The 483,429-nt window shown below is 46.2% G+C and overlaps 22 protein-coding genes across 48 annotated transcripts; 10 read left to right on the forward strand and 12 right to left on the reverse strand.

The window, feature by feature from the left end:
- The first annotated feature begins 1,291 nt into the window (after nt 1-1,291).
- taok3a (TAO kinase 3a) lies at nt 1,292-63,067 on the forward strand. 9 transcript variants are annotated; one of them, XM_061671270.1, is made up of 23 exons: nt 1,826-1,929; nt 8,124-8,468; nt 8,546-8,728; nt 20,951-21,073; nt 23,917-24,181; nt 26,422-26,493; nt 27,271-27,372; nt 27,510-27,555; nt 31,942-32,038; nt 34,715-34,828; nt 35,345-35,436; nt 35,507-35,600; nt 36,451-36,532; nt 43,186-43,353; nt 45,462-45,647; nt 46,397-46,501; nt 52,354-52,590; nt 53,506-53,634; nt 54,545-54,748; nt 55,950-56,189; nt 56,756-56,968; nt 60,128-60,310; nt 62,226-63,067. In XM_061671270.1, exons 5-23 carry the CDS (start codon nt 24,050-24,052, stop codon nt 62,382-62,384), a joined length of 2,655 nt encoding a protein of 884 aa, XP_061527254.1. In that variant the 5' UTR covers nt 1,826-1,929; nt 8,124-8,468; nt 8,546-8,728; nt 20,951-21,073; nt 23,917-24,049; the 3' UTR covers nt 62,385-63,067. The 9 variants fall into 9 exon arrangements, with proteins under 9 accessions (XP_061527255.1, XP_061527252.1, XP_061527260.1 ...); XM_061671276.1 differs by lacking the exons at nt 1,826-1,929; nt 8,124-8,468; nt 8,546-8,728 and adding an exon at nt 1,644-1,816 and having other exon boundaries at nt 20,951-21,008; nt 23,917-24,010; nt 24,048-24,181; XM_061671271.1 differs by lacking the exons at nt 1,826-1,929; nt 8,124-8,468; nt 8,546-8,728 and adding an exon at nt 1,292-1,370.
- Nucleotides 63,068-64,015: 948 nt separating this feature from the next.
- pebp1 (phosphatidylethanolamine binding protein 1) lies at nt 64,016-67,317 on the reverse strand. The gene is made up of 4 exons (XM_061671305.1): nt 66,885-67,317; nt 65,632-65,741; nt 65,063-65,163; nt 64,016-64,321 (listed from the first exon to the last, which is right to left on the reverse strand). Exons 1-4 carry the CDS (start codon nt 67,017-67,019, stop codon nt 64,104-64,106), a joined length of 564 nt encoding a protein of 187 aa, XP_061527289.1. The 5' UTR covers nt 67,020-67,317; the 3' UTR covers nt 64,016-64,103.
- A 10,168-nt stretch (nt 67,318-77,485) lies between these two features.
- On the forward strand, nt 77,486-83,490 carry LOC133399629 (uncharacterized). The gene is made up of 5 exons (XM_061671300.1): nt 77,486-78,749; nt 80,348-80,962; nt 81,688-82,018; nt 82,094-82,269; nt 82,802-83,490. Exons 1-5 carry the CDS (start codon nt 78,685-78,687, stop codon nt 83,019-83,021), a joined length of 1,407 nt encoding a protein of 468 aa, XP_061527284.1. The 5' UTR covers nt 77,486-78,684; the 3' UTR covers nt 83,022-83,490.
- Nucleotides 83,491-87,220: 3,730 nt separating this feature from the next.
- LOC133399631 (gastrula zinc finger protein XlCGF57.1-like) lies at nt 87,221-90,597 on the reverse strand. Its single transcript, XM_061671303.1, has 2 exons — nt 90,385-90,597; nt 87,221-88,611 (listed from the first exon to the last, which is right to left on the reverse strand). The coding sequence occupies exons 1-2, from the start codon at nt 90,545-90,547 to the stop codon at nt 87,896-87,898; spliced, it is 879 nt and encodes a 292-aa protein (XP_061527287.1). The 5' UTR covers nt 90,548-90,597; the 3' UTR covers nt 87,221-87,895.
- A 519-nt stretch (nt 90,598-91,116) lies between these two features.
- LOC133399632 (gastrula zinc finger protein XlCGF7.1-like) lies at nt 91,117-95,167 on the reverse strand. Its single transcript, XM_061671304.1, has 2 exons — nt 94,950-95,167; nt 91,117-94,305 (listed from the first exon to the last, which is right to left on the reverse strand). Exon 2 carries the CDS (start codon nt 94,295-94,297, stop codon nt 93,434-93,436), a length of 864 nt encoding a protein of 287 aa, XP_061527288.1. The 5' UTR covers nt 94,298-94,305; nt 94,950-95,167; the 3' UTR covers nt 91,117-93,433.
- A 627-nt stretch (nt 95,168-95,794) lies between these two features.
- LOC133399630 (uncharacterized) lies at nt 95,795-107,842 on the reverse strand. The gene is made up of 4 exons (XM_061671301.1): nt 107,526-107,842; nt 105,373-105,576; nt 105,050-105,157; nt 95,795-100,958 (listed from the first exon to the last, which is right to left on the reverse strand). The coding sequence occupies exons 1-4, from the start codon at nt 107,701-107,703 to the stop codon at nt 100,147-100,149; spliced, it is 1,302 nt and encodes a 433-aa protein (XP_061527285.1). The 5' UTR covers nt 107,704-107,842; the 3' UTR covers nt 95,795-100,146.
- Nucleotides 107,843-121,772: 13,930 nt separating this feature from the next.
- nos1 (nitric oxide synthase 1 (neuronal)) lies at nt 121,773-197,169 on the reverse strand. 5 transcript variants are annotated; one of them, XM_061671308.1, is made up of 31 exons: nt 196,914-197,169; nt 183,087-183,794; nt 173,743-173,845; nt 166,561-166,698; nt 162,101-162,240; nt 161,828-161,848; nt 161,372-161,534; nt 160,514-160,605; nt 158,589-158,730; nt 157,216-157,355; nt 155,588-155,762; nt 155,400-155,501; nt 154,354-154,548; nt 153,478-153,563; nt 148,094-148,238; nt 145,779-145,883; nt 144,615-144,673; nt 144,413-144,529; nt 143,408-143,587; nt 142,941-143,115; nt 142,418-142,556; nt 141,463-141,541; nt 140,531-140,724; nt 136,869-137,038; nt 132,228-132,438; nt 129,734-129,821; nt 129,522-129,643; nt 127,025-127,173; nt 126,005-126,199; nt 124,948-125,066; nt 121,773-124,301 (listed from the first exon to the last, which is right to left on the reverse strand). In XM_061671308.1, exons 2-31 carry the CDS (start codon nt 183,740-183,742, stop codon nt 124,286-124,288), a joined length of 4,416 nt encoding a protein of 1,471 aa, XP_061527292.1. In that variant the 5' UTR covers nt 183,743-183,794; nt 196,914-197,169; the 3' UTR covers nt 121,773-124,285. The 5 variants fall into 5 exon arrangements, with proteins under 5 accessions (XP_061527292.1, XP_061527293.1, XP_061527294.1 ...); XM_061671309.1 differs by lacking the exon at nt 161,828-161,848; XM_061671310.1 differs by lacking the exon at nt 143,408-143,587.
- Nucleotides 197,170-213,628: 16,459 nt separating this feature from the next.
- ksr2 (kinase suppressor of ras 2) lies at nt 213,629-281,924 on the reverse strand. 5 transcript variants are annotated; one of them, XM_061671315.1, is made up of 21 exons: nt 281,433-281,924; nt 275,399-275,539; nt 274,240-274,390; nt 264,874-264,909; nt 263,547-264,057; nt 250,530-250,714; nt 243,106-243,175; nt 239,671-239,754; nt 237,843-237,928; nt 236,645-236,665; nt 236,304-236,410; nt 235,249-235,417; nt 235,134-235,175; nt 231,721-231,790; nt 229,234-229,282; nt 226,129-226,490; nt 223,379-223,475; nt 223,098-223,231; nt 222,882-223,016; nt 219,894-220,023; nt 213,629-217,389 (listed from the first exon to the last, which is right to left on the reverse strand). In XM_061671315.1, exons 1-21 carry the CDS (start codon nt 281,607-281,609, stop codon nt 217,243-217,245), a joined length of 2,904 nt encoding a protein of 967 aa, XP_061527299.1. In that variant the 5' UTR covers nt 281,610-281,924; the 3' UTR covers nt 213,629-217,242. The 5 variants fall into 5 exon arrangements, with proteins under 5 accessions (XP_061527299.1, XP_061527298.1, XP_061527301.1 ...); XM_061671314.1 differs by having other exon boundaries at nt 236,304-236,413; XM_061671317.1 differs by lacking the exon at nt 236,645-236,665.
- A 139-nt stretch (nt 281,925-282,063) lies between these two features.
- Nucleotides 282,064-290,026, forward strand: rfc5 (replication factor C (activator 1) 5). Of its 3 annotated transcripts, none has more exons than XM_061671324.1 (11): nt 282,064-282,179; nt 283,810-283,874; nt 283,977-284,108; nt 284,179-284,258; nt 284,902-284,975; nt 285,047-285,206; nt 286,693-286,774; nt 286,888-287,017; nt 287,861-287,938; nt 288,531-288,585; nt 288,669-290,026. In XM_061671324.1, the coding sequence occupies exons 3-11, from the start codon at nt 284,097-284,099 to the stop codon at nt 288,766-288,768; spliced, it is 771 nt and encodes a 256-aa protein (XP_061527308.1). In that variant the 5' UTR covers nt 282,064-282,179; nt 283,810-283,874; nt 283,977-284,096; the 3' UTR covers nt 288,769-290,026. The 3 variants fall into 3 exon arrangements, with proteins under 3 accessions (XP_061527308.1, XP_061527309.1, XP_061527307.1); XM_061671325.1 differs by having other exon boundaries at nt 282,158-282,179; nt 283,972-284,108; XM_061671323.1 differs by lacking the exon at nt 282,064-282,179 and adding an exon at nt 282,679-283,004 and having other exon boundaries at nt 283,972-284,108.
- On the reverse strand, nt 289,846-295,884 carry wsb2 (WD repeat and SOCS box containing 2). The gene is made up of 9 exons (XM_061671322.1): nt 295,289-295,884; nt 295,037-295,205; nt 294,038-294,234; nt 293,649-293,780; nt 293,468-293,568; nt 291,567-291,763; nt 291,376-291,465; nt 291,157-291,273; nt 289,846-290,281 (listed from the first exon to the last, which is right to left on the reverse strand). Exons 1-9 carry the CDS (start codon nt 295,329-295,331, stop codon nt 290,092-290,094), a joined length of 1,236 nt encoding a protein of 411 aa, XP_061527306.1. The 5' UTR covers nt 295,332-295,884; the 3' UTR covers nt 289,846-290,091.
- Nucleotides 295,885-296,153: 269 nt separating this feature from the next.
- On the reverse strand, nt 296,154-305,799 carry vsig10 (V-set and immunoglobulin domain containing 10). 4 transcript variants are annotated; one of them, XM_061671320.1, is made up of 10 exons: nt 304,278-304,462; nt 303,883-304,209; nt 301,062-301,373; nt 300,076-300,381; nt 299,238-299,522; nt 299,039-299,152; nt 298,210-298,258; nt 297,789-297,928; nt 297,617-297,718; nt 296,154-297,015 (listed from the first exon to the last, which is right to left on the reverse strand). In XM_061671320.1, exons 1-9 carry the CDS (start codon nt 304,318-304,320, stop codon nt 297,654-297,656), a joined length of 1,641 nt encoding a protein of 546 aa, XP_061527304.1. In that variant the 5' UTR covers nt 304,321-304,462; the 3' UTR covers nt 296,154-297,015; nt 297,617-297,653. The 4 variants fall into 4 exon arrangements, 3 of the variants coding, with proteins under 3 accessions (XP_061527304.1, XP_061527303.1, XP_061527305.1); XM_061671319.1 differs by lacking the exon at nt 296,154-297,015 and adding an exon at nt 305,793-305,799 and having other exon boundaries at nt 297,218-297,718; nt 304,278-304,345; XM_061671321.1 differs by lacking the exon at nt 296,154-297,015 and having other exon boundaries at nt 297,218-297,718; nt 298,210-298,222.
- A 2,141-nt stretch (nt 305,800-307,940) lies between these two features.
- LOC133400493 (protein FAM240C) lies at nt 307,941-314,373 on the forward strand. The gene is made up of 3 exons (XM_061673254.1): nt 307,941-308,248; nt 309,980-310,101; nt 314,108-314,373. Exons 2-3 carry the CDS (start codon nt 309,980-309,982, stop codon nt 314,250-314,252), a joined length of 267 nt encoding a protein of 88 aa, XP_061529238.1. The 5' UTR covers nt 307,941-308,248; the 3' UTR covers nt 314,253-314,373.
- A 172-nt stretch (nt 314,374-314,545) lies between these two features.
- Nucleotides 314,546-317,949, reverse strand: nudt18 (nudix (nucleoside diphosphate linked moiety X)-type motif 18). Its single transcript, XM_061673253.1, is given in 8 exon segments — nt 314,546-315,013; nt 315,123-315,201; nt 315,203-315,245; nt 315,514-315,637; nt 315,745-315,847; nt 316,288-316,398; nt 316,494-316,699; nt 317,863-317,949. Coding segments are annotated over 7 exon segments (1,002 nt in total). The 5' UTR covers nt 316,653-316,699; nt 317,863-317,949; the 3' UTR covers nt 314,546-314,630.
- A 264-nt stretch (nt 317,950-318,213) lies between these two features.
- On the forward strand, nt 318,214-319,781 carry sdhaf1 (succinate dehydrogenase complex assembly factor 1). The gene is made up of 2 exons (XM_061671332.1): nt 318,214-318,305; nt 318,999-319,781. The coding sequence occupies exon 2, from the start codon at nt 319,184-319,186 to the stop codon at nt 319,433-319,435; it is 252 nt and encodes an 83-aa protein (XP_061527316.1). The 5' UTR covers nt 318,214-318,305; nt 318,999-319,183; the 3' UTR covers nt 319,436-319,781.
- Nucleotides 319,782-323,497: 3,716 nt separating this feature from the next.
- lrrc2 (leucine rich repeat containing 2) lies at nt 323,498-330,431 on the forward strand. Of its 3 annotated transcripts, XM_061671329.1 has the most exons (10): nt 323,498-323,985; nt 325,074-325,234; nt 325,424-325,530; nt 327,048-327,148; nt 327,737-327,893; nt 327,956-328,092; nt 328,461-328,606; nt 328,691-328,843; nt 328,986-329,170; nt 329,958-330,431. In XM_061671329.1, the coding sequence occupies exons 1-10, from the start codon at nt 323,803-323,805 to the stop codon at nt 330,005-330,007; spliced, it is 1,380 nt and encodes a 459-aa protein (XP_061527313.1). In that variant the 5' UTR covers nt 323,498-323,802; the 3' UTR covers nt 330,008-330,431. The 3 variants fall into 3 exon arrangements, with proteins under 3 accessions (XP_061527313.1, XP_061527314.1, XP_061527315.1); XM_061671330.1 differs by lacking the exon at nt 323,498-323,985 and having other exon boundaries at nt 324,001-325,234; XM_061671331.1 differs by lacking the exon at nt 323,498-323,985 and having other exon boundaries at nt 324,002-325,290.
- A 64-nt stretch (nt 330,432-330,495) lies between these two features.
- On the reverse strand, nt 330,496-336,583 carry mfsd14bb (major facilitator superfamily domain containing 14Bb). The gene is made up of 12 exons (XM_061671328.1): nt 336,045-336,583; nt 334,378-334,470; nt 334,233-334,295; nt 333,786-333,913; nt 332,446-332,560; nt 332,165-332,383; nt 331,975-332,088; nt 331,704-331,775; nt 331,514-331,626; nt 331,344-331,441; nt 331,125-331,267; nt 330,496-330,821 (listed from the first exon to the last, which is right to left on the reverse strand). The coding sequence occupies exons 1-12, from the start codon at nt 336,105-336,107 to the stop codon at nt 330,579-330,581; spliced, it is 1,464 nt and encodes a 487-aa protein (XP_061527312.1). The 5' UTR covers nt 336,108-336,583; the 3' UTR covers nt 330,496-330,578.
- Nucleotides 336,584-338,769: 2,186 nt separating this feature from the next.
- Nucleotides 338,770-355,212, forward strand: suds3 (SDS3 homolog, SIN3A corepressor complex component). Of its 3 annotated transcripts, none has more exons than XM_061671333.1 (12): nt 338,770-339,144; nt 343,556-343,625; nt 343,715-343,770; nt 343,864-343,935; nt 345,017-345,036; nt 345,142-345,298; nt 345,400-345,495; nt 346,088-346,149; nt 346,240-346,261; nt 351,192-351,297; nt 354,809-354,893; nt 354,979-355,212. In XM_061671333.1, the coding sequence occupies exons 1-12, from the start codon at nt 338,934-338,936 to the stop codon at nt 355,075-355,077; spliced, it is 1,056 nt and encodes a 351-aa protein (XP_061527317.1). In that variant the 5' UTR covers nt 338,770-338,933; the 3' UTR covers nt 355,078-355,212. The 3 variants fall into 3 exon arrangements, with proteins under 3 accessions (XP_061527317.1, XP_061527318.1, XP_061527319.1); XM_061671334.1 differs by having other exon boundaries at nt 338,770-339,051; XM_061671335.1 differs by lacking the exon at nt 338,770-339,144 and adding an exon at nt 339,563-339,642.
- A 21,431-nt stretch (nt 355,213-376,643) lies between these two features.
- On the forward strand, nt 376,644-419,062 carry srrm4 (serine/arginine repetitive matrix 4). Of its 2 annotated transcripts, none has more exons than XM_061671337.1 (14): nt 376,644-377,087; nt 396,106-396,172; nt 397,038-397,135; nt 399,139-399,225; nt 401,149-401,232; nt 401,324-401,350; nt 401,964-402,017; nt 402,992-403,066; nt 406,145-406,235; nt 410,289-410,518; nt 412,241-412,408; nt 412,533-412,643; nt 413,565-413,714; nt 418,983-419,062. In XM_061671337.1, the coding sequence occupies exons 1-14, from the start codon at nt 376,915-376,917 to the stop codon at nt 419,026-419,028; spliced, it is 1,461 nt and encodes a 486-aa protein (XP_061527321.1). In that variant the 5' UTR covers nt 376,644-376,914; the 3' UTR covers nt 419,029-419,062. The 2 variants fall into 2 exon arrangements, with proteins under 2 accessions (XP_061527321.1, XP_061527320.1); XM_061671336.1 differs by lacking the exon at nt 418,983-419,062 and adding an exon at nt 414,990-415,176.
- Nucleotides 419,063-419,200: 138 nt separating this feature from the next.
- On the forward strand, nt 419,201-426,870 carry hspb8 (heat shock protein b8). The gene is made up of 3 exons (XM_061671338.1): nt 419,201-419,627; nt 422,397-422,460; nt 424,845-426,870. The coding sequence occupies exons 1-3, from the start codon at nt 419,216-419,218 to the stop codon at nt 425,026-425,028; spliced, it is 660 nt and encodes a 219-aa protein (XP_061527322.1). The 5' UTR covers nt 419,201-419,215; the 3' UTR covers nt 425,029-426,870.
- A 12,067-nt stretch (nt 426,871-438,937) lies between these two features.
- LOC133399530 (zinc finger and SCAN domain-containing protein 2-like) lies at nt 438,938-450,849 on the forward strand. Its single transcript, XM_061671097.1, has 5 exons — nt 438,938-439,162; nt 441,013-442,299; nt 443,900-443,994; nt 446,565-446,703; nt 448,657-450,849. Exons 1-5 carry the CDS (start codon nt 438,985-438,987, stop codon nt 449,898-449,900), a joined length of 2,943 nt encoding a protein of 980 aa, XP_061527081.1. The 5' UTR covers nt 438,938-438,984; the 3' UTR covers nt 449,901-450,849.
- A 2,305-nt stretch (nt 450,850-453,154) lies between these two features.
- On the reverse strand, nt 453,155-461,159 carry chmp7 (charged multivesicular body protein 7). The gene is given in 10 exon segments (XM_061671340.1): nt 453,155-454,059; nt 454,761-454,818; nt 454,902-455,000; nt 455,069-455,188; nt 455,292-455,340; nt 457,399-457,427; nt 457,429-457,533; nt 457,638-457,823; nt 458,409-458,580; nt 459,616-461,159. Coding segments are annotated over 10 exon segments (1,410 nt in total). The 5' UTR covers nt 460,011-461,159; the 3' UTR covers nt 453,155-453,862.
- On the reverse strand, nt 461,152-469,288 carry ccdc92 (coiled-coil domain containing 92). Its single transcript, XM_061671341.1, has 4 exons — nt 468,448-469,288; nt 466,185-466,322; nt 465,338-465,379; nt 461,152-464,466 (listed from the first exon to the last, which is right to left on the reverse strand). The coding sequence occupies exons 2-4, from the start codon at nt 466,318-466,320 to the stop codon at nt 463,670-463,672; spliced, it is 975 nt and encodes a 324-aa protein (XP_061527325.1). The 5' UTR covers nt 466,321-466,322; nt 468,448-469,288; the 3' UTR covers nt 461,152-463,669.
- Nucleotides 469,289-483,429: the final 14,141 nt, after the last annotated feature.

Genomic DNA, 483,429 nt, shown 5'->3' on the forward strand with positions numbered 1-483,429 from the left:
CCCGATAGGACTCCTTCTTCAGCTTGACGCCATCCCTCACCGTCGGCGTCCACCGACGGGTTCGGGGATTTGCTTCCACGACAGGCACCGACCACCTTACGGCCACAGCTCCGGTCGGCCGCCTCGGCGACGGAGGCGCGGAACGCGGTCCGCTCGGACACGATGTCCCCCGTCTCCACCGGAATATGAGCAAACTTCTGTCGGAGGTGGGAGTTGAAACTCCTTCTGACAGGGGATTCTGCCAGATGTTCCCAGCAGACCCTCACAACACGTTTGGGCCCATACGTCGGACTGACATCTTCCCCCACGGTCGGAGCCAACTCACCACCAGGTGGTGATCAGTTGACAGCTCCGCCCCTCTCTTTACCCGAGTCTCCGAGACATGCGGCCGCAAGTCCGATGACACGACCACAAAGTCGAACTGCGACCTAGGGTGTCCTGGTGCCAAGTGCGCGTGTGGGCACCCTTATACTTACTACGTTATGGACAATCCGTGATGAGCACAGAAGTCCAATAAGAGAACACCGCTCGGGTTCTGATCGGGGGGGCCGTTCCTCCCAATCACGCCCTTCCAGGTCTCACTGTCATTGGCCACGTGAGCATTGAGGTCCCCCAGCAGAACGATGGAGTCCCCAGCGGGAGCGTTCTCCATCACCCCCTCCAAGGACTCCGAAAAGGGTGGGTACTCTGAACTGCTGTTTGGCGCATAGGCACAAACAACAGTCAGGACCCGTCCCCCCACCCGAAGGCGGAGGGAGGCTACCCTCTCGTCCACCGGGGTGAACCCTAATGTACAGGCGCCCAGCTAGGGGGCAATAAGTATACCCACACCTGCTCGGCGCCTCTCACCGTTGGCAAGACTGGAAGAGAGTCCAAACCCTCTCGAGAGGACTGGTACCAGAGCCCAAGCCATGTGTGGAGGCGAGCCTGACTATATATCGTCGGAACTTCTCGACCTCGCACACCAGCTTGCCAGAGAGGTGACATTCCACATCCCTAGAGTCAGTTTCTGTAGCCAGGGATCGGATTGCCAAGGTCCTTGCCTTCGGCCACTGCCCAGCTTACACTGCACCCGACCCCTATGGCCCCTCCCACAGGTGGTGAGGGACACACAATGGGACCTATATAGCGATTATGCGATTCGGCAAATACCGAACCGGGAATATGCGGGGTTCACGTATATTCCCGAGTCCCCTCCTGAATGTAGTGGCAGTTCCAAACATAACCAACAGATGGCAGCATTGCGTTTGAGGGGACTCGTGTATCATCCATAAAGCTGCCCACTTGTCAAATTGCACGCACGGACACACACACACTATGATAAGTCTTTAATCATTTACACACAGCGGAGTTTGCGCTTGGAATAGCAGGTAAGAAGACATTCATAAATAATGTCCTTTCAATCGTCGTTTAAATCCGCAAATCCAACTTGAGGTCGTCGCGCGCAAGTGTGCGCGCGCGTGTACGTGTATGTCAAAAGTGAGGGTTCGTCCAATGAGGAAGTCCAAGCAACCGCTGAGACATTTTGTCTCTCAAAAGTGGAACTGAAAGATCTTTCGTCTGTTTTCTTACTTTTTCCCTTGGAAATCTCACGCAACGACGACTTTCTTCCCCCAAAAGGTGAGCTGCCACGTATTTAACCAAAGTATGCGGAGGGGGTTAGCCGGCAGCTAATGCTAACGCTCCAGCCAGCCGGCAAGCGCAAAAGTGGACGCGGACGCGGAGTGACTTGGAGTCTTTAAATCGACGTCACTCGACTCGGAGGCGGCCGCTGACTGTTTTGAGGATTAGGCGATCACATTTGGATGACGAGCAAGTGCGTAGCTCGTGTTTCACTCGGCTGAGTCGGGTGGGGGGTGGGGGGGCACCTGCTCCGCGTCCGCGTCCACGGCCGCCGGGGGACGAAGGACCGGGACGCGTCGCTCGGTGGTGAGTGCGAACGTGACAGCGGGTGCTTCTGATTGCGTCGGCCGTGCGCGTGAAACGTGCGTGGAGCGCCGCGGTCCGTTGCGAGGCTTTTACTATCAGCGCCATGGCTGCCCCCCCAACACCGATCGCATAGAATCCTTGCTTTTCCGCTGTGTACCGGTTACTCATTCATTCATTCAAATGAATTCATTTCTGTTATATTTGCGGTTTGGATGTTCTCCACCGACGCGCCGGGAGCGCGGCACGCTTTTGACGTTCGAAGTAAACGCGGTCGTAGTAAAAAAAAAAAAAAGCGTCGAAATGATGTCATCGTTCCCTCGGAGCGCCCCCCGATTCCCCCCCCCCCCCCCCCTTGTGAAGAGGGACTCTCTTCTCTTCTCTTCTCTTCTCTTGACATCATCGAAGCCAGGTTGGCTTTCTAAGTTGTGTTTTGTAAATCGGGCTCAAAGCCAGGATTCGCGTTTCAAGGCTGACTTGAAAGTCGGGTATCGTTTCAGGGTTAAGGCTTCAAGATTGGGTTAGGGTTTCAAAGTCGGGTTTGCGACCAGGCTAGCTTTTCAATGTATGCTTTCAAGCATGGGATTGTCCTAAACTTGCCATCCCTCTTTATCTTATTTTGTTTGTGAATGTTTTATTTTCATCATATTGTTCAAAAACACAAACTTATATTGAACATGGCATAGGTTTTAGAAAAATATAAGACTTAAATACTTTATTATTGATTGTTTTATATTTAATGTTGGATCCTGATGACGTACTGCACTTTTTTTTAAGAACTCTACAAATAAAGTTGTTTGCTGCATGCTATCAGTTAGCCTGTCTATGGCGCTTTGCAGTGTATGTTCCCATTAAGCTAGTGGAGACAAAAGTATGTGTTTGATGAAATATAGGTCACGTGACAGCCGGTATCGCGTGCGTTAGTATCGGAGAGACGGAAGGTATGTCGGGCGCATCCCTCCGAGTACACGACGTAGTCGCATCCTCATTAGTACCACGATGCACCAGGAAGTAGGCCAGGTCAGCCGTCGCTACGGCGTCCTTTTCGCACACATTTTTGCCACGTCGATGACCGACTGGCTCGGGCGTCGGCGGGCAGATTGCGATGACTGATTAGCGCCTTACATGCGTGACCGTGCATTTTGGCCAGATAAAAGCAAACCAACAACGCTCCCTAACCATTTTATAGTGCTGTTACAGTACATTGTGTCAGCAGTATGCAGTGCTGTGAAAAAGTATTTGCCACCTTCCCTTCTCAAATTCTTGCATTTTTGCAGAGTTTCCCAAGTTAAATGTTTACCATCATCAAACAAATGTAAATATGAGACAAATATAACTCAAGTCAACATAAAACGCAGTGACTTTATTTATGACGGAAAAAAATGATTGAAATTGTATTTTATTTAAAAAAAAAAAATTAAATTCATTTTCACTGAGTAATCCCAAACCTGATGTCCTTCAGACCCGGTCAATCAAGAAATCACTGAAAGGGGGAATGGGGTCTTAATGGTCCATTTTTCGCCAATAAGTTGATTGGATGTACGACCCCAATTCCAATGAAGTTGGGACGTTGTGTTAAACATAAATAAAAACAGAATACAATGATTTGCAAATCATGTTCAACCTATATTTAATTGAATACACTACAAAGACAAGATATGATATAATGTTCAAACTGATCAAATTGATTGTTTTTGGCAAATAATCATGAACTTCAAATTTTCTGGCTGAAACACTTTCCACAAACGCTGGGACAGGTGGCAAGTTGAGGAATGCTCATCAAACACCTGTTGGGAACATCCCACAGGTGAACAGGCTCATTGGGAACAGGTGGGAAAGGAGCTGCCCTGAATTGCTCAGTCATTCACAAGCAAAGATGGGGCGAGGTTCACCTCTTTGTCAACAAGTGCGTGAAAAAATAGTCGAAGAGTTTAAGGATAATGTTTCGTCAATGTACAATTGCAAGGAATTTAGGGATTTCATCATCTACGGTCCATAATATCATCAAAAGGTTCAGAGAATCTGGAGAAATCACCGCATGGAAGCGGCGAGGCCGAAAACCGACATCGAATGCCCGTGACCTTCGATCCCTCGGGCGCCGCTGCATCAAAAACCGACATCGACGTGTAAAGGATATCAACAGATGGGCTCAGGAACACTTCACAAAACCAATGTCAGTCAATACAGTTCGGCACTACATCCGTAAGTGCAACTTGAAACTCTACTATGCAAAGCAAAAGCCATTCATCAACAACACCCAGAAACGCCACCGGCTTCTCTGGGCCCGAGCTCATCTTAGATGGACCGATGTAAAGTGGAAAATTGTTCTGTGGTCTGTCGAGTCCACATTTCAAATTGTTTTTGGAAATTGTGGATGTCGTGTCCTCTGGGCCAAAGAGGAAAAGAACCACCCGGACTGTTATGGACGCAAAGTTCAAAAGCCAGCATCTGTGATGGTATGGGGCTCTGTTAGTGCCAATGGCATGGGTAACTTACACATCTGTGAAGGCACCATTCATGCTGAAAGGTACATACAGGTCTTGGAGAAACATATGCTGCCATCCAAGCGACGCCTTTTTCATGGACGCCCCTGCTTATTTCAGCAAGACAATGCCAAACCACATTCTGCACGTGTTACAACAGCGTTCGTAGTAAAAGAGTGCGGGTACTAGACTGGCCTGCCTGCAGTCCAGACCTGTCTCCCATTGAAAATGCGCGGCGCGTTATGAAGCGTAAAATACGACAACGGAGACTCCGGACTGTTGAACAGCTGCAGCTGTACATCGAGCGAGAATGGGAAAGAATTCCACCGACAAAGCTTCAACAATGATTGTCCTCAGTTCCCAAACGTTTATTGAATGTTGTTCAAAAGAAAAGGTGATGTAACACAGTGCTAAACATGGCCGTGCCCCAGCTGTGTGTGTGCCCCCCAACGTGTTGCAGCCATAATATTCAAACTGAATGATGATTTGCTAAAAACAATCAAGTTTATCAGTTTGAACATTAAATATTTTTGTAGTGTATTCAATTAAATATAGGTTGAACATGATTTGCAAATCATTGTATTCCGTTTTTATTTATGTTTAACACAATGTCCCGACCTCATTGGAATTGGGGTTGTATTTGTTGCTGAAGAAATTTCCAACAATATCAATCCGTTTTGGCGCAATCGCTAAATAACTAATTGCCTTTGCAACGCCCCCTTTTCACGGCCATAATGGACTCGCCGCCCTCGTCTCGGTGTGACCTCAGCGGCAGAAGAGGGGACCAAATTCACCGCATAACCGCTGTGGAAAAAATTAACGTGCCGTGCTATCGAGTGGCAGTGCAGCAGAGGGGGCCGGCCGGGCTGGGCCGCAAATCCCGACAATCCGGACCTACTGGAATTGACGGCAAAAAATTAAACCCGCCAAATTTTGAAGAAGCAGGGTTAAAAATCTAATAAGCATTTTTGGGGTTGGTTCCCCTCCAAAAAGAAACTATAAAAAGAAAAACAGGGAAAACAAGCAAATGGAAAAACATTTGGGAAAAAAGAAATTGGGGAAGAAATCCGCTCCTAGGTGAATCTGAGGGTGCGCCAAAGCGCCACTATGTGGGGGTCCGCTGTATAAACTCTTGTATATCGTCGCGCAATCCCCTCACCTCCAAAATGACACATTTTCAAGAAATAAAAAAAAAAGACAGTTTACAAACACTGCTTTGTTCAAGTTAATATTCTACCTTATATTGCTGTCTTATATCGTCGCACTCTCATATGAACAATGTCATTATTAGGCTATATGTTGGGCCAATAAAACCATGCCGTGGGCCGCAAATGGCCCCCGAGCCGTACTATCGACACCCCTGCCTGACTGTATCCCACAATGCATCATGGTCACGAGAAAAGCAAAGATATCCCATGATCCATTTCGCCCATGCAGACAATGCAGCGCGTAACACGGTTGGGCGGAAAGTGCTTAGTTTGGATTCATTTTGTAAAATACGCTCATCTTAAAACAATATCATGTTATTATGATGGATTGATTTGGTCAATATTTCTTATGGAAGGTCCACCAACTGACATTGATCCCGTAAAATGTAATTATGCGACAGCGTTGCTGTCATTAATGGCAGCACTGTTCCAAAACGAGTTTTCATTTGACTGACTGACTGAACTTTCTAGGCTAATATATAAAAATCTTTTGATCGTGATTCGGGAATATTTGATTATCGTTTCAGAATATTCGATTATTGGTTCAACGCTAAAGTCTACCGTAGTGTATTCCACTAATCTGGTGACCGTGATTCAGGAATATTCGATTATTGGTTCATACCTAAAGTCAACTATATCTTCCACTAATCTGGTGATCGTGATTTGGAAATATTTGATTATCGTTTCAGAATATTCGATTATTGTTTCAGCCATAAAGTCAACTATATATATTATATTCCATTATATAACAATCTGGTGGTCGTGATTCGGGAATATTTTATTATCGTTTCACAATATTTATCGTTTCAGCCCTAAAGTCAGCTATATGTTCCACTAATCTGGTGGTTGTGATTCAGGAATATTCGATTATCGTTTCAGCCCTCAAGTCAACTAACTATATATTCCGCGAATCTGGAAATAGGACATGAGTGAACGATTCCCGACGCAGCCACTCCAGGGGGCGCTACTGAGTGACTTTTGGGCTGTAGTGTTGGGGCATTTTGAAACATTTGACGCCACTTTACTGGTTTCTCAGCTTGCCGGATTTAGATTTTCCGCACGACCGTGAACTCACACGGAGGGGTATCCGTGCTACCCGAGCTACCGGTCGCCGCGTTGCCGTCAAGTTTTCTTTGCCAGATGTATTGCAGCGTTGCCGTTTTTACCATTTCTTTGTCTTTTTGCCATTTGTTGGTTTGATGCAGCGCGCATGAAATATTAGCGCGCTCTGCCAGGCATAATGTTCCACCGTGATCGGGTTTAGCGTGCCGAATAGAACAGGGCCGTCTCCACGTGACAACGACCATCGTGAGCCCCCCAACGCACTGTGCTTCAGTACAGTACGATGATGGAGATCTTTCTGTCCAGTCAACCAGTGAGAGGGAAAATTCTAGAATAAGCCAGCAGCTCAATACTTCCACCAATATGCAAACGCTGAGCATGCCGACATCATATTCAGTTCACGTACAAGAGCTAATAGGCTTGCTAGTCAATGGGGAGGCTGCAAAGTAGGGTTTGAAGCTCAAGTTTGGGTTTCAAAGTAGGGTTTCAAGTCGGTTTTGGGGTTTCAAAGTGGGGTTTAAAGACAGTTTTACGGTTTTAAAGTACGGTTTTAAGTCAGTTTTAGAGTTTTAAAGTCGGGTTTCATGTCAGTTTTTGGGTTTCAAGTTGGTTTTAGGGTTTCAAGTCAGGTTTTAGGATTCAAAGTAGGGTTTCAAGTTAGTTTGAGGGATTCAAAGTAGGGTTTCAAGTTTTAGCGTTTCAAATGAGGGTTTCAAATCTGTTTTAGGATTTCAAGTTTGGCTTTCAAATTAGGGCTTGAGCTAGAATTTGGGTTTCAAATTAGGGTTTGAAGCTTGAGTTGGGGTTTCAAAGTAGGGTTTCAAGTCAGTGCAAACCCTAACCCTGGGCCAGATGCTTTTCCAGGCTTTTACTTGGAAAACATACTTGCCGAATATTTTCGTTGGTGGCAGATTCCAGTTGACCAGTGGAAATGTCCATCATTTTCAGTTTTGCTAACGAGTGGACAGGAAGTAACAGGAGGGAACAGGAAGTAGATGCACGTGTTTAACTTCATTTGTGTTCTAGGCAGGACATGCCCTGCTGTGATCTGATTGGCTCCTACATTGTTAAGATGGGTGCAGATGTAACAAGACGAGCCTTCTAAATATGTATTACATTTGTACCAAATAAAAACAATTGAGCTTGTTCTGGTCAGGGTTAGGGTTAGGGTTGGCGTTCATCCCTATAACACGAGCGGTCTTCCTAATGATGCTTCAGTGGGCCAGTAATAATGAAATTGTGGGCCAGACGTGGCCCCCGGGCCTTGAGTTTGACACCTGCGCATTTACCCAGTCCAACCCCCATGTGACACGCTCATCCGGTCCGTCTCCGTCTTAGCATCGTGACGTCCTCGCCACACAGTGGGGCACGGCTATTTTTAGCAAGTGTTTAAAATAAATAAAAAAATACATCATTGTTTTTTTTTGTCTTTCTTTTTTTTAAGAAAGTCAAGTGGCGCATGTCAGCCACACTTAAGATGGCCGACCGTGACGGCCATGTTTGCTCCATGTGACGCGGGGGCCGCCGAGCAATGCTCTATTTTTAGGAGCGGCCCGAAGCGCGACTGTGAGCTGTCTTAGGTCATTCTGTTGTCTGCGGCTAGCGGCGCAAGCTAACCTAGCGTTCCACCGTGACGACCCCCGTTCATGGTGGGAGTACATCCCCAAGCAAGCTGCTCCTTCCTCTGGACGGAAATGCGTCCGGCCGGCTTCACACATCCACTTTTCGCGGACTGGAGTCGCTTCTTGCGGCGTCTCATGGACGCAGCTGTTTCCGTTTCATATTCAAGGTACAAAAACGCACAGAAACCAGTTGTACAATATCAATATGAAATTTTCTACTACATAATAAAATCAATTCTTGCAGTATCTCACTGCGATGGGCTGGCAACCGGTTCAGGGCGTACCCCGCCTCCTGGCCGATGATCGCTGGGATGGGCTCCGGCACGCCCGCGACCCGCGTGAGGAGAAGCGCGACAGAAAATGGATGGATGGATGGATGCATGCAGTATCTCCACATTATTCAATGCAAGGACCACTTGCAATTTTGGTACAGATTTGAGCAGGAAATATGAAGTGCGTGCACATGATTTGCTTTATAAAATGATGTCGTAGCCGAGTTTGACATTTACACATACCATTTAAAAAAATAAAATAAAAATCTTTTGTTACTCTTGCCCCTCCGACATGCTGTAACAGATTAAAGGTGCAAGAGTTAACCGATAAATCGCTGACTAATGATCAGATTAATCCACAGCTATTTTGGTCCTTGAATAATCATTGAAAGCTCTCGGTGAACTTCAAGTTGTCCAAATGCTCGCAATTTCAGCCTCTCAAGAGTAAATCTCAGATTTTTGTCATCCTCCATGAAAGCAGACTTGATCGTTTTTGTTTTTTACATTGCTTTTACTTTGGAATACAGTCGTCGACATTTTCGCAGATTTTATGACGGATGTTTTGGACCAAACCAGGAACGGAATTTTCTGCACTGACAATTTTAAATAATGTCCCGTTTCTGCCTAAAGGGATGGATATTAAAACCTTTTTTTAAATGTTTATTTTTTTTATATCTGGTCCATCATCCGTTCATCGAAAAAATAATCGACAGATTAATTATTAAAATAATTGTTAGTAGTAGCCCTAAAACACATTTATACTTATTCAAACTGACTTTAATTAAATAAAAGACACGCTCCCGCTGTCAAGAATCTGGATCACACGAGAGCGAAAACAGCCAAAATAATATTTGTCACTCCCAGTTGAAGTTGACTGTAAAACAAAATGGAAAAGAGAATTCAACATTGTATATTCAAAGGCCGAAATGTTCAACCGAACCATACAATTTCATCTGACCTAAGCCCACTAGCATAATGCTGACATATAATGCAAAACAACATAGCTGTACTGACAGTAATTGGCATGAAGTAATTCTAACCCTTCGAACAACTGCTACTTAACACACACGGAGTAGCAACGCATACAAAGAAAGCATACAATAACGCTCACAGGCATATCTTCCCTGTGCCAAGTATGTGAAGGTCAGTTGCGGACTACTTCTTGCTGTTAATTACACTGCATGTCTTCCAGAAGCAGCTTTTGATTTTGACATTCAAATTGGCGATATTTCTGCCGCCTGCGGCTGAGTGTTGTCACGAGGCAAAAACAGGAAGTAGAAAGTGACCAAAATATGTAAAAGCAGTAGCAGTGCAAAAGATGGCTTCGTAGAAGCGATACTTCCTCAGGCAGCTTCAGCTTTCAAGCCTGGCTTAGTTAGGCCAGCGCTTCAAACTAGAGCTGCAAGCGTGAGTTTGGGTTTCAGGATATTGCAGGGATTTTAAAGGATGCGTACGGTCCTTCGTGAGGCTTGAAAGACAGAGTTAAAGGTTTCAAGTTAGCTTCTCCAGCCGGGGTTAGGCTTAGAGTTTCAAAGTAAGGGTTCAAGACAGGAGTATGGTTTCAAGCAAAGGTTGTGCTTTCAAGTGAGGGGTCAAAGACAAGGTTAGGGGTTTCCAGAAGAGATTAGGGTTTCAAAACAAGGTCAGGGTCTAAAATTAGAGTTTCAAACAGAGTTAGGGGTTAGCTATATCATAATTTCAATAGTTCACTGCACGGATATTTGTGTATTTGTCTTTTGTATCTGTCAAAGGCCGGCACGGTGGACTACTGGTTACAGCGTCAGCCTCACAGTTCTGAGGACCGGGGTTCAATCCCCGGCCCCGCCTGTGTGGAGTTTGCGTGTTCTCCCCGTGCCTGCGTGGCTTTTCTCCGGGCACTCCGGTTTCCTCCCGCATCCCAAAAACATGCATTCATTGGAGACTCTAAATTGCCCGTAGGTGTGACTGTGAGTGCGAATGGTTGAATGGCTGCGATTGGCTGGCAACCGGTTCAGGGTGTAACCCCGCCTCCTGCCCGATGATAGCTGAGATAGGCTCCAGCATGCCCGCGACCCGCGTGAGGAAAAGCGGCTCAGAAAATGGATGGATGGATATATCAAAGGCAGCCTGAAGTTTCTTGGTTGAGTTAGCGCATAGCTTAGCATCCCAAATGCTTGCTGATGCGTCGTCTGTTGGCTTAGCGGTGCTGTGGAGGCTAACCCCCCCCCCCACCACAAACACACACTAACGCCCCCACCCCCCTTCGCCCTAATGCCGCCACTGGACGGCCTCCATGGGGTCAAGTGGAGATTTGTCTGCGCCGCGTGGAGGCGCACATTTCAGATCGTGGCGCCGCGCGGACGACCTCACGTTGACCTTTAGTTTAGTCGTCGTCTGTACACTCGCGGCAGCGTTAACTACAGACACGGTTGTAGTGACCCGCGTCGACTATACTAGCGGATGGACAGCTATTTAGGAAATATTTTCTGACTGTACTCCACATACGCTTGTGTGAATGAAGCCATCTTTTTGATAGCTGTCTACTGTAGTGACTGATACACAATCTTGCTGGCAAAACTCACGCATAGTGCGGACGAGAGCGTACGCACTGCGAATGACGGGCCCCAAGAGATGTTTCAGTAAATTCGTTGTTGACAAAAAATTTGTATCATCTAACCTTTCCTGGGCCCCCCTGCGCTGACGCCGACTCTATAGAGTCGGGCCAAGGCAGCGCAGGTTCGTTGGACTCTGCCGGGGCAGCTGCCCCGCGTTCATGATTTATCTTTACAAACCGTGATGGAGCATGAGACACAAAACGTGTCCACTGTAGTGACTGATGCGCACCATTGACATCGAAGAGAACTGCTTTTCAATAGCTGTTACTGTCGTGACTGATGCTTCCTGAAACAACACATAACTTGTTTAAGACAAGAAAAATGTGTTTGCTCATTGCATCATATGTCTTCACAAGCGTAGGCTGACCTTTGTTTTTGTTTCCTTTTTAAGAATATCATGTTGTTTCCTGAATGTGCCCGATTTGGAGGGCCAGCTGTGTGCCACCGCAAGCGTTTCATAAAGAAAAAACTCAAGAAGAAACAACAAAAGCTTTCCCAATTCAAGGATGTCGCCTTTGCTCTTACATTCCTTCTTCCGTCTTTTTTCGACAAATAAGAAAATGCCATTAATAATTCATGAACAATCTTGCTTTTTTGAAACAACAAATATTTCCAATATAAAGATTCAACCACTCAATTATTGATCCAGGAGCACAACATGAAGGAAGAAATGTAAGACACAATAGTAAATGATAAGCAATGTTGAAAATATGATTTCAAATGCTCAGTGTCGGTGGAAATGCTACAGGTTTTGATTGTGTGCCATACTTATCATTTCATACAGATTATATTCAATATACAAAAAGCCTCCTTCATTTGGCCAAACGAAGCCAAAAGCTGAGCAGAGCTGCAGTGTTGTTGGATGCGCAGCACGCAAAACACACAATATAACGTTAGGTGGTATCCGCTAGAAACCTCGATTGAACCGCAATAGATTTCTATTTCGATTTCCTTTATTTCCGATGGGATTTTTATGAATATTGAAGTTTCTGAACAAATCGGATGTTGACTAGCATAAGAGGCTATTTTTTTATTTATTTATGGCTATTTATAGTAATTTTCAGTCATAACTATATGAAGTATAAAACATCTTGCCAAACTAAGCAAAAAGATAAGCAGAGCTACACTGTTGTTGGATGCGCAGCACATAAAAGACTATATAATAGTATAATATAATAATAATGGTAGTACTTGAAGCACATACAAGACTAAATAATGGCCATATTATGATTATTTTCCTATTTCCTATTATTTCGGAAGAAATTAGAGGTTGACCAATTTTCATAACAGACAAACTGAATTTAATATAGAGGTGCAACAATTAATTGAAAAATCAGCAACTCATCAATTATCAAATGAATAAACAACTATTTTGACAATTGATTGAACTGTTTAGAGCCCTTGTTTAACGTGAAATTGTGTAAAATCCTTTTAGCTGTCACTGTCGCCTATGTTGCTAATGTTGCCAATGTGGCCGCATGATGATGCTAAGTTGCTAATGACGCAACATGTCATAACACAAGATGATGTTGCTACATATTGCTAATGTTACTACTGTCGCTTATGTCACTAATGTTGCTACATGTTGTTAATGTTGCCACTATCGCTAGTGTTACCAATGTAGTCAAAGTTGCGACTGCCGCTAAAAATGCTAATGTTGCTCGTAACACCAAAGTTGCTGAAGTCTCTCGATGTCGCTACTGTCGCTTATTATTTCAGATACTCCATTTTGGTAGATCTTAGCTTGTGTTAAAACGCTCGTTGCCTGTATAGTAAATGACAGTTTTCTAATGGCGATATTTTCCATTATTTCCAGTGGGAATGTTTTTTTTTTTTTTTTTTTTTTTTAAATCCAATTTCCAAACAAATGTGTCGTTTGAAGCATAAGTGAGTATACGAAGACAGCTTAGCTGCTTGGAGGCGTTGAGTGGGGTAAAAACCTTGTATTGTCATTGCAGTGGGCAAGCAAGATGGATTTTATTTTTTTAACTATTTTTTTTTTTTTTTAAATCCTTTACTCCCACTCTCAGAAGATCTAAAAAAAAAAAGAAATTCTGAGCTCCTGAATTAATTCAGAACGCTAATGACTACTTTACGAGGGATTCATCGGGCCGGAGGAAGAAGAAGAAAAAAGACAAAACCCTCGCGGGCCCTTTCTCGGCGTGTGTGTGCGTCGGCGTGTATTTGAAGATGACGACGATGAAGCGAAACACAAGAAAGATGACTGAGTGGCCTACATACACGTTTCCTCTTTTTTCCGCTTGACGATCGTTAGCCGCTTAACATGGCGCTACATCACATTTTAGCTTATTTTCGCACTGATTTAAATTTGCTGCCTTGCAGCTGTAACAGATGACTCGGCATTTTGGCGCCTGTGCTTTTCATGCAGAATGCAGAAAAAATGCCAATCAAGAAAAAAAATGCCTTGCTAAAAGCGTGTCTGGCACATTTTCACACAGAAATTCTGCAAAATTGCTGCCTCCAAGTTGCAATAGAACATTTATGTACGATCACCTTTTTTTGAATTAGATGTTTTTAACACAGAACCCAGCAAAGGCAGGATTATTGTCTTAATGGAAGACTTGATCCATCTGCGCTCCTTACGCAGAACTTGGTAGCTTGTTCGTATGTCACCTTTTCACTATTGTCACTCGGTCTGCTGGAACTGAATGTATGAAGACGTGCTATTGGTCAGCTATTTCCTGGGGATAGCATTAGCTGCTGTGATGTTCAGTGACGGAGTCAGTTGAGGCCACTGGCAGGTTTGGTGAGAATGTGCTTCTGTTTACTGTAATTTGTTACCGTTTATTTAATAAAGCTATTGAAAGTTCAGCAGTGGCTGTTTCCAGCCTTCGTCTATCCAAACAACCTGTTATGGATTACAGTAGGTTCTAGCTAGAGGTGGTAGGCTATATTCAATTAGCTAACAATGTTTACTTTAGGCGGCACGGTTGACGACTGGGTAGCACATCTGCCTCACAGTTCTGAGGTTGCGGGTTCAAATCCCGCCCCACCTGTGTGGAATTTGCGTGTGCTCCCCCGTGCCTGCGTGGGTTTTCTACGGGTACTCCAGTTTCCTCCCACATTCCAAAAACATGCGTGGGAGGTTGATTGAAGACTCTAAATTGCCAATAGCTGTGAATGTGAGTGCGAATGGTTGTTTGTTTCTATGTTCCCTGTGATTGGATGGCGACCGGTTCAGGGTGTAGACCGCTTCTCGCCCGAAGATAGCTGGGATAGGAGCCAGCACGCCCGAAACCCGTGTGAGGATAATGGATGGATGTTTACTTTACCGGAGACGTGTTCTTGAGTAACTGTACTGTACTGTACAGTAAAAACAAAAATCTCCATGGCGATATAGCGAAGGCCGACTGCATAGCGACATTTTTGGTAACCGCCCTCATTCCGCCGTATTAGCAAGCGGCGGTAAGTCGGACTCGCTAGGCACTGTTCACTCGGGGCTCCGTTAATCTTTCTGCTACTCTTGATTGGAAAATCCTTTCGGGCTTTAGCGTAGCGCTTCACTGTGTGCACACACGCGCGCATGCACACACGCACGCACACACACACACACACACACACACACACACACACACAAAACGACACACACTTGTTGATGAAATCACTTTTGTCCGTGATGATTACATGTAATGTCCATGCATGTCTGTGTGTGTGTGTTTTATTTTGTTTGTACACGTGTAAAAGCTTAGTAGGTATTTGCACACTCGACCCCCACCCGTGCCCCCCGGCGCTGTCATGGCCTGGTGGCGAAAAGCCGATTGGCCTAGTGTGACTCACCAGCCAGCGCGTGGAAGATCCTCTGTATGACGCGTGTATTCCGCCGTCTGAAGCCAAAAGTGCCCATGCAAACTCGCTCGTTTTTACACACAGCGGCGTCTTCCTTGGTCGCTACTTGCGGATCTTTTTTTTTTTAATTTTTTTTTTTTTTTTTTTTTTGTGGTGCGCATTGTCCGTTATTTGCTGAAAATAATCACCAACTGGATGCCGTTTTGTGCTTATTTTTCCTCTTATTTAAAAGTATTGCTTTGGCATTAATTTCTGGCATCATGGTGCCAAGGAACTATGTTTACGTAAACTGAGGAGCTTCATGTGACTGAAAGAAAGGCATGATATAAAAAAAAAAAAAAACAATCTGGATGTTTTTCAAACCAACCTTTCTTTTTTGTTTTGATAGTTAATCGACTTTTAGGTCGCAAAATGTGCCTGTATGCGTTCCCTACAACACCTTGACCCCAGTTTGACCCCTCAGCCCCAAATCGTGCAAACACATCAATTGCAACGCGATGTAAGAAATCGGGCAAACACGTCAATCGTAACGCGACGCAAGAATGCGATGCAGATTTTTTCAGGCAGACTGATGTTTGGCAGAATAAAATATTTATCGCCCTCCCTTTCACCATCATGCTTCCTTTTTTCCTTCCCTCCATTCGGAAACGTCGATGCGCCCTCCGACCCAAACTTGAGATCGTGTGCTCGTCTCCTTCCACTTTACGCGCTCAAAATAGTCTGCGAGGGTTCCATGAATAATTGAATGCCAGCGTGACGCTACACTGCTGGCTGCGTGGCCACGTGCGTGTTGAAGACAGGTTTCCCAAAGTGCTGTGTGTACACCAGGGCTGGGAAAAAAATAAATCATTGAATAACTCTGCTAAGTCGACTTCAAACTTCACCTGCCTCGAAGCTCCGCCGAAAAAAATAAGTCCCTAACAAAACCTGGCACTCTTTAATGAAAATGAACTTTGGTTCGAAAACCGTTCACAGACAACAAAATGAGTGAATTCTCAATTACGTTCATCCGGCAGAAATTAACGAAGTTCAGTACATGTTTGCAAAAAAAAAAAAAGCTCTTTTATGAACTTTCGTTCATGTACAACACTGGATTTTGTTGTCTCAAATTCTTTACAGAGTTCATACCATACACTCAGTATTGACATACGCCGGTTAAGCATAGAAGTCCAGCCCTTATAAATAAGAATAAAATGCATGTTAGTAGTAACCAAATCTATTGTTTTGGAAGGGGAGAGGTGGCGATGACTTGAGTAGTTGATGAAATATCTACAGGATAATCGATTCTAAAGAGATTAGATGGTGAGAGCCTGAGTGTTTTGACAGTTTTCTGTGGTGCCCGTGGGCTAGAGGAGGTGCGCCAACTCTTGACGGCATCTTGAGGGCCGCATGATTTCGAACATTTGCCAAAGGTTCGTGTAGGAAAAGATTCCTAGTGGTGGTCTGATGTAATTAGTCTTTTCTAGCCAGGATTCCCAAACTGTTGCGCGTGATTGGCATCGTCTTGATTTGTTTTGGGGGCTGCGTGGTTTACACATTTTGGGAAAGGCTGTTCTAGAAATAAATTCCCAAGCTGTGGTGCTTGCATCCCCAGATTGTTGTGTTTCGACACATTTTTAGGGTAAATGCGACGGACATGGGGTGCGTGATACTCTGATAGGATGGTGAAGGGGAGCATGGCTTCTTCAAAAGTTTGGGAAAGGTTCTTTTCGAAAAGGATTCCCAGTGGCTGTCGAAAAACGGTATTCCCAAAGTGGTGCACAAGATTGTTTCCACAAGTTTCTGGTTGATTTCGTGTTGTCCGTTTGCACGCGAAGACGTCCGCACACAGCGAGCCAGTCATGAAGCGGCCGAAGAGAGGTGCGCGGCCGGCGGTGCGCTTCGGTGGCCGGAGTGGACGAATGGCTTGAAAAGAGAAAAGTCCGGGCGGGGCTCCAGAGGGACACACACTTGCACGCAGTCGGGCAGTTCTCGATTGACGACGTTGCTCTGAAAAGCGTTCACGGCAAGCAATGGAACAAAAAGTTGAACGGCAAAAAACAAAAACAAAAACGGCGAGTACTCAATTACAATTGAGTACTCGCCGATACTACGTGCCGCTACTTGATATGCCATTTTATGTCTGGCAGTCGTGATGAAAATATCTTTGAATTAGAGGTGCAACACGGAATCTATTATTCAATAACGAATCGATTATCAAATTAATCGATAAATTGTTTCGAGAAATTGTCGAACTTCAAATTGTCCAAATCTTCAGAATTTCAGTCTGTCAACAGTAAATATTCCCCAATTTCTGTCATCCTCCATGAAAGCAGACTGATTGTCTTTTGTGTGGCATCAAAATATTTGCAAACTTCTGCTTTTATGATGGAAAACAATCAACATTTTTGCCGATTTTCTGACGGATGTTACGGACGAAACCGGGAACTGAATCATCGTCAGTTCAGGTCTTTTGCATTTCTTGCATTTGAAATGATGTCCTCTTTTTGATCAAAGGGATGGAAATAAAAAAACAATGTTTTCATCTGATTCATCGGAAAAAATCATTGACAGATGAATTAATTATTAAAATAATCGTTAGTTGCGGCCCTAGTACTTACCTTTGCGTACCCACGATACCAAGTACCGGAACTCGATAATGAGATTACATCTTGCAGTTGTGATGAAAACCTTTATTGAACATGGCAAACGTGTCACTCTAATATCACCCTTTTAAAAAATTTTATGACATTTAAAAATGGTACCTTTCCAGATATTGTATGTGCTGCTTCTGTTGTGTGCAGCTCGGCCTCCAAGGGGCAATGTAGCGCACGCATGCAGATACTGCACTTTAACTGCAGTAACACAATTGTGTTCCCCCAAAAAGTTTTTCAAAGTTTTTTTTTCAGGTTTATACTGCCACATCGATGCTAATTTTGTTAGCCCGTCTATGGCATTTAACATGATGTGTTAGCTTTAAGATAGTGGACTTTTGTAAGATGAAGCTACTGTATGTGTTTTGGCAAATATGTAATGTGTAATTGTCAGTATTTAGTTTGAGTTTCTCTGCAAACTTCAAGTGGGAGAGTCAATAAACGGCTGAAAGAAGCATGGCGACCTCGTGGCTATCCGCCAAAGCGCACGCTCAGGAAGGGCAGACCAGTCGGCCTGGTAAAGTGGTGTCTGCGTCGTAGTTAGTATGAGTAGAGATGTACACGATCAGCGCTGGTGCCCGATATCCCGAACGTTTTGTGAATAGTGCAATTGAACTAGGACTACAGCGATTGAAGGATTATCGGAGTCAACACGGATATTGGATATTATCTCCTGACGGTAGCAGCAGTTTTTTTTTTTTCTTTTTTCCTGAAAGCGGAGCCACGTCTGCTCGTTCCCAGTTGACCTCATTTTTCTTAACGCGCCGTCAGCAGCTGGTCCAAAAGATAATCCCCAATGTTCTATTTTACTAGTCCGGTCTGCTTGACGGGTTAGCACTAATTAACATACTTAACCGCTGGTGACCGGTGTGGTCATCATTTCTGCGCTCGTTTTAGTCTACCAAGATGGCGCTAGGCATGTTTAGAGGGTTGCTGTATTTGCTACTAGAATGAATAGCTCCAGGCAAGTTAGCTAGCTACAAAACGAAGGCACTAACTAATGGATTAACTGGCTAGCTAATGGCCGGACAGACAAATGGAATGACAGACTGACTAACTAATGAAAAGACTAATAAACAAATGAACTCACTAATGATTGTCTAACATACTAACAAACAGTCTCGATAGCTAACGAGCGGACTGAATTATTCACTAACTTGTGGATGGACTGACGGGCTGTTGAATTTAATAACTGACTGACTAGCTAAAGAACAGTGGACGGACATATGTACTACTAATAAACCAACTAAAGAACAAAATAACCAACTAGTAGACGGACTGCTGGAAAAAAATAAATAAAGAACTAAACGAAGGAACTAACGACTGTAACTGGCAGGTTAGTTAGTGGACAGATGCAAACTAAGTAGCACACAGACTCATGAACAGATGGACTGACTCTTGAACAAACTAATAGACGAAATACTAACTAACAGATGGACTGACCTACTGTATGGCTATCTAACTAAATAAGTTACTCAAGTAATTTGACAGCTGGTGAAAGGACAGATGGCTGGAATGACTAATGAATGAATTTGCGGATAGACCGACCATCTCTAGCTAGCTAGCTAACAGATAGACTGGCCAACTGTAATAATAAAATAAAAGTAACTGGCTAGCTAGTGGACAGACAGACTAGGAAATGGATGAGGGCGACCGACTCTCTAATTGATAGCTAGCTAACATACTACCTGACTGGTGGATGGGCTGGCTGACCTACTAACAAACAAAATGAATAACTCATTCATTCATTAGTTTTAGTTTCTCTGCAAACATTCCTTCATTGAATTCATTCAATATGAATGAATGAGTAGTCTTATCCTCACGAGGGTCGCGGGCGTGCTGGAGCCTATCCCAGCTAACTGCGGGCACGTGGCGGGGTACACCCTAAATTGGTCGCCAGCCAATCGCAGGGCACATGTAAACAAACAACCATTCACATTCACACCTACGGGCAATTTAGACTCTTCAATTAACCTCGCATGCATGTTTTTGGGATGCGAGAGGAAAGCGGAGTACCCGGAGAAAAGCCACGCAGGCACGGGGAGAACATGCAAACGCCACGCAGGCCAGGCCGGAGTTGAACCCGCAACCTCGCAACTGTGAGGCAGACGTGCTAACCAGTCTCCCACCGTGCCGCCAAAATGACTCGCTAATTAACTAGCAGATAGACTGACCGACTAAGTAACTCGATAGCTAGCTAACTACTGTAAATAGCTGGCTAGCGGATGGATTGATTGACTGACTGGCTAGGCTAACTAAAAAAGAAGTAACTGGCAAGCTAGTGGGCGCACGGACTGACCAATTAACTAGAGGGGTCGCTCGGCGGGGGCACTCTCTTTTTTTTACATTTTGATACATCCGGATGGTGTATGTAGCGCGCTGCGTGCGGATACATGTTTTGATCCCGCTCGGTCCTCTCCGCTCGTTTCATTATTCAGCGTGCACCCACGCTCGGACTAACGCGCAAAACCCACCAAGGCCGCTTTAAAGGGGCTTCAACCAAGCGACCGACCGCCAAATTGGAGTCCGGATCCAAACGAAGGCGCCAGATTGAGGGGTTTTCGCCGTTACACTCCACTTGCATCGGGATCCAATACATCACCGTGTACTTAGCAAGGGCCTCAAATGACACATTTGTATGGAAATTGGATAGAAAAATAACATTCCCGTAGGAAATAACGGAAACTGTCGTCATTGTCAAACCTTATTTTACTGTACAGGAAGTGTTGTTAACACAAGCTACAAACTTCGCACCGAGCGCAGAATTGACTTGGCTTGAATTGAGCGTCATTTAAATGGACAGCATAAATATGAAGACCTTTGTCATAAGCGGGCACGCATGCAAAATAAAATGATTGATTTATTTGTGTGTAGAACTTTATTCACGCAATTAGGGGCTGCAACCAACAATTACTCTTTGGAATTTCTTAAATTTCCAAATAAATTGGTCATCAAATGTATTCTGATCATCTAAATCACAAGAAGAAACAAACCGAATACCACAGAAGGAATTAGTGTACGTGTGTTCATATTTTTGTTGAAAAGAACATAAGCATTCCCAGAGCAGAGAGGAAAATGTAAGTGAACACTTACATTTAATAAGCGGTTGACTCTTGACCCTTTGGCAGCAAAAACCTCAAGCAACGGTTTCCGGCACCGATTCAAACACAGTCCGCTTGCACGGGGGCCCAAGTTGGGCGGCGACCCACCAGACCCGCTAGAAAAAAGCTTGTTGTGTGTGACAGTCGGTACCCACTTTGTATCTACAAATGTCAATTTTACTTCCTCAACCGCAAAGAGTGCTGGGTGTCATTTTGCAACTCTTGATTCCTTCTGGTTTCAGGAAGAAGCAAGATGTCGTCGGCGGGCAGCACCTGCGTGAAAGCTGTTTTGGATTTCAAGTGAGGACAAAAAGGACGACAGGCTGCTGGGACAAAACCATCCCGCAAACACTACATTCACGCAGGTAGACGAGACACCGCAGGGCTCCACTCTTTTTTTCTTTTCATTATTTTTTACCAATTGCTGTACTTGGACGACAATTAGAAATGTTCACATTTTATTTCAGTAGTACTTTTTAATTGTATTTCTATCAATTTTCTTTCTTATTCTTTTATTTATTCATCTGAATACAACATTAAAATGAAATGAATACTAGAAAGACCACACAAATCTTAAAATGAATCCATAAATTACATTTTTTAAAAGTAATTTAAAATGATGTGTTAAGATGACAATGTATTGAAATTATTTGAAATAAAAAATACTAATTAAAATGAATTTAGGGCGGCACGGTGGACGACTGGTTAGCACGTCTGCCTCACAGTTGTAAGGTTGCGGGTTCAAATCCGGCCCCGCCTGTTCGGAGTTTGCATGTTCTCCCCGTGCCTGCGTGGGTTTTCTCCGGGCACTCCGGTTTCCTCCCACATCCCAAAAGCTTGCGCGTTAGGTTAATTGAAGACTCTGAATTGCCCGTAGGTGTGAATATCTTGTCTATATGTGCCCCGTGATTGGCTGGCGACCAGTTCAGGGTGTACCCGCCTCTCGCCCGGTGTCCAATGGGATAGGCGCCAGCATGCCCGCGACCCTTATGGAGGAAGGCGCTTCAGAGAATGAATGGATGGAAAATTCAGTTATTTTTTTTTTTTAAATGTTTTTTTATTTTTTTTATTTACACAGTATTGTTTTTTTAAATTTAATTAAAGTTATTGAAGTGATACCTAAAAAAATTCCCAAACGTAACTTGCCTACTTGTTTTACAAAATCAAGGTAAATAAATTAATAAAACCCAAAAATCTAATTCATTAAATTATGCTTATACTTAAAACTTTTAATGGATTCATGCTATGTTAATTATTTATATTACATGTTTCATAAAATCAGTTGAAATGATAACTTAATAAAAAAAAAGAAATCTAAATTTATTGAAAAAATATTTCAAAATAAACCTTCAAACCAAATTAAACTACCTAAAAATGTTTAAAAAGATGAAGTATCCTAGCGAGAGGGTATAAAACATTTCTTTTGACTCAGAAATCACAATAAGCACGAAGATACTCCTCACCGTTGTAGTGCGCGTGTGTTAATGCATGGATGTTGCATGCCACTAAATGGGTCAGCCTCATTGCGTCGAGCAGATGCCCGTTTGCGAATGTACAAAGCAACGCTGATGTGCGCCAACTCGGAGTGACACAAGATGTGAGCTCGTATCCGTGTTCTCTGCAAAGCGAAATCTCGCTCGCTAACCGAGCGCTCGTCTCGCCGAAGGCAGCGAACAAAAGACTTGGACAATGATGATTGACGGCGGGGGTCACGTGACTATTAGTCATGTGACCCCCCCCCTCCCGCCGTCAATCATCATACGTACACACATTGTTCCATGAAATTGTATTCATTCATTCTGTTTATTTGGTAGCGTTTCTGCTGTCTGTACTACTTCCAGGACGTGAATGCGGATTAGGGATTAATCGACCCTTTTCAAATGGTCATAAATTGGCCAATTTTTACACATTTTGATTTTTTTACTTTACACATTAACACATTGCAACATAAGACAAAGATGATGACATTGAAACAAAAAACGTTTGCCAATTTTTCATCTCTGTCAGTGGCATGCAAATGCGGGGGGGGGCAACTATACCTTTCCCCCGGCAAGCGTGTTTAGAGGCGCCGGAAAACTTTAACAAATATGCCGATCTGTTTTCGAGCTAGGAAAACGTCCGTCCGTACCCGCCGCCGTCCAGGAGCGGTTTTCGAGATAGGAAAACTTTAATCCGCAATCCCCCCAAATGTTAACCGAGCGCTCCAATGGGCACGTTGATGAATGACGTCGTCGTCGTGGGCTCAGATGGGCGTCCGCCGGGCACGACCGGGCCGCGGGCGGCCGTCCGGCCCGCGGCCGTTGCTCCAGTTAGCTCGGCTGCACAATGCGACAAACACTGACACACGCGTGCACGTTGACACACACATCGCATTGCACATTGCTACACAAGCGTACTACTGCTCTCTCATCACGCTTCTCATCCTCTCTCTCTCTCTCGCACGCTTGCTGTTTTTCTATCTGGTGTGGAATGAGCGAGCACGTCAGCCAGATGCAGCCGGCTAAGCACACACACACACACACACACAGTGTGTTTGCACTGACATGCAATCAAAGGACACACACGCACACACAGTCCCAGACAACAAGCATCAGCGTCAACCCAATGCCAAGCTCGTATGAGCTGCATTTACACTCTCATCATATTTTATGTCTACACACTTCTAATGTAGCATGCAGCTACATCGTGATATAATATTAATTAGCACTTGTTCATTCCACATTCTTTTCTATATACATTATATAGCATATTTACATCATCTTAATATAACAACCGCATAGCTTTGACTTTCAGTCCGCTAGCTTAATGCTAACAATATTTAGCATCTGTGTGGTATTACTGTAACCCTTTATAGCAATGGATTGAACTGACTGACAATATCACAGCAACTCACCGTCACAAATTCGTTATCCTCCATAAAGAACGACGAATATTAGTGCCGCACTGAAGAGCAGAGAAAAGTCGAGATGTCTGAATGAACAGTATAGCCATATGTCGTCGATGTTACTTACACCGTATGTCACTTCAACATATTTCAAGATGTCATATGGTGGTGCCAAAGCACTACTTTTGTTAGACAGGGCTTTGGTGCCATCATTTCAGAAAGCGCCAAATCAGCAAACACTTTATGCTTTGACTGGATCATATTTACAGGATGTTTTTATGTCTATACAGGTCTAGCATACGATATCGTTGTTGCTCTCCACAGTCTTTCCCGGTGTGGCCGGCCAATGCCGGGCCCGTCGCGGGCGTCTGCCGGCGGTCGCAGCAGTCGCGCTGGCGTGCCCGTGAGCGCCCCCTAGACCGCCGCCCGGCCCCGCCCCGCCCGCACCCGGCCCACGATGCCGTCGTCCACGCGGAAAGGGGCGCCCAAGGACCCCGAGCTGGCCGAGCTCTTCTTCAAAGACGACCCAGAGGATGTCTTCTGCGACCTGCACGAGATCGGACATGGTAGCTTCGGGGCCGTCTACTTTGTAAGTAGACCCTTTTTAGGGCGGGTGTTGCTCGGTTTAGGAGCTATCTCCTAGCTTGCATACACACTGTTAAGGTTGGTAATGTTGTCGTTGACCTAATGACCCTAGAAAAAGGGCATCCCGCACGGTTCAATTTTAGGACCGTTCTTTCTTTCATTTGTAAATAACAATACTGTATGCTGATGATACAGAATTATACTCCTGCGCTGCGTCTCTTAAGGCTGCGCTTTCAAATTTACAGTCTGATTTTGTTTTCTTGCAGCATGCACTCATCGATTCCAAATTGCTGATGGATGTTTGAAAAACGAAAGCTCCCTCTAGGTCAGGGGTGCCCAAACTTTTTGGCTCAGGGGCCACATTGCCGTAAAAAAATTGTCTTGCGGGCCAGCATTAATTTTACATGCTACCGACGAGGGGAATGCTTTTTTGTATTTTTATTTGACTTTGTTTTACTACGCTGTCTGCTGCTAGGTAGCTCTTATAACTACCTGACCTGGATAAATGAAGGTTAAAATCGAAATTAATGAAATGCAAAATAAAGCATTTTTATGAAATTTGACTCAAACTTTATTCATCAGAATCAACAAACAGCATGTTTGCATTCATGTGAAGGGTGATACTAAGATCTGGACTGCAGTCGATGGGGCGGGTCTGGCTCAAAAGCGGTGGTTTTCATGCGCAAGATGTCACGCAGGTGGGAGTCACTTCGTCTTGTCCTCACGCGGTTCTTATTCGTGTTCATGACTGAGAATGTCTTCTCGCACAAGTATGTCGAGCCAAACGAGCTCAACATTTTCTTGGCAAATGTACGAATCTCTCGGAACCCGTCTTTATCCGGCTGCTGGTAAAAGTTGACAAGAGGGAGTCGTCGGTACCGGCTGCGACACTCCGTGTCACGCTGCGGCTCAATGAGCTCCAGCTGCAGGTGGGCTGGAACGTCACCGAGATCCACGGAAACGGTTTGGCACATAGAACTTGTTGGTGAATAATACAATGGAGTTTTGTAGCTTTACCTCCTTCTTCGCTGACTTTGTGACACACTAGGGTTGATAATCCACTGTGCTCGCCAACCACGGGAGGTGCGCCATCCGTAATAATCCCCGTGATTTTATTCCACTTTAATTTAACTTTATATGGAACTCCTTGAACACAGCCACAGTCTCTTGGCAAATTAGGCAGACGCAGTTGTTTCGAAACTCAGTGAAAAAATATTCAGACTTCCATTTGTCCCGGAAACGTCGGCCCTCGCTATCAACTTTCCTTTTCTTACTTCCAGTTGCCATTTTAGAAATGGGCAAAAAACAGACCATGCGCAAAACGGCCCCGCGAGACTTCAGCCACAAGTTTACTGCCATCGTGTGGTGAAATATAAAATTGCGCGTGTATTTTGTACTGCCGGGCCACATATTATTGGTTTTATGACAGAGGCTTCGGGCCAGTGGAAATATGAACACGGGCCGGATTTGGCCCGGGGGCCGGACTTTGGGCATGTGTCTGGTCTAGGTCAACTGCCTTTAGCCTCTCTATTTCCACTCTTAATGGTACTCTTATTGAGGTTGTTGAGATGCAAAAATACCTCAACATCTGGCTGGACAACAATCTAGATTTAAAATATCAAATATGTCACATGACGCTAAAAAACAAGATGTTGACAGAGCCTTTGATGATTGGCCGTGCAAGGTCACTGAGAACTTCAAATGGAAAAGAAAAATTAGCGCCACCAGTTTCAGCGATCAGCGCCAAACTGTGGACAAGGTGTTCTGTCGTGACACAATGCACGAAAAGGTTTCAAGGACCCGTGTCGGCCATATTGGTTTGAAGCAGACATTTTGGGAGAATTCCAGGGTTGATGTGTTCACGAACTGCTACGACGGAATTATTCCAAATCGTTGGGCTTAGTAGCACATTTCCCGAAATCATTCTTCTTTTTTTTGTTCTGTCATTTGCAAAAAACAAGAAAAAAAATACTAATTCAACAACAGAGTCTCAACCTTTGCTTTTACAAGGACCTGAATGACTCTTTAAAAAAAAAAAAAAACACGCAATTTTAGCAAGTACATAGCTATCTTTTTTTTGTAAATTGAAAAATGACTTATGCTAACGAAATGAGCCCCAATTAGAAGCTAGTATCGCAGTCCGATGGGTGACAATCAATTGCAAATCTTTTTAGTTTGTGACGCTGTATGTGGGTGGAGCCGCTGATAATTTGCGTGTAAAATGGACTCTAAATTCTCGTTCAGGCCCGCAACTCCTATTCCAACGAGGTGGTGGCCATCAAGAAGATGTCCTACAATGGCAAGCAGACTACTGAAGTAAGACACACGCACAAGTGAACACTGAGCAAAGTTCAAGGTCGTGTACAACTGGTACAACCCACAATGCTGGTGTCACTTACCAACAAGAAATTTGGTAGACATTTGTATCATGGGTAGACCCACAAAAAAGTCCCAAGAAGCCACAGGAAGTCAACCATTTTTGGTTGAAGAAACCATTTGAGGCAGAAATTGGCTCGGTAGCACCGGTTGGATTTTGGGAATTAATACTTGGCGGCATGAAAGTTGGTAGACATGTCTATCATGAGTAGACACACAAGAAAGTCTCAAGAAGCAACGACTGAAAAGTCACAGTTAGTCTGTCATTTTGATTTGAGTTAGCCATTTTTGGCTTGATACCGCCCTTGACCAGAACATTTTGAAAATTCAGCCCCGGTGTGCTGGTTTCATTTAGCAACATGAAATTCGATAGACGCGTCTGTCGTGAGTAGCAGCCATGCCTGAAAACACACACAATGTCTGCCATTTTGGTGTGAAGGGCCAGTTGTAGCCTCATTTTGGCCATTTGCAGGGCTCCTTGAGAAAGCAATTCCAACTAGAGATTTTGTCCAATTGCAATGAAAATTGAAGCACGTATGCTACACAGATGGACGAGTCGAAATTGCCAAGAATTGGAATTTTGCTTGTTGCATGTGGACTGAGCATGACAGCAAAGTTTGGTGACTCACCAAGAAACCCGAGGCCAGAGTTGTCCTTAAGAGCGCCCCCTAGTGTCAGAAGTGCACTAAGTGCCGTTGTCATTGTTTTGTTGTGCAGAAGTGGCAGGACATCATCAAGGAGGTGAAGTTTTTGGGGCAGCTGCGGCACCCCAACACCATCGAATACAAAGGCTGCTACCTGAAAGACAACACTGCTTGGGTGAATCACTTTTGGTCTCTCGTTGCTCTGATTGGGCCTTTTCCAGGAAGCGAATTGTGATTGGCTAAAATATCTCCACAGGTAGCGCATGTCAAATGTATCTCATCTAATTTGTGTTTTCTTGTGCGTTTCAAAAGCTAGTGATGGAGTACTGCCTGGGCTCCGCGTCGGATTTACTCGAGGGTAAGTTTGGTTTTCGGGTGTCTTGTCATACAAGGTGGGACTTTCATCTTGTTTTATTGATAAATCCCGATGATCCATATTTTCTTGGGGTTCATTTGCACATCATGCTAACGGAGGACGAGAGGGTAGCCTCCCTCCGCCTTCGGGTGGGGGGACGGGTCCTGACTGTTGTTTGTGCCTATGCGCCAAACAGCAGTTCAGAGTACCCACCCTTTTCGGAGTCCTTGGAGGGGGTGCCGGAGAGAGGTCCCGTTGGGGACTCCATCGTTCTGCTGGGGGACCTCAATGCTCACGTGGCCAATGACAGTGAGACCTGGAAGGGCGTGATTGGGAGGAACGGCCCCCCGCGATCAGAACCCGAGCGGTGTTCTGTTATTGGACTTCTGTGCTCACCACGGATTGTCCGTAACGAACACCATGTTCAAGCATAAGGGTGTCCACACGTGCACTTGGCACCAGGACACCCTAGGTCGCAGTTCGATGATCGACTTTGCGGTCGTGTCATCGGATTTGCGGCCGCATGTCTCGGACACTCGGGTGAAGAGAGGGGCGGCGCCGTCAACCGATCACCACCTGGTGGTGAGTTGGCTTCGACGGTGGGGGAAGATGCCGATCTGACCTGGCAGGCCCAAACGTATTGTGAGGGTCTGCTGGGAACATCTGGCAGAATCCCCTGTCAGAAGGAGCTTCAACTCCCACCTCCGACAGAACTTTGCTCACGTTCCGTGGGAGGCGGGGGGCATCGAGTCCGAGTGGACCGACCGGAGCTGTGGCCGTAAGGTGGTCGGTGCCTGTCGTGGCGGCAATCCCCGAACCCGTTGGTGGACACCAACGGTGAGGGATGCCGTCAAGCTGAAGAAGGAGTCCTATTCGGCCTTTTTGGCCTGTGGGACTCCTGAGGCAGCTGATGGGTACCGGCTGACCAAGCGGAATGCGGCTTTGGTGGTCGCAGAAGCAAAGACTCGGGCATGGGAGGAGTTTGGTGAGGCCTTGGAAAAGACTTCCGGACGGCTTCGAGGAAATTCTGGTCCACTATCCGGCGTCTCAGGAGGGGGAAGCAGTGCACCATCAACACTGTGAATAGTGGGGATGGGGCACCGCTGACCTCGACTCGGAACGTTGTGAGCCGGTGGGGAGAATACTTCGAAGACCTCCTCAATTCCACTGACTACCTTCCCATGAGGAAGCAGAGTCTGGGTTCTCTGAGGCGGGCTCTCCTATCTCTGGGGTTCCTGAAGGCTCTGGTCGTTGTGGGGCTGTCCTGGTTGACACGCCTCTGCAACATCCCGTGGACATCGGGGACAGTGCCTCTGGATTGGCAGTCTGGCATGGTGGTCCCCCTTTTTAAGAAGGGGAACCGGAGGGTGTGTTCCAGCGACAGGGGGATCACACTCCTCAGCCTCCCTGGTAACGTCTATTCAGGGGTGCTGGAAGGTCCGTCGGGAAGTCGAATCTCAGATTCAGGAGGAGCAGTGTGGTTTTCGTCTTGGCCTTGGAACAGTGGACCAGCTGTCCACCCTCGGCAGGGTTCTCGAGGGTACATGGGAGTTCGCCCAACCAGTCTACATGTGTTTTGTGGACTTGGGGAAGGCTTTCGACCGTGTCACTAGGGGAGTCCTGTGGGGGGTGCTTCGGGAGTATGGGGTGCCGAACCCCCTGATACGGGCTGTTCGGTCCCTGCACAACCGGTGTCAGAGTTTGGTCCGCATTGATGGCAGTCAGTCGGACTCGTTCTCGGTGAGGGTTGGACTTCGCCAAGGCTGCCCTTTGTCACAGATTCTGTTCGTAACTTTTATGGCCAGAATTTCAAGGCACAGCCGAGGCGTAGAGGGGGTCCGTTTTGGTGGCCTCAGTATTGCATCTCTGCTTTTTGCAGATGATGTGGTTCTGTTGGCTTCATCGAGCCGTGATCTCCAACTCTCACCGGAGCGGTTCGCAGCCGTGTGTGAAGCGGCTGGGATGAAAATTGGCACCTCCAAATCTGAGACTGTGGTCCTCAGCCGGAAAAGGGTGGCGTGCCCTCTCCGGGTCGGGGATGAGATCCTGCCCCAAGTGGAGGTGTTCAAGTATCTTGGGGTCTTGTTCACGAGTGAGGGAAGAACGGAACGGGAGATCGACAGGCGGATCGGTGCGGCGTCTGCAGCGATGCGGACTTTGTATCGGTCCGTCGTGGTAAAGAAGGAGCTGAGCCGAAAGGCGAAGCTCTCGATTTACCGGTCGATCTACGTTCCTACCCTCACCTATGGTCAAGAGCTTCGGGTCGTGACCGAAAGAACGAGATCCCGGATACGAGCGGCCGAGATGAGTTTCCTCCGCAGGGTGTCCGGGCTCTCCCTTAGAGAGAGGGTGAGAAGCTCGGTCATCCGGCAGATCTCAGAGATGCTGCTCCTCCACATCGAGATGAGCCAGATGAGGTGGCTGGGGCATCTGATTCGGATGCCTCCCGGACGCCTCCCCGGTGAGGTGTTCCGGGCTCGTCCCACCGGGAGGAGACCCCGGGGACGACCCAGGACAGGCCGGAGAGACTACGCTTTCGGCTGGCCCGGGAGCGCCTCGGGATCCCCCCGGAAGAGCTGGATGAAGTGGCTGGGGAGAGGGAATTCTGAGCGTCCCTGCTAAAGCTACTGCCCCCGCGACCCGACCTCGGATAAGCGGTAGAAAATGGATGGATGGATGATTTTTAAAATTTCTTTAGTATTTACAATTCCTGATCCATTATAGATATGTATGCATTGGCCCTTTTCAAAAAAAAAATTATATCATGGAAAAGTTTATTTATTTCCATAATTCCATCGAAAAAGTTCAACTTTCATAGATTATAGATTCAGGGCCCAGCATTTAAACAATTTCAAGTATTTATTTTTCCACAATTTGGGCTTCCAGCTCATAAAACCCACAAAATCAGGAATTCAAAAAAATGAGAATACTGTGAAGAAATCATCCCGACTTTTGCAGGCCAGAAATGTTTTGAACTGAATGTCACACACGAATCATCAGGCCAACTCAAAGCACCTGCCCAGGTTTCCCCAGGTGTCATGAAACGGCTCGAGTCGGCTTCCAATTGGGGAAGACTGCAGACTTGACAAGTGGCCAGAAGACCATCGTTGCTACCCGCCACAGGATGGCGAAGCCACAAAGGTTCGCAGCGAAGGAGGCCGGCCGCGTCCGAGCATATCAACGGAAGGACAAAATGCGGAAGCTTCAAAAACCACCGCATCCGGGAGGTGGGCCACAACTGTCGGGTTTCTCGGGTCGAACCCGAGCCGACGTAGGAAGCGTCTCAACCGGGCCGAGGAGAAGAAGGACCCGACTGTCGGCCAGTGGTCCCAGTTCCTCTTTTCCCATGAAAGTCAAGTGGGAATCCAGGTCCAAGGGTTTGGAAGAAGACGGGTGAAGAACAGAACCCAAGAGGTCCAGTGTGAAATATCCACAGTCAGTCATGATTTGGCGTGCAATGTCCAGTGCAGGTGTTGGTAAACTCTGCTTTCTTAGATCCAAGGTCAGCGCAACAGTCTAGCAGAATGTTTTTGAGGACTTTGAGGATGATTCCTGCTGCTGAGGATCTTTATGGAGATGCGGATTTCATCTTCCAGCAGGACCGGCCCCCGCCCATACCGCCAGAAGCACCAAAACCCGCTTTGACGCCCACGCCATCACAGCGCTCGACTGGCCAGATCGCCGGATCGAAACCCAGTGGAGAATCGATGGGGTATTATCAAGAGGAAAATGAGGTGCACCAGACCCAAAAGCAAAGGAGAACTGACTGCAAGCATCAAGGAAATCTGGGCTTCCGTAACTCATAACTCATTAATAACTCCCAGGCAACGATTGCCTCAATGTCGCGACGCATCCAGGCAGTGATTGAAGCGAAGGGATTCCCAACAGAGTATTGAAGATGAACATCTCCTTTTGAAAGTACCATATTTGGATTGATTTAGTCTGACTCTAATTTCTTTCTTATTTTTCGACAAAAACTGAGAAGTCAATGGTGATTTCTTTATAGTGTTCTAATTTTTTGAATTCCTGATTTGGTGGGTTTTATGAGCTGGAAGCCCAAATGATGTAAAAATAAACTAATAAATACTTGAAATTGTTTAAAGTGTGGGCCCTGAATCTATAATCTATTCAAGTTGAAGTTTTTGAATGGAATTAGAATTAGAAATAAACATTGACACGATATGCAACATTTGTGGAAATCCATTTGTATTGCTTGTTTTTTTTTTTTTTTTACTCATTTTTAATTGTATCTATTATATACTTAATTTATTTTTAATATATTGTTAAGACAAATCGATATTAGCCCTATTCAACTGGTCGGGCCCTAATTCCTAGTGTTTGATTTAGTGCCGATATAAAAAAAAACTTTGATTTTGTTGTCCTTGTAAGTTCACAAGAAGCCGCTGCAAGAGGTGGAAATCGCTGCCATTTCCCACGGTGCCTTGCTCGGACTGGCTTACTTGCATTGCCACAACATGATTCACAGGTAAGGAAAAGAACTTCGGCCCACTGGATCGACCTTTCAACTGCGCCATCGCTTATCATTGATGTTACACGGCCAAGCAGCCTCGGGATTTACTTCACTGAAAATGCAATAAAAACATAAATAGCACACCCATTTCCCTACATTTGGAGATTCGTTGGACAGCAAAGGTGTTCAAATATAACACACGTGCATAAAGCCGTAATTTGAAAAATGTTTCCTTTATTTTTGTCACCATCTGATATTTTGAAACATTACTGTCCTAAAAAAAGCATGTATTTCCATATTTATTTCCTTTTCTTTTTTTCTCTTTTCTTTTTGAAAAAACATTTAAATCCCGCAACAAAAATTTGTAGGTTACAAGTTTTGAAAAATAAAAAAATAATGAATAAGCACTGTCCAATGAAAAGCATGTATCTCCAAAATGTTTCTTGAAAAAAAGAAATGTTGTGGCTAAAGTACTAATTTGCAGTTAAGTTTGGGGATTTGTTTTCCATGTTTCGAAAATACAAAAATGGTAATGAAATACAAAGACTTTCCCATTAAAAAGCATGTACCATAATTTCTCGTGTATAATGCTCACCCATGTATAATATGCACCCCAAAGTTGACCTCAAACTTCTGGAAAACCCTGTAATGCATTTTTACAAAGCATGATTTTACTTCTACCCATATGATCAAAACATGAAGTATTATCTGTATTTTGTTCGTGTTTTCAAAGAATTATTCTGAACTTAAGCACTTTATTTGAACACGTAATACTTTCTTTTCCTTTTGAAATTCACAGCCCTACTTTTATTTACTACATGATAAAACACAGTTGTGCTCATATGTTTGATTAACTTAAAAGAAAATGTGAAGGACCAGGCGAAACACATCATTTTATTTTAATGAGATTCAGATTAAACTATCAAGCATTTCAGAAAAGCATTATCATTAAACAAATCATAACCATAAGAAATTAATGATAGTTGTTGTTCAGTCATAAGTTGTATTTTAAAAAAATAAATAAAATAAAATAATTTTCACATTCTGCCGGGGTATGTCAATTTATGAGCACTACTGTACGTATATGCAGTCACACGTACCCGTGTCCTATTGAAATGAAAGTGTAGGCTCCACCTTTTTCATAACCTCTCGGGGGCGGTGGCATACTAGAATGAAAGAGTACACATTTTTTATAACCTCTAGGGTGCGGTGGCATCTTGAAATGTAAGTGTACAGCTTTTTCATAACCTCTAGATGGCAGCATACATTTACAAAATGTGAAAGTTTTTTTCATTTCCCCCTATACTTATGTATAATGCGCACTATTGACTTTTGACAATTTTGGGGGGGGGAAATGCCCATTATACACGAGAAATTGTGGTATCTCCAAATTTTGTGGTTTATTTTTATTAAACCGCAAAAAAAAAAATTCTTTCACTGAAGTATTCATTTGCTGAACTTTGAGATTTTTTTCTTAGTCCTGATTTTTTTTCCATGTTTCAAATTATACAAAACGTTGATTCAATACAAATAAACGGTGAAATGAAAAGCTTGTATCTCCCAAATTTTGTACGTTAGAGGATAAAAGGCAAAAGGATATTTTTATTCAGCTAAAAATCCTCAAAATATCAAGATTTTTGGAATCACGTTGAATCTAAGTTTAAATGTTTTAAAAACAAAACACTTTTGATGGAAACAAAACCAGCAAAAATATTTCTGCTAGAATAAAAAAACTACATAAAAGTTTAAGAATTTTGTAATTTTTTTAATCAAGAAAAATGTAAAAGATGTTTTGAATAAATAAAAAATGAAAATAAACACTTTTTATTGAAAAGCATTTATCTTCAAATTTGGGGAATATTTTCATTTTCTTCTAAAATAAAAAGCAAAGGTGGCACGGTGATCGACTGTTTGCATGTTCTCCCCGTGCCAGTGTGGCTTTTCTCCGGGTACTCTGTTTCCGCTCACATCCCAAAAACATGCGTGGTAGGTTGATTGAATCAGAATCATTTTTATTTGCCAAGTATTTCTAAAAAACACACAAGGAATTTGTCTCGGATAGTCGGAGCCGCTGTATTACGACAACAGAGCGTCAATCGACAGAGAGCACTTTGGAGACAGAAAGACATTGACAAAAACAGTCACTGAGCAACAAAGGGTTGCTAGTTATCTGGTAAAGCCGGTACAAATGGAAAAAAAACAAAAACAAAACATTTTAATCATTTTTTTGTCCTCTAGCACTAAGAGCAGTTTGAATGACTAATCTTGCAATAGTCCGGTGCAATGAGCATTGTGCAAAGGACGGCGAGACTTCAAGGAGTGGATGCAAGTTTAAAGGGACGACTATCGCGATCATCTGGGACAATGTCGATTGTGCAAATGTTGCAGAAAAATTAAACCCAAAAGCTTTTTTTTTTTTTTTTTTATAAATGTTTTGAATAAAATGAAAATAAATACTGTCCAGTCAAAATCGGGTAACTTATTTCAGTCTCAATTTCCAATTCATTTCAATTTCAAAGAAAAAAAAAAAAGTATGATTTGGAGGCACATGCCTTTTAATGGGTTACGACGATGAATGTTTCATGAGCATTTCTGTGCGTGTTGATTGATGGAAATGGAAGCGTTTCTTCGACCGACGTCTTGTAACTTGCCTTGCGGTCGTCTGCGCGCGTCCGCGTGCGTCTTTTTCAGAGACGTGAAGGCGGGCAACATCCTGCTGACGGAGGCGGGCCACGTCAAACTGGCCGACTTTGGCTCCGCCTCCATCGCCTCGCCCGCCAACTCCTTCGTGGGGACGCCGTACTGGTGAGACTTTCAGGGTTTTGGAATATGGGTGTCAGGGTTTCAAGGCTCTGAATTTTGGGGTCGAAAGCAAGGCTCGGGTTTGAAATGAGCGATTCCGGTTCCCCGGTGCCGAGAACCAGAACGAGCCGATCGGCGTCTTGCCGAACTCGCCGCCGGGGATGCCAATGGCAAAAGAGATTTGAAATACAGCGGACCCCCCCGTACGCTGAGTTTTTTTTTCATTTTTTTGGGGGGGGAACCAACCCCAAAAATATTTACTGGCGCTTTATCCCCCTTGTATTGAAGAACTTTTTGGGGTTTCAAAAAAAAGATTTGGTATTTTTTTTTAAATTTCTCGACGCTATTGTAACGGGCGTTCGGGCATTTTCACCCTCTGCGGTCGGGACCGGTCCCGGTTGCATCCAGTGCACAAGTAAATTGAGTTCCTAGCTGGGTCACGGAACAAATGAAACGAGTAATTACTTGAGTAGCGAGTGTGAGTACTTTTGCCACTTGTTTTTTTGTGTGCGCGCTCAGGATGGCGCCCGAAGTGATCCTGGCCATGGACGAGGGCCAGTACGAAGGCAAAGTGGACGTGTGGTCGCTGGGCATCACCTGCATCGAGTTGGGTCGGTGCCGCTTTCGGAGGCGTCCGGATGACGTCGGCGCAAAAACGTCACTTTTGTCTTTTTCTCGCAGCCGAACGCAAGCCGCCGCTGTTCAACATGAACGCCATGAGTGCCTTATATCACATCGCGCAGAACGACTCGCCCGCCCTGCAGGCCAGCGACTGGTAAGGCGCCGGCCGTGCCGTTTCGCGCGGAATAGCGTACAGACCGTCCCGTAGCAAAGCAGACAATGTGACACCATGCGTTACAATACGCTCCAAAGTGAAACGCTGCAATGCAGCGCAGTACGAAATGATGTGAAGCAACATGATGCGCGAATATGCGTCACGATACGCTGCTACACGTCAGAATAGGATCAAATGCGAGCGCAGTGGTTCTACCGGCATTTTCCTTTTGTTGCGCAGTTGCGACCCACTTTTATAGACGTTAAGAACAATAAAGCGCTGTTTTTGTTATTAGTGTAACTATTGTTTTAACGATCATCCCACGTATTGTTTCAGTTGTCAATCGATCAGCTCGATGTAGCTCTCGTTTTATGCATCATATTAGCCCTCATTCATGTTCACACCATTGTTTTCTCTGTTGTTTATCAGTGCTATCATTTGAACTACTGTTCTAGCTTTTTGAGCCGTTGTCATTTTATCAATTGTTCTGTCACATACTGCTGTTTTTCTCCAACGATCGAGCTATTGTTTTAGCGATCATTGTCGTTGTCCCTATAGTTTTGGCAATTGCTTGAAATGTCCTTCTTATCAGTTGAACTGCAATTTTAGCTATGATGTTGTTTTATCTGTCATATCAATTTTTCTATCGGTAGCTAATGTTCTAGCAATGGTTTGAGCTATCATTTTACTTAGCATCTAATCTTGCAATGTAGCTATCGTGTTAGCTCTCATTTCTATTCTATCATTCGCACTCTTGTCTCATGTTGAGAAAAAATGTGAGGATGATTGATGAGTGATTGTTGTTGACACCGTATGTGTAGGTCGAAAGAAAAATGTTCCGCTTGTGCAGGTCTGACCCTTTCCGGAGCTTTGTGGACTACTGCCTACTGAAAATTCCTCAGGACCGGCCCTCGTCGGGGGAGCTGCTACGAGTGAGTGCTGGCCTCTCTTCCTGTCACGTGGGCTCGCATGTGGAGACCCAAAACCCAAAACAAAACAGGATTAAACACCAAATGTTCAACCAAACCATTTATTTTCATCTAACGAGGTCCGTTAGCTTCATGCTAACATAGAATCTGAAACGCAATTTAGGGCTAAAGGCAATTAGCATAGATGTTAAGGTACGGCGAACCCCAGCTATTAGCTGTTGATAAGGGACCGAAAGCCCGGCGCCGAGTGCGAAATCGGCAAATGGTTGAGCCCTACCCAAAAGGGTTTTTGAATTGCGCATCGGTGCCACAAGGTTACGGCAAAGCGCTTGAAACGGAGAGGATCGTAAAGCATCGAGTAACCACACCGTCGGGAACCCGGCGGTTCCATTCTTCAACTCTAGCCCCGCCCCCCCCATTGCCCGTTCATCTCCTCACGATGAACATTTTATTCTTTGACCTGGTAAATATCACATGCATTTGGAAACTGCTGCAATCGCATCCTTGGACACTCCCACAACGGCATCAATATTTGAATCGTTATTTGATCGTCTCTTCCTTTTCTTATTCTATTGCAAGTTTCTCTGGACTTACTTGTGCTAATCTGGGACCTCGGGTATCGTTTTTTTGTGCCATATCGTGTGGCATAATGGGTGTCGGTATGACAATTCAATTCTTGAATCCTTGAACGCAACGGTCCTCCTCCTCGGGGCTCGTCAGGTGAAATGAAAACACGTTAGCTAGCCTACGGGACTCCATAACACACCTGCTCGTGGGAAATGTCAACCTTCCAACCGCTACTTGACTAAAGGGACCACAGATGCAAATGAGCTTTATAGCGAACTCTGGCTCAACAGACGTGTTATGCGTAACCCCTGTTAAATAAACAAATACACTAAACTACACGAACACACACACACGCACAGAGTAGCAACGCATACGATCATTCTTAACCGTCAGAAGTCGAGTCGAGTCTTTCATAAATTTCAGCCACGCAAGTTAAGTCTTAAAATCGGTGAGCGGAGTCTGCCACCGCAATGACAGCATGTACTGTACATTTGAGGAAAGGTAACCTTAGGTCCTCAGATGCAGTCCAAATATTGTTTTGTTTTTTCCATTTGAAAAAGAATGACATTTTAGGGGGATTTTGTCTTGAAGTATTTGTTACTTTTCCTCAAAGACAAAACATATTTGGACTTTGCTTTCAAGATAATATGTAATGCTAAATACAAGAAGACAGTCCAAGTACTTCATTTGTTGTTTTTTCCAAACATATTTTTATTTTTGGAAACACGGTGAACGACCGGTTCACACATCTGCCCCACAGTTCTGGGGACCGGGGTTCAAATTCCGGCCCCGCCCGTGTGGAGTTTGCTTGTTCTCCCCGTGCCTGCGTGGCTTTTCTCCGGGCACTCCGGTTTCCTCCCACACCTCCCCCCCCCCCCCCCCCCAAAAAAACATGCGTGGTAGGTTGATTGAAGACTCTAAATTGCCCGTAGGTGTGAATGTGAGTGCGACTGGTTGTTTGTTTGTATGTGCCCCGCGATCGGCTGGCGACCGGTTCAGGGCGTAACCCCGCCTCCTGCCCGATGACAGCTGGGATGGGCTCCGGCACGCCGGCGACCCGCGTGAGGAGAAGCGAGACAGAAAATGGATGGACTGCTTTAGGGATTTAACATTTTCCTCAAATATACACATAATTTTTTAACACAAAATATAAAATAATTAGACGGTCTGTATTAAAAGTAATGCACAACATTCATTTTTGAAACAAAAAAAAATAATTAAATAAACCGTCTTTTGCCTAAAAAATGTTATATCCTCAAAGACAGTCGCAATTGTTTCAAAATTTTTAAAAGTTGAACTGTCTGAAGATTTAACATTGTTTCCTCAACTACACAGTCTAAATATGAATTAAATACAAAATGTAAATTATTGGACTGTGTCTGAAAAAAAACATATTGCAAAATCCTCAAAACAGTCAAAACATTTTTCTACATTACATTATTACTAATAATTATTTTTAACGGATTGTCTCTTTAAGGAAAAGAAATATTTAAAGACACAAACATTGCTTTTAATTTAAAAGCTCTCTTTGATGATTTGGCATTAGTTTTCCCAAAAACAAAAGTAATTGGGTTAAATTATATTATTAAATAACATCATTTGTTATTAAATATAAATGTACTTTTTATATTTTGTTGCAATTTATTTTTGAATTGTTTTTAAATGACAGATTAACATAAGAATTGAAATAATTCAATCACTAAATAAATAAATAAATGAAAATGATTGAAAAAAACAAATAATTAAAGGTGAAAATAATGGCGTTTTTTGCGGCGATTGCGAGCGGACAGGCACACGTGCGCACCACGCTCGCCGCCTCCAACGAGCGTGACAAATGGGAGCCGTGGGGTTTATTTTCGGAGCGTGACGTCATCACGGGGTCCTGACGAAGGCCGCCGCCGCCCGCAGAGGAAGGTGGAATCCAGACAGCCCCAAATAGACTTCAAAAGACACTTTTCCCCCCCCAACCTCCACTCCTTGCTTGGGGGTTACATATATGCTGGTGTGGAAAAAGCGCCCCCCCCAAAAAAAAGACTTTCTGTGAACTAGCGCAAACCGGTTCATGCGCCAAATCAATTATTAACTATTAAAGTGATTTGATTACATGATTAATTTTCCCTTCATTGCTTTCCTCTTCATCTTTGGAAATTTCTCTTTGATGTGCATCCAATTCCAGAGCGTTCCAAAATGAAATGGCATTCTTTTTGTTCTTCCTCCCCCCCCTTAAAAAAATGTAATGGCATTCTCGAGTCCAGACATCCAAAATAAGAAAGGCGCCCCCGCAATATTTGATCTCATTTTATAACTCTGCTCAATGCAGCCGTATGGGGGGCACAAGCCAGTGCAAACCGTAGGCCGGTCCCAAGCCCGGATAAATGCAGAGGGTCGCGTCAGGAAGGGCATCCGGCTTCAAACTCTGCCAAACAAATAGGAGCGTGCATCTCAAGAATTCCATACCGGATGGGTCGCGGCCCGGGTTAACGCCGTCCGTCACCGGCGCTGTCAACCTGCGCGGGGCGCCGGTGGAAATTCAGCTACTGTGGGTCGAAGTCGAAGTAGAAGAAGAGGTGGAAAGCGGGTTCTTCGGCAGAAAAAGAAGAGGAAAGCACAGAGCCTAGAACTGAATGTGGGGACTTTGAATGTTGGGACTATGACAGGAAAATCTGGGGAGTTGCTTGACATGATGTTGATATATTGTGTGTCCAGGAGACCGGCTGGAAAGGCAGTAAGGCGAGAAGTTGAGGGGCAGGGTTGAAATGATTTGACCGTGGTGGAGATGGGAAGAGAAATGGAGTCGGGGTTATTTGAAAAGAAGAGTTGGCTAAGAATGTCTCGGAGGTGAAAAGAGTTTCAGATCGAGCGATGAGGCTGAAATTTGAAATTGAGGGTGTTACGTGTCATGTGATTAGCGGCTATGCCCCACAGGTAGGATGTGACCCAGAGGTGAAAGAGAAATTCTGGAAGGAGCGAGACGAAGTCGTTCTGAGCATCCCAGGACAGAGAGAGAGTCGTAATGGGTGCAGATCGTAATGGGCATGTTGGTGAAGGAAACAAGGGTGATGAAGAAGTGATGGGGAAGTACGGCATCCAGGAAAGGAACTTGGAGGGACAGATGGTGGTAGGACTTTGCAAAAAGGATGCAAATGGCTGGAGTGAACCCTTTTTTCCCGAATAGTAAGGAACATAGGGTGACCGACAAGAGCGGAGGTAGAAGCACGCAGGTGGATTACATCTTGTGCAGACGATGTCATCTGAAGGAGGTTACCGACTGTAAGGTAGTGCTAGGGGAGAGTGTGGCTAGACAGCATAGGATGCTGGTGTGGAAGAGGACTCTGGTGGTGGGGAGGAAGATTAGGAAGACAAAGGCAGATCAGAGAAGCATGTGGTGGAAGCTGAGAAAGGGCGAGTGCAGCTTTTCGGGAAGAGGTGAGACAGGCTCTCGGTGGACAGGAGGAGCTTCCAGAAGACTGGACCGCTGCGGCCAAGGTGATCGGAGAGGCAGGCGGGAGAGTCCTTGGTGTATCTTCTGGTAGGAAAGGAGAGAAGGAGACTTGGTGGTGGAACCTCACAGTACAGGAAATCATACAAGGGAAAAGGTTAGCTAAGAAGAAGTGGGACAGTGAGAGCACAGAGGAGAGGCGAAAGGAATACATTGAGATGCGACACAGGGCAAAGGTAGAGGTGGCAAAGGCCAAACAAGAGGCATATGATGACATGTAGGCCAGGTTGGACACTAAAGAAGGAGAAAAGGATCTCTACAGGCTGGCCAGACAGAAAGATGGGATAGACATGGGAAGGATGTGCAGCAGCTTAGGGTGATGAAGGATAGAGACGGAAATATGTTGACTGGTGCCAGCAGTGTGCTGGACAGATGGAAAGAATACTTCGAGGAGTTGATGAACGAGGAAAAGGAGAGAGAAGGGAGAGAAGAAGAGGCAAGTGTGGTGGACCAGGAAGTGGCAATGATCAGTAAGGGGAAGTTAGAAAGGCATTAAAGAGGATGAAAAATGGAAAGGCAGTTGGTCCTGATGGAGGTATGGAAGCATGTAGGAGAGGTGGCTGTGGAGTTTTTGACCAGCTTGTTCAATAGAATTCTAGCGGGTGAGAAGATGTCTGAGGAATGGACGAAAAGTATTTTGAAGAACAAAGGCAATGTGCAGAGCTGTGGGAACTATAGAGGAATAAAGTGGATGAGCCACACAATGAAGTTATGGGAAAGAGTCGTGGAGGCCAGACTCGGGACAGAAGTGAGTATTTGCGAGCAACAGTATGGTTTCATGCCTGGAAAGAGGACCACAGATGCGTTATTTGCCTTGAGGATGTTGATGGAAAAGTACAGAGAAGGTCAGAAGGAGCTACATGGTGTCTTTGTAGATCTAGAGAAAGCCTACGACAGAGTACCCAGAGAGGAACTGTGGTACTGCATGCGGAAGTCCGGAGCGGCAGAGAAGTATGTTAGAATAATACGGCACATGTACGAGGGCGGCAGAACAGCGGTGAGGTGTGCTGTAGGTGTGACAGACGAATTTAAGGTGGAGGTGGGACTGCATCAGGGATCCGCCCTGAGCCCCTTCCTGTTTGCAGTGGTGATGGATAGGCTGACAGATGAGGTTAGACTGGAAGTCCCGTGGACCGTGATGTTTGCAGATGACATTGTGATCTGCAGTGAAAGCAGGGAGGAGGCTGGAGGAACAGTTAGAAAGATGGAGGCATGCGCTGGAAAGGAGAGGAATGAAGATTGACCGAAGTAAGACAGAATATATGTGCATGAATGAGAGGGGTGGTGGGGGAAGAGTGAGGCTTCAGGGAGAAGAGAGAGTAAGGGTGGAGGACTTGAACTACTTGGGGTCCACCGTCCAGAGCAATGGGGAGTGTGGTCAGGAAGTGAAGAGAAGACATGAGGGCAGTCGGTGTTGGAGAGGAGGATGCAGGAGGTAGGCTTCCATGGAAAAGGAGGACGCGCTGTGGCGACCCCTAACGGGACGAGCCCGAAGGAAAAGAAGAATATTTCATGACTCTGCTCAAGCAATTGGATTAACAATGTAATCCAATTAAAATGGGCGTTTCTTACTTTTACTTTATTGTATTTTATTTTACATTTTCAAAACAATAGATGAATGACAAAAAAAAACAACATAAAATCAGTGGGTTTGCCTTATTTTTTGGTAAATTTTACTCTTCTTCTTTTTATTTCATGTTATTATAATTTAACTTAATAAAATTTGATTGCTGAATGGGATTTATTTATTTTTCGAAACCTTCGATTTCCTCTTGAATTTTCCTCCTTCCAAACTAATGGATTTATTTTGGCTCCCGATTGGGGTTTAGATCAGGGATGTGGCCGATCTTTGTCAAGTGTGAAGCCCTTTGAAACTCTTTTGTTGTTAAGGACGAAACAAATCAACTTGACTACTTCATCTTATGCTACTTTGTTCTAAATATTAAATAAATACGACCTTAAAAATCCACGAGTAGTTTCCTTTTTTGTTTTTTGTACCCTATCTATCCAAATCAATTTGATCTATATATCCAAAATACTAAATCGATGTTTTTTTAAGAAATCATCAATGGGTCTTTAGTTGATTACTTCTAATATTTACCGTCTTGATTTTCCCCCAAAATAAAATCGCCCAAATGGTTCCTTAAATATATTATTTGTATTCAGTTTTGTTTTATGATACGCCAAAATAATCCCTCAATGTTTTTCATTTTCTTTAAGTATATCTTTTTTTTTGAAATTGTATTTGATCTTACTATTGATTTGCACCCAAGGTAAAAATCTTGGTAGACATAATACTGTACATTGTACTTTCTAGCAAAAATAGAGACTCAAACCCCCCCCCCCCAAAAACCCTGCCCATGTATTTCCATATATGCAAATAAATGCTTTAAATGACAATATTTGAACATTTTCAGTCGTTTATGCAATAAAAGAAAAAAGAGCCCCAAATGTTTGATCATTTTGCAGCGTGTCAGACACAAACGAGGACGAGGCCATTTTGAGCGCAACCTACAGGCGCCCTCTAGTGACTCTCCCCGTATGAGCAAGCACGACTGAACACTGCTTGGTTTTTGTTTTGGTTCCCCAGCACGACTTTGTGCGACGGGAGCGGTCGCCCAGGATCCTCCTGGACCTGATCCAGAGGACCAAGGACGCCGTGCGCGAACTGGACAACCTGCAGTACCGCAAGATGAAGAAGATCCTCTACCAGGAGAAGCACAACGGACCAATGGGGGAGAGCCAGGAGGAAGAGGAGGTGGGACCGGAGCCGCCGAGACGTGACCCGCTCAAAACCCGTTTAGCGCGGGGCCTGTGTGCCGGGCTCGCCCGACAAATAGGAGTTTTCCAAACGGGAGGCAAAGCGTGCTTCCTTCATTATGTCACTCCCACTTGAAGTTTTCTTTAAAACTGACACATAAGACAAAAGTGAATTTAACATTGTATATTTAAACCCCGCCAATGTTCAACCAGACTGCAAGTCGGCTAGCTTAAAGCGAACATATAATGTGAAATGCCATAGGCGGGCTAATGGAAAGTAGCGTTGACGTTACCGTAGCGTGAACCAGCAGCGGTTTAGCCGGCAGTCGCTTTGCTGCCGAAACCGCTATGAGCTGAGCATTGGGACCCCAACTCTACTGAATTGTAGTTGCGGATAGATGTCATAAGAGTCAAATCGGAAAGCATCGACGCCATGCATCTAGCATGTACACAGTCATGAACCCATGGCACATAAACCACCGCATTCAGTCGTGAAACGATTCAACACAAACAAACGGCCTTCCCGTGAGGCGCGCCCGACACAATTGCTACCGAGTCATTCAACTCAACTTTTGGTTTTCACACGAGGGATACATATTCGGGAAAACGGGCAAAGTATTCGTCGGTGTCGTTTACTTTGGAGGGAAGCAAAAACTAACTTTCACTTTCAAGGTGCGCCCAACAAAACAGCACGGGGGGGAAACAACAACAAAAAAACACTATAACGAAACCTAAAAACACCAACGTTTCGCTAGATCGTGCCAAAGTAATACGTTCACAAGGACTGTGACTAGCCGTGATTTTCAAGGAATAATGGAGAATAGCTCCCGCTAAAGTTTGCGACTGCGGGACCGCAGATTTTCGGGCTCGGCTGTCGTTCTAAACCTTCAGACACGCGTTAAAGTGATGCGTTCCAGATTTGGTTCGCGGAAGACAAACCTCAGCAATTTGTCGTCTTCACTTGTTTGGTCAAATATGAATGTTGGCATCAAAATGTGGGTATTGGCAAACCAAGTTGACCATCCCCAAGGCAGCACAGTAACGTTTGGTCTTAGTGTGACCTAGGCCAGGGCCAGTTCCCGGTGTCGAGATAAACCGCAATTTCAGTCTAAAGCTGTCCGTCAGCGCTATGAGCTGTTTTTGTTTTGTTTTGATTTCATTTTTGAAGTCATCGGTGCAGGCAAAGCGACAGGACCCGCCCTGCCCGCCCCCCTCCACTTTTTGGGGCGGCCAGTCAGTGAGCTTGACGACTTTTTTCTTCGTCGTCTCTTTTGGCAATTTTGGGGGTCTGCCAGCTCTGAGGTCACTTCCCGAAGTGCAGAAGAGCAGAGAACTACAGACTAATTTTCTGAGAATTAAGAATTTTTACTATTGTTATAGTTGATGATTTCACTTTTCACTCTTCTACATGTTGTTTACAAATAAAATAGATTGCGTTCCATGGAAACCCTCCAAATTTGAAAAGAAAATGCATTTTCGAGCTGAAACGGTGAAACCTTTTTGCAGAAGGTCCTCATAGCGTGCCAATGGGATACCGGCGCATGCCTAACGTGAAAATGTGAACACCCCCGCCCCGTCTAACGTACCGGCTTCCCGTCAGGGCTCATCACCTCCCACATCCCAAAAACATGCATTCATTGGAGACTCTAAGTTGCCCGTAGGTGTGACTGTGAGTGCGAATGTTTGTTTGTTTGTATGTGCCCTGCGATTGGCCGGCAACCGGTTCAGGGCGTACCCCGCCTCCTGCCCGATGACAGCTGGGATAGGCTCCGGCACGCCCGCGACCCGCGTGAGGAGAAAATGGATGAATGGACGGATGGAGTTTGTCAAAGTCTGAGCTCGGGAATTCACCGGAAGTGGCTGCCCCAAACCAAAATGGCCGACTTCCCGTTCATTTCCGGGCACGCGTCCTTGAGACTTTTCCGTGCGGCCTGTCCCGATAGACACGTCCGCCAAATTTCCTATCCATTGGTACTACAGGTGTCGGGGGCTGATATTTTTTTTTGTCTTCAGGAATGAGGACACGGGCAATCTTGAGATAATAACGTAGCGTCGCACGGACGGGCATGAGCATATCTGACTTTGCCCACGTGGACTCGCTGGCAGGACAGCGAGGCGGCCAGCTGCAAGATGAACAGCCTGGGCAGCAACCGCTCCGTGCCCAGCGCCTCGCTCAGCACGGGCAGCCGCGGCAGCAGCGTCAACAGCCTGCAGGACGTTCTGGACGACGTGACCGCCGCGCAGCCGCGAGACTACGGCGGCACCCCGGACTCGTCCGCGCACGGCCACAAGGTAGCGCCGCTCAAGGTTTGACGCCTAAACGGGCTGTGTCGCGAAGTTAGCGTGTTAGCCGAATCCCCACACGGCGCTACGTTCGAGAAGAAACAGAGTCATAAAAGATGTCATCTGCCTAAACGGGCCGCGCAAGGTGCTTGTCACAAAGTTAGCTCGTTAGCTGTTACGTTACAGACTGCAGCCAGCTTCGATTTGTCTTGAACAAATGTAGGCCTACAAGATGTAGCATCAGCAGGTGGACTTTGCCGCCTAAATGGGATGCGTGGGATGGTGAGTGGACGTCGCAAAGTCAGCATGTTGACTTTTTCAACACATTTTTCTGGAGTCTTACCAGGTCAAATTGATCGTGAAACAATGCTGCCTTTTGCGGCCCCCCCCCCCCAAAAATGTGGCAGCAGGCAGTTTGCTGCCTGAACGCAGTTTCCAACAGGTGCGATTTGCCGCCCCGACGGGCTTCATGCGACGTTCGTAACGATTGTGGCAGCGGGTTGAGCTTTCCGCCTAAACGGGCTGCGTGGAGCGCTCGTCGGAAGTCACAGAGTGCGCTCGTTAGCCGTATCCCCGCGTGTTGTCTGTCGCTCGACAGATCGCTACCAGGTTCGATTTGTCACGCGGCGATGTAGGGCGTGTAGCGAGTCGTCCGGCTAAACGGGCCGCATATGTCGCTCGGCCGCATCCCCGCGTGTTGTTGACTTCGCCGACTGTTATCCGTGTAGATTTATCTCCGAGTGTTTGTCGTGCGTCAGGAGCGGCAGTACAACTGGGACGACGACGGCCTTCAACGCAAGAGCAGCCAGGCCCGGAACTACAAGAACCAGACCTGCTTTGCCACCATCAAGTCTGCGTCCTTGGTGAGTTGTTTCTACGTCTTCTTCATCCAGAACCAGCAGAATAATGCACGACAAATTGACAGACTTGACAATGTGGCGGCTTGAGTTTGCTGCCTAAACGGGCTGCGTCAGATGCCGCGTGTGCCTCAACGTGATCATATTCACTGTATCCCCGCATTTTGGTACTTTCTTTCTTTCTTTTCCGATTTTTCTTGAACGCCGGCAGTAGGTGGATTTTTCCGCCTCAGCGAGACGCGCGAGCCGTTCGGCGGATGTCGCGACGTTAGCCGTATCCCCGCGTGTTGCTGCTTTCCCGACAGCTAGCGGGCTAATATTTTCTGGAAATGCTGGAAGTGTCAAATACGTGGCAGCAGGCAGGTAGAGTTTTCCACCTCAACGGGCTGCGTGAGATGTCGGCCGGACGGCTCGACATTGGTCGTATCCCCACATTGTGTTGCTCTGTGGCTACCGGGCTTAATGTTTCTCAAAACGACGGCCAAATAAAATACGTGGCGGCGGCAGGTGGAGTTTGCCGCCGAAACGGGCTGCGTGGCGTTCGGCGTTTCCCTTTCACGTCTTGTGTCTTTCTCTCGCTCTCTCTGTCTGTTCTCTTTGCGAGTGTCTCTCGCTCGTCTGTTGTCATAGAAACAGGCCGTAGTAGTAAGTCGTCGTGCTTTCACGTGGGTTTTTTTCAACCCTCGTCAACCGCTGCTTTGTGTGCGTGAGTGAGGGAGGGAGGGAGAATGTGTGCGTTTGTTTGTGCTTGCGAGTGAGAGCTTGTGTGTGTGTGTGTGTTCACAGTGTCCTTGACAAATGTGTAAAACACAGACACACACACACACACATAGACGTCGGTTCATATGAGACACCCTGTCGTGTGTGTGTGTGTCCGCGGGCGCCCGCTGGAGTGGCGCCGGATGACGTCATCCTCCTTTTCCCGCGTCCGCAGGCAGGTCGTCAAAGAGACGGTGTAAGCTCTGCTTACGTGTGACACAGGGAAAAGGATGCACAAATGATAATCATAATTGTTCGTTAGACTGACGAAGGAACTATCGAGGTCTAGAATATAAAAATCCTTTTCTCGTGATTCAGGAGTCGGGAACGAAGCGTTGGGAAGCGCTCGCTCGTTCCCGACTCCCGAAGCGCCGCAAAGGGACATTTTAGGGACCGACCGGAGCCGCGATCATAAACGTCCCTTTGTAGCCATTCGGAAGTCGATTCCGAGCAGTTATCGCGTTGAGAGTCGATCATCATTGCCGACTCCCGAATGACCGCGTGGCGATTTTTTCGTGCGGGTTTTAGTCAACTGCGTCGTCCGCTACATAAAAGCGGCGATCGGGGAGTCGGGCGCGAGTGAATGTTGCCGTTTGTTGCGGCGCCGCTCGGACAAGCTGCTGTTGTGAGGACCAGAAGGACGAAGGAGGCGGGAGGTTATTAGAGGTCAAGCCAAAGCTCAACTCATGGAGGAAACTTTATTTTGTTGAGATGCTCCAGAATGATGGGGGAATTGACTGATGGATTGATTTCGGTTGTCGTTGTTTTTTTCCAATGAATATTCATTTTATAGTTCAAAAAAAGAAGTCGGTTGCGTTTGTCTCACTTCTTTGACCAGTTTATTTTTTTTTTAACATCAAAAAAATTCACTGTCTTCAATTCAAATACAAACACCAAATACCACAAGCTATACAGTCGGTACGGAAAGTATTCAGTATTCATTTAAGTTCATTTTTCCCATCATTCATGTACACACAGGGCCCCATTTTGACAGAAAAAAACGGAATCGATGACATTTTTGCTGATTTATTGAAAAAGAAAAACTGAAATATCACACAGCCAGAAGTATTCCGACCCTTTGCCGTGACACTCGTCTATGGAACTCGGGCGCTGTCCGTTTCTTCTGATCACCCTTGAGATGGTTCAACCACCTTCATCGGAGTCCAGCTGTGTTTGATGATACTGATTGGACGGGATTAGGAAAGCCACACCCCCGTCTTTAGAAGACCTTCCAGCTCACAGTGCATGTCAGAGCAAATGAGAATCATGAGGTCAAAGGAACTGCCCGAAGAGCTCAGAGACAGAATTGTGGCAAGGCACAGATCTGGCCAGGGTTACAAAAACAATTCTGCTGCATTTAAGGTTCCTAAGAGCACAGTGGCCTCCATAATCCTGAAATGGAAGACGTTTGGGACGACCGGAACCCTTTCCCAATTCTGGCCGTCCGGCCAAACTGAGCAATCGGGGGAGAAGAGCCTTGGTGAGAGAGGTCAAGGAGAACCCAAAGATCACTGTGGCTGAGCTCCAGAGATGCGGTCGGGAGATGGGAGAAAGTCAACCATCACTGTGGTATGTGAGGAGAAAAGCAGGCACTGCTCATCACCTGTCCAATACGGTCCCAACAGTGAAGCGCGGTGGTGGCGGCAGCATCATGCTGTGGGGGGTTTTTCAGCTGCACGGACAGGAGCGCCGGTTCGCAATCGAGTGAAAAGATGGATGCGGCCAAGTACGGGGATATCCGGGACGAAAACCTTCTCCGGAGGGCTCGGGGCCTCAGACTGGGCCGAAGGTTCGCCTTCCAACAAGACAACGACCCGAAGCACGCAGTTAAAATACCGAAGGAGTGGCTTCAGAACAACTCCGTGACTGTTCTTGAATGGCCCCCGCCAGAGCCCTGACTTCAACCCAATCGAGCATCTCCGGAGAGACCTGAAAATGGCCGCCCACCACCGTTCACCATCTGACCTGACAGAAGTGGAGAGGATCTGCAAGGAAGAATGGCGGAGGGTCCCCAAATCCAGGTGGGAAAACCTCGTTGCCTCATTCCCAAAAAGACTCGCGGCCGGATGGGCTCAAAAGGGGGCTTCGGCTCAATACCGAGCCGAGGGGCTTCTGAATACTTCTGGCTGTGTCATATTTCACTGCTTCTTTTTGAATCAATCTGCCAAAATGTCAACAATTCTGTTTTTTTCTGTCAATATGGGGTGCCGCGTGTACATGAATGAGGAAAAAAATGAATTTCAATGGTTTTAGCAAACGGCTGTATAACGGCTGTACATAACTTATAAATATACATTTTAAGGGGATCTGAATACTTTCCGTACCCACTGTATTTGCGCCAGCTGAGTTTGAATTTATGACTCCATTTTTTCGAAATTCAAACTCAGATGGCGCAAATATATCTTATTAGTTCAAATGCAAAAAGCAGACATCTCTCATTTTTGGGAATTGAGCAAAATGATCCTTTTTTTTTTCTATTTCTGGTTTTAGGTCGAAAGCAAAATTTCAGATTTTCAACGTTAATCTGGATTCAACAATGAAGGGGCGAATTTTGAAAAGTCTTTTATGTCAATCGATGATCAATGGCAAAACCGAGAAAACAATCGGCTTCCGAAACGGACAAGTCCCGCGCGGCCCGGAACGTTAACCCGTCTGGCCGCGTTCCATTTGGTTCCCCGATCATCTCGCTGGCGACCTTTTGTGTCATTCTTCTTCTACTTGTACTGCATCACGTGTTTCACTAACATCTGTTCTCACCATTAGTATTCAAATATACAATCACGTTGTTTTTTTGTTCATCTGTCAAATTTCAGTTTGTTTCCAAACTCCAAAACGCAAACGATGTATTTTGCCAGTCGCGCTTTTTTTCTTTCTCCAACTTGTTCTGGTTGATTGAAAACATGGAGTTGTTCGGCCGAGCCTTTCTCCAATCTGCACATCCAAATTGCTTCATTGAAGAGCTCTTCAACGCTCTTTCAGAAACGCAAAAAGATAAATGTTTCGTTTTTTTTTTTTTTGCAAGTGACACATTCGTGGATTATTAAAAATAATGATTATTTGCACGAAGAGCTAAAAAGGCTGAAAATGGGAGCGAGCTAAAGCAGAGGGTTAACGCGGCCGGTTGCTATTTCTCTCGCTAGCGCGGCCGCCCGCCCACCCCCTCGCCAAGGTCCCGTCAATGAGGTATTCATGTGACCCACCTGCCGCCCGCCGCTTAGCGTTGGCGCCGCTCAAAGGGCCGCTCTGTGCTCCCCCGGCGCGTGCCCTGGGCGCGAACCGCAGGGGGGCGGTCTTTGTCGGGGGTCGGTCTCGGGTTCGTCGGACCCCCGAGGCGGGCGCGCGCGGGGCCAGACGACGACGACGACGCCGCCGCGCTCGGCCGGGCCGGGCTCGCCGCCATGTCGAGCCTGAGGCCTTCGGGCGGGATTTACGAGAAGCTGCGCGGCGAGTGCCGCCCGGATGCCGGCCGCCCGTCGTGTCTTCAGGTCAGCGCGTCGTCGGATTACGCTCGCCGTTCGGCCTGATGAAGGACGGAAATGCTGCGGAATCAACCGAATTGAAACGTACGATGTTTGAAGTCGGAACGCTTCCACCGGGAGCGGGAGGTCGGGTTGGTGAATAGCTCTTCATTCGGGGGTTTATTGTGAAAACGGGGCCATTCGGAAAGGCCGGAAATAGTTACGGCCATTGAAGTTTGAAGTCGGAATGCTCGCTGGAGAAATGGGCGAGGAGGAAGTCAATTTGGTAAACGTCTCCATTGATCGATGAGGAAAATGTGGAAAATAGTTTGAATCAGTCTCGAGACACGGAAGGAAAGGAAGAGGTAAATATGTAAACTCTCTCTTCATTTGAGAATTTGACTGTGAACATTTGGAAATTTGGGGAACGTGATAAAGCGTTTGAAGTGGAAATGGTTGGAATCGGCGGGAAATGCGGAAGGCAAATATTTCTCGATTGGGGAATTTTCGAGTGAAAACGCGGGCGTCTGCGGAACGCGATCAACATTTCCAGGTGGGAGCGATTTTGTATTGGTCAAAAATTGCGAAATTTGTGCACTTGGACAGTTGGAATGATTTGTGGAAGGATGAGGTAACGACGTAAAACGTTTGTATTCCTTTGCAACGGAAAATGCGGCGTCATACACAAGAAAAAAAGTGTGAATTGAATATGTTATGAACGAGCTGAACAGTTTGACGTGGGAAGGGGAGAGGCGTGAAAGAAGATCTTGTTCTCTCGATAACGACACCATTTGGCTGTCGTAACGTGACCGGAGCTCAAATATCTGGACCGTCTCGGGATTGTTCCGCACCCCCGTTGCCCTTGTCCGCTCTGTCCCTCCGTCCGTCCCCTAAAAGCCTTTTCTGTCCGGCTGCCTTTTCAATATCCATCAGAACGATTCAAACATTGAAAAATAAGCAGAGTGAGTATTTCAAACTCCCGTGTTGTCCAGCAAAACTATTCCGGCACATACGGATCCACCGTTCTGCAAGGCCGTGCAGCTGAGCGGGACAGGTTTAATAACAAAAACATTTTAAAATGGGAAGGACGGGCATCATTTTGTTGGTTGACTGGGGTGTGGAATTTTGCGAAAGGTGGGACGTTCTTAAGATGTCCTGAATTTTGGGAACCTTTTGACGTTCGAACGGTTTGAGAAACGCGGAGGCCGCCGAATATCCCCAAAGTCGACGATCGTCGGCCTCGTCGTTCCGGCGTGACGATCGACAGAGAAAAGACCATTTTTAGCGAGCACTTTGATTGATATCGTGACAGTAAGTTCAAAAGAGTAACAAGATGTTTGGGGGGTGCAGAATAACGTGTGAATGCTGTAACACTTTCACACACTTCAGTGATGGCTAGAAATTGTCTTGGATGTTTCCAAAATGGGTTCTTTGTGAAGATCACTTCATTTGGGATCTTTGAACATCTTTGGCTTTCACTGAAGACTGAGTCGGGTTTGTTTTTGAATCAACATTGTCTTTGGATGTTTACAAAAACCGTTTTGTGCTTTTTGTTTTGAACATTTTTTTTTTTTTTTTGTCGGCATCCCAAATAATGTTAGCGTTTCGGACTGCGTGCGCGCGCGCGCGGCTCTCCCTCAGGTGACCAAGCAGATCCACGAGCACGAGCAGGATAGCGAGCTCCGCGAGCAGATGTCGGGCTACAAGCGCATGCGGAGGCAACACCAGAAGCAGCTGATCGCCCTGGAGAACAAACTCAAGGCCGAGATGGACGAGCATCGCCTCAAACTGCACAAGGAGGTCGAGACCCAGGCCAACAACGCCTTCATCGAGCTGGAGAAGCTGGCCAAGAGGCACGCCGCGCACGCCGACAAGGAGGTATACGCAGGGAAACGCGTGCCGCGCACGCCGACGAGGGGTACGAGGGGTCGTACTCGGACAAATACATGCAGAAGAGGAGGAATACTCAGGAAAATACATGCCACGCATGCGCGTGAGGAGGAATGCTCATGAAAATGCATGCAGCGCACACCGACATGGCGGTATACTCAGGGAAATACACACCACGCATACAGACAAGGAGGTATACTCAGGAAAATAAATGGGGCTAGAGATAGGAGGAACAAATGCACTCAAAGAAGTAGAGTGAGGAAAAAAGGAGATAGGAAAAACAAATGTCGCACATTCAAAGAGGTATAGTAGGGAAAAATAAACGCCGGCCATACAGACAAGGAGGTAGAGTGGGGTAAAACAAATCCAGCGCCACCTAAAGAGGTATAGTTAGGAAAAATAGACACCACACACACAGACAAGGAGGTAGCGTGAGGAAATAATAACCAAAGCGTCTGGGAACAACCTGGCGCCATAAGCTGCTTCACCGAGACATTCTGACAATCAATTGTTGGCGGCACGGTTAGCACGTCTGCCTCACAGTTGCGAGGCTGCGGGTTCAAATCCGGCCCGGCCGGTGTGGAGTTTGCGTGTTCTCCCCTTGCCTGCGTGGCCGCTTTTCCTCCCACATCCCAAAAACATGCGTGCTAGCTTGATTGAAGACTCTAAATTGTCCGTAGGTGCGAAGGCGAGTGCCAACGGTTGTTTGTTTCTATGATTGGCTGGCGACCGGTTCAGGGCGTACCCCTCCTCTCGCCCGAAGTAAGCCGAGCACGCGTGAGGAGAAGCGCGACGGAAAATGGGTGGATGGATAAAGTCACGTCTGCCACGAACGCAACGTCGGCAGCTCGCTCGTCGCGCACGTCCAATTGTCTGCTGATGTGCTAACGTGCTAACGCGCAGGCGAAGGCGACGCTGGCGGACGAGAAGAAGTTCCAGCAGCAGATGTTGGCGCAGCAGAAAAAGGAGCTCAGCGCATTCCTGGACACGCAGAAGAAGCAGTACAAACTCTGCAAGGAGAAGATCAAAGAGGTGAGCTCGCGCGAGCGGTCGGCCAGCGAACGCTGCTTTCATGAAGACTTTGAGGTTTCGAAACGCGCACGTTTGAATTGTTTTGAAAACTAAATGCGTTCGATTTGCAGGTGACTAAATTGTCGTTCCGTGAAGACTGTCGGCCGTCTTCGATGTCGACAAAAACGCGCGCGCATTCATTTCAGTGAAGAAATGCTGCTGCTGTTTCCAAAAACGCGCAAGTTTGATGACTTTCAATTTTTCGCTGAGCTGAAGACTAAATTGTTTTGGATGTGTACAAAACACATTAGGTTCATTGCTGACTCTAAATTGTCTTTGACGTAGAAAAAAAGGCCCCATTGAGTTAGACTACTTTCAATGGTCTTTGATGTTGAAGAAAACGCGCGTTAGTTTGTTGCAACGTTTTCCGTGATGTTCGTCGAGCGGCGGGTGAGCTTCGTGACCGTCGAGGCATAAAATGGATGACAATAGGAACCCAAACTCGAAAGCCCGGCCCGGAAGCTCGACGTTCATCCCTCGGCGTCCGGCAGCCGTACGTCCCGACGAGATCGGCCTTCGGTTTGGCGACGTCGGAGAACGTTGGCGTATTTGGCCGGGCTGCGGTTCGGTGTCATCAAATTGGTTTGAAATTTCCAAAAACGGAAGCAAGCCAGGCGCTGGATTGCTCTTTGTGTATGAGATAAGATCCTGTTTTTGAATAAAGGGAAGGAAATATTTTTGGGGGGGGGGGGGGATCCGATTCACCAATCATCTGGAAGAAGAACTGACAGATGAATCCGTTATTAAAATAATACTTAGTTGCAGCCCTAAAGGCAACGATTGAAGAAGTTGAAATGGAAAGAAGGAAGAAGCTGTTGGTTTTCGTGAGCGTTGTTTTCGCGAGAGGGTGAGCCGTCGTTGTCGCCGCCAGGAGATGAGCGAGGACCGCAGCACGCCCAAGAAGGAGAAGCAGGAGCGTCTGTCCAAGCACAAGGAGAACATGCAGCACTCGCAGGCCGAGGAGGAGGCCGACCTGCTGGCCCGCCAGCGCCTTCGCCTGGAGCGCCGCGCCCGCGCCTTCAAGCGCGGCGCCCTGGTCGCCAGGCACCGCCTGGAGCAGGAGCACGCGCGAGAGGTACGCCGGCCAAAATGTTCGCGGCCGCCCGATCGTCGCCAAAGGAAGACAAAAAAATGGCAACGCGCGCGTTTAGCAGCAGAAAAGACGATTTGCGCGACTTGATTGAAAAAAAACACTTGAACGGAACAACGAGCGCGGCTGTGACAACGGGCCACCTCGAACGGCACAAAAAACGAATCATCAAAATATTCTTTTCTAATTAAACAGCGATCAAAATTGCTCGTGTAATGACATTTCTGTCATTTCCCTTTTCTTTTATTTGTTGGGTAATTACAGGTTGTCTATTTCAAAAAGGCCATTTTATTTTGATCCTATGACTCGTATTTTTTTTGACATAAATGTGACTTTCATACATGATGCATTTTGTTTTGTCAGAAATCTAATCTCCTATATTTCATTTATTATTTGGAAAATAACTTGGCTAACATTTTTATTTCCTAGCAATATTATTCGTTTCAGGGTATTTTTGTCAGTCATAAAAATGACACAAATTTTTATTTCTATTTTTTACTATTTTCAAATCTTTCAAGTAAAAATGCTATTTCTGGTACATTTGATCCACTGTACATTTTTTTTTTTTTTTTTTCTCAGAAAACTAACTTTTGCATAAATTACTATATTTTATTTTGTTTATTAATTCAAAAGTACCCCCCCTCCCTCCCCCCCAACTATTTTAATATTTCATAGTACGGTTATTTGTCGCAGGATCTAATATTTTAGTTTTGTTCATGACATAAAAAAATGACCCTTTTTAGAAATTGTTAAATAAAAATGAAGTGGCTTTTCACCTTTTCCAGATTGTTTTTATTTTTTATTTTGGGTCATAAATATATTTTCAGAGCTTTGCAAACATTTTCCTCATAAACAATATGATTGTGTATGAAATGACCAATTTATTTTTGTACATATTTCTGATAAAAATCTCATTTAATACTGTAAATAAAATGACTCATAATACTACTTTATATTACTTAAAAGAAAATCTCAACTATTTAAAAAACACAAGATTTTGCCATTTTTGAAACTCTTGTAACTCATTCTCTTCTGCAAAAAGCAAACATGATTGTCTTGATGATGGTGATTATGATTTTTTTCCCCCGAAATGACTGTGACATTCTTGCAATCGTTAGCCTTTTTTTTTTTTTTTTAACCCCGTCATTAAAATGAAGAAACGTGCGATGGGGTTGACGCGTTTCAGGAGCTGAACAAGAAGAAGAGCCACAAGGAGGCGGAGCACGCCGCGCTGATCCGCCACGACGAGTCCACGCGGGAGCTGGAGGGCCGGCAGCTGCGCAGCCTCCAGAAGCTGCGCGTGGACCTGATCCGCCTGCAGCACCAGACGGAACTGGACAACCAGATGGAGTACAACGCCCGGCGCCAGAGGGAGCTGCGCCGCAAGCACGTGCTGCAGCTCCGCCAGCAGCCCAAGAACATCAAGGTGCGCGCAAGCCATTAAAACGCGCTTCGTTGGCTCCGACTGAAGTCTGCTAGTTTAACGCGAAACGGGCTCGAGGGAATCGGCATCGTACGGTCATTCTGAACCGGGTTAGGGTTCTTCTATCTCTGGGGTCGAGGTCACCCAGGTGCTTAAAAACCCCGGGTTAGGGTGGACGAGATTCACCCTGAATTCCTAAAGGCTCCGGACGTCGTGCGGCTGTCCCCGCTGACACGCCTCTGCGACATCGGATTGGCAGACCGGCGCGGCGGTCCCCCTTTTAAAGAAGGGGGACCCTGAGGGTGTGTTCCGACTACAGGGGGATCCCACTCCTCAGCCTCCCCGGCAAGGTTCTGTTCAGGGGTGCCGGAGAGGAGGCTCCGTCGGGAAGTCCGATCTCAGATGCAGGAGGGAGCAGTGCGGTTCTGGTCCCGGCCGTGGAACGGTGGACCGGCTCCGGGGTGTTGGCCCAACCAGTCTACGTGTGTTTTGTGGACTTCCTGCGCAGCTGTTGTAGCGCAAAGGTGGAGACGAGCTGTAAAACGGGGCACTGTTTGGTTGTCGCGCAGGCGCTGGAGCTGCAGATCAAGAAGCAGTTCCAGGACACGTGCAAGGTGCAGAGCAAGCAGCACAAGGCGCTGCGCCACCACCAGCTGGAGGTGACGCCCAAGGGCGAGCACAAGGGCGCGCTCAAGGCGCTGAAGGACGAGCACACGCGCAAGCTGGCCGTCCTGGCCGAGCGCTACGAGCAGAGCATCAACCGCATGATGGCCGAGCAGGCGGTCAGTACGCCCGCCCGCCCGCGCGACGCCGACGCCTCCGCTCCCGCGTTCTCATCAAATTGCAATCTTCTCTTCACAGCGTGACCGCACGTTGCCCGGCCGCTAAAAAGCCCGCTTTTGCCCCCTCGTGTTCATTTCCTTTATAGATTATTAGCACCAATGATCTGTTTTGATTATTTCAATTCTATTATTCTTCATATCTTTTCCACAATAACCACTTTAAAAATATGACTTTTTACGCCCATAAAATACATACAGCCATTTCTTATTTTTATGACATTTCCTCCGTAAAACGTATATTTTCAGGATATCAATATTTTTGTTGCAAAGTAAAAAAAAAAAAAAAAAATCGAAATATTTCCTATGTAACTATGTATTTTCCTCATGATATTACAATTTGATTTTGATGACAAAAACAATTTTGCATTAAAATGCCACCCCCATTAAATGTACTATTTTCCAATATTTTGAGTAAAAATGTCCCAATTTCTATCTTAAAAATATTTAGTTGTACCAATATGTGTTTTCCCCATAAAATTTTTATTTTCATCACATAATTTAAAAAAAATAATCATTTTTGTCCTCCATGGAATGACATTTTAGTTTCATGACATGCTTATTTCACAAAAAAAAATCTTTTTTTTTTTTTACCAGTTAAATTACTATTTTATTTTCACACATTTACATTTTTCTTGTAAAAATAACTGTTTTTATAACATTAATACATTTGCATGAGTGACAAATCTAATTTTCTCATAAGAACAAACTTCTTCAATCATAAAATATTTGTCTAAAATTTCAAAATGATTTTTCTCCATAATTCCAATGTCGCGTTCATAACGTCAACCAACGTCCCTGTTAAAATGACTTTTTATCGCCATTTATCGCAGTTGTACAAAAAGGTCTTTTAAATGGATAGCAAGATTTTTGAAGTAAAAATAATAATAATAATAATAAATCCCAGCTTTCTTACTTTCCAAATATTTCACTTGTACATGTTTTTAAATTTGGTTTTCATGACAAAAAAACGCAAATACAAAAATTGCTTTGCCCCTTTTAAATGACCATTTTACATTTATTAACATGAATACAATTTCATAAGAATTCATACTTAAAATGTTCTCAAAGAATACCTACGATCATAACTTTTCCCCATAATTGCAATTTTGTTTTCATAATCTTAACCATTTCCCCTGTAAAAATGACTTTTTTTTTTTTAAATCAAGTCTAGACAAAAAGTATCCTTTTTGCCTGTAGAAAGGGATATTATAATATTTTTGGAGCGAAACAAAATCCCAGCGTTTTATCTTTACAAATATTTTACCTGTTAAAATACGGAAAGTTTTCAGACGCCCTTCCATTTTTCACTCTTTGTTATATTGCAGCCATTTGCTAAAATCATTTAAGTTCATTTTCCCCATCATTCATGGACACACAGGGCCCCATATTGACAGACAAAAATGGAATCGATGACATTTTTGCAGATTGATTCAAAAAGAAAAAGTGAAATATCACACAGCCAGAAGTATTCCGACCCTTTGGTGTTGCACTCATATTGAACTCGGGCGCTGTCCGTTTCTTCTGATCACCCTTGAGCTGGTTCTCCACCTTCATCGGAGTCCAGCTGTGTTTGATGATACTGATTGGACGGGATTAGGAAAGCCACACCCCCGTCTTTAGAAGACCTTCCAGCTCACAGTGCATGTCAGAGCAAATGAGAATCATGAGGTCAAAGGAACTGCCCGAAGAGCTCAGAGACAGAATTGTGGCAAGGCACAGATCTGGCCAGGGTTACAAAAACAATTCTGCTGCATTTAAGGTTCCTAAGAGCACAGTGGCCTCCATAATCCTGAAATGGAAGACGTTTGGGACGACCGGAACCCTTTCCCAATTCTGGCCGTCCGGCCAAACTGAGCCATCGGGGGAGAAGAGCCTTGGTGAGAGAGGTCAAGGAGAACCCAAAGATCACTGTGGCTGAGCTCCAGAGATGCGGTCGGGAGATGGGAGAAAGTTCTAGAAAGTCAACCATCACTTCGCCTCTCCTCAGTGCAAGACACATGGAAGCCCGCATGGAGTTTGCTTAAAAAAAAAAAAAAACACCTGAAGGATTCCAAGATGGAGAGAAATAAGATTCTCTGGTCTGGTGAGACCAAGATAGAACTTGTTGGCCTTAATTCTAAGATGTATGTGTGGAGAAAAGCAGGCACTGCTCATCACCTGTCCAATACCGTCCCAACAGTGAAGCACGGTGGTGGCAGCATCATGCTGCACGGACAGGAGCGCCGGTTGCAATCGAGTGAAAAGATGGATGCGGCCAAGTACGGGGATATCCGGGACGAAAACCTTCTCCGGAGGGCTCGGGGCCTCAGACTGGGACGAAGGTTCGCCTTCCAACAAGACAACGACCCGAAGCACGCAGCTAAAATACCGAAGGAGTGGCTTCAGAACAACTCCGTGACTGTTCTTGAATGGCCCCCGCCAGAGCCCTGACTTCAACCCAATCGAGCATCTCCGGAGAGACCTGAAAATGGCCGCCCACCACCGTTCACCGTCCGACCTGACAGAACCGGAGAGGGTGTGCAAGGAGGAATGGCGGAGGGTCCCCAAATCCAGGTGGGAAAACCTCGTTGCCTCATTCCCAAAAAGACTCGCGTCCGGATGGGCTCAAAAGGGGGCTTCGGCTCAATACCGAGCCGAGGGGCTTCTGAATACTTCTGGCTGTGTCATATTTCACTGCTTCTTTTTGAATCAATCTGCCAAAATGTCAACAATTCCGGTTTTCTCTTTCAATATGGGTGCTGTGTGTACATGAATGGATGATTTTAGCAAATGGCTGCAATAGAACAGAGTGGAAGATTGACGGGGGTCTGAATGCTTTCCGTACCCACTCTAGGACATAAAAAAAAACCCATGACTTTCCCGTGTTAAAAGACCGTTTGATTTTCATAACTTTCCAATAATTCTTGGCTTTAAAAATGTTTTCCATGACATGAACGCGACATTTTGCCGCCGTTGAGAGAGCGTTTTCACTTTGGCAACTTGGAAATGTTCTTCTGGTTTCCCCTCACGTCATGGATTTTGTTCCCGTAACCCGAGTCGAAATTCGAGTGAGCGCGACGAACGAAATGCCGTTTTTTTTGTTTTGTTTTATTCGCCCAGCTGCGTCTGGACTCGTCGCAGGAGTCGGCGTGCCAGGCGCTGCTGGAGCAGCTGCGGCAGGAGCTGGAGCTGCTCAACGCCTACCAGAGCAAAATCAAGACGCAGACGGACGCGCAGCACCAGCGCGAGCTGCAAAAGCTCCAGCAGAAGGTCGCGCTCAGACGCGCGCACCTCCAGCACAAGGTGGACCACCACAACGTGACATTTCATTCAAAACCGTTCAATCCCAAATGTTTACACTCGTTCATTTGCACTGCGCCTTCCTTTCCTTGTCGGTCTGTCGAACTGCTTTGTGTTTTTTGCTGCCGCCTGCCTTGGCCAGGTCTCTCTTGAAAAAGTCTTGTTTAAGCTCAATGAGACCAACAACAGACCAATAAAGGATCAATAAAATAACAATCTACACACCCCTGTTCAATTGAGAGGTTTTTGGACAGAGGAGGCGGCGAGCAAATGTACAATTCTCCCAAACGCTTTGTGAAAAAATTGATGGCAGAGGCAAATGATTTGTTTGGAAATATTGATGCATGAGGGGGGGGTGCTGGAGCGCCACCTAGCGGCTACGTGCGCACGTGCCTGCGCCCACGCGTTGAAGGAGCCCAACATGGCCGACTTCCCGTGTGTTGTCCACCGCGCTTCTTGAGACTTTGTGGAGGGGGAGTGATTTGTCTCTACATTATTTCCATCGATATATCAACAATTTACACCCGTTTTTCAATGTTGCGTGTGCGTTTGATGACGACTTATCATTTGTAAATATTCAATTGGTGACGGTCGTTGTTTTTCAGTCTTTAAGTTGCGATTGACAGCTGCGGGAAGGCCCGCCGGGCGGCAGTGTTGCCGTCTCCGGCCATCACTCGACTGCCAGTCATTTTGAGGGAATCAACGGTCGGAAAAACGAGGTCGAGCCCGCCGCCCGATTTACGTAAATGAGTTCAAAATGGCAAAGTTGGCCGAAAGGTGACCGATTTAAAAATCTCAATTCTTTTCAAATATTTTGGGGAAAATCACGCTTCACCGTCGATTCCCATCTAAATGACGGCGACGGTCATCGACGCTGCCGACTAGCGGGCCAATCGTCGCTCTCAACTTGAAACCTGCGTTGCTTCTTCTTCTTCTTCTTACGTTCGCCTCCAAAACAAATGCGCGTGCCCGCTGATCCACAAACGCATCTTCAACAATTCAATTGAATGTTTACATGAGAAACGCACACACATTCAAAAATATGCATAAATCGGCGCTATTACTTGTGGAAATAATGTGGAGACAGGCGGCCGACCGGTCAGCACATCTGGCTCACAGTTGCGGGGACCGGGGTTCAAATCCCGGCCCCGCCTTTGCGCGCATGTTCTCCCCGTGCCTGCGTGGCTTTCTTCCCGCATCCACAAAGCACGCGTGCTCAGTTGATTGCCCGCAGGTGTTAATGTGAGTGCGAAAGGTTTTTGTTTGTTTGTTTGTTTGTACGTACCCTGCGATTCGTTCGAGAAGCGCTCGAGAAAATGAACGCTTAGGATGAACTTTGCGTGCATCTCCCCACGCACGGGAAGCGCGTCTGCCAAATTTCACCTCGCTTCAACCAACCAAGCGAACAAGGGCTCGGACAACAAGAGCTTGTTTTTCCCACGGCTTGAAATGCATCACACTGTTGCTCCAGCACGTGTTTGTTTGTTTATTTAGGCTTTACGTGTGATTTGGATTTGTGAACGAATGGGTTTATTTGGTTGTTTTTGGTTTTTTTCCTCGAACGCGTTTGTGCGTGTGAAGCGCTGGTCTCCGGTGACGTCATCACGTAGGCAACCCAGCTGCGGTGCGTGTCGCCCTCCGCTGGACTCGCGCCGCCTTGCAGGTCCTACGCCATGACGTCATACTTGGAGCGATACCATTTTCTTGACCTCAACTTCCTCCACAATACTGGATGCCTTTCTTTGTTGTCGTTGGTGTGTGTGGTTTTGCGTCAAGCTGTGATTGGTCACACACACACACACACACCTGTGTCACATGATAGTTGTGTTTTGTCTCCCACACTCGCGCGTGTGCGAATGTAACGTGACAGGCCCTTTGGTACGACATCGATGATGATGATGTTGTTGTTGTTGTTGAGATGGAAGAGGAGCTGCTGTCGCTGCAGAAGGATCGCACGGAGCGCATCAAACATCTGCTGGAGCGTCACGAACGCGAGCTGGACGCCTTCGACGCGGAGAGCGCGCGCCTGGGCTCGGGGAACTCGGCCGCCGCCGCCAAGGACGACGACTACAGATGAGGTCGCCACGCCGCCGTCGGGCCCCTTTTCGCTTTCTTCTTCTTCTCGGGACCGACACGCGAGAGGCGTGTCCAGAAAACGAGACGAGCGTTTCTCGGCGCTCGCAGCTATCGTGAATAATACGAATTATTATTCGTTCTGAATCGTGCTAATAATAATAATGCTAATAGGAAGGTGTGGTGGGGGTTTAAGCACAAAGGGCTCGTTGCCGGCGACTTTGTACAGAAGGATTTCGGGAGAGCTTTTCCCTATTTTCGTATTCAATTTGAAGTGGGATTTCACAGGCAAAAATCTGATTTCTTCTCCGATCCGTGTTGCGATTCCGTCATTTTCTTGCGACGACGATTGCGTGCACTTTAATCACGGCGTCCGCCATCAAACGAGCGCTGTTGGCGTTGACGAGCTTTTAATTGTATTTGTAAATAAAGTGCTGCTGCTGACACAACACGCACGCACGTCTTCTTGTGCGTTCATTGCACAACACACACACACGTTTTGTCTTTTTGTAAAAATATTTTTGAAGAAATAAATAAAACACTTTGGGGTTTTTTGTTAAATATTTAACCAAATGTGACTTAAATGTTTGAAACTTTTTTTTGTGTATCAGATACGAAATAGTCGCCAACTTTTTGTGATTGTTTTTCTTTGGACTTTTTGGTGACATTAAAATGCCTTTTTGTCAACTTTTCACTATTTTTAATTCTAAATTGTCGTCAACTTGGTGTTTACTTTTAATGAAGTACTTATAAGTTACTTTACTTTTTTAAATGCAAACTTGTCTAGAAAATATCAGCAACCTCATGAATTGCAACCTTTTAAATTGAGCTTAATTTTCAACAATTCATTTTTAGTTGCAAACTTTTTAATTTTAAAAAATCAGTACATGAATTTGTCAGCTACATTCCACATTTTAATTGATTAAAACATTTTCTTGCCAGCTTCACGGGATTGTTTGAATTGAAAAATGTCCACTATTTTATTTTGAATGCAAATTTGTCATTTCTCACTGGAAATCAAAATTTTCACCATCTTTCCAGTGTCATTTTTTTTTTTTTTTTTTTAACACTTATTTTCTATTCTAAATTGTCTCCTACTACTGAATTCTTTTTTTGATGTTGTTGCCAACATTGTATTTGTGTTGTTTCAAGTACTAAAAGTAGCTTTTTTCCACTTTTGTCAGACTTTTTTTTTTTTAATTGCAATTCACAAGTACGTAAACAAATCCCATCACCCTGCTAATGATAAATTGACTACATTTTTCATCAATTGAAAACCATTTCAACTAGTCACAGTTTTTTTTAAATTCAATAATTCCGTTTGTCAACATTTCAAATGAGATTTTTTTCTTTTTCTTTTTTTTAAATCAACATTTGTGTATTTCTCTCTGGATTTTTTGGGAATGCAAACATGCTACCAATTGTTTTGACACCACGTGATTTTCACTGTCAACTTTGGACTGTGTCATCACCTTCTCTCACTTCAAATTGAACTGTTTACAATCGAGACAGATTGGAAAAATAACTTTCAAAATTGTAATTTGTCGGCAACTTTTTCTCTTGGGGGACTTTTCCCCCGAATCCCGCCGGTCAAACAGAAAAGGCCTGTTCGCTGAGGTTGGAGCAAATGGTCTCCTTTTTCAAATTGGAAGTGAAATGAGCAGACGGAGCCAAACGAGGCGATCGCTAAGCAGCTTCGTTGTTTCGTCGGGTTTTGGTTTTCCTACTTTCCGGCCAGCTGGCGGTAGAGTTCGGGCACGTAGTCGTCCCACTGCGCCTGGTAGCAGGTGGCGGCCACGGGCGCGTCCAGCCCGTACTTGCGGCGGAAGGCGCGCACGCTGAAGTCGGCGCGGCCGTCGCCCGAGCGATCGCCCAGGACGCGCTCGCTGCACGCCAGCGCCCCCGCCTGGCTGTACACCAGCCACACGTAGCGGTGGAGACCTACGCGCGGGCCAAAAACAACGCAACGCACGTTACTCGCGCGCATTTTGGGCTCTTTTCTACTTGACTTTTGTATTCATCTTCTGACTCCTCCCCCTCCCAAACTTTTTCAAAACTCTAACCCTTTCCCTATGCCTTCCATTTACTTACTTTTTCCACCACATTCTAACCCTTATACACAGTTTAAAAAAAAAAAACTTTCACCCCCCCAACTTACTGTCCATTTTCTGACGTTTTTTTTTTTTTTTTTTAACCCAGTTTCATACCCCCTTTCACCCTTTTCCCCGCACTTTCGGTCCATTTTCTGACATCATACCAGTTTTGCGACACTTCATCTATTTTCTGACATTTTCCCGTTTTTTTTTTTAAAACCCATTTCCCCCCCATCTCACACACTTTCTATCCAATTTCCAGCACTTTTCCCCCACTTTCTACACTCACATTACCGGCAAGCTTTCGTTGCTCAGTGTGTTTTTTTTTTCTTTCGTTTTTTTGTCTCAAAAGTATTGTATTTTTTTGGGCGTCGGGGGTCAAAATGGCTGCAAATAAATAAAATAAAGAGGAAAGAGGATTCTGATCATCCCACACTTTGTACCCGTTTCCCTCACTCTCTATCCCTCTTCTGTCCTCCCACTTTTGCTCCATTTTCTGAACCTTTTGACCCGTTTTCTGACATCGCATCCCCACTTTTCGAACGCTCGAATTCCATTTCCTGTGTCTGTTTTGTGCGTTTTGCGTCACCTGTGCCCCGAGGAGGGCCGGAGCCCACGTAGTCGGACAAGACCTCGCCGGAAGACACGTCGTTTCCTTTCATGTTGACCACCAGGAAGTGATGCCACTCCCTGATACAAAAAACACAAAAACATTTCAAACCTCTGTTTTCAAGTTCAGAAAAATTTCAACAGTTCTTTTTTTCCAAATACCAAACGGGGAAAAGCTTCCTTGAATAAATAAATGTAAACATTTGTTGATTTTTTTTGCAAGGAACAGGCCTTTGAATTAGGCAACAGAATGGAATAAAAAATGTAAAAGAAAGTTTTGCAGCAAATTGGAACTTTTTGAAATGTTAACGTAGAAGAAATGGCTCCATATTTGAATTTTGAAAAGGAGCTGTGAAAAATGGACCCGCCAAACATTTTCATTGAATCATTTATGTAACAGCTTGGCAAGAAATTTGATTCAAAAAATGTTGAATGCAAACAAAATTGGCCACAAAGTTGAGTTAAAAAATATCTATAAATATATATTTCGGAAGAAGCTGGTGACACATTTGAAGATGTATTTCTAAGAATTTGAATCTGTGCGGTGACCTGAATTTGGGGTCTCCCCTGCTGGGGGCGTCGGGGTCCGTCAGGGCCAAAGTGTAAAGTTTCTTGGGGTCACATCCCTCCCACTCGATGCAGGTGGGCCGCTCCTGGACCTGGGGCGGGGGGAGGGGCCTGTCAATCAACGTCACGGCTATTCGCCGCGACTCACGAAGAACGAGAAACCACTCTGAAAGTTTTTCAATTGAGAACAAATTAGAACTAAAAACAAACGTGCAATGTTGGAGAAAAATTGACGGCTAATTTTTTAAATTAAACTAATCAATTTGAAAAATTTGGAAGCAACTTTGAATAAAAAAAAAAATATATAGTTAAAAAATATAATTAAAAAAAATAAATAAAGTTGGGGACAAATTTTTTAAAGGTTTTGTTTTATGAATCCTTATTTTGACAAATTGCGAAAAAATGAAAATCTGCTAACAAATTTCAACTTAAAAAAAAAGAAATAAACCTTAACTTTTCAACACCAATTGAATAACAACAATGTGTACAGTTGTGGAAAATACGACTTTTGTTTTATGATTGCTATTTTTTTTTAAAATGATCAATCATGAAAAATTGCCTGAACAATTTTATCAGAATCAGAATCGTCTTTATTTGCCAAGTATGTCCAAAAAACGCACAAGGAATTTGTGTCCGGGAGTCGGAGCCGCTCGAGGTCGACAACAGACAGTCAATCAATTGCCAGAGAACGCTTTGGAGACAGAAAGACATTGACAAAAAAAAACAAAAACAAAAAAAAAACACAGTCACTGAGCAGTAAAGGGTTGCTAGTTATCTGGTAATCCAGGTACAATGATGATGATTTTTTCCGGACAATTGTGCAAAAAGATGCAGCGTCCTCTAGCACTTAAGAGCAGTTGGAATGACGAATATTGCAATAGTCCGGCCGGTGCAATGAGCGCCGAGACTTCAAGGAGTGGATGCGGTTTAAAGTGACGACGATCTTTCATTTCAAAACAAAACAAAAAAACCGGTGAAAAGGTGGTGATGACATTAAAACAAGCGCACTAATTTGCCGAGACATTTGAAGTGGCCCCAAAAGAGGCCGCTTCTGGATCGACGTCACGGTTGTTCGTTTCGTCTCCTTGCAACTTGGATGACATTGTGACTCGAAAGCCGCATTTCCACGTGACGCCGAACACTAACGCGAATGCTAATCGTCGCCTGAGGAGGAAAAGCATTTCGTCAATTGGACTTTTCGAGCCCGTCGCGGCGGCTAGGCTAAAGCGGCTAACCTGCGTGGGCGTGAGCACTTTGCCCAGCTCGTCGATCTCCACGGAGCCGTACTTGACGCTCAGAGGCCGGCCGGGCTTGTCCTCCACCTCGTGGAGCTCCAGAGGGCCGCTCCACCGCTCCACGTCCACGGGCATGTTGTCGCCGAGCGTCGAACGTCGCTCGGAAAGAGCTGCTAACCGCTAACTGCTAACTAGCCGCTAGCACACGACGGCGCTCGCTTGTCTGGGTTCGGATTCGATCGCGGTGCGTTCAGGGACAGGCAGAAAAACTGAAACTATCGATTAGCGCGTCACAACACGTTTCCCAAGATGTAGAGTCTATTTTTGGCATTATTGTGACGTGTGAGACATTTTAATCTTTACTATCCAGCGAATCCACGCATTTTGATTCGCCGTTTTTAAAGGCACTTAACTCCACTAGAGGTCGCTGGAGTTCCAGTAGCAAGCTGCTGGCAGTGGTTTCCAAATTGCAAATGATATTTCCACGAGGAAGAGCTCAGGGCGAGCCGTCAACACAAGTGTCGCCAAACGTGCGCACCGCTGCGAGGCTGCACGTCCGAGGACCGGAATTTGAAGACTGCGGAAAGGTACCCCGACCATTTTGTATGCTTGTTCATATGAAAACAAGTTACGACGTGCGACACCTGATAAAATGACTGTCGATTGTCTGCACTCAGACAATGAAGCAAAAGTCGCGGCAGGAATTATTTTACCGGACAAATTAAAGGAACTGTGTAAAAATACAAGTGTCCCACATATTTCATTGTGCAAAGATGGTGAGTCACAGTGGAAACATGAGTAAAACAAGGACAGGAGGCAGAAGATCGGCAGCAAATAGAAAACAAACTAGTCAACTGGCCTAATTAGGAAGGCGATGTTTTGGACTATACAGGGTGATGAAGGGAAACACATGCATCCCGTTTTGATTCGAACAAATGATCCTCACTGAAATTGATGCAGAAATATGAAAAAAAGTTCCCCCCAAAAATGTGATGTAGGCCATATTAAAGGGGCTTTACCGGTACAAATGAGACCCAAAACAGAATATAGACCAGGGAGTCGTCGATTTCCATTCAAAGCAGATGCACGTGAAGGAATCAAAGCGGTAATTGAAGCACTAATGAAGGCAGGCGTTATAGTGGCGTGTCCAGAATCACCATATAACACGGCCATTTCCCCCCGTAAAAAAGGTGGGTTGGGGGCTTGCAGGCAGTCAATTCTGCAGTCATACAGAGAGCAGCGTGCGTACCAGATCCCCACACACGTTGTTCAATTCATTGAGACCAGACGGTGGCGGTCGAAAAGAACAGTCCATTTTGGTTTGCGTTTACATTTGCGTTTGAGGGCAAAAAATACACATTTACTCGATTACCGCAAGCTTACTGTGAAAGTCCAACCATTTATTCACAAGTTGTGACAACAAGCAAGTCTTCTGGCATCTCGGGATGGAGAGACACGCGTGCAAAGATTCATTGGCCTTACTGCAGCATCTGGCAGAAGAGGGACATAAAGTTAGTGAACACAAATAAATTGCAATGGTGTAAAAGGCGAGTCAAATATCGAGGCCATAATGTCAGTGTAGGAGGAAGGACTATATTAGAAGACGGGAAAGCTATCGTCTTAAAAAAAACCCTAAACCACAGGCGAAGAAACGTAGAATAATCATTTTTAGGTCTGACAAATTAGTGTGGCGCATGGATTCCAAACGATGCAGAAATTGTTGCCCCGTTGTCAAAATGAATGAACGGATGAAGCCAACCTTCAAACGACATCACCTGCTCAATGGAGTACCGAGGCAGGAAAGGCCTTCTGTGACACGAAGCAACATTTGGTGTCCACTGCTGCGCTAGGCCTTCCAAATGTAACGAGAAAACATTCATTCAAACGGTAGATTGTAAAAACGATGACGTGACCTCCGTACTTCCACAACAATCCGGTGATAAGCGAAGACCACGGGCTTATTTTTCAACTAAATTGGACAGCGCGACGTGTGCGTGACCGCGTTGTGTCGGAGCAGTTGTGGCAGCCTCGATGGCAGTAGAAGAGCACTTCCACGATTGTGTTATTTCATCCATGAACTCTTCATGCAGCGTCTGCTCTCCTATTGCAAACCAATATGGCGTTTTTATCACCTGCAAGACTTTTATCTTGCACGGCCATCTTGCTGTCACAACCACATTGGACTGTCGAGCGATGCACAACCTTAAATCCAGCCGCGCTAACACGCTGACCTGACGAAGGCGCGCAAGCATGATTGTCAGGAATTGGCGGAACAAACTGCTGAATGAGTAGCATTCACCGAGGCATGCAAACTCATGATAAATAAAGATGGTACAAGCTATACTGATAGCCAATATGAGTATTCCACAACAAGAACGCAATTATTGGGAAAAACAAAGCGCAAAACTACAAAATGAAATTGACATTAGCACAGAGGAGAGAAAAAAAAAAAACCTATTCCAATGGGCCGCTATAGCGAGCCATGCTGTGTCACATGTCTCGACCGGCGGGGCGGTGGCACAGCTACGCCGACACTTTACAACCTACGGTTTCGATTTATAGTCAAAGAATTATCAGAATCAGAATCAGAATCCTCTTTCTTTGCCAAGTATGTCCAAAACACACAAGGAATTTGTCTCCGGTCGTTGGAGCCGCTCGAGTACGACAGACGGTCAATTTACAGAACACTTTGGGGACATCAAGACATTGACAAAAAACAATTGTGCAAAAAGATGCAGAGTCCTCGAGCACTTAGAGCAGTTCGAACGTAGAGCATGCACGATCTGCGCACGACATCATCCGCGAGGGCAATTGCGAACCGACTCGAGGTCAATTTCCAGCGCCTACGAACCCCTGCCAACGCATTCACATGGATTACATAGAGTTAAGTCACAGTGAAGGAAAGAAGTACTGTTTGGTGGCCATGGATGCATTTTCGAAATGGATCGAATTATTCCCAACAAAATCAGCTGATGCTCTGACGGTGGCAAAAGCACGACGGAAAGACTTCATTCCAAGATATGGCATACTTGAAACCATTTACAGCGATAATGGGACTCATTTTAGTAACTCAAATAATCAATCAAATAGGAACCATGTTCCACATCCATTGGAAAAGCCATTGTGCTCTCCACCCTCAGAGTGCAGGTCGAGTGGAAAGAAGGAATGGGACAAGAAAAAATAGCAGAAAGAAACACGTGGGTTCATTTAACACGCGGTAAAAGAGTCGTTTCAGCTGAGGACTCAAATGGGGAAGGTGAGCAAAAGTGGGATCACGGAGCGGGAGCAGATGTGGAGATTCTGAAAACGCTTGCTGCTCAGCGAAGAAAAAAGCCCTTGAGTGAGAAGGCCCGCGTCGGTTACGAGATTCGATAGGTTGTTACGTAGCAACTTCGGCTACTATGGCGTTGGTTTGGTTGATGTGGTACATGGGACGTCCCACCCTAAATGGTACAACCCATTTTCTAGATAGGAAATCGCCTACCAGCTGGACCGATATGACCAACCCAATCATGGAAAATTTGCAATCATTAAGTCGTATCGAAAGGAGTACAGCTGATGATCGGAAGCGTGGGCACGGCCTCCAAACGGTTTCATATTTTGTTCCCCCCCCCCCAAATCGAACCGCCTTAATCATAATTCCATATGCGGCTCTCACCAATGACGCTCAAGAAAATGGGCGGAATTGGGGATTTGGATATGACCGCTTTGGATGGGAACACCTCATTGGTGAAACAGGTTATGATGGGTCCAGTTGGTCACCAAAAACAGCAAAAGAACATCGAAAGAAGTTTCACCGAAGCAAAACGGCCCATAGTTTAATATTGAAATAGAAATCAAGTCACCCAGTGTGTTTGATGAGTGAGCTTGTGGGCATATTCTGGCGGAGAAGATCCCCACTTCCGAGGAGCGTTGTGTTATGGGAACCGTGTTGAACCAGAAATGCCATTGAGAACTTCAAGGAAAGGTGGACACATTTGAATGGTTAACAACATAACGACCGATGAAAATAACAATTGGTTACTGTTGGTGGAACAAGCAGCAAACGTCGCGGGAAAAGATCGTGTGGGTTGCACGGGTCCCGGGCCTTTGTCGCGCATCGTTCCGGCACAATTAGCACAAGATTTATTATTATTATTCCATTCATGAACGCGACTGTACCGACTGAGAGGTGTAAATCGTGGGATCCTACATATCCCGTAACAGAAGCAAACCGATGTTTTCTACTTTAGTAGCACCGAATAATTTCACTTGTATAAACGTGATTAGTCAAGGCAAGAAATGAGGACCACTTAACGACACGCGGTGTAAAGTAACCTTAAAAGTCGGACCAAAATGTATGCCGGTATCACGGAGCGGCAGCCGGTGGTGGTGGTCCGGAGATGATAGACTGTTGGATAGATTGCCTAAAGATAAATCTGGATTGTGCGCTATTATCACTTTGATATTGCATGTGTCGGTACACCCTGTGCCTGTTCAAGATTTCACGGAAAGGGCACCAATGTTGTTGTCCAATCTAGAACATAAGACAAAAAAAGAGATTTGTCCTGGCAGGGGCAAAATTATCCAATATAAAATAGACATCAACGCCATAGGTGTTCCTCGTGGGGTTCCTAATCAATACAAATTAGCTGACCGAGTTGCAGGAGGACTTCCTCTGCCGGTGGTGTACGATGAATAAAAATGTCGACGGGATAAACTAAATCCACTTCAATGTACAGAGATGAGGAAATTGGACCGGATCCGAGCGGGTTCGGAAGCTGTGCACGAGCAGCTCAAGGACGTTCCAGAACCGCATAGCCGTCGACACGCTCCTCGCAAGAGAGGGAGGCTGTTTGCGCTACGTTTGGAGAACGACGTCGTACGCACATTCCAAACAATACCGCTTCGGACGGCCGCTTGACCGGAGCCGTCGGTGGTCTACGGACCCTCAATCACGAGATGAAGAACCGCTCTGGGGTAGACGTCTCCTGGTGGGACAGCTGGATGGAGGTTTTTGGTAAATACAGAAGCCTAATTTCACCAATATTGATATCAATTGCTGTTTTTGCAGCCCTTGTGACACGGTGTGGATGTCGCTGTACCCCATGCATTCGGGCTTTCGTCAGTAGATTAACCACCGCGGCAATTGCCCCCCATGGAGGAACCGTATGGAGCAGATGTATCCTTTATTGGCTGCTGATAATGATAATGATAATGATGATTTTGCTTTCACTGATTTGTCTCCTGATCCAGATGATTACGATGTTTAAACTACAACATTCATGTATGACAAGTTTACTCTGAGTGTAAATGTATTTGTTTCATAAAAATGATTCTACAGTTACAAATCGAAATGCAGTGACTGTAAGATGATGTGAGAATTTGTGCAAATGCATGATAAACAGGAGGGAAATGTTCGATATATTGTCGAAGTTATCATTTATTTGCTTAGCTTGCCTTCGTATTCGGGACGATTTTGAGAAAGGAAGATGTCTCGCCTTCAAGAAGACGACTCGGCGGGAATCGTCCGATGGAAGGGCGCCTTGACCAAGGACGTGGTCTCATGTCTTCACCTTGAAACCCTCCCCTTAGTGTGTCGTGTCTTGTAAACCTTAGAAACCTCCCTGTTTCAAATAAATGCAGGAGCGACGGCAGAGATTGTTTCGAGCGTGTTGAGAGGCTGTCACCGGAACAATCTCTCCTTCCTTTCTCTCCTCGTGAGAAAAAGAGACCAGCGCCTTCATTCCTTTTGTGTCTATTTTCTATAACGTTGGGCAAGATAAATCCAACATTAAATTGGTCCTTCGAGCCGGATGTCAACACACCCGAGGATTCCAGTTGTGGAGCCGACACCCGGTTAAGAGACCGTGGCCACGGCAATCGAGACCCTTTCCGGGGACTGGTCTTCGTACTCCTCAACTGGGATCTGAAGGTTGACGACAATCCACAGGGTTGAAGACGACTGGTGAGTTAAATTAAAAAAAAAAATGTTTTTTTTAAAGAGTGAATGTATCGCGCGACAAAGAAGTCTGCGGCGAAATAAACCTTGTGTAATACAAGTCACTGGCAAGTAACTGATGGACGGCCGAGTCCGACAAATTCCGCATGGACGGCGGAGTCCTGTACGTGCTAAAATGAAAAAAAAATAATAATAATAAAGGACGGCGGAGTCCTAGACGTACTTAAAATTCCGTGCCTTTGTGTTTCCATGTTTTCGTGTGTTTGTTAAAACGTTACTAATATCGTGTGTGTGTGTGTGTGTGTGTAAAAGTATGGATGTAAGAGACTGGATTGTAAGTGACAACGGAGTTTGGAAGCAGAGGCAAGAATCCTCCGCCCCATTTGGGGTAGAAGGTTGAGGGTTACCAGAACTCAGACATTCATTGTCGCCCAGTCATTGTTTGAATAAAGTCAGTATTCGGTCACGCTAGGTGCGAATAAACTGACTTCCAAATTCACAAAAATGGGAAACAATAACAGTAAAACGAATCCAACAGAAAGCCTGACGTGTAAAGATTGGAAATGTGTACAACTTCAAAACCCTTCCAAAATAAAACATTTAAACACGCGGATAACCAAATACGGTTTCGCTGGCCAGCTAAATGCGCAAAAATTAGTTCAACTTCGAAATGAAATGGAGGCTCGACACAAAAATAATATATCACAAATTGAAAAAGATGGACTTGACGACTTACTTTTTGGCTAAACATGGCGTCTAAAAGAGAAAAAGAAATACTATCGAGGCAAAGAGGGAGATCATTTTAGAGGACGCGGCAGAGTAAGATATGGTCAAAAATGTTATGATTATACAATATTATACAACTTATGGTTTTAATTCCTATTCAAATAATAATAATAATAATTTGTAGAGCATGTATGATTTGTGCTAGGTATAATCCACAAGGCAATTTGAGGCCCGGGAGAGGAATATTGAATTAAACCAAAGTGAAGGAAAGAAGTACTGTTTGGTGGCCATGGATGCATTTTCGAAATGGATCGAATTATTCCCAACAAAATCAGCTGATGCTCTGACGGTGGCAAAAGCACGACGGAAAGACTTCATTCCAAGATATGGCATACTTGAAACCATTTACAGCGATAATGGGACTCATTTAGTAACTCAAATAATCAATCAAATAGGAACCATGTTCCACATCCATTGGAAAAGCCATTGTGCTCTCCACCCTCAGAGTGCAGGTCGAGTGGAAAGAAGGAATGGGACAAGAAAAAATAGCAGAAAGAAACACGTGGGTTCATTTAACACGCGGTAAAAGAGTCGTTTCAGCTGAGGACTCAAATGGGGAAGGTGAGCAAAAGTGGGATCACGGAGCGGGAGCAGATGTGGAGATTCTGAAAACGCTTGCTGCTCAGCGAAGAAAAAAGCCCTTGAGTGAGAAGGCCCGCGTCGGTTACGAGATTCGATAGGTTGTTACGTAGCAACTTCGGCTACTATGGCGTTGGTTTGGTTGATGTGGTACATGGGACGTCCCACCCTAAATGGTACAACCCATTTTCTAGATAGGAAATCGCCTACCAGCTGGACCGATATGACCAACCCAATAATAAAACATTTGGAATCATTAACTCGTATCGAAAGGAGTACAGTTGACGATCGGAACTGTGGGCATGGCCTCCAAATGCGGCAAAACGGTTTCATCAGAATCAGAATCAGAATCATCTTTATTTGCCAAGTATGTCCAAAACACACAAGGAATTTGTCTCTGGTCGTTGGAGCCGCTCTAGTACAACAAACAGTCAATTTACAGAACACTTTGGGGACATAAAGACATTGACAAAAAACAATTGTGCAAAAAGATGCAGAGTCCTCGAGCACTTAGAACAGTTCGAACGACTAATATTGCAATAGTCCGGGGCAATGAGCATTGTGCAAAGGGCGCCGAGACTTCAAGGAGTGGATGCAAGTTTAAAGTGACGAGTAGTGCGATCATCTGGGACAATGTCGGTTGTGCAAATGTTACAGATTTTGTGCCCCCCAAAATCAAGATACTTTCATCATAATTCCATATGCGGCTCTCACCGATGATGCTCAAGAGAATGGGCGGAGTTGGGGATTGGGGAAACAGGTTATGATGGGTCCAGTTGGTCACCAAAAACAGCAAAAGAACATCGAAAGAAGTTTCACCGAAGCAAAACGGCCCATAGTTTAATATTGAAATAGAAATCAAGTCACCCAGTGTGTTTGATGGTGAGCTTGTGGGCATATTCTGGCGGAGAAGATCCCCACTTCCGAGGAGCGTTGTGTTATGGGAACCGTGTTGAACCAGAAATGCCATTGAGAACTTCAAGGAAAGGTGGACACATTTGAATGGTTAACAACATAACGACCGATGAAAATAACAATTGGTTACTGTTGGTGGAACAAGCAGCAAACGTCGCGGGAAAAGATCGTGTGGGTTGCACGGGTCCCGGGCCTTTGTCGCGCATCGTTCCGGCACAATTAGCACAAGATTTTGTATTATTATTCCATTCATGAACGCGACTGTACCGACTGAGAGGTGTAAATCGTGGGATCCTACATATCCCGTAACAGAAGCAAACCGATGTTTTCTACTTTAGTAGCACCGAATAATTTCACTTGTATAAACGTGATTAGTCAAGGCAAGAAATGAGGACCACTTAACGACACGCGGTGTAAAGTAACCTTAAAAGTCGGACCAAAATGTATGCCGGTATCACGGAGCGGCAGCCGGTGGTGGTGGTCCGGAGATGATAGACTGTTGGATAGATTGCCTAAAGATAAATCTGGATTGTGCGCTATTATCACTTTGATATTGCATGTGTCGGTACACCCTGTGCCTGGTCAAGATTGAATGGAAAGGGCACCAATGTTGTTGTCCAATCTAGAACATAAGACAAAAAAAGAGATTTGTCCTGGCGGGGGCAAAATTATCCAATATAAAATAGACATCAACGCCATAGGTGTTCCTCGTGGGGTTCCTAATCAATACAAATTAGCTGACCGAGTTGCAGGAGGACTTCCTCTGCCGGTGGTGTACGATGAATAAAAATGTCGACGGGATAAACTAAATCCACTTCAATGTACAGAGATGAGGAAATTGGACCGGATCCGAGCGGGTCGGAAGCTGTGCACGAGCAGCTCAAGGACGTTCCAAAAGCGCATAGCCGTCGACACGCTCCTCGCAAGAGAGGGAGCTGTTTGCGCTACGTTTGGAGAACGACCAATACTGCTTCGGATGGCAGCTGGACCAGAGCCATCGATGGTCTACGGACCCTCAATCAACACTCCTTGTGGGGCAGCTGGATGGACGTTTTTGGGAAATACAAAACCCTAATTTCACCAATATTGATATCGATTGCTGTTTTTGCAGCCATTCTGACATTTTGTGGATGTTGTTGTATCCCACGCATTCGGGCTTTAATCAGTAAATTAATCACCACAGCCATAAGAGAACCGTATGGAGCTGATGTATCCATTACTGATAATGATGATTCACTGATTTGTTTCCTGATTCAGATGATTACCAGTATAAATGTATTTGTTTCATAAAAATGATTCTACAGTTAAAAAATCGAAATGAAGTGACTGTAAGATGATATGAGAATTTGTGCAAATACACGATAAACAGGAGGGAAATGTTAGATATATTGTAGAAGTTATCATTTATTTGCTGAGCTTGCATTAGTATTATGGACAACGTTTAGAAAGAAAGATGTCTCGCCTTCAAGAAGATGACTCAGCAGGAATCTTCTGACGTGGCAGGTGCCGTGTCTTCACCTTGAAACCCTCCCCTTAGTGTGTCGTGTCTTGTAAACTTAGAAACCTCCCTGTTTTCAAATAAACGCAGGAGCGACGGGAGAGATTGTTTCGAGCGCGTTGAGAGGCTGTCACCGGAACAATCTCCCGTGCGGCCCTCCTCGTGAGAAAAAGAGACCAGCGCCTTCATTCCTTTTGTGTCTATTTTTTATAACGTTGGGCAAGATAAATCCGAGCCGTTTTTTTTTTTTTTAAGACGATAGCTTTCCCGTCTTCTAATATAGTCCTTCCTCCTACACTGACATTATGGCCTCGATATTTGACTCGCCTTTTACACCATTGCAATTTATTTTTGTTCACTAACTTTATGTCCCTCTTCTGCCAGATGCTGCAGTAAGGCCAATGAATCTTTGCACGCGTGTCTCTCCATCCCGAGATGCCAGAAGACATGCTTGTTGTCACAACTTGTGAATAAGAATGTGATTTCTCTGCTTTCCAGTGTCACGTAGAGGTCCTGTCCTCTCTTTTTCCTTGATGTTTTCGTTTCACTGCAATATTTCCATTTGATGACAGAATGAGGAGAAGTCCCAGTTGGAATAAGCCAACCCTTCCCCACAAATTCGCAGGGCACTCCGGGACTCGGAAGATGGGCGTTCGTTCCGCGGGTCTCTCGTCCACCGCGCGGGCTCAAGTTCCGTGGCAAAAGTAATTTGCCCGTTTGCAGATGGAACTATCGCCTTACGTGCCGATAGTTTGGAACCTGGAATCTTTTCCCGACAAGCAGCCCTACATGCTCCTGTATCGCGAAGAAATGTCATTTCTTTGCCATTGACGGACGAGGTTATTTCAGGTTTTTTTTTCAGATTTGCCCTTTTGCGGAACCCGGCTATGGTTCTTTCTATGACGGCCCGAACTCGACGTTGTAATTCTCTGTCATGACGCGGCATTACAACACCACGGCGTTTTGGGTCCCGATCTCCTCGGCAAAGGTGCCAATCAGGCCCCATCGCAGTCATCCAAATGTGTTGAGTTCCTGTTCCATCGAAACCGTAGGACTGTCGAAGATTTTCCCATTTCCTCAACAAACTGGACAAGGTCTACTTTGGAGGGTGTGATGCCGGCTACGGCCTTTTTCACATCCTCATTAGTCCGGGTCCTACAGACCAAAATAGTTTCTTTGCGGTCCTCTTGGACGTTTGGATTTGCCACCTCAATCGTTGGCTATCAATCCGCGTCTCCCTCGTCTGAGGTTCTATTCGTTAATTTCGGGAATGGGAGACAACGTTCCTCCCGTAGTTTGAGACCAATTCGTTTGTGACCCTCCTGATCGTAAAACTCGTTGAGGTTCTGACTCGTGAGTTGGAGGAAGTTCATGAGGTGGCAAAAGCGGGTAGAAGGGCGCCGATGCTTTCGTTCCCTCATTCTGTGCCGCAGTTTAGCAACAATTTAGCCACTGATAACCGTTAGCTGTATTGCTAATGTTAGCTAGCGTACTGTCGACTTTCTGGACGGCCCTCGGCCACATTTCTCGATCATCTTCGTACGACCTGAGAATTACATTGCCGAATAAAACGAAGCGCTCGGAACCAGGACGGCTTCGATACAGAATTAGCATCACGGGGAAGCACAAATCCTCAACAACTTGTCGGTTTTCCTGCGAGAGCTTGATTATGTACAAATGCTACTTTTAAAGCTAGCCACTCTTTTCTACGATGTGTTGTCAAACAAAAAATAATGACTGATAAAGACAATTTTCCTCTCTATAATCTTCGGGTTTATTTCAATATTAAGTTTGCTCCCCCCCCCCCCCCCCAACAAGTCAGGCAGCGCACACGCAAATATCGTCATCGCAAGCAAAAAAACATTTCCTTTGCGAGTCCTAACGTTCCTTTTTTTAATATCTCCGAAAGTCGTCTTTTTTGCTTGCTTGCGACCGACCGACCGAACAAGTTGGATTTGCTCGTCTTGTCTTTTGTCGGCCATTTCACATTTTCGGGCGGCCAACCGTTCGCGCGGCCCCGCCCGCCCGCCCGCCTTTGGAGTTGACGTTTGCCACGCGCGCGGGCACGCGCAGGGGGTGTCATGACGACGGGAGGGCGGAAGCCAGCTCGAGCCTCCCCGACTGACGACCACTTCACGGACCCTCGGTAAGTTGTCCGCCGGCTTTTGCGAAGTGGGGCCGCGCAATTTTCGGGACTCAAAAAGAGGATTCGGGGTTTTCACTCTTCATTTCTTTGCCTCTGTGAAGCCCGATAAGAAAAGTTTCGGAAAGAGCGAAACCCGTCCAAATGTCCCGCACATGGCAACAAGTGCTTCGGGTGGGATTCGCCTTGAGTGCAAAAAAAAAAAAAGAACAAAAGAAAAAGGCGCTCGAGGGTCTCCGAGAACGAGTCGGGCGAGTGCGTCTGCTTGTGTTGGCGTCGTCCAAAGGTCACTTTGCTGGAGAAGATGGCGACGTGCGACCCGGTCGCCGATTTCGAAGCAATGATTATTGCGCAATCGCACAATCTTACTTTCGACAAAAGTCGTCAAACGCTCGCTGCCAAAAACACTTTTTTTAACATCTCAAAATATCAACTCGCAGGGCAAAGGGACACCGAGTCCTTTTTTCCATTCTTACTCGAACGTAAAGGTGCAACAAATAACCAATGAATCCACATGGAATAGATTATCAAACTATTTTATAATCAATTTTATTTTGGAAAACGTTCATCGGCTTTTTCGCAGATTTGTACGGACCGAACCGTCACCGATTCAGTTTATGCATTTTCTCTGCTGTCTTCGAAGAAAGGGATGGAAATGGAAAACATTGCAATTCGTCGATTCGTTGAAAAAAAGAATTCAGAGATCCTATCTCGTCATTTTAGACCGCCGTGCCCGCCGCAGGGTCACTTGCGTGCGTGTGAATCTGCGACGTGGGCCTCCGGGGCTGCCGGGCCGCTTTCCCCCTCCCCTGCGGTCCGGTCCGGTCGCCCCTTTGGCCCCCACCTTCCTCTTCCCTCACCTGGCGCCCTCGGCCGTCATTGCCGTGAACCTTTTTCTCCTGCGTTGGGCCCTCTTGGTGGCCGGGGCCCCCGTGCTCTCTGAGGGCGGCGGTAGCGCCGGGCGGGGTCGGATCGCGCCCCTCCCTTTGGGACCGGCGGGGTGCTTCGGTCGGGCCGGGGACCGCCCCGGGTCCTAGGGGAGGGGGTGGCGTCCCCCCGGTTGGGTCGCCCGCCCCTTGCCGCCACTCCTCGATGTGCCGACTCAGCGACTCCGTCCACCGGTTGACTAACGTGCATGTTAGTCATTCAATATATCTTAATATATATATGTATATATATATATTAATATTTTGGTCTATATGACGTTCATGCTTTGATGAAAACAAATTCTAGATCAGCCCCGGAAACTCGGTACTCGAATGTTTTTTTTCCCCCCCCACTGAATACTTACTCAAGTCCTTATTGGGAGGACGACTTGTGACTTCTACTGGAGTCCTCTTCCTCGGAAGTCGCAGCACTCTTCCCCGAGTCGAGTGCCGCAAATGGCACTCGGTCGCTAAACTGAAACTGAACTGCGGCGCCTTGTTTTTGGTGCACGAGGAGCTGCAATGTGGCTTCGCAACCAAAGCAAAAGCAAATAAATGAAACGATCAAGCGACCTTTCCGAACGCGAGGTCAGATCCGGAGCGAACCTCCGTGTGGCGCGTGACGATCGGCCGAACGGCTCTAACGCTTTCCTACCGGTCGGCGCCTCGCCTCAGGATGTGCCCGCCGCCCGGCCGGATGAAAAAGGGCAACGCCGTCAACGGGAAACGATGCCTGTTCTTCATGGCCTCCTCGGTCATCGTCTTCGTCTTCTGGGCGAGCGCGAGGGGGAGAGGCGGCGCGCTCTCGGGGCCGACGGCCGCGTGTCCCTCGCGAGTAAGCCGGGAGACCATCACCCGTCTGAACGGCAGCGAGCACCTGCTGGTGTCGGCCTACGCGGACCGGAGGCTGTTCGGGAAGGACGTCCGCATCATCGGCATCTTCAAGCGGGACTCGCCGCGGCGGCTGCGTTGCGTCTTCTGCTGCCGAAGCCCCCGGTACGGGAGGAGCCCGGCGACGGTTCTTCAGCATCCCGACGACTTCGGCTTCCCCTACGTCACCGCCGACGTCCTGTGTCGGACGCCGCCGGGCTGCCGAGGGTCGCACGTGGCCCTGGTGCCGTCCGAAAGTCGCGCCGAGGCGGAGAACCTGACGTGGCTGGCCGTAAGGAACCGGGAGGAGGCGGGACGGGAAGAGAGCCGGCTGCCGTTCAACTTGACGGTTTGCATCTCCAACCTGTTCGGAAAGCTCAACAATGTCCTCCAGGCGGCGCAGACTCTGGAGATGTACAGGTCAGCGCTTCTCTTTTGGGCGGCACGCATGGCTCCGCTAGGTACGATTCGAGACCGCCGTACAATATCATTCCCTCCATCGGGGTACGAGTCACGACAATTACAATTCGCTGAAACTACAGTACCACGCTAAAATTACAATAAGATTTGGCCGGTACAGTACGATTCAGGAGTTACAATATGATTCGCTACAATTCCGATACGATACGATTCTCGACACACAAAGATGAGGTACGATTCGCCGCAATCACTCTGAAATGGGCCTCAACCACTCAAAAGTCTCGGTCTCTCCTCGATCGATCTTCTCGAATCCTCCGCCGCTCCGAGTTTTGGTTTCCACTCGGACTAAACCTTTCCTTCTTGGTCTCGACACGGTCTCACCTCGCAAAATCTTGGTCTCGACTCAGCCTTATGTATTCGACCTTTTTTTTTTTATCCCGGTAAGGCAATCGAGAACAGTTTCTCATTTACAATGCCGACCTAAGACAAGACAAAACGCAAACGCTGTACGATTACATACAATCGAAAAAGAAATACAGAAACAACAACGGCGTGCAATCGTCTCGAGCCTTCGAAGTCTCGGCCTCGAATTGTCCGCGGCGCCTCGGTCTCGATGCTTCGATCTCGGTCTCAACGAGCTCGCTTAGCGCTCGAAGTTCTAAAGTTCTCTATTCGTGAGCTCGAAGTCTCGATCTGATCGCCGTAGCCGCCGCCCCCTCCCTCAGGTTGCTGGGCGTGGACAAGGTGGTGATCTACAACACCAGCAGCGGCCCGGAGCTCGAGCGCCTGTTGCGCGGTTACGCCCGGGAAGGCTTCCTGGAGATCGTCCCTTGGCCCATCCACAGGCATCTGACGCCCTCCGCCGGCTGGCGCTTCTCCGAGAGCGGCGGCGACCTGCACTACTTCGGTCAGCTGACCACGCTGAACGAGTGCGTCTACAGGTCCATGGAGCGCTCACGCTACGTCCTGCTCAACGACCTGGACGAGATCGTCGTGCCCTACCGCCACGACGATCTGCCGTCTCTGATGAGCGAGCTCCGACGACGCCATCCCGAGGTAAAGTCCTCGGACACTCGCGCCGCGGTTCGCCGTCCACGCGCTAACTCGTCCTCGATCCCGTGCGTCCTCCAGACCGGCGAGTTCCGCATCGAAAACCACATTTTCCCCGAGACGTGGGCGGAGCCCGGCGGGAGGTTCCGTCTGCCCCGCTGGGAAGGCGTGCCCGGATTGAATATCCTGCGGCACATCTACAGGGAGGAGCCGGACGCCGCCGTTTATCACCCGTACAAGATGATCGTTCGCCCGAGGTACGCCGCGCCCGAGCAACGTGAAATTTGAGACCCGCCCAAAAAAAAAGTGTGCCCGCTGGCAAAAGCTGTCTGAAACATTTTGTGACTCACCGAAATGGAAATAGAAATAGGCGGCACGGTGGAAACTGCCTCACAGTTCTGAGGACCGGGGTTCGATCCCCGGCCCCGCCTGTGCGGAGTTTGCGTGTTCTCCCCGCGCCCGCGTGGCTTTTCTCCGGGCGCTCCGCTTTCCTCCCGCGTCCCAAAAGCACGCGTGCGAGGTTCGTCGAAGACTCTGAATTGCCCGTCGGCGCGAATGCTCGTTTGTTTGCGTGTGCCCTGCGACCGGTCCGGGGCGTACCCCGCCTCCCGCCCGACGACGGCCGGCTCCGCGTGAGGAGAAGCGGCTCAGGAAATGAAATGGAAATGTTGAGCGCGGCGCTCACTCCCTGTTTGAGTTTCTTTGCTTCAAGACGACGACGCGGCCGAAGCCGAACAAATTCCGCCATTTTCTCCACTTCCTTCCCACGTGTGTTTCTGCCGTCGTCAGGTTGGTGGAGCAGACGTCTGTGCACGAAGTGCTGCGGCAATTCGGGAAAAGCTACAAAGTTCCGCGGGAAGTGTGCCGGATCGTTCACGTGCGCGCCCCCCTGCGGGCCTCGCTGACGCTGGAGCAGCTCCACGTGGACACCAGACTGTGGGACTTCCATCAAAAACTCATCCCCAACGTCGACCGAGCTTTAAAGCGAGCGGGACTGCTTCCGACGTAACGTGGGAGTAAAGATCGTTTGTCATCTCGCGAACTGTAATACGCCCCCCCAAAAAAAAAAAAAAAAAAATATCCCGAGAGCGGCCCAAAAAGGAAAGCGCAACGTAGCGGGGCTCGGCGCCGTCCTTACTTCTCACCGTCGTCGACGGTCTTCCGAGTGTACCGAAGTAGCGACCGACGAATTTCCTCGCGGCTCACGTGAACGGCAGAAATCTACAGCCGCCAGAGACCGCGACGACGCACTCGTGGGAACTTTCAATGTCTCCCATGTCTTTTTGGAACACAAGATGTCACCACAGAGCCACCAAAGATGACAACTTTCCACGATCACCGATCATATTGTGCAACTTCAATAAATGATATACACGCACCGAACTTTCACACACAAACCACATTCGAGCATGTTCGGCTTCCATCCGTGATGTCATCAGCCAATAGTGACGCTCGTTGTCGCGGCACAGACGGGAAGTCCGCCGATCGTTTCATCAACTCCAAGATCCAAAATCGGCCGGAAGACGATTCGCGCTCCCTCGGACCCGCGACGCGGCTGTTCGCCCGCGAGCTCTTCGGACTGAAATCGGCACGCGGCACCTTGCGGTCCGCTTAGTGAAATACATATTTCGGCACCGAACGGCCTTAACGTTATTTGCATTTCACGACGTTTATTTTTCCAAAGCCTAATGTTATATTTCGCTCGTGAAAAAAGGCGACGCGTTTCGTTGTCGTCGTTTTGTTTGGGCGGCCGGAACGGACGAAAGGCGTTTCCGTTCATTTCATCGCGCAGAGAGGATTTTGTTCTCTTCTTAACCCGCGAGTTTTGCCTTGACCGAAATGAAGTCGTAGATATCTTCAAGTGGAATTACGACCGGTCCGAAGCGAATCGGAACCATTTCAAACCGGCAACGTGCGTGAAATTCGGACGCGTGGTCGACTGTGCGGAAAACAAAAGCGAAACTCGGTCGCCGTCGATCGGAATCGGTCCCTCCGGCCTCAAATTTCTTTCGGGATGTGACGGGCGGCGTTGCCAAGACGACTTTGAAAATGGTAACCTGTTGACAAATGAAGAAAAGTCTTTTTCTTCCTTTCGAACGAATGCAGCAACTGCGGAAGTGATTTGAAAACAAATATTGTTCCAATGTAACTCAAATTGTCATCACGGAAATTTCCGCACGCAAACTGTACACGTGAATAGTTGTGACGGACACGCGCGAGAAAACGTTTTCAAGCACGACGAGCGCACGACAGGCGCCAAATCAGAATTTGACGCATTCGCGACGAGATCGGCCCAGTTGCCGTCACGCCAGCCACCGATTCCGAACGAGGTGCTTTTCAGCTTTTTGGGAGCTCCGCGGGTTTTGCGTCCAAAGAGCGCTTCGAAACGGCGGACGGCGCGCTCGCCGTTTCGTTTCATCGCGCCGAAAGCTCTTTTTTTGTCGTCGGGTATCTTACACGCACGCACGCACACGCGCGCGTACTCAAATGTCACAAAAAGAATACTTAAACAGTACAATCATAATCAGTTGACAAATGAATCGACAACTAGTTTGATAATCGATGAATCGTTCGGAGACCTCGTTCAGCTGGAAATTGTTCCCATTTTCAGAATTTCCGCCTCTCAAGATGAAACCTTCTCGGATTTCTGTCGTCCTCCGCGTTTGCAGATGGATTGTCGTTGATTTTGGTCAAAATCAAACCTTTACGAACTTCCCCTTTGACTTTGGAAAACAATTTGTGTCAATTGGGAATCAGAATCAGAATCAGAATCATCTTTATTTGCCAAGTGTGTCCAAAACACACAAGGAATTTGTCTCCGGTCGTCGGAGCCGCTCGAGTACGACAGGCAGTCGATTTGCAGAACACCTTGGGGACATCAAGACATTGACAAAAAACGATTGCACAAAAAGATGCAGAGTCCTGTTTTTGAATCAAGGCATTGACGTTTAATTTGAAAATGTATTTTTTTTTTTAAATCAGATTCATCAATTAGTCATAAAACTAATCGCAAGATTAATTGAGGATGACAATAATGGTTCGTTGCAGCCGCACGCTAAAGTTTACTGGTTTGAATTGTTCTTTCTTTCAATGTCAATGAAAAATCAGAGAGGTTAACTTGCTTAACCGAAATATTGCTCATTTCACACCACTTCGAAATTCCCTTGTTATGCTGTGTTTTTTTTTTTTACAATTTTTGATTTGATTTTACGGGTCTCAGTTGTTGGCAAACAATAGACGGGCTTTTTTAAAAACTCTCTTTTCTCAAGGTGGCTATTCTAACAGTTACGATACCATACGTCGCTGGGATCGCGAGATCAACAAAAATACATTCCAATCCAATTTGTCAGCGGCCGGGAATCGCTGCACTGTTTTGAGCCGACGAGAGGAACGAGGAACGGTTGGTTTCCGCAGCGAAGTGTTTGCCGAAGGGAAAATGATCGACTCGCGCGACCTTTGTATGTCATTTGTGCCGCAAATCACTGCTGAACATTGGCCGGCCACGCAGATTTTTATGGCTTTTTCCACCATAAACGGCGTCGGACAAACATTGCGCCCTCGCTTCAGACGGCTCGAGGCCGCCAGCTGATAAGCACGTCAACCGGCGAGTCGGTCGTTTCTGGACAAAATGGCTCACGTGTTACCAGGGCTCGGCCTTAACACCCGACAACCCGCCAAGCGCGGTTGACTTTCATCGGCGGCGGCTAAAAGCGCCGACCCCCACGGGCCGCTTTGACTTCCGCCTTCCGTATTTCGTTGTGCTTTTCTCAAACGGCGTCTGTCATAATAAACCGATAGCGAGGCGAGACTACGACAGCCCGACTCCCGTGAGCCCCGCCGCACTAAATGCGGCGTAGACCTTGAACTCTGGCGGCGAACGACTTGTAATATTTCTACACTCGCTCTGTCTCCTGAACCGCAAGGAAGCGCTTCGACCCGTTTTGCCGAATGCGCGATTTGTCTGCGCGTGACCGCTATTATCCGACAACACAAATGTGGCGAGTGAAAATGCTGAGTGGCTAGCAGCTCTGGGAAACCACGAGCCGCGAAAAAGTTCTGTTACCAAGATAAAGCCTAACACCTTTGTCAACACAACGGACTATTTTTTCGTTTACATTTTGGAACTATCACACATATGTAAAAAAAAAAAATAAATAAAAAAATGAGACAGTAGCGTCAAACATGATGAGACATCGTGTTGTCAAAGTAGAATCAAGCCAAACAAACTACTAACCCCTTTGGAGGCATCTTGGGTGTTTGCTGAGCAATGGCGCCACCTGGTGGTGTTTCAAGTGCAGACGCCTGTCAAGAAAAACGAGAAAATTCAAACAATGACGTCACGCATGACGTTATGGAGTCGTGTTCAGGGGCCTCGCGGACAAAGCCGCGCGTGGGTCTCCTCCCGAAACGCGGCGTACGTCCGCTCGAATCCAGAAAACGTCGTCAACACAGAATTTGATCATGACTGCAAATTTCAATCCAAACTTTAAAAACGGTTTCGTTTACTGGGCATCCGGAAGAAGACAAAAAGTCCTCTTTTTTGTTGTTGTTCCTTTGCGAATTTATTACACTTATCAACACGGTGGTTTCATTTCACACTGGACACACAAATATTTGTATCTGCAACCCAGCAACGCAATTGTAAGCCGCCGCCCATGCGAGTGTCAAAATCAGAATCAGAATCACGAATCAGAATCAGAATCAGAATCAAATAAGTTGAGCACTGTTCCTCAAAAAGAAAAAAGAAAAAACAAGTCCTCACCCGTCTGGGACCAAACGTGCCAGAACGACTTCATCTTGGATTTTTCGTCACATGACCATTAACGTCCTAATCGGCCTCCAAAAATCCAGAAGGGTCGGTCGGGTCGAGACTCATTTGAGACAGAAGCGGCCAAAAATTCCTTTTGCGAGGGAAGAAAGTTGCTGCAGAAATACGACAATCAATGACGCTTGTTTCTTCTTTTTCGTCAGTACTCACTTCCTTTTTTCCCTTTTAAAAAAAAAAAAAACAACAACCAAAAACTTTCATCGAGTTTGGAAAGAGCAGGCCGCGTCGGCTGACAAGGGATTGACTTCAAATATTGTTTTTCAGAAGGCCAGATGATCTTTTGTACAATCCGGATTCCAACGAAGTTGGGACGTCGTGTTAAACATAAATCAAAACTGAATACAATCATTTGCAAATCATATTGAATTGAATACGCCACAAAGACAAGATTGGATAGAATGTTCAAACTGATCGACTTGATTGTTTTCAGCAAATCATCACGAACTGGATTTGTCTCCGCTGATATTCCAATCCGCCGTTGCGCAAGAGTTCCGTAAACGTTGTCCATTTGCGTGATCACCTCAAGACCCGCCTCCTCTCATATGATAGCCAATCACAGAAGTTTTCCAGTAACAAAAAGAATCGTACAAATGATCAGAAAATGGACTGTTCTTACACGAGGGAGTAGATGGAGCTTTGGAACATTTTGAGAGGCGATTATTCAAGAAATGCCATGAAAATGTATTGAAGGTAAGCTGACTTTTATTCATCCCACTAATGGGGAAATTTGCAAAGATTTTGTGATTCTATAAACAACAACAGCACGGAAAAATATGCATGTGAGGTGCAAATACTACTTTTGTTACACTTGGGCTCACCACAGTCTTTACCTCAAAAACAAAACAAAACAAAACAAAAAAGCATTTTGTTTTTCTTCGCACAAGAACTGTAACATTTTCTTAAAGCTAAAACTTCGCTCGTTGACAGCATGAGGCCAGTTTTGACATCGTCTGACATGCTCGGTCGAGTTTCACTGGCACAAATCGGTGTCTTTTGCCAGCCGGAAGTCTGCGTGCGTGACGTGACGTGACGTGACGTGACGGCGCCGAGGCGCTTCATTGCCTCAAAGCCTCGTCGGAGCAGGCGAAAGGTTTCTCTCCCGTGTGCGTCCTCATGTGCGAAACCATCGACGACTTCCGGGAGAAGCTGTTCCCGCACACGGCGCAGCGAAAGGGTTTCTCCCCCGTGTGTATCCTGGTGTGCGACACCATGGTGGACTTGAGCGAGAAGCGCTTGCCGCACACGGAGCAGAAGAAGGGTTTCTCCCCCGTGTGCGTGCGCATGTGCACGGTCAAGCTCAGCTTGTACGGGTAGCTGACGCCGCACAGCGAGCACGTGAACGGCTTCTCTCCCGTGTGCGTGCGCATGTGCGACAGCATGTGCACCTTCTGCGAGAAGCGCTTGCCGCACACGGAGCAGACGAAGGGTTTCTCTGCGTTGTGCGTGCGCATGTGCGTGTTCAGGTTGCACTTGTACGTGAAGCTCTTGGCGCACACGCCGCACGTGAACGAGCCGGGCCGGCTCGGGGCGCCGCGCGTTCCCGTCCGCGGGCGCTCAGAGGCTCCGACGTGGGCGCCTCGGTCGCCGTCGTCGCTGTCGGACAGCGGCGCTAAGAGGGCGTCCGGCGGCGGGGCGGGGCCCCGGCGGGGACGACGGAGCCGGGACGACCGGGGCGCCGCGTCTTCGTCCCTCTTCACGATGACGACGGTCGGCGGCGACTCGCCGGCGTCCTCGTCCTCCTCTCGTTTGACGCGGGTGGGCGGGGCTTCTTCTGCGGGACACAAGCACACACGAGCGAGAGCCGCGACGGAAGATTATTCAAACCATCGGTTCATCTGTCTGATTATTTTTCAATTCATCGATGAATCGGATTTGCGAAACAAGACAAACAACCAAGTGAAAACGCAAACATAAACGAACGAGCAGTCCGTAACATCGTCAGAAAATCGGCGAACACGGTGATCGTTGTTTGCAAATGGCGCATTTCGCAACAAACAAACATTGTTCCGCCGCCACGGAGTGTTACAGAAATCGGAGAATATTTACCCTTGAGAGGCTGAGATTCTGAGAATTTGTTGCTAAACGAGGTCACTGAACAACGCAGTCCCCTCCCAAAGTATCGGGACGGCAAGGTCGATTCCTGTGTTTTTGTCGTATACTCAAGACATTTGGGTCAAAAGATCAAAAGGTGAATATGTGACAAAAGTTTGATTTCATGGTATTTACATCGTGATGTGATAAACAACTCAGGACAAAGCGCCTTTCGTTTGAAGCCGCCCACTTTTCAAAAAATGTGAAAAATGCATCCTCACTAATTGAGAGAAGCTTCATCAAAAACACACTGCCGACACAACAAAGGGGGGAAAAGGGGGAAAAAGTGGAAGGTCTTAGACTGACCGAGTCAATCACCGGACCTTAACCCAATAGAGCATTTGACCTCTTGAAGAGGAGAAACCCCCAGAAACAAAGAAGAACCGAAAGAGGCTGCAGTAAAGGCCCTGGTCAAGTGGATTGGTCGCAGGCTTGATACGGTTGTTGCGTGTAAGGGTGATGCCACCGAATACGAAATGTTATTCACTTCACTTCAACGTTATTCACAAATTCATTGAATCGCGTCTGTTCCAGTACTTTTGCTCACTTGAAACGTGAGCGGCTTCAAACAAAAGGTGCTCTGTCCCGAGTTGGTTCGCACATCGAGATGTGAATACCGTGAAAGGAAAGCTGGAATTCGGAACTTTTGGCTCATATTCATCTTTTGACCTGAAACCCAAATCTCTTCAGTATACAACAAAAACAAAAGGAATTGACCTTGCCCTTCCAATACCTTTGGGGGGGACTGTAGTTGTCAATGAATTTGATCATCGATTAGTTGTTGATTTAAAAAAAAAAAATGATTGAACCAAGAATAGTCCCATTAAGATGACGAATTTCTCTTACAAGCGAGTTCCGACCAAGACGGCAGCACGATAGTTATACAATAAAACAAATAAAATACACAATGAATAACAACGAGCACTATTTACTAATTGACAATATGCAAATTCCTTGAAGTCATAATTCATCCATCCGTTTTCTGAGCCGCAGGAGCGCTGGAGCCAATCCCAGCTCCCATCGGGCAGGAGGCGGGGTCAACCCTGAACTGGTCGCCGGCCGATCGCAGGGCACGTACAAACAAACCACCATTCGCAACGACGGGCAATTTAGAGTCTTTTATGCAGAGATAATTAGAGATTATGATGATCAAACCATCAAATGAATGATAGGAATTACGGCGGTAACTAAGCGTGCCACCTTACGCCGCGCGTCGTTCGTAACCTTCAAACGTCGTATGTCGAGAACGAGAACCCGCCGTACAGTCCAGTGAAAAGGGAATATGACTCGGTTTGCGTTTCTTGCGATCAAATCGACGAGACTCGATTGCGTTCCAGTTGCGCTGCGTGATCGGCGAAAACTGTCAGATAAATATGTCTTTTCTTGGACAAAGAAACGCGTGACATGTCAAAGTGGACGTGAATGAAAGCGCCCTCGGTGGCGTGTCGCTCACTTGGAGTGTGGATGGAAAAAGCTTCCAGTCGTCGTCGGTGTCGCTCGTTCTCCTCTCGCGCGCGACAAAGTTGCTCCTCGTACGACGCGATCGTTCGCTCGAAAAGTTCAAATATTTCGTCGGCGACCGCAATTAGGCGCTCCCTCACCAAATCTTTCAACATGTTCACGTTTTTCGCTCGATTTCACTTGGCTGCGAGCTCGTTTTCTCACTCGCAGTCAAACTGGAAGCTAACTTCCGGCTTTTGCGCCACGAACGGCGGCTTGACGGCAGCTGAGGGACCTCGCGTCACACGGCCGCCATCTTGCGGCGGTACCGCCATCTGCTGAAGGTAGGTGCGCAACACGTCAGAAAACGCCAAAACAACAAGTTCTTGATTTTTTTTTTTTGGACCTTATCATCTCAGCACAGCTCTTCGCTACGCGCAAAAGCGGTCCTTCTTTCGCACTTTGTTATTTTTGAAGCGTTCCACTCCAGACATAAAGTTGGATTGGACTGAAATTGTGCATCATTTTCCATTTAAAAGAGATATATATATATATATATATATATATATATATATACACACACAAGCCTGATCCAAATTTTAAGACCAGTTGGAAATTGCAAGAATTTGCATTTCTCATTGTTTGAGCTTTAAAAGGCTTTAAGTAGATACACGTGTGAGAATGCCAAGAAATACCCAAGAGTATAAATGACACAGCGTGCCAAGGAAGAAAGGACAGCGCCAAAAAGACCAGAATCGTCTTTAATGTCAAGAATGTGTTCAGCACAAACATAAAAAAACTATATATATACACTGTACTGTATGCACTGCACAAGTCTTCTTAGGTCACCGTAAGTTTTGTTTTTCGAACGAACCATTTTCACATTGCAAATAGTTAGCCAATAACCAATATAGAAAAATATTTCACTTATTTTTTACCATTGGCGTTACAATGGTACAAATGGCCCCCCAAAGTCACTTTAGCACATCCCATCTGCTCGTCATCCTTCATGGACCAGGAAGTGGCCAATTAACTGACAACCAATCACAGACTTCCGGGGGAAAATATCACATATTATTTAACTGCTCAGAAAAGGATCCATTTCCAAGAAATAATGTATCCTTTTTCTCTATTTATGCCAATGAGGCATAGTGACAGTACAGAACAAATCCACTTTTTGTGAGATTTTTGTTTGTTGGTGTTCCGTGAGATTTCTCTTCCTTGGCTCCAGAAAGGTTGGAAATCGCCGCTCTCGTCACATCGTCTATTCGAATCGGTCAGGTCAAACCAGCATTACGACGTGACAGAAATAATGGCTGCTAACTTACTGTCATTAAATTACTGTATTTTGAATTAAATGACTTCACCCACACCGAAATGTTAGAGCGCGAGTCGACAGAACGGCGGCGTGTTTACGTCCAACCGTTCGTGCTACCGCTAGCTTCCTAGGCTAGATAACGATAACGTTTTGTTGCCTGTTTGAAGAAGAAGAATCACCTTTATTGTTATGAACATGCACGCATTTTACCCATCACAGTGAACACGTACGCACGTTAGCGGAACACACCGGAGCAGGGGGCGGCCGAAGCGCCCGGAGAGCATTTCGGGGTATCGGCGTCTCGCTCGAGGACACCGCAGCCGGGAGTCCGGGGGACGTCGGCGGACGGTCCGGTCGGGGTCTTGAACCTAGGCCCCCCACGGCGGGAGGCGATGATCCTAACCATTGGGCCACGGCCGCGAGCCGTATTGTATTCAAAGTACGCCAACGCACCTCAAGCGAGCCTCAAACCAACGTCCTCTCCTGTCCTGAGCACCGGTGACCGACAACACACGATTTTCCCCATTTTGCCCTTATAATACATGTGGCGTGATGTCGTCGCCACGGTAACGAGTGTATCCGGTCGCGTTTTGAGTCGATAAGATGAAGCCCGGCGATCGTAAAAAACGGGATGCGGTGGTATCGGAATACAAGATTTTATTGCAGTCGTCTGACACGGTGCAATCGTGAAAGAGCTAATTTGTCTTGTCGTCTGATCTGGCCGAGCATTACGCGTGGTCTGTCCCACGCCGCCTGACATGTTTTTTTTTTTTTTTTTTTTTTTTTAAATAACTTTATTGGCCGTCATATATTTACAGTACTACGTCAAAAGACACGCGACAAGGCTAAAAATAAACTAGCTTTTGGATTCAAATATACTGTGCCCGATGGCGACGCGGAGTCAATCTCTTTTGCGGAGCCGATCGATGACGTCATCGATCGGCTCGGCGAATGATGACATTAAAGCCGATCGGCATAAAATGCTAATTATCGGCCGATATCGATCAGATCGGTGTAAAGACTACAAAAAACTGTGACCGGGACTTAAGCAGCGAGCTATAGATGTTGGACAATGACGTGTCTTATGTCAGAAGAGTACAAGCGGTAACCATCCGATTGTGAGTCGCTCGTAATTCGTTAGTGCTAATGCGAAGAGTGAATCGGGATTGAGTCGGCGAGTCCGAGACCTAGCATAAACAGCGCATGCGTGGCGCTAGGTAGTAGAGCACGCGCGTCACAATGCTGAGAAAAGTCGACGCAGTTCATGCGCTAAATGGCGACCGGCAGCCACGTATATTAAAAATAAATCAAAATGCCGCTGACGTTCAACTCCGGCCACGCGCTGGCTCAGTTTCTTAGTTGTATCACTAAATGATTATTTTGCCATGCAAAACCTTTTCCGGTCCTGTTGTTGTTGTTGTTTTACAGTTTGAGTTGTCACAAAAGCAAACAAAGATCCCTCTTGTGTTTGCCGTTTCTTTTCACAAAGAGCTCGTTTGCTCCGGTTTTTGGTCAGTATCTGTGATCGGGGCAGCAGAACAAGGCCATGTTCTGCTGCTCATTACTAAAGAATGGGAAAAGCTGGACACAAACGTTTGCGGTGAAAGAAGAGTCTACTCTTCAAGTAGACGCTGCGCTGATCTCGTCACAGGACGCGATATTTTGCGGGCCTCGAAAGATCGGTCCAAATGCTTTGAAAACGGCCGGCGGTCAAGGAGTTAGCTTCAAGCCGGCAGGCGAAGGTTCACTCTCCGCCGTGTGACCGCACGTGCGCCGTCAAAGTTCTCTTTTGAGCGAATGTCATGCCGCAAACGGGGCAGGCCAAAATCTCCTCTCCGCTGTGTGAATTCATGTGCGCATTTAAACTGTTTCTGTACGGAAAACTTTTACCGCAAAGTGAGCAGCTGAAGGGCTTCTCTCCCGTGTGCGTGCGCATGTGCACGTTCAAACTGCCCTTACAGGTGAAGCTTTTGTTGCAGAGTGAGCAAGTGAAGGGTTTCTCTCCCGTGTGCGTTCTCATGTGCGACTCCATGTGCACCCTTTGAGGAAATTTCTTACCGCACACGGAGCAAGCGAAGGATTTCCCTTCGGCGTGTATTCGCATGTGCGACACCATGATCGACTTGAGAGAGAAGCTATCGCCGCAAACGGAGCAAGCGAACGGTTTTTCTCCCGTGTGCGTCTTCATGTGCGATTCCATGTGCACCTTCTGCGAGAATCGTTTACCGCAAACTGAGCAGCGGAAGGGTTTCTCTCCCGTGTGCGTCCTGGCGTGCGAGATCATGTGCGACTTTTGCGAGAAGCTCTTACCGCAAACCGAGCAGCAAAAACTTTTCTCTCCGGTGTGCGTTTTCATGTGCGTGGGCAAATTGCACTTGTGAGAAAAGCTTTTGCCGCAAACTGAGCAGCTGTAGCGTTCTTTGCCCGCTTCCGCGTCGTCGCCGTCCGACAGCGGCGCTAAGAGCCCGTCCGCCGGCGGGCGTCCTCCGGGCGCGTCGTCTCGGTCGTCCTCGCTCTTCAGGACGACGACGGTCAGCGGCAACGAGCCGACGTCGGGCTCCTGCTCTTCCTCTTTGACGGGGGCCGGCCTGGGGGTCGCCTGGCCCATCTCTTCTTCTGCGGGCCACAAGCCAGAAACACACTTGAGTTGGCACTTTCTATTGACTTTGAACACCACGACGTCACTTTGAGCAAAACAATCGATGCGAATTGAGCCATCGTGAAGACAGGCTAAATGGCTTCCATCAGGGCTGTGAAAGGAACGAGCCGCGTGCGGGGCTAGAGAAGACGCGACAACAGTTATTGTTGCTCAGTTTGTCCACTGGAGGTCGCCGCTTAAATGCCCGATGCCCGACGAACCAATTCAGACGAGATTTCTCTGTGGTTCTGACGTAGCTGAAAATTATGGGGACGTCCATCCATCCATCCATTTTCAACACCGCTTATCCCGGTTAGGGTCGCTGGAGCCTATCCCAGCTGACTTCGGGCGAAAGGCGGACGACACCCTGAACTGGTCGCCAGTCAGTCGAAGGGCACATATAGACATGGACAATCCATTCGCACTCACATTCACCCCGTCACTGAGTGGGAACTGAACCCACGCTTCCCGCACCAAAGTCAGGCGAGTGGACCGCTACACCAATCACGGGGACGTGATGCACTATTATGAATCTCGCTTTGAGCCGCCGCCGCCACAGAAAAATGTGAAAACGTCGCAAGACCAACATACGGGCATTTCACGGAACGTCCATACACGTCACCTTAGCGGATTCTTCCACGTCGGGCTCAATGTATTCGCGTTTCTGTCCTCTTTGCAATGTCATGGCCTATTTTACATGCGCGCTGGCGACCACGAGCACGTTGCTGATCTGTGAACAAGTCCTGTAGAAACCCAACGGCCACCTTTAGCTTAGCATCGTCTGTTGACGCCGCCCCCGAAAGGGGGAAACTTCTTCGGCGTCTTGTGTTCAGTTCGGTGCACAAACCTCGGACGCGGACGACATTTGGATTGCTGCAAACATCTCGCAGTCGTCGTCGGTGTCGCTCGCTCTCGTCTCTCGCGCGACAAAGTTGCTCCTCGTACGACGCGATCGTTCGCTCAAACATTTCGAAGATTTCGTCGGCGGCCGCGATGAGGCGCTCCCTCACCAAATCTTTCAACATTTTCACGTTTTGGTTTCCGACGACTCACGACGGTTTCACTTGGTCGCCTTTTTGTTGTTGTTCTCGTGCCGTCTGGAAGCGAGGCTAACTTCCGCCTTTTCTTCTTCTACGGTTCTTGCACGGCAGCTACCGGACACGCCCCGCGGCCGCCATCTCGCGGCTCGCGGCGGCACTGCAGCAAAGACGGTCGACGTCGAACGCCCTCAAAATCAGCAGTCAGTTACGTCATCCAAAGAGCAAAACCCGGACGGAGGCTTGACGCTTGTTCCTGTGGTCTCCTCTCCAGTGTTCATGGCCATCATCCTGCATGACTGCTGATTCGTGTCGTTTCCACGGCAAGCGGAGATGACGATTTAGGATCGGAAGTGTTCCAAATTGGAAGCTTTTCATGGGATTCCACTGGGAATTGAATGGAAAGCTGGAAAAAAAAAAAAAACCCCCACTGATTTTCACCAGTGAATTTCATTTCCAATGTAGTTTGTCACAAGCTAGCACAAATGCATGTCAGCGTGTTAAGACTTCCTCGGTTTTACAAATGGCCCTCGTATGTCAATACCCCGGAGGGACATTGGCACGTGACCGCCGTGACATTTACGGCTCGATCGTTTTGACTATGATGGCCTACAATCTGAAATCATCAATAAAATAGCGCGTCTTGTTTCAGCCACGGACTGCATCAAACCAAGGTGGCGTGCAACATTGTGTCGTCTTTACTGCTACGAATGGAATGGAAGGAAAACGACCCATACGGCCAAACGTCTCGTTTTGTCATAAGCAGCCACTTCCATGCAAAAAGAGATGGGGGGGACGGACGTTGCAGTAGCTTAAATACTTTTCACCCGTTTTTGGCACTAAACAACTAAAAAGTACAAAGCCCAATTCCGATGAAGTGAGGACGTTGTGTGAAACCTCAACAAAAGCAATGGAAAAGAGGTCGCAAATCTTTGTTTCACACAACGTGTCAACGTCTTTGTAAGGAAGTGCCAATTTGTTGCCTGCCTGGATGGACGAGCTGCCTTCAATTTGTTTTGTCGCCCGCTCAGGGGGACTTGGGCATCGGCGCGTGTCGTTGCAGCGTCTGCTTCCAGTTGTGTCGCTGGTACTGTCCAATCGCTGCCGTCCCTGCAGGTCCCCCGGCAAGCAACAGCGAGCGAGGGGCGCCCTCCGCGGGGGATTCCCCCACGTTGTCGTCGCGCTGTCCTTGAAATGGGCCCCGACCGAGCTTATGATGCGGATGTTAGTTTTCCCAAATAATCGATGCAAATGACAGTCAGCATCAACTGTTGTGCGTCTAATCCAAATGTTTTGGAACAAAATGACCAATTATAGCTTCATGTAACAACGTTCCAAATTAGGGACAGACCGATTATCGGCCGGAACCATTGCCGTCCGGCCCGGTTTTCAGCATTTCGACGCAAATTGGCAACTGCCTTTTTTTTTTTTTTTTTTTTCTCCCCCCAAGTGACCAATTTAAAACTTGGTTAACTTCACCGAAGTACTGATTGATTCAAATATTCCAGTAAATCTGTAAGTGATGCCGCGGGCACTCCTTGCACTTTTTGTTCTCGTTTGAAGTGAAAGATGAACATTTCAGTTATATGGACATTTTTGTCGAAAACTTTACGGAGCAATTGATTTCTTAGTTGAAGTTTTCATTGAACTTTCGAAGACACGCTGCTGACCCTGGGAGCTCCCTGCACTTTTTGGGAAACAGAAGTTGAATGACCATATGCGTAAAGGCATTTAAACAAAGTGTCAGAGTTTGTATTATTCAAAATGTTGGAACCCAAAATATTGCCCCTTTGACCCCAAATATCGATTAACGGCCACACTGACGACTCGGGATCGCTATCGGCGCTGGAAAAACCCCCAAAACATAACATGTCGGTTTACCTTTATTTCAAGTTATTATGCAAAGCAGTTTTTTGGGGTCATTTTTGTAAAGAATTGAAACGAGTCATTTGTGGAATTTACAGCACAAGGAAGTCACATTTAGTGAAATGAAAATCTAGTTCAAGCAAAACATCCGAACAGGTCAACTTTGATTTTCACATCCAGGAGCCCCGCCGCCCAACATCACGTGACTAAACCAGGAAAAAGGCCGGCAGACTTCCTGCGGGCGCAGCGAGAACTCGGAGAACCGCAGGGACGCCAAGAACGAACTCCGAGAACTGCGGTCTGATGACGTGACGATTTGAAGCCGAACTTGCTAGAATATCGTTTTCGCCATCTCCGGCATCTTCGGAAAAAAAGTTAACTTCGTGTACAATTGTGCCTTGAGATATGATTTCAATTTGTTCCGTGACGACACACGCAAATCATCTTTCCCCATTGAAACGAATGGAAATGCCATTAATCCGTTCCAGCCTTTCAAAACAACCAAATGTTTTTTGTTTTTTTGTTTTGAATAAGAACACTCTATGACGGTATAGTTTATAAAACATGCGGCAATAATTAAACAGAATGAATAATCAAGATTTTTGGACACACTTTCTCCTTCAATTGTGCTGCTCCTACTGTTGTCTGCACCTTGGCCACCTGGGGGCAGTATAAGACAGACGGTACTGGAGACTCAGCTCCTCCCGCTAACATTAGTCGCTCTCTTTGCAGAAAACGAATGGCCGCGAGTTTTGTTATATTATTGCAATTTTCAGTTGTGTTCAGCTAGTTGCTTAAAGGGTAACAACAGCGCCACATAGATGCCTATTGCTAGCCCGTGTGCCGAAGGAGGTTCCCACTGTGTGTTAGCATTGAGCTAACGGAGGCTATGTGGTCGTTTTAAATACAAAAATGTAGAATGCTCTTTGTTTTCTGTCGAGTTTGACAGTAAACTTCAAGTGGAAGTTGCAATAAGCGTCTTTGTTTTGAGATTGTTCACTAGTTGCCGCTTATTGTGATGTGAGCCGAGTCACGGCCACAACGCAACGCCGAGCTCGCGTAACAAAGCAAAATAAAGAAATCATTACAATTTAAAAACTAAATTGTCAAGCTCGTACAAGTGCTGTGAAAAAAGGTATTTGCCCACTTCTCAAATTCTTATTTTTCCATAGTTGCTCCACTTTAAGCTCATCAAACAAATGTAAATATCAGACAAATATAACCCAAGTGAACTTAAGATGCAAGTTTAAAATTATGACTTCATTTCTTAAGGAAAAAAAAACTAAAAACCTATTCGAAGTTACCTGGCCCCCTAAACCTAAGAACTGGTGGGGTCTTCCTCAGCAGCAACAACTGAAATCAAGCGTTTTCTACAACTGCCAATGAGTGTTTCACATCTTTTGGCCCACTCTTCCTTGCACAATTGTTTGAATTTAGCAAAAATGGAGGGTTTTCCAGCACGAACGGCCTTTTAAGGTCACGCCACTGCATTTTATTCGGGTTCAAGTCTGCCCTTTGACTAGACCGCTCCAAAACCTTCATGATGATGATTTGTTTTGTTTTTTAAGCCATTCAGAAGTTGACCTGCTGGTGTGTTTTGGATCGTTATCCTGCTGCAGAACCCAAGTGCGCTTCAACTTGAGGTCACAAACTGATGGCTGAACATTCGCCTTCAGGATTTTCTGTTAAAGAGCACAATTCGTGGTTGCATCAATCACAGCAAGTTCTCCAGGTCCTGAAGGAGCAAAGCAGCCCAAGACCATCACACTAACACCACCACGTTTGACTGTCGGTATGATGCTCTTTTTCCGAGATGCTGTGCTACATTTGCGCCAGACGTAGCAAGACACACTCCGTCCTCAACTTTCATCTCGTCAGTCCATATAATAATCTGTTTTTTTGCAAAAGTAAGACGAGCCTTTATGTTCTTTTGGGTCAGCGGTGGTTTTGGCCTTGGAACTCTGCCGTGGATGCCATTTTTGGCCTGCAGTCTCTTCTAATTGTTGTGTCATGAACACTGACCTTAACTGAGGCAAGGGAGGCCTGCCTGCAGTTCTTTACGAGGTGTCCCGAGTTCCTTTTTGGCTTCCTGGGTGAGTCGTTACTATTCTCTTGGGGTTAGGGAAGGTTCGCTCCTGTTTTTTTGTGGATAATGGCTCAAACTGTGGTTCGTTGGAGTCCTGAAGCTTTTCAAATGTCTTGCAGACTGATAGTTCTAAATTCCTTCTCGTTTGTTCTTGAATTTCTTTGGATTGTGCCATTTGTTTGCAGCTTTTGGAGATCTGAATTATAAGTGATTTTGTGATTGAAGAGGTCTGGAAGTAATCAGGCTTGGGTGTGGTCAGTGGAAATGAACTCGCCACAATGAATTCATGATTTAACAATGGGAGCGATTATGTTTTCCAGGTAGCTTTGAATATTTTTTTCCCTTCATCAACAAAAGCACAATGTAAAAACAGTCATTTTAGGTTGGCTTGTGTCATCTTTGTCTGAGGATCTTAAACATGAAAAAAATGTGCATTTTAGAAGGGCAAATAGTTTTTCACGCCACTGTACCTCACAACACTCGGAAGTCAAGTCACTCGCATGTCAAGGCACCACTGAAAGTCATCTATTTCGAGACATATGATATTCGTAAGGCGCCACGGTGGACGACTGGTTAGAGCGTCTGCCTCACGGTTCCGAGGACCCGGGTTCAATCACCCTCACACATCTTTTGCTGCTCGCGGATCTCCATGGGGTTGAGGTCAGGGGAGCGGGCGCACCTGCCGAGTTTGTTGTGTTTTCGAGGAGCCGATGATGAAAAAAACAACAACAAAAAACCGAGTCAGACCTCTTGCAGACACCGGCATTTGTTTCAACCTCTTTTTGTGGAAAGGAGGTTGAAACAATCACACACACACACACACACAGGAATCACAACAGGAGGGGCGAATCTAGCGTTTTGGCCCCGAGGGGACCGAGGAGGCAAGCGTCCTCGCGAGGTGGACGGAAGGACAGACCAAACTGGTTAAGGAAGATCCTCCGATAGACCCATTCCTTCTCCGGTTCTCTCCCGTTTTGTCTGCACTGCTCTCGGTAAAGACGATGCATTTGCGCGACGGTCAGGTACTTTCCGTTGCGTTGCGCGCGGCGGCGGCTCTCGCTCTCGCGCTCGGGAAAGGAGGCGATGTGCTCTTTGATCAGCCGCAGGGACTCGTCGCCGACTCTTTTGCGATTGTCGTGCTTGCCCCTGCCGTCGGGCGAGGGCGAACCCGGGCCTTTCTCCGCCTGTTTTTGCAGCGCTCGATCGACTCTTCCGTTGGATACGCAGAGCGTCGCCAGGAAGAACGTCTTGCACACCTCCACGTGACCGCCCCGGCCGGCGGTCAAGATGTATTTGCGAGAGTACGAACGGTTTTTGGCTTCCCCCGCGTCTGGCTGTCGCCGCTGCGGTCTGCGTCTCTGGACGCCGACCAGTTTGACGGAACCGCAGATGAAAGCGTTCTGCAGGTCGAAATGACCCAGGTCCCAGAAGTTCCGGAATATCATTCGCCGTTCTTCTTCCGTGACGCGTTCGGCGCATCCGTGTCGACACAGATGGCGAGGAAGGGCGACGAGGTTTTTCTCCGGCACGGCGATGCCTCTGGTGTTCACGTAGGCCTTTCCCTTGTTGCGGGCCTCTTTCATTTTGCTTCTCAGCCATTCGTGTGGGCGCCGTTTCCTCTTTTTGCCCTTCTGCGCCGAAGCTGAAACGGAAAGAGAAACATTTACGCCGACGCTCGTCAGTCGGTGACGACGTTCGGCCCCGCGGAACGCACGGTGACGTCCCGACGGTCAGCGCGCTCTCTTCGCTCGCGGGTCCGTGTTTGTCTGGAAAGGCCGAGCGGCGGGACCCCGGCCTCCCTCGTCTCTCCGCTCGCCGTGCATACCGCCACCCGCGCTCTCCGTTTATGAACCTCTTCGTTCACAAAGTCTGCACTATTTCTGGTCCACGGTCTTTTCAATTGGTGCCCAAACGACCGGAACCCTCTGCGACAAATGACGACGGGTCATTCTCATATAATTTGCGCAGTAACACTAAAGACGTGGCCCACTGAATTTCCTTTTGAAAATCTATTCATTGGACAGAGGAGTTGTTTGAATTATTGGCAGCAGTTATTCATCAAAAAGAAAGAAAAATGAAGACTTTTAGAACCAGAATGTCTTCACTGTGGAGGTGTCCCAAATGAACTTTGGTGGTTAGCAACATGTTTTGTCAAGATGCCGATGACATTTTCGGATGTATCAGATTTGTCTCGCATTGCTTCATTTGCCTTTTCCATGAAAATGAACACAAAGAGTTGCTTTTTTTTTTTTGTTTGTTTTGTTTTGCTTTCTTCCACAAACGTCACGCGAGCTGTCTTTTACCGTTAATGCCATTTATCTTGTTGTCAGCCATTTTGCATTCACAGAATAGCAGAGAGCAAAATAAATGCTGCCATTTCTGAGATATGAACGAATATGTATGAATTTGTGAAAGTTTCGGAACTACACTGTGGCATGTCTTCACCGTTATTACGATTGTATAAAGACAAGCGTACAATGACTTTGATGAGTAGTTTGGATGATTTACGCACTTGCATTCGCAGAGTTTGAAGGGCAACAATGTCAATTGTGCAACTCACAGCATTTTGTAATCAAGAGAGTACTGTTACTTTAGAATAATATGACTCAAGTAAAAGTAAAAAGCAGTCATCCAAATATTTACTACTTAAGAGTAAGAAAGTACTCAATAAAAAAAATACTCAAGTCAAGAGTAACTTGTGATTTTTTTTCCCCATATAAATCAGAGCATGAACATGCAAAAAAATTGATAATATATGGGACTCGACACACACCTGCAACCATTAGAATTTTTACCTGCCCAAAAACCAACAACATCCATTGGGCCCGACAGAAACAGGATTTGCTTTATTCGCTCAAATGACTTGAAGAAGCCGTTTGCCGAACAGCCTTGTTGATTTCGTGTGCGCGTGCGACACCGTCGGGACAGCGCTAATGTTGCCAAATCCGCTGCCAAAACAACAATAGAAACATCTGCGACTTACCGCAAGGTGTTTGCTCAAGTTAGAAGTGGGCTGAAATTTCCAAGTTTGGACTTTCAAAGTTGAAGAGTTGCATGATAAAGCTGTTGTTTTTTTGGGAGTCTGTAAAATAGTCGCCCCACCCCAACCCCCAAAAGAGCCGTTTTGATTGTACGCGGTCACGTGACTGCCTTGTGTCCTCCCATTGATGTATTGGAGTCAAATGATAGTGATGACAAACAAGTCGAAGATGGAGTCTAAAAATAGACGAGCACGCGCAAGAACGGATAAATAAAAGTAGCGAACGGCATGTCCGTCATTGTAATGGAGTAAAAGTATTGATCCTTCTTCACATAAATACTCAAGTAAAAGTAAAATGTACGGTGCATTTAAAGTACTCTGACAAGTACAATTTATCGAAAATGTTACTTGAGTAAATGTAGCGCGTTACTACCCACCTCTGGTCAAGAAGGATTGCGTTTACTATCAACACTTTAGATGCGTAGTAGAACTTGAAGTAGTCGTAGATTTGTTCCATTAGTATGGCTGCTTCGGCATTAGGCTTGGGCATCGGGAATCGAGAACCGAGACTAATGTTCCCGTTCTCCCGGAACCGTTCCCAGTTTCGATGAAGACAGTTCTCCCCCCCCCCCCCCCCCCCCGCGAAGAAGAAGTGGCGAAAACCAATGAAGAAGAACGCGCACGAAGATGCGCTTGTGCCCAGCGGCAGCAGTGAACAAAAGTGAGTCTTAACTTTGTTCAAATGAATGACCAGTCGCCTCAGTGCAACACTTGGAATAAGATTATCACGCGCGAAGGAGTTTTTCCCGACGTGCAAGCGTCTGACGCGCTCCGAGCCTCGGCCTACGGCGCGCCTCGGAGCTCTCAAGTCAATTGGGTGAGTGAAACAATAAATGACGTCGTCTCTGCCAACATTGACACAGCTAAATGCTGGCTTGCACTTTTGCACTGATGCTTTTTAGCGTTTATTTTAGCGTTCAAACCAACGTAAGCGCCGATGACAGGAAAAAAAAAAAAAAAAAAGAAGCTTAACATTGAGCTCAAACTTCACCGTAGCAACTTGACATCACAATGAATTGGGACAAAATTCACAAATGTCTCACAGTATCACAAACACTAACTTTGTGCTTCATCGGTGGTTAGGGAAAGGAATCGATGTTTTCTAGCATTCGGTTCCATCCGTTAAAAATCACCAGTGCCGTTATGTTACTTTTCGTGCCAAGATGCCGAACCCTTCAAAATAAAAGGCTTAAAACAGGAAGTCTAGTTCAAACTTGCACATAGAAAACCATTTGACGTGATGAAACAGTCCCAAATAACTATATTAACAATGCTATCTATATATAACTTTTAGCTGAAACACGAATTCATGAATATTAAGTCGTTTCTGGGTCTTGTTGATGAATGGCTTTTGCTTTGCATAGTAGAGTTTCAAGTTGCACTTCCGGATGGAGCGCCCAACTGCATTGACTGACATTGGTTTTCTGAAGTGTTCCTGAGCCCACCCCGATGTCGGTTTTTGATGCAGTGTCACCTGAGGGATCGAAGGTCACGGCCATTCAATGTTGGTTTTCTGCCTCGCCGCTTCCATGCAGTGATTTCTCCAGATTCTCTGAACCTTTTTAATGATATTATGGACCGTAGGTGATGAAATTCCTTGCAATTGTATGTTAAGGAACTGTTGGACTGTTTTCTCCCGCACTTGTTCCCAAAGAGGCGAACCTCGCCCCATCTTTGCTTGTGGATGACTGAGCAATTCAGGGCAGCTCCTTTCCCACCTGTTCCCAATGAGCCTGTTCACCTGTGGGATGTTCCCAACAGGTGTTTGATGAGCATTCCTCAGTCCTTTTTGCCACCTGTCCCAGCGTTTGTGGAAAGTGTTTCAGCCATGAATGATTATTTACTAAAAACAATCAAGTTGATCAGTTTAAGACAAATATCTTGTCTTTGTTGTCTCGTCAATTAAATATAGGTTGAACATGATTTGCAAATCATTGTATTCTGGTTAGAGCGTCTGCCTCCCAGTTCTGAGGAGCGGGGTCCGATCCCCGCGGGGCCCCGCCCGTGTGGAGTTTGCATGTTCTCCCCGTGCCCGCGTGGCTTTTCTCCAGGTGCTCCGCTTTCCTCCCACATCCCAAAAAACATGCGTGCCAGGTTGATCGAGGACTCTAACTTGCCCGTAGGTGTGAATGTGAGTGCGAATCGTAGTTTGTTTATATTTGCATACCAAATCAATTACAAAATATCACTGTGCTTGCTAAAAATGTTTTTTTTTTTCTTCTTGTTTTCCGACAAAATTCAAATACTACTTCGGCAATTATAGTATTAGGCTACCGATATTTTTTAACAACAAATTAAATTTGAAATCAGAAGTCATGTATCGTAGTGACAACCACATTTGTAAATATAAAACGCTTGTTCGATTTAAGGGACAATGGGATTTGCCAAAAAAAATCATCATAAAGAGGAAGTTTGGATTTGCTGAAAGAAGAGGAGAAGCCAAATTACAATTTAAGGACAGATTTCTGCCAATAAACAGCTTGAAGTACCTTTTTTGAAGAATTAAGCAAGAAAAATAAAAGTCCCAACGACAGCTCACTATCTCGAAAAACCCGTCAGTGGGGTCCCTCGCTCGTATCTCAAGGCCATACTGCACGTCTTCAAGTAGTCTGAATGCACATGGTCGGACACGCATTGAACCTTCTAAAAGGACGCAAAAAATCAATCATTTGTGAGAAAACGCGAACGCTCACCTTCACGTTCTTCACGTTCCGCATCGCCGGGACGGCTTGCGCTCGGATCCCCGACTGAGGCGCTGTCGTCGTCTTCCGTTCGGTAGGCTGGATCCCAGTCGGTGTCGCCTGACAGCAAACAAACACATTGGGATTTGAGTGGTGTACGTCCAAACCTCCTCAAGATCTCTTGGGAGCTGAGAAATAACCTTCACTTCTCCTAACTCGCAGATGCACTGGCACCCAAGCAATCGCGGCGCTTCCTTCAAGCGCCTTGCATTTTCTGCCCACTTTTGCCGCAAGCGAACAGCAAGCCAAGACGCAATCTGCTCGTTGGTCTTCACCTTCAGCGCGGGCGCGGCTCCTCCAAAGTTCTTCCGCGGCGTACCCGTCGCACGGCCGGTCGGGCGGCGCCCCCCCGCGCCGGGGCCGGTGGCGCTTGTTTTGGGCAGTCGGGTGAAAGCTGTCCACGTCGGTCTCCTCCTCTTCCTCTTTCAAGACCAGGGGAGGCTCCGGATCCTCTTTTTTCTCTTTCACGGTGGGGGGCTCTGCCACACAAACACAAACACATACTCGACGTGCAACCATGAATCAACAACGATTCTGATCGCGACCCTCACGCGGGTCGCGGGCGTGCCGGAGCCTATCCCGGCCATCTTCGGGCGAGAGGCGGGGTACGCCCCGAACTGGTCGCCGGCCAATCGCAGGGCACGTACAAACAAACAACCATTTGCGCTCACGTTCGCACCTACGGGCAATTTAGAGCCTTCAATTAACCTAGCGTGCATGTTTTTGGGGGGGATGTGGGAGGACAGCGGAGTGCCCGGAGAAAAGCCACGCGGGCACGGGGAGAACACGCAAACTCCACCCAGGCCAGGCCGGATTTGAACCAGCAACCTCACGACTGCGAGGCAGATGCGCCAACCGGTCGACCGCCGTGCCGCCTGTTGGAAAACAATGATGAACTATTTGCGGCGGACGTTCCAGACCAAAGCAGGAGCGGAGTTATGATCAGTTCATGTTTGTGTATTTTCTGCACTGCGCATTTGCAATCAAGGATGGAAATGGACAAATGGGGCCTTCAGCAGCTGCTTGCGATGGCTCCCGTTTTGCAGTTGCAACTTCGGAACGTCCACTAGCTTAACGTTAGACGCACAAGGTAAAATGCCATAGGTGGGCTAACGACACTAGCATCCATGTTGCGGTGATAACCCTTGAAGCAACGGCTATTTGAACGCAAACGGCGCATCGACATGTAGGCAGACAGTCTAACAATATGGACAGGTCGGGCGCGACCGATATGGATCTTTGGAGGCCGATACCTATTCAGATTTTTGGCTGAATAAAATTCTGACAACCAATTCATCGGAAAATTTATTGTAAATAAATATATATATATACACACCCAATGAATAAAATAACTTTTTGGGACCCTTAACACAACAGCAAAGCAGGCAGAACATTGGACTGTTCTTCCAATACTTTGGCCTTGAGTATTTTTTCTATACTTTAAAAGAAATAGAGTGCAAAATCAGTTATAATTGGCCAATTTTTTGCAGATGTTTTTTTTTGGGGGGGGGGGGAATATTTGTCTGGATGTCATTACCTTTGTCTTATGTTTAAATATGTTCACGTGTAAAAAGAAACGGCCAAAAACGTGGCCGATTTGAAAAGAGCTAATACTGGCCGATGAACTCCTTCATCAACGAAACGTGCCCCCCTTTGAGCGTTCCCCATCTCACCTAGTGGCCTGACTTTTTCCTTTCACCGGGTAAGACGTTTGGCTCGAAAATCTCGTGATCGTTTTCTGATTTCGGGATACCTGCGATCCGGGCAAGGACTCCGGTACCGGATGCGGAAAAGCAGCCCCACAGCATTACGGACCCGCCGCCACGCTTGACTGTTGGCCGGTTGTTGTTCTTTCCCTCCAGGGCTTCATTGCGCTGTCTGTAAACGTACTGTTGGCGTGCATTGCTCAAACGCTCTATTTTTGTTTCATCTGTCCATACAATATTGTTTATCAGTTGCTCTTTTCTATCACGTTTCACTTGGAGATATTGCACATTTAGTACACAATTCAACGTGATGGGCGCCAGTAATGTTGAGCACGACTGTAGTTACGCAAACTCTTTCCCCCCAGAAGTCTCTCATCAATAAGACAATACACACATTTATCAATCTTTGTAAAACTGATGTTTTCTTTTTCTTACTCAAAATGTGATGTGTGCGTGCGTGCGTGCGTGAACGAATTTTTAAATTTTGGCCAGGACGGGAAGCTTCGAGAACTGAAGCCATTGTGGGAACAATTGTTCCGAGTGCTTGACAGAAGCTTCATCATTTCATCATTTTGGATGGCAGTCACCGGACGAATTTCACCCGTCACCGCTGGGCTGGTATAGCGCCCCCTCTCGGGAGCTGCGCGCATTTCTGCCGACTGCCATTTGAAGCGAGCGAGCGTTGAGTTTAATAACGAAGTCGCATGCAAATGCGCACAAACCTCGAACGTGGTCGACATTTGGAGTGTTGCAAAGGTCTGCCAGTCGTCGTCGGTGTCGCTCGTTCTCCTCTCGCGCGCGACAAAGTTGCTCCTCGTACGACGCGATCGTCCGCTCAAACATTTCGAAGATTTCGTCGGCGGCCGCGATTAGGCGCTCCCTCACCAAATCTTTCAACATTTTCCAGCTTTGTGACAGCTCGCCTCGTCGTCGGACGGTCGCTTGTTTCGGAGAGACGCTAACTTCCGCCTTTATTCTTCTTCGGCGGTTTGTTTCTTTTTTTTTTTTTTTTTTTTTTTTTTTTTTTTTTGGAACGCTGCGTCACAAGTCGGCCATCTTGCGACGGTATTGACGACGACGGGTTGTCTCGATGGCCGCAAAACCCAAATGAGAGTAGAAAACGTGAAACAAACAGACAGTAAAGAACTGACAACGAATTCAAATGAAAGCCATGAATCAAATGTTAGGTTCACACGAATTCAGAAGGCGTTCAATTCAGGATCATGTGACGTCACATGTGCACTGCAGAGACCGACCAACAGGTGTCAGGGTAGCGCCAACACAGATCGATAGCACCCTTTTAACTCGTGCCACATTTGCAAGCCAAGCACATTTATTTGTGTAGCGCATTTCATACACGAGGTAACGCAATGTGCTTTACGTGATTAAAAGCATTTAAAAACACAGAAAAATACAAGTACAATTCAAACAGTGTGCAGTGCAAGAAATATCATTTACAAGTGGAAAAAAACCCAACATGGATTTGTGGGCTGATCAGCCCAGCCGACTATGTGGGTTTCGCCGCCTATAATTGATTTTTTTTCTCTCTCTGCTGCCAATGCTAAGTGTCTTATTTTGCTGTTACCATCGACATTATGAAACCTGAAGATTTGGAGGAAAGTTGGGCAGGGTCAAAGGTCAAACGCTTTGCCGATCGCCGCGACGACATCAATTTTCCGAAACAGCCGCCCCGCTCGTTCGAACGTCAATCGTCCGGTCCGCCGAACGAGTCGAAAGCTCCGCCGCTCCTCCCGCAAACGCGAAGGAATCCGCGGCTACTGAACAGTAGCGAGTACGCGGGGGTCCGCTGTACGCTGCGTCGAGTGCGAGGCGACAAAACCTGCGCCGGCATTTCTCGCCGGCGCAAGTAATCGCCGGGTCGAGCCGAGATTCAGCGTCTAATCATTAGCTTCTAGTCGAACCCGCGGCGATGCGACGCCGCCATCTACTGGCGTCACTTCATCATTACAGCTTACATTTTGCAGACAAGCCGGGCGAGTCGAAAAACGTAATTGACGAAAATATCCGGCTGTGGCAGTAAACGAGTTCAAAAGCTCATCAATGCTCGTAAGACTTCCTGGCGAGCGGCATTGTTGCAAAGAAGTGAGTCAACAAACACTCATTTCCTTCCTTTTTGTCTCACGTTAGATAAAAGCTTGAAAGTCTCAAGGGCGAATGCGCGTCGCCGCTCATTCTCGGCTTCCCTTTTCTGCTACGTGAATCTCGTGAACGTGCGAGCCAAAGCGAGCGTCCCCTTCCCGTGTCGTCGTCTTCTTCTCCGTCGTCATCAATAACAAGAAAGAATCCGCTTTTGCGCAGTTGCGGCGTCGCGAATTGTAGCAAGGGCCAGCGGCGACCGTCCTCTTCTTCAACAAAGCAATTTCACACTCCGATTCCGACGGATTGGCTTTTTTTCTTTTCGGTGGCTTTCTGGCTTTTGACCGCTCACGCGGCCGACGAAAGACTTCGCTTTGTTTCGTTTCAAGGACACGTGGAACGTAGTTTCGGTCAGCGTTACAAACCCTTTCCACGTGTCTTAACATTTGTAATACCCCAAGTAAAAAAAAAAAAGTAACAAGCTTGTTTTGACAAAATAAAGCTGAACTCAACGTTCACGTTGTGTATTTTGTATTTCACTTGCAGTTCAGCTGTATGGAACATTTCTGAACGTAACCTTTTGGGAGTTATATATGGAGACGCGCCCCCTCCCCTTGGCAACAATGAATAGTCTTTTTTCTTTTGAATAGCAACATAATACTTCACGAAGTTTTGAAATCATCTTTGATTTTCTCAAACGACGTGGAAAATCCCGTTACGTGGATCTCAGCGGGACGCGGGCAAACGTCGCTCGGCGCAAATTGAGCGGGAAAGCGGCCATTTTGGGTGAATTCCCGGCTGGCGTTTTGACCGAATTTAGCTTGAATCATCGCTGTAAATGCACAAACGCTGCTCCGGCTCTCATTGGCCGGCGCAGGCGTACTCGGCGTGACTCAGCCTCGGGCGTGCGGACGCTGGATTTCCCGCTCCCGCGAAGCGCAGGCGAACGAAAAAGCTCCCGGCGAGTTGCCCGCACGAGAGCAGCAGCTGAAAGGGGGCGACGCCACACTCGCGCGAGTGTCGCCGCTGGCTGGCAAATTCGGGAGGGAAAGGGGAATAGCGTTCGCCGCGTTGCCGTCGAGGACGCCGACGTGAAAAGAGGAGAGAACGAAAGGACGCGAAGAGACGGCGCTGGCAAAACAAAGTATTGGAATGCGCCCTCGGCGGCTCGTCCGTCCCTTCGCTCAAGCGCGCAGCGATCGTGCAGCCGCCCGTCCGGCTTTCGTCTTTCGGCTCTTCTCTGGAATTCGAGGCAAAACCCGGCTCCATCCAAACGGACGCTTTCCTCCGTCTGGGAAACGGTCCGAACGCGCCTAAAGCGGCAGACGGCCCGCGTCTCGGAGGGCATCGCTTCTCGGCGTCGGTCTGCGGGTCTGCTTGTCGCACAGACACGCTACCGAATGTCATGTGGCGGTTCTCCGGCCGCTAGCCACATCCGCGCCAGATTCTCGCTCGCCTTCAAGACTTCCGAGCCAAAACGTCACGCCGTTTCTTTTAGGTCCTTCCTCGAGGGCGTACACGTGACGGACACGTCGACCGAAGTCGACGTCGCTAATACAACCGCGTGTGGCGGTCGAATCTTCCCCCCAAATCGGCAAGATTCACCTGGAGCGCTTCAAGCCAAAAGGTCAGACTTTTCTTTTCAGGCACGCCTTCTCGAGACTTTTTGCCGGGCTCTCGTCGACCGAACGACTCGCCGCCGACTCAAAGCGGCTTCGGGGCCGAATTTTGCAAAAGTCGAGTTTTTAAAGCCAACTCGGTCCCTCTGCCGGACACGAAAGCCGAGGATATCTCAATGTCGTGCGAAACAAATCCTTCTCAAAAACCTCCTCAATGTCGCGTGAACCAACGCGCTCGTGGATTACTGACGGATTAGAAGATGCAGCGAGACTGGCAGGTACCGTCGAGCCACATCGCGGCTGTATTCCAAGTGTTGAAAAAGTCAGCAAGGAAACTTTCAAGGTCAGTGAGAAAGAAGCGCATTTGCATTTTGAAATGGCATCGGCGGCTGAAATTCCCTATTGCGCCTTTGAAAAGTCTCCTGCAAAAGTCGGGCTTCGCCGGATCGTGTGGAAAAAGCGCAGGCGGCTAAAGTCAAAGGCGGAAGCGATCTGCGTCTTCGAAGGGCCCAAATCTGCCCAGAACCTGCGATTCACTTCCCGTGTCTTATCCAAAATCAGCCAAAGTGGCTTCGCGGGCCGATTTTAATTGTATTTTGGGAATTCCGGGGGTGACGATGGAGCCTATTTTGGGGGCTGTTGAGGATTCAGGCCCCGGTGCGAGTTTCGCATAGCAACGCGCAATCCGTGGGAGCGGTCCCGCAAAAAGTCGGGAAACGACAACGGCTGACATTTGAGTTGGAAGGAACCGTTTGAGGCACAAAATGGCTCGGTAGCACCTCCTGGGTTTCCAGCCATCCTTCCATTTTGCCTCGCGCTTCTCCTCACGCCGGCGCCCATCCCGGCCGTCTTCGGGCGAGGGGCGGGGTACGCCCTCGACCGGTCGCCAGCCAATCGCAGGCCACACAGAAACAAGCCACCACGGGCACTCACGTTCACACCTACGGGCAATTTAGAGTCCTCAATCAACCTAGCGCGCATGTTCTTTTGTTTTTGGGGGGACGTGGGAGGAAAGCGCAGCGCCCGGAGAAAGGTCACGGGAGGCACGGGGGGCACACGCATTTGAACGCGGGTCCTCAGAACTGCGAGGCGCACGCACGCGGTGAAAATTCAGCCCTCGGCAACGTGAAATTGCCCGCAAAGGCACAGGAAGTGCGAAGCGGCCATTTTGGGGTTATGTGGGCCATTTCCAGGGGTTCTTCATTTTTTTTTTTTTTTTAATGGCTTTTTACACGATACTGCAGAGTACAGTCCACATTCCGAGTTGCGCGCCTCCCATGTAGTACCGCGTCGTGCCACATACCGCCGGGCAGCACCGAGCTCTACGGGAAGAGCTGCGACATAAGACGACGCGGCAAAGGTAACGGTCGGCATGACGCAAAGCGAACGTCGAATTGTGAGTCATGTCGTGTGTGCCAAGTAGTCACCGTATGGCGCGTCACGTTATTTGTTAGCGCGAAGCTAAGTGTCTTACGCAATTGGAATGCGATTGAAGCTTGTGCGCGGAGTAAAACCGAAAGGCTTTTCTTCTGTTCTGGCGCCGATTTTCGCCTTTCGGGGGCCCGGAACGCATCCCCCGCATTTCCGATCGGACGGCGCTTCGCCGCAAATGTGCAGAGCGGAGATCGCGACGCTTTGTTCGTGTCAGTCGCCCACCGGAGTCCACGTCGCGAACGAGCGAACAAACCGTCGGCTCGTTTACTCCGTAGCGGCCTTTTGTCGCACGGGGCCGCCGCTCGCCACTTCCCGCTTTTGTCTCCTCCGCGTTGGGACCCGAAACAGCCGCCCACTGACGTTACGTAACGGCCAATGAGATCATGGGCACTCCACACCTGCGCATGCACGCACACGCACACGCACACGCACACGCACACGCTGGCTTTTATAACGCCGCTCGTTTCTTTGGAGGCGGACGTCCGCAATGTCCTTTTACCTGCCGGTTAGCTGTTTTTGAATAAACGCATGAAAAGGAAAAAAAAGGTTCATCGGATTCAGGAATTAATGCCCAAAATAATCAACAGATGGATCCATTGCAAATGGCAGCCGATCTGAATGCGAAATGCAAAGAGTTCCTGTCCAAAGGAGCGGACGAGAAGAGTTTTTCTTCATTGCAATTGGGTTTTATTCTTCTCTGTAACGAAATGAACAAAACAAGAAAACAAGAGAAAAATCAAGATTTGATGATATCGTTGTGAAAAGACTGAAGAGAAAACAAGTGGGACATTTTGCAAACCCCAATTCCAATGAAGTTGTTGTAAAATGTCAATCAAAACCCAATAGAAGGATTCGCAAATCCAGTTGACTACACTGCAAATCCAAGATATCGAATTTTCAGACGGTTAACCCTTTCCCTCGTTTCGAACGCGATGCCTGCGTCACGTTGTTGTTAAATGTGGGCCAGGGGCACGTTTACCACCGTGTTACGGCACCTTTTATTTTCTTTACGACACTCAACAAGCTGTTTGAGAAGTGAGGACAGGAATGGTTGAAGTTTTGGAGGTAGAATTCTTTCCCGTTCTTGCTTGATGCTCAACAGTCCGGGTCTTTCTCCGTCGTGGTATTTTGCGCTTCACGTCGCGCTTGCGCACATTTTCAATGAGAAACGGGCAGGCCAGTCCGGCACGCGCGCGCTCTTTTACCCGCAAGCCGCACTGTCGCAACACGTGCGCAGTGCGGCTCGGCGTCGTCGGCTTGCCGAAATAAGCGGGACGTCCGTGAAAAAGCCGTCGCTTGGATGGCAGCGTACGTTGCTCGGAAACCCGCGTGTACCTTCGCAGATGTGCAAGTTACTGTAGCCACGCAATGGGCGCTAACACACCTTTACCATCACAGACGCTGGCTTCTTTTCAACTTTGCGGTGCTAACAATCCGGATGGTCCTTTTCCTCTTTGGCCCCGAGAACACCGCACCCACCGGTTCCCCAAAACATTTGAAATGTGGACTCGTACGACCACAGCGCACTTTTCAGTCCGTCTCAGATGAGCTCGTGACCACAGAAGCCGGCGGCGGCGTTTCCTGCCGTTGTCGATGTTCGTTATTGACTTTGCACGCTAGAGTTTGAGCTCGCGGGGTCCTCGGTCTCACCGACACGGTGCCCGCGAGCGCTAATTGTTCCAATACTTTTGTCCACAGAGCCTGTAATGAAAGACCGTGCGTGCGCGCGCGCGGAGGGGGGGCTGACCTGCAATATGAGCGTTGGACTTTAGCGCGCCGGCGACGGCGGCCCCGCCCGGACCGTCCGCGCCATTATCTTGCAGGTCGAGGCTGATGATGGCTGGCGGTCGCCGCTGGCGACCGCCAGCCAGCGCTTCGCTGCCCTGCAAACACGCACACAGACATGAGCGGAGGCTTCTTTCTTTGTTCTTTTCTTTTGTCGAAACGTTGCGGAGAGGAGATGAAGTTGAACATTTGCGGAGGCGCAAACTTGACATTTTAGTTTGGGATGAGGTTTCAAAGTGTGCAGCTGAGAAGAAGAAAGAGGCGCAGCGTTGGCCACGCTGCGGTTCGCGTGAACTAGAGCTATAACGGCAAACGGTTCTTTGCTTCTTTTTACACTTGTACGACCGCCAAGGCTGTTCTACTTGACTTGAGAGATCTGAGACATGAAATAACTGGAAGCCACGAGGCCTGAGAAATATTCAAAAAAACACATTTGCGCTTGCACACTTGAGGGCACGACGCAGCAGGAGACAAAAGTTGCAGATCGAGCGCGTCCAAGCACGGAGCGCGTCCGTGCTTGGACGCGCTGCGTGTTTTGCTTGCGCAGCTCAGCCGACGTGCCGGAGTTATGGACGCACACGATCGGCCGTCGCGGAGAGCGGAGGAGGACGTGACTCGGAATGAATGAGTGCTGCACTCGAGTCAAATAACGTGGACGCTGACGGGAATGAGCGGCGGCGCGCTCACACAGCACCGCGTACGCTTTTGTTCCGTACACAGCCGGAGATCCTCGTAAACATGTGAAACGGCGGCGTGACAAAGGCACAACATATCAACGTAGGGGGCGTTGAAGAGTTCACTCCGGGCGCCCCGTAAAGCGTCCGGCGTGCGCGCGCCACTCCATCCGCATTCCATATGGCGGACGTACTGACGTCAACGCGTTCAGTCGTAATGCCGCAGAAAGCGGAGCGCGTTCCGTCTCCGGGCGCGGCTGAATTTGGGCCGAACGGACCCCGAACACGAGGGCGAAGCTAGCTTTGGTCCCGGACTGCGTGACGTCACGACGGGAAGCGCTTTGGCCCCCAAAACAAGCGGACGAGACGCTCCGCGCTCTCTTCCTGTTCTGAGCGCGAACGTGCGGGAACCTTCAGCGAGCTCGTCGTTTGACTTGGGATCAATCAAATCGATTGATCAACTTTTCATCGGGCCGAATCGTTGAAGAGGGGCCTAAAAAGCGGCCGCGGTCGGCAGGTCGAACCCCGGCGCCGACCTTTCCCGGTTCTCTTTTCCCTAACGGCGCCCTCCTCTCGATCCAGTCGGGGTCGCTTTTGGAGACCTTTGCAAACGCCTGTCGGAGAAAACCCAAAGTGCTCGACAGAAAAAAATCAAACACTTCGAGATACAGGATTACCAAAACATCCATCCTCCTTTCCGTTAGCTTGTCTATGGCATTTTGCACTATACTGTATGTTAGCCTGAAGCTAGCATATTTTGGTTATGATATGGCTTGGTTGAATATTTTGGTCTTACTGTATAAATAATGTTGAATTGTTATTTGCGTTACGAGCAGGTCTGCGCAAGGTGCACATGCGCACTGAAAATATTCAAAAGTGCGCAACGAATTGAAGTGTGTCAGTGTGCATTTGCGTACCAAGCGTTTCACATTTCCGTGCCCCCCCCCACAAAATTGTGAGCCTCCAGCCCAAAACCGACGGATTGGATTTCGTGCTGGAAGCTCACAATTATGTCGAGTTGTTCGACAAAGACACAAAGTACCACCGATCTTTCTTTGTTCTTTTTTGTAACCCAACTGAAGCAGCGAGTCGAGGAGAAAAATAACTTTTGGCACCTACAGGAAATAAAACGGCCGACACGGGACGTTGTTATGACGCAAGCAAAAAGTGCGTACGGCGCTCGGTCGTGTACGCTCCATTGTAAAAAGAACGTGTTGGAAGGGGAGCAAAACGCGAAACCGGCTTCCCCTCACTTTCATCTGAACACAAATATTCGCAAACGGGATTCGAATACGGTGGTCACAATTTAAGCAAGCGTCAGAAATGGTGACGCATCGAAATCACGTTACGCACCATCTGCGAGCTACGGCTCACGCGGCTCCAAAGCACGGCGGGCCGCGGAGGCGAACGTTCGCTCGGCGTCCGACGTCAACGCAGCGTAACGTCGGTAACCGTCGCCTCCGTGGCGGCGAACGAGCTACGCTTCTGCCGTGGGACGAGAAGAGTCATTAACGGGTGAAAGACGGGGACGCCGTGCTAATTGCTAAACTAGGGTGACACGGAAAACATCAAAAGGAGCGATTGGGCGATACAGTAGACTTGTCGCGTAGGCTGTTAGCTGTTAGCTGTTAGCGCGTTATAGCGGACAGTCGGTCGAAGAGCAAACCAGCTTGCAAACGAATCGGCGTCCGGTGGGACTCGGCGCGCTAGCTCCGCCCCGGCAGCCGCATACCTGAGAAAAGGGGCCAGTGAGTTCAAAGTACTTGAATATCATCGACATTTGCAACGCAAGATCATTTGTTCGCCCCGCAGTGGGCAATTTGCACGGCTCCGGCAGCAATTGCGGATCGAGGAAACCGAAAAAGAGCATGCAAGAGAAGACTTTTGGCTTCAAACGCCATCGATGCAATGCATATGAAACCGCCATTTATTCATGGTTACTATTATAGAGTAATGAGTATGTTGTACAAATGAACAGTATGCAATTTTGGAAAATCCTGTGTTACGTAACGTGCCGCAATAACGGAGTGTGGCATTCAAAGTGTTTTAGAGGCGAATTTCTATCGGCTGGCAGCTCTGCAGTCACAATAGCCTTAAAGCAAGTTTGCTCATCATTGGCATCGGGATTGGATTTATTTTTATATTTGAATGAATGTAAAGCGCTTTGTGTTGCATTTTTTTTGGATGATAAGTGCTCACAAAAATCTCTCTCTCTCTCTCTCTATCCATCCATCCATCCCCACCGTCGCCGTGGTCTTGTGAAAGTCTTCCCCGCGGAGCGGTGCTCCGACCAGGAGGCAGTCGCAATGTTCCAGTCTGCATAAAAAGATATTTTCGTTCACCCATTTGTCCATCCATCCATCTTCTGTAGCGCTTCTCCTCACGCGGGTCCCGGGCGTGCCGGAGCCTATCCCAGCTATCTTCGGGCGAGAGGCGGGGTACGCCCTGAACCGGCCGCCAGCCGATCGCAGGCGTAACGGACACGCCGTGAAAAGACGACGCCCGGCACCCCGGCCTCGGGCTCGGGCTCGCCCGCCGGCCGAGTTGACGACGTTGGACGTCGCTAAGCGAATCACAAGCCAGGAGCATCAAAGTGAGACACAGACATCTGGTTTTGCACGCCGACGCCGAGTGACACCGGGAGCATCAAAGCGGAGACAAAAGACGCCTGGTCTTGCACCACAGCGCTAAACGAATGAACTTCCACCACCGGCCAGCCCGGGCGGGATACTAGCGACACCCACAGGTGGCGGCACGCCGCTGCACACTAAGGGCATCTAGTATTTTAAGAACTTGACATGAACGCCACGAGTGACTATTTCCGCAAACCCGAATGTCCGATGTCGAATCTGTTGTCAACTGAACCGGATGAAATGTTTCCCCCCACAACACGAACGCCGCGTTGCAAATATTACAGTGTTCTCGACAATCGCATAACTTTCGAAACATTCGTTCCAGGGATGAAAGAGGATGGACGTGTGACGATGCAAAGCGGAACAACGGTCTCGTTATCTTAAATCCAATCATTCGTATTTTACTCCACTGGTTTGAAAGCACAAAATATACGTCGAAATGCAATTGTAGAGGCGCGGTCTGCCTTCCAATTGGTCAAAAGGGGCCGGCCTCGCTCTCTGAAGCGGACGAAAGGCCCGAGCTCCATTGGCTCGCGCTCTCTCTCTCTCGCTCCCGTCGATCCCCCTGCCGAAGGCCCGGCCCGGCCCGGCCCGGCCCGGCGGGAGACGGCGAACCCCCCGAAGCTACCCTTTTGGGTGCGGGGCAGTTTACGGACGCGGCTCCGTTGGGAAGGAATTGCGTGGCGAGCATTGCCGCCGCCGGCGCGCCCGCCCACCTGCACTTGAAGTGGCTCTTTTTCTCTTTGCTTCCTTTTCCTGCAAACCATCCCTCGTGACCCCCGAATTGGTCGACACGTGCGAGTCAAATTTGCGGCCTACTAAAAGTACAGATGAGTGCACATTTGGGTTTTAAATGAGCAAGAACAGGAATTCCAGCGAAACTCATTGACACCCCACGCTCACTACCAATCTCACATCACAAGTTTTTACCTTTTTATTGAAACCATATACGCTACACAGGACACATAGAAACAAACAACCGTTCGCACTCACATTCACCTACGGGCAATTTACAGTCTTCAATTAACCTAAACCGGAGTACTCGGAGAAAAGCCACGCAGGCACGGGGAGAACATGCGTACTCCACACAGGCGGGGCCGGATTTGAACCTACAACCTCACAACTGTGAGGCAGATGTGCTAACCGGTCGCCCGCCGTGCCGTAAAGAGATTTTAGTATTTAATATTCCGAAGTCTGCTTATGGCCTCGTGTCACAAAGGAACAGGAAGCTTTTTCTTTGGCTTTTTTTTTTTTTTTTTTTGTTGGCTAACATGGGCATTTAAAATCAACACACAGCTGAGCCTTTAGTCTACTAGCTTAATGCTAACACGAAATGGGAAACGCACGTATAAGCCTTTAAACAACTAATATTTGAACACAGTGCACCGATGCATTTACACATTCAATATAACAGTCCTCAGTCATATTCTTTATCCTCTGCGCGGAGCCCAGATGTCTACATGTACGTCCAACTCTACGTCCAAGTACAATGTCTCCGTGTGTCTGGGTAACACTGCCCCCAGGTGGCCAAGGCAGGTAACAGCACAAAAACTGCAGTTCTTTACATTGTGTTGAATGACATTATTATGATATATTTCATCAAGTAAATAGAGTGCTATTTTCAACACTGCAAAAATACAAATATTTGTTGGGGGGAGGCTGGAACAGATGGATGGCCTTTACATACATTTCAATGGGGAAAGATGATTTGAGATGGTAGTCGTTTGCGATCCGAGCACAGGACACATTTCACTTGTATCTCAAGGCATCTCGTACTTTTGCTTCAGTCGCAGCTGAGCTGGGAGCAAAAACTCCCTTCGTACGATTCCCTCTTGAGGCTTTGTTGTGTTGTATCATTTGTGTCCTCATGAATTTATTCAACAGGCGCTCTGAGCTGTAAATGAATTTTTAATGACTTTCAGTCTGTCCCATTGAACTTGTGAACAAAGAACGCAGAGCTCAACTTCTTAGAGCAGATTTTCACCAACAATCCCTTTTAGAAGTCAAACTGTCAGTTGGGGACATCAAAGACACAAAAAGTCGGCCTGAGGTCAGCTCGGAATTTTCTCAAAGGGGTTTTTGCGGATATGACCGTATGGACGAACTACAATATCACACAGTAGAACTTATATATAAAAAAAAAATATATATATAAGCCAAGGCAAAATGATAGAGAAAAAGAAACTAAAATAGAACAACAAAATTCTTACCTATTCCCATCCCTGGTGAGACTACATAGGAGCGGGACCTCAAATTGAGCCCTGTGGGACACCTCAGGATGTAATGTGATATTGCAGTGTTGTTCAGAGTGAGACGCAAAAAAGGAAGTTAGTCCTCAAATAAGAGCCGTGTGGCAGTTTCGGTCACGGAATCGGAATCACTCAATTCTCATCGGGTCCCATTCTTCGTAGATTCTCGTGATTTGAGTTGAACTAGTAGCCAGAATCCCCAAAAGAACAGGGACTTGCGTCTCCGTGCGGGCGGGATTTCCAGCCTTTCCCATGTGTCCAATCCTCGCGAGGAGTTTGTCTTGTTGGCAGGTTGTCGCCGCGCTGCTACGGCAACCAGACATCTGACATCCCCAACGTGCTCCGAGTTCATTTGGGCCTCGCCGCTGCCGCCCACGTGAAAGTCAGACATTTACTTGCCTCCAACAAGTCTCGAGTACATTTCTTTCCTGTGTTTTCGATCTACCTTCACTTTCGTCTACAGCAGTTGAAAGTCACGCTGTTGGCATGGCAACAGACCCGCCAATATCAGATTCTGATGCGAGGATCCAATTCATTGAGGAAAGACTGGGACGAGCGACAGACTTAAAAAAGGTTATCGTCCTCCCTCTGGCCAATCCCGTGGCGGAAATCAGGCTGGGCCGTCCAATCGGCTGGTGCCGCCTGCTCACAATTTAGACGAGCGCGCAGGAGAGAAAAAGTTCGACAACAGTCAGGAAAAATGACACGGGCTCATCAAAGATCAGTCCAGTGGCGCCATCATTTAAGAATGCTGCCTTTTCTTGCCTTCAACAAGCCTTGACTCGCTTTTTCTTTCTTTCTAGCTTTTCTTTTGTCGTCACTTAGTAAAAGCATGCCTTGTTGGTAGAGTAGTCAAATATTGTACTCAAGTAAAAGTACTGTTACTTTAGAATAATAGGACTCAAGTAAAAGTAGTCATCCAAAAATGTACTTGAGTAAGAGTAAGAAAGTACTCAATGAAAAAACTACAAGAGAAACTTCAGTCATTTCAGATTGTTATTTATTTTTTTTAGTTTTTTTTTAAATCAGAGCATGAACATCAAATAAAAAAAAAAATAAAAAATAATAGATGGGAGTCGACACACACCTGCCACCATTTCAATTTTTAACTGCCCCAAAACCAACAACACCTTCATTGGGCCCTACAGACGCATTATTTGCTTGATTCACTTCAATGAATTGATGAAGGTGTTTGCGGACCAGACTTAGCGATTGTGTGTGCGTGCGCGACACCGTAGGATAGGGCTAACGTTGCCATATCCACTGCCAAAACGACAATAGAAACATCAGCAAGGTGTTTTCTCAAGTTACAAGTGGGCTGAAATATGCAAGTTTGGCCAGTCACAATTGAAGAGCTGCGTGACAAAACTGTTGTTTTTTTGTGCGTAAACACACTCGTGCGGCTGTTTTCTTTTTTTTTAACCCTCCGCGGTCATGTGACTACGTTGTGTCGTCTGATTGGTGAATTGGAGGCAAATGAGATTAGTGATTGGCGCAACGGGAACCCTATGAGGAAGTCGACGATGGAGTCTAAAAATAGAACGGCTAGATTAAAAGTAGCGAACGGTATGTCGATCATTTTAACGGAGTAAAAGTATCGATCCTTCTTCACATAAATACTCAAGTAAAAAGTATGGTGCATTTAAAGTACTCTGACAAGTAGAGTTTATGGAAAAGGTCACTTGAGTAAATGTAACGCGCTACTATCCACCTTTGCTTGTTGGCTTCGGATCAGACATTTGATTAGAACATTTTTAGTCTGACTTGAACTGGCATTGAAGAAAATTCATTTTCTTGCTTTTAAAGTCGCCTTCACTTCTCCTTTAGTGTATGGTCTTCACGTCAGCTATCCAACGTCATTCACAGAAAATTCTTATTTTTTGCCTTCAAACAGTCTTGAGCAGTTTTTTGTTGGTTGCTTTTGTTTTACTTTGTTTCTCAATAAGTAAAAAAAAATGTGCTGTGTTGGCTTCGGAACATAGTTGAACAATATTAGATTCTGACTTTAATCATTCAAATGAATTTGAAATTATTCATTTTTAGCCTTCAGAAAGTCAAGTTGCTTTTTTTGTTGTTGCTTGTTTGCGGGTTCTGCCTTCACTTTTATCTTCAGATCAAGTGATCTTAGAATATTATTATTATTTTTTTTTTGCATTCAAACAGTCTTGAGTTGTTTTTTTTTTTTTTTGCTCGTTTGCGTGGTTCTGCCTTTACTTCTGCCTTCTTCACCCACCGGAGTGAGTTTCTGTGAAAATGAAGACTTCTTGAAGGCAAACAAATGCCGGTGTTCAAAGGCCAAGTCAGTACCCTGACCTAAAAAACAACTGGACAATTTCGGAAGTCAGCAAGACCTACCAAAACAAGGTGAAATAACACAAAAAAGCAAGTCGAGGCCTTTTGAAGGCAAAGAAATGGAACCCCCAAAAGTCAAAGAAGCACAAGTGAAGCAAGTGTGTATTTTGTAAATGTTATACTTTATTTTGGAAGTAAATGCACAGTCCTTGCAGTGGTATGCATTCAAAGATAGTTTGGAGCACAGAGGTGATTCCGGAGCGCGAGAGAGGAATTATTCTTTGTAAAAAAAAAACCTAAGCTGATCGGGTTCACGCGTTGTCTTTTTCTTCTTAGCAGCAGCAGTGGCAAAACGCACACAAAAAAGCAAAGAAAGCAAAGAACGAGCCCGCTGCCGAACAAATTCCCGACGCACAGTGCTGGTAAAGAGACTTTTATAATGAATACAGAAGACACAAGATCGCCATGCATTGAGCCTCTACACCCCAAAACAGGAGAGACCCCGCAGACTTCTTTTCAAAAGGTTTTTGGGGCGGTATCGTTGAAACGCTAGTGCTCACTTACATATTCAAAATACATTCTTCGAAAAGATCCCAGTGGTACTCTTTAGATTTTATACTTTGAATATATATTTGTTTATATAGAGGCTATATCCTGTATATATTGACTGAATAGACGATAGAATAAGCGGTTTCGGTTGTTTTCCTGTTGCACATTTTACACCACAGACTTAACGGCTCTGGCTCCAAGAAACAGTTCAACACGGAGGAGGAGACGTTCATTCATCCACAACCACGACGACGACGACGACGACGACGCTGGAGATTTGGACAAAATCCCACCGCAATTACGCGGTGACCCCTACTTTCAATCTAAACGTGTAGAGCGCCGACTAGAAAGCAGGATATCCAAAGGATCTTCTCTCTTTCCAAAATGCCAAACTGTCATCATTGACACAGTTTCCTAATGTTGTTAGAATAAATGTGTATTTTTGGACAGGAGAGAAAAGAAAGAAATAAGTAACACATTGGGAAAAAGAGACATTTTCTGGAAAAACAAGGCTCGATCTCATGGGAATAAGGTTGTATTGTTAAGAGATTAACACAGTATTCAGAACAAAAAGTAAAAAAGTAAAAGGATAAAAAGCCTGAATATTTCGAGGATACTGCAAAGCCGTGTTTTTTTTGGGTGGGGGAGAATATGAGAAAAAAGTATGACATTTCAATTTGACGGGATTCAAGTCAGATTGTTAAAAGACTAAAATTACAATATTATCAGCAACAAAACCTTGAAAGAAAAAAGGATATTAAAGAAAAATATAAATCTATATATAAAATAGTTTGAGAATAAAGTCTATCTCATGAGAATAAAGTTTTTTGTTTTGGAGAAAAAAGTCATAAGGTTATGAGAATGAAGCTGTATTTCTTGAGAAAACTAATTGTATTTAAAAACAAAACAAAAAAAACAAGTCACACAGTCCTACTGGAATAAAGTAGTACTGTTTGAAGACTAAAATAACGCTATGAAGATTTAGGTTTTTTAGAGAAAAAAAAACATCTTTTTGACAAGAAAGTTATCTCATGAAAATGCAGAATTGCTTTACAAGGACATTTTTTTTTTTTGAAAGAACAAGCTCTTATGGGAATAAAGTTGGTTTGTTAGGAGACTACAATTGCAATATTACGAGCAAAATGCCCCCCCGAAAAAGTAATATTTCAAGAATAAATTTAGGAGAGTAAAGTTGTAATTCCCCCTCAAGAAAATAATGTAGAATTTCTACAAATGGTAATCTCACTGCGGTGAAGTCTTTTTTAAAAAGTTATCAAAAAAGCTTTTCAAAGATGCATTTGTGTCATCTCTGACATTTCAGCTCTACCCACGTGCTTGTATCCATTTTTCCTTTTTGAGAAAAAGTCTGAAAAATTAGCTTTTCAGAAGGAGAATCAACAAGGACTCGCATCAATAATGGAATCCCTAAATTCTTACCAATTCCCATCCCTAGTAAGAATATATAGGAAGGGGACCTAGAATTGAACTCTGCGGTATTACGAGAACCGTCAACAATCTTGAGAAAAAGTGAAAAAATTAATTGGTCATGTGACGAGAAAAGCAGTATTTGTAATATTACAAAAAAATGGCTCTTGTCAGAACTAAGGTTTGTTTTTTCCCCCTGAGAAAAAGTTTACGAAAAAACTTAGCGGTGATGTGTTTGTGTCGGCTGGGACATATCGGTTGTCGTCCGCCCGCCCGCCCGCTTGTGAGTCATCTAACTTTCAGACATCCCGTCACGCTCGGTAGGGAACCTGCCGGTCGGTCTCCTTAAAAGTTCTTTTCGTAGCTAAACTGTTGGCCACACGCATGCGCTGTGCAAATATCAAAAACAAACCGACATAAAGCAAAAACAGAGTCAGCCTTTTGCGGCGCAGCACAGTAACACAGAGTGGAGATTATTATGGGATATTTCTTGTCTCCGAGTCATGCATTCGTAATGAGGCGTCAACCAACACGAGTTAGCTCGAGTGGAAGAGAACCTCAGCAGCCTAAAAACACAAACGTGGTATAAAAAAAAAAACCCCAAAACAAACACATACGTACATAGACATTATATTTTCTCCAGTTTTTGTTTTTTTGAACAGTACAAAAATTGGCACAGTTTTGTGGAACCAGTGCTGCTGCATCCTGGGGGCGTCGGCGGCGGCCTACGAGCAAAAAACCCTGGGAGAAAACACAAAAATGGAGATGTTACACTCGTTTACTTTCAATATGAAGAAGGAAAAAAAAAAAAGCTTTTCCTCCAACGCGTTTCCATGGTGACGCACTTGTTTTTGTTCACGTGACGGCGGTTTCTATTTGTGCCAAGGAGATTTACTAAGGGGATGGATGCTCTCCATGGCCTACACTCGACCAGCACGATAAAAATGATTTTTTTTTAATACATTTTTTGGGGGGAGTCATAAATTGGAATGTCACAAGAAAAAAGTGGTGATATTAGAAATTCTTAGAAAAAAATAGTCATAAAAATCACCCCACAAACATTTGTGTAAATTACCCCCCACCCTAAAAAAAAAAAACACAAGTAAAATCCCATTTTATTCAGGACGAGAAAGTTCTATTTTTTTTAGTTGTATTTATTTAAACACGTTGTTTTTAAGGAAAAAGCTGTATAGTTTTGAGTAAAAACTTTTCCAAAAGAACAATTGGTTGTAATCGCATTTTTTTTTTTTTCTGAAACAAAACAGTGTGAAAAAGTCCTATTTTTGTCTCGATGGTCTGTTTTCTTGGAATAAAAAAGTCATTTTTGGAGACAAGATCTTTTTTTTGCATTTGAAACACGTCGGCGAGCTTTGCGAGACGGACGTACTCGTCGGGGTCTTTCTTGCTCTCCTCGATGTAGGCGATGGATTCGGAGCGCAGTCGGTTGGTCACCTCGTACGTGCGCAGCGTGACGCCGAAGATGTCCTCGTGATAGCGGTTCTCGTCCTGCCAGCGACATCATCATCGTTATTGTCGTCATCGTCCTCATCGGCTACATCACAGAATTTGGAGCGATCGCTTTTCTGGGTTTTTACACAATACAGGCAAATGCGAATTTCGTGTTGTGCAGCTTGCGTGTGGTACCACATTGTGCCACAACATCCCGGGCGGCACGAGCTCTACTGGAAGACATGCAGCATAATTAGGAGCAAGAAAAAGAGGCAGAGAAGGCCCCCGCCTAAGTTGTAGCAATAGTTCCCACTTCGCAGAGACAATATATGCCTGTAGTATTATTGTATACTTTGTATGTGTTGCTGCGCCGTGTGTGTAAAGTAGCAGTTGTTTTGACGGTTTACAGCTATCATAACATCTTTGTCAATTTACGTTAGCCCGACTACGGTGTTTCACATTATATGCTAGTGGATATTCATTCTTATTATCGTCATTATCATATGCTTCGGTTGAACATTTTGGCGTTTCAATATGCAATGTGTCTTTTGTCTTATGTGTCGGTTCCGAGTAAACTTCAATTGAGTGACAAATAAGCAGCTTGAAGAAAGCACACTTTTGTCTTTTTTTTGGACGGGCGTGCGAGCGAGAGTCTTCTTTTCGTTTCCTCAACGTGACGATAGACGTTCCTTTCGTGACAGCGTCGCAACGAGCTCAGCCAGAGCAGAGCAGAGCCGTGCCGGTGAAGGAGCTTTTTCCTGAAGGAAAGTTGTCGTTTCAGGAGAAGACTGTCGTCCTGAGAGAAGTTTTTTGCTCCGAGAGAAAGTTCTCATCTCAAGAAAAGGTTGCAGTCTTGAAAGAAAGTTCTAGTCCCGACAGTAGGAATGAAATCCCAAGATAATACTCTTTTCCCAAGAGAAGGTTCTAGTGTCCAGAGAACGTTGTATTCCAGAGTGATGGCCCGATAGCTGTATTGTATTTCGTGTCGGTCTTACCCTCAGCTTGCTGATGAAGAAGCCGGCGTCCTCCAGGCTCATGTTTCCGTGCTGTTTGAGGATCTGCTGCACGGTTTTGAGGACGTCTCCGGCCATGGTGACGTCTCCGCACACGTACATGTGGCCGCCCTCCTCGCGCAGGCACCGGTACACACGCTCGGACAGATGCTCGCGGAGGATGTCCTGCACGTATTTCTGGAGGAAAACGACAACGAGGAAAAACACGGCAGTTGAGTTCCACACAGAAAATACAAAAAAGAACAGAAACAACAAAGCCATTGGATGCAAGTTAATGACTGCTATTTATTCACAGGTTTGGGAAACACAAACCACGTAGAGTATGTTACTTTTAATCAAATGCTTACTCCTTTATATAGTGAGAATATAGTCGGTCAGCAACAAACCAACGAGGGAAGGTATTACTCCAGAGAGAAGTTTGTGTCCTGAGAGTAGGTTCTCGTCTCAAGAGGTTATATTCCTGAAAGGAAGTTCTAGTCCCAAGATCAGATACTACTCCCAAAAGAAAGTACTTGTCCCAAGAGAAGGTTCTGGGACTGAGAGAAAGTTCAAGCCTCAAGAGAAGGTTGTAGTCCTGAGATAAGAACTCTTGTTTTGAGAATGCTTTAGTCCCCAGAGAAGGTTCTAGTACTGAGAGAAGGTACTTGTCCCAAGAGAAGGTTTTAGTCCTGAGATAGGGTTTCAAGGTTTCGATGCCAACAGAAGGTATAATCCCAAAATAAATGCTTAGCTCTGAGATAAGGCTTTAGTGCCGAGAGAAGGGATCTTGACTTGGGAGAAGGTTGTTGTTGTTACATGAGAAGATTCCAATCCCAAGAGAAGCTTCTAGTCCAGAGCGAAGGGTGTAGTTCTAAGAGAAGGTTCCAATCCAAAGAGAAGGGTTTCGTTCCAAGAGAAGGTTCCCGTCCTGAGAGAAAGTACCAAATGCGAGACAAGGCTCTCGGCCCAAGAGAAGGCTTTGGTCCCGAGGCAATGGTTTCATCAAATATGACAGCAGGTCACCTTTGGTTTTCCGGGTTCTCTGGAGTAGGCGGTGAAGAGCTCCTTGAAGACCTCCTTGTTCCTGGCCTGGACAGTCTCCTCCTTGTAGATGTGGTCCATCTCAGACTGGCGACATCCAAACACCAGGATCATTGGCCTGGACTCCACACCTGAACAAGGACAAGAGCAAATGTAGGGGGCGGACTATGCACAACACCCTTGGCTCGCGTTCCTTTGAGCGAGGAGGCGCTTAGGCTCTGACGTTTCATTATTGTACTATTACGTTTCTCGGATGCTGTGGTGGGCGGTACGGCGGTCGGCCGGTTAGCACATCGGCCTCTCAGTTCTGAGGACCGGGGATCAAATCCCGGCCCCGCCCGTGTGGAGGTTGCATGTTTTCCACGTGCCTGCGTGGGTTCTCTCCGGGCACTCCGGTTTCCTCCCACACCCCAAAAACACGCATGCGAGTTGAATTGAAGACTCTCAATTCCCTGAAGGTGTGAGCCTGAGTGTGAATGCTTGTTTGTTTCTGTGTGCCCTGCGATTGGCTGGCAACAGTTCAGGGTGTACCCCGCCTCTCGCCCGCAGTTAGCTGGGATAGGCTCCGGCACGCCCGGATAAGCGGTATTGAAAATGGATGGATGGATGCTGCGCTGCCCTTTTCGTTATGCTTTTATTTGTCTTTTGTCTTTGATATAAACGTTTGAACTTGTAAATGTATTTTATTTGAATAACGTTGGAAGAATTCCGGACTCCGGTCCGAACGGATGAAGACGTCGAGTCACTCGTAGCAAAAGAATTTAGATCTTGATGAAGATACCCTCAACGAAGTAAATTGAAGCAAATGTGGTCAGTTGCTGTTGTGGCCCAAGCGAAGACCCTCCCAGACCAACGACTGAAGGTGAAGCTCTCAGAACAGAGTTTTCATGAGCGCCCGGGACGCGGTTCCAAGAAGCCGACGCCATCCTTCCGGCGAGGATGAGGACAACATTCCCTGAAAAAGGTCAAAATGACCTCTCAGCTATGGAGAGGTCAGCCCCCCGTTTGAGGCTTAGTGACCCCAAAGCAGACTCAAGTTTCATGTTTCCCTCTATCCCAAAGTGGCAAGAGTCAGCCACGCATCCCTTTTCTTTCACCGCTTCTCCTCACGCGGGCCGCGGGAGCGCCGGAGCCTATCCCAGCCGTCGTCGGTACGCCCTGAACCGGTTGCCAGCCAATCGCAGGGCACGTAGAAATCACCTCAGATAATCGGATCGCATTTATGCTGTGCGGCGGAGCTTTCTTTTGTCGCGCTTAAAGCAAAGCAAGTCGGCGAATGACCAATCGGAGAAAAGGGGTTGTCCTAGATTTCGGCATAAAATCCCACGCAGTATAATATCGTGACTCATCCCCTCTTGGGAAAGTCCAATTTCCTAAGCGTTCCTTAACCTTCGTTGGAATCCGTCGTGGGGTCAAGGAGACGTGAAAAGCTGCTTCCTTCCTTCCTTTGGGACAGAGGAAAGAGAGAACGGCACTGACGTCACCGCGCGACCGATGGCGAGTGTGCGTCTTATCACTTCCCTCTCTAGAGTCACTTTGCCTCACTGGCATAAATAGAAGAATAAAGATACATTATTGCTTGCAAATGAAGAATGTTTTGAGCTATTAAGTCAAATTTCATCTTTCCCACGGCACACTGGTTGGGAATCACTGATGTATACCAAAGGAACGGATCCCAGCTTTGCTCAAGCTTCAGAGGTTGAATTTAATTTGTTGGACGCTTAGGAAAGGACGAAGACCCCCCCCCCAACACGCGCACGCACGCACTTTCAGCCAACCCGGGACCATCCTCCCGAACATTTCTTCCGACGTCAGTGCACTTTATGAGACGATTATGTTTATTTATCGCACTTTACGAGACTATCATTTCTTTAATTCCCCTATTGTTTGTTGACTAGAATAGACTAATAGTGATTGTCAAAGTGTACCACTAGCGGTGCAGGAATGAATCACGGCCCAAGTCCCGTTCAGTTGCATTTAACTTTGAAGTGCAAAACATTCGATTTTTAAGAACTTCATTTTGAAGCTTTTATTGAGGTACAATTTTTATTTCCCATTTATGTGCAATACATTTGAAAACATTTGGATTTTTGTTTCTTGGAATATGACGACCGCGGCGGCACGGCGCTCGACCCGTTAGAGCGTCGTGCCTCACAGTTGTGAGTACCAGCACGCCCGCGACCCGCGTGAGGAGAAGCGCGACAGAAAAATGGATGGATATGATGACTGTGTCATTGGACGTTTGTAAAATTTGGACACATTTTTGTTGTTGTTGTAATATTACAACTTGAAGAATACAGCCACTGTCTCGTTTTGGATCCGTATCTAGGCCTACTCCGCTCCTGCATTTGAATGTTGCTCATTACAGTGGTACTCGGACAGCCAATAATTGTTCGGCCTGGCGGGAGAACCACCGGACTGTAAATGGATTTCTCGCTATTATTTGAGTTGCTTGTTACGGTCCCGATTTTCTTCTGACCTTTTTGTTGGAGGTCAAACATCCTCTGCTGCCAGAAGCTCCTGAAGGGGGCGATGCCCGTCCCGGGGCCCACCAGGATGCAAGGCGCTTGCTGGTCTTTGGGAAGCCGGAATAAGGGCGCGCTAAACGTAGCGAACGCAAAAGAAAAGAGCGCCGCGGGACACGCGTCAGCAAAAGCGTGACAAAGGCGGGCTTGGCGGCTTCGGCTTTACCTTCGCACGAAACAGGGCACCACGTCGCCCTTCTCGATCCTGTTGAGCCACGACGAGCAAACGCCGTGGTGGACCGGACCTTCGCCGTCTGGAAGGGATCGTCGACATTCAAACTACCTCAGGACAGTCTGCTAGCTTCATGCTAACACACAATGCAAAACACCATAGACGGGCTAACGAACGTACAATCGCCGTCGCTAACGCTTACGCGAAGGATATTTGGACACAAATGGATCAGCGAGACATGGAGTCTAACAATATAACAATACTCACCTGCATACAATATATTCTTTATCCTCTGCAAAACAGCACTATCGCTGCAGCTTACCGAGTCACATGTTTGTCAAACGCTTCTTTGTGTATTTTGTACAGTATGTCTGTATTACACTGCCCGCCGGTGGCCGAGGTGAGCACACCGCAAGTAAAAGCGCAATGTCCACTGAACTATCATGACGACCAAACTGCTCTTTTTAATTCTGTTATTATGTATGTCTTTTATAAAGTACTCTCAACTTTGTTTGGGCATAGAAACTATCGTTTATGAATAAAGGTACATTATTCTTGTAATATGACTTGTTTTTCTCACAATGACATTTTTCCAAGAAACATTTTCTTTTCTTTCGTTTTCTATTAACGTTGCAACTTTTATTCACACAATGTTCTACTATTTCTCCTAAAATCCCAACCTTTGTCATCATTTTTTCTTTCTACAACTATCTCACAAAATCGACACTTTTTTCCCGGTAAAAATGGACTTTTCATCATACATTTTTTTTTTCTCTTGCAACATTACATCTTGTAAAATCTCAACTGTTTCCTCATAAAATGTTGAGATTTTTGCTGAAAGAATTACGACTTTTGTCATAACATTGGGGCTTTTTCTTGTAAAATTAAAACTGTCTTGAGACATTATTAATCTTAAAGTTTGTGGTCATTTCTTTTTTTTTTTTTTTTTATTGGAACGTTTTGTAAAATCAATTCTCATGAATTTCCCATTTTCATTTCTTGTAACATTACAGCTCCTAAAATCAAAACTTTTTTCTCGTACAATTTGTAATTGTGTTGTAACATTTTTTACTTTATCGAAGTAATAAAGGTGATATTTTTACTCGTGCAATAACACGTTTTCCTCGGATAATACTGACGTTTTTGTCAAAAATGATGCTTCTTTGTCATAATCTTGTGACGACCTTTTTCTCATAAAACGTCGACATTTTTAAATTCTTTAAAAATTCCCTCTCTTTTTTGACCTTGTAACAACTCTCATAGGCGCACTCACATTCACACCTACGGGCAATTTAGAGTCTTCAATGCACCTCGCACGCGCGTTTGTGGGATGTGGGAGGGAAGCGGAATGGCCGGAGAGAACACGCAAAGTCCACCACACGGGCGGGGCCGGGGATCGAACCCCGGCCCCCAGAGCTGTGAGGCGGATGTGCTAAGCGCTCGGCCACTGCGCCCGCCGCCATTTAATAAATGTTGTTTGTAAATGAATGACATTGAAGGAATTGTTGTCACGAGAGCACGTTTCTGGAGTCGCCGAGCGGGGCGCGGTGGTGGGAAAACGTCGCTTGGAATCGGTTTCAAGCGTGTCGGGGCTCCTCCCGGACCGAACGCGGCTAAGCGATCGTTTGGAGGATTTTGTTTCCGCCCGAGGCGGTTTTGGAAGGCGCGACGGTGGAACGTTTGCACGCCTCGGGCTACGTTTATTTGTTCGTTGTAATTATGATCACAGCAGGATGTAAGTGGCGCTGCCACCGCTTACACACTGTACGCTTCTCAGCCATCAGTCCGTAATATTTCTGCCGACTATGACTTTGAAAAATGTGTTTTTACTTCAAGTATAGGGGTTGATAATTGACACTCAACATTTGTTTGTACTTTTTACTTCTGCACGCAAGTACATCAAGATTCAGTCTACAACAATTATTAGAATGTAAAAAACATTTTATTTGTAAATTAGATTTTCATTTATTTTCACTTTGGCTGTACTCAAGTACATATAATAACTGAACTTTAAAAAAAGTTGACTTGTTTCAGTATATGACTGAGACAAAACATGTGTTTTTATGTTTGTACCTATAAGTACATTTCAACATCCGTCCATGATTCCTAACCCTAACCAAAACAAAAACAACAACAATACTCATGATAAAATAATAATTATAATAATCACAGTTGTTATGAAGCTGGTAACAAAAAAAAGAAAACCCATATTAAGAGAGGAAACATTGATCTCCAAGTAACTCTTCTGAGTATCTGCACTTGTAAAGTACAGAGTGAGAGTACTTTTGCCACCTCTGCTGACATTCAGGAAAAGAAAGATGCAAATTGTAGTAACAGCGGGACATAAAAAGCAATTGTGCGGTCGGCACTAAAAAGCAAACAAAAAACAATTAGAGAGGTAAATAAAGTATCTGTACTTTCGGTATTTCGCCAGCAGTGCCGAGCGGTCAAAAAAACGGAACCGAATCTCACTTTGTTCTTTCTTTACCTTTGGCCCGGTAGGAGACGACGGCCACGGTGAGGTGGATCTCGCCCGGGTGCACGTCGGGCGACGAGCTGATGGAGTAGTAGCGCGGCTGCAGCAACGGCAGCTGGGTGAGCAGCAGCGTGGACGGCATCTGCACCGACGGGAACTCCTCCAGGACCTCCACCAGCGTGGGCGTGTTGTACCACTTCCACTCCTCGTACTCCTGCAGACCCTGAAACGCGCAACGCAAAAACAAATGCGCTACAAATATTGGATTGGTTTACGTGATCGGAACCGCTGTTGAATTTCAGCCCCGTAAAAAAGATCACTGAGACAATTCGGAGGCGCTCTTTTTGTCCTCCTTAACGTAATGCCGAGGTTTCGGCTCGAGACTCGGAAAATGCAATCGGGACGTCCCTCATCTCTTATCCAGGTCACCGGTTTTCAATACAATTTTCGGAACAATACAAGACAAAATGCACACACAAACAAAAGATTGACATTTTGTTACATGTCAACATCATGGACAGAAATTCTAACTCAAATGATGCCCAACCCTATATGAAATGAATTGAATACTGTTTGGCCAATCGATTCATCGTTTAGAGACCTTGTTGAACCTAAACTTGTCCACAATTTGTAATTTCAGCCTCTCAACTGTAAATACTCTCTGATTTCTGTCGCCCTGCATCAAAGTAAACGGATTTTGTTTGTTGTTGCAATTTTTCAAAATAAGACAATTGTAAACATCTGCTATTACTTTGGGAAAAAATGATCAACATATTTGCCAATTTTCTGATGGATGTTGAAGGCCAAACTAGTAATTGAATCATAATCACCGCGCTGTCAATTTGTAATAATGGTCATTTGTTTTAATAGATTCATCAATTAAACGAAAAAAATAAAATCAACAAATTAATCAATGACTAAAACAACTGTTGGGTGCAGCCCTAATCACTTTCACCGGATGCATCTATACATACCATTTTTAGATGGGTGCCTGTGTATCAAACATTTAGCAGTTTCGACAGAATACAGGCAAGCCCGACTTTACGTTTGCATGCCTTAAGTGTAGTACCGGGTTGTGCCACAACATGGGGGGCAGAACTCAGCTCTGCTGGAGGAGATGCAGCATATTTAACAGCAAGAAGAAGAGGTAGAGAAGATCCAAAACTAAGCCCCAGTAGAAGCTGCCACAGAGCAGAGAAAATCTATGAGTGGGATTATTATGTTTATGTGTTAAAATCGCTGGACTGGTAAAAAAAGACATTTAAGAAGCAGCATCTCTGGTGAGTATGATGTATTTTAGGTAAATGTTTGATGTTTTTGTCATGTTATTGGTTAAATAATGATTCAGATGATGTCCATTGCTTTTTGAATAATATTGACAGGTTTTGTATAATTACGTTGACGTGATAGCGGCGCTATCAAGTCGGGTTAGTCCCCACCGAAGGCGCACAAACCAAATACACCGCCCGCCGCTATATTTTGTATCGTTTAAACTTTTAGAACACCTACTTTGGAACGCACGACTTCAATCTCCCGTTTTATCCGATGTGTAACAATTCTTTGCCAAATGGGAAAAAAATGGAAGCTGACCAACACGACGGAAACGGATCCAGTTGGATTTACAAGGTTTAACGGTTTCTAGTGGGCCTCCGTGGCGCCCCCTGTATGACCAGCGTTATTTTTGGGCTGCTGGGTTTATCGGATTTAAAGCGGTAAGGCGCACAACTGTTGCGTTTCTTCGGCTAAAGCGAAGCAGGGTTCCTCTTTTAGCTGTGTAAACACGCGCGAGCGGAGAGAGCGGAATACGGCGGCGGCGGCGGCGGCCAACTGTTTGCAAGCGTGTGTCATCGACATTTGGAAGGTGATTATTTTAGGCGGCGGAAAAGTCGCTCGCGTCGCCAAACATTCGTCACTCCGCTTACACAAGAGACAAGCAGCCGAGGGACGAAAACCAGACGGCCGTCGTCTCCGCTTGGAACGAGTTTCGAGTGTCCGCGACGTTCAGACGGACAACAAACAAATATGAAGATGTAGATTGCTCCGTTAGATTTCGCGCTAGTCGCTATACTTCCACTTTTTGTCATCTCTTTTGTAAGGTTGGTCAGTTTTTGTTTATCAGTTTTTTCACTTTTTGTCAGATTTAGCTTTACTTTTATGCCAGATTTTTGGGGGACCAAGCTATTGTTTTTTTCCCCCCCACTTTTCACTTTTTTCCCCACTTGTTTATATCAACTTGTTTCCAGTTTTGTTACCTTGTACCATATTTTTGCTTAAGTTCTGTCAGATTTTTGTCTGTTTTTTTTTGTCACATTTTTGTTTTCTTCTCCAGTTTTTGTCATTTTCTGCTCACTTTTTTGTCATATTTTAAAAAAATGGTTTAAGTCATATTTTCCAGCTTTTGCAAATTAAAAAAAAAAAAAAATGGTTTGTGTCAGTTTTTTTTGGTTGAAGTTTTGTGAGATTTCTTTGCCAGTTTTAGACAATTTTTGGTCATGTTTTTGGCCAATTGTTGTTGTTAAGTGAGTGTGCAGGTCTTGTCCGGGAGGAAAGATGCGGAGTGCTAAGTTAGCACTCGAAGACGCTATGCCTGTCCCTTGTGATCAAAAGGTAGCCTTTTACACAAGCGTGCGTTTCGCGTGTTTTTGGAATTACATAAGGCAAAAAAGGGTGAATATCCCTTCTAAATAGGACTTGACTGCAATGCCTACACGAGGAGGAAAATCTGTGTCGTGCGCACAGAGGATGTGAAAAGACGGCTTCAGTTCACATGTAGTTCACACAAAACTAAAAACGGAATGCGACGCTGCGCTTTTGTTTCCTCCGCGCGATTCAGATGACTTCCTTTCCGTGTCTTAGAACGTTTACGACGACGGCGTGGATACGTGAGTCACCACTCAGCCAGCCAGACTAACGGGGGGCTGAATGTTTCAGAATCTGGAAGGACGGTACAGAGCCAAAATGGCTGCTTCGCATGAAAATAGCAATTTTTAGGCATGGCTTCCTGAGACTTTGTGGGTCTACTCACAGCAGACATGTATACCAAATTTCATTTTGCCAAGTCAAACTGGCATCTGGGCTGAACTTTCCAAAAATTCCAGCCAGGCAGCGTCACTGAACCAACTTCTGGGAGTCACACCCGCAACCACCAGAGGTGGGTAGAGCAGCCAAATATTGTACTCAAGTAATAGTACTGTTACTTTAGCATAAGATGACTCAAGTAAAAGTAAAAAAGTAGTCCTCCAAATAATGACTTGAGGAAGAGTAAGAAAGTACTCAGTGAAAAAGCTACTCAAGTACTGAGTAACTAGTGAGTAACTTCTGATTTCTTTTTTTTTTTTTTTTTAATCAGAACATGAACGTCAAATCAAATTTGAACAACTCAACTGATATCTTCTTGAGAGTGGAGGTGAAAATGAACAACTGAAATAAACTTGAATGTGTTTGACCTGACGTTTAACTTGCCGCCGCCGCCGCCGCCTCAGCCGGGTCACCGCCGCAAAAGAGATGTTTCAACTGGTTCAAGTTCAAGTCAAAGAAATGCAAATAAATCTGCTCGCGCAAGGAGGCGCTCCCGCTCGTCACTGGCATGTGGCTGTGTTCAGATGACATTCGAACTCACGCTCCGTGGGAGATCACCACAACAACACATGCATAGGGCCTTACAGAAACATGATTTGCTTCACCCACTAACATGAATGAATGAAGACGCAGTTTGCTGACCAGACTTATTGATCAAATGTGTGTGTGAGAGAGAGAGAGAGAGAGAGAACAAGATGCATGTCTTACAGTTACTTGTGACCATCAAATAGTGCTAATGTTGCCATATGCACAGCCAAAATGTACCGCAAGGTGTTTTCTCAACGATCCAAGTTTGCGGAGTGACACAACTCCGTTGCATGTTAAAGCTGTTGTTTTTCATAGTTTGTCACACGCGGCTCTCACGACTCACTTTGGCCGGCCCGCCAAGGCCTACAGAAGACTTTGTCCGCAGACGTGACTTTTTTGTGTCGTTTGATCGGTGAACTCGAGTGGAACATCACTATGGTAATCACGGTGGGTAGGAGTTGAAAAGGAAAAGTCTAAAAATAGATCCCGCACACAATTATTGATAAATGAAAGCAGCGAACGGCATGTAGATGACTGTAATGTTTCTTCATACCATAAACACTTGAGTAAAAGTAAAAAGCATGCTTCATTAAAACTACTCTGTACCAACATTACCAGAAAAATATTAACCCTTTATTGCTCAGTGACTGTTTTTTTTTTTTTTTTTTTCCCTCAATGTCTTTCTGTCTCCAAAGCGTCCTCTGTCAATCGACCGTCCGTTGTCGACCTCGAGCGGCTCCGACGACCGGAGACAAATTCCTTGTGTGTTTTTTGGACACACTTGGCAAATAAAGAGGATTCTGATTCTGACAAGTACAATTTATCCCAAATGTTACCCGTGTAAATGTAACGTAGTAAATATAGCGCGTTCCTACCCAGATCTGGCAACCACCACCAGATGTAAGTTTTCACCAGGATGAACATGTTGTCCGGTTGTGGGAAAGACCTCACGAAGCAATTTCAAGAAGGCCCTCACACCAGAGAAACCTTCCCTCCACCAAAAGCCAGCAAACATGATTTATCCAACCCCAATCTATTGCTTTTTACCTTACTGAGCACCTCGAGCCTCTTCTTGTGTTTGTCGTTGGTGGCCAGGGCGGCAAACTGCTGCAGGAGGACGGGACTGGGCGGCGTGGTGATGTCCAGGAAGTACTGGAAGGCCTGGACAATGGTGCAGGGCGGGATGCGACTCACGCCGGTCCAGTTGCTGATGACGCCTGCCGGGGTGAGGAAAGACGGAGTTTAGCAATGTGCCGCAGGTGGAGGGGCCATGGATCTTTTCACCGTGGCGTCATAGCGATAGCTCCGCCGGCACCGTTAGTAAACAAAGCCTTCTGTGTCATTTGACCCAAGGCTAGGCCATTGTGAAAACAAGGGATGTGGCTTTAATAATCATTTGAGCCTGTGTGAAGTGTCAGTTGAAAAGAAGACATTACGTCAGCTAAATTGCTTGGAACGGAGACGTAAGGCCGGCAGTATTTTACATTTCAAAAGATACGTTTTTAGTTTTAATTCATGGAGCTATTACAGAATAATTGGCCTCGCTGAGAATATTATTTCTCTACACGCACGCTCTAAGTGAAGGTGGAAGGTCTGCTCTCATTTCCCTTACATGCTTCTTAAAGGTGTCCCACAGGGTTCCATACTTGGTCCAACACTTTTTAGTATTGACATCAACAATACAGTCCATGATATTGATAACTGTCTTGCCCATTTGTACGCCGATGACACAATTATTTATACTTGTAGCTCCTCCCTCCACACTGCTCTGTCTACGCTTCAGACACGTTTTATTTAAAACTTTTCTACATACCCGTGAGGAAAAAAAACATCTTTTCCAAGTGTGTCCCTTAGTACGGGCTGTCATCTTCTCTGTACAACTGTTTACGACAGCTCAATTTATCCTGCTCACCCACAGGCTTTGCTGGATTCATTTGGATTTTTTTTGTGTCAGAAAACCTTCAACAAAACAAGATTTTGTCATGGTTTTCAATTCCGGTGATGAGCAGCCATTTTCCCAACCAGAGTTCCCCACGTTGCGAGCCGTTTTACGGAATTTTGAAAGACCTTTTGAGACCCACTGAATATTTTTAGTGTTCTGTGACAATATGAGCACCAAACCTACCAAAATAGTAGTCTCAAATTTTTCACCAGAAAAAAAAAAGTTTGTTTCTATCTTTTTCCATTCTTTAAACAGTGGCTTCTTTTTTTTTTTTTTGTTCTATTTGGCTGTTAGGTCAAGCAGAATGGAAAATCTCTATCCCTTTTAGGCCGAAACAGTTTTACTCTGTCACAGTGGAGTTTTGTGGTATTATAATTTAATAATTTTGTGGTATAATTTATTGAGAATCAGACTTGATCAGTCGAACAGAACAAAGTTTCTAGAAGGGAGAGAGAAACAAAGACAAAAGACAAAGCACTAATTGTAAACAGGATGAAGTAAATCATCCTGTAAATCTACAACAATGAAACGTTAAATATGAGTGTTGATACCGTTTTACATGCACAAAAGACTGACAGAAGTGTCCTGTAATTGCTGCGGCTGAGGATCCCACCCAATCAATCGAGGGGCGGGATCAGGCCCAAGGGTCCACCCGAGAGCAGCCCGGCGGACGGGACACGGCGGTCCGCCGGCCCCACCGAGGCGCCCCGACAACCGGCCACCAAGCGGGGGCCTCGGGGACCCAATGCCCCCCCCCCTCACCCCCAGGATAGCAAGACAACCCCCCCCCCCCAACCCACAGGGCCCGCGATGCAGCCAGTCCCCGCCCAGCGTGGGGGTGACCCAAGGAGCAGCCCCAACACCAAGCAGTCATCCAGCCCTCACCATGCAAGTAAGTGAGACCCACCTCCCCCCCGTGTTACTATGACTGCCAGGTCCCTGACTCGAAGTCATTGGCCCTACCCAGTGTATCAGTGCCCCCCCCCCCCCCCGCCTCAAGTGGTGTGGTGCATTAAAATCTGGAGAGGTCACTGAGCCGAGGGGGTGGGGGCAGGGATGCCAGGCACTACTGCCGAACAGCCAAACCCCCCCACCCACCCACGACCCAGCACCCCCCAGGGATAAGTGGATGTGGTGCATTAAAACATGGGGAGTGTGTGTGATGCATTTAAAATCCAGCAGTGAAATTAAACAGTGACTTTGATACAAAGATTTGTTTTGCTTTTGGAACGGCTCAAATGATAAAACAACAAAGACAAGACTTAGAAAGGGCTTTTGATGGCAATGTAATCATTTATTTACAGATATGCAACTACGAGTGACGCTGACTCACCGCTTGGCTTGATGGAACGTCAGTGACTTTTTTACATTGTGTTCGCCATTCACCACACACTGCATCATTTTTCTCACCATCGTGACACACACCATTTTATTAACTACGACAACACATGTTCCGTTTATACCACACGTATAGATACTCCGTTCTAGTGTGAGGCGCCTAAACTTGTTAGATGACTTCTGTCGTGTTGCCATTTCTCTCCCTCGTAACGGACGTGACAATAGACGTGACGAGTCACCGCGTAATCATTACCGACCGCTTGAAATCTGCGCTGATCTAGAATCCAAAGCGAGCAGCGCACCATCGACAGGGAGCAGCTTGTCATTACAGTTACGCATAAGTTTGAATTTCAAAGAGAAGCTTAGCGAGACCCACTTCTACGGCTACCCGTTGAATAACGTACTTGATGAATATTTTCCTCCTTGTCAGTGAATGGGTTCATCCCGCCTACTGTTGACAAAATAACGAAAAGGTCAGTTTCGCCATCTCATTAATGCACCATTGCACGTCAATGACGCAATGTGACACCGCAACATACGTGACACGCTTCCTGCTCGGGTTGAGGCCTTGAAAGTGCTTCTTGTGGATGGGTTGCCATGGTTACAAAGAGCCTCCTGTTATTCCTGCGAAGCACAAAAGTGCATCCGAGTGTTTCTCTCAATTTCTCCAGAAGCGGAGTTACTGATCCAGAGTGAACCCCGCTATGTCGAACAATGTTTATGCCATTATTCTTTTCATGAGTTTTTACAGTTTACAGGCAAGTTCGTAGTTAAGAGTTGTACGTCTTCGGTGTAGTACCACGTTGTGCCACAACATGGCGGGCAGCACTGAGCTCTACCGGAAGACCTGCAGCATAATTATGAGAAGAACCGAAGACGCGGGGACAGTCCTCAACTAAACTCCAGAAAGAGCAGAGAGAATATAATTCTGTCTGTGAGTATTGTTGTATGGTCTGTTTGTATGCATTGTTGCTCCACGTATGTAAAGTAGCACTTGCTTGAATGTTTTCAAATACCATCACATCCATGCTAATGTGGTGTGATTTCAGTGTGCTAATGAATTGTTCACTTGTTTCTAGGAAGACACATGTCTACCAAATTTCATGTTGAGAAGGGAAACTGGCTTCGGGAAGAACAACCCAAAACTTGAACAGTAGCGATGAAGTGGCGGGTGCATTAATATGGGTGCAAGGATGTTTTCCCCCTAATGAGCCAATTATTTTTTTTGCCTCAAGGAAAATTGAGAAAGTGCCAAAAGGTCAGAAATGTAAATGATAAAAATATAATCACGATCATGAACAATGGCAAGAGGAAGCAGCATGTGCGGGATAATTAATTTAGTGCTAGTGCAGAATGTCAGGTAAATCTTGACGGGAGCGCTCCAAAATCACAACACTTTAGTCACACACCATAACACACGTACACACACCTAGCGCCGTGTTCCTCTCTTCCAGGAATTCCACTTTGACGATCTGATTGACAGGCGGCGCGTCCTCCAGTTTGTCGATGAGCGCCGTCACCAGGTCTTCGTGGTTGCCCGCGAAAATGCCCAGGTGGTCGCCAGGGTAGTAGCTCAGCTTGTCATGCTTGTTGATGTCCAGCCGCACGAATATGGTGGAGCGACTGAAAAACAGCAAAGTGAACCTCCACAAAAGCGATCCCGCTTTTACATGTTTTTCTTAATTAGGATTGTGCAATACCTATATTATTATTATTATTTTTTTTTAAAACCATTTAAGGCAATTGATAGTACAGGTAGTTTCTTCGGGATGCGAACACCTTATTTTTGTACTGCATGTGTTATTAATTTTGATATTTTTGCCATTCTTTATCCATTGCTCTTGCACTCTCTCTCTCTCTCAATATATTCTGTGTTTAAATGTGGGTATTGTTTTAAAAGTGTTTGAAGACCCTAAACAAGTTCAAGTAAAAAAATAAAAATAAAAAGCTTTTTTTTTTCTTTTCTTCATATTTCTATAGGTATGTCTATAATGGATTTTCACTTATCGTGGGGGGTCTGGAACGTAACCCTCGCGATGGAGGGGGTTTTACTGAATACCCTACGCCTGTGAGTATTTTTTGTAAGCTCCGTTTGTATGCTTTGCTGATCTGTTTGTTAAATAGCAGTTGTTTGAGGGGTGACAACTAACGTAACAGTGATGCTAATTTCCATTAGCTCATTATGGCGTGTGCCATCACATGTTTGCATTGAGCTAGTAGACATTCGTTATCATATGAGTTAAGGAAGCTATTTTCAGCCTGCTAAATGTCAAAGGGATTGGAGAAGTATGAACTCTGTCATGTTTCAAATTCAATTTCAATTTCAATTAAAAGTGACAACAAAACAAAACAAAAACTCACTTAGATTTGAGACTTTGGAGGTTTTGCGATTCCAGCATTTTCGCTCCGTAAACTCTCTTCTTGTGGATGCTGGACAGTGCTGTAAAAATAAATAAATAAAAATCATGAAGTCAGAGCTAATTATGTACATTTTTGATTGGCACCATAAGAAATGTATTCATATAATTAAACACAAGGTGTGAAATGTCGCTGCATGCTTTAGACTGGGGATAAGTGTCCCCAACATCTGGTGGACAAACAAATTCCCCATTATCTAAGATCAACGGCGACACGCCTTATGAATTCAGTTGCGAGACACCCTAGCAGCAAACTGTAAAGGGTGGGAAACGTTGCTGCATGCTTTGAATGGGGGAATATTAGCGCAGTCTAGTGGTCAATATAAACTCATTATTCAACATGAATAGCGACATAAGATTATTTCAGGAGGGAGGCTCCTTGCAGGAAACGGTATAAGGTATAAAATGTTGCTGCATGCGTCGAATGGGTGAAAGTAGCACCATCTGGTGGAGGAATATAAATTCACCATTACACAACTTAAATAGAGTAGTGACACTTTTGCAAGTAGTGAGGCACCCTTGGTGGAAATAGTAAAGAGTGGGAAATGTTGCTTCACGGTTTGAATGTGGGGAAACGTAGCACAGTCTGGTGGACCAATATAAAAGCACTGTTACTCAACATCAATAGCAACATGCTTCTTTGAGAAGTGAGGCTCCCTTGCAGTAAACAGTGTAAGGGATCAAATGTGCCTGCATGCTTCGAATGGGTGAAGGTAGCACTATCTGGTGGAACAATACAAATTCAACATTATACAACAAAAGTGACATTTATTTACAGTAATTAATGAGGCACTTTTGCTGGAAAAAGGAAAAGTAGTAAAATGTTGCTGTTTGCTTTGAATAGGGGAAAAAGTCGAACTGACGAAAATGTTTTTTTATTATTGTTTTTTTTTTTTTACCGTCGGTTAGAGCCGGTGCCTCTGCGGTGTACGTCAAGCGGAACTTGCTCTTCTTCCAGCTACGGTGGTTGCTGATGAGGGAGTCGTTGGCCTTCTCGATGTTGACGTCGTCACCCACGCAGAAAACGTCGCAGGCGGCCTTGAGGCGGGAAAGATGGAAAAAAAGATGAGAATACTGGAGGATATACCGCACAGCTCCGCTCACATTAGATGGCGGAGTGAAAAAAGCTTTACAATTTCGTGTCTCCCATCTGTCCAGGATGGACAGATGGGAGACACGAACACTGGAATTTACCCAAACGTTCCATTTTGGGCACGGGTTCTTGAGACCTTTCCATGCGTCCTATTAAGACAGATGTTCATCCCATTTTGTGTAATTTCTTCTAATTGTACATGGGGCGCAAGCAGCTGGCTTTTGGGACCCCTAAAATGCATCCGTTTTCACCAAGTCACAAAAATGGAAGTGCTCGGGTATGCGATGTACGGTTGTGATGAAATTCGACGTGTGTGGTGTAAACAGCACCTTAAAAACCTTCTTGGCCCAAGTTCTGAAGGACTCCTCCTGGCCACACAACTCGTCGCCCTCCCCCATGCGGAGGATGCGCTCCCCCCCGAGCTCCTCGAACAGCGTGTCCACGGCGTGGGCAAAGGCACAGAAGTGTGGGTAGGCCCTGGATCCAAGGCCAAACACCGAGAACCTACACGCACACACAAACATGCGAACACAAATGCACACAGAAACACATGCACGTGCGCACAGAAACAAAAACACACAGAGGCAAATACAAACACATGAACACACACACGCACACCAAACACACGTGCACAACAAAAACACAAACAGAAACACATAGACACATGTATGTACACACACACACCACACAAAAACACACACAAACACACGCACAGGGCAGTGTTAGCCTATGGAAAAAGCCCCTCTCCCAAAACCAAAATCCTGGCAAATTTAACACGAGCAAACGTTTGAAATACTTCAGCGGCTTTCGTTCTTTTTTGGCAGGCGCGCCGTTTTGCTCTTTCCCGTCTTTTCTGGCCTGCCGCTTTTCCACCGCGGTACCCCGTGGGACCCCATCGGGAGCCCCGTCGGGAGCCCCGCCCTCTCGCCCGGTGGTCTCGGCGGCGCCCCGTCCCGAGCCATCGGGCGCATCGGAGCTGGGTTTCAGAAGCAGACATTGCGGTTGGACCGAGGTTTGCGTTCGCTTTGTACAAATGTACCAAAGGCTCAGCCAGTGATTCTGTTTGATTGGTCGTTGTGATCGCAGTTAGGGGAGCGAGGCGCCAAATCAATCACTTAATGAACCATCAAAGATGGATTTCCCTTCTTTCCATTCACCAAGCTATTGATTCGTGATCATCCACCCATCAATCATTGCTCCTTCCAACCCAATCATCCTTCCCTGTTTTCTGATTCAACAATCCTTTCCATCATCCATCCATCCGGTCCTGGAGCCTTTCCTATTAGCAATCCTTCCTCTCTTCTCACATCCATCCACTCTTTGATCCTTCTTTCCATCCACCAATCCTTTACACCCATCCACCACCCCTTTTTTAAACCCAATCATCCTTTCCTAATCTCCACCCATCATCCATCCGTCCGCCCACCATTAATTTCCATCACCCACAATCAGTAAAGTAAGAACATTAAAATGGAGAAGGAAATTGTTTTGCAGCAGTTGGTGTCTTCCACTTCTATATGCATCCATTCATCCAACCATCTCTTTTCCCATCCATCCAAACTTTAGTTTTTTGAAAGCAGGCGTGACTAAACCTTTTCTTTTCCCATTTTTATTTTGAATGTAAAAGCTTTTCTGTAAGACGCCATAGAAACTAAGGCTGTGTCGGGACTCACTCACAATTTCTGTACTCCCCAACCATTAGATAGGGCTTTTTTTGTGGGTAGTGAGGGATTCCCAAGACAGCCTGACCCAAGAGAAGAAGTAGAAAAAGAAGGTTTTGGGTAGCACAGCTTTGGCGTACCTGACGTTGGCGAACGGTCCGGTGCTCTCAAAGTTGACTTTGACTTCCGGCTCGTCACTGGACGACTTCCTGGTGTCCGAGTAGGAGGACACGCTGTTGAAGCGAACTTTGTAGCTCCTGCCCGGATAAGAACAAAAATACACTTAGCGCCATTGACATTGTTTGGTGTTGAAGAAAATCCATTGTGGTGGCTCCAACCCACTTTCTGTCTTCCGTATTTGACGTCGGGTGCCGCATCTCCATTAAGGCAGCTCCGAATTTCTACGACGACAAGTAATTATGAATATCATAAATAGCTGAGTCTTCCACACAAACACCGGCTAGTGCGTCCTAACTAAGCCTCGCTGCATAAACTGATGAAGCCTGCTCGGATGAGAGGCGAAATGTCTTCTAAGACAAACCACAGTCCAGTCGCGATCCATTCAGTGCCGTGAGAATGAAATGACCTGGATAGTGATCATATTCACAGGCAAGAAAACAAGTAAGGGATTGAAGGCCGATAACACACCATTCCATAATGTTTGTAAACAACAGGCGGCAAGCTATTTCTGGGCGGCACAAAAATATTTGCCTACTGCTGACCTGAACTGAAAACCTTTGTCTTGGGTTTAGGTTCATTTTCATTTTCAAATAAACAAATAAAACCAATCCACCAGAAGCTGCGGGTGAGAATAATAATGGGTGGACGTCGCAAAGCTTACGTGTTAATTAACTCATGGGCCCGGGGCCAGATCACAAGTCGTTCGTGTGAAAGGTTTTTCTTCACTTTTGTTCCTCACTAGCTATGAAAATGATGACAATCAAAATACATCTGGCAATGATCTCATATAAAGGGTGATTATTTGGGTTTCCACACAGAACATACAGTAGTAGGTAAGAGAACAGAAGTGGAGCTGCCTTGGGCTCTGTGAACAAATGCAGTGCAGCTCAGCTTCTGCCTAGTGGTTGTCAGGGCTCGCGGTGTGCTTTTAAAAGCGCCAAAACCTTTCGGACATTCAAAACAAGCGCAAATAAGTTGCGGCCACTAATTAGGTATAATTTGTGCGCAAAATGCTAATCGATGGCCACGGAGTAGGTATAACATGCACTTGAAACACATTTTTGTTGCCATAAAATACAAAATTGTGGCCTCAATGGATATAATGTGTGTAAAATGCTCATTTCTGGCCACAATGAAATTACTCTGTGGACATAAATCAGGTGTAACATGCGCTCGAAATAAGATTTTTTGGCAACGAAATATTGGTTTGTGGCCACAATTCAGATACAGTATAACACATGTATAGGGGCACCATCTAAGATTTTGCCACCCAGAAGTATGTGTGACGTCAAGTTGAAAAAGTCTCCTAAAAATGCGGATGTCCACCTCTCCGTTCTCGGGTGGATCGCCGTTGCCGAACGTGCTGGTCACCACCAGCACCAGCGTCTCGTGCTCCAAGTCCACCACGTCGTAGTCGTCCATGGACATCACCTGCACACAGGTGTCCGGTGTTCCCACGTTACATTACGCTTCATCGTTCGTGCCCTGCTCTATTACACATTTTAATACCAGAGTGTTGCCTTGAGATACCAATGACACGACTTAGGCGGGCCTATATTCTTTATCCTCTGCGAACAACAACTAATATTAATGCTGTACCGAGAAGCCGTGAGAGGAGCGGCGCCTCTATTACAGTATATCTGTCTTATACCGCCCCCAGGTGGCCAACCCGCACACACCAAAAAGAGCAGCACATCGAAGGAGAAAGTTTGACAGAGACGGTTTCATTCTAGTAAATTCTATTCAGCCATTTTAAAATTCGCTGTCATTTTGTGCATGGGGAAATGCACAAAATGAGTTCTTGCACTTCCAGTTGATTTTGATTAGACTTTTGAATTTTAAAACTAACTCACTCAAAATGCTATACTATGTTTGTCCGGCATGTCATGCAAAATCCCAAAAGGATTAGGCCAGTTCACTTTGCAGTATTGGGCGGTTCACTCTGCTTTGATGAAGGAACCCTGGTGCATCTCTCCTGTCTTGCTGCTTGCCCAACAAATATTAACGGTGTTCAATATGTCCATGTTTCTGGAGGACACACATTTAGGTAACTCCTGATGCACTTTAAACAGTCACCGGTTCTTGTAGAAGAAAAAAAAAAAATGCTGTTTGTGTACTTTTGATTTGAGCGCAGCCCTTGGCAGCCTCAGTATACTTCTCGCATTTAACTTTACAGTAAACTCACGGTCACTTCCGTTGCATGCTAACCGAATCGAAACAAAGCGTAACCTGGCGTCTCACCAGATATGTAAGATATGCTTCCTGTTAATTTCACAAAAGAATCTCCTCCTACTTAACGGAGTTTCCGTTCGCCTTGTGTGACTCATCAGCGCCACAAAATTAATCATAGCTGACAGCATCGCTAAGCAAGCTGGCTTTCATTTAAATGTGCTGAAGTTATAAACTGCTTCCGTTTCTTCTTCTGTGACGGAGAAGATTGGTGGAAGCGCTACATAGCGATGTCTGCCATCTAGTGGTGAAATGTATTATTACAACTTAAGACTGATCAGGTATGGTAGAAGACGCAATTTAAACATTTTCAAAAATGAATTGAGGAGCCACTTCGAGCGTCGGCGCGGACCACATGCGGCCCCCGCCACGCCTGAATCTGATAAACATGAACAAAGCCTAAACATGCGAGATGGTCATCTTTGGTAGCTCTTCAACACATCTTGTGTAAAATGAAAGACATTGCAAACATACAATATTTCTACAGCTGCTTTGTTCAGGTCTCCTGCCGTAGGGCTCCACAGGTCACCTAAACCGGAAGGAAGTGAGGGGTCCTGTTTTGCCCGATGCAGAAGTTGCTTGCGCATAAATCCATCGAGATACAGTAACTATTACATGGGCAATAGCTTTTTACGCATGGTGAATGTACGGTATCGAGTCAATTCGTACGGCCCGGGCCTTAGTGTTGGGGATGCAAATCGCTCGCTGGCACACATGCCGACATCTAAAGAGGAAATGAGCTTCATCCCACACCGCGGGCAACACAGCACGCGCACACCCACACATCCGCATTCCCGATGCTCACACGCATCAACGTGTCCCTTTTGTGCCATTGATCACACGGGGGGACAAACCCCGAGGCAAACCGCACAATGTGCGATTGAGGTTTTTTTGTGCTTGCCTTGGCTGATTAAAATAAATAAATAAATAATAATAATAATCAGCCCGCTTCCTCCTGGCCGGAGAGTCGAGCGTGACAAAAGACGGCCGGAACTTACTTTGCAAGGCCGGCTGATGCAAGGCGTGGGCAAGCAAGCGTACCTTAGCGACGCAAGCGTACCTTGGCGCCGCAAGCGGGCCTTAGCTTTGGGTCGCAAGCGGGCCTTAGCTTTGGGTCGCAAGCGGGCCTTAGCGCCGCAAGCCTGCCTCAGCGCCGCAAGCGTGCCGTAGCGCCGCAAGCGTGCCGTAGCGCCGCAAGCGTGCCTTAGCGTCGCAAGCGTACCTTAGCGTCGCAAGCGTACCTTTGCGTCGCAAGCGTACCTTAGCGTCGCAAGGGTAACTTAGCGCCCCAAACGTACCTTAGCGGCACAAGCGTACCTTCGCATCACAAGCTAACCATAGCGTCACAAGGGTACCTTAGCGTCGCAAGCATACCTCATCGTGGAAAGCGTATCCTTGTGTCGCATGCGTACCTTTGCGTCAAAAGCATGCTTGAAGATCTCGCACAACGTCTTGGCGTAGTCCTGAGACTTGCCCGTTTCGGTGGCGAACAGGATCGTGGCCTTGACGCGCTTGGCCATGGCCGCACCCATCAGCTTGGCCGAGAACTTCACCGCCCTGCCGAGACACAAAAAGACAAATGCGGCGGCGCTCCCATCACTTACTCTTTTCGTTCGTCCTGTCATCAAGCTTGTAACATTGTATCAATTCAATTTCCATTTTTTGTTCTTAACTTGTTCACTGGCAGCCGTTATTCCCAGATTGCGAGAGCATTTTGACAGACCCAGAAAATATTGTTCAGTGAAAATACCGGCACCCAACCTAACAAAGGAAAGAGTACTTTGTATTCATCTTTTTTTGTTCTTCTGTAATGAGTAGTCGAAAATGGGTTGGTTTGACCAAAAACACCGGTTTCTGACCAAAAGACAAGCAAACACGTTTTTCTTTGAAACGATGGTTTCAAGTACTAGTTCGTCTTAAAATAGGTTTTCAATGAAGGGTTTGGGTTTCTGGTGCAGGGTTTGAAACAAGGTTTAGGGTTTCAAAGTATGGCTTCAAGCCTTGGCCAGAGTTTCAAGTCAGGGTTAGGGTTTCAAATGAAGCTTTCAAAGTCGGGTTTCGAACCTGCGTGAGTTTGTTTGAAAAGCAGTGGAAATGAGGACTCCAAAATACAAATGTAGTTTACTGTGCATGTTTAATTGCTTGTGGCTGGCACTCCAACTAACTGTGCCGCCTCAATGGGCTGCGGCACGTCGGTGTTGAAATCAAAATCAAAGCTGAAGTCAAAATGTTTTCTGATCAGTGCCCTCAACTCAACCTGAAAACAGATGCCATTTCTCTTTGGACGCGTTCAGCGTTGGCATATTCATGCAGCGCAACATTCTGCGTGCAGTCAAAGTTCGCTTGGCGAATGGGGGGGTGGGTTTGAACTAAACAAAACAGAAACGGACCAAATTATGTTGATTTCATAGGAAATGTGCATTTGATTCCAAGAGCAAACGGATTCATTTTGATGAAGATTTTCTATGCATAATTGATTGGAAAGTACATTTTGAATTTTTTTTTTTCAAAAATACTGTGTCATTGTGTTGTTGTTCAATAATATCGAAATTATTATACAAGTTAGTATGATTGTTAATATAAAAAAATTATTCCATGTAAAATATATTCACTCTATAGGAGAACGCCCCAAAACGGCATACGCCTAATAAGCACGACAATACGACATGTCTGTTTACTACCTCTACTACCCACTCTTTGTCTTTTAAAACCGTTGACTTAAACTGTCGTTCATAATAATTTTGAACACTGGAGTTTAAGGAATTTTGCAAAGAATAAATATATTCTTATAGTCAATCAAATAATTTATTTTCTGAAAGGTAACGCCAAGCTCGGACAATATGGATGATAAAAACAAAATTGCTCAACATAAATCACATTGACTAATTTGGAAAATGAAGGAAAAAACCCAAAAACCTTCCTCATCCCCAGACCTCAACCCATTATGAAACAAAACAAAACAAAACAAAACAAAGGTTTTGAACAAACAAAACCTCTAAAATGGCTCAGTTGTTAAGATTTGTTGAATTAAAATAGGTCAAATTGTTCGAGACTTCACTGTTGTGTCAATTAAGATGGCAAACAGAAAAGCGGACATTTTTCGGAAGTTCAGCACTTTATTTGAACACAACTTTCTCGTTTTATTTCCTTGCTATTATTTCGGAATTTGCACCCCTATTTGTATTTAGTAAATGACAGACCCCATTTGTGCTCCTATGTATGATTACCTGGGCAGAATTTGTAAGATGTGTACAATTCTTGAAAGAAAACATGAAGGACCGGGCGAAACACATTTCATTTTATTTTTAATGGGATTCAAATTAACCTTGTCAGGCCTTTCAGAAAAGCACAATCATTAAACAAAACATAACCATGAAGAAAATAATGATGGTCCTTGTTCAGTCATATTTAAAAAAAAAACAAAAAAAAAACTGCTAGGCTATGTAAACTGAAACTAAACTATGTAAATTGGGTATGAGCACAACTGTACATATCAGCAGTCATACGTATTTGATTACATAGTTCTGTGTTACTTGACAATAATGAATGCCAAAAGGTTTTTGGATTTGACTGAGGTATTGATTACAAGCAGATGTAGACGGCCACTTAGATACTGTATATCACAATAAACGAGCACAAGATGAGGGGTGTCAGACTTTTTTTTTTTTTTTGGTCTCGGGCCGCGTTGTACTTATGATTTCCCTCAGAGGGCTGTTAGAACATTGAAACCATATAAATGTTTAATCATCACCAAAACATATCATGACACAACAAATTGAGGGATAACTAGTTTTGAAATCAGAAGGATAATAGTTTGTTCAAGTATTGTAGAAGAAGGGCTTGGTAACAGAAAACTGCAATATCTCAACAGTATTGTTTATTATTATGACAATTTGGAATTTGGGTACAGATTTGAGCAAAAATCACAGAAGTTGACGAGCACGATTTGCTTTCGCGGGCCGCATAAAATGATGCGGCTTGCCGCATCTGGCAATTTGGAAGGCAAACTCCTCATTCCCAGACCTCAATTTACTGAGCATCGTAAACGATGATCTTTGAGGGTGGATGGCGGCTTACGGCCCTCGCCGTGCTACCGTGAGGAGGTCCCTGACAAAAAATAAAACCACAAAGACCTCCGGCGTGGCTTCGGAAGACGGCGGACGCGGCCGTCGCAGAGCCGACCGCGCCATCAGCCGAGCTCGTCATCTCCTCCGGGCGATCCGCCGTAATCACGTACATACGCGACCCGAACAAAGGTGCGATTAGCACCCCCGTCCTTCGCACTCCCCGCGGGGCTGATTGAATGAGGTTCACAGTCGACTTGTTCCCGCCTCACGTGATCACCGCCTGTGTGTTGTGTTTATCTCATTTCCTTCTAAGTGTGGCATTTAAATAATAACGCAAAATTTAGAAAGTGCAATTTCTGTACAAATGTCTCGTGGATTCTGAAGCGCTGAATGGAAATGCGATTGAATGAACTGAATTGTTGAAATGTAGACCGAGAGACTGCAAATTGAAATCGGTCAAGAAATGCGGAAGGTGTCATGTTGTTAGGCGAGCGGATTTCACATTTAAAAGCGAAGTTTGAATATCCTCAACTAACGTAGATAACATCTTTCTGACGAGTCGTAATTACATTTTGAATGGTTGGAATTTCAATCAAACGGCAGCTACAGTTGATATCGGTCATTCAAATTTACAGATATCTGCAACAGAATTGTAGACATCTGCAACTCCAGTTTGAGATGAGATTTTACGTTTTAACTAGGCGAAATTAAGTTGTAGCTATCCATAAATGGAATTATGGACTTGCTGAAGATATCTCAAGCTGAAGTGACATATCTATAATTCAGTGGCAGATACCCATAATTCACTTGTGGATATCTGCAACTGAGTTGGACAACCCCAAGTCCAATGAAGTTGGGACGTTCTGTTAAACGAATAAAAACAGAATGCAATGATTTGCAAATCATGTTCAACCAATATTTAATTGAATACACTACAAAGACAAGATATTTTATGTTCAAACTGATCAACTTGATTGTTTTTAGCAAATAATCATGAACTTAGAATTTTATGGCTGCAACACGTTCCAAAAAAGCTGGGACAGGCTCATGTTTAGCACGGTGCTACATCACCTTTTCTTTGAACAACATTCAATAAACGTTTGGGAACTGAGGACGCCAATTGTTGAAGCTTTGGAGGTGGAATTCTTTCTCATTCTTGCTTGAAGTACAGCTTCATCTGTTCAACAGTCCATGGTCTCCGTTGTCGTATTTTACGCTTCATAATGCGGCAAACATTTTCAACGGGAGACAGGTCTGGACTGCAGGCAGGCCAGTCTAGTACCCGCACTCTTTGACTACGACGCCACGCTGTTGTAACACGTGCAGAATGTGGTTCGGCATTGTCTTGCTGAAATAAGCAGGGGCGTCTGTGAATAAGACGTCGCTTGGATGGCAGCGTATGTTTTTCCAAAACCTCTACGTACCTTGCAGCATGAATGGTGCCTTCACAGATGTGTAAGTTACCCATGCCATTGGCACTAACACAGCCCCATACCACCACAGATGCTGGCTTTTGAACTTTGCGTCCATGGTTCTTTTCCTCTTTGGCCCGGAGGACACGACGTCCACAATTTCCAAAACCAATTTGAAAATGTGGACTCGTCGGACCACAGAACACTTTTCCACTTTGAGTCGGTCCATTTTAAATGAACTCGGGCCCAGAGAAGCCGGCGGAGTTTCTGGGTGTTGTTGATAAATGGCTTTTGCTTTGCATAGTAGAGTTTCAAGTTGCACCTTCGGATGTAGCGCCGAACTCTATTTACTGACATTGGTTCTCTGAAGTGTTGCTGAGCCCATGCGGTGATATCCTTTACACATTGCCGGTTTTTGATGCCGCGCCACCACAGGGATCGAAGGTCACGGGCATTCAATGTCGGTTTTCGGCCTCGCCGCTTACATGCAGTGATTTCTCCAGATTCTCTGAACCTTTTGATGATATTATGGACCGTAGATGATGAAATCCCAAAATTCTTTGCAATTGTACGTTGACGAAACATTGTCCTTAAACTCTTCGACTATTTTCTCCCGCACTTGTTCCCAAAGAGGTGAACCTCGCCCCATCTTTGCTTGTGAATGACTGAGCAATTCAGGGAAGCTCCTTTTCTACCCAATCATGGAACCCACCTGTTCCCAATGAGCCTGTTCACCTGTGCGATGTTCCAAACAGGTGTTTCATGAGCATTTCTCAACTTTTTCGCCACCTGGCCCAGCTTTTTGGGAACGTGTTGCAGCCATAAAATTCGAAGTTCATGATTATTTCCTAAAAACAATCAAGTTGATCAGTTTGAACATTAAAAATCTTCTCTTTGGAGTGTATTCAATTAAATATAGGTTGAACGTGATTTGCAAATCATTGTATTCTGTTTTTATTTGTTTAACACAACGTCCCAACTTCATTGGAATTGGGGTTGTAGATATCTGTAATGAGAATCCTACGGCAAGCCCTTTTATCACGTAGACTGGATATGTTGCAGATATCTGTAATTCAGTTTTGGCTAGTGAAAAAGAAAATTTCAGATATTCCTAACTACATTGTTCCGACCAACAAGTGTCATTTTTGATATCTGCAACGTCACGCCGTCACTTTTGCTATTCAGTGTATGAGGTAAATGTGTCAACTCTCTCAATTGGGGATTCTTATTGTGAAAATGCGATCAGTCTGGGATGAATCAGAAAGTTGCAGACGTCGTACGTTTTCAGCGCCGACACAATAATGAGCGTCCACTCACTTGGCAAGTTTCTTGAAGCCGATGGCTCGTTTCTTGGTGGGCGTCCCGTTGACTCCTTTCCACACGTGAGTGTTCCACGCGTCGACCTGCAGCAGACGGGAGAGCTTTTGACACCAGCGGGACTGCCAGAAGGTTACGAACGCTCGCAAACGCATTTGATGACGTGACGCTGTGTTGCATACAGTAGCTGTTGATGTGACTGAATAAATGCGGCAAGAGGAGACGAAATGCAGTTGACAAGCGCTGTCCGGCGCCGACAAAAGTTAAGGGTGCCGAATTAGGGTTTCGAGCTTTTTGGGAGGTATTAAACGAGAGTTAGGGTATCAAGTCAGAATTCTAAGGTTGTTGTTTTTTTTTTTTTTTTTTTTTTTTTTTTTTTTTTTTTTTTTTAAAAGGGTTAGGGTTTCAAAGTAGGCTTTCAAGACAGGGCTAGGGTTTCAAGTTCGCGTTTGGAGCCTCGGTCAGGTTTTCAAACAATGGTCAGAGTATCAAATCAAGGTTTAAAGCCTTGGCTCAGGTACCAAATCTGGGCTTCCAACTTGGGTTGGGGTTTCAAACAGAGTTTAAAGCCTTGTTTAAGGTTTTAAAAAAGGTTAGGTTTGAAATTAGGGTTTCAAGTCAGAATTTGGGTTAGGGTGTCAAATGTTAAAACAGTCAAGGGCTTAATGCTTCGATTAGGTTTTTAAACAAGGGTTGGGGTTTTATAGTATGGTTTCAAGCTAAGGTTAGAGTTAAGTTAGGGTTTCAAGACAGGAATCGAATTTTGAAGCAGGGTTTTAGGCCAGAGTTAAGGTTTCAAGTTAGGGTTTGGAGCCAAGTTCGGTGTTTCAAGTTTTCAAAGTAGGGTTTCAAGCCTATGTTCTGGTTTGCACCCACCTGGTACTCGAAGGAGGGCGTGAGGCGGTAGTTGAGCATCTCCTGGTGGAAGACGGGCGTGATGCTGCCCGACATGGGCGGCACGATCCACACCCAGTCGCTGGGGCAACCGCCGCGCACCCGGTACTCGTTCTCCATGTGCTTCATGAAGGACTCTGTGGCCGAGTGGTGGTCCACGATGGTCACCTTGCACGCCTGACCGAGGGAAAGCACGCCATTTCAATTGCGGGCCTCCCGGACAGTTCCGAAAATGTCCACTGAAAATCCCTTTCCGGTGAGTCGGGAGTCGGGAGTGAGCGAATAATTTCTAAAAGACGCATTTATAAAAAGATGACTTAATAACATAAAATAGAATTAGGGTTGCAACTAATTATTTTCATCATTGATTATTCTGTCAATTATCTTCTCAATGAATCAATGATTGAGTTTGAATTTTTTTTTCATCCTTTTATTGAAAAAAACAAAAAACACAGGACATTATTTTACATTGACGGTGCAGAAAATGCTGAAACAAGTTGATGACGACGCAGTTTGGTCCGTAACATCCGTCTGAAAATCGTCAAAAATGTTGATCATTGTTTTCCTAAATAAAAGCAGAAGTTTGCAAATGTCTTATTCTGGGGGGGAAAAAAAAAAAAAAAAAAAACCCCAAAGATAATCAATCTGCTTTCGTGGAGGGCGAGCGAAATCGGAGAATATTTACTGTTGAGACGCTGACATTCCGAGCACTTGCACAATTGTAAGTCAAACAAGGTCTGTAAAGGATTAATCACTCATCAGAATAGTTGTCAATTAATTTTAAAATCAATTAGTTGTACATAAATCAATGAATTGGTTCACCTCTAAATAGAAGTTAGCAAAATTAAGCAGTTTGTGGACCACGATTTAATACTGCAATTCAATTTATTGTGCTGCTCTTTCTGGTGTGCCCGCTTTGGCCACCGGGAGGCAGTATCATACTAGAATCATGCAGCCACAGACGAAGAATAAAACTTCGTCGAGTGGCGGTAACGCACATCAGAAGGTTTGGAAGAAAACGAAGACACCTGAAAGCTGTGGAGTACGGCGATGTTGATCTCCACGAGAGCTTTGTCTTTCCACAAAGAAGAGGTTTTCCTGGTGTCTAACGACATCTTGTCCGCGACATCCTGCGGACGGATTTCATAGGAATAATTATTTGCATGATATTTACGAGTCATGCCAGAAAATCCGCTAATGGAGTCCAGTAGCCCACCTCCAGAATGTTGTAGCGGGAGCCGTCGCAGAAGTCCCTGACGCCGATCTCGGTGCCCATGTACCAGCCGCTGAAGGGGCAGCCGGTGAACTCCAGGCCTCCGACTTCCATCAGCATGTTGGAGACCGCGGGCAGGCCGTACCACTTCAGGTCCAGCTCCTTGAACCACTCGTACCTGCACACGACAACAACAACAGGAATACGTACGTACACGTCGGCTCCCGACTGGAAAACGGGGCCCGCGCGCAGCCAAAACAAACATTAGTGCAAATGAGCCACTCGCTTTATATCCCCGGGAGGCAAACTGCTGCGCAATTTACACTTGGCTGCGTTTGGACAATTTGGGCTGGCCAGATATAATCCAGTCACAAATGTCCACAGCACAGTCAGTCACATGAAATCCATCAAGGCCGAGTTATTCCCGCTAACCGTCTTGTACAATAGAAATAAACCGAGCGAGAAGAAATAGTCCGCCGACTGTCAAAGTTAACGTTCCCGGCAGACTTGATCACTCGCGTGCGCAACGTACGGTCATATTATGAATGCGATCGCGGTTCAGGGACCTTCAATTCAAATTCGGAGGGGTCCGGTTGGAAAGGTGGGACCCTCAAAATGTTTCGATTTGTGTAGCCCATCTGTCAAACTAAATTAAAATGGCATATTTCCTTTACACAACATCTATTTATGGTTTTGCAAATCGACATTTTTGTCTTCCATGAAAAGAACGCGTGTCCTGTGGCCTACGTGAAGACGATGGGCTGCCGTGGTCCAATGGTTAAGATCATCGCCTGCCACCGTGGGGGACCTAGGTTCAAGACCCCGACCGGACCGTCCGCCGCCATCTCCCGGACACACGGCTGTGGTGTCCGTTCAGTAGTTGAGCAAGACGCCGATACCCCGAAATGCTCCCCGGGCGCTTCGGCCGCCCCCTGCTCCGGTGTGTTCCGCTAACATGCGTATGTGTTCACCCCGATGGGTTAAATGCACAGAACACATTTCGTGTGCATGCACGCATGCATGTTCATGACAATAAAAGATGATTCTATGAAGAACTCACAGTTCCCTCGTCTTGTGCGTTCAGTGGATACGTTTGCTCGATGGATCCGTGTTTCGTTCGGAAGTGCCGCAGCATATACGACAACGGTTCTGTGCTGGCTTCCGGAGGAGTACAAAAATACTGGTCCGTCCGTCCGTCCCTTTATAAAAACTGCTTTCTGAGTCAACTTTCTGAACCTTTGATCAAGCCATACCGTGTCATCAACCCTGCAAATCGGTTTGATTGGCTAATTACAGTCACGTGATCACAACAAGGGCGACCATTGGAGTGAATGTAGCTGCGTACGTTGCCCGGGGGTTCCCGCCCGCCATTTGAAGACACCCGCCTTTTGTGATTCATGCTAACTGTCTTGCACAATAGAAATAAACAGAACGAGTAGAAATAGTCCACAGAGTATAATAAAAATAAAATAGTAAAATAAAACCCCCCAAAACTATTGCAATCATGCCTCTGGCCAATTGGTTAGGCTGGAGCTGAAAAACATACCACCGCCCAAACGTGCAGTCAACAGAAAAGGCAGCATAAAGTAGTTAGTCTTGTTTTTTGTGACTGATGTGAAGAAGCGACTCACTTGGGGTGCGTGACGGGCACCTCCAGGACCAGGTCTTCGGGGAGCTCAAAGAGTTCGGGGTCGTTGCCGTTGGCCTGCAGAAGGAGGGGCAACACGTCGAAGCGACCCCTGGGAGCCTTCCAGCCCAGTTGCATGCAAATCTGCCAGCCCAAAACAAGATCACATGTCGCTTCACTTCCTTTGTACAGTTGCTTTCCCGCATCATTCGCGCCCGCCAGAGGCCAGCACCATTTGACAACTTTTGAAAGCATACGGCTCATTTTCACATAATTTGATCAATAACGGTAAAGACATGGACCGCTACATTTCATCTTGAAAAAACATTCATTTTACTGATACGAGTATTTGAATTACTGGCCATTGTTATCATTCAAAAGCTAAGAATTTTCCCTAGGGGGGGGGGAGGAAGAAAAAAAAAAAAAAAAAGTATTTTTCACACTTTTAATGCCAAAATGGCTTGAACCATGTGTCCCAAAGGAGATTTCATTCAACATGTTTTCTGAAGATGCTGATGACATTTTCAGATGCATCAGGATTTTTCTCCTGTTGCTTAATAAGCCTTTTGAAAAATGTGTGAAAAAAATAGCACGCGATAGTATTGTGCTTCATAAAAACATTCAGTAATCACATAATTCAAGAGAATGTCAAGAAATTAAACCGTTTTTTGCTTCAATTCAAAGGACATTGTGCTGCTCCTGTTGTGTCCCGTTGCCACCTGGGGGCAGTATAATACAGGAATACGGACATACAGTAGTCCCACGGTCATCGCGAGGGTTAGTTAGGTTCTGGACCACTCCCCGCAAAAGATGAAACTATTTATACATATTTCAAAGCTGTATGAAATTCCCCAGACTCTTAGTAATGTGCCCCACACTCCTATTAACATCTGCCATTTTCTAATAAACACTTTCCATACTCGAACACCTTTTAAACTCTTCAACATACAGTAATGGACAGTAGTACTGTCCACTATGTACATTTTATTCTTTGTAATATGTGCTTCTCTCTCTTTTTTTTTTTCCTTAACAGTTTTTGTTTTAGGCCAGCAAGTGTATATTTTACCACATAAACAAATCATAATCCTGCGATATTAAAAAGAAAACAAAATCTGCAATGCGCTGAATCCACGATCGGTGAGCAGCGGTAAAGCACAGGCGTCAGCTCCTCCGTAAGCGGCAGTAATGTTAAGTCATTCTTCACAGAGGATAAAGAATAAATGCAGTCGCTGCCTTCGGAATCAATCACTCGTTTCCTACGCTCAAATCACTAGCATGGGATTTTTTGTGAACTATATTGTATATCATCGCAAAGTATTGATTAGGGAGTACTGTTGCAAATCATTTTCAAGCGAGCTGTGGCATGCGCACACGCACCTCTGTGAACTCCACGTTGGCGGCGTCTCCCAGGAGGCTCCCGTCGGGCTGCTTGTATCCGGCGTAGCGTATGAGCTGAGTGTTCCACACGCGGTAGTCGCCGTTGCCGTCCGTTCTTTGAGGGAAGATGGTAATGGCCGACCTGCGGCAGCACAACGTTGGAAAATTGACGGGTTTCTTACAGGCAAGTTGTCGGCTCTATTTGGATGTGTTGCTGTTCCGTTTGTGTCCAAGTCACAGTTGTTTGAAGGTTTAGACATTTTTGTTACCCTGTCTTTGGCGTTTCGCACAATATGTTAGCATTAAGCTAGCGGACTTTGGTTCTTTTATGGCGTGGTGAAACATTCGAGCTAAAATATCCACTGTTGAATTATTTAGTTTTGTGCGTCAGTTTCTTCATCTATGTTAGCTTCTGTTATCCCGTCTATGGCGTTTTGCAATATATGAGGGGCATTCAGAAAGTAACGAGCCCAATTTTCCTCGAGCTTTATTTATTGCAATGGAAAGGCAATAGACGCATAGAAATGAAGGCAAAAAAGTGGGGATTTCATGGCTACTTTAAATATATTCTCAGCAGTGGCTGTCCATCGATGAACACACGCGTGTACGGCAGTCTAGTCAAATTCACTCGGCTGCGCTTTCAACCCGTTTTTTACAGCTTGCATAATCTGTGCTGAGCCCTAACTCCTTCTTTTGAAGGTCCAAAGGGGAGACTGACGGCGCCAGATCAGGCGAGTACAGTCGCGCAGCCAAAGGAACCGACGACTTCGCGAGCTCCCTCGCCTCTTACTCAAAGCAGGCTCTTGTTCTTGGCCTTTGATCCTGGACACCCACTTATTGACTGCGCTGTGGCCTGTTGCAGCTTCCCCATACGCATTTTGCAACCGTTCCCCTTCCAAAACAAAATCCAATCACAGCTCTCTGCTTCTGATGGGCATCCAACAATGACGTCATTTCCAAAATGGCTGACAGGAAGCGGAAAGGCTTAAACGAAACCTAACTATTTTAACCCCAAATTGAAAGTTTCAGAAAACAAAAACAATGATTAGTCGGTTCAACTCAATTATTATTAGAACTTTTTGACTGACTCTCGTGTGTTAGCTTGCGGTTGAACATTTTGGTATTCGAATATCCCATGTTGAATTCTTTTGGGTTTCGTGTGTCAATGAAAGTGATAAATGAACTTGCTAGCTTGAAGCAAGAAAGCTTTGCCTCTTATTTGGAGACCTGCGTGAGTGACAGTCTTCTTTTTGTTTCCCCAAAACGATGTTAACGACAGTCTCCCATTTCTTGAAAGTGAGAGCCGGCGCAAAGGAATACTTGAAAAAGTGGACTTTATTAAGTTAAAGTGTGCTTTCATACGCTTCAATGTGTTGAAAGCATATGAGAGGAGTAAAACTTATACGGTCGAGATTGCAAATTCTCACCTACCGCACGGGGAGTGGGTTTGCAACGTATCCGCCACGATAAACGAGGTGAGAATTGTGGCCGTTAGCGAGCAATTCAGTCATTTGGCTCGAGCCAAGCTCGCCCGGCTGTCATTTAACTGACCGGTGGGGTTCATTGACCGGCAACCAATTGGCTCCCTGCGCAAACTTGAGCGACGTGGCGCTTGCTGATTGAGACTGATGAAAAAGAAACATTCGTCCGACACCAAGTAGAAACGGAATCCCTCCAAAGTTAAGCTCTTTGTCTGTTTGTTGCCGGGCGAAATAGCGATGCGCCGCCGCCGCCGCCGCCTATCAAAGCGAGTCGTCCCTTCCCGGAGGTCAGACCCCGTCGGCTAATGAGCCTGACGCCGTGGAGTGGAGATGAAGTGTCAAATGTGATTAGGAGGCACTGGAGAGTGAGCCACCGACGGACAGACAGACAGACGGCGGGTGGGTCGAGATGGGCTAATACGTGAATGATTTTGTTTTTATTACCTCAGGTTGCCCTTGTTGGTGGCGTACTTGATGTGGTTGCAGATGTAGTTGTACATCCCATGAGCTGTCGTGCAGTCCCTCGCGTCAAAAACCTGCAACAAAAGAGTCACCAAGTGCAAAATACTTTATTGAGTCCATTTTTTTAGGTATCTGTATTTAACTTGTGTTTGTCCTCGTGCCAAGTTATCAAAACTGGATCTTAATTGACCGCAAAAAACAACAGTTTTGACAGTACATTTTTTTTGAACACAGATTGTGAGTACTTTTGCCACCTGTGCTTTTCAATAATATAATACTTTGCTCCCGATTCATTTTTTTTGCTCGCAATCTCTGACAGGTTTGGTTATTTGTTTCAAAGGCGAATCTCATTCAAGGAAAACTCCTGCTCTCCTCGGCCGTTTTTGTACATTTCCCTCTTTTGTTCTAATTTGGAGATCGTTTTGGCTGTGTTACAGCTTGTGGCATCACAATTTGCAAGAAAATGTATTTTTAATGAATATATTCAATTGTAATTATCACTATAACAAAAATGACAGTAATTTGGAACGCAGTGCAAAGGGGGGAGAAAAATCACGGTGACACCATCATCATCCCCTGACCTCAACCTGATTGAGAACCTGACGAGCATCCTCAAGTGGGAAGTGAACCCAGGATGTCAAAACTTGGTTATATTCTAAATGTGAATATCTTCTTTATCAGCTGCTTACTTTGACAGTATCTTCTTTACCGGTATACTTTATTATACAAGCTTGTCATGTAAATGACATTGCCTGTTCCGGAAACGGAATCCAAAACAACACGCCTAATAATTTGAAACTCGTTTGCCATTGAAATAAAGGCCAATTAATCGTTTGCGACCTGCAGTTTAGACCACTGGATCCTCCCGACGCAACGGGCGGCGTTCCTCCAGGCGGTCTTGGCTCCGTAGATGAGCTCGGTGTCTTTGAGTTGGTACGTTCCCGACGCCTCGATCTCCTTGGTCACCTCCTCCAGCCGGTCCATATGAGCCTTTGAGCTGTACCTGCGCGCAAAGGCCAAGCGGGCACTGTCAAAACGTGCGCTGGTGTTTCCACCAAATAATCACCTCCCACAAAATAATAACAATCAAGAACAAGTCATCCGTGGCCTGATGATTTCAATTCAAAGAGGTCAAGTCAATGCCAAGGCAACAGGTGGCGCTATGATCCCGCAAACCGAACACCGATTTCGTCCAATTACAAGTCAGAAGAAAAACATTTCCAGAAAAAGTACCAACGGTGCCGAATTGAGAAAAAGCGCAAGAATACATGTGGACGGATGGCGGAGGGGACTTACTCGTTTTGACCCTTCGCGGACCTAAAAAGTGAACAAGACAATCAACAAACGGGCAAAATAGAAAACAACCCTGACATGACAACATTTACACTGCTGACAAATGTGGATCAGATCTAGATTAAAATTCATAGATGTCACCAAGACGAGCTGCAAAATGTGTTCAGATTGATTTCTTGAAATAGCCATGAATTCGATCAATAAATAATGAATCGCTGCGACTGGGTCATTGAAATCTCTTTGTAGCGATTGGAAAGTTGGGCGTGCGCATCTTACCTTTTAATGGAGGTGTAGTACTGGTCGATGAACTCCGTGGCCAGGCTGAGGAGCTCCCCTTTGGGCCGCGCCTCCTCGGGCTTGCGGGCGCTGGGCGTCAAAATGGAACCCTGGCACACGTTCTCGCCGCATGTGGGCAACTGGAACCGAAATAAGAGAGAAGCAGCACGCATCACCAGCGTGGCATCCGTAAAGCTGAAGTTGACACTGGCAGTTTGGAAAGTCTGCTTGTTGACGATGATTTGTTTTTTGTTCGTACAAACTGTACAGTAGAAGCTTTTGGTTGTTAGGTTATCCTGGTAAAAACGTATTTAAGCACGGCAGCTGCGTAAGGCAGATAATAACTGCCTGTTCATGCGTGTGTGTGTGTGTGTGTGTGTGTATATATATATATATATATATATATATATATAGGACCTTACCTAAGGAGAAATAGACACTTCTGAGACCAGACATCAGCTTGTATTGGAACTTAATTGCATATTTCCTATTTCTCAAAGAGCTTATCTTGTCTCTTGTCTTTGTAAAGGCTTCAAAATTCCATTGACAACATCTAATGAAGGTAGAGCACGGCGCCAAAGTTTGATGATCATTTCGAGGAGTCACCATGAAAAACGCAATAAATCTAGACAATGAAAATCAGCCCCCGCCAGCAGTTTCCTGCCTCAAGATCAAATTTCTCGGACTGAGCCTTATAATCTTTGGAAAGAAAACAGGCCTCTACGGTTCTATTTTTTTTCTCAATTCCAATTAACGGTCTTTAAAAAATAACAATAATGAAGCCAAACGCCCAGAGAGGATCATGACTATTTTCCACGAGATGAACGAACGAGGTGGTGAGTCACGTATGCGCTCTGACAGGATGAAGCGTGGAAAAGCCAGAAGAGGAAAAGAAGCAAGGACAAAAGTTCCCGCAGAGCCGACTTGGATGATTTTAACGTCAGCTGTCGTTCAGCCTCGTTGCGTGACACCGACTCGGGTGTCAGTCCAAACTTGGCTCGTCTCGGGGAGAAACGCAGTCAGAAGGCGGCCAAAATAAACCATCCGGAAACACGCACGAAGGGACGCGGCGGCGGCGGCCAGTCCAAACATTACAAGGAGATTGAGCGCATGAGTAAAATTCAGCGGATGTGTGAACTCAACGACTGCCAGTCGTTTTCAAAGCAGTCCCCCGTGCCAGCCTTGTTAGAGCATTTTGACTGATCTTTCAAGACCCACGGAATATTGTTTTCTGTGACAAAATAGACGCTGAGTCTACCAAAACACAGAGCACGCTCTTCTTTCACCAGGACAAAAAAAAAAAAAACAACAAAAACGCCAGTTTCTGACCACATGCAACATTTCGAGAACAGTTTTGTGCCACCTATAAAACAACAAAAACAATACTGAGAAGGGGCTTTTGATGGAAAAAATAATCACGTTCATTTTATACCGATTTGTATCGGCTGATTGGTATCGGCCGATTTTTAACATTTTATGCCGATCGGCTTTAATGTCATAATTAGCCGATCCGATCAATGACGTCATCGATCGGCTCGGCAAAAGAAATTAACTCCGCGTCGCCGCGTGCACAGGATATTTGATTCCAAAAGCTAGTTCATTTTTAGCCTCGTGTCTTTTGACGTAGTACTGTAAATATCTGACGGCTAACGAAGTTATTTAAAAAAACGTCGGCGGTGTGGAACAGACAAGACAAAATTGCTCTTTCACGACTGCACTATGCCAGACTACTGCAAACAAAATCTTGTATTCCGATACCACCGCATCCCGTTTTTTACGATCATTGGGCTTTATCTTGTCAACTCAAACGCGACCGGATACACTCGTTACTCCAAGGAACATATTTCACAATTGAGAAATCTCACGGAACACCAACAAACAAAAATGTCACAAATGACTGCATTTACTTCCTGCCATCAAATAGGAGACCAGTTATCATTTGTTCTGTCTGTCACTATGCCTCACTGGCATAAATAGGCAAACAAAGATACATTATTTATTGTAAATATATTTTTTGAGCAATTAAGTACACAAGTATATACAGTATATGAACAGGTCATTTAAATAGGTATTCCTCCATCTTGTGATCGGATCTAAAAGTCGGATTTAAACTCACTGATTGGTGATCGGCCCCAAAAATCCTGATCGTGTAAAGCCTAATAAATATCAAACTAAGAAACGCACTTTGAGCAATGCTGACTCACCGCATGTCTCCAGGTGAGCGTCAAGTGGCTTTTTGACATGACCTTCGTCACTGACTGCATGAACTGTCATCCAAAACCAGTACCACAACCATCTAGTAGAACCCCTTGTGTGCCGATTAACCTTTTAATACAATCAAAACTTCTACAAATTTCTACAAATCTGGAAGCTCACAGTAGTCACACAAATGCACAAATCTGGCAACTACAGTCCCATTGCTGTCCTTCTGTTTGTCTCCAAAGTACTTGAAAAGACTGCTGCTGGGCAGCTAATTAACCAATCAGTTGCTGCATCCTCAGCAGTTTGGGTTTGGACAAAACTATTCAACGGAGATGGTTAACTGCTATCTTCTAGAACAAGAATTAAAGAAGTACCACTCGACTAAGGCCGTGTAGTTGGTGCCGTTTTGCTAACCCTAAAAAAAAAAAATCTGACAAAGTGGACACAGTATTTTGATGGTGAAAATGTAGAATTTTAAAACATCTTCAGCTCTGTTGAGGTTTAAATCCTACCTGGAAGCAAGAAAACAGTGAGTGAAGGTAAACTCAGTGAAGTCCAATGTCTGCCCAAATGACTTGGGAGTGCCACAGGGATCCGTTTTAGGACCACTACTGTTCTCAATGGACATAAATGAACTCCCAAATTGTTATCAGGGTGTTAATTTGCCAACTTTATGCAGCCGATACTATCATCCATGTCTCTGTTAATCCTTACAGTGGTTTACAAACTTGAAATTCACACACAAGCCAGGCGAGACCCTTTTCCACACCCGCCCGTTAAAAACGTGCTTTACCAATACAAACGCCGATGGCAGTAAATGCTTGGACTCCGGTTGACGAAATGGAAATGTCCACATCAGGGAATGAGTTAAAAGCAGCACAAAGAGGAAGTAGCGGGAAGACAGATAGTGGAAAAAAAACAAAACAAGGAATGCCTGCAGAGTAGCAGGGGCATCTGTAAAGCAGAAGATGAAAAAAAAGTGACGCGCAGAGCACAAGAAAACATGACTAAAAATAAGAGGATAAAGAGTATTAAAAGAGAAAGATTAGAGTGAGGCCACCGAGGAGAGTATAAGAGGCGAAAAAAAAGATAAGAAAGGGGAAGTGTGCATGTTTAAAAAAAAAAAAAAAAAAAAAAGCAAATTGGGGGCATTGATGGAGGCGGAAGATGGGTGCGTGCGTATCAAATACTGTATGAAAACGGCCTGCTCAGTCCTCGGATGAGGCTTGTTGAGAGCGAGAGAGGCGGCGTTAACCAATCGCACGGAGGCTGAATGCGGCAAACCGGTTGCCTGGTAACTGCCGGCAAGTGTCGGACACGTCGCCCCCTCCTGCCCCCCGAAACCCCCCCCCCACCCTTTTTGCAGGGCACTGCTGAAATGCAGCTTGTCTGTTCAATACTTAAAAAAAAATAAATAATTTTTTTTTTTTTATTAAGTTTGCTTTAAAAGAGTCTCAACAGGACTCAAAGCAGATTTTCATTCCGCCGCGGTGACGCCGAGTGGATGTTTTGATCCGCCCGTCACTTTCCGTCATCGCTGGCTCGCTGGCCCTCGCCGAGCGCGTTCCGAAGCGAGCGGCGAAATCCTCAAATCCCCCCCGCCTGGAGAGGAGTCGCAAAAGAGCGCTTGCCTCAGCTACAAATCCCCCCCGGCTCGCAAGCTGGATACTCCGTGCCGCATTCTTGCAAGGCCTCGCTCGCCTTTTCCAATATTTGATTTGAAAATAAACTGTGATACACGCAATTCACGGTTGAAATATCAATTTAAAAATGGTGGAAAAAATTACTTACAAAAAATGTATCATCAAATCATTTATTAGATGAATAAGAATTATGAATGTAAAAAAAAATAATAATCTAAACATTTTTAATGATACTTTTATTAAAACATGAAATAGATACTGTACGTGGTGTATTATATACAACAAACAAGAAATGCGAATGAAAAACAACTGAATTTGTGAAGTTGTATATATGTATTCGTAAAATGTTAGTTATGAAATTAAACTTACAAATATCTGAGGAACATTTTATTGTCAATATAAAAAAAAAGACTCCATTTTGTTACATTTGGTAACTATATAAAACAACAAAAACGTTGTATTTGTCAAACATTTATATTTTTTACAAAATATTGTTTGTTCTTATTTGTAGACATTTTATATAAATCATTGAAAATAAAACCTTTGGATTGTATGCTGATGTCAAATCACGTATTCGGAGGACGGTTGAGACCGACTTGGCTGAGCGCGCCTCACCTTTGCCGCGCTGTGGTGGAGCGTGTCGTTGAGGACGCTTCTCGTCTCCCAGTTCTTGATCTTCAGGAAGCGGGGGCACTTGGAGGGGCTTCCGTTGTGCACCGTCTTGGTGGGCGACGTCTTGCCCGTGCCCTGGCCCTGAGAGCAGACACAGGCCATCACGTTACGATGACGGAAAAAGAAAGTCTCAAATTTGTCTCCACAACAATCCCGCTTCCCTTTGTAGAACGTTCCCCCGTTAATCGCGGATTTTTAAACTATCATTTTTTACCGTATACTGTGGGTCAGTCGCGCGCTGTCAGCGTAATACCACATTTCGCCACAAACCAACCCAGGCAGCACTGAGCTGTGCGAGAAGAGAGCTCACGTAATTGACGGCAGGCAGCTCTGTTTGTATGTGTTGCTGCTCCATGTGTGTAAAGTCGTTTTAAGTCTTACAATGACAACAACCTTCGTTTGGCCGGACTCAACCTCGTTAATTGTCGACGGCGCATCGGCGGTGTGGCCCAAATGCCGGCGTACCCCTGATTTTCGTGCAAGCGCAAAGCTCGCTGCGTGTGCCAAGCTGGCGGAGTCACAATTTATTTACAGAAAGTCAATCGAAGTTTACACCTAACAACTGGCACAAGGCAGACCGCTGGTCTAGCGTGTTTTGGGTGGATTTGATCGGGGCGCAGGCAGACATTCGTCATTATGTGAAGTAGAAGTTATGCTGTCAGAGGTGCATATTCATCAAGCTCCTACCTTTTTACCAAAAAATAAGTTGGTTCATTCATTCACAGTTTCCCATATTGCCTGCCGTTTTACATCATTTTACTTAATTATGGTCATAATTGCGGCGGCACGGTGGCCGACTGGTTAGAGCGTCAGCCTCACAGTTCTGAGGACCCGGGTTCGATCCCCGGCCCCGCCTGTGTGGAGTTTGCATGTTCTCCCCGTGCCTGCGTGGGTTTTCTCCGGGCACTCCGCTTTCCTCCCACATCCCAAAAACTTGCATTCATTGGAGACTCTAAATTGCCCGTAGGTGTGCACGTGAGTGCGGATGGTTGTTTGTTTGTTTGTTTGTTTGTATGTATGTGCCCTGCGATTGGCTGGCAACCAGTTCAGGGTGTACCCCGCCTCCTGCCCAATGACAGCCGGGATAGGCTCCGGCACGCCCGCGAAACCTCGTGAGGAGAAGCGGCTCAGAAAATGGATGGATGGATGGATGGTAATAATTGTAACAACACATCCATCCATCCATCCATCCATTTTCTACCGCTTATCCGAGGTCGGGTCGCGGGGGCAGTAGCTTTTGCAGGGACGCCCAGACTTCCCTCTCCCCAGCCACTTCATCCAGCTCTTTTTCCGACTGAGGACCAGAGTCTCAGATTTGGAGGCGCCGATTCTCATCCCGGCCGCGTCACGCTCGGCTGCGATGAGGCCAACGGAACCACATCATCTGCAAAAAAGCAGAGATGCAATACTGAGGCCACCAAAAGCGGACCCCCCATACGCCTCGGCTGCGCCTTGAAATTCTGCCCGTAAAAGTTACGAACAGAATCGGTGACGAAGGGCAGCCTCGGCGGAGTCCAACCCTCACCGGGAACGAGTCCGACTTACTGCCGGCAATGCGGACCAAACTGTGACACCGGTCGTACAGGGACCGAGCAGCCCGTATCAGGGGGTTCGGTACCCCGTACTCCCGAAGCGCCCCCCGCAGGGCTCCTCTAGGGACACGGACGGACGTCTTCTCCAAGTCCACGGTCAGGACGAGAACCACACTGCTCCTCCTGGATCTGAGATTCGACTTCCCGACGGAGCCTCCTCTCCCCCTATTGGTGGAACACACCACCCCAGTTGCCAATCCAGAGGCACTCTCCTCGATATCCACGCGATGTTGCAACATGTAACAACTCATTAACAAGATAAAATCCAAAACCAGTTTTCTTGCAGCCTTGTTGTTAGTGCAAAAAAAAAAAGTGTTGCTGACAAATCAACTTGAATGAATCGATGAAATGGCCGAGCGCCACTCCAGGTGATGAAGCGCATGACCGGAGACGGCGGACGCTCCCATCCACTTCCTGTCTGAATTTGGAAAGAATCGGCCGCTGACGGCGGCTAACCTTTCAGCGGGATATTGATTCACGACCGGCGTAATCGATGGCGCACCTTCAACGCTTTGTTAGTCGCGGCGCGGCTCCAAACGAACGCAGTCGTTAACATTTTACTTCATTTGTGTTCTGTAAAAAGAACTACAAACAAACAAAAAAAAAAATGAAAGTATTTTCACATGAATTTGATTTGATGAAAAAAGTATGTACTTTTGATCATCCCTAAGAAAATTCCATGTTGGGACGCATCACATTTCTCTCCAAATGTTTAGTTTGCCTTTTCTATGAAAACCTACACAAATGCATCCGAGGTTCTTCAGCTCCTTTTGTTTCCGTCTTTCCAAGAAACGTCACTCGAGGCGTCGTTCGCGTTGACGCCACAAGAGGGAGCCTCGTGACGTTGTCGCAATACACCAGAGGGATCTGTGACGTTTTGCATTCACGCGATAGCAGACAGCAAAATAAATACTGTTATTTCTCAGATAATTAATATTTGCGAAAGTAAGAACTTTCGCATGTCTTTACCATTATTATAATTGTCTCAAGACAAAAGAGCGCAATGGCTTGAATGAGTCGTTCGGACTCGGATTACATGCACGGAGTTTGAAGGGCGACGCACGTAAATTGTGCAACTCGCACCACTTTTATGAAGATGTTTGTAGCTTTAGCGTTATGCAAGAAGTGCGTTTTCTCTGTCAAGAAGGATTCTAGCATCAAAACTGGCAGAACTGAAGTCGGGATAAGACTGATGCGGAACATTATCAAATCTGAAGGAAGGGTGTTCTTTTGCAATATATTTCGAGCTTGTGTAGCAAAGTTATAAAATGACTTTGTCCATTGTTAAAAGTATAATGCAATAAAGTTTGAACACCAATTGGTAAGGTTCAGCCTTTAAATTCACTGCTGATTGTTTTATTGAATAAAGTTGCTCATAAATTCAAGTTTCTCATTATTTATGATTTTCCCCATACAACTAAGAACTAATCTTGTTCAGCTGACATTTGCACGTGACTGCCGTAAAATGAATCAATTATCTTTAGATTGTCAAATTTGACATCATCTCCAACTTCAGCGTGGCTGTTTCAGCACGGGAGACATTTGCACACAGAAAACCAAAACAGCTCCATTGGAATTTATCTATCATTTACAATTGTCTGTCCTGTTATGAATAGAATTATATGAAAATGATCCATATCAAATCATACAATTTTAGAGACAAAAGTAGTATTTTCATATTCATTTCCAATTATTTAAAAATGTCTTTATTTTATGAAATAAAATATATACAGAATAAAACCAAAAGTCAACATACACCCAAATACTAATGTATTTTATCAATACAGAAACAAGTTGTGGAATTAAAAAAAAGTGTACAGTACATATTTTCAAATGTTATAGAAGAGAATTAAATAAAATGAATTTTTATATTTTTTCAAAATACTCAATATTTAAAACAATTAATCAATATTACATTAAAATATATTTTCGAACATTTTTATTTTAAAATACAACAAAATGTGATTTTTGTGATGATTTTATTATTAGAAATAAAATTGGAATTACATTTTTTAATATTTAAAATATTAACTTGTCATACATAATGATGCGTTTTTTTATTTGACGCGTTTCAAATGTGTGATTTTACAACAAATTAAAATGTTTCATTTTGATGTGATGCATTAGAAAACGAGTTTTTTAATTTTGTCAAAGTCAAATCGGCATCAATGTTGTGCAGCACCAGTCAAAATAGATTCAACATATCTCAACTATCCATCCATCTATCTTCTGAAGCGCTTCTCCTCACGCGCGACGCGGGCACGCTGGAGTCTGTGCCAACTATCTTCGGGCGAGAGGCGGGGTACACGCCGAAGTGGTCGCCAGCCAATCGCAGGGCACATAGAAACAAACTCACATTCGCACCTACGGGCAATTGAGAGCCTTCAATTAACCTAGCACGCATGTTTTGCGAATGTGGGAGGAAAGCGGAGGACCCGCAGAAAATCCGCACAGGCACGGAGAGAACACGCGAACTCCACACAGGCGGGGCCGGGATTTGAACCCCGGTCCTCAGAACTGTGAGGCGGCTGTGCTAACCAGTCGGTCACCGTGCCGCCTTCATCCAAACTAATGCAAGTCAAATAAAAATATGACACTTTTGCAGCACCATTCTTCACGCGCCAACAAGCGCAACTTTTTGGGGGGAGATGCGTTAGGCACGAAAATATCAAATCAATAAAAAATAGATGCGGATTAAGATGAGTGCGCGTGGCAGCCCGGGAAAGCAAAGCGTGAAAAATTCAAACGGACGACGTGCACGAGTGCGACGGGAACTCGGATGACGCGATGAATATTTTGCGCTTTTAATGGAGATCGGCCAGCGAATCCCGCGCAACATACCGGGCCTTATTAAACCATAACATTATGCGGGAGGGTGGGCGAAGGCGGGCGAAGGCGGGCAGGGGTAATCCTGCAGTAGAGTGTGAGGAACGAACGCTTACATCAGAGGCTGAAAAGATTTCCCACGTGTCCGACTTGATCAAATGAAACGCTACGTGACGGAACTTACTGATGCTGCTGCGTGTTAACTGGACACACGCACACACGCATGCTCATTCCACACATTTCATTTGACAATTCATTAAAAACTGCATTCAAACGCATGTGTTCTTTAAAAGAAAAAAAAAAAAAAAAAAACTACTTCCAAAATTATTTTTCCTTTTTATTAGTTCATTTTCTTTTTTTTCAATGATCATTTCATTTTTTTTCATTCATTGATTAACATTTTTATTTAATACATTTGCATGATTTTTTAAAAACGCATTTTTAAAGTGTTTTATGTACTGGTATTTCATTTTCCAATTAACTGCTGTACAAATTACATTAAAATGCAAATAATTTAAATAATAGACGAAACAAATAATTCTAAAATTATTTGAAATTCTTAATTTGTTCATGCTTTCTTGATTGTCTAATGCCGTTTTGAATTGGTTTTGACCATTTATAAGTAAATCAGAATCATGATGAATATTTCATTTTTTAAATTAAATCTTTGGATTTTATATTTACATCTAAAATGAATGAGAAAAATGAATCAAATTTTATAATGTAATCACAGATTTTAGAATTACATACATTTTAAAAACTAAATGTATACTGTACATGCCAATTTTGGATTAGAATAATTTGTAATCATTTGCAAATTTTTTTTAAATTTCATTCGAAATAATTCATTTGTAATCATTTTTTTGTAAAGACACCAACTCTAAAATAAAACGAAACCAAAAGATACAAATGACGAAAGATGAAAAAAATGTTTTCCAGATAATGTTTAATACATTTCGAATAAAACGAAGCTTATTTTACTCCCAAATATTCGTAACGTTCATTTGAATGTAACTTTTATTTGCAATTATAAAATTACATGATATTGAATAAGCAAGTATACTTCTACGCGAGTACTTTATTTTCACCGAAATTTGACTGAATTATGTTTTTTTGCAATTTCTGGAGGGTTGCGAACGGTGGCGGGTGCGCCTCCATTTTGCCCCACGGGAGTATTTGGACGAGGAGGATAAACACGCAGCACGTGCAGATTAGGACACCATCGGCGTAATCCGGATTTAACGTCGCCCGCCGACCGCCGCGGCGGTCGACAGTTTATCGCCCGCAAGGTTCTGAGCCACGTTTTTTTTTTTTTTTTTTTTTGCCGCCCAAAAGGATCCACAAATACGCCAGCTCATTTCCTAAAAGCACGAGAAAGGATTACAGTGTCCAGGCAAATTGCACACCTTCAGTGTAGTACCACGTCGGGCCACAACGCTACCCGAGCAGCACTGAGCTGTAACGTGGAAGGGAGAAGGTGATATTCGTCAGTTTGGTTGTATGCATTGCTGCTCCGAGAGCGTGTAAAGTAGCAGTTGCTTAAAGGTTTCAAATAATCTCACATCAAGGCTAATTTACGTTGTCGTTTCACATCATAAGTCAGCATCAGGCTATCGGACGTCAAGCTATCGGTTTGAGATGGTATGCTGTTGGTTGAACATTTTGGTGTTTCTACAATTGCCTTTTGTTTCCCGTGTCAGTTTGGCAGTAAACTTCAACTGGGAGTGACAAATAAACAGTTTGAAGCATGCACGCGTTGCCCTTAACTGTGCAAAGCAGGCATTTTTTGTATGTAGGCTTACAGTACATATTGATGTAAAAGCAATACGGGTAGGACCTTTTATTTGTGGCAACCTACCCCGGCGCACTCTCAAACTGAAAAACTAAAAAACAAAAACAGAAAAAAAATAATGCTAAAACAGAGCACTTTTATTTCTGTATTATTTGAAGCTGAACCAAATTCTAATCCAGGAAAGGTGTCTGCGCTCAAGCTTTTCTCTGATTTTCTACAGGACATCAAAACGCAGGGCTCAAATTGACAACAAGTTTTTTGGGAGTCGCATTTCTCATAAACACAAAATTGGAAGACTTCTCGTTAATCACAAATGCTTCGTAACATTACATGATGATGATCTCATTTCTACTCATTTCTCATTCGAAAATGAAACTTGAGGGCTCAATTTTCATCTCCTAATGAAATATGTGCTCTTCTACACGTTTCTCGTGACAAAACAAAAATGTCAAGTTGTCCAATTTCCACTAAGTTCTCATGATAAGAATAATGCGAGCTCAACGTTTTTGCCTCATTTTCGACAAATTTCTCATGATGATAAAACAAACAGATGGAGCTCTTTTTCTCTCATTTCTTCTAATTTCATGTTTCGTGCGGCCAGGTCGGCATTGCAAATGAGAATTTGTCCTCAATCGCTTTACCTGGATGAATAAAATCAAGAAAATATGGGCAGCTAAAACAAGAGAAAAAGACAGGCAGAAACACAAGCGCAAGAATCGACTAATTTCAACGGCATGCATCGGCAGCGGCAATTCTGACGCTTGGGTCTTCTTTTCCTCAAAGTGATGTTATACAACAGTCTCCCATTTGTTGACAGCGAGAGAGAGATCTAAAGAATACTTTGAAAGTGTCTGAAGTGTGATTCAAAGTGTTTTTTCTCTCCTCGCCATAATGTACTTTTTTTTTTGTTTTAACCTGCTCGGCATCAATGTTGTGCAGCACCAACGGCATGTTGTCCTGTCTCCTGCTGTTGTCAGATGGCAGCTGGGCTGAAGTCCCGTTTCCCACGGCGAGGTCGCTGGAAGAGGGGAAAGCGGGGTGACTCGGTCGCGCAAGCCCACAACAAAAACATGCACAAAAAGTTTCAGGATGAAGATTCAAATACACGATAACCCTCACACGTGAACTCAGTCTAACCCTTTGCAAACTTTGGTTTTTTCCCTGCAATCCCTCTCATATACGCGGTTAACATTTGGTAGGAATCCTTTGGATGAGTATGGAAAAGCTGGAACGAATGAGCTGAAAATAATCGCGTCAAACTAAGATGGCAGACGTACGTTTTTCGGGCGTCGCTTCTTGAGACATTTTTATGAGTCTACTGGTGATAGACAAGCCTACCAAATTTCACGTTGTCAAGTCAAACCGGTTCCGACCTTGCGGACCTGCAAAATCAGACTTGACGCATGATGACAGTATGTTCTCAAATCACTTTTAATACAGAGGGCGTGACCCCTAATTGGTGGCCGGGCAAGTCATCCACTTACGACAAAAAAATGTGCATTTTTACTTTTACTTCCATTTTGATTTTCTTTAAACCGGTCCTGTTCAGCCGCACGGCCTTCCAGAATGGTGGCTCTTAGTGCCTTCTGTGCTGGAACACGTTTGCTGTGCAACAGGGGAGTCCCTCTGCTTATTTGAATTTTGTTTAATTAGTCTGATGTTTATTGAAAACTGGACAAGGGGACTAGGGGATGCAGACCACAGCAGAACAATAGTGAGGCAGTCTAGATATTTTAACACAAGTAACGTTATAAGAGTCAAATCGTGTCGTTATTTGTGGATTGGGGGGGAGACACCCGATGAGGATGTGCAACAACTAACCAATAGGACATGATGAGAGAGGGCAGGACAGGATGTGGGAAATGAGCAAGGCAGTGCTACTGACGAGTGGTGCGGAGGGATTCCTTTTAGTGTCCAAGCACCTGGAAGAACCTGTGAGCTGATTTGAGAGTAGAACCCGTGTTGTTATTAGTGGTCCAGCACAAGCAATTCAAGCCTAGAGCGTGTCGATGGAACTTATTAGTATTACCAACAGCGTATCACGTGCATGTCAGTCAACTGGTGGACGGGGGGGGGGGGGGGGAGCTGGCGAGCCCGTCCGGCGAGAGACCTAAGCAGGGGGACGCCGCTCGCTCCCCAGGACCCGAAGCGCCCCGACCAGTCCCAACGGACCACCGCCCCCCCATGCCCAAATCCACCACGACCCCACCATCGTGTCATTGTGTTTTTAAAACTTGAGACAGCACACCTGATCGCCACAGATTGTTTGACTATGCTTTCTGCAGCCGGGTCGGCACTGCGAATGAGGATCTGTTCTCAATTGCCTCACCTGGATAAATAAAGAACACATAAACACTAAAAAAGAAGAGCACATTTTGGTCAGAAGTGATATGACACGACTCCTTCTTGTGACTGGCTCCAAGTTTGATCTTTCGGAAGCTCCAAAAGTGCATTGTTGAATTGAATATATGTCACGATCACTTGTGTTTCTGGGATTTCTAAAATGTTTACATGCGCGGACGCAAAATCAACGACATCTGTTCGCCACAAGAGCCGTTGTCATGGTTACGCACAGCGGTCCCGATTAGCACCTGCCTTTCAGAGGCGCAGACGCAAAATCAACCAACGCAATTCGTCGCACGTTTGATAAATGCAAAATTAATCGATAATAATCGATATTATACTTCTCCCAGAATGCAATATTGCCCGAAAGCAACAACAATTTCTGTACGACAACAAAGTAGACGCACCCGTTTAAAGCTTTTGACTGGAGAGCCTGCTGTGGCATGTCACAAACTGGTTCTTCCGACTTTCAAACAAGTAATCGTAGGTTGTTCTTATCATCACTTGGCAAAAAAAACAACAACAGTTGAACCAACATCTGTGTTGTGACAGCTAAGAATGTCACACCTTTTATCGATGTTTGGATGCTTTGCATTCTCTAAAAATGACATGAGTGGAAGCTCATCCCAGACATCAAATTGAAACTTGAATTATGAATTCAATATCAAGGTTCAGCATCTCTGGCGTGCCAAGTGTGAAATGAAACAACCTAGAGTATTTATGAAAACATTGTCAGCCAGGTGTTCTGAATTTTTATGAAGTGCGTGGTTCCAATTCTGTCCGATCGACAAAACAGCTCCTTGACATCTGTTAAATATATTGTGGAAGTTATCATTTATTTGCTTAGCTTGCATTAGTATTATGGACGATTTCGATAAAGGAAGATGTCTCGCCTTCAAGAAGATGACTCAGCAGGAATCATCAGAGAGAAGGACGAGGCAGGTGTTGGTCCCATGTCTTCACCTTGAAACCCTACCCTTAGTAGGTTATGTCTTGTAGCTTAGAAACCTCCCTATTTCAAATAAATACAGGAGCGACGGGAGAGATTGGTTAGAGCGTGTTGAGAGGCTGTCATCGGAACAATCTCCCATACGCCCTCCTCATGAGAAAAAGAAACCAGCGTCGTCATTCCTTTTGTGTCTATTTTTTTTATAATGTTGGGTAAGATAAATCCAACAATATCCCACCTAGCACCGGTTACATGGTATGAAATGTAAAAAAAACCTCAACTAGTAGGGGGCTCCATAAGGGAGATTGGCGAAGTCCAACATGTCACCGCAATGTCACACGTTTCCAGTTGTTGTTGATATGGACCGATATCAGACATCTCTTGATGGGTCCTACGGGCCACCAGCTAGCAACAGCTAGCAACAGCTAGCAAAGCCGTTGCCGTTGCCGTTGCAGCAGTGCCGTTGTTTTGTCTTTGATATGGACCAACGTCAGTGAATCTCGGGGCCCCGTTTGTATGGTATGCCGCAGGGCAGATCTCCGGTCCCCTGTTCGTGGGCCGGGGGCCTCTCCGTGTGGCATCATCGTGTTCTTGGGTTTTCTGCAGGTCCACACGAGTCCAAAAACAAGATCTTGCGCTTTTGGGTGGAATTCATGGACGAACCCAAAATACACGGCTGGCTTAATTCGACTGTTTGTTAACTTTTGAATGTCCAACTGTTGGATGTTTGAGTACATTTTGCACAACTCGCTGATCTCAAACTAGCAACATTCCCAACAGGTGCTTGATCTGTGAACAACGAAGTCCACTGTATACCTTTCTGTGACTAATTCAGTTTCTCTGATGCAACACACTGTGACAAGAGCTCAGAGGCCACTTCCTGTTTAAAACCTCGAACTGTTGCGCAATCGTGAGTTGTCTTGGTCTAGTGATGTCAAAAGGATGGTTTACATAAAAATGTTAATTGAACCAAGACATTGGAATGTGAATTATGCAGTTCAGCTCCTTGCTTGAGAACAGAAAGTTGTACAATAAGTATTGAAAACATTGACCACCTTATTAAGTTCCCGGGAAATGCATTTGCAAAAAAATGCATTTGAATTATGTACATAGTCATTCATATTTCCAACTGGTATATACAAAATACACCTGAGAAAATACATCCTGTGACACCTGACCTATTCCATTAAATTGAAAAATTAAGTGCAAATCCGGCGACCCACTGCTGTCAATTCTTTCAGCCCGTTTGTCCAGTAAGTATGGATCTCAGTTTTTAATATTACAGTCTATTTTTCATGCATTTTAACATCTTAAACTTTTAACTGTTCTACCATTATTTAATATAATTATTCTTAAATCTTAGTAACTTATTAGCAAGATTTTAATTAAATGAACTTTATACACACATTCAAAAATACTAAATGTTTGCTTTGAGTTATGAAAAGCTAAAATCCACACTATTTTGACATTACTTGATTTACCCTGAGATTCCACAATAAATATGCATTTCATGATTTCGCAAAAAACAAGATCAAATTAAACCCCCACATATTTTACACATCAACTTCACCACGTTTCAATGAATTAGAGATGTTAAACAATTAGCGCACATTGGAACTAAATTGTTAACAACCCACACGTCACTGAGCTCAACAGTAGCGCTCACACAAAAGACAATTTAACTGCGAGAGTGATCAGATCAGTCTCTTACCGGCTGCTTCTCCTGAATTCTGAATACGAAAGCCCTTGCAAAACAAACCATCTACAAACGCCGAAGAGTCTTTCTGCCCGTCACTGTCTGACGCTTGATCAATTAGTTGCACCTGTCACATGTGCCCTCCTTTTAAGGTTCATCCAGCAGCTGTGTGGCGATTTGTCCTTCTGGTTTATTGTAGTTCATCCGCCATTTGTGTAGTCCTTTGAGAAAATCTGTTGAACTTCATTTTGACTTGACGGCCACCGTGCTGGTCGTACGAAGACGTGATCTGGCCGGATAACAAAAATCCGCACGTCCAACGTGATCATGTATCAAAAAGTGGCAAATTCAATCAGGAAACGCTGCAAAACAACATTGGCTTTGTTCTTGCCTGCCGGTCCAGTGGTTACGATCCAGCTCAAGGTTGTAATCTTTCAGTACGGAGTTTGCATGTTCTTTCCGGGTCTTCCAATGTCGAATACATTCTTCCCACATCTATTTTCAATTTGCTCCTTGCAAATTCATTTCGTTTGTACGTCTTAAATTTTTACCCAAAAAGAATGGCTGTATAGGACTTTTGCTGTATGTTTGACAACTAAAAGTATTTTCAGTTTAAGAACGCTCTCCTAGATCATCTTGAAGGGGAAAAAATAAAATAAAATAAAAAAACTTGTGACTTGTCCGACTGGAATTTGCTTTTGGGGCTTGTTGCACACGCACAAGGAAATTAAAATGTTATTTTAACAAGTCAAAAAATGTGATTCCATCACACGGGATTAAAGGATTACTGAACAGTTCTTCAAGTATAATTTATTTCTTCTCGTTGAACTTCCAGACTTTAAGATCGCATGAATGGAGCAAGAAGAACAAGTGTGAACAGGGCATGTGGGGGTTTTAGGGAGCCTAATTGAAGATTTTCATTTGGAGCAATTTCCTAGTCCAAGTTCACCAAAGTATAAAGCCTGGCATTCCCCCCAGATGGTTGTGTTCAAGCAAAATGGCCAACTTCCTGTTCAACTTCGAGCAGACTTTTATTCGTGCGTCCTGTTTTCATTGACATGTCGAGCAAATTTGTTCTTGATTGGTCAAACTGGTGTCTGTGGCTGAATTGTTTTTCTAACTTATTTAGTTAACAGTTTAGAGCTAACAACTCTAAATCAGTCTGGCATGCATTCCAACCGCTGACAGATTACAAGCGACGATTCCCCCAAACTGAGAACAATAGCACACGAGCCAACGACTTGAATACCTTCTACTGCAGATTTGAAAAGGACACATTCACTGTGCTGCGCTGCGGCCGACATAACCTGGAGCTGAACACGCTCAAGACTGTAGAGATGATCGTGGACTTCAGGAGGCATCCTTCGCCACAGCTGCCCCTCACGCTGTCCAGCTGCCTTGTGTCAACCGTCGAGACCTTCAAGTTCCTGGGAATTACACTCTCTCAAGACCTAAAGTGGGCGAACAACTTCGTCCTCAAAAAGACCCAGCAGAGGATGTACTTCCTGCGGCTTCTGAGGAAACACGGCCTGCCACCGGAGCTGCTGAGGCAGTTCTACACAGCGGTCATCGAATCAGTCCTGTGTTCTTCACAGTCTGGTTTGGTGCTGCTACAAAAAAGGACAAACTCCGACTGCAACGGACCATCAAAACTGCTGCAAGGATTGTCGGTACCCCCCTACCGACCCTTGAGGACTTGCACACTGCCAGAACTAAGACAAGAGCGTCCAAAATCCTCTCGGACCCTCCGCATCCCGGTCACCGGCTCTTCCGGCTCCTTCCCTCCGGTAGGCGCTACCAATCAATGCAAACTAGAACTCCCAGAAATTCCAGCAGCTTCTTCCCTCTTGCAATCAGCTTCTTAAACACCTAACCTACAATTCCATTGCTACATGCTGGCAATTTTTTGTCTTTTTGTGTTGAGTTTGTTGTCACATTTCTGTCGGGCCAATTATATATTACTCGTGCACTCACTGTAGTAGTCTCACCACGCTGCACTATTTGCATATCTGATGTTGACCAATACTGGCCACTCATGCTAGAGTAGCATCTGCTCCATTTGCACACTGATTCAGGAGTATCTGCAACATTTGCACAATCAACATTGGCCCAGATTATGTACTACTCGCTTAAAGGCTCGGCGCCCTTTGCACAATGATCATTGCACTGGACTATTGCAATATTAGTCATTCGAACTGCTCTAAGTGCTAGAGGACTCTGCATCTTTTTGCACAATTGTCAAAAAAAAAAAAAAAAATGTACCGGCATTACCAGATAACTAGCAATCTTTTATTGCTCAGTGACAGTTTTTTGTTTTTGTCAATGTCTTTCTGTCTCCAAAGTGTTCTCTGTCTGTTGTCGTACTAGAGCGGCTCCAATTACCGGAGACAAATTCCTTGTGTGTTTTTTGGTCATACTGGGCAAATAAAGATGATTCTGATTATTTTTCATGGGGAATCTTCAGGGAGATTTATTTATTATTTTAATTTTTTGGGGGGTAATATGCTCGGACCTCTTTGTTCTGGTCAGAACCTGAGCTGCAGCATTCTGAATGAGCTGCAGCTGTTTAATGCTCTTTTTGGGGAGTCCAGTCAGAAGACCATTACAATAGTCAAGTCTACTTGAGATAAAAGCATGGATGAGCTTCTCCTGGCTTCACTCTGGATATGTTCTTCAGATAGTACAAGGCAGTTTTGAACCTGAACCAATTAATGAGTGTTACATTTAGTCCTACCCACATTTCAAACCTATTCGGCAGTATATTATGAACCTTCCAATTAGGTTCATTTTCTGGCATGGGTCCTTGAAATCTTTTCGCCGTGTGCGTTAAAGTAGGAGCTGTTTGAATGTTTTTAATTAATGTAACGTCCATGCTAATTTGCTTCAGCCCGTCTGGCATTTCAAGATTATACGTTAGCATTCAGCTCGTGGACTTCAGTAAATAGTATGGTTTGGTTGAACATTTTGGTGTTCTAATGTATAATGTTTAATTCTCTCGTTTCATGCGTCACTTTTACAGGAAACTTCAATTGGGAGTGATAAATTAACAACTTGAAGCAAGCTACCCTCTTTGAGAGCTGTGTAAGTCAGAAAAAAAAAAATTAGGAAAGACTATTAAAAGTGTCTTAGACTTATTCTGAGACACACAGACATAGTCAAAACATGTAGGAGGTGCTTTACACAAGGATTAAAAACATTTTTTTTCCAATGTGATGTGTGACTGGCAGGCAAACAGCAAAGATGACGCGCGACATAAATACAATCATTTAGGCTACTATGAAATAAATGTTTGGTATCAGCTGTGTCAATGAGTTCGAGTGTCTCCAGTGAGCATCATAATTAGAAGCAGGGCAATAATTAGCAGGCAACTTGAATCTCAGCATTCCTCTGCCCCTCACGGATCCCTTGAAGTGCCCCTGGATCGACTCGAATCCACTTGAAAAATCCAAAAAAATTCTAAAATAGACATTTAAATGAGGGCTGCAATTAACGATTATTTTCATAATCAATTAATCTAGCAACCATTTTTTTAAAATAATTTAATCAACAAATCAGATTATAAAAAGATTTTTCTACTTTCTATCCCTTGATTCAAACACAGAACGTTATTTCATAAATTGATGATGATTCAGTGACTGGTTTGGTCGGTAACAGCCGTCGGAAAATCGGCAAACGTCCATCACTGTTTTCCCAAGTTAAAACAGATGTTTTGATTCAAGGGCTACACAAATAGGAGAATATTGACTGATGAGAGGCTGAAAATCTGACGATTTGGACAATTTTAAGTTTAAGAAACAGACAACATGAGTGGAATCAAAGGCAACAATTAGCATCTATCTGGCGGTGTTGTTACCCTTTAAGCAACTGATATCTGATCACAAACGATGTATGTAAACAGATAAAAGAATACTCATAGGCATATATTCTTTATCCTCTGTGAAGAAGGACTAATATTAGTGCCGTACCGATGAGCCGCGGGGGTGAAATCTCAATGAATAATATATTCGTCTGTCTTATACTGCCAAGAAGGAGAATGAGCAGCACATTGACGGGGAAGGTGTGACAAAAACTGTTTCATTCTTTTGAATTGTATTTAATTATGTCATAACTGTGTGTTTTTATGAAATATGAGAGTGCTATTTTTCTCCTTAAAAAAAATTACATTTTTGGGTTGGTTTTTTTGGGGACGCTGGAATGGACTGATGGCATTTCCACTGATTGAAATTCAATTGGAAAATATGATTTGAGATGTGTTTGTCATTATAGTCCTGCATATTCAGAGGACACGGACAGATCCCTTCTGTGAATAGTAATCTGTAATTGCCAACCCTCGAAAAAGGTTTCAAATTGCCTATAGATGCCACAAGCACTACTTTAGTCCAAATAAAGTTCCTCAACTCACTGCGATAAGATCGCAGCACTGACTTGATGTTCCCGATTACACCGTTTGATATACGTTGCTGTTTCCATGACAACATTCCCAAATGAATGCAGCTATTTTACATATATTTACCTCTTTGTTCCACATTTCTCCACAGATTCAAACATTCCGACCTGGAAAATGTTCAACTCCTTGAGGACATCTTGAGAGCTATGTATCACATTCCCCAAATTCCACCTCAAAATTCCCAAATTAAGAGAAACTTTACACATTTATTCCTCATTTTCTGACAGAATTGCCAAATCGATGCAGATTTTACACACTGACCTCTGTTTTCCACCGATTCAAACCATTCCAAATTTAAATGGTTCATCTCCGTCAGGACATGTTCAGAACAATTTTTCACATTCCCACAAATCCAAAATGTTACAACAAAATGCCAAAGTCAAGAAGAAACTTTACACATTTACTTCCTCCTCCTACATTACTCCATCGATTCAAACCATTCTAACCTCAAATGGTTCAGCTCAGTCAGAACATCTTGTATTTTCTTTTTTTTTCTTTTTCAAATTCCACCAACAAAATTCCCTAATGAATGCATATATTTTACACATTTACCTCATCCTTCCACATTTCTCCACCGATTCAAACCATTCCAACTTCAAAAATGCTCAATTCATTCAGGGCATCTTGAGAACTATTTGTCACATTCCTCAAATTCCCAAACTTTCACAAGAAGATTCCCAAATGAAGAGATATTTTACACATTTACCTCTTCCATCCCAAAAACTCTAACTTGAAAAGATTCAGCTCTTTCGGGACATTTTGATCACGTCATATGTCAGACCGTATGCCTGACGTTTTGCATTTAGCAGCAGCGCAGTAATTACCAGGCCACTTGAATCTCGGCGTCCCTCCGGGCGCCGTTCCTCTGGCCCTCGCCATTCATCTCCTTCCTGGTGCTCCTGATGAGGCGCAGCACGGGCTCGATCTCCTTCAGCAGCTCGTTGTTGTCCTCCAGCCCGTTGCAGAACCCGCCGTCGCCACGGCCCCCCTCCCTCATCAGCAGGGGGTCCTGGGCGGCGAGGAGGGCGATGGACGGCGACGAGAGGTTCTCGATGGCCCTCAGTTGAGGTGAGCAATTCTCGTAGGATTTGGAGGGCGGGAAGACGGGCCTGGTGACCCGCACGGTGCGGGGGCGGCCGTCCGCCGACAGGGTAGTGTCCAGGTGGGTGGTGAAGCCCTCGGGCCCGCGCAGGATGAGCACGGCGTGGCTCTCGGGCGACACGTTCTTCAGCGTCTCCAGGGCGCGCTCGTAGCTCAGCTCCACTAGCGGCTTGTTGTTGACGGCCAGCACGATGTCGCCCACCTGGACCAGGCCGCACTCCTCGGCCGCCCCGCCCCGGATCAGGTCCGACACGATGACGGGCGGCTTGGAGACCCTCTGCTTGACCAAGAAGCCCAGGCCGCCCACTTTCCTCTTGAAGAGGCGCACCGAAATGATGTTGGGCTGCAGCTGGCACACGCTGGCCTCTGACTCCTGCATGGTGCCCGCGTGCGTGGGGGAGACTTGATGTGTGTGTGTGTCCAGGGAGTTTCTGAAAAGCAAAAGGGAGGAAACAGCCTCTATTAATCAAGGAGGAAATTAGCTTAGCAGGAAACGTCTTTTTTAAAATGTCTATTAAGCATCAGTTCCACGGGGAATAAGGATCATAACAACAGAGTGGATGTTGTCATCAATTTATCAAACTTTGACGCCACGCTCCAGCCACATTATATGGCGCAAGTAAAACTACCAAATAAATAAATAAATAAAAAAGCATCACAATTTACAGTTGGCGGCACGGTGGACGACTGGTTAGCACATCTGCCTCACAGTTCTGAGGACTGGGATTCAAATCCCGGCACTGCCTGTGTGGAGGTTGCATGATCTCCCCGTGCCTGCGCGAGTTTTCTCTTTGCCTGCCTCAAAGAAAAATGGCTGACTACCTGTACAACTTTGGGCATGAATCCTTGAGAATTTTGTGTGTGTCCTGTTATGGTTGACATGTCCACCCAATTATGTGTCAATCAGTCAAACTGGTGCCAGGGGCTGAATTGTTCAAAAAACGTTCCAGAGGACGGTTCTGAGTTGAATTCGCCCCAAATTTTCATTTTTTGACATGGGTCCTTGAGACTTTTTGGTGCATCCTGTTGTGATAGACACGTCCACCCAATTTCGTGTCTGTCGCTGATGTCGGGGTTCAGGTTTTCTGTTCAATTTCGGGCACGGGTGCTTAAGACTTTTTCGTGTTTTGTTATGAGAGACATGTCCACCCAATTTCGTTTTGATTGATTAAAGTGGTGTCAGGGGCTGATTTTTATTTTTTTTAATAACTTTCCAGGGGGTGGTACTGAGGGAATTTCACCACCTCCCCCAAAATAGCCCACAAAAAAATTTTTATTCTTTTTATTATTATTATTTCAACAAGAAATTTGGTGCATGGACATGTCTATCATAACATGACGCATGAAAAAGTCTCAAGGACTCAACCCTGAAAGTGAACAGGAAATTGGCCATTTTGGTTTGAAGCAGATGTTTTTAGCGAATTCACTCATTAGTGCCCCCCGAAAAGTTAGGTAAAAAAAATCATGTCAAAATTTAAATAAATCAATGAATAAAAATCAGCCCCCGTCACCAGTTTCAGCAATCAAAACAAAATTGGGTATTTGGGAGCCACGTCTATCAAGATAGGACGCACCAAAAAGTCTCATGGATGAATGCCTGAACTGGAAGTTGACCATTTTGGTCTGAAGCAGACCTTTTGGGTAAATTCCCTGGAAAGGTAAAAAAACACAACGACGACGACGAAAAAGGCCCCAAACACCAGTTTCATCAAGCAATAAGAAATTTGGCGGACATGTCTCCATTAACATGACACATGCCCAAAATCGAAGAGGAAGGCAGACATTTTGGGTCAATTTCAGGGCTCACATTTTGATGATGCTTTTTTTCCCCTTCCTTGTGAATTTTGCCAAATGAGCGCAATCACAAAAATATACCCGGCCTCCGGATCCGTAACACTAAATTAGAAACAAAATTTGTATGGCGTCAAAGTTTGATCATTTGGTGGATTCGCTGTGAAAAAGGGCTTGTGAGGGCTCATTCGTGACTGGATTAATTTTCATTTATAAAAAAAAAAAAAAAAAAAAAAAAGCATAGTTAGGTGGCACGGTAGCCAACTGGTTAGCACATCTGCCTCACAGTTCTGAGGACTGGGATTCAGATCCCGCCCCGCCTGTGTGGAGTTCACATGTTCTCTCCGTGTCTGCGTGGCTTTTCTCCGGGCACGCCGCTTTCCTCCCAAATCCCAAAAACATGCACAGCAGGTTGATTGACTCTAAATTGCCCGTAGGTGTGAATGTGAGTGCGAATGGCGGTTTGTTTCTATGTGCCCTGCGATTGGCTGGTAACCACTTCAGGGTGTGGCCCGCCTCTCGCCCAAAGATAGCTGGGACAGGCGCCAGCACGCCCGTGACCCGAGTGAGGATAAGCGTTACAGAAAATGGGTGGGTGAAAAAGCGTAGTAGAAAAAAACCGACTTGTTCTGAGAATACCTGAAAGGAATACGAGAAGACAAAGTTGTGCAGTCTTTTATCTCGCTCAGCCAAGAGGCTGTCACAAAACTGGAGTCTTATAGCTTCCTACATATCCAAATGATTCGATCAATACGCATAATACTACGTGGAAATGCATGCAGTGGGCTTCACACGCCCACCTTTCACTATATTGTCCTTGAGCAGACAGACTGGAGTCACTTCTTGCGTATGCTAATGAAACCAAGTGTTGCCATTCACTATTAAAGGTGTTACGTTCCGGGTCTAGGTGAAGCCCAGAACATAACCCGATTCGATTCTCTCAGTCTTCCCACTCCCATGTAATGCTCGTAACAAGGGTACAAAACACACAATGTCAAATATAAACCTTTCCATGACAAATGTCACTGAAATTGTGCAATTTGGGTCAGATCCAGACAGAACTCATTTTGAGGTTTTCACGTCGGGACACCGCTGGGCTGGGATTGGTTTTTTCTTTGTTTGTTTGACAGGCATGGAAGACTGGAATTACAGTTGATTTTCTGGGTTTTGCCTATCAATAGAGAGCCAGTGTACATAACCTCATATAACAGCGTAACTTGCGTGATTGATTTTCACCTGTCAACCGAGACTACAAAACTCTCAAGGATCAAGCAGGTTAAATTGAGGACAACATCTTCACATCTCATGTTAGCGGGTAGCTCACAAGTAGCCGCGCGACTTCCTGTCGTTATTTCCCGGCTGAGGGGTTTGATTCAGAACGAGTCGAGTCGGGTGACTGAAGGCCCGAGCGTGGATTTGCCATCACTTTTGCGCTCGTCAGAGAAGCAGTCAGGGACAAACTCTCTTGCGGTTTGAGTCCTATTTGGAGTTTTGGCCCAACTTTTCACAGCTAAAAGACAGGTCATCCTGGATTTGTATTTTTTTTTTGCTTTATGTTACAAGTGAGATTCAAACATGCTACTACTTGAGTGAACTGAAAATTCAAATAAAATAGAGTAGTTGCGGTAGTATAGTGCCCCGTAGCACGTGGGCAAGGAGAGCAACTGTCGGCGTGTCGCCGAGGAATTAACAAAATTGTTGATGTACGGGATAAAAAGAAGCGGTCTCAATATGGATCCTTGTGGAAGTCTGTGCTTAATAGTTCTATCTGACGATTTGTGGTATTTCACATATACATATTACTTCAGATTTCAAATCCAATTCGTTAAGAATATGTACAGCTGTGGAAAGAATTCTGACTCGTACGTGAACCTGATGTTTTTTTATTCGGAATCCAAAAAGACAATTTCAAGTATTCTATGTGGAAATTAATGTCCATTTTTGAGACGATGACATCATTTTAAAAATCTCAAACACAAGCATTCATAAGGGTTTGCTTCGTCTCGACATAGTTGTCATTTTGATCCCCTTGCACACATTGTCACGTCACGCAATACAAGAGCTGTTATTGTTGGCCGTTAATTGCAATCATTCGCTGTCACAAGGGTATTACGCTGCTATTTTGTTTTTACACCAACAACAGCCATAATGCCGCTGCTGTGTTTTTGTGTGGGACAATGTCAGAACTCTGCTCACGCCTGTTTGACTTCTGCAAAGGGTCAACAGATGATGGCTACATTGGCTAATTACAGCTTTGCCAAGTAGTAGAAATATTTTTTAGGGAGTACTGTGCACCCCCGCTATTTGCGAGGGATAAGGAACGGGCCACACAGCGAAGATCCGCAGATTATTGACGGGCATTAGAACTGCATTGAAAAAAAAGAAAAAAAAATTAAACCCCAAATATTATTGAAAAAGCAGGGATGAACCTGGGATAAACTGCCAATAAGCGTTTCGGGATTGCTCTCTCTCCCCCCACCCAATTAAAAAAAAAAAGATTCCCCCCCCCCCTATATATTTTTTTTTTTATTTAAAAAAAAAAAAATAATTGAGGGCCCCCTTCTGGAGCCAGGCCTGGAGGTGGGGCTCGAAGGCGAGCGCCTGGTGGCCAGGACTGCACCCATGGGGCCCGGCCGGGCACATCCCGAAAGGGTAACGTGGGTCCCCCTTCCCGTGGGCTCACCACCTGTGGTAGGGGCCATAGTGGTCGGGTGCAATGCGAGCTGCGCGGTGGCCGAAGGCAGGGACCTTGGCGATCAGATCCCCGGCTACAGAAGCTGGCTCTCGGGACGTGGAATATCACCTCTCTGGCAGGGAAGGAGCCTGAGCTGGTGTGCGTGGTCGAGAAGTTCCGACTAGATATAGTCGGACTCGCCTCCACACACAGCTTGGGCTCTGGTACCAGTCTTCTTGAGAGGGGTTGGACTCTCTTCCACTCTGGAGTTGCCCAAGAGGCGCCGAGCGGGTGTGGGTATACTTATTGCCCCCCGGCTCGGCGCCTGTACGTTGGGGTTCACCCCGGCGGACGAGAGGGTAGCCTCCCTCCGCCTTCGGGTGGGGGGACGGGTCCTGACTGTTGTTTGTGCCTATGCACCAAACAGCAGTTCAGAGTACCCACCCTTGTAGGAGTCCTTGGAGGGGGTGCTGAGGCATTCTGCTGGGGGACTTCAATGCTCACGTGGGTAATGACAGTGAGACCTGGAAGGGCGTGATTGGGAGGAACGTTCCGCCCGATCAGAACCCGAGCGTTGTTCTGTTATTGGACTTCTGTGCTCATCACGGATTGTCCATGACAAACACCATGTTCAAGCATAAGGGTGTCCACACGTGCACTTGGCACCAGGACACCAGAGGTCGCAGTTCGATGATTGACTTTGTCGACGTGTCATCGGACTTGCGGGCGCATGTCTTGGACACTCGGGTGAAGAGAGGGGCGGAGCTGTCAACTGATCACCACTTGGTGAGTTGGCTCCGATGGTGGGGGCAGATCCCGGTCCGACCGAGCAGGCCCAAACGTATTGTGAGGGTCTGCTTGTAACGTCTGGCGGAATCCCCTGTCGGAAAGAGTTTCAACTCACACCTCCGACAGAACTTTGCTCACGTTCCGGGGGAGGCGGGGGGCATCGAGTCTGAGTGGACCATGTTCCGCGCCTCCATTGCTGAGGCGGCCGACCGGAGCTGTGGCCGTAAGGTGGTCGGTGCCTGTTGTGGTGGCAATCCCCGAACTCGTTGGTGGACACCAACGGTGAGGTATGCCGTCAAGCTGAAGAAAGAGTCCTCTCGGGCCTTTTGGACTGTGGGACTCCTGAGGCAGCTGATGGGTACCGGCTGGCCAAGCGGAATGCAGCTTTGGTGGTCGTTGAAGCAAAAACTCTGGTATGGGAGAAGTTCGGTGAGGCCATGGAGGAAGACTTCCGGAGGGCTTCGAGGAAATTCTGGTCCACCATCTGGCGTCTCAGGAGGGTGAAGCAGTGCAACATCAACACTGTGTATAGTGGGGATGGAGTGCTGCTGACCTAAACTCGGGACGTTGTGAGTCGGTGGGGAGAATACTTCGAAGACCTCCTCAATTACACGGACAAGCCTTCCCATGAGGAAGCAGAGTCTGGGGTTGAGGTTACCGAGGTGGCAAGGCCCCGGGTGGACGAGATTCGCCCGGATTTCCTAAAGACTGGATGGTGTGGGGCTGTCCTGGTTGACACCTCTCTGCAACATCGCGTGGACATCGGGACAGTGCCTCTGGATTGGCAGACTGGGGTGGTGGTCCCCCTTTTTAAGAAGGGGGACCGGAGGGTGTGTTCCAACTACAGGGGGATCACACTCCTCAGCCTCCATGGTAAGGTCTATTCAGGGGTGCTGGAGAGGCGGGTCCGTCGGGAAGTCGAATCTTAGATCCAGGAGGAGCGGTGTGGTTTTTAATCCTGGTCTTGGTACAGTGGATCAGCTCTACACCCTCGGCGGGGTCCTCGAGGGTGCATGGGAGTTCGCCCAACCAGTCTACATGTGTTTTGTGGACTTGGAGAAGGCGTTGGACCATGTCCCTCAGGGAGTCCTGTGGGGGGTGCTTCAGCAGTATGAGGTACCAAACCCCCTGATACGGGCTGCTCGGTACATGTACGACCGGAGTCAGAGTTTGGTCCGCATATCCGGCAATAAGTCGGACTCGTTCCCGGTGAGGGTTGGACTCCGCCCAGGCTGCCCGTTGTCACCGATTCCGTTCATAACCTTTATGGCCAGAATCTTTCCCCGCAGCCGAGGCGTAGAGGGGTCCAGTTTGGTGGCCTCAGTATTGCATCTCTGCTTTTTGCAGATGATGTGGTTCTGTTGGCTTCATCAGGCCGTAATCTTCAACTCTCACTGGAGCAATTTGCAGTGTGAAGCGGCTGGGATGAGAATCGGCACCTCCAAATCTGAGAACATGGTCCTCAGTCGGAAAAGGGTGGCGTGCACTCTCCGGGTCGGGGATGAGATCCTGCTCCAAGTGTAGGAGTTCAAGTATCTTGGAGTTTTCTTCACGAGTGAGGCAACAATGTAACGGGACCGAAAGAACAAGATCCCGGATACAAGCAGCCGAAATGAGTTTCCTCCGCAGGGTGTCCGGGCTATCCCTTAGAGATAGGGTGAGAACCTCAGTCATCCGGGAGGATCTCAGAGTAGAGCCGCTGGTCAGAGCTCTGCATCGAGAGGAGCCAGATGAGGTGGCTGGGGCATCTGACTCGGATGCCTCCCGAACGCCTCCCTGGTGAGGTGTTCCGGGCACATCCCACCGGGAGGAGACCCTGGGGATGACCCAGTACGCGCTGGAGAGACTATGTCTTTCGGCTGGCCTGGGAACGCCTCGGGATCTCCCCGGAAGAGCTGGATGAAGTGGCTGAGGAGAGGGAAGTCTGGGCGTCCCTGCGAAAGCTACTGCCCCCGCGACCCGAACTCGGATAAGCAGTAGAAAATGGATGGATGGATGGAAAAAATTTAAAGAAAAAAAATCAGTAAATTGACGAATGTGCGGGTGCGGGTATTCTGGGGTCCACTATATTTACTTCTCTCACTACTTATAACTTCATTCGCCAGGGTTAGCGACCAAGCCCTGCCGTAAACAGCAAAAATCCTCGACTTTTTGATGTCCCCTTCTTCTTCTTTTCTTTTGGGCTTGTTCCTTTAGTGGTCACCATAGCGCATCATCCTTTTCCATGGAAGCCTACCTCCTGCATCTTCCTCTCCAACACCAACTCCCCTCATGTCTTCCCTCACGACATCCATCCACCTTCTCTTTGGTCTTCCTCTCGCTCTCTTTCCTGGCAGCTCCATCCTCTTCATTCTTCTACCAATATACTCACTATTTCTCCTCTGGACGTGTCCAAACCATCCAAGTCTGCGCTCTCTAACTTTGTCTCCAAAACATCGAACCTCGGCCGTCCCTCTGATGAGCTCATTTCTAATTTTATCCAACTCCGAGAGCGAACCTCCACATCTTCATTTCCGCCACCTCCAGCTCTGCTTCCTGTTGTCTTTTCAGTGCCACTGTCTCTAATCCGTCCATCATGGCCGGCCTCACCACTGTTTTATCAACTTTGCTCTTCATCCTAGCAGAGACTCTTCTGTCACACAACACACCTGACACCTTCCTCCACCCGTTCCGACCCGCTTGGACCCGTTTCTTCACTTCCTGACCACACTCACCGTTGCTCTGGACGGTTGACCCCAAGTATTTCGAGTCCTCCACCCTCGCTCTCTCTTCTCCCTGTAGCCTCACTCTTCCCCCACCACCCCTCTCATCCAGTCACATATATTCTGTTTTACTTCAGCTAATCGTCATTCCTCTCTTTTCCAGCGCATGCCTCCATCTTTCTAACTGTTCCTCCAGCTGCTCCCTGCTTTCACTGCAGATCACAATGTCATCTGCAAACATCACGGTCCACGGGGATTCCAGTCCAACCTCCTCTGTCAGCCTATCCATCACCACTGCAAACAGGAAGGGGCTCAGGGCGGATCCCTGATGCAGTCCCACCTCCACCTTAAATTCGTCTGTCACAACTACAGCACACCTCACCGCTGTTCTGCTGCCCTCGTACATGTCCTGTGTTATTCTAACATACTTCTCTGCCACTTTGGACTTCCGCATGCAGTACCACAGTTCCTCTAAGGGTACTCTGTCGTAGGCTTTCTCTAGATCTACAAAGACACAATGTAGCTCCTTCTGACCTCTGTACTTTCCCATCAACATCCTCAAGGCAAAAAATGCATCTGTGGTACTCTTTCTTGGCATGAAACCATACTGTTGCTCGCAAATACTCAGTTCTGTCCTGAGTCTAGCCTCCACTATTCTTTCCCATAACTTCATTGTATGGCTCATCCACTTTATTCCTCTACAGTTCCCACAGCTCTGCACATCACCCTTGTTCTTAATGGGCACCAGCACACTTTTCCTCCATTCCTCAGGCAGCTTCTCACCTACTAGAATTCTGTTGAACAAGCTGGTCAAAAATTCTACAGCCACCTCTCCTAGATGCTTCCATACCTCCAGAGGAATGTCATCAGGACCAACTGCCTTTCCATTTTTCATCCTCTTTAATGCCTTTCTAACTTCCCCTTACTAATCATTGCCACTTCCTGGTCCACCACACTTGCCTCGTCAACTATTCCTTCTCTCTCATTTTCTTCATTCATCAACTCCTCAAAGTATTCTTTCCATCTGTCCAGCACACTACTGGCACCAGTAAAAACGTTTCCATCTCTATCCTTAATCACCCTAACCCGCTGCACATCCTTCCCATCTCTGTCACTCAGTCTGACCAACCTGTACAGATCTTTTTCTCCTTCTTTAGTGTCCAACCTGGCATACATGTCATCATATGCCTCTTGTTTTGCCTTTGCCACCTCTACCTTTGCCCTGTGTCGCATCTCAATGTATTCCTTTCGCCTTTCCTCTGTCCTCTCAGTATCCCACTTCTTCTTAGCTAACCTTTTCCTTGTATGATTTCCTGTACTGTGAGGTTCTACCACCAAGACTCTCTCTCCTTTCCTGCCAGAAGATACACAAAGTACTGTCCTGCCTGTCTCTCTGATCACCTTGGCTGTAGTGGTCCAGTCTTCTGGAAGCTCCTCCTGTCCAACAAGAGCCTGTCTCACCTCTTCCCGAAAAGCCGCACAACGCTCTTCCTTTCTCAGCTTCCACCACATGGTTCGCTGCTCTGCCTTTGTCTTCCTAATCTTCCTCCCCACCACCAGAGTCCTCTTCCACACCAGCATCCTATGCGGTCGAGCCACACTCTCCCCTACCACAACCTTACAGTCGGTAACCTCCTTCAGATGACATCGCCTGCACAAGATGTAATCCACCTGCGTGCTTCTACCTCCGCTCTTGTAGGTCACCCTATGTTCCTGCCTCTTCTGGAAAAAAGTGTTCACTACAGCCATTTGCATCCTTTTTGCAAACTCTACCACCATTTGTCCCTCCATGTTTTTTCCCTGGATGCCGTACTTACCCATCACTTCTTCATCACCCCTACTTCCTTCACCAACATGTCCATTACAATCTGCACGAATCACGACTCTCTCTCTGTCAGGGATGCTCAAAACTACTTCGTCTAGCTCCTTCCAGAATTTCTCTTTCACCTCTCGGGCACATCCTACCTGTGGGGCATAGTCGCTAATCACATTATACATAACACCCTCAATTTCAACTTTCAGCCTCACCACTCAATCTGAGACTCTTTTCACCTCCAGGACATTTTTAGCTAACTCTTTTAAAATAACCCCTACGCCATTTTTCTTCCCATCTACACCATGGTCAAATCATTTCAACCCTGCCCCTAAACTTCTCGCCTTACAGCCTTTCCACCTGGTCTCCCGTACACACAATAACCTTTCTCCTCATCATCATGTCAACCAACTCCTGAGATTTTCCTGTCATAGTCCCAACATTCAAAGTCCCCACAACAATTTAGTCTTCAACCAACCTGAAATGCTGGAAATGTTTTCTTAAACAACACAATGATTTTGAGACTTCAACTAACCTAATGTGTGTGTTTTCATACGCTGACAATGATTTTGAGTTTTCAACAAACCTATCAAACGTGTTTCTGCAAACATAAAGTACTCATTTTTGCAAACATTGACAGCAATTTTGAGTTTTTTAACAAATCAAATGTATGAATTTTCATAAACGGTGTCGATTTCGTGTCTTCAAAGGACCGGTGCACGTTTTCTCAAAAATCGGCGATTTAGTCTTCAACGTTACAGGTCATACGTGTTTTCATATTAACAATTTGGGGTCTTCGATTAACCCAAAGTACTCGTTTTTGTAAGCATTGACAGCGATTTAGTCTTCAATGAACCTAATGTGCTGTATGTTTTCGTATATATTTTAACATACGTGTTTTCATTAACACTAGTTACAATTTCGGGTCTTCGATGAACTGAAAGTAGTCATTTTTGTAAACTTTGACTAATTTAGTCTTCAATGAACACAATGTGTTTCCACAAACATCGACAATGATTTTGTCTCCACTCTACTTGTTTTCATAAACATTGGCAACAATTTAAACTTTTTAACGAAACGAACATACAGTAAAAGTTTTAGTAAATACTCTAAATGTACTCTTCAATTAACTTAAAGTACAGTACCAATTTTTGAAAAAATTGACAGTGACTTCAATGAACCCAACGTGCGTGTTTCCATCACCACTGATACCGATTTTGAGTCTCCAACCAACCTAACGCGTGCGTTTCCACAAAGATGAATTGAGCGGAGTTGCCCCGAGGCATCGGAATAAGTTAAAGACGCCGGCCCTTCAATCCTGCGATGGTTCCGCCGGCTGCGTCGGCTCCCTCGCCGAGGTGCGAAATGACCGAAAAGTGATGTGAACGCCGATGCAAGCTGGCGCTGCCTGGCTTTTTGGTGCCTCCCAACGCTTTGACTCACGCTCGCTTCCTTGGTAACGAACAGATGATGGTGTCAAAGTGGCAACGCGGTTTTACGCGCACTTGATGGAACGCGCGGGCACACACACACATTGCAGCACATACGACTGTGCAGTCGAGCAGAAGCCACGTTTGCCGATGATACATGCGCACACAACTATATTAGCATATTTCCACAGCGTGTGTAAGTACACACGCGTAGCACACTCAGTACATACATACACACCGATGCAAATATGCATTTATTAGTTTGTATTCGTAAATAACTGAAGTCATCATGTGTTTTCGTAAAAATAAACAGTGATTTATTAGTCCTCACGTATGCTTTTTTGTGAACATTGACAACAATTTAATCTTCAGCAAACCCAACCTCAGGGTTTCTGTGAAATTTGGTGACATCTTAGTCATCAGCTAACCTGAAGTATGCCTTTTGTAAAAATTGCTGAAGCTTTAGGGCAGGGGTGTCAAACTCATCTTTGTCACGGGTCACATCGTAGTTATGACTTCCCCCGGAGGGTCGCTACGACTGTGAACCCATATAAACGAAAGATTACCTCATATAATACAGTATACACAATACATTGATGAATAACCAGTTTTGAAATCAGAAGCATAGTAGAACATGTTTTTCAACTATTACATATCTTTTGAAAGGGGGATTGGTAAAAAAAATATCCTTGCAAATATCTCAATGTTATTACACCAGAACACAATTAGCAATTTTGATTTGCTTTCGCGGGCCACATAAAATGATGTGGCGGGCCAGATCTGGCCCCGGGCCACCAGTTTGACACCTGTGCTTTAGGGTCTTCAAAAAAGATAGCGCATGTTTTTTTGTAACATTGACGACAATTTAGTCTTTGACAAACAATGCACTAATCCTGTTGTCGTACACACTGGCTATGATTTAGGGTCTTCAATGCACCAAATGTGTGTGTGTGTGTTTTCTTTTATGAATATTGACGACAATTTAGTCATCAATGAACTCAACATAAGCGTTTTACCAATTTACAGCAGTTTAGTCTTCAATGAACCTATCGTAATGGTTTCCTAAACTTTGGCGAGAATTTAGTCTCTAACTCACCTAAAGTAGTGTTTTTGGAAAGGAAAAATATGATTTAGTCTTAAATCAAGTTAATGTATGCGTTTCGTAAATATTCACAATTTAATCTTCAACGAACCTAACATAAAAGGTTTTCCTAAACTTTGTCGATAATTTAGTCTTCAACTAACCTAAAATTGGTGTTTTTGTGAAGTAAAATGGCAAGTTCGTCTAAAACCAAGTAAAAGTATGCGCTTTGTAAATATTGGCAAGGATTTAGGATCTTTAATGAACCTAGCGTATGTTAGTCTTCACGAACCCTAATGTATACATTTTCATCAACATCAACAACAATCTAAGAATTGAACATGCATGTTTTTGTGAACATTGCTGAACCTTTCGTCTTAAACGAACCTAACTTTATAAACATCGGCTACAATTTAGTCTTTGACAAACCAAGTGTACTTGTTTTTAAAAGATGGAAGATCATTCATTCAGTCTTGGACAAACAATTCTCCTGTACAAGTTTTGTCAACATTAACCATTTAGTGTGCAATGAACTGTAAGTAAAATGTTTTTGTAAACATTAACAAAGATTTAGGGTCTTTAATGAGCCTAACATACATGCTTAGCCTTTAACAATCCTATCACGTGTTTCTGTAAACAATGATGCAAATTTTGTGTTCAACCAACCAAATGCCCGCAATTTGAGAAACACTGGACTGATGATTTGGGGTCTTCAATGACCTCACGTATGTGTTTTCTCAATAGTGACACAGATTACCGAAACACTGGCGACAATTTCAGGGCTCTATTGTAAATGTTTTCATATACGACACGATTGCAAAAAGCCGCTTGGTGTAACGACTACTTGTCACACAGAATGTACAGAAAAACAAGCACTTCACTGTACTGTATTGATCTTCAAATGTTTATAAAAAAAATAAAAAATGTTTTAAAAAATCCATATCTTTTGTATTCAGTCTTGCTCTAATTGCGCTGCTGTGTATTTGAATCGGGAGTGGAACTCAACTGACGTTAAAGCTGCTTGCTTTGGTTTGGATGTGTTCAGTGAAAAACATTGGCTTAAAAAACAAAAAAGCACAATCATGTTTGTGTGGAGCCTTTTACGCAGCAACAAGTTGTAGATGAGTTTTACGAGGGGGGGGGGTGGCAAGCAGCGGAGGTGTGAACTCTTATTTTAGGCTCCATGCGCGTCTCTCCGTTGTGCGCGTCAGCTGAACGCGCAAACCCAATTTTGTGCATACATACTGTAGAGCAGAAACAAGCAACTCACCCACTCAGAATCTGAGCACAAGCTTTGTGGATGTGCAAGCAGCCCACCTAAAAAAAATAAAATAAATAAAAATTAAAAAAAAAAAAAAAAAAAAAAAAACTTGGTGTGAAACTCCTCAACAGTACGCCCGGATCATCCCTCACACACCCCCACAAAACCAAAACCAAAAATAGGGGAGGGGTGGGGTGTGGGGGTGTAAAAAAGGCAAAAAGGTGTCCGAAAAAGCGGAGGTTTTCTTGCGCTCTGCCTCTCTGGAGGCTCGGCTTGTGGCTCGGTGCGCACTCGGGCGCCTTTTTAAAGCCACAAGAGAGAGAGGGGGAGAGAGAGACAGAAGAGAGAAGAGTGCAGATGAGGAGGAAGGGGTGGGAAGGTACAAGGGGGGGGGGGGGGGGGGGGCGTGGCGCCATCGCTTGTCATCATCGCTCAGCTCGCGGCGGGAGGCTCCTCGTCCTCATCCTCGTCGTCGTCCCCTCCCGCTGCAGAGAGAGAAAGAGAGAGTGAGGATAGAAAGATGGAGCTTCCAGCCTCTTCTCGCTGCTACTTAAAAGCAGAAACGCACGGCCGTAGACCACTGCCACGTACAACAAAGGGTCCGCGCCTAACTGTCATTTTATTTATTGGTTTATCGAACATGGACAATGCACATTCATAAAGGTCGCTGTAAATGGGCCAGCTTTAGTCTCTGGACATTCTGAACATTTGTTGACAATGACCGAGTCTCTCCAGCGTGTCCCGGGTCGTCCCCGAGGCCTCCTACCGGTGGGATGTGCCCGGAACACCTCAACGGGGAGCCCCCTCAATACATCGGCAGCGCCTAGAAATTCTGTCCATGAAGTGAGTCCAATTCTCACTGGAAACCGAACAGCCCTCATCAGGGGGTCCAGTACACCCCCCACAAGACCCCCCGAGGGACACGGTCAAACTCCTTCTCCAAGTCCACAAAACACATGCAGACTGGTTCGGCGAACTCCCATGCACCCTCGAGGACTCCGCCGAGGGTGAAGAGCTGGTCCGCTGTTCCACGGCCACGACGAAAACCACACTGCTCCTCCTGAATCTGAGATTCGACTTCCTGATGGACCCTCCTCTCCAGCACCCCGAAATAGACCTTACCAAGGAGGCTGAGGAGTGTGATCCCCTTTCGTTGGAACACATCCTCCGGTCTGCCAATCCAGAGTCACTGTCCTGATGTGCACGCGATGTTGCAGAGGCGTGTCAACTGGGACAGCCCCACAACATCCAACATCCTTCAGGAACTCCGGGCGGACCACATCCACCCCCAGGGCCTTGCCACAGAGAAGCTTTTTAACCACCTATCGGTGACCTCAACCCCGGAAATAGGAGAGCCTGCCTCAGAGTCGCCAGACTCTGCTTCCTCATGGGAAGGCGTGTCGGTGGAATTGAGGAGGTCTTCGAAGTATTCGGCCCGGCGACTCAACGTCTCAAGTATCTCCACACGGTGTTGACGGTGCACTGCTTCCCCATCGTGAGACGCCGGATGCTTGAACTGGAACTAAATGTTTCCTCTCATCCTTGCGGTTTGCATTTCCACCGCACCTCAAATATCAGGGTAGTTTGTCCAAATGAGACTGATGACATATGTAGGAGTGGCACAAAAAAAAATGTGCACAACCCCTCCAGTCCTGTAAGTGGCGCTAAGAAAAACTGAAGGTCAAACATGCACGACGACAAGCCAGCGTCATCATTTGCGCGATAGAATAGGCCAAGATGGAGGCGACGTCAGCTTCTTTGCTTTTCCCTCATGTTGTACAAAATGATCACCTGTTCAGCTTGACGGCATCCCTCGCCGCCGCTTGAAATCTGAATGGACAAAAAAAAAAAAGATAAAAATATACCAACATCCACACTCAGCGAGAAATGAACAGATGAAATTAAGACAATCTCCTGAACAAATATTAGAATTTTGCCTGTAAACAGGTACGTCAGTGCTTCTGATAGGGTTAGGTCACCAGGAAGGAAGGGAGGAACAAAGGAAGGAAGGATACTTGGCGGGAGGAAGGAAAGCAGGAAGGATGGATGAAAGCAAGTAGGGAAGGAAGGAAGGAAGGCTGTCGCTAGCTTGCCTGGACTAGCAAGCTTGAGTTTGTGTTTGCCAGCGCGACCGGTCTCACGTTCTCGTTGTTGTTCTTCCGTGCGGTTCGTCGATGAATTTGCGCCTTAAGGCCAAGGCTGACTCGCGACTTGACAAGTGAATCCATTCAACCTTCCCTCTTTTCATCCATCCATTGTTCTTTCCTTCCTCCCACACATCTATCCTGCCTTCATTCCTTCCTTTTAGGCAACTTTTCTGAAACGGGTACCGCTGCACTTCTCGAATGAAAAGAAGGATGCAGGCTGAGCGCTTGAAGTGTGTGCGGTACATGTGTATCATTTTGTACCAGAACAAATCTGCCTCTGCTTTCTCTGCAATCTTGAACCACCACGCGGACGTGATGGCAGGTTTGTGGGGGCTTCGACGACGACGACGGCGGGTAATCACCAGGTGACTTTTGTCACCCGGTGATCCCTCTTGACATCCCAGCGATCTCCGCCGCGTGAGGTTACGCTTCACACCCGGAATAGAAGAGCATAATTGCCTTCATTTGTCATAAGCACCATAATAGAGCATCATCAAGTACTCGCGCTCGTGTTTTCTCTCTTATCTTGCAGATGACTCACACGCATTTAGGACACAAAGCCGGTGAGCAGAAGTGAAATCCAGTTATTATGCCGCTGCTGCGCGAGCGCTGCCTCAACGGCAAGCCTAGTGGTTAAGAAAAGCTGCTCAACAAAGCCCAAAGCGAGCGACGAAAGTCGAGTTATTTTGCGACGAGAGAGAAGCAGCGAGAGTTCAAAAGTGCTGCGTCTCGAGCGCTGCTTCAACGACAAGTCCTGCAAGTGAGGGCAAACTAGGCCCAATGCGAAGACAAACGAGACAACACATGAGTCACCACTGACACCAACAGGACAGGAATTCTGCTGCCGCTCGACTGCAGGCCTGAAAAGGAGTCTGGCTGCCAAGGAAAGCACGGAAGAACCTGCGTGAAGTAAGCCCAGCTGAAACCTGTTTTTGAGACAACGCACTTGACTCGTGAGTGATACCTACAGGACTTGAGAAGCAATGAAAGTTGAAAATGATTTTTCTGCCGCTTGAGCGCCACCCGAAAGAAGAGCAGGAACAGCCAGGCCACATTTGAACTCCTCCTGTCAGCGACATTTACAAACAATATCCGATCAGTAAGCCCCCCCCCCCCCACCAGAAAAAAAACAGTCACTGATCTTTTTTTTTTTTATTATTATTCAATGTCCATCAACGAAATAATAATAATAATAAAAAAGGAACTGAAGGAAATGTAACCCAATGCCACTCCACCAATCCCTTGGTGCTGTGAAGCGTGCTTATCCTGTCATGCATACAGGAAATGCAAATGTTTTGGGTTTTTTAATACATAAACAAGGATGTGTGCTTATGCGCGAGCACGCACACACATGCATGTCATTATGTCAATCACTTCCTGCTTGAGTGCTGCCATCTGCCCTCTTGTAAAGCCACACACGGATCACCGTGCAAAGCCGCCACGCTTAGCCCCTCCCTCCGCCACCATTACGCAGTGTTAAGACTTGCGCGAGCGCATCCACGCACGCGGGCCGATCGGAGGCAGCCGGGTCACGCCGGCGACTCGCCGCCACATCAGCATCAGATACTAAAAGAAGAGAACGACTCACTGACCTTGCATTGAATAGAACATCTTAATTCAGTTTCACGTTTTGCGTTTTTTGTACAGTTTCACATTTGCCAGGTCCGCGTCTTGAAGGTCCCCTTCCATCAGAATCCTTTTTTTTTTTTTTTTTCTTTCCACTGTTTTATGCATAAAATTGGTGAAAATTAGTCTGTAACATGGTTTAAGTTCGACATGTATGCCGTTTGTCGACTGAATGCAAAAGTCAATAAACGGCATAAGGCTTGCAAAGCGGGTGGATTTGAAATGGCCGACAATGTGACGTAGTTTTGACAAATATTCAAGTACCCGCCCGCCTTGCATTTGGTACCCGCCCACTCAACTCAGCCGAACCGCAACACGGCATTTCCCAGTTTGAAGCCGGCCGCTTGTCGAGCCACACAAATACAGTCTAGAAAGTATACATATTGTAGCTTGTGTTTTGCAACAATACTTAACTATATTTGTTTCTTTATATGTGCTCTGTGATTGGCTGGCGACCAGTTCAGGGTGTACACCGTCTCTCGCCCGAAGATAGCTCGGATAGGAGAAGGGGGTGTGGAAAATGAATGGATGAATGAATGAACGATGTAACAGTGGATGAAATAGTGAAGCTTGCATTCATTCAGGTTCAATTCGTGCGGATGAGGAGCCTAACCTCCAAATATGCGCCCCTCTCTCTTTTCCTTTTCCTCCTCGTCCACTGTTATTGTGCCAACAAGCCAACACTTGGCCAATTACGCTTCACAACGACCATAACGGGAGACGGGGGTCCCCCCGGCCGCCGTCACCGACCAGCCGCTGAAGCAAAGCATCCATCCATCCGTTTTCTGTACCGCTTTATCCTCACAAGGGTCACGGGTGTGCCGGAGCCTATCCCAGCTATCTTCGGGCGAGAGGCGCGGTACACCCCGAACTGGTCGCCATCCAATCGAAGCAAGCAAATGTATTGTTCGTGTCTGGCTGCCAAAGCGCAGCACATTGATTTATATAGCGCGTTTCATACACAATGTAACTCAATGTGCTTTACATGATTAAAAGCATTTAAAAACAAAGAAAAAAAACAGCTTACAAACATGTAAAACAAAGAGGACGAGGTGGCAGGCGCAAATGAAGCGTATGCGCATTGCGTGTGTACAACAAACCCGACACGAAACCCATGCGAGGGACGCGAGGCGAACATTCGTTTTGTGTCCGGTTTGAACGTAAAGAAAACATTTTCTGCTTTGACTTGCGAGCACAAGCTTGAGATATGAGCGCTGCATAGTGGCAGAAAACTTAACTGAACTCACTTTCCAAAAAGTCAATAGCTTGACGGAAAATGTCGAACCGTTCATGGAAAAAAAAGGAGCTTCAAGCTCTTGAATGCCACTAAACAGAAAACAGAACTACACTTCGTGCATTTTAAAACAGTCAAACTGCCCAAAGACAGGTGGTTGGCTAGCTTGATGAACGACCAACATTAGCACCGTACTGATGAGCTCTCAGAAGAGTTAGACATTATGAACCCTACGTGCGCTCTAGGCAGGAGACGCCCCGCTGCAAACTGACGCAGTGTGACAGACTTTAATTCACTTTCATTTAATTTGTGTTTCTATAAAGTACAATATATGCAGTGCTATTTTTCCTCATTAAAATACACATTTCAAGAGGTTTTTTTGTTTACTTTTTTAGCTTTGCCCTCTTGGCGTCGGTTTGAGAAATTCCGGAATCCTAACGAAAAGTTCCAACATGGTACACAAGGTAGTGTGTTGTTTCGCCTAACATGCGCGTTTGTGTTTGCCAATTCCTCCTCTTACAGGTGTGTGACTATTTATTCATTCATTAAGCTCCCTTCGCATTCATTGCAGTCTCCATGGCAACGTCCAATCAGGCGCCCACCTCCTTTCTGCACTGCCGCCACAATTCCGACAGTCAATAAAATGTGGCGGGCAGGCGGGAGATGCGTCGCTGCCGACACAGTAAAAGGTGTCACTTTGATTACGGCGTCAACAATGAAACCCGGCTTAAACGCGGGGGGGTTTCACTTGCATAATACATAAGACGGCGTGAGAAATGTCACGCATCTCATTTAACATTAATTACATATTACATACACATTTAACTTGACCTTTGCTTAAAAAAAATAAGTTTTTGGTGATTTTAAAAGGTTTTCCCCAATAAAATGACATTTTTGACAAAAAACAAAAAACAAAATGATTTGAGTCATCTTGAAAAATATTGGATTTCTTGTTTTGTGCCTGATAACATAGGTTTTACTTGAAAAAACAAACATTGACATAGTTTTGGGTGTAATTTCAGGCTTATAAAATGACATTTTTTAAATAAAAAACAAACAGATTAGAAAGAGTCAAATCATCTCTGGAAAGATTGGAGGAGTCTTGCTTGCTGAAATCTTCCCAAAACATGACATTTTTTTCCCCCCAGCAAATTAAAAAAGGTTTTCCTCCATATAATGTAATGTTCACTCAAAAACAAAAATCAAAACTATCAGAAAGAATCAAATTGTCATCTAGAAAAACTGGGAGATGACTTGTTTGTTGAAAATGTGACGAAAATTTTTTCTTTTAAAAAAAGCAACAAAACGTTTTTTGTGATATTTTCAGGAAAGAGATTTTCCCTCTATAAAATGGCAGGAAAAAAAAGTTTGACCACCAACCAAACAAATTGATTCAAAAGAGTAAAAAAATCTCTAGAAACATTGGCGATGGGCACGAGCATGTCTGGCTCACAGTTCTGAGTTTGCACGTTCTCCCCGTGCCTGCGTGGCTTTTCTCTGGGTACTCCAGATTTCCTCCCACATCCCAAAAACATGCATGCTAGGTTGACTGAAGACTCTAAATTGCCCGTAGGTGTGAATGTGAGTGCGAATGGTTGTTTGTTTCTATGTGTCCTGCGCTGAGCTGGCGACCGGTTCAGCGTGTACCCCGCCTCTCGCGCGAAGATAGCTGGGACAGGCTCCGGCACACCCGCGACGTGGTACGGAAGATGAATGAAGACTGGACATGACTTGTTTGTTGAAAATGTGACAAAAACATAACAGGTTTTGCAAAAGAAAAAAAAACAAGTTTTTGAGGTGATTTTCAGTAAAGAAAAATGTTTTTCCTCTATTTATATAAAATTCCAGCCGTCTGCCATGAATGAGGAGGTAAAATACGGCAAACATGTATTTTCAAGTTGCAAATGTGCGAAGGGACGGCGGCAACAGTGTTAGGCTCGTGTTTCTGACCAATTTCATGGCAAACAAAAACGGCAACGCTCGCTCCTGGTTGTCAGGGGACGCTGGCCCAGGGATGCGCTAGATGACACAGGCCTTGGTTTTGCCGCGTGGGGGGCAATAAGAGCAGACAGGAGAGTATGCGCGGCGGTCAGAAAAGAATCTCAAGCACGGCGAGCAGATGGCGGCCGACGAGAAGGGACTTCAGCTCGATGAGCCGACAGAGACGACGGGCGCGCGCGCTTCCTTCACTTGACTGATATCACCGACGCTCCGCGGAGCACGAACAAACTTGTCCAAACACGGACAAAATTGCCATCAGCAACACATAAAAAAAAATAAAAAATCAAACAAAACAAAAAAACAGATCATTATAATTGCCATGGAAAAACAAAACCAAACAAACAAAAACAAAAAGAACATTTTTGGGGGGGCAAAAAAAACAGCAAGTGGGCAATCGGGTTTTTATCAAATGCAAATAAGCGGGGGATCTGGAAAAAAATACTTTGAATAAGCAGGAGATAGAGGAATAAATTCATAAAAATAAAACCCACAAACATTTGAGGGCCTGCTGTTTTGCGACTATTTATTTAGAATATATCTCAGATGATTAAGATTTTTTTGTCTTGAAAAAAATGCTACTTTAGTCTAGAAAGGTTGTGACATTTTATGACAAAAACATTTATTTTAATAGTAAGACTATCGATAAAATGTTGATTTTCATTCCCATAATAATTTGATTACCAAGAAAATTCTCTAAAGTAATGACGCCTCCATGACTTGCGGAAATGTGCTATTTGACATTGAGATCGTTTCTAAACACGGCCTGTGGGAGACCTTGAACACATCACCGTCACAAATGGCGCATTTCTTATTAGTCCTGGGAGGCAAATGTAAATGCAATTTCCCAAGAAAGGCCCTCGGTGGCAAGTATGTGGCACGCGGGCACTCACCCGACTCGATCCACCTCTTAAGAGCACCACGATCTCGCCAAGGCAATTATACAAAACGTCAAAACCATACGAAAAGGCCGCAACTGCGCCACGTGCACCTCGGAATCAATATTGAGCTAATAACACGACTAGAAAAATGGAAATAAAATTCATCACACTCACCAGAGATGCTGATGATTAAATGTATTTAAGAAACCTTTCGCTAGTCCAACTGACCAACCAATCAGAGGACAGAAAAATGCTGATGTCAAAGGTCCCATTGTTCATAGATGTCCCTCGCTATATCGAAGTTCACTTTTTCACAGGTTCAGTGCACAGATTATTTTTAAATTTTTTTTGTACAGCACAGTTACTCAACTGCACCTCTCCGATAAAGTAAACTTTGTTAGCTAATTGAATATATCCTACCACCGCTCGTTAGAATGATTTGAAACCCATAAAAGGTGGTTTGGATAGAGGGAGGATGGAAACAGCAGCTGGCGGACTTTCAATCAAACAGTAACAAAATAATGTCAACATTTGCACATTCTTAGTACACCTGCCGGTAGCCTCAACTGTCACCGTCACTGACCACAGTGGCTAATGCTACAGTCAGAAAATAGCCAGCCAATAGCACGTCCTCATTTGCTGACTTCCACCTCACTCGCCTTTTAAAAGGCATACATACATAAATTCACAGGTACAATTAAATATTAAAATATATGTAAAGAATTCCATGCATACTTGGTTGCTACTTTGCGGATTTCGTCCAGGAATTTCTGTATATTTAAAGTTCCCTGGGCCAGCACGACTGATTGTGAAGGCCCAAGGCAGATTGGATGGACGTGGCAACGACACACAGACGCTGAAATCTGATTGGACGGAAAATTGAACATCGACAGCCGGGAGAAAGGAGAGACGTTAACAATAAATTCATATAACTTGGGAAACGAGGTTGCAAATGAAGGCTTTGCTGGCCCTGGCTTTCCGCCTACCTCAGCAGGACCTCAGTTCAGCGAGCGTCAAAGGATGCAAGCAGCAAGCGCGTTTGCTTTTTCCTTGGATTTAGTTCTGACAGTTATTCCAAAAGGAGGAGAAACATGAGAAGACCGCAAGTTTGTCACGTTGAATCCAAGTTTAGATTGGAATTTCTAACTTGAAAGCTTTCTTGAAACCATATCCCTGGCATGAAACCCTAACGCAGGCTTGAAACTGTAATTGGTCATCCTAACTCTGCTTCAAGACCTAAGGCTGTCTTGAAACGCCACCCTTTGCCTGAAACCATAACCTGAAATTCTAACCCTGGCTTCAAATTGTATTTTTTTTTTTTTTTTTTTTACACCTGTCCTGTTCAGCCACATGGCCTTGCAGGATGGTGGAGCTGTATGCCTTTTGCGCTGGAACAGTTTTGCTGTGCAACAGGGGAGTTTGAAATACTCCCTCTGCTTGTTTTAAAATGTTTTCATTATTCTGATCGCCGCCCCCCCACACCCAATGAACAGGACATGCTGAGCATTTCTAACCAAAATGATCTTGCAGGACATCAAAAAATAGGTCAAATAAAAACATATTTTAAAAAATGATGGCAAGGCACCTTTCATTAAATATCATCATCATCCATCCATTATCTGTACCGCTTCTCCTCAAACAGGTCGCAGGCGTGCTGGCGTCTATCCCAGATATCTTTGGGGGAGAGGCGGGGTACGCCCTGAACCGGTCGCCAGCCAATGTGTCCTGCACCAGCCAATGTGTCCTGCACATGGAAACATGGAAACAAACAACCATTCGCAGTCACATTCACACCTATGGGCAATTTAGAGACTTCAATCAACCTAGCGTGCATGTTTTTGGGATGTGGGAGGAAAGCCACGCAGGCACGGGAAGAACATGCAAACTGCGCACAGGCGAGGCCGGATTTGAACCCGCAACCTCACAACTGTGATTATTGACAGACTATTTTGATTATGAGATTATGAGTCGCGTTCTGTGGTTAGCAAGCCATCCAATTATCAACCTTTGGAAAACAGGACAAAGATGAATACAATTATAGATCTAAACATTTTACCACTTTTAAAGATTGATAACTTTAATATTTATCACATGAGCAATGATACAGATATCACTGAAATCATCTTTCCAATATTCGTCTAATAATGTTGCTCTCAACTGAATTGAAATTTGATTTACCGGCACGAGCAGCTTTGAGCAATTAGCACTGCTAGCCTGCTTCATTGTGGGCTTCAGGCTAACAAGTTAGCATGCGGCTAACACAAACGACACTCGTCTTGAGGTTGTTGAGGAAACACTCGCTTACTGTACCGCTCCATACGTCACTGCATCTTTTTTCTTTTTAGCAATTTTTTGGGTGGAAAAAGACGACATTTTGTCACCTCTCTTTATAGCTGTCGCTAGCACAGATGTACCGCACCTGCTTGGATTGGACTGAACCATTTCATGTTCACTGAATGGGGGGGATCCGTAACCACGAGTTTTGACGTCAATGCCAAAGTCAAGAAGAAATACACAACTAAAGCAGTAGGAGTGCTTTGAAGTGGGCATCATATTGGCAAGAAAACAGTGAAAATGTCGCCTTTAGTTCTTGGAACAAATGTCTGTGAGCCCTGTCATTTATCCACCCTAAAAATGGTCCCACCATCTTGGCCCTGCTGAGCATTTCAAGGGGACGTGAAATGGAAAATGGACTTCTTCACGTTTGCATGACAGCGAAAGAGTTTGCCTCCAATAAACAAATCCAATGTCATACTTTGTAAAAATCAGATCAATAACATCATTAAATAATGTATTTATCCATTTTTATACTTGTATGGCATGTCATTAGATGAAATTTATTGTACACATTTGTAATCTTTTACAAAATGAATGTATTTTGATTAAATGTAATTTCACCAAAAAATAACAATGTTTAGTAACAAATCCAAAATTAAATGAAAAGTTAAAATCCTTTTATTTTACTTGGGAAAGATAATTTATTTGAAATTGAATTAAAAAAACACATTTAACTAAATTCAAGAAAAAAAATCTGCAATGAAAGACATTTAATAATTTTTTTTAAAAAACACACAAGAATATTAAAATATGTCTGTGCACTTCATACCAGACTATTTCTATGACAATTCTTTCATTTGGAAACTTTTTTCCCCTTTCCCACACAGATGATGTGATATGTTTGTTTTTTGTTTTTTGTTTTCTATTTGTCCAAAAATATATTCCAATTGAACTCCAGGAGACAGGAAATGATATTGTAATGCATGCAAGCCTGTTTTGTTTGTGCAACCTTGAGCCAGCGGCCTATTGTCACCAAGCAAATGAACATGTCATCTTTTCTTTTCTTTTTTTATGTCACCGAGGCCCGCAAATGAGCGTACCCGGACCCAGGGAGAGCGGCGGCCATTAGCCGAAGGCAAGTAGATCCGGGCCAGGGCTAATTCTCGGCATTGGTGTGTAATGATGTTTTTTGTTGTTGTTGTTGTTAACATCTGTCACCGCGTTTGATCTGAGCGGATTCATACGCGGAAGAGTGCACTCGGGAAGGCGGAGAGGAACGGTGGACAAATTGCTCCGGCGGGTCGCGCTCGAAACTCGTGTGGGATTTGTGTTCACCAGCAAAAGTAAACAAAAGTGGATAAACCCCTAATACTTGTCATTTTAAAAACTGCTCTATAGGTTTTTCTTTGCATGTTATATAATATTGGTAATGTTCTGTGGTGGCACCTTTGGATGAGAAAAAAAAACACGTTCTTGGCTTTTATCTGTGTTTGACACCAATTTAAAGGTCCCGTATTTTGTCAATTTCGACCTTCGGAGTGACTCTCTAACATGGACTTAGTATAAAAGTGTCATTTCATTCGAACACCTCGGTTTTGTCCAGAAAAGGCCCCTCTGTTTGATCCAGTTCTGTCTCCGCTTTGTCCATATTTGGCTAAGAGCGCCCCCTTTCCTCTGATTGGTTGCCTCCGTCTTGTGAGAGCACACGTGTTCGTTATGTCGACAGCGCCGGCTCGGGAGCGGAGAGGTAGGCGTCGATAAGCTCGAGAAATTCCATTGAGCCCAATTCAGGCCTCTCGGCAGAAAAGCGTCCGCAACTCAGGAATGCGTGGTTCATATTTCGCACCATAGAGACAATATTACATCCCAAACACTAGGAAAAGTTGGTTTGGCAAAATACGGGACCTTTAAGATCATATAACGAGGCTGAATTAGATGATATAAAAACTCAAAAGCCACTTGAACACCACCCCATAAACGTAATCCCAGCCACTATAATCTAAGCATGGCCCTAATCCCCAATTGCATATTGTCATCGACCCTGAGGACCCATAGGGGTGCGATTTGATAGAAACAGCACAAACTGCACTTTAAATTGCATTATGGCCTTTAATGCCTCTTTGAGGCCAATATGAGTTCATACTTGTACTTTCCAGAACAAAACACCATATGTATGCAGTTTCCACAAATAGGTTAACAAAACAACAACAGCATTTCGTGCAGTAGCTTTCAAAAATAATTCAACAAAACAGAATTGTTATGCATTACATTTCAGAAATATGAAACAAAACTGAATTTATCTTCAATTTTTGAAAGATGAACCTTGCAAATGGATGAGTTTCCCCACAACACCTTCCTGCAGATATTTCGCAACACATGGTGCATGTTCATTGAAACCATCGCGGGCTCATAATTTCAAAAGAATGCAGCTCATGTTAAGACTGTACTAACAGCGACATGCAGTAACTTCAACAATGCGAATGGGAGCGAGAGCTCTTATTAAAAAACAACGAATAGTAGTTCCGGATGTTTTTTGTCATCGTTTTTTTTGGTTTTGCTGCATTCTGTTATGTGGCAATGGGCCGGATAAAAGTTGTGGCAGCATTTGGCTATTATGCCGCACACAAACGGAATGAAATGCAAACCACGTGCATTAGTGAGGACATTTCTTTAGATGCGAGCCATTTTTTGGGCCTTGGGAGAAAATACTTTGGTTCAAAAGTGGGATCAAAGCATATTTCGGGTGGGCTCGCCTCGCCCTGGGCTGTGCACATTCAGGTTAGGCCAGTGAAGTTGTTCAGTTGCCGTCGGTTAGAAAATGTAATCGTAATGCAACGTAATAATAGCCAAACTTTGCCTTCCCTCCATCCATCCATTTTCTGAGCCGCTTATCCACACGAGTGGTTTTCCTGCGCAATTGTGAGTCACTTAGTTCCAATTACTTGGGCCATTTCTATCACAACAACGTGCATTAGCTTGCTAGCTATGCCTCCGCTGGTCTAGCCGCTTCAGAGCGCCTCATTGTTGGTCGCAAGTGAGCACATGTCACGCAGAGAAAGGCTGAAGAGCGGGAAAGGCAGATTTTGTTAAAAAAAAAAAAAAAGGTCTGACTTGACAGCCAGCATGTGGACAGGGGCTTTGCGTGGGCGTAGCCGCTTCAGAGCGCCTCGTTGTCGTGGCGTGGAAGTCAACGTTAATGAGTCACAGTGTCACTGTGCACGCACATGAACAGATGGGCCAGCAAACAAGTCGCCGTAGGGCACGTGAAGGCGACATCCTGTCTTCTTTGTGCCCATTATGTAATCTTTTATTTTTCGGGACTGTGTCTCAAGCGTCAGACGTGACTCTCAAGTAGTTGGAGTGTCACCCCGATGGGACGCTCGGTTTATTAGAGCGACGATAAGGCGGAGGAGGCGGAGGCTTTACCACCTGAGGTGACGCGTAGCGTATTGCACACAGACAGCTGTGTCTCGCATGTGTGGTGACGTACAGGTGCCGCGCCTGCCTCGGGACGGCCGTAACCCCCCGGTGGGACGCGCTTTTGCCCAGCGTCTGCTCTCCCGGCTCTGCGTCCATCCAAAAAAGCTTCCATCTAATGAAACGCTTCCTGGGCATAATGAGCTCCGTGGGCGTCTTTAAAAGAATGAAGAGGGGGTGGCGGTCATCAGCGGTCGTGTGGCCCAGTCAGTGTGTCCGTGCTAAAGTGGCTCCAGGACCCATAGTGTTTTTCTTTCACTACAGACTTTGCTTTTATTGTTACTGTGCATTCGGATTATTGATGCTACACTGAGATTGTATCTGCTTTTCTTTCACTCAGGTAATTTTATCGACCTTCTATTACTAACATCCACTGTCATTGACTATAATCCATTGTGACTCACTATCAAACAATGTGCCCCGCTTGTGACTTGCCAAGGTGCCTTGTTGGAGTCCATTTTGATTCGCTAACACCGACTGTGACTTGCTGTCATCCAGTCTGACTCACTAACATTGGATGACAGAGAGTCACAGTGAACAATAGCGAGTCACAACCAAGTCAAAATGGACATTATTGAGTCACAGTGGACGTTAGCGAGTCACAAGTGAGTCACAGTGGACAACAACAAGTCACGTTGGACAGAAGCGAATCACAGGGGATGATTGTGAGTCACAATCAAGTCAGAGTGGACGATAACAAGTCACAGTGTATGTTAGCAAATCACAGTGAATGTTAATGAGTCACAAGTCAGTCACAGTGAAAAATAGCGAGTCCCGACCAACTTAGAAAGGGCATTATTGAGTCACAGTCGACGTTAGCGCGTCACAAATGAGGCACAGTCGAAGTCACGGTGAACAACAACAGTGTTACAGTGATTACAGCAGATGATTGTGAGTCACAAACGAGTCACGCTGGATGATAACAAGTCAGAGTGGACAATAGTGAGTCACAAGCAAGTCAGAGTGGACATTATTGAGTCAGAGGGGACGTTAGCGAGTCACAAATAAGGCACAGTGAATAGTAGTGAGTCACAAGCAAGTCACACTGGGCAATAACAAGTCACAGGTCACTGTAGATGACGACAAGTCACAGTAGGAGGTAGCAAAATCACACTGGACCGTATTGAGTCACAAACGAGTCACAGGGGAAGATAAGTCACAGTGGACGTTAGCGAATCATAGTGGGTGTTGGGGAGTGACAAATCGGGCACAGTAGACGATCGGTCACAGTGCACATAAGCGAATCACAGGGGATAATTGCGAGTCCCAAACGAGTCATAGTCGATGATAACCGGTCACAGTGTATGTTAGCAAATCACAGTGAATGTTAGCGAGCCACAAATAAGTCACAGTGAACAATAGCGAGTCACAAGCAAGTCAGAGTGGACATTATTGAGTCAGAGGGGACGTTAGCGAGGCACAAATAAAGCACAGTGAATAGTAGTGAGTCACAAGCAAGTCACACTGGGCAATAACAAGTCACAGTCGATGTGAGGTGAAGTTAGCGAGTCACAAATGGACATTTGAGACTCGCAGTCTCCATTTATTTAGCTTTGATATGAGAATTTTAGCATGTATGAGAGTTATAGCAGATAAATCAATTTTTCTGGCCAAACTTCTCAGCATTTTTATCACAGCATGCGGCGCACCCAAACATTGACGCTCTGATGCTTTTTATGGAGCTGCTCTTCTGGAGATTGTGATGTTTTGTTTTTTTTAATAACTCGCTGGCCCGAGGCGGGACTTGGAGGACGAGGAGGGGAAAAAGAGGAAGAGGAGGAAGATGAAAGGAGGAAAATATGCCTGCGAGAATTGTTTGACGCTTTAATTGTATGTGCTGCTCCTCGTTGTATGTAAAACTAGCAGTTGTTTGACGGTTTAAATGTACTGTAGCATCTACGCTCATTTCTGTTCTCCAATGTATGGTGTTTCACATTAAATGCTAACATTGAGCTGGCTGACATTTGCTATGGTTTAGTTGAACATTTTAGTGTTTAAATATACCATTTTCAATTCTAAGGATTGAAAAAAATTTTCATGCGTTTTAAAGTGTTCAAAATGTGTGGGAGGGCTAAAACTATCAAATGAAATCTTTCATTGTATGGTGTTTCAAGATCACATATTTGCTCCTATCACGATAACAAAATGTTAATTCAAGAAAGTCATTTCCAAGAACAATGAGAAAAAAGTCCCTCGCTAGAGTTGAAAATAGATTCAAGAATTTTTTTCCGAGGAAAAATGTCATGACCTAATGAAAGAAAAGATGTATTTATTATTTATAGTTAATTATTTTTTAATTAATAATTGTCATTATGTTGGTTGTTTTTTATGATTTTGTTTCTAGACTAACCATATCCTTTTGAGAACAAAAAATTAAATCAAAAGATTTCCAAGATTAGGAAAACTCACTAACTAACTCAGTGCCACAAAAAAAAAACAACCAAAAAAACCCGATTTGTGTTTTTTCCTTCTATCAGTGCAGATTCTTAGTCGTCCAGGTGTCGGTAATTGGCAAAGGTTGAATCGAGCCAACTGGACTCTTCTTGTTTGTTGAATTTGTTATGTTTTTTGTTGTTTTCCCCAAAAATGTATGGTATTTAGGGCTGTCACTATGGAATATTTTTAGAATTGATTATTCCATTGATGAACTGAATAATCGGATGGAATGTACGATTACTGTTCACAAACAGTAATAATCAGTATTCTTTCATGGAGGACGACAGAAATCAGAGAACATTTACTGCTGAGAAGCTAAAATCGGAGGAATTGGACAATTTTAAGTTAAGCAAGGACTCGAAGCAATTAATCATCAAACTCTCTCAATTACTTTGATAATCGATTAGTTGTAGATTAATTGTTGCACCTCTAATGCTACGAGGCTAATGATTTGTATTATTTTGAGGACGTTTGTTTAGTGTTGTTTGGAACTCAAAGAAATTAGCAATCGACTAACTTTGAAAAAATGGTGTTCAATGTTCCACTTTATTCATTTGCCAGTAGAAGAATCAGGCTGCTCTATAGCTGATGTGACAATAACCAAATTAATCAAAAGATGGCATTAAAAAAGGGGAAAGGACAACCAAAGAAGAGAAAAAGAGCTTTTTATTGTCATCCACAAACGTTGACAAAGGATGAGTGCAAGTCAGTCGTGGGTTGAGGAGAAGAAAAGAAGAAGAAAAGAAGGAAGAAAAAAGAAGAGGACGAAGAAGAAGTCCTTCACATTCTCAATTCGTAAAGTGTATACGGCGCCGTATTCTTGATAGGGCATACACGAGTCCACAAGCTATTGGCTACAACACAAAAAACATCAGGGAAAGAAAACGGACAAAAGAAATTCAAAGACAACAACAATAGCTTTTTCTACATTCAAAAGGAAAGTCTCAAAAAAAGAAAGAACCACAATAATGATAATCATTATATTCATAATCACACGGCGAATGCAGTTTACAATCTGTTCTGTACACTTGGCACTAATGTTAGATCTTTGATTGCTGGTTGGCCACGCGCTCCTTTTGATTTTTTTACTGTTCCTTATTCACAAGATCGATAATTACAAACAACTGCGACAATCGGCCGACGCCTGCAAAAAAAGCCAAACATCAAAAGGTGGCGGCGCCATCGAGCTCGGACAACTTCACTCCATTTTATATATACGCACGCACACACAAATATAGTGGATTCGTTGTGTCCATGTCATGCACTTGAAAGGTGTAAACAGTACAAATGATATACAGGTATATAAAGCTCTGGAAAAAATGAAGAGATCAGTGCAAAACAATCAGTTTGGCCAATGTGGGTCCCCGAAATTCGCAGGGGATCGGGACCGAGCCCCAACTTCAATAGTGAAAACACGCAAATCACTCATGCGCCCTTCGAAATCCCGGTAAAATGGAATCAAACGTAAATAGGGAGGGGTTTCCATCAGTTACGGGTGATAGTGTCAATCAAAAAAAATACTGCAAATAATTGATGTTTCCTTATTATTGCAGACAAAAAAATCTCAACAAAAACACAAAAAAGACGAGGATTTCCGTAAATTACGGGAATAGGTTCCCCCCCAAAAAATCCATGGAGAATTGACACCCCCTTATAAGTGCCATTTAAAAACAAGGGAAGAACGGTACCTCCCAAAAAAATCTGCCAATAGGTGAATTTATGAATATCGACAACGAATATGGAATAGTCCACTCTATATTTGAGTAAAATGAACTATTTTGTTTCAATCCTTAAACGACTGACAACATAACTTCCAACTTCAAATAGTGTCAGTTAGAGCATTTATTTTCTCCAATTTTCCCACAGCTGTGTGTGTGTGTATATATATATATATATATATATATATTTTTTTTTTTTTTTTTTCCCCAAAGGGGAAGCAGAAAATAATGTTGGATAACAGAAAACTTTTTTTTTTTTTTTCATTGGCATATTGACTTTTTCCGCCGTGAAGCTAAAATGGGCAAAACAAACATGGAAAAAAAGAAAATCATCATTTTCATAAACATGATAGTCAGCAGACAATTATGATAAGTGGTGTTGATTTTAGGGGGAAAGTATGTTGTCATGTCCCCCGCCCCAAAAAAATATTTGTGTCAGAACAAGTTGAATCTTTCCAAGAAAAAAAATAAGTCTCATAAGAGAAAAGCTCATTCCTTTTTTTAAACAACAAAAATCTAAATTTTGGGGGAAAATAATATCAAATGGTTCTTGAAAAGAATCATATTTTTGGGGAGGGGAAAAGGGCATTTTTGAGAAAGCACATAATTATCTTGAGAGGAAAAAAAATCATAAAAGAAGCATATTTCTTAAAGTAAAAAGTCAATTTTTGGAGTTAAGTGTGTAACATTTGTGACAAAAAATATTTGGAATTCTTATTTTTGATAAAGACTCATAATATCAGATCAAAGTTAAATATGAAAAAAGAAATTTGGACTACAACACCGCTGTCACTCAAATCAATCCGAATATGAATTTGGTCTGAAATCTTCTTTTACGTCCGAGACGTCTAGTGGCCTAAAAGTCCAAGCTCCGTTTTTGCATCGATACTTCAAAGAAAAAAACAAAACGATAAACCATCCATCCATCCGTTTTCTAGCGCTTATCCGAGGTCGGGTCGCGGGGGCAGTAGCTTTAGCGGGGACGCCCAGACTTCCCTCTCCCCGGCCACTTCATCCAGCTCTTCCGGGGGGATCCCGAGGCGTTCCCGGGCCGGCCGAAAGAACGTAGTCTCTCCGGCGTGTCCCGGGTCGTCCCCGGGGTCTCCTCCCGGAACACCTCACCGGGGACGCGTCCGAATCGGATGCCCCGGCCGCCTCATCTGGCTCCTCTCGATGCGGAGGAGCAGCGGCTCTGCTCCGAGATCCTCCCGGACGACCGAGCTTCTCGCCCGTTCTCTGAGGGAGAGCCCGGACGCCCTGCGGAGGAAACTCATTTGGGCCGCTCGTATCCTGGACCTCGTTCTTCCGGTCACGACCCGCAGCTCGTCACCATAGGCGAGGGTAGGAACGAAGATCGACCGGTAAATCGAGAGCGTCGCCTTTCGGCTCAGCTCCTCCTTCACCACGACGGACCGATACGAAGTCCGCATCGCCGCGGACGCCGCACCGATCCGCCTGTCGATCTCCCGTTCCGTTCTTCCCTCGCTCGTGAACGAGACCCCGAGATACTTGAACTCCTCCACTCGGGGCAGGATCTCGTCCCCGACCCGGAGAGGGCGCGCCGCCCTTTTCCGACCGAGGACCGCGGTCTCGGATTCGGAGGCGCCGATTCTCATCCCGGCCGCTTCGCGCTCGGCTGCGAACCGCTCCGGTGAGAGTTGGAGCTCACGGCTCGATGAAGCCAGCAGAACCACGTCGTCTGCAAAAGGCAGAGATGCGACACTGAGGCCACCAAAGCGGACCCCCTCGACGCCTCGGCTGCGCCAAGAAATTCTGGCCATAAAAGTTAGGAACAGAATCGGCGACAAAGGGCAGCCTCGGCGGAGTACTACAAGAATAAAGTTGTCTTTTTGGGGGGGTGGGGAAAAAAGAAGTTGTGATCTTTCGAGAAAATGTTGTAGTTTTCATTAAAAAAAAAAAAACAAAAAAAACATCTTATTCTTGCAAGATTTTCTTTAAAAAACAAAAAATCACTTTGAATAGCTGATTTTTTTTTCGAGATGGACAAAAAAATGTAACTGTAAAAAAATGACAACTTTTTGGGAAATATTACAGCTTTTTTCGAAATATGTATTCCCCCCACGAAAAGTAGGGCCCATTGGCGTATCTTGCTCTCATACGAATACGACTTTATTCTTGTCGCGTGACGATTTCTTTCTTTCCGGTGTGGCCCTCACACTTCAAAGTTGAAATGTAGCAAAATTCCGATGTGGATGTCCCGCGCTACAATTTATCGTGAAAAAAAATCATTTCCGTGCATTCGTTGCGTGGCGTTACATTTCAAGTGTCGCGCCAGTGGGAAAACGTGTTTCACATTCATGCGGTACAGCGCCGATGACCCAAAAGTGACGAGAAATAAATAAAGTGGCCGTTGAAGCGTTTTTCAAAAAGTCCACAAAAATTCCAAAAGTGGATGTTTGACCACACACTCAACTGTACAACAGTTACATTCGTTCTTTCCCTCGAGAATCATTGGTAAAGGACACGCGGGGTTGTTTTGCACAAACTCGTCTTTTTCGGAGTCGTCGGCGGGGTGCGCTCGATTCATTTGACGTACTCGGCCGACTTCCAGAAGTGTCCCGGGTGGGAAAGGCGGCGGTTGCGCTTGGGTAATTTTTCCAGCAGGTCCACCAGCTTGGAGAAGCTGGGACGCTCGTCCTGCTGGAAGGCCCAGCACAGCAGCAAAATGTCCTGCAGCCACGAAAAAAACAAAACAAATGACCAACTACAGCGTGCGTCGGCGCTCAAACGAAACGCTGAGGAATTCGCTGAATATCGACCAATTCCAGCGCGAGCCGACAAGTGCTATTTCGACAACAGTCGAGCCGGGCCTACCCCGCAACTTTAGGGGTCACCCTTCGATTATCTCAAGTGAATCGAAAGCAAGCGTTCTCACATTGGGAAAGAGGGGAAACGCCGGTCTGGGGGGAACGAATGCCAGAAGGAACAGATCGTGGCTCGATTTCGGTTTTGAAATGAGGGCTTCAAGCAAGCAAGCAAGCAAGACTGCTGTACTGTGTGCGCTGTACAGCACAGGTGAATTCCCAATTGCGATTGTTTGGCTCAAACTTCATCGAGTTTTTTATTTTTTTTTTAAATCACAACCTCGTTCATCTTTTAGGAGTCGTTTGTCGCGTTGACTTTTGGTCTCTGGGAAAATTCCATATTGACCGCAAGGTGTGCGTTATTGTCGCGTATGAAAAAGTCACGAGGGCGGTTCCATTTGGAAACGAGAACTTAATGGAGCCAAAACGGAATATCGACGCCGGCGCAAATGACTTCGCGCTTCACGGAAACATCGATCGGACTCGTTTATGTGCGACTGAAAGTTGGCTGCCAAAACAAGGGGTACGGTTTGAAATACAGCTTCGGGCTTCAAAGCAGACTTTTAAGATCGGGTTCGTCGGGTTTCAAACAGCTACGTTTTCAAAATGAAGGTTTCGTGCGAGAGCTAAGGTCTCAAAGTAGGGTTTCAAACCAGGGTTAGGGTCTTGACATTGGATTAGAGTCTCGAATAAGGGTTGAAGGTTTCAAGTGAGAACTAAGGTCTCAAAGTAGCGGTTCAAGTTATAGTGTTCAATCAGGGCTTCACGCTCCAGTTAGGCTTTCAAATAAGAATGAGGATTTGAAGGGCTTCAAGCCAGGGTTTCAATTCAAGGTTAGGGTTTCAAATTAGGGTTCAAAGGCATGGTCAGGGTCTCGAAGTAGGGTTTCAAACAATAGTTATGATTCTAGGGTTTTAAATTCCAGCTTCAAGTTAGGGTTACGAGTGCAAAGGAGGATTTCAAGCCGGGGTTACAGCTTTGAGGGTTTTTAGATTGTGTTAGGGTCTCGTATTAGGGTTTTAAGCCAGGGGCGAGCGAGCGTTTCAAACACGGGTTAGACTTTCAAAAAAGGGTCTTCAACCAGGGTTAGGGTTTCAAATGAAGGTTTCAAGAGAGAGTTGAGGTCTCCAAGTAATGTTTGAAACAAGGGTTAGGGTTTGAAATTAGGGTTGAAGATTGGGTTTGGAGCTCATCATTTTAAGCCAGGGGGTAGGGTTTCAAACATGAATTTGACTTTCCAAAATGGGTTCGAAGCCAGGGTTAGGGTCTCAAAGTCGCGTTTCACACACAGGTCAAGGTTCTAGCTAAGGTCTTAAAAGTAGGGTTTTAAAAAAGGGCTTAGGGTTTCAAACATGATCTAGGGGTTCAAATTAGTCTTTTAAGATTGAGTTAGGGTCTCATATTAGGGTTTCAAGATAGGGGGTAGGGTTTCAAACACGGGTTAGAGTTTCCACAAAGGGTTTTCAGGCTAGGGTTTCAAACCTGTTTACAGTCTCAAAGTAGGGTTTCAAACACACGTCAGGGTTCCAAATTCAGGTTTAAAGGGAGAATTAACTTCTTAAAGTAGGGTTTGATACGAAAGGTTAGGGTTTCAAATTCCTCTTTCAAACCTGAGTTGCGGTTTCAAAGTAGGGTTTTGAACTTGAGCTCGGGTTGGCGTTTCAAACACAGGTTAGGCTTTTAAATTACAAGGCAGGGTTGGGTTCTTAAATACGGGTTAGGGTTTCAAGCAGCGACCGGGTAGGTCCTCCCTCAGCAGCGCGATTGGCTAAGGAGTCAGAAGCGACTCCGTGGTGACTCGGTCGTGACCCGTTACCGATTTGGTCGTGACTCAAAAGCGATTCAGTCGCAACTGGATCGAGACTTGTTGGCGTGAAGCACATTCGTTTTCATACACAAGGTAACTCAGCGCGCTTTCCGTGATTCCAAGCATTTCGAAACCGAGAACAAAAACATTGAAAACAAAGCGAAAAATACATTCATGAAAACGATGTACATTGTCGCTCGGGGCTGACGTGACTTCTGTCGGCAACTTCCTCCATTTGCGTGCAGCACGACAGCCAAATGCTGCTTCGCCGCGTTTGCTTTGGACTCTGCGCTCCACTATTTGACGAGAGTCTGTGGACCTCAGAGCCCTTCTGGCTTTATATTCCATGTTTGAGTCATTTGTAGACCAGCAGCAGGACTTTCAAATCTATTCTAAAGCTGTGCAGCGACTTTAAAAGTGGAGCAATCTGCTCGGACCTCTTCGTTCTGGTCAGAACCCGAGCGGCGGCTGCGTCACGCTCTTTTTGGGGGAGTCCGGCCAGAAGACCGCTACGGTACGACACGAGTGACTCGGCGGCGCGCGTGCGGCGTAGCGGGCCTCACCAGGATCTCCTTGCCCATGCCGGCGTGCGCCAGGCCGGGCTTGACGCCGCTGCCGACCTGCCACACGATGACCTCGGCCGGCTGACTCTTGTAAGGCCACTCGCGGGCGTGCAGCTCGAACCAGATGGTGCTGCGGCACACACACAGACGAGACGGACGGGACAAAGGGAGAGAGGGAGAACGAGTCAGCGAGGGTCACACCGCGGCACGCGCAACAGCGACGCCGGATTCTGCGGGAAGTGGAACGCACGGGCACAATCCTTCTGTTCTAATGCCGCCTAGAAAAGGGGTAGGGTTTCAACTCAGAGTTAGGCTTTCGAACGAGGGGTCTTAGGCTTTTGAATTGGGCCTTCGATGGGTTTCAAACATGTTCAAGTTTCGAGTCAGGTTTTGGGTTTCAAACACGGGTTAGGATTTAAAAGGAGGGTTTTAACGTCGGCTTATGGCTTCAAAGTTGGGTTGCGAGACGGGGGTTAGGGTTTCAAAGTAGGATTTCAAGTCATCGTTAGCTTTCAAGTAGGGCCTCGTGTCGGGGTTATGGTTTCAAACATGGGTTGGGTTTTAAAATCACAGGTTGAAATAAAGACGAGGGTTTCCGAGGAGCGTTTCAAGCCATGGGTTTCAAAGTACGGCTTCAAAACAAGGTCAAGGTTTCAAACACGGGCCGGGGTTTTAAAGTCAGGATTAGTGCTCGAAGGGGTTTTTAGTCAGAATCAGTTTCAAAGAAGTGCAGAACGGGGCTTCACGGAATCCGGAAGATTTGGGCAGGACAAAGGCGACACGGGCGCCGGATGAGGAAGGTCCATCTGGTGTGCCACCTGGAGGTGACCTCCACCCACAGCGCTTTTGCATATTCATGAGCGATCACGCTTCTCGACTATTTTTATGCCGCTCAAGCGTGACTTTCATTAGCAGCGGAGAAACGCACCAGCGGCGGAGGGACTTGTTGTATACGCTTCTTCCACATGAAAAAAACAGTCTTTTCCTTTCGCGCAAACATTTTTGTTCCGGAGGTTTTCCGCCATCTCGGGTACGATCAGAGCCGTAACAACGGAAGAATACTGCATGCAAAAGCCGACATTTTTTTCCCTGCACTTTTGGGGGCATGAAGTCAAACCGGCAATTTTGCGCCTTTGCGGGTAGCATCAGAGCCGTAACCTCTCCTTTTAAAAGCTCCTTTTGCCTTGCCCCTGAACATTTTCAGACATTTTGTGGCTGAATAGTACACTGACTGGGAATGAGGAGATGAAGTCATCTTCAGTGGTATTAAGGAAGCCGTGAAAAGGGCGGGACACCATCTGTGTGTAAAGCTCCTTCGACACTGCCTGCAAAATGCAGTGATTAGCCGCCTTTTTTTACGCACCGCTGCGCTGCATAAATGGCACCGACGGGGAATGGGGGCATGAAGTCATCGGGCAATTTTCCAGTATCGGAAGAAGTGTCAGAGCTGGAACAGAACTTTTCACACTGCCCGCAAAACCGGGACATTTACAGACGTCGCTTTCTAGATAAACGACACTGACCCGGAATGGGGGAATGACGAACTGACCATTTTCAGCTTCCGCGGTAGGTAGCAATAGAGGCGTAACAAAGGCGCCACGCCAATTTATGCGTAAAACCCCTTTTACACTGCCCGTAAAACCCGGCATTTTCCCACCTTTTTCCTTTTCCTTTGTACTGTTCTGTTGGATGACAAAAGCAAGAACTCGTTCTCGGGTTAAATACGCTTGGTGGCGAAAAACATTTTTCCCGATTTTAGCTTAGCATTATTTCTTGATATTTTTGCCACACTGCTAGCAGGCTAAGCGCTAACATCCAGACAATGAAAAAGAAAAGAAAAACACTGGCAGGATTATTTTGTGGGGTTTTCCCGCCACGTACTGGACACTCGCATAAGGATTAGCATTCGTGCCTTCGTCACAATCTCCTTTTACAGCCTTTTTGGAACAAAGTTAAACTAGAAAAATAAAAATCAATAAACTATGGACATTTTTAATTTTGAGGAATTTGTTTTTTTACATCAAGTTATTTTTCAGAGAAAGAAATAAACTATTATTTTAGAGAATCATATTTTTAAAAAGTAACACTTTTCTATTTTTGATGAGGAAAAAAAACAAAAGTTATATTTTTGAGATTTTTTAAAGACATATTTTCAACAAGAAAAAAGTCATATTCTTTAAGAGAATGAGTAAACACGAAAGAAAATGTCCGATTTTTTCAGAGAAATTATATCGGTTTGAGAAACAGGTCACGTTTGGACCGGACAAACAGTTGTATTTTCTGATTTTAAAAAGAGAAAAAAGAGACAAATCTTTTTATGATGAAGAAAATTAATTTTGAAAGACAAAAACTCTTTAGAAAAGAAATTCTGATTACAGTCAGGTCACATTTTCAGAGGCGACAACAGATTATTATTTTTCTTCTCCAAAAAGGTTATAGTTTCACAAGAAAAAAAAAATCACATTTTTAAAGAGAGGAATCATCTTAATAATAATCTTTTTTACGAGTAAGAAAATCATTTTTTTTACAAGAAAATGTTTGAAACATTGTTTGTACAGAAAATAAGTCATATTCTTCTGAGAAAGAAAGTGTGACATTTTCCGAGGACCAAAAAAAAAAACTCATTTTACAAGAAAAATGTTAAAAACGTTATTGCTATGATCCAAAACAGATTTTTTTCCCCCCTGGAACAAAAAGAAAGTCCCATTTCTTTAGAAGACAAAAAGTCTTATTTTGATGTGAATGAATTAATTAAGAACAATTTTGTATTTTTGGAGAAAAAGTCCCAATTTTCCAAGAAAGAAGTTGTAATTTTATAAAGGGTTACATCACTATAAGGAATAAAGTCATTGGTATTTATTTAATAGGCATTTATATTTGTTATTTGTTCATATTTGTGTTTTCTCATAAAGAAATATCGCTTTTTCTTCTTGGAAAACTAAGTGCTTGATTTTGCCCCGTTTGACGGGAATTGGCGAAGCGGCCCACCCGAAGGCGAAGACGTCGGACTGCTTGGAGAAAGGCAGCTTGTCCTCCTCGGTGTCCGGAGAGAGCTGCTGGATGATTTCTGGAGCCAGGTGACACAACCAGCCGCTCGGGATCCTCAGCTTGTCTTCTCTCCGGCTCCAGAGCAAAAAACAAACAAAAAAGTCATTTTTCTAGCCCCCCCGGAGTTGACGCGGGAATTGTTGACGAGCGAATCACCTGCCGGCTTGCAGGACCCCCGAGATGGTGAAGAGTCCGAAATCGGTGATGACGACTTTGCCGTTGTCGTAGAAGACGTTCTTGGACTTCATGTCCTTGTGGAGGATGCCTTTAGCGTGGAGGTAGCCCATCCCCTGCGCACACGCACCGTCGCCTTGAGGTCACGGCTTGAAACTGTCCCAATCTTTATTTCACTTAAAGCCATCACGACGACAAATTGCGGAATACGTTGTAGGACTGACCATACAGGGTATACTGTATGTGTTGTTGCGCTGCGTTACCTTGACCATCTCTTGTGCGATTTGCCGCGTCTTGTTGACGTCCAGGACGACCTTGACGTCGCGCACCACCGAATAAAGCGTTCGGCCTTTGCACAGGCTGCGATGAGGAGAAAACACAGGTGAGAGGAGAAAATGAAGGGGAGAGGAAAAAAAGGAGTTGAGAGGAGAAAACAAATGTGATAGGAGGAAGCAAAAGGTGAGAGAGGAAAACTAATGCGCAAGGATGAAAAGAAAAGTGAAAGGAGCAAACAAATGTGAGCCAAAACAAATGCAAGAGGAGAAAACAAAAGAGAGGAGGAAACAAACGTGAGGGAATCAAAATCCTTTATCGAACCCGCTGGGAAAAAAACAAAACGTCATTGCCATTTCAAAGCTCTCTTCCAAGACGGCATCACAAAATCCAAGCGGTTCCGCCAAACACACGACGCAGATCAAATACGATCTCACACGCGCACTCCCAAAAAACAAAAGGGGGATTATGTGTGTCATCACAAGATCCCATTCAATTTATTTTTCTGTCTCTTCTAATTGTCTCGCATTCCCCGAGAGTTATAAATTGGGTCAGTTTCAAGTCCTTTTGCACATCGTTGCGGGTAGATGAGGCCGAACATTTCAAAGCTTTTTTGCCCAGTTCAGTTGTGACTCTTGGGGCCTGCAGGAATGCAACAAATTGCAGAGGAGAAAGCATAAATGAGAGGAGCCTCGACGACATTCTGGCGTCCTTGCGGAACATAACGAAACTTCGCTACGTCTGCGTTTGGCCTCCCAGCGACGTACGCTTGATGTGAAAACCCAAAAGGTTTGCGGACGAGTTCTCTCGCTCCTTGGGGTGTGATGTCGTCACAGCGTATTAATAGAAAGGTCTAGCACCACCCCCTGGTGTGCACCTGAAGACCTCCTCCAACCCCGGCTGTGCCACGCATGTGAGCCAAGGACCAAAAATGACCTCAAGCCAACGATTCATGCATACTAATCGTGAGCGAAAGCCTGCAAGCTCCATAAACTCTATAGAACACATGCTGGATTGTGTACGGTAACTGTTTGACACATATTGTATGGATGCAGCTATTGTACACGTGGATGCAACTACTGCACATACATTCGTGCGTGTGTATGGAACATGACTCAATAGATGCGTACGAGGAATGCGGATGTGACGCATGTAAACAAGCTCAATGTGCGGGACAGACAACCTCACCCACAGGACAACCACACCGTGGGACGTCACCCGAGGGACGGCCTCGCCGGTAGGAGGTCTCGTGCGGGACGACCTCGCCAAAAGGTCAATCTTACCTAACTTCAGGCCAACGCACCCGTAGAACAACCTCAACTTACAGGACAACCTACAACAGGGCTGTAGAGAGCAGAAGCCCGGACAACCTACCGCCGTCACGTCCGTCGCTTTGAGGCTTTCAACACCGGATGCCTCCGGCGCGCTCTTGGAGCACAGAGGCAACTACATTGGGTTGGCAACACAGTCCGGATGCCAGCATGTCTACTACCCCGCCAGGTGCTCTATGGCCAGCTCCTGTCAGCCAATAGAAAACCTGGAGGACAGAAGCTGAGATCAAAAGACCAGCTTAAAAAGGACCCTGAAGAGGTGCAACATCAACCGCAACAACCTGGAGTCAGAAGCACTAAACCGGCCTCATTGACGTTCAGTATGGCACAAAGGGGTCTTGCACCTGGAGGAGAAACACAAGCAGAGGGATCGACGGCAGCGAAGACACCATCCAGAACCATTAGGGCCACCTGACCCAAGCCTCGTGTGCCCCCGCTGCGGCAAGATATGCGGATCCCGGATCGGGCTTCACACTCACGCACAGCGGCATTGTCGCCGGCAACAAGAACCCGCTTCCTAATTCTACTCAGCAAATGCTCGGGATAGGACAACCTCGACTTCGGACGTCACCTGTAGGACAGCCTCACCTACAAGACGTCACCAATAGGACAACTACCCTGTGAGACAATCTTACCTGTCGGATGTCAACTGCAGGACACCTACTCTGTGTGCCTGGAGGACAACCTTACGTAGAGGACAACCTCAACTGTAGGACAGCTATTATAGTTATCCAAATGCGTTACACACTTCAAATGGGGGTTATTCCTGTCAGGTCACACTCTAGCTCATTTTAATCAACCGTTTCCAGTGGTCTGACTTCACAATAAGAGCATCCGGAAGTTCACCAAACATTACCGCAACATTATCAGCTTCAAATAGCTCTCTACCTGTGAGCGCGTCATCAGAGAGGCTTTTCGTTGTATGGGGTGACACTGCCTCGACCTCTGCCAGTCAGCTGAAAAGAATGAACGCGAGGAAGGCAGCAGGTCCAGACGGCATTGGCTCCAGGCTCCTCAAATCCTGCGTGGACCAGGTGTGTGAAATTGTACAGCACATGTTTTTCACAGCTGAGGGACTCTACCCAGGTTCAGGCTCAGCTTAGCCTGCTTGGATCCAGTACCAAAGACCGCCCACCCTAAGGAGCTCAACAACTATAGGCCGGTGGCGCTGAACTCTCATCTGATGAAGACCCGAGAGAGATCGGTCCTAGTCCACCGGCACACCCTAGTGAGCCCCTTGACGGACCCACTTCTGTTTACACAGGTAACCTGTTTACACAGGGAAGTTGTCCTTCACTTAACATCCTATAGGTGAGCTTGTCCAACATGGGAGTCGTCCCAACTTTATGGCGACAGACAGACCCTTTTTCACAAAGTGTCCACACAGCGCTCCGTTGAAGATCCCGTACCTGGTGATGATGGCCAGGTGCGGCGGACTCATGCAGGCGCCCATGAAAAGGACCACGTTCTCGTGGCGCGTGTTGCGGTAGGCCATCACCTCGCGCTTGAAGGCCTTGAGCTGGTCCTCGTTGTCGCGTTCGATGTCAATGAGGCGGATGGCCACCTCGCCGTGCCAGCGGCCGTGGAAAACTTTGCCGAAGCGACCCTTGCCGATCATCTCGCCGATCTCCAGTTGCTCGAAGGGGATGTCCCACTCCTGCAGGAAAATGCTGGTCTGGCTGGCCTTGCGCGGGAAGTTGCGGGCAGACAGCAGCGAAAGGTTCATCTCCTCAAACTCGTCGCCGGACTCCTCGTCGTTGCCCTCCTCGTTCTGAAATGTCACAACTCCAGCTAGTCAGTCAGTTCTGGACCAAACGTTAGCAACACGAAATTGTCTAACCATGTCTGTCATGTAAAAACCCACAAAAATCTCCCAAAACAAGAAGTCTTCCATTTTGGTTTCGAGCAGTCATTTTAGCCCAAATTGGCTTGGCCGGTGTAAAATTCGGCCCCTTAAACTTGTTTCACTTAACAACATGAAATTAGGTAGATTTGTGGGAGGCAGCCATTTTGGTTTGGAGCAGAAGCCATGCCCGGAAACAAAAGAAGTCAGCTGTTGTGGTTTTAAGCGGCCATATACGGAGCCGTTTTAGCTCATCCCTCCATCCGTTTTCTGAGCCGCTTCTCCTCACTAGGGTCGCGGGCGTGCTGGAGCCTATCCAAAGTGTGTGCCCGGGGAAAAGCCCCGCAGGCACGGGGAGAACATGCAAACTGCACACAGGCGGGCCGGGGATTGAACCCGGGTCCTCAGAACTGTGACGCTCTAACCAGTCGGCCACCGTGCCGCCATTTTAGCTCGCTATATTTAAAAATGGATCCCATGTTGCAACATAAAATTTGGCAGACGTGTCTATCATGAGCAGACCTGCAAAAAGTCATGCCAAAAAAGAAACAGCAAGTCTACCATTTGGTTAGAAGTACAATCCCAATTCCAATGAAGTTGTGTTAAACATATATAAAAACAGAATACAATGATTTGCAAATCATGTGCAACCTATATTTAATTGAATACACTACAAAGACAAGATATTTAATGTTCAAACTGATCAACTTGATTGTTTTTCAGAAATAATCATTAAGAATTTTATGGGTGCACCACGTTCCAAAAAAGCTGGGACAGGGTCATGTTTACCATTGTGTTACATCATCTTTTCTTTTCACAACATTCAACAAACGTTTGGGAACTGAGGACGCTAATTGTTGAAGCTTTGGTGGTGGAATTCTTTCCCATTCTCGCTCGATGTGCAGCTTCAGCCGTTCAACAGTCCGGGGTCTCCGTTGTCGTCTTTTACGCTTCGTAATGCGCCGCGCATTTTCAACGGGAGACAGGTCTGGACTGCAGGTAGGCCAGTCTGGAACCCGTACTCTTTTACTACGCAGCCACGCTGTTGTAACACGTGCAGAATGTGGTTTGGCATCGTCTTGCTGAAATAAGCAGGGGCGTCCGTGAAAAAGACGTCGCTTGGATGGCAGCATATGTTTCTCCAAAACCTGTATGTACCTTTCAGCATGAATGGTGCCTTCACAGACGTGTAAGTTACCCATGCCATTGGCACTAACACAGCCCCAAACCATTACAGATGCTGGCTTTTGAACTTTGCGTCCGTAACAGCCCGGATGGTTCTTTTCCTCTTTGGCCCGGAGGACACGACGTCCACAATTTCACAAAACAATTTGAAATGCGGACTTGCACTTCCGGATGTAGCGCCGAACTGAATTTACTGACATTGTTTTTTCTGAAGTGTTCCTGAGCCCATCTGTTGATATCCTTTACACATCGATGTCGGTTTTTGATGCAGCGATGTTGGTTTGGGGCCTTGCCGCTTCCATGCGGTGATTTCTCCAGATTCTCTGAACCTTTTGATGAGATTAAGGATCGCAGATGATGAAATCCCTCAATTCCTCGCAATTGTACGTTGAGGAACATTGTCCTTAAACTGTTCGGCTATTTTCTAATGCACTCGGCCATCTTTGCTTGTGAACGGCTGAGCAATTCAGGGAAGCAATCACGGCACCCCCCTGTTCCCAATGAGCCTGTTCACCTGCGGGATGTTCCCAACACGTGTTTGATGAGCATTCCTCAACTTTTTTGCCAGCTGTCCCAGCTTTTTTGGAACGTGTTGCAGCCATGAATGATTATTCGCTCAAAACTCAATAAATTTGATCAGTTTGAACGTGAAATATCTTGTCTTTGTCGTGTATTCAATTAAATATAGGTTGAACGTGATTGGCAAATCATTGTATTCTTCTTGTATTTATGTTTAACACAACATCCCAACTTGATTGGAATTGGCGTTGTAGATATTTTGGTTGAGTAGCACCTTCTCAAATGATAGTTCAAAATCCAGCCCCCAACGTCAGTGTTACTTAGCAGATTTGGTAGACATGTTGTATCATGAGTAGACCCACAAAAAAGTCTCAAGAAGCCATGCCTAAGAAGACCCAGGAAGGCAGCCATTTTGGTTTGAAGAAGCACTTTAGGGTCATTTTGGCCATTATTGGGGGTCCTTCCAAAACAAACATATATATTTTATATCCTCCAACTTGCTTCAATTTCCGAACACTCGTCGGAGGACCAGGGGACAAAATGAACGCAGTCACTCTGCAGACGCGGTTTGGAGCAGTTTGCATTTCCTCTTGATTTGGTTTGAAATATGACTGGAGTTTCGGCCTTGATGGATTAAAAAAATGTAGAGTTATGAAAAGGGAAAACAGCCAGAGGGGGCCCAGGGGAACTAACCGGCTGATTCATTCCGATTTGATTTGAAACATAATGCATCGCAAGAGTGAAAATGATCTATTCCAAGACGCCCGCTGGAATATTATTCAAGGCAATTTCCATGGCCGTTCCCCTAAATATATCGTTCTTCTCAAGGAAAGCAAGTCTTTTCTTTCTCGACACTTGGTGCTTCTGACGCACGGCTTACCTGAGGGCCCAAATGATTCCCACTTTTTGCACCCATCAGACAAAAACAAGAGTATCGAAATAGACATTAAAAGGATGATCGACTCACGTCGGAAATCGGCTCCACTTCGATTTGAAGCAACGGGTTTCCCTCGTTGCTGGAAGCACAAACAACAGCCGTCGAGAAACATTGTTGGCAAACTTTCAGAAACTTTTTTTTATTTTGGATCATATGATTTCCTTCCATAAATGTTGTTAACATAGGTGAGAATGTGCAGTGTTAATTGCCCACCAAATTCCTCTGGTTGCCTCATCCTGCTGTTGTTTTGATAAACTTTACAATGATAATTCAAAACCTTCGCCAAGTGCAAAAACAGAGTGCTTCTAGGCAACATGAAATTTGCTCGGGGGTTTCCTGCACGCTGTGTGGCCTTCTCACGGGGGGAAAAAAATCCATTTGATTAAAAAACGCTCCAGCGCTTCATTCATCACTGGCGCAGGTCAGCCATCTTGGGAAGATAAGGGCGCCGCTTCCCTGGCGGCTCTAATGAGGGGAACCCGCTTGGGCTTGTCGGGCGGGGTTCAACAGCTGGACATTAAGGGGACACGCCAAGGATGCCATATTCAACCAATTGGCAATTCTCCACACAGCAACACTTGACGTGTGTGTGTGTGTGTGTGTGCATTTTATGCCTATTGTGAGAGGACGGCTGGCCGGAAAGATAGATACAGCAGATAGACCCCAAAAGTGGCTCAGGCGAATCCCTTGAAAGTTTAGTCCCCAAAGCCAGTTTCACTAAGCAATGTGACATTTCTTAGACCTGTCTACCATGGGCATACCCGCAATAAAGTCTCAAGAAGCCATACCGGCACCCCTAAACCACACAAGAAGTCTGCCATTCTGGTGTCAAGCAGCCATTTTGGCTTGTGAGCACCCCCTGGAACTTCCATTTCACTTCTCAACAAAAAATGGAATAACTGGGGCCGAGGAGGGAGCGCCTTTATTATACGATCGTAGATATGACAATCAATAGCGCGTTCATGTTCGCGTGTGCCTGACATAAAATCTAAAAGTCACGAAGGAGATTTTCAAAATAAAGTAAGTCAGAAGACGACGTGTGGCGTTACTGGCTACCGACGAATTCATCGCAAGCCGCTGTTGCTGCCGAGCGAAGGCGAGCGTCTTGTTGGCTCCGTGACGGACGGCGACGCTAATCTAATCAACGTCTGGGTCGAGAGGCATCCCGTCTCCTCGTCTCCTCGTTTTCCCCCGATCGAAATCCGCTCGGCGTGGCTGGCGTAGCGTGAAGCCCGCGCAGCGCTAACATTAGCCCGGCGGTGCTCGTCTCGCTCGCTGCTCCGCTGAGCTTCGCTCGCCGCTCCGACCCGGCCAAAATCGAGACGTTGTCAGCCGGAAAAAGAAAAGAAATACTGCGCTAATGGAGCGCTTATTGTGTGAATGCTGAAAAGGGTGAAAAATAACCCATTTTCAGGGTTATTATGACACATTTTGTACTCCTTCTAAAACTTCCACATTTTTCATCTAATTCAAACTATTACAACATCAAACTTTTCAACCCATTCAGGACATCCTGACCACTTTTGCCACAATTTCACATTTTCCAATTGAGACGAACGATGGGACCCATCCGTACACATTTCTCCAATAATTCCATTTTTTGCCAAATCAACTCCATGCGCTATTTTCCACATTCTCCAAATTCCTACTTTTCAGTTGTCCACCTTCAAATCAATGCCAGATAGGTTATAAGATAAAAGGGAACAGAAACCAAACAAAACAAACGTACAAATGTAGATGTTCAACAGGAGTAAGAAGTGATCAACTGTCATCTTCCATATTTCGCTACTAATTCAATTATGAATCAGATCATTCTAACTTCAAACTATCCAACTCATTCTGGAGAGCGAAATCATTTTTTTCACATTCCCCAAATTCCACATTTTCACACCCAAAATGGCCCAACTGAGAGACATTTTACCTCGTCCTTCCACATTTCCGATTCGAACCGTCAAACATCAAAATCATCGGCTCATTCACGAAGTCCGGCATCCGTCCAACAATTCCCATTTTTTTCATCACAAAAATCCAATTGAAACGAATAAAAACGTTTGATTGAACTCATCCTTCCACATTTCTTCAACTTCATTCTCTACGTCCCCATTTTCACAATTTTGACTCAACCCTTCCACATGGAGTCAATTTCACATTCTTGGGAACACATTTTGACATTCCAAAAATTCACAGTTTTTCATAATCCCACATTTTCACAATAAAAATGATTCTTCTCTTTCGGTAAATGTACCGTATACTTTCCATTCTTTTACGGTTAATATTTTGCTATGTGTTAGCATACCTACAGTATAATTAGCATGTTAGCATTTAAGCAATTCTCAATGTACCTAGTACGATAATTATGTATTCTAGGATGTTCCTACTCACATTCTCCATTCCCTACATTTGGCTGAATTCAACAGCATTTCAGTCAAGCATTCACATACATTTTCTACAAAAATTGCATTCTCTGGTTTTTAGGCTTTTCTTTAAGAGTTTTTTTTTTTTCCTGGGCTGACTCACCCCGGCTCCGACAGGACGGGATGCAGGATGACTTGCGGTGCTCGGCTGGGAGGAGTGACCGGAGTGACGTCTTGGGAATTAGGGCACACACACACAAAAAAAAGAATTTCAGCATCGGCATTAGCATAGATTTCAGCAGAAACAGGAACATAAATAATTGAGAGTTGGTGCACACCCTCTTCCCTGCACACACACACACACACACACACACACTAAACTAAAATTGCTAAAAGTCCATTTTCAGATGATTCCCAGCAGCAGTCCTTCCAGTTTGATTTGAAGCCATACACCCATTTCAACATCCCGACAAATTGCCGCAACCCCACTTCCTCGCACAACCCTTCTGTAAAGTCAAAAAGTCCCAAAAAACCTGCTAAAAATGCTGATAATCCATGTTCAGGCAATTCCCTACAACAGCCTTTATCAAACTCTCAAGTCATGCATCCCTCTCCCTTAACTACACCCTCTAAAAAGCCAAAAAGTCACAACATAGCAACTAAAATTGCAAAAAGTCAAGGTTCCCATTATTCACGAAAGTAGACGTTCCCAAACACTTTCAGCCAGGCACTCTCTTCGACATTCCAACGAAACTGGCGCGCTGCATGAACACACCCTCAAAAGAGTAAAAACTCATTTTAAAAAATGCTTAGAATCAAGGTTCCGATTATTGCCAAAAGCAGACAAACGTTTTAAGCCACGCACCCCCTTAGACATTGGCCACAAATTTGCACACCCTCTTTTTCCTGCACGCACCTTCAAAAAGCTGAAAAAGTTCAGTGAAATCCACTAAAAATGCAACAATTCCAGGTTCAGACCAGCCGACCCAACAACCCCTCCAGCCCACTCTGCCCTGCGCACACCCTCAGAAGGTTAAAGGTTTTTCAAAAAGTACAATCAAATCAACTAAAAATGTTAAACGTTCAACCCGGCAGCAGTGTTTCCCCAAAATTGTAAGGCACGCACCCACTTCGAAATTTCTACAAAACTGGCACAATCCCTCTTCCCTGCATACACCCACCAAAAAGTAGAAAAGTAAAATGACATCTATTCAAAATGCTAAGGGTTAGGGCGATTGCCGACAGCACAATTTCCTAAACGTGTTCATCCACACGCCAACTTTGTCCTCACACGGGGCACCGCAGGACGAGCGCAGCACATTCCGTGTTCAACTGCTGAAAAGCAAGATGTTTCATCAGCCTTTTATTTGTGTATTTATTTCCCTATTTAACTCGTACCACAAAAGCACAGCGGGATAACCAGCAAACAATGTCTCACTTGTCAGAGTCAGAGTCAGAATCAGAATCACAATCATCTTTATTTGCCAGGTGTGTCCAAAAAACACCCAAGGAATTTGTCTCCGGTCGTCGGAGCCGCTCGAGGACGACAACGGACGGTCGATTGACAGAGGACGCTTTGGAGACAGAAAGACATTGACAAAAAAAAACAAAAAAAAACAGTCACTCAGCTTTAAAGGGTTGCTAGTTATCTGGTAATGCCGGTACATTTTTTTTTTTTTGACAATTGTGCAAAAAGATGCCGAGTCCTCTGGCACTTCGAGCAATTCGAATGACTCATATTGCAATAGTCCGGTGCAATGAGCATTTGCGCAAAGGGCAGCTGAGACTTCAAGGAGCTGATGCGGTGGGAAATGCAAATGAGGGAAATGCATTAGTGGGAATAAATTGCATTGACAAAAGTCAAAGTTAAAAACAAGAACAGTTAGTGGACTTCTAAGTGGACCATTAGCACCAAAGTGGAGCAACCAGTCCAATCAGCAGATTGCGTGCCTGTTCTTTATTGCTCGGGAAACAAAACAAACAAAAAACCAACAACTTGAACCATTTTCAAATCATCGACATCAGCTGTGGTGCCAGCTCAGGGGGTGCGTGGGCGAAAACGTACATTTCGGGCAATTTATCCTTGTACATCTGTAAAGTATAATGGCTTCACATTCGGTAGAAATTGAACGACATGAACCACATTTTAGGAAGTGTTGGTCACATGATGTTTGTTTATAGCGGATTGTATACCTTACATCTAGATTTATTTACTGTGCTTTGTCCACTATGGAGTTTATATTATGTACTAATATACAGCGGGTACGGAAAGTATTCAGACCCCCTTAAAATGTTCACTCTCTGTTATAGTGCAGCCATTTGCTAAAATATTTTAAGTTTGTTTTTTTTCCTCATTAATGACAGAAAAAAACAGAATGGATGACATTTTGGCAGATTGATTCAAAAAGAAAAAAACTGAAATATCACACAGCCAGAAGTATTCCGACCCTCATATATTGAACTCGGGCGCTGTCCGTTTCTTCTGATCCTCCTTGAGATGGTTCTCCACCTTCATCGGAGTCCAGCCGTGTTTGATGACACTGATTGGACCTGATTAGGAAAGCCACACCCCTGTCTTTAGAAGACCTTCCAGCTCACAGTGCATGTCAGAGCAAATGAGAATCATGAGGTCAAAGGAACTGCCCGAAGAGCTCAGAGACAGAATTGTGGCAAGGCACAGATCTGGCCAAGGTTACAAAAACATTTCTGCTGCACTTAAGGTTCCTGAAAGCACAGTGGCCGACCGGTCAAACTGAGCAATCGGGGGAGAAGAGCCTTGGTGAGGGAGGTCAAGAAGAACCCAAAGATCACTGTGGCTGAGCTCCAGAGATGTGGTCGGGACATGGGAGAAAGTTCTAGAAAGTCAACCATTAGGGCAGCCCTCCACCAGTCGGGGCTTTAAGGCGGAGTGGCCCGACGGAAGCCTCTCCTCAGTGCAAGACGTATGAAAGCCTGCATGGAGTTTGCTAAAAAACACACGAAGGACTCCAAGATGGTGAGTAATAAGATTCTCTGGTCTGATAAGACCAAGACAGAACTTTTTGGCCTTAATTCTAAGCGGAGAAAACCAGGTACTGCTCATCACCTGTCCAATACGGTCCCAACAGTGAAGCACGGTGGTGGCGGCAGCATCATGCTGTGGGGGGACGGACAGGCAGCTGCACGGACAGGAGCGCCGGTTGCAATCGAGTGAAAAGATGGATGCGGCCAAGTACGGGGATATCCGGGACGAAAACCTTCTCCGGAGGGCTCGGGGCCTCAGACTGGGACGAAGGTTCGCCTTCCAACAAGACAACGACCCGAAGCACGCAGCTAAAGACGGTTGAAAGTTTTCTCAATATCAAAGTCAATTTACAGATTTGAACAAACCATCAGCGCAACCTTCTACGAACCCAACGCACGTTTTATTTCAACATCCAAAACGATTTTGTCTTTATTTAACTTTATGCGCACGTGTTTTGTCAACATCAAAGATGAACTCGAAGACAATTTATAGTCGTCGATGGACTAGACATACACGTGTTTTGTTGATTAATTCCATTTCCGTGACAGTCGAGCAAATCAAAGGCGCCTTACCTGGAAATATGAACCGCTGCTTGTATTTGAAGTAACTGGCCGCTGCGGAGAGACAGACAACTGCGGTCACGACTTCATTTTTGATTGGGTTTTCTCGCGATTTCGTGTCGCCAACCGGTCAGGTTGAAGTGCTTCTGTTGCCGCGCCGACTGCGGCGAGGGGTGCAGCGGCGAGGGCGGCGTGGCGCTGCTGGGCGGCGGCGGGGCAGGAGACGACGGCGTGGACGAGGTGGTGGACGACGGGTTGCTGCTGGAGTCCGGCTGGTACGGCGCCGCGATGTGATCCTGGACACGCAAAGGGCCTTCAACGCTTTTGGAAACATCCAGGACACCGACGGACGTGTTTTTGTAAAAGTCCTTAATGAACGTGCATGCTAAACATTGAATTCAGAGTTTTTCTCCAAATCAAAACACAATTTTGACTCTTCAACAAACCAAGCATGCATCTTTTACAAACAACACAATTTAGTGTCTTCAATGAACATAACGTTCATGCAAAAACAATGTCGTCTTTCAAGACCCCAACTTACGTGTTGTCGTAAAACTCAACCGTGCTGTTTTTCCTCAATGAACCTCGTGCATTTGTATGACGAAGATTTAAGACAATTTATTCTCCAATGGCGCTTAATTTACGCTTCTAAATTTATTATATAAATTTACGAAGTCTAAATCGTCGCCAAAGACTTCGTTCTCAAAGACCCTGACTTATGCGTTTTCATAAAAACTGACCTCAAGTCTGCCCCCAATGAACTTCATGCACGTGTTTAATCCATCAAAACCTTGATTTCACCAGAAAGTACAAACCCATTGAGACGGAGGTCTCTTTTTCAAGGGTGATCTGATCTTTGACTAACATTCAAAAAGAATTTGTTATCAATGAGCGCAAGCTGCAAGGAGACAAAATCAGACTGTTCATTTGAAACAGGAGTACAATTGATCACAGATGTATAAGCGGTTCAGAAAGGGGATGGATGGATGTTATTTACAGATTAAAAAAAAGAGAAGCGGTCCTAAAACGGAACCCTGTAGGACCCCCTTTCCTAATAAACATTTAAGATGATTCAGTCTCCATTGGCTCCAAATAACCTGTTTTCGTAAACGTGAAAGACATTTTCGAGGCGTATTCATTCAAAGAAGCAAACAAGATCGCTTTGGTTTTTTGGGCTCTCACCTTGTTGATTTTGTTGGTTTTGGGCAGAGTCTGACTGATGTGCAGGTCGCTGTACCTGAGCGGGTTGTTGATGTCACACGGCACCGACTCGGTCCGCACCAGACGAGCTACTGCGAGCAACCAAGAAGAAGAAAATAATCCTCATAATAATGGGAATACCAGAGCGGTGTGGGTGTTGAGAATGAAACAAAAGGCTCCTAATGGCTTTCCGTAAATGAGGGTAAATCCTCCTTTCATCGAGCCTTCTGCCTCCAATGTGAACATTCATTATCGCACTGGAATGAAAGCACCCTCCCTGGGAAATTGGCTTCAGGCAGATATTAATTAGCGTTTTGTTTTACCTTGAGTCATTCCTTGGTGGTCTTTTTGGGAGAAAGAGAGAGAGAGAAAAAAAAAGACAAAATGATGGAGTTTTCTTCAAAGGATTTGATGGATGTGTTGAGCGACGGGCCGTTTAATTAATAAGCAACTCATTAAGCAGATACAATTAACTCTCTAAACCCCACAAAAATCGGAGATGTGTTTTTTTTAGGTGGGTAGATGATAATTACGTGAGATTTAAAAACCGCTGATTGATTACCCAGAAGTGGAGCTAATGTCCCATTTACATAACATCGTTGTCCGTTAAAAAGCACGTATCTCCGGATTTGACCATAAAACGATCGGGTCTGGGATAAAAATAGCAATAAGGGGGAAAAACAAACGTAAAATTTGGAGATACCGTACATGCTTCAATTAGGTTTGGGTTAGCTAGGTAAGGTAGCTTAGCTTCCATGCTAACGTTAACGGTTAAAATCAAATGGTCAATCATCCAATCGATGACTTGTAACAGAAAAGCAGGCATCTCCGAATATTATTTGGTTCGATCGAAAAAACACTCTTTTTTTCGTGGTTGGGTTGTACGCCTGCTTTCTTTTTATCGGACCGTGAAGATAGAATGTGCGAAAAGAATGCTGAAATGGGAAATCATCATTTTGAAAAGACAACTGAATGACCTGTAAAACTAATAGAAAAGCACATATATCCAAATAGTGTAATGTTGTTTTGATCTAAAATCAACTTTCTTTCTTGTTCCGGTTATACAATAGAATTTTTTTAAACTAAAAAAAAAAAAACACGTGCTTTTTTTTATTGGATAGCGATGAGAGGAAGATAGTTTCAGTTTTTGCTCAAACGGTAAATAATAATGTCATGTAAATAGACAATGTAATGTTAATAGAAAAGCACATTTCTCAAAATATCGGGGGAAAACAATTTCCGTGTTTCAATTGTGTAAAAAAAAAAAAAAAAAAAATATGAAAAAAGAAAATCACTAAAATAGGAGATCAATGTTTTTTTTGGATTGGACAGCGGCGACAGCGTTTGGGGGAGATACTTAAAAATGACAAGAAAATGGTAAATGATCATTTTTAAAAGACAGACAGATGACCTGCAGCTCTCATAGAAAAGCATCTCCAAGTTTTCCAATTTGATTTCATCCCCACAAAAGACAAAAAAACCAGACTAAGAGACTAAGAAGAAAGAATGTTTTTGTTTGACCTTTGAGGGATTCTCGGCCGCCTCGCTGGATGATGAGCAGATGGCAGGGCGGAGCTTCTTTGGTGCATTTGTTGTGGCACTTCAGCCTAAACGATTCAACTCAATTACGTTCAACGTACGATAGAATAGCAGTGAAAATAATAGATTGCTCTCCCAACGGGAAATTCCGCTTTGACAGCAGCGGAGTGGATGCAAAACGGAACATGAAGAACAAATTCCTGCAAATGTTGACGTCGACACAAAGTCGTACGCGAACAGCAAGATTATAGCGGAACCTCGCTTTTCGTCTGTCCTAGTTTTCGTACGATTCGGTTCCCGACGATTCTTGCCCCGGTTTTCGTACACGTCAGTCATTCCTTTCACAGAATGGATGCATTTCCGAAGTTGCGTCTTAACAGACGGCGAGAGGCTTGCGTGACACATCCTGTCCAAAGTCAGCCTTTCCCAATACTTTCAATGGGCCCATAGTTATTCGAATGGGGTGCTTTTCCATTGAATTTGAATTGAATTCATTATTTCAAACGGGCGAAAAAGTAACTGAAAAACTACAAAACAAACAAAAAATAAAGTTACATGACAGATATCCGAAAAGGAGTCAGAAGAAGTACAAGTACTTACTCCTGCGCCTATCTGTACGTGCTTATAATAATCCTTCGAATCTTGTACTTTGAGGGCCTAATTTTGACAGGCTGTGTTCCGCCGAGGTTGCCCCGACTTGTCCGAGTGTTGCCGAGCAGACCGGCAGGCTTGTGAGTTGTGAAACACGCCTTGCCGTCCGTCTGTTGAAGTCTTTTGAGTACACAATACGACAACGTTACAATTTGATTAAGAAGGCAAGAAAAATGATTCGTAACAAAGTATGGAAATGCTCCCTCTCGCCCCTCCTCCTGCCTTTCGCCCTCCATGACGAGTCTTCAATAAAGGTAAAAGCTCATGACGCATTTGTGTTTATTTGACACTGTTTTGGAATGTAATGCTATAGTTACCCTCGACAAAATGTATTCTTTGTTCATGTTTTTAGGTGTCTCAAATGGATTCATTGGAATGACATTATTTCCTATGAATAATATTAATTTGGATTTCGTACGAGTCGTTTTTTTTGTCCGAACCGGGTCCCGCCGTATGTCTTTTTTTCACTTGTTTTTGCAAATAAATGTTCTAAATGACACGATTGGTTTGGGGAATTTGGGAGACACAGTATGTTTATCGAATAAAACAAATGTGTCAATAGAAAACAGTGCGAGTGATCATTTAGTGGCGCTCTCTCGATTTGTTTCCGAGGCTGCGGCAACGATTGTCAAAGTGCGGTACGCTGGCTCCCGCTAGTGGGCCGCAAAAGAATTACTGAATTAAATACAACTAAAGTTGACTTCATTAAAAACATGAACTAAATGGAACAAATCGTCATCCGCTGCAGTACTTTTTTTTTAGCTTTTTTTTTGTCTTCCATGTCGAGTCCATTTTTGCCCTTTTTCAAGTAGAGTCATTTTTTTAAGGACAGCTCCGTTGTATTTATCTTTTAAGTACAGGACAATACATTTGCTTTTAAACGTTTGTTTGAGTAACATTTTTCACAGGCAGTAGGTTCTTAAAAAAATAAAAATCCGTTTCCGGCATCCACTATTGCTGCGGAAACGATGCAAAGTTCTCCATTGGTAGCATTTTTCTTTTCCTATCTTTAAGCGCAGTGTTAATTTTCAAACTGTGTACAACATGACTGTAAAAAAAACACTTTTCGTTCATTCTGTTGTCTGTTTTGAGGAGGTACTTGGTGTAAAACGTTTTCTCTTATCGTGTCATCGACAACAGCAACGGCCGGGATACGTACTTGCAGTTTTTACATTTGAGTCCAAAGAGCATTCCCTTCCCGCACACGATGCACGTCTGCGACATCCAGTACTTGGTGGAAAATCTGCACGACAACAGCAAGACCAGAGGATGTCGATGAAGACGCGCGCGCGACACGGACGGGAAGAAGAGCGGTGCTGACATTTGGGAGCGCCGGCCGCCTCTCAATCTGGGCGACCTTTTCACCGGGACGCTGCCGATCAAGTGTTCGCCTCCGTCCCGCCGAGTTGGAGGACGGACACATTTTTCACCACGAGAATTTCACGTTTCAATTGGCATTGCAAAGGGCTTGCGACCTTTCCGGTAAATATCCACGGGACGTTAAGATGGGGAAATTGGAAAATATTCCAAATTGTAAACGTTCATTGAGAAATTACAGAAATGAATTGAAATTCGCGGGAATTAACTTGGAATTGATGGTCTTTTTTTTTTTTTTCTTTTTTTTTTGCACAAAAATTTCTGATTTGAATTGGGGTTCAAAAGAATTTCTGGTCATTTTTTCCAGCCCCAAATTTCTGATTTCATTTGGGCTGCGATTGGCTGGCGACCAGTTCGGGGTGCACCCCGCCTCTCGCCCGCGAGCCTCGTGAGGAGAAGCGCGACGGAAAATTTCATTTCGGGTTGCAAAGGGGTGGAAAATCCTTCCATCCATTTTGCGTAACGCTTCCCCTCATTCGGGTTGTCCAGCTGACGTCGGCCATATAGACAAACAACCATTCACACCTATGTGCAATTGAGAGGCTTCAATGAACCTCGCACGCATGTTTTTGGGATGTGGGAGGAAACCGGAGGGCCCGGAGAAAAGCCACGCGGGCACGGCGAGAACATGCAAATTCCACACAGGTCAGGCCGGATTTGAACCCGCAACCTCACAGCTGTAAGGTAGATGTGCTAAGCGGTCGTCCACCGTGACGCGGGGTGGAAAATTTCCAGTACATTTCTGAAACGTTTACAGTAAATATCCACAGGAAGTTAAGGGAGGAATTTTGGAATGATTCAAACTTGCAAACTTTGAACTGGGAATTGGGGGTCATTTTTGCGCAACATTTTCAGATTTGAATTGGCGTTGGGAATGGGTGTCAAATATTCCAAAAGCTAAGACAGGTCTCGTGACAAGGACAAACACGAAGAGCTTTAATGAACAAGAATTTTTTTCCATGCTCTCTGTGACTTTGATTCGGATCAAGTCAAATCAGAGCTGGCGTAGAATTTGCTCGAGAATATTTTTGTGATTGTCTTGATGAACTCATCAACAAACAAACTCCTTACAACAACAACAAAAATCAACGTCAAGTGTAACTTAAATAAAGCTGTTCTGAAAGAGCAACAAATCATGATACGGTCAAGCTCAACCGAGTCAGCTCCCTGCTTGCGGAATCGACAAATCAAATAACATCGCTGATAAATGCTCAGTGGCTTCAGTCAGCACTTTAGTTTGTTCTATTTTGCACCACTGCAGAAGAAATGTTCTGTCTCACCTGGTCTTTTACCTGGTTAAGTAAAGGTTCATTCAAACGTACATCCCCAATTCCAATGAAGTTGGGACGTTGTGTTAAACCTAAATAAAAACAGAATACAAATATGATTTGCAATTCTTATTGAATTGAATACACTACAAAGACAAGATATTTCATGTTCAAACTGATCTACTTGATTGTTTTTAGCAAATAATCAACAATGTCCGTGACCTTCGATCCCTCAGGCGGCACTGCATCAAAAACCGACATCAATGTGGAAAGGATATCACCGCGTGGGCTCAGGAACACTTCAGAATACCAATATCAGTCAATTCAGTTGGGCGCTACATCCGTAAGTGCAACTTGAAACTCTACTATGCAAAGCAAAAGCCATTTATCAACAACACTCAGAAACGCCGCCGGCTTCTCTGCGCCCGAGCTCATCTAAGACGGACCGACGCAAAGCGGAAAAGTGTTCCGTGGTCCGACGAGTCCGCATTTCAAATTGTTTTTGGAAATGGTGGCCGTCGTGCCCTCCGGGCCAAAGAGGAAAAGGACCATCCGGGCTGTTATGGACGCAAAGTTCAAAAGCCAGCATCTGCGATGGTATGGGGCTGTGTTAGTGCCAATGGCATGGGTCACTTACACATCTGTGAAGGCACCATTCATGCTGAAAGGTACATACAGGTTTTGGAGAAACATATGCTGCCATCCAAGCGAGGTCTTTTTCATGGACTTATTTCAGCAAGACAATGCCAAACCACATTCTGCAGGTGTTACAACAGCGTGGCTTCGTAGTCAAACAGTGCGGGTACTAGACTGGCCTGCCTGCAGTCCAGACCTGTCTCCCGTTGAAAATGCGCGGCGCATTATGAAGCGTAAAATACGACAACGGAGACCCCGGACTGTTGCGACCCTCCCGAACCGCAGGATGTTGTCGAGCGGCCGTTCGTTCTCTCGGGCTCTTCCCGGCCAATATCCACACGGTACACGGCCGTTCCTTCTGGAGAAGCGCCGCGACAACGCAATTGGCTGAACCGGCCTGCGGATCCGTCAGCGCGCGTGCGTGCGTGACGTTTCACGTGACTCGTGGATATTTACTGTGTATTATTGAGAAATACTTTTACCACCGTTGCAGATTTTTGTATGTGCGTGACATTTAGTAACTAAACGCTTGCCTTCTATAATTACGTCTCAGGGGGGCGTGATTGAGCTTGTCACACCTTTTTTTTTTTTTTTTTTTTATAAACTTGCCAAGGAGCTGAAACTGCGTCTGAGTATTTATTGCGGGAATAAGCCCTTTTCCTCATTTGATGCACACAAAATTTGCTGCTACTTTTGTATTTTTGCCCCTGATTGTATAAGGTGATGTTTTGTACATGCACGCATCTTCATAGTGGTCTCACACTCTCTGGAGACAGCACATCATGGAGCGCGGAGGTTTATCACAAGTCTTAATTGTTGGTTGTCCCGCATTGTCCATTGGAAGATAATAATCATTGGCATTATTATAGCACGCGGCACGGTGGCCGACCGGTTAGAGCGTCAGCCTCGCAGTTCTGAGGACCCGGGTTCGATCCCCGGCCCCGCCTGTGTGGAGTTTGCATGTTCTCCCCGTGCCTGCGTGGGTTTTCTCCGGGCGCTCCGCTTTCCTCCCGCATCCCAAAAACATGCATTCGTTGGAGACTCTAAATTGCCCGTAGGTGTGCATGTGACTGTGAGTGCGAACGGTTGTTTGTTTGTTTGTATGTGCCCTGCGATTGGGTGGCAACCGGTTCAGGGCGGACCCCGCCTCCTGCCCGAGGACAGCCGGGATAGGCTCCGGAAAACGGATGGATGGATTATTATAGCAGGCTGAGAAATGTCAGAACTTACAGTCTCCGCTCTGTTACTGTTACATTTTGCGGAGGTCGCCCGAACGAAAGAGTTACTTCCGCAAGAGGGCCGCTCGCGCTTACCTGTGTTTGATGGAGTTCCCCAGATCTCGTCGGGGGATCTGCGGGGACCAGCGAGGCACTGACAGAGTGTCTGCGGACAAAAACATAACCGAACTTAACATACGCACGCAGATTAGCAAAACATTCAAACGCTTCCCTGGCGTCTTCGCAAAATCAAATCGGCCAAGCAGAAGTCCGCTCAGCAACTGCTTCAAATGTACACAGTCGGATTTGTTTTCATTGGACCGCCTCAGAGGCGGAGATAAGCAATAATGATCGCAAATATAGAAATATCCCTTTTAGAGGTGCAACAATGACTCAATCAACAACTAATCCATTAGCAAATGAATCGACAACTATTTTGATAATCGATTGAAATCGTACAAATCTTCGAAATTTCCGCCTGTCGTCCTTCATGTTTGCAGGCTGATTGATTATCTTTGTGTTTTTTTCAAAATGAGACCTTTGCAATCATCTGCCTTTATCGTGAAAGAACAACGATCGACATTTTTGCCGATTTTCGGACGCATGTCACGGACCAAATCAGGAACACGATCATCATCATTTTATGTTTGTGCATTTTCTGTACCGTCAATTTGAAATGTTTTTTTAATCAAAGGATGGAAATTAAAACATCCTTTTTATCCGATTTATCGATGAATTGAAAAAAAATAGTGGGCAGATGAATCAATTATTCAAATAACCATGAGTTCCTGATCTTGAAAGAACCACATCGGTTTTGGTTTCTCCGACCTCGGACGGTTTTAACGGCGCAGGGCCGCTGTCGATTTGTCTTTTTAAAACGATAGCGACAATGACGACAAAGGACGGCTGCTCCTCGTCAAATCGCAGCCTGAGACGCTGACTCGCTGACAGCTAATCTCATCCCGTAACCCCCCCGACCTCCGACCGCCCCCTCTTCCTGCCGCCTCGTCCCCGAGGGGCTGCCGTCCTCTCTCGGCACTCCGATGCGCGTCTCAATTACACTCAATCAAGACGATAACTCGATCCAGAGCTGGGGGGGGGGGCATGATGGGATGTCACTCAGCACTGTTTAGCATCTTCTTGGTGAGTGTGCGCGTGGCCGGGGGGGGTCATGGCCTCGATTACGGTGGTGCCTTGACTTAACGGTTGCATCGGGTCCAACTCGTCAAAAGTTACATACTGTGGCTTTAAGTTTCAATGGCAAAAAAGAAAACAAAAAAAAACATTCATTCATTTTTGTTACAACTGACAATAATAATAATCAATAAGCGCGCCCCAAAACACACAGAAAATGTGCTATTTTTGGTCAACTCTTCCAAAAGATTTTGCCCGACTGTTTCCAAATTCAAATTCCGAAGGTCAGATGTTGACCAAACGCCGGACTTTGCGGTGTGAAATTTGGTGGGCGGGTCTATTTTGAGTAAACCCACAAAAAGTCTCAAGAAGCGGACATTTGAGGCTCATTTTGTCCATTTCGTCGACTCCTTCAAAGACGAGCTTGTTTTCTACCGTCCTCCTTTTTATTTCAACGTGAAATTTGGTACACGTCCATCGGGAGGAGACCGACAAAAAAGTCTCTCGAAGTCATGCCTGAAAAGAAACAGGAAGTCTGCCATTGAAAGAAGACATTTTGTTTGGCAGTTCCTATAATCGTGGCCTGACGGTGGCGCTATCAAGAAGAAGAAGAAGAATCATCTTTTACGGTCACGAACATGCACGCATGCGTTCTCTGCATTTAACCCATCGGGGTGAACACATACGCATGTTAGCGGAACACACCGGAGCAGGGGGCGGCCGAAGCGCCCGGGGAGCATTTCGGGGTATCGGCGTCTCGCTCGAGGACGCCGCAGCCGGGAGTCCGGGGGATGTCGGCGGACGGTCCGGCCGGGGTTTTTGAACCTCGGTCCCCCACGGTGGCGGGCGATGATCTTAACCGTTGGGCCACGGCTGACGGATGAAGTCCCAGATGCCAAATGCACCGCCACCCACGCTGCGTTTTTTTTTGTCTTCCTCTTCCCCTCGCAGCGTTTTGCCGTATATCGACACCGCCGCGTGTTTTCCAGCCGGCTGTACAAAAACAACAACATGTCGGCGCGGCTGCACAATGTTCTCAATTAGCGACATTTGCAGCAGGCGGCGAGGAGCCATCGAGATTTGGAGCCGACTATTGAGCGACGGAGCAAAAACAGCGCCTCGCTCTCGTTTATCTTCACCTGCGGCGGAAGACATCTTTGTAGTCCTTCCAACCAATTGTAGTCCTAGCAGTGCGAGTCCTCCGAAATGTGCCGCACTTCTGCCGAGAAAGTCGTACAACACTTCGGAATGTCGGCGTACCTCACAAGACTGCGACGTAGCGGGAAATAAAGCAATTACTCCGAGCGCTTGGCTTTTTCTTTGGCTTTTTGGGCAACACGACTAACTGTCTTTTACGTGCGACCAAATTTTGGGGGAAAATAAATGTGCCGCTAAAGTCTGTACTGTGTTAGAATGCCACCCGGTGGCCAAGCCGGGCACACCAGGAGGAGCAGCGCAATGAATAGAATTGCAGCATTAAATGATGATGCAAAAACAGTTTAATTCTTTACATTCTATTTAATTACATTATTACTCCATGTTTTTATGAATTACGATATTATAGTCCTGTTTTTCCTTATTAAAACACAAAAAGCCGCTGGAACCGATTTGTAGGATTTGCATTCCTTTCATTTGCGAAAGATAATCTGTTCCAGCCCCGCTAAAAAGCTACAAAAAATGTTGCTTTTGTTATTTTAGAAATAGAAAACAAAACTTTTGGCACACAACACAAAGCAAAATAATCGACCAAGCTGAGGCTTACAACGTAAAAAAACTCATTTGTCTTCGCGACATGAAATTTGGTACGCATGTCGATCGCAAAAAAAGACTCAAGGAGCCATGCCCCAAAACACACAGGAAGTCAGCCATTTTGTTTTGAAGCAAACATTTTAGGCTGCTTTCAAGATGTTTTGTCCCATGGCGAAAACATTTCAACCAAGTTTATGAGATTGACGAGTGAATTCCCCCAAAGTGGAGTTTTGGACATTGCATGTGGGCACCGAACGGCGACAATTTGTTAGGAGTCACACTCACGGGTTTTTTGTGTTTTTGTTTCAAGAATTCAGTCCCTGGGGCCCGTTTCGCTGAGCGACACGGAATTTGGTAGGCCTGGTAATCGTGAGTGGGCCCACCCAAAAAACGTCTGAAGAAGCCTTGGCCAAAAAGATTTTGCCTTGTGGCAGAAACTTTAGCCATAAATGGACATTGTTGTCCAATTCAGCCCGCGTGAAATGGTTTGGCCCAAAATTGGCCGACCGGTTAGAGCGTCAGCCTCGCAGTTCCGAGGACCCGGGTTCAATCCCCGGCCCCGCCCGTGTGGAGTTTGCGTGTTCTCCCCGTGCCTGCGTGGCTTTTCTCCGGGCACTCCGCTTTCCTCCCGCATCCCAAAGGCATGCATGAATTGGAGACTCTAAATTGCCCGTAGGTGTGAATGGTTGTGCCCTGCGATCGGCTGGCGACCGGTTCAGGGCGTACCCTGCCTCTCGCCCGAAGATAGGCGGGAGAAGCGGAGCGGAAAATGGATGGATGGATGGATGGATGTCCATCAGGAGTCGACCCACAAAAAGGTCTGGAGAGGTCCTGGTCAAAAAGACAAAGGGCGTCTGCCGTTTCGACGCGTCCCCATAATTCCCGAAAGCTGAATTTTCTCTCTCTCTCTCTCTCCCATCTTAAAGGGGCGGCATCCACTCGGTCAAAGGCGTTATTCTTTTTGCCGCTCGGTCATTCCTTCATTCAATTCTGTCGACTAACCTTCCCCGGGGGAGGTCGGATCGCGTTTCGTCCTCACGTTCGCCGCCGGCACGGAGCGACTTTATTCTTTGCCCCCCTCGACCCGCGTGGAAATTTAGCAGCCAATTCGTAGGCGGCGAGTCTCAACGGGACCCCCGCGCGGTCGGTCGCCGGCAGACGGCGCGACGCCGGGCGCTTCGGAGAGCGCGACGTCGCCGCCGCATCCGGACGTCGGGCCCGTTTATGTCGCAGCCCGACACATCTCACGCTGTCTCACTCCGGCACGTAAGCGAGCGCGTCGCCGTACGTCTACGAAAGCACAAAGGTGAAAGAGGAAAACGTCGCGGTGGTAAAAGATGAAACCGTCTCGGGAACTCTCTGTGTTTCTGCACATTTGGACTTTTCTTTCCGTACTTAAGTACATTTCAGAGTCTACTTTTTGACTTTTGACTTTTATTACAGCCAAAATCCATGTTTGCTTTTGGCCTCTTTTTGTACTTGAATCAGTACTCTTACCAAAGTCCTTTCACACAAGTATCTTTACTTGTACTTAAGTACAACGCGTCAGTACTTTTGCCACCTCTCATTTGCTCATTTTGACTTTGATCCATGGACTAATGTACATTTCAGAGTGTATTTTGTTACTTTAGCTTCAGTAAATGAGTGGAATCAACAGTTCTACTTGTTTAAGTATGATGTGTAGTTTACCATAAAGGTTTGAACTTCAGTACATGTTGAATCCAAAGTCTTTTTTGTTGTTTTTTTCTTTCCACGCGTATCTCTGCATGAGTACTTTTGCCACCCCCGCTTGCCATCGATTCATCAGGTGCGAGCGAGCGGGTTAGCGCCCGCGAGGCCACGTGACGCGCCTGAGGCGGCCGCCGCCCGTCTGCCGCCAAAAGCGCACCGAACACAATTGCCGGGATGAAATCGGTTATGGAGGCTGCAAAAAACGAAGGACGGCGGCGCGATAACGCTGACCGGGTTACTGTTTTATTTGATCCCTTTTATATCGTTTACGGGCTCAATCATCTTCTTGCCTCGGAAGACGTGACAGCGTCGGCGTTTACACAATATTTACACACGTGCATTAAGAACAAGGTTGTCGGAGAGTAAATTGTCTTTAACTTGCGCAATCTGTTTACTGAAGGCGAAAGGCCTCTTCACACTCCCGCGTTGTGTTCCACGGTCGCCGTTGTTGTCGCTTTGTTCCTCGTCACGGGAAGGCACGTAGAAACGGCTACCGGAAACGGACCACGAAATGCAGAGGAAACGTCCGAGCCGACGCCGGCCGTAGCGACACCCCCGACTCGGAGGAGAACTGCGGTCCATTTTCAAAACCGCGCGCGTGGGTTTACGCCCGAGTATAAAGGCAAACTGCGTGCAGAACAGCCGCAGTGACGTCCGCGCGAGTCTGAAGAAGCCTTAAACTGTCTTCGATGATGACAAAAAGGAATATGTTACATTCTCAGAAGACCAAAAACTAGTCTTTCTACTGTAGACCAGTGGTTCTTGACGGAACCCCGCCGGGTTCATGTGGCGTTCACGGAACTCAAGTCAACAATTCAAAAGAGGTCAATATTTGATTGTCTGTGGAGATTCTCAGTCACCCAGGTCGCGCACAAAAGGAACCACGCATCAGTTGCACACAAAATCATTGTGTTAAAAGAACAAAAGCAACGAAACTTGAATTTCACACACACAAAAAGAAATTAAACAATTTCTCGTCAATGAAAATTGACTGTAAGTGAATGTGAATGTCAATCGTGCCACTCTCATGTCAGAGGAACGGACTTCGCTGTGAACATTGACAACAAAATCTGTTCCTTTGCTTGATGTTATTTCTGCAATCCTCGAAAAGGGTTTCAGGGAAAGAGTGCATTTTTGGGGATCTTTTTTTAGGATTGGCTGCGCTGTCCGACGCCACAGCAACGCTGCTCAACACGAGTGCATCGTTGCAATGTTGTTAAATCAAGAAAGCGTTTCGACACGAGGCGCAGCGCCGCAAAGCCAAACGCCCACCTTGACGCGGCGTCGCGTTTTGAACGGCATGAGCACGGCATTCAACATGCGGCGTAAAAAGGCTTTTACGGGCACACGCGCACGCGCACGCACGGTGTGTGTCGAGTCCTCCGGCGAACCCCGGCGACTGCCTCACCGAACCCTTCGTTGGTTCCAGCGAAGCCAGGTTAAGAACCACCGCTGTCGACGATAGGACAATAAGTACAGTACTTATATATAGTTATATCTACTTAGACTTATACTTTGATTAGGCAGACATTCCAATAAGACGACTACTATTGTTTTTTATCGGTCAATCGATTTGAGTTTCTTGTGTTAATTGTAAAATGTTTGACACGATTCCAAATTTTCCGTAACCACTCGGCAACAGAATCCAACGAGCCGGCGGCGGGCGGGCGGGCGGACGAGACGAGACGAGGCGAGGCGGCTTCGGACAAATCGGGACTCCCATCGGCGAGAAATCGTTGACGTTGACAGATGACAAAGCGTCGCGGTCGGACGTCCCGGCACGACAACGAGCCCCTGCCGAGTACGCCGCGCTATTATTCCGCAGCACGCCCCGATGCCTTTTTTTTTTTTTTTTTTTGGGTCTGGCAGAGTTAAATCCGTAGCTATACATCAGGCCTCTCCCTTTTCTTTGACACAGGCTCCATTATTTGCCCGTTTATTCCTCAGTTCCCCGCCGTTTCCTCGTCTCCAGCGCCGTCTAATAGTTTCCGCGCCGTTCCCGCAGAACGCATTAGCCCGCTCGGCGGCGGCGTTTCGGCTCCTCCGCCGCGCCGCCGGCCTCATTGTTCACCGGTGACAATTTGCAGCGGGGGCCGCACTTAACGTCTACCCCGGAAAGCGCAGATGGATTATGGAGATGAGCGCGATTATGGGCGGCGGAATGCCCGACTTTGGAGGAACGGCGTCGAAAGGCCCGCGACAAAACACAAAAGAAAAACGACAAAAACACTTCAGTTGTCTCCACTTCGGAACTTGAATGTGTTTGTAGGTTCTTCCGAGAACAAACGGTCTTTGTTTGATGTTTCCAACAACGCACGCGACAAAATTGTCTGACGTCCAAAAACGTAAGTTCAGTTTGTCGAAGACACTAAATGCTCTTTGATGTTTGCCCGACCATGTGTTCTAGATTCTTCCGAAACTAAATTGTCTTGGATGTTTTCTGAAAAACACGCACGTTAAGACCGGATTGTCTGACGCTTACAAAAACGGGTCCGGAGGCTAAATTGTCTTCGATGTTGGGTTTGTTGACGACTAATCTCATAGCTCCAATTTTTATTTATGTTACAGTTGGTATGCACACGTACATTGTACGTAAAGTAATCACTGTTGAAATGCTTCATTCAGGTGCCGTTTTTGCTCTTTACCTATATTTGAGCACAGTGTTGCAAAATGTTGTAAAAATGTTACTGCGGCTTCCAGAAATACTAAATGTACTTTTTCGGAATCAAACCTCCGCCTCGTTTCTGACGAAAACGAAGGCCGACTACGATCCAGTATTTTAGTGTCGGTCAGGACGTCGGTCCTACGAGAGCCGAGAAGTTCGCGGGAGGGTTTTGTCGCTTCATTTCCCCCCCCCCCCCCCCACCGAGAGGTGTGCTGACAATGAGAAGCGGAAGGGGTCTCACTTGCGGAGGGCGTTTCGGCGTGCACGGGCGGCGTGGAGGGCACGAAGGACGGGAAGAAGAAGGATCTCAGGGAGCGCTCGGTGTGCAGGGGCGAGCGCTGGCCGGGCGGGTAGGTGGGCAAGTTCTCGCAGCTGCCCACGCTGCTGTGGATCTTGAGGTTCAAGGGCTTGCTCTTCTTCTTGCCCCTGAGGGAAAAAAGGAGACAACGCCTCGGTTATCGCAATCCGTCGCATTCCTGCACGGAAGGCCTGGAACGCCTGAACGAGACGAGGCCAAACTCTCCAAAAGTCTCCAAAATCGGAAATAAATTGGGGATGAAAACAGTGCAAGATCCGGTGCGACGTCGGCTTCATCGCGACGACGACGACCGCCGTGACATGTTTGCGATTGAACGTTGTCCACTGTGATTCGCTAACGTCCACCGTGACTTCATAACTTCCAACTGTCCGTCGTTTGCAATATTTTACGAAACGAACAAAATAAGTCAAACTAAAATTGAAAAAAAATCAAAAAACAACTGAAACTAGATTTTACATTTGAAAGACAACTGCAAGCGCCGTATGGCGAAAATGTTCCTCGTATTCGTCTTGGTCAATTTATTTCATACGTGCGCTTTCGGGGTTCGTTTTAAGAAGCGCCCGCCGGCCGAGGTTGCGACAAAAAGTGTGACTGAAAAAAAAGCGGGAGGTCGCGATCAGTCACTCAATCAATCTTCAAAATCTATCTTCTATCTCTAATCTTTGCTGTATATGGAGCCATTTCAAGATATGGCATGAATATGTATTTCTTTATAGTTGTACAAACATGGAAAGAGTAAACGTGTGTATATGGCTTCAAATATGGAGATGGAACGTTTGAAGATTGACCGAGTGACCAATTGAGATACAAACTGCCATTTGCACATTCGGTCATTTCTCAAAGTTTCAACTTGTAAAGTAGGAACTGATGGAAGCCTTCTTCCCTTTGGCCGTCGAACGACATCGCCCCCCGGAGAGCCTGCTGGGTAGTACGTCCTGGTTCCAGATTTTTTTGGGGGCGGGTCTCACCTTCTTTTGTCACTCAACTCGCCCGTAATGCGACGCTAGTTAAAAAGTGCTCTCCCCTTTGGGGTTCATATATTATAACATATACATTCACTCATCCATCCCTCCATCCATTTCCCGTACCGCTTCTCCTCACTCGGGTCGCGGCTGCGCTGAAACCCGTCTCAGCTGTCTTCGGGCGAGAGGCGGGATACACCCTGGACTGGTCGCCAGCCAATCGCAGAGGAACAAACAACCATTGGCACTCACATTCGCACCTACGGGCAATTTAGAGTCCTCAATCAACCTAGCGGAGAGAACATGCAAACTCCACACACCCGGGATTGATCCCGGGTCCTCAGAACTGTGAGGCAGACGCTCTAACCAGTCGTCCACCGTAGAGCCGCCATTTATATAAATAAATAAACCACTGTCCAATGTGACACGATAATGTCCACTTTGACTCGTTTGTAAGCCATGAACGAGTCTCCGCGGATGCTCGCGAGCCACAACTGACCTCAGCTAACCCCACCGTGGAAAAGTTCATCCGAGTCGCCCAGTTGCCTCTGGAGCCACGTAAACGTGCGAGTGACGCTATTTAAAAAAAGAAAGCACGAGGAGGTACGAGCACGGCGAGTTATTTTTATTCATCATTAAGAAACATTCAAAGCCCCTCGAAGAAAAGTGACAGACGCCTGAGTCACGCAATTAAAGCGAGGAAGCGGCAGCAGCCTGCAGGTTAGCGGTTAGCGCTCCTCCGTTAGCCGCCTTTGTCAGCTATTCCGATGAGGCCACTTACGTGCGCCTTTCAGAAGCCTCGATGAAAGAAGCCTCTTCATCCTCCTCGTCATCCTCGGATGGCGCGCAGACGTGAAAAGCAGGCGAGAGAGAGGACTCCCCATTTTTGGACTCTTTCTAGTGGCTGCCACCATTAGCGAGTCTATTCAGCTTCAACGAGACTCAAAGTTGCAGATTGCAGGCTGGCGACGCGCACAAAGACCCCGAGGACGCCGAGGAGACGAGGCGAGAGCCGAGAGCCGAGGGGTGGATGGGCCGCCAGCGCGTCAAGGCTGCGGGTTTTTGCGCTGACGCTGGCGAAAGGCAGACCCGAGGCGAGGAGTATTTGCAAACACAAAGAGGCAAACACTGTATTAGGAAATACTGAGTTAACAAAACCAAAACAAAAGCCAGATACACGTGAACAAAGCAACGCAGCGAACCAAAACAAAGCTAACTGACACGACAACGAGGCACGCCCGGACAAGACGCGAGTGGCTGGAGGAAGCCGATTGGTCGACAAGAGGAACAGGGCCGATGAGGACAGGCGCAAACAAACGCCACCATTTTACGTTCTTACAGTTAATCTGTTCCGTGACCAAGCTCATCACGCAATTTACAAATGAATAAAGAAACAACACCTCACTCTTTGCCATTCTATGACTATTCTCAGTCATTTATCATCTTAATGAGGATTTAATCCAATTTTGCGATGGAAAAATCGTCTGACTTCAATCAGCGACTTGCCGCCGTGCTGCCACATCTCATCCAGCGGCGACGTAACCGTGTGCCGTCGCCATGACGACAGCGGCGACCACACCAGCGGTCGCCTCAAGCCGGGAGCCGTTGTTTTGGTCTTGGCAAAAATCGATTTTTTTTTTTTAAGTCAACACCTGATTGATTACTTCATGATACAATTAAGGACAGATTTTGCTTTTTCTTTGGCTTTTTGCGAGAGGTAGGACCCTGGAAATGGTGAAAAAAATGGCTTCCCTTCAAAAAAAAATTGGCTTTCATTGAAGAATACATTTACGCCGACGATGTTTTGTTGGGTCTCGGCCAGCTCGTCTGTCAAATTCAGCACTGTGAAGCGCTGTAATGACGAACAGACGCCAGCAGACGGCAGCGTTGCACCGCTTCGGATTGGCGCTCAGCGCAGCTTTCGAGTCGAAGATCGAGATTACGCGGTGACTCTCGGCCGGTCACGTCGATGACGAGGGAGCGAAAGGACAACGCGGCGGAGGTCCGACGAGTTTAGGCACCTCACGCGCACGGAAATGTTGCAATGTCATCAAACAATGCTGGAAATGTGAAATCAAATGTTTACAATGTGAAAATTGTGTTGAAAATGTTTGGGTTTTTTTTTTGTTTTTTTTCAATTCCATGTTAAAATGCAATAAATGTTGAAAATACTGAAAGGTTCAAATGGTTAAAATGTAAACAATTGTGGAAAAGTGTTCAAAATGTTGCTAAAAATATTGCTCAAAATGTTTGAAACATTGGAATGTTGTCCAAGTTGAAAATGTTAACAATGTCCATCCATCCCTGCTCCTGTTGAGGGTGGCGGGCGGGCGCTGGCACTTCTGCTCGCCAGCCAGTCGAGACAGACCACCACTCAAAATCACATTCGCACCATCACCGAACACCGACGTTAAAATGTTTTCCTTGCCTTCCTAGTTAGTGTTCCTTTATAACACAAGGTTTCACTTCCAAGACTGAGCAGTTTCACTCGATTTTACTTTTAACTGCGCAGTGGCAGGAAAGTGTGGTCATTACCGTCTTTTTTATTCGGACTAAAAAGCGAATGAAAATCCAATCAAGTGCTTCCCGGGCACGTGTGACCTGTTGGTCATTTCCTGTTGATTCATGGCCGCCACTTCCTGAAAGAAAGTCGTCAAGCTCGTTACGTGCATAATTCCCCCCCACCCCCACCCCACCCCCTCTCCCTCCCCCCAGATGACGAGCGGCCCCTCCCGACTCATCCGACTCGTAAAATCCATCCGGCCGCCTCCCCTAAACACTCATCTAAATTCACAATCATGACTCCCATCGCCGCGTCGGCCGTGAGCGCTCGTTAAGTGGCAGAAATGGTCGGAAGGGTGGAGGCGTGTTGTTCTGTTCTTTTTGGAGGTGTGCGGAGGTGCGGACATTGAGGTGGGTGCGTTTCGGGGAAGACCGCTGTTGGAAATGGTCGGAACCTGAACGGCCCACGCGCACGCGCAAGCGGCCCCTCCCGATTCGGCGACTCCGTCCGGCCGCCGCCTCTCAACGTTCGTCAAGATTCACAATCGAGAATCACGTCGCCGCCACGGATGCGAGCGCTCGTTGAGGCCCAGGAAGAGATGGATGGCTGGATGGATGACATGATGATGGATGGATGAGTGGATGAGATATGATGGATGGATGGATGGATGGATGACATGATGATGGATGGATGGATGGATGGATGGATGACAGAAAATGATGGAAGGATGGATGGAGGAAAGATGATGGATGGATGAGTGGATGAGATATGATGGATGGCTGGATGGATGGATGACATGATGATGGATGGATGGATGGATGGATGACAGAAAATGATGGAAGGATGGATGGAGGAAAGATGATGGATGGATGAGTGGATGAGATATGATGGATGGCTGGATGGATGGATGACATGATGATGGATGGATGGATGGATGGATGACAGAAAATGATGGAAGGATGGATGGAGGAAAGATGATGGATGGATGAGTGGATGAGATATGATGGATGGCTGGATGGATGGATGACATGATGATGGATGGATGGATGGATGACAGAAAATGATGGAAGGATGGATGGAGGACAAATGATGGATGGGTGGATGGATGACAGGTGATTGATGGATGGATGCCAGATGGATGGATGAATGGATGGGTTGGTGACAGACAGATGGATGGATGATGAATGAATGACAAATGAATGGGTGGATGGATAAATGGGAATGATGACTCATCAATGTGGCGTATGAGTGTGTAAAAAGAACAATGACACTGCTGTCACTTTAAGGATCGTTCTAGATTGAACGTGCGTCCGCCGATGTTCTAGGTTCTCGAACATCCCCGGGGAAGATTGAGCAAGATCCCAAATTAGCATAAAGTGTTGCAAACCCAATTCCAACGAAGTTGGGACGTTGTCCATCCATCCATTTTCTGTCGGAGCCAATCCCAGCTACCATCGGGCAGGAGGCGGGGTACACCCTGAACCGGTCGCCAGCCAATCGCAGGGCACAAACAAACAAACAACCATTCGCAATTTAGATTCTCCAATTCATGCATGTTTTTGGGATGTGGGAGGAAAGCGCAGTGCCCGGAGAAAAGCCACGCAGGCGCGGGGAGAACACGCACACTCCACGCAGGCGGGGCCGGGGATCGAACCCCGGTCCTCAGAACTGTGAGGCAGACGCTCCCACCGGTCGCCCGCCGTGCCGCTGAAGTCGGGACGTTGTGTTACACCTAAATAAAAACAGAATACAGTGATTTGCAAATCATAGTTAATTGAATACGCTACTAAGACAAAATATTTCCTGTTCAAAATGAACGGGAAATATTTTGTCTTTGTAGCGTATTCAATGAAATATAGGTTGAACGTGATTTGCAAATCATTGTATTCTGTTTTTTATTTAGGTGTAACACAACGCAATCATTGTATTCTAAAAAACAGAATACAATGATTTGCAAATCACGTTCAACCTATATTTCATTGAATACGCTACAAAGACAAAATATTTCCCGTTCAAAATGAACAGGAAATATTTTGTCTTTGTAGCGTATTCAATGAACTATGATTTGCAAATCACTGTATTCTGTTTTCCTTTAGGTTTAACACAACTTCCCAACTCCCCGTGCCTGCGCGGCTTTTCTCCGGGCGCTGCGCTTTCCTCCCACATCCCAAAAACAGGCGTTGTAGGTTGATTGAAGACTCTAAATTGCCCACAGGTGTGAACGTGAGTGCCAATGGTTGCCCTGCGATTGGCTGGCGACCGGTTCAGGGCGTACCCCGCCTCTCGCCCGAAGATAACTGGGATGGGCTCCACCGCTCCTGTGCCCCGCGTGAGAAGAAGCAGTACAGAAAATGGAAAGATGGGCCTGGGGTGCGCCAGCTGTGGCTTTGCAAGTGGTGTGTGTGTGTGGAATTACAAGTTTAGGAAAAAATTGTGGCTGGGAATTTTCTCAAGGTGAATTTTTGGCATTTGTAGTGATTTGTTTTGACTTTTTTGAGGGAGGTCTTCATGTGCGGGGGGGCGCCAACTCTGTCGGGACGTCGAAGGGGGACCGCGGTCTCGACACTTCGGTAAAGAGTGTTCTAGAAGGACGATGATTGCAGGTAACCACGGCAACTCACACTGCCGACTCTTCCGGGGAAGAAGCGGCACGAATTGGAAAAGTGTTTGCACGCAGCATCGGTTGCCATAGCGACTGTGGCGCACTTTCAAAAAAAATACAAAATAAATAAAAAGCCAAAGAAAAAGTGAGGACGAGTAGTGGTTTTGTTTTTTGTTTAGTTTAGTTTAGTTTCACAATCGTAAATTTGGTCAGGAAATCGTGATCGATGAAACAATGATTCTAATTAATAATAATAATCATACTTCATGGTATTAATCCATCAGCGGGATGGATTAATCCTCAGTCGGAAAAAGGTCCCGCCCCGAGTGGAGGAGTTCAAGTATCTCGGGGTCTCGTTCACGAGCGAGGGAAGAACGGAACGGGAGATCGACAGGCGGATCGGTGCGGCGTCCGCGGCGATGCGGACTTTGTATCGATCCGTTCTGGTAAACTAGGAGCTAAGCCGAAAGGCTTACGTTCCTACCCTCACCTATGGTCACGAGCTGCGGGTCGTGACCCAAAGAACCAAAGAACCGGATCCCGGATACAAGTGGCCCGAAATGAGTTCCCTCCGCAGGGCGTCCGGGCTCTCCCTTAGAGAACGGGCGAGAAGCTCGGTCGTCCGGGAGGATCTCGGAGCAGAGCCGCTGCTCCTCCGCATCGAGAGGAGCCAGATGAGGCGGCCGGGGCATCCGATTCGGACGCCTCCCCGGTGAGGTGTTCCGGGCGCGTCCCGCCGGGAGGACGACCCGGGACACGCCGGAGAGGCTACGTCCTTCGGCCGGGCCGGGAACGCCTCGGGATCCCCCCGGAAGAGCCGGATGAAGTGGCCGGGGGAAAGGGAAGTCTGGGCGTCCCCGCTAAAGCTACCGCCCCCGCGGCCCGACCTCGGAGAAGCGGTGGAAAACGGATGGACGGATGGATGGGTATTCATCCATCCATCCATCCATCAATTCTCCATAGCGCTTCTTCTCACACGGGCGAGAGGCGGGGTACGCCCTGAACTGGTCGCCAGCCAATCGCAGGGCAAACAACCATTCGCACTCACGTTCACATCTACAGGGAATTCAGAGTCTTGGATCAACCTAGCATGCTAGGCGCGAATGTAAGTGTGAAAGATTGTACGTGCCCTGCGATTGGCTGGCGATCAGTTCGCCTTTCGCCTGAAGATAGCTGGGACAGCATGAGGAGAAGCGCGACAGAAGACGGATGGATGGATAAATTGAACGTGTTTCATCATTTCGACATCAAATAAATGAAACTTTCACAATTGTATGTTTGTTAAGAAAATCATTATTGATTTATTAATTGTATTTAAGGTTATTTATCGTATTAAGAAATAAACAAAATGACATGAGTACAAATCAAGCAAAATATATTTTTTAAATACATTCTAATTTGATTACTAATGTAAGAATGAAAACAAATTGAAAATATTTCATAATTTAAGATCTTAAATCAGTGAAATAATGTTAAATGCATTTCAATTTCAATTTTGAATGAATGAAATAACACGTACAAATGAATACATTGAAATATCTAAATTAAATCAAACAGAAATGAAATACATTGTTTTAAATTTCAAAACACAAAAAGGAAAACGATTCAAAAATCATCCAGTTAAATGAAATGAAATGAACTTGCTGAGTCAAGTGGTGATTCTGAATGAATGAATGAATGAATGAAAGAAAGAAATCAGGCAACTATTTATTCCAGATGATCTATTTTTCTCCTTATCTATGAATCTAACCTTGTTACTGAACAAATTCCTCTGTATTATGATCTGGGCTGACCTTTAATGTTCTTCTCGTCATCATTTTCCCGTCAATTATCAGAAAAGTTTGTGCAAATTGTTGAAGTTGCCCCCCAAAAAAACAAAAAACAAAGACCAAAAACAAAGTGAGCGAGTCGTTTGGCCTTTAAAGGCGCGCTGCTGCTGCTGCTGCTGCTGCTGCTGCTGCTGCTGCTGCTCACACAGGCGGTTTTCATTAATTCGACTCTCACTTTCTCTGTGAAAAGGTTAGCGGGAGGCGGACGAGGAGGAGCCCAAAAAGGTCCCCAAATGAGGGCGGCGAGCACGCGCCTGTCTGCAAATGAAAGTTGAAGGGACGTCTGACGGGGCCGACGCCACTGTCGTGCAAAAACGAGATCGCAAATCACATATCGGTCTTTGTCAGCGGCGCAAATTGTTCCTTCTTTTGGGATGAGACGCAGCAAAAAAAAGCCAAAGAAAAAGACAAAAACTTTGTCCCGCGAAGACAAAGTCCTTCTTTCGAATGTTGTCCGATTGCTAAATATGAGTGGCACTTAGCGACATGGAATTTGGTCGAAACGTCAATTATGAGTAGACCCACAAAAAAAGTCTCAGGGATCCACGTCGGTTGGACGTCTGCATTTTCAGATGACTTTGTCCACCTTCTCTCCTCACCTTCCCACCTTTGGCAGCGCCCTGCCAGAGTGACAACTCGCGCTAACAGCTAACCCGCTCGCACTTGGGAGATCTCCCTCTCATCTCTTTCAGGGAAAGAAAAAGAAAATCACCCAAAAATAATAATAAGCTCTCCGCGCTCCTCGGGGGCGATCGTCGGGAGGGTCGTAATCGGCTAGCGCACAAGCCGGGACACAATAACCGGGGATTAACCCTTCGACCGCGGTGAAAATTAACCCTTCGACCTGCCGTGAAAATGAGAGACGACGCCTTAACTCGTTACGGCCTGACCGCGTGCGCACGAATATGCGTGGCGACGCGCGGAGGGGGCGGACCTTCGCTTCCCGCACTCGTGCCTGACAACATGTGCTATGCGTTGACTAAAAAAGAAAATCTCTAGATTGTGATTAGGGAGTAATCCGCTGTATAAAAATCCTTGAGCAGTAATTAGGGAGTAGGAAATGATGACCGATTCCGAACGCAGTCCTCGACGGCACCCGGGGACCGACAGCGGCCCCGCGACCGGCACAAAAGAGGAGGCGGGGGAAACTGGCCCAGCATCCCCAGAGGCCCAACTGGCAGACTCACGTACACGCCGGCGACCCGATGACGTGCACGGGCGAGATACGATTTGCTCACTTCCGTGACAAATCCCATTTCTCGATGACGTTCTTTCCCAGGCAAACAAGAATCAAGCTTCAAGGTTGGGCATTTCAATGAAAGGTGACCAGTTGTTCTTCAAGCAATTGGTAGAATTAGAATTACACGTATTGGTTGATTTATATCACCCGATCGACAAAGACGAGGAGAAATTGGAATCCTGCAGTTGAAAACTGAGGAAGGTTTCCGCGTAACGAGTGACCAGAAGCGCTGTACTTCAGCATTGGGATGCGACCGTTTAGTGAGGTGGCAAAGTCATAGAGTTGGAAGTTGGGTGCTTCAGGTCCTCCTTCTGTTTGACCTTCCTGAAGGGTAGCGAGGCTTGGACTATTTTTCTTCTTTTTAGAGTAAACATTGAAAATGACATCGACGACGTGTAGCACTCGGAACCATTTCGACGTGGGTTTGAACGGGATCGCTGAAAATAAATCGTTCATTTGTGGGAACGTTTTCCTTTTGACTGTTGCTATGTGCCCCTTTACGTGAGATAGGTAGGCTGTTCCAACATTTTAAAATCACCACCATTTTTTTTCCACTGGAGGTATGCGATTTCAATGATTTAACTGAGATACGAATGCCTCGATAGTCGATACACCCTTGTCGGAATAGGAAGGTTTGTCTTTTGGTCTGCAGGAGTCCATAGGGAGCATGATTGATTTTGAGCAATTGATAGCATTTTGTGATAAATGCGTAAATGTCTTCATGAGGTTAAAAACGGTCTGAAGTGATGACTTGGGTTCTTGTAAAGAACATCTGTGTAAAGATTGATTTTGTGTTCTGACACAGGAGTGCAGATACTTTTCATAGTCGTGATCTGCCATGTGGCTATTGGTTCGATAAATAGTGCGACTAGCAGGGGCGAGAGTGGGCCTCCTTGTCGAGTTCCTCTTTGTAAAGCGACCCCATTTGCGGCGTCACTTGCTTTGGGTGAGTTGTACAGTGTGAATCACCAAAGCCCACATTTGTGAAGTACTGCGAAAGAACAGACCAGTTCACTTTGTCCCAAGCTTTTCCCGCGTCGGGTGACGAGACAATTGTTTTTCGATTATTGCGTCCTGTAATGAAACCCGTTTGGTCACAACGTATTATCGACAGGAGAATTTGTTCTAGTCTGTTGGTTAAACCCTTAGAAATGATGTCGCTGTCCATATTAATTAGCGACAGCGGTCGGTAATTCGCTGGTTGAGTGGGTTCTTTCCCTGGTTTCGGTCGTCGTTTTATTGAAGATGTGTTCATATGGCTTCTAATTAGGCGTTTTTATCTTTTATCTCTGTCGCCATTCTGAAAAATAGTGCCTCTAGTCTTCGGCCAGAAATGTTTATCGAACTCTGTGGAAAACCCGTCATTGCCCTGAAGCTCGACCTGTTGGTTCAAGGCCTTATGTAACTCGGCGAGGGTTAATGGGCCGTCTCAAAACTCTTTACTTTCTGAAGTTAATTGAGGGATGGTTGGATTATCGATAAAAGTTTCAATGTCGTTTTGAGTTGAATATAAGCTACTGTACTAGTTGTAGAATATATCATTCATATCCTGTGGTGATTGTGCAAATGTTCCATTTGAATCTTCTGCAGTTGTAATGAGTGTTTTTTCTTTGTTACGTTCAAGTTGGTTTGTGAGAAATGTTCCTGATGTATTATTGTGCTCAAAAATGAGTTTATCTCAGCTGTTCTTTTTGTTAAGATGCTATCAAGTTGCAGTTTAGCATTAGAGCTGGATTTCAGGAAAAAGTGGGCAGTACAACCAAGCAACATTTTGGTACAATGGTTGCTTCCAACCAAAATGGCTGACGACCGGTGAGTTTTCAATCAGACCCTTTCGTGGGTCTTCTCACGGCAGACGTGACTACCAAATTTCATTTCACAGGCCGAACGCTGGAAATATTGCAGTCGTTTGTGTTTGCAATCGAAGAAAGTTCGGTCAACATCTGAGCTTCGGAATCGAAAGTTGGAAGTAATCGAACAAAATCTCGGCTACGTTAACGGCTCCACCTTTCGGCGTCCTTTCAAAACGTCGCCACGACGCTCGCGTCCCACCAGCGGGCCCGAACGTCTCCATCCGCTGCATCTCGGGGCCGTTGCGCCCCTCGGGGGAGTCGGTGCGTCAGCTCGGCGGGAGAGCTAATCAACCCTCTAATGCTCTCGGCGTGCTCTGTGTTCGAGCGCACGCGCGCGCGCAACTCGAGCCCTGACGGCTTTCGCGGCGGCGGCCGACCAGGTCCAAATGGCATTAGCGGACCTCGGCGGACTCGGCGGAATGAGCGCGGCGAGCTCTGCTTCCTGATTAGCCGGCAGCGACCGCCCCGGTTTGACGCTCAAATCTGATCAGCGTCGGCAGCGGACGCAAAACGAGAGAGAGAGCCCTGTCAGGAACTGGGCCCGAGGCCGCCTTATCTTACGGGCCGTGCCGGACTGCGGGAATTAATCTGATCGGCCTCCGCGGGAAGAGGAGCTCCCAGTTAAATTGCCCAAACGCAAAGGTGGCGCTGCAAACTTTGTCCAACTCGGAGGTTGACTCACAATATACCTGCTCCAATTGTGAAGACAAGTAAAATGATGTCAACGAGTTGAACATAATATAACAGCATCGATCACACAGATTTGACCCTTGAGACTATGTGAGTCCCGGGATGCGCGTCATGGAAAACAATGGGTCCCAGCCTTGGAACCATGAGTCCCTGCACCTTATCACCACGGAATACAGACGCGGTGATCCTCCGCTCCGTGGCGGTTCTTGCGCCACGGTCCCGCTATATTGCAGATTTGGACCACAGTTGCTACTCTTGAATCTTTGATACTGTTTGCGCAATATTGCTCTTGCTCTCTGTTGAGGCCTGCCACAATAGCAATTTGTTTAGAACAAAACATTTCCCCCAAAACCTTCGAGATAAACAACAGTAAAGATGTTTTGTTTTGCTTTTGCCACTGATGTAATGATATTAGCGCGTAATAAAGAAGTGTACACATCTTACAAATCCTGCTCCGGTAAACAAACAAATGAGCACCACGGTGTAATGTTCTCCATCCATCCATCCATTCTCAACACCGCTTATCCCGTTCAGGGTCGCGGGGCGCTGGACCCTCCCCCAGCGGACTTCAGACGAAAGGGGGCGACGCCCTGAACCGGTCGCCGGTCAGTCGCGGGGCGCATTTAGACGCGGGCAACCATTCGCACCGTCACTGCGTGGGAACTGAACCCGCGCTGCCCGCACCAACGTCAGGCGAGTGGACCGCTGCACCATCAGTGACCGTAATCTTCTCTCATTCACGAAATAAAGGTAGAGCCGCATTTCACAATAAGAGCAAGTAAATAGAGAAAGTAATATCGGGCGGTACGGTGACCGACCGGTTGGCGCATCTGCCTCGCAGTTCTGAGGACCGGGCTTCAAATCCCAGCCCCGCCTGTGTGGAGCCTGCATGTTCTCCCCGTGCCTGCGTGGCTTTTCTCCGGGCGCTCCGCTTTGCGTGGTAGGTTGATTGGAGACTCTAAATTGCCCGTAGGTGTGAATGTGAGTGCCAATGGTTGTTTGTTTCTATGTGCCCTGCGATTGGCTGGCGACCGGTTTCGGGGCGTACCCCGCCTCCCGCCCGAAGGTAGCTGGGATGGGCGCCGGCACGCCCGCGACCCGTGTTAGGAGAAGCGGCTCGGAAAATGGATGGGTGGATGTTAGCATTAAGCGAGGGGACGGTTTTGATATGGTTTTGGTATTTGAATTTACAATGTTGGATGGTCTTTTGCTTGATGTCAATTTTGAAAGTTATTGAAGAACATTCCATTCTTGACTTACTTTGGCATGTGCGCGTCGTCCAGGCGGTTCCCCAGCTGGAACTCGTGCGACTTGCTCCGGTGCAGCGCCGTGAAGCCCGGCAGGAGGTGTATGAGCTTGCGGCTGGGGGGCGGCGGCGTGCCCGGCGCCTTGACTTTGTTCCTCCGCTTCACGGGCGGCGTGCCGGGCGGCGTCATGGTGTTGAACACCAGCGGAGTTCGGGGGGGCGTGCGGCCAAAGCGTCTTTGGCGGGGCGAGGGCGGCAGCGAGCGGCGCCCGCAGTCCGAGGCGGGCGGCGGCGGCGCCGCTGCGGAAGGCCCGTCCGGCGTCAGGCGGTCGGCGTACAAAGGAGAAGCCGTCGGGGTCCGGGGGCCGCGGCACGTGTGCCGGTTGTACTTGGACTGGACTTTGGGGCTTTGGGACAGCTGGAAGCGGATCCACTGGCTGGGCTCGGGCTGACACACGGGCGTGTTCTCCTCGCCCGACTCGGAGGTGGGCCACCGGATGGACCAATCCTGCTTGGCCTGGCTCCCTGCGGGGGGGACACGCAGACAGTTCACGACGTGCTCGCGCAGACGGCACAGACGCCTTTCCGGCGCCGCTCCACCGACAGCGGTGCAAAACGCTACAAAGGATTCCCTTGCGGCCGGCTGACTCCGCAAAGTCGCTCAATTGTCGCGTAGCGCTCAAACGTATATTAGGAAAACGTCGCATACTCGTAAACCTGCAAACTGTCAAATGGGAATTGCTGTATGTTCCCGTAAAATGGTGCACAGCAGGAAAATGGTACACAGCCGCGATGGCGTACAACAGTGAAATGTTGTGGCAATAAAATGGCGAACAGCGGTCAAATGGTAAAAGCAGGAAAATTGTGTACAGTCGTGAAATGGTACACAACAGTAAAATGGTATATAGCAATTAAATGGTGTACAGCAGTCAAATGGTGGAGATCAGCAATGAAATGGTACATTTCAGCAAATGGTCTGGCGCAGAAAAAGTGTCCGTCAGTAAAATGATGAAATCATGCATACCGGCAAATGTAGCACCCGGTAAAATGGCCTACACCGTCGTGTGTACCGGTCAAATACTGTACAGTACACCGGTCAATTGCATCGCTGTCAAAGGTTACGTCTGCAGTCAAACGGCAAAATGCCGATTCGGGGGAAATGTGCGTCTGACGACTGGTCCGGTTTGTTTTTTCTTTTTCGCGCCCGTCCGTCGCGGCGGAATCGGCGAGGGAGGGAGGCGCCGCGAAGCGCGACGGCGGGCCGACGCCCGGCTCGTGAGCGGCCGATGGATGCGCTTCGCACAACAACGCAGAAAAACAAAGGGCAAGAACATACTTTACCTCCGTCGCTGTGCAACTTCTCCTCCTCCAGTTGTTCTTGCGAGGGAAACAAAACAACAACAGGGAAAAGTCAAGGCCTTCCCAGCATCATCGAGGATAACGTGCAGCGTCAATCCTTCCTGTGGATGTTTTACCGTCGGCGCCACCAGCCGCCCCTGACCTCAACCCGATAGAGAAGAATCACTGCCGTCAACTGGAATCCAAACATAGACCGTCACCGAGGTCTTATTGTGTGATTTCTTTGTCAATGCTTTCAACATTGCTGGAGCAATATTATATAACGTTTGAGCAATTATCGCCACATTTGTGCCGTTTGTGCTTTCTCACGTACGAACTGTTCATCTTAATACAAAACGGAACTCGTCATCGGCCTGATCCTTGACCCTTTCCGCGAGTTTATCAACAAAAGAACTGGAACAAATAACAAAGGGATATCTTCGCCCGGTTCGTCTGCGAAATTCAGGTTTGTAAACGGCTGTAATGACGAAGAGGCGCCAGTGGATGGGGGCGTTGAGATCGGCACAGCTTTCGAGCAGAAGAAAAGATAAGGCGGTGAATCGCCGATTGCCACGTGGATTATGAGCGAGAGAAATGCCGACACGCCGGGAGTCGGACAAGTCGAGGCGCCTGACGCTCCGACGGAGCAAGTTGAAGGATGCGAGAAACGGACAACGTATGTGCCGCGCGACCCGATCGATCGGACCGTCGCACGATAACGACATTTGGCGACTCGGGCCGTCGGATGTTTGGACGCCCTGAACGGCGAGCCTGTCGAGGTGTTTGGTGCCGCGCATACGCGCATTTATTCAACCATAAAAAGAGAGATGAATCATTGAGGAAGACGCCGGTTGCTAAAGGGAGAGGACGCGGGCCATAAATGAAAGCGATATTAGCCTGTCGATATTTGAAGGGTCTCGCTCGCTCCCATTCACTTCCACGCACGCGAGCCGCGTTTTGGCCACAAGCTTCGCAGCAATCATAGAAATGGAGTCCAGCGGCGTTCGATGCTTAATAAACGATATTTTTCTGGCTTGGCAGCGGCGTGGCGACCTTTCTGTGTCTCGCTGGCTTAAAACCCGGAGATGTATTTTTAGCACGAGTGAAATCTTTTGTGCATTTCGATCGGCTGTAATCTGCGATGTCGCAACACCGGCGGCCGACCGGTCGGCCACTCGCGAAAATAGTTTCGGAACGCCGCGCGGCGCTTCGGTCGGGTTCTGCCCGCGTCGCTTGTAAACGAATCAATCATTTTGCCGTGAAAAGCCCTTTCTCGGTCTTGTTTTTGTTCTTTCATAGTTTGAGGGGGTCACAAAAGCAAAAGCTGTGTGTCAGGGTCGTTGTTCTGCTCGAGGTATTGCTCTTTTTCTCCACTTTTTGCTGAGAAACCTTTGTTTTTGCTGAAAGCGACCCATTACGCAAGAACGGATAAAGCTGGGCAAAAGCTTCTTGTTTCTGGTGAAAGAAAAGCGCCTCGTCTTTGTTCTGGTCGGTTTGGTGCTCAGAACACAATATTCTGTTAAAGGTCAGTCGAAAGCGGCCGGCCGCATGGAGAGGTCCGCTTGGAAAATGGCCGCCGGTCGGCGAGTTCAAAGGAAGACCGGTTAGGATGGACGGCAGTAAGCCTGACCATTCGGAGCACGGCGTCCGGGCGGTAAAGCTCCATCGCCGCCATCCCACCGATGCGAATTGGCATTTTCACCTCCCGTTTTTGTCTTTTTTTTTTCCATTTCTGTTATTTACCTCTCCATCCATTTTCAACAGCGCTTATCCCGGCTGACTTCGGGCGAAAGGCGGACGACGCCCCGAACCGGTCGCCGGTCACATGTTTTATTGCTCGCGTTGCGTTTGTTTCGCTGAGTCTCGGAGGAGCGACGGGCATCGAAAGCAAACTTCAAACACAAAATCAACACCGGCAGCATCAAATGAAGCCCAGAGAAGAAGAAAGAAAAAAAGGTCCCGACGGAGTTTGCGAACTCGGGGTGACAACGGAGCCGGCGGCCTTTTCCGACGAGGCCGCCAAAACACACGGGACGCGCTCCGAGAAGAACCAAAGATATATTTGAGCCGCGAACAAAACTCGACATTTCATGTTGCTACGTGGAAGCGAGACAAGGTTTCATTCCGAGGCTGAATTTTCCCAAAAATCAAGTTGGTGCCACCGGGCCATAAAATGTCCATTTCAAATCGTTTTGCGGCATGACTTCTTTTTTTTGTCCATCCATCCATCCAGCCATTTTCTGTCGCGGGTCGCCCATCCCAGCCGTCATCGGGCAGGAGGCGGGGTACGCCCCGAACCGGTCGCCGGCCAATCGCAGGGCACACACAAACCGACAACCGTTCGCACTCACATTCGCACCTACGGGCAATTTGGAGTCTCCAATTCATGCATGTTTTTGGGATGTGGGAGGAAACCGGAGCGCCCGGAGAAAACCCACGCAGGCACGGGGAGAACGCGCAAACTCCACACAGGCGGCGCCGGGGATTCGAACCCCGGTCCTCAGGACTGTGAGGCAGACGCTCTAACCGGTCGCCCACCGTGCCGCCTCCATCCATCATTTTCTACCGTTTATCCGAGGTCGGGTCGCGGGGGCAGTAGCTTCAGCGGGGACGCCCGGACTTCCCTCTCCCCGGCCACTTCATCCGGCTCTTCCGGGGGGATCCCGAGGCGTTCCCGGGCCGGCCGAAAGACGTGGTCTCTCCGGCGTGTCCCGGGTCGTCCCCGGGGTCTCCTCCCGGCGGGACGTGCCCGGCTCTACTCTGAGATCCTCCCCGATGACCGAGCTTCTCACCCGTTCTCTCGGGGAGAGCCCGGACACCCGGCGGAGGAAACTCATTTCGGCCGCCTGTATCCGGGATCTCGTGACCCAAAGAACGAGATCCCGGATACAGGCGGCCGAGGGTGGAGGAACGTAGATCGACCGGTAAATCGAGAGCTCCGCCTTTCGGCTTAGCTCCTTCTTTACCGCGACGGGCGGTAAAGTCCAAGTCCGCATCGCTGCGGGCGCCGCACCGATCCGCCTGTCGATCTCCCGTTCCGATCTTCGCTCACTCGTAAACAAGACCCCCAGATACTTGAACTCCTCCATTTGGGGCAGGATCTCATCCCTGACCTTGAATTTTCCCCAAGACATTCCACAGAGTGCTTCCACCAAGCTGCCGATTGGATCAAATGTTTGCTTCAACCCAAAATGGCAGACTTCCTCTATGTTTTTGGACACGGCTCCGCACGACTTTTTTACGGGTGTACTCGTTCCTGAGAACTGTGAGGCGGATGCGCGAACCGGCCGGCCACCCGCCGCCCTCGTGAGAGACGTGCCCACCAAATTTCAAATCGGCTTCAGGGACGAGCCAATAACGACAGCGATTCACGTTGCATTTTGTTTCACGCCCAAATAGGTCGCTGCCTGAACGAGCTGTGGGCAATGCTTTCAAATTCATTATTCAAAAAATAACGAATTGAAAAAAATACAAAATCTGGCAAATGAAAACATGCGCAAACAACCGTGCATCACTCGGGAAACGTGAGGACGAGCCGGCGTCACATCTCCGCTTTCTGATGAATGAATGGCGAGCACGTCCAATGAGCGAGCTGTTCGGCTCCGTGATTACAGATCAATAAATACTAAAAAAACATCAAACTCAAAGTAAACGGGCGTAAATAATACAGAAGGAACGGCAAGCTCTTCTTTTCGGGTTTTTGCCAGGTGGGGACCAAGCGAGTCTCCCCTCGGTTGCCAGGCAACTGGATAGCCAAAAACATCAACCCGCTATGACAAAGTGACGTTCTGACTTTTGCAGAAGCGGCGTTAAGCCTCACTAACCGTCTTTGCGGTTTTACGGGACAATTTGGAACCCCGACGACGAGTCCGACCGCTTTTGAGAGGAACCGATCGTTCGTCCTTCCCGCTCGTGATGTGCAGCCGTCGCACAATCAATGCGTCTGAGAGTGGAATTCATTCCAGTTTTCTCCTCGTTCTTAGGCTATGCCCCTGTTCAGGTGCATATTTTAGGCCCGCGTCTTGCTTGTCGTTGCCGCAAACTTTCCATCGCTACAGGCCTCGATCGATGCGCCCTAAGCTCGCTTAAGACCGTCGAGTCCCGCACGGGAAAAGTGCCGAGACGTCGATGGCCGCGGGAGGACCAGAGCGAGATCAGAAAGAAAGAGAAAGTCAAGAATTCACTCAAGATGTCGTGCTGCGATCCAATTCATTGTGCTGCTCCTTCTGGTGTGCCCGCCTTGGCCAGCGGGGGCAGTACTGTACAATACAGCCGTGCAACACAAGCGAAGAAGAATAGTACTACTCCGACTACTTCTTCTTCTACTGTTACTGTGACTCAGTAACGTGCTGTAATAGTCTTCGTTCTTTGCAGAGGATAAAGAATTGACGCAATAGTCGCTGCCACGATACATCGTTCGCATTTCAAGTTTGCGCTCACAAATCAAAGCTAAAAATTGTCCGAACGACAGCTCAGATATCGTCCAAAACACGTAGGTCGCGGTGTCGCCGTATAGCATTACTCGCGGGCGTCTATTCTTTATCCTCTGCGAAGAACGACTACGATTAAAGCATCTTACTGAGTCATTTGTGGAACTTTTCTTCACGCGTGTCTGTATGTCTGGATTCTACTGCCCCCTGGTGACCAAGGCGGGCACCCCGGAAGGCGCAAAACGATGTCCATCCAATCGAAAGAATGTTTCTTATGGCACAAATTCATAAAGTGCCATTTTTCCCATCCAAAACCCGTTTTGTCGTTTTGCGGGAAGGCTGGGAGGGCTTAGTCGCCTTTTCGTTTTCATTTCAACGGAGAAGGACGATTTGAGACACGACTGCTTTGAGTTCGGCGTGCGGCCGCACGACAAATTCAACTCGTGTCTCGAGGCGGTTGTTTTCGGGTGTGCGTGTGAGGTGCGAAAGGGTTACAAAAAAGAATCGGCGCTATCTCCCGATACCGCCATTTCCTGGTTTTCCAGGGTCTGGACCGCTCCTGCAATAGGTGACGTCTGGGAAGTAGTCACCGCGTATTTGTATGTATTTCAAAAGTGTACGAACCTCCCGACGACCCGATTCATCTTCCCCACGCTCCTATTAACCTAAGCCATACTCTTATAAACACTTGATACACGACGTCCATTTTATTCCTTGAAATGGGTTATAGTGATGAATTGTTCTTGTGTTTTGACAGCTTTCATGTTTTAGACTAGAAAGCATTTGAGTTTCCCACAAAACAACGGCAGGATCCCGCGATATGAGATGTGGAAAAAAACTCATCTGCGACGGTTGAATCGCGATCGAGCGAGGGAACGTTCGCCGAAGCGCCCAACAAACGCGGCGTTGGCGCGACGTGCCAGTGTGTGAGTCATCCTCTGCGCCCGTTGGAGTGGCGAATTCTATTAGTTTCCCTCGCGCGCCCGCCGCCTTCTCGTCCTCTTTTGCCGCCCGGATTGGAACGGACACGTTTGCTATGAAGCGCCAGACCCCCCAAGCCCCCCCCCCCCCCCGATGAGTCACAGCTGCTGCAATCCTTTGCCTCGAAAATGCTTGAATGGGACAAGAAATGAAAAGAAGGGCCCGAAGGCAAAGCGGCCTGCAGCAAAACGTGATGACGACACAAACGTTGACGCCGGCGCGCGCCGGCAAAATCCAATTGACACCTCATTTCTACTTTTGTGGCCATAAAAAAAAAAAAAATACAACGTTATTCTTCTCAGGTCGCAACTTTTGTATTCCGACAGAATATCTTGGTTTGTAAAAAGACGACGACTTTATTTCTTGCCAAAAGATCATTTGACTTCCAAAAGGCCTCCGCCTCAAAGGACGTCTTCGTTTTGATGGAGATGATGACTTGAAACGCCGCTCGTCTCAAAACAGTACATTGATTTGCTTTGGGTTTTTTTGCGGTTAAGAAATTGATGGCAGCCTTGAGAAGGTTTCTCAACTGGAAGAAACCGTTCGAACCTTTTAAGACGCTTTGAAAGAGTGACGAAAAATGCAGAAATGTTGACCGACTGCCTGGAGAGTGCGCATGATTATCATTTATCATTGAATTTGTGAGAAATTGACTTGGCCGCTGCACGGTGCGGGCGTTCCTAATGTTGTGTCCGGTGGCCGGTGATGAGTAGGAAGAGGAATTTGACCTTTAGGCCGTTTTTGTGGGTTTTCGGGGGTTTCATTCCACGCGCGAGGCCATCTGAAATGACTTTCACCGGCGGCGGGCAGTCATCCGTTTAACGACCTTCTGTCGTCGGCATTTTAACGAGGGGGGCCGGGAGGGCCGGCTTTCGCGTCGCGCCGAGCTCGCGACGTCAAACGTTTGCGCGAGAGTTGCATTATTACGTCGAGTGCCGCCGACCAATATATCCATCGGGTAGGTTTTTTTCCCGTGGAGGCACGGAAGAGGCCCTCGCCCGCCTCGCCGCTCAAATTCAGCTTCGCGGACCGCTAATGACGAACGGACGCCGCGTCGCCGTGGATTTGAGATCAGCGCGGCTTTTCGGTTGAAGATAACGATTCGCCCTGAATCTCGGCTCGCCGCGTCGATGATGGCAAATGGCAAAAGTTTACGCGCGTGGCGGAATCTACATGGACGCTAGAAACAGAGTACGGGTTGCGTCGCTCGGACAAAAGCGGAAAAGATGCCGCGCTTTATGGAGTCAATGGCAGACGGCGTGTTGGAAAAAAACGCCAGCCATGCGGCGAGTCGGCGTCGCAAGATGCGAAATGTGCTTTGAAAACGGCGGCCGGGCCAGAAGTTCATTTGCTTTTTCAATCATGAAAAAGTGAAGCGCTGCGAATACTTTGCACAAGCACTTTCATGCTTCCGGAAAGTATTCACAGCGCTTCGCTTTTACTGAAATCCATTTTGGAAAAAGGCTGCAACCGAAGAAAACGGCGAAAAAGTGAACCACTTGACTGCGTCTCCATTTTGTTTTGACAGTTGCCGAGACTTGGAAAGCGCGCCACTGACACCTGCAGGACTCAAGTGGAACAGCAAAGTTCACGTGAGCACGTGGCTGTGTTGTCTATAGACGTCGATCTATGTGCAAGTATGTATGCGTGTTTGGACATCTATTGTAATATACTGTACGTGTATGAGTCTGAGTGTGTGTGTGTGCGCAAATGCATACGTATTTGTGTAAATATGCTTGTGCCCCTATTTGTGTATAATGTTTATGTGTGTGTGTGTATATATATATATATATATATATATATATATATATCCATTTACTGTACCGCTTATCCTCACTAGGCGTGCGTGTGTGTGTGTGTTTAATCCTCCAGCAAAACGTATTTGTTGAAAATGGATTGATTGGGATAAAGTGTCTAATTAATACTATTAATGAAGACTATCTTGATATTTTCTACGCGGTATATGCGAACGCGTGCCGTATTTGAGCAAATTTGTTGCACTTTGACTTTCAGGCCATCGGAGTCATTTTACGACGTCGGCGGATGAATTATGCCCTTGCATCAGATTGCGCTTGAAAATAAACAGGAGCTGCGAAATTGGGCTGCTGCTTTCCTTGGTTCGTTTGTTGGACGGGTGTCCAATGGAACCTCAAAGTTACAAAGTGTCCATCAAACATATCTTGAATGTTTGCTCATCGTGTGAGTCTGCGGCCAAATGAAGCCACTTTCTCTTTGCTCGCGCCGAACACGAGCACACGATTGTAGCGGTGCTTTACTGCCCCCTTCTGACGACCTCGTGGCATTGCAATAGCATTGCGAGTGTGGTCTTTGTCGCCGCCCAGTGTCCGAGCAAGGAACAGCGGAATTGCGCTCAACAGTGCAAACGCGAAGAAAAACTCCAGAAAGTTTTTTCTTGAAGTCCTTGTGAATTAAAGTGGATGTGAAGTCACGTGATCCAGATCCAATTCAAATGCTGACGTCACGGCAGCGTGGCACTGCACACACACGCACACACGCGCACACGTTTTATACATACGTTCTCAGTACAAAGTGTGTTTGTTTTTTTAAATAGGACAGTCTTTCTACTCCTCACACCGAAATTAAAATCAAATGCTTCTTCAAGGTCATCCGAAAGTATTTGCACTTGTTCAAATTCAAATTGCGTCATTCATTTGAATGCAGACAAGTGTTAAACGAGAAATAGTACCTGAAATTGCTACCTTGTCTAAAAAAAAATGGAATAATGACGTCATCTAGCAGAAAGAAAACATTTCTTCAAATTTAAAAACTAAAATCTTCGAGTCTGGAGTCTGAAATGGACCCAGTTTTACCCAAATTGTATGATCTCATGCCGTAAATTCGGAATTCATACTTTTCACGCACTGAAAAAAAGGCAGAATAAAAATGGCATTCGTTATTTATTTATTTCGTTGTTTTTTTTATTCCAATTGTTGAAAAAGAGTTTGAGTTTGCTTGTTTCAAGTTCAATTTCTCTTTCCTGCTTCAGGTCAAATGTATTTACTTGACAGCTTGGCCCCGAACTGAAATGATTCCTTTGGACCAAAAGATTGATTTATATTTTTATGTGATTCGTACTTGGAATTTTTGACATTGACATTGGTAAAAAGGAAGAAAATACTTTTGCAGCTTCCCTTCACCTCCTTTGTTAATCGTTGTATTGTATTGACTGCGTTGATTGTGTTCAAAGAAATCCATACAGCAGTAATATATAGACGACTGGTTTTTTCTTAGTCGAACGGACAATTGGGTGCCCTTTTTTTTTTTTTTTTTTTTTTTAAGCTTGCGCACCGATTTGAACGTATTTTGCATGAATTTTTTTTGTCTGTGAAACACAAAGACAAAGAAATCTGTATGATGAACCTCAATAAATACCGACTTGGCGAACAGCACAGGTCCGTATCCGGGTTTGTCCAAGGGCACACTTACCCCCCCCCCCCCCCCCCCCTCCCGCCTCCCAAAAAACGAACAGTTCCACAAAACTTTGTGGGCTAGTTTAGCGGGTTGGATACATTTGAGGTGGCGTTCTGCGGATTGGTTTTATTTATTGTGGTGGAAAACAACTTGACGGAAGAAAAAGAGAAGAAAAATGTCTTCTTCATCTTTTGCTTGGATGCCAAATGTCAAGCGCTTCCGTTCGTGTGTATTGACTGCCACCCACAGGAAGAGGGCGGAACATACCCGCCAGTGAAACTTGGGATTTCTTTGACTTTTGACACCCAAACTAGGTTTATTTTATGACTTTTCATTTGACTTTTATTTGGCTGATAAACAATTTGGGCAAATTCAACACGGCCGACAAGCGACTATTTCCCTATTTTGTTCAGGTACGCATGAGCCGCTAAGCTACGACCGCGTTCATCCGCGTTTACCGAGCTTCTCGTTTTCTCGTTATCGATCAATTGTCAACCCAACAGTAAACGGAGTACGGCGAGCTTACCGAGCTGGCGCGCCCTCCTGAGGCTGGCCAGCGAGGCGTTGAGGCGGGCGCATTCCTCGCCGTTGGCGCCGAAGGTTTGCAGCAGCTCGCGCACTTGCTGCTCGCTCATTTCCAGAAGGCCCTCCAGCGTCACGCCGGCAGGGCTCACGTCCTGTCACGCAAACGCATTGACATCCATCTTTGAGAACACGCTAGAACCTTTGAAAAGGCTTCGGCGTCGCGAGGCCACGAAGCTAGCTTTCGTCGCTTCGCTCGGACTGAAAATGATGTGCTCCATTTGGTTTTCAAAGACCTTCGACTGACTTTTGAAGCTCACAAAAGTTGCGTTTTCTTTCTTGGTGGAGAAAACGAAGGCTCGTATCCGACATTCATTTTCACGTTCATTCATAATGTTCGTAAGCAACGTTGTCCCAGTTTAGGCAAATCTTAGAGAGATGCCTGGAATAGACCTCTCTGGACAGGTTTTTTTGTGCCGCAGGGGTCTAGTGACACTTCAGATGGCCCTAGTTCCCAAAAAACAGAAAGGAAAGGGATTTCCTTTCTGAACAATAACCTTCCCTCCTCCCACGCGACTGATGTTTCATGTATTTATTTATCAATTTCATTTGTCGTATGTATTTCCCATTGTTATCTGTGCGTAAAACTATAGGTATTGTCTATGAAATGTGGGTTAGTATTTTTGGGTGTCTGGGACCGATGAATAGGATCTACATTCTTTCCTATGGGAAATATTGCTTTGGTTTTCGCCATCCCTTTAGGAGCGGATTAATCACAAAAAACAAGATTCCGCTGTATATAAATGTCAGGAGTGTTATCTTGTCAGTGCACATGTCCGGTAGCTGCTGCCCCGTTTGTTTTCAAGTGGTCCCCTGGGGGGGGGGGTGTTGGGCTTGCTGGCGGACTTTCACCGTCAGAGGCGAATCATTGAATCACTGCGTGGGGTGAGGGTCGCCCCGCCTCCCGCTCCACTAAAGATACAAAATCAAATACGAACACCAACCCGGTGGTCGGGGACCACTGAAGTACAGACACCCGAAAAGTGGACTTGAGTATTCCGGAATCAAGCATTGGTACTTGGTTGCTCGCCACCACCGACCGCTCCTCTGCACACATTTTATCATTTTCCGAAATTTGGGCTGCACTTTTGGCGGCTCCCCACCTGCGTGACCTCCTTCCTCAGGTTGACGATGCGGAACCAGTGGCCCAGGCGAGGGAAGTCCTCCAGCTCGGCGCTGCGCTCCTCCAAGGCCACTTTGCGCTTGCACGACAGCTGGCGGCTGAAGTACTTCACCAGTTTACCCTGACGCACACACACACACACACACACACACGCGAGATTGAAAAGCAAACGGCAATATTTGGAGAGGAACGTGCAGGAACGCCGACCTCACGAAACAGATCCAATCGTAACGACACCCGCTTTTGATCAGAGGCAAGCTTGGTTCTCGGTACATTTCCGGAAAGGTTCAATGTCAATTTCTGCAAAAGTTCACAGTCAATTTCAAAACATTTGATGTCAACTTCGAAAATAAAAGTTGGAGGGAAAAATCTGGATCTCATTTTCAGGAAAGGTCTGCTGTAAATCTTTGAAAATGTTTGAGGTACATTTCTGGCAAAGTTCAAAGTAAATTTCCCCAAAATATTATGGACATTTCGGAAAAATAAAAGTTTGAGACAAAAATCTGGAAAAGTTCTGGGTACATTTCTGGGAAGAAATTGCAGTGAATATCTGGAAAATTTGGATGTAAAAATCCAGAAATTTCTGGAAAATCCATGGTTAATTTCTGGAAATGTTTGAGGTAAAAGAACATGTTGCATGCAAATTGATGGAAAAGTTTCAGGTGAAATTCTGTAAAAGTCGGAGGTAGATTTGGGGAAAAGAAAGGCGATGAACCGAATCGGTGACAAAAGGCAGCCCTCGGCGGAGTCCAACTCTCACCGGGAACGAGTCCCACGGACCAAACTCTGACTCCGGTCGTACGGGGACCGGACGGCCCGTATCGGGGGGTCCGGTACGCCGTACTCCCGAAGCACCCTCCGCCGAGGGACACGGTCGATCGCCTTCTCCAAGTCCACAAAACACATGTAGACCGGTCGGGCGAACTCCCACGCGCCCTCGGGGACCCTGCCGAGGGCGGCTGTTCCGCGGCCAGGACGGAAACCCACACCGCTCCTCCTGAATGTGAGATTCGACTTCCCGACGGACCCTCCTCTCCGGCGCCCCTGAATAGGCCTGACCGAGGAGGCTGAGGAGTGTGATCCCGCCGTAGTTGGAACACACCCTCCGGTCCGGACCGCCACCCCGGTCTGCCAATCCAGAGTCGCTGTCCCCGATGTCCACGCGATGTTGCAGAGGCGTGTCCACCGGGACAGCCCCACGACGTCCAGAGCCTTTAGGAACGCCGGGCGAATCTCATCCACCCCCGGGGCCTCGCCACCGAGGAGCTTTTGAACCACCTCGGTGACCTCGGGAGAGCCCGCCTGAGAGAACCCAGACTCTGCAACCACCGACGGGTTCGGGGATCGCCACGACAGGCTAACCGACCACCTTACGGCCACGGCTCCGGTCGGCCGCCTCGGCAACGGAGGCGCGGGACGCGGTCCGCTCGGACTCGATGTCCCCCGCCTCGCCTGGAACGTGAGCAAAGTTCCGTCCTGAAACTCCTTCAAATATCCGTTGCTCCGAAAACCGCCACGATCGATGCTGACTGCTAGAACGCCAACGATAATTTTGCATTGTTCGTTAGCGTTAAGCAAAGCGGACTTTGCTGAGGCAAAGCTACATACCGCTGTATGTCGTTTTTTTGTCGTATTTTCGTTTGCGTGTGTGCCGTGATTTTTTTCCTGACGTCAAATATGTGCAAATATGAGCGCTGCATTAGCGACTAGTACAGAACAAAGCTCGCTCGTCCCGTCCGGAAGTGTTTGAAATGACACGGGCTCCGTTGCAACAAGTCACGTGCGTGCGCCTCTTTAAAGCGCATTCGCCGCGTCGGACGTATCCTAGGAAACGGGCCACAATGAATCTCGCATTAGTGCGACACTTCATCCCGGTATTAATCTGTGTGTGTCTGTGTGTGTGTGTGTGTGTGGGGGGGGGGGGCTTCGGCGGCAATCTGAGTCCCGGCCACGTGACGGCCGTTCCCATCCGAACCGCCCCCAAAGTCTGCCATATACGGAGACCCTATCATTTCAAAAATATATGGAAATAGTTTAACGGTCTCATCACAGTGAAACTTGTTCAAACGCACTTTTTAGCACAATGGAAACGTAGCCTAGCACGCTACGTTGAAAAGAAAAAGCTGTGAGAAAAGAAATGCAACTGAAAAAATGCAGCCCTCGGCAGCAGTTTCATTCGTCAACACGAAATCGGGCGGACGTGCCCGTCATGACAGGATGCGCGAAAACGTCTCGAGGGCCCGTGCCGGAAATTCAACGGAAGACGGCCGCTTTGTCTTCAGGCAGACATTTTGGGCGTCGTGACCTCCGTGCCGCCCTCTGAAATGTTATTTGCAAAATTCGGCCCCTGACGCCCGGTTCGCCCATCGACGCGGAATCGAATTCCCCCAGTACGAGCCCTGGAAAGTAGACAAAAGTATTGCTTTGCCGCCATCCAGTGGCATCTTGGTGCCAGTGAACGACGTTGGCAGCAGTCGAGGAGCTTCATTTAGACAAACGTAGTGCTTTGCCGCCAACGGGTGTCATCAGCAGGCAATATTTGGGAGTGGGTGTCAATTACCGGTGGAATTTGGCTATCGCAGGGTGGGCTCAAGTCCAACTTTTGTACGAGATCAAGTGCACTGTTGTCATTTGAAGTATTCAAATGTGACGCATGTGAAACGCTGCGCTTTGCTTGCGATGCGGACGCCAACTGCCTTTATGGCTTCCGCGTGACATAATCGGGCATCCCGGCACACTTTATGGCCGCGTTACGGCGCGCTTAACGGTGTCTGTTTGCACACGGCGGGGCGTCCACGCCGCACGCTCACAGGTGCTCCACGCACAAGCGAGTCTGAGAGGATTGCTCGGCCGCTTTTAATGGCCGTCCTTTTTTTTTTTTTTTTTTTTCATAAACAGTCCGCTGGCACAGGTTTATGGACCGGAATGACTGTTCCAAGCGGGCGAAATAAAGAAAGCGCCAACAACAACACACCAGATGATGTAATGTGTTGATCAATCAATTCTCATTTCCGTTAGCCAGTCTATGGCATTTTGCATTCTATGTGAGCATTAAACTAGCAGACTTTCATCAGACAAAATGATAGTTTGGTTGAGGATTTTGGTATTGACATACATGATATTCAATTGTCTTTTGGTTTACAGTAAACTTCGAGTGGGAGTGACGAATGAACAGCTTGAAGCAAACACGCACGGCCTCTCTTTCGGGCAAGTCTTCTTTACATCTCCTTAAAGTGACGTTATGCAATAGTTTCCCCATTTTTGACAGGTTAGCGCGAGTGAGAACAGGTGTGAAGGAATAGCTTGATAAAGGTTAAATGTGTTGAAAGCGTGCTATTCAAAATATATACAGTCCGACTGCGAATCGCGAAAATCTGCAAATAATTGAACATAATTGCCACGGGAAAAAAAATCTGGAAAAAAAACACAAATAAGCTTTTGTGCGTTGACTTAAGTACTGGCTTTCAATCTGTACCTCTATGCTACCGACGTACTGTCCAGTTGACTGTCCATAATTTGACTTTTACTATTGTACATTTCAATGTCCATAGCTTTGTTTGTTTTTTTACTTTTAGTTAAGTATACAAGTTAAATCAGTACTTCTACCTTTTACCAGTGTGCTGTATACTTTACAATAAGAATTGATTTGTACCTTTTGACCTTTGCACTCAAGTACATTTCACTCTGCACTTTTTTACTTTGAGTTATGTGCTGGAAGTCGAATCAGTACTTCCGCTTTCACCAGCGATATCGTGTATAATTGACAGTAAGAATGAATATTCACTTTTGTACATTTGTGAGTCCGTACTTTTTTACTTTGACTTAAAGAAGTTGAATCACTTCATCTACAACAACTCCAATTCCAATGAAGTTGGGACGTTGTGTTAAACAAATAAAAACAGAATACAATGATTTGCAAATCACGTTCAACCTATATTTCGTTGAATACACGACAAAGACAAGATATTTCATGTTCAAACGGATCAACTTGATTGTTTTTAGCAAATAATCATGAACTTCGAATTTTACAGCTGCAACACGTTCCAAAAAAGCTGCGACAGGTGGCAAAATAGTTGAGGAATGCTCATCCAACACGCGTTCGGAGCATCCCACAGGTGAACAGGCTCATTGCGAACAGGCGGGCGCCGTGATTGGGTAGAAGAGGAGCTTCCCTCAATTGCTCAGTCGTTCACAAGCGAAGCTGGGGCGAGGTTCACCTCTTTGGGAACAAGTGCGGGGAGAAAGTAGTCCAACGGTTGAAGGACAATGTTCCTCAACGTACAATTGCAAGGAATTGAGGGATTTCATCATCTACGGTCCAGAATCTCATCCAACGGTTCAGAGAATCTGGAGAAATCACCTGCATGGAAGCGGCGAGGCCCCAAACCGAGATCGAATGCCCGTGACCTTCGATCCCTCGAGCGGCGCTGCATCAAAAACCGACATCGATGTGAAAAGGATATCAACAGATGGGCTCAGGAACACTTCAGAGAACCAATGTCATGTCAATACAGTTCGGCGCTACATCCGTAAGTGCAACTTAAAACTCTACTATGCAAAGCAAAAGCCATTTATCAACAAGACCCAGAAACGCCGCCGGCTTCTCTGGGCCCGAGCTCATCTAAGACGGACCGACGCAAAGCGGAAAAGTGTTCCGTGGTCCGACGAGTCCGCATTTCAAATTGGTTTTGGAAATTGTGGACGTCGTGTCCTCCGGGCCAAAGAGGAAAAGAACCAATCCGGGCCTGTTATGGACGCAAAGTTCAAAAGCCAGCATCTGTGATGGTTTGGGGCTGTGTTAGTGGCAATGGCATGGGTAACTTACACATCTCTGAAGGCACCATTCATGCTGAAAGGTACATACAGGTTTTGGACAAACATATGCTGCCATCCAAGCGACGTTTTTTTTCACGGACGCCCCTGCTTATGTCAGCAAGACAATGCCGAACCACATTCTGCACGTGTTACAACAGCGTGGCGTCGTAGTCAAAGAGAGCGGGTACGAGACGGGCCTGCCTGCGGTCCACACCTGTCTCCTATTGAAAATGTGCGGCGCATTACGAAGCGTAAAAGACGACAACGGCGACCCCGGACTGTTGAACGGCTGAAGCTGTACATCGAGCGAGAATGAGAAAGAATTCCACCTCCAAAGCTTCAACAATTAGCGTCCTCAGTTCCCAAACGTTTATTGAACGTTGTTCAAAGAAAAGGTGACGTAACGCAGTGGTAAACACGACCCTGTCCCAGCTATTTGGGAACGTGTTGCAGCCATCAAATTCTTAAAGATTATTTCTTAAAAACAATCAAGCTTATCAGTTTGAACATGAAATATCTTGTCTTTGGAGTGTATTCAATTAAATAGAGGTTGCACATGATTTGCAAATCAGTCTGTTCTGTTTTTATTTATGTTTAACACAACGTCCCAACTTCATTGGAATTGGGGTTGTGTAATGGACAGTAAAAATGCATTTTCATTTCTTTACTTTTGTACTGAAGTAAAACAGTATAGACACAAATTATACAGGAATACAATTCTAATTACTACTACAATAATTCTACTTTTAGCAAAGTACTGTATACTTGACTGTAGAAATTCCATTTTTATCTTTGTACTTGAGTCGTCTGAACTTTTTACTTTGACTAAAGTAAATGAGTTGAAGGAGTACTTGCCCTTTTACCAGAGTATTGTATATAATTGACACAAACTGTGAGAACTTCTACCACCTCTGTGGTCGCCAATTGCATAATGAGCAGGAAGTGTGTGTGCGTGTGGTGGTGGTGGTGGTGGGGGGGGGGGCGCTTTATGGTGGGGGTGGGGTCGGGGAGGGGAGAGGGGGGGGGGGTCTTCCTTCCCTCCTCAAGTCCACCTGCAAAATGCAAACGCAGCCCCCTGTTTTTGTTTTGCTTTCTTGATTTACGGCTCTGCACTGAGTTACGCAATGAGAGCAGGCAGGGAGCAGTCACACACACGCGCACGCGCGCGCTGGCGCTCGGCCCCGTATGCGCTCACTCACCTCGAGCGTGCGCATCTCCTTCTGCGTCAAGTCGTTGGATGTGGCGCATTTGGTCCTCAAGCCCTCCAAGCTGGAGATGCTGATGTCGATCATGTTCTGCACCAGCTCGCACTGCTGCAAGGCTTTGTGCGCGCGCACGCTCTGGCCGCTCTCCTCCAGCTCGCTCATAGTTCCCATCCACGCGCACGCGCACGCTCCTCTTTTCTCCGTGTGCTTTTTTAAGCGGGGGGGGGGGAGCAAGGCGGAAGGAGGTGACGCGGCGTTGTCAGCGGCTCCATTGCTGCTGATGATGAGGATGAGGACGCTGCCTCATCAAGGTGGTGATGGAAGAGGAGGAAGAGGAGGAGGAGGAGGAGGAAGAGGAGGAGGAGGAGCTCACAGCGGTGCGAGGGTGGCGGCCCGCAGGACGACGCCGAGGCCGAGGCTCACGCACGCACGCACGCACGCACGCACGCAGGCAGCCGCGGTTGTCCCCAAAAGGCGAGGAAGAGGAGGAAGAGGAGGAGGAGGAGGAGGAGGAGGAGGAGGAGGAGGGGGGGGGGTGCTGGGTACTCCCCCGATATCGGAGACGTCAATCAAAGCCGGGCAAATCTCGCGAGATCACGACACGGTGGGGGGGGGGGGGGGGTGGAGCGGTGCAGCAAAAGCCGACTGAACACGGAAGGTCCTTAGAACGAACATCCAATGCGAATGAGTTCGACTCACCGGAGGAAACGAGGGGGGAAATGACGTCAGTCTTCGGGATCGGTATGTGTTTAGCACATCTGCCACACTGTTTTCGGCTTTGGGTTCGAATCTTGTTGCTATTTATTTGATTTCATTTAATAATGAGAATAAGTAGTTTTATTTTTTGACGTACCTATTTTACATGTGTTTACTCATTGATCATTTCCTATTGAATAATAAAATGAAATAGTCTTACTCTAACTTGAAAAACGATCATGATCTTTCATTTTATTGGCGCCTTTCGGGGCACTCGAGGTCATCGTACAAAAACCGAAAAAAAACAAAAACAAGCAGTGCAATAAAGTAACAAAACTTTAAAACATACGTTAAAGTGAATGGACAGGCGGAAGAATGTGAGTCGAGTGAACGAGTCTCTTCTTTGCTATTTATCTTTGAAGTTGGTAAAGAATAAGAAAAAGAAAAGCCCTTGAAAGACCTTCAAACTTCTTTCTCTTCTCGAAGGATTGAACTGAAGTTGATAAAGCCCTCTCGTTATTGTTTTTTTTTTCGGCATCTACTGTAACGTTCGCCATACGGCACATGCGTTTGAGTAATATTTAATGGAAAAGCCTTACGTTGTTTGTAGTTACCCCCCACACCCCAAAATAAAAAAACGTCAGTCGAGTCTGGATTTGAGCCATCCCGCCCACAATACAGGAAGCTGCTTTCCAATTGGCTGTACGTCATGACGCAAGGGCGCTTCTTCCGGGTTCGGGTCGCGCGCGTAAAGCCCAAGTTGGAGCCCCGCAGTCAGGCTTGTGCTTGTGTCCCGCTGACGTTTGTGTGCAAGAAATACGCGATGGCCTCCACCGCAAAAGCACCGCCGCAGGCCATAAACTTACCCTGGTGAGTGAGTCGCGGCGAGGGCGAACAAAACAGCACGAGGCCCGGTGCTTCGCTCTTCAGCGCGTTTCCCAGCCGGGGCTCCGTTTCTCCGTCGGTCCCATCGGCGACGTACGCATGCCGGAGTTACAATTGGCTCTTGGAGAGAGCAACCGGTTCCTTTCAGTCCGATTTGGCCGCTTCAATCCCGTGCGCGTTAGCAGCAACGCTTAAATCTCAACATTTCCCAATGGACTTTCGCTTTCCTCGCCTGACTCTTTACCCCTCGGTTCTTCTCGAAGCGATGGCCGTTGGTTTGGGAGTTGTTCGAGCAGGTCACCTGCGTCACATTTGACTGCTTACACGCCGTTTACGCTAGCAGGGACGCTTAAATGACGCCATTTCCCAAGACCACGAATGCTGTAAGAGATTTCTCCAGGAGTTACGTTATTTCTTGATTAAAATATAATATTATATATTATAAATATATTTTATTTGATATTATAATTTTGTATATATATATTATATTTTCTTTGTCGCTTTGTTTGCTTTTGTACCGATTAGCGAGCGAACAACCAATCGGAATCATCGGTTATCGGCGACGATGAGCCGACGTCAGCCTCCGTGTGTTTCTATGTGCATCGGATTTGAACGTGATCTAGACTCCCGTTGCTGCTTCCGCCAATCGCGTTCCGAAAGTGTCCTCACAGGGCCAGCCAACTGGCCCGTATCGACGCGCGCTTTTTTCCCCTTCCGCCGATCGGTTGGTCGGTCAGAGCAAAAGCCTGAAAAGCCGCTTTCACGCCGCCTTGTCTTCCATCCGTTTCAGGGTTGAAAAATACCGACCGCAGAAACTAGACGACCTGATCTCACACCAAGACATTCTCGGCACCGGTGAGCTCAAACACAAAAAGCAGAGCGACGATTCCAAGTTATGCGTTCGTGCGATTAAATAGCGCATTCAACAAAAACGAACAAAAAACTTCGCCAGTCCAGAAATTCGTCAGCGAGGGCCGACTGCCGCACCTGCTCTTCTACGGGCCGCCCGGAACCGGCAAGACTTCCGCCATCTTGGCCTGCGCCAAGCAGCTGTACAAGGACAGGGAGTTCAACTCCATGGTTCTGGAGGTACGCGCCCTCGTCCATCCGTTCCAAAAAGTCGTCGCCGCCGCCTTATGAGCCGCGCTGACGTTTGCAGCTCAACGCGTCTGACGACCGAGGCATCGATGTCGTGCGGGGACCCGTCCTGAGCTTTTCCAGCACCAGAAGCATCTTCAAGTAAGACGGATTCCTCAGTTCGTCCTATCGAAGTGGCTTTTGGGGAATGTAACTGGACTCGCTTGAAAATAGCAGCGCTTTGGCAAATAGCGAGCCATTCATCAGCAAAGAGGCTTCGAGCCGTTTGTTGCCGCTCCGAGTTGAACTTTACTCCCAAACTAAACGTCAAATAAACACACTTTCACCTTGCGTGTTGAAAACGCCATCAAGAAAGGTCCCGCTAGCTTAAGGCAAACACTAATGAGCATCTACGTTTTTCAGCAACAGATTGAGCACAAACGTGTGGGCAGACAAAACAACAGTACTCGCAGTCATATATTCTTTGTCCTCTGCGTAGAATCCTTGTTGGTGCCGTACTGACGAGCTCAGAGAGGATTAGAGATGTCAAATGGGAGACTTTAGATTGGTTAGTCATGTGCAACCCCCCCAAAAAGACGACGTCGGGTTGAGCCCGATATTATCGATTTGTGAAAAAATACAAAATTGGCCATATTTGGACATAAGGGGGTTTCTGCCCGACAGCGGTGAGCTATAGAACCAATTGGTGGAGAAATACTTTTCAAATCAAGAAGTTTAGGGAAACGGTTGAACGTCAGTTAGTTATTCCTTCTAGATAACAAATCTCCATCCTGTGTTCTGTCAGGAAAGGCTTCAAGTTGGTGATACTGGACGAGGCCGACGCCATGACCCAGGACGCCCAGAATGCGCTGCGGCGAGGTGAGCGCGTCGTCACTCACAGCGTACGCCGTGTGCCACGCGTGCGCGTGAACGTGTTCCCGTCGCGTCAGTGATGGAGAAATACACCGAGAACGCTCGCTTCTGCCTGATCTGCAACTACCTGTCGAAAATCATCCCGGCGCTGCAGTCTCGCTGCACCCGCTTCCGCTTCGGACCGCTGTCGCCGGACCAGATGATACCCAGACTGCGGCACGTCGTCCGGCGGGAGAGGTTCGTGGCTCCTTTGCATGGTAGACCGGGATAGGGTTAGGGTTAGTTCCTCAAATGTCCACTGAAAGTCTCTTTGTAGTGATCGGGGAGTAGGGAATCTGAATCGGAATCCTCTCTCTTTGCCAAGTATGTCAAAAACACAAGGAATTTGTCTTCGGTAGTTGGAGCCGCTCTCGTACGACGATTGAACGCCATTTTGACAGTAAATACCTTGGAGACATTGAAAAACAGTACGGAGAGTCACTTAGCCTCGAGCAATTTAACGGCGAGAGGGAAGAAGCTGTTGGAATGTCTGCGAGTTCTAGTTTGCATTGATGGGTAGCGCCTACCCGAGGGAAGGAGCCGGAAGAGCCGGGGCGGACTGCGAAGAGCGCAAATCCACACAGAATTGAAACTGAAATAACACTGGGGAACACAATTTCTGTTAACTTAGGGCTGACCACTGTTTTTAACTCCGTTTTTGTGCGGAATCCAAACCTGATCTCCGTTTTTCGCTATCACGTCAAGTTTTTGAACTGTAGGATCCCTGTTTTCTTTAAAAAAAAAAAAAAAAAAGATGTATCTATGTAAATAAAACACTAAGATGGAATAGTTACAAGCTTTGAAAACAAGAAAACCCCAGCATCGAACAAAATGGAACTTGCAACAGTATGCCCAAGGTTGCGAGGTCAAGAGAAAAGTCTCTGAAGTCCTACTATGCTAGCCTTCTGTATGCAGATATGGATAGCGGTGACCGATTGGGAGCTGCACGCACCACACCGCACTCTCAACTGTGACCGCGCAAACAAGTTGCCGCCTTGCTGTCGATGAGTCCCATCCTAATCAGCTGCCAAGTTCAACGACAGCGAATCAGTGGAATCGGGACCGTCCGGAGAGTAAGTTGGTGTGCGAGAAAAAAAACTGACGGAAATTTGGGATGATAGCAGCAATGCCGCTTTTAGTTTTAATCGGCATAAAAAGCGAACTCGACAGAGAGAAAAATCTCATTGCTCCCCAGTGTCATAGGGACGGGGAGGTATTTATTCATTGATTTTACCCACAACAATTCCTGAATAAGTGGGGGTGAAAGCACATTTTCAAGGTTGGCTCTCCTCAAAAACGAAAAACAAACAATCAAACACAAAAAAGAGACAAAAACTCTGCCAACAGGTGCGGCCGCGGGGGCCCAATCGCGAGGATGCGGGGGGGGCCACTGAATAGCCGACAGTCTGACGAAATAACCGCGTCTGTTGAGAATCGTGGACGCATTCCCTTCTCCCTAATCACTATACAGGCTTTTTCATGTACTGGACTCGAGAGTTCAACTCTAGGCCTGAAACCATCCATCGATTAACGGCTAATATAGCCAACGGAGTCTCACTAAAAACTAACTGCCGGTGTTGGGAATCGGTGACCGAGCCGCCGCTCGAGTGAAAGGGGGTGTGGTGTGTCTGCGCTCGGACTCCTTTAGAAATAGTCACCGTCGTTGCCTTTTTTTCGGGTCCAGCATCGACATAACTCCAGACGGGATGAAGGCGCTGGTCACGTTGTCGGCGGGCGACATGCGAAGATCGCTCAACATCCTGCAGGTGACTCCGTCGGCTCCCTCGGGCGGCCGTCTTGACGTTTGACTGACGTGCGCGTGTGTGTGTGTGTGTGTGTGTGTACGTGCGTGCGTGTGTGCGTGCGTGCGTGCGTGCAGAGCACCAGCATGGCGTACGGCCGCGTGAGCGAGGACACGGTGTACACGTGCACGGGGCACCCGCTACGCTCAGACATCGCCAACATCCTCGACTGGTCGCTCAATAAAGACTTCAACACTGCCTACAAGCGTAAGTCCAAAAAACCGGTCCACCGATTCCTCCACACACCCCCCAAAAAAATGTTATCACTTCATTGTATGAAGATTAATACTTTGTTCTCAAACAAATAACACTTTATTCTCATAAATTGACAACTTTCTCTTTAAAAAAAAAAAAAAAAAAAAACATATTGCATTTTTTTCTCAATGTTTTTTTTCACATCGTAAAAGGAAAATGACTTTTGGTAAGATTTTTTTGAGGAGAAAATACTTACATTTCATAACTTTTTTTTTGCAAATCTTGCAAACGTTAGTTTTTTTTTTCCTTTGTATGTGTATATATAATTTCAAAGGAATTTTAAAAAATGAATTACTTTTGATTAAAATATTTTATAAACTTAATTTCCAGTCAGATTGCTACTTTTTATGACTGAATACAACTTTATCATAAGTTTTACTAAGTAAGTAAATAAATAAGAATAAGTAATTTTTGGATTAAAAAAACACCTTGATTCTTGTTAGATGACTACTTTACTCTCATAAATGAAAAGTAGAACCTCGACTTGCGCATTTATTTGGTTCTTGAACTGAGTTTGTAAATTGAGCATCGTTTTCTCATAGAAATGACGACAAGAATCCCTATTTTGGTAAAAGTGCACGCTTGAAACAATATAAAGACATCCATCCGCTGCTCTTCTTGGAACCATATTGAGCTAGCAGATGGCAAAATAAAGGCGAAAAAGCACACAATGACGCACTAAGCAAAGTAACGGCCGATCGCGACCTGAGAGCGGACCGCCTCCCCGGCACCGCCCGCCGGATGACATTTGAACCGGGCGTGTTTTTAACGCTCACCTGAACGTGTTTCCGCCAGAAATCTTGGAGCTGAAGACGTTGAAAGGTTTGGCGCTGCAAGACATCCTCACCGAAGTGCACCTGCTCATCCACAGAGGTAACGCAGTCACCGCTAATATTGCACGTGATAAAAAACAGAAAGCCATAACATCATTAAATACAGTGTGAAGGTTTGGGCTGCAATTCATTTCATTGTACTGCTCCTTCTGTTGCGGCCGCCTTGGCCTTCGGGAGGCGGTATAATAAAAGTCACTCGGACACAAAGAATAGTGCTACTTGTCCTGCGACTGTGACTGTAATAGTGTCTTTTTGGGGGAGATTAACAATAGATCCCTGTGAGTATTGTGATATTGTCCGTCTACGTGCGTTTTTCTCCAACCCGATCTCGGAAGCTAAGCAGGGTCGGTCATGGTTAGTACTTGGATGGGAGACCGCCTAGGAATACCAGGTGAAGTTAGGCAGCGGGCCAATCGCCCGCTCCCGTAAAAAACCTACAGATTACTGAAACCGCAATTGCGGCCGAATGTGCCTCATGACATCGAGAGCTCTAGCGAACGAACGTGTTGTTCTACCGTTTGTTTTCAAACATCCGTTGCTTAAAGGATTCTTAAGCCCCGACTATTGATGCTCACCATGATCATGTCAACGGTGTTTGTGAATAATTGTAAATGTCCGTTTCCCCCGGAAAGTGGACTTCCCGTCTTCGGTCCGGATGGGTCTGCTCATCAGGCTGGCCGACGTGGAGTAAGTCACGTGACTTCCCGTTCACGCGCGAAGGCAAGCGCCGTCTCGTGCTGACGCTGCGTTGTTTTCACTTCTGCGTGCAGGCACCGGCTGGCGTCGGGCACCAACGAGAAGATCCAGCTGAGCTCCATGGTGGCGGCGTTCCAGTCCGTCCGCGACCTGGTGGTCGGCGAGGCCCGGTGACGCGGTCGTCATGACAACCATGCAATCGCAACTCTCGTCAGGCTGACGTACATTCACGCGCAACAACAAATAAATGCAAATGGCACCAAGATTTGCTTTATTCAAGTTAGTACTTTTGGGGGGTTTTCAGCAACACAGACTTTTTTTTCCCACATTAAAAGTAGTTACTTTTTTTAGAAAAAATTGTAAAATAGTACAACTTATTTTCTTTTTTTACAGCCTTTTCCTTTTAACATTTTCCCTGGAATAACCATCTTTTTTCATTTTAAAAAGACATGTAAAAACGCAGCTTTTTTCTTTGAATTGGTTTTTTAAATTGTTTCTTGTTAAAATACTGATTTCTTTTTGGAAAAAGAAAACTTCCTGTTTTTAAAGCCTTTAAAATACATTTTCCATATACTACCCAGGTTTTTTTATTTTCAAAAAAGACCCCCCATCCCCCAAAAAATCCTTTTGTCTTCAGAAATGTTTCAAGTAATACAAGATTTAAAAAACAAATCTATCCAAAAACTATGAAAAACACTTTCTTTTGAATTATTTTTCTTAAAATGAAGTTCCCGATAAAGCCCAATTTGTCTTACAAATATTTTTTTTCTTGACTTAACATAACTGTTTTTTTTTCTTTTTAAATGACTCATAAAAACTCCTAGAAGCCTTTTCGTATGTTTTATCTAAAATAAATGAAGAGTGCATGACTTCAAAAAGACTTCTCAATTTTAAAAAAACATTTCCTTCAAAATGTTTTTTGTCTCACTCCAGTTAAAACTCTCAGAAGCATCTTTGTCTAAAATTAATCAACAAATGTGAAGAAAATGTGCTTTAATAATTCATGTTTTATAATTTTATATAAGAGCGAGACTTAAAGATTTTCCTATCGAAACCCATTTTGTAACGTTTTAAAAATGTTTTCCTCCTGTACAAATGACTTTTCCTTTAAAAGTGACTTTCCCCAAAAAATATATACAAAACAAATCCCTTTTACTGTTTTCTTTTTTAAAAAAGTTTTTAAAAAATACTAACCTTAAAGAAAATGCCCAGTGATCTTCATCCCCAACAATGAATAAGCAACAATATGAAGAAAATGTGTTTTAGTGTTTTTAATAAAAGTTATTGGTGTTTTATGAACATGCAGTTACACAGCGATGGTGCACGACAACGTAAAAACACAACTTCCTATGTACAATCAAATAAATTAGCAGCCGTATCAAGTAGTGCTAGTGCAATATTATTCATGATTATCTTTTAAAAAAAACAAAAAAAAAACATACTTTTATTTTTGTGTTTTTTTTTTTTTTTAAATGCACTTTTTTGTTCTCCCGGCAATCAATGCGAGTGTGGGGAAACGTGCGAAGAGATGTCGCGGTAGGTGAGGAACTCCAGGATGCGCTTGGGCAGCGGCAGCGGCTCCACCTGGTGCGTGGACACCGAGTGGCGCAGGGCGGCGCGGCACAGGTGGCGCAGGCCCGGCACGGCTTGCGGCGCGCGCCAGAATCTCACGTGGCCGTCGCGGGTTCTGAGTGGGAACTTTTGTTAAGAGTTGGCTCAAGATCATGATGCTCACTTATTATTATTAGATTTTATTTTCCATTTGTTTGATTTCGGCATTTTTCCATATTTTAAATGTGACGTCTAAATGTTTTTGTTTTTAATAAGCGGTGGTAATTAAAAAAAGAAGGCAGACTTTAAATGAAATGAATTTATATTTAAACTTTTTAGACTTTTTTTTTTTTTTTTTTTGAAATTGGGCATTTCAGTATTTTTACATTAATTTTATTTCAAACAAGCAACAATAAACATACTGTCAAAAAAACTGACCATCTGTGTTTTTTTTTTTACTTTTGTATTTTCTGTATTTCTATCAGTAGTCTTTGTAAAAGCATGTTTACAAATTTGCACTTCAAACATTTTTGATTTAAAAACTGACATTTTCCTAAATCATTTGAATTCATGTTTGAATCATTTCGTTAAAGCCTTCTGTAGCGCTTCTCCTCACGCGGGCGGCGGGCATGCTGGAGCCTATCCTAGCGATCTTCGGACGAGGCGCGGTACACCCTGAACTGGTCGCCAGCCAATCGCAGGTCTATGTTACGTTTCTTAGAAATAAAGAAACATTTATTTAGTTTCTCTCTTTGTTTTAAAAAAAAATAAATAAAAAATTTTACCTTCAAAAAGAAAATCTAAAAAATATGACATGTTCCCAAATCATTTTATTTCATCTTTAATCACTTTTTAAAATGTTATATAAAATTCTCAAACTTTTCTATACTTTGACGTTTTTTCCCCCCAAAACCCTTTAAATTCATGCTTTAATCACCATGTACACAAAAGTCTACCTTTAAATATTGACCTAAATGTCTTTTTGGTGGAAAATGTTTGTGTCATGTTTACCCGGTGGCGATGACTCCCCCTTGTGGATGGTACTTGCAGCACAGGCCGTTGGAGTCCCGGTCGGTTTTGGTCTGCATGCTCAGGGCCGACTTTCCGGGCTCCCAAATGCCGAGAGCCCTGCGTGGCCAACGCGCACGGGTCAAGTCAGGCGCTCTGGCATTACCACGACAACCGCGGTAAACCGGCATCCCCGAAGTCACCGCCTGCGGGCGAACTCACCTGTCGTCCGTCACAATGGCCAGGTGCAAGCCGTTGGGGGAGAACTGAATCGACGAGATCTGGTTTTGGCCGTACTCCTCAAAGTAGCCTCTGCGGGAGACGGGCATTAATAAAAGCTGATCCGGGGTCGGGCGGGCCCCCGCGCTTCTCTGGTGAAACGCGACAACGGACGTCCGAACGGGTGATCTTACGTGAGCGTGGCGAGCTTCTGCGCGGTATACGGGTCCCACAGGTCGATCCACCAGCTGGCCCCGCTGAAGCCGGCCGTGGCGAGCAGCGCGCCGTCCGGGGAGAAGTCGCACGCCGACAGCAGGTAGAGCGTCTTGTGGGCGCCGCCCGTCAGGTTGCGGATGTACGTGTACGAGCGCAGGCTCCACAGGCACACCATCTGGGGAAAAACGCCACACAAGCCCAAGTCAACCGGCTTGGAAGCACTTTGAACTTTAACCTAAGCGCAAGTCCAACATCTTTGATTGGAAGCATAAATTCACTGGCTTTACGTAACTCCGGATATGAATTGAAGTGACATCCCATTCTTAATCCATCGGCTTTAATATGGAATCGGTCCACCCTCTGCAATTATAACATCGTAAACTCTTCTGGGGAGCTTTTCCACAAGGTTTATGCGTGTGATTATGAGAACTTATGACCATTTTTCCAGAAGCGCATTCATCCAAAAGTGTTCTATAGGGTTGGGGTCAGGATTGTGCAGGCCAATCAAGTTCATCCACATCAAAGCCATATTAAGCCATATGGATTTAGAATGCGATACCTCTTCAAATCATGTGTCAAGGCAGGTGAGCCAGTACTTTTGGCAATATAGTGCAAGTCCACTGGCTTTGATTTAGGCCCAAATCCAATGACTTCAACTGTAAGCGCAAAGTCCACTGGATTACAGACTTTGATGATAAGCGCGAGTCCACCGACTTCTTGGACTGTAAGTGTAAATTCACTGACTTTGACGTAAACTGTATGTCCGGCGACTCTGAGGTAAGTCCGCCGTTTTGGTCTAAGTCAGGCGTGTCAAACTCAAATTCTCAGTGGGCCAAAATTCGAAATTGGGACAACGTCGCGGGCCCAACTCCATACTTCATGAAAAATCACTGCCATGTGCATGTTTCCCTTCTCTGCAGAAACGTAGCGTTAAAGTTTATCATATGAAAACAAACTTACATTTTGCTTAAAAACTGAATCGGGAAGAAACAAACTAATTTTATAAACACGAGAAATCCAATTTGCGATAAAAGATGTCAGCGGACCTTTGTTGTTTTGGATGTAAACAGATAACCTGAATTATTCTGCCAACTCCCTTTCTTTTTGATGTCAATCTTTTTTCAAAGGCCAACGACAAACCAACCCCCCAAAAAGAACAACGTCCAAACCTCAAACTATTTACAGTCCCCGCCTAGCAGTTGATCAAGGCCCTTAAAAAAAAACCCACACAAATTCAACGATGTTCTATTCTTCGTTCCGGCCACGGTTGCGCCGCGCACGACAAACTTGACTTTAGACAGACAGACAATCTGCCTCCCACCCGTCTCGGAAGTCAAGCGTTTTCCATCTTTCGTTTGGCCATTTTGGGAATTTGCTCGAGGAGACCGGTAGCGTCGTCGCCAACGACTGCAACGGAAAGGGAAGCGGCGCTCGCCGGGCGAGACCGACGGGCCCACGCGCTAGCAAAGCATTCTGGGATTTGTCATATTCGCGGCGCATGTGCTATATGCCGGCGGGCCGGCTCTAATACGCATTTGATATGGTCTTGCGGGCCAAATATGATTACACCCTGGGCCAAATTTGGCGCCCGGGCCCGAGTTTGACACATATGGTCTAAGTCCACCGACTTAGACCATGACTCGAAGTCCACCGACTTAGACCATGAGCGCAATTCCGGTGCCTTGGACTGCAAGCATAAATCCACTGGCTTTAACACAACTCGTCTGGCTTTGACCTAAGCTTAAGTCCACCGGGTTTGACACAAGCATAGGTTAGTGCACGCCGGCTTTCATATAAGGACAAGTCCATCGACTCGGGCTTAGTCCGAGTCCGAGTGCCCCGGCCGTGACGGTTAACCCAGAGAATCGGAGACACTCGCCCTGTCGAAGCGCCCCACGGTGGCCATCATGCTGCAGTCAGACGACACGCAGCAGCAGCTGATCCAGTCTTTGTGGCCGGACAGCACCTGGACCTTCTTGCCTGACCGCACAAGAGGACAATCAACTACGCAGGCTTTTTATTTGGATGAAAACAATTACAAATGACACACAGAAACACACCTTTGTGCGCCAGGTCCCAGACCCTGAGCGTCTTGTCGCGGGAAGACGACACGAGCGTCAGCGTCCCGTTCGGGGGGAAGATCAGGTTCCGCACCACGCCCTCGTGGCCCTGAAGCTCCAGCACGGACACGCCTCCACAAGCGCAAAGAAAATGTCACGCGAGTCTTCTTTACACAAGTATCAGTACTTTTACTTAAGTACAGAGCGGGAGTACTTTGACTGACGTAAACGTTCGAGTTAATCAGTACTTTTTTTTTTTTTTTCCAACTTACGGAGTTGAATTAGTACTTCTTTTACCACAATCCTTTTTATCCTTCTTTTATTTGCATCTATGGTGACGTGATGACATCATCACTGAGGTTCTGAACAGGAAGCGAGAGGACGCTCACCCGTGAGAACGTTCCACATTTTGATGACGCCGTTTTCCAAGCCCGTGGCCAGGAGTAGAGCGTCGCCGTTGTTGTCGTTCCCTTTCGACGGCGGTTTCTCTGCCTTTGGGGCCCGGGGTCCGAAGGCCAGACCCCAAACCGGGTGGCCGCAACTGAAGCTCTTGTCCGCTCGGTCCACCTCGCCGCGCTGACCTTCTCTGTGGGAGGGGGACCGAACGTACACTCAGCTGAAAAAATTCAAGACGGCACGGCGACCGACCGGTTAGCACATCCGCCTCACAGTTCTGAGGATACGGGTTCGAATCCGGCCTGGCCTGCGTTGAGTGTGCATGTTCTCCCCGTGCCTGCGTCCTGCATTTGACAAAATACGTAGGCTGGGTTCATCGAATACTAAATTAAATTGTCCGTAGGTAAGAGTGTGCTCGTTGATCTGCGCGTGCCCTGCGATCGGCGGGCGACCGGTTTAGGGAGTACCCCGCCTCTCGCCCGAAGATAGCTGGGATAGGCGCCAGCACGCCCGCGACCCGCGTGAGGAGAAGCGCTACAGAAAATGGACGGCCGGATGAATCATTCACTAGTCAGTGAACTGTTGTTGAATTCACTCGTCCATGATTGCGTAAAAGGTCACATTGTGTTGACATACCCGCGAGGCTCAATGAGCACAATTTAACATTATTTGGAAATGATTCATCATGTGTCATTATTTTGAGATCAGGTCACCAGGTTGAAATGGATCATTTTTATGTACCAAGTTATAGTTGGCCCTCAAAAAAAAAAAGTTTCTTTGTTTGTCCTTTTTTTCCAAAAGTAAAACATTCGTTCTGTTTTGTGTGTGGTTTTTTTTTTTTTTAACTAACTACTTTTTTCCTCGACTATTTAATCGTCATCTTAAGACACCAAGTTCCACTTTAGGACCATAAAGTACTGCGGGCACGCTGTAGAGCAGACATTTCCGATGGTTCCGCGAACGTCTCGCGTGAGCTTCAGGGGGGCACGTACTGCGAGTCGAGGGGCCAGGCGACCACCCACACGATGCCGTGGCCCATGGACCAGGCGAACCAGGCTCCGTCGGGGGAGAAGTCCACGCTCCACGTCTCGCAGCCGGGCCGGCCTTCCAGGGACGGCGGTCGCCGGGTCTTCAGCTCCAGGATGAGCGCCGGGTCGGCGGCTGCGGAAGGCGGAAACAAAGACGTCGATCGCTCGCGCTCCCCTCGCTTCTTCCCCGGCGGTGAATGTGATGCGTTTACGTACACGTCGACTGGACCTCCGCCGCGTTTTCTTCGGTGGAGCACATCGTCGTCGCGGGTTTCGCCTCTTGTTTTCTCACATGGTTCCGCTTGCTCACCTCTCGGCGCCCGTGGACACAAACAAGCAAGATTTGGTTCGGTTACCTCGCGTCAGGCATCCGGACGCCCTCTTTCAAGTCGCGGGTGTGGATGACGACGTGTGTCCCCGGTCACGTTGTGCTTGCGTCACGACGCTCGAAGACGCCCCCAAAGCAGAAACTGTTGTGGCACGCTCCGAGGGGGCGGGGCCAAAACAAGGGTCTTTTGCTCTCCTCGTTGGTATTCTACAACAACAACAACAACAACAAAACGTTATCCTTCCCCCCACTTTCCTATTTCTCAACCAATTCAAACCATTCCAACTTTAACAAATTCACAGCACGCAGGGTATTCTTTTTATCCTTCCTAACTCTTTGCCAGGATTGCACATTTTCCACACACAAAAAGAGAACCTGTTCTGCTTGGTCATGCAGAATGGACGATCTGGGAACTTGCTGTGCGACACAATAAGGCTCGATAGGGAGCTTTGCTGATTTCAATCATTCATTCATATGTGGCTTTCGAAGCCGAGCTACAAGCTGCTTCTCGTCAAAAGATCATTCAGAACTGTCAACGAACAAAATGAAACTATTGATCAATTCAAACAAGGGGAAAACAAACTTTTATTATGAGTGACAGTGTACAGTCGTACCTTGATAAGGAAGGACCGTAGCAACAAAAATGCTGAAAAACAACAATGCACCCGCACCCTTCAGTATGTTTTTTTTTTCCTTTTTATGTTTTTGTCAATTGTAATCTTTTGAACCAGTGGCTCTTTCTTGTGGTCCATGAAAGAATCATTGAATTGTATAATGTTACAGTGGCTTCAACTTTTTTTTTTTTTTTTTTTTTTTATAAATCTACTACAGTATGTTTAGTACAGTTCAGTTGTATTTAACTTTTGAGTACAGTATATTTTAATTGTATTTTTTAGAAATCTTTTTCACAAATTTAGATACATTTTTTATTGAACTTATGTGCAACATATTTTAATTAAATCGAAGTACATTTTTATCCAATACTTAAGCGGAGCGTTTTTTGTTCAACGTATAATGCAATTTTGAGGAATATGATTTATTTATTTTTTAAATGAACACTGGGGCCTACTATGCTACTGTATTTTATTTGTTAGTCATTATGGTGACATTTGGATAGGCTAAGTAAAATTTGAAGTGGTACATAAAGTAAAAAGTTTGAGAACTATGGTATTCGACTTTTTTTTTTTTTTTTTTAAAACACATTTTGAAGCTTCTAGTCCAAACATGTAACGTTACACTTTTATTCGCATTTTTTAATAGTAGTAAAATATTTTTGTTTAAAGAACATTTGTAAAGCACTTTTCAGTGAAAATAAAGTCTAAAAGTTCTACAGAGATAAAACCTGAATTCAACAATCAAAGACAACTAGAAAAGCAATTGCTAAAAGTGTTTTAAAAAGGACCGTGGATATTGGATTTTTCGTCCGTTCAGATATCAGCCTTGATGTGTTGCCATGTCAATGTAACCTGCCCATGGACCGTCAACTGGATGAGCAACGGGACCGTTTGTCGAACCAATCACATTCGTCCTCATGGTGCTGGCCTCAATGACGTCAGCATACAAAAACTTGCCGTCCGTTTAGTCGGTCAGAGCAAAACTGTTCGACTGTAGCGATCTGCACACATGAATTCAGTTATTAATAAGAAACAATGCATTTTATTGACATTTTTCTATGTTTCTTTAGAACGGTTGCTATTTTTAACGCATTCATAATAATTAGCATTAGTGTCAAATTATGAAACTCAATAGCCGAGATACGCACCTCTTGACTTTTTGAAATGAAACATGAAGAGACAAAAGAATTGCATAACAAATAATTTAAAACAAATAGCATTTATGAATAAATATTTTCATACAAATAAACCCCAAAGCTATTTTTAAAAAATGCAGATGAAAAATCATGATAGTATAATGAATAATTTTTAAAAAAGAAATAAAAAAATAATCCCCCCCCACGTAAATTAAAAAAATTAAATCTTGGGAAATATAACAAAAATATAAGCTTGTTGCACATAACTAAGTTTTTTTTAATGAGCAACAATCATCATTATTTATTAAATTCAATTTCATCCATTTATTCTAGTAATTTACAACAACCCTAAAAACAACAAGCAGGAAGTGGATGACAGTTGTACACATTTGAATATCAACATGAAAACAAAATTCCTCATCTTCCAAATGTCCAATTGTTCATGCTGAGCTTCCTGTTCACTTGCATTCATAATGCTTCGCTCCAATAAAAGCCCCCGACACTCAGAGGGTCACCAGGTCCGGCGCTTCCTCCCTGGCGTTTTCATTTCCCACACCCTCCTGCTCACCTGTAGGGGGCGACACTAGCATGAAAAAACAAAAATCCCATCGTGGCGCACCCTGGCGTCAAGAGCGTACCGGACGGGAGGCGGTGGATCTGGACCAGCGTGGTCTGACGCACGTCCGTTATTGGGGGGAGGCGCGCAACGGCCTGGAAGATCTGCTCTTCATCAGATTCCACCAGATTCAGAACGTCGCCTCCGCCGCCCTGAGAGGGCCTGCCAAGAAACAACACGGTGACCACAAACAATTTGGTGTGCCTTCAAAAATGAACGCCTCACCTCAAATATGCACCTTCTTTATTCATCTCGGAAATTTCGAGACTGAGGACATCGGAATAGTTTGTGCTGTCTAAATCTAAGTTTTTCTTCAAATAGTTGCCCCTTGCTCCAACGGGCGCCACGCCCCAAACGACGGCGCTTGCAAATACGAATGAGCGCTAACAATGTTGCATTGACTTTTTTTGTCTGTTTTTTGCCGACGACGGCGGCGGACTCACCCGAAAGGTCCTCCTGCAAAACAAACAGCAGAAAGGAAGGTCAGCAAAGCTGCAGGGAGAAAAAAAAAAAATAAATAAATAAAAAAAAATATTTGTATTTTTCTGTGGGGGGGGTTGTCCTCCTAACTCAGTTAGGAGAATTTGAGAAAACATCAACAGCCTTTGCTAAATGGTTAGCATTCGCGACGAGCATTAGCGTGCGTCAGCAATTACCATTTTAGGTCAAAAATATATATATAATAAGTACGCTGACTACCATTCAGCCCACTCATACATATCATATCAGTTATATGCACATTACAAATCTAGTAGTGTCTTAAAAGTCACTTACAGACGTGCTTCTCTTTTTTTTTTTTTTTTGCGTCAACCAATTTTTGCGGTCGACTTAGCCCATTTTCCCCCCCACACACAGGCCTAGTGCGAAGCTTGAAACACTTTTTGTGGGTGTGCCAACTCATTTGGGATATTGATGGGGTGTGGCCTAAAAGGTTCCCCAAAAACTTTCCTAGAGCTTTCCGAGGGGTGCACCAACTCATTTGGGATGTCGAAGGGGTGTGCAGCTTAAAAGGTAGCTTTTTTTTGGGGGGGCAGGGGGGTGCACCAACTCCATAGTGATCTTGAAGGGGATTTGTGGCTTAAAAAGTGTTTTTGGATGGTGTGCCAACTCAGCCGTGATGATTATGGGGGTGCGTGGTCTTAAAAAGTATCATTTGGATGGTGCGGCAAGGTATTTCTGGGAGGGTTTGCCCACTTGTCCAAATATCGAACAAGGGGGTCTGACTTAAAAAGCTTTCCTGAGCTTTTTGAGGGTCTGCACCAATGCATTTACCCAGGCAGACGCGGTGTCTGTTGGCGAACAGCAGCTTGCCCACGACGGCGGCCAGGCCCACGATGAGCGCGGCGATGAACACGCCGATGACGGCGCCTGTGTAGTCCGAGGACGCTGCGGAGACAAACGCTGCATCAAGACAAAAAGAGGCGCGGCGGCCGGTCGGTCGGCATTCCTTCCGCCCGGCGCGACGACTCACCCCTGACGCTGAGGTACACCTCGGCCTGGCGCAGCGCCAGCGGGTTCTCGCTGCGGCAGAAGTAGGCGCCGCGGTCGTCCTGGCTGACGTTGGTGATGGTCAGACTGTAGGCGGCACCTTCCCGGCTCAGGGCGTACTTGGGGCCGGGCGCCAGCGCCGCCGAGCCCACATCTCGCCACCAGGCGGTGTCGGCCGGTGGCACGGACGTCACCTCGGTGCACACCAGCGTCACGCTGCCGCCCTCCTGCGCCCACGCCAGTGGGGAAACCTCAGGGCGCGGCGCTTCTGCAGGGTGAGCGCATGCGTGCCGTTAGCCATTAGACAGTTAGATTGCTTGTGTTGCGCATCGGTGTCCAGCACCGATACTCTAGGTGGCGCTGTGCCCACTTGCAGCCTTTAAGAACAAGCAAGTTCTCCATAGGAAAAGATGGACATGGAACTGATCTGTTCAAGGTTCAAATGTCACCAATTTTGAATTTTTCACAAATAATGGGAAATTGCTTGTTCCTAGGTCAAACTCAACAATTTATAAATTCATGGAAATGGTCTGTTCCAGGGTCAAAGTGTCACCAAATTTGAATTTCAAAATAATTGCAAGTCATCTGTTTCTGGGTGAATGTGCGAAAGTTTCAAAGTTGTCTGTAGGAAATAATGGAAAATGAGCCCAATCTTGAAATTAATGCAAGTCATCTGTTCCAGGGTCACACTGTGGCCAATTTTCAAAATTGTTCACATGATGCACGTCATCTGCCCCAGGGTCAAATTGTTCCAATGGATTTCATGGAAATGAAAACTGAACTGAAAAACTGTCCGGTTGGTCCACATGCGTGCGACTTACCGAGTGTAAAAGCACAAGTGGGCTCCCGCCCGGCGGCCAGCGCCAAGTGCTGCGCGACACACCGGAGCGTCTGCCCGCCACCCAGCAGCGAGCGGTTGAGCGCCACCCACAGGACGGACGTCACCCCCGAGGCCAGCACGCGACCTCCCCGGTCCCAGTCGCCGTCCCCGCTCGGGTCCCGCTTCCGCTCCTGGGTCCATCTGAGGCCCGGGTCCGGGTAGCATCCGGCCCAGGCGCAGCCCAGGCGCACCTGCGTCGAGTCGTTGGACTGAAGCCACGAGCACTCTGGGTGTCTGGCGGGAACGTCTGTGCCAAAACACAAAATTTAAAAAAATACAATAAAATTCTCAAATGTATATGTATATATACATTTGTATGTATATATATATAATATTTGTAATTCTTTTGTAGTTTCAGGCAGCACATCTGGTTAGCACGTCGGCCTCACAGTTCTGAGGTGGCAGGTTAAAATCCCCGCCTGCGTGGAGTTTGCATGCCCCCCCCCCCCCCCTGTGACTGCGTGGCTTTTCTCCGGGTACTCCGCTTTCCTCCCACATCCCGAAACATGCACGGTAGGTTAAATGAAGACTCTAAATTGCCCGTAGGTGTAAATGTGACTGCGAATGGTTGTTTGTTTATATGTGCCCTGCCATTAGCTGGCGACCAATTCAGGGTGTACCCCGGTTCTAGGCACCAGCACGCCCGCGACCCGTGTGAGGATAAGCGGTACGGAAAATTAATGGATGGATAGTGGTTTCAACAAATCCAACTTGCCAACGAAATAATTGTTCCCAAAGATGCCACCACATGGCAGAAAAGCACACATTTTGTCAAAATGAAGCTCCTCAACTCACATCAACATAGTTCCTTGGCACCAGGATGCCACCAGATAGCAGCAAAGCACTACTTTTGTCTAAATGAAGCCCCTCAAATCACTTCAACATAATTCCTCTGCATATTTGTATACACGAGTATCAAATACTGACAGTAGACGAGCAGCTGAGCGCTGGCGTGGGCGACAGCGTGCGTCAGCGCGTTGTCGGCGGCGCAGTTGTAGATGCCCTGCGCCTCGGGCCGCACGTCCTCCATCTGGAAGTCCAGCGAGGGCGCGCCGTCGGCGGAGGCCATCGGCGTCCCGGGGGCGGCGGACGCCACGGCGAAGCTCCACGTGAGCTGCTGTGACGGGTACGAGGCGGCGGCGCAGCGGAAGGACACGCTGGAGCCGCGGTACGTGACCAGCGTCCCGTTGGACAACATCGTGGACGGCACGATGGAAACCGACACGTTCTGTGGACCGCCTGCAAAATTATTGATTGGAAGAGGATAACATTACAATGATAATCACAGTAATCACTAATCAAAAGTGAAATAAGATGTATTTTTTTTTATTTTGTTAATATTTCTATGTTATTATTTACAATGAATAAATTCAGCAAATATTTATATCTAGGTTTCCCTTCCCCGGACGCGGGTCACCGGGGCCCCCCTCTGGAGCCAGGCGTGGAGGTGGGGCTCGAAGGCCAGCGCCCGGTGGCCGGGCCTGCACCCATGGGCCTGAAAGGGTAACGTGGGTCCCCCTTCACATGGGCTCACCACCTGTGGAAGGGGCCATAGGGTTCGGGTGCAGTGCGAGGCGTGCGAAGGCGGGGACCTTGGCAATCCGATCACCGGCTACACAAACTGGCTCAAGGGACGTGGAATGTCACCTCTCTGGCAGGTAGGAGCCCGAGCTTGTGTGTGATCGGGTCCGAGTGGACCGTGTTCTGCGCCTCCATTGCTGAGGCGGCCGACCAGAGCTGTGGCCGTAAGGTGGTCGGTGCCTGTGGTGGCAATCCCCGAACCCGTTGGTGGATGCCGTCAAGCTGAAGAAGGAGTGCTATCGGGCCTTTTTGGCCTGTGGGACTCCTGAGGCAGCTGATCGGTACCGGCTGGCCAAACGGAATGCAGCTTTGCTGGTTGCTGAAGCAAAAACCCGGGTATGGGAGGAGTTCGGTGAGGCCACGGCGAAAGACTTCCGGACGGCTTTGAGGAAATTATGGTCCACCATCCGGGATCTCAGGAGGGGGGAAGCAGTGCTCCAGCAACACTGTCTATAGTGGGGATAGGGCACTGCTGACCTTGACTCGGGATGTTGTGAGCCGGTGGGGAGAATACTTTGAAGACCTCCTCAATGCCACCAACACGCCTTCCCATGAGGAAGCAGAGTCTGGGTTCTCTGAGGCGGGCTCTACTATTTCTGGGGTTGAGGGCACCGAGGTGGTTAAAAAGCTCCTCCGTGGCAAGGCTGTCCTGGTTGACACGCCTCTGCAACATCGCGTGGATATCGGGGACAGTGCTTCTGGATTGGCAGTCTGGGATGGTGGTCCCCCTTTTTAAGAAGGGGGACCGGAGGGTGTGTTCCAACTACAGGGGGATCACACTCCTCAGCCTCCCGGTAAGGTCTATTCAGGGGTGGTGGAGAGGAGGGCCCGTCGGGAAGTCGAATCTCAGATTCAGGAGGACCAGTGTGGTTTTCGTCCTGGCCGTGGAACAGTGGACCAGCTCTACACCCTCGGCAGGGTCCTCGAGGGTGCATGGGAGTTCGCCCAACCAGTCTACATGTGTTTTGTGAACTTGGAGAAGGCGTTCGACCGTGTCCCTCGAGTGGTCCTGTGGGGGGTGCTTCGGGGGTATGGGGTACCGAACCCCCTGATACGGGCTGTTCGGTCCCTGTACGGCCGGAGTCAGAGTTTGGTCCGCATTGCCGGCAGTAAGTCGGACTCGTTTCCAGTTAGGGTTGGAGTCCGCCAAGGCTGCCCGATTCTGTTCCTAACTTTTATGGCCAGAATTTCAAGGCGCAGCCGAGGCGTAGAGGGGGTCCTGTTTGGTGGCCTCAGTATTGCATCTCTGCTTTTTGCAGATGATGTGGTTCTGTTGGCTTCATCAGGCCGTGATCTTCAACTCTCACTGGAGCAATTTGCAGTGTGAAGCGGCTGGGATGAGAATCAGCACCTCCAAATCTGAGACCATGGTCCTCAGTCGGAAAAGGGCGACGTGCCCTCTCCGGGTCGGGGATGAGATCCTGGCCCAAGTGGAGGAGTCCAAGTATCTTGGGGTCTTGTTCACGAGTGAAGGAAGAATGGAACGGGAGATCGACAAGCGGATCGGTGCAGCGATGCGGACTTTGTATCGGTCTGTCGTGGTAAAGAAGGAGCTAAGCCGAAAGGCGAAGCTCTCGATTTACCGGTCGATGTACGTTCCTACCCTCACCTATAGTCACGAGCTGTGGGTCGTGACCGAAAGTCTGGGCGTCCCTGCTAAAGCTACTGTGACCCGACCTTGGATAAGCAATAGAAAATGGATGGATGGATGGATTTGATTTGAAAAAAATCTTTAAAAATCAAACCATTTCTTGAATTGCCAAAGTTTTTACTTTATTATGTACAATAAATTAACCAAATATTTGATTTAAAACTGACCTAAAATTGGTTCATTTCTCACTATTTATTGATTTTCATTTTCATTTATTTGTCTCGGGGAGAAATCAGGTTCCCACGCACACATTCAGACTTTTGGTCGTAAATATCGAACACGTTCAATATTTAAGATAGTCAGCCCCGACCTGTTTCGGAGTCTAAAATCGTGACAAATCCACTCTCACCACATTTCCGATCTAAGGATCATCTTCTAGAATAATCTTATAAAGCATAAGATTGTAAGGCGTTTGACATCTGTCGGGAAGGTGCAAAATAGGGACAAAAACAGCTCGATTACGTGTGTCCCAGGACTCAGGTAATGTTAGTTAAGGTAAAATAAGATAAGGCTTACTGGCCACCTGGAGCTTGACACGCGCTTGCCAAGTCATGTTGCCCGGAAGTGTGGCTTGACACCGGTACACGCCCTCGTCTCCTTCCGCCACCCTCCGGAAGTTCAGGCTGCCGTCCCCCAGCACCTGCAGCCGCGGCCCGACGCCGCCGTCGGTCGGCGCCGCCTCGGAGGAGCCCACCTCGCCGCCGTCCTTCAACCAACGCGTGTGGGACGGCGTCACGGAGCCTTCCGAGTAACACGGAAGTAGGACGATGTCGCCGGGCGAAGCCGTGACGACGGTGGACTCCGCCGGCGACTCTGACGTGTCCTCCGACGCCCAAACGGCAACTGTAACAAAACATGGCCGTTTGGAAAGTATTCCATACCTGCTGCTCACATGAGCGGCCCACGCTCACCTGTTGCGAACACACACACGGCCACCAACGTCCTCCTCATCATCGCCAGACGCTCCTCATGGTTACAACTATTTAAAAAAAAAAAAAAAATGGGGTAAAATGTTCCCCGTCCAACCAGTTGGACCAGTTCACGTACGCCGTCCAACCCAGGTGAGTTCGGAAAACAACAGAGCGGCCATGTTGGCGTCACCACGACCCTCCTCCTCGTTGTTAGAAATCCCGCTGTTTCTAGGGAGGACGCGCCCCACTGCAATACGATTGGCTGCTGCATCCAGGTAGGAAACGTCCAATATGGCTGTCGCAGCCCGCTCAAGGGACGTGCCTACGGGGCGGTCACATTGGTGGGGGCAACTTTCACGTCAAAGGCTATGCATGGATATAGAAAAGAGGTCATAACTTCCTAATTTCGCAACCGATTTTAATGACTTTTACTTTGTCAACTACAAAGTGTGTGCTATAAATACAGTACATTTAAACTTAATTATAAATAAAAATATTAATTGAAAACCCGTTACTCTAAAGTGATGAATCATTTTGTGTCAAATCAAAATGAATTTATACAGCACTTTTGATAAATTAAAATGAAACACAAAGTGCTTTACAAAAATTTACACAAAGACAACGACACTCACTATCAATCAGTCTGGTCAGCAAACAGCTTCTTTCATTCAGTCATTTAAGTGAATAAAGCAAAAAATGTTTCTGCAGGGCCAAATGCATGCGTAACCAACAACACATGCTTGGGCACTTGCAGTTTTTCTCAATTGCTAAAACACATTTCTTGAAACCGCCACCCATTTTCTCAGTATCTTAAACACAAATCCTAAAATTCAAGCTACGTTCACAAAATCCCTGACTCTTCCTGCAAACCAAACCACTGACCCCAAGTCAATCAAAATGAAAACCCCCCACTGAACAGTTACTACACACTACATAGTGTAGCGTATATGGGGCTTCAATAAAAATGTAATTAATTGGCAAAAAGATACGAAGGGAGGTAAACTCCTGCGTTCAATTCCAGGTTAGTCCGATTTATGTTTTTATCGTTAAAAATCAAACAAATTTTATCTCATAGAGGGCACCATGTCACTTTTTGTGTACGAAACTCCGGGAAAGTTACGAGAACCCTTTTATCAGTTTCATAACTAAAGGTTGCTACATTTTATGCAACACGAGTTCTAGATGACAGAGGTTTACTTCAACTCAATACACACACAAAACAACTAAGAGTGGAATTTTATAGAATATTTAATGACATCTACAAGGGATCTAGAGGGAAACACACAAAGGGGTCTAACTAAAAAAAAAAAAAATAACACTAATAATGGTAAAAAGGAGAAAAATAGGGACACAGAACACTGTGTGTTGCTGGCTAAAAATGTGAATGTGCGCGTTTAATGCGTTGAATCAGAGCGAGCGAGAGCAAAGTTGGGAGCTGTGTGAAGCTAATAATTTCCCCCAAATGATTATACACTAATCTTGCATATCATGGCGACAATTGCAGCGTCTACTCACGAACGTAGATCAGCCGGTCGGCAGGGTGGTCCGCCTCGGTCGTCTCGGGACGTGAGGAGGTAGGTTCGGTTGACGAAAAAGATGCACAAAAATAAAACAAAACAGGGAAAGAAGTTGTTGTTCGCGCGTTCTGTGGGAGGTTACGACTGTTTCTCTTCCTGCCTCCTCGGGCACTCACGAGCAATTTCAGAGCCAACACGCTTGGCCGGAAGCGTACCTGGCGGTTTAGTAGCAGCTGCTCTGGTCGCCTAGCGGTGGCCCACGTAGCGTCTGGGAAGCCGAGACCGTTGTCATTCCGGCCTTCGCGTTGGCCGAACCGCGTGTCCGAACAAAAGGAGAGAGGGGGGAGCTGGGGAGCCGATAGAGAGAGAGGCTGGCAGCAGGAGTCGGGGGTTAAATACCCCGGGGGGCGTGTCGAAGAGGACCGAGGACCAAACGAGACCACACCCATCAGCTTGTATCTAGTCTACAATTTTGACCCGTAAAATGGGTTTAAAATCATATATTAATATGAAATACCCCCAACTTTGTACTCTTTACTCACAGGTCAAGCATATAGAGTGACTCTTGGCAAATCAACTGCGTACGGTTCAAATCACATTTCATGCTGCTTGGAGTCAAACCAAGACAAACAGCTTGTAGAGTTGACACACTGACACAGACATCAAGGCATACATTTGTAATAATTGGGCAGAGTTGGTAAAATATCAAAACACAACTTTTCCTTCGGTTAAACATCAATTGCGAGTTCACGTTTCGGCTCCGCAGTTCCTCCCAACGGCAGCGGGTGTCGCCATTTGTCGACTAGTCCCGTTCGGCTTCTGCCAGTTCAAACGAAGAAAAGGACTCTTTGATGACTGTAAAACTAAGATTTCGAGGGGACCTGCGAATTACATGAGGGTCTACTCAGGCGTCCTCACAGCGGGGCGGCTTCGAAGAATGCCGTTTATCGAGCCGTGGGGAGTCACTGAGTCACCTCAGGTTGCGAGGAGCACGTCCGCTACAATAGGAAAAAAAAAGTCAAACATAATCATCAGATCATAAAGCTGCAGGAATAATCTGGATCGTTCACAATAGCAATGAATTCTGCCAAACAAAATCCTATTTAGCACTTGTCGTAAAAAGCAGTGTAAATGGAAAATGGATGCATTGAAAGACTTGTTTTTGTGTACAACAACAATGTATAGAGTCATCCTGTCGGTAATGAAAAAAGCAATAAAGCCAACTTGTTGACATCTCTGACTCTTCGGCCTCCGCCGGACAGCGAATCCGCTCGGGTTGGGCCGCACAATCCACGGAAAAGCATATTGGCCGCGAAAGTTTCATCTGTCATTGTTTTTTCCCTCCTACCGTCTTCCTCCTGGACCACTTCTTACTCTTACTCGGCCTTTGTCTCTCGTATTATCTCTATCCAAAGTGAAACTTCAGCAACCAGTGCCCACTAACGCGCCTTTTATTGATTTCTTCACATTATGAGGCACGAGTGCGATCAATTTTGAGTTGCTGTGTTGATGTCGAAGCAGCTGCGCTTTAATTGAGTTTGACTCCATTAAAGAGGGAATTCCTCGTTGGTGGGAAATAATTGCGCAAGAGGGAAGAAGCTGCCGGAATGTCTGCTAGTTTGAGTTTGCGTTGTTGGGTAGCGCTTACCCGAGGGAAGGAGCTGGATTTCTAGGATCCGGCAGTCCCGATTGTCCGTCGCGGTCGGAGTTGGCCCTTTTTTAGTGGCAGCGCCAAACCACACTGTGATGGATGAAAGCAGACCTGATTTCATCTCATCTATATATTCAGTAGTAATCTAATCTAATCTGATTTTATATACTGTCTATATATATCTGATGCGGGTGCCACGTTGGACGACTGGTCAGAGCGTCTGCCTCACAGTTCTGAGGACCGGGGTTCAATTCCCGGCCCCGCCTGTGTGGAGTTTGCGTGGTTTTTCTCCGGGCACTCCGCTTTCCTCCCACATCCCCAAAACATGCGTGCGAGGTTAATTGAAGACTCTAAATTGCCCGTAGGACTGAATGTGAGCGCAAATGGTTGTTTGTTTCTATGTGCCCTGCGATTGGCTGGCGACCGGTTCACGTAACTTACAGTCCACTAGCTTAATGCTAACAAAACTAGCATCGATGTCGCAGTAGTTGTGACCCTTTAAGCAATGCAAAATGATGATTATTCTAATTATTATTACAGTGCTGAGCAACAGCGGTGGCAATACAGTGCTTTCGGCCTGTACTTTACAGGGACTTTAAACACGGGGGGCCGGGGCGGCTCTGCTCGTTCATTTGCCGCTTGGAGACAGACGAGCTGTGAATTGTACATGACATCATCACGAGCGCAGATCACATGGCCAGCTCCCTTACACTGCGACTGGTCAAACGCACACGCACGCGCACACGCACACGCTCACGGTCTCCTTCAATCTCATTCACCGAAGGACAAAACGCGAAACGAAGGTTGGTGATTTTCATCATTTCATAAATAATTATGAGGCGATAGATTCGATTTCATCTCTGTTGTTAGTTTCTTTCATGTTTTATCAAAGTTCACATTAAAAAATGAACACTTTGTCATATAAAAAGTATTTTCCCCTCTAAATCATCGGCATTATTCAATAATTATAAATAGCAACACAAATTATTATGTTTTTGACTTTTCATGGCAACAAATATACGGTCGGTACGGAAAGTTTTCAGACGCCCTTCCATTTTTCACTCTTTGTTATATTGCAGCTATTTGTTAAAATCATTTAAGTTCATTTTCCCCATCATTCATGGACACACAGGGCCCCATATTGACAGAAAAAAATGGAATCGATGACATTTTTGCAGATTGATTCAAAAAGAAAAAGTGAAATATCACACAGCCAGAAGTATTCCGACCCTTTGGTGTTGCACTCATATTGAACTCGGGCGCTGTCCGTTTCTTCTGATCACCCTTGAGCTGGTTCTCCACCTTCATCGGAGTCCAGCTGTGTTTGATGATACTGATTGGACGGGATTAGGAAAGCCACACCCCCGTCTTTAGAAGACCTTCCAGCTCACAGTGCATGTCAGAGCAAATGAGAATCATGAGGTCAAAGGAACTGCCCGAAGAGCTCAGAGACAGAATTGTGGCAAGGCACAGATCTGGCCAGGGTTACAAAAACAATTCTGCTGCATTTAAGGTTCCTAAGAGCACAGTGGCCTCCATAATCCTGAAATGGAAGACGTTTGGGACGACCGGAACCCTTTCCCAATTCTGGCCGTCCGGCCAAACTGAGCAATCGGGGGAGAAGAGCCTTGGTGAGAGAGGTCAAGGAGAACCCAAAGATCACTGTGGCTGAGCTCCAGAGATGCGGTCGGGAGATGGGAGAAAGTCAACCATCACTGTGGTATGTGAGGAGAAAAGCAGGCACTGCTCATCACCTGTCCAATACGGTCCCAACAGTGAAGCACGGTGGTGGGAGCATCATGCTGTGGGGGGTTTTTCAGCTGCACGGACAGGAGCGCCGGTTGCAATCGAGTGAAAAGATGGATGCGGCCAAGTACGGGGATATCCGGGACGTAAACCACTCGGGACCTAAGACTGGGCCGAAGGTTCGCCTTCCAACAAGACAATGACCCGAAGCACACAGCTAAAATAACAAAGGAGTGGCTTCAAAACAACTCAGTGACTGTTCTTGAATGGCCCCGCCAGAGCCCTGACTTAAACCCAATTGAGTATCTCTGGAGAGACCTGAAAATGGCTGCACACCAACGTTCACCATCCGACCTGACAGAACCGGAGAGGATGTGGAAGGAGGAATGGCAGAGGATCCCCAAATCCAGGTGGGAAAAACTTGTTGCCTCATTCCCAAAAAGACTCGTGGCCGGATCGGCTCAAAAGGGGGCTTCGGCTAAATACTCAGCAAAGGGTCTGAATACTTATTTCAGTTTCAAAATGAAACATGTCAACAATTCCGTTTTTTTCTGTTAATATGGGGTGCTGTGTGTACATTAATGAAGGAAAAAAATGAACTGAAATGATTTTAGCAAATGGCTGCAATAGAACACAAAGTGAAAAAATGAAGGGGGTCTGAATACTTTCCGTACATAGATTATGTATCACAATGATGTCATACTGTATGCAGTGCATAGTATGCAACACAAACAGTATGTAACATAAATGTCAGCGTATAAATGTGGCAATTGTTTGCGTGTGTTTAGATGAGCGTGGCTCTGATCGTCGACCGGCAGCTCATCCAAAACTTCTGGGAGAAGCGAATCGACCGGCACGAGCGCAACGCCGCCTGCGAGGAGCGCAGGCGCAACGGCAGCGCGCTGCACAGGTGAGACGCTCCAAAACGCCTCCGTAAATGCTTCACCTCAATTCCGTGTAAAGGCCTTCTTAACGCCACCTATACCCAAACACCGTATATGTCAATAAATGTAAATATTCTCATTTATTGAAATAACATAGCTAAATCAATTGTGCAATAGAAACCTGGCTCTAGATGTGATTTATTTGCTGGAAAACCCAAAGGGGACGTGAAGGGAGAATTTATGAAGGTTTATTAAGAAGTTGCTTCCAGGTAGTAATTCCAATGCGGGAAGGTGAGGAGTTGTCTCCAGAGTCGGCCTGTGTACCGCGGATAAGCGCGAATACTCTGGCGCAGGATCCCTGGGTCGGCAGCCTTAAATACAGGCACTGATGAGTGCTGATTGGGAACAGGTGCGCAGGCGAGGGGGTGGCCATTGCTGCGGAGAGAGAGAGAGAGAGAGCGGGCAGGGCAGGGCAGGGCGGGGCGCAAAGTGACACCCAAGTTCCAAAACAGCAACTGCAGGGCACAGATCATGACAAATATTAATAACAACAACAAATGGCGGCACGCTTCTGAGGACCGGGGTTCGAATCCCGGCCCCGCCTGTGTGGAGTTTGCATGTTCTCCCCGTGGCTGCGTGGCTTTTCTCCGGGCACTCCGCTTTCCTCCCACATCCAAAAACATGCACAGTAGGTTGATTGAAGTCTCTAAATTGCCCATAGGTGTCAACGTGAGTGCCAATGGTTGTTTGTTTCTACGTGCCCTGCGATTGGCTGGCGACCGGTTCGGGATGTAGCCCGCTTCTCGCCCGAGAAGAATTTTGAGACAAATCTCTATGGGGAGATCTCTATGGGGAGAGATTTGTCTCAAAATTATTTTCACAAATACTGTATATTCGTGATTTACATGTTTTTTTTGTAAAATTTGTAAAAAATATATTTGTAAAAAAATAAAATATATTCTGCTTGTGAATTGTAGGTGGGCATGCACATTTATTTTTGAGACAAACGTAACGCAGTTTTCAAAATATTCACACAAACAAGTTGAGAAGATTGACGCGTGGGAAGGCCCGTTCCGCCGTCCGCTAGACAAATTAAATACAAGACCACAGACAATTCATACGGGAACATTTAAATTGGAAAAAAATAACACCCTGAACTGGTTGCCAGCCAATCGCAGGGCACATACAAACAAACAACCATTTGCACTCACAGTCACACCTACGGGCAATTTAGAGTCCCCAATTAATGCCTGTTTTTGGAATGTGGGAGGAAAGCGGAGTGCCCGGAGAAAAGCCACGCAGGCACGGGGAGAACATGCAAACTCCACACAGGCGGGGCCTGGGATTGAACCCGGGTCCTCAGAACTGTGACGCAGACGCTCTAACCAGTGCCGCCTTTCTTCCTCTTACTCAAGTAAATATTTGGATGACTACTTTTTACTTTTACTTGAGTCATATTCTAAAGTAAGAGTACAATATTTGGCTACTCAACCCACCTCTGGCCCTCCTGTGCCTTCCTGTCCTGCGCTAACCTCGCCGTCCATCACTGCTAATCCCGCCGCCGCTATCGGTGACCTCGTGCGCTAATCCCCTCATCATTCCACGGCTCTCGAGTAGCGCTACGCTAATAGGCTGGAAAACACGCCGCTGCCGGCCAGCATACCAAACCGTAATCGCAAACTGATGAGTGACGAGAGGTCGCCTGGCGCTAACGTTGGCTGCTGGCTTTCCTCAGCGACAGGGGCGTCACTAGGCCTATTTTAGGGGGTCTGAAGCCCCTTAAAAACTTCTCAATCCCCCCCCCCCCAAATATTTGTTATTACATGTTAATGCTAAAGTTTTCTTGTCTTAGTCGCCCTAAAACTGATCTTCAGCCCCCAAAAACAAATTTGGGTTACCACAACAATGCCCCCCCCAAAAAATCTTAGGGAGAGAAAAACTCTTCGCACAACCCATCCCCCTCCCCAAAAATGTTTTGGGGGGGCTGAGCCACCCCAATCGTCCAAACCTAGCGACACCCCTGCTCAGCTATGTAGTAATTTGTTAATGGCGTCAATTAATGATGTGATAAATGTGCTGCCAGAGGAAATATCGCACCCACCCGCTCAGAACGTCAAACGTACAGTAAATCACGAGACTTGACATCGATTTTATCAGCCTGATCGGTATCGGCCGATAATTAGCATTTTATGATGATCGGCTGTTACCGGCGCCACGGTAACGAGATACGCTCGTTACCGTGGCGCCGTTCTGTCAAATCACCCTCTAAAATTTCGGTGTGGGAGAAGTCATTTCATTCAAAATACAGTAATTTACAGGTACACAACTTTATACAGTAAATGCACAGGTCATTCAAATAGACGCATTCCTCCATCTTGTGATCGGTTACTGTTTTTTTTTTTTTTTTAAACTCGTTGATCGGCCCTAAAAATCCTGCTCGTGGAAAGCCTATAAATCACATGACATTGCCTGGCGACCAGTGCAGGGCGTGATGAGGGAAAACCTTCCAGCCGTCAAACATCGTGACTGGAAGGAGGGCAACGGCCTGCGTGGGGATGTTCGTCATCGCCTTGTGAACATTTCAAGCGTCCGCTCGATTGTGCTTTGCGACTGGCCACCGACAGGCAAAGGGAACAATCCGGGACACTCGAAACAAAGCCGGGCGACCGACAGCTGCGCATTCCGAACACGGATGCTGACGAGCGGTCTCTAAGTGGGATTAACCTCACGCGGCATTAATGTCCCACGACGCCCGAACGCATCCCGGCCGCCTGTAATCGACGCCTGGCAACCACATCTGAAGACCGTGTCTCGATTGACCTTTCCATGGCAACTGAGCGCGCTTGCACCTGCAGGGGGCGCTAACCTATTGATTCGAAGATTGCGACAGTTTTTCTTGATTGCGTTCCATGTCACACGCGTTTCATGTTACACGTCATGCGTGTCTACGTCGACAGGCTCCGTGTCAATATTTTCTGTGTCACGTGTCTATGTGAAAACGTCCGAGCTCGTGCTTCTCAAACTTTTGACACTGAGGACCACCTCGAGAAATATCTCCAAGGACCACAAGTATGTACTTCAAAAATGAGGCTGAGGTTTGATTCCTAAAAGGTATTTTTATTATAGCAAACCAGCGCAACATTATGCACAGTTGGAACATTAACATTGCGCTTAAATATCGGAAAAAACGTTTGAAAGCATCTGCACTGAAAACTAAAGAAGCTATCGAGTAGTTCAACATTTTATTCATGCCTTTTGTAGGCCTGTCACGATAATTACTAATTGTGCAATAAATAAAATGGACACGATATTTTCCTGCCTCGACAATTTGTCGTCGTCGTGGTGGACGGCGGTGTCGTTAGCCGCTAGCGGAACGCCGGCGGACCGGTAGACTCTTGCCGGTGTTGGCTCCGGCCGGCCAACACTCCACAGCCTCGTTCCGTGTGCAGCGTGTAGATTGACACAACAGAGACACTTCAGGGAACGCTAACGGCTTACGTTCGCTAGTTCGCGAACTAACAAGCTAGCCACACGGCGACGTTGTTTAAAATGTCAGCACCTCGCTGCGAGTTGTTGTGTGTGTTCGTCCCCACGTAACACACACACGGGAGACTAACTAATTGATTATCAAATGAATTGACAACTGCTTTGATAATCAATTCAGTACAGAGCTAGTTGCTTAAAATTGTCCAAATCCCCTTATTTCAGTCTCTCGCCAGTAAATATTCTCCGATTTCTGTCGTCCTCCATGAAAGCAGACTGATTATCTTTGTGTGCAATCCAAACAAGACATTTGCAAACGTCTGCTTTTACTTTGGAAAACCACGATCAACATTTTTGTCGATTTTCTGACATCCACGTCAAGTTCGTTCAATGTCTTGCGTGTTCAGCAGTACAGCAGAAAGTCCGAATGCGATTGGATGATTTTTGTGTTTGGGAGCAGAACAGCAAGTGTTGCTGTCGGTCACCGTGGTGACAATGACTTGATGTTGACTTCCTGTTCCTGTTCCTCTTCCCGTCCGTCTGTGTCAGGCTCCGCGAGGAGTGGCTGGTCCGTCTGGAGACGAGGAATAATCATCTGAAGAGCCTGATGGACAACTACTGCTTGGAAAAAGACGAAATTAGCGCCCGCTGGCTTGCGCGACGTCCGCCTGGGCCTCAAACCAACTCAGAATAAATGTCGTTCTTGTAAAATGTTGCTCAATTCAACGCATCTTTTCCTCATCGATGAGTGTCAAGACTGAAGGATGAAATCATCAAGTCAACACCTTCTTTCTTTAATTTGTAACAAAGACGAATGCTAATGACTATCAATATATATATATATATATATATATATATATATTTTTTTTTTAATTAAAAACATTTTGAGTGGGCCGACTTGAGTGCAGTACCACTGTATGCCACAACATGGCAGGCAGCACTGAGCTCTTTTGGCAGAGAAGCAGCATAATTAAAAGCAAGAAAGAGATGCAGTGAAGGTCCCCAACTGAGAGTTTGCAAATAAAAGCAGACTTCTTGCCTTGTGTCCTTCCACATTGAGAGTGCAGTTTCATCAGTAGAGGCTGTGCATGGGCAGGATGCTCGTGTTTCTGCTCTTTTCCAGCAGTTTCTCTCTGACGGCGGGCGCGAGAACCCGGTGCCAGACGTAACGCGGGTTCTCCACGGGCGGCGGCCCCCGGGCGGGCGGCGCCGGCAGCCTGGCGCCGTCCTCGTCGCGCTCCGCGCGGTCGGGCTGCAGGGCCACGAGCGTGTTGAAGCACACGCCGTCCGTCTTTCCCTGTTGCCGTCCGTCGTGCTGCAGGCTGAACACGCCCAGCGTGTTGACGTTGTGCTCGTAGTACGCCGACGGCATGGCGTCCTGCACCACCGTGTTGGCCGCCCACGTGACAGCGTGAGTTTTCAGAGCCGCCGCCGTGGGGAGGTGGGGCCTGGGGGCTGAGGGACACCACAGGAAGTCAGGACGGGGACGAGTAGCCGACAAGGCAGCAAATTCTGGTGCCATGTTCTAATGGACAATTACAATCAAAGGTCATGTTCAGGCTACCTTTGACCAGCAGGATCCAGACGTTCTGCTCTGCGCTGAAGATCAGCACCAGCCTCTGGACCACGTGGCGGCAGCTCACAGTCCAGCGGCAGCGTGGCAGGATGCCAGGCGTCTCGAAGGTACCTGAATGCAGCGCGGCGGACACTCTGAGACAAGTCCAGGACCACTCTGATTCAGAGAGTAGTCCAAGATCAGTCTGACTCAGAGACATGTCCGAGGCCACTCTGACTCCAGAGAAGAATCCAAGACCAATCTGACTCAGAGATGAGTCAGAGAACCACTCTGACTCAGATCGAGTCCAAGACCACTCTGACTTCGAACCACTATTACACATAGAGTAGTCCAAGAACACTCTCACGCCACCTCAAACACAACCCCAACGTGGTCTTACTTAAGTCCGAAGTCGATGAGCCGCAGGATATCCCGGGCCCTCAGAGGGAGGGGGGCGCGCCGGTCCCACCAGGCGGCCTGGAGAGACTCCTGATCTGCCGACGACAAAGTCTTGACGCTCCCGCCTGGACACGCAGTTAACACGTGATCTTACCCAAAACGCACAAGCGACCCAATATACTGCGGTTATTGTACGCCGACTCCGATTGAACAAGCACGTGCGATCGCACACCTGTGATCTTGGCCAGGAAGATGAAGCGGATCCACTGAGGTCCCTGCTCCTGGATCAGCAGCAACGTGATTGGTTGGCACTCAAAGCCCGCCTCCTCCTTCACCTGTACGTAGACAAACCCCCCAAAAGAGGCTCAGTAGCGCACTCTTGATATGTTTAGAAAATTTGACCCCTGAGGCCAGTTTGATTTAGCAGCAGAAAATGTGGTAGTCGTGTCTATCACGAGTAGACCCACACAAAAGTCTCAGGAAGTCAGGCCCAAAAAGACACAGTAGGTCCGCTCTTTTGGCTTAAAGTGGACATTTTAGGCATCAGTTCCACGGATCCTTGAACCCTGGAATTTTTTGAGAAAAGCCAGTTTGACATTTGGTAGGCATGTCGATCATGAACAGACCCCCAAAAAAGGGTCTAGAACGCAAACTTAAAAATACACGGAACGTTTTTCATTTTGGTTTGAAACGGCCATTTTAGGCTCAAGAGATTCTTAAGGAGTTATTCCTTTTCATCATTTCTTTTTATTTGGATGACAAGCTTTCCACTCACCTCCCTCAGCAGCGCCTCCTGCAGGCTCTCGCCCACCTCCACCCTCCCTGCCGGCAGATACCACTTCTTGTAACAGTCCTGCTTGGCCTCCTGGACCATCAGAACCTCCTCCTGACACACGTGCACACACACAAGCATCTAGGTAACCACGGCGACGGTCTTGATTGACAGAATCCATTTGGATGTATTTTTGCGGCGTGCGTCACCTCATCGTTGAAGATGACGGCGCACACGATGTACGTGACGTTGTTCCTCAGCGACGCCGGCTTGCTCTGCTCTAGGCCAACGTCGCACGCCGTCACCTCGCAGCCGAGGCCGCACAGCAGATGCTCCACCTGCGCCTCTACCTGCGCCTCCACCTCCATGTGACCGAATCACTGGCCTCTCATTGGATGACCTCAGTCCAGCGCCCCTTGTGGAGTCAACCAGATTTCGTGCCAGATGTCCCAGGTCATTTGAGTGAAAATCTTTATGTAAAGAAGTTTATTTCAAAAATATAGTAGTAATAATTATCCTTTTTAAAATGGTGTTACTTTTGTATTACAATTGTATTTAGAATGAATTACTCAAATAAAAATACAACTCACTTTTTACAGATATTATTATTTACAATTAACTAATTATTCAAAAACATCCATATAAAATGTTACATTTACATGTAAGATTGTTTAGTTTACACATTTTGAAAATTGTATTCACAATAAATTGTAACATAGAAAGTTAAACGTGTAACTTTTTTACGTTTTTGTATTTACAATAAAAACAATCATTTAAAAGCAACATTTATTTTAATGCTTTTAAATTTTTATTTACAATGAATCAATTAACTAGTCATTTAAAAAATATAAATACATAATATATAACTTTTAACACCTGTATACCAGTCATTTTAATAAAATTATAATAATCCTTCTAAAAACTTTTATATTCATGATTTTAATTTATTATTTTACATAAAAAAACTTTTAAAATATAAATACAAAATAAATGTCGAATTTTCATTATTTATTTTATTATTATTTTATATTTGTTTATTTGATTAATTTAAAAGAAAATAACCCGTTAAAAATATTTTAAAAGTAAATGCATTTGTAATTATTTTTAGTTTATACATTTATATTTTATTATTTAAATAAAAATGTAATCCTTTATTATTGACAACCAATTATAGGGAAACAAAATGTCGAAATTAAAACAAAGGTAAAGTAAACGCCCGGTGGACAGGATTAAAGAACGAGAAAACACAAAATGTTGCATCACTGAACCGAATCCAAATTGAATTCTCGTGTGAACGCTTGTTATCTAATAAACAATAATACACTCTAAACCGAAATGTTTACTACGTGACTTTCTTCCAGGTATCATCAATTTCCTTCTTCCTAGCAGCATGTAAGTCAATTGAAAGATAGGAATTTGACAATTAGATAACTCACTAATCGTAAAGAGGACACTTGCTAAGCGCGGTGTTCTTAATATTGATACAACAAGCACAAGTTCATCTAAACCATAAACTGACTTCCTCGAATATCATCAGTCATGTCATGTACTTAAAGTCTGTTAAGACTCGATACTTACAATGTTTTTTTAAAAAGGAAGCGAAATACTCAATCCAACCTGATAATCTGCTTGAAATGAACTCTGCTATGTTTTGACATTTGAGACGCCGATGCTAACCGGACGGACACCGACTTTCACCTTGGACTTTTTCAAAAATAAAAGCTGGCTGGCGTGTACTCATGTTAGAGATTCCAAGACAAATATTTGTAAAACTGTGAAGAAAATACAAATTATAGTTTATTATATCATTCTATACTGCGTTTTCTAGTCGCTCGTTTGTGTTATAAATCAGTATTAGAGATTCAAAGCAAATATAATTGTATTTTGAAATAATGAATCGGAATGGGCTACTCTGTCGTAAACCGCTAGGGCAGGCTAAGCTAAGCGCGTTAACGACGTGAAGGTTGTCTGTCCTTTCGACGCCAACTGAATGACGTAACCTGCTGGCTGAGAGTCAAACAGTGAGTTTAATTAATTCTAATGACGTCTTGTTTGTACGTTAATGAGTTCACTGTGTGGTTTATTGCGGCGTTTTGTGTTTTTTTTGGTGTGAAACCTTGTAAACATGAACGAGCCATCGTTTACCTTCAACGTTTTCTTGTGATCAGCCGATTCGTCACACGTTCATGTTCGCGTACTGTTATACACACACATTGATATTTTCACTCATTGTGACAATATAGCACATTATGTGATACATAATGCATACTTACTGTATAATGTTTGTTATCTTGTAAACACGACTAAGTCATTGTTTATATCCAACGTTTTCTCCTCGACATCCGCTGATTCGTCACAATATTTCGTGATTTGTGCGGCACATTTTGAGTTTTGTCCCTGCCTTTTGTGCGTTTTTAAAACAAATGTTTATTCCAGACGATACGTTTTTGAATGTATATTCACTGATCAATGTAATTAATGGGAAAGTAGTGCATGTTTATGGATTTTTAATACGCACAATACTTGATTTCTCATCGTGCATTGTTCTTGTTTGGGAATGTTGTCATCAGACTTAAAAAAAAAAAAAAAAAAAAAAAGATTGTAGCTTGTTTAATTCTTAAACAGGCTGCAGGTTTACATAGCAGGGTCTGTTTACCCAGTTAGCGTTGTCATCTGAAATTGTGTTTTGTGCTTCCTGTGTCTCGGCCAATCAGAGCTCACCTGGATCAACCGAGGAAGGTGTCGCTGCGCATTCTAAGTCCAAACTTCATGAGGACTTTGGAGACGTTTCCTCTCACAGCGCCACCTCGTGGGCATTTTCTGAGGTGCGGGTCCTAAGGAAACGTGTGTTTCGATTCCGCCGTCTTCTTCCGCCCGCCGTTTTAAGGCGACGTCACGGATGGCGCGGCACAGCAAGCTGCAGAAGCAGGTCTTGGCTCTCTACCGAGAGTTCCTGCTGGCCGGACGGGACAAGCCTGGCTTCCTGCCCCGCATCCGAGACGAGTTCCGCGAGAACGCCGGCGGCATCAAGAAGACTGACGTGATGCACATCGAGTATTTGTACCGGCGAGCTCAGCGGCAGCTCGAGCAGCTCAAGGACGTCAACACCAAACAGCTGGGAACCTTCGCCAAAAACCGAGAGCGCAGCTGACCACTGGCCGATACAAACGCTGACCGACTGACTGTCAATCACGTCTCGGTTCGCGCTGTTAACGTTTCATATAATGATGGCACATGACTGTAAAAGACTCATTTGAGTTGTGTTAATCTTTTTTTGTTTAAATACATCAACATGTCAACACGCGTCTACGTGTCTGATACAAAGAGATAAAACACGCGGTAAACATTTAACCACAACATGGAAACACGTGGGTCATTTTCATATTATTTGATCAGTAACGGTAAAGACAAAAATTCTGGTATAACGTGTATGAGCTGCATGTAATCTTCTTTTCGTTTCGGCTTGTCCGTTAAAGCTATAATCCACAACAGTTTTTGTTTTGTTCCCAAAGTCATTTTCACCCAAGTCACTGTGAGAGGAGATGACACAATGCTGATGAAGACATTCAGCTCCTCTAACATCTTGCTGTATTTGTCAGTATCTTTTTATATATATATTTAGTGAATGCCTTATTCATTTCCCGCGCTGGCCCGTTTGGTGGGGCACCGTAAATGACACATCCTTCAAAAATGACACGTCTTTCAAAACTTATAGGCATCAGAAATTCACTCTGATGCAGTGCAGTGCTCCATTTAGTATGGATTTACGAACGAGCGTGTTGGCCATTGGCAGGTATACGTCAGTGCATCCGCCATACTGAATGTGTCAGTTCTGCCTGTAAACAAACATCTCGTCCTGCCTGACGCTCCGGAAGAACCCAGCGGCGACACTCCCAAGCGCGCCCTGATTTCCCGAACGTTCCGGAGTGTAGAGCGCGCGCTCGGAGTACATTTGCGAACGGACCTTTAGTAAAAATATTATAGAGTCACATACGAGGTGCATAACATGCATTGGTTACGTCATATTCAAGTGACGGCTCTGTACTTTAGCTGTACGTTACATATTATATATAGCTGGAACTGCTCACGTGAAGCCACCATCGTGGTAGTGTCACGCTGGGGCCGCTGGGTGGCGGCAGCGGTGTAGATCTCATCGACTGATCGCCGAGAAGAAGAAAAAGGCGGAAGAGGAGAAAAGTAAACAGAAAAATAATTGAGCGTCGTCATTCCTGTTGGTGGCTTTTGGCTTGGTCTTTTCTTGTCACTCTGTTGTTGAACATGTCGACGGGCGCAGGAAAAATGAGCAACATGGATTTATTTCAGCAGGTCAGCACAAAGTCCAAATCTACACGTTAGATAACTTTTCTCGAATGAGAAAGGTCACTTCCTGTCCGTCTACTTTATTTTATTTCTATTTAACTAAACAAATAAATCTGAGTTTATTTTTATTTGTATTTTTTTTGGGGGGGGGGGCGTTATTCTCAGTCCAAGTGTAAACCCTTCACAAACGAAACGTTTTTACCTGCAATAAATACTTTATAGATTCACTGTACTGTATAATAAAATAACAAATTAATTTAGAATTTATTCCATGACCATCCCATTCAACCGAATCCATCCAGCCATCCATTTTCTTTTTTTAATGCTTCTCCTCACGCGGGTCGCGGGCGTGCTGGAGCCTTACCCAGCCATCTTCGGGCGGGAGGTGGGGTACGCCCTGAACCGGTCGCCAGCCAATCGCAGGGCACAGAGAAAAAAAACAAAACATTCGCACTCACATTCACACATACGGGCAATTTAGAGTCTTCAATCAACCTAACACGCATGTTTTTGGGATAGTGGGAGGAAACCGGAGAGCCTGGAGAAAACCCATGCAGGGACGGGGACAACATGCAAACTCCACGCAGGCGGGGCTAGGATTTGAACCCCGGTCCCCAGAACTGTGGGGCAGATGTTTCTATCCAGCTGCCCAATCGACTCCAATTAAAAAAAAAATTCCCATTGGAATGAAATGCCAATCCATGACAGCGCCCCTCCAAAAAAAGGAATGAAGAAAAAAAAACTATTTTATAAAAAGATAATAAAAGACAATGTAAACAATAAGTGTTTTAATCAAGTGTAATTACCTGACATTGGGAGCATCCAAAATTGTATATGTGCCTTTAAGGGGCGTGGCCTAGTCAGTGACGTCAGGAACTCAGCTGATTCGTCTGCGTGTGAGCGTCTGGATGTGAGTTATGGCCCACAGCAGCTCCTTGCGAGTGTCCTCATTTTATATCGCGCTCCCTGCAGGTGGCGCTGCTGAGGTGGTTGAGCTCAGACAGCCCGGAGGACCGCGGCCTGCTGACTGCGGTGACCCGCGTCCGCGTCGCCAGCGAGCTGCTGGGTCGCCTCACGGGACAACAACAGGTGGACGCCTACAAGGTACGCCACGGACACGTTGTTGCTAAATGATGTCACCGTTGCATGATGACGTCATACGCAGCAGAAACATACGTCGATTACAAAGTGGACCGCCCAGCTCACGAAAATACATTTGAATTTGGTTTCAGCAAAAGTTGCTACAAATTGCTCAAATCTGTTTAAAAGGTGCTACATTTGTTGCTAGGAGCTAATTGTGTGGGAAATGTTGCTGAAAGTTGCTAGTGCCATTTTAAAAGGTGCTGCATTTGTTGCTAACAGCTAATTGGATGGCTGTGGCTCAGTTGGTTGAACGAGTAATACAATGACCAAAAGGTTGGCGGTTTGAATCCCGGCGCTGTCTAAATGTCCTTTTGCAAGATACGGAAGCCTGAATTGTCCCCAGGTTGGAATGTTAAATGAGAAACTGTTCTCAATTGCCTTACCTGGTTAAAAAAAAGGATATTAATCGCGGGGGTATGTTGCTAGCAGTTGATAAACTATTTTTAAACGTGCTGAATTTGTTGCTAGGTGCTAATTGTTGGGGGCGCGGTTGAGAAAAACAATCTAAACAAATTCCGAAAGTTGTGAAATTTGTTGCTCGGTGCTAATCGCGGGGGAGTGTTGCTACACTCATTGTAAAAGAAGGTGCTAGTTTGCGTAGGCTTCAAATGTTGCTCGAGCAGCTGTACCAAAGTTGTACATTTTGCCAACAATTTTTCAATTTCTTTTGTGTGCTTGCATATGCGCAGAGGGAGTGTATCCTGAGCGTGGCGCAGTTCGTCCACGCCAACCCGCGCGCGAGGCCGGCGGAGGTCAACGCTCACGTGGAGAAAAGCGTGGCGCTCTTCGCCGCGCGTGTGAAAGCTCTCGACGCCGCGCCGCTTTTCTGAATGAACGATGAGAGATTTTTTATTCTGATGTTTGAACGTGTTGTCGTTTGTCAAGTTGCGTCATTGTCGATTTCATCACTTTGCTATGAAAAATGAAAAAGATGATAAACAAGCTGACCTGACCGACTTGAGTTTTGTCAACATGTTTTTTGACAAAATGTTAGAGCGACACAAACGGTGCACGAGTGTCCGGCTGGCCTTGTTTTTCGCTGGTAGAGGCAGCACTTCAGCCCCTTCGTCAGGCAGCTTCTGAATTTCATTCGGTCAATTCGTGTGAGGATCGGCGTGGGCGGCGCACGCAGCGGACACATCATCGGACGCCAACGCGGTCCATACAGCTGCACTTGAGTAAAGCCTCGCTGCAGCTCGGCTTACCTTTTGGCTTTGATGTAAGCCTGCGAAGTTAGTCACGCCCACACCAGCAGCGTGTAGATACAACCTGCTGCCACCAAGTGGCGCTCTACACCTGACACGATTACTTTTGATCGCAACACAAAATAAAAAAAAAAAAAGTCAAGGATGTCATTAATTACAGGACTTTTGCTATTTAGTGTGTGATCTCATTGTTGGTGTGTTAGCGTGTTAGATGTCTTCATATATTATTATTATTCATCATATCAGATCGTAATACGCACCCCAATTCCAATGAAGTTGGAGTATTGTGTAAAACGTAACTAAAAAGTGAATACTATGATTTGCAAATCCTTTTCAACCAATATTCAGTTGACTACACTGCAAAGACAAGATAGTGCATGTTCAAACTGATACATTTTGTTGTTGTTTTTTTGTTTGTCTTTCATTTTGAGTTGGGCTTCGAAAAATAAGGCCCGACCGATCAATCGGCTCGCCGATTTACTCAGCCGGTATTAGTAGCCCTTCCATTTTTTGATGATTTTTTTTTTTTTTACACAATAAAACATTATTACAACAAACAAACAAAAAACATGGTTGATTTTTCCCTATTTTAAAAACTTTTTACATATTCACACATCGCGACATAAGATAAAAAATAATGACATTGAAACAAAAATGTAAAAGAGAAATCGTCAAAGAATCGGTCAGTTTTTGCTGATTTTTTTTTTTTTTTTTACACATTACAACATAAGACAAAGATCGTAACATTCAAACAACAATACCAAGGTTTTTCTAAATTTCAGTGTGTGTGTGTGTGTCGAGAGAGCACTATATATATATTTAGAACCTAATAATCTGCAATATTCTCTGAATGTTTTCCGACACAATTAGTTGCCTTATTTTTGTGGCGGGTGACGCGATGTTGTTGGCATGTTGGTGTGTTTTCATGGCAAACTATGTGAAAGTGTCATGTGACCAACACACTGCGGCTACGAATAGACGTGACACACACGCGGGGCGATTGCGCAGGTTGAAGAGCAGCAAAACGTTTGAGGTAAGAATTTGCTGATCATCTTTGAGTTCTCTTTTCTTCTTCAAATCATTTCTGTACACTTGTTTTGACGACCGGTTAGAGCGTCTGCCTCACAGTTCTGAGGACCGGGGTTCGATCCCCGGGCTCGCCTGTGCGGAGTTTGCATGTTCTCCCCGTGCCCGCGTGGGTTTTCTCCGGGCATTCCGCCTTCCTCCCGCATCCCAAAAACACGCGTGCGAGGTTCATTGAAGACTCTAAATTGCCCGTAGGTGTCAACGCGAGTGCCAATGGTTGTTTGTTTGTACTGTGCCCTGCGATCGGCCGGCGACCGGTTCAGGGCGTACCCCGCCTCTCGCCGGAAAATGGCCGGGATGGGCTCCGGCACGCCCGCGGCCCGCGTGAGGAGAAGCGGCTGAGAAAATGGCCGTTTTGTGTTCCCATCCACGTCACGAGTGGGAGGAGCCGCTCGACTGTCAAAACTAAGACACACACACACACGGGAGAGGTGTGTGTTAGTTCTTTTTCTTCTTCCTCTTCTTTTTCTTTGTGCGTCTTCCTGTTTTTCCTCCTCCTCTTTCTTTTTCCTGGTCCTCTTTTTTCCTCCTCCTTCCCCCCTTCCTTCTCTTCTCGCTCTCTTTCCTTTGCTGCTCCTTTCTCTTTCTCCTCCTATTATTCCTCTTTTTCCTCTCCTTCCACCTTCTTCATGCTCTTCTATTCTTTTCTCTCCTTCTTATTCCCTACTCCTCTTTTTCCTCCTCCCTCTTCCTTCTCTTCTTCCTCCTCATCTTTTGTCCTCTTTCCTCCTCACAATCTCCCTTTTCTTGCTCTTCCTCCTCCTTTTTCTCTTTTCTTCTCCTTCCTTCTTATCCTTCCTCTTGTTCCTCGTCTTCTACCTTTCCTTTCCTCCTCGTCCGTCTTCCTCTTCATCCTCCTTTTTTCTTTTTCCTGCTTTTCTGCCTTCTTCTTTCTCATCCTTATTTTTCCTTCCTCTCCTCTTCCTCCTTGTCCAGCCTCCTTTCTCTTTTTCCTGCTATCTCTTCCTTCTTCTTCCACCTCTTTTTCATGTTCTTTTTCCTCCTCCTCCTTCTTCCGTTCCTGTTCCTGTCCAGGTGCGGTTCAGTGTTGCGGAGATGAAGATCAGCGGCGGCGGCGGCGGCGGCGGTTGTCGCGACGTGTCGTCGTTGCTGAGCGTTTGGGAATCTCACGTCAAGAAACATCGGCAACGTCAGAAGAAAGAACAGGAAAGGAAGGACAGGAGCGCCCTCACCAGGTCACAGGCCGCGCAACCGGCAATAATCGGCATGATTAATCATCGATGAACAATCGGTGATTGATTGATTGTTTCATGACACGAAAGCGGAGAAAGTTGAAACGTTCGCACAAACTTCTTGTTTTATCTTTGCAAATGCTGTTTCGAGGTCACACAGGTCAAAGCGTTTTTGTGTGTGCGCGTGCACAGGATCGAACAACAGTGGCAATATCGCCTCTACTGCAGGACGCGCGACACGCGACAACGCAACGTGTTCGACAACAGCCTGAACACATCGACACACAACACACACTCAGGTACACACACACACACACACACGCGCGCACATATTAGTAAATGAAAACACAGGCCAAGAACACACACTAGTACATACAAACCGGTACATACAGCACACACAAACAACACACACACATGCATAGCACACATCGGTAAAAATAAAAAACACGAGTAAATAACACAAGCACCAACTAGTACAGTTGATTCTCAAATCACTGCTAGAGTACATGTCAGTTGTATTTGACTTTCATGTGCAATACATTTCATTTGTATCATCACTTATTTTCCCGACATTCACACTTGAAACCACAAGTGCAAGTGCGCCACATAAAAAGACACATCCGCTTTTTTTCCGCACAGTCTGGCATGAAATCAGACCGAACTCTTCCTGTTTTACTGTCGGTCAATTAGGATTACCAAAATTATTTCTATTTGCTAAAAACCAGAATAATCGAAGAAGAATATTTTTTAGGCAATTTTTCATTTACTTTTTTCAAAGACAGAAGTTTACATAGACTACGATTACCATGTATGGCTTTAAACAATTGGGGAAATTCCAGATGATGATGTCATTTCTTTGGAAACGTCTGATATGTTTACTGACAACATTTGAGGTAATTAAAAGGTACACCTGTGGACATATTGGAACTAGGAGCACCCGAAACTCACTGCTTCTTTGTGTAACATCAAGGGAAAGTCAAAAGACATCGGCCAAGATGTCAGGAAGAGAATTGTGGACTTGCCTGGCTCATCCTCGGGTGCAATTTCCAGATGCCCGAAGGTGCCACGTTCATCTATTCAAACAATTATATGCGAGTAGAAACACGGTGGGAATGTCCAGTCATCATATCGCCAAAGAAGGAGACGGACGGGTTCTGCGTCCCAGGGATGAGCGTGCTTTGGTCCGAAATATGAAAATCAACTCGAAGAACAAAAGTGAAAGACCTTGTAAAGATGCTGGCTGAAGCTGGTAAGAGCGTCATTGTCCACAGTGAAACCGACAGGGGCTGAAAGGCCAAGCTGCCAGGTAGACGCCAGATTACGGTCTGCAAATGCACACAGGGACAAAGAGCTTAATTTTTAGAGACATGTCTTGTGGTCTGACGGAACTACACTTGAACTGTTTGGCCGCAATGAGCATCGTTCTGTTTGGAGGAAAAAGAAGGACGCTTGCAAGCCTGAGAACACCATCCCAACTGTGAAAAATGGGGGTGGCAGCATTATGTTCTGGGCTTGTTTTGTTACAGGAGGGACCGGTGCACTTCACAAAATAGATGGCATTGTGAGGAAAGAACAAGATGTGGAAATACGGAAGCAAAATCTCAAGACGTCAGCCGGGAAGTTAAAGCTTGGGTCTGCCAAACGGACAATGACATGAAGAATACTGCCAAACTGGTTACAAATTGGCTTACGGATAACAAATCAATGTTTCGAAGTGGCCGTCACTGAACTCCATCGTATTGAAAATGTATGGGCAGACCTGAAAAGGCAAAAAACACAAACTGTTATGTTGCAATATCTTTTGGTGCGGTTTTAGTTGAGCGTCGTGCTGGAGAAGGTCCAGAAGGGAAGGTTTTGGATGGTCCCGACGCCGGTGCCGACGCCTTGTTGTTCCGTCTGTCCGGTGAGCAGTGGCAGGTGAGCTAACAGCTAAGCTAGCATTTTCAAGTTTCAGTTGCTTCACTAAACATAATAACCATTCAAACTAAAAGTCACCTTTTATATTATAAGACTTCCACAGTACATTTAAAGTTAAGACTTCAAATTAAGAGTCAACGTAATAGCATTTCAAGATAAAAGTCCATCCATCCATCCATTTTCTGAGCCGCTTCTCCTCACTAGGGTCGCGGGCGTGCTGGAGCCAATCCCAGCTGTCATCGGGCAGGAGGCGGGGTCCACCCTGAACTCGTTGCCAGCCAATCGCAGGGCACATACAAACAAGAACCATTCGCACTCACAGTCACACCTACGGGCAATTTAGAGTCTCCAATGAATGCATGTTTTTGGGATGTGGGAGGAAAGCGGAGTGCCCGGAGAAAAGCCACGCAGGCACGGGGACAACATGCAAACTCCAAACAGGCGGGGCCGGGGATTGAACCCGGGTTCTCAGAACTGTGAGGCTGACGCTCTAACCAGTCGCCCACCGTGCCGCCAAGATAAAAGTAAATAATTTTAAAAGGTAGCATTGGAGGAAGGCATTAAGAAAGACAACATTGCGGTGTTCAGGATTTACCAGGTGATCTTCAGTGGAAAACGTTTCTGCTTGAGTGGCACGTGAGCGGCACCAAAATCCAGAAGCTTCCGGACTACTTGGCGTCCTTCAGTCTCGTGAGGGTGCTGCACCTCGCCAAAAACAAACTGGAAGAGCTGCCCCTTGACATCGGTGAGGACGTCCCAGTCTCGTTTGGACTATTCCCGTCGGTCTGAAATTGGGTTCTTTCCCAGGAAAGCTGCTGGAGTTGCGCGAGCTGAACGTCAGCTACAACCGTCTGTCGGCCGTTCCCGCCCAACTCGGGATGTGCCGCAACCTGGAACGGCTGGAACTTGCCGGAAATCGGAACCTGTCCGAGCTGCCTTTTGAGGTCGCAAACATTCCCGCTACTTTACCATGTTTTAGCACACGTTAGCATGTGCTGCTATATGTTAGCATCTGTTAACATTTGTTAGCATGCGTTAGCATTTGTTAGTACACATTATCATGTTTTATCACGTGTTAGCATTTGTTAGCATGTGTGCCTGTGGCGTTTGAAAACACAGTCCTGGTCATTGGTCACTTTGCCATGAGTTAGCATGACGTAGCAGAAATTAGCATGTGTTAGCATATGTTGTAATGTCTTAGCTTGTGTCAGCAGGACATGTGCTAGCAGCTGTTAGCATATTTTAGCACATGTTTGCATGTGTTGCCATGTGTTAGCCCGTGTTAGCGTGACGCGACCGTGCGCGTTTGCAGCTGAGCTCCCTGAAGCGTCTGGCTCATTTGGACATCGCCGAGAACGGCTTCGCGTCCATCCCCGTGTGCGCTCTGCGGATGAGCGCCCTGCGGTTTCTCGACCTCAGCGACAACCGACTCAGCGACCTGCCACAGGACATGGACAGGTCGCGCATATTTGTGTGTGTGTGTGTGTTAGCTGAACAAAGTGTGTGTGTGTTTTACTTTAAGTGTGTGTGCGCACATGTCAGGCTGCATTCGCTGGCGACGCTGTTCCTGCACAACAATCGGCTTTCGTACCTTCCTCAATGCCTCACCAACATCGCCACGCTCAAGATGGTCGTCGTCAGCGGCGACCATCTCGTTTGTGTACCCACGCAACTTTGCAGCAGCCCCAACATCAAGTACGTACACACACAAATATACAAAGGCGCGCACACGAACACGTCACACGTGCACACCCACATTTACATGTACAAAAACAAAGGCACGCACACACACAATCCATACAGGAAGTGACACGTGTGCGTGTGTGTGCGTGTTGAGGTTCATCCGCCTGTACGCCAGCCCGGCCAGCGACGACAACACGACGAAGAAGACGAAGGCCGACGTGAGGGGGAAGCGGAGAGGAAGACGAGCAGGACGACAGGAAGAGGACGACGAAGAGGAGACGAAGGACAGCAGGGAGAAAGAATTCATGGCCGCTTACGTCAGCACACTCGAGGACAGAGGTCAGAGGTCACACAGGAAGTCAACAACACCGCTACGGCATTTTTATTTTGAAGCGTAGTTTAAATTCCAAGTGTTCTCCAGTTGTCTTTAAAATATTAACATTTACTTAGAATTTTTATGAAGTTGACTTTAATTTTGTTGTGTCGTTCAATCTACTTGTGTTTGTTTGAATTGTCATAAAGTTGACTTTTATTTTGAAGTGTTACTGAGTTGACTAAACACGATAACGTCCATCCATCCTTTTTCCGTACCGCGTATCCTCCTGACGGGTCGTGGGTGAGCAGGAGCCTATCGCAGCCAGCTTCGGGCGAGAGGCGGGGTACACCCTGAACCGGTCGCCAGCCAATTGCAGGGCATGTAGAAACAAACAACCATTCGCACTCACATTCACACCTTTGGGCAATTTCGAGTCTTCAATCAACCTACCAAGCATGTTTTTGGGATGTGGGAGGAAACCGGAGTACCCGGAGAAAAGCCACGCAGGAACGGGGAGAACATGCAAACTCCACACAGGCCAGGCCGGATTTGAACCAGCAACCTCACAACTTTGAGGCAGATGTGCTCACCGGTCGTCCGACGTGCCGCCACACAATAACAATTCAAGCTAAAACTCAACTTCACATTTTAGACTAAAAGTCAATTAATACTTCAAAATAAAACAAAGTCAACCTAACACATCAAAATAAGTCACTTTATCACAAAAATATAACTCAAAACTTCCTAAGTCAACTAAGTAACACTCCAAAATCAAATGAGAAAATGTAATGTTTTTCGTTCCCCCTACAGAGGAAGTGCCCTACTCCACCACCAAAGTAAACATTTCCTGTCTGCTCTGACCCCGCCCCCAGGAGGCGCCAACGCTAACCCCGAATCTGATTGGTCCTTTTGTTCATCACGAAGACATCCAAAACATTCTCACTCACAATGCAATTTGTTTTTAATTCATAATCATAATAATAATTATAATAATCTCTACTTCAGGTATTCCTCTTTTGTTTTGAAAAGGTCAAATGACGTTTTGTGTTGTTTTGTGGGGTAAAAAAAAAATGTCATTCCAAAATGTGATTTCCAAGTTTTCTGTTGAAAAATGTCGCCTTTGTCAAAAAAATTAAATGCAAAAAGTCAACAAAAAGTTCAAAGAGGACAAAATATTTTCTTCTTTGTTGTCATCCAAATAAATGTGTTAAAAGTCAAAAACACTTCTTCATTCGTCCCATTAAAATTGTGGACTGGTTGCCAGTAAGTCGTTACCGGGGCGTTCTGTCAAATGAAAACGCCACTTCCTGTTTCCTTGGAAACATCACGTGACCGTTGCCATGGTAACCATGGCGTTTGGACCTCTTAGATATGTAAAGAAATAAAATAAAATTGGCACATTTCGTTGTGATGGGGCGGCCCCTCGGCCAATCACATGCTGCTGTCCTGTAGGAGCGGCTCGATGTCGTCGGCGTCGCTGGCGGGTGTGGCCGGCGGGCTGGCGTCCTGGGCCCGCGCGGCGATTAGCCCGCCCGCGCCGCCGGACTTCCTGTCCGAGCACGTCGCGACGTCGCCGTCGGCCGGCGGCCGCTCTGGGATGAAGGCGGCAACAATGAGTGCAAAGACCACGGCGCAGGCGCCGAACAGGAACGGCGGCCCGGGAACACTCGACTTCTGCGGACGCACAACAACGTTTGCGTTTATTTCTCCATTGGCTTCATTGGCTTGCGTTGTGATGGGCTGAACTTCAAGTGCGTGGACGTGGACACTAGATTTTTTTTTGTCCAATTGGATTTCAGCCTCAATGCGTTGCCATGTCAACATAACCTGCCCGTCGTGCTTGATGAATGACTTCTTTCGCCAATCACGTTTCAAATTCTTCCTCGTCGATGATGTCAACACTTGCTCGTCCTCTGATTGGTTGGACATATGTGAGTGCCCGTGTGTATCTTTGTGACAGGGTGTGTGTGTGTGTACCTGAATGTGTTGCGTGTCGGGCCCTTGTGCAGACCGGACGTCGCTGAGCTCCACGTTGAAGAGGAAGAAGATGAACCCGTAGAGCGCGGGGCCCAAACCGTTGCACAGGCCCCGAATGCCCGTGATCATGCCCTGGACCACACCTACGCGCGCACACAAAGTGTTAGAAATACACACACACACACACTAACGCCCCCCCCCGCGTCTCGGCTCAGAGACCTTGCTGGTCCGGGGCGGCGCTGCGCGAAACCAGCGCCGAGACGGCCGGGAAGGTGATGGACGACATGGCCGCCACCGTGCCCGCCGCCCACATCATCCTGGAAGACAGAAGAGCGGCACGGTTACCGTGGCGACGACGCGCGTCTACTTCCCGTTCGGAGCTGACTCACCAGGGTTCGGAACCGAAGGCGTACCAGGCCAGCTGCAGGAGCTGGAAGGTCAGACCCAGCAGGACCGTCTTCTTGTTGCCCAACGTCCGCATCAGCACGCTCAGAACAAAAGTCTGACGCGCACGCACGCACGCACGGGGTTACAAGGACACACACACACACAAACACACATCCGCACACAAACTCCCACCTGTGCGATGATAGACAGGATGCCCACCATGGCGATGAAGGCGGCAATGGCGGCGGGAGAAAAGTCGATCACCTGAAGCACAACGAGGTGTCCGCTTGTTAGTGTGTGCGAGTGTGTACTTCTTGGCATGTGTCATTTTTGCTGTTGATGTGTTTGTGTGCATACGTGATTTGTAGTTGTTGGGTTGTCTGTGTCGTCTTTGATGCGTGTTTGTGTGTTGTGTATGAGTGCCTGCGTGTAGTTGGTTTGTGTGTGCGTGTGCATCGTGTACCTGTCTGAGGTAGAGGAAGAAGCTGGAGTACTGTCCCGCCTCGGGCAGGTAGGACAGGAAGACGGTGACGCAGATGAGCATGACGGTGGAGTCTCTGCCCACCCGACGCAGCGACTGCACAAACGACCACAACAACAACGCAAGCTGCCAATCAAAGTCCCGGAAGTCCGTGGCCCCCGCCCCGACTCACGGCAAACGGGTCCGCCTGCTCCCAGGAGAGCGGGAAGCCCCAGCTGGTCAGCCGCATCTTGTCGGGCAGCGACTCGGGCACCACGAAAAAGACGAAGGTGATGTCGGCCACCGAGATCACCGTGGCGACCAGCACCACCAGGCTGTCTCCGTAGCGCGCCGACAGGTACGCCCCGATGGCGGGGCTCGTCACCAGGCTGGCGGCGAACGTCGCCGACACCTGAGGACACGCGCGTGAGGAAGCGCGGGTGAAGCGGCGGCGCGACGACGGCGTGCGGTTACCAGGCCGTACGCCGTGCTCCTCTGACGCTCGTCCGTGATGTCGGCCACGTACGCGAAGATCACGGAGAACGTCACGGCGAAGATTCCCGACACGGAGATCAGAGCAAAGTACCACCTGGGGACGCGCAAGAAAAACACGTCACGTGACACGCGCGTGAACGTGTGTCGTGAACTCTATGTGGGCGACGACGTGTACGTGCGTGACAACGTGCACGTGGATGAACACGCATGTGCTGGATGACGTGCGTGACCACAGGTACGTACTGTAAACGGAGGACATGTACTTGCGTGGTGACGTTTGTGCTTGACGACACGATAACCTAAATGTGCGCGCGTTACAAAATATATGAGGATAACGTGGACGTGACAACGTATGTGGATAACGTACGTATATGCACAATGACGTCAAGCGCGTGATGACGTGGATGACATGCGTTCGCGACATGGCCGATGTGGATGATATGCATGCATGTGGATAACACGTGCATGCGTGACGATGTGTATCTGCATGTCCGTGCTGACGACATACAGTACGTGTGACGTACTACATGCGCTCGATGACGTGTATCCGCACGCTAACAGGTATTTGTGTGACATATCTTTGTGACCACGTGTGTATGATGATGTGCAGTGCATATAAAAAGTCTACACACCCCTTTTTCAAATGCCATGTTTTTGTGATATAAAACAATGCGACCAAGATAAATCAATTCTGAACTTTTTCCACCATTTATGTGACCTTCAGTCTGTCCATTCAATTGAAACGTTGTTGCACAAGTGTGCACACCTTCTTATAACTGCCGCTGTCTGTGTTCACAATGAACCAATTGCATTCAAATTTCTGTTAAATGGGAATCAGCGCACATCTGCCACCATTCAAAGTGCCTCTGATTAAACACATAAGTGTTCAGCTGTTCTAGTAAGCTCTTCCTGCCATTTTTTTGGCTTCCTAACATGACAAATTTTCCCCACATAAATTTGGGAGATTTTTTTTTTTTTTTTTTACAGTCCATCTTTTGATATCCACTGTATGTACCCAATGAGATGTTAATAGCATGTTTGTAAGTGAATGTGAGAAAGATCAAGCATGTTGCGGAATCATGCGCACACTCGACAAATGTCACAGGAAACGCACATCACATGCTGAGACGTATGTGCGTGATGAAACCGGTGGACTCATTGAAGCATTTGTTGCTCCTTTGAGTGCAGCTGTGGATAAAAATTCCAAGCACACGTCTGTTTTTGTTCTCCTGGCTGAGGCTCACATGACGCTCACGTGACGCTCAGCAGGCCGGGCTCGCCGAGCGTGATGTCACGCAAAACGGCGCGGGCGTGCTCACCAGGGGCTGATCCTCATGAAGGGGATGGGCGCGCACGTGAAGAACACCGTCATCAGGAGGAAACACTTCCTCCCCCAGATGTCGGACAGGGCGCCGATCACGGGCGCCGACAGGAACGACAGGAAGCCCTAAGACCCGCGAGCGCGCACGCACGCACACACACACACACACACAAATGGATAAATGGCCTCATACCAAGTGGAGAGACGATAATGAACAGGAAGTGGGTCATGACAACACAGGCAGTGACAGGAAGCGCACGCGCGCGTGCACACACACACACACACACATACATACAAAACTTGCACATGGATGCAGACACACATGCATGCACAAACACGAGCATGCATACCCACACATGCAAACACACACAAAGGCACACAAAAAAACACAAGCACACACACAAATGGACACGTACTAACGTTAGCGCAGCAGCCGAGCGCTCACCTTGACGCCTTGCACGAGTCCGTTCATCAAGAACGTATGCTGCGGAAACGTTTCGTGTAGAACCTGGAAGAAAAAACGACAACGACGTCTCCTTAGCATTTGAGCTTGGCCCGGCCGCACTAACGCGAGCGGGCGTGCCCCTCACCGTCAGCATGGGCGTGGTCAGCAGCCCCCAGGCGAAGAACTCTAGGAAGATGACGATGACGGCGTGCGTCACCCTGGCTCGGCCTCGCGCGTGCTGCCACAAAAACAACTTCCGGTCACTTCCTGTCTTATTGTGACCCACTTCTTCTTTTCTTCTTTGACTTAAGAGCAAAAACTTGAGATACAAGAGCTGTATGGTGGCAGTGAACTCAACACTTGTAAAATTAAGAAAATTACACATTGTATTTAGAACAACACAACTTTGCACAATGCAAAACGCCATAAACGGGCTAACAAATAGCATTGATCCTCACAGTGTTACAACCTTTCAAGGCACGGATATTTCAACATAAACGGCTTGAATGCAAAGAGGGAAAATCCACAAATCAACTTGTATTTACGGTTTCCCTGAATAGAGGGGTATAGGTTGCCCCAAAAATTGGGAAAATAGGTCAATCTGCCACACAGGCATTTTTTCTTTATTCTCTCTGGAAACCAACGAATATTACTGCAATTTACTAAGTCACTTCCAGTACAGTAGATGTGAAACTCTTCTTCGTACATGTCATGATTGCATTATACTGCCCCCGGTGGCCAAGTCTCACACAATAGAACGAGCCGCTATTAATTCATCACGTTTCCAAAACTCTTTAATTCTTTACCTTCTCCTTATGTTATTACTATATGTTTTATAAAGTAGATATATATAAACATACAGTAATATAAGCAGAATTCAAAGTGTATATATTATATATATCCATTTTCTGAGCCTCTTCTCCTCACTAGGGTCGCGGGCGTGCTGGAGCCTATCCCAGCTGTCATCGGGCAGAAGGCGGGGTACACCCTGAACCGGTTGCCGGCCAATCGCAGGGCACAAACAAACAAACAACCATTCGCACTCACAGTCACACCTACAGGCAATTTAGAGTCACCAATTCATGCATGTTTTTGGGATGTGGGAGGAAACCGGAGTGCCCGGAGAAAACCCCCACAGGCACGGGGAGAACACGCAAACTCCACACAGGCGGGGCCGGGGATCGAAACCCAGCCCTCAGAACACACCCTTATTTCAAAAACAAGAATTAAGTATGGGTGGCCGGTATCGGCAGTCTTCACGAGTACCCGATACCTCGAAATAAGGCCGTTATGGGCCCGATACGATGCCTGCTACCGGTAGTCGCTCAGTCTAGTTTTTGGGGGAGGCTGGAACGGATTAATGGCCTTTCTAATCACTTCACTGGCGACAGATGATTTGAGATCCACCTGTTTTGTGGTACGAGCGGAACCGCTCGTATCTCAAGGCACCAGTGGACACAAAGTGGATATTTGGAACTGATCGATCGTGTGGCGCGTTCAAGTTAGCATTTCGCTTCTCCTCCGGCAATGACGTCAGCGTCGATGGTGAAAAAGCAGGAAGTGATTTGAACCGCTTGTTTGTTTACATTGTTAATGAACCCAAAATGTATCAAAGATGCTCGCAGCTCGTCAGTTAACTTGACATGGCGTTTGCTCAGGAAAAAGACAAAAACTCAAGGGACGACTTTGGAACGAATCAACCTCATCTCTCCACTCGCTCGTCTTTCCCTGTAAACTGCGTTCTTAGCCGCCATTGTTGCTGGCGCCCACTGATGCTAACGTTAGCCCCCGATGCTAAGCTAAAGGGCTCACCGAGCTCCGGGCCAGCATCATGTCGATGTCGATGTCGGCGGCCTCGGGCCTCCCCGCGATCATCTCACATGTTGGACCATGGCCGCCTCGCGGTGTCTGCCTCTCAAATTCCAGCCTCGTCCCGTATTTGCAGCCGCTCGGGTCGACTTGACGAAACGTCGGATTTGCTCACTCGGCCATCCCGGAAGTGCGGTGCCACTTGGCCCACGGGACTCGGCCCGAGATAGTCGCGGGTTGAGTCCTAATGCTGGCCAACTCAGTAACGGTCACAATGAACTTTCCTTGTGTGAGACAAAAATGCAAGGCAACTTTGAGTTTTCTCTTCTTTCAGCCGGATGTCATCTCATGGTGTCCTCACGAGAGTCAAAACGAACGCACTTCGTAATAGCGGCCAGTCCTACGGCATGTTTCGCCACCTAACTGTTCCCAGATCAGCTCGACGTTGTCCATAATAGTCTCCGTCGCACATCAACCACGATTCTTCTGACTCCGGGTCAGCTCGCACCGCAGTGCCGCTCGTTGAAGTAGCGATAGCAAAGAAAGTTGTCACGTTATCATGTGACAAGGCTGCCAGAGGAAACCTCGCCAACTGCAGTTGTGTGCGTCTATATGTGCCCCCCAGTTAAGGGCGTCGTCCGCCTTTCGCCCGAAGTCAGCTGCGATATGCTCCGGCGCCCCGTTACCCTCAACAGGATAAGCGCTGTTGAAAATGGATGGATGGATGGATGGATATCGGAAAAAAACAAACAAACAGATTGACCGCGTCGCTACAATCTTTGTGAAATGATGTGTGATATGTTTTAAATGGCGGCCGACCGGTTAGCACATCTGCCTGACAGTTCTGAGGTTGCAGGTTCAAATCCGGGCCCCGCCTGTATGGAGCTTGCATGTTCTCCCCGTGCCCGCGTGGCTTTTCTCCGGGCACTCCGGTTTCCTCCCACATCCCAAAAACATGCATGCTAGGTTAATTGGTGACTCTAAATTGCCCGTAGGTGTGAATGTGAGCGCCAATGGTTGTTTGTTGCTATGTGCCCTGCGATTGGCTGGCGACCAGTTCAGGGTGAACCCCACCTCTCGCCCGGAATCAGATGGGATAGGCTCCAGCACTCGCGCGACCCTTGTGGGGATGAGCGGCTCACAAAATGGATGGATGGATTTTTTTCACGCACCACGAGTGGTACTTGGACCACTTGTATAGAAGATGGGGGTTGATGGAATTAACCAGCGCCACCATCTGGAGAGTCATTTCAAAACATCAAACCCTAACGCTCACATGTATGCTGTCGTACAACCAATATACAAATTACAAAGTAATAAAAAAAAGTAAACGGAGTCCTCATTAACTGTCCACGTTATCCTTCACTGAAATTGTCATAAATTGCCATAATAAATAGTCAACCTAAGCAAGTCACCATAGCAACCATCGGCCGTGTGGTGGGGGGTGCAGTAGGCGGGGTTTCCGAGGATCCCACCGAGCCCATTACTATATATACATATAGGCAGGGTTAACTTTTACATAAGCGAGCTAAATACGTTATGGAATCAAACAATAATCCATATTTATAGTCGTAGCCCCTCTATTTTATGATTGTTTTGCATTGCATTTGCATTTCGCCCTGACATTTGTGGTCAAGAAGTCCTTTGAACGTCTCGTGCTGGACCACCTCAAGAGGGTCACAGGTCCCCTGCTGGACCCCCTGCGGTTTGCCTACCGAGCGAACAGGTCTGCAGATGATGCAGTCAACATGGGACTGCACTTCATCCTAAAACACCTCGACGGCGCGGGGACCTACGCGAGGATCCTGTTCGTGGACTGCAGCTCAGCGTTCAACACCATCATCCCTGAACTCCTTCCCTCTTGCCGTCAACTTTTTAAACAGCTAGCCTACAATTCCATTGGAACATGCTGCCAATTTGTTTGTCTTAAGTTTGTTGTCACATTTCGGTGGGGCCAATTATACATTACTCGTGCACTCACTGTAGTTGTCTCGCCACGCTGCACTATTTGCATATCTGTTGTTGACTAATACTGGCCACTCGTGCCAGGGTAGCATCTGCTCCATTTGCACACTGATTGAGGAGAGTCTGCAACATTTGCACAATCGACATTGTCCCAGATGATCGCACCACTCGTCACTTTAAACTTGGATCCACTCCTTGAAGTCTCGGCGCCCTTTGAACAATGGTCATTGCACCGGACTATTGCGAGATTAGTCATTCCAACTGCTCTAAGTGCTCGAGGACCCGGCATCTTTTTGCACAATTGTAAAAAAAAAAAAATTGTGCTGGCATTACCAGATAACTAGCAACCCTTTATTGCTCAGTGACTGTTTTTTGTCAATGTCTTTATGTCTCCAAAGTGCTCTCTGTCAATTGACTGTCTGTTGTCGTACTCGAGCGGCTCCGACTACCGGAGACAAATCCCTTGTGTGTTTTTTGCACATACTTGGCAAATAAAGATGATTCAGATTCTGATTCTGAAGAGCAATACAACTAACGCGAGGCAAAAGAATCTAGCCCATGTGTCAAAAGTGAACGAAAACATGCCTGCTTGAATGTGTGCTTGCCAACGTTGTCCCACGCCTATTAATTACGATTATTTTAAAGAATATGACGTGGTCACAATACAATGCTAAATCAATGCTGAAAATAACATCATATTCTCCCATTTTGGCCTTTAAAGTGCTCGATTCACAAACAGGCACTGTCCTAGTCAGCTTTTCGCGTGAGGGTCCTTTCGGTTTTGTAGGCGCCGAACGGAGCTACACAAAAAACAACAACAACAAGAGCCAAAAAGCGATAGTTTATTTTTGGGGGTGTTTTTTCCCCCCTCATTTTTATTTGTTTACATTCTGACACACGGGGTGTGTGTGAATTTAGCAATTTCCCATGGCTTCCACCGCCGCTTTGCTGTCGTCCGCGGTGGATTACTACAACGACGAAGAGGAGCTCGACAGCGTGGACGACGACGACGAGCGCAGCTTCAGAGGGAGAGACTCGGAAGAAGGTAAAGAAAGAAAACTACGAGGAAAAACAACAACAACAACAACAACACAGCCTGGGCTCGCTCGGATGACCTACTTTCAGTTTGGCTCAACTAGTGCGTCTAATCTCATCTTCTTTCTTGCTATGTAATGACGAATAGTATGTTTCGAAGTGTGTTCGAGGAGCTTGATCAATATCGCGATGGAGCGCGCTAGTGCTAACAATCGAGTATATATTTAGTTTATAATCATAATAATTGAGGTAGAACCACGTTTTAACATGGCCGTTTAGTCTATGTGGCTACATGACGTAACAACACGTTGGCGTCTTCCTAAATCTCTTAATTAATGTTCAATTTAAATGACACGCGCATTGAAACTGACTTTTTAAACGATAGCTCAATTATCTATTAGTGCAAACTGAGGCAGACGCACGCGGTGAAAACGTCCGACCACTCGAGCAGAGCGCTGCCCCCCCTCCCTCTTTTGCTTTTTTTTTTTTTTTTTTTTTTTTTTATAACAACACTCATTCATTCCAATGAGACGCGACGACATTACACAGAAAGGCGAAAAAAGAGACGCGGCGACTACAACAACGATGACAGCCATCCCAGGTTCGCTTTCAGAACTTCACACGTTTGCCACAATGGCGTGTCTAGTGTCGCTTTTTAAATCGCGATTATATGCCCCCCCCCTCCCTTTCCACTGTCCTCAAAACAGCTGACTGAGCTAACTTGAGCTAGCACTCGCTTTGTGCTACCTTCTTAAATAAAAACGTCATAAATTGGGAATGCTGCTCTGTCAGTTCCGCGACGCCCGGCCGGGATCACTTAGCCGAGCCGACTGACACCGGTTGGCTTTATTTAAAAGAAGGACAAAAAGAAAGAAGCCGTGGACAACTTCGATAGCCGGGCCGGCCGGCCGGCCCGGCTATCTGCTTCTCCTCTTGTCCATGCGGCAAAGGAAGTATTAGCCACCTTGTCACTTCCGGTTTCAAATGAGAGGCGAAGGAGCCGAGGACGAGGGTTCACGGCCTCCTGCGTGCGTTCGAGTGCCACGCACGAGCCTTCGTGTCTGCAGACATGGCAGACATGGTGCAGAAACTTGGCAAGTTCATGGCGCACACAAACCCGTCAATAATGGCAGCCCATTATACTTGCCAGGAGTTTTGTCTTTGCAGATTTGATTTTAAACCCCCCCTCCCAAAAATGTTAACGTGTGGGTCCGGTCACACTAGCGGGGATTGGATTGTTTTCTTCATATCGTCCGATCTCGATTTCTATCACCATTTCGTAACATTATTTGTTTTAAAAATGTTTTTTTTTTTTTTTTCTTAAAGCATCTGCACTGAAAACTGAAGAAGTTAGAGAGTCGTTCAACATATTTGTTGACAACACTCCTCATAGTCAATATTTAAAACGGTGGCCCCAACATGATAGTGGCATACTAAGAAAATGAGGGAAAACCATTTTCATTTGACAGTGCAACAAATGTAGAAAAAATATAACAACAGTGCACTAGTTTGGAGTCCTGAGTATTTTTAGTGGTACAAGATAGAAAATAAACAAGCTGCCCCGTCTAGGATAATGAAGACACCTTGGATTGTAAACATTTTCATTCTCCAGTTAATGATGCTTTTGTTATTATTGATTGTATTCATTCTATTTTCAAATGTGCATCATCTTTCAGAACAATACGGATGAGCTAGTTTTGCCATTTTACAAACCAGCTGAATAATGACGACACGATTGATAGTTGCTTTTGTCTGCTGGCCTGACCGCTAACTGCTAAGGTTACTTGTGCTAGCAACAGAGAGTGACAAGCTGTACTGACTGCACTCTCATGTTTTTATGCTTTCCACGTAATCACTTGGGTGGTGGTACTTGAAACGAACAAACAGCGATGCCCATTTTTGAGGGCGCCGACATATCTTGCACATCGGCTAGCTAACAGCATTGCTCCGCGTCGCTTTGGAGATGCCGCCGGTCCGGAGCACGGGCGAAGAGTGGCCGCCGTGGACGCGGCGTACTCTGTGAGACGACGGCCGAGTCGGACCCAGAGTTTCGAGTTCGCTACGGGCCGGGCGCGCTTTCCGTTTACTCCCACACCTGGCAACCGGAAGCGCAGCGGGAAAAGGACGAGTCCGATTGGCTGTCGTCACGCGCGTTCCCGCCGTGTTAGCATGAGGAATTGCGCACACATCTGATAATCGAGATCAACGGGAAATTTATCACAATCTCGATCATTTAATTTGTCAGCTCTCTGTGGGCGCCCAGTGCATTTACAGTGGGGCAAAAGAGTTCTTTTGTCAGCCACCAATTCAGCCACAAAGTTCTCCCACTTTAAAAAGATGAGACAGGCCTGCCATTTTCATCATAGCTATACCTCACCTATGAGAGACAAAATGAGGAAAAAAAAAAAATCCAGACAATCACATAGTCTGATTTTGAAATAATTTATTATCAAATTATGGTGGAAAACAAGTATTTGTATTATTAGTATTATTTTAGGTAGCACTAAAAAAAGTTCATCTCAATACTTTGTTCGACACCTTTTGTTGGCAATGACAGAGGTCAAACATTTTCTGTAAGTCTTCCCAAGGTTTTTACACACTCTTGCTGGTATTTTGTCCCATTCCTCCATGCAGATCTCCTCTAGAGCAGTGATGTTTTGGGGCGTTCGATGGGGAACACAGACTTTCAACTCCCTCCAAAGATTTTCTATGGGGTTGAGATCTGGAGACTGGCTTGGCCACTCCAGGACCTCGAAAGTTCTATTTTGGTTTCATCTGACCATGTGACATTCTCCCAATCCTCTTGTGGATCATCCAAATGCTCTCCAGCAAACTTCAGACGGGCCTGGACAGCAGGGTGAGACGTCTGGCACTGCAGGATTTGAGTCCCTGGCGGTGTAGTGTGTTACTGATGGTAGCCTGTGTTACTGATGGTAGCCTTTGTTACTCTGGTCCCAGCTCTCAGCAGGTCATTCACTAGGTCCTCCCGTGTGGTTCTGGGATTTTTGCTCACGGTTCTTGTGATCGTTTTAACCCCGCGGGGTGTGATCTTGCATGGAGCCCCAGATCGATGGAGATTATCAGTGGTCTTGTATGTCTTCCATTTTCTAATAATTGCTCCCACAGTTGATTTCTTCACACCGAGCTGCTTACCCATTGCAGATTCAGTCTTCCCAGCCCTGGTGCAGGTCTACAATTTTGTTTCTGGTGTCCTTTGACAGGTCTTTGGTCTTGGCCATAGTGGTAGTTTGGAGTGGGACTGTTTGAGGTTGTGAACAGGTGTCTTTTTAGACTGATAACGAGTTCAAACAGCTGCCATTATTACAGGTAACGAGTGGAGCTCAAAGGAACCTCTTAAAAAAGAAGTTACAGGTCTGTGAGAGCCAGAAATGTTGCTTGTTTGGAGGTGACCAAATACTTATTTTCCACCATAATTTGCTAATATATATATATATTTAAATCAGACTTGATTTTCTGGATGATTTTTTTCTGTCTCTGGTGGGTGAGGTATACCTATGATGAAAATTACAAGCCTCTCTCATCTTTTTAAGTGGGAGGCTGACTAAATACTTTTTTGCCCCACTGTGTAGGATACTTTTGAGGTGCAACAATTAATCGATTTTAACAACAAGCTAATCAATTATTAAATCAATTTACAACAATTTTGATCACCCATTAATCGATGAGACCTTGTTTAACTTAAACGTGTGCAAATGCTAACATTTTCAGCCTCTCAACAATAAATATTCAATTTCTATAGACCTCCATGAAAGCAGACTGATTATCTTTCGTTTTTAATTCGAAATCAACACTTTTGCCGATTTTCTGACATGTCACGGACCAAACGAGTTTGTGCATTTTCTGCACTCTAAATTTCAAATAGTTTTTGAATAAAGGGCCTAGTTTAAATAACGGTTAACTTGAAATAAGTTATACAATTCCGTCCGTACACTACAAAATGCAGTTTTTGCTGACAGGCAAAATAAAGCGGCGATTTTGAGAGAGGAAAAAAAGTTGTCGTCTTGATGCCCAAAACACTTAGGAAGATGTAACAAAAACCAAGTTTTGTACCGTGGGTTATCCCACCGTGGGTTACCGTGGGTTATCTGGGTTATCCCACCCTAATACAAAAGCAACTGGCAGGATCAACCAGGGAGGCAGGTGGGGGGCTGGAAAAACTTGTTTGCCGGATGACCCCCTGCCGCAAATCAACAATTTTGCAGAGCATAATTTGCAATAGGTCAAAGTGTTGTCCTCAGCGTTTGCTTGAAAATATGATCGCCACGCGGCAAATGTAGCTTTTACGCCATCTGCTGCGAAGCTTTATTATGTCAGGCCTGTGAAGTGGTATCGGTGTCGTAGTATCGGAGCATTTTTATCAGTATCGGCGCGTGGCTGCGTCGTATTGGGGCACGACCTGATCTGTTCTTGAAAGTATTACAAGCTGTGTTAAATGCTTCTTCTCCCGTTACAAGTCGAATGTTTTTTTTCTTCTCCCGTCATTGTCCTTGCAGACACGGAAGACGCTAGCGAAACGGACCTCGCCAAGCACGACGAAGACGACTATGTGGAAATCAAAGAGCAGTACGTCTTGAGCTTGAACTATTTTCAAGGTGTTTGTGATGGACGTACTGGAGGATATCACCTCTTGTGCGTGTGTGTGTCCTTTACAGAATGTACCAGGACAAGCTGGCCTCTCTGAAAAGACAACTGCAGCAGTTACAAGAAGGTGCCGTTGGGCTTCTCGCTATGCTAGATGCGAAATGCTAATCGAAGTGCACAAACAAGTTTATTTTTTCCAATGTCCGTGCTGTTTTGGCAGGCACGCTACAGGAGTACCAGAAGAGGATGAAGAAGTTAGATCAGCAATACAAAGAGAGGCTGCGAAACGCAGGTGAGTGACGGGACCGGAATGAGGACGGCCTACTTGACACTTTTATACAGCCTTTTTTTTTTTTTTTATAAATAAAAACTGTGGTCTCAAAAGATCTTTTCAGCTAAAAAATTTACAACTTTATTCCCCTGAAATTACAACTTTTAATCTTAAAAATATATAAAAATAATAAAATAGTTTATTCTTGTGATATGACCGGATTTGTCTCGAAATGAACAAATTTACCACTTTAAATCTTGAAAATATACAACTTTATTCTGGTAGGTTTTTGAGTTTTTTTTTAAAACGTTTTTGACATTTTTAAAAACGTTTAAAAAAAAAAAAATAAATAAATAAATCTCAAAATATATTATTCCTGTAACTTTACTACACTATCTCGAAAATATAATTTTTTTCCTTTTAAAAGACTGCGTGGGTTTTCTCCGGGTACTCCGGTTTCTAACCCGGATCCAGCATACCCGCGACCCGAGAGAGGAGAACCGGTGTAGAAAATGGATTGATAGACTTGAAAGATGATAGCTTTTTATCTTGAAATTAGGGATGTCCATTTAAAATGTCAGAAAATGAATAAAACCGATCTTTTTCACCCAATCTCGATCAGCTAAAAATAACGTGATCGACCCCGATTTTTGATCGCATGGTCGGACCGGGACATATACCTCCTTGAAATTATACCTATTTTTGAATCAACAATTTGACTTCTGTCTCCAAAATATAATTTTTTAGGCTCTTGAGATTGCCTTTTTTTCTCTTAAAAATATACAGCTATTCTCGTAAGATTACAAATTGATTGAAATAATTCTTGTAAGAGTTCCACTTTTTTTCCTCTCAATATATACTACTTGTGAAACTTTTTTTTTCTCAGAAATATACTTTCTTCCTTGAACAGTCAACTTTATTCCTCAAAATGTAAAACTTTTTATAACAAAAAAGCTATGCCCCCGCCACCAACTATACAACTTTATTCTTGTAATATTATATCGCTAAATGACGCATATGAAGTATAATGATGTAGAAGTGACCTACTACTACTACTACTAATAATAATAATAATGATGATGTTTTTGTTTGTCCTTTGCAGATCTCTTTCTCCAGCTGGAGGTGAGTTAGCTTGTGAATAGTCAAACATCACAAATCACTGTAATTTTGTATGCATTTTTTTTTTTAACTTTGCACTTGGTCATGACTTGCATGCGTCACATTCAGACAGAGCAGGTGGAGAGGAACTACATCAAAGAGAAGAAGGCGGCGGTAAAGGAGTTTGACGACAAGAAGGTGGAGCTGAAGGAGAACCTCATCGCCGAGCTGGAAGAGAAGAAGAAGATGATCGAGAACGAGAAGTTAACCATGGAACTCACGGGCGGTAAGGCAAACGGGATTTTGTCGGGGCTTTTCCGATAATCTCTTGTCTTGTCAAACGGCAGATTTAGATTTAAAAAAAAAATAAATAAAAAATGTCATCAGATTCCATGGAGGTCAAGCCCATCATGACCCGGAAGCTGAGGAGAAGACCAAATGACCCCGTGCCAATTCCGGACAAGAGACGAAAGCCAGCGCCTGATATCCTTTATGATGTACACACTGCCTCGTGTGGTGGAGTTGCACAACTGCAAAGAGTACCAGCTGTCTATGTAATAAATGTATTAATTTGTTTTATTTTTAAATGTGACTTCTGTTGTATTATTGACTTTGTTAGTTTAGAAAAATTATATATACTGCATATCGAGTGCAAATTGAATTTTACATTTTACTTGAAGTAATTAAAAAATAGGACTTCAAAAAACAACATGCATTCAGAAATACTTTCTATTTGAAGTTCAGTGTCAGTTTTACAGATGCCACATCTAAAAATATATTGTCCAGTGTTACTGACTTTTTTCGAGATGTGAGCCGTCGTTCAGCAAAACTAGTTTGATGGACCAACACATGTAGACAGACCTCATAACAATGCTCACAGGCATGTATTCTTTGTCTGCGAAAAACGACTCATATTACTGCACCTCTGTATATACAAGCAAAACACGGCATATTCAAACTTATTTATTTGGAATCTTTACACATACGGTAACTGTGATTAAAATTGTTGTTGTTTCCAAAGACGTTTGATTGAGGTGTGGCGTTAATTTTTTCAGCTTACCTTAACGCTTCACACCACAGCTCAATTATCTGCTAACAGACGACCAAATCATGGAAGATCTCCGAACGTTAAATAAGGTCAATATTTTAATTATTAAAAAAAAACAAAAAACAACTTTGTGTTGAGCCATTTTGTTTTTGGTTAAATGCCTTGTCTTGTGTTTGCAGCTCAAGTCGCCGAAACGAGCAGGTACGACTCGACTCCCACAAGGACACACATCTACCTTGGAGAGGGGGCGTGGTGAAAAAAAGTTGTTGGCGGGATTCAGCATTTAAAAAAAAAACAAAAAACGTTTTATTAATCCATAGTTTAAACCTTATATACACCAAGATATGATTCCAAATGCCTATTGATGCCACAGGATGGCGACAAAGCACTACTTTCTTATTAGACAGGGTTATGGGCTGACTAAATTAAGCTCCTCCCCTCACTTCAACTTAGTTCCTTGGCACCAAGATGCAACACAATGGCATGTTTGTATTCGACAGGGCTAGGCCCTGACTAAATAAAGCTCCTCTCCCCACTTCAACATAGTTCTTTGGCACAAAGATGGTACCGAAGCACAACTTTTGTCTCCTCAACTCCAACAAAGTTTTCTGGGAGCAAAATGCCACAAGTAGGCGGTGAAGCAGTTCCTTTGTCTAGATGAAGCTCCTCAACATAGTTCAAGATACCACAAGATGGTGTCAAAGAATGATGTTTACATTAGACAGGGCTATGGCCTGACTAAATGATGCTCTTCCTCTCAGGCCAACATAGGAATTACTCTTATATTACAACCCCAATTCCAATGAAGTTGGGACGTTGTGTTAAACGTATATAAAAACAGAATACAATGATTTGCAAATCATGTGCAACCTATATTTAATTGAATACACTACAAAGACAAGATATTTAATGTTCAAACTGATAAACTTGATTGTTTTTCAGAAATAATCATTAAGAATTTGATGGCTGCAACACGTTCCAAAAAAGCTGGGACAATGGTCATGTTTACCATTGTGTTACATCACCTTTTCTTTGAACAACATTCAAGAAACGTTTGGGAACTGAGGATACTAATTGTTGAAGCTTTGTAGGTGGAATTATTTCCCATTCCTGCTCGATGTACAGCTTCAGCTGTTCAACAGTCCGGGGTCTCCGTTGTCGTATTCTACGCTTCATAATGCGCCACGCATTTTCAACGGGAGACAGGTCTGGACTGCAGGTAGGCCAGTCTAGTACCCGCACTCTTTGACTACGAAGCCACGCTGTTGTAACACGTGCAGAATGTGGTTTGGCATTGTCTTGCTAAAACAAGTCCATGAAAAAGACGTCGCTTGGATGGCAGCATATGTTTCTCCAAAACGTGTATGTACCTTTCAGCATAAATGGTGCCTTCAGAGATGTGGAAGTTACCCATGCCTTTGGCACTAACACAGCCCCAAACCATTACAGATGCTGGCTTTTGAACTTTGCGTCCATAACAGCCCGGATGGTTCTTTTCCTCTTTGGCCCGGAGGACACGACATCCACAATTTGAATGCGGACTCGTCGGACCACGGAACACTTTTCCACTTTGCGTCGGTCCATCTTAGATGAGCACGGGGCCAGAGAAGCCGGCAGCGTTTCTGGGTGTTGTTGACAAATGGCTTTTGCTTTGCATCGTAGAGTTTCAAGTTGCACTTACGGATGTAGCACCGAACTGAATTTATTGGTTTTTCAAAACATTGGTTTTTCGGAAGTGTTCCTGAGCCCATGCGGTGATATCCTTTACACACGGTTTTCGAAGGTCACGGACATTCAATGTTGGTTTGGGGCCTTGCCGCTTCCATGCAGTGATTTCTCCAGATTCTCTGAACCTTTGGATGATATTATGGACCGTAGATGATGAAATCCCTCAATTCCTTGCAATAGTACGTTGAGGAACATTGTCCTTAAACCGTTGGACTATTTTCTCCCGCACTTGTTCCCAAAGAGGTGAACCTCGCCCATCTTTGCTTGGGAATGGCTGAGCAATTCAGGGAAGCTCCTTTTCTACCCAATCATGGCACCCGCCTGTTCCCAATTAGTGTTCACCTGTGCGATGTTCCAAACAGGTGTTTGATGAGCATTCCTCAACTTTTTCACCACCTGTCGCAGCTTTTTTGGAACATGTTGCAGCCATAAAATTGTAAGTTCATGATTCTTTTCTAAAAACAATAAAGTTGATCAGTTTGAACATTAAATATATCGTCTTTGTAGTGTATTCAATGAAATATAGGTTGAACATGATTCGCAAATCATTGTATTCAGTTTTTATTTATGTTTAACACAACGTCCCAACTTCATTGGAATTGGAGTTGTTGACAGTGCTCTGGCCTCACTAAATGAAGCTCCTTCCCTCACTTCAACATAGTTCCTTGGCACCAAGATGCCACAAGATAATGCCAAAACACTACTTTTGTCTAAATCACAGGTGTGAAACTGGTGGCCCGAGGGCCAGATCCGGCCCGCTGCATCATTTTATATGGCCCGTGAAAGAAAATCGTGCGTCGACTTCGTTTCTTGCGAAAATATCAAAATTGCAACTTGACTTCACTTGTATTAACATTAAGATATTGAATAATGAATAATTATATGAGTTGAAAATTCATTTACAGGGGTTCACAGTCATAACTGCCCTCCGAGGGAAGTCATAACTACGATGTGGCCCGTGACAAAAATGATTTGGACGCCCCTGGTCTAAATGAAGCTCCTCGACTCAATAAAGTTCCCTGACCCCAAAGTGCCACAAGGCGGCGGCAAAGCACTACTTAAGTCTAAACGAAGCTCCCCAACCGGCTTCAACATCGTTGCTTAGATGAAAAAAGATGGCGCCAAAGCACTACTTTTAATATTAAACAGGGCTATGGCCTGACTAAATGAAACCCCTCCCCTTATGCCAACGCAGTTCCTTGGCACCAAGGTGCCACCAGATGGCACCGAAAACAAAACATGTACATTAGACGGGTTCGCACTCACTCCTGAACATCGGAGGCCTTTACTTGTATGGTATACAGGAAATACAGTGGTGTGAAAAAGTGTTTGCCCACTTCCTGATTTCTTATTTGTTTTTGCAGGTTTGTCGCACTTAAATGTTTCCCATCATCAAATCAATTTAAATATTAGTCAAAGACAACACACGTAAACACAAAATGCAGTTTGAAATGGTTTTTATTTTTAAGGAAAGAGATAACTGTGGTTTATCATACCTGAGTTGAATGAATTTCTCCAGGCACTCCCAGGCCTGATACTGCCACACATGTTCTCAGTCAAGGAATCACTTAAATAGGATCTGCCTGACAAAGTGAACTAGACCAAAAGATCCACAAAAGCTAGACATCATGCCGTGATCGAAAGAAATTCAGGAACAAATGAGAAAGAAAGTAGTTGAGATCTGTCAGTGTGGAAAAGGTTATAAATCCATTTCTAAAGTGGTGGGACTGCAGCAAACCACAGTGAGAGGCATTGTCCGCAATTGGCGAAAACAAAACAACACAAACCTTCCCAGGAGTGGCCGGCCGACCACAATTACCCCAAGAGCGCAGCGACGACTCATCCGAGAGGTCACAAAAGACCCTGCAACAACATCCAAAGAACTGCAGGCCTCACTTGCCTCAGTTCAAGGTCAGTGTTCATGACTCCGGCAGGAAAAAAAGAGACTGGGCAAAAATAGCCTGCGTGGCAGGAGTTCCAAGATGAAAACCATTGCTGGTTTGACTTTTGGGACTATACTCTGGTGTGTGTTCCATTACATCTGGCATAAAAGTAACAGCGCATTTCAGAAAAAGAACGTCGTACCAACAGTCAAATACGGTGGTGGTAGTGTGAGGGTCTGGGGCTATTTTGGAAGACTTGCTGGGATAAATGGAACCATGATTTCTGCTGTCTAACAAGTCATCCTGAAGGAGAATGTTCGTGACCTCCAGCTGAAACGAACTTGGGTTCTGCAGCAGGACAAAGACCCAAAACACGCCAGCAAGTCCACCTCTGAATGGCTGAAGAAAAACAAAAGGAAGACTTTGGAGTGACCTAGTCAAAGTTCTGACCTGAATCCTATTGAGATGCTGCGGCACGATCTTAAAAAGGCGCTTCATGCTTCGGATTGGGTATCGTTTGAATTTGAGCGATTCCGATTCTTTTAGGGGGGTGGGTCAAAAACGTTTGTATGGTTTAAATAAAGGGTGTCCAAATTATGAATATCCATTTTCTTAGCAGTCCGCAGCATAGACGAAAATGAACATTTGACTTGACTGTATCAATGTCAAACCTCTGAACGAGAAGGCAATGTGTGTGCAACTAACCCAATTGACTTCATATTCATTAACTATTGTTTCAGCCAAAAGTTAAATATAGCATTGTTTAAATAGCGATTTGCGACTGTGTCGTCATGTCAAATGGTTGATATGTGCAAGTTTGAACTTGACTTCCTGTTTTAAGCATGTAGCCTTTTATTTTGAAGGGTACGTACCAGAACTCAGCATTTTGGCACAAAAAGTAACTTCACACGGCACCGGTGAAGTTTGAAAACGAAATTCATGGCACCAAATGCTATAAAACGTTGATTCCTTTACCTACCTACCGATGAGACACAAGGTTAGTGTTTGTGAGACAACGTTTATTTGAATTTTGCTAGTTTGGCCTTTGCTGAAGCTTAAGCTCAATTTAAGCTTCTTAACGTGACTGGTTCTACTTTCTTTCCAGTATGCTCATTTATATTTTATTTTTGTGTCTGTCATCGGCTCTTACGTTGGTTTGATGACTAAAATAAACGCCACAAAGCGTTTGCCTCAGTATTTGATTGCAAGTTGGCGCAAATGCTTGATTGCTGCTGAGGGTGGCCCAACCACTTCTTAGGATTGGGGGGGTGGCAATCACTTTTTCCACACCGGTCCAGCTAGGTTTTTATATTTTTTCTCCCTGAAAAATAAAAAAACATTTAAAAACTGTATTTTGTGTTGTCTTTGACTAATATTTAAATTTGTTCGATGATGGGAAACAACAAGTGTGACAAACGTAAACAAATACGAAAAATCAGGAAGGGCGCAAACACTTTTTCACCACACTGATTCCGGTAAACATGTTTTCCTGTCTAACGCTGTGCGCCCGCCTCCCGCAGTGTCGCCGTCGTCTCCGGAGCACGTGCCCTCCGCGCCCATGGAGTACCCGGCGCAGCGCTTCGAGGCTCGCATCGAGGAGGGGAGGCTCTACTACGACAAGAGATGGTGCGTCCTCGACTGCAGCTCAGAAAGTTTGCCAAAGGAAACTCTGTAGGAGTTTTTATATGGTGGATCTCCTTGAGAATTCTCTGAAAATGTCTGCGTCGTGGTTCAGGAGTAGGGAATGAGTGAGTTATCGGATTCCTCTTGGTCCATTCTACCTTGTTGTTCAAAGTCCACTAAGCCGCCTTTAAGTCGGGAGCAGGGACTGAGTGAGTGATTCCAAACGCAGTCGTTCCCACGCAAACAAACAAAACCAGTCTGCTTTCACGGAGGGCAAGAGAAGTCAGAGAATATTTACTGTTCAAAGGCTGAAATTCCGACAATTTCAACTTCAACAAGGTCTGTAAATAATTAATTGATTATCAAAATAGTTGTTTCATTAATTTGATTAGTTGTTACACTGCTAACTGTAATGATCTGGTCTCAATTTTAGCACGATCCAAAAGCCACTCACAGTTTAAGTAATATTCAATTTCCTTATTTGTGTTTTAGCAAAGCAAAGCAATTTTATTTATATAGCGCATTTCATACACAAGGTAACTCAATGTGCTTTACACGATTAAAAGCATTTAAAAATAAAGGGGAAAAAAACAACTTGTAAAAAAATAAAAATACAATTAAAACAGCACACAGTGCAATAAATATCATTTTAAAGTGGAAATGCTCTAAAAAGCATGGGGAAAACGAAGAGTTTTTAACCTGGACTTAAAAACATGCACACTTGGGGCTTCTTCCATTTGTGTGCAGCATAATAGCTAAATGCTGCTTCACCATGTTTAATTTGCTCCACTATTTGACCTGACTCTGTCGTTCTCAGAACCCTACTGGTTTTATAAATCCCATTAGCATTTCATTCATGTATTCAGGACCTAAACCGTTGAGAGATTTATAGACCAGTAGCAGAACTTTAAAATCTATTCCAACGCTGACTGGAAGCCAGTGTAAAGACTTTAGAATTGGAGTAATATGCTCTGACCTCTTTGTTCTGGTCAGAACCCGTGCTGCGGCATTTTGAACGAGCGGCAGCTGTTTAATGCTCTTTTTAGGGAGTCCAGTCAGAAGACCATTACAATAGTCAAGTCTACTTGAGATAAAGGCATAGATGAGCTTCTCCTGGTCTGCTTGACACATGCAAGCCTTCACGCTGGCTATGTTCTTCGGATGGTAGAAGGCGGTTTCAGTAATTGATTTGATATGACTATTGAAAGTCAGTTCGGAATATATCAGAACACCAAGGTTTCGGACTTGGTCTTTGGTTTTTAAAGAGCGAGACTTCAGGTATTTACTAACAGCAATCCTCTTTTCTTTATAGCCAAAAACAAATATCTCAGTTTAATTGAAGACAATTTTGGCTCATCCAGATCTTTATCCGTTTTAGACAGTGACACAAAACCTCAATTGATCTGTAGCCATCTGGAGACACTGCTAGATATAACTGTGTGTCATCTGCATAGCTATGACAGTCAAAATTCAAGCTCTGAAGAATTTGACCCAAGGGTAGCATATACAGGCCCTGACCCCTGAGTGACCCCATAGTTCATTGCCATTCGATGAGATTGAACACTTCCAGTGGTTACAAAAGAGCTCCTTTCCTCCAGGTAGAACCTGAGCCATTTAAGGACTGTTCCATTTAGTCCTACCCACGTTTCCAACCTGTTCAGCAGTATATTATCAGCTACCGTAGCAAAAGCCGCACTGAGGTCCAACAAGACCAGAATTGACACCTTTCCTGAGTCAGTATTCAACCTTATATCATTTAGCACTTTGATAAGAACAGATTCTGTACTGTGATGAGTTCGGAACATCCAACCATCCATCCATTTTCTGTCCCGCTTCTCCTCACGCGGGTCGCGGGCGTGCCGGAGCCTATCCCAGCAATCATCGGGCAGGAGGCGGGGTACACCCTGAACCGGGTGCCGGCCAATCGCAGGAGTTCGGAACACTGATTGAAATTTGTCAAAAAGTCAATTTAAGTTCAAGAAATTGCTGAGTTGATGAACAATAACTTTCTCAACAATCTCGGTCGGCTATGAAAGGGAGATTTGAGATTTTAATAGCGTCACGATTCACTGTTCAAACTGTTAGTGTTGCACGTATCTGCCACCTTATTTTCCAAAAAAGAAGACAAACGTTTGCTGTTATGGTTTCCTTAAAAGAAAAAGTCGAAACAGTTGATGTTTTTAGTTGAGATGTGAATCTGTTCCTGTTTATATTTGCATTTTGTTCCTAAACCGAAACATGGACTTCAAACCAAGGTAGAACCGTGATTTTTGGTGAACCGTTATACATTTATGTAATTAGGTCATAAAATGAGTATTTTATACGGACACCCCTGTCTTAGGTCGTAATTTTCAGACCATTTAGATGAGATTGGATCATTTCCTGTCGCGTGCTGCTCGTAGTCACCACTGGATGGCAGCATTTCAGCGTCCATGGCAGCCGCTTTTCAGTAAAAACGTTTTGGGTCACTCACACAATTTGACGTATTTCACCCAAAATTGGTTGTTTATACATGCTACTGTTGAACACTTTAAGGGTCTCTTAGAACAAAAATTCAACAGATAAGAAGAGCCCAGTTCCCTCAAGTTAACATTTACGGATTACCATGACCTGGATGACATAATAATAATTTAAAAAAAAACAAAACACAATTTTTAACAAGCACATTGTTTTTTTGTTAATTGGTATCATGAAAGTAAGTTAAAAATGACCTAGGCAATTATGCTTTTAGGCTAGCAATTTGAAAGGCAAGGATGTTATTTTTCTTTTTCTTAACCACATTAACAATGATTAAGTAACCGTAAGGCAACATTTCACATATATTTTTATTTGTTTGTGCGTGAGTGCGAATGGTCGTTTGTTTCTAAGTGCCCTGCGATTGGCCGGCGACCGGTTCGGGGCGTACTCCGCCTGCCGCCCGACAATAGCTGGGATAGGCTCCAGCAGCCCGCGACCCGAGTGAGGAGAAGCGGTAAAGAAAATGGACGGATGGATGGATGGATGGATGGATGTTGTCTTTGATCGAATGTTCCACTTCCCTCTGACAGTTTGAGGCGAGGAAAAAAAGACTTCTGTTAAGAACATCATGACAAATGTGCCCACCCAACGATAAATCAATAGCACAGGACTGATTGTCCAATTATCTACCACGTCTTTGTCCACTGATGCAGTTCTTTTTTTCTCATGATGACAACGAGAAAGCAGTTTTTAAAAAAAAAAAAAGAACCTCACACCTCACCTCAGCTCAGAGCATGGAAACAATTTTTGAGTGTATTTTGTAACTCCATGTTTTACTAATATTGTACAATACAGTGGAATGAAATGTATTGATTTGTAGATTTTTTGGGGCGAGGGGGCGGCTATCCCTTGTATTTGTAGGAAAAACTATTTGTTTTCATAATTTGTGTGGTAAAATAATGTCAACAGAATGTTTGCAAGCGTATAAATGTCCAAGCAGCGAATGAGTTAAAGGCCTTTGTGTGTGTGTGTGTGTGTGTGTGTGTGTGTCCCTTAGGTACCACAAGAGCCAGGCCATCTATCTGGAGTCCAAAGACAACACCAAGATCAGTTGTGTCATCAGCTCGGTGGCCACCAACGAGGTGGGCGCTCCTTCCCGTGACCCCGCCGGTCGGATGGCGTCTTTTGGTTTTAATGAACGTCTTTTTTGTGCTTGTCGTCGAGTAGATTTGGGTGAGGAAGACGAGCGACAGCACGAAGATGAGGATCTACTTGGGACAGCTGCAGAGGGGAGCCTTCGTCATCCGGCGGCGGTCGGCGGCGTGAAAAAAAACAAAAAAACAACTCTGTACATTAACCCCCGCCCTTCCTACTTGTACATTTATCCACCCGCTTGTTACATTTGTTTTAGCCGTCTTGTCTGGTTTTATCCATTTTCCCAAATAAATCAGATAACTGTCACGTGGGTTTTTTTCCAGTCTTCGGTCCTGAATTAGTTTTCTTTTTCATGAAGGTTGGACTACAGGCCTTAGTTGCTGTCCCTGAATCGTTTGTCTTACTCAGACATTTCGGTCCTGCATCACACGCAAGACGTTTGATCAAGATTCTCGTGGAGAGGATTTAACGTAGAATGGCCATTTCAAACCGAAATGGCTGACTTCCTGCGTCTTTTCAGGTACGGCTTCTTGAGACTTTGGGGGGTCGACTCATCATCGACATGTCCACCGAATTCCATATTCGTAAGTGAAACCGCCTTCGGGGGGTGAATTCTGTTTTGGGCATGGCTTCTTGAGACTTTTTCGTGGGTCTACTCGTGATAGATGTGTACCAAATTTGATGTTGCTAATTGAAACTGGATTCAGGGGCTGAATTTCCAAAGAGATTTTTCACATTTTTAGCAATCTATACTCGGATGAGTGTGTCTTTGAAGGACACCTGGAAAGGGCCTTTAAACCAAAATGGCTGACTTCCTGTGTGTTTTGGGCTATGGCTTCTTGAGACTTTCGTAGGTTTTTACTCGTGATAGACATGCCTACCAAATTTCACATCGCTAAATGAAACTGGCAAGACTCATGGAGGTCTCTCGCAAGTCGGTGGCGCCGCGACCCGTCGGTGTCTCGTCTCGGCGGCGCCGTGCAACGCTTTGGCGCTTGCCGCTCGGCTGCATCAAAACCTCACCCGCGGCATCAATAGGAAATGAAAGAAGCAAATCCCCCGCCGACCTCCTCCAGTCGGAATGCGCCATTTGGTACTGGCGCTTTCATCTGCCCACACTCCAAATTGACAATTCGCCGCACTGCACGTTCGCCAGCTGCGAGCGCACTGCCGACTGCCAACGACGACAGCCGGTGGCGAACAGACGGCACTCCACTCCATCTATATGTGTGTGTGTGTGTGTGAGTGTTTGCGTGCATGTGATGTGTCGTGTTGAGTGTCTGCGTGTGTGTGTGTTCATATATGTCTATGTATGCGAGTATGTCTGTGCGTGCGTGTGTGTGTTTGTGTGTTGTGTCAATATGTGAGTATATTTGTATGCGTGTGTCTGTGTGTGTTCAGGTGAATCAGCGTGTGTGCATATGTGTTTGTGCGCATGTTTGCTTTTGTGTATGTGTGCGTGCACGGATGTAGCACCTACCCGAGGTTTTCCCTCCTTGTACCGTCTCCCGTCATTTTGACATTTGTTGCATTACGAAGTAAACTTAATTTGATTGATTTTAATATCATTTATATTGGTACCCGACCGATATAAACGGCCGGCGGATTTAATCAGACAATTATTAGTAGCTCTTTTCAAATCTGCAAAAATAGGCCCTTATTCCCCACACGAACACATTGCAACATGAGACAAAGATAATGAGATTCAAACAAACATTCCCTCCCAAAATTGGCAAAATAAATCAATAAAAATCAGCCCATTTTTATCTCTGTTGTAAGGCTAAACAAATACAAAAGGATAAAGTATTGTAAAACATTCAAATGTTCTGCCTGCAATTCATGTCTTTAGGGACCAAAACATTAGTTGATTCATTCACTTTATATATTTTTTTAATTAATCGGCTGATTAATCAGTTATAGGAATTAATTGAGCCAAATATTGAAATCGGTTTGTTCTAAAAATATCCATATCGGTCGGGCCCTAATTTTTATTTTAATAAGCACATAGCAAATATGTGACAATGTAGCTAATGCTAAACTAGCATGTTATTGAATGGCATTTTTTATTTGAGTTGCAATTTATTTATCAAAGTGACATCTTCATGGCATTTCTATTGATTTATTTTTCCCTTTTATCGATTTGAATGGCGTTTTCTTAGATTTATTGTTGTTTTGTTTCATTGATTTAAATTGTATGATAATTTATTTTAGTGGCGAAACACCCCACGATTGTCCCATCGCAGGCGACGACAACAGCATTCTGAGGCTGTCCGCTCACAAAAACAAAACTCCAAAGACGGCGTCGCTACGGAAGCTTCTGGTGGATGTCGGAGCCGGAACGGAACGGACGCCCTTGTGTCACGTCACGGAAACATCTGCTCGTCCGTGGGCCGATACCCGTCCGTCTGCGCTCGCTCGCTCGTAGATCATCCGTGTTTCGACGTCTTACGCTCCGACGACGCCCAAATAAAACGTCTTTGAGGTTCTGTTTGATTTGCTGACTCAGCTGTATTTGAAATTGAATTGTTTGCTGAGTCAGCCTTTGTTTTTTTGTTTGACTGAGCAAAGGACGCTTCCCTCAGCAAGTCGACTGATCAAAGGGGATTTAGCAGGGGTGCATTAAAAAAAGCATATGTGAAGAGCGTAAAATGTAAGATGGGGCTGCAAGGAGAGTAAAAAATAATGGAGAGGGATGCGATGAGTAAAGGGTAAAAGGTAATGAAGGGGTTTAAAGAGAGTAAAAGTTAAGGGATGGGCTGCGAAGGTAGTAAAACGTCGCAATGGAAGGTAAGGAAGGGGTAAAAGGTAGAGCAGTGGGTGCAAAAAGAGGGTAAATGGTAGGGGGTGTGAAGAGCAGAAGGGTTTAAGACGGGAGGACGGGAATGTAAGAATGGGGGGTGCGAGGATGGTAAAAAAATAATGGAGAGGGTGTGAACAGAGGAGGATAAAAGGTTAAGGAGAGAAACGGTAGAGGTGAGAAGGCTAAATAGGTATGTAGCTAACGGGTGTGAAGAGAGAACAAAGAGTACAAGGGTTCAAGATGTGGTGCACGCAGGTGCTCATCAAGAACTACGGAGGCAGAGGGGTGAAAGGTCGGCGAGGACGGGAAGGGGGGTGCGCACACCTTTGTTTCCCCTCACTTGAAAATTGTGGCCACTCGACCGCATGCTGCGTCACCTCGTGTAAACAATAGGACTAACGATGCATTGATGCTCAGTCACAACAAAGTCTGATATTTGCTTCAGAGGACTTGATTGGCTCATTGACATTCTCGGGATGATGATGTCACCGGCCAACACAGCGTAATTATAACATGAATACATACACATACACTCAAAAAAACATGACTACACACACACACACACACACACACATATATATATATATATATATATATATATATATATATATATATATATAATATATATATATATATATATATATATATATATAATATATATATATATATATATATATATGAAGCACATAATAGTCATATCAAACAAATATGGAAGAATGTGTGTGTGTGTGTGTGTGTCAAGCAATGAGCTCACATTGCGCTTGTGGCCACTTGAGTCATGCAGCGTGTGTGCGTGTTTGTGTGTGTGTGTGTGTGTGTGTGTGTGCTTGGAGACAATGACGTTAAATCCAATGTGACAGCGTTCATATTTCAGTGCATGCAAGAAGAGAAATATGGAAAAATGTTATCTCGTAATACGCATTCATTGGCCACTTCATTAGGTACACCTGCAATCTGCCTTAGCACTGTTGTACTCAAGTTGCTATCTAGCTATGCTAAATTGTTTGCATTCCTGCTGTTAGCATTTTAGCATTTCAATTAAAATTGGAAGTACAACCTGAGGACAGGGTATGATGTCAAATTGTTAGCCTGCTATGCTAAGATGTTAGCATACCCACTGTTAGCATGTTAGCATTTCATCAGTTTTTATTTGACGTCGAACCTTAGTACAAGACAAGATGACAAATCCTTATCGGTCTGACGTCACTTTAGTACTCAGATTGTTATCTTGCTATACCAAGTTGTTACCATAATTACTGTTAGACTAAAAACTATTAGCATAACAAATGTGAGCATGTTAGTTATTTGATGAATTCTTAGAAGTGATACCCGACAATATGAAAAGATCCTAATCAATCTGCCGTTGCACCTTTTGACCTTGCTATATGTTGGCGTACCAGGTATTAGCATGTTAGCAGTTTTGCAGGTGCCTTTTAAACACTACCAGAAGCTAAATACAACTTACATAAGCTTGTATTCTGCGATTGGCTGGCAACCGGTTCAGGGTGTACCCCGCCTCCTGCCCGATGATAGCTGGGATAGGCTCCAGCGCGCCCGCGACGCACGTGTCCTGCCCGATGTGATTCATATTCATAACTACAAGCAGGTGCCTGTGGCAGACGAATGTTGGACATGATTGAAAAAAAATCTTTTTCGAGGCGGACTTTTCAAGAAAAAGTGGACATTGTAAGAATAAGGAGGGCCAACACCATTGCCAGCTGGACTGTGTCAACCCGGAAAATAATTTATTCCCCACTTCTAGAGCGGAACAACTATCGGGCTCTGAGGAACAAAACACAATGGATATAAGCATATCATATCTGGTGAGTACCATGGATTTTTTGTTGGTGTCGTTTTTGTCATGTTTATGTGTATATATATATATATCGATGGTGAATTGCTATATTGTGATGTGTTTGGAGTTGAAGTATTGGGAGACAAAAGTTTAGCTATGTTTCTTTTGTAATATTGATATTTATCCTCAAATACACAAAATGCCTGTGTCCCGCTGTAATGCCGTGCACTCTTATATTGCGTTTTTGTACAACATTTTTGGGACGTGATAGTGGTGCTATTAAGAGGTGGATTAGGACCCCACTGATGGCCCCCCCAAAGTTTCACTGAGTACACAACGACACGCCAAGATGTCAAATGTGCTCAAATCCACCTCAACGCTTTCTCTTCAGTTTGTTTTGTTGCTAAATGGTGTTAAACAATGTCTGCCATCTCATGGTGAACTGTTCTATTACATCTTAAAACTGCACGATTCATTTTTAAAAATTTGTTGAGTGGCCGCTCCGAGTGTGATCGTGGGCCACATGTGGCCCGGGGGCCGCCAGTTGTCTACCACCACTTTGCAAAATTATGAAAGCACGTTATTTCATTTGCCGCAGGATGATAAAAATAAAGGGGAAAATGCTTTTAGTGACTTCCCTTCTCTCGTGGGCGTCTTATCGTTGATGATATCGTCTCAGCACCTTCGGCAATGATTTATGACTCATAACTGATACTTTTATGTGACCGTCCGTTATTCACGTCTTTTCATGAGCCGCCACATCCTCAAAATGAAGAAAATCAAGACACTTAGCTTTTGCAAGCTAACTGGGATAATGGGATTAAACTGGTTCATTTAAGGCAAAAACCAAACAAAAAAACCTTTCATAATCAGGTTGCTATTTCGCTGCATTTTAGCAATCCTTACTAGAACTTTTACAAGACTGCATGGCAATATGTCCAACACTTATTAATGTGCTGTAGCAATTTGTATACTTAAGTTCCCATCTCGCTTTATGTTAGCATACCAACTCTTAGCATGTTAACGTTGGATCTCCATATAAATAGTACCCAACTGCAGGGCAATTTTTAAAACCCTTATCAATAGGCATTAGCATCTTTGCTACTCAGGTTGCTATATGTTAGCATACCAACTGTTAGCATGTTAGGATTTGATCCATTATCAATAGAAATAGTACTGAACCGCAGGGCAATGTGTCAAAATCGTTATCAGTCTGCATTAGCGCCTACCGTGCTCACTTTGCTATCTTGCTATGTAATAGCATGGCGACTGTTAGCATATTAGCATTTGATCCCTTCTTGTTTGAACCTATCTGACTGCAGGGTGAGATGTCACATCCTTAACAACCTGCTGTACCACTTTTTTTGTACGCGGGGTTTGGAAACACACGCACGCAAGTTGAGAAGATTGTGACGCGTGAGAAGGCCCGCCCCTCCGTCCACGAGGCGGCAGTGTTGCCGTCTCCGTCGACGACTCGACCGCGAGTCATTTTGATCCGAATCAACAGTCTGTGGTCCGAGCCTGCTCAAATCGCCGCTAAACCGACCTTGGCTGAACGAGGTGGACAACCGGCAGCGCCGTCAGTAAGTAAAATGAAAAGAAATCGAAGAAGTCCTCATCTGTGAGCAAGATACAAAAAGCAGCTTATTATTACAGTGTGTAAATAATGCCAGTGGCTAGCTCTCAATCTTCTATTTTATAGTCTACGCTCTCAACGGAGACAGCAACATTGCCGCCTAGCGGACGGAGGGACGAGCCTTCCCAAATGTGTGACTATGCCTGAAGTCATGAATTTTTTTTAAAAAACACGTGTAAATCGCAGCTATATTTGTGAAAATCATTTTGAGACAAATCTCTCCCCACACACAAAGTGAGTGAATGGCGCTGCCAGGACATCCTGACCAAAGTCAGATGGAAGCGTCCTTCTTGACATGTCATGGTTTGGCTTTTTCTTCTCGCCTCCGAGCACAAAAGGAGGTCGTGACTTCATTTTCAAAATTTGGGGACAAATCCGCTGGCGGGGGGTGTGTGTGTGTGCGTGTGTGTGTGTGCGTGAGCGCGCTCCTCCAAAGTGGACGTCTCTCGCCCCATTTCAAGGTAGACTGGTTGGCTAAATTTGGCAGGCGTAATTCATTCTGCAATGCGGCCGACATGTCCATTTCTCTTCTTCTTTTTCTTCTTGTTGCCGCTGGAGGCGGTGGTGGACGTCCTTCAGGCTTCCGTAGACGTCGCTTCGAAAAAGCTTAGCAGTTTAGCACTCTGTACAGGTAATATTAGACATATTAGATTGAATTTGCCCACAAAAATACTCATATGTGGACAAGAATGAATTCGAATGTAAGCACAAAATTCTCAAACGGGGCCATGAATTTGGGATAACGCGCTCAAAATACTCAATTCTGGCCACAAAATAGTCATCAAGCGAAAAGCCCAATTCCAATGAAGTTGGGATGTTTTGTAAAAATGTAAATAGCAAAATACGATTTGCAAATCCTTCTCAACATTGAATACACGAGAAGGACAAGCTATTTAGTGTTCAAATTGATCAACATGATTGTTTTTCTCATCTTGAAATTGTTCTCTGCAACACGTTCCCAAAAAGCAGCGACAGGGACAACAAAAGACGGGGAAAGTTGAGGAATGCCGAAAAGACACAGGTTCTCCGGAAACAGGCGAGAGTCATGATTGGCTATAAAGGGAGCGTCCGCGAAAGGCGCAGTTGTTGACGAGCGAGGATGGGGCGAGCGCGGTGGTTCACCACTTTGTCAACAACGGCGCAAGCAAATAGTCCCACGGTTGAAGAAGAAGGTTTCTCACCGTAACTCGAACCCTCCCGGCTGCCTCGCTACGTCCCTGCGCTCGGCTCCGCCTTCGGCCTCGACGCCACGAAAACCCAATTGGTGACACATTGCTCCAATGGAGACCCTAGATTGATTGAGGAGTGAGCAATGATGGAAGGATCGAGATGTTTTTTTTTTTTTTGGAGCTCTTGTTTGTAGAAGGATATTAGCGGGTTGAGAGGCGTAGAGTTCGCAGTCGCCCAGGTGGGTACACAGTAATTTAGGAGACATTAAAACATCTCTCGCTCTCTTTTTCGCGGGAGTTTTTCTTCTTGGAGCAAGTAAATGATGCACACCAAAAAGTCAAGGTTCCTTGAAGTTCGCCCACATCGACGTGACGCACGCATTTCGCTGACGGCTCTTTTTCAAGGACAAACACAGACCAACGCGAACAAAGAGATGCATTCATGGCTCTTGTATTCGATATCATGAATACAACAACTCTTTTGTTGTGGGTCCAAAAAAAAAAAAAGTGAAACTTCTTTTGTGGCCTTATTTTACCTTTGTATTCTAATAATAATAATATTGATAGACGGAAAGCGCTTGTATTGGATATTATTTCCTGTTGTTACATGAGAGGTCTGACGGAACCATAAAAATCGAGAACAAATATTTTCAATATGTAGAAAAAAAATTAGGATAAAACTTTTCCTGCCGGTCTTTTTGTTTTGAATTCTGTATTCTGTATTTTCTTTTGTTTTTACCTCTCGAGAGCTTTAAATCCCTCCTTTTGTTATGTTGCGGATCGAATGCACCCGTAAAAATCTTGATAAAATATAACCAAAATGTACAATTGTTTCAGGATGAAACCATTTTTTTTTTTTTTTCACCTTCATGTAAAGACCTATACTATAGTAGTACTACGACTATCATTTTCTATGATTAAGTTGTGGGCCAAATTCACCCGTAAAAATCTATAATTTTTTTCTAACATATATTTTAGGAAACGAACTTGTTCCGCTGGCCTTAATATTTCATTTGTTATCATTTTAGCATTTGCGCCATTGTGTTTGGCGAGCGCAAGCGGCCGTTGCGTCTTCATTAGCGGCTTTGGGATGAAAATGTACGACGAGGGCTCTTAATTGGGCCGCTAACGAAAGCAATACGCGCGCCCGGCCCCGCCACGCCGTTAATTGAGGCGCCGTTAGCCTCGCCGCCCGTTAGCCGCCGATGATGTCGGCTCCTTATTAAAAATGACAGCCGATTAATTAGGAGTCATTGAACTCATTGGAGGCAGAAAGGATGTCGTGCTCAATTCTTGAATAACATGTTTGCGTTTTACATTTGTTTATATATTGGTCCTCCAAATTTCTTTTGAGGACCATTCGTTAATGACCTCTTCCGATTGGTCGAGGAGGTCGTTAACAATCGGGTGCCGTTTGCGAAGCGGCTCCAGCTGCGAACGGCAGCAACATTTTGTCCCATTTAGCTGCGAACAATATTTCAAAAAAACTGGTGGAATTTTTGAGAGACACTTTGTTGATTTTTTTGCACATTTACAACAATATGTAATAAATGTGGACAAAAAGTGTCTCTCAAACATTCACAGCAGTTTAAAAAATATTCTTTTTGATCTAAAAACAATACAGCATCCCAATGACGCGCCCGGAAAGATTGGGAGTCACCGCGCGAGCGTTCCGGACCGCGTGCTGAACTTTTTTACATCGCGGCCCAGATGGAGCGCGGCGCGAGAGCGGCCGAGCTTCCCGCGTGCGTCCGTCCGTCCGTCCGTCCGTCCGTCCTGGCGGCGAAGGACGGCACACGCGCCGACGAGAGGACGAGCGAGCAGCCCGCAGGACGACGGACGCCTTCGTCGGCGCCTTACATCGCGTCAGCGAGCACAAAAAAGGACCAAAACAAAATGAGGTCTCGAAAAGAAGATCGTGGCATCCCTTTTGCACCAAATTGCACCTTAGGCCTTGAATGATGAGGAATGACGGAAGAGATTCAAAAACCGTCTTGATCGGACCTTTTGGAGACGAGACTTCTCGTGTCGTGCCCGAAAACACACAGGAAGTCCGCCATTTTGGTTTAAAGCAATCATTTTAGCTTGGCGCGGTTGCCCGCGCGGAACATTGAAATTAAAATTCAGCCCTGAAGCCACTTTGACGTAGCAACATGAAATTTGGTAGACACGTTGATCATGAGTAGAGCCACGAAAGAGTCTCAAGAAGCCACGCCCCAAAAGACACAGGAAGTCCGCCATTCTGGTTTGAAGCAAGCGTTTGGTAGCACCCATTGGATTTTTTTCAAAATGAAAATTGTTCCACTAAGCAAGCTGAAATTCGGTAGGCGTGTCGATGACAAGGAGCCCCACAAAACCATTTTGGTGAAGACGCAGGAAGCCTACCGTTTAGGTTTGACGTGAGCATTTTGTCTCCTTTTGCCCGTTTTGTGGGGTCCTTCAAAGATGAACTTGTCCAATTCGAACCACGTTTTTGACTTTTGTAAATAAGGTGCGGCTGCAGCATGACGGCGAAATTTGCCGATTGGCCCTGGGGGGCGCGGGCGGGCACGGGTCCGTTGGCTTCAATTCCGTTTGACAAGATGAAATAAGACCGTTTGTCTCCATCTTCCCTGCAGGCGAGAGCGCTCACTCGCTAATGCGTCCTTTGCACACTTCCCTCTCCCCCCTCTTCCTCTTCGTGAGCGTGAGAGCTTTTAGCGGCATAAACGCTGCAAAATGAAGAGCCGCCGGCCGCTTGTTAAGACAAAGCGCTCGCCGCCGCTGCCTCAAGTGTCAAAATGCGCACCGGCTGGAACATCGGCGCAACGACGGCGACGCTTTCATCGGAAGCAACGCGTTTGGCCTTTGGGACGTGATTCGCAGTCACGAGACGTGACGCCTTGTTTTTGGACACGATTCATTGTCGAGGAACGTCGTTTGTCGTGACTTGAAAAGTGGAAATGATGCATGGTCAGTGGACATTCTCCATAGCGTCTTCACTGGGCATCACGCGTAGTCAGTAGACATGAGGAATCGTTAGCTGGCAGCGGACACGTTGTAACCATTGTGACTAAATCATCGGGCGGGATTTATTGTCATTGGACATGATGCGCGGTGTCTCGATGACGAATCGGAGACGGACAAGAGGCACGGCCAGCGGACACGATTGCGTCATCACCGGGCACGATGTATTGTCGCCGGTGATGACGCAACGTCACGTGACGCGATTCGTCGGCGCTTTCGCGTCAAACTGGTGAAGACGCGCTGAATGTCGCTCCAACGGGCAGCGAAGGTGGCATCTTCTCGCTCGTCTCTGAAGTGGCGGACGGCTGCCGAACGCCTCAAAAGCAGAACGGGAAGAAAGCGAAGACAAACGCTGACGTGGAGCTTACGCCGTGAAGGGCACGATGACTACTTCTGTTACTGCGACTACAACCGCGATAACAACTGCCATTACTTACTACTACTATATAAGTGCAGTCCATTTACCATTTCCTACTACTACTACTACGACTGCTACAACTAGCAGTACTAGAAGCAAACGTACGACTACTTCTACTACTACCACCACTGCTACTTTTTTTTAAGCGACATGCAAACTGTGCGTACGAATATCTTCTCTCTGCTCTAATTAGGCACCATCTACATCCGGTAGAGCTCAGTGCTGCCCCCGCCCATGTTGTGGCACATTGTGGTACTACACCGAATGCGACTTGCCTGCATGATAACAATTTTAAAAAACAATTGCTTGAAAATCTCCAACATTGCGGCGAGCGCTGCAGCTCCAAAAGCCAAGTCAACGACATCTTGATTATACGAGTATGCTGTTGATTTATTAGCCGTCGCGCGTACTTATTAGCCCGTCACCGTTCCGCCGAGGACCTTGGGGGGGAATGCATAAATTCATCAGTCTCCGCCGCCGCCGATGCGGCGAGGCGTCGGCACGGAAGAGCGCCGTCGAGCCTGAGCGTCACGCCGAGTGCTTGATTGCAAAACCTTGCACATGGGCGAGCGGCGGCGGCCATTATCATTTGTCGGGGGGGCCGACAGGAAACAGAAAACACAGTGGTAGGATCGCAGCGGAGAAAACTGCTCTAATATCAGGATGCATTCAACATACACAAATAGAGTAGATATATATATATATATATATATATATATATATATATATTAAAACAGTCACATTTGGCTTCTTTATTATTTTTTTTTTTTAAAGTCCCCAAAATACTTGTCTTTCATTGGACGATTGCTTGTTCCTGTTGCCTCTCCCTGTCCTTTAGCTGTGACATTTCTAATATTGCATTGGACTAGATTTTTGGAAGCAACCCTTTCAAAAGAAGTATTTACTCGGCCCCAACCGATATGGAGTTTTTGAGGCTCATGCTGATTCTGATATTTGGCAAAATAATTCAGATCATATTGGCTGGCGAGCAGTTGAGGGCGTACCCCGCCTCTCGCCCGAAAATAGCTGGGATAGGCGCCGTGAGGAGAAGCGCTGCGGTAAATGGAAATTCCGATAATTGTATGTTTCTAGATGACTGCAATGACTTTTTGGGTATCGCCTTTGGTTTCTGCCGTGTCGTTGTGGGCGGCCGAGAAGGCACACCCGTGCAGTCTTCCCGCTGTCCAATCAGAATCTCGATGTGTCACACCTGTGAGGCGGATGTATCATCTCGGCAAAGGAGAAGTGCTCACCAAAGCAGATTCTCGGGAAACAATATTTGCGAGAAAAAGGCCTCTTGTGTATGTAGAAAAACGCGTGCGGCTCGTGGAAAAATACAAATTCTGCCTAGCAACAACACCACACGCATACGACCCAGAAAAATAAAAAGGTCGAAGGTCACCGTTGAAGTTGAAGGGCAGCCGACCGAAACAAACGTCGTCGTCTGGTAGGGGGAAAAAAAGAAAAAAAGAAAAATGATCACTCGACGTGCGATTCCTCGCTCGGCGCCGCATCGCCGCTCGCCTGTCGGCCGGCATCTTCGTCCACGTTTGTCATCCGGGGGGAAAAAAGAAGGAAAAAGCTGTGCTGGGGAGGCGCAGCGCGATGGCGCGCGCCAACAGAATCCAAATCTGCAAAAATCTGTCAATCAGCGGGAAACGGAACCCATCGGCGCATTTTTGCGGTCAGGAACGTCCGAACAACAGCAAGCCATTAACGTTCGCAAATATGGATCCCTTCAATTATCGTCAAATTACACATTTATTCAAATGATATTAGAACTTGATTGTATGACTTTATTCTCATAATACTATGATTTTATTCTAATACAATGACAAATGTTATTGTCACAGTATTACCAAATATGTTCCAATAATGCGATTTTCTCATATTATGACATTATTCTTTTATTATTATTTGATTGTCATGATAGTACAGCTTTATACTGACAGTGATATGAAATGTATTCTCCAAATATTACGAAATGCGTTTTCATAATATGAAGAATGTTTTCTCATATTACAATTTAGAAATACTTAAAATACTATGAAATGCACATGCATAATATGATGGCATTATTCTCATATTATTATGGTTTTATTTTTTTATTGTGAGAACAAAATTCATAATGTTATGATTTTATTCTTGTAACGTATTTTTTCTTCTAATACCGCTCAATGTTTTCATAATATTATGACTGTATTCTCATAATGTCATGAAATGTATTCCTATAAGTTTACAATTGTTTTTTCATTCTATTCCAGTATTCTCCTCATATTATAAAATGAAAGAATATTACCCCTTTTATGATATTATACAACATTATAATTGTATTCTCAGAATCTTCTGACTTCCTGACTATATTCCCATAACATTGACACTTGGAAAACGTCCGAATCTCGGTCGGACTTGAAAGTAGGATCGTATTACGTCGAAGCAACATCGCAAACAAACGACGATGCTATTTATCGACGTTGCTATGGCGACGGTTCACCCTCAACAAGCCAACGTGTCCGCCTCCTCCGTGTTTGACGCCTCGCAGCCGAATCAGGATTTGGCGCCGGCTGCCCTTTTTGAACGAACGGTAATGCGGGTCGCGCTCAGAGAGTCCGGCGGCTTGTTCTCGCGCTTATCGGGTCCATCTGCTCATTCCGCCGAGGAATAACGCAAGCGGCCTCCGCGGTGATTGCGTTTGCACCTCGGGAACGCCGACGTTCTCCCGCCGCTAATATTCACACACGCCGTCCTCCTATGTTACCAATATTGTGTCATATTCCATTTGACTCTGCTTTATTATTCGGCATAACTTTTCATTTTGTTCGGCAAATATAATAATAACAATAATAACAGTCGTTTTACAAATTTGAATATGTTTTATTAAAATAAAACTCGTTGTTTTAAAAAAACAACTTAAAAAAAAAAGCAACTAAAAAAAATAGTGGTTTATCAATTTCAAAATGCGAGGAAGTCATAACAAATATTTGTTCATTTTATTATTCATGTCAAGAATTTTACTTGAGTAAAACATTTTCAAACATGAACTATACAAAAAGTGATGTATTAAATGTGTTACTTGAAATAAACTGATTCGGAAAGATTCTGTATTACATGTATTAATTTAAATAACTACATAATAATAATAATAATAACAATAATGACCTCCAAATAACATTTGACTCATGATGCAAACTCCACACAGGCGGGGCCGAGATTTGAACCCGCAACCTCACAACTGTGAGGCAGCTGTGCCACCCGGTCCGTCGCCGTGCCGCCCCCTTTAAGACATTATTTCTAATTATATGTTAAATGAATGAAAGTATTTCAAATTAAATTAAAAAAAATACCTTCCATGTATTAACGTCAATAAATTAAATACAAAAAGTTGTATTCAATGTATTTTAATTCAATTGAAATAAAACACGACAATGGCTTCATTAAAATGTGTGTTTTTGTAATTTGACTGCGACGCTTGTCCGATGTTTTTTTGCCCCGATTGTCACATCGCGTAAAAAACACAAAAGCTCACCCGCGCCGGGAGAGACGAGCAGAAGCCATCTCGAGCTAATCATAAGGCGCCTACTCAACTTCTTTCTTCCGGCAGCGGCGAGTCATTAAGCCCGTGGCGACCCACGGTAACCCACGGCAACCCACGGCCGCGCGCGCGCCGCACGCCGCCTTCCCGCTTAGGAAGGCGGCCCGAGCGAAACACGCGACACGAAAACACCCCGCGATTAGCGGAACGTTAGCGGTTGCAAACATGCTGCCGCGTTCTCACTTGGCACAGAGGGGAAACGTTAGTTTGCTTCGGGGTCACTGACCCCAAAAGGGGCGAATAGATGCCCAAAGGAATTTGGCTGAACCCGCACCAGAGACTTAAGGTCGCAAGGTTGTTGTTAGCTTCCTTTTAAGAGCCTTTTTTTTGGTTTTCTTTTAGCACACATCAAGACAATCGGACTCTTTTTGTCCCGATTTTGCCCCTCCCCGACCAAGGACGACAAATGCCAGACTATCTTTTAGCTTACAACATGATCCTGTCATCTGAGGTGCGTCGAGAGTAAATTTGTCCTGATAATCGGGTCCGAAACCGTTCTTAAGTCTTAAACGTGTTCAATACTTGTGACCAAAAATCTTCACGCAAATTCGACACACCACAGAGAAGAGTAATGTTAACGAGGCTGCCAAATGGGAATGAGTAAAACAAATCGCTAAATGTATCAAATCAGGTCGGAAACCTCTCAGCTCTCCGACGCTGCGGGCGCGTCGAACGGATGCGCCAAAAGGAGTCCAGCGTAGTGACGGGGGGATGGTTTAGAGCGCGTAAAATCACGTTAGGAGGCGCAACTTCAAAATCATAAAAATAACCCTCATCGTCGGCGACATAACGTCACGGCGGTGGGAGTTCGACGGTCGCTAGTATCAAGTTGCCCAGCGAGCCGTGTTGTCTCTGATGAACGTCTACTCAACGACGCGCCGTCCAATGTGCACCGCAGAGTCTGCGTGTGTCTTTAAAAAGACAATCCATCGCTTTTTGATTTCCTCTTTTTTCGGGAGCTTAAAAACTCGGCGTCCGGCGAAGACGCATTTCCGGGGTGCAGCCGCCGTTAGCTTGCTCAATGGGCCTTGTTACGGAAGCTCAGCGCAGCTAACTCTTAACTGAGCAGCGTCACTTTGTACTTAAATAGTGGGGGAGGGAAATCGCACTCGAGAGTCTTCGCGCAACGCGGCCGCAAAATCAGCAAAAGTCACACGGCGAAAAAGCGATATCGCAACAATTCAGCACTATATTGTTATTTCATGCATTTCGAAAGGAAACTGGAAACGATCCGCTTCGTGTGTGTGGGGAACTCTTTGATGTGAAACGGAATGAAGCCAATCAAGAGGAGGCCGCAAAGCAAAGCAAACATGTCCTACCTGGTGTCGTATTTGGTACGAGTGGGTTCCCCGTATTTTTATTGACGACATCACCGTCCTTCAACAGTCCCTTCCCCCGCTCCCTTCGGAAGCACTCGGGAAACGAGCGTTTGCTCTTCTCCTTTGCTATTGGGAGATCCACGTTTGATCTCGGAGGACTGGATTCTGGATCAGTGGCGGAACAGAACCTCTGTGTGTGTTTTTTCCGTGTTGAGATTATCGGAGCGCACCGCACACAGTCCGACCAAAACCGTTTGTCTTCGTGTGGTAGATAAACAATCTTTTAGGATTTGAAAAATCCTCGTGTGCGCGCCAGGCTTAAGGCATCCTTCCTTCCATCCATCCATCCTCCATTTTCTGAGCCGCTTCGCGGGCGCGCCGGAGCCAATCCCGGCTATCATCGGGCAGGAGACGGGGTACACCCCGAACCGGTCGCCAGCCAATCGCACGGGTTGAAGGCAATATCTCGTCATTGTTTTGATTGTCCACAAGCTTCCAAGAAATGCTGTCGAGCATCTCACGTCGTCGCCTCTGACCTCGTCTGTGTCAGCGACAAAGGAAAACTGCTCGGTGATATGCATTTGAGTTCGCCTGTTTTCGTTAAAAAAGGATCGCTGCAGAAGGAACTGGGCAGCCACAAAGGTCAGCGTGCGCGGATTCCTTTCCGCCTCTGAAACCGATGAGTCAGCTCGTCATTTTAAAGATTGCATCGCTCGCGACGTTTGCCGAGTGTCGAAGTCGGTGAATTTGGAGACATGAGGATTCCGCCTGACAGCTACGGCATATTCTTGATCCTCTGCGAGGAACAACGATTACTATTATTGCAATTCAGTAGTCTTTGTGTTTCATCCTCAGATCTACATCTACCTTCTTCTTCGTCATCCTCTTCCTCTTTTTGATGACGGCGAAGTGACAGACCCGCCGACGCCGGCGGTCAGACGAGCCGTCAATTAGAGGACATTATTCACTCCGCTCGTCATCGGCGAGCCCTCCGAGCGCTTCGGCAAAGCGGAGCGCTTGCGTAACGAGCCCGTGTTCAAAATCCCCAAAAGAACCGGCGAGGAGGTCAAGGAGACGGCGCGAGATTTCAAGGCCGGACCTCGGCGCAGGAAGCCGCCACTTCGGGAGGCGTGCGGTACATCGCCGCCGTGGAGAAATTGTCGGATCGGACTTGGTTCAAAATCAATAGGATATTTGAGGAGAGATGCGAGAACGGAAGGAAATTTGTCATGCGCAGACAAGAAAATATTTCAGACTCCAAATCATGAGGATTCTTGTGTGGAAGTTGGAGAATTATCTTTTGAAATTCAAGCAAAAATGGCAACAACAAGAAAAAAATCTGCAAATAATTTGGCAGACAATATGGCAGAACATTTGTGGAACTGATGCGTCTAAACTTTGTATTTGAGTCATATCGGAATAATTCGAAATATTGGAGAATCGTCTTTGAAAAAATAAAACTGGCACACACATGACCCCCCAAAAAATACTTGTGACCAACAGAATTCAATTTTCCAAATCAATAGATTCTTGCAGGGATCCGTGGGAGAACCATCCCTAAAACTGACAAACATTTTTTTTGGGTGACTTTGTATTTGAGCCTTTCAGATCAGGACTTTAGAAAAGAAAAGAAAAGCAAAATCAGCTGGCCTCTCGTTTCAGGAATCTTTGCAAAGCAGTCGGGTTCTTTTTTGTGAAATTGCGCCTTTGTGTGAGCACCGGTGGTCACGTGACACGTGCGGAGGTGACTCGAGCGCGTCTGCGACGGCATCGCGCTCCGTCATCCCCGATGTGCGTTACGAAGTTCTCGTCGGCCCCGAGGCGGAAGCGCCGCGGCCGTTCGGCGAGGACGGAAAGGGAAAGACGACGGCTCGTACGTTTGCGTCCGTGCCTCGAAGTGACGGGTCGGCGACCGGTCCCGCTTCTCGCTGCGTCTTGACACGCAAACAAACACGATGTTGTCGGGATGTCGGGATCACTGGCGGGTCGCGGTATGTTCGGTTCGCTCGCTACGCGGGGCTTGCGCCTCTAAAAATGTCACGTCACATTGATACCGTAAAGATGATACAAAATGCAATTTAACGACACGCAACTCTGCCACCTACATCATGTCAAGTCAGATTTAAAAAAACAAAAAAACACAGATGTGCATGCACTCGTGGCCAACGATGAGGCACTTTAAAGCAGCCATGCCAGCCAGAAGCCACGGGCTTGCTGTCATGTTGGATTATTTAGTTCCCTTGCTCTTCTGTCTTCGCTCCGTGACACGCGCGCACTCACAGCCGACAATGAGGCGCTCTATAGTGGCCGTGCCAGACCGAAGCCACGCTCCGTGCGCTGGCTGTCACGTTGGACTTTTTAAAAAAAGAAAAAAACTCAACTAAATTCCGCCAACCTTGCTCGTCCGCCATTCTCTTCGTGAAGTGAATGCACTCCATAGGCGATAACGAGGCACTCTAAAATGGCCACACCATCCTGTCCGCACCTTTTTTCGGTGTGACACGCGCACACTCGCGGTGGACGACGGGGAGACCAGAGTTGAGTTTGCTCCGTGATCACTTTCGTAACTCCGAACACTGGCATCGCAAATCATCTTTCCTTATTGAAATGAATGGAAAAGCTGCTGAAGCTTCCCCAAAAACCCAACACAAATGTTTGGAATATTTTTTAATAAAAGAAATTCATCTTTTATATGGTACATTTTTGTGACATAATTAAATAGAATGTAAATAATAAAAACAGTTTGTGCATCATGCTTAGTTCATTGCGGCTCCTCCTGGTGTGTGCAACTTGGCCACCTGGGGGCAGTATAAGACAACCGTACTGTTATACTGTACATGGAGACGGTCACAACTCCACAGTGGGCTGCAGTAGTATGAGTTGTTTTGTTCATTATGCATTAGCATTAAGCTAGTGGACTTTAAGGCAAAGTCGTGTGGTTGTTTCAAATACTCAACGTGTAATTGTCTGTTGTCTGTTGACTCGGACGGTAAAATTCACCCGGGAGTGGAAATAGTGAGGGAACCGAACCTCCATCGCCGCCATTTTGTTATCTGATATTGTTTCAGAACTCAGCTTTCACGGCGAGAACCCTCAAGTCAAGAAGCATAACGATTTTCTGTCGAAGGCCCCTCAAAACGAGACGGCCTCGAGTTACCACGACCCGATGAATCGGCTCACAAAAAGAAGAAGTGAAAACACGAAAGGACGGCCGTCCTGTGTAAAGAAGGGAAGAAAACCTTGACGACATCCTTTTCACACTCCCCGCTGCCAATGGTGCGCATTCCGTCTTGATGCAAAGTGTGTTAATCAAGCACCTCGTTGCCATTAAGTGGCCGCCCGCTCGCTGCAAGTTATCAGCTAATGTGCTCGCTTTGGCTCCGAACCACCGCTGCTTTGAACAAAATGACTCGGTTGGGTGGAGGGTAGCCACTTCCAAATTGGAGCCAGGTGTGCGAGACAAATGGATGACACGAAGTTGCCCAAAATGGGACTTTTGGTCATTGCGTGGACACAAAGTTTGATGATTCACCTAAGACACAAAACCAAGCACTGCATCATTATTTCAAAAATTCAGCCGCCAGAGGAATTTGGTCGGGCACGTCAATCGTGAGTAGACCCACCAAAAAGTCTCCAAAATCCATGGCCCAAAACACACAGCAAGTCTGCCATTTGGGTTTCAAGTGGACATTTTAACCCAAAGATTGGCCTCGTTAGCACCCCCGACATCGATTTGAAAATTCAGCCCCTGGAGCCCGTTTTGCTGAGCAACATGATAAGCCATACGTGAGAAGACACACGAAGCCTAACATTTGGTTTTGCAGCTTGGGAGCAATAATTGATGCTCTGCTGTAATTCCCTTCTTCGCGCTGGCATCGAGTATCCTCCCGAATGAGCTCCAAATCTAAGAAATGTTTTATTTCCTACGCCGTCATATGCAATTCCGTCATAACGTCTTCAGTCCGACAACAAAAGAGCCGACAGGGACGAAGAGCCAGAACGCATTAGCGGCCGCAAGTGCCAAGGAAAACCCGGCCTCCTCGACACGCTTTGTAAACTTTGGGCGTTTTTATTGCAGTTTGCAAGTCTTGATTACTATTATTATCTCCCGCTGCAGAAAGTCTTTATTTATCTTCGCACTCCAGTTTACAAGCGGCACTCCACGTTTAAACTGCAAACTGCATTAGAGGGGATGTTGGGAAATGGGTGGGGTGCATTATGGGAGGTTTCGCCAGGCTGTCGCTCTCTGTTACGCGTCGTGTCGAAAGCAGAGTGCAGAGGAGGAGCCGAGGGCCGGGACCCCCGCCGGGGGAGCTTTGTGTCAAGCGCGCGCTCCTCTTCGTTATGCCGCTGGCCTCTCGAGACGCTCGCGCCGCGTGTGGCCTCACGCAATTTGCGACGTATCGATCGTCGGTTTCCCTTTTGCGCTTATTTCCCACACAACGACGCGAGCTGCATCAGACCTGCGCCAGGGTTCCGCTCCGAACACGAGCGATTTCTGGTCTCCGGGTCGCGGCGGCCAACGTCCCACCGTCCTCGTGCGTGACGTTCGCGCCGTGAAACGTCCGTGCCACGGACGCAATGATAAACTTGTCGTCCATCGGTCTGGTAAACGTGGTTCATATTTGGTCAAAACTGGACCAAATCTCCAGGGCATCCGTTTGAAAAATGATCCACAAATCGCTCCTTCCGGTTGAATTCAAAACGGCAGACTTGTTGTGTCTTCTCAGGCACGGCTTCTTGAGACATCGACTCGTGACGGACGTGCCTACCAAATTTCATATTGCTAAGTTCAACAGGATTTGTGGGATACGTTTTCAAAAGCTCTCTCGGAGGAGTTTCCAATTTGTGAATACCACTTCCACGTCGAACCAAAATGGCTGACTTCCTGTGTCTTTTCAGGTATGGCTTCTTATTGAGTCTTTTTTTTTTTTTTTTTTTTTTTTTGCGTGTCTCCTTAAGATGGATACGGCTACCGAATTCTCAAGTCTCAACGAGCCCCGGACGTCCGCCGTCTTAGTTTGAAGCAGACATTTAATGTGAAAATTGGCTTGGCGGCCCTTCCAAGATTTTGTTCAGCCCCCGAAGCCAGTTTGACTTGGCAACGTGACATTTTGCAGACGTGTCTATAAAGAATAAACCCACCAAAAAGTCTCAGGAAGCCGTGGTTGAAAACACAAATGAAGTCTGCCATTTTGTTTTGAAGCAGCCATTTTAGCCAAAAATTGGCCTGGTAGGAAAATCAAGCCCTTGGAGTCAGTTGGACTTGGCGGCATGAAATTTGGTAGGCGCGTCTATCATGAGTAGAAATCTCGACTGAAATGTCTCAAGAGGCCTTGCCTGAAAAGACACGGGAAGTCTGCCATCTTGGTTCGAAGCAGACATTTTTAGTTTTGCTTTCATTTTTGGCCATTTCCAAAGACAAATTCAGCCCCCGCCCCGAATCCAGTGTCACTGAGCAACATCACATTTGGCAGGCACGTCGATCACGAATAGACCCCCAAAAAAGTCAAAGAAGCCTTTCCCGAAAACAGACCGGGAGTGCGTGATTGCGGCCACTTTAGGTGGGCTCGGCTCATTTTCCAGCATATCCTTCACGGAACTCCTTTTGAGAGAGATTTTGTTTGATTTCTACCAATTTTGTACCACGTGTCCTTGACAGACGCTGAATTCCCAAAATGTCTGCTTTTCATCGTTGCGTGTGGGCGGAGCCTGGCGGCAACGTCTGATGGCTCGCCGCAAAAAGTGAGCGTCCGTTATTGCTGCTTCATTATTCCCGAACGCCTGGGATGAGCACAAAGAAGAAGCTGGAGGGTCGAGTGAAGCGATGATGTGAGCTGGGGGGAGGGGGGGGGGGGGGGGAGATGTCAGAGAAAGGAAGGATGAAAGGAGGTACCCCGACCCCCGCCCTCGCCTCGCGTCCCTACCCCCTTTGACGTCATTGGCTGAGAGACACAAAACGAGCCTCTCGCCGCCGATCTCCTCAGTCCGCGTTCATTCGTGCACGCTCGCCGCCACGCTCGCTTCTGCCGGACCGAACCTCCGCCGTGCGAGCCCCCCCGCGCACACAAACGCCACTCGGCACCAATTCCACGTAGACACGTTGAATTGCTCATTTGCTCATCTGCGAGAACAATACGGCCGCTCGGGAGAGGGAGGCTGGGCTTCGCTCCCACGCCGACCCGAGAGGGGCGCGCCGCACCGGGCGGACTTCGGTACTCGGACAGCTCCCGGCCCCGTTCCCGCGCTCGCTGCGCCGTCCTCCTCGGGACGATGCGGACGGCGAGTTCGGTACAGCCGGCCGCGGAGTCGCGGGAGAACGCCGACGTGCTGCATCAGAAGCAGCTCTTCGAGAAGTTCTGGAAGGGGACCTTCAAGGCGGTTGCCACGCCGAGGCCGGAGAGCGTCATCGTGGCCAGCATCACCGCGCGCACGAGGCTGACGCGGTGAGTACAACTTTTACGGCTTCGGCGTTTTACGACGAAAACAAAGAATTCGAATTTGGCGAAGACTCCAAATTGGCTTCATATCAGTTGGTTTCATGTAAGATCAGCATAAAGGTGGATGAAAACACGTACATCAGGTTTCATGAAGACCAATTGTTGTCAATGTTTACAAAAACATGTAACGTCCGTTTTTTGAAGACTAAATGGACATTATGTTTATGAAAATGTACATTAGGAACGCTGAATCCTCTTAATAGTGTTCACTGTTTCTGAAAACACGCAGCGGAGCTTTTTGAAGACCAAACGTCGTCAGCGTTTACGAAAACGTACGCTCGGTTCACTGATCGCTCTAGATCAGTGTTGAAGAAAACAGACGTCAGGTCAGTTGAAGACGCTGAATAGTGTTCAGTATTTAAGCAAGCACATACCCGAGTGGTTTTTTTTTAAGACTAAATGCTGTCAGTGTTTACAAAACACAAACTTTAGGTTATTCAAAGACTTTAAATCGACATCAGTTTAGGTAGACTGTACATCAATGTCGATGTTTGTTAAAAACTTCGTGTTCAGTGTTTACGAAAACACGTACCCGACGTACATTGAAGACTGTCGCGTCATTTCCGAAAAAAAAATCATGAAGTTAGTTGACGACTTATTTGTGTTTGTTTACGTGTATTTGAGCTTTATTGAGGTCTAAATGTCATCAGTGTTGAGGAAAACATTTGTCAGGTACATTGAAGACTCAAATCGAAGTTAGTGCTTCCGAAAACACGTTCACGAAAGACTCTTATTGTTGTTCAAAGTTTATGAAAACACTTACCTGAGGTTTCTCAAACCGAAATGTCGTCGGTGTTGACAAAAACACACAGGTTTAGGTTTGCTAGAGACACTTAAACATGTTTGATGTTTTCGAGAACACGTCCCTGAGGAATGTTGTCAGTGTTCTGAAAAAAAAACCTTTGTTAGGTTCAATAAAGGCTGTACATAACTATACATACAGGTATATATACATATACATACTACATGTTCATATATATATATATATATATATATATATACACACACACACAGACACGCACACACACGTCTACTATAGCTGTACGAAAAGGCCGGTCGGCCTCTGGGAGGGGCTGAGGGTGGCGAGTCGGTATTGCCCTGCGACCGTCTCAGGGCAATACTCAGCCTCACCAGTTTCTCCAATTTGCATGCACTCCACCCCGCCACACCCAATCACAGTACAGGGAGAATTGTTCATTGTGGGACCTGGTAACCATAGTAATAGGGCGGGAGGTGGGTTTTCACATTTCTCTTGGGTTGACTCCTGGGGCCCCGCCTTCCTCTCCCCTCTCTTGGCGTCCTCGCCCATCCTTGCTCACGACGAGCGCTTAACATGGGCTCGCTTTGGCGGGCTACGACCGTTTTTGGGTGGCTGCTGTCTCCTGCGTTGGGCCCTGTTGGCGGCTGGGGCCACCGTGCTCTCCGGGGGCGGTGGCGCCAGTGGGGCTCACTGGGTGGGGGCCGGGGTGGTCTGGCGCCCCCGCCCCTCCCTTCGGGACCGGTCGGTGGCGCCCCCCTAGTTGGGCCCCCCGCTGGACCCCTTGTGGGTTGGGGGGGGGGCTCCCCCTTCCTCGATGTGCCGGCTCAGCGACTCCGTCCACCAGTTGACTAACATGCATGTGATATGGTTTTCATTCACTCATAGGTTGGATAGACACACTCTAGGCTTGAACTGCTTGTGCTGGACCGCTAATAACGACACAGGTTACACTCGCATATCAACTCACAGGTTCTTCCAGGTGTTTAGACACACACAAAAAATCCCACCGCACCGCTCGTCAGTAGCGCTGCCTTGCTCATTTCCCCACATGTTGTCCTGCCCTTTTCCGTCCCCGCTTATCTTGTTCTCTTGGTTAGTTGTTGCATGTCCTCACCGCATCCACAAAAACCCAAAAAAAGAAATATCGAGGACTCCGAATTGTGATTCTGAAGTTTATTGAAGACTGAATATCGTCAATGTATGCGATATTTGTTGAAGACCCCTAATTGTGTTGAGTGTTTTACAAAAACACGTCCCTGAGTTTTATGGAAGACTAAATGCCGTCAGTGTTTACCAAACGCACACTGATGACCCGAAATCGACATCACTGTTTACAAAAACAACCAGCGTCATGGTTACTTTCACACTTCTTTGAACACATTCACACAGGTTGATTGAAAAGTCTAAATCACGTCGAGTTGTCTGGATTTCAGTGCAACTCTCGCTCGGGTGACCATTGAATGGCGCGGAACCGACGCCTTCATCTTAACGCCAAATGAGACGTTAATGAGAATTAGCGCGGCCCATCGCCTCCGTGCAGACGCTCAGTCGCATAATGTGCATTTAATGGCTCCCTTTGCCGCACACCTGCTTATTGAAGCACTTTTCTTTCGTGTTATGGAATGCGGCTCTCGTTAAATCACCGGAGGCATTTGCTCCCTGGGCCCTCAGTGGCGACTTAGCCTTACTTAATCCAGCTCTTAACTCGTTAGCTGCCGTTTATATTCGTCAAGTAGAACACCGACCGATATACTCGTCAAGTAGGATTTTCAACGGGCAGACGTGGAAGAGGGTCTCACCCGGCTTGCCCTTAAATTCCGGTGTGCAAAACACTGTAACGACTAACAGGTCCCTGTAGATGGCGGCATTGCATCGCTTTGGATTTGAGATCAGCACAACTTTTGAGTAGAAGATAAAGATGAGTTTTCTGCGTCTATTGTCACAGAACACAATATTGCGTGTGTCTTGAAAGATCAGTCCAATGGCAACACGGGGAACTTGGCAGTGAATAATGATGTCACATTCATACAAACCATAAATGAGAGACAAAAACACAATCTACGGTAACAGCACGCAACTGTACCACAGTCGACATCAACTCGTAACTGCTGATGTCGTTGATATTTTCTTCATGACGAAGTCAAGTAAGTAAAGGGGGAATCGATATTTACTGGCAACGGACAGCTAATACGCCGAAGTTTGCCAGGTCACGTTCGCAAACTTGGCCGGATTTGTCCTCGTTATGGGTTCACCACAGCAGCAAGTTCGGCATGGTGGGCATTTGCGGTGTTCGTAAATAATCACGGACCTCGATGTGCGCGGTGAAAAAGAATTCTCCGCTGAAATTCAAACTCAAAACCTTTTGTTGCCATTTCAACCTCGAAAACTACTACGACCTATAACGCATCCACAGGCGATCACACATTTAACGACAGATGTTATTTTCCAGTCAGATGGCATCTCAGTAGCTCGTAACATCTTGACCGTGGACACTTATGCCATCTGACCTTTCCATCGGAAATGCTTAATTTGTGACCGCGCAAAAGGTCCGTTTCCTCTTCCAAGTCAAGTTTGTCGAAACAGGATCCATTTCTGACAAAACACGCAGCGGGAGGCCTGATAGAAAATGCTGAAATCTAGCAAAACTAGGGAGAGTTATTGCCGCAGGGATGAACTGGAACTCGGCATCAACGATAGCTCGATTCGGGGGATGCCAAGGACATGGATTGTTTTACCTGAACCTGAAGATTATGAAGCTCCACAACGTGAAGTTGGTACGGGTGAGGCTTTATCGCTCTCTGAAGCATCTGCTTTATCGAGCTTTGGTGGATGGTGGCGATAGTAGCGGGTCTTCTGCTGTACAGTATGCTTTGTCAAGAACAGATCCTGTTTGGAGAATCTTACCATGGATAGTGTAGACTGAGGAGGTGGGACCCAGTCATTGCGTCGCAAATCTCAAGTATTTGCCCTCAAGTCCCGAGTCGAGTCGCAAGTCCTAGACTTTGAAACAGGACTCGCGACTTGACTCGGGACTTGCCTGTCTTGACTTCAAGTCCGAGACTTCGAACTCAAAGTCTCGGACTTGCGACTCGACTCGGGACTTGCCTGACTCGACTTTGGACTGAGGGCAAAGACTTGAGACTGACTTGTGATGGCAATTTTACAACAAAGCGGGAAAGTCAATTGGCGAGCAATTGCGTAAGGGAATGACAGGCTTAAGAAAAACCTGACAAAACCTAAATTGTCAAATGGTGACTCCCTCACATTTCCCCGGATGACACTTGAAAGCGAACAAGAAAGAGGAAGTATATCGTGACTTTAGGGACACCTGCTTGCTTTCTCTGTTATAATTATCCCCACTAAGGGGAACCAAAACTACCAACCGGCCCTGGGATGAAATCGGTTTTGACACCACTTCATTATCTTGTGCGAGTGTGCCTAATGAAATGGCTGCTGAGTGAATGTGGATGAGGGTCGGGGGGGCATCGGGGGCGGGGGTGTGGGTTGCGGCCTGTCTGCTCAGCTTTGCGGGAACGAGGCGCTCCTCCAGCGTGGCCCCTCGCCGGGCTTGACAGTGAGGCCGATGGCGAGCGGAGAGCGGAGAGCGTGCCGGCGTTCCGCAGGGCTGGATGCCGGGAGGGGCAGACAGATTGGGAATAACGAGGAAAAACAGCAGGAATAAACACAGATTTGTCTCTGTCGCTATATGGCCTGGATCGGACCGTCGCCATGAGGCCTCTCCGCGAGGAAGCGTGAGTCGCACTGTTTGTTGTCAGGCCTCTCACCTCATCGGGTTGTGACATCATTCGGTCTTTGTGTGAAAACGAGGCTAAATATGTTCAAACAATGTAAAAAGGAAGACGGGTGTAAATTCTTAAATAGGGAAAAGGAATCTATCATGATGCCCGCCACCTGTCAACCTTGAGGAGGAAGTCACTCGTGATCGATGAGTGAGGCCGGAAGTGGGACCTCCGGGCTTGAACACGCTCTCTTCCGACTGAAGCTAGCAGGGAGGAAGCAAGGTTTTGATGAATTTTCTCTCTTTTCAGGAACGTCGTTTCTCCTTATGCTCTTGAAATGTGACGTGTCTTTGCTCGTTTGTACTCGGGGCGTTCTCGTTTTTGAGCGACGAGCTCGCCGTTCGCTGCTCGTTCATCTGCGCGTGCGCAGCAGATCGGGCACGGCAACGCGTTAAGCATCTCCCGTGGAAGGGGGAGGTGGCGTACGAGTTTCCGACGTCCGCCGATTTCAAGCTAAGGGGACCACAGATACAAAGAGAATTTTATTTCCGTTCATTTCAATGGGAAACCAGTGAAACCTCCGTTTGAATGAGAAAATGATGACTTCAAATACTTAAGGACAGCAAATTCCAGATACTTGAAGACTTTTACTCAAGTAATATTCTACAAGGTGACTGACTATAAGCTCTACCAAAATACATTTCTGTGAAAATATAGGTATCGCTTTTGGGTACTTTATACAATACCGGTGGTTTATATCCAGATGCAGAAACGGCACTAATTGGCATTTGAAGGACGGACAACTCGCTGACATCTGCACACGTATGTTCGTGTGAAAAACGACGTGAGCCTTTTAATGACACGCCTGTCGATTTCCACGCGTGGTGTGCCGCGCTTCGCCGCTAACCCGGGAAATATGTCAACACGCACGCACGCACGCAGGCGCGATCGGTGGCGCGCTAAGCGAGAGCTCCAAATAATACCAATCGGCAAAATCGCTCTTTCATCGGAAATTCTTCATCGATTTTCACATTCTTAGCTGTGGAATTCAAGCCACGCCTACAAGAGGACCGCCTATCACGGCATTGCTCCGTGTAGCATTTCATAACCCTGCAAAACCAAACAACTATCTACAAGTCCAAGAAAATAACTTTTTTTTTTCTTCCTAAAATTGTCATACAGACTTTACCGCAGCTAGCGTCATCTCCTTAAAAGCCAATCGCAAGCCCATACATATTTTTATCATCACGCACGTCCACAAACATATCTGCGCTCATGATTTCTCGCTAATGCGCTGCCAATAGATGAACGTAGTTACGATTGGGCTTGAAATTGAGCGGAAAATAGGATAGCTATAAACCTTATGATACAACTTGTTTATAAACTTTGTTAAGGACACAATCGGTCCATAAAAGGCAGTACAAAAATACAGAAAAAAGTTCAAATACAAAAATGGTTTTCTATCTGTGATAAAACACGTTTACAAAAACACTTTGACGGACAGAAAGCGTACATAAAACGCAACGTAAGGTAACGTAACGCAAATGCTTCTCGTATATCGTGTAAAACTTTCCATTTCATTGTAATTTTATAGTGGTATGAACATTTGGGACTTGTCCGTTTTGGAAGAAAATTATTTTCTTGGAATGAGATGAGATCAAAGACTTTTTCAATAAAAGTTAGACTTTTCTTCTAAATTCATATGACCTTAAATAAAAAGTCATTGTAAACGATTTCTGCTTTTGTGCTTGAACACTTCATATTGGGGCTGCAACTCATGATTATTGTAATAATCGAATAATCTGTCAAATTTGTATTTATTGATCGATGTATCGGATAATTTTATTTTTTTAAATTTCCATCTATTTATTCGAAATCAGGCAATTTTTCAAATTGCAGTTGCAGAAAATGCCCCACAACGTTTTGAAATGATTGAGTCGCTAGTTGGTCTGAAACATCTGTAAGAAAATCTGCAAAAATGTTCCTCGATCTTTTCCGAAGCAAAAGCAGACGTTTGCAAATGTCTTCTTGGATTCAACATAAAGGTCATCGGTCTGCTTTCACGGAGGACAAAACAAATCAGAGAATATTTGCTGTTGTTCGGCGGCAATTCCGACAGTTTGGACGAAGTCAAACGAGCGCTTTAAACAACCGGTTGATTATCCAAATAGTTGTTGATTCATTTGGTAATTGATTCATGATCGATTAATCGATCTCGTTTTAGCCCTCCCACACCAGTTTGGGCTCGTCTGTCTAAATTGTTCTCCCAAACCGTCATACTTTCAAGACTTACATAATTATCCAGGCGTCCATTTTCTGCCGCGCTTCTCCGCGACAAAGCGCGGCAGAAAATGGACGCACGGATGGAATATTCGTGGAGTTGTCTGGTCTTGCAATGAAATGACATCGACGGCCTCTTTGAAAGACTTTTCACTAAAAGTTAGATTTTCTTCCCTCCAAATTAGCCTCTTAATTGCTTAGTTTACATTCATTTAGAATACCTCCGTTAAAAATGATTGGCTTTAACCTGGAAAACTCCTTTTTGTCAGTTGGCAAAGAAACGGCGATGTTTGACACCACTTATTTTATACTGATACCAGTAAAAGTATTCGCTCTTGGGTACTTACCGTGTACCGATACCACTTGTGATACCGATGCTTGGAACTTGATACATCACATTTCAATAAACACAATGACAGATACTTGTGAACAAAGACTTTTGTTTCGTTCTTTCTGACCCACATGATTTGGCGATATGTCAAAGCGCCACGGTGTAGCGCCAGCTACTGGCGAGGAGGACTTAATGTCTGATTTTTTTTCTTGTTTTTTTTTTTTTGCCTTACGCATCAGTGGCTAGTATCGGCGGGGTTCACGAGTATCCGATAGATTGAAATAAGGCCGTTATTGGCCTGATACAATACCTGTTATCGTTGCTAGGGCCTGACGGATTAAGCGGCCGCTATTAGCCCTTTTTAAATGCAGATTTTTAGGGAATGTTTTTTTGAATCTCATTATCTTTGTCTTACGCTTTAATGTTTTAATGAGTAAAGAAAAACAAATTGCAAAAATTGGCAAAACCGGTCAATTTCTGCCTGTTTTTTATTTAGTTCGTCAAGATGCATTCATTTGAGGAAGGTAATGACGAAAAAATAGTTTTTCTTTTTTTGCTGAAAAATGTCTCCTATGTCCACTTATTATCAACACAAAAGCATTGGCTATGCATTTCCTTTGAAAGATTTTTACAAAGATATGAACACAAATTCTTGAGGCTTTAATTTACCAATGTGTTTTTACTGTCATTGGAAACGTTCTTAATCCTGACGGTTTTTGGGCACCCATTATAGGAAGTTGAAAAACAAGACAAGTGGAGTGGCGGAGGCAAAATCTTGAGCAGTAATCGAGTTCCACTGAATAAAAGGTTGGGAATAAAAGGACTAAAAATGACAAAAGCAATCAATGAAGCTCTGAGAGGACGGCAAGCAGAGCATGAAGCCGCCCGCCGTCATTGGCGCTGAGTGGCATCAAAAGAAGCCTTTTTTTTTTTTTTTTTTTTTTTTTATTAATTAAAAAAAAAAAAAAAGTATCTTTCTCCATTATCTTGGAGAAAGTCTGCACTGACAAGATGTCGGAAACGATGAAGACCGTGCTCGAGAGCCACGATACATTTGTATAATGTATGGTTTTAAAAAGTATTATATTGCAGAGTTTATTGCCCAGACATTTAAACTGCATTGTCATCTTAGTCATCATAGACATCATAGACTTTTTTTCCCCCCGCCTGTCCTTTCACTGCCGATCGGGACAGCCGAATGTCGTCCGGTGACATTGACGTAGGACGTTTCCACTCTAATTTGATGCCGTTGCGAATATATAGTGCATTACCGCCAAGGTGAAATGTAAACTCGTGAAAATAACCTCCAACATTTCATTCTCTGTGTACATCAGTGTTAAACGACTGTTGTCGGAGTTCGACATACAAATGAAAGCATGCTGGTGGAGCGAGAGGAAGCAACATTCAAGCGACAATGCGCAAGTTCCGTTGGCGTTTGTATGACAAAAAGCAAAAACATTAGCCGTCATGCTGGCTGGCAGCGATTGATTTTGTTTGTTGCTCTTCACGCCAAAGAGAGAGAAAAAAATGCCTGGTTCAAAAGAATTGTTCCTGCTGACTGCATGGATAAAAAAAAATAAAAACATTTATGCAAATGCAAACAAACGGCGCGTGTGGCTCATCTTCTTCTTCTTCTTCTTGTATTAATGGCTGCTCGGGGTGGGGGCACCCCTCTCATGCTCTGTGGCTCGTCTCCTGGTTGCCCCCTTTATCGCTCCCCCGTTGGGCGTCCCTATCCGCCCTCCTTTCCACCAAGAGGGCGACACTGTCTCGCCCTCTGGCTGGGCGGGGACTGGCTACATCGGCGGGCTTTGGGCCCCCGCGGCCTCCTCCGTGTGGCCGGTTTTGGGGCGCTTCGGCGGGGCCGACGGACGAGGGGCGGGGTCCTCGGCCCCCGCGGTGCAGGCGCAGCAATTACAGGTCTCTTCTGAAGGTTATTGCGCATGCGATACGGTGTCAATCCACTTGCGTGTGTCCGCAGATACTCACCTGTGGGACTTCTTCGCTTGTTGTGGGGCCACTCGCTCATTGTGATAAACAACCCTTGGGTGTCCCCTCATTTGCACTCTATTTCTCAAGCTGTTTAGAATTTTCAGAGCCACTCCCACCACACTTCAATTGTACAGCCTGGTCCGTGACCCTGTCCTGCATGCTTCCCCTCCTGTCGCTGTCCTGTCCAGTCCTGTCCTATATTGTCCTGTCCTTCCCTCGCATGCTGTAGCACGACTTCCCCGTACAACACTTGAAACTCATGAGTCATTGTACTAGGCAAATCATGATTTACTTTCCTCATTTGTATTACAGCTAATCTTTTTTGTCTTTTGTTGGTCTTCCCTTCCTATATTATTTTATCTTTTCGCTGTCTCTCCCCTTCGTTTTTTTCTTTCACTCCCCTTTAAAACTTTGTTCTGTCCGACTGAAATATTCAATAAATACCCATCAGAATACGAAGAACCACAGTGGGATCTCTATAACGCCACTGTGGCGCAGTAAACCTGCTCCGGCATAAAAGGGATACAGATCCTCCTTTCTGTTTGACCTGACAAAAATGATAAAATGATATTAAAACAAATGGAAATATCATTCTTGAATCTAATGGTATCATTCCAGAGGGGCCTAACATTCTTCTCGAATTGAATCTAACAGTTGTGGATGAGTCAATTATCACTCTTGAATCGAATCGTATCATTCTATATGAGCCAAATATCATTTGTGAATCATAATGTTGTATATGAGTAAAATATCATTCTTGAATCAGATTGTATCATTCCAGAAGGGGATAGTATTCTTCTTGAATTGTATCTAACAGTTGTGAATGAGTCAATTATTGCTCTTTAATCGAATCGTATCATTCTATATGAGCTAAATATCATTATTGAATTCAAAAGTTGCATAAGAGTTAAATATCATTTTTTGAATAAAATTATTCTAGATGAGTCAAATATTATTCTTGAATTAAATTCTCCAAAATGAGACAAATATTGTTTTCGCATCAAATGTTTCTTAAGGAGCCAAGTACGATTTTCAAATCAGGTTGTTCTAGATGAGTCAAATATTGGTCTTGAGTCGATTAAAATGGATCCAGATGAGCCAAAGATCACTTTTGAATCAAATCATATCATTCTTCATTTCCTTTGGGCTCGTCCCGTTTGGGGTGGCCACAGCGCGCCATCCTTTTCCATGGAAGCCTACCTCCTGCATCCTCCTCCACCAACGGCCCCCATGTCTTCCTTCACGACATCCATCAACCTTCTCTTTTGGTCTTCCTCTCGCTCTCTTGCCTAGCAGCTCCATCCTCATCATCCTTCTACCAAGATGCTCACGATTTCTCCTCCGGATGCGTCCAAACCATCCAAGGCTGCTCTCTCTTAACTTCTCCAAAACATCGAACCTCGGCCGTCCCTCTGATGAGCTCATTTCTAATTGTATCCAACCCGGTCACTCCGAGAGCGAACCTCAACATCTTCATTTCCTCAACGCCACCTCCAGCTCTGCTTCCTGTCGTCTCTTCAGTGCCACTGTCTCTAATGCGTCCATCACGGCTGGCCTCACCACTGTCTTCTAAACTTTGCCCTTCGTCCGAGCAGAGACTCTTCTGTCACACGACACACGTGAGACCTTCCTCCACCCGTTCCGACCCGCTCGGACCCGTTTCTTCACTTCCTGACCACACTCCCCATTGCTCTGGATGGTTGACCCCAAGTATTTCAAGTCCTCCACCCTTGCTATCTCCTCTCCCTGTAGCCTCACTCTTCCCCCACCACCCCTCTCATCCAGTCACATATATTCTGTTTTACTTCAGCTAATTGTCATTTCTCTACTTTCCAGTGCATGCCTCCATCTTTCTAACTGTTCCTCCAGCTGCTCCCTGCTTTCACTGCAGATCACAATGTCATCTGCAAACATCAGGGTCCACGGGGATTCCAGTCCAACCTCCTCTGTCAGCCTATCCATCACCACTGCAAACAGGAAGGGGCTCAGGGCTGATCCCTGATGCAGTCCCACCTCCACCCTAAATTCGTCTGTCACACCTACAGCACACCTCACCGCTGTTCTGCTCCCCTCGTACATGTTCTGTACTACTTTAACATACTTCTCTATGACTCCAGACTTCCTCATGCAGTACCACAGTTCCTCTCTGGGTACTCTGTCACCCTAACCCTAACCTTCTCACGCGCTAGAATTCTATTGAACAAAACCTCCACAGCCCCCTCTCCGAGATGCTTCCATACCTCCACAGGACCAACTGCCTTTCCATTTTTCATCCTCTTTAATGTCTTTCTAACTTCCCCCTTACTGATCATTGCCACTACCTGGTCCGCCACACTTGCCTCTTCTACTCTCCCTTCTCTCTCATTTTCCTCATTCATCAACTCCTCAAAGTATTCTTTCCTTCTATCTAGCACACTACTGGCACCAGTCAACATATTTCCATCTCTATCCTTAATCACTCTACCCTGCTGCACATCCTTTCTATCTCTATCCCTCTGTCTGGCCAGCCTATAGAGATCCTTTTGTCCTTCTTTAGTGTCCAACCTGCCATACTTGTCATCATATGCCTCTTGTTTGGCCTTTGTCACCTCTACCTTCGCCCTATGTCGCATCTCAATGTATTCCTTTCACGTCTTCTTTCCTCGTATGATTTCCTGCACTGCGAGATTCCACCACCAAGTCTCCTCCGCTCCTTTCCTGCCAGAAGATACACCAAGTACTCTCCTGCCTGCCTCTCTGATCACCTTGGCCGCAGTGGTCCGGTCTTCTGGAAGCTCCTCCTCATCCTATGCTGTCTAGCCACACTCTCCCCTACCACAACCTTACAGTCGGTAACCTCCTTCAGATTACAACGTCGCTTCTACCTCCGCTCTTGTAGGTCACCCTATGTTCGTGCCTCTTCTAGAAAAAAGTGTTCACTACAGCCATTTGCATCCTTTTTGCGAAGTCTACCACCATCTGTTCCTCCAAGTTGCTTTCCTGGATGCCGTACTTACCCATCACTTCTTCATCACCCTTGTTTCCTTCACCAACATGTCCATTACAATCTGCACCAATCACGACTCTCTCTCTGTCTGGGATGCTCAGAACCACTTCGTCTAGCTCCTTCCGGAATTTCTCTTTCACCTCTAGGTCAGATCCTTCCTGTGGGGCATAGCCGCTCATCACATTACACATAACACCCTCAATTTCAAGTTTCAGCCTCATCACTCGATCTGATACTCTTTTCACCTCCAAGACACAAGACATTCTTAGCCAACTCTTCTTTTCAAATAACCCCGACTCCATTTCTCTTCCCATCTCCACCACGGTCAAATCATTTCAACCCTGCCCCTAAACGTCTAGCCTTACTGCCTTCCCACCCGGTCTCCTGGACACACAATATATCAACCTTTCGCCTAATCATCATGTCCACATCGTATCATTCTCGATGAGTAAATTATTCTTGAATGTAATTGTTCTACATGAGCCCAATACAATCATTCTTTCATGGAATTGGGATGAGTCAAATATCATTCTTTTAATGGCTGAGATAAGTATTGTTCTTGAATCAAATTTCAGTCAAATATCACTCATGAATCAAATCATAAAGGTTCTGGATGAGCCAAATATCGTTCTTGAATTGAATCGTAATTTGCTAATAATAACCTGGTACCGTTTTCATTTGAGTCAATAAATGGCTGCATAAATCCAATATTTGCCTTCATTTTTATGGCTGTAGCCCACCAAGCAAGCGACAAAAGTAGAGAAGTAGTGTGCTGTGCTAGCATGCTAGCAGGATGTAATGGAACGTGTCTGTCTCGGATTGTGTGGTGGATACGCGGCTAATTATAAAACGTATAATTAACGACTTTGGCAGATGAGCTAATTCCAGCGGCTCGCGATCACTTGATAGAAGCGAAGTCCCCAAAGTTGAGTTTTTCCACTTCCGCATCAAACGAAATCGGTTCTCACACGTCTTCTCCTTCTTTTTGTTCTTGCTGTCTTTCTTCATCTTTTTCTTTTTCTTCTTTTCTTTCTTTTTCTTCTTCCTGGTCTTCTTTTTCTTTCCTTTTGTTCTTGTTCTTTTTCCTTTCTTCTTTTCCCTCTTTTTTGTCCTCATTTGGAAAAACATGAAAGTCGCTCCGATCGCCACGTAATTAAAGATTTATTTTGAGCCGTTCCATTTCAACGGAGAGGGGAAGATGGAGGGGGGAGCGGATGGCTTTGTGTCTTTGCGATAGCTTTGAAATAAAACGCTCAGACTGACTAACGAGGGAGCCTCGCAATGAATGATTGGTCTTTGATTGGACCTTTTGTCCCCTCAGCGAGATGGTGAAGAATCTTCTTAAATCTCTTTAAGAAGGCGAACTCTATGCAAACGATTATACAATATATGTCATTGTTATTTCCTAAGGACAACCTCATTTTGAGGGCTTTCTTACACTCTCATCAGCAAATTTCAACGTGCGTTCATCATGGTGAACATTTTAAATTGGCTCAGGAAAGTCCTCTGGGGGGGGGAAACAACAACAACCCTCAACTGGAAGTGTCATTAAACAGCTTCGAGTCTCTTTTTTGGATGAATTGTTCACTATTTGCCAAACTGTTGCTTGCTGTTATTGTTTATTTGCCATTGTTTTCCATGACTACTACTTGTAAAAGAGATTCTTAATCTCAATGAGGCTTTCCCGGTTAAGTCATTCCAAATAAAATCAATCAAAGTTGAGTTGCGTTCACTGTCACCATACAGTGCTCGTATCTCAAATATACACTCGCGAGTCAAAGCAAAGATTTGGCCGAACGACCTGTTCGTATCGCAAAGAACTCGCACGTCGAGTCTCTCGTATCTCAAGGCACCACCGTACTATTGATTTGCCTCATGTAAAGGTGCTTTTTGTGTGTGGAACAAACGAACTACTAAAAAAAGCCGTTGATGTAACATGGGTTCAGGATCGCGTACATGCTTGATGCATGCTATTCATCCGTTCCTGATTATTCTTTGTGTGTGTTGGTACAGACCACAGTTGATAAATCAATCCAAACGTGCTCTTCTTTTAAGATCCTCTCCGTTGTAAGTGCTTGTGACATCTGTTGGCAATTACAAACCCCTTGTATGCGTGCGTGTGTGTGTGTGTGGGGGGGGGGGGGGGGGGGGGGGGCGTGTTGGTGTCAGTGCCTCTATCGTTGTTTTACTGTACATACAGGATAAGCTGATGTGATGATTTTATATTCTTGCGAGAGGGAACATCAAGCACACAGCAACTGCAGCGTACGCAGCGGTTGTTCAAATACTTCTCGAAACTTCGTTCATTTTTACATTTTGTCCACCTCGGATTTAATCCAACAAGAACTTTACTCCCAACCGCAAACAGACTCAACAGTCAAATCCGTCGTTTGCCAGTATGAACTCCTTCGCTGCTGTGGACCTTTCTACTCGTCAAGCATATCGCTCATTACATTAACTGTGCAGTATTTGTTGCTGTTATTTAGGAGAAATGTGTCGCGATGCATTATTTATTTCTGGCCGTCGTGTTGACTTTGCCGGCGTCCTCTCCGCAGCTGTCGATCGACGCATTTGGCCCGGCGTGCTTCCCTCCGTCGCCGCCTCATCCTGCCGAGAGGCGGGAGATTAGCCGGCTAGCGCGTTATCGGCCGACGAGGCGGCGAACGGACTCGGAGACGAGGAGGGACGAAGGGATAGGGGAACGCTCCTCCGGGCTGAGCGATGGCTCGAGATGAGATGAGGCCGCGCGAGCGGTTTCGAAGACGACGCGCTCGGGCCGCGGGGTCGCCGCCGCTTGGACCGACTCGGATAATCCCGCCCTGAAGCTGTCAGGTTCTATTTCAAACACTTCCCAGGCGTCTTGATAAAAGTCTGTCCAATAACGGAGGATAGGTTAAAAAAAAAACCATCAAATCATTTTTCTCCTTTTCAAATGAAAGGAAATGCCGTTAAGTTGCCCAACAGTTTGGAATGTGTTGTTTGTTTGGAGCGCTGTACTTTACTTTGTACTTTATGAAAAACGTACAGTAGAGTGACATAATTGAATAAAATGTTAAGAATTCAACCGTTTTTGTTTCAATTCAATGTACTTAGTGCTGCTCCTTCTGGTGTGTGCGTCTTGGCCTCCTGGGGGCAGTATAATACAGACATACATGGAGACGGTCACAACTCCTCGGTAAGCTGCAGAAATATGAGTAGTTTTTCTCCGAAGAATGAAGAATACATCGCTGCTGTTTTCCACAAATCTATACAACTGGTCAGTCCCTACATGGGTCTGTTATGATTATTTTTTGGGACGTTAAGGACGAATGTAAGGTGTTGAAAGTGGCTTTCTCTCTTTGCTAATGGTTCAACAAACAAACTCTGAAACGTTTTTGAGATGCGATGATGCCATCGATATGCCTGTGTGTATTGCAGATATCAAATGCCCGATGCTAGCCGTTACCTTGTCGTTGGCGTTTTGCATTGTCTGTTAGCATTAAGCTAAATGCACTTATCTAGAGCAAAGCTTTTAACAACCGCATCATTCTTTCTTTTCTGTTAAATTTGAAACTCAACTTCAGCTGGGAGCGGCAAACAGCCCGAAGACTCTTTTTGGAACAATTGTTCGCTAATTCTGAAAAAATCAGCCCGACGACGGCTCGTATCTTGAAAAACGTCAAAGTCAGGTCACTCAAATCTCAAGACGCGACTCTACAACCCCAGTGGGGAAAGAACAAGGAGGAAATGTCTTATTTCCCACCCGTTTCCCCGCGTTGCTTGTTCCTTCTCGAGGAACAAAGGGCAGCGTCTGAAACGAGCGCCCGCGCCCCCGCAGGACCTCGACAGCCGCGGCCTCCCTGACACTTTAAGCGTAATGAAACCATCGAGCGCAAATTGAATGAAGCTTCTTTCCATAAAAAGATAATGGACTCGCCGCACCGGCTCTCGAAATAACAGGCCGCGCCGGCCCGGATGAAGCAATTTGTTATCCGACTTTGAGGCCAAGGTCGCGCGCTCATTGATCGGCGCGCCGACGCCGAGCCGAGGGACGGACGATAAGGTGAGCCGCGCCCGCGATGGGATTTGGGCTTTAGTGTCAATTCAAGCGGCCGTTCGTCTGGCCGCGCCGAGGATTCTCTTTCGGCGTGTCGGTTCCGATCTGCGGCTCGTATGCTGCCCGTTTGTGGCTGCCGTTTTTGGCCGTGCCGATGCAAATGTCATGAAACTTCTCAGGGGTGGGGATTTTTGTCTGATTTTCTTATTTCCAACGTCAGCTCTTTAAATACAGTAATCCCTCGCAATTCCACGGTTGATTTATTCGGGATTTGGCGCATTACAGATTTTCAAAAACAGATATAGCGATGTCGTTATCATGGTGTGTGTGTGTGTGAGGCCTCTCACATGACACAATATGGAAAAAGTGAAGCACTGTGAAAATCGCTATAGCCGTGCGTACGCATGTGCACGCGCGCGTTTGTGTGTGTGTGTGTGTGTTTATAAAGTGTCAGGGATTACTTCCACACGGCAGCAAGTGAACGCGACGGCGTATAATTGGAGGCGGGTGGTGACGGTCCGACAAGACTTTAAATGAGCTTCCGCGTCTCACACACACACACACACACACACACACACACGAAGCTATTTGCACACGCGAGCTTCCTAAATGATACTCCTTTAATTGGCTGATGACGTCGCAGCAGCCAGATGGCTTTTCTCATTGTGTCGGAGCAGCTGTTGATTTTTTTCCACACTTCCCTTTCCAGTCGCGAACTCTCATCCGTCAGCCAGCCGAGTCGCCGCTTAAACACATTTGGCTCTGACGCTATCTAATTGGACGCGTGTTTGGTCTAACGCCTCCGCTCCGTTTTGGAGCTGCGCGTTAAAGACCGGCTGTCGTGGGAATCGGCGCTTATCCGCCAGGGGTGTCGAACTCCTTTGAGTTCAGGGGTCACAGTCGGGGCTTGACACGTGACCAAAATGTGGGTGAATTTCAATTGTAGTTTTCCAAACCACATCCGGAATAACAACCTCGTGCGATGTCAGACGACTCCCATGAGCGCTGCCCGCACACGGTGTTTGCTCATTGGTCCATTCGTGAAGCCTTTTGCTGACGTCACTGCTGACGGCTGAGTTTGACGAGCTGCGAACGCTGTCGCCAAAACACGTACAGGGAACGAAATGGACGACGTGTGAATGTGCGAGTCAAGGCCTCTTTACACTTCGCGTTGCATCACGTGACCGACGCGCTGGCCCGCGCGGCCCCTCCGCGTCGCTCGCGCACACGGCAAAAAATGCCTCGGAGGTCATCTCTTGTGATCGGCCCGTTTTAGTCACATGCTGTGATGACCGTGACCGTCTTCTCGATCGATTTTGCAGCATAATTCAACGTATCATTAGGTCATCTCGGTCCATTTGTTCCAGGGTCGCCACTGTTGTCGCTTTGTTCCTCGTTACGGAAAGGAAAGCAAGAACGGCTACCAGAAACGGGCAGAAAATGCAGTGGAAGCTCCACCCACTACCAGCCGTAGCGACACCCGCGACTGGGAGGTGAACTGCAGTACATTTTCAAAACTGCGCTCGAGTATAAAGGCAAACTGCGTGCGGGATACCCGCAGTGACGTCAGCGCGAGTATCAAGAAGACTTAAGTATGTAATGGGTTTTAATAAACAAACATTAATTCAAGGTAAGAGTCTGCAGGTTTTTGCCCCAAAAGAAATTCTTCAATCCAAAATAAACACGAGCAAATGTTGCGTGACTGTTTGAGCAAAACAAGTTCGGATGTGGAGCCCTGGTCACATTCACCCCAATTTGATCGCAAGTGGGCCGGATCAGTATATTCCTGGCCTAATAAGCTATTCATAACGACGATTCCAAAAAATCTTCCCATCGTTCTGGTGCAAAAAATGACAAGTACGTTTGGAAAATATTCACATTTCAGAATCGGAATCACGAGCAATTTGCCTCCTGTGGTCGGAGCCTTTTGCTTACTTGTGAGACATAAAGACATGCCGGTAATGCCGGTACAATCTAGTTTTTATTTTTGTAAAATGATCCATGCATCCATTTTCAACAGCGCTTATCCCGGTTAGGGCCGCGGGGCGCCGGAGCCTATCCCGGCCGACTTCGGGGCGCTGACAAGCGTTCGCGCTCACATTCGCACCGTCACCGGAACTGAACCCGCGCTGCGTCAGGCCGGCGGACCGCAACACCGTCAGTGACCTTTTTCAAATGAATGAATTATATATATTTGTTTACAATTGTGCCAAAAAGATGCAGAGTTCTGGCAATTCGAGCAGTTTGAAATGACTGAGAGAACAATAGTCCGGTGCAATGGCCATTGTGCGAAGGGCGCAGAAAGACATTTGTTGATTGTTATCTTGTTTCCAAATCTTGCTTCAAATCGTATTAGCAATCTGAAATTTCGTCCATCCATCCATCCATCCATCCGTTTTCTGAGCCGCTTCTCCTCACACAACCCTAACCCTTGTTTGACAGCCTCCTAGCGTTGCACGGTGCTCTGGGCTCCATTGTTCGTCGCTCGCTCGTCTTTCTTCGTGCTTTTGGCAAACGACTGAATTGTGCCCGGATTTTATCGGCAAGGAACAGATCGATGGTCTGAATTTCGAGAGCTGGGATGACAAATGTATGATTGGACTTTGTTTTCGTTTACGAGAGCGGGACGCCATAATGAAAGGACGCCGTGCCTCTCCCCTCCATTGAAAAGATCTGCCGCCCGAAAGTGTCGGACCGAGCGAAGAAGCGTTCCGACAAGTCGGAGTGCAAAATGTGCTCGCCCTCGGGGAAAAAAAGGGCGAAGCCAGCGCGCTAAATCTGCCCGATTGGTTTTTGTGTCGCTCCGACCACAAAACAAATTTTTTTGTTTGTCTTTTAGTCCAGAGGCGAAGGCCGACCAAGCGCCGGACGACCACCAGACGGACGAGATGGCCGCTGACCCCAAGGTGACCCCACCATCTGCAATGAAAATTAAAAACAAAATTCGAATCTCCTAAAATGACTGTTGTTGTTTTTCATAATTGGTACAATCATGAAGTCAGTCGTACTATGATGAGAAAGAGTGCAATTCATATGAGAACGGAGTCATAGCGTTACGAGAAAAATGTCGTATTTTCCAACGACAATGTAGAGACCACAAAAAAAGTTTGAATTCGCACAAAAATTAGGTCTTAGTATTGGTTTACTCGGGTTGCTAACATGGGAACATCAAAAAAAACTGTTGTAAATTGACAGCAATAAAGTTGAAGTTCAGTAAGACAAAGTCACGATATTACAAGAAATAGAATGTGTACGAGAATTAAGTCTCACTATTACTTTAGTCGGGTAGCTAACATTGGGTCGGAAAAAAAGCATTTATTGTAATTTTACACCAATAAAGTCACAATTTAGTCAAAAATAATCAGAATAATACGAGAAATAGCCAGAATTTGTACGACAATTAAGTTGTAATATTACAAGTAGTCTGAATTTATAACCCCCCTCTTCCCAAATGTCTAACTTTTACCAGCTTTTAATTTGTAATATTAGGTAAGTGTGAACTTTTTCTATGCTAAACACAATGGACAAGCTAACGAGCCAACGAATATGAGCATGGATGTCACTTTAATTACAAACATTCAAACGCAAACACGGAGCAGCAACACGTACAAACAGAACATACGACAATTCTCGCAGGCATATCAAAAGAACAATATGGCGAAAATCCGCACTACGGCACGGCACGGCTTGACTGGATGAGAAAATAAGTTGGAATCATTTTCCTCGAATATGATGTCATCAGTGTAGTAAAACTGAAACTGTTTTCTCCAGCCACGTGACGACGCCGACTCCACGGTGCCCCCTATTGGCGGGAAGAAACACCACCGCCATCGCCACCGCCGCCGCCGCCGCAGCCGCCGGGCCAAGAGGTGAGCGAGATCACAGAGCGCAAAGATGATGACGAGTCATGATTCAAAACCTTTCCCCGCTTTCGGATGCGTGCTTCGAAAAGATTTAACGTGTTGACAATAACAGATTTTAGCGCAACAACGATCATCATTTTCTTTCATAATGTTAGCACTTTTTCTTTCGCAATATTTCCACTTGCAAAATTCCAACTTTTTCCCCCGGTGATTTTCCAATTTATTCTCCTATAAATGGCATTTTTTGGGTCATTATGTTAGCACTTTTGGCTCTCGTAATAGTTTCACTTCATTCCCATGAAATTCATTTTCCGATGTATTTATTTCCGGCAATTTTTTTCACATTTGCGTTTCTTCGTAATATTTTGACCTCGTTGTCACAAAGTAACTTTTCTTCATTGAATTCTCATTTGAATTCCAACTGTTTATTCCAATGTTAGCACTTTCGCTCTCTCGTGATGAAAGCTCTCGTGTTATACCGTGCCTATCCGGGGGCCACTGCTGCTTCTGTCAGGGCCAGGGGCCAGCACTCAAAAAGGATTTGTGGCGGAGCCAGTATACAATGGCTTCCTCCTCGTACGAATGAAAAAACAATTTCTTGTAATGTTCCACCTTACTGATTGTACAAATGACGACATTTTCTTGCAATGTAGCAAGATTGTCATTCGAAAGTACGTAGGTATTTTCCCATAATATTACGACTTCATTCTTGTATAAATTCCAACCGGTTCTTGTAATATTAGGATTGAATTACTGTACAGATGACAACTTTATTTTGTAGCAATATTCTTTTTTTTAATAATATACTTGTTCGGAAGTATGACTTTCGCCCCCTCATAATACTACGCCTTCATTCTCAAATGTTGAGAATTTCTTCAACTCGTACAACTTTTTTCTCCAAATATGACGACATACTAAAGTCACTCTTTTCTTGATGGATCATTTTTTTTCTGGCTCCGCCTTCATTCCCTTCAAATCCTTTTTGTCATCCTCCATGATTTCCCGAGGAAAGGCGTAAAATGAATCGACGTCTGGCCCGCCGTCTCTTTCAATTGCGGCACCTCCTGCAAACAAACTTTGCTTTTGGCACTAAAACATGCAAATGATGTGCCACGCACGTGCACACACGCACACCCGTCGGACACAGAGTGCGCGCCTTAATGAATGACAAAGTGTTGCGATTAGCGTCGGAGGCTAGCCGGGCCGGCTGAGCCTAATCACGTGTGATGCGTCCGGGCGCCTAATGCTCCCAAACCGCCGAGTACGTTCACGAGGCTCATTTATTGAGAAGGCTCCTTGATTACTGAAAGCACTTTGTCGCTGCACGCGCTCTTTGCGCTACCGACGGCGCCGCATCAGATTTTCGTTTGAGATGGAATCCCCGTTTATTGCGATGGATTCGTTCCAGACAAACTGCGATCGGTGAAAATTGGCAATTGGGATCATCTTCTTCGTGTATATTAGGGGTGGAACGACGAACGATTTTTTTGTCGTCGATCCATCGGTGACTTTATTGATATTTTTCCAACCTTTAGAAACATTTGTTTGGTTTGGGGTTATCGGATCTACGGTAGAATGAACTAATGTGAACCAATAGATTTTCTTTTAAGAGTCAGGACAGATGGACCTCGCTGCACAAAAACGTTTACTCCGTGAGCTTTCTTTTTTTTTTTTTCTCCTAATGTTACTTTTTTTTCCTCAACATTGAAGCATTATCCTTATATAAATTATGAATTTTCCTGTGAAATTGTGTCTTCATTCTTGTGTGAGAATAATCCCCCCCGTAATATTGAAACTTTTTTTTAAAAGTAAAACCTTTTTTCTTGCAATGTTCCAACTTTATTCCCATCTAATTTTTTTTCACCTTCCCCCCCCCCTTCGGAATATAACAACTTTGTCCAAATCCAAGTTGTAATTATGCTCTCGTAATATTACACATTTCTTTCCCCCCCCCCACCCTTGGTTGCGACCCTATTCTCATGCAATGTTTTTTTCCCCCCGCCCTGCAGCGCCTCCTTTGGCGAGGAGCTGTCACTGCAGCCCAAAGCCAAGAAGAAGAAGAAGCGAAAGTCCGAGCGCAAAAGGCCGAGGAGAAGGTGAGTTTCCTTTTTCGCGGGTACAGCCGACGCCCATTTATGGCGCGGGTTACGGAAACCATTGGTGAAAATATGCTATTTTGAGAGAGCATTTTTAAAAAATATATAGTTTTACCCCTCTAATGCACTTTAAACACATTAAAATGCATTAAAACACACTTAAACTTATGACATGTTAAATCAATATTTTTGTTATATTGCTACTTTATTTTTGAAGAAATAGGATTTTAAATATATGACTTCTTTCTTGTAAGAATTTTCCTCAATGTATTTTTTGCCTCATGATATTCCAACTTTTTTCTGAAAATGTTACAACATTCTTCTTGTCAGAATGTGAGTTTTTTTTTTTTTTTTTAGACTTTACACCGTTCTGATCGGCCTGATCGGTATCGGCCGATAATTAGCATTTGATGCTGATCGGCTTTAAAGTCGTAATTTACTCTGCGTCCCCGTTGTGTACAGTGTATTTGAATCCAAAGCTAGTTTATTTGTAGCCTTGTTGCGTGTCTTTTGTCATAGTACTGTAAATATCTGCAATATGTCGGCGGCGTGGGACAGACAACACGTGATGCCCGGCCGGATCAGACGACAAGACAAATTTACACTCTTTCACGATTGCACTCTGTCAGACTACTGCAATAAAATGTTGTATTCCGATACCACCGCATCCTGTTTTTTACGATCACCGGAAGAAAAATCACCTTTTATTGTCATGAACATGCATGCAAAAGTTGTTCTGTGCATTTTACCCGTCACACTGAACACATACACATGTTAGCGGAACACATTGGAGCAGGGGGCGGCCGAAGCGCCCGGGGAGCATTTCGGGGTATCGGCGTCTCGCTCGAGGACACCGCAGCCGTGAGTCCGGGGGATGTCGGCGGACGGTCCGGTCGGGGGTCTTGAACCGAGGTCCCCCACGGTGGCGGGCAACGATCTTAACCATTAAGTCGCGGCCGCCCTTGTTAACGATCACCGGGCTTCGTCTTGTCAACTCAAACGCGACTGGGTACTCGTTACCATGGCGACAACAATGGATTGTGAGAACAAATTGGGGAAAAATGTGTTGGTGGTCACCGGTATTCGGGAGAGGACGTTTGTTTCAAGCTCGCTTGAGGTATGTTCACTTACTTTGAATACGATACGGCTCGCAAGCAGGCGACAAGACGTTATGTAGCCTAGCACGCTCGTGCTAGCACTAACGCTTGTAAGCGAACATGCAGGCTCACTAAGTGCGCGCGCCGATCCCAGCTATCTTCGGGCGAGAGGCGGGGTACGCCCTGAACTGGTCGCCAGCCAATCGCAGGGCACGTCGAAACAAACAACCATTCGCACTCACGTTAACCCTACGGGCAATTTAGAGACTTCAATCAACCTATCGTGGATGTTTTTGGGATGTGGGAGGAAAGCGGAGTACCCGGAGAAATGCCACGCAGGCACGGGGGAGAACATGCAAACGCCACACGGGCGGGGCCGGATTTGAACCAGCAACCTCCGAGCTGTGATCTTATTCTTGACTTTTTCGAAATACTGCGACTTTATTCTTGTGATGTTGTTTCTCATAGAATTACAACTTTGTGTGATATTTCAGGGGAAAAGTAGTGATATGATGAAAAAAACTTTGTACTCACACAACTTTATTCTTATAAAAGTTCGACTTCATTCTTTTGTAAATTGGATTTTTTTCCCCTCACGATATTACAACTTTATTTTTGTGCAGTGGAGTTGGGCTTGGACCCTCTCTGCCTTTTACGTCTCATCTTTTAATCACGCTGCACGTTCTCCAGTAGAGCTCAGTACTGCTGCCAGGCACGTTGTGGCGCAAGGTGGTACTACACTGAAGGCGCGCCACTCTCAATTTGGACTTGTCCGTATCCTGCAAAGTACAGGAGTGGAGATTCACTTTCGAATTGATACTTTTAGGTTGCCCTCCCGCAGCCTCTCTCCGCTTAGGAAGAAGAAGAAAAAGAAGAAGAAGAAAAGCTCCAAGAAGAACAAGCGGCATCGGTAGGCGTCGCCTCCTTTGCTTCCATCATACGTCTTAAAAGCAACGTTACACTGTATAGAAACTGATCCAAATTCTCATTTCTCCTTCCAGATATACCACCAAAAAGTCCAAACACGGGTATGTCGCTTGAATTGAGAATTTTTGCCATGGTAATGTTTATACACAGTGTCTGTGATGGGAATCAAACAAATGACTGTACGCGCAAAGTACAAATACATTTTACGGTCAGTTATGTTACTTACGCAACATACTCAAGTAAAAGTACTTATTTTAACTTTGTAGGACAGGGTAAAAAAAAAAAAAAACATGTACAGACTGAAATGTACTTCAGGACAAAAGCAAAAATGAATGTTTATAGTCAAGTATATTCTGGTAAAAGTAGAAATAGTGATTCAATTCCTGTACTTAAGTACATTGACGAGCTTGTAGTTTTTTGTTGTTGCTTTTACTTAAGTACGAAAGTAAAAAAAAAAAAAAAAAAAAAGTACAAATGCATTCACTCGATGTAAATTGCCCGTGCATAAACGTGCTTATTACGCGTTTATTTCCTGACTGCATGTTGTAATAAAGTGCTTGAGAGTCTTTAGTGAGTTACTAGTTAGTTAGTTAGTTGGTGATGAGAAGTGATTTTCAACACAGCCCAGGTCGACAAATGGAGCAAAACATGTTTGAATGGTTTGCAAGTGCAGAAGCTGAAGCCGTTGTCGTGTTTGGCTGTGTTTGCTTCCAGCGGCTCCTCCGGTTTCAAGCGGAAGAAAAAGGATGAGCGCAAACGCAAGAAAAGGTCAGTCGCGGATGGGACAAAACAAGAAGAAAAACATTTCCAAAGTTTGACTCGCTTCTCTTTTTTCCTGCACACGCAATATGTGTTTCGCGTAATGATAGGAATTTTTTTTCTCATCCCCTTTTTCATGAAATTACGATTTTGCCATAAAATGACATTTCCTGGTAATGTTACCACTTGATTTTCTTGGAATCTCATTTTAGAACGTCTTTATTCTTGTACCGATTGACTTGATTCTTGTACAACTTCCCACTATTTACTTGCAACGTCTTCTCTTTCTCGTAACATTTTGCGCAATTAACCACCTTTTTTCCTGGAATATTGTTTGCATTCTTGTACAAAATGACAACTTGTTTCTTGCAGTTATGGCTTCACTGTCGTACAAAATGTTTTCTTTTCTGTCTCGTGTTGTTCTGGCTTTATTGTCATACCAGTTAAATGTTTTTTTCTTGTATATCGTCTTTATTCTCGTACAAACGATAACAACGGTAATATTACGACTTGATATATTCTCAAAACTAATTCCGAGGTTATTGTTGTGATATTTTGACTTGATCCGCATACAAATAGTGACAAATTTCTCAGTTTGACAACTTTATTCTAGTGCTTAAGTAATTAAGAGTATTCTCGTAATACAATGTCTTAATTCTCGTACACATTTCTGCACATAAGTATTTGTAATGAATGACTTCTCGTGCAAGTTACAGCTTTATTCTAGTAATATTCCGACTTCTTTGTCCTACAAAATGACAACTTTATTCTCGTATTAATGATGACGTAAATTGACATCATTGACTATTGCAGTATGTATGGCTACTTGCTCTGGTAATGTTACAAGTATGTTGTCACAAAAATGATTCCTTTATTATTGTAACATTATGACTTGATTCTCGGACAAAACTTTTTTCTCGTGATTTTAGGACAGTGCTAATAATCCTACAATAATAAAATGTCTTTCCATTTGTGTTCCTCAGCTCTCGGACCGGCTGGCGTGGGAAACGGCGCCACGGGAGGTCGGCGTCGGACCGCCCGCCGTCCGCAGAGGACAGGTGGGACAGAACACGCCTCGCTCCATCTTCAAGCACCCGTTCGGTTTGTTGGTGGCCGTTTTCGCGGTTGGGCCGGCTATTGTTCCGAACCTCACCGTTCGATTCTCTAGGTTGCTCTTCAATTCGATTTCGATTCTTTAGCTTGTGATTCGATTCGATTTGACATTGATTTAAATGCTTAGATGCTGAATCGGTCCGAATTAGAACTACAGTAGACCCCCACGCGCACGGGGTTTGGCACGCACGGATTCATCTTTTTTTCTTTCTTTTTTTTTAAATGTCTTTTCCAATTTTGTCTTTTGAAGTGTTTTTCATTTGTTATTCACATTTTTTTGTAGGGTGGGGGGACCAATCCCAAAAACACTTCCCCACTTATTCAAGAATTCTTGGGATTCAAACGTTGATTGATTGATTGTTGTAATATTACAACGCCCATCCATCCATTTTTCATAATCAGTTTTTGTGTGTGCGTTTTCTGCTCTGTCCATTTAAAATAATGTCCTGTTTTTGGATAAAACGCTGTATTATAATGTTTTTCAATTGCGACAAAATCTGATTAATCCCAAAAATAATCAACAGATTGATTTTCAAAATAACCGTTGGTTGCCGGTCTGGTGGAATATACACAGGTCGTTGACTCCAGGGCTGAAATGATGAATTGAATCCTCGCTAATTAAAGGGATTGAAATAAAACTGGACTTACTCATGTTTTGGAATTAAATCAGGAAACAATCTTGTCTTTTGTCATTTGAATGAAATCTTTGCAAATAGAGAGGCAGTCAGAGAGGAACTTGCAGTGGCTTGGCGCCCCCCCCCCCGTTTCTGAAGAACAAACGCGCAGTTCAACTCAAATGGGAGGGAGTCAAGGTAGAAAGGCCGATTCGCGCAGTTATCTTATCTTGAGACACCATCAGGGAAGGGAAACACACAATTCAGCGACGAGGTACATTTGAAAAAGTCACACGACAACAAAGAACTATTGAAGTCATAAAAATGCCACAGAAACTGTGGGATTATATGATAAAAGAATATAGACTATGTTTTGTCATAACTAACTAGAACTAAAGGGGTTTTTATATAGCTGACCTGGTTATTTCCTAAAATGTCCACTGAAAGTGTCTTTGTTGTGATTGGGTTCGGAATCATTGATTCATTCCCGTAGTCGGAGCCGCTCTAGTACGACAACAGACAGTCAATTGACAGAGAGACAGAAAGACATTGACCAAAAAAATGTAAAAAAAATAAAGGGTTAATAGTTATCTGGTAATGCCGCTACATTAAACATATATTTTTTTTTTTGGACAATTGTCCTCTCGCACTTAGAGCAGTTCGAAAGACTAATATTGCAATAGCATTGTGCAAAGGGCGCCGAGACGTCACGCGAGTCGTGCGATAATCTGGGACAATGTCGATGGTGCAAATGTTGCAGATCCTCCTCAGTCAGTGTGCAAATGGAGCAGATGCTACTCTGGCATGAGTGGCCAGTATTGGTCAACAACAGATATGCCGATAGCGCGGCGTGGCCAGACGACGACAGTGACTGCACGAGTCATGTAGAATTGGCAGCAGGGAAGTCATAAGTGCAATGTGGCCCGTGACAAAAATGACTTTGACACCCCTGTCCTATCTGAACACCACAGTGATTTTAAACAGTGACACCACCGTCAGACGTACCTTAGGATGAGGTCGTGACGTGGACAGAAATCCGATTCTTCTTCTTTTCCTAATAAATGTGGATTTCAACTCTTTGCGGTACACAGCGCCAACTACTGCACGGGACGGGCGTAGCAGTCAAAAGGCGTCACTGATTTCAAAATGCAAATCACGTCTCCTTTCCACGAGACGTGCGGTGCCGTGATATGTCAATCATCTGGGGGGTCCAATCAGATTTCAGGGGGGTCCAACGCCACCCCGGCCTCCCCTCGGGCTCCGCCCCTGTGAGTGCGGATGGTTGTTTCTATGTGCCCTGCGATTGGCTGACGACCAGTTCAGGGCGTGCCCCGCTTCTCGCCAGAAGATAGCTGGGATGGGCTCCGGCACGCCCGTGACCCGCGTGAGGAGAAGCGCTACAGAAAATGGATGGACTTAGTCGTTGAGTCATCAGTCAAATGAAAAATAGTTTTGGAACCCTTGATAAGAATTACAACGTTCGAGAGCAATTTATCTGACGTAACATCTTCTTGCGGTCAGACTCGTCAGGCTAAAATCCGGCGGGTGGCGTGAGGCGACGTCCTCACTTGATGTTATCACAGTATCGACTCGGATGGCCGCTGAAGCAGAGGTGACTCTTATCGCAGCGCCGCAGGAAACACTCGCGATATTGACAATCTTCGAAGATGATTTTTTTTTTTTTTCTTTCTTGTGGCAACGGGAATTTTTTGCGGTGGAAAGTCTTCTGGCGGTTTGCTTTCAAATGCACAGTTAACGGGTTCTGCAGGCACGAAAAGAAGAAAGTATGAAAAATCAGTATGAATTGACATTTTCTCTGTTTTGCGATAAAAGCGATGACAAGGAAAAGAGCAAAGAAACTGATGCTCGGTGGAAATTCAATAATTAAAGTAGCGGCCGTCCCTCGGATAAATGATCACATTTTTCCCCGTCTTACAATTTATTCATATTTCATATTTCCGCTATGACATTTCTCAAAATGGTATGACTTAATTCTAGTTTGCGTGTTCTCCCCGCGCCTGCGTGGCTTTTCTCCGGGCACTCCGCTTTCCTCCCACATCGCAAAAACATGCATGAATTGGAGACTCTAAATTGCCCGCAGGCGTGACTGTGAGTGCGAATGGTTGTTTGTTTGTTTGTATGTGCCCTGCGATCGGCTGGCGACCGGTTCAGGGCGTAACCCCGCCTCCTGCCCGACGACAGCTGGGATAGGCTCCGGCGCGCCCGCGACCCGCGTGAGGAGAAGCGCCACAGAAAATGGATGGATGGATGAATTGGTCAGTTTACAATGTAGCATTTCCAATTCGATGAGTGCCTAACATTTTTTCATTTGATTTTGACGTCATGAAATCCGAGGTGTTTGTCAAATAAGTCAGCGGGTAGTTGATGTTTGTGATGATTTGCTTGCAGACAGACGGCGTACAAAAAGGAAACACGTCCAACGTCAGAGGCCAAGTGGACGAGCGGCGGCGCTGCAAAAACCGTCCACCCCAGCGCCTCCGTAAGTTACTTCTCGTCACTCTCACCTTGTCTTGTTTTTATTTTGTTTTTGTTTTTTATACCAGCCCTTGCAGCAAAGGGAGAGATGTCATATAAGCGAGTGTGCAGATACGCGTCGTAAAACGCGAGCTTCTCGGTGCAAGATGAGGGAAACGTCGATCGGGCGCTGCGGCCTTCGTCAATATTTCAGTGCTCAACTCCAGGACGAGGAGGACCAGGAACGTTTGCATATTTGCTCTCCAGCACTGACAAATCCATACAAATTTAAATATATATATATAGATATATATATATATCTATATATATATATGGTGGAACAGTGGTTGACTGGTTAGCACATCTGCCTCACAGTTGTGAGGTTGCGGGCTCAAATCCGGCCTCGCTTGATTGGAGTTTACATGTTCTCCTCGTGGCCGCGTGGATTTTCTCCGGGTGTTCTGGTATTTCCTCCTACATTCCCAGAACATGCGTGGTAGGTTAACTGAAGACTCGAAATTGCCCGTAGGTGTGAATGTGAGTGCGAATGCTTGTTTGTTTCTATGTGCCCTGCGATCGGCTGGCGACCGGTTCAGGGTGTACCCCGCCTCTCGCCCGGAGTCAGCTGGGGGAGGCGCCAGCACGCCCGCGACCCGAGTGAGGAGAAGCGGTAAGAGAAAGGGAGTTTACAGTGTTGAGTTTTCATTTGGTTGAGTGCTAAAGACCTTTTAGCAACTGTTCATATTTTATTTGAATTGAAAGAAAGCCGACGGTGTTGTTTGCAAAATGCTGCCTGTCCACAATGCTCCATTTATGGTGACGGTTTTGTTTGTCTGGCCCCCCCTTATATGCGGGACCGCCGCTCCACTTACACGTGGCGTCCAACGCGTGCTAACGAGCGACGCGTTTCGAATCAGCGTCAACATGAAGAAATCGCGTGGAAAGAAATCCCGAACGAACGGCGGAAATATTTTTTGGCAAATTGCAAAACGGACGCAACCGAAATCCCGCGATCGACGGCTTCCGCTCGACAAACGTTTAACGAGACTAATCGGGTCGTCGTAAATTCAATATGCAAATTGGCTCAGGTGGCTTCACATTTGCTGAAAGGGTCGCTTTTTCGGTCGCTGCTAATGTTGGTTTATCGCCCGTGATTCTACAAACAAAAGCCAATTAATGCACATCTAATTGGGAACGATTTTAGCTTAGCGTGGATTTGCGACTCGAGTGGAGCCCAACCCCCCCCCCCCCCCCTTAAAGCCCTTTTCTGTCCGGCTGCATTTTCAATAAACATCAGAAGAATTAAAACATTTCAAAATAAGCTGAAAGCGTTTTGCAAACTCCACTGTTTCACAGCTAAACTGATCCAGCACAAAAGGCATACAGATCGATACTGCAAGGCCATGCAGCTGAACAGCACCAGGACAGGTCAAAAAAAAAAAATGCCATAAAAATATGACAATATGACAATGGCACTGGGGAGTCGATGGCCGCAGCTATCGAATATTTTTGTACTTAACTCTCTTACTGAACATTTTATCGAATCGAGTATTAGGATCAACTATCTTTGCTTGGTTAAAGAGCAATTATGAATACAAAATTGCAAAAATGAACCAGTTTGTTTCCTTTTTAATGCAATCGGCAATTTTTATTTCTTAGGTTCACCTTGTGCTTAGCAGCAAACTGTATTTTCTTGTCTCGAAACATTTTAAGTGGGAATTTTCAAACAGAAATACTGTATGAATACATTTCATTTTTTTTAAATTTAGCATTTCTATCAAAAAGATTAAAAAGGGATGAACAGCCTTTTTGCAACTTCATTTCAGCAGCTAGCATTTTAGCATGCGAACCAGCTGACGAGGAAAAAAGAAAAATATTCTTTCTCGTTCTAGAAGTGTTGGAAGTGTTCAATTTGTTCCTACTGAAATGAGAGGAAATCAATATTTGCTTCATTTGACTTCACCTAAACCTTCCTCAGTTTGGGAGCAGGTTTACGCTCCTTTCTTTCTGGCCACCTTTGCCACATTTGTCACCTTGCGTGACGGAAAGTTTGGCCACTTCCACATCGCCTGCTAGTACACGTTGGCTATAATATGTCACACACTGCGTACAATGAGCAAAACCTGCAAGCACCCTGTAAGAAGCCGTTATGGCCGCTATTAAACAAGCCACCAATTCATGAATTATTAATTCATTTCTACACGATTTTGCCCTTCTGACGCTGACTCGAAAGGCGTCGCATACGGTTTGTAAGTGGAGGGGCGATTTCATTTGCGACGTAAGAGGAATCGATCATCGATAAGCGCAATCGTCAGGCGTATTCGTAGAAATGTCATTACTTCTCAAGAAAATGGTTTCCCGTGACTTTCCCGAGCAATGACTTAGATTTTTTCCCCCTGCTTGTTTTTCCACGTAGAAAGCTCTGTGGTTTCATGTCGGTTACACCCGTGACTAGTTTGAATGTATTGCGGCCCGCGCAGGTCATCTGCAAGCGATGTCGGCGGGAAAAGACGCTCATTTGAATCATGCTTTTGGGTCAAATCAATCTTAAAAAAAAGAAAAAGTCCTCGTGGCGCTGAGTGATTGTCTTTTTCTTGCCAATTCACCTCTCTAATGATGCACTTATGTTGCCCCCTTTTTCTTCCACCTTCCCTAAGGAGGAAATCTCCATTGGTAAGTGGATGCTATCCCACGGATTGAGGGGTGTTCAAGCTAGGCTAGGCTAGGCTAAGAGCAGAAGGAAAGGGGCTCAGTCATGTGACCTGTAGTCAAGGCGCTCCACGGCACATCGCCATTTTCTTTTTCTACAGCTTCAAACGACATTTTTGTTTGTCCAATGAGGCTTCTCGGCCGCCTCATCCCGCCTTCCTTTGTTCCGTCTTCTTCGGGGAGCGATAGCCGCTAGATTTTTGGGGGTTTCTTTTATAAACAGTGGTACCTTCCCTTGCGAGTTTGTCAAGTTTGCGTGACGTGGTTTTTGTTGTTGTTGTTGTTGTTGTTTTTTTTGCTTTGTGTTTTGGGCGAAAAAAAAAAATCAAACTTCCACTGAACTTCACAACATCCGCCCGCCATCAGTTCACATTGCAGTCAATGAAAAACACTTCCCGAAGTAGTACGAGCGTAATACGTAAAGAAGAATAAACTCAGTATCAGTATGTTGTACGATACTGACGCAACAGGATGATATAAACGCTATAACGCTGTTAAAATAATTTCCAAGCTGCAAATACCATGCCCATGAAAAGATGAAGCTGTTGAAAGTGAGAAAAGCACGGCCAAAAATGGAAAAAAACAACAACAAAACTTTCAATATTAAGTTCAGAGAACAGAAAAAGTAACAATTAACTGATTGACTGCCAGATGTTTTGGAGCATTTTGAATCATTTGTGAAGACCCGCCCAATTTTGTGACACAATAAGAACCAAGCCCACCAAATGACTGAGTAGACCCTCTTCTTTCGCGGGGGGGCACTTTGTGACTAGCTTTTCCCGTTCTGTACTAATCAACAGTAGAGCATGGGTTGGTTTCACCACCGATTTCTGACCGAAAAGCGCAGAAAACAAGCGTTTGAACGGTGACTTTTACGAGAACGGTTTTTGCTTTTGTGACACCACAAACTACAAAACAACCAAAACGAGAGTGAGAAAGGCCTTTTGCTGGGCGACGCTGACGCTGACTCACGGCGTCATCTTTTCTCCCGATGGCTAATTTCCATTCCGTTCGCTCAGCTGATTTGAGATACGAGTGATTCGAGTTAGCGTCGCAGCGACGAACGGACTCAACTCGTAAATCCAAGGGTACCACTGTAAGTGTTTTAGTGAGAGCGCAGTTTCTTCTCTATTCTGACTTTAAATTGAATTTCTTTCGTGTTCAATTGCATGCCTCAAATTTGCATGACGTCTCTTTTAGCGTTTCAAAGATTGAGGAGTCGAGAGTTTCAGGATATTTTTTGTCAAACAGAGAGAACATTTCGCGTGTTTGTTTTCACGGGAATATGAAGATGATTTCAAGCAGTTAGCTGCAGGCTCCACGCGGCAGCTCGGGCTCCTAATTGTCGGCCTCTTTTGTCCGCCCGCAGATGTTTTCGTCCGAGCTTTTCCGAGGACGAGCGTGCCGGCGGGCCGGGCGCCCGCACGACTGCGACTCCGGCAACGACACGTCGTCGCCGCCGTCCGGCAAGTCGAGCGTGGCCGACGACAGCGACGGGCCGCGGCCGCGCGCGGACGACGCCTCCGACTCGGGGAACTCGCTGACCAGTTACGCATCCGGCGGGGAAGACGGCTCGGGCGCCGGCGCGCTCCCGAAGAGGTGACGCACTCAATGACAGGCCGCCATTCCGCATAAAAAAACATCAGACGATTTGGAGATGAAGTTCACGTTGAAAGATATCACGCTATTTTTCGAATTCAATATAACTTCAGTACTTTTGTCAACTGTAATGTTACGAGACTTTTATTACATTTTAATTATTGATAAAATGAAATGAAAACTTGTCACATGACACTTAAAAAAAGGTTCATTGCACAGTAGGTGTATGTATGGCTGTAACAAAAAATTCTTTTGATCATGGATTAATCTGCACAGGCGGACATTGATGATGCACAATTGACATTGTTCCAGATGATCACACCGCTCCCATTTCTTGAAGTCTGCGCCATTTGCACAACGGTCACTGTACCAGACGATTGCTCTATTAGTCATTTCGAACCGCCGTAAATTGCTGGAGGACTCGGCGTCATTTGCACGATTGTCATAAAAAAAGGTATCGGCATGACCACATTACTGGTCACCTTTCATTGCTCAGTGGCTCTCCCTCATGTGTTTTTTTTTTTGTGTTTTGATGTCTCAAAAGTATTTTCTGTCAAATGGCTGTCTGTTGTCGTACTAGAGTGGTTCCAACTTCTTTTGGTTCCAAATTCCCAAGCTGTTTCCAAGTGTTTTTGGCATACTCGGCAAATGAAGAGGATTCTGATTCTGATTCTGATTCAGTTACCGGAGTGGTCCGTAAGATCCGTCAGAAATCGGAGAATATTTACATGCTGAGAGGCTGGAATTCCGACGATTTGGACAATTTTAAGCTAAACAAGGTCTCAAAACGATGAATAGAGGATCAAAATATCGAAATGATCATTGCGAAATGTGACACCACTACGAACGACCATTCAGTGGACCCCTGCCATTACCGAATAGCGAATTTCCTTGAATAATTGACACGCCGTAAAACTGATTACAATTGCTTATATTCATAGTTTAAACCATAAATAAACCACAAACCATCCCAAAAGACTTTAATAACATTTCAAATCTTACAAACACCTTGAAACATTGCTTCCGTTCCGCTCAGCGACATTCAGGCATCGTTGGCGCAAAACACGGCAGTATAATGGCATGGTTGCACCACACACACGCGACAGAGAAGTGCTTCTGAACATCGGAAAAGCTCACCGTCAGCTATCCTCGGACCTCCTGGAATGTAGCTTCCTCCTACGCCGACCCCCCGGCGACCCCAGCAGGCGTGCCGCTCAATCGACGAGCCCGAGTGGACGAAGTAGTAAAGCGAGAGGCTATAGCTACGCGACCGCCGCTACCTAGCCTGTTGCTAGCCAACGTCCGGTCTCTCGACAACAGGATGCATCAGCTGAGAGCCAGGATGACATCTCGACGTCGAATCAGGGAGTGCTGTGGTCTGATTTTTTATTTTTTTTTAAATGGATTCAGTGTTTCATTATCAAAACGTGTTTTTAAGGGGCTTTCGTGGATGAATGGCATTGTAATTCATTTCAGTGGGGAATATTGATTTGAAATACAGTATGAATAAATGGAGTCATTGAAGGACATCTAATCGTAAGGTACCAGTGTTCTTTATTTTCATGACATTCATTGATAGCATTACGTACCGATGTCATGTGTACGCCGCTTCAGAATGACCCTCGAGGGATGCCAAAATTCCTCGGAAACCGCATTAGTGTCTCTATCGTGCGGTTGGCGAGAATGAAATCTTGAACTTAAAAAGATGTGCTTCCCTCCCAGAGAACACGATGCTTTGGGATATCGGTTAGACGCGCCAAGATCTCCGCAGACGTCCTCCAGGGGGCGACCGAGCACCGAGTGGCGTCGCGGACTCAGGAGGAGCAGATCGTCGGGAAGCTCCAGATATATGGGACGACACTCTCCGAGCTCGTCGCTGTCCTCTGCCAGGTCCGAAGTGCCTAAATTGTCCAAACAAAAAGTCCACTCAACGCAGTGATTGCATTCAGGGAGTGATTCCTGACACAGCCGAGTTCTTGTGGGGATGTTGATTCGTTGGTGGTTGTCATTGCAGCTCCGACTCCTACTCTCACTCGCCGAGCTTTTCGACAGACCTGAGGCGGCGGCGGGGCAGCTTGAGTAGCGTGAGCTCCCGAGGAAGCTACTCCAGACACAAACAACGAAGGTCAACTTGAATTCTTACTTTTTCCATTTCATCTGGCAGAAGTCCAGTTGAAGCCCAGGTCTCATTTACAATGGTGACCTGGCCAAGCAGTCAGCAGGAGACAGTACTGTACGTATTACTGTATGTCACAAATGCAAACAGTACATGTAAAAGAACATGCTATGACATAAAATGTATCCATTTTATACATGTATGTCATAAATCATAAGAGGAATTTCAAAAATATTTGCAACGACCCCACATGTTAATAGAGAATAAAATGGGTGCCTAAAATCGAGCCTTGTGGCACACCTCAAGGAAAATCATTGCACAAAAATACAAAAACTTACGACCCATCTGTCTCTACAGCATATAGGTCAAACTAAGGCCCGGGGGCCAAATTTGGCCCTCGATGTAATTATATTTGGCCCACAAGACCATATCAAATGTGTATTAGAGCTGGCCCACCAGTATATAGCACATGCGTCACTAATATTACAAATCCCAGAATGCTTTGCCAGTGTGTCGGCCCATCGGTCTAGACCGGCGAGCGCCCCTTCCCTTTCTGTTGCAGTCGTTAGCAACTATGCTACCGGTCTCCTCGAGCAAATTTACTCTTCCCCTTCCCCAAAAATGGCCAAACGAAAGATGAAAAACGGTTAACTTCCAAGACAGGTGCGAGGCAGATTGTCTGTTCACTAAAGTAAAAGACAGACCCGTTTGTCGTGTGCGGAGCAATGCGGCTGTCACAAAAAATATAATCATGTTTTTTTTTAATGCCCTTTATCCACTCCGAGGCAGGGACTGTTAATAATTTGAAGTTTGGATTTCTATTGAGGGATATTCTTATTTTCTCGGGTTGCTTTGTTGTTGTCCTTTGAAAAAAGATTGATTTAATTTTGGCCCACCGTGAATTTGAGTTTGACAACGCTTCTCTAACAGGTTGCGATCCAGAGAGCGAGCGTCCAGCTCCAGAGAAACAGACGTCGAGCACAAAGTCAGCAGGAAGAGGTGGAGACGCAAGTCCTACTCGCCCATGAGGAAGAGGAGGAGGTACTCACCCAGCCATCTGGAAGCCCGACGGATAACCAGGTAGCCTTCTTTTAACATCTCAACCTATGCAGAAGTAATATATATATTATTTTTGTGAAAAAGAAGTAAAAATACCCAAGTATTTGATGAAAATACCAAAATATTAAGGAGAAAAGGAAGAAACCGATGAAAAAATACATTTAAAAAAAAAAATACAAATATTAAGAAGAAAATATGGGCGGCACGGCGGGCGACTGGTTAGAGCGTCAGCCTCACAGTTCTGAGGACCCGGGTTCAATCCCCGGCCCCGCCTGTGTGGAGTTTGCGTGTTCTCCCCGTGCCTGCGTGGGTTTTCTCCGGGCACTCCGGTTTCCTCCCGCATCCCAAAAACATGCATTCATTGGAGACTCTGAATTGCCCGAAGGTGTGACTGTGAGTGCGAATGGTTGTCTGTTTCTATGTGCCCTGCGATTGGCCGGCGACCGGTTCGGGGCGTACCCCGCCTCCTGCCCGATGACGGCTGGGATAGGCTCCGGCGCGCCCGTCAGCCTTGTCAGGGGGAAGCGCGACAGAAAATGGATGGATGGAAGAAGAAAATATGTATCTCTTTGAAAAAAAAAAGGAAAAATATTAGATACGAAATACACTCATATTGGGCCTGGCAGCGCCGTGCAGGACAGCGGAAGCCCATTGGTGGATGAATGTGTGTGTGAATGTGTGAGCGTCTGTAAAGCGCTTTGGTCAGTCTAGTTGAAGCGCTGTGGAAATGCAATTCATTCACCGATATTGGGAAAAATACCAAGACACTAAGAAAATAATCGACTTTTTATTAGAAAAAAGCAAAGATACCAGAAAAAATGCACAAATACTAGATGAAAAAATACATTCATATTAAAAGAAGTATACAAAAATACACAAAGACAGTATATATTCCTGAAAAAGTACTTATTAGTGGGGAAATATTGGATGACAGTGATATTAGAAAAAGAAACAATTCTGAGGGAAAATTGGAAAGATATTGGATGAAAAATACACAAATAAAAACAAAATGCATGTAAAAAATCTGACAAAACTACACAAATATAAATGCAGTATATTTCGGTATATTTTAGTGGGTAAATAATATATTCAGATATTGGATGAGAAACACAGTAAAATTATTTAAAAAAACAGCAAAATATTTTAGACACACACATATTACATAACATTAACATATTGGAAAAACATTACATTAACATATTAGAAAAATATTACACGAAAAATATACAGTCAAACTACCATCGTATTCGGAAAAAGCAGTGACTTGCAAGCATTTTCCCGTTTGGTGGCCCGCAGCGCCCGCAAGAGGCCCGTGCCGTACTTCCGGCGCAGCGCCAGCCCTTCGTGGTCGTCCCGGAGCAGCCCGTCATCGCGATATCGCTCTCGCGCTCGGAGCTCCTCCTCGTCTTCGTCCTGCCGCAGCGTCAGCCGCGGCTCGTCGTGGAGTTTTGGGGCACGCTGCCGCAGCGCCAGCAGGTATTAGTCGCCCCCCACCAAAAAAAAACAAAAATCCATGTTCTCATTTTCGGGTGTTCATTATTAGCTGTGGCACCCAGAGACTTTCCAACGTCAAATCCACCTCCCCATCCAAAGTCCTTTTCAGGGATTTGTTGTTGCTTTTAAATGGTCGGAGATGTTTCGAGGACAGGACAGGAGCTAGAATTGAAGCCAAGCACTGGCATCAAATTCCAAATGTGAGAATATTTGCAAAAACACAATAACGTTCATCAGTTTGATCATTGAATATCTTGTCTTTGTAGAGTATTCAATTGAATGTAGGTTGAAAAGGATTTGCAAATCATCGTGCTCTTTTTATTTACCTTCTACAAAACATCCCTACTGCGTTGGAATTGGGGTTTGTAGTTGACTCCAAAGCTGAAACGATTAATTGAATAGCCGCTTATCACACAAAACTGCAGCAGGAAAAGGGTCTACGGTCGCTAATGTCAAATGAATCTCTCCCGAGAGCAAGTGCAAACAATCCAAATATCAGAAGCGCAACATCACTGCAATGTATTTAAAGATTGCTGGAATCAATATTTTCAAAGGACGTCAAGTAGGAGCCGAAGGGGAATAAACAGCGTTTCTTATACGTTGAGCATCTGGATACAATTGAATATTAATGTAGTGTCTCCAAGCGCATACATACATATGTATGGCTTATTTCAATATGTATTGCTTTGTTGTAGTGGTCAATCTCTCTATGCAACATCTCCATTTCTTGGTACCACACACGCCGTGTAAATATTTCATGTACTTGTCTAAAAAAAAAAAAAAAAAAAAAATATCAACGAAAAAGTCGGCCTTTTGGGTTATGAAAGAAGATGATGATGAATAGTTTGACATCCACAAGAGCCAGCCGCCTAGCTACTATCTTCGGTGGTAAGCGGAACCCCCTACGCTACAGGTTAGCATAGGGCTTGTGTGTAAACAAAAAAGAATCAAATTAATCATTTGATTCTTTTTTTGTGTGGCTTTTTTGCCTGAAGTTATGTGAGAATATCGAATACCTGCCTAGTTGCTAGGTTAGCGTGGAAGTAAAATGTCTATGCTCGGGTTAGCATAGCAGCTAAGGGGCTAATTTGTTATCTTGTGTGCCAACCTTTTGGCTTCTGAAAATGACGAAATTGAGCCATTTGACATTTGATTTGATTTCTCGCTGGGAGTTTCGTGAGGATACAGAATAGCTGCCTAGCCACTACCTTAGTTTTTAAGAGGAATTATTTTGTGCTTATTTGGCATAGTAGCTAGCAGGCTAATCTGTCTAACCTTTTGGTGTCCGAAAAATAAAAAATGAATTTCACGTTATTTTAGCTTTCTTGCCTGAAGGTCTGTGAGATTACCGACTTGCCCCCTAGCTACTAGTTTAACATGTAAGTAAAACATCTATGTTAGGGTTAGCGTAGCAGGCAGTGGGCTCATCTTTTGCGCCTACCTTTTGGCTCCCAAAAAGCAAAACAATTAACACTTTGACATTTATTTTCCGGCTTGGCTGGCATTACGTGAGAATACCGCCTAGCTACTAGCGAGGTAATCTGTTAGCTTGCACGCGTTGAATCTGTAAAAATGTGGAGAAACAAAAACATTTCGATTGGTTTTTAGTTGAGCTCGGTGATCTTAACTGCGACAAGACAATATTGATGAGTACATTTTTATTTTTTAGCTTTGCTGTCGTCAGCTGTAGCGTCACTTTGTGCTAAGCTAAGCAAGCTAACGATGAGCAGCGGCGTGGTGTTCTCGTCAAACTTTTCATCTTCAGCTCGATACACTCTGAAAATGACTTTCTGTTGTCGTTTCGCCGGATGTCAAACGTCAACAAGATAATTGTGTTGTAAAATTGCTGGGAGTTGTTTAATCATGATAATAATCTTATTATTAATCGGAGACATGTCTCGAGGAATGAGGTTGTTTCTTCTCATTTTGTCACACGGTCCTGTGGTGGTTACTCCTGTGTAGATATGGATCTGTATGCGATATTGTACTGTAAATATGCAAAATCTGTGCCAAATGGAACTTTTATGTTTTTGAATGATGTGACAAAAAAATCCAAATGTTTTCATCCGTCGAGTTTGTTTTTGTACTAGGCAGTGTTTGGACCACAATGAAGGAAGCAAAAACATTTCTTGGAAAATTGTGAATAATTTCCTCCTAAAACTGTGACACATACAGTATTTTCTCCTAATATTTGTTTTAAGTGTAAAATAAAAATAATAACTATATAAAATAAGTAGAAAATTAATCAAATGAATACATTAAAAATAAATAAAGAAATGAATGACTAAATATTGGATTTTATTTTTGAACAATTCCAAATATTTTCTCATACATTTCTGGATTTATTCTTGGAAAATATCGACAATTTTCATGTTATATTTCTTTCCTGATTGGCTGCAAATTTTTCAATATTCAGAAAATAAATCTTGCGAACTTTGCAACAATTTTCTCGAAAGGTTTGGAAAAATGTAGAACTTATTTTTGCAAAAATGTGACATACTGACAATTTCCTCATTAAAAAATTTAATTAAAATTAACTTTATTTTCGAATTGTATTGTTTCTTGTAATTTTTTATGTTTTGGCTCTGTTCTTTCAAAATGTGGATTTTTAATGAATCAAAAATATGATTTTTTATTTTAAAAAATTCTTGCAAAATTGTAAGGCTTTTAAAGAAAAAAACACGATGTGAAAATTCTGGCAAACAAAACAAATTCTGGCAAAACCCCCAAAAATTCTGGCAAACAAAAAAAAAAATGTAGATATATTTTTTTCCCATTGTAAACTTTTGAATTATTGCTTGTAAAATTGTGCCACATACTGAATAAGTCCTTTCAATTTGCTTAATTCGAACATGTACATCGGTTGTACATGATTAAAATGTGTTACATTAACATATATTATTTGATATATTTTTTTAAGAGAGGAAAATGATTTACCACATTTTAACCACGTGCAATTGAAAATTAAGTGTTTTATTTCAGTGTGTGACCTTAATCCTGCAATCCGCCCTCATTTTGCAAAAATTAATTGTAAAGGTTTGAAAAAAATATAAGAAACTTGTCACAAAGTATACAAAAAAATGATTATTGAATATTTAGCTGTTTTTGATTTTTACTTTAAAGGCATTCCAAAAATATTTCAAAATTGTTACAAAATTCAGATTTAAAAAAAGAAAATCGTGACAAACTTGTGCAATTTCTACAAGAAAAAAAAAAGAATTTTGCGCAACATATTTAGAGCTTTACAAGAGAAAAATGTAGGTCGCATTAAGTTCTTCTTGAGAAACGGACTGATTTTTGAAAAAGACCCCATCAAATTGTCAAAATGTTCTCATCAAATTGTGAAAACATGCATATAATTTCTCTTCATTGTGGCCCTGTCGTCGTCTTTTACCCGTCGTGTCTGTTGCGACCAGCGATTTGGTGACGTTTTCGGTGTGTTACGTTGGCATCACGTGAGTGTGTGTCAACTGCTGCTGTGTGTTCCCAATAAACATGAGCAAACCCTCTTGTGGAGGTTAAAAAAACACGAGTATGTTTATTTTGCCGCGCTGACTTCAGCCGCTTGACTCGTCTTCTATTCGAGCCGGCGTGACTCATTTCTTGAAAGGGGGCAACGCTGTAAAAAGTGTCCCCTGAACGCCAGTTGCACAGCTTTAAATCAAGTCTTTTTCGTCAGCAAAGTGAGGACTGCAGAGTTATTGGAGTGAGGCGAAGTAGATTATGTTCACTGTTTGAAGTTTGAATGGGTCTTTAAAGGAGTTTGTAAAGTCGGTGGGGGGTGATTTTTTACAGCCTTCCACGCTGCTCGGGCGCTTTCCAGAGACTTGAGCCGCTATAAAAAGAGAGCCGCAGGCGGGGCCGGCCATTCAGTCCTTTTTGCACATTGGACGCGGACGGTGATGCACCAGCCGCTCCACACTCCTTTCAAGCCCTCTGGGACTCTTTGGTGATTCAGGCCTATACATATAGACTCGACTCGACTCGACTGGACTTGACTTGACGAGTTCTGTTGACTTTGATCGGACATGGCCGAGGGAGACTTTTACGCCGTGGGCGGGCGCCAGAGGTTCCCGCGGGACCCGTTCGGAGAGTCTATGGCCTCGCGCTTCCTGGCCGACGACGACTTCGGCTTACCGCCCTTCCCGGACGACCTGTCCGTGGACTGGCCCGGCTGGGCGAGGCCGGGCCGGCTCGGCTCCCGCCTGAGCTCGGCGGCGCCCTTCGGGAGCGGCCTGCGGGCGGCCTTCCCGGAACGCCGGCAGCGGCAATCGGGCGCGGGGCCGCTGTACGGCGCCGGACGGTACGGCGAGGCGTCGCCGGGGAGCTCGCCCGTCGGCGGCGCGCCGGGGGAACCGTGGAAAGTGTGCGTCAACGTGCACAGCTTCAAGGCGCACGAACTCAACATCAAAACCAGGGAAGGATTCGTCGAAGTGTCAGGTGAGCGCAACAAAATCTTATTCTTACCGTTTCACAGTTGTTTGTTTGCCCTTTTAGTACCACAACTCTTTTCTCGTCAAATAAAAAAGTTCCTGTTATGACATTTATCTATATATTTTTTTCAAATTAAGTTTTTTGGTGTAGTTAAAAGAAAACAATTCTTGTACAATTCCAAAATCATAAACAAGAACAAAATCGTACGCTAGCTTTCTCAGTAGGTGTTTAAGCTTTATTTTTTTTCAAGGAGAATTTGAAATGCTTTTTTTTCCCGACAAACATTCATTTTGTAACATTAAAAAAACATTCTCATTAAATTCCATAGATTTCTTTTTAAAAACAAATTATTTCGAGTTTCAAATTAATCCCGTATTTTGTCTCAGTTGAAAAAAAACTTCTTGTGCAGTTTTAAAATCATAAAATCCTAAACAAAATTAAATCATACATGACTAATTTCTTATTTTTGTACTCTTATCATTTTCAAGGAGCGTTTTGTAAAGAAACTTGCAAAGTTTCAAACTAATTTTTGTAACTTTTGTAAAATATTTTTTCAAATTTTAAGTTTTCTCTTCATTGTCATACAATTGCAATAATTTTCTCAAATGTTTTTTCTTCAATGAATTCAAAAATACAAATCATATTTTTATAATATCCAGAATGTTTCCCCTTCAAAGTCCCACAAATTTGTCAATACTTTTCCTTTAAAAGTTTCACATTTAAATTTGCGTTGTTAAGTTTTTTTTCCTCTTAAAACCCTAACACTGTTTTTTTAGACTAATATTTTCTGGGGAAGTTGAAAATTTATTTTTGCAATATTTTGAGTCAGAAATTCATGATTGCAACAATTTTCTTCAGTTTTGTTTGAAAGAGTTTTAACTTTCTCAAAAGAATCTTGCAATTCTCAAAATTCTTAATTCTAAAAATACAACTATTTATTTGATTATTTTATTAGTTATTTATTTTGACAACATTCCGAAAATGTTCTCCTAAAATTCAATTTTTTCTTATAGCTTTTCTTCGGGAAGTGTCAACTATATTTATTTCTAAAAGCATCCTAAAAAAAAGATTTTTTTCAATTTGTAGTCTTCAAATGTTTCAATTTATTCTCGAAAATACTCTCAGATAATTATCAAATTTGAAAAATGTTACTTTTTTGACTTGATTTATTTTCTACTTCAATGGTCTTTCATTTAACAGATGATTTTTATCATTCAAAAACATTTCTAATTCAACTGATTTTTTTTGAAGTGCACTTTGGAGTGTTAGTATTTTCTTCTTATTTAAAAAGCTTTTTGAAATCGTCTCCCCCCCCAAGTAGAGTAATTTAATGGCCACGTTTGCATGACTGTAATTTCTTCCGGTGCACAGTTGCGTAGCGAGCGGTTCCAGCGAGCGTCTCTACTTTGAAAACCGATTTCTCGGTCGCTCGGTCGGACACCTGTCGCGCATTCCTGGAGCGTCGCTGTCGTTCCCTCGGCGGGCGTCGGCGAGCCGGATTTAGCTCCGAGCCGCTGGACAAAAGTCTCGCTGTTGTCAACGCGGCGGACAGAATGTTCTGGAAGTTCCGTGTCGTCGGCGTGGCGCTTGTCGTGTTCAGTCGCACGGGTTTACCGCGAATGCTCGTCCCGTTTGACCCCGCCCCCCTTGCGTACAAGACGTGCGCTGTGCCAGTTGGGTCGTTCAGTCAGCGCCTGTCACCGGAGGCCTGACCTCGTTCTAAAAGTGCGACACGAGCATTTCTGGAGGCCCAAGGTGATCACGCAGAGCAGGAAACGCAAGATCAGATGTTAGCGGTGTGACTCAGAGAGCAGTCGGGAAGTCACAAATGCTTTTTGATTCAACTTGATTCTGGGAGAAAAGTGGAGGGAAAATTCAGCCCACAAAGCCGCTTTTACTTTGTAACGCGAAATTTGGTAAGTGTGTCAATCATTAGTAGACCCACAAAAAAACCTCAACAAGCCAGGCCTGAAAACACACAGGAAGTCAGCCATTTTAGTTTTGGAGGTATACTGCAAGGCACCTCGGCCTACCGTAATGATTCGAAAAGCCGGCCCTCAAAGACTGGAGAAGTAGATCCAGCCAAAATCTTAAGAAGTCATGTCCAAAAACACACAGCAAGTCTACCATTTTGCTTTGAAGTTGCCATTCTTGCTCAGTGTCACGGTCGAGAATTATATTTCAAAAAATGCAGCCCCCAAAAGCCAGTTTCATTTAGCAACATGGATCTTGGTAGCTGCGTCTATCATGCGTAGTAGACCCAGCAAAAAGTTGGACAAAGCCCAGCGACTGTCTGCCATTTAGCTTTGAAGCAGCCATTTTAGGCTCATTTTGCCACTCCTGGAAGTAACTCAGCTGCACCAGGTCTGACGTTGACCAAACGCGCGTGTGTGTGTGTGTGTGTGTGTGTGTGCCTAATGACACACAGCACTGCCCAAGTTTCCAGAACACGTTACACAGCACCTTTGGAACGCGCACACAAATCAGCGCACTGGTTGAAATGGCAACGAGCAGAGTGTTGCTTCTCCTGAGCTTTTTACGCACTCGAGGAAGGCGGCGGGCGGGGTTGAAGAAGGCCACGTCGCCGACGCCGCAGCTGACATTTAGCAGCTGCTCGCAGGCCGCAGAGATATGAAAGACATCAACGGAGCTTGGAAGGGGAGGATTGGGAGGGGGGCGGGCGGGCGGGCGGCCGTCGCTCAAAAATAAAAATAATAGATGAACACATGCGGTGGGTTTTGTTCACCTCGCACTGACTTGTCTTCTTCCCAACAGGAAAACACGAAGAGAAGCAAGATGAAGGAGGAATCGTCACCAAGAACTTCACCAAGAAGATCCAGTGAGTCATTGTTTTGCGTGGGTGTGAATGTCATGGAAGTAAGATCCTTGCATGTTTTCTAAACCAGCCGAGATGAGGTCAGAAGATGAGGTCAGTAATGACATCCCCCCCCATAAGAAACACAAACACACAAAACGACAACACCCAACATACAACTGACAAAACAGACATGAGAGACGAAGTGCTGCGTTCCCTCTTTTCTTGAAGAAAAAAGATCAAATAGATATGAATACAAATATTAAGCAATATGTTTACGTTTAAGAAATTCATTTGAAAAATCAAAAATCCCCTTTTTAGAAAGACCAAAAGCAAGGAATTCAATGAAATAAAGAAAAAAAAATGTTTTTAAATCTAAGGTGGGTACATAATGTGTGCTGGCGTTTATCCCAGCTGGCTCCGGGCGAGAGGCGGGGTACGCCCTGAACCGGTCGCCAGCCAATCGCAGGGCACATAGAAACAAACAACCATTGGCACTCGCATTGACACCTACGGGCAGTTCAGAGTCTTCGGGATGTGGGAGGAAATACCAGAATACCCGGAGAAAAGCCACGCAGGCTTGGGGAGGACATCTATCCATCCATCCATCCATTCATGCACGCATACACGCATATGGCGTTTCCCATGATGTGTTAGTATTGAGCTAGCATACGTTGAGGTGGTTGCTTTAAACGCGCCAGGTGTCGTTTGACAGTCAACCTCAGCCGAGATTGGCAATAATCATCTTGAAGCTTCGTTCTTCGGTCTACCAAATTGCTGCCGGTCGGGAAGTCGCGTTGACTTCACACAGCGCCGCCGCCGCACAATGAATCGAATTTGAATCGCGAGCGTGATTTTAGCTGGCGCGATGAAATCAACGTGATCGCCTGCGATGTTTTCATTGAAAATGCGGCCTCTGCTACATATTTAATGAAGGACTTTCTCAAGCAGTCGTCTGCCAACCAGCACGTTGTGGCGCAATCTCGCAGTTTGTCTGAGATTTTGAAACGGTTCGACACACGGCTAGCTCCACTTTTGAAGACGTAATAGAACATTTCCTTTTTGATGGGACCTTCACTTATCTGGGTTACGGGATATTCTATGGTTCTATATCACGTATCTGGGTCACAGAAGCCATATTGTCGAAGATGTACACATTTGTCATGAGGTCAACATGGTTTCATGTTATGCACATACTGTACCCATATTAATGCAACAAACACATTTGTAAAAAAGTATTTACATTACATTTACATCGATGCTTTTTATCCACTTTGTCAAGAAAAACATCCAATGTTGATGCCTTCCTCCAAAATTAAGCAAAGTCATCCAAATGAAATGAGAGACGACTGTGACCTTTTCCACAGTGTAACTTGTAATTGTAAGCTCGTCCGATGTCAAGGCAGCACGATATGCGGAGGTTTGTCACGCGTGCACGCCGTCTCGGAATATCCGACCTCAGCTGTCGCTCGGGTGCGCCTCGTGCCCCCGACCCCGATTGGAGTCCCCACCCCCCAGTTACTATAAATAGCCCGGGTGGCATTCCGACTGTCCGCGGGCCGGCCGGCGTCCCGTCTTTTTCTCTAATGAGGAACATTCCAGCCAGGCGGATGCGTACGCCGACTCGGCGGAGAGAAGCGTCTCCCCGACGGCCTTATTTGGAAAAGGCTTCGCGCGGCTCCTCGCCTTCAACTCTCGCCACCCTGACGCGCGCTTTCGAAGGCTTTTGAACTTGTGCTCAAGGGCCACATTAGATTTTTCAAAGTTATTCGTATGGCGGGGGATGTTCAAATGTTGGCGTGAAATTGACGAATTTGAATCATACCGACAAGAATTCGTTCTCATTGTCGGGTCCCCGTGCTCGCGAGGGTTTGCAAACGCCCGTGCCCGGATTTGAACCGGCAACCTCAACACAGTGAGGCGGGTTGGATGGAAAATGCGATGTGCGTACTGTATGGAAAAGTGTTTCTTTTGATAATAAGATTATAATGGATAATTATTTTCATTATAATTTAGAATCAACCAATAATATATATATAGTTAATCAAATACAATTGGAAAATAATTAAAATCGATGTAAACTGTGTACTTTATTTTTATAATAGAATAATTCATTCACATCTTTATTTTCTGTTATGATTTATTTAACTTCAATAGTGACACCAATTATTTGTGAATGTAATTATCATTTATCTGACAGAATACATTTTTATATCAAAGCTTTTTTCATCCGTATGTAAGAAAACATTTTACTATTCATTTTAATTTGTTCATTTCCAAGACAAATGCTTCTTTATTTTTCAATTCAAAAATACATTTTGTGCATTTGGGTAAAAAAAAAAAAAAAAAAACGCCGCTGAATCTATCGTCCATGCTAAGCTAACACGCTCCATGCGTCCCCCCGCCAGGATCCCGATGGACGTGGACCCTCTGACGGTGTTCGCCTCGCTGTCTCCCGAGGGCGTGCTCATCATCGAGGCGCGCCAGACGCCGCCATATTACCTCTTCAGCGACGCCGCGACGCCGCCGCCGCCGCCACCCGAGGAGGACGCGGACTCCTCCCCTAAGCTCCAGGAGGCGCCGGTGCACTAAACAAACGCACCCTCTCTCTCTCTCTCTCTCTCTCTCTCTCTCTCTCTCTCCTTTACCTCCAGTCTCATAGATTGAACAAAATGACGTTTTTTTTCTTCACATTGTTTGTGTTCGATGAAAAAATGTATGAGGTCATGGTGTTGCACCTTATTGCGCAATACCATGACATCATGCAAAGAATGAAGCACTGAACATTGGAGGCTTTTATTACTTAAATGAGAACTCGTGTCTGACACGAGCTAGAAGCTGATTTTTGTTAGTTTAGTTCAAGACTTGCGCAAGAACCCTGTTGACTTTGGACAGATCCAAGGAGGTGTTTTTGTTTTTCCCAGGATCAGCCGTTCTAACGGGTACCAGGGTCTTAAATTTATGTCCATTTTTTTTTGGTGCCACAACAAGAACTCAATTGATTTTTTTTACAAATCCAAGAAGGCTGGGGTGGCTGGGGTCAAAGGTCAAATCTGTTTCCGTCTTCCAAATTGTCAGTACCCATTTTCGACCTTCCAGGACCTTTTATTCAATGTCAGCGCAAGAACTCGATTGATTTCCAACCTTTATTTTTGCATCACTTCACTCAAAATGGCCGAGAAAAGCCAAAATGTCTTCCTGTCGTGTGTGCTGTTTTGTAAATAGTCTTCATGTGGACTCTTAATCTGGATACAAGTCTGCGTTTGCATTGGTTTCTTTTCTAATTGAGTTTTGTTGTTGTTTGTTTGTTTGTTTCTGATGCAATAAAATGTCCAACTCATGAGCACTTTTGACGCGCAGGTGAGCGCGCGTCTTCGGTTCGTCCGTTTATGGATCGGCACACTTTTGCAGGAACTGGTCCCTCGTTGGTCGCTCGCCGTGTCATTCAAGCTAGGTACCGGAGCTGCGGGGTTGCCGCGGCAACGTCATCGTCGCTTTGATGTTTCGAAAACGTGAGACGACTTCTTTTGCACTTTTCCAGTTAGCGTTTGAGCAGACAATCATTTTATCCAGCAGGCATCGAGCGGTCGCGTGTCAATAATTGCAGCGATGAGAAGGTGATTGGCCGGGAGGTTCGCAAATGTGAAATCATTTTTGACTCATAACGTCCTCAGCAACGGACGTGTTTTTTTTAATTTTCCACATTAGATTTTTTTCAGTCCACGTGTCAATCGTTCTTGCTAGCAGTAGCAGCGATTGGTCGCAACGTTTGGAAAATGCAAAATCTATTTTTGTAACTTACTTACTCCCAGCGCTAGTAATTGATTTGGAAATGGAGAAATGATGTTTTTAGACTTTTAAAATGTCATTTTCACTGCTTTTCGGTCAGTGTCGGCGCAGTCGTCGTTCGGTCGTCACGCCATTCTCAGCCAGCGCTGGCGACCGGTCACTAGAGGGCGCTCGGGCGCCGCCCATCGCGCCGCATGCTCACCACGTTTGCTTTCCTACGACACCAAAAATTCAATGCAAACGTTGACAATTAAGTCAGAATCATTTGAAATGTTCCTTTTTCAATGAATTGCAGCACCCCTAAAATTTGAGAGGGTTTTTTAGCTGTTATTTTAAACAAGTTAGTAAAGTTTAAAACCACAATACAGTAGTTTGTTAAACACATAATATTTGAAGAACAAAATAATACAGCAAAAATGGTTTGTGCCACCATTTTAATCGTAGGTCACTGTTTGTGCTGGTTGCTGATGTTTTGTTTGATTTTGATTTTGTTGTTGTTGTTGTTGTTTTAGCTATAGCAAACGATTCCAGCGGGCAGATAGTACCGCTGCCCTCTGTTTGGAGTGGAATGAGAGAAGTTAGTTGCTGTGTCATGTACAAGTGATCACATTAAAGTCACGGAAACTGAATCCCAGCACCCCGAAACCTTTGATCCTAGAATGTATATTTCTGTTTCCCACAGCACTACAAAATGGCATGGTTGGTTTCTGGCATGTGCAACATGTCACCTGTCAACCTTTGTGAGCAGTCAAATGAACGCAGTACATGGATTTGACTTGCCGCAGCTTTATTGGCGCTCCGGCGTACGCGTGACGCGATACAGTCGATACGGGGGTGCCTCGAGATCCACGTCTTTCAAGATACAAGTGTTTTTGTTGTTGTTGTTGTTGTTGTTTTTTACTTGCTAGCTTTTTTATGCTACTCCCAGCTGAGGTGTAGTGTCAAACTAAACATTTTGTGTATTTAATAAACCATGTAACTTAAGGAATTCCACTAGCTTAATGCTAAGCACAAGGCAAAACACCATAGACTCGCTAATAAAAATAGCATCCACGTCCTGTTCTAACTTGTAACCCTTCAAGCAACAGATATTTGAACATAAACGCTGCATCAAAATATGTAGACAGACAATACAACAACACTTGCAGGCATATTTGGCCAGGTCCCACATGACAAGGAATTGCAGTGAATTCATCATGAGGCACTGTTTCATCCTGTACATTCTATTTGGTCATGTTATTATGTTTTCATATTACGGAGTGCTATTTACTTTATAAAATTTTTTTTTAAAACATTTGGTGTTTTTTTTTTTTTTTTTTTTTCGGGAGCCACTGGAACAGATGAACGGCATTTCCCTTCGTTTCAATGAGGAAAGATCATTTGAGATACAAGTGTTAAGAGCGTGGCCACAGAACAAATTCAACTTGTATCTCAAGGCACGGCTGTGTAAATAAATACACAGTGGACCCCCGCGTAGTCGTGGTTCGGCACCCGCGGATTCAGCTATTCACTTTCTATATATATATATATGTATATATTTCCAATAGTTTTTTGCTTTTTTTCAACGCAATAAAATCGGGCGTTGATTATATGCGTATTTTCTCTCTTCGCGGTTTGGCCCGGTCCCTGTCCACCGTACTGAATTTTGAGCCTTAATATATGCGAGCTGAAGGCAGTCTCCGTGGCAACCACCCGTTCCTCCTCATCGGCGCTCCTCGCCGGGCGGCGGCGCGCCCAGCCGCCGCTCCTCGGGCCGGGCCTTCTCCTCGGGCGCTTCCCCGCAGTCGCGCGCCTCTGCCATCTCTTCACCCTCTTCGAGTGGCAGCTGCGGAACATCCGGAAGATTCTCCGTCGCGTCGCCATCTGAAGGCTGCGAATGACCAGCTGGCTCTCCGTGGCCCTCTTCTTCCTCACTCTCCTCATCCTCCTCCTCCTGTTGGCGGCCTCGGTCTTCAGCTGGGGAAGCTTCCGGTAGTGGGCTGCTCTCCAGGGTTTTTCCTCCTCCTTCTTCTTCTTCTTCTTCTTCTTGTTCTTCTTCTAGCGCAACATCAATCTCCACCTGTTTTTAAGAATAAATAACCAGTGTTGTCGAGATGACTCTGGAAATGTAATTGGCTGCAATTACAAGTTACCCTGATGAAAACGTTATAGTCGTGGAACTATATCAATGATGAAAACGTTATAGTCGTATGATGAAAACGATGAAAATGATGAAAACGTTATAGTCGTGGAACTATATCAATGACTTGAACTCATGTCATTTGAATTACATTTTGATGACTATTAATTTTGGGTGGATGCATTAACAGGACCCCTGGGTGTTTCCATGGGGGAAAAAAGTGGATTCAAACTAGATCAATATTTTAGAATGAACTACATTTGTTTTTTACACAAATTCCAAACTGATAACAAAACATGATGAAATGGAAATGCATGATGATTTGTTTGTTGCATTATATGTCCACAGTATGTGTAAAACATGATATCCTGTTGACCATTTAGACAATCTTGCTTCATATGACATCTCTGATGAGCAAATGTTCCATAAAAAGTCCAAAATTAGGAAGTTGAAACTGTTCACAAGTCGATGGTTCTTTTATGCGTTCGAAGGTGAAACTACGAATCGCACCTTTGCAAAATCTCAGACAAACTGAATGGATTGCGCTACAAGGTGCTACTTCAAGGTCATATGAGACGACGGCAGAATGGCACATGACCAGCGAGAGCCAATCACAAGCATCGGCTTGAGAAGGAGGAAGTAATGTGAAAAATAAAACGGAGCTTTTGTAGCTGTTTTTTAAATGGAACTAAAATTGCTGTCATTTAATGACACATTTTCTCCCAGTAATGTGATGCATGACAATGACATCCATTTGATGAAATTGTATAATCTCATTCGCTGTAATTCGTTACCGCCTAACACCAAAAGCCCCAAGACGACAAGTTGTATTTTTTGGCGAAGTGCGTAGGCACTCAATTCCTGTTTGATGTCTTTACAGGGCAGAAATGAACGGGCATTCCCTCGGACAACCCTCCCCATGTCGGGTCCCGATGGACGGCGCGCATGGCCTTTGCGACTTCAGCGTTTGGGGGTCCTTCCCGCTGCTCAGCTTTCGTGACGGACGCCTGTGTGCCACACACACGTTGACAATCGATGCTCTATAATATTGTATGGGATCAAAACAGACAGTCATGACGCCATTCAACGGAATGGAAAGCATTCGACGGTTTTTGCCACAACTCAATGGCCATTGTGCTGCTCCTTCAGGTGTGCTCTTTGTATGACACAGACATACAGACACAAGAAGAAGAGTTTCACGACTGACTCAGTAAGCTGCAGTAATATTAGGCATTCTTCACAGAGGATAAAGAATGTATACTAGCTACATTTGCTCCCATAAATTGTAATCGAAATGTTTTGATTTACTCTATAAATGAAGCAATTTGCAATGCTATGTTTTCTGATTCTATTTCAAATGTAACATCTGCATTATAAATGAATTATTAATAAATGATTGAATTGCTTTAAAAAACGGACCGATTATTCACAGTTGCCGTACATTGTACAACTATCGATGTCATGGTTAAAATAAATACAAAATATATATATATGATCAATTACCCTTGGTTGAAAACAATACGGATTATTCACAGTTGTTGTACAAAAAAAAAAATCGTGAGCAAAAGAAGAAATAAAAAAAATCAAATCCAAGTTGAGAATTTCAAACCTCCAAATGATCATTTGACGCCAGGCTCCTCCCACATTAGACGATGTCAGCAAAAACAAAAGAAAACAAAAAACCCTCCATTTCGCATCACCTGCCTTTCTCGGAGACTTTGGCTCATTTGAACCCGATGCTTCAAACCAAAATGGCCGACTTCCTGGTCTGGGTCCTTGAGACTTTTTTGTGCGTCGTGTCATGACGGACACGCCCACCCAATGTTTCTTTTCAACTTTCCACGTGCGAGACTGAGAACTGGGAACTGCCTGGTGCTCGGGCCCTAACTGTCAGAAAGAAGCGCACGCGTTCGGGCACCTTTATCGGAGCGGCGACGCTCGCGCGAGCGGGAACGGGACCTTCCGCGGTCAGGATGCCGTCCGCGGATAGCGACGACGCCATTTTGCTGACGTCCATCTCTGCCGGGAGCCTGAAGAAGACGTCACGGCGAACTGTTATTTGTCGACGTGGCAAAGTCGAGGTGTCGTTGCCTTGTCCTGACTCACTTGTATTTCCATGTGAAGCATCTGGAGATGAATCCACGCCGGTCGGGCTTCTCCTCGTGTCTCCCTGCGGTCACGGGAGGACACAAACAAGTCAAACGGAACAAGTCTCTCATTTTGGTCTTTTTTCTTTTGCGCCGCGCCGCTTTGACGGCGTTTATCTCGGGATGTGCTCGTTTCGATACCGCGCACGGATAGCACCATTAGCCGGATTTGCTTTCTCCTTATCGGCGATCAGCGGGATAACCTCAAGTTCATTAACGGCGAGATTGGTCTCGCACGTCTGGCCCGCCTCCCGCCCTTTCCCACCTTGGCTTTCGCTCGCAGCGTATGACGGAAACGCGGCATTTTCGGAATTTGTCGATCCTCGAAGCGGGGCCCCAGCCCCGCTTCAGTTGGAGTTCACTTTGAAGTTCAGCGCTTTTGCATTTCATCTGTAAGAACTGCGTGCTTTTTAAACTTGTAATTCGGTACAATGTATCATTCGTATATCTTTTATGTGCAATACATTTGAAATGAATCCTTACTGGGGAGCAGTAAGGGTTCAAATCGAGCCATTTTTGCCAGGACACAAGAAAACAAGTTTGTCAAAGCCCCCTAAAATGTGACGGTAACGCACCTGCGACTTGTAGAAAGCCGTCTCGGACGCGAACCGAAATCTCCTCCGGGGAAAAGTGCGCCACGTCCAGGTCGACCCGCCACCTGCGCTCGTCCTCGCGCCCGCCGTCGGGCCTCCAGACGTGGGGAGCGAAGAGGGGCGCGCAGGGGCCCAGCGCCGGGGAAATACCCGGGTCCTGACGGTCCCACCACCACCAGCGCCCGTCGCTTTGCGCACGTCGGCTCATCTCTTCGAATTGGAGCAAATGAGAAACCGAGTGAGAGTCCGGATGGTGGGATGGGTTTATATAGCGCTGCCGCGAGACGGGCGTGTGCGCATCTTACAGTGTTCGCGAGCACCACTCGACAACGGCTTGTGTTTATTTATAACTTTTGAAGGCACCGTGGCAAATAGCCGGCGCGCTCCGTCACTTCCTGTCACGTCCTCGGTGAACCGTTCGCCATCGGAGCGTGAAACGGGGCCTCGGTCACTCTTGTAAGACGCCTTCAACTACGTTAAACCTCTTGACTATTACTTTTGGGGCCTTCTGTCACGCGGCCGTCCGGATTTTAACACATTTGCGACACGTTCCTCAGCATGGTTGTGGCACTTCCTGGATGGATGCCCAGCAAATGCCTGACTGAAAACATACTCGTGCTTTTATTTTGAGATTTCACTGCGCGAATTGAGTTGAGTTCAGTGCTAGTCGTTCAAATTCAAAAAAGAGAGCACTCGCAAGGAGCTGCTGTCGGTCCCGACTCGCGCCCAGATGCTCATGCGCGGATTCTTCAGCCGACCCGATTCCAATTTCAGCAAATATATCCATCCATCCGCCCGTCCATTTTCCGCGGCGCTTCTCCTCACGCGGGCCGCGGGCGTGCCGGAACCTCTCCCAGCGAAAGGCGGACTACGCCCCGAACTGGTCGCCGGTCAATCGCAGGGCACGTGTAGACACGGACAACCGCTGGCACTCGCCGACTGGGAACTGAACCCGCGCTGCCCGCACCAAAGTCAGGCGAGGACACCGTCAGTGACTGATTTAAATACAATTTAATGGAATCGAATAAAAACTGAACGGAATGGGCCACGGACGACTGGTTAGCAAAAATCCACCTCACGGTTCTGAGGTTGCGGGTTCAACTCCGACCCGGCCTGTGCGGAGTGTGCATGTTCTCCCCGTGCCCGCGTGGCTTTTCTCCGGGCACTCCGCTTTCCTCCCGCATCCCCAAAACATGCGCGGAAGGTTAATAGAAGCCTCTAAATTGCCCGTAGGTGCGAATGTGAACGCGAACGCTCGTTTGTTTGTACGTGCCCCACGACGGGCTGGCGACCGGTTCAGGGTTAGGGTTAGGGTTAGGGTTAGGGTTAGGGTTACCCCGCCTCTCGCCCGAAGATGGCCGCTACGTACGGAAAATGAATGAAGGGTTGAATGAATCGAATGTCATGAAATGCCATTATTAAATGAGTGCCAGCTGGGCGGGCGACTGATCATGTGCGTCAAAAACAATCCGCGTTGGACTCTGCCGTCTGCGTCACGACATTTTTCCGTAGATCGGAATGTATTGTCGCCGCGGCCGCTTATCTGCCGTCGCCATGACGACGGCGAGCACCCGCGGCCGTGTTCGCTGTCTTTGCTGTCTCCTCAAATCACCTGCGAAGATAAACAAGGCAATACGTTTCCTCTTATGAGCACATCCGCTCTTCCGATGCCCCCGTGGAGCTTTTCAGGACGCGCCAACATGGCGCGTGACTACGCACGTGCCTTTGCGCGCCAATGCTTTCTTTCCAGCTGCGAGCACACGCACGCCCCAGAGCTGCGTGTCCGAAAAGCCAGTGTCCCGCTCTAACACCGAGGAGAGATTTGCTGCAAATGAACTCATCCATCAACACAAGCCGCGGCGGGGGAGGGGAGGGCCGATAGCTTGGGCGGAGTCCTGCCGCTCCGCATGGAGACCAAGACCGCCGATTCATTTCACAAGTTCGTGGGACATTTCCAGTGGCAGCTGCTGACCGGATTTGAAAATATTTATCGTCGAATGAAAATATTCCCAAATGTACGTATATTCGTTTTTAGATGAGCACGATAGGTCGTATCTAGTTCATGATGAGTAAAGTTGCTTCGCTCATCTCCGTTCTTCTGTTCTTCATGGAAAAGTCTTCTTCCTTCGTCCAGCACCAAATTTCATCCTGAACTTTTCCAAACGACTTTTGTTTCGGCGATAAAGATTCAAAGATACGAACGCGGACTCCGGTGCAATTTGCGGTCCGATTGAGATCACGCACCCACCCAATTTCATTTGTATTCCTTCGCAGCGGAGTCGTTGGCGAGTGTAACCCGGACCCAGATGGTCGAGCGATCCCACCGACGGCCGCCCACCCGCATTTGTCGTCGTCTTCATCATCATTCCCACACGCGGTGGCTGTTTTTGGCACGTGCGATATGTGCGGCCTCACTTGTCCTCGCACGGGGCATCGAACGGGAGGAAAAGGGGACCCTGAGCATTCGGGGGGCCTCCGCCCATATCCCGCTTGTCAAACAATATCTGGAAAGAAAACTCAGTTGGCGCCCCCCAGCTGACAAAATATTTTTGGAAGGAAAAATCGCTCCATTGATAAACGATATCTGAAAGGAGAAGAATGCATGAACGTGCGGTATGGGGGCCCATGAGTTGGCGCCCCCACCCCCACGGGGCGGGGCGCCATTCACGCCAGTCCTCTCCTCTCACACGACGCCCCCTCTACTTGCGACTGTGCGAATCGTGCGTCTGTCTCCCGTCAGGATGCTTTCTTGCCCGCCGCGGAGGTTTAATTGGCTTATTATCTCAGCTTTCTATCAAGCGGAGACCACGCCGGGCCGCTGCGTTTGTGTGACGACGTCGTGGGAAAACATCAGTTCGACGCAACGGCGAGCTCGGAATCGAGTCAACTCAGCTTTATTTATACACGCGCAACCTACTTCCGCATTCGGCGAAACAGGCCTCAGCGCTTCCTGACGGTTCGGGTGAACGGCCAACGGGGCCGTGACCGAGCAACCGTGGCGACTTGAAACGATTCCCACTTTTGACGCCCACAGAGACACCAAAGATGAGAATATCGCATGCGTAGACTTGCTTTGTGTTTTGATGTATCATATTTGTACGACTAAATGTTATGTTATACAAAGTTATGAAGAAAACGGAATTAGAGCAAGTTCGGCTTCAAGCCATCATGTCGTCGACCTGTCGGCGTGCTCGTTAGCGTAGCGGGCACGGCAAGTCTGGGATCCACAAGAGAAGTGATCTCCAGTTCTTTCCACGTTGGGCAAGTCGAGACGCGGCAACGCGTCGACGTGACCTTTCCGCAATGGCGCTTATAGCTCGGAGTCGATCAATCGCCAAGGTGAGGCACGCGTAGGTCAGGGTACCGCGGTAGTTCTGACTGGAATAAAACTTGGAAAGATGTCGTTTGCGGTGGAATACAAATTTGTAGTGGAATAAACCTCGGAAAGAGGCAATTGGTCACAGGATTGAACTCGGAACGCCGCCGCTTGCCGCGGAACAGAACTGGGAATGACGATGTAGTTTGTCGCGGAGCAAAACGGCGGCTTCGGAGAGCAGCCGCACTTGCGGCGAGTGCGGGTCCTGAAGCCAACACACGTCTGCGCTGAATGAACTCTGGCCTTTGCCCGCGTGTCCCCTCGGGGCACCGAAGGCTCCGCTCGCAAGTCGCTGACATTTGTGACTGCTCTGCTGTTGTGGAATTGTTCTCGCTACGTTTGCAACGGGACTGCTTATTTAACCATTCACATTTCATGTTTGGCACTGACGTCAGCATTTCTCCGTCCACTGATTGGTTGGCCAGAGAAAATCAAGTTCGACCAGCGAAACGCGTCCGTGGCAATCGGCACGCGTGAATGCATCCAATAACCGCCGTTGCTGGTGAGCATGATGTATTTTATGAGAAATGTTTCGGTTTTGGGCGCGTTATTAGATAAACACTGATTGCGAGATGATGTAGTTTGCAATGGAATCCAATTGGGGAAAATGTAGTTTGTGTTGGAATGAACTTTGCAGGGAATAGAGCTTGGAATGATGTAGTTTGTGGGGGTAAGGAACTCCGAATAGTGACATTGGCCAGAGGATGGAACTTGGAATGATGTCGTTTGCAGGGGGAAAATCTTGTAATCCAGTCATTTGTAGCATCGTGAAACTTTGAAAATGTAGAATGATGGAACGGAACTGGGAATGATGGAGTTTGTGGCAGAACGGAATTCGGAATGATGTCGCTTGTTGTGTGACACGATGTAGTTTGTAGCGGAACGAAACCGGAAATGATGTACGACAACTCGACGCTTTTGAGAGAGAAAAAACACTCAATAATCCGGAGCGGCGCTCCCCTTCGGCTTTGGCGAAGTCCCGTTTTGCGTCGTTCCATTTGAACGCAGCCTGAACAGTGAAAGTAATCACGCACGCTGCACGAGACAAACAAGCCGCTTGTGTTTGAGGAAAGGTTACGTTTCCGAGCTGAGGCGCCCGAATGAAGTCATTCATCACGTTTCTCACATCCTCGTCTCGTTAGCTGTCGGCTGTGTGTGTGCGCGCGTGCGTGTGCGCACTCTACATTCATTTAGATCAGCACTCGATTATGACGTCTAGAATAATTATTCCTTAATTTCCCCTCGCGGGATGAACAAAGCATACCAAGCCATCAATCTCAATTGTACACTTTCAGGCTCGCCAGCAGTAGGCTGAATTTGATGTCGCTTGCAGTGGGATGGAGGATGGAAATATGTCGAAGGGAGGGTGTAGTTTGCAACGGAATGAAATGTGGAATGATGGAATGACATCCTGGCAATTGTTTGTCCTGAGTTTCTTGTCCCATTTCCGTGGGGCCAATTCTACATGACTCGTGCACTCACTGTCGTCGTCTCGCCACGCCGCACGATTTGCATATCTGTCGTTGACCAATACTGGCCACGCGTGCCAGAGTAGCATCTGCAACATTTGCACCATCGACATTGGCCCAGATTATCGCACGACTCGCGTGGAGTCTCGGCGCCCTTTGCACAATGCTCACTGCGCCGGACTATGGCAATATTAGTCTTTCGAACTGCTCTAGGTGCTAGAGGACTCTGCATCTTTTGCACAATTGTCCAAAAAAATAATAATAATTGTACCGGCTTTACCAGATAACTAGCAACCCTTTATTGCTCTGTGACTGTTTTTTTTTTTTTTTTTTGGCAATGTCTTTCTGTCTCCAAAGCGTTCTCTGTCAATCGACCGTCCGTTGTCGTCCTCGAGCGGCTCCGACTCCCGGAGACAAATTCCTCGTGTGTTTTTGGGACATACTTGGCAAATAAAGATGATTCCGATTCTGATTCTGATTCCCGGTTACATTGATTGATTGATTGATCGATTGTAGTTTATTCCAAACACGGAGCCCCCCTAAAATGAATCCCAGCACCCCTGAGTCTTTGATCCTAGCATCTCCCCCTGCCAACCGGCCTGACATCGCAGCGGTGGATCAACGTCGGAAGACGGCGAGCGCTCGTGATATTAGGTGCAATCCCCAGCGAAAGGAACACCAAAAGCTGGACAAATACCGAGAAAATGCGGAGCGGTGCCCGGAGCGATCGGGGCACCGGGGGCAGGAACCCCCGAGCTGGGAGGACGGCTCCAGCGGTTGCCGGGAACAACAACCCACATCTCCGTCCGGAAGAGCGCAAAACTCCTCTCCGCTCCGTATAAACCTGCGCGTGTGGTGTTGAAGATGGAAAGCAAAGAAGCATGGACCCAAGCCCCCGGGGGCCTCAAATCCAATTTGACCGTCTTTTATGGTCCCGGCGATGCGGCGGGGATGTTCCACGCTGAGCGAGGAGACAATGAAATGAAACAAGATCACAAGGTTAACGCACACGCAGGAGCCGCCTCCATTTTAGCGCACGCTGTCATTTTTTGTTTTGCTTTTTTTGGGGGGGGTGAGGATGAATTACAGGGCGGCGTAACGGCCACCCTCCGAGTCGGAGAAGGTCAGCGGTGTGATGCGGACGGCGTGGTCGTTTTAGGACTTTAGGAGACTTGAAAGGTTGTGTTTCTGTCTTTTTTTTTTTTTGTATTGTCGTGATTGTTGTGTCAAATGGACTCTCCCTATTGGAATGAATGGACAGATTTTCAACCCGTTCCAGCCTCCCCAAAACAGCGGCAAATCTTCTCGTAATGTTTCTGTGTAATATTTGACCTCCTAAAACTAATAACATAATTAACAAGAATGGAAAGAATTAAAAAGTATGCGCATTGTTATTTGATGCTTTACGGCAATGGATAGTGTGCCGTTCCTTCTGGTGTGCGTTCCTTGGCCACCAGGGGGCAGTATAAACATCCCTCCATTTTCCGTACCGCTTTATCCTCCGCCAGCCGATCGCAGGGCACATCGAAACAAACAACCATTCGCGCACACATTCACACTTACGGGCCATTTAGATTCCAATTCCAATTGCATTCCAATCAACCTACCGTGCATGATTTGGGCATGTGGGAGGGAAGCGTCGTGCCCGGAGAAGAGCCACGCAGGCACACGCAACGTGCAAACTCCACACTGGCGAGACCGGGATTTGAACCCCGGTCCTCAGAACTGTGAGGCAGATGTGCTAACCGGTCGCCCACGGTGCCGTGCGGTATCAACACATACAGATATACATATAGAGATATACAGGACGGTCACAACAGCTCAGCAAGCTGCGGTATTTGTAGTTGTTCTTTGGAGAGGATAAACAAACAATATACAACGTAAAATGGACTTGTTGTTCTGTCTGCTGTCCGTTGCCGCACCGTTTGTGTTCAAATGTCACTTGTTTTCAGGTTTAGAACTATGGCAAAATTGATGCTAGTTTCGCGAGCTCATCGATGGCATTTTGCATTGATTGTTAGCATTAAGCTAGCTCGCCATGTCATGTAGCACATTCACGAAAATGTTAAATGAACGCCTCTCTCACGATGAGCGTTATAATTTGGGGGGATTTCGTAGCTTAATGTATTTTCCTGTCATTATTATGTGTTTTAAAATATATTTCATTCATAATTGAGTATTGCATGCATTTCTTTCACCAAATGATCAAGTGTCTCGAACAAATAATTTATTTTGACTCATAACCCCCCCCCAAAAAAAATATCATTTCATGTGATGTGATCTTGAGCGGCAGCGCTCGGTCGCACAGCACGAGCGCCACCTCGAGGCCGCCTGAGAACACAGCATCCTCTTCGTGGCGCTCACCAAATTTGGATTTGGATTTCTGTTAACTATAATTCATGTTTTTTTTTATGTTTACAAATGCTATTATTCAAACTGCGACCGGCTGGCTGGGACCAGTTCAGGGTGTCGTCCGCCTTTCGCCCGAACTCAGCTGGGATAGGCTCCAGGACGAACAATATATTGGAACAAAACACCACACATACAATAAAATATTGGGAATATGTATTTTGTTATATGTATTTTAAAATGTATTTTAATAGCAGATTAATTACATTCTATAATCAATTGTTTTTTACGCTATACTTAATTCTAATCAAATTGAAATAATAAACAAACACCAGACAGTGTAAATATTGCTCTATTATTTTAAATTTTCTGTTCTTAATTATAATAAAGAGCCACAGAGAAAATTAAATGCTGTTTTGAAGTTAATAAAAAATGGTGTTTTGTTATTAATTGTCAGTTATTACATTTATTGTAAGGAATGCTAAATGCTTGAAAAGGGAACTCGGTAAAGACAAAGGGCGGCTGTGGAAGTTGCAATAAGCCAAATGGACTGAGGGGGCAGCAGCCTTCCACAAGTTTGGAGTCGTCTGAAAAACTGGAAGAAAGAAGAAGAAGAAAGGGCGGAAGTTGACGTCACGACTGTTGTTTTTTTTTTTCGACAAAACGCCACGGTGAAATCGTGCACAAATAAAACAACAACGCGAAAATGTTGAAAGATTTCGTGAGGGAGCGCCTAATCGCGGCCGCGGACGAAATCTTCGAAATGTTTGCGCAAACCATCGCGTCGTACGAGGAGCAACTTTGTCGCGCGCGAGACGAGAGCGAGCGACACCGACGACGACTGCGAGATGTTTGCGACACTCAAACGGTCAAGCACCGCCAAGGTTGGCTCGCATTTGCCATACTTCTATTTCATCTTTTGTTGTTGTTGTTGTTGTTGTTGTTGTTGTTGTAAATACCGTCACAGAAATGCCAACGCATTTTTTTTGGCAACAGTGACAAATCAGTACAGCGCATGCGTACATCGTGCAAACATTTACGGGTCGCCCTTGGAGACAAACGGTGACATACATAGACTTAACATAGACTGACACGACAAAAACCTTGTGGGCAAACTGAGCAAGAAGTAGAATACTTATTTTAAGAACGTACTGCGATAATGTTCGATGAAGATGTGGAAATGGTGTTATGTCGGAGATATTGGGTGAACAAATATGTAGGAATTTGTGAAAGTGTCTGAACCGTCGCATGTCTCGACTGTTATTACGATCGTATAAAGATAAGCGTGTCATGAGTAGTTACTGCACTAGGATTTGCAGAGTTTGAAACGTAACGCGTCAGTTGTGCAACTCGTATGATTTCTATGAAGCCGTTCGTCTGTCGCGTTGTGCAAGAAGTGTATTTCCGTGGGCCGCCGCCATCTGATGTGTCAATAACGATTGCCTTTGCTGTGAATGCCTCAAATTACAAATCATCCGTAACCATTTGAAAATAGGACTTGAAGCGTTGGCGGCATTAAAAAATATGGCTAGATTAGATTTTTTTTTATGTCTTGACCATTATTTATCAAATGATATGAAAATGACGCATGCAAATGATGTGACTGACTACTTGTACATTTCTCAACTGATTCAAATTGTTTTTTACACAGCAACTTTTCCCAGTTTTCTCCAAATTCCAGCCCCCCCCCCCCCACCCCCCAAAAATAAACAACAACAAAACAAAACAAAAACAACATTGACCTTCATTCAACAAAAAAGTTCTCATTCCAAATCCAAACAATTCAGTTCATACAAATCACCTTGGGAACTATTTTCAACATGACCCCAAGAGCACATTTTCCACAATAGTGTTTCCATTTGAAGCCATCTTTCACAGACCCAAACCCTTCAAACTTCCAAATCTCATTCAGGACATTTTGGGATTTATTCCCATTTGAAAAATACCCCAAATTAAATTCAGTAAAACTTGCAAAGTAAGAAAATGAATTGAATTGAAAATGTTCAGATCACTAACAACACAGGTTCTACTCCCATATCAAGTCACAGGTTCTTCCGGGTGTTTTGAGACTAAAAAGTCAGTAGCGGTGCCTTGCTCATTTCCCCACATCCTGTCCTGCGCTTTTCTGTCCTCTCTTCTCTGTTTCGTCTGGTTCGTTATGGCATGTCCTCACCGGGTGCCCCCCAATCTACAAATAACTGTTGCAACGTTACTCGTCTAGACTGTTGTCTCACTATTGTTCTGCTGTGGTTTTCACCCCTAGCCCCCTTGTCCTTAAAACCCTTTTCTGTCCGGCTGCATTTGAAAATAAACAGCAGAAGAATGACAACATTTAAAAATAAGCAGAGGGAGTATTTCAAACTCCCCTGTCGCACAGCAAAAGTGTTGCAGCGCAAAAGGCATCCAGATCCGCCGTTCCGCAAGGCCACGCGGCTGAACAGGAAGGGGCTTCAAATGAATGAATAAATAAATAAATGTTCGGCTCGTTCGCAACAACTTGACAACTATTTCCCGTTCCTAAATTCCCCCATTTTTCCAAAGGAAATCCTCAAATTTGGAGATTTGCACCTATTTGCTTCCAGTTTGCTCAATTTGTGACAGATTCAAGCTATTCCAAATTTCACATTCTCCAGATCATCATTGCAATTCGTTCCCCAGCATTTCAGTTCAATGTTCACACAAATTCTATGCGGGTTGCACTGCCTCGTCATCATTCTCGATATCATTTCCGCAGACGTCCAGCAGCTGATTGTTCATGGAGAAGAACTCCCCCCGCAGCTGCAGTGCTGGAGCTCCGTTTTGGAGGAGCCGCAGCCTCCCCACGCCGAAGAGGAGGATCCACGGCCGCCCTACGCCGACGAGGACGAGTTACCGTCGTCCTTCGTCAAAGAGGAAGAGGAGGAGGCTGGCGTCAGCGGGTTGCCGCCGACCGTCGTCTCCGTGAAGAGCGAAGACGACCCGCCCGAAACGTCGCCGCGGACGCGCGGAGGCCGCCGCGGACGAGCGCCGACGGACGACCTCGCAGCGTCGCGCGCCGGCGACGTCGGAGAAATTGCCGGGGGTGACGACAAACTGACGAAAAGCTCCGAGAAGCAGATGGCCAAAGAGCGCTTCAGCTGCTCGTTTTGCGGTAAAGGTTACGCTTATCGCTGCAAGTTGGCTTTGCACATGAAAGTGCACACGGGAGAGAAACCTTTCACTTGCTCCATTTGCGCCAAACGCTTCACCCAAAAGGTCAACATGCTGTCGCACATGAGGACGCACACGGGAGAGAAACCGTTCAGTTGCTCGGTTTGCAGTAAAACCTTCGCTCACAAGCCAAATATGGTCGCGCATGCCAAAACGCACACGGGAGAAAAACCCTTCGCTTGCTCCGTTTGCGGCAAAACCTTCTTTCAAAAGTCCAACATGGTGACGCACATGAAAACGCACTGCGGAGACCGACCGTTTGCTTGCGCCGTCTGCGGCAAAAGTTATTCTCATCAGAACAATTTGAGCCTTCACACGAGGACGCACGACGAGGACAAATCCTTCACGTGCTCCGTTTGCGGTAAAAGATTCTCCCGGAAGATCAACCTGCTGACGCACAAGAGAACGCACACGGGAGAGAAGCCGTTTTGCTGCGCTGTTTGCGGGAAGAAGTTCACCCAAAAGACGCACGTGGAAGCGCACATGCGAACGCACACGGGAGAAAAGCCCTTCACCTGCTCGCTGTGCGGCAAAAGTTACGCTTATCAGAACAATTTAGACGCGCACGTGCAGACACACAAGGAGGACAAATCCTTCAACTGTTCCGTGTGCGACAAAGGCTTCTCTCGAAAGGTGTTCATGGTCACGCACATGCGCACGCACACGGGCGAGAAACCCTTCGCGTGCGCCGTTTGCGGCAAACGCTTCACTCAAAAGGTGCACATGATGTCCCACGCCAGAACGCACGCCGGCGGGAAAACGTCGGCTCGCTCGCTCTGCGGCGAGACGTTCGCCCGCGGGAGCTCGTTGACGGCGCACGTGCGGAAGCACGGCGGCGGGGAATAACAAAGAAAGCTCTCGTGCCGCAGCTCGCGAGCGGTCGAGGTGAGATCTCAAACTGGTTTCAGCGGGGCTGGCAAACTCATTTTGGTTCGCGGGCCACATTGCCCCCAATTTGCTCTCGAGTGGACCGGACCAGCACAGTGGACCCCGTTCGGCGCCCAACACTTAGTGGCGGTTTAGCGCAATCGTTTTTCATTCTTTTTCGTTTCTTTGTTTCTCGAGACGGGGAATTTGGGGCTTTCGTGTGCGGCACGGTGATTGATTGAAGACTCTCACTTGCCCGTAGGCGTGAATGTGAGCGCGAACGGTTGTTTGTGCCCCGCGATTGGCTGGCGAACCGGTTCAGGGCGTACCCCGCCTCTCGCCCGAAGATTGCTGGGATAGGCGCCGGCACGCCCGCGCGGTTTAGAAAGCGGATGGATGGGTTTACTGTAAGCCACGGGTGTCAAACTCAAGGCCCGGGAGCCAGATTTGGCCCACCGTATCATGCGGAAAAAAAAATCATGTGCGTTGAGTCAATGCTTTTTGCTAACATTTTTCCAATTGTCTTCACTTTTAAAAATGTCGAGATATTGCAAGCATTTTTTGTTCTAAAGCCCCCCCTTTAAAATGTTTTGTTTTTGTTTTTACTGGCTTCCGTTTTCAAAATTAGCTGTCCGTCATTTGGTTGTGTACACACAATTATTCATGTTGTCCCAGTCATAACAGCCCTCTGAGTGAAAGAACAACTAAAACGTGGCCCGCCGCAAAAAATCAGTTTGATACGCCGGCTGCAAGCTATAATCATATATAATCATCAGGACATACTTCACTCTGTGTGTGTGTGTGTGTAGTGCATCTCTATGAGTTGGACTTTTTGAATTGAACTAGCTCCCTAAATGAATCTTTTGACACTCCTCTAATGTATTGTGATGTACCTGTATATTTGGAAGATGTTCACGTTCATTGCGATTATGAGGAGCAGTCTGAAATTTCTTAAGAAAAAAACGATTGGAATTTTAGCAATAATATGACGTGATTACGTGATTTTTTTTTAAATAAAACAACTTGTTAAACTTGTTTTTTTTTTTTTTAACTGTACAGAAATGTCTGCATCCGTCTGGAAATCGTAACAAGCGCAATTGACTCGTCACAACATACAAACTCAAGTGGGAAGGAACTTTCAAATGTATATTTCTAAATACAAGTTGTGGCAGTGCATGACAAAACATAAAAGTGTTCCACTGTTGACTGATATTTTGTCTTCAAACTATTTCTGCGGGAGGTATTGCTTTCCACAGAAAAGCGGTGAAGGTGGCACAGCGTTTCCGACAAAGTACTGTCGGCTTCCTTTGCGGCTGAAACGTCGGCATCTTTTTGCCTTCACGAGTGCATCAAAATCAGGCGCGGCGGCCAATTTCAGAAGGTCATTGAAGTGGTAAGTGGTCGTCAGTGGACAACATTAGCAACAACAGTTACTGGAATTGAGAAATAGCAGCGAATGTGTCCGCGTTCCCCACGGGCCGCTTTGGACTCCCCGACTGGCCGGTTCTTGCCCGCGGGCCGTTCGTTTGGCACCGCTGCGCTTTTTGCCGCGTTTGCGCAACGAGAGAAGCGAGTGCTCTCCTTCCCGTTCGGCGGCGCCTTGAGATACGAGCCCCGTGTGGCGGGCGGTGAACTCGACTCACGAGCGGCAGCTTGTCAGGTAGAATGAGAAAATATTCTTCCAAAACAAAACAGAAAAAAAAAAGAGCTCCGAGCTGCTTATTGGCGCGCTCAACTGAGGTTTCCTGTCAAACTAAACATCAAACTCAGACAAATCCCCCTTGCGTATTTGCAACAACGATGTAGCCTCTGAGAGCTTAATGCTAACATACAATGAAAAAAAAAATAATACCACTGGCACGCGGGCTAACCATTTGCATCTAGGTGGTAGTGTGGACAGATTATGTAGCAATACTCACAGGCATGTATTCTTTATCCTCTGCGAAGAACGACGGCGGACCTCCGCTATTCGCAGGAGATGCGGCCCGGACCGCGGCGGGCGAAAATTTGCAGATAAACGACGGCCGTCAGAATTGCGCTGAAATTATTGTTCTTTTTTGAAATGTTTCTGGGTCCCCCAAAATGATTGAAAAAGTGGGAATAAACCAACGCTTAGCATTTTCGGATTTGGGTTTGGGTTCCTCCCCCCCAAAAAGAAGAGAGAAATTTCAACAATTTAAAAATTGAAACACAATTGGGGACAAAAATGAAAACATTTGGGAAAAGAAATCCGCAGATAGGTGAATCCGTGGGTGCCGGACTGCGAGTGTGGGGGTCCACTTAATGTGTTTTCATATGTAATATGTAATAATATGTGTTTTAAGCAAATGTTCTTTTGTATTTTTACAGTTTTAATGCTGAGCGTTTATTTTACCACAAACAAATGTACAGCCGACACTAAAAATCCTGCAATATGGCGACTTACGAAGACAAACTTGGCAATGCGCTGAATCCCCAAAAGGTGAACCGCGATAGGGCAAGGGAGCGCTGTAGTGCCGTACTGAGAAGCGGCGGAGGAGCAGAGTCTTTAATACGGCATACCCGAAACCATTGAATTCTTGACTCTCTATTTAACGATGTCATTGGTGTATGTTTTTACAATATTATAGAGTGCAGTCTTGCTTGTTCAAAAGATCTCATTCTTGTGCTATTAAAATAACATTTCGTCATCAAATCTCAAAAAGGTGACGTCTTGAAAAAATCACATCATTGAAAGATATGACTTATTTATCCACATTATTCTGACTCTTTCCTCAATAAATATCATCTCTAAAAAGAGAAATGACTTTTTTGTCAAATGGATTACAACTAAATCTCCAGGCATCCATTTTAGAGGTCATCGTGCATTTTTTTGTTCATCCTGAAATCCATCCATCCATTTTCTGAGCCGCTTCTCCTCACGCGGGTCGCGGGCGTGCCGGAGCCTATCCCGGCCGTCATCGGGCAGGAGGCGGGGTACGCCCTCAACTGGTCGCCGGCCAATCGCAGGGCACATACAAACAAACAACCATTGGCACTCACAGTCACGCCTACGGGCAATTTAGAGTCCCCAATTCATGCATGTTTTTGGGATGTGGGAGGAAGCCGGAGTGCCCGGAGAAAAGCCACGCAGGCACGGGGAGAACACGCAAACTCCACACAGGCGGGGCCCGGGATTGAACCCCGGTCCTCAGAACTGTGAGGCAGACGCTATAGCCGGTCGTCCACCGCGCCTAGAAAAAGATACGTTCGGAAATCGGATATTTTTTCAAGAATAAATGAAATTCTAGTTATTTTTCCTCATACTATGACTTTCTTGAAAAACTGCGACCTTTGTCCTCTACAAATAAAACATTTTTTTCTTAAAATAATAGTTTTTTTCGGGAACAAAATGTTTTTTTCTCTCTCAATAAATTTCACTGTTTATAAATAAAATCCTTGAAAGATATGACATCGTTGTTCATACTTATAATTTTTGGACTTTTTTTTGTCAATGTCTTTGTGTAAAGAAATTACTTTTTTCAAGTATTACCTTTTTCTATAATAATGTGACTTTTCTATCAATAGACACGTTTCATGTACCATTACAAGTTTGTTTTTCTTGAAAATTGAGCAATTTAGTAAATATATGACTCGCATGATGTGCCCTTTCTCTCAAAATATTGTTTTCTTTCAAAAAAAAAACCAATTAAAAAAATTCTAGTCCTATCACAGTGTTTTTTACTCAATAAATTTCAATTTTTGAAATTGTCTTGAAAGAACAGAATACTTGAAAGTTTTGACTTATTCGTATCATAATATTCTGACTTTTCTCAACGAATATCACCATTATTTTTTCTCAAATGTTACCTTTTTCCATAAGAATATGATTTATTTTTTTCTAGATAGATACCTTTCTTGTAATGTAACATGACCAAATATTCTCATGATGTGAAATTCAGATTTTGTTTTCAAGGAAAAATGTGTAAAGTACTATCAGTCTTTCTTAAATACAGTATATCTTCAAAAAAATGTTGACTTTTTCTCATAGTAGACTTTCTTCTTGAAAAACAAAATTATTTAAAAATAATACATTTTCTTGAAATATTGTCTGTTTTTTTTGTCTATAAATGTCACTTTTTATAAACAAAATATAACTTTTTTCTCATAAAAACATAACTTTTCCCCCCTGGGGTCGATACCGCCGCAAGAGGGCAGTCGTGCGCCATCCCGGCCGCTTCAGCTGCCGTCGAAGCGCCACCGAAGAAGTAAAAGCCGGAACTCGGAACAAAGCCAGCCGGTGCTCAAAGTGCTCAAACCCCCTCAGAAGACGAGACCACAATGTCCGAAAAGGATTTTTGCCCAGCGCGAGAGGACAACGAAGGCTTTTCGTCCGCTCAAATTGTCGAAGGTTTGTTCACGAACATTGTGATAACGGCTCGTTGGAACATATTTCTTTCGCTCATAATGGAAGCGCTCCGATGTAGCCTTCAAGTCACGTTCTGCTTCAACTTGCGCACAGGTCAGGATTGCGAATGTTTGGCGTTAGGATGAGAAAACATTTCCGCTATTTCGACGTGTCCGTGAAAGCTGATTTAACCTGTACGGAAAGAAGGAGGACACGACGCACTTTGTGACTGCGCTGAAACAAAACTCCGTTTTAAAGAAACCTTCAAACTAGTATTATAATGACACACGAATCAATTATTGGCAGGTGGCATTCGTTTGGGCTCCCGACCTTTGAACTGCTCCTCGTATGCTGCAGACAGGCCGGATGGTCAGCCGCATATTATTTCAGTAAGGGCTCGCGCATTTTGTGGTCGAGGCAGCTGCCATTTTCTCCAAAGTCACCGAAGCGGCTGCCCGGGAAGTGACGTAGGCACCGAGCGGGGCGGCTATTGCGTCACTTCCGCTCGATGGGGTGCAGCTGGGAGTCGGACGTGTTCATCCACGACTTGTTTTTAATCGTGGTCCATATTCACTATGTTAATGTTTTTAAGAGCATAAAACTCAATGCCTGTCGCTGTCAAATAATAAAATAATTTCTCTTATTTTTGTTGGCTTTTGAACACTATTTCTGATGAAAACGATTCATGCAGTTTCACTTTTTATCTTAGTGTCTTGATTGCGTATAAGGTCTTTGTGGAGTTTAAGACTTTATGATCGTGTTCGCTTCCCAACGTAGTGCACCAAAGAAACAGAAAACGGAAGTATGATCAATCTCCCTAACTCCCCGCCCGTCGGCGGACGCTCAAACACAAACAATTCATCACAAAATCAACAAAAATCTGATCAGCCTGCCATTTGCTTTGCTTTTTTGTTGTTGTACTGTACTCTTAAATTCCACAGACTTTCTACACACAGTCAATACACTCAAGTAATAAGTTATACCTATTAACAATAACATACTTTGTGTTGACCACAAACAAAAACAAGCCGTTTACAATCACATCCGCGGCACCGGCAGCTGCGGCAGCCGGACGAACGGGTCGCGGGCGTCGCCGATCGCTGCCTCGGACGTGAATCAACTTTTTCCCTGCGGTTCCGTGCATAACAGGTCAAAATAAGTCTGGGACGTGGTTGAAGTTTGACATCTATGTCAATTGAATGCAAATGTCAGTAAACGCCACGAGGCCTCCAAGACGGGTTGATTTGAAATCGCTGACAATGTGACGTAATTTCGCCCATGAATATTCAAGTACCCGCCCACTTTACGTTCGGTACCCGCGCACTCAACTCAGCTGAACGGCAGCGTGGCATTTCAGCCGCTGCCGAGCCACACGAATACATTCGAGAAAGTATACGAGGGGTGTAACGATTCGATTCGTATCACGAGTCGGGGTTGCTGATTCGATTCGAGGACGATTTGTGACTGTGGCGTAGCTGATCCGAAGTTGATTTTTATGGTCTCGGTCTCGACTCCCAAAAGTCTCGGTCTCGAGTCCCAAAACAGCCCGCAGCCCGTGACCGTAGGCGAGGGTAGGAACGTAGATCGACCGGTAAATCGAGAGCGTCGCCTTTCGGCTCAGCTCCTCCTTCACCACGACGGACCGATACAAAGTCCGCATCGCTGCAGACGCTGCGCCCGTCCGCCTCCCGTTCCATTCTTCCCTCACTGGTGACCGCAGAGATGGCGTTCCACGTCCCTAGACCGGACCGCCGAGCTCCCCGCCTTTGGCTGCCGCCCAGACGGCCCCTCCCACAGGTGGTGAGCCCACGGGAAGGGGGACCCACGTTACCCTTTCGGGCCGGCTCAACGAGGGGTTCTCTTTTTTTATCTATAAAAATTGTTATTCTATAATACGGTGCTAAAAAGGTTTCAGAGGTTCCATGCGTTTGACTTTGTATCGCTTGTGCCCTGCAGACGTCCAGCAGCTCATTGGTCGGCGAGGACAAGTCCCGCCCCCTCACGTGAAGGAGGAAGAGGAGGATGCCCACGTGAAGGACGAAGACGAGGAGGCCGACGTCAGCGAGCTGCCACTGACGGTCGTCTTGGTCGTGAAAAGCGAAGATGACTCCCACGGAGCGCCCGGCTCCTCGCGGCTCGATGACATCATCACACCTGCGCCAGACGTGTTGTTAGCGCCGCTGTCCGACGGCGACGCCACACGGCAAGCTCGCGACAAAGCGAAGAAGCGCCTCGAAAAGGGGCCGGCCGAGGATGGGCGTGGCCCCGCGAGCAAAGTGCGTTTCGCTTGCTCGCTTTGCGGTGAAAGCTACGCGTACAAGTGCAACTTGACGCTGCACATGAAAACACACACCGGGGAAAAACCCTTCAGTTGCTCCGTGTGCGGCCAAGGATTCATCCAGAAGGTGTCTTTGATCGCTCACACGGCCACGCACACGGGAGAAAAACCCTTCGCCTGCTCCGTCTGCGGCAAAAGCTACTCCTATAAGAACAATTTGAACACGCACGTGCGCACGCACACACAAAAACCTTTCAGTTGCTCAGTGTGTGGGAAAAGATTCACACAAAAGGTCAACATGGAATCGCACGTGCGAATACACACGGGGGAAAAACCTTTCGGTTGCACGTTTTGCACTAAACGCTTCACTCACAAGCCAAACTTGGTGGCGCACGTGAGGATCCACACGGGAGAAAAACCGTTCACGTGCTCGCTCTGCGGCGAAGGCTTTGCCCAAAAGGTGGCTTTGATGGCGCACACGCAAACTCACACGGGAGAAAAACCCTTCATCTGTGCCGATTGTGGTAAAACCTTCTACAAAAATGCCAACTTGGTGTCGCACATGAAAACACACACGGGTGAAAAACCTTTCACGTGCTCAGTGTGCGGCGAACGTTTTGCCCAGAAAGTCACGCTGGTTGCGCACACGCGGACGCACACGGGAGAAAAACCCTTCGGTTGCTCCTTTTGTGACAAAACCTTCTCTCAAAAGTCGCATATGGTGGCCCACGTGAGAATCCACACGGGGGAAAAACCCTTCAGCTGTTCCATCTGCGGCGAAGGCTTTGCTCAAAAGGTCTCGTTGACCGGACACAAAAGAATCCACACGGGAGAGAAACCCTTTACTTGTTCCGTTTGCGCAAAACGCTTTTCTTACAAGTGCAATCTGACTGCGCACATGCAAACGCACCAGGGAGAGTAAAATCAAATCAAGTCTGGTCAATCACAGGTTTTCGAATCTCTTCTAGGAACAATTTGCTGAATGGAAAAAACACTGAGTCAGTCGTCACACTTTGTCAGGTGTGCCTGTATTATACTGCCCCCTGTTGGCCAGGGCACATACACCGGAAAGCGTACAATCATGACGTTTGCCTTCGTTCTTACAAGCGTGGCCACAGAACTCGCACGACTATTGAATCGAGCTAAAGCGGTACCGGATCGTAATCCTGCATTGTGCGCCGTTCCTCCGTCTTGCTGTATTTTAGTGAGTGAGTCCAGATTTTTGGCAATGACTGCATACGTTGTATCAGTTCACGAACAACAAAAACAAAAAAATGGGGGTTAATCAGGATCATCCACAAAGTTGCCGACCGACGGATCGCCTTCATGCAATCTTCATGAAGTCAAAATGTTCCAAATGTTAAAGCTATGCTTTGGACAACATTGAAAATAATGTTACTCCACGTGAGGGATATTCAGTACCACTTTTTTTCCAACCGATACCAGAACGCTTTCGCTCCGGAGTACTCACCGATACAGAGTACCGATACCGCTAGTCGTACTTTTCAGACCCAAAATTTCAATAAAGACAACGACAGATAATTGTGAACAAAGACATGTTGTTCCGTTCTTTCTGACGCACGTGATGATTCGCCAGTGTGTCGAATGGCCGCAGAGTAGCGCCACCTACTGGCGAGGAGGACTGACTACACGTCAGATTGTTTTGCAAGGATCGGCAGCCTCTGCGAGTCCATGATACCTTGACAGAAGGTATCGGTGGTATCGGTACTCGCCCAAACCTCCTCCAGAAGAGCCGGCAGGAAGTTTTAGGTGACAGCTATCGAAATACGGCGATCCTCCAAAGTGGAACACGAGACGTTCCGTGACGCTGGGTAATTTCTGCGTTGATCCAATTACAAAATAAAATACAAATGAAGGATGAAGAGAATATTGTTTTGTTTTTCATTTCAATCTCACACTCAAATTAGGGTTTCAATATGGGGTTAGGGTATCAAATGAGGGGAAGGTTTCAAAAAAGGCTATGGGTATCAAATTTGACTTTCAAAACGGGGTTTCAAATTAGTGTTTCAAATCAGGGTTACGGTTTCAAAACGGTATTATTGTTTCAAAACAGGGTTAGGGTATCACATTAGGGTTTCGAAACAGGTTTAGGGTTTCAGAACAGTGTTAGGATAGCAAATTCAGGTTTCAAAACGGTTATGATTTCAATTTACGGTTCCAAAACGCGGTTAGGTTTTCAAATTAGGGTTTCACAACTAGGTTCGTTTCAAATTAGTGTTTCAAAACAGCAATAGGGTTTCAAAACTGTGTTATTGTTTCAAATCAGGGGTTCAAAACAGTGTTAGGGTAGCAAATTTGAGCAATTTCAGTTTACGGTTTCAATACGGTTAGGTTTTCGCAGCCGTTAAGACCGTCGACTACCGCGGTGGGGGACTTAGGTTCGAGACCCCGACCGGACCATCCGGAATAAAGTGGATGAGCCACACAATGAAGTTATGGGTGGAGGCTAGACTCAGGACAGAAGTGAGTATTTGCGAGCAACAGTATGGTTTCATGCCTGGAAAGAGGACCACAGATGCGTTATTTGCCTTGAGGATGTTGATGGAAAAGTACAGAGAAGGTCAGAAGGAGCTACATTGTGTCTTTGTAGATCTAGAGAAAGCCTATGACAGAGTACCCAGAGAGGAACTGTGGTACTGCATGCGGAAGTCCGGAGTGGCAGTGAAGTATGTTAGAATAATACAGGACATGTACGAGGGCGGCAGAACAGCGGTGAGGTGTCCTGTAGGTGTGACAGAAGAATTTAAGATGGAGGTGGGACTGCATCAGGGATCAGCCCTGAGCCCCTTCCTGTTTGCAGTGGTGATGGATAGGCTGACAGAGGAGGTTAGACTGGAATCCCACGTGGACCGTGATGTTTGCAGATGACATTTTGATCTGCACTGAAAGCAGGGATCAGGTGGAGGAACAGTTAGAAAGATGGAGGCATGCGCTGGAAAGGAATGAAGATTAGCCGAAGTAAGACAAAATATATGTGCATGGATGAGAGGGGTGGAGGGGGAAGAGTGAGGCTACAGGGAGAAGAGAGAGCGAGGGTGGAGGACTCGAAATACTTGGGGTCAACCGTCCAGAGCAATGGGGAGTGTGGTCAGGAAGTGAAGAAACGGGTCCGAGCGGGTTGGAACGGGTGGAGGGAGGAAGGTGTCAGGTGTGTCGTGTGACAGAAGAGTCTCTGCTCGGACGAAGGGCAAAGTTTAGAAGACAGTGGTGAGGCCAGCCGTGATGGACGCATTAGAGACAGTGGCACTGAAGAGACGACAGGAAGCAGAGCTGGAGGTGGCGTTGAGGAAATGAAGATGTTGAGGTTCGCTCTCGGAGTGACCGGGTTGGATACAATTAGAAATGAGCTCATCAGAGGGACGGTCCAACAGGGACCCCTAGAGGGACAAGCCCAAAGGAAAAGACCATTTCTTCTTATCCTTAACGTTTTCTTTTTTTGCTGATATTTTCGATTGTTTTCACCCTTAATTTACTGTACTCTATGCTTTCTAATGAGTGTACTTCTTTTTGTATACATGGTCGAACTAAACAAAGCAAAATGACGTGTTGGGACTCGGCCACGTCACGTGACGCCAAAGCAGCGTTTCAATCGGCTCAATGGTCAAATCAAGATGGCTGCCATCTGTTTGTTTCGCTCGCTAATTTGATTTTGTGGCAAAAGTGACGTTGTTTAAAAGCGATTTTGTCGTTGTTTTGACCGGAAAATATCCTTCCTGGACGCGGAAATGAAACGTTGCAAATATGATATATTTGCAAAATATTTGGTGAGCAGACCTTGGACGCGTCTGCCAACTTGAGTGTTGCAAACATCTCGCGGTCGTCGACAAACCTGCTCCTCTTACAACGCGATTGTTCGCTCAAACGTTTCCCGCGATTGGGCGCTCCCTCACAACTCCTTCCACATGTTCATGTTGGAAGCGGTTCGACGACCACAGAACAACACTTGGATGCTATATGCTAAGCTAACTTGTTTTTAGGCAGGTGGCGTCTAAGTTGCTTTTGCCGCCGCCTAGTGCGCGGGAGTGTCACTGGTGCGAGGAAATGTTCGAATAGCAACAGAATTAACGTTGAACCATTTCGGAGGCCAGAGAGGCCAAGTATGAGTGCAGAGTACATCCACCACCGCTTGCAACAACCGGCTCATAAAACCACTCGTGTGATTAAAATACATTTTATTTGCAGAAAAAGTATTGGGCGGGGCGGTGGTAATCACATCTGCCTCACAGTTCAGAGGACCGGGGTTCAAATCCCGGCCCCGCCTGCGCGGCGTTTGCAGGGATAGGCTGCAGCACGCCCGCGACCCGCGTGAGGAGAAGCGGAACGGAAGACGAATGAAACAACATTGAGGACGCTCGACAGACATTGGTGTGGTTTGATATGCGAGTTGTTTGGCAAACGAGCAGACAACCAACATAACCTTTGCTCCGACTATACACACACAAACGTTTTTTTCCCTGTCAAAATCATCCTCAAGAAAACAAAAGTCCCCGTGGTGCCATACCAAAGAGAATATTTCACAAACACCATTTATAATTTGGACTTCACATGCAGATGGGAGGAACGCTTAAAGTTTCTTCTTCTTCTTCTTCTTCTTCTTTGGCATGCATCCACAGCAAAGGCATTTAGGATTTAGACTGAAAATAGTCAAAGTGTCTCGACACCCGTCGAGTTTCTAACAACTACTTTTACGCTTCGAGCTAGCGGCTCCCGCTTACATTGGAAAAATTCCAGATTTTGTTTGTCACGGCGATGCAGAAAGCTCCTTTTCTTGTGCTGCGGGAGCCCCGCATGGGTAGGATCCTATTTACTTTGTGGTCATTACGACACCAAAAAGCAAAGAAATGTGCCAGCCCAGTTGAACGTTTAGAGCATCAACTGCCGGAGTTCTTCTTCCAGCTGCTCGGTGCCAACATTCAGGTCAGTTTGCGGGACAGCCGGCAGAGAATCCAGCAGGTCGTCGCCCGCGACGCTTGGCGGCAGCCCGCTCGGAACCTCCGGATACATTTTGGATTCGTCCAACAGAGAGTTCAGTTCTTCCTCCAGCTCATCATCATCAGCGGCTACAAAAACAACAACAAAACTTTTATCTTCAAATAGAGGAGAAGCGGAACATAAGATGAATGAATGAATGCAACCTCTGCTGCCCGTAGAGGGGCGTCCTCCGTGCGCCACAAAGTTGCATTCGTACAGCAGCGACACACAGTCGCCCTTGCCTCGATTTGGATGAAAGTGGGACCGTTCCGTCACCAACATACGCTGATGCCGGCATAAAGTTTAAAAAACATCCCCCAAACACGTCGGCAAATGTGTTTTGGTCTGATGCACCCGAGCTTGAACCTTTTGGCCGGAATTCCAAAATGTGTGGGATGAGGTCATTCCGTCATTTGCGGCGCGCTACCCACTGGGCCAGCGCGGGAAATGAATCGGGCATTCACTAAAAAATTGTTGGTTTTTTGTTTTTGTTTTTTTAAATCCTGAAAACTACAGCGAGATGTCAGAGGAGCTGACAGGCTAAATCCGTCCTCATGTAGTGGCTTGGCTATAAAGGAGAAGGAAAAAAAAGAATACAGGTTGTGATTGCCGGTTTGAGGCCTTCATTTTGGAAAATATAAATGAAGGATCCGAGGACACCCTCCAAATAAGAGCGCTCTTTCACCCGATACTCTTTGCGGTCGACTACGTAAACGGCCCGAGCCTCTATTTGAGAAATGCGCGTACAATAGATCCGTTGGATGTTCAAAGGAAAGCAACATTGACGTACCTGAAGAGGTCACTCCTCCAGATATGCTTTGGTTCACCTCATCTTGTTTGTCACATAGCTGCAAAAATGATGGCAGATTTGTTGAAGTGTCAAATTGAATCCAAAGTAGTCCAAATGTGCTTTTTCCAAAGGAAGACTTGCCTCCTGGATTTGCTCCACAATGCTTTCGGCACCTTCCACCGTCACGTCCTTGAGCGAGAGTCTGAGGCCGGCCATTCCCGCCCGGTACGCTTGCAGCACCTGCACGAGGCTCGCCGGTCAGCGGCGGGAAAGTCCATTTTCAGAATCGGAGTTTCGTTACAAGCTACCGTTTTATCGGTCTGCGACTGAGCAATGCGATCCAGGATGCCTCGAACGGACTCCAGCTGTCCAAACAAGCCGTCTGCTCTCTTTTCCAGCCTTTTGCGGCCTCTCAGACACCTCAGAGCCTGTTCGGCGGACAAAAACAAACAAACAAAGAACGCACAATGTGATGAATTTGGTTTCTTTGTTGTCACCTTCAACAATGCTTTGCGGGTTTTGGGCGTTCACCTGTGTTTTTTTCCCTTCCCGGAGTAGAACTCTTGCTTCCTCTCTGCACCTGAGCACGAGTAATACACACTGCGTTCCAAATTATGATGCAAATGACATTTTTTCTCACATTTTCCGAAACAGTTGAAACAAATGACAGTTGGTATAATTGTCAAGTCATCAACACTCAGAAACTAATTTGATGAAACCTCACTTTGATCACAGTGTTTTTTTTTCTCATAAAAATAACTTCAAATACATAACAGACAACAGCGTTTCAAGACATTTGACAGGTTTGAAAGACCTGAAAATACAACTCCAATTCCAATGAAGTTGGGACAGTGTGTTAAACATAAATAAGAACAGAATACAATGATTTTTTTTTTCCATCTTTAACCTATATTTAATTGAATACACGACAAAGACAAGGTATTTCATGTTCAAACTGATCTAATTGATTGTTTTTAGCAAATAATCATGAACGGCTGCAAGACGTTCCAAAAAAGCTGGGCCAGGTGGCAAAATAGTTGAGGAATGCTCATCCAACACGCGTTCGGAGCATCCCACAGGTGAACAGGCTCATTGCGAACAGGCGGGCGCCGTGATTGGGTAGAAGAGGAGCTTCCCTCAATTGCTCAGTCGTTCACAAGCGAAGCTGGGGCGAGGTTCACCTCTTTGGGAACAAGTGCGGGGGAAAGTAGTCCAACGGTTGAAGGACAATGTTCCTCAACGTACAATTGCAAGGAATTGAGGGATTTCATCATCTACGGTCCAGAATATCATCCAAAGGTTCAGAGAATCTGGAGAAATCACCGCATGGAAGCGGCGAGGCCCCAAACCGACATCGAATGCCCGTGACACTTCGATCCCTCGGGCGGCGCTGCATCAAAAACCGACATCGACGTGTAAAGGATACCACCGCATGGGCTCAGGAACACTTCAGAGAACCAATGTCAGTCAATACAGTTGGGCGCTCCATCCGGAAGTGCAACTTGAAACTCTACTACGCAAAGCAAAAGCCATTTATCAACAACGCTCAGAAACGCCGCCGGCTTCTCTGGGCCCGAGCTCATCTAAGACGGACCGACGCAAAGCGGAAAAGTGTTCCGTGGTCCGACGAGTCCGCATTTCAAATTGGTTTTGGAAATTGTGGACGTCGTGTCCTCCGGGCCAAAGAAGAAAAGAGTACGGGTTCCAGACTGGCCTGCCTGCAGTCCAGACCCGTCTCCCGTTGAAAACGCGCGGCGCATTATGAAGCGTAAAAGACGACAACGGAGACCCCGGAGTGTTGAACGGCTGAAGCTGTCCGTCGAGCGACAATGGGAAAGAATTCCACCTCCAAAGCTTCAACAATGAGTGTCCTCAATTCCCAAACGTTGATTGAATGTTGTGAAAAGAAAAGGCGATGTAACACCGTGGTCAACACGACCCTGTCCCAGCTTTTTTGGAACGTGTTGCAGCCATCAAATTCAAACTTAATGACGATTGGCTAAAAACAATCAAGTTGATCAGTTTGAACATGAATATCTTGTCTTTGTCGTGTATTCAATTCAGTAGGATTTGCAAAGCATTGTATTCTGTTTTTATTTATGTTTAACACAATGTCCCAACGTCATTGGAATTGGGGTTGGAGTTATTAATTGAATGTGCAGTATTAGGAGATTGTATTTACTGAAACCGAAAGCTGTCCCGATCAACAACATCTTTCCAACTCAAGCTTGCCAATCTTTCCATACATGAAACTTGTGACTTTTTGGAGCGCTTCTGCTTGAATTTCTTGTGTCACACTTGAAGATGATTTTGTTGTTCTTTAGTTGTCAGAACGTCCGCGTACTTTTCAGAGGTCATTTTCACACCTTCTCTTCAGCTTTTATCACAGTTTCAAATGTTGACTTTTTGAAATTGTTTTCATTTGATTATTGTTACAACAGTTGTTTCTTGCATTTATTATTCTTGGTTGTATTTTCTCCTCACCGCTGTGCCGACTGTTTTGAAAGCGCTCCACGATTACGTTGGATCGAAGCGAGTATTTTGACCGAAGGATGTCCGAGACTTTTTATTACGACGCCGGGAACCGTTTCGAATTCAAAGCCAGAAGGGACGTTCGGGCCATCTTTAGTCCACGTACTTATCAGCCTCCGGGCCCAGTTTCTCCAGGACGCTCCTCCAGCAGTTTCTCACCGCGCCGTAACTGGTAGATTCCGATATCGACGTCAGTGACGGAGGAGACGCGAGCCTGCCCGGGCTGGCAAAATTTAACAATCTGTAAAAAAAAAGACATACCGTTGAAAGATAACCGAGGTAGGGGCGGGGGGCGGGGACTAGGAACGCGTGGTGGTTTGTGGAGCGCCGCCGAATGTCGTCTACCTTCTCCCCCTCGTGCAAGGAGACGGCCACTTGTTTGTCCCTCTGCAGCTGCAGAAGCGTCGTGCACAGGGCGCTTTCGTCGGCGCACGCGCCCGACGAGACAGCGCGCAGCTCTTCGAACGATATGACGGAGCGACTTGCAAATTCGCTGCTTTGGTAAATCCGGAGCACTTCAGCTGCTTTCTCCTGTCAAGGACAACACGACGCCGAGTTAGCGTCAAACGGCATACGCGGAGAAAGCGGCGGCAGCCTCGTCTGTGTGTCTGTGCTCCATCCGCCGACACGCAGATTTGCAGCCGCAGTTAAACAATTTGATTGCCACTCGGGTAAGATCCAAACGCAGCGGAGCCGAACCTCCCGAGTTGAACGCGAGCCTTTCGGTGACACCGGATGATTGGTTGAATGTCACGTCACATTTTCCAAAATGAGAGCATGTCAGGTGACTGAACCGCTTCCCATCGTGTAAAAAGTGTTCCCGTTTCTTCTGGAAGCTTAAGTAAATAGACCACGGAAATGTCGCCGAGGGCTTCGGCTTATTGGGTAGGGCCGGCTCTGCCAACACGAGAAAAACAAAACAACCCCCTTGTGGAGTCAATCGGTTAGATGCTCACAGACTGGAATCTTACAAGATTAGCTAACATCTTGCATAACATCGCACACCAGGATGGTTTGAATGACCAAGTTGCCTTCCGACAACACGCGAGACATTCGACTTCGGAGGTTCTTCCGTCCGCGCATCATCTTACCGTCGGCGTCGGCCGAGCAACGCACCTTCGCCAGTTGGAGGACAACGAAGGGCTCCTCGGAAGGTGCTCGGCTTGCCCCCAGCACGGACGAGAAGGTCCATTTGAGAGGCTTGACCAGCAGGACGCCCACGCCCCACCGCAGCCAGCCGCAATCCGCCTTGGCGGCGAACTCAGACTCCGGCTGAAGCTCCCCGCGTCTGGACCGGGCCAAAGGGGAACATACGCGGCGGATGAAAAAAGAACAGGGCAGCGGGGGGCTGCCGGCACGCCCGCGTATTTACAGGACCGCTTTGTGGCCAGAAGGGATTGACAGAACTTCACTTTCGACACAAAACTTTCGTCCTGTTGTTATGGGGTGGACAATTTTGAGGGGGAGAAATGAGGACTATTTGGGGGCGCTGACATAACCAACCAAACGCATTTCGGAAAAAGTGAAAAACTTGGCAGATGTGCTTCAAAATATACAGTAAATATAACAGATATCAACACAACTCTGTCGAAGGGCGGCTTCAGTTTTGATGAGGGGTTCCGGATAAACGTGCAACGCCGCAGAAACAAAAACGGAATCGCGTCGCAAACGCGAACGGTGACTCGGAGAAGCGGCGGGACTGCGGAGAATTTTTCACACGGACAATTTGTATTGCTCTTAATTGTAGTCGCTAATTGAAAACCGATCATCAATGTGGGCGACATCACTTCCGGCGGAAGATTCTTTCCAGCTTATTCCCGAGACACGGGCGGGAGGGGCGGCCAGCCATCCGTAGCTCCGCCCCTGGACGCGTCAACAAAAGCAAAGTGAACCTATACTGCAACAAAAAGGCAAATCATCATCATCATCATCATCATCCTCAGTGCGTGGCTACTTGTTGTTTGCTTTCAACGCTTGTGTTTTTGAAGAGTGGATCTTTTCCAGGTAAATAATGTCCATTCATTTCATTTAGAGATCCATGAAAGTGTAAAGATCGCTTTCGCCTGTCGAACGACGTCGCAAACACTTTACACGCTCAAACCACAATGGCGGAAAGTCAAATCCCGTTTCTTGCTCAAACGACACACAAGCGCCGGTTTCCGATCGGCGCCATCGGAGTGCCACCCGGAAGTTCGCGTGACGTCAGCCAGCTCTCATTGCAATTGTAAACATTTGAGGCGTTGTTTGTTTTTCAACGCCAAATGTTGACGTTGAAGTTGTACTCGGGAGCGCCTGCCTCCCGCGGACGTTTGTCGCGCTGTACCTCGCCATGGCGCCCAGGACGGTGGGCAAGCCCAGAGGAGAAGTCTCCTTCCTCCGGAAGATCTCGTTGAGCTCGCGCACGTTGACGCTCACGCTGCGGCGCTCCCTGCAGCTTTGGAGCACCCGAGGCGCCCAGAACTCCATTTTGCTGTCCCAGTCCATTGTGTTGACGTCGCGGGTCTCTTTGAAGTCGGAGAAGAGGAAATTCATGCGTTCGTCGTCGTCCCAGTCGGCGCTCGACATGTTCGCTGCGGCGTCAAGCTCGGCTGTCAACACCGGGAAGCGGATGACGACGATCTTCTTCTTCGTCGCCTTCTTCTTCTTCGTCGCCTTCTTCTTCTTCGTCGTCGTCTTCTTCTTTGTCGCCTTCTTCTTCGTCTGCTCGCTTTGGGGCATGCCGCCACCTAGCGGACGGGAGTCTGCAACTGGACTATTTACTTTTGATGATGCTATAACGTTCGATTGTCCCCAATGAAAACACACATTTCATGGGAACTGACTATAATAACCCCTCGACGGTCTCTCACGCAGTGGAAAGAAATCGCAGCGAAAACTCGAAAGAAATATTCATCCAGTGTGTCAGGAAGGACGAAAACCAGTCCAGAAGACGGCTCCACCAGGGGGCGCAAATTCCCCATAACAACGCCAACGATTGGCAGTAAACGGATTGTGGATTGGTGTTGCTGTTCACATAACAAATTTGAACATTTGCCCTCAGCATCAAGCTAAACCTTGCTCAACTAAGGGACTCACACGGCTTCTGTTAATCATAATCATATGTTTTGTTTCTTGTTGTCTTTTGGTTTGTCCTGTAAGGTCAAGCGGAACGGAGGATCTGTGTCTCCTGTGTTCACTGCGTCACAGTGGAGTTTTGAAGCTTGCGCTGTGGTTTCCTAGTATTATAATTGAAGTTTATTGAGAATCAGAGTCGAACAGAACAAAGTTTCTAGAGGGGAGAGAGAAACGAAGACAAAAGACAAAGCACTAATTGTAAACAGGATGAGAAAAGTAAGTCATTACATGACAGAAATGTGAAATATGAGTGTTGCATGGGGGCTGTAGCGCTGCACCGTGTGAGGGGAGGGAAGGACAGGACAAGATGGAACAGGACGAGGACAGGAGAAGACGCATGCGGGACCGGGGTCGTGAACCCGGCTGGACAACTGAAGTGCGGTGGCATTAATGATGTCAATTAGAAAAGTCTATAGGACTACAGGAGAGTATGAGTGAGGGGATACACAAGCGATTTGCATATTCATGAGTTATTTGTCGCAGTAAGTGCGTGACCCCACACCCGGCGAAAGAGTCCCGGGGGGGGGTGTGCCTGCGGACGCACGCAAGTGAATTGACGCCGTTGTGCATGCACAAAAACTCACACAAGTGTGCCTTCGTTGGTGCGCCCGGGACCGCGGAGGCCGAGGACCCCGCCCCGTCGATCGAGGGGCGGGATCGGGGCCCGAGAGCAGCCCGGCGGACGGGGGTGGCGTCGGACCCGCCGAGGCGCCCCGACGACCGCGGGGACCCGGCGCCGCCCCCCCCCCCCCCCCCCCCGGCGACCGTCAGGCCTCCTTCCTGTTTACTTTTCTGAAGAGCGGATAGACTAATTGTATTTTTCAAATAAAAATGGATGACAGCCGAATCTAAGGCTTGAAACCGTTTAAATGTGGCCTCGAGTGGAACCGTCGACTGTTGAATGTGTGTTTTGTTTCTCGAACATTCTATTCGTTACGGTGACCGATTATTTAGGACCGAGGAAGAAAAAACGGCGAAGGATTGACTGGGGGTGAAAAATGTTTCAAAACTTACAGCAGGGGCGGGATTATGGGACGATGGGATTCTGTCCGATTTTGGCTCGGCGCTGGGATCGATCTCTTTTGGAGCGGGAGAGCGCGGGAGTCGACGTCCGGCCCCGCGTCGGCAGGATTGGCGTTAGAAGCCGGGAAACGCGAGCCAGCGGGCGACCAAAAAGAGCTTTATTGTGCGCATTTATATGATTCAAGGACAAGTCTTATGTGAAAAGCAGGATTTAAAGTGACAATTCCTATCCGAGGCGTGGTTGTATTCTCCAGTAAACAATCAATTCAAAAAGGAATTCCTTACAAATGTGCAGCCTAGTAAGTGTAATTATATCAGCAAATCCTATGACAGCAGTGCTTTTGCAAATGCCCCGTCAGCACAAATAACACGGAGATAATGCAGACGTTCCCGTGCTTCTTCTCCGCCCCAGGAAGACATTTGCACCGTGATGAATTCAAGCGTGTATACACGCGCCGCCGGTTCACCTTGATTATACAAACTACAGTTATATTATTATTATAGTGACATTGCAAGAAGGTGAAAGACATTCAGAGAGCGTTGGCGGAGTCACGGCCGATGCGGGGATTCGGCCGGCGCCGAAAGACGGAACGGTTGGCACGCTCAGCGCCGCGGCGGTCCCGTTGAGCCGTCACCGCGCGGGTGTCAAACTCGAGGCCCGCGGGCCACATCGATCCACGGGAACCCGCGGAAGCAAATCCGGTGCGGTCGACTTCACGTTTGTGGCTAAAATAACAACTTTGCAAATTGTTGCAATATTGCATTTTGTTCCCAATCCCCCTTTCAAAATAAACGGAATTAACAACTTTTTTGGACCGGCTTTCGATTTCAAATAGAGTTATTCGTGTTTTTTTTGCACGCATATGTATCAACTGAACATTTACGGTATACGTGTCGGCAGTCACGGCGGCCCTTCGGCGGCAAAAACGAGTTTGACACCCCTGCGTTCGGACATTTTCATTTCACGTTGCGGTGTTTTGCGTACGAAGCAGGCGACACGGCGCTCGGGCTCCCGCCCGCACGCCCTTTGGGAATCGTCCGGTATTTGCGCTCCTCGCAAAAAGTCGGGCAGATCGGCCATTCGGCTAACGTTTCAGGATGACCCCAAAAACGGACCCCCGCCTTTGTGGGCCAACTTCAGAACTTTGTAACGCACACGTGCGACTCTTCGACGTTTCGGTGCTTTTTGCCCAAGTTGCTGGAGCCGAAGAGCGAAATTCATTGCAGGTCCGCGGATCGACCGATGCATTTGCGAAATCAATTCAAATTGGCATTGGGGCTGGAACTAACGACTATTTGAAGAATCGATTGATCTTTCAATTAATCGATGAACCCGATTGAAAAAAATTCTTAATCCAAAAACAGGACATGATTTCAAATTGACAGTGCAGAAAAAGCACAAACATAAACGGGTTATGATTCAGTCAAAACAAAACCGGGTGTGAATTGTTCCTTTTCGATATGCGCGAAGCCCGCCGCGCACCGAGCGACGCGGCTCGACCCGACTGAGCTCAACTTTGCGCGACTCGTTTTTTTTTTTGCAGGCGCACGACGCGGCGACTGGCAGATGACAGCCCACCGAAACGCACAGAAGCTCTCGCACGCTAAAAATATCTTTGCCGGTTTTACGCTCGCGAGACCCAGCTGGCTGCCGCCAAGTCATGTGAATGCAATATATTACGTATATTTTATATGTCTATTGTGTTTTTCAAGCGCGTGCACGGATCGAATCGCTGAGTCGCCAACTGAACTGGCAAAGTTGGACTTTGACAACTGTCGAGGTCAAGGTTACACAGTGACCCCCGATATTAGCGGGGGGCTGGGGACAGAGATCTGCCCCGAGGAATTGACGTCCGTCCAACCAAAAGGCTTTTGTAATTGCCGAAAGAAGTCACAAGATGGCAGCAAAGCACAGTTTTTTTTCTTTTCTATTAGACAAGACGATGCCTTTACTAAATGAAGTTCCTCTGCTCAGTTCAACATAGTGACTTGGGCCCAGGATGGCAGCCGATGGCGCCAAGGCACTATTTTTGTATTAGACACGGCTTTGGCCCGAGGGCCCCCCCCCCCCAAAAAAAAAACACGACGAATCTGTGAGTTTCAGCAAATAAAAGAGGAAATGCCGAAGGGCGCATGTCCGCGGGCTTCGCCGTAGCGCATTTTAGTTTCATCCTGAAATTTGACCCGAAAGCCGAAAATCCCGAACGTTTTGCGAGTCGTGTTTGGTGCGCGCGACGGCTTCAAACTGTCCTGTCAGCCCCGGAACGCTTCCGCGCAACCTTCTCCTCTTTCACCCGGTCCACCGCCAGAGTCTCCAGCTCCGCTCGGGGCGGGGCCGAGCGAGGGGATCCGTGGGGGATGCGGTGAGCCACGCCCACGTGAGCCCCGTACTGGCGGTCCCGAGCCGGGCCGCGACGGGGGCCGGCGGGCGGGCGCTCCGAGGCGATAGGAGGGATGACGGCGGGTCGTTCCCGTACCACCTGCGGATCCGGAGACTCTCTGCCCGCCTGCAGGAAGGGCGTCGGGTCGGGCATGGCGTCCACGGCCTCGCGCAGGACCACCCGCTTGCCGTCGGCGCCGAGCCGGTACACCTCGGTCAGCTCGGGGTGGAGAGGCTGGGAGAGGCTCTTCCTCATGCGGCGGCGCGGGGTTTCGGGCTGCCCGTCTTTGGCCGGCGGCGGCGGCGGCGGCGCGGGCTCGAAGGAGGCGACCGGGCTGACCTTGGGGCTCCCCTCCGAGGAGCTGCCCGCCAGAAGTTTCTTCTTGGTGGCGTGAAGCTGCGACGTCAGGTAAGCGATGGTGCCGGCTCGCTGCTCCAACTCTCCGGACAGAAGGGCCAGCTTGTGGCTCTTCATCTTCAGCTCCTCCAGGTACTTCTTCTCCCGCTCCTTGATGGTGTTTTCCAGGACGAAGATCATGGCGTTCTTCTGCTCCAGGTCCCTGAGCAGCTCGGTGTTCTCCTCCTCCTTCTTCTTCAGCTCCGCCTCCAGCTCCTCACACCTCCTTTGCAGCTCTCGGGATCGCGCCTCGCCGCTGTCTGCGCCAACCAGTTAGAACAACGGCGTCAACAACACAACAACGACAACGGCCGCTTTTTGTCCGTTTTCGACCGACGGCGAAGTTCACGAACAGTTGAAACTCGAGGTCGGCAGACACTGACGTCAAAAGACATCCTTTGGTTTCTCGGTGCCTGACACGAAGTCAGACTCGGCTCGGCCAATTAGCGACGGTCAACGGGGCTTAGCAGTTCAAGGGTTACGCTCAGGGGTCACGAGGCGAGGAGCGGGTGTTGCACCTGCTGCTCGTTGAGGACAGGAACTGCAGAGCGATACGCGCGTTCACGTCCCCAGCAAAATGCCAGAAAGTCGCTAGATTTCGTGGCCGGATTCCGTGAGAAAGTCGCCGCGTTGGCAACACCGCATCCGCCGCTCGAAGACCTGCCCTCCGAGTACTTCCCGGTTATCTCAACTCGGCTAGGAAAGCGAAGAAAAGTCCCGGACGAAGATATGATCCAGCTAGCGACGGAGATCGGCGCTGCGCGGGAAGCTCGCGTCTCACGTCGCGGCTACGCCCGGGAGCCGGCTCTCTGGTGACCTTCGTCGTCGCGTGGTCGACGTGGCCACGCCCCCACTCGGGCGAGGATTGCTTTTATATGTCAAAGTGAAATACGAAGGTCCGAAAGGCTTTTGATGATTGCAGATTTGAAAAATGTCAATTGAGGGGAAATGACGTCTTCGTCGACGCGCCGTCTCGGCTGTCACGGCCGCGCGGGGGACGACGGCGGACCTCGCGGCCGACGAGGACTCCGCGACGCAATGATTCCGAGCTCGCCGCCTGCGCTCTCGTAATCCCCCGAAGTCGTCTCTTAGAAACGGAGGAAGGCGGGTCGCGACGGGACGGGAGCTTACCTGAAGGATCGGAGCTTCGTGAGGTGAGCTCGTACGTCAGGTCTGTGAAAATACAAGCGTGCGGTCATCAGGCAGCGCGCACACACCTTTCGAGCAGCCGGTTAGCAACACGCGGAGGCGCTCCTTCCGCAAGATCGCATCTTATCTTCGTACGATCGCTTTTGTTTCAGATGACGCACGACGACTTCGTGACAAATAAAGGCAATCTGACAATCTCCGCGGTGGACGACGGTCATGTACAGATCATCAGTCGGAAATGTGGCAAACACGCAATGGAATAGCAAAGTGTGCATTTTCTGGAGGGAAAGAAGTATTTGTTGGAGAAAGCCGAGTGAGGAGCCTGAGAATTCCAAATCCGGCTGCCATCTCGTTTTTGCGCATTTCGGACCGACATTAGTCCACTAGCACGGACGGGCGAGAAACAACTGTAAAAATCGGAGACAGCTCACCCAAAAATCGGATTTTGTTGTGAGCGGAGGAACTTACAACCTTCAGCATGGGACCAAAGCGTCGTTCGCCCCGTCGTACAAAATCTTTCAGCGTCAGTACGGCCAATCGATCGTCCGAGAGCAAAGGCGACCCTCGATGTCGGACTACGTTTCCCGCAAATCGCCGCGGCATCCGACAGCCTTTCGGGGATTCGCACAAAACGAAATTCCCGCCTAATTCAGTGGAAGAAATGCTGGCTAAACGCTCGTGTCATCGCTGATGGCCACTGAGCGTTTCGCTTTTGCGGTGACCGAAAGGAACAGCTTTGACCGAGTGCCGTTAAAAGAATAGCCACATAAAGCTATCGAGTACAGACACACGAACGCAGGACTATTTGTCGCACGCCAGCGAGCGTCACCTGTGCATTGCTGCTGCAGTCGGCGGATCTCGGCATGCAGCCCCTTCAGTGTGTCGGCGTGGTCCCGCTGGAGGAAGAGCAGGTTTTTCTGGGCGCTGTGCAGCTGATTCTCCAGCGCGACGTCGCCCGACGCCATGGCTGATTACGTTCGCGCCGACGCACACGGAACACAAGAGAAGAAAAATCAGCGACCGTTCGCGTGCGCGAACCGCACGTTTCGCGGCCGTCGGCCTTCCTCGATCTCAAATCCCAGCGATTCGTCGGCGCCGGAAGCAAAAAACACAAATGAGCCAAGCTCGCAAATGAAAGGACCTGGGTGAGCGTGGACCGGAGCGGACATTTCAGAGAGGGACGTTTCGTTCGACTCCTCGAGGAACATCAGCGACAGGTGAATTGTGACTTTCGATTTTTCCAAATCTCTCAGAAGCGTCCGAAGCGGCAGAGATTTCACAGAGCGGCGCAAAAGGGGCTCGGGTGTTCCGAGCTCCCCTCTTGCGACGCTCGGAGCAAAATAACGGCCGCGAGTCGGCGTCGTGTCGCTCGTTCTTCGGGCTCGGTGCGTTCCGTGGCGCCCGAGTTGCTCCGAGGCACGATTCATCGCCATCGATACCGCAGAACCCTCTCACTCTCGGTGCATTGATTGATTGATTGATTCGTGTCCCGGAGAGAAAGTCACAGCTGGATCACAACTGCGACATACTTACTCCAGAATGAAACGTCGATCACGGTTACAGTCGGATGTCGTACTAGAAGATCAAACCAGCAACATGCAACGTTTCTCCAACGAGCAGCACGTCAAGGGAACGTTACGCATTGCCAGCAATGCAATCGACTCCTTGTTGATCGGAAAACATGCGCGGATTTTCACATCATCTCGTGAAGTTAAAAATTGCCTTCTAAAAAAAACAAACAAAAAACAAAACTTTAACTTGAATTGTTGTGATAACGTACGCTTGCGTGATCCAATGTCATCATCCAAGCATCCCTTTTCTGTCGCGCTCGCTCGTCCCGACGGTTGGCGCGGCTGAGGCGGATCTCGCGAACGCCAGCCGACACGCCCTGGACCGGTCGCAGACGACCTTTCGCACTCACATCCGCACGCTTGGGACAATTCAAAACATCTTCTCGGAACGCGGCGGGAGATTCCACAAGGCGAGAACGAACTCCACAAGAAATAATATCAATCGCTCATAGCGCATCGCTTTTCGGCCGCGTTGCTTCGCGAGGACCCGAAGACGCAAAAAACCGCAAAACCAAAATGCATTTTCATCGGCGAGCCGCGAAGGCCGAGGAGATGATGATCTATTATTGATGAGTCACGTGACGTCCTTCCAGTCCAGCGCCGCGCTCATCGCAGCCCTTTCCGAGAACGTGTTTTTGCTGAGGCACGACCTCGGTCACGCCTAAAAACCTCGACCGGACTCTCAGGAACACTTTCTCTCCTCTCGAACACCTTTTAAAGTCCTAAACGTACACGAATGGACAGAATGTCCATTTTATTCCTCGTGATGTATTTTAATGCAATTTTCCATTGAAAAAAATGTTTGAAAGCGAGGACGTGTTTATTGTCCTCCCGAAAATACGGCACGGTCAAAATGCCGCGATGTGGCGAACTGTGCATGATCGGAAAAGAAATCTGCAACGCACCTGAATTCGCAATAGTCGGACCGTGATAGAACGAGGGAAGATGGCAAAAGCAACAAGTTGTCCGAAAAATAAACACCCAAGTGCAGATCGCTGAGAAATCTGTGGCGCGGAGTCATGAAGTATTTGTACTTCGTTACTTCTCGCCGCATTTCGTACGGGCCGAATTGTGCGCGCGCCGCATCCACTATCAGCACCTGCATTGCGGACAGCGCCCGAAAGTGACGTCGTCGCAGGCAGCCGGGCGGGGCCGGACCGCACCGGACCGCACCGGACCCGACCCGACCCGACCGGCGACGTCCAAAAGCGGTACCGAACGAGAAATGCTCGAAGTAGCCCATGTAAACAAAGGGCCAGCCGAGCCTCCATTCGCTCCGCGTTTGCTGCTCGACATTGGCACAATGGTGCCGCGAAAGATCCGCCCCCGATCACGGCGACGCCTAACGACGTTTGTGTTTGGCGGGGACGCGGGGAAAGCTCCCGGTCCCGCTCCCGTTGGGTTCGCTGACGGAGGCCGTCAACGTCTCGGGGCGTTTCAGAAACATGACACAATGTCCGCCTCCGCAATCGAGGCCGTAACCGCAGAGTAGTCCGCTGACGTCGTCGCGTGCTCGCTTACCTTGCGGTGGCCGAAGACCGAAGACCGAAGACCGAAGACGCAGCGGCTTAAGGAGCCAGCGCGCTTATTGTCTCCGTCGCCGCCGCCGCCGCCGTCGAAGGGTGAGACGCAGGGCGGCTGCGTCTCGATGGCGTTCCCAACATCTCCCTAAGCGACGACACTACAGAAAGCGATGCATCATGGGAAGCCGGGACTCACCGCCTCCCTCCTTTTCAGATCCTTCCTCGCGATCTTATTTCACAACAGCGGCGGCAAATCCAGCATCTGCACGCACGCCATCAAAATGGATTCGGGTCAAACGATAATTCAACATTTCCGTCACGTTGCGAGCGGTTTGCACCGGTCGGCGTCATCGCTCTAACAACGCTGTCACATGCTCACAAGGGATGACATTGCGCCACCTCGCGGCGGCACCGCGCATCGCAGGTCAGGCCGGTGTCGCTCGGGTCGCTCCGGAAGGCGTTTTCATGTCAACGTTATTTGCCAAACCGCATATCGTTGCATTTGAAATACTTTGGGAAAAAAACACACACACACGTCCGACAATTGCAGGACTAAAGAAGCCCTTCTTTAACGAACGCTGCATGTCGGCCTCGCACTTCTGAGGTTCGGGATCGGAATCTCAGTTCCGGCCTCCTCGCGTGGAGTGGCCAGCGAGACCGGGGGCCATTCTAGGATCCGAGGTTCAGGGGCGCCTGGGCGCCTCCGAAAAGGCCTCCGCCGGTCAGCCGCCGAGGCGATCCGTCCGCGGGCGACGCGGCTTTAATAGGATCGCGCGTACGTCGCGCGACAAAGAAGTTCTCTCAATCCGTTCCAACGGAGGAAAAAAGACGAAAACATCAGCAAACACAGAGCTAACGCACAAACGCTCAATGTGGCAAAAAATGAGGACAGTGTGTTGGCGTTGAGTGGTTGAAGATAAGAAAGGCGCCGAAAGGCGTACATCGTCAATCAGTGACGCAAACAAAAACAACAACACGGATTTTCCCAGCTGGAGGCGTACTTGGACACAAAATATCGTTTTGGGTGACTTACACAGTGGAGGATTTCTAGAAGGCCCAAAAGTATGATTGATTGCTTCCTGAGCTCAACTAGGGAATGCTGTCGGTCGAACTCAAATCGAACATCTCACTTTCAAAGCCGTTGTACTGTAGTTGACTTCGTCGTTGATTATTACATTGAACTTCCTATATAGATATATATATGAAGTCTCACGGAGGGTTTTGAACGCCTCTCAGATCTCCGACGGCCAAATCGACTTCCTATGGCACGGATCACGTTTTGGCTCACCATCCTCGTTGTCATAGTGAAGACGCTTACAGTGAAAAGTGACCCTGTTGCAAATGGAACGCTTGCGTGACTATTCCAACGGCTTCCTCGAAGCAACAGAACCCGTGACGGTTGGTGACTTTTCTTCAGTTTGAACGAACGCGTCGGCAGACTCGCAGATGTCCCCTTGGGAAAAGGGGATCAAAAGCGTTACTTTGGAATTAACCACACATTTGCTCTCACGCCAATAATAAGCTGCTAACAAAACATGATGAAATGTAAATCCATCAGAGCAAAATGTTGTTCGTTTCATTGTATGTGTACAGCGTTTGGAAAACAACTATACAATACCATGTTGACCTACTGACAAATGTGCACACTCTCGACCAGGGGTGTCAAATTCATTTTTGTCTCGGGCCGCATTGCACCTATGATTTTCCTCAGAGGGCCGTGAGAAAAGTGAAATGTTTCATCACCAAATGAATTGAGGGATAACTCGTTTTGAAATCAGAAGACAAGGATAATAGTTTGTTTAAGTTACTGTAGAACAATTTGGAATTTGGGTACAGATTTGAGCAAAAATCACCGAAGTTGCCGAGCACGATTTGCTTTCGCCGGCCGCATAAAAGGATGCGGCGGGCCGCATCTGGCCCCGGGGCCTTGAGGGTGACACCTACGCTCGAGACGATTCCGCTTCATATGACGACCGCGTCAGTGAATTTCCCACGAAACGAGTCCCAAATCGTCACGATGAAACTGTTCAAAAGTGCAACTCTGAATCCAACCTTTTCAAAATCTCAGACAAACTCATCGATTGCACCACAAGGTGGCGTTCTGAGGTCATGCCAAAGACCACATGACCAGAGAGAGCCAATCTCAAGCGTCGGCTTGTCATAGGAAAATAAAATCTGAGCTTTTGCGACTCATTTCATGACACATTTTCTTCATGGATTACAATTACCCGCCTTTTGGAATTCAACGACATCATCATCTCATCTCATTAAATGCATCTCGTCACTCGCCCGAGCCGGTGACGAGAAACATGATCCGAGGCTCTTTTCCAGCAGCGACCGGTTTCTTGACCCAAAAAACCGACACTCAACGTTTAGCTCCCGTGAAAGTCGGCGTTTTCACACATTGCTTTGAATAACGTGTGACGGCGCACGTGTGAGATAATAACGCAGCAAAACACAAGCGAGACCTACCGAGCAGCACGCGGCAAACTGGTTTTGGGCCGTGTATGATCGTGTGACCGCGGCGCGCAACGGAGAAAACAACAGCCGTCGAAGTCGACCTCGTTGACACGAACGCGACGGATGAAAACGGTCGAAGACGAAAATTCCGACTGCCGTCGAGGCGCCCTCGGGCCGGGCCGCGACCCCCGACCTTCCCCCGGCTCATGACGCGCAGCGCCGTTTGCGCGCTCCGACCTTCTGACCTCTCACCTTGCGCGCGTGATCCGGTTCCCCGTGCGGTGCCCGACGCAAAAAATTGAAATTGTCAAGCTCCTTCAGTGATTATCGTACGGTCGTGACATAAGAAACATCATATTTGAATTCCAGGACTAAATCTTCAAAGTTGCTTGAATTCTGACGGACAGGAAGATTTGCTACTGTGTGAACTTGAATGGTTCTTGGGTTTTCGCTGCGTCTGTCGTCCAGCCGGCGCCTCTTCCGGCATTTCTCCCACTTCCATAAACAGAAACCGCTCGCCTCGGCCCCGCATCAACCGCTGGTACGCTCTGGTTAGCGTCTTCCCGCGTCACAAAAGGACACTCAAATATCGGGTGATATTGGCAAAAACACAATCCGACGGCAAGACGCGTGTTGACGTGTAAATCATAAGCGGGTGAATTTAAACTTTTACACTTTGGGAAATATGACGACAGCACAACGTAAAGCAACGAAAAGCATATTGGACGTTCGAAAGATCTCACGACGCGCCAACAAACCGAAACGGGTACGCAGGTCGGTTCTACACTTTGTGCCATCTAATAAAAGAGCATTTATTTGTTCTGTCTGTCTTTATGTGCGGCTGGCGTAGATAGATGAACAAAGAGACATTGTTTTTGGCAAAGCAGTCCTATTCTGGCCAACGAAGTGAAATCTGACCGCACTGCGCATTTTGTGTCGTCCTACACAACACTACCGAGGCCTCGGGAGACGACGGCGACTTTCATCATCATTCAAGTACGAACTTGAACGCGCGGCGTCACGATTGAATGCGAGAACATTTATTCACCAGCGAATGAGCAGTGCCGCCCGAATGATTGAGAATCGCCAACAGTTACAGTGCTACCCAGAAAAAGAAAGCCGTCAATAAATTGGACACGCATTTGCTCGCCGTGTCCACCCATCCGTTTTCTTTCACCGCTTCTCCGCACGCGGGTCGCGGGCGAGCGCTGGAGCCAATCCCAGCCGTCATCGGGCAGCAGGCGGGCTACACCCGGAACCGGTCGCCAGCCACTCGCAGGGCGCCGCTTGCGCGCCTTTCAACTGCAGTATATTTAAATCGGACCGCAACCAGACTTCCTTTGGTTCGGGTCGAATGCCTGGAGACTTGCATTCACACCAACTGTCTTTTCTTTGTACTTCTACATCAAAGGGCATCCTCGAACCGGTTTGATGAATCTTGGGGTTGTCCTGCCCCCCTGACAGAAACCTGTCTGGGGTTTACAACCGCGGCCAGATCTTCAAAGAGAAGGGTTTTTCATTTTCGCAACAAAGGGCCCAGGGGGCAAAGATGGACCGGACGGAGAGACACCGGCTGGCGAGTGAGATTCCAAATACGGTCACGAGGAGCACCGTCCTTCCGGAGGCAACCAGGGAGGGGCCAATTCCGCGCCCAGAGAATTAGAACCTTGACAAACTGAGATCCCGGGGTTTTCGTGAGCGGTATATGACCTGCAGATCGTGTTCGGGCGACTCTGGAGGCGCAGACCTGCCGGCTGCTTCGGGCTGCTTCTGGTGCTGCTGCAGCCTGAAGCCCGGAGAGTTACATTTATTGACCTTGCTTTCTAAAAAGCCAAAACGACAACACGCACGTTTGTTCGGCAGCTGTTTGGTCAGGCGAACAAGCCTTCATTTATAGTGACTGACTTATTCGGGATTTTCAACGTAAGTGCTAGAAAACGACCCAAAACCCCCCACAAGCTGTCAAATAAGAAATCAAATCACCCTTCACTATACTTGAGGGCATGTTATTTCACTCCGCCTCTCATTCTCCACCTTAAGCCGTGGTTTAGTTGATACGAAATCAGGATATGTTTTGAAATGAGAGGCTGCCTAATGCACCTGGAGTTATAAACACTTTTAATTAACCACATGAAAGGAGCTTTCCTTCCCGCAATGACAGGGAATGGCAAGTGCGAGTCGAGCCTTTGGAGAATCCAGCCGAAATTGGAAAAAAAAAACCTTATGAGCGCACGTAGATTCGTAACAGGCAAACGTTGTGGGACATTTTCCACACCGTATGTGAGCCAAACAGGAAATTGCACATGAGAAACAAAGCTGTTAAACTTCCCGATTCCGCAGTCGTTTCTTCATACATGAAAAGAGCCAAACTTTTCAAATATTCTCCAATTGGAATCATCCCGAAGAAATGAATTGACACTCTGAGGCAATGCTACCGACTTTCCTACAAACCGAGATAGAGCCGCTCCCATTTCCTCCCGTTTGAACCCTTTGACATTTAACCCCCAAAATGAAACTCTATTCCGTTCCGGTTACAGAAAAAAAACCAAACAAAACACATCATGAGATTGCAGGTCGCTTTTTTCCAAATTGGGCTTCTTTGGCAGGATGGGGGGGGGGGGCGATGGCGGTTGTCGATTCGAGGCTTCGGAGCCTGGGCCACTTTCAGACGAGTTTGTCCGGGGTCGGCGGAGCGACGAGCGGAGAAATGATGGCAATATCCTTCAATGGACCCCCGTCGCTCCTCGCCGGGAACACCTTTTGGGCCGTCCGGGCAAACGATACGGGCCGGCGGACCGTCGTGTCGGCTTCCCAAAAGCGATGGACGTTGACCCTCTGGATTGTGTTGAATGGAGGACTTCATCGTTATCGATAACGTTTACAGAGAAAAGCGTGAGCTCTCGCAGTCTTCCGGGCTTCTGGCGACGGGAAGCTAGCCCTACGCACGGGCTCTTATGAACAAAAACCGCCGCCGAACTTGTGACCGGGAATAAGAATATTGTTTTTGCGGTTGACTTCACGTCATCTTATCAAAATTCCGAGCGTGTGTTTTTTTTGGACACATGATGAAGAACCTTGCACCTCTTTCGAAGCACATTTTCGTCAAAGGACAAAATTGAGAGAAAATAAAGAATACCCAAGAAAATAAGTGACTTGAAACTGTCAAACTGTCAAACACAGGCGCATCCCTCCAGGATCAGGATCAGGATCAGGATCAGGATCAGGATCAACTCGGAGCGAGCTCGTTGAAAGACTTCAGCGATAAAGATTGTGACCGTCTCACCACTTTGACCCGTTCCACAATTCCAGATTTGACACTTGCCGGTCTTCATCATTTGTTATGTTTGGCGTCTGGAATTTGGTTTTGGGCTGTATTCAGCCTCGGAAAATATCATCAACCATAAAAATCTGCTCTAAAACAACAACAACAACAAGATACGTCGTGTATAGTTGTCATAGAATGCATCTAAAGAGAGAGAAAAAGTGAAAACATCATCGTCACAGTTGAGCTGGAAGTCCATCACACCTCTCCTATAAGTTAGAAAAGGAACGTTCGGCTCTGAGAAATGTTCCGCATCCATCAGCGGGGAGACCTTTGACATAAAATAACACCCCGCTCCTTGTAGACGTGCCTAAACCTACAGTCAGTCACTTTTGGCCGTTGTTTTTTGTGTTGAGTCACAGAAACCATAAAAGACAAAGACAAATAAACCTGACGACGCAAATAAGGCTATCGAAAGAAGTTCCCCTTCTGAGTCAGACAGAGTTTCACAAAACGTGCGCAACGTTCGATTGGGATCGGCAGCCGCGGCGAACGCGCCAAACAGACGCAAAGCGGAGATACAGAGCGCCGTTGTGTGCGAAACGCGGCTTCCTTCCCGATGTTTGCACAGGTGCTGCGCTCGCCGCCGTGGCTATCACGCAGCCAGCGTCCGATGGAGCGCCGAGCCACTTTCAGCGCCGGCTGGCATTCGGGCCACAGCAACAAATGGCCCCTCGTCCTCCCTTCCCCGCGCTCTCTGATTGTCGCTACGCTGCAGATCTTTAGATGTTTCAACATCATCGTTTGAGGGTTCATGATCGTATTGAAAGAATGTACACGCAAATGGTCCCAAATGCTGCCGGGATTCGCCCAGGCGTTATGTTGCTGGCACATCGCTTCAAATGTTTCGGGGGAATTTCAAAGAACAAGGCGGCGGATACGAGTTTCCTCCGCAGGGTGTCCGGGCGCTCCCTGAGAGATCGGGCGAGGGCCCGGCCCCCGCCCGCCACCCATAAACCGGGGAAGCGAGGAAGACGGACGGGTGGGGTGGCAGTACAATTCCTGGGGAAGATGAAATCTTGGTTCATGTTTCCTGACACAAGAAACTTGACGCACACTGAAAGAAAGCAGAAAACCAAATGCAAACAACGAGGCGCACACGGACGACACACCGGCGGCCGGAGGGACCCGATCGGGCGGACGAGGACGGGTGCAAACTAAATCCTCACCAGCGAGACAAAACATGAACATCCAACAAAACTAAATATACTGCAAACTGTACTTGGTGTCAAAAGTTGCAGAATCACCGGCGGTAAGTTTCCGACCAATGAAGTCGATTCATTTGGATCCCTCGCGGCGCCTTAACATGCGACGGCAAAAAAATGGTCGGAATCTCTGCCACGGACGAGAGAAGTGGTGTTTGGGAATGGTCAAATGTAAAATGAATGGTAAAAATGTCCTCCCCTCATAAAAAAAAAAAGAAAAGACTTGCCATGTCACTCCGAGACACGCCCAAATGCGCGGTCTTTTCTTCTTCTTCTTCTTCTTCTCGCTGTGGCGTGCGGCGACGAGCGGCAGGAAGACGATGCGGCCTCGCTCGGCCCCTTCTTGCCCGACGGACACATCTGCACCGCGAGCTCAGCTCGGCAAACGAACAAATTACAGCAAACTCTCTTTGCTGTAATCCGGTGACGATTCCCATCGACCTTCTGGGAAAAGTCCTCGTGGATTCCTTTTCCTGACTACATCTCAGGTGTCCCTTCTGGGACAAGAGCAGATATTAACGACGCACCCTGCAGCACACCTTGACGCAGTATGGATTGCGGAGGTTTGCAAACCAAAAGCTTTCCCGTCGGCAGCGCCGAGCTCTCGGCTCCGTCTCGGCTGTTGCGTGTCTCGTGTCTCGCGGCAGAACGTCACAATATTGGTTTGACGAAGGATTTGTGCTCGTGAGCTCGAAGGGGCCACGAGCGGCCCACTGCCACGAGGGGGCTCTGCGCGCTCGGGTTCTTCGCTGTCGACCAAATGCGGCGGATATGATTCGCAACATTGTAATGACAGCAAAAAGGGCCGCAAACAGGACACATTCGGCCGTCAGGAAGTGTTACAATTGTGTAGCCAACCCTCTGGCACACATGCATGCCGTCATGAAGTAAATGTGGATTTCTTGTGTGGTCATTCAAGCGGAGAACAGGCATGAAATAAATGCAAGGCAAGACGTTCGTACGGCACTCATTTGGTATTGCAGATCATTTAGTCGCACGGACCCATTTGAAGTGCCCCATCCATCCATCCATCCATCCATCCATCCGTTTTCTGAGCCGCTTCTCCCCACGCGGGTCGCCCATCCCGGCTATCTTCGGGCGGGAGGCGGGGCACACCCTGAACTGGGTGCCAGTCGGTCGCGGGGCACATAGAAACAAACGACGACGGAGTGCCCGGGGAGAAAAGCCACGCAAAGGAAAGCTTGGCTCGCGCCGCGGCGGTCAACAAGGCGTATGCGGCATTTGCTGCTCAAATCTGAACGCGTAACCCCATTGAAAAAGAAAGTCTCCTGTTGCATCTTTCCCTTTGAGACTCGGAGTCTCAAAATGTGAGTATTAGCGTCCGCTTTAATAGCGTCTAGCAACAATACTGGACTGCGTGAAGCTATTGTCAAATGTTGCGCCAGACGTGCATTGCTGCGTTTGGATGAGAAATGATATCCAAATTCAGAAGCGCTTGTCATTAAAAACAGCTTTCCATATGAACTCGGAGGTTTGGCCTGTGTTCAATGTGGCAAACCGCCGGCAGCTGTTAAAATCGGATTTGAGGTGCACCACCACAAGCACGACGATCCCAAAAACGCACAGGAGCTTTTCGTTGATAGGGCCAACGCGAAATAAATCTTCTCACTGGAGGTCAGGGGTGTAAAAGTGGGGTTCGCCGCAGGCCACATTGTAGCTTTGGTTCCCCTCTCAAGCGCCGCTACGAACGTATAATGGCGTCGTCGTATTATTACATATACAGTACACGGCAAATCGACGGATAACCGTTTTGGAAATTGGAATTGATGTGAAAAAAGTCACACAAAATGCTTTCAATACTTCAAAGTAGAAGGTGACGACAATTGCCAATTTGGTCGCGTGAAGTAGAGCCGCAAGATTCGCCCTGAGAAGGATGCGGCGCGCCAGATGCGGCCCCCGGGCCTTGCGTTTGTTAGCCGCGGCGCCGCACGACGTCCCGCTTGCCGCCGCCGTCGGAAACGTTCGTTCCACGGCCTTTCAACGTTCAACTCCGGCCGCCATTCGCCTCAAGCGAAATCGGTTGAAGCGCTGCTGCTGCGTTCACTGTCCCCCGGCGAACTCTGACAGGCCGTCGCAAATACGCGCAGCCGGCGAAGTCGCCGCCGCGCGGCGTGAAGAGAAAGCGCCGGACCACACGGAGGAGGAAAGGCGCCATTCTCTCCATTTTCCACGCGGCGTTTAAAGTCTGCCGACGTTTGACGCTTGTCTTGCGGGCTCGCTCACATGTAAGGCACATGTTGCCAGAAGCAGAGGAGGACTCGAATAATTACCACTTAAAAGACGGGCCGTCTTCGCCGGAACGCCCTCGGCCGCACGCGTTTAGCCCCGCATTCGAATAGACATCCGAAGATCATCAAAAGAGCCTGAAGGGAGCCTCGGGCATCAGGAAGTCGACTTTGAAACGCAAGGGGGGCCGCGAGGAGATCATCGCGGGAGGTGGAGCCAAAGCGCTCACACACATTTCCTTTGCGACTTCTTCCCCACCGATGACGCAGTTGACTTTTGATGCTCTTCAAAAATCCCTCACTTATTACGTACCGTACAGGAACGATATTGATGAGAGACTCGATTGATTTCTTGGGGGTTGGGGAGAACGGAATGTGTTTTTGTCATTGCTGCAAACTTCAAATGTTGTGCTTCTCCCCCCCCCCCCCCCCCCCCCCCCAAAATCAATCAATCAATAAACTAATAATTTTCTTCTCTTTGTCACTTTTGTGTGGCTGCCACGACTTGACGACCGGGATCCCTTCCCTCTGCTTTTTTTCTTCGCCGTATTTTGTCAATGATCAACTGGGAATGTCACATTCTCTAAAATGGCAGACGTCGAAGCAAGAAGGGAGCTTCAATGCAGAAGCATCAACACCGGGGCCTCGCTCAAGGTTCACCGCGGCGGCGGCCTGGCCCGCATGAAAACATTCCGTTGTTTTGTCACGACACGACACGACGCTTGAGTTCCTTGTTGCCGCGGCGGCAGGTGTCTTTTCGGCAAAGCCGCGGCACAACGAATCGCTTCCAACTCGATCAAGGCGTGCCTTTTTCTGTGACGGCAGTCGCCGGAGAAACGCTAGCTTGTCGTTGCCCCTCCTCGGGACAATGAGACTTCTCACTTTCAGAACGGAATCTTTTCATTTTCACACAATGTTCACTCATCTTTCTCTGAAGTGGGAGTGCAATTCCTTTTTTTCCTTCTGGGCAGCCGTTGCAGAGCAGCAGCGGTTGGCGTCAGCCGGCCGAACGGGCCCACAAAGCCCCGACGGCGGGGATCGGTCGCTGTCAAATCGTGCGCGCGTTTCCTTGTTCTCGCTGCGTTAGCGTACGCACGGAGCGGACCCACAAAGGGCTGAAAATGCTTTCGTTCGGGCAGCTTTGCAACGAGAGGAACTACGCTAAGTGCTGCAGCAGCTCCACACAAAGGCCGATTCACAGGCCTGAAAACATGTGCGCAACACATGCTCAAGCTCGAGCGCGGCGAGGGCGACAGACGAGACGAGACGGCCCGCCGAGAGCAGGCGGCAAACAACCGCACGCGCACGCAAATGCATGCGCGCGAGCACAAAACCTCGTCTTCCTCCGAATTCTCATGGACCACAGGAAATGATTCTTGCCGTTCTCTCGGTAAAACCCAGTATTTGCGGGCTCGCGTGTGCGTGCGCGTGTGCCGAGCGCCAGCGTGTGGACGTTTCCGGGAACACCCACGGTGCTCAGAGAGCCGATTAGAGCTAATGGCCGACGCAGCGCCCGACAGCTGGAACTGCCACGCTGCCTTTGAAATTACTCGCGCACGACCGCTTTCGACGACACTCGACGAACCGTCTTCACGCCAAGCGGGCCTCTCATTCCTCTGGACCTCACCGCTCGGCAGCGACTCGAGAGCTGATACGAGCTCGTCCGTCCCACCTCAAACCGCTGGGACCGCTTTCTTTTTTGCCGCGGTCTTCCCCCTGCTCTGCCGGCCGAGCGACGGACTCTTAAAGACGTACGCGCGCACCCAAATTGCTGCGACGCGAGGGGGGCAGGCAAGCGACATCGAGCCCCCGCGCAGACTCGGGATCGTAAATCCTCAAAAGCGTGCGCCGCGATCATCGGTGATCCTTATCCATCTAAAAATAAACATGTCCTTGGAAGAATTCAGGTGTCAGGGAGGCAAACTCGTGAGGACATCAGCAACATTCGTCACGCTCGCATGACAGAAAACAGTACTTCATCTTTTTTGAAGTAAAGCCAACGGACTACGTTTGACACTTTTGAGGTTTCTATTTGTTTGGATTTTGGATTTCATCTAATGCAATATTCCTTTTCGCCAAACGGATCCAAAGCCACGCGGCAAAAGCCAGGCGGCATTCTGTCTGCGTGCGATCCGTCTTGCCGAGCCAGTCTTGAGCCTCCTTTCAAAAGCATCGAAGCCGATGCCCCCTCGCGGGCAACGGCTTAGCCTCTCCGGAGGCTTTCGAAACATGTCAGAGGACGAGCGGTACAGACAACGGATGGTTGATATGACAAAAGCCTTTCAGATAGATACGATGGCCCAAGACCGTCAAGACGTCGAATCACGAGTAAAAGAACTTAAACGCATCTGTCCTCGTAGTGCGTGGCGGGCTCCAGACGACCCGCACAGAAAACGTCACACGCCAAAATGTCTCCATTCACAATCACGAGTCGACGGCGACAGATGTCTGTCGCAGTACCGAGACCGACCTGCGAGTGGCGGCACGGTGCCAGGGGGCTTCTAGACTGCCGGGAAATACAAAGGAGAAGAGTCGCGGCAATAGGAAGAAGAAATCAAAGAAGCTAGGCTAACTGTTAGCTTATTTGGTAACGACATTTGGAATCGAAAACCCTTGAACTCGTCATTTTTATTGTGCTGACCGACTTGGGAGATGCGGCACATTGAAGGGTTTTCGGGCCGATTGGGGAGGAACAATAAATCATTCTTAACACAGCCCACGCCATAGGACAATCGGTCAGGAGAATCCTTCACAGACATCCGATAATCGGGCATTCGCTGACTTTGACGGCGTTTGTTTTCTGCCTTGACATTCTTTCTGCCAGTCAGCTTTCCTGTCACCCTCTGGCCTTTCTTTGCGATGCCTCGTCAACGTTTGGGCCCGTCGGCGAAGTGTTCACGGTGCTAGCTGGCTCGCTACAGGTTCGAGCACCGCAGACATCGAGCGCAACGTCAAGGACACGAGAGCCGCGGAAGGCTCACGGGGAGGGACAGCAAACAGAGCAGGCGCAGACTGGCCTGTGGATTTGTTCGGTGTGAGGCTGCCAACGTGTGGGCGGGTGGGGGTTGGTCTTTCCCTTGACTTGTTCCTCTAATTGTGCTCTGTGCACACTTGGATCCCGTAAGCTCCAATGATTTGATTTCTGTTAGCATAAAAAAAACAAAACCAAAAAAAAAAAACATTTTCTCCGTACCGATTCTTCGTCCAATCACCACGACTGCTTGAAATGAAAAAAAAAAAAAAAAACCATACGGAGGAGTCGCAACTGCATAGGAGCCGTTGATTAGCACGGAAACGGCCGACCTTCCGTGATGCCTTGTAAACCAAATCAAACGTTGAAAGGTAATCCCCTGGTTCGTGCTATTTTCAAATGCCAAACAATGAGAAAGTGGGAGCGCATTCATCCTGCGCCAACACGGCATCTGTCTCGTTGGGAAAAGAAAAGCGCTCGACTCGTGTTGTAGGCGGCCGAGCGCGATGAAAACGTCCACCGAGTTGACAAAGCGGCGGACGTTTCGACGGCTTCTTTCTGCGAGCCGTCGGCCTTTTCAACAATTCGCCAAAAGGTCACTTTGCCGTCATTTTGCCCACTTCCGCATTCGTCCACGCAGCATACGTTACAGCCGCAGAACGCGAGCCAGCCATAGCGAGTCGAGCGGCGGCCGTGACATCGGTCGTCTTCGAGGGGGATCGATGTCGCAAATCGGGCCGGCCGAGCGTGACGAATCCCGCGCGGGCAAATGATGGAAGGCCACGGGGGCGAAATGCCAAGCGTGTCATCCGCTGGCCTCTTCGGCACTCATCGGGCAAATCTCCCTCGAGTGCAGAACTCGAGATGGAAAGAAATAGGAACTCCAACGCGTTCTCTGTCAATTGACCGTCTGTCGTCGCGCGAGAGCGGCTCCGACGACCGGAGACCAATTCCTCGTGTGTTTTTTTTGGACATACTTGGCAAATAAAGATGATTCTGGTTCTGATTCGGATGGAACCACGGAATGTCTGGAAGGGAAGCGAAGGGAAGGGATGGCATCTGAAAAGGTGACGAGCAACGACCGGCGATCCAGAAGCGAAGAACTGAAAGTGAAAAAGAAAAAGGACGGCGAGCCGCCGCGCTTGTGAACGTACGGCCGAGCTCTTCCGTCCATTGGGGCCCACGGGCAGAGGAATGCTCTCTTGTTGCTGCAAAGCAATTTCAAACATGCCTCTCCTCTTTCCCTATAAGTGTGCGCTAATGAATGGCCACGGGAAAATGAGAGGCTTCGCCGACGAGCAGTTTGAAAAGAAAAAGCGGAGACCGAATTAGAATTCCTCTGACTGTTATTAGGGTTTTTAACGTAGATTTACGACAATAACAAAATCCTTTGTTCCAAAACTAGATCATTTGCTTTTGGGTATTTGTTTGCGGACTGCGCAAGCAAAGGCTGTGTTTACTTTAACGTGAGCGCAGATATTCTGTCCGTCATTTTCTCAATCCCAGGAACACGCGATGATTAAAGGAAAAATGTGCGCCGCGGTGGCCGCAGTTAATCTGGCAATCAGCAGAAGGAAAATGCCGGAGAAGGTTTTTTTTCTTCTTCTTTTTCTTTACTGCACCTGGGACATGCTACATACTTAGAATGTAACCGTTTTCATAAACGAGCATGTCGGGTCGACTCTTTTCTCTCGAGTCATAAAAACCCCGTCCTCGGAGATTTTCCTTTACTTATGCGGCCGCCGGCTATTCGATGGGAAGTTACTTGGCCGTGAAATCAGCATTTGCGGACTGGGAGGACATTTAATCAGGCCGGCGAGCGTCCGGCAGCAAAGACCAAGTCTCGGGCCTCCCACGCGCGGCCCGACCGTCGACATCTGCTTCCGAGCTGCTGGGATCCACGTTTGCGCAGCTGCCCGCTTGCTTGCTCACCCTCCCTCCATCACCCGAGCTCCCAGGTCGCCGAGCTTCTCCTCCGCGGCGGAAGCGGAAGCGGACCCGTCCGCTCTCCAACTTTGTTGACGGAGGAAAGTGAGGCTGTTCTCGCTGGGAGCTCGCTCAATGTTTTGAAAATGTAAAAGCGGCTCAAATTCATGGAAAACAACAACATGACCGCTTCCATCAGCAGGAGGCGTTATTCGGGTCTGGTGTTAACATTAAAACGCTGGGTGGAATTACAATCATGTGAGCGCCTGCACAATCTCAAACAAATCTGCCTTTTCAAAGACATTACTCCTCCGTTCGGATGGACACTGTCACAGAGGTCATTGAAGGATATTTTGCATTTTTGTCTTCGAGCTTGAGGTTGCGCTTTGCCTCATATTTTGATCGCGTCATGGAGCCAAGTAAAGAAATAATCGGATGTTTTTGAGGCCACTCTTGGATTGGATTGTGCAGCAAAAACAACGTCGAGGCTGGCAAATGCATAATAAACGATACATTTATTGGATGGGTAGTGTTCTAACTTCTCTGTTCTTATCTTTGGCTAAAATATATATCAATGAAAAACATGACCTCAACCATGTTCTCTTCAGTGGGTCCCTGACAGCTTCCCACTCATCAAAGTGGAAGATGAAACAACCAAGTCGCGAGCGCGCTATTTCTCAAAGCGTGTCTGTAAGCGAGCCAGCCGCTTTGCACTTGCGCTCGGCTGTCTCCGAAGAGCGGGCCTAATTAACGGAACGAGCGCACCGACGCCGAGCTTCCCAGGCGGGGCACAGTTTCGGAAAGAAAACAAAACTGAACGAAACGCTTCGACGCAGCGGTCGAAACACCG

This window comes from Phycodurus eques, chromosome 3 (assembly GCF_024500275.1).
Source record: "Phycodurus eques isolate BA_2022a chromosome 3, UOR_Pequ_1.1, whole genome shotgun sequence".
NCBI lineage: Eukaryota > Metazoa > Chordata > Actinopteri > Syngnathiformes > Syngnathidae > Phycodurus > Phycodurus eques.

Excerpts from the sequence above, each read along its gene's own strand:
- ksr2 (XM_061671318.1), bottom strand. The coding sequence starts at position 281,609 with ATGGGAACTATGAGCGAGCTGGAGGAGAGCGGCCAGAGCGTGCGCGCG. Across the intron at positions 229,283-231,720 it reads CCCGTCCTGTCGGAGCCGGG|CAACGAGGGAAACCCGTTGC; the intron begins GTGAGTCAGCCC and ends TTGTGCTTCCAG. Across the intron at positions 226,491-229,233 it reads AAGTGGAGCCGATTTCCGAC|AACGAGGAGGGCAACGACGA; the intron begins GTGAGTCGATCA and ends GTGACATTTCAG.
- sdhaf1 (XM_061671332.1), top strand. The coding sequence starts at position 319,184 with ATGGCGCGGCACAGCAAGCTGCAGAAGCAGGTCTTGGCTCTCTACCGA.
- vsig10 (XM_061671320.1), bottom strand. The coding sequence starts at position 304,320 with ATGATGAGGAGGACGTTGGTGGCCGTGTGTGTGTTCGCAACAG. Across the intron at positions 299,153-299,237 it reads GGTGTACCTCAGCGTCAGGG|CGTCCTCGGACTACACAGGC; the intron begins GTGAGTCGTCGC and ends TTGTCTCCGCAG. Across the intron at positions 297,929-298,209 it reads TTTGCAGGAGGACCTTTCGG|GCCCTCTCAGGGCGGCGGAG; the intron begins GTGAGTCCGCCG and ends GTTTCTTGGCAG.
- ccdc92 (XM_061671341.1), bottom strand. The coding sequence starts at position 466,320 with ATGGCGTCGGGCGACGTCGCGCTGGAGAATCAGCTGCACAGCGCCCAG. Across the intron at positions 465,380-466,184 it reads ACTGCAGCAGCAATGCACAG|ACCTGACGTACGAGCTCACC; the intron begins GTGACGCTCGCT and ends GTATTTTCACAG. Across the intron at positions 464,467-465,337 it reads ACGAAGCTCCGATCCTTCAG|ACAGCGGCGAGGCGCGATCC; the intron begins GTAAGCTCCCGT and ends TGGTTGGCGCAG.
- hspb8 (XM_061671338.1), top strand. The coding sequence starts at position 419,216 with ATGGCCGAGGGAGACTTTTACGCCGTGGGCGGGCGCCAGAGGTTCCCG. Across the intron at positions 419,628-422,396 it reads AGGATTCGTCGAAGTGTCAG|GAAAACACGAAGAGAAGCAA; the intron begins GTGAGCGCAACA and ends TCTTCCCAACAG. Across the intron at positions 422,461-424,844 it reads AACTTCACCAAGAAGATCCA|GATCCCGATGGACGTGGACC; the intron begins GTGAGTCATTGT and ends TCCCCCCGCCAG.
- LOC133399632 (XM_061671304.1), bottom strand. The coding sequence starts at position 94,297 with ATGGGCCAGGCGACCCCCAGGCCGGCCCCCGTCAAAGAGGAAGAGCAG.
- LOC133399629 (XM_061671300.1), top strand. The coding sequence starts at position 78,685 with ATGACGACGGGAGGGCGGAAGCCAGCTCGAGCCTCCCCGACTGACGAC. Across the intron at positions 80,963-81,687 it reads CAGACTCTGGAGATGTACAG|GTTGCTGGGCGTGGACAAGG; the intron begins GTCAGCGCTTCT and ends CCCCTCCCTCAG. Across the intron at positions 82,270-82,801 it reads AAGATGATCGTTCGCCCGAG|GTTGGTGGAGCAGACGTCTG; the intron begins GTACGCCGCGCC and ends TGCCGTCGTCAG.
- rfc5 (XM_061671323.1), top strand. The coding sequence starts at position 282,844 with ATGACGCAAGGGCGCTTCTTCCGGGTTCGGGTCGCGCGCGTAAAGCCC. Across the intron at positions 284,259-284,901 it reads AGCACCAGAAGCATCTTCAA|GAAAGGCTTCAAGTTGGTGA; the intron begins GTAAGACGGATT and ends GTGTTCTGTCAG. Across the intron at positions 288,586-288,668 it reads ATCAGGCTGGCCGACGTGGA|GCACCGGCTGGCGTCGGGCA; the intron begins GTAAGTCACGTG and ends TTCTGCGTGCAG.
- nos1 (XM_061671308.1), bottom strand. The coding sequence starts at position 183,742 with ATGCAGGAGTCAGAGGCCAGCGTGTGCCAGCTGCAGCCCAACATCATT. Across the intron at positions 154,549-155,399 it reads CCGTACTCCACAGCTTTCAG|GCGTGCAAGGTGACCATCGT; the intron begins GTGTCTTCGTTT and ends TCCCTCGGTCAG. Across the intron at positions 129,644-129,733 it reads GTGCCCTGTTTCGTGCGAAG|CGCGCCCTTATTCCGGCTTC; the intron begins GTAAAGCCGAAG and ends CGCTACGTTTAG.
- mfsd14bb (XM_061671328.1), bottom strand. The coding sequence starts at position 336,107 with ATGATCGCGGGGAGGCCCGAGGCCGCCGACATCGACATCGACATGATG. Across the intron at positions 334,471-336,044 it reads TGATGCTGGCCCGGAGCTCG|CACGCGCGAGGCCGAGCCAG; the intron begins GTGAGCCCTTTA and ends TTTTTGTGGCAG. Across the intron at positions 333,914-334,232 it reads GACTCGTGCAAGGCGTCAAG|GGCTTCCTGTCGTTCCTGTC; the intron begins GTGAGCGCTCGG and ends CGCGGGTCTTAG.
- LOC133399630 (XM_061671301.1), bottom strand. The coding sequence starts at position 107,703 with ATGTTGAAAGATTTGGTGAGGGAGCGCCTAATCGCGGCCGCCGACGAA. Across the intron at positions 105,158-105,372 it reads GAGCCGCGCCCGCGCTGAAG|GCGACACCGACTGGGATCCA; the intron begins GTGAAGACCAAC and ends GTTTGCTGTCAG. Across the intron at positions 100,959-105,049 it reads GGAACGTGAAGAACGTGAAG|CTTCGGCGCAGAAGGGCAAA; the intron begins GTGAGCGTTCGC and ends TTTCCGTTTCAG.
- pebp1 (XM_061671305.1), bottom strand. The coding sequence starts at position 67,019 with ATGCCCGTGGACGTGGAGCGGTGGAGCGGCCCTCTGGAGCTCCACGAG. Across the intron at positions 65,164-65,631 it reads AGGGGAGACCCCAAATTCAG|GGAGTGGCATCACTTCCTGG; the intron begins GTCACCGCACAG and ends TTTTTGTATCAG. Across the intron at positions 64,322-65,062 it reads CGGCCCTCCTCGGGGCACAG|GTCTCCACCGCTACGTGTGG; the intron begins GTGACGCAAAAC and ends GCCCGCGCGTAG.
- LOC133399631 (XM_061671303.1), bottom strand. The coding sequence starts at position 90,547 with ATGTTGAAAGATTTGGTGAGGGAGCGCCTAATTGCGGTCGCCGACGAA. Across the intron at positions 88,612-90,384 it reads TTTTTCCATCCACACTCCAA|AAGAAGCCCCGCCCACCCGC; the intron begins GTGAGCGACACG and ends TGTGTCCCGCAG.
- LOC133400493 (XM_061673254.1), top strand. The coding sequence starts at position 309,980 with ATGAGCGTGGCTCTGATCGTCGACCGGCAGCTCATCCAAAACTTCTGG. Across the intron at positions 310,102-314,107 it reads AACGGCAGCGCGCTGCACAG|GCTCCGCGAGGAGTGGCTGG; the intron begins GTGAGACGCTCC and ends CGTCTGTGTCAG.
- taok3a (XM_061671276.1), top strand. Across the intron at positions 27,373-27,509 it reads TGAAAGACAACACTGCTTGG|CTAGTGATGGAGTACTGCCT; the intron begins GTGAATCACTTT and ends GCGTTTCAAAAG. Across the intron at positions 56,969-60,127 it reads GCATGATGGCCGAGCAGGCG|CTGCGTCTGGACTCGTCGCA; the intron begins GTCAGTACGCCC and ends TTATTCGCCCAG.
- srrm4 (XM_061671336.1), top strand. The coding sequence starts at position 376,915 with ATGCGGACGGCGAGTTCGGTACAGCCGGCCGCGGAGTCGCGGGAGAAC. Across the intron at positions 396,173-397,037 it reads AGATGGCCGCTGACCCCAAG|CCACGTGACGACGCCGACTC; the intron begins GTGACCCCACCA and ends TGTTTTCTCCAG. Across the intron at positions 412,644-413,564 it reads TCCAGACACAAACAACGAAG|GTTGCGATCCAGAGAGCGAG; the intron begins GTCAACTTGAAT and ends CTTCTCTAACAG.
- LOC133399530 (XM_061671097.1), top strand. The coding sequence starts at position 438,985 with ATGTTGAAAGATTTCGTGAGGGAGCGCCTAATCGCGGCCGCGGACGAA. Across the intron at positions 442,300-443,899 it reads GGCGCACGTGCGGAAGCACG|AGAAGCGAGTGCTCTCCTTC; the intron begins GCGGCGGGGAAT and ends TTGCGCAACGAG. Across the intron at positions 446,704-448,656 it reads GTCCGCTCAAATTGTCGAAG|ACGTCCAGCAGCTCATTGGT; the intron begins GTTTGTTCACGA and ends TGTGCCCTGCAG.
- wsb2 (XM_061671322.1), bottom strand. The coding sequence starts at position 295,331 with ATGTGCTCCACCGAAGAAAACGCGGCGGAGGTCCAGTCGACGT. Across the intron at positions 295,206-295,288 it reads GGCGGAGGTCCAGTCGACGT|CCGCCGACCCGGCGCTCATC; the intron begins GTACGTAAACGC and ends CGCCTTCCGCAG. Across the intron at positions 291,764-293,467 it reads CCGTGGGGCGCTTCGACAGG|ATGGTGTGCCTGTGGAGCCT; the intron begins GCGAGTGTCTCC and ends GTTTTTCCCCAG.
- suds3 (XM_061671333.1), top strand. The coding sequence starts at position 338,934 with ATGGCTTCCACCGCCGCTTTGCTGTCGTCCGCGGTGGATTACTACAAC. Across the intron at positions 345,496-346,087 it reads GAGACGAAAGCCAGCGCCTG|CACAGCTCAATTATCTGCTA; the intron begins ATATCCTTTATG and ends AACGCTTCACAC. Across the intron at positions 346,262-351,191 it reads CAAGTCGCCGAAACGAGCAG|TGTCGCCGTCGTCTCCGGAG; the intron begins GTACGACTCGAC and ends CGCCTCCCGCAG.
- lrrc2 (XM_061671329.1), top strand. The coding sequence starts at position 323,803 with ATGTTTTCCGACACAATTAGTTGCCTTATTTTTGTGGCGGGTGACGCG. Across the intron at positions 327,894-327,955 it reads AGAGCTGCCCCTTGACATCG|GAAAGCTGCTGGAGTTGCGC; the intron begins GTGAGGACGTCC and ends GTTCTTTCCCAG. Across the intron at positions 328,093-328,460 it reads TGTCCGAGCTGCCTTTTGAG|CTGAGCTCCCTGAAGCGTCT; the intron begins GTCGCAAACATT and ends GCGCGTTTGCAG.